This window comes from Pogona vitticeps, chromosome 2 (assembly GCF_051106095.1).
Source record: "Pogona vitticeps strain Pit_001003342236 chromosome 2, PviZW2.1, whole genome shotgun sequence".
Lineage (NCBI taxonomy): Eukaryota > Metazoa > Chordata > Lepidosauria > Squamata > Agamidae > Pogona > Pogona vitticeps.
Genome location: NC_135784.1, coordinates 39102161 through 39678876, shown reverse-complemented (window position 1 = coordinate 39678876; position 576716 = coordinate 39102161). Strand labels below are relative to the sequence as shown.

General features: G+C 40.8%; 1 protein-coding gene across 35 annotated transcripts; it reads left to right on the top strand.

Annotated features, from left to right (window-relative positions):
- The first annotated feature begins 133979 nt into the window (after positions 1-133979).
- Positions 133980-534780, top strand: CADPS (calcium dependent secretion activator). Of its 35 annotated transcripts, XM_072989331.2 has the most exons (33): positions 133980-134675; positions 220396-220509; positions 232028-232360; positions 294023-294103; positions 303614-303847; positions 309475-309596; positions 335218-335329; positions 337162-337301; positions 341353-341419; positions 356227-356335; positions 360477-360689; positions 374587-374723; positions 388123-388310; positions 389976-390119; positions 401935-402036; positions 403156-403219; positions 409879-410002; positions 412406-412474; positions 413350-413367; positions 422604-422708; positions 426554-426660; positions 435201-435357; positions 437370-437511; positions 450070-450216; positions 453785-453940; positions 456055-456202; positions 466992-467006; positions 468461-468535; positions 470905-470988; positions 478589-478621; positions 488578-488685; positions 528621-528725; positions 533538-534780. In XM_072989331.2, the coding sequence occupies exons 1-33, from the start codon at positions 134283-134285 to the stop codon at positions 533715-533717; spliced, it is 4326 nt and encodes a 1441-aa protein (XP_072845432.2). In that variant the 5' UTR covers positions 133980-134282; the 3' UTR covers positions 533718-534780. The 35 variants fall into 35 exon arrangements, with proteins under 35 accessions (XP_072845432.2, XP_072845437.2, XP_072845434.2 ...); XM_072989336.2 differs by lacking the exon at positions 389976-390119; XM_072989333.2 differs by lacking the exon at positions 412406-412474.
- The last annotated feature ends 41936 nt before the right edge of the window (positions 534781-576716 follow it).

Sequence of the window (576716 nt, the reverse complement as noted above, 5' to 3'; positions counted from 1 at the left end):
ATCCAAGTTTATGCACCAACTACAATTGCTGAGGAGACTGAAATTGAACAATTTTATGAAGATTTACAACACCTTCTAGAACTGACACCAAAGAAAGATGTTCTTCTCATTCTAGGGGACTGGAATGCTAAAGTAGGGAGCCAAGAGATAAAAGGTATAACAGGGAAGTTTGGCCTTGGAGTTCAGAACGAAGCAGGGCAAAGTCTAATAGAGTTTTGTCAAGAGAACAAGCTGGTCATCACAAACACGCTTTTCCAAGAACACAAGAGGCGACTCTATACATGGAAATCACCAGATGGGCAATATCGAAATCAGAGTGATTATATTCTCTGCAGCCAAAGAGGGAGAAGCTCTATACAGTCAGCAAAAACAAGACCTGGAGCTGATTATGGCTGTGATCATCACCTTCTCATAGCAAAATTGAAGCTTAAACTGAAGAGAGTAGGAAAAACCACTAGGCTCCTCAGGTATAATGCAAACCAAATCCCTTATGAATACACAGTGGAAGTAAAGAAGAGATTTAAGGAACTCGATTTGGTGGACAGAGTGTCTGAAGAACTTTGGATAGAGGCTCATAACATTGTCCAGGAGGCAGCAACAAAAACCATCCCAAAGGAAATGCAAGAAAGCAAAGTGGCTGTCCAACGAGGCTTTACAAACAGCAGAGAAAAGAAGGGAAACAAAATGCAAGGGAGATAGGGAAAGTTACAGAAAGTTCAATGCAGACTTCCAAAGAATAGCAAGGAGAGACAAGAGGGCCTTCTTAAATGAACAATGCAAAGAAATAGAGGAAAAACCAGAGATCTGTTCAGGAAAATTGGAGATATTAGAGGAACATTTCGTGCAAAGATGAACATGATAAAGGACAAAAATGGGAGGGACCTAACAGAAGCAGAAGACATCAAGAAGAAGTGGCAAGAATACACAGAGGAATTATATCAGAAAGAGTTGGACATCCCGGACAACCCAGACAATGTAGTTGCTGACCTTGAGCCAGACATCCTGGAGAGTGAAGTCAAGTGGGCTAACAATAAGGCCAGTGGAGGTGATGGCATTCCAGTTGAACTATTTAAAATCTTAAAAGATGATGCTGTTATGGTGCTATATTCAATATGCCAGCAAGTTTGGAAAACGCAACAGTGGCCAGAGGATTGGAAAAGATCAGTCTACATCCCAATCCCCAAGAAAGGCAGTGCCAAAGAATGCTGCAACTACTGTACAATTGCACTCATTTCATAAGCTAGTAAGGTAATGCTCAAAATCCTACAAGGTAGGCTTCAGCAGTATGTGGACCGAGAACTCCCAGAAATACAAGCTGGATTCCGAAGGGGCAGAGGAACTAGAGACCAAATTGCTAACATGCGCTGGATTATGGAGAAAGCCAGAGAGTTCCAGAAAAATATCTACTTCTGCTTCATTGACTATGCAAAAGCCTTTGACTGTGTGGACCACAGCAAACTATGGCAAGTCCTTAAAGAAATGGGAGTGCCTGACCACCTTGTCTATCTCCTGAGAAACCTATATGTAGGACAGGAAGCAACAGTTAGAACTGGATATGGAACAACTGACTGGTTCAAACTTGGGAAAGGAGTATGACAAGGCTGTATATTGTCCCCCAGCTTATTTAACTTATATGCAGAATACATCATGCGGAAGGCTGGACTGGAGGAATCCCAAGCTGGAATTAAGATTGCAGGAAGAAATATCAACAACCTCCAATATGCAGATGATACCACTCTGATGGCAGAAAGTGAGGAGGAATTAAAGAACCTTGTAATGAGGGTGAAAGAGGAGAGTGCAAAAAATGGCCTGAAACTCAATATCAAAAAAACTAAGATCATGGCCAATGGTCACATCACCTCCTGGGAAATAGAAGGGGAAGATATGGAGGCAGTGACAGATTTTACTTTCTTGGGCTCCATGATCACTGCAGATGGAGACAGCAGCAACGAAATTAAAAGACACCTGCTTCTGGGGAGGAAAGCGATGACAAATCTTGACAGCATCTTAAAAAGCAGAGACATCACCTTGCCAACAAAAGTTCGAATAATCAAAGCTATGGTTTTTCCTGTTGTGATGTATGGATGTGAGAGCTGGACCATAAAGAAAGCAGACCGCCGAAGAATTGATGCCTTTCAATTGTGGTGCTGGAGGAGGCTCTTGAGAGTCCCCTGGACTGCAAGGAGAACAAAGCTATCAATTCTAAAGGAAATCAACCCTGAGTGCTCACTGGAAGGACAGATCCTGAAGCTGAGGCTCTAGTACTTTGGCCATCTGATGAGAAGAGAAGACTCCTTGGAAAAGACCTTGATGTTAGGAGAGTGTGACGGCAAGAGGAGAAGGGGACGACAGAGGATGAGATGGCTGGACAGTGTCTGCAAAGCAACCAACATGAAACTGACAGACCTCCGGGAGGCAGTGGAAGATAGGAGGGCCTGGCATGCTCTGGTCCATGGGGTCACGAAGAGTTGGACACGACTAAACGACTAAACAACAACAACAACAACAAGTGATTGACATCTTGATTAGCTACTTATGATTATCATATTTTATTTTGTTCTTTCAATGAACCTGTTTTGTTTTGAAGGAAACCTTTGTCCTTCTTAAATAGACAGTACAATTGGTGGCAGTGAGTGTGAAGTGGTGTGGTGGGCATTCTGAGAGGCCTGAGGTGGGGGTTGACATCAGAGTGGCCTGCCACGTCACAATAAAATTGGTGTCCAGTGGCAGGATTTGAAGATCCAGTGAAGCCTTGACTGGAAAGGTGCCCAGAGCAGGGGTCTTTAGTCAGGGAGGTCTGAGTGAACGCGTGGGTAACCTTCTAGGACTTGTCTCACGGGGAGCGAGTCTAGTAGAAAGGCGCGGACCTCAGATTGGGAACTAAGACAGGGAAGCTCTGTGGTGACCATTTCTGTGGAAAGAGCTGCCCAAGGCTGAAAGCTGTGACAGTTTGGCTAGCTTGTCCTGAGTTTAAGGGATAACTCTGAGGGGACAAAGCGGAGCCAAGGGCAGTGAGGCTGAGGGGACTCAAAACAGCTAAGCCTGGGACAGGGGGAAGCTGTGTGTTTAAAATTTTGTTGCCTGAGGCAGAAAGAAAAATTCTGTCTTTGGTTGGAGGCCTAGCTCTTGGAGAGAAGCCTAAAGAAACAGTAGCTAGCTTACCAGTGGATGAGTGCTGGGGAAAAGCAGCAAGATTATAACACAGAGCCTCTCACTGACAGAAAAAAAGGTGTGCTTTTTAAAACGAGGCCTGAAAATTGAAATATAAGCCTGAGGAAAGGAAAATGCCTTTGACTAGAGCAGGAAAACTGAACAGGTGCCTTGTGCAATGGCAGCTGGGTCAGATGAGGAAAATGGGGATGTTGAAGAAGGTTTCACCTGAGATCAGGAGAGAGAAAACTCCTCAAAGGAAGATACAACAGAACTTAGAAAGTTGGAATTAGCTCAAGCACATGAATACAGGTTGAAGGAGCTAGAAATGGAGAAAGAGAGATTGGCCTTACAATTAGAGAGAGAATGTATGGCTTTTGAACTCAGAAGGCTAGAATTGGAAAATCAGAACAATAATAACAATAGGGGAGCCAACTCTGAGGGGAGTCAGTTATATAAGGCAGACCTGAAGAAATTCCCAATTTTTAGGAAGGGAGATGATCCAGAATCATTCCTTGTGATGTATGAAAGAGCGTGTGAGGATTTTCAAGTGAGGGAATCTGAAAAGATGATTATATTGAGATCCTAAATTAGTGGAGGCCTGGCTGAGATATATGCGGAGATGCCAATCGAATTAATTAAAGATTATGCTGAATTCAAAAAGTTAGTGTTTGCCAGGTATGGCATAAACTCAGAACATCTGAGGCAAAAATTCAGGTCACTAACTAAGAAATCTGAGGAGTCTTACTCACAATTAGGGGCAAATTTATCCAGATATTTAGACAAATGACTGTTACAGGAGGGAGTTCAGACAGTTCAGGATCTGAAAAATGTTGTGGGGTTGGAACAGTTTTATTCTCTCTTACATGGTGAACTAAAATATTTGGTCAGGGACAAGAAACCCCAGAATTTGAAACAGGCAGGGGAGATTGCTGATTTCATTTCCCAGATACAAAAAAACAGCTTTTCTGAGGGAAAAGGTGTGAGAAAAACTTGGGAGGACTCTAATAAATATCCCAGAGGACAATTTAAAAACCAGCAGAGGGTTGGCAGCCATTTTGTGGGAAAGTCCACAGAACCGAGCCAAGCCAGAGGGCAAAATTTGGAGGGAAAAGTAGGAAAAGGTGCTGGAAATCATCAATGGAATGTTAGAACCTGCTTTAATTGTAATGAAAAAGGTCACATTGCGTCCCAGTGTGGTAAAAACAGAAAATTTTTACCCAAAAAATAAATTTAAGCAAACCTAAAGCTGTTTACTGTGTCCAGCAGAAACAAGATAATACACCAGGGGAGGGGTCAGTCTCCATGGCAACACAAACTGAGTTCTCTACACCAGATGATAATATGGAATCTCATATCCCTTTTGCAGAGATTAGGCATTGCTTTCTAATTGAAATGGATCAAGAATTATTTAAAATGGCTGGGGACAATATTTGTGTTTTAGATAACAAATACATGGCTCTGAAAGATTCTTGTTCACAAGTAACTCTATGTCACCCAGATATCGTACCTCAGAAATACATCTTAAAAGAAGAACACATGGCAGTGAAGGGAATAGGACAAGAAACTGTTATTTTGCATGTGGCTGAATTACCCATTCAGTATCGGGGATGGCAGGGAAATTGGCGCGTAGGAATTTCCTCACAGTTGCCATCGGCCGTTTTGATTGGTACAGACCTCTCTGAGCATATTAAGAGAGTTCTAGTTCTGACACGTTCACAACAAGAGCAAGCAGGGGCAGCTGAAGAAAACAGTGACAGTCAGGGGAGGGAAGTGACTGACAATAGAGACACAGCTGAGTTATTTACACTTGATATTCCCCAAAACAATACTTTTTCTCAAGAACAACAAGCAGATTCCACACTAAAATGCTGCTTTGAGAACATGTCTGAAATACAGTTAGCCCCTGAAACACTGGAAAGGTTCCACATTGAACAGGTATTATTGTACAGAGAGACACTGGTAAACCCCAGGAAAGGAGGGGAAGATATACAAAAGCAGTTAGTAGTTCCTGTAAAATACCACCAGAAAATATTAGAAAGAGGACATACAGATATATTTGCTGTTCATCTAGGAATTAATAAAACCAAACAAAGAATAGCACAAAATTTCTATTGGCCAGAGATGGGAAAGCAGATTAAGAATTTCTGTCAAAGTTGTGATGTTTGTCAGAAACAGGGTAATAACAGAGATAAAACAAAGGCAAAGCTATGCCCATTACCCATAATTTCTACCCCATTTCAATGTATTGGTGTGGATATTGCCATTGCCTAGAGTCACCAAAAGGGGGAACAGATTTATTCTGACTATTGTGGACCATGCCACACGATACCCAGAGGCTATTCCTCTGAGGAATATTGAGACTCATACAGTGGCTGATGCCCTGCTGAGTTATATGAGTCGAATGGGCTTTGCGTCAGAGATAGTGACTGACCTAGGAACATCTTTTACCTCAAAACTCATGCAGAGACTATGGCAAATATGTGGGATCAAACATTTAAATACTTCCCCATATCATCCGCAATCTAATGGGCTTACAGAAAAAATTAATGGTACCCTGATGCGCATGATTAGGGCCTATTCTGCTGAAAACCCTAACAATTGGCACCAGAGATTACTACTCCTGTTGTATGCGTATAGATTTGTACCCCAAGACAGTACAGGATTCAGTCCTTTTGAGTTGATGTTTGCTAGAAAAGTGAGAGGACCGCTTGATTTAATTAGACAGAATTGGGAGCAAATAAAAGAAGATGATCCTGAGAACGTAATCTCATATTTATACACCCTGATGAACACCCTGAAAAGAAATTTAGAACTAGCAGCTGAGAATCTACAAGTGCAGAAAAACAAACAGAAAGTCTGGTATGACAGAAAAGCCAGAGAATGAAGTTTTAACCCTGGAGATGAGGTACTTATGCTGAGACCTCTCAAAGGGAACAAATTACAATTAAATTGTGTGTGTGTGTTTAGTCATTTAGTCGTGTCCGACTCTTCGTGACCCCATGGACCAGAGCACGCCAGGCCCTCCTGTCTTCTACTGCCTCCCGGAGTTGTGTCAGGTTCATGTTGGTTGCTTTGCAGACACTGTCCAGCCATCTCATCCTCGGTCGTCCCCTTCTCCTCTTGCCATCACACTTTCCCAGCATCAGGGTCTTTTCCAGGGAGTCTTTTCTTCTCATTAGATGGCCAAAGTACTGGAGCCTCAGCTTCAGGATCTGTCCTTCCAGTGAGCATTCAGGGTTGATTTCCTTTAGAACTGATAGGTTTGTTCTCCTTGCAGTCCAGGGGATTCTCAAGAGCCTCCTCCAACACCACAATTCAAAGGCATCAATTCTTCGGCGGTCTGCTTTCTTTATGGTCCAGCTCTCACTTCCATACATCACAACATGAAAAACCATAGCTTTGACTATTCGGACTTTTGTTGGCAAGGTGATGTCTCTGCTTTTCAAGATGCTGTCCAGATTTGTCATCGCTTTCCTCCCAAGAAGAAGGCGCCTTTTAATTTCAGGGCTGCTGTCTCCATCTGCAGTGATCATGGAGCCCAGGAAGATAAAATTTGACACTGCCTCCACATCTTCCCCTTCTATTTCCCAGGAGGTGATGGGACCAGTGGCCATGATCTTAGTTTTTTTGATGTTGAGTTTCAGACCGTTTTTTGCACTCTCCTCTTTCACTCTCATTACAAGGTTCTTTAATTCCTCCTCACTTTCTGCCATCAGAGTGGTATCATCTGCATATCGGAGGTTGTTGATATTTCTTCCGGCAATCTTAATTCCGGCTTGGGTTTCTTCCAGTCCAGCCTTCCGCATGATGTATTCTGCATATAAGTTAAATAAGCTGGGGGACAATATACAGCCTTGCCGTACTCCTTTCCCAATTTTGAACCACTCAGTTGTTCCATATCCAGTTCTAACTGTTGCTTCCTGTCCCACATATAGGTTTCTCAGGAGACAGATAAAGTGGTCAGACACTCCCATTTCTTTAAGAACTTGCCATAGTTTGCTGTGGTCCACACAGTCAAAGGCTTTCGCATAGTCAATGAAGCAGAAGTAGATATTTTTCTGGAACTCTCTGGCTTTCTCCATAATCCAGCGCAAGTTAGCAATTTGGTCTCGAGTTCCTCTGCCTCTTCGGAATCCAGCTTGTACTTCTGGGAGTTCTCGGTCCACATACTGCTGAAGCCTACCTTGTAGGATTTTGAGCATAACCTTGCTAGCGTGCGAAATGAGTGCAATTGTACGGTAGTTGGAGCATTCTTTGGCACTGCCTTTCTTTGGGATTGGGATGTAGACTGATCTTTTCCAATCCTCTGGCCACTGTTGAGTTTTCCAAACTTGCTGGCATATTGAATGTAGCACCTTAACAGCATCATCTTTCAAGATTTTAAATAGTTCAACTGGAATGCCATCACCTCCACTGGCCTTGTTGTTAGCCAGGCTTTCTAAGGCCCACTTGACTTCACTCTCCAGGATGTCTGGCTCAAGGTCAGCAACTACATTGTCTGGGTTGTCCGGGATATCCACATCTTTCTGATATAATTCCTCCGTGTATTCTTGCCACCTCTTCTTGACGTCTTCTGCTTCTGTTAGGTCCCTCCCATTTTTGTCTTTTATCATGTTCATCTTTGCGCAAAATGTTCCTCTAATATGTCCAATTTTCCTGAACAGATCTCTGGTCTTTCCTTTTCTGTTATCTTCCTCTATTTCTTTGCATTGTTCATTTAAGAAGGCCCTCTTGTCTCTCCTTGCTATTCTTTGGAAGTCTGCATTCAAGTTTCTGTAACTTTCCCTATCTCCCTTGCATTTTGCTTCCCTTCTCCTCTCTGCTATTTCTAAGGCCTCGTTGGACAGCCACTTTGCTTTCTTGCATTTCCTTTTCTTTGGGATGGTTTTCGTTGCTGCCTCCTGGACAATGTTATGAGCCTCTATCCAAAGTTCTTCAGGCACTCTGTCCACCAAATCTAGTTCCTTAAATCTGTTCTTTACTTCCACTCTGTATTCATAAGGGATTTGGTTTAGATTATACCTGAGTGGCCCAGTGGTTTTTCCTAATCTCTTCAGTCTAAGCTTGAATTTTGCTATGAGAAGCTGATGATCAGAACCGCAGTCAGCTCCAGGTCTTGTTTTTGCTGACTGTATAGAGCTTCTCCATCTTTGGCTGCAGAGAATATAATCAATCTGATTTCGATATTGCCCATCTGGTGATTTCCATGTATAGAGTCGCCTCTTGTGTTGTTGGAAAAGAGTGTTTGTGATGACCAGCTTATTCTCTTGACAAAACTCTATTAGCCTTTGTCCTGCTTCGTTCTGAACTCCAAGGCCAAACTTCCCTGTTGTTCCTTTTATCTCTTGGCTCCCTACTTTAGCATTCCAATCCCCTAGAATGAGAAGAACATCTTTCTTTGGTGTCAGTTCTAGAAGGTGTTGTAAATCTTCATAGAATTGTTCAATTTCAGTCTCCTCAGCAATGCTGGTTGGTGCATACACTTGGATTATTGTGATGTTAAATTGGGCAGGACCATTCAGAGTTATTGCCAAAATGAATGATCTTAATTACATCATCAAAGAAGATGGAGAACCAGGGAGGAGGTTGGTTCATGTGAATATGATTATCCCATATTATAGAGAGGAGAATAGGGGGTTATTTGCCATGAAGGCAGCTGACAAGGAGAAACACGATTTTCCTTATTGGGAAGGGAGAGGGAAAGTTAGGTACAACCCTAAGGAAGTCAAAATCAGCCCTTTACTTTCCCAAGAGCAGCAGAATGAATTGAAATCCTTAGTTACCATGTAACAACATGTTTTCTCTTACAAGCCTGGGTTAGCCAAGCGAGTGGTGCACAAGATAGATACAGGAGGTGCACCCCCACCAGCTGTTACTTCTTGCGATGCTACTGAACTAACACGCAAGAAGAGTGCAGATCGTATCCAGTGGACCAGCAGCTGCGAAGAGGCGTTCGCAAGGCTGATGGGGACAGCGATGACCAGTCCAGTCATAAGAGTTCCAGAGTTCCAGCGTGAGGTCACGATCGTCGCCGATGCGTCCAACACCAGCGTAAGAGCCATGCTGAGCCAGAGGGACAGTGATGGAGAACATCATCCTGTGGCGTACCTGAGTGAATATATACAGGCGGGCAAAGATCAGCTTTCGAGTGGTGAGGGAGAGTGTCTCGCAATCCTTCATTCTCTTCGCAAGCTTGGACCTTATGTGTGGGGAGGACATTTTGTCCTATGTACTAACCATTCCCCAATATTGTGGCTAAGAACTATCAAAGCCAGCAACAACAAACTGATGAGGTGGGCTTTGATTGTGCAGGACTTTGACTTTGAGGGTCGAGTGGTCAAAGGGACTCAGAACTGTGCTGCAGATGCCCTTTCCAGAAGACCCGAGGATTGAAGAGAAAAAGAAATAATTGGACTTTTAATATGATATATGTAATAAAAGTTGGATGTACTTGTACCATGTAAAATTGCTATTGGTTATGTGAACAAATGTGTAAATGGTGTATCTAAATGTTAAGAATATGCATTAAGGAACCGTGGAAATGGTAAAGTATGTAAGTGTAAAATATAATGCAGGTAAGAGGTTTATTTAAGAGTTATGCAATTGTTTGATATATTGATTGTTTAATTGATATGATGTATTGTTGTTGTGCTCTGTGTTCATGAGAAGAAAGCAGTTTAGCTTTCTCCCATGAAACAACTTATTAAGGGGGGAGGTAATGTAATAGGCAGCCCTGACCTTACCTGTCTGTCACAATTGGGCAGTGAATCATCAGCCAATGGGGTGACGGAGGGTGAGGCTGAAGTGGGAGGAGATGGAAGGAAAAGGGTGTGAAGAGAGTGTGAGCGTTCAGATCAGGAGTGTGTGAGAGAGAAAGAGTTTGTTTAGAGGCCTGCGTGCCTAAGTGGTCAGTGAGGGAAGTCTGTGATTGATTAAATAATATACAGTGATTGACATCTTGATTAGCTACTTGTGATTTGTTATTTCAATAAACCTGTTTTGTTTTGAAGGAAACCTGTGTCCTTCTTAAATAGTCATTACAATTGGTGGCAGCGAGTGTGAAGTGGTGGTGGTGGGCATTCTGAGAGGCCTGAGTTGGGGGTGACATCAGAGTGGCCTGCCACATCACACAAAACAAATAAATCTGTTTTCAGAAACACCTTGGAAAGTCAATACCATTAATCCGAATGATCTGAATGTGCATGCCAATTTTTAAAAGGCATACCCTTCTGCTTTGGAACTGAGAAATGAGCCAAACAATTCCACCCCCACCCTGTAGGCTTGTGAATACAACTAGCTATCTAGGTAAGGTAAAGGTTCCCCTTGCCATTTTAGTCAGTCGTGTTCGACTCTAAGGGGTGGTGATCATCCCCGTTTCCAAGCCATAGAGCCAGTGTTTGTCCGAAGACAGTTTCCGTTGTCACGTGGCCAGTGCGGCTATACACGGAATGCTGTTTACCTTTCCACCAAGGTGGTACCTATTTATCTACTTGCATTTATATGCTTTCAAACTGCTAGGTTGGCAAGGAGCTGGGACAAAGCGACGGGAGCTCACTCCGTCACATGGATTCGATCTTACGACTGCTGGTCTTCTGACCCTGCAGCACACAAAGGCTTCTGCAGTTTAGCCCGCAGCACCACCACGTCCCTAGCTTCCTACCTGAGTTCAAATAAAAATCAGAGCAGATGAAGAGCAGACGATCAGAAAGCTCACCCCTTATTTGAGGTGCATATTATAGCTTCTCCCTGTATTCATTACTGAACCCAATGCAAGGAAATATTGGCTTTGCTGCCTTGACACTGGACATATGTTCCCTTTCGAGTCACTAACGTGCCACCACCCACTTCCTTACACATTCAAATCCCCCAGCAAAAGATTGAAAGACAGAGAAAAGGTTACAAAAGGACAGCGAACAACTGCTGGAAAACAAAAGGAAGAAGTTCATGCCACATTTTCCTTTTCAGTGCCTGCCGGAAATTTTTTTTGAGGAAGAGTAAAATACAATTGGATGAGGAATCATTCTGAGGAGTAAGCACCACTTCTGAAACCAGGACAAAAATCAGAGTGTACTCACTAGTACTCTCAACAAGGACTTGACGACATCTTGAGCACTATGCCTGTGTTTATGCCACTTCAGTAGCTTTCCGAAGTAAAATTTTCATAGTACAGCACACTGATTCTGTCTAATGCATTCAGCCATATTCCCTGTAGGAAAATGAGGGCACTTTCCAGAAAAGATGAGAACAATGAGTATTTTTGGTTTTTCCACATCACAGGAGAGGGGAAAGGAAGAGCAAATGCTTACATCACGCCTTAGAAAATCTTTTCAGGTCTTCAGGACTCAACAGAAGAGAGCAAATATGACAGCAGCAAGTGGATGAGGAAGAACTGAGGGAAGCCAAAACAAAGTTGAAATATATTATGTTGATAGGAAGATCTTCTAACCATCATTGATAGTCCTAAAGGCTGTTATATGCTACCACGTTGCATCTGACTTACATTGACCCTGATAGGGTTTTCAAGGCATGTTTGATATTTAAGGACTGATTTTACCTGTGCCACACACACCCCATGGGTTTTCATAGTTGATCAGGGATTTGAAGCCAGATTTTCTAAGTCCCAGTACATCACTCTGTCCTTTACATCATACTTGGAAAAAAATTGACTGTATGAAAGGTTCTGTATTCATGTTAGAGTGCAATGACTGCACTGAAGTCCAATTCTCACCTCCAGCTGGCATTGCCAAGATATTCTTCAAGCTAACTTTAACTTGAAATGAAATTTAAATAAAAGAAAGAGAGTGAACTTGTTAAAAAATTTGTTTTGCAACATTTCTGATGTTAGCCAAACTGCCTTCCTTCTTAGACCTTAGACCTGGAAATCCACTAGTATATAAATGAACTGTAGCAATGGGCCAATAGTTTTCTAATGCCCTCACAAGACCTACTGCCATCCCTGACTGGACATAAAGATGTAGTCAGGTGTTTGTCTGACAGTGTAAGACTACAGTACATTTGAGGTGGGACTCTGGCACATCTGTAAGCCCACGACCACTGTCCTTCCCCATATGGAGGCCAGTCAGCCCCTCATGCCTTGGGACATGTACAATATTGAAACATGTGAGATTTCCCTTTAGTTGAATAAGCATCATTTGAGCTACATAAGGAGCAAATTTTGTATAGCTGCTCTAACATCTCTCTCTCTCTCTTTCTCTCTCTGGCTCTCTCTCTCTCTCCCTGACACAGCATGCTCAGTATTTATCTACATATGGACTGATCCTGGCCAAGGAATTTCACTCACTCTAAGGATTGAATGTTCATCCATTTGTTTCTCTGTATTGTGGACTTTTTCTGTCACACTTTCTGATATATTCCAAATTTCTGATTTTATTAACTTGAACCATCTAGGGAGCACTTTCCCCTCTACATCTCAGCAATTCTAACCAATTGTGACAGCTATCATCTGACCTGCAGCCTTCCAGTTAATTCTGATATGGCTGCTACCCAAGGTCAGGTGAGATTTAAAAGTGATTTAGTTGCTCAAGGCTCCTTCTGGTCAAACTCCTTTGTCTGAAGGGCATGGCCTTTTCCAAGGGTCAGATTAATTAACCGTCATCTGATACTTGGCATGGCTGAAATATGTGGGGAGATGCTTCTCCTCAAAGCCAGTCCAGAGGCTGACACTCTGTGTCAGTTTTAACTGTCTTCTAATACTATAACTTCTGATGGTTTTACTTTTATCATGTTATGAACCACATTTCCCCCTAGCATTGGGAGAAACATGGGATACAAATAAAATGAAATAAAATAAATGTTTTGGGCAGGAGCCTTGTGGCGCAGTGGTTAAACTGCTGTACTGCAGCCAAAACTGTGCTCACAACCTGGGGTTCAATCCCAGGTAGCCGGCTCAAGGTTCACTCAGCCTTCTATCCTTCCGAGGTCGGTAAAATGAGTACCCAGCTTGCAGGTATGTATAGCCTGCATAATTAACTTGTAAGCCACCCAGAGAGTGCTTTAAGCGCTATGAGGTGGTAAATAAGCAGAACACTTTTTTGCTTTGCTTTGCTCAAGCAAATGTACAAGATGGTGATCCCAAATACATACCAAGTTTCAGAGTCAAGAAAGAATATATAGTATGTGATGTTCTTAGAGTTCACATACCATATATGTAATATTTTAAAAAAGTTTTTCTTACAAATCACTTGGGACACTGATGAGTGCAGTGGTGAGTCAGAAATACATGAAATAAATAAAATGTTTGACAGCACAATTTGTGACAGAGCCATCCACGTGGCTGAATGAACAAAGAGAGGGAAAATGTGGAGAGGACAGCGATCTCACCCAAGACCCATAGAAATTTCCAGAGATGGGATAAATCTGAGGGGTTTTTTTTGCTTGTTTGTTTGTTTTTTGGACTACAAATCATTGTTGACTGCAGTACACTGGGAGTTGTTGACCAAACAAAACCTATTTTTTTCCTGTCTCTAGATATTATGTTTTAATTTACCATTGATCAGCCCCTCTTATACTTTCTATACATGTTTCCTTCTCTGTTTATCCAGAGATATTATCTCAGTCCTAGACTGTGATTTACATCTCTTACAGATTTCCTTTTATCACTTTTATTTTATTAAACACAGATTTGGAGAAAAGAATGGTCCCACAGAGAAAGCTTGGTTTGTGGATTGGCAGCCATCTCAACTAATATTTTGATTCAGTCAAAATAAATATATCATTGCTGAAAACTAAATGGAAACTAAGGTACTTTCTCCTATCTTTCTACTGTTAGAGAAGAATGTGACAGTGTTTGAGGATGTCAATCATTTGATCTAACCCACTCCTGATCCTATTATACCTGAAAATTTCAACAGAAAGAGATACACACTAGTACAGTGTTCTAAAGTGTGTGTGTGTGTGTGTGTGTGTGTGTGTGTGTGTGTGTGTGAGAGAGAGAGAGAGAGAGAGAGAGAGAGAGAGAGAGAGAGAGAGAGAGAGAGAGAGAGAGAGAGGTTTAATGGGTCCAGAGTAAAAATACGAAAACCTGCTGTTCACTTTCCATATCCAGTTTTCTTTTTCGATGGAATGAACTTTAACAATAAGGAAGGAGGAAAACAACCTCTTTGCCACCATTTCCTTTACTTTCCTACTCGGAGCCACTGCATCACTGTAATCTAGAGATAGTTTGCCCAGTCACAGAGAACGCTTTTCTCTTCACTGCTGCCTTGGTAGCCACGCTCATTAGGTATCCATTCCACCCAATTATTCTGAAAACCTTTTCACACTCTGCTGCCATAGCCTTACCTTTCCTGTATAGCCTCCTCCTGATTAACCTCTGCTGCCTCATGCACACAACTTCTTTATTAAGCCATTCCTTTGAGCTTTGTGGAGATTATCGTTTCCAGTTTGGAAACCATGAGAACATTCATGACTGAGAGTGCCAGACTGAGAATGCGGTAATAAATGTATGCACCCTTTTCTCTGCCTTTTTCTGATTGTTACTGGAAGCTCCAGCCACAAGTCAAAGCAAAATTTTGTGGCCAGAGCTGGTCATAACTCAATATGGTTGTAAGTCAGGATGTTCGTAAGTCGAGGCATCACTGTATACCACCCCCATTAGCGCTGAAGCACTATTCTGGGAGGTTTATAAGCAATTAAAACCAAAACTCTACAACAATAGACACTAAACTATAACACAAATAACCATAGCAAACAAGAAATATACAACCCAATGGCACCAAACAAATTTTCACATAAACAGAACCGGACTGGGGATGCTCAGCCGGGATCACATTGGAAACCCTTCCTGAAAAGTAGTGATTTCAGCTATCTCCTGAATGAGTACAGGGAGGGGGCAGGCATAACTCCTCTGGGAGTTGATTCCACCATAGTGCCACCATAGAGAAGGCCCTGTGTCTAGTAGATGACTTCAGGGCCTCTCTCAAGGTGGCTACCCAGAGGAGCATAGCCTGAGAAGATCTAGTGGGTCGGGCAGATGACATTGGGGAAAGATAATCCAACAGGTATGGGTCCCAAACTGTGAAGGGCTTTATATACGAATGTGAAGACATTGAAACTGATTGGGAACACGATGTTATTAATAATCATGTCAAACCAAGAGTAAGTTGACCCAAGACAAAGTTTGGAAAGGCTTTTAGTAGGCAAACTATTTTTTTCCCCAGAGCAATTTAATCGGAATGGAGTTTTCGCTATTATAAATGTTTCTCGTGATAACTGTAAGGAAAGCCAAGACCAGCTTTTTAAGTCCCATCTACAACGTTTTAATCCCACTTTATGGATGAAGTGATGGTGAGGAAAGCGGCCCTCCTGAAGTTGAATGGCAAATTCCATCATTCCTAGTCATAGGAGAGGATGGGAGTCTAAACATGGAGTAGGCCACCTATTTCCCTGTCCTTGCTTTAATAGTTCCCAGCAAAGAACTGTGGGAATTGTAGTTTAGAGAGGTTGACATACACAGAAAATGCCTTATATGGCTGCAAATCCCAAGGTTCTCGTGTCAAACATAATGTTGACTAAACCATTGAGGAAAAAACTCTGTGTCCTGCCCCATCTTCTCCAAAAGTAGTTGGTTCCAGTCTGCTCAAATCCATCTCCCTATAAGATTCTGGTTGCTGAATTCTGATTTTCAAGGACAAATTGGCAAGAAACTGTACCATTTAACTATTTCATCCTTCTCAAATCATTTATATTTCGTTCCCAAAGCTCTTTTACTTCTTTTCAGATGCCTCAGGAGATCAGAAACCGGTGACGCCATTCCCCCAATCAACAGCCCCTGCCCGCTCACCACCTCCTCTCAATAATTCCTGTCACCTCACAAGAAAAACAGCACATGGTTTACAATTAATCATTCCACCCTCTGGATATTTATGCTGTTCACTATCTGAAGATTCATAGGGTATTATCTTCTCTGGAAAATTACGCCAGCTGAATCACTTGCCATATCGTTGATTGAAAGGGTCATTCTTGTTCCAGTTTGTTTGCTGGTGGTACACCAAAAAAAATATTGATCAAGTAAAGAAGAATCTTGGAATGCCAACAAGGCAAACTAGAGGTATGTCTTGCTCAGAGAAATGCCAGCCGAGCTTCAATCAAGGGAACCCACAGCCAGAATTAACATTGCTATATTGAAATAAGTGGAAATGCCAGACTGTTCCTACCATTAGGCAGAAGGAGGCAGCCACTTCAGGTGGTAGATGCTGAGAGCATCTTCTTCCTGCATTGTCCGGATGTCCTGTTGGAGGCCCTTTGTAATATTTCGGGAGACTCTAACTAGTAACCAAGAACTAATAGGATACTTTTTTAAAAAAATCTAATATCTGCTTCAGTTTCATTAGTGACAATGAGGTGTATAGCCAAACGTTTCAAAAGCCAAGGATAAAACAATAGATAAACTAAGGATGAGTCTGCACTCACAATATAACTAAGATTAGGTCTGGGGTGTGTGCATTTAATATAGTGGAAATAGTAAGAATAACTTTTTTTTTACTCATTTGTGTGCTTTTGACCAAAGACTCTACATCTCCAATGAACTGAAGCCCACTCGTGTCCAAAATTAAAATTCACTCCACTAATGCTAAGTCAACAAAGAACAGTAAATTATATTCATTCTAACTTGCTTAAACATTTTTCTGAGGAAAGAAACATTATGAGCGGCATCATACAGATATAACATGATAAAAAAATATTCAAGTCATCAGTATGATTTATTACCTTTCCAATATTCTCTCTGCATTTTATCTCTCCCTACTTATCCTTGAAGTAGAGAACGTCATCATACATCATACTGCCTAAGTTCCTTTACGGTTGAATCTTACTGCTTAGAAAAAGAGAATATAATTGAAACAGGGAATTAAAACAGGGAATGGTTTCCTTTTATTTTGCATGCTGATACGAATGGCAAAGTGTATTTTCCACCAGCCTCCCATATCAATCCTTGGTGCTTTATTCTAATCTGATACAGACTGCAATGGTGCATAGGTACTATATCAGATTATACATTTGTGGTAAAAGACCTGTACAATTATTTTTTGTTGTATCTTCATTGTTCTTTCAATGAAGTTAAAAAGAAGAAGCAGGGAATGAATGCTTACCACACTTAGTGATACCAGTCAACTTACTGGCAAGTGATATATTTCAAGAAGCCTTTCCTCTAAATATTGTTATCCTCTGCAGCATTTTCCATTATTGGTTCTCAACTGTTTACCTCAGATTCCCATTTTCCCCTTTTCAGATAGCCCATCCAATCTGGCCAATGGTTAGGATTTTGGGAAGCTGAAATTCAACATGTCAGGAGGACCATCGGCTGAGGATCACTACTTTATACATTCCCCCCCACCCCGTTGGAAACAAATCATCCTGTGATGGGTATGGGAAATGTGTATACCTGACTTAATAGTGGTAGAGTTGCCAACCCTTCTCTTGGAGAAAGCACCGGTTGCTTTAACAAGTCCGATTTCTTATTCAGACTCTTCCTGCCCTCTGCAAGGTAGGCTTGCCTGCAAGGTACCCTTTGCCTAAATCAGGTGTGGGCAAACTAATATGTCAGGAGTGTCACATGGCCCTCAACAGCAATTTCTGCAAGCTGTGCTTCTCCCCAGGTGTCCTGAAGAGGTGGGGGAGAAGGATGCCACCCAGTTATCCACCGTTTGTCTGGATTCTTCAGAAACAGGACTGACCCAGCTGGACTCTGAATAACTGTCTTGATCTGGACATACATGGATCAGGATTAGAGATGGGGGTATTCGTATTCGTATACGAATACTCCAGCCCAGGTGGTGATAACGAGGGTCCAGCCCGATGGGGCTGGATGGTCCAGTCACAATTCCGTCACTGCCATAAGCTACAGGATCCTTCCTATTACTCCGGAGGTCACGATCGGCTCCCTAGTCTGCCAGGTCGAAGAGTGGCTCACAGATCACGGCTCCTGAGTGATAAGAAGGATCCCGGAGCTGATGGCAGCAGGAATTATGAGTGGATCATCTGGTCCAAAGGGGATTAGATTAGGCATCCTTCATTCTCAAGAGACTATGGTATCATGCTGGACCCTTGTTATTGCCACTTACGTGGGGGTATTCGTATTCATATATGAATACCCCCATTTCTAATCAGGATTTAAGCATTTTCTTCTTTTTCACTCTTTAACCACATTAGTACATTTCTGCTAAGTACATTGTTATGGCCAAATTTTCAGTCCAAGTTGTACAGATAATTCCAAATGAACTCCAAATGTCAACTGAATATATCTGGTAAATTTAGTAATACATTGGCCAAAGAATAGTAAACCACACTAGAGCAGGCCCACTGAAACAATGCAGAGTCAACTCCTCTGTAAGTTCCATTGATTCCAATAAGCCTACTCTATCGGCGACTTATTTTAGCATAGCAACTGACAGAGTAGTTTATTTGAATCAATGGAGTTTATGAAGGGATTGACTCACCAAATCCTAATTGTTTCAATGGACCTATTTTAGTGCAATTTACTATGCTAAGCAATAAAATTTTGGCTAGCTATTAAACAAGCAAGCTGAAAGAAGTACCTAGACATAAACTTTGCTTGAAGACCAGCAGTCATAAGATTGAATCCACGTGACGGAGTGAGCGCCCGTCACTTGTCCCAGCTCCTGCCAACCTAGTGGTTCCAAAGCATGCAAATGCGAGTAGATCAATAGGGACCACCTCGGTGGGAAGGTAACAGCGTTCCGTGTCTAAGTCGCACTGGCCATGTGACCACGGAAGATTGTCTTTGGACAAAACGCTGGCTCTATGGCTTGGAAACGGGGATGAGCACCGCCCTCTAGAGTTGAACATGATTGGAAAAAATTGTCAAGGGGAACCTTTACCTTTACCTTACAAACTGACACTTAGTTGATTGAATATATCATGGTTCTAGAAACAGCTCATCAAATAGGTGTCCGGATAAGGAGACCCCCTGAGTATTCCTGACATTAGTTTTTAGCTAATGCTTCACTTTGGCTACTTAAGCAAAAGACATGTTTTGTTTCAATTTTTTAATAACTAAAGGTGCCCTCCTGGGGAGCTGGATGACTCTTAGAGACTGAGACTGACCAATCAATAGCCTCAGCAGACCAGACAATCTAGGCTATTTCTGTGTGGCTGACTCAGCATGGGATGCAAGGAGAAATGTAAATTAGGGCTTACATCTGCCAGGCATTCAATATATTTCTAGAAAGGAAGATGTAGAAAGGATGGATTTGCTAAGAATCCACAGCATCAGAATAGAAGAAATCTATTCCAGCATGTCTCCAATTAACAGCTGTATTCTTGCAGGACAAAAGAATAATTGGCATTTTATCGCTTTTATGAGCAATGGGAGATGTTAGATTTATGAGCTACTGACATTTAGAGACACAGAATTATTTACTTTCTCATTGTAAAAAGACACTCATCACCCTGGCCAATATCCCATCTCAATTTCAGCAAATGCCATATTTTTTTCTTTTGTCTCCTTCTTTCCGCTGCCAACTTTTACTTCATTTGGGATGCAGTCCCACGTTAAGACAGAGATCAAGAAGTTTTAATGCTGCGCCATGTTTTTAAAAATATCAGGTTGCCAATGAAATTTATTTACCTGGTTCACTTGGGAATGGGAGGAATCACTTAGTTAAAGGTTTGAAAATGGATGGCCCAATTAAAGAGGAATATACTGCAGTTGTATACACTCTTCTATTACATACACATTGATCTGAGGCCAATTGTCCCGGAGGCAGTTCGTGTCATTCTGTCAACTCCTGGGATGTTGCTAAAACCAGTTGTATTGGCTATTGCCTTTCCATTGGACCATTTCAGCAAAGTGGAGAGGGGGGGATTTGCTGGTTGGGTAACAGCCTATCCTCCATATTATGTTACCCAGGCTTCATGCTCTGGAGAGGACACTCCAGCTTTGTGTTCAGCATCAAAACTCTAGACGCTGTTTCAAGTCGTCCATACAGAGCACGCTACCATAGTCTCTTGAGACTGAAGGATGCCTAGGATGATGATGAATAAAATCTCTAGAGAGATTGTTTCTCTTTAGTAGTCACAAGCTCTGCCTTAGAATGCCAGAAGGAATCACCCCAATAGGGAGTCACTAAAGCTGTCTCATCTGCATATCGATATGCAGATGATACCACTCTGATGGCAGAAAGTGAGGAGGAATTTAAGAACCTTGTAATGAGGGTGAAAGAGGAGAGTGCAAAAAACGGTCTTAAACTCAACATCAAAAAAACTAAGATCATGGCCACTGGCCCCATCACATCCTGGCAAATAGAAGGGGAAGATATGGAGGCAGTGTCAGATTTTATCTTCCTGGGCTCCATGATCACTGCAGATGGAGACAGCAGCCACGAAATTAAAAGACACCTGCTTCTTGGGAAGAAAGCGATGACAAATCTTGACAGCATCTTAAAAAGCAGAGACATCACCTTGCCAACGAAAGTCCGAATAGTCAAAGCTACGGTTTTTCCAGTAGCGATGTATGGAAGTGAGAGCTGGACCATAAAGAAAGCAGACCGCCGAAGAATTGATGCCTTTGAATTGTGGTGCTGGAGGAGGCTCTTGAGAATCCCCTGGACTGCAAGGAGAACAAACCTATCAATTCTAAAGGAAATCAACTCTGAGTGCTCACTGGAAGGACAGATCCTGAAGCTGAGGCTCCAGTACTTTGGCCATCTCATGAAAAGAGAAGACTCCTTGGAAAAGACCTTGATGTTAGGAAAGTGCGACGGCAAGAGGAGAAGGGGATGACCGAAGATGAGATGGCTGGACAGTGTCTGTGAAGCAACCAACATGAATTTGACCCAGGTGCGGGAGGCAGTGGAAGATAGGAGGTCCTGGCGTGCTCTGGTCCATGGGGTCACGAAGAGTCGGACACAACTAAACGACGACAACGAATGCTGTCTCAAACTGTCCTCTTGTTTTTACTGTACACAATAGTGATAACTAAGCTGGATGGCTCAGTGGTATAGGCATCTGACTGTGGAGCCCGAGGTTGGAAGTTCAACTGGACTCAATGATCCATAGGGTCCCTTTCAGCTTTGCAGTTCTAAGATTATTACAGTATAATGTTTATTATTAATAGGCTGACTGTAGCAGGATTAGAGAAGAAAGAAGAGTAAAACTACGTGTGCCTTTGTTTCTTCTGTTTTCCTTTGGTTTCTACTATTTAAATTGTGTTCTGAATTTTGTATATCTTCCCTTAAATTAAAAAAAATGCCCCATTTTGAAATATGGCGATGTCTCCAACATGGAAGAGTGAAAAGTGAGTTCATCAGGACCCCCTATGCAGAAAGAGCGACTCAAGGGCTTACGGGTGCAATGTAATGCACAATTCCATCCTTCGAGTCAGCTTCCCCCCCTCCCCAACTAAAGCAAATGCATGCATAGATAAACCATCTTCTTTCATGTGACACATCTAGGTTACAGTCACTTTTTCAAATGGGGAAGAAAAGTCAGCAGTTTGTTACTAAATAATAGTTTTCAGCAATTTAGTACAGAATGCATAAGGGAAAGAAAAGGAGAAATTAGATAATAGTCCTGAAAATAATTCAAAATAAGGAAGTAAAACATAGGCACTGAAACACTGAAATTGTGGGCAGTGAAATTGTGTCCTGCCACTGCCTCCTCCACCACCACCAATACTACCACTGCCATCTTGAGACTCTGCTGCTTTAACAGGCCAGCTGGCAGGGGGCAGGGGGGCCTTTGCACATGTCCTTGACTCTTCCATAATCTGAGAGGCCGCAATTTTTTTTTAAAAAAAATGAAATTAATTAGTTAGGTAATTTTAATCTTTTTTTTAAAGTTTGCAAGCCTATCAGCTGGCAGAAACATGCACAAAAATTACTCACTATGCCTCCTAAAGAGGGGCTGGACTTGATGATCTATAGGGTCCCTTCCTGCTCTGCAGTTCAAAGGATATTAATGATTATTATTTTAGTTACTTGGCCTGTCAGCTGGCCAAGGGCCATCTGCACATGTCCGCACCTCCCAGCTGAGAGTCAGGGACATGTTTAAAGGACACCAGCTGGCAGCAGGGTTCTCAAGATGGCAGTGGTAGTGGAGAAAGAGGAGACAGGAGGAGAAAAAGGTAGGAAGGCAACAGGGGCAGTGGGAAGGGGGTGGGACAGTCGGGGGGGCAACAAACCAGGAGGTTCAGAAATTACCAAAAAAAATAATAATTGGTTCGGGAAAGTTCAGGTTCTCCATTTTGGATGAACCTGAAGCAATCCAAACCAACAGATTAGCAGTTTGGGATTCATTTCCTAGTTTGTTCTTAACATTGTCCCCATCTCTAGTCAGGAGTTCCCCATTTGACCTTGTAAGGCTTGTGTGGTCTCAGACAAGCTGCACAGTCTCAGAGACCCGTGCCCCCAAAGAAAGACCCAGTAAGTCATTCTAAATAGTCTATAGGTAGAAAACCTTGGATGGAATCCACAAGATGGAATCTACATGATGGCATGTTGTTATTGTTGCTATATAAAATTGTTTATGGCATGGGAGGAAAAGTATCTCTCCTCACCACTTTAATTAATAATGATCATTCAATTCTGACTTATAGGCAACCAAGTTCAGGCCTTTCCAGGTTAAGAATGCACAGAAGTAGTTTGCCATTCCCTTCTTCTGGGGGCCTCCCGGGACTGTGCAGTTTGCCCAAGGACACACAAACTGGTTCTTCTCACAGGAGTCACAGACGGAAATTCAACTGGCTCTGTGGCCAGAGACCTAAACCATTGAGCTATCCAGCCTCCTCATTGGATCCTGATAATTCCCATTAGCTAGCGCCATTCAGATTTCTGCCCCCCCCAAAAAAAACCTTGCATGTTAAGTGCACAGAGATGCATTTCAAGTCACTTCATTTAAGCAAAGGTAGTGGCAATTCAACTCAAGGAAATGCACCACTGTGTCACTGAACTTACCGAGAAAACTGACCCTCGGAATCTACCCACCATGTATTGTGAATAATAACACAGAAATAATGCAAAATAAATAAACAGCCTATAAAGCATATTTAAATCAATCTGTCCTGAGATCTTAATAAATGCCAAGATCAAATGCTAGAACAGTTCTCATTATTTAGTAATTGCTTTTATTTCCAATTTCCCTATCCTTTTACACACACACCCTTTTCTTTTTCGTTGCAATTTTGCACTACATCACTAAAAGTGCCTCTTGTTGCTAATCATTCAAGGGCATCCTTACATAGTCTAGACATGCAATTAGTTAACATGGGGGGGAAGATTCATCAATCTTGAAAGGCTCACTAGTTTAGAGATGGAGGGTGGAGTGAGTGCAGAGCAGTCCTCTGAACAGCTCTAGCAGATGGATGCTGCTGATATTACAAGTCAGCGCTCGCCCTCAGGGTACTGTGAATATAATTTATCCAGTTGATGGTCCACTTGTGAACTCCAAGCGTAGTTGACATTCCATCGGAAACATGAGCATATCAAAGAGAAGTTTGATGTAACTTGGGTGACTTAGAACCCAAGATGAAGGAAGCTGAAAGATTTGCCACGTGCAAATTCACAGCCTGCCACCACCATCCCACACACACTGATTCCGAAACATCTCAAAATTTGTAGCGCTTTCATTATGTCAGGGGAGAGTTGGTGTAAATCTGCTGAATTAATTAGACTTCCTTGCTACACTATCAATCATCACTTGAAGTCTTGGCTGGAAAGTTAGTCATTAATCCAATGCCTTGCGTGGGGGGTGGGTGGTTTCCACTGAATGATAACTGAGCATTCTAACTTTTCAGGCAGCCTGTCACATTTTTACACCTGGAGATGCCACAAAAGGGAATCAGACTTTTCAGAGGTGGCATGGCTTGTTGCCACAGCGCTTTCCTCCCTGTTAGGGCAATTAATCCCAGTTAAGGAACAGCCGGAATTTCCCTGTGTAGAATTACTAGTTTACAGAGGATGTTTTCGATGCTTAGTGTTTTTACTGCCCACAAGTTGTGAACTCTTCATCAGAGGTAGAATCAAGCTGAAAGGAAGGATGGAAGACAGTCCCTTCTGTTGCATTTGACAGTTTTAAGAGAAGCAGCCATTTTACGTGCTTCTGCAAAGCTTACAGGATACAGTACTTCAGAGGAACTAAATGCACACGTGTGAACGCTTAAAATGGGTGAAACCGCCTAGAGTGGTCTTAACCGACCAGATAGGCGGGATATAAATAAAATAAATAAAATAAATAATGAAACTAAAATAAATTGATTTTCAAAGACAGCCCTGCTAGGGGAAAATGTGTAAACTGGGCAAAAATGAATTCAAAATAAGCAAATTGGGGGAAATGCCTTGCAAACCCTCCTACACATCTCAGAAGCCAAAATGAAAGTTGAAAGAGAAAAAAAATGCAGGCAGGGTTTCATGAAACTCAACAGAACTGAGGCGGAAAGATTTTCTCATCCCTAAGGGAAAGGTTCCAAGCTGCAGTGCATCCTTGTCAGGTAAAAGCAGTAGCTATACTTGTGAATAGCTCAGCCCTTTTCCTCCCTGTCTCAAGACAATGATGCTCATTTTACAAACCATTGGTGTGTGTGTGTGTGTCAGTAGCATTGATACTGGCAGCTTTTCTCTATGCTTTCATGTAGGAGTTCTCCCAGGATACCTGAAGACATTTCAGGTCGAACCTGTCAGCTACACAGTGCCCCAATCCGAGAGCTTGGTACTCCATTTACCAACCTCAGAAGGTTGGAAGGCTCAATCAACCTTGAGCCAGCTACCTGAGTCCATCACAACTGTACTCAAGTCATGGACAGAGCTTTAACTGCAGTACTGCAGTTTAACCACTGCACCCCCAACCTGGATGTAGGCATCTATGTTACATGGATTAGTTCAGTAGTTCTTAACCTTTGCTACTCAGATGCTTTTGAACTGCAACTCCCAGAAACCCCAGTCAGCACGGTTGGTGGTGAAGGCTTCTGGGAGTTGCAGTCCAAAAACACCTGAGTAACCCAAGGTTAAGAACCAGTGGATTAGTTCACAGGCATTGCCTGCAATACATCAATTTAGTTCAAAATTATTTGACTGCACTGCTTTGTCAGTCATGCCATCCATGTTGTTGTGCTATTATTGTCATGAACAAAATATCTGAATATATTTTGGAGGTGAAGGGTTGAGCTACTGAAGCAATCAGATAATCTCCATAATAAATAATTATTTGCTTATTTACTTGCTTACATATTTTTAGGCTGACCTTTAAGGACTAACATCTTCACAATATGAGGCATGAAATTGATTATATTCCACATCCCGCAAGAGAATAAATTAAATATGCAATATAATTCAACACCAAATCAACATGTTGCCATTCAAGAAAATGGTAGCCTTCTGCTTAAATCAAAGCAGCAGTAGCTACATCATCATCAAAACCTTAGGGGAAAGTCACCTGAAATGCATAAAGCGTATCAGTTTGGAGGGCAGAATTCCATAAGAATGCCCCAATCATGCAATTGTGTGTATGTCTACTCAGAAATAAGCCCCACTGTATTCAGTTGGGTTTATTCCCCTGGAATTGAACTCTTAAACACTATGGCGTTTTGTTTAGCTGTATGTTACTTTACGTCTAATGACCATATTTTAATGATAGCTACAGTATTTTCATGGTCACCAAACCATTAGGTTTTAAACTGTTTTTCAGCAAAAGGAACAAGAAGAAATTCTGTTCTCTCTAATTTAGAATCATGGGAAGTACATCATAACTGAAGAATTTTCTTTTAAACATAGTTAAATAAATTCTTCCAGCCAATCACTTCAGATTTTTCAACAGAAGTGTGTTTGAAGGCTCTCATTACCATGGTTTCATAACAACAAATGTGCAAAACCACAAAATCTTATTGAAATGGTGATACCTCTGCAAATAAACAGGATGTATACACTCAATAGTTGTGCTAATGAAAATATGCCTATTTAGAGGCAGGTTTGTTGCCTCTAATGCTCAACAGAGCAGTCCTGTTGTTCAAATCTACTGGAAGAATATTTGTCATCATGAATATTCTATAATAAATATGAAGATTAGTATTATGATTTGTAGCCATAACTACCCTAAAATGAGTGTTTGAGATTAAGGATGGCAGAAATTCTTATCTACACCTCACTTTTTGGCTGAGATATGTCTTGAGAAATCAAGACAGGCTATCTGCGAACCTCTAAACTATGTGAAAAAAATGTCTCCATACAGAACTCCTGTTTTTTCCCCACTATGAAAAAAGGTAAACACACATGGCAAGTATGGTATAACAGGCTATTTGTTCTGAAGGATACAAAGCAACTATCCAAAGACAGTAAAATGCATTAAAAGTCCATGCAACATGCAGCTGTCATATTTTTTTTTCCGAAAAAGAGAGAGATTCTTGCTTACTGAGAGATTGGTTGCATGTGGAGGGGGGGAACTGTTTTTGAATGGTGTTTAGGATGTTTGAAATCAGTTTTAAAAATTCTAACTACACAATGCACAGGGAAGTGTGATTTTTTAAAAAAATGTTTTTGCTCAAGAAACATGTTTTTGGGTTGGGAAGCAAAGTATTTTAATTTGGTTATGAGAGGGTAATTTAATTCAATTTGCTTGTGAAATCAATTTGTTTTGAATCATTCTGGCATATGTGCATGCCTTTGTCGGTGTAAATGGTGTCTGTGGGATTTGTCAAGTAATGGATGCCAGGATTGTGGGTTTCGTGCTGAACGAAAATCTTGCAGTACAATCTGAAGAGCGTCAGCAGAGAAAGAGGTTGGGTGGAGGAAAGCACCTTTGCAAGCCTAGATCTTGTCAATTTCTGGTCAGTTTCTCTTTGCCATTGAGTGGCGTGCCTTCCGTCATGCCAGCCCTTGCTATTGGTTTCATTGCTCTCTGTCTTCTTCATCCCTTGTGTGGGCACGTTCATGTGTCTGTCTCCATGCATGTGTGTTGGGCTGCAGGGAAACCTCTGTTTTAATTATTTTCCTGTCTGTCATACTGAATTAGCACTATGCCAGATTGCCAGAAAAGCATGAAGAAAAAAACAAAACACCACAGCAGCAGTGGCTAGTAGCTGTGAGAGGCAGTCAGCATGAAGGCTGGCAGACACAAGACAAAGCTTCATATGCAATGATTCTAAAATCCCACACAGTCCCCTCAACAGATGTACAACACAGTTTAAAAATGGATTAAACATTTTCCCAAAGGGACACACTCACTGAACCAAAAGCCATGTGACCACCTCTTGACTTTAAACTTTCAAAAACATTGATCCATCTTCAAGTTCATTTCCATAGAGTATCCATGCCCCAATAAGACCATCAGAAAAAAAAACTTCCGTATACAAGAAGGAGACAAGCAAGAATGTGTAGCCCTGTATGAGATGTTTTCCTGTCAAAATATTACTGAACTACCTGCTAAAAATCAAAGATAAAAGCAGGAAAGATCTGACAATTAATTAAGCAAGAAGTGTTTTATCTAAATACTGTTTAGCTTCTTTCTGCTGCTGCACAGCTCTTTAAAGAGTTGGATGTCTCCTGAATACAGTGGTGCCTCGTATAGCGATCGCTCCGTTTAGTGATGAAATCGCTTTGCGATGAACATTTTGCGATTGCAAAAGCGATTGCTTTGCGATGTTCCCAATGGGGTATTTTCGCTTTGTGATGACCGATCATTGCAAAGCGACCATTTTCGCATAGCTGATCGTCGGTTTCAAAATGGCCACCGGAAAAAACATGGCCGCCCGCTGTTTTCTGGGATAGATTCCTCACTTAAGAGGCACCAGAAATGGCCACACTATGGAGGATCTTTGCAGAACGGTGAGTTTTAAGCCCATAGGAATGCATTAATCGCATTTTAATGCATTTCTATGGGCTTTTTTATTTCGCATTGCGACGTTTTCGTTCTGCAGCGATTTTTGCGGAACGAATTAATGTTGCAATGCGAGGCACCACTGTAAATAGGATGATAGGCTTTGTGAACTTTAAGAATAATTTCAGGAATTGGGCGTTAGGGGACTGGTAATCTCTTTACCCATTAAGCTGCAGAGGACGCCTCTCAATACACTATCAGCTCCCTTGCAGCCTCCCATGGAGCGTAGCTCCTCCCAGCCATTTTCTCTTGTGTCTTCACATGCAGATAATGGCTATCAGAACCTTCATTCTCTACCTGTATTAATTGAAAATGCCTGTGAAGACTTTAATTTCTTGGATAAATGCCCCAGGATTTTAGCTGGGAGAATTGCTGCTGAATTCTGGTTAATGACGTCCAGGAAGACAGAAGTCCCATGTCTATGAGAACAGGCACAAATTTTTGTTAAGAAATTTCTGTACACATTATGTTTTGGCCAGCCGAGACACATGCCTCAGTATGCAACAGATATTGCCTATGCAGATCTCTTTGCCTACAAAAATTACGTTGTTTCCATAACTGTGCAACAGGATTTCAGCCAATAGGTCTCCTTCAGCCAAGTCCAACAATTAAATTTAACCCAGTGTTTTCTGCTGAGTGTTTACTTTCCAGGTGTATTTTCACCTAATTTGATACCCAGTATATTATATTAAAAACATTTTTCCTGAAATAAATAGGTATATAAGCAAGATTTTATTTTTATTTTTGTTGAAAAGAAAAGAAAAGAACGCACCCTCTGCAGAATAAATATAAAGTAGGGGAATCTGGTTGATTTCCACAGTTTTCTGCTATGCTTGGTTAAGTAAGCTCCTTCATGGATTGCTGCCTTGTCGTGGCGAAGGGGCTTGAGTAACTCAGAGAAGCTATGGGCTATGCCGTGCAGGGACACCCAAGACGGACAGGACATAGTGGAGAGTTCCGACTAAACGCAATCCACCTGGAGTAGGAAATGGCAAGCCACTCCAGTATCTTTGCCAAGAACGCCCCATGATCAGAAACAAAAGGCTAAAAGATATGACGCTGGAAGATGGGCCCCTCAGGTCGGAAGGCGTCCAACATGCTACTGAGGAAGAGTGGAGGACAAGTACAAGTAGCTCCAGAGCTAATGAAGTGGTTGGGCCAAAGCCGAAAGGACGCTCAGCTGTGGACGTGCCTGGAAGTGAAAGGAAAATCCAATGCTGCAAAGAAAAATACTGCATAGGAACCTGGAATGTAAGATCTATGAACGTTGGGAAGCTGGAGGTGGTCAAACAGGAGATGGCAAGAATAAACATCGACATCCTGGGCATCAGTGAACTAAAATGGACAGGAATGGGCGAATTCAGCTCAGATGATTATCATATCTACTATTGTGGGCAAGAATCCCGTAGAAGGAATGGAGTAGCCCTCATAGTCAACAAAAGAGTGGGAAAAGCTGTAATGGGATACAATCTCAAAAATGATAGAATGATGTCAATACGAATCCAAGGCAGACCATTCAACATCACAATAATCCAAGTTTATGCACCAACCAGCATTGCTGAGGAGACTGAAATTGAACAATTCTATGAAGATTTACAACACCTTCTAGAACTGACACCAAAGAAAGATGTTCTTCTCATTCTAGGGGACTGGAATGCTAAAGTAGGGAGCCAAGAGATAAAAGGAACAACAGGGAAGTTTGGCCTTGGAGCTCAGAACGAAGCAGGACAAAGGCTAATAGAGTTTTGTCAAGAGAATAAGCTGGTCATCACAAACACTCTTTTCCAACAACACAAGAGGCGACTCTATACATGGAAATCACCAGATGGGCAATATCGAAATCAGATTGATTATATTCTCTGCAGCCAAAGATGGAGAAGCTCTATACAGTCAGCAAAAACAAGACCTGGAGCTGACTGCGGTTCTGATCATCAGCTTCTCATAGCAAAATTCAAGCTTAGACTGAAGAGATTAGGAAAAACCACTGGGCCACTCAGGTATAATCTAAACCAAATCCCTTATGAATACACAGTGGAAGTAAAGAACAGATTTAAGGAACTAGATTTGGTGGACAGAGTGCCTGAAGAACTTTGGATAGAGGCTCGTAACATTGTCCAGGAGGCAGCAACGAAAACCATCCCAAAGAAAAGGAAATGCAAGAAAGCAAAGTGGCTGTCCAACGAGGCCTTAGAAATAGCAGAGAGGAGAAGGGAAGCAAAATGCAAGGGAGATAGGGAAAGTTACAGAAACTTGAATGCAGACTTCCAAAGAATAGCAAGGAGAGACAAGAGGGCCTTCTTAAATGAACAATGCAAAGAAATAGAGGAAGATAACAGAAAAGGAAAGACCAGAGATCTGTTCAGGAAAATTGGACATATTAGAGGAACATTTTGCGCAAAGATGAACATGATAAAAGACAAAAATGGAAGGGACCTAACAGAAGCAGAAGACGTCAAGAAGAGGTGGCAAGAATACACAGAGGAATTATATCAGAAAGATTTGGATATCCCGGACAACCCAGACAATGTAGTTGCTGACCTTGAGCCAGACATCCTGGAGAGCGAAGTCAAGTGGGCCTTAGAAAGCCTGGCTAACAACAAGGCCAGTGGAGGTGATGGCATTCCAGTTGAACTATTTAAAATCTTGAAAGATGATGCTGTTAAGGTGCTACATTCAATATGCCAGCAAGTTTGGAAAACTCAACAGTGGCCAGAGGATTGGAAAAGATCAGTCTACATCCCAATCCCAAAGAAAGGCAGTGCCAAAGAATGCTCCAACTACCGTACAATTGCACTCATTTCGCACGCTAGCAAGGTTATGCTCAAAATCCTACAAGGTAGGCTTCAGCAGTATGTGGACCGAGAACTCCCAGAAGTACAAGCTGGATTCCGAAGAGGCAGAGGAACTCGAGACCAAATTGCTAACTTGCGCTGGATTATGGAGAAAGCCAGAGAGTTCCAGAAAAATATCTACTTCTGCTTCATTGACTATGCGAAAGCCTTTGACTGTGTGGACCACAGCAAACTATGGCAAGTTCTTAAAGAAATGGGAGTGCCTGACCACTTTATCTGTCTCCTGAGAAACCTATATGTGGGACAGGAAGCAACAGTTAGAACTGGTCATGGAACAACTGAGTGGTTCAAAATTGGGAAAGGAGTACGGCAAGGCTGTATATTGTCCCCCAGCTTGTTTAACTTATATGCAGAATACATCATGCGGAAGGCTGGACTGGAAGAAACCCAAGCCGGAATTAAGATTGCCGGAAGAAATATCAACAACCTCCGATACGCAGATGATACCACTCTGATGGCAGAAAGTGAGGAGGAATTAAAGAACCTTGTAATGAGAGTGAAAGAGGAGAGTGCAAAAAACGGTCTGAAACTCAACATCAAAAAAACTAAGATCATGGCCACTGGTCCCATCACCTCCTGGGAAATAGAAGGGGAAGATATGGAGGCAGTGTCAAATTTTATCTTCCTGGGCTCCATGATCACTGCAGATGGAGACAGCAGCCCTGAAATTAAAAGGCGCCTTCTTCTTGGGAGGAAAGCGATGACAAATCTTGACAGCATCTTGAAAAGCAGAGACATCACCTTGCCAACAAAAGTCCGAATAGTCAAAGCTATGGTTTTTCCTGTCGTGATGTATGGAAGTGAGAGCTGGACCATAAAGAAAGCAGACCGCCGAAGAATTGATGCCTTTGAATTGTGGTGCTGGAGGAGACTCTTGAGAATCCCCTGGACTGCAAGGAGAACAAACCTATCAGTTCTAAAGGAAATCAACCCTGAATGCTCACTTGAAGGACAGATTCTGAAGCTGAGGCTCCAGTACTTTGGCCATCTCATGAGAAGAAAAGAGTCCTTGGAAAAAACCTTGATGTTAGGAAGGTGTGATGGCAAGAGGAGAAGGGGACGACCGAGGATGAGATGGCTGGACAGTGTCTGCGAAGCAACCAACATGAACCTGACACAACTCCGGGAGGCAGTAGAAGACAGGAGGGCCTGGCGTGCTCTGGTCCATGGGGTCACGAAGAGTCGGACACGACTAAACGACTAAACACACACATGGTTAAGTAAGAACAGGTGTTAGGTAGCTACCAGATTTTTCTTACAGGTCCTTCTTCTAGGATTGGAAATTCTGATACTTCTATATGTTCAGCTTCACATCTGGGAACAACAAGCAAGTGATGTGATGCTTCTGACACCTGTCTTGAATGTCTCCCTTCTTGGACTTGTCAGGAATCCTTCTGGCCAATTGACCTAACCTTCATGGCTCTGACTGGCACATTCTCACCATCAGCTTTTTTTTTAGAAAGACAAACAAAATCTTGCCTCTTTTGTTCTACAGTTTCCATGCCTTCCCTGGCGTAACTTTGTACTTTATGCTAGCTAGCCAATTTTTGACAGGCCATGGCAGTGATGTAAATAACGGACTTTACTTACTTGCTGCTAAGCATGGCCTTCTGCCTTAAGCATGTTCAGTAACAGCAAAAGGGTTGAGTGTGGACAAGGTACAGAGGTGGTGACATCAGCAATATGGAAGAATAAGTGTTGCTAATTTCACATGCCTTATCTGAAACAATCAAGATATTTCTGAAGACCCAGAGACAGAGAGAGAGAGAGAGAGAGAGAGAAATCCATTGCTACCCATAAGTCTAGACAATACTCCTACTAAGCTGATGTACTCCAGCCACATCCATTGACAACTCTATTAGGTTCACCCACCTTCAATTTTTTTAAAAAATTTCAAATTCTTTCTATTCCCTCCCACAGGAGGCCAGACTAGCCCCATCTTTATTGTCCTTTGGCAAGCAGGCGAAAACCTTTCTCTTCAGGCAAGACTTCCCTCAGTAACTGGCTACATACTTCCTGGGTGTCCCTTCCAGATGGATTTATTTATTTATTTATTTATTTATTTATTTATTTATTTATTTATTTATTTATTTATTTATTTATTTATTTATTTGTTTGTTTGTTTGTTTGTTTGTTTGTTTGTTTGTTTGTTTGTTTGTTTGTTTGTTTTCAGATTCAGATTCTGAAACCTTTATTGGCATACTGCGTACAATAAAACAGACAAATACAATAAAATACAACTAAAATGTTCAATGGGTAACGGGTGGGAAGGGCCAGCCAAGAGCATATTTAGGGCTCTTCATTCTGCGAGACCGTGCTATGACGTCTCTGCATGATGGCACATATGTATCTGGCAGTTGACAGGGTAAATTCCTTAATATTGCCACTTAGAAGATGCTGCATTTTCCTCAGATCATTCCATCCGGAATGGGAGGAGAGAAAAGCGCTCAGATGGGACAGGCGAATATCCTTGTACAGAGAACAATAAAATAGCATATGCTGCAGGGATTCAACCTCTCCCTGACCACACGGGCAGACTCTCAGTTCTATTGGTAAGCCCTTATACCTGCCCTGCACTATGCTCGATGGTACCATATTGCATCTGGCAAGGGTAAATGCCCATCGTTCTTGTGGCTGTTCTAAGCGATGAAGATAGCTTGGTCTACAGCCATAGCTGAGGGGCAACTGAAAATGAAGTGGAGAACACACTCTTTGGGCAGCGCTGTGCAGAGTTTGCCCCTCTATATCCAAAACCCTTTTTTGATTGTTGGAAACACCCTGGAGGGGGGTATTGAGCCCAGTAAGTCTGGTGACAGCCCCAGGGTCTTGATTTTCTTAAGAAATAGGTCTAGGCCTTTTGGGAACAGACTATCTGCAAGCAGCGCTTGGAATAAGATGTCCTTGGGTGAAAAGAAACAGATTTTAATCCAATATTTCAAGATTTTGAGCCAGGCCTGGGTCACGATCTTGTGTTGGCCACCTTCAAGGCATAGAGCAGCATAAGGCACACAGTGGGGGAGACCAAAGATTTTATACAGAAATGTAGATTGGACTCTTTCCACAGAACTGTGTAATGCAGACATCCAGATGGGCACACCATATAGAAGCTGTGTTGCTGATTTAGCATTAAAAATCTGCAGCGCAGCAGGGATGTAAGAGTGGCCCCACGTATGATGGAAACATAAGATAGCCTGTGCCGAGAGCTTTGCAGACTTAATCGCTGCCCGTTGGTGAGTTGTCCAGGAGTGTCGATAATGAAAAAAGACACCCAAGTACTTAAACTCTCTAACCTGCTGAATATGGTTCCCATTGAAAGACCATGAGAAGGATTTCCAAGCTTTGCCAAAAGCTATAATTTTAGAATTCTCAAAGTTTAACTGGAGATTATTGCGTATCAAATAGTCATAGCAACCGATAACTAGCCACTTTAGGCCAACCCTTGTGCGGGAGAGGAGAACCATATCGTCCACATATAATAGAACTGGAATCTGTATATGGCCCAATTTGGGGCTATGACCATTGATATTTTGTAGGAGTGGGGCGAGGTCATTAATAAATACATTAAACAGAGTTGGTGCCAGAACGCAGCCTTGCTTCACTCCTCTGTTGGAAAAGATCTGATTGGAAAGGGCCCCCTGCGTCAACATTTTTATGCGACATGTAGAGCCCTCATGGAGCTTCTGGATTAAGAAAAGGAGCCTCCTATCAATACCCAGCCTGGCGAGCTTTAGCCATAGGATATCTCTATCGATGGAATCAAAGGCCTCTTTTAGATCTAGGAAGGCTGCATACAAGCGAGTATTGTGCTGTGAAGTATATTTAGAAATCAGATGGGATAAAATCAGGCAGTGGTCTAATGTAGACTTTCCTGCCTTAAAACCCGCTTGTTCAGGTCCCAGAATATCTTGATCTAATAGCCAGTCTTGTAGTTGGTGGAGTAGATAACTGGCGTATATCTTCCCAGTGATAGCGAGAAGGCTAATTGGTCTATAATTTGCAGGGGATTTCTTATTGCCCTTCTTATAAATGGGAATCACTATGGCCTGTGTCCAAGGTCTAGGCATAATACCAGATCGATTAACGGTGGTAAATAAAGCAGCAAGCACAGGCGCCCACCAGTTGGGGTAAGCCTTAAGCAGTTCCGGAGAAAGGGCATCGGGACCCAGAGCCTTTCCAGATCTAAGGTGTCCTAGAAGTTTTGTTACTTCACTAGTTGTAACTGGGGCCCATTCCGGAATATCGCTGGGTGGGAGCGAGTCGGTTGGCATTGTGGGCTTGCAGCTGTCGTAAAAAGTGGCCAAGAAGTGCTGTTCCCACGTCCAAGCTGGTATATAGGGGAGGTCCTGTGAGTTCTTATTAAAAATAAAAGAACCTGAAACCACCTCCCAGAATTTTTTGTTGTTACCTGAGTTGATAGCCTGAGCTAAATGAGACCAACGGTCCATTATAGAGCGATGATGTAGCTTCTTAATGGCTATTCTGAAGTGGTTTTCCAGCTCAAAATACTGAGAAGGGAGCTTGGAGGCCCTTGATGATCTATAGTCATTATAGATCCTCCTCATATCCTGCTTCAAGGCAAGACATTCCTTGTCTAACCTAGGACATATGGCCGGGGCCTGCCTTTTCTGAGGTTGTTGAGGAAGTTGGCCAAGGCTAGCTAAAATGGTGTCTATTAGATTCTCAAACCCTTTGATATGATCTTCGGGCTTTGATGAAAATAACCAATTGAGGGAGCCTTGCGGTGTCATCTCTGGATTAAATACTTTTTCAAAGAGATGTTTTGCTCTATGGTTCCATTTGATTCTGGGCAGGATCAATGGCACTCCTCAAGGGCGATGTTGGTCAGAACAGTAGAGTCTGCATTGACAGCAAGGCTACAACATAAGGGGAGATGGTCACTAGCTAAGGGCTCACCCACCCGGAACTCAGCCATGCAGGGTAAAAGGGAAACGGGCATCAAAATATAATCTATTGTGCTGGATCCACGGGGGGAGATGTATGTGAACTCACCCTCGCTGTCGGACTCTGTAAGGCCATTTAGCCAGATTAAACCTCTAAGTAGACAGAGTTTTGCTAAATGAATTCAGATTTTATTTATTTATTTATTTATTTATTTATTTATTTATTTATTTATTTATTTATTTATTTATTTATTTATTTATTTATTTATTTATTTACTTACTTACTTACTTACTTACTTACTTACTTACTTACTTACTTACTTACTTACTTACTTACTTATTTATTTATTTATTGCATTTATATGCCGCCCATCTAGACATGGTCTACTCTGGGCGGCTCACAACATACAGATAGCAAACAATTTAAAATATACACAATTTACATAAATAAAAACAGAAAAATATATAATCATTGTTATGCTTTACTGCTCTGAGTGGGTCTTTAGTACTACTTGTGTTTACCATCTCTCAGAATGGTGTCTGTTCCTTTTTAATAGTTGTACACTTATTGTTTTAGCTTTAATATTATCTTTTAATTCTGCAAGCTGTCTCTTTATACCCATTGTTCTTAGCTTTAAATACTGTCTTTTAATGATGCAAATCACCATTGTATACTCTTTCTTTTCAGCTTTAAATGTTGTCTTTCCACCTTGGGTCCTTTTTTAAAAGAAAAAGGCAGGGTAAAATATTTTAAATAAATAAATGAGTTTAGACAAACTTGCCCATTTTGAAATATTCATATCAAAATACTTATATCTGGTCATATGGACCAAAATGAAAATTTACAACCATCTACACTGGCCAAATTCCATAGTTAAAACTAATCCTCTCATGATGGGGATGAAGGCAGTTATGTCACACCTGCCTACCATGGGGAAGTTAAAGGTGAGGAGGCAGCTTGGAGGTGGGGGAATCACAAAAAATAGCCAGGCTCCTGTCTTTAACTGTTACATGGCAATACTGATTTAGCACCACAAATGTGCTTGAATACATGGGGATTCAGCACCACATTTTTAAGAGCTATGCACGCAAAGCTTTCTGCCTGAATAGGCAAATCAGTTTTTTGTTTTCTCCCACGTTCATTCTGCCTTCAAATGTATTTGGTAAGTTCTTCTCCGATAAGAAATCAGATTGATCCTCACCGATCCCTAGCAAAGGTAAAAGGTAAAGGTTCCCCTTGACAATTTTTGTCCAGTCGTGTCCGACTCTAGGGGCGGTGCTCATCCCTGTTTCCAAGCCATAGAGCCAGCGTTTTGAGCGAAGACAATCTTCCATGGTCACATGGCCAGTGCGACTTAGACACGGAACGCTGTTACCTTCCCACCGAGGTGGTCCCTATTCATCTACTCACATTTACATGCTTTCGAACCGCTAGGTTGGCGGGAGCTGGGACAAGTGACGGGAGCTCACTCCGTCGCGTGGATTCGATCTTACGACTGCTGGTCTTCTGACCCTGCAGCACAGGCTTCTGCAGTTTAGCCCACAGCGCCACCACATCCCCCGATCCCTAGCAAACAATGGTATAAAACAAGAGTCCAACAGGATGGATTCCCTGACCGTTCAGACCAACTGGGTCAAGTTAGGATACTGACAAATTCCATTAAAATGAGCACTAAAGTGTGCATTAACCTCCTAATCTCTTCCATTCAATTAACTAAATGTTTCATTTGAGATTTCATTAAACTTGAAAGAAGGTTATCTCCAGTTAAATCAATATAATGAAATATTTGATTCAGAATTCAGCTAAAGACGCAAAGATAATAAATGTGCAAATCCCCCCTTCATTTCCTTCTCTCCACTTTAAAAAAGGAAGAGAGAAAACAAGGGGAAAAGGCAAAGCAAGGGAGATGGCTACAGTTGTGCCCTGAAGATGGCTGCAGCTGGAACATGTCTGGAGGATACTTTGAAGCAGTAGTTTCCAACCTTGGGTAAACCAGGTGCAATTGGATTGCAATTTCCAGAAATCTTCACCATCAGTTGCGCTGGCCAGGATTTCTCAGAAATGAAGTACAAGAACTCCTAGGTTACCCAACGTTGGGAACAGCTATTGTAAAGGGTCAGAACGATTGGAGGATTTGGGTTTGTTTAGAAAAAATTGGGAAGTATTATGATAGGTTTCTTCAGCTCTCCAGAGGTTGTTCCATGAAAGATGAAACAAGAGTTTTTTTCCCCTGCTGCTCCTGAAGTTAAAGCTTAAAACAATGGAGTTGGACTGCAAGAAAAGAAACCTTCTAACATTAGGAAAAACTAATAGTAAGAACTGCTTGGTGGAACAGACTGTCTTGTGGAATGGGATACTGTTCGGTACTGGAGGTTTTTTTTTCCCCAACAGAGTTAGATGGCCACCTCTCTGGGATGCTTCAGCTGTGACAGTACATTGACTAGATGAACTTTCCAGATCCACAGTTCTATGATTCACTTACTCTCTTAGTGGTTTCGGCAGCATCTGCAAGCAGTGCAGTCACGGTGATGGGGCCAGCAGCAGTTCACATCCTACACAGCTGGTCCTACACCCAAGAAGACAACATGGGTAGTTGAGCATCCAGCAGAGGCCACTGACCCTCATCCCTTCTGGCAAGAAGATACCAGTCTGTGAACCTCGGAGGCTGTAATTACTCATATTAAGACACATCTTAACTTATGAATGTTAAGTCCTGTAACAGGTATATGAGAGGCACTCCAGTGGCAGCATGGCTTATTGAACTGACTCTGTGAGGTGCCTAGAGGTACAAGCATTGTACCAAAATAGAGGATATGGGGACTTCACATGCATAATAATTCCTCCCAAGGGTTTGTCATGATGTTTCTTCCATTTAGGGCTGGAAGGAGAATTCAAGATCATCTCTGGATTGTAGTGTTCAGTGGAACGTATATTAACTGCAAAGACCTTGAGGTGGGGCAGTGTCTGCCCATTTTCTCCCACAGTTGAGATTCCACTAAGTTTAGTGGAATGTTAATCCGGAGGAAACTGTGCACAGGATTTCCGGTTCACGTGTCATGAGTGAGAGCCTACCTACTAGCTTTTCCTTCCATTGACATAGTTCTAGTTATAGTATCAGATGTGCTTGGAAATTGCCTTACTCTTGCAGGCAATGGAATGGAGGAATGGGATGCAAAGGAAATGATGGGGTACGCTCTGTGGATTACTCCCCCTACTCCCCCATTAAATCTGTCTGCCTACAGACACCATCTGGACAAGGTGACAATGTAATGATTGTACTTATATTTATTCTTCAAAAGAAAGCCTCTTGTTTCATGTACATAATTTAGGGATATTTAACATCTGCTGTTGAGACCTTGCATTATCCGCAGATTTCTCTCCCTTTTCTTTTAAACTAATACTCCTCCAGATGGTGATAAATGTGATTCTGTACAAAACAATAAAAGCCAAGGATGTCATCTCAAGACCGTGGAAGAAGGATAAGCATGCCAAGGTCTTCCCTGTCCTCTAATGGCTGGGCTAATGTTTTAATAAATTATTGTGATGCCTTGAAAACGAGTGCTAACAATATCCTTTCCCATAAATAGGAAGGTAGACAAGCATGGAACCAGATTAGCACAGTTTCCACCCCACTGCTGCCGCCAAATAAGAGTTTGGTAGACAAGTCTAATTCAGTGATGGAAAATGTGTGGCCATCCAGATGTTGTTCAACTGCAGTTCCAAATAGCCTTCACCATTGGTTGATGGTGGTTATGGGTGACGTGACCAAACTACATCATGGAGGGCCACATATTCTCCATCCCTGGTTGAAATGATTTAAGGTGCAATGAAATAACATCCCAGGAACAGTCAAGCCTCCAAAGTTTCAAAAGGAAACTATACTTTCTGATACCAGATTGGAGCATTGGCCAACATGCCTCAGCTCTCCAGAGTCTTGGATAAAGATCTTTCCCATCATCTGCTGGTGCCAGACCCTTTAAATATCAGTTACCAGATGGAAAACAAGGCCATTACCATGCAGAACCAGCACTGGCTCTCTTTATATGTGCTATCCTCTCCCAAATTTCTTCTTCTTCATTTGTGCTCCATTGTTTCTGGAGTTGACCGATCGCCCTGGGTGCTGTTGTTGCCCAGGGGGGCACCCAAATGTGTCCACAGTGCTCACATTCTTTGGGGTCTCTCCTTCCATGTCCCCCTTTCCCAAGTAAAAGCACAGGTGATGGGTTCTCTTGACAACAAAGTCAAAAGTAAGAGGACCTTACTTCTTACATGGAGGATCATGTAAGAAGACATTCATCGCTACCTCTGCATCTTCGTATTTAATCCCTCCTATTTCCTGTACTGAATGACATCTTACTAGGGGCTGTTTGTTACTCTATTATATGTCTTCTGGATTCTAGCAGGTCACGGACCAAGAAGGGCACCTCACTCCATACTCTCTTGATGAGGTGCCCCTCCCATGGACTGCCTATGGTTCCTAATCAAAAGACACTGGATGAGCATTCAGTCTTTAACTGAGCTTTCTGGTAAGAAAGAAAAGATGGAAGACATCACTAGAAAACAAAGGAGATTTAGAAAAGGAAAAGAATAGCATGCGGGCCTTCCATCAATATAAAAAAAGACAATAAAGGCCTCACATGGAAACAACCTTGTTATTCTTATCCTTTGCACCACATCTGCTGGTGGAAAGGACAAGAATAACAAGACTGCTTCCACGTGAGGCTTTTATTGTCTTTTTAAAAAAAATATGGAAAGCCCACATACTATTCTTTATATGGAAGGCCCACATGCTATTTTCAGCATTCAGAACAAACAGAAGTAACAGTTTCACCAGAATTAGAAACCTGTAGTTCCAACTTCCCAACCACTCATTCTTTCTCTCTTCCTCCTACTCTTTTCATTTCTTCCTCTTCTTCCATCCTGGTGCTTGTTCAGCTTATTATCAACTTTGTCTCAGTCAGAAACTCTTTGTTTCTCCACCCTCATCGGAGTGCTCTTTCTCCCCTCTCTCCATACCTTGTCTTCCCTTCTGGTCTTCTCTCTTTGTCCCTTCTACTCATTCTGCCTATGCATGTTTCCCTGAAACTCTTTCTTTTCTCTGCTGCTCTTTCTATTTTCCTTCTCTTCATCCTTTTTTCTTTCTCACTGGTCCATTCTTTCCCCTGTTCTTCTTCCTTTCCTGCTACTTTTCCCCCCTTATTTATCTTCCTTTCTACCCCCCATGCTACTCATTCATTCTTTCTGTCTCTTCTTTTCTTTTTCCTACTACAGTGGTGCCCCGCATAGCGAGGTTAATCCGTTCCGGATTAACTGTCGCTATGGGGAAACATCGCTATACGGAACGGAAAACGCCATAGAAATGCATTAAACTTAGTTTAATGCGTTCCTGTGGCTCTTAAACTCACAGTTCTGCGAAGTTTCTCCATAGCGCCGCCATTTTTGCGCCCTCGGTAAGTGAGGGCAGGGTGCGAAAATGGTGCGGGCGGCCATTTTCTGCACCCGGTGGCCATTTTGGAACCGCCGATCAGCTGTTCCCAAAATGGCCGCAGGGTGCAGAAATGATCGCAATGTGATGTTTAGCCTATCTAAACATTGCAATGCGATCGCATTAGCGACCCCCAAAAATGGGTTGCTATGCGGATTCTTTGTTAAACGGTGCGCTCGTTAAGCGAGGCACCACTGTACTTAGTCACTGAGTCTCCCTCCCCAGAATCATATGAAGACACTGCCAAGAGTTCTGTGTAGAAATCAGTCCTGCACACTTGCCACTTAGACAAAGTGGCAAAAGATAATACTGCAGACTATCTTTAATGAACTACAATTATGATTTTTTTAAAAATAGACCTGAGATGCACACCCATAGGATTCTCTTTGTGTCCATGCCAAGTTCCAGGAGCTTTATTTCACAGTCTTGGAGCTATGCTCCAAACCCACACCCAAATCCACACACGCACAAACGTATCTTTATCATTACAGATTGTAGCAGTGAAGCTGGCATTGCCTAATACTGTACTGCAAAAGACATTGAGATCACACAACAAAAAGTGCACACAGCTGCACATGTATAGCCTTGACAAAATTCTACTCAATCCACAAATGTCAGAAGACAGAGCCAGTGGTTACACCTCACTTTCCCATCTCTGTGTTGGAGGTATGTGGGGATAGAATACCACTGTAGCATTCTATACCCTTCTATTGGGCTTTCTGATTTCATATATCAAGAAACAGAACTAGCCCAATATATTAATTTAATTTTAAAATTAATTTTAATTTTGGTCTTTGTAACTCATTTGATGACCTGCAGTTTGATTGTTATGGTTTTGCCAACATCTTTTGTCTTAGTTTAGAAAATTTTATATATTTAGGTTTGGGAGGGTTTTCGTTTAATGTTTTAATTTATATCATTTTTGAATTTCAGTTTATGTTTATCTTGATGTCCTGATTGTAAGCCACCCAGCCACTTGATGGTTGGGGTCAAAATTGAAATCAATAAATATTATGCTACCTAAGGCATGCTATGTTCCTTCTTAACACATAGCTGCAAAAACAAAATACACAGTACAAAGTGCATAGTACCCAAGGGCAGTCAAAGTCCTCCCAGAACATCTTCCCACTACCAATAAAAAGAATAAGAGCAAAATAAATAAGCCACAATTTGCTGCCTTTCCATAACACCCAAAATTTTGTTGGCAAGGAAGACGCCAGTCTCTGATTAATGATAGGGCTGGCCCTGTACATCCCAAACAAGCACGATGAAAGGCAGCCGAGATCAAATCCAAATGGGATATTTGCAACATTGCATTTTTTTAAAAAAAAATCAGTTTGGTTAATATTAATCAGCTTAGTCATACTAATATTCTTAATGTTTTTTAAGTATGACACTCTTTTATTATTAGAATTTTGGAGACCGTAGGCAGGTTGAAAACACAGCATCCTTCCAATTCTGCTAACAATTAGTGTTTGGGAACAAAAGCTATAATTTAATTCAACAAATGAAGGTTTGTGGTATTCTGGATGTCATACAAGAATGAGCTTTTATTTTGTAATTGGTCTGTTGGAAACCTTCTTGTGATAAACAATGAAAGGTACCTATAAAATTGCAGTCAACATTAATCTGGCTTAATTTATAAGGACATTGATTTGATTGGCAAGCACAATGAATTAGAGTACTAAATTCATTCACTCTTTAATTACTATTTGACAAGTATACACATGTAAGAAGGCATTCAAAATACAAAATTGTTATCTTAACAAGAGTGTGATCTAAAAGCACAAAGAAAAATATGCACACCGATGATTAAGACAGGCAGGCAACAGCCTCACAAATTAGAACAGGCATATAAAACTGTTTTAATTTTAATGGAGGCAATTAATCATTACATATGTCAATGAGGCAAAATCTACAATACTTCTTCAAATTAGATAGCAGAAATTAGAGCAGGAATTTCTCGTTATTTTTGTATGGCTGCATTTTGGTCCTTCTTTCCCTCTAATGAGTTCAGGACAATGTACATGTCTCCCACATATTTTATTCCCACAGTGACCTGAGGCTCTAGGCACAGAAACAATTTCTTTATACATTTCCACATTTTTCAGAAGGTTCCACCGTAAGTCTTTGGGATCAAAACCAGGAAAGAGCTCTGCAACATCTTAAAACCATTGCTGTTACAGGAAGCCAAGCTGATCTGATTTAATAGCAACCCTAATAGAGTTTTTAACATATGCCAGATGTTTAAGGAGGAGATTCCCACTGCTGCCACTAGCCTGTGTGTTTCCATGGCCTGGGCTTTGAACCCAGGACTCCAGACTCCTAGTCCAGCACTCTTGTTCACTGTATCCCATTGGGTTTTTTTATGATATAAGTTTTGTAGATGACAGGATAACGTATGTTTCAGATGTAAACTTAATGCTTGGATTGTTGTTAGGCTTTTGTTGTGGGTTTATCTTTAAGGTAAACTGAAACAGCGACGTCTACGTTGGCTTGGGCATGTCGTGAGAATGGCTGATGGTCGGATTCCAAAAGATCTCCTGTATGGAGAATTAGTACAGGGAAATCGCCCCAGAGGGAGACCACAGCTGTGATACAAGGATATCTGCAAGTGGGATCTCAAGGCCTTAGGAATGGACCTCAACAGATGGGAAACCCTGACATCTGAGCGTTCAACCTGGAGGTAGGCGGTGCATCATGGCCTCTCCCATTTTGAAGAGACCCTTGTCCAGCAGGCCGAGGCAAAGAGGCAGTCCCGGAAGCAGCAAAATCAGGGAGCTGGCCACTCTCATATTGGCCTTTTGAGCCACATTAGATGCTGTTCCAAGACCTCTATTCAGAGCACATTACCATAGTCTCTTGAGACTGAAGGATGCCTACATCTTTAAAGGTGGACTAGAAATCCCACTTGATTCAAAACAAAGCAACAAGACTACCAACAGGAGCAGGATGCTACAATCAAATTACGTGTCTGTGCTGTAATACAAAACTGCTTCCAGTCTGCTTCTGGGTACAGTTTCAGTTGCTGGTCTTAAGAGTCCTAAATGGTCTGGGAGTTGTGACAAGATTATTTACAGAATTTACTCCTCCTAGTTTTATCTGATTGTATGTAGGCAAGATCCCATCCTTCTTCTTTTTCCTTTACTGCAAATGGCCAGGTAAGTGTTATTAATTATTTACCAGGCTTAGATCCTCATAAAAGAAAACTGTTAACAGGAAGCATATGCACTGTTCTTGGGCAGCACACCAATGTTGAAATAAATAGATGAAATAGATGAATAAACAAATGTTACCAGTGTGGCTAAAAATACAGATAATAATATCACACAAAACACACTTGTAAAAAAAAGCTTATGAAAATCTAAGACCATGACAGTCCAATATAATGACAATAAAAAGTTCCATCTGTCTAAGAATTGAAATACTAGAATTGAGAACAGTTCCTTAAAAATGGAAGAAATGGGCTTTTCCTCCCTGATTAATTTGGGGATACTGCAGATTTTGGACATATCCGATGGCATTCTAAAGAAAAGGCGCCAGTACTGCTGAAGGCCTCTTTGTCTTCCACAGACCTTACTTTGAATGGTGGGGAAACCCTGGAGCAAGGCCTTGAATGACTGCCTTGAGTAGTATAAACAGCACCAAGAAACAAACCCACCGAGTCCTGTCCCACAGTTCTGTGATCTTGCCAAATTGATTGTTTTTCAACAAAAGGAACAGTGACAGTGATTTTCTTTCTACAGCATTTTCTTCATCTCCCCCTCCCCCTTTCCAGAACTATGTGATAACATGAAGGCTAGACTCTCATACGTGATTCAAGAAAGGATAGCAAATATATTTTTATCTTATCAGGCCAAAAACAAAAGAAATGTTTTTTAAAAAGAAGACAAAAATGCTGTGCCACCTTAAAAGACTTAACTGCTATAGTATTTCAATGTGAGTTTTGGTGGGCAAGTCCGTTTCATCAGACGTAAGAATGAGGATTTCAGCCATTGGTTTGAACTCGTAGAAACAGACCATGATCTGCTCCTCAGTAACAACTCTCAGTGTAGATTGTAGGGGTGTAGAAGAGGTCTTTGGGTTTGTGACAGGCTATTGAGTAAGGGATCTTAATGTGGGGGGCACTGTCTTTTTTTACTGGTGCATTTAAAAATCACCCTAAATCAAATTGCATTTTAATATTGTAATTTGCTTCATTGTGTTTCTAGTATTGCAACTTCATGTGTGGAATCCCTACACACACTTTTTCTTTAACCTTATTGCACAACTTGTGCTCCTATTTTAGAAGAAAAGTGAATTATAAATTAAATTAAATTAAGTTAAATTAAATTAAATTTATATTCCACTTTTTTCCAAAATTGGAGCACAAGTTGTGCAATAAGGTTAAATAATTAATTTAATTTAATGTGTCTATAAAGAGGATGGGAATTGCCCCTCCCCCCAGCTAATGGAAAGAGCTGTTTCAATATGATTGCTAGAAATATAGCATTCCTATTCTGGGCTCTAGTTAACACCAAGGAGGAAAGTAATAGCATGATCAGGAATGCTGTGCAGTGTTCATCATTTGAATTCCAGTGAATTTCAGAACTGAATGCTACATAGCACTACTGTTGCTAGCACTATAGCTTCAGTGCACAAGTGCTGAAGTTTAGCAGTGCAAATATACACTGTAATCCATCCTATTTGGGATGCAGTACTTTGCAAGGTCTGTCTACACTGCACCTGCTCCACAGTCCAGCCAGCCCTGTTTTACTGGTCTATCTCTATAAGGTTCTGTTCTTTGGTCATGGAAGGGCAAAGGAACACAACGGGAGCAAATGCTTACCTTGTAAAGCTATGCAGACCCTCCCCCCTCCCCCAGTTTGAAAATGATGCCAATCCAACAGAACCAATACACAAATCTTGAACTCCAAATCTTAAGAAAATAAAAAGAAACGTCAAGCTGGGGAATTTGTTCCCCATCTCTGTGGGTGAAGCAGATTACAGCTTTCATTCTGACACCTTGAGTTCCTCAGCATGCAGTACAAGATCTTAAAATGTTATTCTCTTTTCCGCTGACAGGTTGTTTTTCCACATCATTGGCTTCTTGAAACAACTCTCTCTATCTCTATCTCTCTTTGGGGGGGGGGGGGAGAAAAAAAGAAACAAGAGGAGGAATGATGACTGTTTTCAGATGAAAAAAATTACAATTCCCATGGAACATGTTCAACCATATCAATAGGAAGGTTGTAATTTTGAGAAGGAATCCTTCTGCTTCATGTCACAAAGGGACAGCCTGAGGATCTAAGGAAAACGCAGAACACAAAGGAGAAATAATACCGGTTGGGTGTCATCAGTTTGTCGAGATAACCTAAGGACATGGCCTTTACATTTCAAGGAGAAAGCTTGTGTTGTATCATTTAAGGATGTTTTTGTTATTTTTAGTACATAATAATGACAGGTATATTGAGTGTAAACATTTCCACTGATGCAATACAGGAAGCTGCTTTCTAGTGATTCAGCCCCTTGGGGCCACCTGGCCAGTGGTGGTTCTGACTAGCAATGGCTTTCCAGAGTTTTGGACAGGATTCTGTGAGTATGTTCCATAATGATGATTACTTTTTTTTTTTTGCTTGAGACTGCCTTTTATATTGCTAGCACTGCCTAAACAAATTAATCACCACCACCATTCAACAGAGTCATCATAACTGTAAATTGCACTCATTTTCATTGTCCTGAAACATGCTGAATTCTTATTTAAAAAGGAGTAAGCCCTTTTATGATTTGTGATTCATTTCCAGGTGGGAAGGTGACTGACAACCTCATCTTAATGATGCTCAGGGTGTGCTGTTGTTAAGGACTTGGCATCTGGAGGCCAGCTGCCATTCAGCAAAATGTGAAGCTGAAGGCAGTCGGACGTTATGAGCCATGCCAGATCATTCATCCTTTGCACAAAAGGTTCTAAAATATATTAATCTTGAGTCCTAGTTAATTGGAAAAGAGGAGATGATAGGAGAGAAAACTTTAGTGTGGGAGTGTCCTTTAAAGAGCATCAGCTTCCAGAAAATATAAAACATATTTTTCCCAGTCTGCATTTTAAAAAAAGCACACAAACACAACGAGTAAAAAGGTGTCAAAGAAAAAGAAAAAATGGAGAAAGATGACACATATTTTCACAGACCACTTAACTAAACAGATAACAGGTAAGCATTAGACTATTTCAAAATATTTCATTAGTCCACATGACATTTCTGTACAGAGCAGGTGAGTGATATTCTCATTTACGTATAATTATGGCCACTTTACAGATGGGATACCAAGGGATAAGAAAGAAATGACAGGGTAAATGTCACCGAGCTAGCACAGGCAACTGTCACCGAAGACTCACCGAAAATATAATTCTAATAATAATAATAATAATTGGCTGGGTGGAAAAACACGAGAACCTTACAGAGTGGTTTGAATACAATATACTGTAACACCACTCTTTAGAGCTGTCGCACCTGAAGTCAGAATTGCCACAATGATGATCTGAGGTAGGAGAGTCATGAGAATAATAGCAAGAATAAACAATAATACTAGCCATCCATTTAGTTTTTTCAAGTGTTTCACATGTGTTATCTAGATCAGTGGTTCTTAACCTTTTTGAAAGAAACGCCCCCTTGAGCCATTGAGGAAGTTATCATCGCCCCCCTCCCCGCGGTGATGATATCTTATTTATTTATTTATTTATTTATTTATTTATTTATTTATTTATTTATTTATTTATTTATTTATTTATTTATTTATTTATTTATTTATTTATTTAAGACACTTAAATCCAATGACCCCTGAAAACAAAATTCAATTCCAAGAAAATGAAATGCCCCCCAAAAGTAACATTTAATGATTTAGTTGCAAGCGAATTTTATGTCTCAAAAAGAAATATAAAAAGGGCACAAAAACAAACCACAATGTAGGAACTAAAAATTTCAAGACGAAAACTCTGAAACTAAATTAAGATAGGAGGAAAATATATATTCATGCACACTGTAAAAAGGCTGCAGCCATCTTCACAGGTTTGGCTTGCTCCAGCGCCCCCCTACCGCCCCCTTTGGCTCCAGCGCCCCCCACGCCGCCCCTTTTCGTTCTACCGCCCGCCTGAAAAATGAAATCGCCCCCTGGGGGGCATTATCGCCCACGTTAAGAACCACTGATCTAGATATCTTACAGGCCATTGCACAGATTATAAATTGGTACTATACTCTGTATTGCAGTTGGAGAAATGAAGTCAAGAGATATTCATTTATTTAAGGTCACCTAGTGTGGTCATGACAGAGATGAGATTTAAATCGAATGTCCTGAGTCATAACTCAGCCTCTTAGCCACTGGCCTTTATGTCCTGCTTCTTTTCTTCCTAAAGCCTACCCCTCATTCATACCCCACACTCGGGGGAGCTTAGGTGCACACACGTGACATAATTACCCATAGGAACGTGAAAGGAGTTACTGAATTACACACATGACTGAAGGGAAGACTTTCAAGATAATTGTGTATTAGATTAATGAGTAGGGACTGGATGTAGAAATAGATGTCCCTCTCCTTGCCCTACATCCCCCCCAAACCTGCTCAGGAGGTTCTTCACCATGCTCTGGAGCAGATCTAGGGGTATGCAGGACGAAGGGATAAACTGTTCAGCCTGCAGTGTGTATGCTCCTTGTACATGAATCTAGTTGAATACAACTCACATGTTTCGGTTAAGATTTGATAAGCAGATGGCCTTGTAAAATGGAGCCCTGGCTAAAAATTCTAGTAGGCATGTTATGGCCCAATGATGGGCAGATGATCGAACTGTTTCATAAAGTATTTGCAATAATTTCATGTCAGCCTGGGTTACTGGATATGCTATCTCTATTTATCATCACCATGTGAAGCCATATGACATGAACAGTAAAAGCTGTACCTGCCAAAGGAGAGAACCTGTCCCTAGAGGATCTTCCCAGATCTGTCCACATAGGTTAAAATTTCTACATTGATGGTAAGAATCCTAAGAACCTAGTTGCAGAGGTGATTCCCCATTAGTGCAAATGAAATTGGATTAGGCATCCGTCAGTCTTGAGAGACTATGGTAATGTGCTCTGTATGGAGGACCTGGAACAGCATCTAGTGTGACTGAGAAGGCCAATTCGAGAGTGACAATCCCTTCCACAGTGTAGACAGATACAATCTGTCCCCTGTCCAGTTCCCTGATTTTGCTGGTTTCAGGATGGCCTCTTTGCCTTGGCCTGCTGGACAAGGGTCTCTTCAAAATGGGAGAGCACATGATGCACCACCTGCCTCCATGCTGAATGCTCAGATGTCAGGGTTTCCCATCTGTTGAGATCCATTTCCAAGGCCTTCAAATCCTGCTTGCAAATCTCCTTGTATCGCAGCTGTGGTCTCCCTCTGGGGCACTTACCCTGCACTAATTCTACATACAGGAGATCTTTTGGAATCTGACCGTCAGCCAAGCCAACATAGACATCGCTGTTTCAGTAATGTATACATGCTAACAATTCCAAGTCATTCTAGGACTGCTCTGTTTGGAATTTTGTCCTGCCAGGTGATACCAAAAATCCGTCAGAGACAACGCATATGTAACGTGTTCAGTTTCCTCTCCTGCCGTGCACAAAGGGTCCAAGACTCACTGCAGTACAGGAGTGTGCTCAGGACACAGGCTCTATAGACCTGGATTGTGGTACATGCCGTCAGCTTCTTATTAAGCCATACTCTCTTTGTGAGTCTAGAGAACATGGTAGCTGCTGTGCCAATGCGTTTATCCAGCTCAACATCTATGGAGAGGTTGTCAGAGATCATTGAGCCAAGGCAGAGTAGTCAATTGACTAGATGGGAGAGTATAAATAAATAAATAAATAAATAAATAAATAAATAAATGCATACATACATACATACATACATACATACATACATACATACATACGCGCGCACACACAAAGTCATGAACAACCTCCAATTCTTGTGTGGAGATAGTAATAGAGGGGATTGAGTCCATGCCCTGGCCCATGACTTGTGTTTTCTTCAGGCTGATTGTACAGGCTAATACTGTACAAAGTATTGGCAGGCCTTGCTACAACAATTCATGAGTTGTTGGAGGTATTCAGCAGAATGGGCAACAACAGCTGCATCATCGGCGAAGAGGAAGTCCCGCATGCATTTCAGTTGGACTTTGGTCTTTGCTCTCAATCTAGAGAGATTGAAGAGCTTCCCATCTGATCTAGTCCAGAGAGAGACATCTCCTGTTGCAGTTCCAAAGGCCTGCTTCAGCATGACAGCAAAAAAGATCCCAAACAGCCCTGCTTCACTCTGCTTCGGATGTCAAATTTTATTTTATGTTGAGCCATCAAAAACTACAGTGCCCTTCATTTCCTCATGAAAGGACCTGATGATGTTAAGGAGTCGAGGTGGACAACCAATCTTGGAAAGTCTTTTAAAAAGGCCGTCCCTGCTAACCAAATCAAAGGCCTTTGTGAGATCTATGAAGGCCACAAAGAGTGGCTGTCATTGTTCCCTGCATTTCTCCTGCAACTGTCTGAGGGAGAATACCATGTCAATGGTGGATATATTAGCTCGAAATCCGCACAGTGATTCTGGATAGACTCTGTCTGCAAGTACCTGGAGTCTCTCCAGCACAACACGGACAAGCAGCTTCCCTACAAGGTTGAGAAGAGAGATTCCACGGTAGTTATTGCAGTCATCCCTGTCTCCTTTGTTCTTGTACAATGTGATGATGTTTGCATCTTTCATATCCTGTGGTACTCCACCTTCCCTCCAGCAAAGACAAAAGATTTGATACAGTTTGGTGGTGATAATCTCTGTACAGCACTTCAGCACTTCAACAGGGATGTTGTCCTTCCCATGTGCCTTGCCTGTGGCGAGGGAATTCAAGGCAGCTTTTATTTCTGCTAAAGCTGGTTCACTGTCCAACTCTTCCAAGACAGGCAGGCACTCAATGTTATTCAGTGCCTCTTTGGTTACTACATTCTCCCTGGAATATAGCTCAGAGTAGTGCTACACCCAGCGTTCAATCTGCTGTGCTTGGTCCTGGATGACTTCAAAGGAGCAGATTTCTTCTGTATTGGACCTAAAGCTTGCTTGATACCATCATACATCACCTTGATGTTACCTGTGTCTGCTGCTATCTGTATCTAACAGCAGAGCTGAAGCCAATAATCGTTGGAACATCTCCTGGCAGTCTGTTGGACTTGGCTGCAAGCAGCTCAAAGAGCTTACAAGTTGTACTCACTAGGACAGGCTTTGTATGCTGCTAGAGCTCTCCTCTTATCCTCAATGGCTGGCATCAACTCCTCCGAATGGGCTTTGAACCAGTCGGCCATCTTTTTGGTCTTGCCAAAGGTGGACAAGGCGGTGTTGTAGACAGCGTTCTTGAAATGTTCCCATTGTTCAGGTGCATTTGCATCAGCTGGACCTGGAAGGGTTTCCTCTAACGCTTGGGCAAATTCCTCCACTTTTCTTTGATCGGGAGTCTTGATGATGTCAATAAGTGGTCTTCCTTCCTTTTTTGTGTGATACAATTTCTTTGTTCACAGTTTTACTCTACTACACGCCAGGAAGTGATCAGTATCACAATCATCACTCTGGTAACTGTGTGTGATGGTAAGGCTAGAACATCTAGTGAGGATCAAATCCAGCTGATGCCAATGCTTCGATCTTGGATATGTCTAGGAAACTCTGTGTTGAAGCTTCGTATTAAAGAATGTGTTGCTGACACAAAGACCATAATCCGAACATTCCAGGTGCCCAACTTTAGGGCAGAAGTTTTCTTATGATTGCTGCATGGTGCAGGGTTATCTATCTGCTTGTCGGTTTTCACCATAAACCCCATGCACCCTGTGAGGTTAACAGACCATGGCGAGGTAGCACCTTACTGGCTGGGGACTGCCCAGCTTAAGGTGGGTGATAGCTACCTAGTGATGTGTAATGACCTCTCCCACCATTGGAATTAGCCCCTGGCGTCATGCTCTATGCCAGTCGAGCAAAGACTTATAACCAGTTACTGCTAATTCTCATGTTGTTTCAATGCTTTATTCAAAGCTGGAGTGTCCTCTCCAGAGCACAAAACCTGGGTAAAATAATATGGAGGATAGGCTGTTACCCAAGCAGCAAATCCCCCCCTCCATGTCGCTGAAATTGTCCAATGTAAAGGCAAGAGCCAATTCAACTGGTTTTAGCAATGTCCCAGGAGTTAACAGAATGACATGAACTGCCTCCGGGACTCCGGCTCCGGATTTTGCCTCGAGGTTAACTCCTGAAGCCTTTTCCATCAGTGGATATAGCCACAAGGCAGTGGAGGTTTGAAATCAGCATTTTCCTTTTCCTAGATGGGCTGCCTTCCAAGGCTAATGAGCCTCACCTACCCGGCCTGCTCCCTGATAGTGAGGAGATTAGAACACAGGCCTTCAGCTGCCGGACCTTGTCGTCCAAGAGGACCACCAGCTAAGAGAGCATTTCTACCCAGGCACCTCCTGCCTCAGCTCCTCTGCAGGAAAAGGCAAATGAAATAAAATAAAATAAAATCGTATTGCCATGCATTAACTTCCAGACATGGTAGTGTAGGAAGGAAATGTCAGTCGCTTTGCACTATAAAATAAAATAAAATAAAAAGGACTGCATTCAAGAACTCCAGTTATTTAAAATGATTTATTCTCTATTCCCAGAATTCTCTTCCCTTACAAACCAAAGTGCTCTTTAAAACTGAAAGCGGACCATTAATTTCAAATTGCTGTATGCAGCAAAGGATCACAAGTTTCCTCATTTCCAAACCAAAATACGATGGAAAATGGGGCATGCCAATGACTTTAAATCATTGACTGCACTTTGCCAGTACCAAATCTATGCATTTTTTTAATATGCCAAAGAGAAAATGTTAATGCATAAAATGTTGGCGCAGTAACAATTTTGCATGCACTAACACTGGGTTTCAGTAGAAGGAAGGGGGCTTCACAGCCTAACATAATTGAACCTTGCCACTAACTAAGTAACAAAGTTCTCCCCTTACCCTGGGGTTTAAGGCAAGTCCCTGTGCTCTCTTTCCTGTTTGTTTGTTTCTGTTGTTTGTTTGTTTTCTCTCTCTGTCTTCTTCTCTAACCATCAACCAGAACAGACATGTAAATTCTCTCTGTTTCCTGACCTTTGGACCATGTGATTTCATGGATTTTGCCCTCTTCCAGATGGTTGAGAGATCCACATACACATTCCTTAATCCTTTTCTACTTCTGATTGTAACAGAAGATGAACTCTAAGTAAAGATTTTTCTTTTCTACATCACTTGTAGAGTGATTTTTTATATGCAAAGAGCTAGTTTCATTGTGAAAACAAAGAGGGTGGGTGGAAGCTGGGATTTTTTAGGTATTCTCTTGCACATTTCTCCTGAGCCGCAGCTGTTGTGTTTATTCTACTTTATCCTTTGCTAAAAGGAATTAACCAGAATATTTTTCCAATACAAAGAAGGGCTGAAACAAGAATCTCCTACCTTTTAGCTAATAGAACAAGTCAATAACCTAGCTATTTTAATCAGAAATAAGTTCCTTTTCAGATAATGAAAAGTGACACTCAAAGCAATCAACCAATTTTTAATTCTTTTAAAAACATCATCAGTTACAATCAAATGACATTGTTCAGAATTGCAATCAAAATAATTGCATTTCATTTCACTGAAACACTTTGATTTGTATTTTAAATTACCAGTGTTCCATTGTTATTCTTTGAAACCAAAAATAGCAATAATGGTTTAGCTGGGAAACCAATCAGCAAGTTTCTTCTATTCCAAAACATATTTAGATAGGTGAAAGAATATACAATAATAACAACTATGTTAACATTTTGGAAGGTAAGTATTTTGGAGTGTATTCTTTCCTTGTCTGTGGAAGAATAGATCCTCTGATAACACACTACTGCAGTGTTGATAAATATTGTTTATCTTCTATGTGCCAACTGCACATTGAATCATAAATATTCTGTATCATACTAGTAATGGAGCAAGATTATCTCACAGAATCAATGTGCAAGAATGTAATAAATAAATAAGAGGAAGGAAGGAAGGAAAAGCATGTTGCTTATATACCACCCTATGGCGCTTAAAGCACTATCAGAGTGGTTTACAGGTTAATTATGCAGGCTGCACATTCTCCCCATCCCCAACCAGTTGGGTTCTCAATTTATTAAACTTCAGAAGGATAGAAACATGAGCGAATTTCGAGCCAACTACCTGCGATTGAACCCAGGTCATGAACAGAGTTTTGACTGCAGTACTGCAGTTTAATCACTGTGCCACAGACTTTAAGTTTTGATATTATTTATTTATTTATTTATTTATTTATTTATTTATTTATTTATTTATTTATTTACTTACTTACTTACTTACTTACTTACTTACTTACTTACTTACTTACTTACTTACTTACTTACTTACTTACTTACTTACAGTATTTTTAGCCGCATTATTACCAGTGGCTTCTGGGCAGCATACAACAATATTAAAACTTAAAAAACATTAAAAAGACAATATAAAATATCCTATATTACAGGTATGTTACACTGCATCCCATGTTTCTGGCATGCAGTGCATCCTGAGCCACACTGGGCTTGTGCCAACAGGGTAAAGGAACAGAGGAGTGTCATTCACCTATCCCTTCATTCCCTCCCTACACAAACACTTATTTTCTAACCAGTGACAGGAGGGAAATCATTTCGCTTCAGTTGTAATCTACAAGTTATCCTGTACTAGGGGTGTTGTCCCTGACCAGGATGGCTCTCCTATGGATCACAAATCCCTGCCGTTCTATCATATTCCTGATCCTTCCCATTTTCACCTCCCTCAACATGGGAGAGGTGATACTGGTGAGTTGAGACAACAAAGATTCCCGTGGGAACAAGGGATGGCTCCTGTTATCAGAGTCAATGGCAGCTGCCTGAAGTAGTGGGCTTCCCCCTTCTAAAGCTGACACTCTGTTTCTGTCCTTAGAAGGGGACATCTGATCTTTCTCAGGCCCCCTGGCAGAGATGTAACTAACAGATTTGTGACCAAGTTCTTTGCTGAGCTACTAGTTAAAAGGTAAAGGTTCCCCTTGACATTTAGTCCAGTCGTGTCCGACTCTAGGGGGCGGTGCTCATCCCTGTTTCCAAGCCATAGAACCAGCGTTTGTCTGAAGACAGTTTCCGTGGTCACGTGGCCAATGCGACTAGACACGGAATGCTGTTACCTTCCCACCAGGGTGGTACCTATTTGTCTACTTGCATTTACATGCTTTCGAACTGCTAGGTTGGCAGGAACTGGGACAAGCAATGGGAGCTCACTCCATCGCGTGGATTCGATCTTACGACTGCTGGTCTTCTGACCTCGCAGCACAGAGGCTTCTGCAGTTTAATCCACAGTGTCACCATGTCCCTTGAGCTAGTGGTTAAGCCGGAGTTTTATGGGACTGGCATGTACAGGGCAAGAATGGAGGAACACCTTGGCCTGATTACCTGACAGCTATTTTTTACTTCCTTTTGCTCAAGGAGCAGCAGCTGGAGGTAGTACATACCCTCTAAGTAGGTGGGCTCTTGTTCTTCCAGTGGCAATCAGCACTCAGTCAGTCATCTCAGGAGCCTATTTTTGGGGATGAAATCAAAGCCAAAACAGAACGGAAGAGGGGCTTCTTAATAAAAATTGATGTTGAAAACAGTGCAATGTGCCGGACAAACATCCAAACCAGAAATGGGCCTAAGCTGTGGTTTGGCCTGGTTTGCTTTGGCCACCCGCATTGGTGTTCTGCCTGTGCCACGCACTTCCTTCCACGGTCTGCATGCTCGCCCATTCACCAGCTCCCATGCTCTTCCCTCCTCTGCATTCTCCGCACGATGGTCCCCTCACTGGCAGTGCCTCCTCATCTGAGCGGTTTGCTAATTTGCGAAACAAACTATGTAAAGGATTGTATCAAGTGGAAGGGCCTTTTTGGTGGCTGCACCCAGGCTGTGGAATTCCCTGTCAAGGGACACCAGCCTAGCTCCTTCTCTGTTTCCATTCTCCCAGGCTTTTACATCTAAGAGCATAAGGAATGGCTTTAACCACTGTCGGAGAACAGAATAAAAGGCAAGGATAGGCAGACAAATAGTAGCTAGCATACTTCTTGTTGTTTTACACTATCAAGTCATACCGAACTTATGTTGATCGCCAAAAGGTCCTATCATCAACAGCCCTGTTCAGCTCATGCAAACTTGAGGCGGTGGCTTCCTTTATTCACTCCGTTTTCTTTTGGAGGTCTTTGGTATGTTCCAGCATTAATATAATATAATTAATATAATCTGCAGCACCTCTTCCTTTTCTGAATCAAGCCTTAAGATTGAGCATTACTTGTTCTATATATGGTAAAAGTCTCTGTTGTAAAACCTCAATCATTGCTTTGCTTGCATAAGAGATTATTGCAATGGACCTATAGTTACTGCATATTCTTGTTAGGACTTTGATAGATTCAGCCTCTATTTTTGGGATAGTTGTACGTACTAGTATTCAGTCTATTCCTATTTCTTTCTTCCAAGTGCTTTGATAGTGGCTTTCACTTCAGTGTCCAAAATTGCAGGTTCTTTCTTGCATGTCTCTTCAAGGAAATCTGTAAACCTTGTATCTGTTTTGTATAATTGTTCAGTGTATTGTTCCCATCTTCTCTGTTTTTTTTCTTTGTCAGATAATATGTTTTCCCCCCTTGATCTTTAGTACCTCTATTCTAGATTTAATTTTTTCTTTGTTTTATTGGATTTTATGGGTGAGATATCCTGTCTTCCTCTTTGTTATTCTTTTCTACTTCTTTGCACCTATTATTGTAATAGATGTCCTACTCATATTACTAAGGTATTGGAAAAGTTCCTTTTCTGGAACTCTGGTTCCCAGACATTTCAAAGCCAACAAGTAATTCAGAAAGGTAATTTTTTCAAGATCTGTGTATCAGCTTCCTATGCAAAAGTGTGGCCTGCCACGGGCTTCTTCCTAAATACCATTTTCTACTCAGCAGCACAATTCCAAAATCACTCTTAGTGGTACGGGGAGTCATCTTGACATGGCATTCTTTGGTTTGTTGATACAGAAACAAAAGATACAGTGAATTTCACTGACAAGATTATAAATGTCTGTCACTAACCCTGTCATGCAGTTTTGGCAGTCACCACACTGATTGAGCTCAGGGTAATTGTAGGGTTGATGCAGAGAAGATTCTTAAAACTCCTGTTTGCCCTGAAATACACTGAGATTCACTGGTGGCAGGTGTCTTGCAAAAACCTTGAATTTACTGCAAAGGACAAGAATATCTACTTGGCAAATGTGCATCAAGGTGGTTTCAGGTGTGACTAAGGCTTGGAACCACTGCATTGCAGACAATTTTCCTGGCCATATTCAGAAGGAATCCTGCTCTGGTGAGGCTTGGTTTTAAAAGAGAAGAGGAAGCAGAGATTCTGCCTGGCAGGTGAAATTACATGAGGTCCACTTGGATCAGATCAGATGAAGTTCAGTCTTTCCAATCAGAGTGAGTCTTTCCAATCAGGTATCAGTCCTTCTTGTGAGTTTTCCTGGTTGAACCCAGAGAGATGTTGACCTAGCAGTGTCCAAAAGACAAATATGAGATGTCAGCACAGATCTATGCTTACTGGTTCACACATATCTATGTTAGCTGTGCCCATTCCTAGAAAGGTCTGATTTGGCCATGATGACACATGCCTTTGTTACATTTCGGCTGAATTACTGCAATAGCCTCTATGAGAGGGAGGGGGGTGTCTGCCTGTGGAAAGTATCTGGAAACTTCAGTGGGTCTAAAATATGGCAGCCAGATTGCTAGTTGGGGCTGGTCACAGGGACCGCATAACCCTGCTGTTGCATTAGCTACACTGGCTGCCGATCCATTTCCAGACACAATTTAAAGCGTTGCTTCTAACCTAAGCCCTAAACTGTTTGGGCCCAAGCTATCTCAAGGACCACATCTCCTGTTGGGTGCAAAATCATCAGGAGAGGCTTTTCTCTTGGCCCCACTACCTCATAGGTGCATTTGGTGGGGACACGGGAGAAGGGGTTCTCTGTTGCTGCTCCCAGACTTTGGAACTCCCTCCCACAAGATCCAGACTGACTCCATTTTTGCTGTCCTGCTGCAAGTGAGCAAAGACAGGCAGTGACTGGCTCCCAGTGAATGTCTTCCTAGTGTTGCCTGTGTTTACCATCTTTTGGTGTGGTATTTGATCCTTTATAGTATTTGTATGTTTATTGTTTTTAGCTTCAAATATTGTCTTTTAATTATGTTAGCCACCTTGGGTCCTTTTTAAGGTGGGGTAAAAAAAATCCTAATTACATAAATAAATGTCTCTCTGCATTCCACCCATCTCTAGTTCTAGAGTTCCCTGCACTGAACAGGGAGGTCTGAAGAAGCGCTCTGCTTGTGTTTGCTTTAATACAAGCAGAACTTTCCACATAATCAGGGACCTTCATCAAATGAATAGAAACAGGAAGCCTCTTCAGGACTTTCACTCAATATGGCAAGACTGAGGGATCTCAAGGGGTGTCAGAATGCACAGATCTCTTTCTCGCATTTGTCTATTCTGTTCATCGTCAATGTTAAATTAAAGCTGGAAATCTAAAGCCTTATATAGGCTGATAAGGTCTGTACTGTAGTTGGCTCCTACTTCTTTATTTTATTTATTTTATTTTATTTTATTTTATTTTATTTTATTTTATTTTATTTTATTTTATTTTATTTTATTTTATTTATTTATTTATTTATTTATTTATTTATTTATTTATTTATTTATTTATTTATTTATTTATTTATTAGATTTCTACCCCACCCATCTTAGACAAGAATTGGCTATTTCAATTATCTTGCCGTGTTGGCTTCTACAACGTGGAGATATCGTGGAGGGATCTGGATCCGAAAATGATTGTTGGGCTTCATCCTGAGACCAGGACAGGTGAGGGAGGCAGTAATTGTCATTTTCAATATGTGTTTATCCCTCTCCTTCTTCAGGGCACTGTGAGAAGCCATATTTGGAAGTCATGCCAAAAGGTGACAGACCAGAAATTACTCTGATACATCACAGTTAGTTCTGGGACATTCTTCAGGACCACCTGCTGCAACATTTGCAAGAAGACCCTGCAGCCACTCAAGGCTGTAGAAGGAATTGTCATTATCGCTATACAGACAACAGCCACCTCTTTTCTTTCTTACTAAGCTCAAGTCAATTTTGGATGTGTTAATCTAGTATCTGGAATCTGAGATGGACCGAATAATCAAAGTAATTTGATGAGTGGCCAGTTAGTAGTTCTCAGCCTCACCTGGATGAGATCACACTCCTTCCAAAGACTTGCTGCTGTGGCTTGCAGTGCGTTGGTGATGGCAGACCAAGGCTTGTCTTCTGCACAATCAAGTGGCTTGTACAACATGAAACAGTTATGACTAGTGGAGGCTGGTGTGCCTGTTGCAGCCTCTTCTGGATAGAGATAACTTGGAAATAATTATCTTTGATCTGTTTCATTTCCTGTCTTGATAAAGGTAAATACATTCAGTTGAGGGATGTGCTGCTCACTAGTTTCAGAAGCGAATGTTGTTTTGAAATAAAACAGGAAAATGGGTGGCAGAGAACAAATGAATGAGATGTACTGCACTGGTTTTATAGATCTATGCTGGTTCCTGGGGCACAAAGATCTGGTACGTACTGGCCTAAAGGGTCTAGTTTCTGGCAAAATAGTGTTGTGGAAGAATGCTTACAAGGATTATTTCCATATTTAATATAATAAAATTTCACAATTAAATATGAACACAAATCAGAGAAATTGTGATTTGTATTGATTTGTGATTCATCAAGGTCAACAAATCATGGGTTGGAATTCACATTTTTTTCTGATGAATTGATTTGTTGATTCATTTTTTACTTAAAAATGCTATAAAACAGCCCCCAAAGCACCTATACACACCCCATTTTGAGAGACACTTTCCCTGACTCTTCTCTATAATCCCTTCACATTTGGTGATGATTGGGTTTCAGACATCCTAGATGTACACCCACAAAATGGTTCCCTCCCCCAGAAAAAAAAATGCTCTTTAGCAGCTGGGTTGGGAAAACCCAATCTTCACCAAACTTGGAAGGATCATAGAGGAGAATCACTAGAAGCTTCTCTGTAATTTTGGTATCTCTAGGTGCCTGGGTGGTGTCTTTATTGGGGGGGCTGTCTTTGTGGGTGTATAACTTGGACATCTGAAATCCAGTTTAGCCATTTTATAGCCAAACAAGTCAATGAATCAAAACACACTAAAATTCATTTATTCATGATTCATTGAAGCAGAGGCATTGATTCATATGAATATGAAACTATGAATTTGCAATTTTTAAACAAATTTGGTTATTTGTTTTTAAAATTGTGCCCTTTCATGACACCTTTTAATCTCATCTATACATTTCATTTTTAAAAAAGGATACAGATGAAAATATACCTCACCCGTAACCCTGAGCACTTTAGACTGTGGTCCCATAGATGCCCCCATGGGAAATTCACTATGTGAGACATAGAACAATGACTGCAATTAGATATTGACCCTATACAGAACAGACTCTATATTGCTGCCTCCACCATAGACTGCCCTAGGCTTTCACTGTTTGGGAGAAGGTTTTGCGTGGCCTAGAGACCCTGCCTAGTTACACTGCAGAGAACAAACTTCTCAGCAATGATGCTCACCAGGTGGAATAATGGCTCCATTAAAATGAGGAAAGAGTGAAATTAGTGTTAGGTGTTTCTACCGTCAGCTGAATCATGTGTTTACTCAGACATCTTCCTAATTATATTCCTTATACTTAATGTTGACAGTAACACTTGAGTCTCAATGAATTGTTTCAAGGGATTTTACTGCTTTTATTTTTATTATTGATTTTTATTTTATCTATTTTTACTGTAAACAATTTTTTTTAAACAAAGAACCCTACAAAATTAACCTCAAAGAAAGCAAGTGGGCTTGTGACATATAGTTTCCCCTCTTCGCCCTTGTTGTGAGCTGCCATATTTATTTTGTTGTTCCTGAGTTAATACACATATCGTACTGAAACTCCAGGGAGCTGTAGGAAAGAAGTTTCACAGGCTATAAAGTCCCTGACACTAGTCATGGGTTCGACCTATGGATCTGTTCATCTTCTATGGCACCCACACTGGATGTTTCACTAGCCTGAGGCCCACGACACGTTGTCTCCTTTCTGCTGCCACCAGTGGATCTCAGGCAACACCCTTTAATTAGAAAGATTAAGGTCCATATAAAGTTGAACAACACAGGTTTATTTATTACAGTTTGCTTAAACAGGTTCTCCACAGACTTTAATGTATTTATTAGTTTAGTAATAACTTGTTTAACTCTTTGGCCGCATTCTGAAGGTTGTTCTTCCTGATGTTTCACCAGTCTCTGTGGCTGGCATTGTCAGAGGACTGGAGTAGGAACTCTGTCCATGCTTTGTTGCTGTTTGTTGGATAGTTGAGTATTTATAGCTGTGGGAACAGCTATTGTCCTTTTCAGGAGATAGGGCGATGATGGTGATCAGCGTGTTTTTGTTGTGGACCTATTGTTGTGATAAGGGGGAGAGATTATCTGTCCCTGTGATTGATGGGTGTCTTCAGCTGGTCTTTTTTGTGCAATGTTCCCTAGTCCTTGTCGCTGGGTAGAGTTTGTTGACCTTTTGCAGGCTGTATTTTTCAGTGCTGGAAGCCAGGCCTTGTTAAGTTTTCAGAACATTGCCAAAGAGCCCAAAACCCACAACAACCATCAGATCCCAGCAGTGAAAGCCTTCGAGACTACAACTTAACTCTTAACTGCTTTAGCTCTCTATAATTTCCACACTCTTCTCCTAACTCAGCCACACTCTTTAACTACTACAGACTAACTTCCACTTCAGACTCTCTTCTCTGACGCTAACTGACTGAACTCCCCAGACTCTGACTCACCCCTCCCTTCAGGTTTCTCTGGCTCCGCCTCCCAACAGCTCTCATTGGTATATGCAAATAACCTACTACCTTAGCCATAGCAGGGTGAATGCCACAAGCCGTTATCTAGCTTTTGAGAAAGAATTAATTCCTAGCCCTAACCCTGGACCTAAACCTAACCCTAGCCCTACCTGAAGACTGCGGGAACCCCTTGGTATCCCATCCAAATACTAAGCATACTGGACCATACTTAGCATCCAACAATAGATAATATTTGTTCAATCCACAGCTGCCTCAGCTATACCTTTAAAACAACAGCGCTAATGCAGCCTGCTTCTTTCCTGACTTACGTCTAAGAAAGACGTACCTGGTGAAATCCATCTGGACAAGAACTTTTGGACTTTACATCTAAGAGTAATTTTCCTGGCAAAATCCATCTTACCATGGTTTGGACTTTATACTCTTCACAGTGGTGCGTGTCTAATAAAGTGGACCTTATCCATAAAAGCTAGCAGATTGTATGATGATTTTTTGTGTGTGTGTGGTCCATAAAGGTATGTCTTACTCTTGCAAAAATAGATATGATTAGGTTTTATCAGAATATTATGGTGGTTTTAAAGTTTCATTCGACCTGGGGTTCAATCCCAGGTAGCCGGCTCAAGGTTGACTCAGCCTTCTATGCTTACGAGGTCGGTAAAATGAGTACCCAGATCGCTGGGGAGAGGCAATGTGTAGCCTGCATAATTAACTTGTAAACCACCCAGAGAGTGCTTGAAGCACTATGGGGCAGTATATAAGCAGCATGCTTTGCTTTGCTTTGCTTCTTTAGCCTCCCTTAACTTTGATGCCAATGCAGTAAAACTGAGATGGCCTGGGAAAGACATTTTCCCTCCAGCAAGGTTACTTGCATGTGGCAGTGGGGGAAAAAAACAACCATTGAAAAATGAGGGAGCAGACGACACTGCCAAGAGAGTCAGAAAATGTGTGACTACTTCAACATCGATGATGAAACCATTAACATCTATATAATCCTTAAGTGTATAATATATCAAATCAGTACAGTGACTATAACCTATAAATTGGTATTGTCATAGGAAGAATTCACTGGTTCCAAACAATATTAATTCAGACAGGTGTCTCTGAGTCACAGTGTCCCTTTGGGCTATGCATCAGGAAATGTAATTTGTCCTATCTTTCTCTCATCTACCTTTGTCAGGCTAACGATTAGACAAAAATATTGCAGCAGTTTCGTATACTGAATTAACGCGACCAGCAAACCCACTAAATGTGCCAAGAAAATTCGTGTTCTGGATCGGACATCAATCATGCAAATCTGTCCTATTTCTGGAACTGTTTTCCTTCCTGGAGGGAGAAGAATACTCAGTGTTTTATTCTGAAATCAGTACTTAGATTTTGGGAGGATCTGGACATTATTTTGGCAAGGAGCTTTATGTACTGAGAAGATGCATAGACTGGAGGAAGAAGGGAAAGATTAATAGAGATGTGGGTGCAGAAATAGCCTTTGTAGCTAAAGAAGGTGGGACATGGAAACATTTTAAGGTGGGGGAGACAACACACTCCCCCCATACAGCTCCCTGGATGATGATGATGGTGGTGGTGGTGGTGGTTGTCATCGTCAACCATTTGCACCTTTTTTTATCTATTTACAAGAGCAGCAGTTCTTGCTGCTGCACCGGTAAAATTCTGTTCAACAGCAACATGGGTGATTTTGACAGTTAAAGAAAGCACATGGGGGCTGCACAACTTGTTTTAAGTTGTATTATATTTATTGGAGATGTCTGGAAATGAATCCATCTTTAAAAAGAAAACAATAATACAGCTTATTCACAAAGAAAAATGTACAGGTGGCTTATGAGTGGGACAGAAGAAGATTACACACACACACACCGGTTTTTGGAAGAAGGCACTCCTCTGCTTAGTTCATAAGCTGCCCCAAGATGGGAATGAAGGCTAGAACAGAATCAGGGCTACATTGGCTGGTACCTGTTGATGGACGGGATCTAACTGGCCAGCTAGTCTGACCTTGTGAACAAGCGATCTACAAAATGTCCTGTCCTCAACAGTTCTGTTCGGCCCTTCTAAACTCAAGCCTGTGTCTTGCTTTAGGGATTCAGTCCATCTCATAATTGGTCTTCCTCATTTCCTACTGCCTTCCACCTTTCCCAGCATCATTGTCTTTTCCACAGAAGCAGGACTTCTCATGATGTGCCCAAAGTAGGACAGCCTCAGTTTTGACATTTTTTGCCTCCAGAGATAGTTCAAGCTTGATTTGAACTGGGACCCACTGGTTCAAGGCTAAGGGAGAAAAGACTCTGGGTCTCTAATACATGACCAAAAATGGACAGCTGGGGATACATCCCTGAAATATATTAATTCTTCTACTAAGAATTAATCCTTCCCCCTCTCAGAGAGAGCTGGTCTTTTAAAAGGAAGAAAAAAAAATACCTATGCAGCAATTGAATTAAAGGCCTCTTGGAAGCCTTAGGCCAATACTCAGGTTTAATCCAAGCACTTAAGCATAATTCAGTTGCTGATTGGAGTGGGATTTTGATTTGTCTTTCTTGCAGCCTGTCCCAATACTACCTGTTCATTATTTGATGACTGCAGCGTGACTTGTTGACTCTCATGCATGCCTGTTGTGGAAATTGCACCACATCCACAATGGTTCTTCTCCTAATAAGGGACCCAGGGAGGCTTACAACAGATTAAACGATAGATTTAAAAACACAATATACTATAAATATCATATTTTTTAAAAAAAAACCAATTATATATATAAGGAACAAATATTCAGAGAAATAGTAAACACGAGTAGTACTAAAGACCCAGTCACAGCAGTAATACATAACAATCCATTTGAACATTAATTCATGTAGCTAGTTACCGAGAGAAATCTGAAAAGAAAGGCCTTCGCCTGCTTGCAGAAGGACAGCAAATACGGGGCCGGTCTGGCATCCTGTGGGAGGGAGTTCCAAAGTCCAGGAACAGCAACAGAGATGGCCCACTCCTGTGTCCCCATCAGACTCAAAAGGCTTCTCCTGATTATCTTAACATTCAAGCCAGCTCAGAATGGGAGACACCATCTTTGACATAGCTTTAGACCCAGGACATTTAGAGCTTTATATGTGAAAACCAGCACTTTGAATTGTGTCTGGAAACTATTCAGCAACCGGTGGAGCTGCTGTAATTTGGGGGGGGGGTGTGTTATGTGGCCCCCTGTAACCAGTCCTAGTCAGCAATTTGGCTGCTGCATTTTGGACCCACAGACGTTTCCTGACACTTTCCATTGGCAGCCCCACATAGGGTGCACTCCTGGCCACCACCAAAACCTGGCATCCAAGCTCAAGCTGCACACCTGTGTTCTCAGGGGGAGTGTAACCCCATCCAATACAGGCTGCGAACCTAATCTTTGATCTGCCTTTCAATTGACCAGAAGCATCTCTGTCTCGTCTGCACTAAGTTTCAATTAATTCACCCTCATCCAGTCCATTACTGATACCAGACCTTAAGGCAGTGGTTCTTAACGTGGGCGGTAGTGCCCCCCAGGGGGCGATTTCATTTTTCAGGGGGGCGGTAGAACGAAAAGGGGCAGCGTGGGGGCGCTGGAGCAGAAGGGGGCGGTAGGGGGCGCTGGAGCAAGCCAAACCTCTGAAGATGGCTGCAGCCTTTTTACAGTGTGCATGAATATATACTTTCCTCCAATCTTAATTTAGTTTCAGAGATTTCATCTTGAAATTTTTAGTTCCTGCATTGCGGTTTGTTTTTATGCCCTTTTTATATTTCTTTTTGCGTCTTAAAATTCGCTTGCAACTAAATCATTAAATGTTACTTTTTGGGGGCATTTCATTTTCTTAGAATTGAATTTTGTTTTCAGGGGTCATTGGATTTAAGTGTCATAAATAAATAAAATAAAATAAAATAAAATAAAAAATAAATAAATAAAATAAAAAATAATAAATAAATAAATAAATAAATAAATAAATAAATAAATAAATAAATAAATAAATAAATAAATAAGATATCATCACCACGGGCAGGGGGGGGGGCGATGATAACTTCCTCAATGGCTCAAGGGGGCGTTTCTTTCAAAAAGGTTAAGAACCACTGCCTTAAGGGACTCGATGGATCAGCAGCCAGGGTGTCAAACAGGAATCTCCCAGCATCACCTTCCAAGTTCTTTCCTCCAGAACTGTAAAAAAAAAGGGCCCCCAAATCCTATGCCAGAGAGAAAAGCCAGAGATCTTGCTAAGTCAATACTTATATAATTCTCAAGGGCTCTTATGTTAGGACTGACGTTTCCATTTAGTCCATAAAAAAGCACACTTGCATCTGGTGAGCTTAGGCCATATATACACTTTTATTCAATGACACATTTATGATACTTTGCACCTTCATGAAGGCATCCTTCATTCTCGAGAGACTATGGTAACGTGCTCTGGATAGCGGTCTTGGAACAGCGTCTAGTGTGGCTGAGAGGGTCAATTCAAGAGTGACCATTCCTTCCACACTGAAGACAAATACAATCTGACCCCTGTCCAGCTCCCTGATTTGGCTGGTTTTGGGACTGCCTCTTCGCCTCAGCCTGCTTGATAAGTGTCTCTTCAAAATGGGAGAGGCCGTGATGCACCGCCTGCCTCCAGGCTGAGCACTCAGATGTCAAAATTTCCCATCTGTTGAGCTCCATTCCTAAGGCGTTCAGATGCCGCTTGCAGATATCCTTGTAGCGCAGCTGTGGTCTCCCTCTGGGGTGATTTCCCTGCACTAATTCTCCATACAGGAGATCTTTTGGAATCCAACCGTCAGCCATTCTCACGACATGCCCAAGCCAACGTAGACATCGCTGTTTAAGTAATGTATATATGCTAACAATTCCAAGTCATTCTAGGACTACACTATTTGGAACTTTGTCCTGCCAGGTGATGCAAAAAATGCATCAGAGGCAACGGATATGGAAGGTGTTCAGCTTCCTCTCCTGTCATGCACAAAGGGTCCAGGACTCACTACAGTACAGGAGTGTGCTCAGGACACAGGTTCTGTAGACCTGGTTTTTTCTATATGCTATCAACTTCTTACTAAGCCATAGTCTCTGTGTGAGTCTACAGAACATGGTAGCTGCTTTGACAATTGCATTGATCCAGCTCAACATCTAGGGAGAGAATGTCAGAGATCATTGAGCCAAGGTACACAAAGTCATGAACAACCTCCAATTCTTGTTAATAGAGATGGTAATAGAGGGAGGTGAGTCCATGCCCTGGCCCATGACTTGTGTTTTCTTCAGGTTGATTGTTATTCCAAAGTCTTGGCAGGCCTTGCTAAAACAATTCATAAGCTGTTGGAGCTCTTTGGCAGAATGGGCCACAACAGCTGCCTCATCGGTGAAGAGGAACTCCCACATGCATTTCAGCTGAACTTTGGTCTTCACTCTCAATCTAGAGAGACTAAGGAGCTTTCCATTTGATTCCTAACTTATTTTGCCATCCTCTATTGTATTAATATTATTGTTAGCTGCCCAAAGTAGACTTCAGTCTAAATGGGCAGGATATAAACTAAATAAATAAAATAATAAATAAATATATCTAGTCCGGAGATAGACATCTTTTGTTGCAGTCCAAAGACGTACCTCAGCATGACAGCAAAAAAGATCCCAAACAGAGTCGGCGCAGGGACACAGCCCTGTTTCACTCCACTTCAGCTGTCAAAGGGATCTGATGTTGAGCCATCATAAACTACAGTGCCCTTCATTTTCCTCATGAAAGGATCTGATGAGGTTAAGGAGTCGAGGTGGACAGCCAATCTTGGGAAGTAATTTTTAAAAGGCTGTCACTGCTAACCAAGTCAAAGGCCTTTGTAAAATCTATGAAGGCCAAAATGAGTGGCTGTCATTGTTCACTACATTTCTCCTGCAACTGTCTGAGGGAAAATGCCACCTAGTGAATACGTTTCTAAAGGGCTGAGCCCAACTATTCCTAAGAGGCATATATTGTAATGACTATAAATCAAAAAGCATAATGGCAGCTGATTGAAAATCCAAAATGATTTTAGAAAGAAAGCTAGACAAGAATTATAAAGTTGCAACAGCACAAAGACTCAAGCTACCGGCCAGTATTTCTAATTCCAACAGTACATTAATCCCCCCGGCCTTCTGCTTATAAGCAGTGCCAGTGTGGCATGATCTTTGCTGAAACAGTCTGAAATATTTCAAAGTGAATGACCTTCTTGGGTACCATTTCCTTCTGCCCCATAAAGAAACACAGGCCATGTGATGTTCCTGACACTCAGCATCTGATAGCCTGGGACTTAAAGCAAGAATGCCACGTGGACACCAAGTGAAATTCCTTAGTACTCTCCCTGTATGAAGAGCAGTAGAGCTGTATTCTGAAACGGTTTGCCAGAAGCAAAGCAAGCACTAAGATGATCGACTCTGTATTGCATTGCATGTCACACCACCTGTAAAAACAGCTGGCTCTTGTTACAAAAAGAGACTTAGGTATGCTTACTCGGTCTGTGCTTCAGTTGTGGCTGCAATTCCTGAGAATCCATCAATGACTAAGAGGAAGTTTCAGTATCCACTATACACATGATTCAGCTTCTTCTTGTTTGACCCTACCCACTCCATCTGGGCAAAGGCATTCCCTGACATATACTTTACTGTAGTCCACTTTATATTATTAGGTAAACCTCCTATTGACAAATCTGTGTTCTGACTTTTCATCATACAGCCCAGTGGTTCCCAGCCTTGGGTCCCCGGAAGATGTTGGACTAAACACTTCCCAGAATCCTTCACCTCTGGCTATGCTGGCCAGAATTTCTTGCAGTTGTAGTCAAAAGAACATCCAGGGACCCGAGGTTGAGAACCACCAATATAGCCAATAAATTACAAGACATAAAGTAGCAAAAAGTGCTGGCATATTTTGAGAGACATAAAAGGAGACAGAACAATGGGGCATTTTAGTTAGAACTGAGTTTAGGAAAGGGCAACATACAGATTTTATCAGGCAAAAACAAAAGAAAAAGATTGTCTGATATACTTGTGTGGCGATTACCCTGCTTTGGCTCATGTATGATGTTATTTTGCATATACCAGTGGGAGCTGTTGGGAGGCGGAGCCAGAGAAACCAGAAGGGAGGGGTGAGTCAGAGTCCGAAAAGCTTAGTGAGTGAGTTCACTCACTAAACTTTTCAGAGAGTCAGAGATGAGAATCTGAAGCAGAAGTTAGGATGTGGTAGTTAGAGAGGGTAGCAGAGTTGGGAGTTAAAGAGTGTGGAACTTACAGAGAGCTAAAACAGTTAAGAGTGAGACAAGTTATTAATAATCTAATGAATACATTAAAGTCTGTGGAGAACCTATTTAAGCAAACTGTAATCAATAAACCTGTGTTATTCAACTTTATACTCAGCTTGGACCTCAGTCTTTCTAATTAAAGGGTGTTGACAGAGGTCAACTGGTGGCAGCAGAAAGGAGAGAACATGTCGTGGGCCTCAGGATAGTGAAACAAGCAGGGGCCATGTGGGTAAATGTCACAGCTTGCACAGAGTAACATGATATTTTAACATCTTAGCAGGAGCCCCATATGGCTACCATTCTTGTGGGCACAGCATTTATGGCTGATTGAATTTGTAGATCACAACAATAACAAACAGTATATGCTAAGAAACATTACCATCTGCAGCACCGTTTGTGTGATATATGCCATCAGATAATGAGCTTATACTGTATAGGAAAAACATTTAGGCTCTTTGTGCTTAGGTGATCATCTTGGCAATATCAGAAATAAAAGATCAGGGACTTCTCTGGTCTGCCATTTTATGGCAGATTTACATTTTTGAGCTATAAATGTCATCACACAGATATTGATAAGGCTCTGCTGAAAAAAGAAATGGATGAGGGACATTAACCTCCTATGTGCTAGTCGAAAGAATCAGAATTAAAAGCTTATAAAGCCCTAAACGGCTTGTGTACAAGCTGTCTCAAGGACTGCATCGCCCTTTATGAGCCTGCTTGAGCATTAGGATCATCAGGAGAGGCCTTTCTCTCAGTCCCACCACCTTCACAGGTGCATTTGGTAGGGGACACGGGAGAGGGCCTTCTCTGTGGCTTTTCCCAGACACTGGAACTCAGGAGGCTAGGCTGGCCTCATCTTTGCTGTCCTTCTGTAAGCAGGCAAAGACCTTCATGTTGTAAGTCATTTTGAGCCCAAGGAGCAAGGTGGGTTAAGAATATTTTAAATAAATAATATATAAATAAAATTTGTTCCTCTTTTCTTGCAATCCTACACGTTCTCTAGGCCCCACAAGCGATAAACTTTTGGGTTGGTCGTTATGACCCTAGGAAATGGCCATCTTAAGATACCGTGTATAAACAATGCACCTTTGCTCATCCTTGCCTTTCCTGCTTTTGGTGCCTCTAGTTTCTGCACAGCCACTGAAGTGCTTCCAAGAGAGTGCTTGGCCATCCAGCCCTGGTGGTGGCTGCCATGCGCAGCCCTCTCCCTGACAGGACCTCTGAAGAGTCGTGGAAGACATCAAGGTCGACTCTTGCTCGGGGCCACCAGCCATGCTATCACAGGCAGTTCTACTGGAGACAATATTAGGCTAGACAGACAGAAAGTCTTATCTAGTTGAAGACAGATTCCTTTCTCAGTAAGATACTGATTTATAGTAAAGGTAAAGGTTCCCCTTGACATTTTTGTCCAGTCGTGTCCGACTCTAGGGGGCGGTGCTCACCCCCGTTTTTCAAGCCATAGAGCCAGTACTTGTCCGAAGACAGTTTCCATTGCCACGTGGCCAGCGTGACCAGGGAACGCCGTTTTACCTTCCCACCAAGGTGGTACCTATTTATCTACTAGCATTCGCATGCTTTCGAACTGCTAGGTTGACGAGGAGCTGGGACAAAGCAATGGGAGCTCACTCCGTCGCATGGATTCAATCTTACGACTGCTGGTCTTCTGACTCTGCAGCACAGGCTTCTGCGGTTTAGCCCGCAACGCCACCACGTCCCTGATTTATACCTGGTTATATATTCCTGAAGCCCATCAATGTGTGACCTGGCACTGATTTTGAGTTAAGAGGATTAATATGACACTATTGAAACCAATATTTTTTCTTGTATATTATCACCTCTATACTCTCAGGCTTTCTGCACCTTGTTTACTAAGAAATCTGCCAGTTATTTAAAAGTAGCTGTTGCTTATTTTTCATTATTTGCATCCAGCTGGGAGTGAAAGAAGATATTCTGAAATCTGTTTTCTGCACTAAAAGTACCCTGTTGTTTTTCCTCTTTCTTGTAGTATTATCTCAACTATGTAATAACAGTTCAACTTCATATTAATGAGTATTTACATTTTATTTGCTTTGTACGTTTATTGGAGTATGTCTGAGTCTCAGGGCAAGAAACAAATCATTCTGAGAACCATATGCCGCCAAAAGCTTATAGACTACCAATGAAGAGTTTGATTTTTAATCAAAAGTTTATTTAATTTAGATAATTGATGAGGGATTACTTATCTCCTAGCTTTCTCTACTTACATAATCAAAGAATTACAACTAAAGAGTTATAAAAGCATCCAGACTCTCTGAGCGTATGCTCCTCAATACAACCAGTTTATAATTTTGTCCAGTTTTCATTTTAAAGCAGCTGCGCATATGTGCACTATTTGCATTATTACACAGAGCAAGACACTAATACAGTATGTTCTGGTTTTTATAAGTCACCAAATTTGGTAATGTATTTTTCTGCTCGGTCTACATGTATATGTATAAAAATTCACATTTATTGTAATGATGCACACCAAAACACACTTTTTCAATGAAATGGATTAAAAATGGATATTTTATGAGAAAGTGCATTTTAACAAGGAAAAGTTCATGCTTTTTTAAAATTATAGACACTTACAGATATACATGTCTTCACCCAAATCGAGGCCTATAAGCCCCACCCTCCTCCCAGTGCCTTCTCCCTTCCCCTGCCCAAATTCTGTCTTTCATTCTGATCATTGTCTTCACCCTGGTATTTTCTCAACGTGCATCAGCTTTGATTGGCTTAGAAGCCTCATCATTCCTCTATACAGTTTGGGTCCAGGATGTTTGAATGATCATATTACCCCATATGAGCCTTCCTGGCTTTTAAGATCTTCTGGAGAGACCTTTCTCTCAGTTCCACCACCTTCATAACCTCACTTGATGAGGACACAAGACAGGGCTTTCTCAGTGTCTGCTCCCAGGCTTTGGAACGCACTGCCCTGAGGAAGATTGCCCCCTCCCTTCTTGTCCTTGAGACACCAGTCAAAGATCTTCCTCTTCAGGTGAGCCATTAAGCAGTAAGTTATCTCAGGAATACTGATTTAACTTATAGGTTTGAAATCTGAGAGTTGAGTCGTGGCAACTGGACTTCTTTCTTGTTAGGTTGAAACATTTTGTAGCTTCTTCGGTCTGAGGAGAGTTGGTAGGAGACCCCTGATATATCCTCCACGTTGGTTTCACCTCCCCCTGTTCTGAATAGGACTCAACTTCCAGATAACTTCACCAGAATGACTGGGAATCTTCACAGACACAGGTTTTTAATGTTTTTCAAATTGTTTTTATAACTTATGGTTTTAATTAGAGATGGGGGTATTCGTATTCTGGCAGAAGGAGGGTAGGCGAGTCTCCCTGCAAGGCTGACAAGAGCAATTGGAAGGAAGAGCAGTCCGGCCCCACAGCCAGACCCTCATTAACTCTAGCTGTTTTTTTGAATTGTGCTATTTATGTAGTGTTTTAAAATTTATTATTTACCATGTTGTGAGCTGCATTGGGCCCCCTAAGGGGAAAAAGGTAGCTTATAAATAATTTCAATAAATAAATAAATATCTTTGCCAGAACCCTACAGCTGCTCATGCCAGCTGGAGTTCCAACATACCTTAGCTCCAAGACAATCTAACAAGACTAAGTAGATATAACCTTTATCACACTTATCTATCTTCCACACACATTGGTGGCTTCCCCATCTACTCCTGTCCCCAATGATTTAGGGAAAGGTTCTTCTTTTTGAACCCTCTCAGCCATGCGAGTTTGCTTCTTTTGAGTCTGCATTTCTTCATATTAGTTGTATACTTCATTGTGAATCTGTGCCATATGTCAATTCTGCTGTGCTCAATAAAATTCTCTTTCTGAATAGCCCTGTGTAAGTGAGATCTGCTCAGCCCAATCTGTGTCAAGATACACTATTGTCCTATTTAAAGGTTCGTTATGAACAGGTGCAAATGTAGGCATGTGCTCTGAGGGCATACCTGATAACAAAATTCAGCACATTGTTATTCTCACTCAACAAAACACGGAGTTTTCAGAATAACACTAATGAATTTTGACTATCCCAACTCTCCTATTTAAAAACTCAACTCTTCAGTACTTTATCTTGTGCTAATAAATTGTTCCAAGTGAACCCTCTAAAATAGTACAGTCTTAAGGCTAATTCGCATACTGAAATGATAAAGCCATTCTCTAGGAAGCTTGTCAGTTTACTGCAATGTGCTCTGGGTGGGGCTGCCTTTGAAGATGGTCCGGCGACTGCAACTGGTCCAGAATCGAGCTATGCAGCTGATGAGTGGTGCGGCCGCTAGGGAACATATCAAGCCGATTCTGGTTAAGCTACATTGGTTACCAGTTGCTGCCCGGGCCCAATTCAAAGTGCTTGTTTTGACATATAAAGCCCTAAATGGCTTGGGCCCTGGATACCTGAAGGACCGCCTCCTTCCATATGAACAGTTAAGATCCACCCAGGGGCCCTTTTGAAAGAGCTGTCCCTCAAGGAGGTAAGAGGGATGGCTTGTAGACAAGGGGCATTTTCAGCATCTGCCCCCAGACTATGGAACGCCCTCCCAATTGAGATTCATCTGGCACCGACGCTGATGACATTTCGGTGCCAGGTCAAAACCTTCCTGTTCCAGAAGGCTTTTAATTAAAACAATATCAACTGTGGGTCCTGATGGCAATTTTTAGAGTATATATTTTAATTGTATTTTAGCTATTTTATCTTTTTATTGTATTTTAATTGTTGTAAGCTGCCCAGAAACCTTTGGGTAGTGTGGGCGGCATATAAATAAAATAAATAAATAAATATTCTTTGACGAATCGATGGATCGATCCATTGATTCATCTACACTTTAAATGGCTATAACACTGGCCCCCAACCACCTAGAGACACCAGATTTGCTGGGAAAGTTTGGTGAACATCGGATCACAGATCCCCGAGTTATATAGTCACAAAGAGGACTCCCCAGAAAAGCTCCCCCAGGTACTTATAGAATCCAGAATCACAACAGAGCTTCCTATGTCTTTCCCCAACATGCCTGCCAACTTTGATGAAGATTGGATATTGGACATCCGAGTTATTCACACACAAATTGGGTCCCCCCGGGAGAGTTTACCACACAGCACAGAAGCCCATTCTACCTACCAGCCACCAATCATCTGATCAGAAGCCAATAGGCAGCCACACACACACACAGCCAGCCACCCCAACAGCCTACCCATACACCCCCTTCCTTTCCCTACCTTAACTCCCCACCCAACTCTCACCGACAACTCCTTACCTTAATAGCTGCTGCCAAGGTCTCCATCAGGCCTCCGCAGCCACAGCATGTAAAAAGGGAGACCGGCTGCCCTTTGCAAAGATGGCAGCTGCAGCTTCCCTACCCTAAATGGGCAACCAGTGTCCCTTTTTACATGCTTGGCTGCTAGGCCAGAAGACCTCGGCAGCAGCGATTAAGGTAAGAGGGTGTTGGTGGGGGTGGTGTGGTGTGGGGCCTAAGGTAGGGAAAGGAAGGGGGTAGGCTGTGGTATTGGGTGGTTGTCTGGGGTGGTAGCTGCCTTTCTTCTGACGATTAGCTGATCGATGGCTGGTAGGCAGAATGGTTTGTTTGTTTGTTTGTAATGCGAAGGATGGATAAAAATGGGCAAATATTCATATTCATGGGGGTCTCTAGAACCCACAAATACAGATCGATGAATATTAAACGAATCAGCTATATTCGTCACAAAAACCGATCCGTTTTTATATTCGTCTCCATCTCTAGTGATGATGTTTGTGATCTTCCAGCAATTGAATAGAAAGGCAAGGGGAAAATCCTTTGTATAGGAATTAAAAGAGAGGAGATAGAAACATCCTGACACCTTTAAAGGAAGCATAGCTGATAGAGAACACCATTTACTATTACTATTTTCTAATGCAAGGGTCTTCATAAATTTAAATTGAGAGCACTTAACCTTAGTAACTATGCTGTAAGTGACTGTAACTGAATGCAAATGGATTATATCCAATTTAGAACTGTAAATTTTCTTTTACATTCAAATACAGGTAGCAATAGTCAACTTCTTCCACATGTTATGCGATTCCACTTAATCAGTGAAATAAAGCTGCACACATTTAAGAATTCTACTGTGGTTCCCTATTTAATCTGATTGTGTTTTTTGATCCAAAATACTTGCATGAAAGCTGCTTTCCGGTGTAGATCTCTACTGCTAGATAAGATCCTATGTCCTATTATACCTCGAATAACAACTGAATTCTGCAACAAAACAACACTATCATGGGAGTACCCACTGAGAAGGCCCTCTCTTGTGTTCACAACAAATGAGCTTGAGAAGGTGGTGGGAATGAAAGAAGGGCCTCCCTACAAGATCTTGAAATGGTTCTTCAAGAGCCTGTACTCTTTTATAGGTTATAACCAGCATTCAATACAGGAATCCAAATCGAAAGTAGATGTGACCGATGGCTGTCCAGTTTTCTTTTGCATGTCCCTAGTGTTGGAGCACTCACCACCTCCTGAGGTAATTGGTTCTATTCTTGTACTACCCTAAAAGTTAGGAAGATTTTCCTGATATTCAGCCTAAATCTGGTATCCTGTAACTTGAGCTCATTATGTTGCAGTAATTCCAACAAGATCTAACTAAGGTATGTGTCACCATAGCCCAGTCAGATATTTCAAGGCACAGAGGGTGTATCAGCTTTAACCTAGCAAATGCACCGAGACCAGTGCATCCACAGTCAGGATTGAATCCAGGAGTATACCAAACTGCAAACCTGACGTTTCAGGTGGAATGAAACCCGATCCAATACAGGCAGAATTCCTGTCCCATAATTTGCCTTGCGACTGATCTGGAACACCTCTGTCTTGCCTGGATTCAGTTTCAGTTTGTTGGCCATCCAGTCCATTACTGATGACAGACATCAGTCTAGACACGGAATAGCTTCCTTGGAATCAGATGGAAAGGACAGATATAGTTAAGATATATGATGACAGTGAACAACAAACCTCCAGATGACTTCTCCTAGCACTTGTTAAATGACATGAGGGACAGGACTGAGCCCTAGAGGACACCACAAGGGCAATGGCCATGGTGCCGAACAGGATTCCCCCAACAACTCCTTCTGAGTTTGGCCATCTAGGAAGGATTGGAACCACTGTAAAACAGTACCTCCAAAACCCATCCCAGAAAGATATCATGCTTGGTGCTGAGAGTTCCAGCAGAAACAAGAGGGACACATTCTCCGAGTCCATTTCCCTGCATAGCTAATCCATCCAAAGCTTTCTATTGCAATGATGATGTGCCAAAATAAATTTTCATATGAGAATGGCTAAAACTCTTTTAATTCTGAGTACTCTTTTAATTAAAACACTAGCCAAAGATTCTGTCATTTTCTACTTCTGCAGCCATTCAGAAGAGAAACAATTATCTTTATCATACTACCACCGGCCTATCCATAGGCAGCCCATGACCTAGGGCAGTGATGGTGAACCTATGGCATGCGTGCCACAGCTGGCATGCAAAGCCCTTTCTGCAGGTACAAGAGCCATAAGTTGCCGTATCGCTACTCCCCCCCCCCCACAGCCAAACCTCAGGAGGTGGCTGCAGCCACAGTCCTGGCACTTTGACAGCAGTGGGCCAGGATCCAGAGCAGCTGGCACTAATAGGGGATCTGGAGTGGGGTCCCAAGGCACCTTTGTACCCACAATTCCCCCTTCCGCCGCCACTGTCACTTCTGGTTCCGCCGCCATGGCAGCTGCCAGCTGGTCCCCCCCCCCCGAAGTTTGGGCACTTGGGCCCAAAAAGGTTCCCCGCCACTGACATAGGGCTAGCAAAGTGGATGGTGAACAGAGCTGTACTGCTGAAATGGCAGCATATGTTGAATTCCAGCCATGTCTCCACAGGGTGTAGTAAAACACATTACAGGAAACCATAACATCATACAGCTTCCTGTCTGCACTCCACATGGCTGGCTGGTACTGAGTGGGGGTGGATGGACAGACTAGGTGATGACATCATATGTTTCCATTGCAACATATAGTAGGGCCAAGAAGGAGGACCATGACATAAGGTTGCCACTTTTCCACATGTTTGTCCCCTTCTATTTATTTTGCTCAGGCATATTTGCAGAGAGTGCAAGGGGTTGCTCTCTCCCACCCAATTATATATTTATTTACTATTTTAACATGCACAGAAGATGGTGTGTTCTAGTAATGTGTGATGTGCGCATGAACTGAGCTAACACACCACTAGGCAGATGTGTCCAGGCCCCCTCCCCCAAAGAAAACTCCTGTGGATGCTCTTGGCTGTGTTCTTCGTCATTTGGGTCTGATACTTGAAGAGGAATAAATATTTTCATTAGCTCAAAATGCAATTTATTTATTTATTTATTCATTCACTCATTCATTCATTCATTCATTCATTTGATTTATACCCCACCCATCTGGCCTAAAAGACCACTCTAGGTGGGGTAATAATATTAGTAGTAACCCTTTTGTGAATGGTCAGTCATTACCAATAAGGTATCTGTATTTCTGCAATGCATTCTTTCTGATCTCACTGTTTTCAGTTTCTCCCTTAATGCATCTTATGTCCACAAAAAGTCAAGTCCAAATGAAAATGCTAGTTCATAAGGTGTCACCAGAGATGGATATTTTCGCTGTTAAGTCGTGTCCGACTCTTCGTGACCCCATGGACCAGAGCACACCAGGCCCTCCTGTCTTCCACTGCCTCCTGGAGTTTGGTCAAATTCATGTTGGTAGCTTCGATGACACTGTCCAACCATCTCATCCTCTGTCGTCTCCTTCTCCTCTTGCCCTCACACTTTCCCAACAACAGGGTCTTTTCCAGGGAGTCTTCTCTTCTGAATTGAATTCGCCCATTCCCATCCATTTTAGTTCACTGATGCCCAGGATGTCAATGTTTATTCTTACCATCTCCTGTTTGACCACATCCAGCTTCCCAAGGTGTCACATACAGCACTGATGGTACCTGTCTGTCATGGGTTTGGAGGGAAAGTTCCATCCTATGGGGAGTGGAAGGCGGGACATCAGGGGGGAGGAGCTGTACTGTATATATTTGGGGGAAGTCCTTCGTAAGGGAGCTGACGTGGAGAAGTGGAGTTGGAGTCGGTGGGTCCGACTGGGTACAACTGTTCGTCAGATAGTACATACCTGATAGGTTCAGGTTTCTATCTAGGTAGCCAGAACGGATAAGTTCAGGGTCTGTGCGTTACCTTAAAGTGTTCCGTGGGAACCAATCTGTTGTATGTGTATGATTGGGACTATATCAAGTTCCAGTATCCTATTTACCTGATCCTTTTATTTACCCTGTTTGTCTTTTCAATAAACCTTGTTTTCTTGTTTATTAAAATCCATTCCTGGTCTGGGTGACTTGGTAGAGCGAATGGTTGGTGGCAGCATAACTACAGGGTGGGATACTCCAGTAGGTCTGGGGTTGCTACACAAGGTTCATGGATCTTACATTCCAGGTTCCTATGCAGGATTCTTCTTTGCAGCATCGGACTTTCCTTTCACTTCCAGGCGCGTCCGCAGCTGAGCATCCTTTCGACTTTGGCCCAACCACTTCATTAGCTCTGGAGCTACTTGTACTTGTCCTCCGCTCTTCCTCAGTAGCATGTTGGACAACTTCTGACCTGAGGGGCTCATCTTCAAGCGTCATATCTTTTAGCCTTTTTCTTTCTGTCTGTCGAGTTTTCTTGGTAAAGATACTGGAGTGGCATTGCCAGTTCCTGCCCCAGGTGGATTGCATTTAGTCAGAACTCTCCACTATGACCTGTCCGTCTTGGGTGTCCCTGCATGGCATAGTCCATAGCTTCTCTGAATTACTCAGGCTCCTTTGCCACAACAAGGCAGCGATCACTGAAGGGGTGCTAGTAACATCGGTCAAGTCAACCTGTACTGCAAACTTCAGTGTGCCATACACTCCTTGCTAGCTGTAAAAATGCAGCCAGATGAGGGAAAAAGAAGCAGAAATATAGCCCTCTTTCTTCAGATGCCATCTGCAAAGGCTGAGCTGGTTACTTCAAAAGAGTTCCCAGGGCAGTTGAAATATCTTTTCCTTGCTCTTAACCACTGCTCAGTGGCCGAGTTGGGAAATCAGAAAAGAGCAGAACAATGTTTGACCTTTAGGGAGACCCTCTCATATTTCACAGGATGTTTTCATTGAATCAGCAGCAGCAAGTAAAGACAAATCGCTCTCTCCCCATGGGTAGCGAAGCCTCATATAAGTCATGTGTAAACCTTCAGCAGCTGTAAACATTCTAGCAGGAAGAGTCCCCAGCCTGAAATAAAATTCCAACCACAAGAATTTTTCTTCCATTCCTTCTCACTGGTGAAAATTAACACACAGCAAAAGGTGACCTTGCTTTTAAGAGAGCTGTTTCTCCGCTGGTGTCTTCCTCCTGTGTCTTCTGAACTGGCTATGTCTGCCTGGAAAGGCAATTGAATATTACATTTTGTGACACAGTCCTAATGGTGCCAGTGTTGTTTTCATCTCATCTGAAGCACTTTCTCGCTGTCACAAAAGCTATTAGGGGAACGTTGCTTGACTGCTTCTTGGGAAGTATTTCAAACTCCTCCATAACTAAGTGTGCATGCTTCACATGACCTAAAAAAGATATGAGATGCAAAGTTGGGAAAATCTCCGTTTAAGATCCTGGTGAGCTATTGCAAAGTTAAACGTATGTGACGTGACACAGACCAGGTAATCCATAGAAGACAGAGTTGCTAGGAGACACCACATCACATTTACACAGGGGCCTGGGGGTTAGTGATTGTAGGAAAATCCTAGGTCGCACCGAGAATACCTCTGTGTTCTACCACTGGTACTTCTACTACTGACTAAGAACCACCATAACAGAGAATGCACCTATGATACCAGATACGTGTCAGTCTTTTTTACAGCTGTTGTTCTTTTTATTTTGTTATCAGTTTTTGAAGAATTAAAACATATTGGTCAGATACAATAAATGCAGGCTGATGAGGTTTTAAATATATACAACCAATTTTGTTTCAAGAACACCAGAGCATGTGGGACAGATCAGATATTCTAGGAAAGGATAAATTCACAAATGCCCTAACAAAACTGTTGTGCAGAAAGGATAAAATCACATATACCATCACCTCAGTGCCACAAGACTTTGAAACATCTTGAAGGGCCCATCCACAAGAGTACAAAGTAGGTCATTTGAGTCACTGACAAACTGTTCAAGATTCAAATGGAGAGACAGATTTGCTGAATGAAATGTACATTGCAACCACAGACAGAAGTCAGGACATGAGCTTCCAGTGTATTTCAGCACTAGGAATTCACTAGGATGGGGCTCCAGACCTCAATGCAAAGATGAGACATATACTGGCAAATGTCTTCATTGGAAAAGGGAAGTTGAGACACATTGAAGTGCCCTGTCCAAAACAATAAGTGACTTCTTAGAGATTTTTCACTCCTGCACATGAACAAGAAATCTGACATTTGTTTTTTCCCTAGGGGGGAATCACAAAAATCTGGGTTTTGCATGAAAAACCTTGTATTTTGCACACCATACAAGGCATTCATGGAGACTTATCATAGAGCTAGCTAATTATTTTAGAACGACTATGGTAATCTATTGTTCAGGCCTCAATTTTAAAACCACTTTCATTTTCAGGCCTACTTTCCCCCATATTGCCCTTCATTATTTTAACACTCAATACATATAAAATTTCAAACCTTAACACACTTAGAAGAAGATGGGCTGAAATATCTCTAGATTTTTCAGAAAGGGAAAGCATACAACGTAAAGCTTATTCCTAAACAACTATAAAGTGCATCAGTGCAAAGTGCTGACTCCTCAAGTGACTGCATAGTCTGGTGACACATTTATGCAGCTGTAGTAATTGAAAATGAATTACTTTCTTCTTTAGCTGTCAGCCAAATCTGGTTGAGTGGATGTTACAAACTGTAGCCAATCACCTAGTTTTCTGAAAGCATTTCACAAATCAGAACTGGAGCATTATGGAGGCTATATAATAAAGTGCAAATTACCAAAAGATCCCAGTCACTTTATCATTTTATGATCTAGGCATCGGTATTTTTCTTGGAATAATCCAGAGGTTTTCTCCCAATTGTTATTTTAACAGCTGGAGAAATAGAATGCAGAGTATGGTGTCTATATAAAACAGAGTGTTACAATTAATGCTTTTTAAAGAGTTTTTTTTAAATTAGCCACAGCTGCATCAACTGACCTTAATGAATGAATCCTATAAACATCTAATGGAACAGAGAAATAAACATTTAAATATAAGCCATATAATGTGAGACTGGAGGAAAGAAGCAAGGAAGAGGTTAAATGACCCATATCATATTCAGCCAGTTGTCATAAAGGTTCATGCAAGCTGTTCCCGATAACTTCCTTTTCAAGTGAACATGTATGCTTGTAACTGCAATCTCAAACAACTAATTCAATTCAGCAGTAGAATACTTCCTTCGGTGCAGTCTAGACGCTGCCACCTCATTCTGATACAGCAGTAATTTAGTATAGCAGAAAGGCTGACAGCGAAGTATTTCAAGGCTTTGCTATTGGTGCTGCCAAGATACGGCATCAATTTAGTTGACACTGAGGATGGCAGAAAAGAAAAGCATGCAGCTGCTGAACTTTCTGCTCCAATACACCATCCGAGCAAAGCGGCGTGAATGAGTCTGGTTCCTAGGAACGGTTTGTGAAAAGACAACCCTAAATTTTTAAAACATTTAGAACACAACAGATGGGGTTGCTTTAGATCAACAATGGAAAACCACTGGCCTGCAGTCCCCACCCCACCCCCAAGGATTCCCCCATTTTGTCCCTTCTTTCTTCTATTGTTGATGTGTAGAATTATAGGCAAGAAGGCTACTTAAGGCTTGGGATGATGTTACAGTGATTGGTAGTCAGATCTACAGTACTGCCCATGAAGCTGTTACAATGGAACTGAGTTTTGGTCTGCACCTGAGAAAATCGCAACATGCAACGGAGTTCTGGTTTGCAGTGAGATGAAACTGAGTTTACAATATGTAAAGCGGTTCCATGGTACTACTGATCTTTTGATCCATAGGAAGCTGACAAGTTGATTTGTGCTCCGGTTTGCAACACAAGATGCGCCTGCCTAGAACTGACCTGTGGTTTGCAGCCTGAAAAAATGTTGTATGCTACTGATGGTTGATTTACAGCTCAGGTGAACTGAACATGGATAGTTTTTCAGCCTTCTCATTTTGAGATCCCAGATGCCTCTTCGTATTTTTTTTTAAATCCTTCTATATTGTCAAAAAGATAAGAAGCTATATCAATGTTCTTATTTAAAGAATGATACATTTATTCTGTCATGCCCTATAGATTTTTGTAGCTCAAGGGCACAGACATTTGGGGAAAAAAGAGGGCTTTTTTGCTCCTCAGAAGTTTGAACTTATGAATGGAAAAGAGTGACATGTACTTTATAGCCTCTTTCCACAAAATGTGTGCCTGGTTTGTTCTGGGAGTGTGTGATATTTCTTTTTAATTCTTTACCCTTTTTATATAAAGCAAAAGAGAAGAAATCATCTTCTACATGTTAAGTGATGTCTGCCTTTCTGTTTTACAACAAATTCAGCTGAATAATAATCAAAACAGAGATGTGATGGTCAAGATGTAACCATACAAGACATATTTTGGGACCACTGCAGTGGTGGAAGAAAAAAAAAAGCTTCGCCTGTTTCATTTACTACCTAATACTTTATTTGGACAACATGAAAGGTGGCAAGAATAATAATCTTAGACCTGCAGACCTAGGAGGGACCTTATAGATCATCAAGTCCAGCCTCTGGCAAGAAGACACAGAGGGGAATTAAACTTCCAATCTCTGGCTCTGCAGCCAAATACAGTGGTGCCTCGCTTAACGAGCGCACCGTTTAACGACGAATCCGCATAGCGACCCATTTTTTGCAGTCGCTAATGCAATCGCATTGCGATGTTTAGATAGGCTAAACATCGCATTGCGATCATTTCTGCACCCGGCAGCCATTTTGGGAACAGCTGATCAGTGGTTCCAAAATGGCCACCGGGTGCAGAAAATGGCCGCCCACACCATTTTCGCGCCCTGCCCTCGCTTAACAAGGGCGCGAAAATGGCGGTGCTATGGAGAAACTTTGCAGAACTGTGAGTTTAAGAGCCATATGAATGCATTAACTAAGTTTAATGTGTTTCTATGGCGTTTTCCATTCCGTATAGCGATGTTTCCCCATAGCAACGGTTAATCCGGAACGGATTAACCTCGCTATGTGGGGCACCACTGTACTTAAACCGCTGAGTTTTCCAGCTGTTTGGAAAAGGCAAAAAGCTAAGCTGATCATTCTGTTGGTGGGAAGTACCTAAATTAGAGATGGGGGCTTCGTATTTGTATATGTACAGTATGTATTCGTTAATTGTGCCAGCACAGGTGGCTAGCACAATTAACACCCACCTCCAGAATTTACTGTGTGGTGTATGTAGCCAGCGTCATCTTCTGCACCCCAATTGCAGCAATACTCCAGCTGCTGCCTCCCGCCTTTCTGCTTGGCTGACCATTCCAGAAAGTGGGCAGGAGGATGAGTCTCCCTGCTCAGCCATGGAGTGGGGAGAGGTGGGGCAGCAGTAACCAAGCTGTTGCCACGATTGGGGCATAGAAGATGACACTGGCCACATGTGCCACACACCACGTGGTAAGTGGTTCATCAGATTCTGGGCGTAGGTGTTAGTTGGACCAGCCACCTGTACCAACCGGCTTCATATTCATATATGAATACGAAGCCCTCATCGCTAACCTAAATAGAAACATTTTTTACCTAGTACTCTGACATTATATAGTTACCAATGCAAGTCTGAAAGGCTAAACTAACTGGCACAGGACAGACCTGAAGTTTCTGAATACAAACTTAGACGAACTTAATTTCATGGACATTATTTAGAACTCTCATTTTGAATTTCATGTCTTGCTCTACAATTCACACAGTCGGCTTGATGTAAGAGAGTGTAACTGGGAACAAACTTTTAAAAATTACTTTCATTCTTACATGAATTTTCTGCCTGGGACACTATCCCACAGCTTGATGAGATAGTGATGGAGCCAACATTTGGAATTACGGCAGAGATTCCAAAAGGAGATCCCTGTATATCATAGGACTGTTACTCTCATTCTTCCAAGCCAGTGTGGCCAGGGGTTGGAGATGAGCAGAGCAATAATGTGAATGGGCACCTAACATTTGAGAGCTATGAATCTGAATAAAATCCTCCAGTAGGGAAGATGGTAAGGAATTAGGGGGAAGCCCGAAGTCTCCTTCAGTGTTTTGGGCTGGCTTACAATGGCTTCCCCCAAGGCCAAAGTCCTTGGCTCTTTCACAGCCCTCCTTATTATAGCTTTGTTTTTAAAAGAAAAATGGCTGATGTTGGCAATGATTGAAATATGACCCTATCAAAGAGCAGTTCAAAGGATAAAAATAATTATGTGCCATCAAGTCCATTCTGACTTGGGGAGGCTGTCTTCAGGGCTTTTCAGGTAGAGAGTATTCAGAAGTGGTTTACCATTCCCTTCTTCTGGAGTTGCCCTGAAACTGTGCATCTTGCCCAAGGCCATAACAGACAAATTAACTCTCTGAAGTTTTCCTACAAAATGTCACACTCAGATAAATATAAAAGTTTATTTTCCCCTTGGCTCAAATAGGAGGAAACTCTGCATGCTCTTTTTTAATCTAAGCAGGTATGATGGACATACTGTATGGGATACTGTAAAGTCTACAGATCTGTTGACAATTGAATTAAAACCTTCAGTGTTATCAGTGGCAAAAAGCCAGGTAGCCGGCTCAAGGTTGACTCAGCCTTCCATCCTTCCGAGGTCGGTAAAATGAGTACCCAGCTCGCTGGGGGGGGCAATGTGTAGCCTGCATAATTAATTTGTAAACTGCCCAGAGAGTGCTTGAAGCGCTATGGGGCGGTATATAAGCAGCACGCTTTGCTTTTGATAGTCATATGAAGTTTAATACCACAACTGCTTAAATTGCTTCTGAAAATGTGTGTGTGTGTGTGTGTGTGTGTGTGTGTGTGTGTGTGTGTGTGTGTGTGTGTGTGTGTGTGTGTGTGTGTGTGTGTGTGTGTGTGTGTGTGTGTGTGTGTGTGTGTGTGTGTGTGTGTGTGTGTGTGTGTGTGTGTTGTCTATTGTCTAGCCCTACAGAAATTTGGGCTTGAGGAAGAAGCCCAAAACATGGGAGCTTTGGTTATCCACTGTGTGGCACACTCTGGAAATAATTATTCTTGTACAAGGAACTAAAATCCAAGTAGCAAATTTTCAAATTCCAAAATCATTTCACACCAATGTAAGATTTAGGAATATTCATGAAAATAGCTTTAAAGCCCTCCCCAACACCATGAAAGGCAATAGTTTTATTATGAGGGTGAAAATGAAAATAGTTTTTAAAAAATGAAATGCAAAAGAACCACAGTTATCTTGCACATGCTTATCAGACAGTGGTTTGACCACGCTGCCTGGCCTACACTGCACAATCCAATCTTCCTTGGCCAACATACCCACTATAAGCCCTTCTCCTTGAGTCTGATTCTTACCACCATTGACAACTTCCTCTTCTTTATTGCTACCTTCTGCAGTTTGGATGAGCAGAGACCCACAGAACAACCTCCTCCTTCACAAAACTACTATGAAGTTACAAGACTTAGGTTGCAAGAAGCCTATTGCCTTTTATGCTTCTCCCTCACCACACATATTTTTCTGTACCTCTGAGCCCCATGAAGGGTTCTGCAGAAAATTCAAAAACCCGAAATATTGGTTGGTTAGTCCTAATAAAAATATTGCTCACCTATGGACTTGGCTATGTCATCAGGATAGTTTCACGAATGTGTTCCTATCTGTGGAATGAGTTTACATCTAGTCTTCTGTCAATTCTATTCTTGCCATCTTCCAACTTGTTCCCTTACCTATCCAGTTACCTCTACAAGGTGGGAATGGGAGCACAACAGGGACACACAACTCAGTGTAGCCCTCTAAGCATTCTGAACTGCAGCCCCTATAAACCCCAGTTAGTTAAGACCAATGGTCACAGATCATGAGAACTGTGGTCCCAAATATCTAGAGGGCATGAGTTGCACACATCAGGTAATAGAGGAATAATTATGTCTACCACAAAAATCACCACCACCATAATAATCATCTTGATGTCATTCAAGAATGGTGTGTCAGATTTTGTAAGGCTCCGGAGACAATCAACCCATTCGGTCTACCACAGCTAGATTGGGGAACAGCAACTGCGTGTATGTACTTCAGCAGGATTCTTTCCTGCAGCGCAATTTTTATAGTCTTGTACAAAGCAGTGTATTCACTTAGCATTGAAATGAAAGCAGAGACTTGATATACCTCTCTAGCCAGGAATTCCATTTTCAAGATTGTTTATCTTTGGAAAGGTCCCTTGAGAATATTGAGAGTCATTCTTGTTGCGTTTCAGCAACTGAATAAAACATACCTTCAACATCAGGGGAGGGCAATTTCTTTGCCCCGGTCGACATTATCAATTGCAGTATATTTTGTCATTTGTGTCTACAGAAATTCACATAGTACAAATCTTACTGCAGAGGAAATGCAGTACTGGGGGGGAGTTAATTACTGTGGGTAGTAGAAGCTACTTGCCATACAGACGCTAACGGCATAGGTAAAGGTAAAGGTTCCCCTTCACATTTAGTCCAGCCATGTCCAACTCGATGGGGCGGTGCTCCTCCCTGTTTCCAAGCCATAGAGCCAGCGTTTGTCCATAGACAGTTTCCATAGTCACGTGGCCAGCACGACTAGACAGGGAACGCCATTACCTTCCCACTGTAGTGGTACCTGTTTATCTACTCACATTTTTACATGCTTTCGAACTGTTAGGTTGGCAGGAGCTGGGACAAGCGATGGGGGCTCAATGTGTTCTGGAAGGCTTTCACAGCTGGGATCTGATTGTTGTTCTGGGTTTTTCAGGCTCTTTGGCTGTGTTCTGAAGGTTGTTCTTCCTAACTTTTTGCCAGTCTCTGTGTCCGGCCAACGGAGCTCACTCTGTTGCATAGATTCAATCTTACGACTGCTGGTCTTCCTACCTTGCAGCACAGAGGCTTCTGCAGTTTAACCCACAGTGTCACCATGTCCCCAATGGTGTGGAACTGTACAAAGAAAAGTATAAGAAAGTATGGTTCACAGTTTTTTTACCATCCTGTGCTCCAGTGTCTTCTGCAGCAGAAACCTCTTCCCTGCTCAGTTGCCTGTGCTTATTTCCATTCTGTGAAAAACTTCATTTCTACAGATCAAACTCTTGTTGAGTCAAAGGTTCAAGAAGGTGAGGACCACTCAGAGCCCGCCACTTATCATGTTATCAGACAGTTTGTGTTTGCAACCCCTATGAAATATTGATTCAGCCCAAAGGGGTGGGACTAAGAAAGACCAGGACTGTGAGTAAGAGATTTGAATCAGAAAGAGGGTGAGAACTGAAGAGGCAACAGCTGTTGCTAGCACTTGGACCGCTGAGGCCCTTGCCAACTTGGTCTAGGTATAATTCTTATATGTTTTTGTTGGAGGGGTGGATACATATAGTGAATTCATGTGTATCCAATTGAACTGATGTTTTGTTCTGGGATTTTGAAGAGTTTGCATGTGGAGTTCATTCTTCTATGTCATGGATACACTCTGCCGCTCAGAGTGGTATAAATATACCAGATGGGTGGGATATAAATTAAATCAAATCAAATCAAATCAAATAAATAAATAAATAAATAAAATACTCAACCCAATTGGGTAAGTTATCTTGGATTTTTGTCTGAAGAAGTGGACTTGTCCATGAAAGCTCGTATTAAAATATAAGTTAGTCTTTAAGGTAAAACAACACTTTGTGTTGTTGTTGTTGTTGTTGTTGTTGTTGTTGTTGTTGTCGTCGTCGTCGTCGTCGTCGTCGTCCTCTGACATACAAACAAAGACTAACACAGCTGCCTCTTCTAAAACTACAATCTAAGGAAACTCACTTTGTTTCAATAAGACCAAAAAAGTCCTTGGATGATTAAATGTCTTCTGCTAATGCCAAAGAAAAACTGTCCTCTTGTGAGCCATAGAAAAATATTATATGCGGATTAATAATTGGTTCTCCTAAATGGTTTTAAATAATTGATCAAAAGAAAAGAATGTTTTGCGTGTTTCACAAAGATCATCCTTTCTATATATATAATGATAAACTGTGTCATTTTCCATTATTTCCATCTCATTATGATCAGCTTGCCTTCAACTGGGTATTAAAACAGAATTCTTTTATCAGTGCAAAACTCAGTGAATTTTAAGTGCTAGGAAACTATATGGCTCCAGCATAGGGGTCCTGTACATGCATATAACACACACACATGAGAGAGAGAGAGAGAGAGACTTCTTTTTTGCCATGAGGGGGAATTCTGTATTGAAAATAAGGTCCTTTTTTCAACAAAGACTACTTGAGAGGAGGATAGTGAAGAGCCAGGCTGCACATAAAAAGTTTGGAAATCCTCCAAAGCAAGTCTTTTAAAGCCAATATCAAACTCTAGATTTGTCTTGTTCCTTAGTTCTTGCTGCTGCTGCCGCCACCAGATAGCTTGACTACAGATGCCAAGGCTCAAAAAAGTCTACAACACAGCACTTTTTCTGTTTTGGTCAATTAAAAGGAATCAAAGGAGATGCCAACGATTTAAAGGCTGCAACGGGGAGAGGATTAATTTTAAGGTTCTTTCATCTTTGATAGGGCAAAATCATTTAAATTAACATATAGAAACAGGGAGGGAGATCCAGGAGTAAGCTGCAGGCAGAGTAAGCCCATTCAGTCAATGGAACTTACAAAGTCATTGACTCACCCAATTCCCACTGATTCAGTGTGCCTGCTCTAGTTCTTTACTACTGGATTTCAGCCACTGCGATTCTTCTTTTTAACTCCTTTCCAGAGGACACACGTTGTTGCCCAATTTACTGCATTAGGTGTAATTAGGTGGCCAGGTTTGGACAAGGCAACATTAATCCCACCTCTCATAACTTGAATTCCCTTCCCCATCCAATTATTTCATGCTTACGCCTCACTTTTGTGACACAAATATTTAAAAATGTGATATCCCTCCAGTTGTTTGTCCCAACTAGAGAACACTGAATCAATGAGATTTTAGCAGGTCAACACTTGTTTCAGTGAGTCCATTGATCCAATGGATCTACTCCAACTGAAACTAACAACTGAATTTCTCTCTTTGCCAGTGTGGTGTGTAGTGGATGATATGTCAGACTAGGACTCAGAAGATCTGGATTCGAATTCCTGCTTAGCCATGGAAAGTTAGTAGGGAGGAGTGGCAATGGATAATCAATCCTTGAACATCTGATATAGCATAGCATAGGCATCCTTCAGTCTCGAGAGACTATGGTAACATGCTCTGAATCGAGGAGTGTCCTCTCCACAGCATGAAGCCCGGGTAAGGTAATATGGAGGATAGGCTGTTACCCAAGCAGCAGATCCCCCCTCTCCACATTGCTGAAATGGTCCAATGGAAAGGCAAGAGCCAATACAACCGGTTCCAGCAATGTCGCAGGAGTTGGCAGAACGACACATGCTGCCTTCGGGACTCCAGCTCCGGATTTTGCCTCGAGGTTAACTCCTGAAGCCTTTTCCATGAGTGGATATAGCCACAAGGCAGTGGAGGTTTGAAATTGGAGTTTTCCTTCTCCTGGATGGGCTGCTTTCCATGGCTGACGAGCCCCACCTACCCAGCCTGCTCTTTAATAGTGCAAAAGTATGATCTGATCCTTAAAACTTTCCTGACTACCCGGCTTATGCAAATCTCATTGGCTTTCCTATTTACCATATTAAGGCCAGATATAAAATTTGAGAATTTCGCACTAGGCCCCACCCCCAGGCCATGTGCTCAGGAGACAAAAAGAAAGCCCAGGAAAAAAACTCAGCAAGGCATCCACGCAAACAGACCTGGCCTTCGCCCTCAGCCCAGCCTCCTAGGTAAAAGGGTCCAGGGTCCTGGAACACACTCTCTTAAAGCAGGAAGTCCCACCCCTAGGCCCCACCCCCAGGCCATGTGCTCAGGAGACAAAAGGAAAGCCCAGGAAAAAAAAACTCAGCAAGGCATCCACGCAAACAGACCTGGCCTTCGCCCTCAGCCCAGCCTCCTAGGTAAAAGGGTCCAGGGTCCTGGAACACACTCTTTTAAAGCAGGAAGTCCCACCCCTAGGCCCCACCCCCAGGCCATGTGCTCAGGAGACAAAAGGAAAGCCCAGGAAAAAAAAACTCAGCAAGGCATCCACGCAAACAGACCTGGCCTTCGCCCTCAGCCCAGCCTCCTAGGTAAAAGGGTCCAGGGTCCTGGAACACACTCTTTTAAAGCAGGAAGTCCCACCCCTAGGCCCCACCCCCAGGCCATGTGCTCAGGAGACAAAAGGAAAGCCCAGGAAAAAAAAACTCAGCAAGGCATCCACGCAAACAGACCTGGCCTTCGCCCTCAGCCCAGCCTCCTAGGTAAAAGGGTCCAGGGTCCTGGAACACACTCTTTTAAAGCAGGAAGTCCCACCCCTAGGCCCCACCCCCAGGCCATGTGCTCAGGAGACAAAAGGAAAGCCCAGGAAAAAAAAACTCAGCAAGGCATCCACGCAAACAGACCTGGCCTTCGCCCTCAGCCCAGCCTCCTAGGTAAAAGGGTCCAGGGTCCTGGAACACACTCTTTTAAAGCAGGAAGTCCCACCCCTAGGCCCCACCCCCAGGCCATGTGCTCAGGAGACAAAAGGAAAGCCCAGGAAAAAAAAAACTCAGCAAGGCATCCACGCAAACAGACCTGCCCTTCGCCCTCAGCCCAGCCTCCTAGGTAAAAGGGTCCAGGGTCCTGGAACACACTCTTTTAAAGCAGGAAGTCCCACCGCTAGGCCCCACCCCCAGGCCATGTGCTCAGGAGACAAAAGGAAAGCCCAGGAAAAAAAAACTCAGCAAGGCATCCACGCAAGGCATCTGATATACATTGAAAATATAACCTATTAAAGGTAAAGGTTCCCCTTGACATTTTAGTCAGTCGGGTTCGACTCTAGGGGGCGGTGCTCATTCCCACCTCCAAGCCATAGAGCCAGCGTTTGTCCGAAGACAGTTTCCGTTGTCACATGGCCAACGCGACTTAGACCCGGAATGCTGTTTACTTTCCCACTGAGATGGTACCTATTTATCTACTCGCATTTGTATGCTTTCGAACTGCTAGGTTGGCAGGAGCTGGGACAAAGCGACGGGAGCTCACTCCGTCGCATGGATTCAATCTTACGACTGCTGGTCTTCCAACCCTGCAGCACACAAAGGCTTCTGCGGTTTAGCCCGCAGCGCCACCACAATAACCTGTTAGGGTGACTATAAATCAAAAGCAGCATTGTAGCACATAACAACATATATATTTACCTGAGAAGCTTTCAATTTCTTTTCAATTTTCTTTTCTAAATCACAAAACAAGATTCACAGCCAGTGTGGTTTAAGGTTAGAATCATAGGTTTGGATTTAGGAAATCCTGGTTCAAGTCCTCAGTGAGGTATGACACTCACTGAGTCACCTAGGGTCAAACCCCTCTCTCACACACCCTGAACTGCCTCCCAGGATTGCAACCTGAGAATAAAGGAGGGAGAAGGAGTCGATTTTTGTGAGTTGTGAACACATTGGATGAAAAGCAGATGATACATTTAATTAATAAATCAATAATAATAATTAGATGCTATTGTGCATGCAATCATAGATAACCATTTTCCAGTCGCTTTGAGGGGTAATGGTGCACCCTGGGGTGGGTGAAATCATGAACAACAAACTTTAAGGCATATGTGTGCATAACATTGCTGCCGTAATAAGGATCGAAAGTAATTTATGACTTGAAATGGCCTGTTCTATGAGACAGTCCAATGGCTTCATGTCTGTTAACCAACATCTGTTTAATTTTTATTTGTCTTTGCAAATGCTTCATAAAACTTTTATTGGGGGTTTGCGTCACTGCCAACAGTGGATCACTGTACTTGAAGTTTCCTCTTGACCTCTTTGCTGCAGTCAAACCTGCCATGCAGACTTCTCATCAGAAGGCAACTTTGGCTTCTGAGAGGCATTGTGCCTAATGCTTACCGCCAGTCTTTATTTTCATGCTGCTAAAGCTTGATCAGGTTTGGCAACTGGGCCCTAGACTGAGAGTTTAGAGCTTCCCCCAACAAATTCCTCACAAGCTAGGATATAACTTTGCCTTTGGATCCATTCATTACTGCCTCACCCAGCATGGGAAAACTGGGAACTGGAATTAGCAAACTGACAGGTGACAAGGGGAGAAGGAGTGAGACTTGGAAAGTTGCCGACCCCACTTCTTCCCTTGGTGTAATCCAGGCCACAAGACTAGTCTCACATTGAAGTCCAACTGCTCAGACTACTACAATTCTCTGCCCCAGTTTCACCGATTGCAGGAGTGGATTGGGCAAGTGCAATGCCAATGTGGGTTAGATCTAAAATGTAAGGATATGTGAATGGAGGTCAAGACAAAGATCATACATATCATCATATTCCTAAATGCTAGTTATGGATATGAAAACCGGATAGTATAGAAAGCCTACAGGGGGGAAAAACAGTTTATTTGAAATGTGGTGCTGATTAGAGCTTTAAGGAGCCTCAAGGCACAGTGGTTGAACTGCAGTGCTGCAGCCAAGACTGTTCATGATCTGAATTTGATCCCAACAGGCTTAAGGTTGACTCAGCCTTCCACCCTTCAAAAATCAATAAATTGAGTAACCAGCTCGCTGGGGCAAAGGGCAATGTGTAGCCTGCATAATTAAATTGTAAACCATCCAGAGAGTGCTTTAAATGCTATGCGATGGTATATAAGCAGCACACTTTGCTTTTTTATAGATGTCACAAATTGCCAGAAAGACCCGCAACTCTTACATCAAATCAAGCCTGAACTCTCTTTAATAGCAGAAAAGGATGAAAATGAGGCTATCATACTTTGTGCGGGTGTGAGAAGATAATACTCACTGGAAAAGACAATAACGCTGGCAAAAGTTGAAGGCTGAAGAAAAAGACAAAGATCAAATATGAGTTAGAGTGAATCCCTAAAGGAAACCACAGCCTTGCAAAAGCTCAGCAGAGCTATTAATTATAAAACTGTTTGGAAGCAACTCATTCATAGGTTCATCATAACTTGGACATAACTTGGTGGCACATAAAAACAACCCTAATCTATGCAGAGACATACTTGATACACATGTGGGAACAGAGTGGAAGTGCCATCCAGTATGTAGGGAAAACAGTGCTGCACAAGAGACAGGGGGGTAGGGCAGATTTAGCCCCCACAAAATGGGGCATCCTTGATAGTTACTGAGACTATCCAGCCCAAGCTTTCCTATTTCTTGGAAACAATGTACTGCACCCCAAAGTGCCCCCCAGGACAAAAAAAGGACGTCCCTGCCCCTTACGATAGGTGAAAGCACAAGCAGCAGCAAAGCAGGAACAGAAGGGAAGAGTGGCAGTCTCTTTCAGACAGAGATGGAGCAGGTAAGCAGAAGGTTGTGACCTGCTTTCTCACCTTTCCCTGTTCTCTCCTCTGTGTGGTGGCCTGGTGTTAGCTGCACTGCTCTCTTCTCCTTCTGTGCAGGTCTGTTCACCTTCTTTCAAAACAGAGAGACAGAACTTTAAAGGAAAAGCACATGGCAAAAGCAGCAGCGGTGACAATGGCATGCAGTGGTGCCCAACGCCACCTACACGCATTGACTGCTCCACTGCCAGTGGAGAAGGAGTAGGCTTTGGTGGCTCCATGCCTCACACTCCTGCACATCACAAGTGATTTATTTCGTTCTCAACTGCTAGGACTCCTCCCTGGACCTTAAGGCCCTACCACAGGTTTGTTTGTGAAAATTACCTGAGCGGAAAGCTGCCTAAGAACAACTGGCTGGTGCTTTTTTTAAAAAAGCCGCAACTACATCAACAAACCTCAGATTCTTCTAGATCTTAGTGGTCAATGCACAAAGATGTTCTTTTGCACAGTGGTGGACCTGCATTTTTCAGGCCTTGAAGTTTGACCTGTTATGGGGGTCCTTTTGCAACCAGCAATGAGGTCTGCATAACCACTATTATTTTCTTTAGTGGGGTTGTTCATCATCACAATTGTTTTTAAAAAGTGGACTACAGTTGATTCCGAAGCTTCACTAGTAGATCAGCCCACATGTTGTGTTATTCTCACTCCTTCTGTCAGGGCACCAAAATCCTCCTGCCCTCTTGTGAAGAAAGGATAACAATTTTGCAGTTCTTCATCCTTATGTTCAAGGATGGCACAGGCAAGGATTTGCATCCTCCTTACTCTTCACACTTGAAATAAATATACTATCTACAGATTTAGAAGATAAGGAGATCTAATATAAAGATGCTGATGATTTACTTTCTTGTACATTTGCCATCTAAGGGGCATCGAACTGGCAAAGAATCAAACAAACCTCTGTCACTAGAGGAGAGGAAATTGAAATTCAAAAACTTTCCAGCTGTGAAGCAATCAGTTCGAAGCATCAATATGTAATATGTCTCCTCCCCAAACTATATTAACTTGGTTATTTCCATGAAAGCAGCAAGGACACACAGCATTTTAATAACATGTCTCACTCTAAACAGGGAGTGTTTTTTTAAAAAAAGCATTAAATATTTATTCCCTTCCTAACGTTCTGCTCAAGTGTCCTACTTACTGAGCACTGGATGTTAATATAATCTTAATCTTACCAGCAGGCACATAATAGGTTTGATGCATGGCTCCAGTTAAGCCGAAGTTCACTGGCAGTTGCATGAGAATTCCTCTGGTCTTGGTGCCAGCCGACAAGAAGAGGAAGGGCCACAAAAGAATGTTTACAAATGGCCATCATGCAAAAGGGGCTCCATGCAGAGTTTGGTGTGATTTTTGAACTACAGCTCCCAAACCCCCCAGCCAGCATTCAGTATATGTTAGAGGAACTGCCAAAGGACAGAGACAAAGCAATACTGCCAGCTGTTCCAGTTAAAGAAGTTGGCTAGAAGGGCAGCCCCTGTTCAATGCACACCTTAACGTGATTTGAATGTGTCAATGAAGCTGATAGCAATGCACTCAGGAGGCCAGGCACCATTACGATAAGATATGTGGATGATGCCATCTTACCGGCAGAAAGTGGCAATGATGTGAAATGACTTCTGGTGAAAGATAAAGAAGGAAGTGCCAAAGCAGGACTGTAGTTGAATATTAAGAAGATGAAAATTATGGCTATAGAAGAACTACACAACTGTAACGTTGAGGATGAAGAAACTAAAATAGTGAAAGATTTTGTAATCTTGCTTAATCATCAATACAAATAAAGTCTGCCATCAATAAATTAGAAGAAAACTGAGACTCAGAGGAGCAGCAATGAAGGAACTAGAAAAGATTATCAAGTGTGAAGGATGTGTCACTGCAGCCAAAGACCAAGATCACACACACTATCATATTTTCAATCACCATGTGTCAGTGCGAAAGCTGGACAGTTAAGAAAGCTGACAAGGAAAAAATGATTTGTTTGAAATGTGGTGCTGAATAAGAGCTTTGCAGATACCCTGGACTGCCAGATAGATGAACAAATGGGTCCTAGAACTGTCCCTGGGGGCCAAAATGTTGAAAATGGGGATGCCTTACTTTTGGAACATCGTAAGAAAGCAGGATTCTATGGAAAAGATAATAACGCTGGGAAAGTTGAAGGCAGCAGGAAAAGAGGAAGACCAAATATGAGATGAACTGGCTACATAAAGGAAGCCAGAGGTTTGGGTTTACAAGAGTTGAGGGCGGGACATTTTGAGGACATTTTGGAGATCTGTCATTCATTGGATCACCAGACGTTAGAGGCAACTTGATGGCAGGTAATAAGAACAAGAATGGCAGATGGATCATAACTTTCACACTGGTGAAGGGACAGCGCCTCTACGTCTGCCTCATCACAGAGCAGCAAGCAGGAGACCACACACTGAGCTGACCTCCAGCAGATGGGAATAGCCCTAGTCACTGGTCCCCTCAATCTCCACACCTTCCAGAATTTCTCGCTCCGCTCTGCTTAACGATAGTTTGGCCCCTGCTTGGGACTCAGCCTCACTCAATGTATTATTTATACTTCCTTAATATATAGAACTTGGTGAAGTTACTTTTTGGGCTACAGTTCCATTGGTCATGTTGACCAAGGTATATTGGTATTTTAATTAAAAACCAAAAAAAGAAATATAGCTTTTTCAAGTTCTGTGTTCCTTCCACTTTGGTCCCATCTAGAGAGCTGCCAAACCAGCAGTTCATGGACGTATCTAGTCCCATCCTTCTTCCAACTTGGTCAGGACAGTAAGTGCCCGTCACACTTTTATTATCCACATAACGAGCCAGTGTGTTTACCATTGTAACAGGTGTTTTGGCTGTTCAGTGCCCCGCCTCCTTTGGTGGGTGCTCACTTACAGGTAGTAAACAGGGAAGCCAGGACGCCGGCCCCGAGTGGACTCCTGCCGGAGAGGTTGAGTGCTGAACTGCCGAACACCTTTTGCAGTGGTAAATGAACCAGGACGATGCACGAAACTCGTGCTTTGTGATCATATCTAGCAGGGATGCTGGAAAGTCTTTGGGTCTGAGTCCAAAGTTCTGAGCCCAAGTTTTGGTACCACATTCCAAGTCCCAAGATCCAGGTTGGAGTCCCTATCAAAAGCAAGCTCCCCCCCCCCAGAATAAAGGGAGAGGTGGGTGGGCTCCGAGTTGTTAGTCATGTCTGAGTCATTGAAAAAAAGAGCTCCAGTCAAATCCAAGTTGACTCACCAGTGCGACTTAAGTCTGACCTGACAGCGAGTCCCACAACTCAAGTCCCCATCCCTGATATCTGGTCCCATCCTTCTTCCATCCTTCTTCCAACTCAAGTCCCCATCCCTGATATCTGGTCCCATCCTTCTTCCATCCTTCTTCCAACTCAAGTCCCCATCCCTGATATCTGGTCCCATCTTTCTTCCATCCTTCTTCCAACTCAAGTCCCCATCTCTGATATCTGGTCCCATCCTTCTTCCATCCTTCTTCCAACTCAAGTCCCCATCTCTGATATCTGGTCCCATACTTCTTCCATCCTTCTTCCAACTCAAGTCCCCATCTCTGATATCTGGTCCCATCCTTCTTCCATCCTTCTTCCAACTCAAGTCCCCATCCCTGATATCTGGTCCCATCCTTCTTCCATCCTTCTTCCAACTCAAGTCCCCATCTCTGATATCTGGTCCCATCCTTCTTCCATCCTTCTTCCAACTCAAGTCCCCATCTCTGATATCTGGTCCCATCCTTCTTCCATCCTTCTTCCAACTCAAGTCCCCATCTCTGATATCTGGTCCCATCCTTCTTCCATCCTTCTTCCAACTCAAGTCCCCATCTCTGATATCTGGTCCCATCCTTCTTCCATCCTTCTTCCAACTCAAGTCCCCATCTCTGATATCTGGTCCCATCCTTCTTCCATCCTTCTTCCAACTCAAGTCCCCATCTCTGATATCTGGTCCCATCCTTCTTCCATCCTTCTTCCAACTCAAGTCCCCATCTCTGATATCTGGTCCCATCCTTCTTCCATCCTTCTTCCAACTCAAGTCCCCATCTCTGATATCTGGTCCCATCCTTCTTCCATCCTTCTTCCAACTCAAGTCCCCATCCCTGATATCTGGTCCCATCCTTCTTCCATCCTTCTTCCAACTCAAGTCCCCATCTCTGATATCTGGTCCCATCCTTCTTCCATCCTTCTTCCAACTCAAGTCCCCATCTCTGATATCTGGTCCCATCCTTCTTCCATCCTTCTTCCAACTCAAGTCCCCATCTCTGATATCTGGTCCCATCCTTCTTCCATCCTTCTTCCAACTCAAGTCCCCATCTCTGATATCTGGTCCCATCCTTCTTCCATTCTTCTTCCAACTCAAGTCCCCATCTCTGATATCTGGTCCCATCCTTCTTCCATCCTTTTTCCAACTCAAGTCCCCATCTCTGATATCTGGTCCCATCCTTCTTCCATCCTTCTTCCAACTCAAGTCCCCATCTCTGATATCTGGTCCCATCCTTCTTCCATCCTTCTTCCAACTCAAGTCCCCATCTCTGATATCTGGTCCCATCCTTCTTCCATCCTTCTTCCAACTCAAGTCCCCATCTCTGATATCTGGTCCCATCCTTCTTCCATCCTTCTTCCAACTCAAGTCCCCATCTCTGATATCTGGTCCCATCCTTCTTCCATCCTTCTTCCAACTCAAGTCCCCATCTCTGATATCTGGTCCCATCCTTCTTCCATCCTTCTTCCAACTCAAGTCCCCATCTCTGATATCTGGTCCCATCCTTCTTCCATCCTTCTTCCAACTCAAGTCCCCATCTCTGATATCTGGTCCCATCCTTCTTCCATCCTTTTTCCAACTCAAGTCCCCATCTCTGATATCTGGTCCCATCCTTCTTCCATCCTTCTTCCAACTCAAGTCCCCATCTCTGATATCTGGTCCCATCCTTCTTCCATCCTTCTTCCAACTCAAGTCCCCATCTCTGATATCTGGTCCCATCCTTCTTCCATCCTTCTTCCAACTCAAGTCCCCATCCCTGATATCTGGTCCCATCCTTCTTCCATCCTTCTTCCAACTCAAGTCCCCATCTCTGATATCTGGTCCCATCCTTCTTCCATCCTTCTTCCAACTCAAGTCCCCATCTCTGATATCTGGTCCCATCCTTCTTCCATCCTTCTTCCAACTCAAGTCCCCATCTCTGATATCTGGTCCCATCCTTCTTCCATCCTTCTTCCAACTCAAGTCCCCATCTCTGATATCTGGTCCCATCCTTCTTCCATCCTTCTTCCAACTCAAGTCCCCATCTCTGATATCTGGTCCCATCCTTCTTCCATCCTTCTTCCAACTCAAGTCCCCATCTCTGATATCTGGTCCCATCCTTCTTCCATTCTTCTTCCAACTCAAGTCCCCATCTCTGATATCTGGTCCCATCCTTTTTCCAACTCAAGTCCCCATCTCTGATATCTGGTCCCATCCTTCTTCCATCCTTCTTCCAACTCAAGTCCCCATCTCTGATATCTGGTCCCATCCTTCTTCCATCCTTCTTCCAACTCAAGTCCCCATCTCTGATATCTGGTCCCATCCTTCTTCCATCCTTCTTCCAACTCAAGTCCCCATCTCTGATATCTGGTCCCATCCTTCTTCCATCCTTCTTCCAACTCAAGTCCCCATCTCTGATATCTGGTCCCATCCTTCTTCCATCCTTCTTCCAACTCAAGTCCCCATCCCTGATATCTGGTCCCATCCTTCTTCCATCCTTCTCCCTTTATCATCCACATAACAACCCTCTGAGTTAGGTTAGGCCAAGGGATGGCAACCGGAACCTGGAAACCATCTCTCAGCTTTGTGCCTGAGCAGGAATTTTAAGCTACTTCCAAATCTAGCCCATGGGCACCTCCCTGATTTTTAACCCACTATAGAAAAACAGACCACACTGGGGCTGCACTCTAAAGGGTGAACCACTTCTTTCCAGCAGTATGTACGTACTTGGAGTAATCGTCCCTTGTACCGGAGGAGAAATAGGCCGGCTGCAATTACCATTCTTTTCATCTACACAACCTCCAAGCATTCATATGAATGGAGAATATTTTGTTCTCACCCGGCGCCTGCAATTCAGGTCGAATGGTGCAATGTGGGAATTCAGCCGAAATGTTAGAATGCCATCCTTTTGGAAGCCAAGCTGTTGTGAAATTGCTATTTTATTGTAGCAGTGGGAGAAAAGTACATTCAGGGAAGCCAACACTGAGCAAGCTTGTAATTACCACCGAATTGATTGCCAGCCACTGCAGCTCGGAGCTTTGACGTATGGGGTGATCTAGGAAACAAACAGAAAAGGAAGATGGAGGGAAGGCTTCAATTGGTATTACAGAACACTGAGAAGCTGCCAACCAAATGTGGCATTCAACACACCATCTGAGAACCTCCTCCTTGCAAGAAGTCTCCAAAGTCATTTCCAAGCGGACCTGCAAATGGGACACCTGGACTGTGATTTGGATTAACCCCGATGGCAACCTAAAAGCAGGCTGCAATGACAATAGGTTCAATTTGACCATAGGAGACCCTAGGTCATATCCTTTTGTAGTCATAAAGAAGACAGACAGCTCCAAGTGTTTTTGCTGCCTGAGGGAATATAGCGCCTTGTTTGAAAAATGATCTCTGAAGGGCATGGACCATGCCTTTTTCTAGTCATGCACTCTGTTAAAGTAGTGATATTCTGCAATGCAATGTAGGACAAATACCAGCCATTCAGGGGCTGTACATGTCTCCTGAACCTCATAGATCCTTCTAGCATGTTCATGTTCCCAGTTAATAACCTTCCTATTTTTAAAATGAAAAGGGCTGTTCATGCTCTGTAGGACTCCTCTTAGGAGAAAAGCAAATTTAAGCTCAGGGAGCCCTCCCTCATTCCTCCCAAAAGTGGCAATGACTGGAAGTCTTTTGATGTCAAAAGAGGCCTTTTAAAGTCAATATTTAAGACCACACTGTGAACGTTGTGTCATCCATGCAGCCTCTCTCCTACGTTTTGCTCACTGCCTTTTTACAGGGTTGTTGTTGTTTTGTTGTTGTTGTTGTTGTTTGTATCTTTGATTGGATTTTGATCATGTGAATAGTATTTATTTTTATTTTTTAGCTACCTTGAACTTTTGGTGGGGGCGGGGAGTGGAAAGCACGGCACATAAGCAGGCAGACATCATGTGGTCTGGTAGATCAGTCACTGGTGATGGAATAGTATCCCCAGGACACCTCAGGAAAATCGGCTAGTTTAGTGGGTTTCAGGCAGGTTGCATGGCATACACAGCTTGGTTCCCAATGGTTTGACACCCTCTGTGCCCGTTCATCATTGGAAGCAGTTGTGTCAGGTTAGCTCAGGGAACACCTGAAATTTGCCTCTCTATGAAACAATGTTTCATAGATGTCAAAAAAAAAAATCAGAAATCTTTGTCCATCATTGCTGGTATTTATTCCAATAAAGGGTTAATAGAATGAAACCAAACAATCTCAGATAATCATATCAAAATTGATCTACCAAGTATAAATCTCTTCAATGTTTCAATAATTCCAGGTAAGCCTTATTTATCTACATTGCTTCTATGTTCCATATGAAGGAAATCCTATTTGTGGAACATTTGTTGTGTAAAGCTGATGATGTCATCAGCTTTTTTCTCTTTTTCTTTTTTGTAAACTAAAGTCTTCCCATCCTCCCTTCAAGGTCTTGAGACCTCCCTTAGGGGGCATGTCTTCTTATTACAACATCAACACAACAAACAGAACAACAGATGTAACAAAAACACATTTGTGATTGAATGTGATGTCTTACCTACAACTGGGGGGCAAGGAAGCAAGCATGGAAAACTGAGGTAAACGTTTATATTCTGTGATTAGTCTCCTTTTCCTTCCACCACATGATTTCCTCAGAGATTCTGCTTCAGCAATTAGACTTCCAAATTAAGTTTTTATCTGTTTTTATCTCCTAATCTCATCAATACAAGGTGAAAAAAAGCAACTCTCATCAATTGGTTGGCAATTAAGGAAACTGCCTGTTTTTTTGTTTTTTTGTTTTTGTTTTTTTTTATGGACATGTCAAGGTATTGTTCCTGAACTATGGAAAGCACTCAGATTGTTTAGCAGAAAGGTGTGAATGTGCAACTTTTCATTCTGGCCTTTTAAACTGACTGATTATTGTGATTATTTTGATGGCTTTCATGTTTGACTTGTTCTTAGTGATGTATGTTAGATATTGCTAAAGAACTATGAACCTTCTTACCTAGGCTTAACTGGTACCTGAAATCTGACAAATTCTAGAATGTGCTGAGCCAATTTTTAAAATGGTTCTGAGCACCACAGGTTCCTTTCCCTCCTTAATGAGAAAACATAGGTTATATTTCTTCCACCTCAATTTTAAGCACTAGGGTTTAGGGAAAGATTTGTTTAGGAAGGATGGCAAATCCCTAATTCGATGAATAGGTAACCTTGTTTCACCATTCATTTCAAGGCTCCCATTTCAAAGAGAAGCCCCCTGGACTTTAGACTTCAGCTACATTGCTGGAGAGATCAGATAAGAGATCTTGTCCATGATCCATGTAGCAGCATTGCTAGCAAGCTGTTGCCTCTCATGTGACAACTTGGGCAGAGGAAAAGATCAGCATATTTCCTTTTATTTCTTACTTCTTATGCTTGTATACTATTTCTTACCAGCACTCTTGAAGTTCATGTTGTTTCTGAAGGAGCTCCAGCTCATCAATAAAGCATAAATCTCAGAGGCTTCTCAAGCTTATTTGTTTATTCATAAAATGTTTCTCTAATCCTTCTCCGTAATACTCAAGGTGGTACACGAACAGCACACAGTAGTACACCAATGTGGTGCGCAAATTCAAGACATTTCCATTAGTCTAAAAAGCTACTGCTAAACTATTGTCTGGGGCAGACAAGGGGAAGAGCATATACGACTCCAGTTCTTTCCAGCAAGTCTTTGTTACAGATACTTTCATGTCCAGATCAGAGCTGGAAAATGTCACATTTTCTTTTGGACTACAACTCCCAGAATGAATTGCAGTTGAGCAGCTGGAGAAAGCGATTAAAACATGACATGCATATGAAATAAGAAGAACTCAGTGGCAGACCTTGGCAGCTCCCTTCACAGCAGGCAAGAAGCTGCATGCTATACGTGCAACTGATAAAGCTCTTGAAATCTGCAGAAACACAATGTACACATTGACACAGCCAAATCCAGGGAGATAGTGTGCTGTGTTGTGATGCTGTACATCCTTCTGGTACTTGGGAGGCATCTGAGATGGAACATCACCACCACCACCCAGTTTTTCTGGTGCAAAACAAGGCCAAGGGAATGCTAACAAAGAACAAAAAGTATTTAGGCTTTAATAAACTTTACATAGACAATTTGTTTATTGGGAAATCAGCTCCTCCTGCCCACAGTCAGCCTGCAAGCCAAAGAGCCAAGTGTATCTGATGTAACTTTATGAGGGTTTTCTGTAAAGTTCAGTTGGACATCTGAGCTCTGGTAAATGTTCTGTCACTTAGTTACTTAGTTAGGCATCCTTCAGTCTCGAAAGACTATGGTAACGTGCTCTGTATGGAGGACTTGGAACAGTGTCTTATGTGGCTGAGGAGGCCGATTCGAGAGTGACAACCCCTTCCACAATGAAGACAAATCCAATCGGTCCCCTGTCCATCTCCCTGGTTTTGCTGCTTTTGTGACTTCCTCTTTGCCTCAGCCTGCTGGGCAAGGGTCTCTTCAAATTGGGAGAGGCCGTGATGCAATGCCTGCCTCCAGGCTGAACGCTCAGACGTCAAGGTTTCCCATCTGTTGAGGTCCATTCTTAAGGCCTTCCGATCCCGCTTGCAAATATCCTTGTATTGCAGCTGTGGTCTCCCTCTGGGGCGATTTCCCTGCACTAATTCTCCTTTGGAATCCGACCATCAGCCATTCTCATGACATGCCCAAGCCAACGTAGATGTCACTGTTTCAGTAATGTATATATACTAAAACTTCCAGCTTGTTCTAGGACTACTCTATTTCGAACTTTGTCCTGCCGGATGATACCAAAGATCCGTCAGAGGCAACGCATATGGAAGGTGTTCAGCTTCCTCTCCTGCCGTGCACAAAGGGTCCAGGACTCACTGCAGTACAGGAGTGTGCTCAGGACACAGGCTCTGTAGACCTGGATCTTGGTATATGCCGTCAGCTTCTTATTGAGCCATACTCTCTTTGAAAACATGGATAAGTAACAAGACCTTTATGGGTTATGGTGGCATTTATGTACAGTCTTTGGGTACTATTGTTCTTGAATGTTGAACCCCATGAAGAATGACTAGGCTATTATTTCATACAATAGACGTTTCTTCTTATTTGTTTCCCATATTCTGTGCTTTGTACAAAGGCATTTGAAACCATGGCTCACCCCGCCAGCTCCTTCCTTATTGCCTTTTCCCATTGACTGGTGGGCTTCCATATCACATCCCACTTTCTAATTTATCAGTGACACTCTTGACCTAAGCACTTGATGTCCTCCTGTGCTGTGGAATATCATATCCCTACCCCACCCACCAGGAGTCAGTTTAAAGCCCCCTGACCAGGTTTGCAAGACTCTTAGCAAACACACTGAGCTTTATATTATGTTCAAAATATGTGCACACCAGTAAGGAGATCCATGATGTTGAACACAGAAGACTGGTAAAGATGAGTTGGACAAAAATAAAGGGATGGGTGTGTGTGAAGCATTGACTCTAACTCTCTTAATATCTTCTGAATTAAAACCTGTTGAAGATGGTAAGAAGAAACAGGAAGAATCTTCCAATCTTCCAATGCTGTAACTGGCCTCATCTCTGTTTCATGGCTGAGATGTGGAGAGAATTGGGAAGGCTCCTGCTGGTTTTGTGGAGTGCACAGAGAACAGTCACTGGTTTTCCACTGCTGTTCTACAATGGCTAACCATCACGTCCCCTTGTGGGGTTATCGTTGGGTGGGCCCGCTCTCCCCCTTCCCCCTTGAATAAGACACAGTGACACCTAACGGGAGTAAAAAGGCCACAGTTATATTGAGATCAGCCTGCAATTCCCCTGGCTTGAGCACTGAAGTTGGATCTGGTCCCATCAGGAGACCCAACTGATCCTGATGTATCCCATGTCTTCCCAGTTCAAGCTGGGCAATAACACCAGAATGGCAACAAGTGGAGAGTCACAGGTGTATTCCACTCCATGTCTTCCTGCCACCCAGGGCCAAGGCCAGGTTCCCATCCTCCACCGAAGCTGGGGGACTTCCTGACCCCTTACCCTGGGTCCCTGTAGGGGTTCTTACCCATAGAGGTCAGCAGGTCCACACCTGCCGCCCGTTGCTCTCCTGGATCCATCCCAATGCTCCCAAAACAGAGGGAAGCTGTGTCAAGAACATGAAGGGAAACTGTTAACAGCAATGTGCCTTAAAACAAAAGTGTCATGGACCCTGTCTCTATGTTTCCAGGGTTCGTGGGTTGGGGAAACGCTACCCAGAAGCAACTGAGGACCTGGCAGCACAGTTCCTGTTATACTCTGGGTTAGCGGACAAGATTGAATACTGCTCCCTTCAGGTCCACTGGCCAGGTGCTGGCCCCGCCTACCGCCCATGCTGGCCAATCAGGGAGTGCCTGTATCATCTCTGCTGGCTGGCTGGCTGGCTCCCAGTGGGCTATGCAGCAGTGCCACATGACCTGCCACCATTTTGTGAGCACCGTTGGGAGCAGAGGGAGTTGGGAGCAGAGGGACGCCTGCTGTGTCGTCCACAGTGTGGGCCTGATAGTGAGACTTGGACCATCCTTAATATCAAAGTTGCTCTATGGTGCATGGGGATCTTCCCATAAATATTGCCCACTGGAGTCAATAGAACTGGTGTAATGAGTAGGGATGGGGGGAGGGAATACAGTGCCCCCCCCCAAATTTATCTAGTACAAGGCCTGTGGGACTATTAACAAAGGCATACACATCTTTATTTTTTAAAATCCAGGTAAGATATAGCAAATATCAACATTTGCCCATCCTTTCTCCCTTTTTGCAACTTATAATCAAATCAATTTGCACAACTAAAAAAAGTCTTTAAAGTGCCACATTTTTGTCTTTTTAAGAAACTTTTAATTTCTATTTTGATTTTACCTATAATGTTTGCACAAACACAGCTACCCCTTCTACAATTACAACTGAAAAAAAGGCTTATCTTTGAAAAGTGCATCAGAAGTAAGTGGGTTAAAAAAAGGTTCATACCAAAATATACATGGATTTCTATGTGAGAAGGAAAAAAACACCAAAGGCCAGAATACAGTTGTCAATTCATGGTTACATATATTAAATTGCATTAGCATAGGCATCCTTCAGTCTCGAGAGACTATGGTAACATGCTCTGAATCGAGGAGTGTCCTCTCCAGAGCATAAGGTAATATGAAGGATAGGCTGTTACCCAAGCAGCAGATCCCCCCCCTCTCCACATTGCTGAAATGGTCCAATGGAAAGGCAAGAACCAATACAACTGGTTCCAGCAATGTCGCAGGAGTTGGCAGACCGACACATGCTGCCTTCGGGACTCCAGCTCCGGATTTTGCCTCGAGGTTAACTCCTGAAGCCTTTTCCATGAGTGGATATAGCCACAAGGCAGTGGAGGTTTGAAATTGGAGTTTTCCTTCTCCTAGATGGGCTGCCTTCCATGGCTGACGAGCCCCACCTACCCGGCTAAATTGCATTAAGCTGCAGCGATAAGCTGTCAATATTTCATGCATCATGTAATCAGGTGGGCATCTAGTTACAACCAGCACCTTAGCAGCAATTGTTGCCACGATTCACATAATTTCACTTACACAAATTTTAATCACTGGCTGGATTCTGGCTAAAGCTTTTCAGTGAGGCACAAAGCAACAATGGGAGGAAAACCCAGTGGGATTTGGAGAAACAAGGAATTCAACACTGAAGGATCCTCCTCAAATAAATACAAGGTCCGCTGACCAAGTGTAAGTGGGTTCAGTGTTATTCTAAACCTGTTCCTCATCTGGCAATACAAATGATGACTCGGAGTTATTAACAAAAGAATGTTTATTAACACAACTGTTTGTTTCTTCTTTGTTTAACTCTACTGAATTACTTAACGTTAACTGGGGAGGTGAACTCTCCCAAAACCACAACAAAGACTTTTCATTATTCAAGTCTTTCAAAAGTATATTCTTGCTGATTTCTCCTCCTCTGTTGGTGGCCTCAGAAACACGTTGCGAACCGCACACAGGGTTCCGCAACAAGGATGGTGGGCCCATTCTCCCTCTCTCGCTGCTTCTTTCTCCATAGCAGGATCCACTGGGTGTACCAACCGTTCGGGATCCCGACCCTTCGGGTACACCAGGACAGTCCATTCTTTGGGACTAAGACCAGCTATTATGGGTCTTACTTTCCCTCTTACTGTACTTTCTTCACCTTCTTCAATCTTGCTAGCCGCAGATCTCTTTAAAGGAACAGAAAAGACTTGCATTCCTTCATCGGTTTTCTCAGTGATGGGTTCTCTAACCTCTGTCTCTTTGGATATTGCTCCCTCTTCAGTAGTCAGGAAGATGTTTACACTTTCTCTCTTGCCTTTCCTCACTCTCCTCTCTCCTGCCTTCACCGCCTTGGTTGTCTCTAACTGTTTTAACCACTCCTTCTGCACGCAGCTCCCACTGTCTCGAGCCCTTTCCAACTCCACCGCGTGACAATCTTCCTCTTCACCGGCTCGCGTCTTTGTTTCCTGCTCTCTTACTTAATTCTGTCTCTATATCCCTTGCTTGTTCTATCATCTGCTCTATCTTAGGCGTTTGAGGGGACGGCTCACCCTTTGTTTCTCTCTTTGTCTCTTCCTCACACCAAGTTGATCAGTGGACCTTGTATTTATTTTTTTAAATTATTGCTCTGAAAACACAGATCCTGTCAGACTGTGGCCAGGTATTTAAACTGGGCTGCAGCCACACCAGTCACTATATGTATGAAGCTAGTGAAGAAATAAGCCTATGGTTGACATATATGAACCATATAATTGTAGCGAACAGCCCTGCCCTCACCTGTCCTTCACAGCTGAGCAGTGGAGAAGGAGCCAATGAGAGGACGGAAGGCGGTGCCAAGGGGGGAGGGGGCTGGATATAAAGGCTGGTGTATGGAGTATGAAGAGAGATTCTGTGAGTGAGAGACAGTGTGAAACTTAAAAGTGAACTTAGAGTGAGTTAGAGATCTGTAAGAACGCTGAATGGAACTGAGAGTTAATAGAGTTCTAAAGTCAAAGTACTGTAGAACTGATACAAATACAAGTGATTAGCAACCTGTGATTTACCTATTGAATATTAATCTGATGTTAACTTCCCTGATCAAATAAATAACTTAAGTTTTAAAAGCACACATGTCTCCTTGATTGAATGGTATTGGAGCAGCAATACCTGGTGGCAGCGAAGAAAGAAGAGCGAGAACCTTGTGAAGACCTGAGGGAATAGGGGCTTCAGAGGGGATCGCCACAATAATCTTTCCCAAATTTGGATGTGATCATCTTTGTTTCGAAGGGGTGTGTGGGAGAGATGTGCAACAGCAGCTTTAAAATATCCTGCTGTTGGGCTTTCTTTTAATAAATTGCACATACTGTAGGCTGGAGATGCTGGAGTGGCATCATGGATAGAGTAATGAACGAGGACCCAGGAGGCCTGGGTTTGAATCCTCATTCACCCATGAAAACTCATTGGGGTATGAGACACTGGTAAAACCATTTCTTAAATATTTCACTTATATTTAAAGTTATGTTAGGGTCATTACAAGTTGGTTCTGATTTTAAAGTACATAACAAAAACTGTAGCCTAGATAGTAGCCATGTTTGTCTGTTACAGCAAAAGAGAAACCTGAAGTTTTCTAGCACCTTTAAAGCTATTTTTCATAAATTTTTGTTTATCCAAGCACACTTCTTCAGTTGAAAGGACTGGCTGTTTCTCTGGCGGGAATTTAAAACTGTTGGCAGGGAGGGTGTGTTGGGAAGGACAACAATAGGCTGTGTTGGTCTTGGATGAAGAAGATATTTCACAGACAGGAGGGGGCGATTAATTCTATCACAATAGTGATGGTTAGGTTCTGACTGGGTGACAAAGGCCCAGATGCTCTGATTAGTATAATGACATAGGAAACCACAGTCTTTGTGAAGGCAACTACTGTTGCTAACGCCTGATATTCTATTTTAGGGCATGCCAGTCAACCAAATGTGTGGCTGTAGACACAGACATGAGCATGCACAGGGAGAAGGATTAGGCCCTCTTTACTGTAAATTAGTACCATTGGCACCGCAGAGCTTGAAAGGCAAAAATTCACATCACTAGCAGCTGGACTTTATTGACTCTGAAAACAAAGCAGGTCGAGGTTGAAGCCTGCCCACTCCACCCCTGATCATTAATTCTGTCAGTCGCTGCTCCCGTGTGACCTCACAGCTGCTCCTTGATCAGTCCCCTTGTAGCACATAATCAGATGTACAGTGAAGTGACCAGATGTCTCCAGGCTTTGTACCCTTCCAAAGATGCCATTCTCTTAATCAGTTTCTGCCACTGAGCAAGTGGTTTGTTCTGTAAGGGAGGAGATCTCTTTATAGATCTGGGCAGCTTTCTCCACAACCATATATATCAACTCTCAGATAGCCATTAGGTTGGTTTGTTGGTTTTCTGGAAAGCCCCCTTCCAACAATTAGAGCTTGGATGAGTTATTTTTCTGGGCAGTGTTTCTGAGAAGCCATCAGCTAGCATGGCCAACAGGGAATTCTTGGAGTTATAATCTAAAACTTACTTTTCCGAGCTCTGAAAATATATAGTATATATTTAGTATCTGGGACATTCTGGGGAGGAAACTGCAACCACCACATGTCCAGCTGCTATTACAGCCAGCGGAGTGTTGGTATTTTTTGTTAAACAATACAGGGAATTGAAAATCAGAGGCTCTTGTTGATTTCCTGCAAATCAGCTGGAGCCCTAGCAGTAGATCCTGGTTCATCTTCTACCCTTCCTTCCTTTAAATAACCTCAGCACAAACTCTTTCTGCTTTAAGTGTAATGATATCTTTTTAGGCCATTGAATTCCAAAACAGTTGGGGTGGCAGAGCAAATATATGTGTTGTTAGGGAACAGCTCTCCAAAGCCCTAGCTAGTGTAACACTTCAAAGTTCTATAGATCTGTTTGTTTACTATTGATAAATCTGGCAAATGCAGTTTCACAAAATAAGTGTCTTGTTGTTTGCATTCATATAACAGACAACATAAACAGTTACAACAACAGAATGCTATGGTTTGTGTACCCAAATTCTTGGCAACAACACCAGTACCAGAGGTTATTGAATTTGCTTGTAGAATTTGCAAAGCTCAAGTGTCCCGCTGATTTCAAAGTCAGGCAAAACTCCAAAATATCTTCCTCAACTGGGTTGATTTTCCTAAGACAGTAGACTCTTCAAAACCCTAAAATAAAACATTGGTACAAATCTCTGCAATACAATTGTCTCATGAATTCACTATTTAGATTTACCCCTCCAACAGAAACATATAGAAATTATTCCTTGGCCAAGATGGGAAGGTTGAGCAGTCTAAGTGGCAACAGCAGCTTGAGCCTCTTTGGCTCCCCAGTTGTTTCTGATTCAAATCTTTTACTCAAATCGTTGTTGTTGTTTAGTTGTTTAGTCGTGTCCGACTCTTCATGACCCCATGGACCAGAGCACACCAGGCCCTCCTATCTTCCACTGCCTCCATTGTTGTGTCAATTTCATGTTGGTTGCTCCGCAGACACTGTCCAGCCATCTCATCCTCTGTCGTCCCCTTCTCTTGCCGTCACACTTTCCTAACATAAAGGTCTTTTCCAAGGAGTCTTTTCTTCTCATGAGATGGCCAAAGTACTGGAGCCTCAGCTTCAGGATCTGTCCTTCCAGTGAGCACTCAGGGTTGATTTCCTTTAGAATTGATAGGTTTGTTCTCCTTGCAGTCCAGGGGACTCTCAAGAGCCTCCTCCAGCACCACAATTCATAAACATCAATTCTTCGGCGGTCTGCTTTCTTTAAGGTCCAGCTCTCACTTCCATACATCACGACAGGAAAAATCATAGCTTTGACTATGCGGACTTTTGTTGGCAAGGTGATGTCTCTGCTTTTTAAGATGCTGTCAAGGTTTGTCATCGCTTTCCTCCCAGGAAACAGGCATCATTTAATTTCGTGGCTGCTGTCACCATCTGCATTGATCATGGAGCCGAAGAAAGTAAAATCTGTCACTGCCTCCATATCTTCCCCTTCTATTTCCAGGAGGTGATAGGACTAGTGGGCATGATCTTAGTTTTTTTGCTGTTGAGTTTCAGGCTGTTTTTTGCATTCTCCTCTTTCATCCTCATTACAAGGTTCTTTAATTCCTCCTCACTTTCTTCCATCAGAGTGGTATCATCTGCATATTGGAGGTTGTTGATATTTCTTCTGGTAATCTTAATTCCGGTTTGGGATTCCTCCAGTCCAGCCTTCTGCATGATGTATTCTGCATATAAGTTAAATAAGCCGGGGGACAATATACAGCCTTGTCATACTCCTTTCCCAATTTTGAACCAATCAGTTGTTCCATATCCAGTTCTAACTGTTGCTTCCTGTCCCACATATACGTGTCTCAGAAAACCTATATGTGGGACAGGACTTCAAGGACTTGCCGTAATTTGTTGTGGTCCACACAGTCAAAGGCTTTTGCATAGTCAATGAAGCAGAAGTAAATGTTTTTCTGAAACTCGCTGGCTTTATCCATAATCCAGCACATGTTAGCAATTTGGTCTCTAGTTCCTCTGCCCCTTCAGAATCCAGTTTGTACTTCTGGGAGTTCTTGGTCCACATACTGCTGAAGCCTACATTGTAGTATTTTGAGCATAACCTTTCTAGCATGTGAAATGAGTGCAATTGTACGGTAGTTGGAGCATTCTTTGGCACTGCCCTTCTTTGGGATTGGGATGTAGAGTGATCTTTTCCAATCCTCTGGCCACTGCTGAGTTTTCCAAACTTGCTGGCATATTGAATGTAGCACCTTAAGAGTCGGGGTCACGAAGAGTCGGACACGACTAAACAACTAAACGGACGAAAGAGCATCATCTCTTAAGATTTTAAATAGTTCAATTGGAATGCCATCACCTCCACTGGCCTTGTTGTTAGCCAGGCTTTCAGTCCCACTTGACCTCATTCTCCAGGATGTCTGGCTCAAGGTCAGCAACTACATTGTCTGGGTTGTCCGGGGTATCCAAATCTTTCTGATATAATTCCTTTGTGTATTCTTGCCACCTCTTCTTGACGTCTTCTGCTTCTGTTAGGTCCCTCCCATTTTTGTCCTTTATCATGTCCATCTTTGCACAAAATTTTCCTCTAATATCTCCAATTTTCCTGAACAGATCTCTGGTTTTTCCTTTTCTGTTATTTTCCTCTATTTCTTTGCATTGTTCATTTAAGAAGGCCCTCTTGTCTCTCCTTGCTATTCTTTGGAAGTCTGCATTCAGTTTTCTGTAACATTCCCTATCTCCCTTCCATTTCCCCCCTTCACCTCTCTGCTATTTCTAAGGCCTCGTTGAACAGCCACTTTGTTTTCTTGCGTTTCCTTTGCTTTGGGATGTTTTTTGTTGCTGCCTCCTGTACAATGTTACGAACCTCTATCCAAAGTTCTTCAGGCACTCTGTCCACCAAATCGAGTTCCTTAAATCTGTTCTTTACTTCCACTGTGTGTTCATAAGGAATTTGGTTTAGATTATACCTGAATAGCCCAGTGGTTTTTCCTACTCTCTTCAGTTTAAGCTTGAATTTTGCTATGAGAAGCTGATGATCAGCTCCAGGTCTTGTTTTTGCTGATTGTATAGAGCTTCTCCAGCTTTGGCTGCAGAGAATATAATCAATCTGATTTCGGTATTGCCCATCTGGTGATTTCCATGTATAGAGTCGCCTCTTGTGTTGTTGGAAAAGAGTGTTTGTGATGACCAGCTTGTTCTCTTGACAAAACTCTATTAGCCTTGTAAATCTTCATAAAATTGTTCAATTTCAGTCTCCTCAGCAATGGTGGTTGGTGCATAAACTTGGATTATTGTGATGCTGAAAGGTTTGCCTTGGATTCGTATTGACATCATTCTATCATTTTTGAGATTGTATCCCATTATAGTTTTTCCCACTCTTTTGTTGACTATGAAGGCTACTCCATTCCTTCTATGGGATTCTTGCCCACAATAGTAGATATGATAATCATCTGAGCTGAATTCGCCCATTCCTGTCCATTTTAGTACACTAATGCCCAGGATGTTGATGTTTATTCTTGCCATCTCCTGTTTGACCACCTCCAGCTTTCCAAGGTTCATAGATCTTACATTCCAGGTTCCTATGCAGTATTTTTCTTTGCAGCATTGGACTTTCCTTTCACTTCGAGGCATGTCCACAGCTGAGTGTTCTTTCGGCTTTGGCCCAACCACTTCATTAGCTCTGAAGCTACTTGTACTTGTCCTCCGCTTTTCCTCAGTAGCATGTTGGACGCCTTTCGACCTGAGGGGGCCATCTTCCTGCGTTATATCTTTTAGCCTTTTGTTTTTTGATCATGGGGTGTTCTTGGCAAATATACTGGAGTGGCATTGCCATTTCCTACTCCAGGTGGATTACGTTTAGTCGGAACTCTCCAATATGACCTGTCCGTCTTGGGTGGCCCTGCACGGCATAGCCCATAGCTTCTCTGAGTTACTCAAGCCCCTTCGCCATGACAAGGCAGCAATCTATGAAGGGGTTTTTACTCACAGACCTTCCCTTTTCTTAGTCCCACCCCTTTGGGCTGAACCATACAGGTTACACTAGGGCAACCAATGGTCAAGGCTTCTGGGTGTTGTAGTTCAGGAGCATCTGGAGCCTTAGATTTGGAAGACACTGCCTCAGGCAATCTCTGTGAGTTAGGCAGACACTATTGTTTGCTAGAAACAGGCACGACACAACTGATACCTACAGAACATGTTAGGCATGGCATGCGTCATGTAGCTTTTGGCTGCATGGCTGTTTATGTAGTTTTCAAAAAGTAAGTGGCCAGTGCTGGATGAATCACCTCCATTGTGTGGGAAGAGGAAGCTTTAATCTTTTGTCCCTTCTGTTTGCCATTATAAAGCCAACAGGGAAAACACAGCTGAATGCATTTTGGAAAACCACCTCACTTTATGAATGGAACATATGCCATTGTTAATTCCTGTGCCCTTTGACCAAAAGATTACTCTTGCTGGCCATGTTCATCCAAATATGTAGAGAGCAATTGTATTATCTTTTCCTCTGTTGTTGTTTTTTAACCTAGGCTAAAAAGGTCTATTTCACTCCCTTCTCATTAAGGCCCGTTTCCCTTTTGTAATTGAATCAGCAGATGCATTAAGCAAAGCTGCTGAGATAAATTATCAATGCTGTCTATTCACTGTTCAAAGAAGGAGAATTTGCTTCAGAAAAGACTCCTCAATTAGGTATCATGTGAACATAAAGGGATGGGGTGGATGGGGAAGAGACGGAGGGGGAGGGAATGGGTGAACAGCCCGCAGTAAAAGAAGGGGGGAAAACCTTTCCTTGTATACTTTCCTTGAAAAACATATTCTTCAGAGGTAAGATGTGTTTGGTTGTTGTGGGTTTTTCGGGCTCTTTGGCCATGTTCTGAAGGTTGTTCTTCCTAACGTTTCACCAGTCTCTGTGGCCGGCATCTTCAGAGGACAACCCTCAATTTTTCCTCTAATTATTTTAGGGAAAAGTGTCATTTTATACACGGAAAAATATGGTAATTTTCTCTCCTCATTTTTCCATCTTGGATTATGTTTGCTTATTTTAGTTATTGATGTTTTAATGTTATTGTTTTTTGGACTGTATTGCAATCTTAAGGCTAGTCAACAAAAAGCATATACACAAACAACTCCTACAAGAATATATACAAAGGCAATTCAGCTGCTCAACATTAAAACAATGACAGGGATAAAATATATTGAGTTTTCTAAATTATTGTTTTTTCTACTATAATCCTCCAGATTGCATTATGTGTAAAGAGGACATCTACTGAAGTAACAGTATGAAGCTTGCCATTTATTATATACTTAATGATATCTGCAGTGTACCAGATTTCAGATGTATCCATAAAAATTGCCACAGGCACTAGATTCCTGGTTCTGCAGGTATATTTTAACACACACACACACACACACACACACACACACACACACACACACACAAACAAACAAACAAATAAATAAATAAATAAATAAATAAATAAATTTAAATAAATAAATAAATAAATAAATAACAATTTGGCTTTAAGCCCAGACATTAGACTCCCAAGCACAGTATTTATAGTTAAAATCCTAAGGTAGACAAGCTTACTTGTCTTCTATGATCCAATACTGAACATGAAAGGCCGGATGGTGACAAACCATCCTAGACCATTCTAGAACAAACGTTTTAACATTGGACCCACTTTTTAGGTCAATAATGGTATCAAAACTCACCCTTTCACCATATCTTGCAATATGCTCTTTATCCTCAGTATTCCATACGATTATATAAAGCTAAAATTCATTGAGAATCTCACCTGTCATTTTCAAATAATGCAGCTTAGAAATTCATGAATCATTTCCTTTTATTTCTCATTTATAACTGAAAAGCACAATTTAAAAAATACAGTGTGTTCTTGTTGAAAAATGTCCTCACTTTAACTGATGCATGCTGACTTGAATTTTAAGATGATCAGGCACACCAAGATAAGACTGTTTGTTAAAGAACAAAATAAGAGCTTAGAAATGTTTCTGCATGTCTGCCATTAGATCAAAACACATTAACTACCTTGTAAGAACAATTTCCTGGAAAGTTACGTAATTGTCAACATTTCTCATGCATTGGTTGTTTAAAAGGTAGGGTGGAAGAGAAATACTGCTGCCTTGCCTGCTATCAGTTTTCCAGTCTACTTGTGCTGTGTACACTAAGAAATTGATTAAATGTAGAGCAGACACTGTAGCACGTGTCCTGACCCAAACAAGTCAATAACAATATCCCCTCACCCATCTTTCCCATTGAGCAGAAGCTCCACCAAATGTAGTTTTTGAGTTTCCCCTTCCATGCTGTGTATCCAGTTGCCAGATGATTCAGGATCACTGTGTCGTTAGTTTCCCTAACTGATCCTCACAGCAATAATCACTGGGGTGAAGCAAAGATCAATAAAATCAGAGGAGGATGGTACATAATGCGATCAGTGTCTTTATAGATATGGATACCCTTTCGCACACATCTTTTGCCGGCATAGAACTCCCTGCATTATAAAGCCTTCCCTCACCAGGGTGATCACCAATAGGCTTCTAATCAGAGCTCAGAGTAATGACCATGACTCCCTAAACAGCTTGGGGCCTGGATATGTGAGAGCATCACTCAACAGTTATTAAAACCTAGTGTGTGGGAACTTCTTTTATATCCTATGGAGAACAATGTGTACTCCATGGAGATATGAGACAGGGCTTTCTGGGTGGTAGCCCCTCCACTATGGGATGCTAGCCCCTTGGAGACTCAATTGGTCCCAACCCTGATTTCAGTCTCAAGTTAAAACATGGCTGTTGATCCTCAAAACCTCTGAGATTTCAAGATCTTGCATGTTGTGGTGTTCTTTGGAATCTATATTCTTTTAATGGCTCTTAATTTGTTTGAATTGTCTTGTATGTTTTAAATGATTTTTTAAAAATTTGACATACACATACACACACATATACATGCACACACACACACACACACACACACATGTATATGTATGTATATAACATAATATATAATATATAATTTTCAGGGAAACACAGTATACATATATGTATACCATGTTTCCCCAAAAACAAGACAGGGTTTTATTTTAGTTTTTGCTTCAAAAACGCATGAGGGATTATTTTCAGTGTATGGTGTTTTTTTTTCATGTACAACAATCTACATTTATTCAAATACAGTCATGTGATCGTATGGTTGCTGCACAATGATGGAGGGCAGGGTTTCATTTTGGGGGTAGGGCTTATATTAAGAACATCCTGAAAAATCATACTAGGGCTTATTTTCAGGTTAGGTCTTATTTTCAGGAAAACAATTTAACACACACAATTTGACATATATATGTCAAATTATTTAAGACATTTAAAACATATAGGTCAATTCAAACAAATGATATGTATATATTTAGACTACTTAGTTTATTTTATATTGTTTTTGTTGTAACCCATTCTAAGATATCATGGTGTAGATTATGATATATGTAAATATTTTGACTTTATAAATAAATATTAAATATATTAAATTTAGATCTACAGTGGACCCTTGACTTACAGACGGCTTGACTTACAGACTTTTTGAGTTACAGACTTCTCTGGCCGCAAAATTTAGGTTTGACTTGCAGACTGAGATTTGACTTACAGACCAGAAAAAAACCAAAATGGAACAAAAATGGCCTGTTACTGGATTAATCGGTTTTCAATGCACTGTAGGTCAATGGAGACTTGACTTACAGACTTTTTGACTTGAGAACCACCTTCCAATACGGATTAAGTTCTCAAGTCAAGACCCCACTGTAATAGATAGCATTCATTCATTCATTCATTCATTCGTTCGTTCGTTCATTCGTACGTACATACATACATACATACATACATACATACATACATACATACATACATACATACATACACACAGTGGTGCCTCGCTTAACGAGCGCTCCGTACAGCGATGAATTCGCATAGCGATCCCTTTTCCGGGATCGCTAATGCGAAGGCATCGCGTCGGGCCCAATGGGCGAAATTCGCATAGCGAAGATCGGTAAGTGTTTCGCTTACCGACCTTCGCTTTGCGACCCGCGGATCAGCTGTTCAGCGGGTCCAAAATGGCCGCCGGAACACCCAAAATGGCCACGGGCAGCGTTTTCGTGCCCTTGGTAAGCGAGGGGAGGGTGCGAAAACGCTGTGCGCGGCCATTTCGGGTGTTCCAGCGGCCATTTTAGACCCACCGAACAGCTGATCCGCGGTCTCGCTGCGGCCGAAATGGCCGCGCGCAGCGTTTTTGCGCCCTCCCCTCGCTTACTGAGGGTGCGAAAATGGCTGCCGGACCCGGAAAACATCGCTGTACGGTGAGTTTTCTGCCAATTTGGAACACATTAAACGATGTTTAATGCATTCCAGTGGTTTTTTTTGATCCGTACAGCAATGTTTTCGCATAGCGAAGGTTAATCCGGAACGGATTAACCTCGCTATGCGTGGCACCAGTGTACGTACGTACATACATACATACATACATACATACATACATACATACATACATACATACATACATACATACATACATACATACATACATACATACATACATACATACATACATACATACATACATATTATTAGAAGTTCCTAGGCCTGGAAGACGCAACAGCTGTAGCACATGCTTTTCATAAAGGTAGTATGAGATTTTACTGGAGTCTATGTTAGAATAAGCAGCTCGAGAGTTTTGGTGTACAATGAATGGCACAAGTGATTTAATCTTGACCCAAATTTCTCATGCTAAATTGACATGATGGGGATAAACATGACTTGAGAATTGAAAAGACATATTTTATGTAAAAGCCTTGGAATGATAGACAGTCTTTGCTTTGAAGCAGTTGATTCATGATTTTTCTTTCAGCTGAAGGTAAGATGTGATTTGCCATCCGCTGCTGAAAGGTAGTTAAATAATTGAGTTGAAAGAGGCATATAAGGTCATTGAGTCCAAGCCCCTCCTTAATGCAGGAGTCCAAATCAAAGTAGATCTGAAGATGGTCATCTAATTTTCTCTTGAATGTCTATAGAGCTGGAATGCTCACCACCTCCCAAAGTAATTGGTTCCATTGTCATATGGCTATAACAGTTAGGATGGTTTTCCTAATATTCAACTGAAATCTGACATCCTATAACTTGAGCCCATTATTATGTTCCCTACACTCAATCTGTTCTTCTTATTGGGCTTAAGCTTCATCTATCTTTACCTCTGTGTTTGCATCTCCTTCTCTCTTCTAATTCAGTTTAAAGCCCTCCTGATAAAGTTTTTTCCATCCTGTGGCCAAACACAATCTTCCCAATCCTTGTGAGGTGCAACCCATTACTACTGGGTTAATCTTCCAGAAAGCTAAGCCCATGGTCCCCAAAATCCAAACCCCTCACCTTGGCACCACCTTCATGGCCAGTTGTTCACTTGGAATATTTTCCTCTCTCTTTCTATTCCTCTTCGGAGAATTCGTAGGATGGACGAGAAGGCACCAAAGTTCTTCAGTTTCCTTCCCAGAGCTTCAAAGTCTGATGTGATTTCCTCATAGCTCCTCTTGGCTGTGTTTTTTATTCCCATGTGAATGAGAAGAAACAAATATGCATCCATGGTTTTTATAAGCAATGGCAATCCTGCCACCATATCACTACTATTCTCTTTTCTTCTCCTTCTTTTGTAGGGTGTGGGTTCAGTAACTGAGCTTCAGTCTCTTACATATCCTCCCGCAGGGTCTTTTCTATGTCTTTCTCTGCATGCTGTCTGCCAGACTTGTCTTCAAGAATCTGAAAGTGGTTTTGCAGTTCTACTGGTGAAGAGTGTCTTCTATTTCTTTTACTCCTAACTCTGACTCTTCTCCATGGTGCTTCTTCCACTATGTTTGTTCTCTCCACAACATTCTTTTCCTTTGCTTTGTCCTGCTGTTCTTTCACCTTCAGTGTGTCCCTGGGCTGCTGTTGCTTCTATGTATGCTTCACCTTCTCTTAAAGGCTCCAGTTCTTTCCTCCCCCCCCCCCCAAGAGTGCTATTAGTTTGCATTTCTTGCATGTTTATGCTGTCTTGTTCTCAGGTCCAAAGACAAAAATTGCACACACACAGAAGTGTCTCTTCCCTCCATAATCCCAGTTATCTTTTTGCTCTCTTCTGTTTGCCTATGAGCATCCTTTCCTTTGTCGTGTCTACCTTGAAGGATGGTGTGAAATTCCACGAATATAATACTATATCCAGAAACAATTTTTTGTTGTTAGAGTCCTTCTCCTTGGCCTCCCCCATGAAACTCCTCATCAAACTGCTGTTAAGTCTCCCTGGTTGCTTCTTTCCTTGGGTCTGTCTCAGTTTTATTCTTCTGTTGTGCTCTGTTAGGAGTCAGCAACCAGAAATCTTCAGTTATAGCATATGTTGGTATCCAGGTTTGGCCCTGGTGCCATGAATGCCTCAAAGATTCCCATAATTCTGGGGGAACTTGTCAAACCAGTAAATGAACAGAAGCCCATAATATTTTTTATGGAGAATTCCTGTCTATAATGTGATCTATTAGGATTAAATGAAATTATTAGATATCCTCCTTCCACCTAGTCAATAGATAAAACCTTTTGCCTCTATCACCACTTTGTCCTGGGATCTTAAATTACAAGACGTATAGCAGAAATTTATTTTCCATGTATACTGGACTGCACGATGACTATTCAGTAAAGGTCTGCTACACTGGCTAATTGCTGGCACTGGACTTTCTACCAAATGTCCTTTAAACAAATGATCTGCTTATGTCCAGAGGTGTTTCCTCCTTGGGCTCAAGTCATTTGATGAATTTATTGTTTTGGATAAGCCTTTGAACTTTACATGTGCTCTTTAGAATTAATTGGCTGCAATATGGAAACTGATTAAAAGATATGGATTCTTTGTACCATTTCAATGGTTAAAATACTTGCACTGCACCATTGGAAGGATAAATGTCCACCTTCTGTTCCTCAATGAGCAGAGGACACTCACACCCCTTTCAACACTGGAGTGCATGGCAGATAGATGCCAACTTTACATGGATTTATATTTGACATTTGGTCCTCTCCTGAATGTTATGCATTGGTCTACATATAAGGCTATGTGAAGGACTGCTTCTCATCTCCTATCAGTCTCTCTAGGTTTTCAAGGGAGGCCTTTCTCTCAGTCCCACCACCCTCACAGGTATGCGTGATGAGGACAAAACAAAAGATGTTTAGGGCAGCTGCTCTGAGGGAGGAGGAGAACTTGCCACAGAAGGACAGGCTGGTCCTCCTTTTCATTGCTCTTCTTTTCCAGGAGACAACCTCTTCTGTTCATGCAGGCTTTTGACAACTGACTGGATGCCAAGGGAAGTATTTTAATGGGGGATACTGTACTCTCAAAAGCTTTTTGATGTGATTTTAATTGTATTAAATGGTTCTACTCTGCCTTTGGTTTAACATAATGGCTTTTTAATATTGTAATTTATTGTATTCTGTCCATATTTATCTTTTTAAAATGTTGTACGTCATCTTGAGTCCCCTTTTTTCGAGATTGAAAAATGAGGACCATAAATTAAATTAATGATTGAATGAATGTTTTCTTTCATTTTTACAGTGGCATTTCCAGTTTACTTTTCATTAATTTAGTCTGTCTGCTCATATTTTTATGGAGTTTATTGGTCACCACTATGGCAATAGAGTTTCAGATTTAATTCCCAACATCTGTGGGCAGGCCTGGAAAAGACCTATGTCTGAAACCATGACCAGACAGTACACTCGACCAATGACTGATTTAGTCAAAAGGCACTTTCCTGTGTTCTGTATCAGTGGTGCCCATTCTATAGCTGGAACGTATCACCAAAACCCAAACAGAACCCAAACAATAGAATTAGTTACTTATTTCTTAAATTCTCAAACCACCTTATTGGTGTGATACCCTATTCCAGGTGGTTCACAACAAGACAAAAACACAATAACCATATATTAAATAAAAACAGAGAAATAGAAACAAATACTCCAAGATGTATAATTTGCAAATCAAAATGAAAACAAAATAAAAACTCTTCAATAGTGATCAAGCTCAAATGCTAAAGACCTTTCCATATATATGGGGAGGGGGATATACTCTCCAAGCAGTGTGCAAAAGAAAATAGAATTAGATTGGCGATTATGTGTTGACAGTACAAATATTAGTAAAAATGCATACAAAACATTTATATTGAAAATTTCATGTGGGCGTTTTTAAAACAATCAAAAATTGAGGTAGATCATGACAGGCTAAACTAATGGTGAGACAAATAAGAAAGTGAAAGACAAAGCAATGGAGCAAAGCAATCTTTCCAACTTTGGTCTTCTCAGTGGATGACTTTGTAATGCATGGAGGTGATATAGAGCAAAGCACCCCTCTTGTATTTAAAAGGCCACAGTATATGCAAATACTTTATGGCATAAAAATATTTTCAAGGGCCTTTCCTAAGCCTATGTAGGAACCCCTCTGCAGAGCACCAAAAGGATTAAATCAATCCTCACAGCAGGTCAAGGATTTCCCTTCAGAGTGTTTCTTCAGTATAATACCTCAGTAGCAAAGCAATTAAATGTTTCCAAGGTTATTTTTAATGGTTTCTTCTATCATAAAAACCACTCCTAGAAGATCTTACTTACCCTGAAAACCCTGTTAGGGTCAGGATAAGTCTGTTCAGACTTGACAGTGCATAACACACACTCTGTCATCAAAGCTTGTGAATGATATTCCAAGTGTTCAGAATAGCCAGTTTCACTGCTCCCAGTCCCTCCCCAAGGCCACAGCTCTTGAAATGCAGGAGAGACAATTGGCTATAATCTTGCTAGGACAAAACGACATCAAAAGACACCATAATACCTGTGAAGCTGAAGCTGTTTTACCCAGTGGAAATTCCATCTTCATTCACAAAGGCAATCTTTCTGAGATTCTCTTATTCCAGAAATAATTCATTCATTCTGTGCATTTATATCCTACCATCTCTCCATTCAGAGTCAAGGTGGGGATATTCCCAGTGTAAAAGACTGTGGGTTTGGTGCTGTAAAAATTAAAGGGGCAAGGCACTGCTGCTTCGTTTAGTGAAGAGCTAGCCACTAAACTCTTACAGGGACAGAAGCCATGCTGATGAAGGATTCTGGGAGTTCTGTACTCCATCTCCTAAAACATCTTACCACTCTAAAGTCTGGTTGAAATCTTAGGACACGTGTGGGCAACAAGGAGGACAGCGAAATAAGAGAATGGGTCCTGGTTTATTTAGAAGGCTAATTTGGGAATGCCTTCCAAAGGGACTGACTCCAATGTGAAAGACCGAAGTAGAATTTACCAGATCATTTGATTGCATTCAGTTTCAACTTAACTGTAGGTTGCTTTCCCTTCTAAGTAAGCATACACACTTAGAACTAGCCCATTGTCACTAATGACTGCTGTAGCAAATAGGTGTCACTGACTTCTGATGTTCAATAAATTTGAGACTTTGCATAGAAATGCCACAGAAATACTGTGCCATTTCATAGCCCCAACTGTTTTCAGGTTCTTTACCCATCTGGTCAGTTAGGTTTTAATCCACAGAAACTCAAATCACAATGAATCAACTAGTTTATATAAACCAGAAGATCACTAAGTGGTGTTCCTAGAATATGGCTATGCCTCTAGCAAAGATGTAGCTGGTCCTTTCATTTATCTAATCATAAGGGCTAATTGCATAAATTAACTATTAATAAAAATGTTTCCTGGATTTTGCATATGCATAATTGCAATCTTTGCTTCTCTCACTTTGCTTGCTATCAGCACAGTTCAAAAATAGACAGGCACATATTTATACCCCTTTTGAAGATGCACTGAAGACCAGCTTCTTTTGTGATTAGATGTTGTTTTTGCAGATGTACTTTACATATTGTAGATCTTTTGACCCCAGATATAAGTGTTACCTTGCTTCTTTCTTTTTTCCTTCCAAGAAAAGAGACTGGATTGGATGAGCATGTGAAAAGTAGGGGCACATAGGTAGGAAAGTAAAATAACAACACACATATGGCTGGGTTTGTGCATGAAAAATCTGGAAATCCTACAACACAACAGCCATTTTTGCATTTTGCTTTTGAACATCACTACATATATAAATAAGCTGTTGGGTCACTGCTTTGTTTAAACATTATTTTTCCTCCACAAGAATCTCATTTGCTCAGTTCCATTTTCCCCATAATTATTCCTGGTATCCAAACTAGCAACATTCTGCTTCACTCCTGCCTGGCTCTTGTCTGTCACAATGGACAACTGTCTTGCAAATACAGGACATGATCTGGACCAAAATATTTAATGGTTCCTTGGCCATCACCAATTGCTTTCTTGGTTAACTCTAGTCTGGTCTCTGGGTGTCTGTGAATTTCGTTGTATGGGTATACTGTGTATATACTTACAATGACAATAAATTATTATTATTATTATTATTATTATTATTATTATTATTATTATTATTATTATTATTATTATTATTATTATTATTATTATTATTATTATTATTATTATTATTATTATTATTATTATAACAGATAAAGAAGTCATAATATCCTAGAGCCTGTTTCCTGTTCCTAAGAAACTATGCTGCAGCAAAAAGAGACTGTGAGGAGTGTAGGTCCCTGTCCAAGGTGCTGAATGCTATCCCTGTACCGTATTTTTCCATGTATAAAATCACACTTTTCCCTAAAATAATTAGAGCAAAATTTGAGGGTTGTTTTATACATAGAAAGAGGCAGTCACACATACACTTGGGCGCCTCTTGGTGCTGTTGCTGTCTCACAGCTTATCCCCTCCAGTGGCTGAGGCAGCAGCAGGTGGAGACGGAGATGGAGGCCAAGGAGCATTTACAAGCGCTCGGGCACCTCTTACTCCTGCTTCCCCGGCCTGCCCAATCACCACCTCCAGTGGCACTGACAGGCTCAGTTCACATCACAGCCTTGTCCCTTCCAGTGGCGGAGGCAGCAGGGGCTGGAAGCGAACAAGCACTCACATGCGCTCGGGTGCCTCTTCCTGCTGCCGCCCCTGGATCGCCTCCTCCAGCGACTGTCTCCTTAGGGCAGGGGACAAGGTGGTGAGGTGAGCTGGAAGTGAGCCCCGGCAGTCACACTGGAGGAGGTGATCGGGCGGGCAGCAGTGGCAACAGCAGGAGGTGGAGGTGGAGGAGCATTTGCCCATTAGCTGCTCATCTGCCTGCATCAAGGGTCAAAATTAGGGGGTCATTTTATACATTGGGGGGTCGTGTACATGAAAAAATATGGTATATTGTAGTAGTAGTAGTAGTAGTAGTAGTAGTAGTAGTAGTGGTAGTGGTAGTGGTAGTGGTAGTGGTAGTGGTAGTAGTAGTAGTAGTAATAATAATAATAATAATAATAATAATAATAATAATAATAATAATAATAATAATAATAATAATAATAATAATAATAATAATAATAATAATAATAATAATAATAATAATAATAATAATGTGCCTTCAAGTCAATTCTGACTTGTGGTGACTTTTTAAAGGGTTTATTAGGCAGAGAGTACTCAGAGGTGGCTTACCATTTCCTTCTTCTGGAGGGGGCACCCTGGGACCATGGAGCTTGCCCAAGGCCACACAAGCTGGCTGTACTCATAGGGAGCACAGTGGGGAATTGAACTCCCAACCTCTGACTTCACAGCCAGATACCTAACTCTTTTAAATATTAAGTATGCATATTGGAAATTTAATTTTAAATGAAGAGAAGGTGAGTGATACTCTTTAGTAATTTTAGACTCCTAAAATCTCATAGTTTGACTGAACTCTGAGAGGCAGTGGAAGACAGGAGGGCTTGGCATGCTCTGGTCCATGGAGTCACGAAGAGTCAGACATGACTTAACGACTAAAGAACAACAAAAATCTCATAAAGAGAGGCTAAGTAAGTAGGTTTGTTTTTGTAAACACAGGATATAACAAGTTGGTGCTAAAGCTGAAGCATGTAATTAACACAAACAGTAGATATAAGGACAAGATGCCACAAGATGTAAGACTGAGACTACTGTTTGGCTAGATGTCTTAAGATATTTAGCAAATATACTCTTTCTAATTTTAAAAAGATAAGCGATGGACATGTGGTCACCAAGGATATAACAAATTGCATCCACCAGTTAGTAGGGGATGCATTCTACTTCTGAACCCATGAAGCTGTTAATAAACTGTCCCAGTGTCCTTCCTCTTATGGCAGAGCAGGACATATCAGCTGACATCCTGTCATTCATTTATACAAACAGTGTAACTTTTGAAAGCAAATTGCCATAGGTTAAGAAATCTCTATAGACATTACCTGTTGCATATAGAGTCACACAACTTGGTGTACAATAGAAAATGCCTCACAAGTGGTACACACCATCATTAAAAGTGCACCAGTAAGGCTGACTACCATGAATTAAATATATTTTTCTTAAATGAGTATTAGCACAGGGGAATATTGAATGCTGAAACAAATATTTTATTTTATTTTATTTGTGCTCCATGACTTAATATTCTCCAGCAGGGAATGCATCTGCAAAATATGGGACAATAAACCGCAGAAGCCTGTGCTGCAGGGTCAGAAGACCAAGCAGTCGTAAGATCGAATCCACGCGATGGAGTGAGCTCCTGTCGCTTGTCCCAGCTCCCGCCAACCTAGCGGTTCAAAAGCATGCAAATGCGAGTAGATAAATAGGGACCACCTCGGTGGGAAGGTAACAGCGCTCCGTGTCTAAGTCACACTGGCCATGTGACCACAGAAGATTGTCTTCGGACAAACACTGGCTCTATGGCTTGGAAATGGGGATGAGCACCGCCCCCTAGAGTCGAACACGACTGGACAAAAATTGTCAAAGGGAACCTTTACCTTTACCTTTTATGTTTCTCCACTGGTTCTCCTCCCAGTAGTGCTAATAACCAGATGTAACTACATGGTCCCATGGGAGGCTATCAAGCTTCATAAATTATTTCAATAATCATACAGAAATTGAAGGCATCCCTATCTCCATCCTTAGATATGCAGCAGGAATGCCCTGAGGAAAACCCAGAATTTCCAATAGGAAGCTGCTCTGGATTATATTTAACTGCAGAATCACCTTCCAATTCCATTTCAAGACTTCAGCCACACACAGAAGTTGTGTGACCTTGTCTTGAAGTATTTCATGAGCAGGGGTTATTAGTAGGCCTTCCCTGGGAAAGAAAATAAAATTAAACTACAACACCAATCCCTGTCTGTTGGAACAGTCAAGGGATGTATTTAGATGTGACTTACAGGATGAAGACTCTTGGAATGAGATACCCAAAGAAGGAGCATTGTTCTCTTAGCTGTACACTGACTATCCACCTGTGCTTACCTCTACTATGACTAAAAATTACTCTCTATTTTTGAGTTATCAAAGTTAATCCACAACGGTACCTTTTCATAGTATCAGCTAATCTAACCAGCAATTTTTCTACGACCAACTTAGCAAACAAACAAGCAAGAAAACTAGAAGTGCTGTGTCATACACAGACTGTAAGACTGAGTCTCTGCAGCCATCAAGCAAGGGAGAATGTTCTTTTTGTTTTTTTATTCCATGGCTGGAACAATATCAAGAACATAAAAACTGAATTTTAAAAGAAGCCAACAAACAACCCTGTTCCGTGCCTCTGTTTAACTAAATAGGATGAAATACCTACGCTTGGCCATCAGAACAATAATGCTGCTACTTGTGCTGAAAAGATGAAATCACTTGATGACATTGCTTATGCTCAACTGTTGAATAGCTCCATAGTTAAGGGGATTGAGGCTTTGATTCCCCACTATGCCTTTTTGACAGGAGCTGGATGATCCATAGGGTCCCTTCCAGCTCTGCAGTTGTATGATGATGGTGATGACTTCACCTGTAGCTGCTAGAAAAGACTCTAGAAAAGAAGGATGACAGACGGGTATCCAAGGTTTTCTTTTCCAAGAATTTGGAAAAGTTAATTCTTTTTGTTGTTGCTACTTACAGAATCTTCTGGCTGGCATGGTCCCTGATGTTGTAGTCTAACTGAACAACTTCCCCAAGGTCTGGGAATCTCACCTGTGATGAACATCTCTACGGCCACATCAAGAGCTTCACGGACAACAACGTTCACCTTCTGCGGTGAAAAACAGGCCTGAGAGCACCGCATGAACAATGTGTATGAAGAGATGACCTAGGCCTGTTGTCAGAAACCTGAGCAACACAGTAAATGGGAAAGAACAAAATATGCAAATATCACTCTTGACACCTGCCCATTCCACCTCTTCCCATTTCACAGAGAAATGAATCATGATGGCTAGGGCAACTTTTTTTTCCGCAGGGAGCATGTAATGAACTCCACAAGCAGCCAAGATCTTCATTCATGTGCATCCTACATGTTGAGCCTGATTAGAAAGACCTTTAAATTTTAATGAATATCAGACCAGGAACTCTTGACATAGTCAAGCTTTCCCCCACAGACAGCCTCAAGGCAATATTCATAGTCATAAGGGGTAAATATCATTCCAGTGGTGTCAGTTTTCAATCCCAGTATAATGAGACTTATTTGTCCAAATTCCTTCTTTATATCAAGTATAGCTGAGGGTAACCAGATCTTTAAGACTGCCTTCCTATACATACTTGCTATGGAGCAAATTTTACTAAAATTAATAAATTTACTCTTGCATATCAATATAGACATGTGTGAGATTACAATGTATATAACTTTACAAAGAAATATGCCAGTTTTATTCCCAAATAAGTGTGAATCAGATTACAGCATCAGGTAAACAAGAGGATGGCTATTCTAAGAGATTAGCACCAAGGATTCTTCTTGATCCCTTTTTGACATGGACACACAATCTTCGTATTAGTGCTATCCATGGAAACTAAGAAATGGCTGACAATTTAGTAGCTACATTCCAATCAAGACAGTGTACTTTTGTACACTGGTATTGCCATTAAGCAACAAAAGAAGCATTAGTGACTCATTCCATCATTCTTGCACTTCTGGGCTTATGGCTTAGTTCACTTGTCCTCCAGATGATTCATCTGTCCTCGTTCTGCTCTCTGGATTGACCTGCACCCCTCCCCCCACTAGCTGAATCTATCATGGCACAGGACTCCAAAGGCATTTTGATGCCTGAGGCAAAACAGGTGATGTTCCTCCCTCAACATAAGGCTGGTTGAGTTTCTGCACCTGAGCCAGAGAATGATGCAGAAATCTTGCCCTTGGAATAAAAATATTGTTGCTGATGGGTTCAGTAACTACCACTTTTATCTGACCAAAATCAGCTACCACGCTCTGCCCAAATCTCTGCCTTTTTCAATCGCTCAGCCTATCCTTCTTGTTTCACCTACCAAACCTCTTCCCCTCTGCCCATTTGCCAGTCCCTCATGTGATTCTTCTTCATTATACTTCATAATCAGTATCACCAAACTTCCTTTCCCTCTACTCCAGTGTTAATATTTCCCTGTAGATTTTTTGTGCTCTTGCTCTCTGATCTTTCCATCAGGTGATAAGAACAATATGAGGGGAGGCCTTCTGGATGAGAGCAAAGGCCTGTCTTGTCCACCACTTGTTGCCTACAAGAAGCCCACAGAACAGAATGCCAGCAGAATGGACAGAATGGCTGCTCGCATGAGCCTGTGGCTCTATGCAGTTGAAAAAATGGGCTACATCCACCAAAAGGCATGCCAAGTAACACCTACCAGTCTTAAAGATCATTTCTTGTCTTTGCCATGACAAACTAACACCACTAACTCCTGGGAAATAAATTACAAATGCAACAGTTGCTGTTGTTTACTCATTAAGTTGTGTCTGACTCTTTGTGAACCCATGGACCAGAGCACGCCAGGCCCTCCTGTCTTCCACTGCCTCCCAGAGTTTGGACAAATTCATGTTGGTAGCTTCGATGACGCTGTCCAGCCATCTCATCCTCTGTCGTCCCTTTCTCCTCTTGCCTTCACACTTTCCCAACATCAGGGTCTTTTCCAGGGAGTCTTCTCGTCTCATGAGATGGTCAAAATATTAGAGCCTCAGCTTCATGATCTGTCCTTCCAGTGAGCACTCAGGGTTGATTTCCTTTAGAATGGATAAGTTTGTTCTCCTTGCAGTCCAAGGGACTCTCAAGAGTCTCCTCCAGCACCACAATTCAAAGGCATCAATTCTTCTGCGGTCAGCTTTCTTTATGGTCCAGCTCTTACTTCCATACAGAGCCACTGGAAAAACCATAGCTTTGACTATGCGGACCTTTGTCAGCAGGGTGATGTCTCTGCTTTTTAAGATGCTGTCGAGGTTTGTCATCGCTTTCCTCCCAAGAAGCAGGTGTCTTTTAATTTTGTGGCTGCTGTCACCATCTACAGTGATCATGGAGCCCAAGAAGGTAAAATCTGTCACTGCCTCCATATCTTCCCCTTCTACTTGCCAGGAGATGATGGACCAGTGGTCATGATGTTAGTTTTTTCTATGTTGAGCTTCAGACATTTTTTGCACTCTCCTCTTTCACCCTCCTTATGAGGTTCTTTCATTCCTCCTCATTTTCTGCCATCAGAGTGGTATCATCTGCATATTGGAGGTTGTTGATATTTCTTCCGGCAATCTTAATTCTGGTTTGGGATTCATCCAGTCCAGCCTTTTGCATGATATATTCTGCATATAAGTTAAATAAGCAGGGGGACAATATACAGCCTTGTCATACTCCTTTCCCAAATTTGAACCAATCCGTTATTCCATATCCAATTCTAACTGTTGCTTCCTGTCCTACATATAGGTTTCTCAGGAGATAGACAAGGTGGTCAGGCACTCCCATTTCTTTAAGGACTTGCCATAGTTTGTTGTGGTCCACACAGTCAAAGGCTTTTGCGTAGTCAATGAAGCAGAAGTAAATGTTTTTCTGGAACTCTCTGGCTTTGTCCATAATCCAGCGCATGTTAGCAATTTGGTCTCTAGTTCCTCTGCCCCTTCGAAATCCAGCTGATACTTCTGGGAGTTCTTGGTCCACATACTGCTGAAGCCTACCTTGTAGGATTTTGAGCATAGCCTCGCTAGCATGTGAAATGAATGCAATTGTACGGTAGTTGGAGCATTCTTTGGCACTGCCCTTCTTTGGGATTGGGATGTGGACTGATCTTTTCCAATCCTCTGGCCATTGCTGAGTTTTCCAAACTTGCTGGCATATTGAGTGTAGCACCTTAACATCATCACCTCTAAGATTTTAAATAGTTCTACTGGAATGCCATCACCTCCACTGGCCTTGTTGTTAGCCATGCTTTCTAAGGCCTACTTGACTTCACTCTCCAGGATGTCTGGCTCAAGGTCATCAACCACAGTATCTGGGTTGCCCAGGACATCCAGATCTTTCTTGTATAATTCTTCTGTGTATTCTTGCCACCTCTTCTTGATGTCTTCTGCTTTTGTTAGGTCCCTACCATTTTTGTCCTTTATCATGTCCATCTTTGCACAAAAGTTTCCTTTAATATTTCCAATTTTCTTTTCTTGGTTTTTCCCTTTCTATTATTGTCCTCTATTTCTTTGCACTTTTCATTTAAGAAGGCCCTTTTGTCTCTCTTTGTTATTCTTTGGAAATCTGCATTCAATTTTCTGTAACTTTCTCTATCTCCCTTGCATTTTGTTTCCCTTCTCTTTTGTAAGGCCTCATTGGACAGCCACTTCACTTTCTTGCATTTCCTTTTCTTTTGGATGGTTTTTGTTGCTGCCTCCTCTACAGTGTTATGAGCCACCATCCATAGTTCTTCAGGCATTTTGTCCATGAAATCTAGTTCCTTAAATCTGTTCTTCACTTCCACTGTGTATTCATAAGGGATTTGGTTTAGATTATACCTGACTAGCCCATTGGTTTTTCTTATTTTCTTCAGTTTAAGCTTGAGTTTTGCTATGAGAAGCTGATGATCAGAGCCACAATCAGCTCCAGGTCTTGTTTTTGCTGACTGTATAGAGCTTCTCCATCTTTGGCTGCAGAGAATATAATCAATCTGATTTTGGTATTGCCCATCTGGTGACATCCATGTGTAGAGTCACCTCTTGTGTTGTTGGAAAAGAGTGTTTGTGATGACCAGCTTGTTCTCTTGATGAAACTCCATTAGCCTTTGCCCTGCTTTGTTCTGAACTCCACAGCCAAACATACCTGTTGTTCCTTTTATCTCTTGACTCCCTACTTTAGCATTCCAATCCCCTATAATGAGAAGAACATCTTTCTTTAGTCTCAGTTTGAGAAGGTGTTGTAAGACTTCATAGAATTGGTCAATTTCAGCCTCTTCAGCATCAGTGGTTGGTGTATAAACCTGGATTACTGTGATGTTGAAAGGTGTGCCTTGGATTCGTATTGAAATCATTCTGTCATTTTTGAGATTGTATCCCAGTACAGCTTTCCCCACTTTTTTGTTGACTATGAGGACTATTCCATCCCTTCTATGGGATTCTTGCCCACAATAGTAGATATGATAATCACCTGAACTGAATTCGCCCATTCCTGTCCATTTTAGTTCACTGACACCCAGGATGTCAATGTTTATTCTTGCCATCTCCTGTTTGACCACATCCAGTTTATCAAGGTTCTTTTATTCCAGGTTCCTATGTAGTATTTTTCTTTGCAGCGTTGGACTTTGCTTTCACTTCCACACGTGTCTGCATCTGAGCGTCCTTTTGGATTTGGCCCAACCACTTCATTAGCTCTGGAGCTACTTGTACTTGTCATCTGCTCTTTCTCAGTAACACATTGGACACCTTCCAACCTGAGGGGCTCATTTTCCAGCATCATATCTTTTAGCCTTTTGTTTCTGTTCATGGGGGTTTCTTAGCAAAGATACTGGAGTGGCTTTCCAGTTCCTGCTCCAGGTGGATCGCATTTAGTCAGAACTCTCCACTATGACCTGTCCATCTTGGATGTCCCTGCACAGCATAGCCTATAACTTTACTGAATTACTAGAGCCTCTTTGCCACAAGGCAGCAATCCATGGAGGGGAAATGCAAGAGTAGGTGACAGCTTTACAGACCACAAAAGAAAATAATAACCATACACTATGTGAGATTTTGTGGATCAAGGCCACATTGTCAGTCCTAAAATCCATGGTAAGATTGATTTTACCAGAAAAAGTTATTTTTAGACGTAAAGTCCAAAAGTTCTTGGCAAGATGGGGGAAGCTTGATGAAGTGGCCTCGATCCACAAAAATCCCGCATATTGTACCCTGATTTTTATTGGCCGGTTAAGGTATGCCTACTCTTGCATTTGTATTTTATTTTGTATTGACCGCTCTCTTTTATCTCTTCGGGAAACTCTCCCTCTTCACGATCTATACCCCATGCCTGCTTGCGGGGGGGGGGGCTGCATCCTCTCTTCGCCTAGCTCGCCTTTCCCGTGACCCGAAATGCCTCAACCCGCACGTAGTAAACCTTCCTCCCTTTGCGGCCCCTTTCCACGGAGTCCGGCAGCAGGCGGGGAAGCGGCGCGCCCAGACCGGCGGGGCGGGGCGGGTCTTTAAGGGCAGGCGCTTCTTCGTGGGGGCTTCACTTTCCCCAACAGTCATGTGCGCAGCGCTCGCGTGCGGGGGAGGAGGAGGAGGCGGCAGGAGGAGGAGGAGGAGGGGAGGCCAACGGAGGCGAAGGGGCGGCTGAGTTTGCGCAGAAGCGGGTGGTGGGGCGGGGGTTCCGTTGAGGGTGTTGCCTTTCCCGGCCGGGCGCAGTTTCCCGCCCCCCCCTCCTCCGCCTTTTTGCTGCAGGTGGCGGCTGGGAATCCAGCACCCTGGTCAGCGCCTCTCGCCCGGCGGGACCCAGAGAGCCGGCGAGGGCGCGAAGGAGCGAGCGAGAGAGCGCGCGCTGGTGGAGTCCTCCTCCTCTTCCTCTTCTTCTCTCTCTCTCTCTCTCTCCCCCCCCCCAACCCCAGCCCAATCCGCCTCCCTGGGTGAAGGAGAGCGTGTGCCCGGGCGCCGCTCCTCCCTCTCTGGCGCCGCGGGCAGGCAAGAGTTAAAGCCGGGCCGAGGCGGCGCGCGTCGTCAGCGCCCGCTCGTTGGCTCTCGCCGCGCTTGGGAAGGCGGCGGCGGGAGCGCGGCGGCGGTGCGGCGGTCCCTCCTTTCGGGCTCGCTCCTCCTGCGCGCACTCGGGGCGACCTCCTCCTCCTCCCTCCTGCTGCCTCGTCCGTTCCCGGGCGGCGCGGAGCTCGTGGGGCTTCAGGGCTGGTTGGAGAGCGGCGGTGCCGGTGGCGGGAGGGCTTTCGGAGGGCTCTCTGCGGCTGGAGCGGGCCAGGGCTGCCGGGCACCCTCCTCGCGGCGGCGGCGGGTGAGGAGCCGCTGAAGGGCGGAGAAGGCAGCCAAGAGCGGGACCTCCAGGCTCGAGGCTCCGGCCGCCCTCGCCGCCTGCCCGGGAGGTCCCCTTCGCCCTCCTTCGCCCCTTGCCGGCGCCAACATGTTGGACCCGTCGTCCAGCGAGGAGGAATCCGATGAGGTCGTGGAAGAGGAGAGCAGCAAGGAGGTGCTGGCGCCCGCCGCCTCCGGGGCACGGCTGTCGCCCAGCCGGACCAGCGATGGCTCGGGCGGCAGCGGCGGCGGTGGGGGAGGTGGGGGCGGCGGTGGGGGCGGCGGGGGTCTGCAGCCCAGCAGCCGGAGCGCCAGCAGCGCCCGGCCTTCCAGCCCGAGCCCCTCGGTGGTGAGCGAGAAGGAGAAGGAAGAGCTGGAGAAGCTGCAGAAGGAGGAAGAAGAGCGCAAGAAGAAGCTGCAGCTCTACGTCTTCGTCATGAGGTGCATCGCCTACCCCTTCAACGCCAAGCAGCCCACCGACATGGCCCGGAGGCAGCAGAAGGTAAGTAAAGGCGCGGCGGCGGCGGCCCGGCCGGGGGGGGGGGGCGCGCAGAACAATAGAGACGGGCAGGCGGGGAGAGAGAGAGAGAGAGAGAGAGAGGAAGAGGGAGAGAGTGGTGGGTGATGGTGGTGGTCGCACCAACGGTGATGATGGTGATAGGAACAAGAATGAGCACCCCCTGGCACTGGGCAAGGAGGAGGAGGGGGCCAAGCAAGCATCCAGCAGCAGGGAGTTCTCCAGGCACCGCTTGATGCTGCGGCTGAAAGTTTCCCCTCCCAGGTTGGCAGGGAAAAAAAAGGCTACAGGAAATCGGGGTGGCTAGCCAAAGGAAGCAGCGCCTCTCCCACCCCCTCCTCCTCAGGCAAGTTTTCCTAACTAGTTGGTAGACAGGGCTGGAGATCTATTTTTCCGGAAAGTGCATGTGCAGCTGTGATTTCCCAACCTTCCCTGCCACCAATCCTTGAAGGCCGGGGTTCACAGTCTCCCCCGAAGCCTGACCAGAAGGAGCTTGTTAGGGAGGGAGAGAACAGGGGAACCCAGGATGGCCCAGAACTGGCTCAGGACATTTTGTTTCCTGAGAGGGAAAGGTTAAATGGTGCCTTTCCCTCCCCCCCCCCAGGTCAAAGTGCACTGTATACAGTATACAGTATACATCTGTGCTGGAATAATTCAACAATATTTATTTATTTTATTTTATTTATATCCCGCCTATCTGGTCGGTTAAGACCACTCTAGGCGGCTAGACCAATTCGATAGCAACCCATTTGTTGACCTTTCGCAACACTTCAAATGAGCTGCCTGAAGCCGCTGCCTCACTCTGCCCAATGGCGGGGTTAGCGTGGCGGCCAAGTGAGATTTGAAAGCGAGCTCTGAGCCCCATCACCTGCCTGTAACGCCACAGAAATAGGAAACTGGTCCCCTGAGCCAAGGCTGAGAGTCACCTGCAGCGCTCAAATGCAGCAGGGGCTGAGGGAGCAGGAAGGAGACAAGAGAGAGAGAGAGAGAGAGAGAGAGAGAGATGCAAGACGCACAAAGGCAGGCCTCTCAGCTCCGAGTTAAGAGAGAGGAGATGAGCAGTACTTCTGGTCAAGGGGAGAACATGGGGGAATTAAGCAGGAACCACAATAAGTGAGGAAGAGCGAGAGATAGAGAGAGAGAGAGAAGAAGGGGAGTTAAAAATGCAGTGGTCAGCCCTATAGTCTCAGTGTCTCTCCTGCATTGTTGTCTGGCCAGTGATAATCTTGGCAGTGGACGAGGAGGGCCCCTTGTCTAGTCAGATGATCCATATCCCCTTCTGGCCGCGTTCCCTCCTCCGTGTGCCTTATGTAACTGCAAGCTATTGCCCAAGGGGCCAGCCATTTGAAACAAAGTCAACCTGCTTCCAGGAGCCAAAGGGGGAGAGAGAGAGAGAGAGAGGGACAGGTTGGCTTGGAGAAGGACGTGTGTGGCAGGAGTCCTGAAGGGAATCTGCCTCCCCCTTTGCGTTTCCCTGAACTTCTTTCTTCCAAGGTGACTAGCTGTCGTGACGGTGGTGGTGCTCCTGTGGCCGCCACCGCAGCAGCAGCTGCTGCACCCGCCTGAGCAACGAAGCAGCCACGCCATCGATCTCCAAGAGATCTGAGCAGAGGTTGTGCCGGCCCAGTGGCCTGCTGTGCTTGTGCTACTGTGAGAACCAATTATTGCATCAAAGCTTCTGTGTCCCTGCTGGAGGAGCCCCAGCCATAAGCCTTCTTCCTGGTGCAGCGTTTGATGTCTAACAATAGCACAACATGCCTCACGCTAAGTTCGGGTCACTTTCTTCCTCTTCCTCTTGCCTTCCCTTCCTCTCCCCTGAAACCTCTCAAATAGAGAACAGCATCACAAATGCATAATCCTTGGGACTATAAAATGTAGTGCCTGTGGAATCCACCTTTTATGTTAATGTTCACTTGTGCAATTAGTTGGATCCAGACAACTGCACAGCACAAATGTGTAATTCTTGGACCAGAAACTATGATGACCATAACACAACAAATCCCCATCATACGTAGCTTTTTTGATCTAAACTTTGAAGGTGGATGAATAAGTCTTTGAGACTCATGTGCTCAATGTTCTGTTTCCACTGCAAGAAAGACACATAATTCATCCAGTTATTATCCTATTTCTTGTTCTTATTTAGAATGTTTAATATGTGACATGCATTATACCTTTGTTTTGTTTGGTTTCTGGCCAACAAATCCTATTTTACAGCTGCAGAGTTGAGCCTTAGAGTCAGTAAGCGACTCCCTCTACCCCCAAGGTCAAGCATGCAGTCTCTGGAGAGACAAGCATGGATTTTCACCCAGGATGTTTTAGAGATAGGCACTCTAGAACACCAAGTCTTAAGCATGTTTGTTTATTATCAACTAAGTTTCACAAGGCTGAATGGGACTTTTTAGAATTGTGAATCAAGTGATAGCCCAAAAGTGCAGCTTGTCTCCCATGGAATCAGTGGCAAAATGTCCACTGGTCTAATAGCTGTGACTTGCATTCGCGTACTGCAAAGCAGTACATTCTGCAGTTAGACCAAGTTTAGGTTCCATCATCCTTCAGGCAAATTTGAGTTTCTGATTGTCACGCCTACATTCCCTAAGCTCCAAGCAAATTAAGTATGTTCAATTTTTAAAAGCACATTTGCCCTCCTGATATCGCAGCTATGTTATGTAAACCTGCAAGTCTCTAATTTAGAGCATTCTCACTGCAATCAGCAGGACTGTTTGTAATGAGCAGTGTGCAGGTTAAAAACTTTAGAGGGCAAAGAAGATTAGAAATGCACTAAGGCAGCAAGCCTGGGAAACATGATTTGGGACCAGATTCTTCATATTTCTGAATGAATAGCAATTTACTATGACAATGCAAGGTAGCATTCTCCTCCCACAGATATAGAGAAAATTAAAGTGACAGAGGGGGATGATCAAGTGAATCCTGAGGTAGGAAATACAGTCCAGCTGCCAGCATCACTGTTGCTGACACTTTCGGTCATAAGTACATAGCCCTCTATCACCTATTCAGCAGCAGCCCATTAGTTTGGGTCTATCAGGTTTTGCTAAGGAAAGGAGACAGCACAAATGTTATGTCCTTCCTGTTCCATTGTCTGTTATTACTCAGATGAGCAAACATCTCATAGGATGATTCTCTTCTGAAACGCTGCTGCCCAGTTCTATGATCAAATTCATTTGATGTTGTTCCTTCTTAGCTGAGCTTTAGGGTTCCCAAATAGCTGTAATTTTTACCAATGACCTTCCTAAACCAGGAAGTCTGTAGGACATATTGATGGCGATGACATTCATTCAGTTCTGTCACGCCACAAAGCTATTATTAGCCCATTCAAGCATAAGGAGGCAGCAAAGAATATTAGGTCAACATGGTTCATAGAAAGGAATGGCTGGAGAGTTTGGTATTGATGGAAGGTCACTTGAGCATCTTTATTCGCTGGTTGGGCTGTGTTGTCTGCAGTCTGCTGATATTTGTAGATTATTGCCTCAAGGATTCTGAATAACATCAGAATGTAAGAGTTTTGCATTTCGCTATTGCACATACACAAACACCCCCACGCACATACATACATCCTGTAAAGGCTTGTAGAAAAGAAAAGAAACAAATGTTTACTTGATTTGACCAAAAAATGTTTTTTTATATGGAGGTGGACAAAAGGAGCAGTTAGAGAGGAGACACTGAGCTCTAATGGGGAAGACACAGACACATAATTCGTGAGTTGCCCTCCACGTTGCCAGTCATTGTGTCTTCCTATCAGTAGAATGACAATGCTACCTGTTGTACTGGAGTGTTGTAAGGCTCTGTGGAAAAGACAGCAGGTATAATGTCTGTGCTTGAGTGAGGGGGAAAACCCCAATAATTTACTCAGCATAAATCACTGGGGTAATTTTGAAATTAAAGTTAACATTGCCCAAATAAAAGTAAAACAGATAAAAAGAGAGGGGTGCCAGGGATTTTAAAACAACAGCAGCATTTAGCAACAGTGTAGCTTCTTACCCAGATAGAAAATTGGTCCATCTTAGGCCAGAAGCAAATGTTATGAGAGAGTCTGTAATTACAGCCGAAAGCATGTTAATCTTGCAGAGAGATGATTGCAGAGAGCCTTCCCATGTTTATGAAATTGCACCCCAAATAATAATGTGCTTAGATCCTGAAAGCCAGTCACCAAACAAACCAAACTAATCTGCATCATGCCAGAGGTGAGAGAAACTCATGCTTGCTCACGTTCATTAACAGTTTCCCTCTTTCGGTCATAGGCTATCTGTGTCGTCACCTCCTGGCCTTCGTTAGTGCTGTTTTAGCAGGTTGACATTGGTTCTTCAGGGTGGCAGGTGGGGACCAGCCAGGATGATTTTAGTGGGAGAACATGGGAGACTGAAGCTTGCCTAGGTGGAGCATGTGAGTTATGTTCACCTATCTCATTTTACACGCGAGAACATAAACACAGAGAAATGAGCATATGAACACAGGTTTACAGCACAGTTAAGTCAAAGTACTTTATTTTAAGCTAATTTAATCCCTGTGGAAATCAGTGGAAGCAAGCTAGCTTAAATGCTAACACCTCCATTTAAATGAACCAGGGTGCTAACCAGTTAATGCTATACAGGTGGCAAAAAGTTAAACCGGGCCAGCTTTCAAAGTAAAACATCCCGAAGGGATTATGTTATTGAAGTATAATAAGCCAGAGTAGGCACGAGCTATATTCAGATATGCTACTACATCGCTGGGTGATTCCTAATAGATCAGTAAGCACTTCTAGTTCCTAACTGTTCAGCAGTGGCACTAATGAAGGGTCTTTCTCACCATCCCTAAACAGGTTGCCCAAATAAAGGGAACATAGGGTAAACCATAGTTTAGGGAAGATACTTCTAAAAATGTCAATTCCCAGAATTCTCAAGCTTACGGGCAAGCGAGCTTGTAAAAAAGCAAGGCTTAGAAAGTTGTATGCCCTGCAACTTCTAGGATTCCCCTGCTAGCATAGTATGATCAGAATTTGTACTGAAAAGGGGAATGTTTCCAACTTCTGCAGAAAATGTGTATGCAGCACATGTGTCATTCCAAATCTGCAGCTGCCTTGAAGCCACAGTTTGCTCTGGTTTCTAGAAACCAATCAATCAATAATAATAATTCTACCTGTCATGTTGACTCTACAAGCTTGGTATTTCCACATCAATGCAAAAATGAAAACATTTCACTAACTTATGCGTTAAGACTATGCAGAATGAAGAGAGGGTATGTCCTTAACTAGTATTCTGACACTGGATTCTAGAGGCAGAAGATTTCTGTGGCCTCCCTTTAACTCTCCAACTCTGCTAAAGTGCATGTTCTAATGCCTGTCTTTAAATTAGCATTACTATAGTGGTGGTGTGGTATTATTCTACCTCTTGTTATTTTTGTAAGCAGAATTCCCTTTGGCTTAATCACAAGCATTGCCTCATCCAGTATTTTAGCCTCAGGCAAGCTCCTGACACCTGAAAGGGCAGCAAACTGTAGCAAAACAACTGGTGTGTGTGTGTGTGTGTGTACGCGCGCGTATTGATTAGCAATAGGTAAAAAAGAGAACTCATGTTCTTGATGGCTTATTAGAAGACAGCCCCTATGTCTTACTTTATAGAAGACAGTCCTCTGTCTGAAGGTCTCCTCTCCTCTATTTGAAGTTCTGTATATTTCAAAGATAAAGAAATTCGGGCCACGAAGTTGTCCATCGTAAATAGGCACATAGGTCAGCTAATCTCAGATTTCCCTACGATGGTGAGAAGTATTTAATTTGTGCATTATTAGGTAATATGGACATCTGTACATATCAGCATATGCAAATTTTACACACACTGAGGTGCGTTTTTTCCTTACACCATGTATTTCCTCTTTTTTAATTATACTAAGTAGCAGCCATCCTGCCTTTTAGACTTGCTTGGGGTTTTGCTTTGGGGTCTTTTGGGCACAAGTGCATTTTATTCTGGACAATCTGAACTGTGTTTTTCCCAAAATATTTTAATAGCAGTAGTGATTGACAGCAACATGTGCCTCCAGGACAGATTGGTTTACAAAAACGTATTTACTTTCCTGTGTTAAAATGACTCATTTGTTCTTGATTCACTTGGAGCTGCTGACAGAGATACCAGCATCCTGAGTCAAGACTCCTGACTTTGTTTTGGGAAGGGTAACAATGCACAAGTTTTCAATTATATACCACTCAAAGTCCCTGGTCTCTGCATAAGGAATAGCTGGCCTTCGACATATATGCATACATACACAGTGATGTTGACTTAAGCAGCACCAGCTGCTCGGTTCTACTTATCAGTGAAAAACTTGCTCATGATTGGTACAAACTCAGCTTGTGGTCTGACTGGGGCCGTTGCAGGTTTTTTAACGGCATGAAGTGAAAGATAGTGAAACGGTATATTAAAATTTAAAAAGAGATTGGTTCCTTAGCATGTGTTATGAGTCCTGATGATGCTACATAAAAAATAAAATTAAAAAGTCTTGGTGATGCTAAAACAAAAAATAAAAAATAAGAAAACCCCTCACTTTCCTCTAGAGAAGCAGCAGTTCATGTTAAGGAAATTTTCACAGGGTGGTAGTATGAGGAGTCTAAATAATCCCAAGGGAAGCATGGTGGGCCTAGCACAGAGTTGAGCATTTTTCAAGTGTTTGAGATGCTACAATTCCCATCACCTCTAGGCAATGGTGAAAGATGCTGGAAGATGTAATCCAAAGCTGTTTGGAGACCAAGAATGGTAAAAATCCACTCCCATCTCTTTGAGTTATCTCTTTGCTAGCTTGGATCTAGACATAACTGTAATAGGTACAAAGGGTTATAAAAATAAGGGCTTGTAAGATGAAACAATAAGATAGAAACTAGCATATTCATTGTTTCATCTTGCTGTTTAGTCATGATTTTGTTTGTGTGCATGTTTTTAAAGGAGCTTCTAAGTCTACTCCTAGAAAAACAGCATTGTAGAGCCTCTTAAAATGAAGGGAAAATGCTCAGTATCTTAGTACCCAGAACTGTGAAGCAGTTCTACAGGTGAAAACAAAATAAAATAAAAAGTAAAACAAATAAAGACAAAAACGTGGTGGCACCTTAAAGACTAAGTTTTTAATTTTTTTTAATGAGAGCTTTTGTGGATTCACAAAACCTCACATTAAAAAAATGTTTAACCTATAACGCTTGCATGGTCTAACACAGCTACCCCTTCTACAACTGAAACAGTTCTGTTATTGTCTTAGTTTCAGTTTAAGGTAAACTGTAGAATCAGCAAGACCATCTGTCAATAATTTACCAAATTTTGCATGAGATCTTATCTTGAGTGTGGGACTGAGAGAATGATGGCCTTTCTTTCCTATATGTTTTCCACAGTTTGCCCAGAACCATCATCTTTGTACGCATACATGCATAATAAAACATGTTATGTGTATTATAACACACACATCCATATAACAGGCACAAAAAACAAGCTGATTGATCACAGAAATGATTCTAGAGCTACTATTACCCATCTGGTACTGCTATATTAACCATGCAACAAGGCAAGAAGTGCAGTTGTACATTTTGTACTTTCACAAAAATGCACAAAAATCAATCCTGAAAATGCAGAGTATTTCCAGGATTGACCTCCCCCCTCTATCCGTCTTACAGCAAAGAATGTCTTATTTACCGTTTGAAAATGAAACAACTGACAATTTACAACTCTGTCAGCCTTTTACAAACTGAAGAACCAGAGGGACCCTCTGCCAGAAACATATTATTCATATTTTGGGATTAAGGTTTAATACTGATCTTGCAACACAGTAAACAACAATTTTGTGTTCTGTACAGCAAGCAATTATAGCTTGAAGATTTTCTATTATTTCACGTCCTATTGAGCTGCTAAGATTCTGCCTTCATCATCAGGTAATGGATTCAGACAACAGCTTGCCATGTTCTCCTCTCCAAAGAACTGCTGTTAATTTGTGTGGAGGAAAAGTAGAGAACCCATTGAGGTCTAGATGGAGTTGGGCTTTAGTCTCCATGACTCCTCCTGACCATTCGCCATGCAGGCTGTTGCTGATGAAAACTGGAAGCAAACACCATCAAAAGTAGCATCGTTTACAACAAACAGATAGCAAACAGAATTACATACCTTGTTTTAAGTTGACCATGGAGCTGTTGCTGTTGCTTCCTTATTCATAAGTGATGAGGATGGTAGTAGCCAGATTTGCACATGATACCACATTTATCAAGGAAAGTTACATGTGTTCAAGAAGGAACATCCAGGAAGTTTCAACACAAGCCCTCTGAAGACTGAGTATATCAGATGAGACCTGGTGAAACCCTGAAACTCATGTGATGCACTCAATGATAGTAAAGTTGATGTGGTTTTAGTAGGCTGCGTCTACGTAGAACGTGATCCTGGGCTTACAGTAAAAAATTCAATCTGGCTTGGCAGCAGAGAGGAAAAACCAAGAGGCAGTATTATGTGGTGTTTTGTTTTTTAGAAAAAAAGTCAAATTGTTATTTCATTATTTTGAATATCTGTAGAGATCCAGCTTTGATCAGACTTTAAACAGTTCTGTTTACTCGATCTTAAAATAGGTATCACAGAGCTGGGATGATGTATACAAATACTTAGAAATAGCAAAGGAGAACACTTTCTTTATGGGGAAATGCTAAAATTCTTAGTTTGTGGGAAGAGAGGAAAGTGGCCTGAAAGAATGAGTAGACTCAAATTTGGACTAAACCATGGCATACATTTGTGGTGATGGACTTTATCAGTTTGCAGAGGAGGCTCTCCTTCACTCTTTGAGGTCTGTTTTATGGGACATGAGGAAGCGTCTTTTCAGTGACTGCAGACCTCCAGAATGTCATGAGCCAAACATAATGTTGTTGACCATCTACATTAACTAAATACTTCAAGATAACTATGGAGACAGCCACCACCATCATGCTATGCTGATGAGCTCCTAGAAGCATTGGGCAGGCTCCTCCTAAAAACAAAACATTGGAAGAAGATAATTCTTTACGTTCTGATAGGCAGTGATACTACAGTGTCTTGCACATGCCACCAAACAGATAGAAACCATTGCTTTTCCATAGGCATGGTGAAAAGAGTTATATCAACAATGCACACAATATTGGTGGTACGACTGTATAATTATAAGCACTTTGGATAAATGCTGATGGCAAATATGAGTGTTCAAAGAGTTGTGGAGATTTCTGAGATTGCCACCTGCTCCAGCTTTATAACAATCATCATTTGTACTTAAAAGAAAACACACAGGAAAAGCAATTTCTTTAATGAATCTGCTTTTGGTTTTGTTAGACTTATGCATACTTTAGCGATGCAATTTCTAGCACAGGATGGGTCTAAACTCTGCAATGGACAAGCAGGGTACTGAGGCAGGTCCTTAAAAGGCGTGATCGATTGCTTTTAGCAGTCAAAAATAAAGTGCAGTAATACACAATTACTGTCTTATGCATTTCACAGATGATTAATAAAATCCTTGCCTACCTCTTAAGTATATAGAAGACCTAAGAGCAAAGGAACCACTACAGTATGCAAAGGAATTCATAAGAAACTAAATCCAGTCTGACAATATAGAAGCCTTCAGATTTTTGGCCTTTCCCTGCTGCATCTCTATCCAGATGTTAGTTAATTAGTTAGTTAGTTATTATATTTTACCCCACCTTTATTCTTAAAAAGGACCCAAAGCAACTTACATAATTAAAAACATTTTTAAAATTAAAAATACTAAAAAGGTTCAAACAAATGTCACTCTAAGACATGGGAAAGAAAAGCAATATTAAAGCAGTAAGGCACAACCATTGATTCAAAAACCCCACTCCCAGGGATCCAGAAATTAAGGGAAAGCTTGCCTGAAGAGAAAGGTCTTTGCCCGCTTGCGGAAGAACAGCTAAGAGAGGGAGCTCCAAAGTCTGAGAGAAAGCCCTCTCCCATGTCCCCACCAAATGCCGCTGCAAAGGTGATGAGACCAAGGTAAGGTTATGTGCCCCTTTGCCCTTAAACCCTCTTTTGTACAAGCACAAATCCAATATAGAGATGTGAATTCTCACAAAATTATTCCCTCTCATTGAAATAGATTTTCTCAGTCTGCCAAAACTTTCTGTTCAGAAATTGGTAGTTCCTGCAAAAAATATTGCTTCCAGTGAAAAGACAAGGCAAGAAGAAGCCTTCTTCCACTGAGGTTTCTACAATTTGTGCAAAATGTCTCAACACAACACCAGTATTTTTACCCTTTGTGAACCAAGAACACAAAATGAATAGAAAAGCTGTCTGGTTGATCACAAAGAAGCATCTGTCTAATGCTTCCAGTTTTTCAAAACCCACGCAACTAGGCAGCAGCTAATCCATAACTTACACAATTTGCACTCAAATAATTCTTGCAAATGCACAAATCCTGGTTGATACCATTAGAAAATGTTGCAATGTCTCACAGGAGAGGAGAAGAAAAAAAGAGACAATTTACACCTGTGGCCGAAGGGCTCTTCTCAATTAATATACAGTAGTCCAGTTACTAGGATCCTCCTCTTTAGGGCAAGCACCAAAAGGTCCTGTTGGAGGAAGGACTGAACCACAGGACATCAACTGCCATTACTAACGATCAGTCATCTGCATGAGTTCATTCAAGCACTAGCAAGTCATTTGGGTTCATCCATGTGGTTGCTTCTAGGGTGCTGGTTGCAGTGCTTTAGATAATCATCCTTTTGCATGGTGCATTTCTTTACATTCCGCATGCCTTTTAAATCTTCTTATAGGTGCTATAGAGCAAATATCTATGTATTTTCTTCTTTAGGACCAGTAAGATAACGGTATTTGCTGAAAGTCATGGATAATAGAACAGCTATTACTATTATTTCACCCTTCTTTGTATAAAATGCAGTGAAGGAGTTTTTATATCAGCAATATCGAGATAGATTGGCACAGGTGCATCCTGGGCATGCAGATGTCCCCAAGATTATGGCCATTGACTTAGCGAAAGGTTACAGGAAGAAACATTTATGGGAAGGGACCTTTTCCAAACACTCTTGGATCACTTGCAATATCTCTTTTCAAAAAACCCTCTAAAGGTTCAGGAAGCCATCCTAAACAATGTGGGATGTATACAGAAGGATGGTAGGATGCAAGGACATCCGTAAATGTCCTTGAATTAGGACCCAAGCCAATATGCCATATGCTAAACCTAATTCCACACAGTAAAGAAACCATAACACTCTGTTATTTATTTGTTTGTTTGTTTGTTTGTTGTTGTTGTTATGTGCCATCAAGTCACCTTCAACTTGATGAGTGACCTCCAAAATGTTCTGTCCTGAACAACCCTGCTCGCCCCCTTTTAATTTAAGCCTGTGATTCTTTTAGGAGGCCAACTCATCTCATATTGGGTCTTCATCTTTTCCTGCTGCCTTTGGCTTTTCCTAGCACTATTGGGTTTTTTTTTTAGTGAGTCTCACCTTCTCATGATGTGCCCAAAGTATGACAGCTTTCATTATTTCTGCTTCTAGAGAAAATTCATGTTTGATTTGATCTAAGACTCACTTGTTCATCTTTCTGGCAAACAAGTGTATCCATGAAGGCCTGCTCCAGCATCATATTTCAAATGAATCATATTTTTTTCCTATCATCTTTCTTCACTGTCCGGCTATTTCACCCATACATAGTAACTGGGAATAAATAATATGGATGGTCTTCTGAGACACATCCTTCATTGTTCCACCACTCTACTCTCCTAAGTTCTGATTTCTTGGCTACAGTCACTATGTGGATTGTTGACTGAGATGTGGTATACAAAATCTTCAACAATTTTAGTGTCTTCATGGCCAACCACATTTCTTCATTGTCAACATAATAATGTAAGCTCTACAGGCCAGTTACTTTTTATTCTGGTTTAGGTACTTGCTTCCCTAGAGTAAGCTTATTTGGAAATACAACATCTATGGTTAAAAATGGGTTTTGGATGTCACATGAAAGCCATGGTACAATCTTCCTGTTATTCATATTTAGTGGCATTGTCATTGACCCTTGCCACTAGATTGCAATAGAAAAAATGTTAAGATAGTTTATGCTGTATAATGCCAAGCCAATTTTGCCATCTCAACAAAAGTGCTTATAATGTCATGATTCATAATGGCCTGAGGATTATTTTATAAAAGAGCAGCCTCCTACTCTAAAATGGACTTAGCATTATTACAATTGTGAAGGAGATTCCCATTAAAAAAATTGAACATTGAGTCAACTTCCCCAAAATGTACTTTTAGCTATCAAAACAAACTGGATAAATAAATTACAATTTGAAGAGAAGATCATGGAATGCTGGAGGGAAGGGACAAGCAGGGACATCAAAAAAGCAGTTAGGCCAACACAACACAAAAGAAGATGGCAGGAGCCACTTGGCAAATTTTTTTAATTTAATTTTAAAAATATAAATTTAAAAAATCAAATTTTAATCTAATTAGAAAAATTATATTTTCTGTGCTAAAAATAGCATTACTAATAGAAATGCTGAAAACAGGTGAAGAAGAAGAATGCTATTTGCAGAATGTGGTTTTATTTTCCTTTGTTGAAATTGTGTCCATTAGAAAAATCTTTGACATTTTAGATTATGTGATATATGAGTGCATTAGAATAATTACTAGGCCGGCTGGATAGCTCTGTGATTTAGGTATCTGGCTGCAGAACCAGAGGTTGGGAGTTTAATTCCCTACTGTGCCCTCAGGGAGAGGAACCAGTCTGTGCCCTTCGGAAACCTGCACAGTCCCAGGGTGCCCCCAGAAGAAGGGAATTGTAAACCACGTCTAGGTATTCTCTACCTTGAAAACCCTGAAAAGGGTTACCATAAGTCAGAATTGACTTGATTACACATTATTATTAGAATAAGTACTGACCATATGTATTTAATTCAATTTTCCCAGGGTGTGTTTTAAATATGTCTTTAAACATATCTTTAGACATGCCTTAATAGTTGCATTAAGAAAGAGGCAATTCACAGGACATTCTTTCATTATAAAGTTGGGACACTTCATAGAAAGATATGATGTTTCCTAGGCCTTCCTATCGTATTCACCACTTCTTTATCCTTGTTTTGCTTAAAAACACACCAAAAGAAAAGACATTTTCTTCCAGCTGAGAAGTATTGAAATGAACTCTTAAACTAGTCAAGAACTTACCCCTGTCTTCAAGGTGTAGCACAAGTCTAAGAAAGAAGGCTTTGGACACTACAATATGTACCCATTGGATCCCCCATTCTGCTCACAGCATGCTCTAAGTCAGTGGTTCTTAACCTTTGTTACTCAGGTGTTTTTGAACTGCAACTCCCAGAAACCCCAGCCAGCAGAGCTGATGGTGAAGGCTTCTGGGAGTTGCAGTCCAAAAACTCCTGGGTAACCAAGGTTAAGAACCACTGCTCTAAGTCTATCTTGGAATCCAAGATGAGATCTCTCCCTCTGAAGCCAAGACCTCTGATCCTGCAGAGGGAGCTCTGATTTGTCCTTCAGGTATATAGTGATCTCACAGCAATGTCATACTACCTTGCCATCACTCCGTCCTGTAGAATCCTGGGATTTATAGTTTAGTGAGGGACTTTGAAATCTCTGCTAGAGAGTTCTGATGAACCATAGCATCAAAACAACCTAGCAAAAAATTACCTCACAAAACTACAAATCCCAGGATTCCATAGGCTGCAGAACCAGAAGTTGGGACAGTCAAACTGGCATCAAGCTGCGGTTGCTGTGTAGGGTGGGGCCCTCTTGGTTGAGTTCTCCCATGTTCAGTGGAAGCATATGGCATGTGAAAGCTATGGAAGAGTATCTGGAAGCTGAGGCAGTTTGTGGTACAAACAAGAGGGGGTTCTTAGCCCTCAACTTGGGGACAAAATGCCACCATAACAATGCGGACAACCCATTACAGTTCACTTATGCCTGGATAAAACTAAGAAGCTCATTATGTTACAATTTTGCCTCAGCTTAATTTGAGTAGATTTTAAATAGTTGTCACTCACTGTCTACTTATATACTTTATAACTTATTAAGTTGAGAGAACGGAGAAAAATACTTTTTAAATGCAAGTCCTTACTGAGTAATTTTACAATGACTGGATTGCTGCTTAAGCAAAATGACTGCTGCTTGAACCCCGCCAGTTAATAATTTACAATGAATTATCAGCCCAGGGAAACAACCACAGCAGGTGCTGTAACACAAATACATCTTCAGATCGTGCTATTATTTCATGTGCAATATACTAGAATTCTAATATTATTTATAGCTATGTTCGACATAGTCTAGACACTTCCCCTGAAGCTGTGTGCCTTCTGCAATTGAAATTTCAATTGCTAAACTATTGTGAGAGGGTGTCTTTTATCTACCTAACAACACAAGGCTTTCTTTTCTCCCCTTTGCTTCCTGGTGATCACTGAAACATTTGCAAAGGTGTTGATCTGGAATACTTTTGTGCCACATCATATCTGAAATGTTCTTGTTCTAAGAGGACCAGAACTGAGAGAAAACAGTGTGAACGGCACCTTCAACAGAAAAATGAGCTACTGGAGGTCTCTGTCATGTGTGTAGCCTGCATAATTCAATTATGCTTTAAGCACTATGGGGCAGTGGTGTATAAGCAGCACACTTTTTGCTTTTGATCCTGTTGAAGATCAGAAGTGAATTCGCCAAGAAGAGACTCGTTAATCAGCCAAGAAGAGACAGGCGCAGAGCATGACCTCTGAAGCTGATTGCAATCCACCCATTCCACCAGCCATGTAGTGTGTTTCTGGTGAGAGTATTATACATATTTCGATACAGTACACCCCCCAGCCAAGCTCGGACTACAAATCCCAGAATCCACCAGCCACCTGACTGACTCCCAAGAATTTCCCCAACAAGCATAGAAAGATTTGGATGCTGTAATTGATACAGACCCAGTGGATGTAACTTTGGCCCCGGCTTTTCCTGTTTTAAATGGATACATTTTAGTTGGATCCACTCAAAGAGGAAAAGCAGCCTGATGATTCTTGGAGAGGTGAATGTGCTGGACCCTTGCCCTTCCTGGCTCATAAAAGCAGCTAGAGGAGGGATGGCCTGTTTGGTACAGGGAGTGGTAAATGCCTCCTTACAGCAGAGGAGGATCCCTGCTTGCTTAAAAGAGGCAGTAATAAGACCACTACAGAAGAAGCCCTCCCTCAATCCCAGTGTACTGGATAACTAGCAGCCAGTCTCAAAAATCCAGTTTTGGGGCAAGCTAGTGGAGCGTGTGGTGGTTTCTCAGCTCCAGGGATTCCTGGAGGAAGAAGGTTCTCTAGACCCATTTTAATCTGGTTTCAGGCCTGGCTAAGGGACAGAGGCAGCTTTGGTCACCTTGGTGAATGACCTGCGCTGGGAACGGGACAGGAGGATTGTGTCCCTGTTGGTTCCACTGGAGCCTCTTGGCAGCTTTCGTTACCATCGACCATGGTATCCTTCCGGGCTGTCTCTCTGGGATGGGACTTGGGGGCACTGTTTTACAGTGGCTTCAGTCCTTCCTGGAAGGGAGAACTCAGAAGGTGGTGCTGTGTGATTCCTGCTCTACGCCCTGGCCATTGGCTTATGGCATTCCTCGGGGTCCTGCTTTGTCACCCATGCTTTTTAACATCCACATGAAACCACTGGGAGAGGTTGTCTGGAGTTTTGGGGTTTGGTGACCCCAGTATGCAGATGACACCCAACTCTATCTCTCCTTTCCACTTAATTCCAGGGAAGCTGTCTTGACTCTAAACCAGTTCTTGGCATCAGTAATGGGCTGGATGAGGGCTCAATTCAAAGTGCCGGCTGTTACCTATAAAGCCCTATACAGCTTGGGTCCAGGCTACCTGAAGGACCGAGTCTTCCTATATGTGCCTTCTCGGCAATTAAGATAGCAGAGGAGGCCCACCTCTCTGTCCCATTGCCAGGACAATGATCCTGCAAGGTCAATAAAGGCAGCTGCCATTCTAGTATTCTTGATCTAAGAAGACAAAGATGGAAGAGAGAGAGAGAGAGAGAGATGAAACATAGGGAGTGTAAGGCATTCATGCAGGTTCACAGTCAGATGGATCACAGCAAGCCACTCCCTCTAGCTGAAATTTAGGGCTGACTACTCTAGAGCCAGATTACTTTTCCCAGCAATACTTCCTGGCTGGAGAGCAGGAGGAAAACAACAGCCTTTGGGCCCAGAATCAATATTCTGTTACTTCCTACATAGTGTGCAGTGATGAGTAACCACTGTTGAAAACCATCTACTGTGGTGAAAATCAGACCTTTCATAATGCCAAGCTTAGGGGAAGTTGTCTCTAGGAGTCTAGGTAGAGAACCTCAGGTTCCAGGGACTCAAGGCATGAACTGGATATTTAGGTCTCATACCTGGACACAAAGGTCTCGTTCTTCATTATGTCTCAGCCACTCAAGGATAACATTGTGACACACATGCTTATCTCTTTTTAAAAAATCTCTTAAAATAGATAAATAAAGAGACAATGTCTTCCCCTCCTTGACCAATTCTCATTTTCTTCCTTGGCCAAAAGATGGGTTTTAATCCATCGTGTGCCCTTTTCTCAACACAGCTGGACCATAGCAATGTGCCTTTAATTCAGTGTAGGGTGGTAATATGAAAAAGAAGAATGGGTTACTGCACTTTTAATATCTGTGTAGAGCAGTGGTGTCCAACCTTGGCCCTCCAGATGTTCTTAGACTTCAGCTCCCAGAAATCCTGGCCAGCAGAGGTGGTGGTGAAGGCTTCTGGGAGCTGTAGTCTAAGAACATCTGGAGGGCCAAGGTTGGACAAGCCTGGTGTAGAGGATAAGATTTCAACATGTGTAACTTGAAACCTGTGTCTGCTCAGGTACTGGGACTGTGTCTTCTTTTTTATTTGGTCATCCTTCCGCTATAGAATGAGAAACACATCCAAAGGTTGGAAGCATTTTATTTTGATCACATTCCCCAGAATTGGAAAGCCAGTGGCCATGTTTACTGTGAGTTTCTCAGAATTGTGGTCCAAAAACCAAACATTTCCCATCTTGGAAAATGTCTGACATTTCCCTGTGAGGCAGCTGCATTTCAGTGAAACAATTACCACACTGTGTACCTTAAGAACCAGCTTTTCCTTGCTTGTCTCTTAAAGCCTTTGTTACACAAATTGCAAGACCACCTGAACACCAGGAGTCATACCCAGTTTGGCTACCACAAGGTACAGATGAACTCTGCCAAACCAACATATGCTGATGATGTTGTTGTTTTTTGCAGCTCAGCTTGTAATTCATCACACATCAGTATGATGGAGAGAAAACATGCAGTCATAATTAAATAAGGACTGAAGCCAAATAATTTGGTTTTGAATTAGGCAAGGAGAACAGATATATATGATGTGGGGCCATTGTCTTGTCAGGTTATAACATCTGGCCCTCTTCATTAAATGCCCAAAATACAGCCGTGGTCTGTCTTGTGGGTTTTTATGGAAATGTCTGTATGGGATTACAGATAATTCTTGAGGTCTCCTGGTATTTTAGGTTCATGTACCCTTGGGGCTCCCTCTTCCGCAAGAGATGCTTGTTATTGGCGTCAGATATTGTCTATCAATTGAATTCACTTAGTTTTCCTTAGGGTTCTTTTTTTTTAGACCTTAGAGGTTTTTAGCTGTGATAGAAATCTAACTTGATTTGGGTTTTCTCCCTCATACTATATTGTGTTTATCTGATGTACTTTGCAACGGCCCGTGTGCCACGCAATAAACTGTGTGTGTGTGTGTGTGTGTGTGTGTGTGTGTGTGTGTGTGTGTGTGTGTGTGTGTGTGTGTGTGTGTGTGTGTGTGTGTGTGTGTGTGTGTGTGTGTGTGTGTGTGTGTGTGGTATTTCTTGCCATTCAAAACTGGAATGGTAACCTGTGGCTCTGCAGATCTTCATGGTTGTGCAGACTATTAGAGACGAAGGAAGTTGGAGGACAGGAAGAGCTGCTGGACTATGTGTTCACCATCCCTGTCTAAAGGTATTTTAAAGAGCAAATGAATTATGATTTACTCACATCCATAGCACTTTTCTGAGGAGCCTCGTGGCGCAGTGGTTAAAATGCTGTGCTGCAGCCAAAACTGTGCTCACAACCTGGGGTTCAATCCCAGGGAGCCGGCTCAAGGTTCACTCAGGCTTCTATCGTTCCGAGGTCTGTAAAATGAGTACCCAGCTTGCTGGGGGGGGGGAATGTGTAATTAACTTGTAAACTGCCCAGAGAGTGCTTGAAGCACTATGGGGCGGTATATAAGCAACACGCTTTGCTTTGCTTTTCTGGAAAATTATCTTACAATATTTAATAGATTGGTCCTTATACCAGTCTTGCAAATATCATATGGTAAAGGTAGTCTCTAAGAAACCATTCATTCACAATGAGCTTCTTCTTTTGGGCTACTGGGGCACTACTACTGTTTGGTGTAGGGTTGGGCTCTGGGGATAAAGTAATGTTCATAGATGATGATAATTATGATTGATTCCAAGGCTGTCTTATCACAAACTGCAAGCAAGGAGTAGACAGAAGGATAGAAATCTTCCCATGGAAGAACAGATGCTTGTTAGACAAGGAATGAACACCCTGTCAAGTTTATAACTGGGTTAAGAAATTTGTACTGCTTTCTTCAGGCTTGCTTTATTGTGAGCCAAGATTGCCCAGAGTTTTGGGGGGGGGGGAGGGAAGAGACTAATTTGGGTGCTGTCTCTCCCAGAAATCCCCCAACCAGCATGGCCACTACCTCCTCTGAAATCATTATAAATGAAGCACCTGTGAACATTGTGCCCCAGGGATTCTCGGCAGGTGTAACTCCCACCTGCTTCATTTTATATGACCACCAGCAGAAGGAAGGGAATAGATCTCTCAGTCTCCCACATCTTCCCCTTCTTATGGCTGGCAAGCTGCTAAAGATGCAGACCAACTGCCAGAACCACAGGGAAATATCATTTTCACTGATAACTGTGTGTCCTCAAACTCAGCTTCTCCCACTGTTCCTGAGAGAGAGAGAGAGAGAGAGAGAGAGAGAGAGAGAGAGAGAGAGAGAGAACAGAACCTCCTGCCTATTTTCCTTCCCACGGCCTCTCATTGTTTCTTGTGCTGGTATAAGCTAGTGGGTGTTAGGAAAGCTTGGGAAGAAGGCTTGATTTCTTCTTCAAGGGGCAGTAGTGCTCTTTGTGTGTGTGTGCATGCACTCGCACATGTGCATGCCACACATGAGCAAAGGCATGGGAATGTCAGGAATATGACAGCTGGAAAAAGTATTATAGGACAAGTGTGCATGCGCTACATTATTGTGGAGCTGCTCTCTCCTCCTTTGACTCCAGCAGAACACTCAAACAATGGCAAAATGGCCAAAGTTTTGGGATGAGTGTGAGCCTTGTTAGCCATATCGGCTTCAGTGGGAGCTCCTTCTTTTGTCTCCAGTTCTATAGAAGATACCACAAAGGCTTCAATAACAACGGGATTTATTGAAACAGGGACAGGGGAAACTCATAAGGAGCTCCTTTCACAATAGTTCCCTTCCCTTCCCATATGTCTTTTAGAGTCCAAGAGGCTTCCAGTTACTGCCACCGGTTCAGTCTCTTTCCCCTCCCTTGCCATGGAATGTTTGTACGCCCACACCAAAGGCGGCAAGGACAGTCCCAGCTCTGACCGGCAGGTCATTGTCCATTGGCTGGATTTTTTTCTTGCAGCTTTTTTCCCCCCTCCAATGTCCTGGATGGGTTGTAGCTGGCCTGCAGGGCTGCACTTCCTGCTGAAGATGTCTCTGCCCCCAGCATTCCTCTCCCCCTCCAATAACTGGGCTTGGGAAGAGACTTAGGGTTTAAGTCTCTTCCTGGAATATTCCCAGTTACCTGGGGGCTCTGGTTCTTCTGGGGGGTTCTATTTTTACTTGGTAGAGCCTTCCTGGAGTTCCTCAAAGTAACTCCTTAGTTTCCCTCTTCAGCAAAAAAAAAAAAATGGTTCTGTCTTCCTCTTCACATTAGAATGGTTCTAGTCCCTATTGAGCCATGAAGCTCTTTCTGAGCCTGACCTATGTCACATCACTTGTGAGGATTTAAAAGCAGGAAGGATGAATGTCACGTACTGTATGCCACTTCAAGCTCACTGAAGGAGTGCTAAGATATGATTGTGACTGATCAATAAAGAAACAGATGTACTTGGAATCATGACAACAGGCTGATCACGAAAGCTCCGGTGATATTGCCAGAAATGCCCCATTTCTGTTTCCAAGAGGTGACTTCTGCTGTATAGCCATGGAGAGCATCCATTTTAATTTCTGCTGCATCAGTCTTCTTGGCAACTGTCAAGCACCATCCCTAGATTGGCAGAACTGCAGTCAGTCTAGGCTTCTCAATATAATGTTTCAGCGATAGCCTCTAAGATGAGCTGCCTCTTAGATGAGCTCTTGCACCCCCCCCTTCCTTCCTTTTCTTCCTTAGTGAAACAAAAGCTTTGCTCAGTTAATGAGAAAAGAGACATAATGAACCAAACTGAGCAGAAAACTATTGCTATTGCCATCTGTGAGGTGAACATAGAGAAAGATGGGTATCTAAATGCCAAAGAACCTGTTCTTCCAGAGTGATATATTTTACCTTTATTGCTGTCTTGCCTTTATTGTTGCAAATGTGAGAATTTAACACTGCTAGTCTAAAACAGTTTGTGTACTCTGCAAGGTTAATGAGGCTCTGTGAAGGCAAAGAGGAAAGCAAGAGAAGCTCATCTGTCATATGCTGTAAATGTGTCCTGGGTGTTTTTCCTTTTATATATTCATTTATCATAAAGTTTCTTGGAATTTAAAAGCACTTAAGACATAATTAATACTATTAAATTAGTACTACTAAGTATCTGCCCACTTGCCCAAAGGTCTCTGTGGAATCTAGATGTGGATTACACTATATGGAAGCAGAATATTCTGTAAAGAGGTCTATATGAAATCTAAAGCAAGTCTGTAGTCTGGCTTTGGGAGCTGTGACACCCGAGGCGAGGCGATGGAAGCGCTCACTGGAGTGTCGTCCTCCCTTAGGAAGGAAAAAGAGACTCAAACAGAGACTACAACTCCCCGCGTCGTGGTCAGGCACCAGGGAATAGACACCCATGAATTGGGACAGGGTTTGGTGAGACTCTCGGTGGCCACTCAGACCAGTTGGTAGAGGAGGGACATGGGGATATAAAAGGGGAACGAGACGCCATAGCCGGCGGCTGGGAATTGATATGGGTCGAAGATCCCTGGACAGGGAGATGCGAGAAAGTGAGAGTGCCTCGGGAAGAGGCTGATTATAGGAGAAGAAGGGGGTTACCTCCCGAGCCGTCGTATTGGGGGGAGTCCGAAGCCAAAGAGTGGCGGAGGTGCTTAAGAGAAGGAATTGGTGGAAAGGGAAGAGCGTGAAAGGCGAGCATGGCGTCTGGAGGAGGCTCAACGGAGGAGGTATTTACAGGACCTTGGGGCCCCTATGCCGAGGGAGTCTCTTTGACCAGGAGGGAAGAGACGAGGAGACCTCCAAAAATAAATGAAAATAAAATGTAACCACCTAAAGAAAGCCCTCCCCAAAGTCCCACTATTTCAAATAATGAAATAAAGGTGTAAAGGTAATGAATGAATTTCACTGAGCATGGTGTAACTAACTACCAGCAATTGTGGCCTGAATACTCTGAGTGAGCAGATAGACCCCCAACAACCACTCAGAGTAAAATTCTAAGTAGGAGTCGAACATGCCTGCAAAGAAACTGCTTATGAAGTCTCTTAACAAGCAATTCCCTCCAAGCCCTTTGAGGCACACATTTGACTGCACGACCTACCAATCCAGGAGTTGCCTAGAGCTTCCCACCAAAGAATCATTTCAAAGCAAAGCAAAAAACAAAATGTCCTGCTTATATTTTGCCCCATAGTGCTCAAAGCTCTCTCTGGACTGTTTACAACCTAATTATGCAGCCTACACATTGTCCCATTCCCCAGCAAGCTGGGTATGCAATTTACCTACCTCGGAAGGCTGAGTGAACCATGAGCCGGCTTCCTGGAATTGAACCCAGGTCATAAGTAGAGCTTGGGCTGCACTACTGCACTTTATGAAGGGACGTGGTGGCGCTGCAGGTTAAACCACAGAAGCCTCTGTACTGCAAGGTCAGAAGACCAGCAGCCTTAAGATTGAATCCACATGATGGAGTGAGCTCCCGTTGCTTGTCCCAGCTGCTGCCAACCTAGCAGTTCGAAAGCATGTAACAATGTGAGTAGATAAATGGGGACCACCACAGTGGAAAGATAAAGGCATTCCGTGTCTAGTCGCGCTGGCCACGTGACCACATAAACTGTCTTCGGACAAACACTGGATCTATGGCTTGGAAATGGGGATGAGCACCGCCCCCTAGAGTCGGACACGACTGGGCTGTCAAGGGGAACCTTTACCGCAGTTTAACCATTGCACCACAAGGAGAGCTGGTAGTTGCTCCATAATATGGCCAAGTGATTTTGTCTTTCTTCCAGTTTCAGACTGTCATCCAACGACTCCTCGAACATGGGAATACAGCAGCAGTGTAATAGGAGCTCAGGCCTCCTTGCCCCCTGGTTGCTTAAAACAGAGAGAAAAGAATAAGAGAAATTATGAGGCAATTTTCTACCAGAACCCCAGGATTTCTGTCTTTATGCAGAAACAGCCTCAAGTATCCATGGGCCATTATGTGGTTTAGAGCAACAGTGCTCACAGACTCTTATTTACAGCTGTTGAAATTACCCCCAAATGCATCCCCAAACCGTAATTTTCATTTTACTGTCATTCAGGACTGTGCTAAAAGGTTTCAAGACAATTATCACCTTCTTTTCTTAGTAGCGTTCTAGTCCTACATCAGGCTTAGGCTTTTTGTCCTTTCTTTTAAGGCCCTCCTTTCATATCACATCTTGAGGGGTTCTATTCATGGCATTGCCCTCTGCAGTGGCAGTCGTGACCCCTTCTCGAGGTCGGTTGCAATGGATCAAAGGCAGAGGCTGAAAATGTTGCTTTTCGCTTTAACTCCAAATACTCCCTAGCTGTGGGAATGCTGGGATTTGTAGCCCCAAAACAACACTTCGCAAACTCTGAGGTGTGGCTGTGAGGCTTCAGAGAAGCTGTATATTCTTTTTGTTTGGTTTTCTAATTCAAGTACATGTATACTGTTGCACGTGTTTTTCAGCAGCTCTTTTCTACACACATTTTTTCCTTTTAAAAACAATTGTATTTTTTACAGCTTTCACCAGGGTTTCCTTATACTTGTAGCTTCAACAGAAACTCCTATAACAGACCATGTTTATGTTTATGAACAGTTCAAATAAATTATAATAATCCTAATAATAATCTTAGAACTGCGGAGTTGGAAGGGGCCCAATGGATTTTTGAGTCCAGCCCCTGTCATGAAGGCACAGTGGAGAGATGAACTCCCAATTTAGATGCTTAATCCACTGAGCTATCCAGCAGTCATAAATATTAAACTATAAAACCAACATAGTCTCCCCACAAAGTTAGTCCGAAAAGTGAAATATATGCTTCAATATTCATTCCAGTCATCGGGAGTTTAGCAATGCAAGGTTTCTGAGCTAATATCTTGCACAGATTACTTTAAACATCACCCCCCACTCCAATTTTAAATGTTTGCTTGGTGAGCCATATAATGCCTTGTCTTTGTTTCCAAAATCAGTAAAGCTGTACACTGCTCCAACAAACTTGTCCATTTTCTCAGTTCCTTTTACAATTGTAAACCTTTCTCTTCAGGCAATCTTTCCCTTAGGCGATCAGTGGTTGTTGTTTTTTTTTTAAAAAAATGGGTTGCTGTGCCTTTTTGCTTTTAAGGGTTTTTTTAGCATCCATTTTATTTACCATTTTTGATATAATGTTTGTTTAATTCTTTTAAATAAATTTATACTTACTGTTTTTAGCCTTTTAGTCTTTTCAGTGATGTACTGTAAGCCGCCTAGTGGTTCTGATAAAGGAGAACGGTGAGGTAAAAAGATTTTTAATAAATAAATAATAAATAAATATTTCTACACCAAGTCCAGCTTTGTTTTGATATTAACTTTCTCGGGGTCTTTTTATATATATTACCAAAGGCCACTCTGAGTGGTTTACGACACAAAAAACAACACACATCATAAAACATAACTAAAGCTTCAAAATAAAAATAAACAGTGAATATTAAAATATATTATAAAATATTTTTATCCCATGAAGTCTTCCCCCAAAGCCAGTCCTAACAGTGGGAATGTGTGGAACATATGATTTAGGGTATGGAATCCAGGAATGTACGAGTGGTAAATTTAAATATGTAGCCCTGGAGATTGTAGTTTAAAAAAAAAATAGAAACTTCACCAGCTCAGTGTAAAGCACAAGTTTTACTATTTGAAACTAGCCCACCCAGCAGCAGGGCTCCAGCACCTCAGTGGCATGTAGTAAGGCATTGGTACTCTGTTTCTGATTTGTAGCTTGAAGGGCATCCCTTAGGCTGCAACATCAGCCCTGTCACATGTCCATAGCTGCCTTTAGGGATCAGTCCCTCTCTTTCAAGTTCCATAAAGCTCAAGCCTCAAAGCTAGGAATCAAGGAATTAATCTGATTCAGGTCTGTGTCAGTTTGGAATGTGTGCATCTGTTGCCTACGATTTTCTCTTGTGTGTGTGTGTGTGTGTGTTTAAATGTGCTCTTATTTTTCTACTCAGCAGTGTCCTACATACAAACAGGCCCAAATCCTGTTGCTTAACATAGTAAATAGCATTAGAGTAGGCCTGTTGAATCAGTGGGGATTTGATGAGTTAAGACCTCCATAGGCTCCTCTCATTTAATAGATCAGCTCTAATTTTGAATTAATTTAGCACAGCAAGTTTCAGTTGGAGTCGTTTGAATCAATGGAACTTAACAGAGGAGTTGACTCAATCCCGTTTGATTCAATGGGGCTGTTCTAGTGGAATTTACTACATTAAGCAACAGGATTTGGGCATTTTTGTGTGCAACTTTCTCTAACATAATATGTTTTTGTATGGGACCTTTCCTAATATATGGTATTTTGAGCATAACTTTTTGAAATATATATAGTCTGTAAGGAATTTTTGATAGAAGTACAGCATCACACTACCTGCTAAAGTTCCTCATTTGAATTGTAAATGTGTTCTGATCTAGTTTAGTCCAGGAAGAAGAAATGACATCGGTCAGTTTTAAAAATGGATTAAGTAAAATTCTCAACCAGTTAAGCATTTCTGCCTGCTGGAAGCTTTAGAATATTTTATCTCAAGTCCTGGTCATCTCACTATCTTCTTCTGTATCATTCCTAGTTTTATGGACTACTTGAATCACTTGGAAATTTAATCCCTTTTTTTCATTTTCCCCTTATACCTCTTCATGAGGAGATATAAAATAAAGCAGAATTCATCATAAAAAGTCTTCAGTGTGGTTACCTTCTGGGCATTATTTTAGAATGCTTCCTTATTCTATAAATTGAAAGCTGCTCGTCCTTCTAACATGGATTGGCTTCAGAGTGTTAACGATTTTATGTAAGCAACTTTAATGACAGAAACATTTGATTTCATAGACAGAATATGGGTATGGTATGGGATCAATTGAAACCTTCATGTTACTTGTTTGGCCTTCAACATGTTTATGCAGAATCTTTCTCTTGAGAATTTGTAGTAACAATATGGGATTAAACCTTATGGTCAGCTGACATTACAAATTATTTGTAATGTAATTATTACTTTTCCCCTGTGAGCAGTCCCAATATTTAAGTAGAGCTGGAAACATTCCTATTTAGGAAGAAACTCATTCCATTACTCACTACTTTGGATCAATAGCAGATTACTGTAGTTACAGTTATTCTGTCTGCAAAAAAAACATTTCATTGCTCATTATTAAGATCTTATCAATACTATTAATGGTGCAAATCTGTTAGGTGCCTACAAGTCAGAACTGATGTTTCTGACTGCCCTAATAGGGCTTTCAAGGTAAGATATTTGCCCCAGTGAGTTTCCATACTGGACAGGATTTAGGCAACATGTCTCCTCTGAATCCTAGATTGTTCTCTGAGTCCTAAAAACATCACACTGGGTACCACTGGTATAATTTTTGGAAAATACATGAAAATGCTCTCTGGTTCCTTCAAGTGGTCAATTCTGTTTACTGCACATCGAAAATGCTATGAATAATACAGTAAATCATCAAGCTAAGCTTCCCTTGGCACCTTGTTCTCCGATGTTGTGAATTACAACCTCTCCACATGTAATCCACTTGAAAGTGGGATGGGATATGTAGTCCAACACATCTTGAAAAAGCCAGGATTCTTGAGGCAGGTATTTCTTGTGAGTATTACTTTAGTGAATGAATTGAACTATTATAAATAACATGTTTCCCATACAACTCCCATCTGCCTGGCTTTTTCCTGTTTTTTCCAACTGGTTGAGCATCAGGAAGCATAAATTACATCCCTATTGGGTTGGTTGGTGCAAGAATTGTAGCAGGCGTTCCTAAGTCAAGCTTCCATGTTCAAAGGCAGTATACCTCTGAATACTTGAACAACTGATTTGGAAAGCCTTGCTTATGGACCTTCTTCGTGTATACTAAGACACTGCTTGCCAGCCATGGAGTCTAGAGAGTGATATAGAAAATGTTTTTTTAATCAGTTTTGCTGATTCCATGTATCCCAAAGATGCTTTCCAAAATGCAGCCCCAACAGCCCCCTTCATCCCAGTCTGCCATGTGAGGAATCGAAGGTAGTCTTAACACATATTCCAGGGAAACCCCCTTAAACCGGGCGACCTTGCCCCCACATGCTTGAGCACGCCGGTGCAGCTGCCCAGCCACAAATCCTAAGCAGTCTTGCATATGTGTTCCCTCTCTCTCTCTCTCTCTCTCTCTCTCTCTCTCTCTCTCTCTCACACACACACACACACACACACACACACACACACACACACACACACACACACACACTTGTGTTAGTGCCCACTTGCTCTCACTGATGCACCCACCTGCTCTTGCTCATTCTCTGTTGTGCCGTCCGCCATTTTCTCCACCCTGGGTCTTCCCACTCTCTTGCACACGTGAGAGGACCCAATGGCCTGCTCTCACTCACCCTCGTGCATGTATGACCAGCCACTTTCCCTCTTGCTTCCCCACACACACACATAATTGTGCACCTGCCCACTCACTGCCCTACTCTCCTCCTTTCTCTAGAACACTCACCATGGTAATCCCACGCAGGCACATCCATCCACTCTCTCTTTTACACGCCTGCTTTGTTTAGGCTTTTTGCAATGCATATCTTCTCTCAAGCAGGGATGTTAGCAAGTCTTTGGGTGTGAGTCACAAGGCTGAGTCTGTGCCTTTCGCATCAAATCCGAAGCCCCATGTCCAAAACCCTATTAAAAATGAGCTGTTTTTCCCAGAAAAAAAAAGCACACACAGAGGGGTGGGTGGGTTTTGAGTTGCAAACTGAGTTCAAGTCATTGAAAACAAAAACCCAAGTCATGTCCGCGTTGAGTCACCGATGTGACTTAAGTCTGACTTGACAGTGGGTTCTGTGACTGGAGTCTCCATCCCTGCTCTCAAAAGTGCCTGAGCACCACCCTACCTGCTCTGCTTGTCACACATATGCATCTGATCTCATGCACTTGATCCCTTTGCACACATTTACTCTTTCTCTCTTTTTTCCAAATGCATATCTGCCTACCTGATCTCTGGAACACAAGCTCATTATCTTTCATGCACTCTTGTTCTCTCAAGGTCCTGAGTCACTGCTTCCTGATCTCTTGCAAATGTTCATTTTTGCTTTCTTGCACAATTGCTCACATGCTTGCTCTCACGCATGCCTGCTGGCACACTATTTTCTGCCATCTCTCTGTCCACAGATTGTATTTGTCTTCAGTGTGGAACGGATTGTCACTCTCGAATTGGCCTTCTCAGCCACACTAGACGCTGTTCCAAAACCTCCATACAGAGCACGTTACCATAGTCTCTCGAGACTGAAGGATGCCTACACATATCTGTCCACTATGTCTTTTCTCCCTCCTTATTTCTCACCCCTAGAATGCCTCCTTTCCCAGAAAAAAAAGTGGGAGGTAAGACTGCAAAAGGAACCCACCCACATGACGTTTCCCCTTTCACTCTCACCACCCGCCACCCTTACCCCCCACCCAAAACAAATAACGGAGACAGCTGTTCTCCATCAAGTAATAAATTACAGGCATGGTTACTATAAGCAAAAAGTAATTTCATTCCGGTTTGTTACTGCAAACTTTTTCAAACTGAGTTAAAAGGTGGTGTCAAAAGTTTCCCCTCTTCAAAATTGCTGAGATTTGGCAGAACTAGGAGCAAAATGGAAGGGGTTTTGAATCACCCACTCTTCCCTCCAAACATGCACACCTCTAATTGTACTCTTTCATGCACCTGCTATCTTATATATGCATGCTTTTGACTCACCTCCATTTTGGATCGCAGGGGCTCCAAGGACAGGCTATAGGAGTCACCCACCACTGTCACCAGGGGGGAGTGAGTGTTGACTGTGGATTCTGCTGGGTTTTAACCACTGTTCCCTGCTTCCCATATTATGGTATGTGATTAGAAATGATTGCTTTCATTATGTGTCTGGGAGGACATGGCAACTTTTCCTAGCAATCTCCTGGGAGAGTACGTAATGACAATGCCATCACAGGTTTAGATCCACAGGTTTTGGGAGAGGGGACAGGGGTACCAGCCACTGATTGCTGAGAAGTTTAGGTGGCAGTAATTACTTTTGTACCCATAGTTTTGCACCCATTGCCACCAACATTACTGGTCCTTTGAGGTCAGGGCATGGTGTCTTGAAATGAGGCAGAGGTGTTAGTGGGCTTGGTGTCATGTGTCTAGCCCACAAATTACTGTATGTACAATATTTATTTACTTATTTATTTAGCTTGCATACAGTGCTGCAAGTATGGTGCATTTCACTCTCTGGATGGTTTACAATTGTGAGTTCACTCAAATAAAACACAATGTTTTATAAACATAGGTAAAGTTTCCCCTTCACATTTAGTCCAGTCGTGTCTGACTCTAGGGTGCAGTGCTCGTCCCTGTCTCCAAGCCGTAGAGCCAGCGTTTGTCCATAGACAGTTTCCCTGGTCACATGTACAGCGCGAGTAGACACGGAACGCCGTTACCTTCCCACCATGGTGGTACCTATTTATCTACTCACATTTACATGCTTTTAAACTGCTAGGTTGGCAGGAGCTGGGCCAAGTGACGGGAGCTCACTCTGTTGCGTGGATCCGATCTTACGACCGCGGGTCTTCTGACCTTGCAGCACAGAGGTTTCTGCGGTTTAACTCGCACCACCACATTGATAAAAACAATAATTGATCCTAATATCACTGACACAGGGAGCTCCTAAGGCCAGCCTATGAATCTTCTTGAGGTAGGTACTGTACAGGCATGAACCAAGATAATGTGGGAATTGTTTCACCAGAAGCATAGCCAGAAGTAATTGACCACATTTCAGGTAATACAGTATATTGAGGTGCAGTGTTTCTTTTTATTTTGTTTAAGTCAAAAATACATCTGGTGATGTATCTAACCCCCTTTTGTGACATTCACATTCTTCACACAGCGCCTACAGCTGCTTCTTCGCACAATAAGGCAGCCGATACAGACTTGCATAATTCATGATTACAAGTTGTACACCTGTGATGATAAAAGGATCGGATGTTTGTTTTACACCATCTCACGGTGTATCAGATGGATGTTCAAAAGCATGCAAATAGCCACTATAAAGAGAAGTAAAAGTGGATTCAGTCTGTATATTTGGTCATTGTTTCCGTACCGGGACATAGTGAAGGCTGAAAAACTTGGTACTCCATATTGTCACGTCTGTCTGTGTGAGCTAACCCTCCTTTCCCACCTCCCACAGTCATTAATTGTTTGGTTCCTGGAAAGATTCAACTGTGCAAGGAGCGGCGGTGACAGCATTCAAATTCCAGCCCTGAAAATCTCCCATAGAGTTTTCCTTGGTCATGTTGCTCTTCCATCAGCTTCATTCTTTCATCTGTAAAATAAAAATAAACTTAATATTTTGGCACATGAGGGCGAACATTCCGCAAAGTCTTCTTATTATCTCTGACAGTAAAGCTACAATACGAGATCAAATAACTCATAATTTGCTGCCTGTTGGTGACACCACATATCCGCCGTCTGAGTCAGCTACTTTATCTAATAGTGCTGAAGTGGAAAGACTGTCCCACATTCACCTGGCAAACGTGGTAGCTGAGAAAGAATGTGATTTATATTGTATTTGTATTATATTGCATTTGGTTAATAGCATTATGCTTTATGATTGAAGGGTTGTTACTGCTAGTATAAGTTTTTATACTCTAAGCCAACGGTGGAGAAGCTATGGCACGTGTGTTACAGCAGGCACAGAGAGCCGTCTCTATGGGCACATAAGCCATAAATCGCTGGATCACTACCCCAAATAACCAAACCTAAGGAGGCAGCTGCAGCCGCAGTGCTAGCACCCCGACAGGCAGCAAGCCAGGATTCAGAGCTGCTGGCACTGGTGGCAGCAGCCCGGCCGAGCTATGAGGAGTGGTGGGGCTGGACATGACTGGAGGCGGATCTGGAGTGGGGTCTGGAGGCACCTCCGTGCCCGGGATTCTCCCTTCCGCCACCACTTCCGCCGCCTACTGGGGTTTTGTTTGTTTTTTTTTCGTTTTTGTTTTTTACAGTTTGGGCTCAAAAAGGTTCGCCATCACTGCTCTAAGCAATGTTCCCTGGCTGTATAGTATTTTCTGAGGGGCAGTGCCAGCTTGGTTAGGGATTCAGGGTTTTCTTCAAGGGATCCGTTGGTGCAGGGAAAATAAAATCTGCTCAGACTCCTCCCCAGAAAGTTTAATAACTCCTGGCAATAGTTGGTTCTGAGTTTTGTGCTAACATCTCAAATAATAAAGAGTGGCTGGTTTAGATGTCTGGCTGCAGAGCCAGGGGTTGGCAGTTCGAATCCCCACTGTGCCTCCTGCAGTCAGAGCCAGCCTGCGTGGTCCTGGGCAAGCTGTGCCAACCCAGGGCACGCACACACACACACATACACACACACCCTCCCAGAAGCAGGGAACACTAAAGCACTTCTGAGCATTCTCTACCTGGGAACCCTGAAAAGGGTCTTCAGAAGTCAGAATTGATTTGATGGCACATAATTATGATTTACTTATCATTACTTACCCCCTCCCCAATAATTGTTAAAGAGATGGCAACTTCTGAAGATCCAGTTTTGGAACTTGGCAGGCTGGCCACCTCAGCCAGAGGAGGGCAAAATATGCCCCTCCCCAGCCAAAGTTTCAGAGAATATGATTTGTTGTTTTTATACTATTTTTTTTCTCAGGTAATGGGAGTTATTGAGGGCCTGGAAGCCATCCTGAATCTGCACTGTGCCCTCTCTAGGGTGTGTGTTTTCGTTACCTTTTTAGTTACAAAAGGCCTGACACCTCACTGGACTCAGGACTGCAACAGTCTGATATATATTCATTTTCTGACAAAGGAACAGAAGGTACCTATTTTAGTTGCTTGTGAATAATAAATACGTTTTAAAGGATAAGTGCTTGGTTGGCAAGTATCTTTATGGAGATCACTAAATAAAAATAAACCTTCAATTTCTCCAGAAGTTTTCCTCTGTCAGTTATGGTACAATCTTTGGGGTTCAGATAAATAGCCCCCCAACCTTGGCCACATAGGATGCCAATGACTCTTCAAACTAGGCTGGTGGAGTTTTTGCAGATTCCATATGAGACCAAGGGAGTCAAAAGTATCAACTTACAATGTCATTCCTTTCTGCAGAAAAAAAAAATCTTGGCTTGGGCCCCCAGAATTCCGCCCCTTGCCTTAATGTGAGGTTCACTGACCTCTCTGCATGCTTTACAGAAAAATGTTGAACAAGGGAAACATTTTGAGCCTCATGGCACAGTGGTTAAACCGCTGTACTGCAGCCAAAACTGTGCTCACGACCTGGGGTTCAAATCCCAGGTAGCCGGCTCAAGGTTGACTCAGTCTTCAGTCCTTCTGAGGTCGGTAAAATGAGTACCCAGCTTGCCTGGGGGGGCAATGTGTAGCCTGCATAATTAACTTGTAAACTGCCCAGAGAGTGCTTGAAGTGCTATGGGGCGGTATATAAGCAGCACGCTTTGCTTTGCTTTGCTTTGCTTTTACATTAGCAAAAGAGAGATCAAATTTAGATATCACTGTATGTTAGAAAATCCATTACAACCAACACGCTAGTCAAACCTAGAGTGGTGGAGCAGTGTGATCCGTCTAGAGATGGATGATGGAGGTAGAGCAGCATGATCTATCCATATTTAAAAAGAGTTCACAGTTGTGTAATATTCATGAACAACAAAGTGACCTTCCAAATTCTCTAAAACTCTTCAGCAGATAAAAAGATGGTATAAAAACTGGAGTTAAGGCAAATAATCCAACAGATGGCTCTTGAAACCAGATTGCAAGCAAGGTCAGGTAAGGTTTTGCTAGTTTTAAAAAGTGTAACTGTATAAGTAACTAAGGGAGATGGCCTTGGAACAATAAGTGCAACTACTTACTTTTTAAAAGTAGCTCTGCAGCCTCTGTGTTTGCTGTGCTTGCTATAAACATGTCGTGCACAAAGCTACCATTGCTTACATCTTCCTAACCTGGGATTCTTGAGAAAAACTCCTGTTTTATGAAGGTGCTCATTACCAAGGGCCAGGCCACCTTAAATTTGGCTAGGGCGACAACTTGGCAACAGAGGTAATTGGTCATGGCTGGGAAACCAGAGCTGGAATTGGCGGGCATAAATGCTCCTCCTTAGCAAGAGCTGAGCTTCCTGCCTCTGAAAGAAGGAATGCAGAATTTAGTGTACAGTTTGCCTCTGAAGCTGACAGATTTTTGCAACTAGACAGAGAGCCTTGTTGGGAGTCTGCATTGGGACATAATATTCACCACAGTGACAGAGTGACTCTTGCCTTATGGCAGTACATGCCTGTAGTTCACAGGGGTTTCTTCTTCTTTCTGTCTTGTTCTCCCCCCATTCCTGAAATGTGAGAAATGTAGGAGAAGAAGATTAGCCAAAGGCTTCCTCCGTGGCCTCAGATACATTTCTGCTTTGCGGCTGATGATATTGCAATAATCATCATTCCCCTTGTAACTCCGGAGGGGTGGGAGGTTGAATCATTACCCATCTGATGGATTAGTGAGCTTGGGGCATTTTGATAATGCTTCAGAATCCTTCTATGAGCCTGAAGCCCTGTTACCATCAGTGGCTGTCATATGATCCTTGCTCTTCCCATCAGAGCCGCCAGCTGCCTTCTGTTTCAGGATCAGGCAGAAGCCCTATTGAGGATTTACGAAACAGATGGATAGCCTATGTAGCAAGCGTTTTCACTCCACCCCCTTCATCCCCAGTTTAGTTGCCTTTCTATGCATGAAAAGCTGTGAATCTGAAGACACACAATCCCTGCTATCTATCAGGAACACTCCATATGAAGCATGACCCTGGAAAATCACTCCAGTCCCAGGGTCATGATTCATGTGCTCAGTTGTAATGGACTCTGAGAAATGTAGGCCAAAACATTGGGTCAGCCAATGTTTTGCCACCTGTAGTGCGCATGGCCTCTCTTTTATCCTCAAAACAACTTTGTAAAGTAGATCGAGGTGAGGAAGGATGACTCACTCAAGGTCAGGCAGTAACCATCCGAGCTGGAAGCAAAGCAGGTTCCACACTTGACAACAGGACTGGCTTGAAGCGAGGGACAAGATTCTACGTAGGGAAACAAACCTGACTGACAGCTGAATTTTATTCCAGTGTTGGCAATGGGATAACATCCTCCATTATATTATATTATATTATATTATATTATATTATATTATATTATATTATATTATATTATATTATATTATATTATATTATATTATATTATATTATATTATATTATATTATATTATATTATATTATATTTATTAGTTAGTTAGTTAGTTAGTTAGTTAGTTAGTTAGTTAGTTAGTTAGTTAGTTAGTTAGTTAGTTAGTTAGTTTTATCTTTGAGGGCAGCAGCCTGGTTTAGGGACCTGGGGTGCCAGAGACAGCACAAAACGTTGTCCTCTACTAGAGTGCAGTGAGCAAGGAATTCATTAGTGATATCAGGTACCCGGCATCTGATGTTACTTGCCTCGCTCTGTCTAATGGTAGGGCCAACCTACAAGCCTTTCTGAAATACTTAGTGTATGGTATTTTGGTTGGCTCTATCCTATGCCATAGGGATCCATACCCCTCTTCTCCCAGTGGCCTTACTTGATGGTGGTATTCACTAGTCAGGAACTGTCTCAATTTCTGGATAGTATTCAAGGAGGAGAGGAAATAAAGTTATACGATTGTACATGAGCATGGGAAGTGTTTGCCACTACAAAATATCTATGTGCAGCCCTTAAGAATGTACTGGCAATTTACTGGCTTTGCTGCCATTTGTCACAACATTGAAAACTTGTCAGGAAAAGGATCCCTCCGGTCTAGACTTTTTCCCTTCATCAGCAGTATGGAGTGTTCCATTGCAGTGAATTCTGTACAGAGAGTAGCAAGGGAGATTTGCAGGAAATTATACTTTGGCAAGGGACAGGAGGAATAGCTCTGTGGAATTGAGGTTATATATTCTAGAGGAGCCTGGACGTTTTGTTCTACTTTCACTTTGTTCTCAGCCACTTTTTTTACATCTGTAGTCATAAAAGGTAAATTGTGCCCAATTGAACTCTGAACTTAAGAAGTCTCTTTTGGAACAGCTCATATAGCAACCCTAAGGGGGTTTTCAAGGTAAGTGAGACATTTAAGGATTGGTTTTACAAGTTGCATGAATTTCCATGGCCAACTCAGGATTCGACCCTGGTCTCCAGAATCCTAGTCTGTCACTCTATCCACTACACCACACTGAGTACACATTGTGTGTCTCTGTGTTAAATGTTCTGTTTACATGATTTGCATGGTTGTATATGCTTATTGATTTTACTGGAACGTGCACTGGTGTAGAGTGCAATATACAATCATGGCCAAAAATATTGGCAACCCTGCAATTCTGTCAGAAAATGCAAGCCTTCTCTCAGAAAATTGTTGCGGTTGGAAATGTTTTGGTACTCACGTGTTCATTTCTTTGGTTTGCATTGGAACAGCGCAAAAAAAGAGAAAGAAAACTTGAGAGAGGCCTGGAAAACGACCACCAGAAATCGGGCCTTCTTGGTGGTAGCTCTGCAATTATGGAACAGCCTCCTACCTGAAATTCGCCTATTAAAAAAAAACTATTAAAAACCTGGTTATTTAGACAGGTTTTTCCAGATCAAAAAAACATCCTGGTGCAATAGGGCTTCTGAGAACGTCTAACGTACTGCCATGTTTTTCATGTTATTTTACTTTTTTTTTTTTTTGTTATATTTTATGGTAAATTTAATTTATAATTTGTGGATACCGTTGATTTTTTTGTCATTACATTATTGTTACCATTTAGTTGTTGTAAACTGCCCAGAGTGTCCTTGGCTGCCAGATGGGTGGTATAGAACTAAAATAAATAAATAAAAATAAATAAATAAATATGGAGGAAGTTTATCACTGAGCAATGAGAAATAGTGACTAAAGGAGCCCCAAGACCAGCATTATAAGCAGACTCCTGGCAACCACCAAAGTCTGCCATATGGTGACAATAGGCCTGTCTGGTGTGGGGACTTGAACTCTTATTTACCCACGAGAAGTTCAACACTGACTATACAGTGGTGCCTCGCACAACAAGCGCACCGTAGAGTGATGAATTCACTCTACGGTGACGCTTTTGCGATCGCTAAAGCGATCGCACAACGATGGCCCCAATGGGCGAAAATCGCAGAGCGAAGGTCGTTAAGCTGCTCGCTTACCGACCTTCGCTTTGCGACCCGCCGATCAGCTGTTCGGCAGGTCAAAAATGGCCGCCGGAACAGCCGAAAGGGGCCGGGGCGCAGCGTTTTCGCGCCCTTGGTAAGCAAGGGGAGCGCGCGAAAACGCTGCGGAAGCCCCGAAATGGCTGCGTGCAACCATTTCGGGGCTTCCGGCAGCGTTTTCGCGCGCTCCCCTTGCTTACCAAGGGCGCGAAAACGCTGCGCCCCGGCCCCTTTCGGCTGTTCCGGCGGCCATTTTTGACCCGCCAAACAGCTGATGGCAGCCATTTTGGCGCCCTCGTTCTGCGAGGGGAGGGCGCGAAAATGGCTGCCGCCTATGGAGGAACTTCGCTGAACGGTGAGTTTGAAAGCCATAGGAACGCATTGAACAAAGTTCAATGCATTTCTATGGCTTTTTCCCTCCCGCACAGCGATGTTTCCCACAGTGAAGGTTAATCCGGAACGGATTAACCTCGCTGTGCGGGGCACCACTGTACCTTGTTGCAGGAGCATTGCCACTCAACAAACAGGCAGGAGTGGCTAAGTCATGCTCTTCTTCTTCTGGTGCCACAGATAAGTAGATTTCTATGTCAGTGATGCAAATTACAGTTGGGAAAATGGCATGCAAGGATATCTTCGTCCTACTCCATGAAGTTCTGTCCCCCCCTCCAGTGTGCATCTGGAAAACAACTGGGCAGTTGGAAGCTGATAGATGTGCAGTTACAGGTGATGCATATATGTTTCTTAAAAATTAGCAGGCAGGCACATGTAACACAATTTTCATAGGCATTAGGAAGAGCTTGGTTTCCCTGCTTAAATCAAATCACCCAAACCATATTAAAATAGCTTCTTTTTCTGGACTGGGACCTCCTTCCCCCCCCCTCACTTTCATCAGAACTAAAAGCCTGCAGACCCTCTTGACTGCCAAGCAACCAACACTAAATCAGCCACTCAGCCTCAGAGTTTGTGTTTGGCTCCCAGGGGGGATGGGCTAAGGTCTAACAAGACATTTATAGAGTTGGAAAATCTGTTTTTTAAAAAATCAACAACTCTGTCCTCTTGGGATACTTGGAATTGTCACTCCATTGTCTGAATACATGAAACTGGTGGCAACAATTCATTCCTACCAATAGTTCTCTGTTACTAACATCAGTGTTCTTCCTAATGATGGGAGGTGATAAGTCTGTCCTCGTGTTTACTGTCACTTCACTTACTTGTGTGCAGAAATTTGGCAACGCCATCTGGTACCTCCAGAAAGCCTGAGCAGAAGGAAAAGAAGCCAAGGCTGCTTCCAAGAATTCTATGGCAGGCTCTTTAGCAGGAATAATACCACTCCTTTATTGATGGATTTTCTACAATTGTTATGCATCAGCTATGTAGTCAAGATACTTGCTTCTTTCAGTTCTAGTCATTAACTATTAATTCCAGTGCTTTTTCTCTTCTCTGTCCTTCAACCATTTTCTTTCATGTTGTTTATTTGTTTATTGCATTTTCATGAGTAGACCTTTTATATGGGTGGGGTATAAATCTAATAAATAAATAAATAGATAGATAGATAGATAGATAGATAGATAGATAGATAGATAGATAGATAGATAGATAGATAGATAGATAGATAGATAGATAGATAGATAGATAGATAGATAGATAGATAGATAGATAGATAGATAGACAGACAGACAGACAGACAGACAGATACCATAGATATAGATAGATAGATAGATAGATAGATAGATAGATAGATAGATAGATAGATAGATAGATAGATAGATAGATAGATAGATAGATAGATAGATAGATAGATAGATAGATAGATAGATGGATGGATGGATGGATGGATGGATGGATGGATGGATGGATGGATGGATGGATGGATGGATGGATGGAGAGAGAGAGAGAGAGAGGGGGGGGGATGGATGGATGGATGGATGGATGGATGGATGGATGGATGGATGGATGGATGGATGGATGGATGGATGGATGGATGGATAGATAGATTAGATAGATAGATAGATAGATAGATAGATAGATAGATAGATAGATAGATAGATAGATAGATAGATAGATAGATAGATAGATAGATAGATAGATAGATGTCATCTTTCTCCCACTGAAAGGACTCTGTACCCCAACCCTCATCCTAATTCAGCCTGTACAAGCTTTATCTAGAAACTCCTCTGTCCCTCAGCCCTTGTGCTGTCCTCCCCACTATTTCTTCTATATAGATTTTTCTCTACTTTCACTCTGGTACCCATATAATAATAATATTAATCTGATAACTGCAGAGCTGGAAGGGACCCTATGGATCGTTGAGTCCAGCCTCTGTCAAGAAGGCAAGGTGAGGAATTGAACTCCTCAGTTTTGGTTGTGCAGTATAGAGACTTAAGCCACTGAGCTATTGGCCTGTATCAGCATGACATAGTTTACTTACCTCATGTGATTTTTTCTCTCTCTTTTCCTCTGCTATATATATTTAAAACTACAACCAATAAGCATAGTGTTTCAAATGACCTCATAAAGGGAAGGTCTTCTGTTTCCACAAGTGAACTAGAATATAATCATTTGGATGTGCAGAAAACTATCAACTTCTGACATAATTTCTTTCTTAGAAGTCAACAGTGCAGTTCTAGACCTGTCCACTGAAAAAGGAAGTGCCATTGAGTTCAATGGTGCATATTCCCAGGTAAATTGATAAAGGATGGGTTGTAATCCAAAATATCTCTAAACGGGGCTCTTTAGACTTCCCTTATTTTCTCTCGCTAATGATCTCCACTCTCAATGCATGCCAAAGTCAATTACAAAATAACCTTGCTGAGGACTGTGCTAGCTGGGGAATTCTAGGAGTTACACTCCCCAAAATGTACATTTTCAGAGTCTACCACTGTCCCTTAGACATGCTGAGACTCTTCTAGCATTCAAAGCTGAGGGCTGTTCCTTTAACCTCTTACAAATATGATCACACGTAGCTTGGCTGAACACAACATGGGTGTGTGCAGTACAAAAGAAAAAAAAGACAGAGAGAAATTAATCAGTTTTGAGTTTTACATTCTCATGAGCTGAAAATGTGATAATAGGATTGGGGTCTGCGGCTATGATAATAGTATTGTAATAAGCATACCTGATTATGTTAGATATATTGCACCCTCATATGATTCCTTTTAGTTCACCAATATATGTCAGGCCAAGCTGATGGCCCTGCAACAGTAAGGGGGAATTAGGATAACCAAGACATTGGAGTCTGTCCTTTTGGAGAGGAGCTTATTAACGTGCCGGTGATTATTGCTGTGCCTTTAAATTGCCTCTTGTGTGGATAAAAGCTGCCCCATTATTTTCATTTGGTTTGTTGGTTTCTAGCCTATATCTTCTTGGCTTTTAGTTGAACATTCTTACTTGTCAGTGGTCCGTTCTGAATTTGCGTGGAATGAGTACCCCTCACATCTTCATGAAACAGCAGCTGGAATTGAATGGCAGGGAAATTATGTTTCCCTGGCTATACCTGGCACAAGAAATTAGTATTGGGAGGGTGGGGTGGGGGAATAATGAGCAAAGATCCAATCTTTTAAAAAAAAAAAAAAAAAAAAAACACCTGTGGGGAGTTTATCATTAGAATCTTACTTTGGATTTATTAAAAGTATAATAGCTTTCTTTTAGCAAAGAGACGACAGTAACAGAGAGGTTATATCCAGACAAGGTAAGGAAATATCTGCTTTCTCCATCACAGCAATGTAATATGGCTTTGAATGCCTGCCATGCATCAGTGAAAATGCATCATGGAAGCTTTCAGCTGGGTTAAAGCTGGGTACCAAAAGGTCTCCTGGCCTATTGTACTGTTCATCAAGAGATTAGATGCAATAGCCCTGAGTGCTCTGGCTGAGTGAATTAAACCAGGATGTTATGCTGTGTCCGGGTGCGGGTGGGGATGATGTAGAACAGCAGTGATCATGATGATGAGATTTAGATACTTCTTGTTGTTCTTCACCTCCACAAACAGCTGCATTTTATGGGTGGGGTGGGTAACCACCCAACAAATATTTGAAAGGGCAAACACATACTTATGGCCATTTGTCCTGTGAAGGAAGCAGACACTTAAATACACAGTTCTTGCAAACTGGAGATATTTTTATTTGGTTGCTTGGTGAAGGGGCAGGGAGGCAGACAATATTTTTAAGAAAATGTATTTCTTTTGTAAAATAAGACCAAGTTAGGAAAGAACGGAAGCTCATAAAATGAGTTGTCAGGCTTTACTCTTTAGTTTTGCTTTAAGGGGGCGGAAATACCCTTACCTTTTTGAACACAGATAGCTTTTTTTTAAAAAAAAGCTATGAACAAGACAAATCACCAGGTAAGGATATATATTTTTGAGTAGTTAAGAAGACCATCACTTTTCCCCATAGGGGATGGATTCTTGGGACTTGCACAGTTAATGGCCACTAAGTGCATAACAAACTCTAAAACACATGTTAGTGCTTTCATCGCAAAGTGCATCCTAAAAATAGCCTAAAATTCACAGCCTTAAATACTTAAGAGAAAGGAAGAAAAAGTGAAGTTGCTTTGTTTCAAGCATCTTCCTCGGTAATAACAAGTACATACCTCAGAAATACACAAGAGTAGGTCTGCAGAACATGTGAGGGCCTCTGGCTTTTCAGATCTACAATGTCTGTTATTAGAACCACAAGATTATTGGACTAGTACAGAAGATACACACTTGCATTGAAAGAACAGAGTGCCTCTGAGCATATTCCGAGGCTGTGGATTTATTTTCAGTTCAGAATTGCACCGAGGCTGTCACTGTCCATCATACAAAACTCTACTCCTTGTTATGCAAAATCTAGCAGCCTGATTTTGTTGGGAAAAGGTATTTTTGTAAAATCATTGAATCATGGAGTTAGAAGGGGCCTATAAGGTCATAAAGTCAATCCCCCTGATTTATAAGAAACAGTCGCCAAGCTTCTGCTACACTTGCCAGTCTCCTAAAGATTTGCCAGTAGATCCTCATCTCTTTACTGCCCACCACAGCTGTTGTGAGCTTGTACTATTATTGTTCAACAGAGGTCTTAAGTGTAATATTTTTAAGGAAGTAAAGCCTGGGCACAGTTTAGTATTTGCAGAAATGTTCTTGTACTGTATAATGGGCTTGTTCATGGGTTTGTTTATTATATAAGCAGCAAATGGACTCATGGTGGCTTACAATGAAAAAGAAGAAGAAAAATACAAAACACTGCACAACAAGACTAAAGAAAAGGCAGTTAGGGATGGAGAAGGCAGCAAATAAAAAGCGAGGCAATAAAAATAATTCAGTTTAACAATTTCAGTAGAACAGCATGAAGGCAGTGTGAAGGGGGTCCAAAGTAGTTAAAAATAAATTTCAGTACAGGCATGAGAGAACAGGACAGTTTTGTCCTGACACCTAAAAGACACAAAGATGCTCCAGGAATACATTCAAAAAGAGGGAGTTTTATCATTTTGTGTACCATCACAAGTCTTCTTTCTGACAGCTGCTTCCTTGGGAAAGGGTCTCCAGCAACAGATTTCAGGGTCAACTTTCATATACCCAGTATGTTTGGATATATTTTAATGTAACTGGAGTGTCCTATTTGTATTCGGGGGAGTTAAGATCCATAGGCTTTACAAAAGCAGGGGAAGTGTGGGCAGTGAAACTGTGGTTAATTCTGAAGTGTAGGTTCTCGTCATGATAATGTCCACTGCTAGGCCCTCTTTGGACTTTAGACCCAGGGGGACTTGGCCTTTCAATCCAAATACTTGAGGGTGGTTTCTGATGAGGTAATTCCATACCAGCTCAGGGGTCAAAGTGTAATCCAAAGGCCACATCTGATGCCACAAAGATGCGTTTGTAGCTCCCAAGGGACTCTGAGAGTCCCACCATTTTGAAAAACCACAAAAAACCCTCGCGCCTGGAGGTTTCATTGCTTGTCTCCCAATCCTTACCATCTTTCCAATATATATAAAACCCCACACTTGGACACTTTCTAGCCACTTGCAGCCCATGGAGAAGGCTGTAGATCCTCAATTTTGCCTTCAAACCCACCTCAGGGATTTATTCACCTCAGCTGTAGAGGACCACACCTTTTAAATATCCATTTCTGTTTTGTTTCCATGTCTTTGTTCTATCAATGGAGTTAGTGATATCAGTGTTAAGTTTCCAAGACATGCCTATTCAAATGTATTACGTATGTTTTCAAGTGGAGCATACTCTCTAGGAAGTATTACTTGGATTATAGCTTAACTGTCTTTATGTTCTTTGTGCTACTGTATTTGATAAAGTATGTCTATGTGATATCCTCTAAGAGACATCAAGACTGGAAGTCAGTTGTTCAGTACGGTGATGCGTTGCATCAGTTTGGTGAATAGAATTTCTTAATGAATCAAAAAGCAGTTCCTAAGGCTCTTTGTATACAGCGTCTTTACAGAAATACACAATGTGAAAGTCTGTGGGTTTGATATTTTTTCCTCTTTTTTTAAATCAATATGGGCTGTTTTTTTCCCAATGACAAACCTTGATCTACTAGGTTACAAAAAGAACTTGTCAGGCTATATAGTTAATTTGAAAAGAGCCTGTAAAAGCTTTCATGCATCACAATAACAACATAATATTTTTCCCCTCACTACAAAGTAACAGCCTGTCCTCCTAGTTGTCAACTTGTTGCCTTTGCATTTCATAGGAAGGGGCTGTGCTGAATTAGACTAAAGGAGTATATAGGCCAGCCTCTGGGAAGCCCATATGTGGCGTGAGAAGACAGTACTACTCCCCTTCCCTTGTTTCCTAGCAACTGGTATTACACTGTTAACTGCCTTACACTGTCCTTTTTTGGACAAGAAAGTCCACATCAAAATACCGTCACAAAAAGAAATCATGTAACTGAGAGGTATTACAATGGACCCTCTACTTACAGAATTAATCCATATTGGAATGGTGGCTGCAGGTTGAAAAGTCTGTAGGTCGAGTCTCCATTGACCTACAATGCATTGAAAACCGATTAATCCCGTAACAGGCCATTTTTGTTCCATTTTTGTTCCATTTTGGTTCTTTTCTGGTCTGTAGGTCGATTCTCCGGCTGCAAGTCGAACCTACATTTTGCGGCCAGAGAAGTCTGTAACTCAAAAAGTCTGTAAGTCAAGCCGTCTGTAAGTTGAGGGTCCACTGTTTCCTAAATGTCTTTAAAGATGTGTATGTGACAAACCCAGACCTACTGGGATATGTCACACAGTTACACTAAGCTGCCACCAACCATTCCCTTTAAGAAGTCACACAGACCAGGGATGGATTTTTAAACAATAAAAAGAATAAGGTTTATTTTAAATACACACAGGAAAATAAAATAATCAGGTGAATAAAATAAAGTAACGTGGCTTATTCTCACTCATACAAGCATACAGTTTGGTTCACCCAGAACCCTTAACTTGAAGCACAGACCCTGAACCTATCAGTTCTGGCTAACCAACAGACACCTGAACCTATCAGGTTGGTACTCTGACACACAGTAGTACCCTGTCTGACACACAGACTCCCACAACAGCTTCTTCTTCCCAGCTGCTGCTTCGTCACATCCCAGCGTCTCACAGTCTCCTATCTTCACCACACAGGCATCACATATTTATACAGTACAGCCCCTCCTCCTGATGTCCCGCCTTCCACTCCCCATAGGATGGAACTTTCCCTCCAAACCCATGACAGACAGGTAACATCAGTGCTGTATGTAACACCTCCCCTCTTTATAAGTTGTTTTGTAGGGGGAAAGCTAAGGTGCTTTTCACCAAAAAACAACCTGTATAAAACATACAAAAACAGTTATACATACCATATAATACTTACTTATACTTACATTCTAAGTTAACCATAGCAATTAGGCATTTAAACATTTACCATCTACATTACATCAATTTACCTTTATTCATACAAACCAATTCAAAAACAGGTACATTTTACTTTTTGTCATCATTATATACACATAGTCCATATTCTGTCGCCGTCTTCATTCTTCAGGTCTTCTTGATAAGGCGTCAGCAACACAGTTCACTGACCCTCTGACCACCTTCACTTCAAAGTCATAGTCCTGTAGGTTTAAAGCCCACCTCATAAGTTTGCTATTGTGGGTTTTCATTGTCTTTAACCTTTGCAATGGTGAATGGTCAGTACACAGAATAAAATGTCTTCCCCAGATGTAAGGCTTGGCCTTCTGGATCGCGTAGACTATGGCCAAACACTCCTTCTCCACGGTTGCCAAATGTCTCTCACCTTTTTGAAGTTTCCTACTCAGGTAGGACACTGGATGCTGGTCACCATTCTCATCCTCCTGGCACAGAACCGCTCCTACCCCGCTGTTAGACGCATCGGTGTAGATGATGAACTCCCGGTCGAAGTCTGGAGCACGCAGGACAGGATAGTTGATTAACGCCTCCTTCAACCTCTGGAACGCCGCCTCACAGTCGCTGGTCCACGGGATGCGGTCATCAGCCTTCTTCCTCGTCAGATCGGTCAGCGGAGCCGCAATCTCGCTAAACCTCGGGATGAACTTTCTGTAGTAGCCCACCAACCCAAGAAATGATTTGACTTTTTTCTTGGTGTTGGGTCTAGGCCAATCACAAACAGCTTCTATTTTGGCCTCCAGGGGTTTTATCATTCCTCCCCCTACCATGTGACCCAAGTATTTTATTTCTGGGCTACCCAGCTGACACTTGCTGGCCTTTACTGTTAGCCCTGCTGCACTTAACCTCTGCAGCACTAACTCCAGGTGTATCAGGTGATCTTCCCAGGTATTACTGAAGATCCCTATGTCGTCAATGTAGGCCACTGTAAAGTCACTGAGCCCTGCCAAGGTCTGGTCCATCAGCCTTTGGAATGTGGCTGGTGCATTTCTGAGACCAAAGCTCAGGACTCGAAACTCATAGAGACCAAAAGGGCTGCAAAAGGCAGTCTTTTCTTGATCCCTGGGATCAATTCTTAATTGCCAATATCCCTTTACCAGGTCCAATGATGAGATGAACCGACAACCCCCTATGGTTTCAATCAGGTTGTCTAGCCTGGGCATTGGGTAGGCATCAGGAGTGGTTACACGGTTTAATTTCCTGTAATCAACACAAAACCTAATGCTCCCATCAGGCTTGTCCACAAGGACTATCGGAGAGGACCAAGGACTAGAAGAGGGGACGATTATGTTCTCCCTCAGCATCTCGTCCAGCTCCTTCCGCACCTTGTCCCTATAGGGTCCCGTTACTCGGTATGGGGATACTGCCTGCGGGGGTGCATCTCCTGTGTGGATCCGATGCATCACTCCCTTCACTATCCCCGGTTTGTTGGAAAACACCTGCTGATATTTACTAAGCAGCATTTTTAGTTCTTGCTGCTGGTCTTGGGTGAGTGCAGGACTGATCTTTACTTCCTCTGGGTTGTATTTTACTTCCCCTCTACCCTCCCAGAAGGGTAATTCAGCTTCCTCACTCTCAGCTGCTTTTATCGCGAATAAAACCCTCTGTTCCCCTCGGTAGTAGGGTTTTAGGGCATTCACATGAACCACCCTCCTTGCCTGGTTCTCCTCCTGCTCTATAAGGTAGTTCAGGTCTGACATCTTGGAAATGACCCTATATGGTCCTGCCCATTTGAGCTGCAGTTTGTTCTCTCTGCAGGGCCTAAGCCAAAGCACTTCCTCCCCTGGGTCAAAGTGCCTCTCTCTAGCTTTGTGGTCATACCATGTTTTCTGTCTGACCTTCTGAGCTTGCAGGTTTTCTGCTGCCAGCTCTAGATTTCTCTTTAGGTCATTCATCAAGGTGTCTATGTAAGTCACAACGTCTAGTGGGTCATCCTGGGTGATCTGCTCCCAATTTTGTTTGATCAAATCAAGGGGCCCTTTCATCCCTAAGTGTGCAGCAGACATGTCAGAGTGACCCCTTTGTAAGATCATGGGGCGATACTTTTCAGGTACCACCAGCTGACTTCTGATCCCATCTCCCCCTTTTGAGATATTCCTCAGGGTTTCTCTATATAAAATCCCCTTTTTCTCCAGAAATCTCACTGGGGTTTCAGGTGTTAGCTGGGCGTCAGTCACCTGTTCAAAACACTTTTGGAGAGTGGCGTCTGCCTTTTGCTCCTGTCCAAATCTGCTGTCTGTGGTTAAGGTTTCCACCACAGCTTCTGAACTCCCCTCTGCTTCCATCTCTGGCTCATCATTACCCCCCTGAACTGTCCCCGTGGTGGCTTGTGAGCGTGTAATCACTAGCACCCGTTTCACATGTTCAGCCAGGTCATTTCCCACGAGCACGGCTGCTGGCAGAGTCGATGAAATCGCTAGCCGCCAAGCTCCCCTCCAGCCTTGAAAGTTGACAGGTACCTCTGCTACTGGCAGAGAGATTACCTGCCCCTCAATCCCTGCCACCTTCATACTCTCATTTGGGATTATAAACTCCCTAGGAATAATATCTGGATGGCACAGGGTTACCTGGGAACAAGTGTCCCGCAGCCCCCTATACTGACGGTCAAGTATTCCTACGTCCACCCCTGCTGTCTCAAACAACTGAGAATCTGTTTTCACCAGCAAGCAGCGCTTTACCTCCACAAGAGGACCATTTCCCTCAGCCTGATCAGCAGAGGTAGCTGTTCCAGACTGAGTAGCCATGGCAACCGGCTCCCTCAGTGACACTGAGCCTTGCTCTTTCTGGACACAGAACACAGCTTTTGGCTTGGTCCCACTAGACTCCTGAGGCACCATTCCTTTTAGCTGCTTCAATTTCTCACAATCTGAGATTAGATGACCCTTTCCCTGACAGAAATAACATTTTCTGGTGTATTTTGATTCTCTCTCATCTTGTTTTGGTTTTCCCTCCAAAATCTGAGGTCTTAGTTTCATGTCTGAGGGCTTCCCTTCACCATGGGCCCCTCCCCCTTGCTGGCTTTTCCCTGGTCCCTGAGAGTACTTGCTGTAGGTTTCTTTGGGTTTACCTACAGATTTCCCCTCACCCAAGGGCTTTCTTATTTGGGAAATAAAATCTGCGATCTCTGCGGCTTCTGCCACAGACCTCGGTTTCCTTTCCCTCACCTGGAATTTCAATTCCCCCTGCAGGACTGAATAGAACTGTTCCAGTGCTATCAAGTCTTTAAGCTGCTCATAGGTCTCTGTCCCTTCCTGCGATAGCCATTTCTCAAGCAGCCTCACCAATTGGGCCCCCACTTGGGTAAAAGTCTGTTCTGGTTTTTTGGTGAGGGACCTGAATCTTTGTCTCAGCTGCTCTGCATTTATCCCATGTCTGGCAAACACCAGTTTTTTAAACTCTGCAAAATCTTTCATCAGTTCCTCAGGCATCTCGGCATAAACCTCAGCCAGGCTACCACTGATTAAAGACCGCATGATGGTCATCTTCTCAGTTTCCCTCACTGAGAAGTCCACAAACGCTCTTTCCACTAAGGAAAAGAACACCTCAGGACAATCTCCCTTGTGGTACACAGGGAATTTCTTCAGGTCAGCTTTAGACAGTTGGCCTCCCTCAGAATCCCTATTATTATTATTGTTCTGGTTCATCAGTTCCAGTTTTCTTAATTCAAACGCCATCCTTTCTTTTTCCAGAGCAATTTTCTCTCTCTCCATTCTTTCTTCCCTCTCCATTCTCTCTCTCTCTACCCTTTCTTCTCTTTCCCTTTCCTCCATTTCAAATTGCCTCATCCTCAGTTCATGCTGTTGGGCTATGAGCAATTTTCTAAGTTCTGGGTTCTGCTCTCCTGTGCTGTCACCCTGCACTGAGCCAAATTCATCCTCAGAACCTTGGTCAATCTGGGGGTCTTTCACTTCACTCATTTCTGCCATCTGGCTTCGAGTCAAGGGCATAATCCCCCCTTCAGAACAGGCTGCTTTAAAAGTCAAGCCTCAAAATAAAACGACCACTTTTTTCCTTCTTGCCTCAGAACCAGCTCTCCCTAGAGATTGCTGCTGTTCTTCAGCACTAACTTGCAACAGTATCGAGTCAGAGCCTACCCCCCTCTGCTGGGCCTCTCAGCTGGCAAGCTAGCTCACTGTTACTACGCAGTTTTGCCTCAGCTTTTTCCCGCCAAAACTAGGCTGCCTCAGAGCACCTTAATCTAAGTCTCCCCAGTTGGCACGTTCTTCTACTAGCGCACCTCCCCGTGAGGTACACCTAGAAGATTACCTACGCGCCTCAGACTGTCCCTGACTAGACCCCCCTTGCTCTGGGCACACTTGCCAAGGCTTTGCTGGACCGCTGGACAACTGGACCAGTCGTATCCCACACGCTGGACACCAATCAATGTGACAAACCCAGACCTACTGGGATATGTCACACAGTTACACTAAGCTGCCACCAACCATTCCCTTTAAGAAGTCACACAGACCAGGGATGGATTTTTAAACAATAAAAAGAATAAGGTTTATTTTAAATACACACAGGAAAATAAAATAATCAGGTGAATAAAATAAAGTAACGTGGCTTATTCTCACTCATACAAGCATACAGTTTGGTTCACCCAGAACCCTTAACTTGAAGCACAGACCCTGAACCTATCAGTTCTGGCTAACCAACAGACACCTGAACCTATCAGGTTGGTACTCTGACACACAGTAGTACCCTGTCTGACACACAGACTCCCACAACAGCTTCTTCTTCCCAGCTGCTGCTTCGTCACATCCCAGCGTCTCACAGTCTCCTATCTTCACCACACAGGCATCACATATTTATACAGTACAGCCCCTCCTCCTGATGTCCCGCCTTCCACTCCCCATAGGATGGAACTTTCCCTCCAAACCCATGACAGACAGGTAACATCAGTGCTGTATGTAACAGTGTATAGTTTGGGAGCCAATCCCCAGAGGAATACATGCCCCTGTACCAGTGGAGCTAGGTCTAAGATTTTTCAGAAGTGGTTTTCCATGAGTTTGTTTACTAGGAAAATCTCTTTTTTGTATGTACAGTACAAGGACGAGACCCTTTTACATGATAGCGTGCTGTCTCTGAAAGGTGCTTCCCATTGAGGCTGGATTGATGCAGGCACCCTATTATTTTGATCCAAGGTTAAAACATACTTATTCGCCCATGCATTTTTAAAAAATCATGCTGGGTTGTGTTCACTTCTTCTCCTGGGTTTTTCTCCCCTTGTTTCTGATTTGTCTGTGCTTTTCCCCCTTTTATTTAGGGAAGTCATTGTTTCATTCATAAATAAAACTTAACTTGAAGTCTTCCTCAAATAAAGAGAACACAAAGGGGTAAGAATTCTGATACCATGACTATGTTTATCATAAAGCAGGTAGAGGAGAGATGGCTTTGCTTAGCCTTTTTTTATTTTAAAGAAAACCCTAAATATTTCAGAATCAGAAAACTAAATATTTCACAATTGGAAAATCAGTCAGGCAAACAGTAGTGCTATTAGCCAACAAAGGAGCAAAATAACTGCTTAAGGAAAAGTTACAGCCTACAGAGACATTCAATGGACTTATTGCATTCATTATGCTACAAAGCTTTTATACAAGTTTTTATTTGTTTTAGAAAAGTCACCTGTACACACATGACAACATATAGCTTTCTATCAGTAACTGATACTTTGGCTAAAATCTGTTACATAGTGTAGTATGGAGAGTAGGCCCATTGAATCAATGGGAATTTGGTGAGTCAGCTCCTCTATAAGCTCTATTGATTCAAACAGGCCTACCCTAGTTGTGACTTACTTTGAATCAATGGAACTTATGGAATAGTTGACCCACCAAATCCCCATTGTTTCAAAGAGCTCATTTGAATGCAATTTACTATGCTAAGCAACAAGATTTCAGCCATTAAAAAAGAAATAAGCCAATGGGCATAATCCTATTGGTTAGTACGCTGGCATTAAGTGAAATGGCATAACTTGAAGTTGCAAATTTCTGCTCGCTGATGGATCTTTAAAAAAAAATCTGAGGTGGAGAACAAATTACAGGCCGATTACTTAAACATATGTTCAGAGAAAATTGGTTGAAAATATTAATTGCAGAACTATTAAACATTAAAGGAACAAGTCTTATTCGGGAAGCACCATCAATGTTCCGGTGAAATACATTTTACCTCACAAAACTTGGAGGGTATGAGTAAGGATATGCTCCAGGAAACCATCCCTAATTGTATTTCTTGACAGTCTCATTGTTTGATAATTTTATCAGATATTCCATCACTAGCAATCAAGTCAATTTTCACTTATGGTGACCCTTTCAGAGCTTTTATAGTTATACAATGGTTTACCATTCCCTTCTTCTGGGGTTGCCCTCAGACTGTGCAACTTGCCCAAGGCTACACAGACAGGTCCTCCTCCCAGGAGGCCCAGTGGGGAATTGAGCTCCCAACCTCTGGCTCCACAGTCGGATACCTAAACCACTGAGCTATCCAGCCACCATGCCTCTGTTTATTTCAGTGGAGTGTTCATTTAGGGTGAACTTGGAAAGGTAAAATTACTGTTTTAGACTACATGCCAGCTGGGGGATTTTGGGAGTTTCATTCGTAAAGAATAACTATTCTGATTTTGATTGAATAAAGTATAAGAATAGCCACCAGAGGCATAACATTGATGGTGAACTGTTTTCTTCTAGGCTTCTAGACTTGTTTCTACTGACTGTTTAGCTTGAGAATTAAGGGCTTAAAATCCTTTTGGATTTGCTTGTTTGCTGTTTCACCCATCTAAACCAGTTTTGTTGGGGGGGATATGTTTTTGGCAAATCTTGGCAAATCTTTGCTCTATGGTGCCATGATAAGGAATAAGAGGAGTTGTCTACAACTGTAGGTGGCTTGTGACTGGAGCACATATTGTGGCTTGTGACTGAGGAGGTGCTCCACCTGCCCAGCTAAAGAGTACCTATTTTAGTGAATTAGTGTATGTAATGAAGGCTGGTAGAACTGGTTTTCTCCCATTTCATGCCAAAACATAAGGTCTAAGAACTGTGGTATAGCTGTTAGTGAATTGGACTTAGAGTGAGGACTGAAAGGCTTGTTCACAAAGCTTATTGGAAAACCTTGGACCAGTCAGAGTTTAATAGCCACAGGATTGCTATGAAGCTGGGTCATTAGTTTTGCTCTGAGCTTTCTGGATAAAAATGAGGTCTGAGGATATTAAATAATAATTGAATAAAGAAAGACTAGGTTACTGCCAGTCCTTTATGATTAGTACAGAAATGGCTCCAAGAAATTGTGTCTTCTCATCTTTTCAAGTGTATGGTTCCATTCAGCCATGTGTAATAGCCTGCAGTCCCCCTCAGACCTATCCCCAGAATCATTCCCCAACCACATAATTCAGTCCTGGGAATGTACAATTTGTCTCCATGCTCATATCTGGGCTTGGCAAGGTGGCACCTCAAGGGAAGTGAGAAATAATTCCAGGGAGACATTATCACCTGCACTCTTGATTTTGGTGGTAAATCCATGAACCTCCTGACTACAGTGGTGCCTCGCATAATGATGTTAATCGGTTCCATTAAAAACATCGTTATGTGAAAACATCGTTAAGCGAAACACCATTTCCCATAGGAATGCATTGAAAACCGGTTAATCCGTTCCAATAGGAGCCTATTCAATACATTTCAATGGTGAAAAAAAATCACAAAAAAATTCAAAAAGACTTACAACAAAGCCAAATTACTTTAATGAAGGTTTTATTAGGTGCACTAATGATTCCAAGCATTTAAAACATTTTTTAAACATTTTAGAATATTTTTAAAATAGCGAAAACAGGGCTGTCAAAAAAACGTTAAACGAAACAGGGGACCTAAAACTGTCATCGTTAAGTGAAGCAAGGTCCAAAACATCGTTATGCAAAAATCCCCCATAGGAAACATCGTTAGGTGATGCGGCAAAATTTCCAGCAAAGGCCATCGTTATGCGAATTCATCGTTGAGCGAGGCACTCGTTAAGCGAGGCACCACTGTACTTTTCATAGGGCTGTATGAAAACATACAGATTTTGCAAAAGTAAGATATTAGGCACAGCTAGAATTAAATGAGGAAATTGTACTGAATTGTGTGTATGTTTGCCAAGCACAGACCTGGGTGTCATTTGCTGATGTAAATTCATACACACCAATCTTGTGCTCTCCCATATGTGCGTATTTTCAAAATATGCACAAAATAAGACAATGAGTGCATGCATAGAAAAATGTCTATTTCAATGCAAATGAACATAGAAGTACTTGCAAATGCTTATTTGAAAGGGCTCTTGTGTGATCCAGTAGTGGAGCAAGCTAGTTACTCAAGTGTATTGGAGATGACAGAAATGGGAAAGCATCCAACTAGAAATCACTATATGACAGATGTCTCTCAGAATGCTGTAAAATATACAGTGATGTTTAGTGTTTAAAAAGCCTAAAATGTTTTGGTCTGTCAATATCCCAAGACTTTCAAACAATATGAGAGAATATTGAAGATAACACAGAGATACAGTTGCATAAACACAACAAAGGATAGAAACATTCATTTATGTGTACGATGCATTACAGAACAGCACTGCCTTAACATAAAAGAAAACAACCTGCAGAAATTTCTTTTCGGAAGCAACATAACCAATTTACTGGTGGCTGAAACCAGTAAATATAAAGTTATGAATTTCATTTTGTCCACCAGAAATCTTTGCAGCTGGAGCATCATAATTCGATTCAAAGCTACTCTTATCTAGATACAATTGGGCTAAGAAATATGTCACAAAACAATTAAAATGGGATTTTTAGAATAGCCAGTTCTAACCATTTTTATTTGTAATAACACCAGTCTCCCAAATAATTACTGGCCAGTATCCTTTTGGGAGTGATGGCATTGGTGGCAGCAAATCACCACTAGTTAAATGATTAATTTTTCAAATTCAAGGTGCATGACACATAATTAGATGAAATTGCCTCCACCCCCAAAATGAAAAAGAAACTATTTGGCGACAATCTGCTACTGCTGGTGACATCATTCCTGCTGCAGAGGCAGAACTCTGTAAGAGGATACTAACCAATATGTTCAATAGTCTGTAGTTTCCAGAGACAGTAGTTCTTTCATTTTCTTTATGTCTTCATTAACATTCATCTTGCATCCTTAGCTAAAAGGACAGATTGAGCAATGCCTTCCCTTGGTGTCCTGTGTTTTTCATTTTTCTCCCCTAAAGGTTTGGAATATCTGAATGACGACAGCAAGTTCTATTAGGAGTTGACTTTATCAGTTTGTGTTTCATTCTTTGCAATACAATCCTTCTAATCTAGGATTATATCCAGTTGCTTCCCTCACACATTACGTAAAGTCTAATAAAGACTGCAGCACTAAATCTAAAGGGGAGAAAAATCAGTGTGGGAAAAGCCCCTTGTCTCAGCCAAGATGGCTGTCAGAAACACATGCCCACGAGCCACTAAATGGGCGGACCGGTACACGGGCTGACAAAGTGCGGCATAGCTGATAAATGGAGAATCCTGAGAAGGCAACCGGTTGCAAATGAAATGGTAATTGCTTTCCCCTCACTGAATGAAATCTTCTCTGAGGCGATTACACATATTAAAGCTTCCCACTGAAATGTTCCAGAATAAATATAGTCTGTGCTTCTCATTGGGGAATTTGCTGCAGCGCACTGAATGTCTAGCAGCAAGTCGATTATTGTGAGATAAAAGAAGATGCATGGAAAATGTATTTTAATTGGGATGCAATGCAGCTTTGGGTCCTGACCTGGTCTTGGAGAGCAAGGTCTTATTGGGTGTTTTGTTTCAGTGCTTGTTTACTCCCTCAAGTGAGCACAGGGGCTGAGCCATGTGGAGAAGATGGGAGGTGCTTCTAGAGATAATTAGAAATGGCTGGGACTGTTCTCTGTTTCACTTCAAGATACATGGCCCTGCCAATAATTGCCAGAACCTTATCTCTGGTGTGCAGAGATTAGGGTGTTCACTACAGGAGAATGTTGATCTATGATAGTGGGCCAGGCTGGGGAACTAACATCCAGGATTCACAAATCTTTTTTTATGGATGTTGGCACAAGGTGACATCTCAGGATATGGAGCTTCTGAAGAAGAACCCTATTTCATATCTCAGTAAGGAGGAGGGAGTTGCTCAATCCAGTTTAAAGATATAATCTGGATCAATTTAATTTTGACAGAACCTTACAACATCTGTTGGGACTCACGAGTCAAACAATCACTACTTTGGCTACAGCAGGTACAGAACAGTTTATCAGCATTGCAGATGCTTAAGGGTAGACCAAAAGTTTAAGCCTAAAAATTAGGAACTGGGTCCTTAAAATCTGCAGGTGAGCCAACATGTTTGCAAAATCTCTGGTTTTTGGATTTCAAGAAGAAAATTAGCAGTCTTTGCAACTGTTTTAAATTGGTAATCAGAAGTTTTGATAAGACTCCTATTGCTGAAATTAATATGGGGGGAAAGGCTCTTGTTTCCATCTTCTTTTAATTTTTCTTGCCTTAATATTTGGTACTTTGCCTTGTTTGTACTTTCTGTTCTTTTGAGTTTGCTTTTTGATGGAACTTCAACTTCTATTTGTTATTTGTTTCTTTGTTTCTTATCCAGAAGTACAATATCCAGTTTATGAAAAATCAACTGTTTTATCTATCGTGACTTGTGTGCCCAAGTATAGTACTGTGGTTTCATTTTCTAAAAGTGCAGATGGCTAGAATTTGTAATGTGAAGAAAAAGATGAGAATCATTGCTCTTGTTGCTGTTATTATTATTCTTAATTATAGGAAATAGCAGCCTTAGATCTTCCTAACAAGCCCCCAAACCCTACGTTTTAAAAGTAATGATTAAACATTGTTACTCTAAAAGAAGAAGCAATTGGAAAGGGGAAAAAAATCAGTAAGTCCATCCTTTAGTGATCTAGCTTAGTTCCTCCAAATGACCTTCATAAAGAATGTGCAGTATATATAAACATGGGCTAGTTTAGGGAAGCATATTTTTTTCTAATCCCAAACAATGCAATCTACACCAGTGTTAGTCTAGAAATAAGTCCCATAGAGTTTAGTGAGTCTGTGAAATATGCAAAGGTTTGCTGCTTTCTGTCATTTCTGCCACAGGGCACTGTCTTCCTTCCTGAACTCTGCCTGCAGGTTGATTTAATTCAACCAAGGAGGGGGAGTTGACATTTTAAGTGGCTATGCTTTAATGGGAAGTGAGGGGCACAGATCAGTGACAGAGCACATGCATGCCATCACGTATATGCTCCCTCATTCCATCCTTGCCATCTCTGTAGTTCAAAGACTTCTAGCGTTCAGCAGGTGTTTCGAGTTCATAAGACCTCTTGCATTTCTGTCCTGAACTCAAGTTTATTAAAGTAAATGTTCCACAGCTCTTTCTTGGTCTTTGGTCTCTCCCTGAAAGTAGCTCTGATTCTTAACTATTTCCTGGTTCTTGCCATGAAGCATACGGCATCTCAGCCGAGTGTCTTTTCATCACGACACATTTGGGATGACCCGTGGGCAAAAGCTTGGGGAACTGCCCCCATAGGCAAGTTGACGATATGGGGGTAGATGGACTAGTAGGCCAGCTTGAGATAAAGCAGGTTCCTATCTCCAGTGTGCCCACAAATAGGCTTTAAGGCAAAGCCTAAAGCATGGTTTTGGCTTTGTTGTAGCTTTGTGATGCATGACTCAGGAATGACTCTGTCATCTAAGGGCAGCTATTTGTAGAAATGAGCTTCTGTCTCTAGCCTCAATAAAGCAGCTGCAGGCTCTGTTTTTCGTGATGTGCCATGTGCAAGTAAGTGGTTGTTTATAAACAGGCTTACTGCCCCGTGTGGACTAGGAGCACCCCAGGGAGAGGAGGAAAGGAGAGAATCCCAGAAGTGGATGTGCTTTGACTCCAGAGGAGCACAGGCTGAAATTACAGGACAGAAGGCTGCATTGCAGACAATTCTCTGTGATAAGGAGCCATTCAACAATGGAAGAAACAACTAAAATATGGTTAGACCACAATCCTCATCATCCTTGTCCATTGATTGTGCTGGCTGAAGTGGATGTTGCTGGGCTACATTTCCCATTACCCATGCCCCAAGGTCATGCTGAGGAGTCTGAAGTTCAGCAGCAGCAGAAGGAACCCTACCCTCAGTTTAAGTCGCAGTGAAAGCTATAAGAATGACTATAACAAGGTCTACTTTTCCCAGTAGGGCTGCAGCAATTGCATCACCCTGAATGTACTTTTAGAGTAATCATGCATGTGATTGTACTGTTAAATTTCTAAAGGCAAGCACCCCCTTATTTTACATTAAAACAAGGAATATTTACTGTATAAAGCGTAATTACAACAACATTATGAAAGTTTGTATTCTATATAAGGAATTGCAGTTTGGAACAACAAGTTCTTTAAGGCCCATTTACAAATAGGGAGGCAGCCACACACACTGTACATCTGGAATAAAATATTCTATAATGATGGAAGTATCACACAAAAGGCCATCTCTCACAAGCCCACCAATGTATTAAATGATAATAGAGGTCTTTTGTCATGGGCCTCTATGGCTGACCTTAGACCCTTGGTGAGTTCATAGGGGTTGGTTGTTTGGTTGGGCCTCCCATCTTAAAAGCAGAGGGAGACCCAGAATAAAGAGTGAGACTATGTTTTATAATAGGTACAGACAAAGAGCCATAAAGAGAAGTATTACGATTGGTGCCTTGAACCCATACCTTTCAATCCTGCCTGTTATTGGCCAAAGATATTTTGTAAATTCATTCTATTGGTCCCGTTTGAATTTCTCATGTAGTACCATGTGTGCCTGTGCCTTTAACCTAAAGGTCATTTTACACCCCAAAAAGAGTCAACGTGTCTACTCTGAGCATGTCTGGATTTCCCTTATCTCTATCCGCATGTTTATGTAACTCTTGTCCGTCTTCCTGGGCCTCAGTATATGGCCTTCAAAGAAGCAATCCTCCTCAATGTGTTAAACTCCAGATGACTGTAGCTTCCTGCCCCCTCTCATTCCGATGGGCTATCTATCTCTCTAATTGTTATGGGAAACGAAACCCAAATACTCTCTTCTTGGAGACATTATCTCTTAATGTGAAATGCTAGGTGTAAGTCTTTCTGGCCCAAAGGTCAGGAGTTCCCGGGTTGAATTAAAGGCACCCAGAAAAGAGATATACATACACCAAAGGTTACAAGGTATTTTGATTACAGACTACATAACCCATACAGTGCTTAAGACTCATTACAGAAAAATCTATCATGGAAAATATACATCAAGCATTAACTATAAATAAGAATGAAGCATAAAATAAAGCATAATATTGCTTGTTAAAATAAGGTTTCATCTTGGCCCACTCACAATACTGTTCGAGGACAATGGTTCAGGGTTTTCACAATATCCCTTGGACAGAAGCTGTGGATCATCCTATCACAGTAAAAGCAAAAAGCAAAGCATGTTAAAAAAAAACCAAAGTGGCTTATATACCACCCCCTAGTGCTTAAAACTTTCTCTGGGTGGTCTACAATTTAATTATGCATACTACACATTCCCCCACCCCCGCTCCATGAGCTAGTACTCAATTTACTGATCTTAGATTGTGAACAGAGTCCAAGTATTGAAGAATACTCAGTTTATGGCCATTCTAAACCATTCTAAACCAAGGTTCAAATATTTAAATACATCTCTAGTGAAATTGTTGTAATCTAAGTATTATCTTTTAGGGACTGGGTTGCACTGTGGGTTAAACCACAGAAGCCTCTGTGCTGCAAGGTCAGAAGACCAGCAGTTGTAAGATTGAATCCATGTGACTGAGTGAGCTCCCGTCGCTTGTCCCAGCTCCTGTGAACCTAGCAGTTCTAAAGCATGTAAAAATGCAAGTAGATAAATAGGTACCACCTTGGTAGGAAGGTAATGGCATTCAGTGTCTAGTCGTACTGGCCACGTGACCACGGAAACTGTCTTTGGACAAACACTGGCTCTACAGCTTGGAAATGGGGATGAGCACCACGCCCTAGAGTTGGACATGACTGGACTAAATGTCAAGGGGAACCTTTACTTTACCTATTATCTTTTAATGATGTAAACTGCCCTGGGCCCTTTTTAAGGAGAAAGGCACTGCAAAAATATTTGAAATAAATAAAAGGTTTCATAAAGATGTTCGCAGATGGGGGCAGGGGGCAAGTTAAATAATTGATTTAGCCTCCAAAGGCCAGAAGTGACTGTGAAACAAGTTCTCTGGCACAACCTTCTTGTTAACTGTTTTCAGAAAGGACCCAAGCCACAGAACCATTCCCTTCACCAGCCTTATCCAGCTAGACATCCTAGAAGGCACACAATTCTTGAAGGTGTCAGTGGTCACTGAAGGATGCAGGAAACACTCCTTCTTTATCCTTTCTGTTGCATTGTAGAAGTTGTACACCAGCAGCCAAGTTGTTTCTGCCTCAAAACCACTACAGGAACCAGAGCAGGACTGATAAGGGTAGTCATTGGCCAGAATCCTATCAGTGTTTGTATAACTTGCTGTACTCAATTGCTAAGGTACCAGGATCTAAATTAGGTGCAATTAGCTGCAGCAAGATGCACAAACCTTGTGCAAACACCAGTAGGACTCTGGCCACTTACTATCCAAGGTCACCTGAAGTTTAAAAGTCAGTATCCAGTGACTTTTCCAGTATCCTGCTCAAGAATTGTACAGCATATCAGATATTGCTTTATGTACAGTATGTTTTCTTGTAGACAGTTTAAAAATTTGCAGAACAATACAGAAATGTGATTGGACAAACATGTACTGGAACAAATACAAAATAGGTTTGTCCATTTACAAGCAGTAGGCACATATCAACTGCTGAAGAAATTCTATTTTCTACCACTCTGCCATTAGATCTGTTAGAATTTCTTCCATTTCTCAAATTACCTGATATGAAGCTCATGTGTGTCCCTTTTCATACTCCCTTATTGAAATAATTCACTGAGAAACAACCGTTGTCCTAATGACAGCCAAATGTCAGATGACACCAAATAATTATAAGTTGACAACAAAACATCCATCTTTATTGGCTGATTGTTAATTAGCTTCATTAAGAGGAGTGTTAGGTCATTCCCAACAGATAAGAGTTTAATTTGTTATCTGATTTAGGATCCTGTTGTCACACACATTAGATTATGGCAGCATTTTGCAAATGAGGGACTTAAGTACGTCTAATATTTCACTTTTAATTGTGACATATATCATACAGAAAGCATCATTCAGTAGGTGAACACTGATGTTCACAGAAAGAGCTACTAAACTATGGTTGATATTTAGCTACATTTGTGAGAGAAGGCCCCTGCTTCTGCTCAAAAGAAAAAAAAATGAAAACTTGCCACGGATGTGTGCCATTATTTATAATTTGGAAAGCATGTGTTAATAATGGGCATGTGCTTGGCATGGTATGATGGTCTTGTCTTGCTAAATTTATTGAGTGCACACCATTCATTTTCACTCTGCATATTTTATGTTTTATTATACTTAAAATAACTTCCCCCACATGGATAAAATCCTCCAAAGATAAATATTAAAATAACAATACACTTAAAACAGAGCAGTGCTAATAAATAAACCTTTCGCTCCAAAGAGCTGAATACAGCCAATGTGATAATTCAGTGTAAATGACCTTGCTTCCCTGTTCATGATCATATTCGCCATTTGTGTGGCTTAACTATCCACACGCTGAGTTGTACTGAATTGTGCCCTTATGCAAATAATCAGGTGTGATCTTGGAGTTGAAGCTTCATGCTAGCAATCCGATTTGTTCATAGAGAGTCATTAGAGATTGTTCTTATGCACACGCACAGAAGACTGAAGAACTGCTTATGCAAACCTATTTAGGATATAACCATTACACAGCAGCCAAGAAAGTGCAGCAACTCATGCAACAGGAATTCGTTTCAGTGTCATGACAGTTCTGTTTCTTGAACTTAAGAAGACTTTCTGCTGTCAGATTAGCTAATGTCTGGATTCTTCCCCCTACCCAGGAATCCTATAAAATTTCATAGACCTCTAGGAAAAGATCAGAAGCCTGTTGTAAATCACAGCTGGCATTTATCCTAATAACGGATTAATTCCAGAATGAAACTAAACAATTGCAGGCAATCATATCAAAATTCAACAGAGCATCAAAGTATATGACTTTTCATTGTTGCAATAATTTCAGGCAGCAGTATCTTGTCTAATTGTACAAGATTTATTTTCTTCATTGCTTCTATGTTCCATACACATTATTTCAGAGATGTTGTTCCCACATGGAAATCTGAGCATATTTTGGTATGTTTTCCCCCCTTTTCCTTTAATGTAATCATCTTTTTTCCCCATCTTCCCATGTTTTTTGTGACACTGTTCAAAAATAAGCATGTTTGTGTGTATTTGTTGAATAAATGGTTTGGGAAAAGAGAAGGAGCAAAATGAATCTGACTCACATAGTTTCCTTCTAATTATAGTAAAACTGAAAGATACATGTTAGTGTTCATTACTGGTTTTATGCAACACAAACTGGACAAAAAAGGTTAACAAAACTTGGTCAATATAAATTTCATTTCCACCATTGTCACAACTAGGGAGAGGATCAGAAAGGTGCAGAGTGATGACTATACAAAACCTGACCCTGCGTGACAAAACAGGGAATATAATATTGGGTTTGTGTTGTTGATCTGTCACAGAAAGACACACAGCAGGAGCAGTGAAGCTAACACACACAAAGACACACCAAAAATTTCTGGTTCTTTATGGATCTTAAAGCTAGAAATGAATTGGAGTGACTTACTGATTTGCTATTTTCCTTTACGAAGAATGCTTGTCTTCTCTCAGTTTGCTGGAGTCGATTTTCCTGGACTAAATTCTCATGGTAGCTCAGCAGGGAGGAGTGCCTAGCTGTGGATTCAGGCCTGGAAACTTGAGTCATGTACGTAGCTCTCTGGGGAAGAGGCAGCTAAGACCACCTGAAGTGTGTGTAGCTGATGGAGTTACAATTCAGACCACCTATGTGTCCTTGGACAAGCTGCCTGTCCCCAGAGCACTATGAGAAGGGGAGACCGATAAAACATTTATGAGTATTTCATACAGCAAAAACCCTGGGAAGGTTGCCACCGTTCAGGATGAACTTGACAGCGCATAATTATTAAGGTGCCTATTGGAATAGGTAATTGACTTGGCTTTCCCATGAGATAATACATTTTCTCAGAGTTGGACTATCATGGAAAAAAAATTCAAGGGATTACATTGCCTTCAGCTTTGTGTTAAGGTAGATTTTATTCACTGAGTATTATTGTAAGCAGAATGCTTTGTAGCCATTGTATTATGTTCCTGTTCCCTACAGCATAATAACCTTATTTATTTAGTGTCCCTTCATACAACTACCACGGTGTGAGGAACAGCAGGACTGCGCAAGCGAATTCTGCCCCTGTGCTGTTGCCCCTCTCACAGAGACTCTCTTAGATCATGAAGCAAGTATTGAAGGAAGAGGCCTGTTTCTACCCATGGAGACACACACTGCACAATTTAGTCCATGAAAACTAATGAATGCTATTATTATTATTTTTTAAGTATAACAGAACAGCTGTTAAAAGATGCTTATAAGCAGCAAATAAGAGAAGCTTGCCATTTAGATAATGCATTATCTATTTGTAACACATGTATACAAATGGAAAAGATCTCTCCGATAGCAGAAGAATCTTTAATGTAGCAAACAAAAAGCATAAGCCGATCCGGTGGCTGGAAGCAGCCAGTTACAGTAATTAAGCATTAAGGATCAGTAGAAATTAATTCTTTGGACTTCCTAGCTGTGAAGAGGTGCATGCCACTACTTTTAAGAGGAAGGAAAAACAATGAGCTCATGCTTCCGAGAACATCAGTCCAAAACTCTCAAGTGCGGAGGAGCGTGTTATCGACAGACCCACAAGTGGTATGCCCTTTATTCCTAATGTGTTGTGTCACCCACCACACTCAATTTCTGTAGCTGCATTCCTTCTGTTTAAAGAAGGGTGTTTTAGGGTCTCTGTTATTTGAGTTCCCTAAATCAAGAACAAATACTGTATGTATAGGTGGCATCAAAGGTGGGGAAGGCAATTGCCATAAGACATAAATGGGTCACACTCCTCCCTCTCCGTATTGCTGGGTTCATAGGAACTTGAAAGAAACTTATCCAAATTAAAACAAGGCCATGATCCTTCTAACTTGAAAATTAACTCTGTCAAACACATGAATTACTTTGTTAACCACTTATAATGGGCTCTGTGGAAAGTATTATTAAGGGGGTATGGAGAACATTTTCTTCTCTTGATGTTTTGTGAGAGCACGCCGGTTTGCTTTTAAGTGAATAGAGGCTCATTTTTATTTTGTAAATTGGATTTTTGACATTATTGTGTAAAACGTACTATTTTACTGTTTATAATGGACTAAATTTCTTACTATTTTGTAAATTTTGTAAATTTACACCATGATTTTAAATGATGTGTGCTGCAACAATAGTAAAGACATAGCTACCTAATCCCACCCATAAGGACATAAATATGTAGCATGCCAGATAGAGGAGGCATTACCTTGAAAGGCAGCATGAAATATTCTAAGTAAACAGAAAAATAAATAAATACAGGATACATTATGTCATATGCCCTCAAGTTGGAACTGACGTAGCAACCTTAATAAGAATTTCAAGGTAAGTGAGATTTTTAAGGACTGCTTTTGCCATTTCTAAACCACCATCCTCCCATAGTGTTTGCATGGCCAAGCTAAAACAGGCTATGGAAAGCAAAGACTGACAATCATACTGTAGTCCAGCACTCTATGTGCTACACCACACTGGCTGTAAATAAAGGATAATGTACTATAAAAGCAACAAATACCCCAGTGTATGCATGAAGAAGTAATTCACATTTAGAACTACAGTACAGTACATTCTAATATGCAGTGACCAGCAACTTCAAAGGACGACATATCTCCTTTATCCCTTATGGTAATTTCAGATTTGTCTTCTCTGCTTGACACTTTGTGCCTTTCAAAATTATGTTTTCTTCATGACTGTTATTAATGGTACTGGAGCCTCATCGTCTTGACAGTTTGCCAGCCCTCTTTTTGTTTCACTGTATTGTACCTCAGCTTCCTTCCATTTGGCCCCTCCCACAGACGCTACCATATGTGTGTTGTAGAATAGATGAAATCTGGGCTTTTCAGGAAATAGATTCCCATTATGTGGGTGCATTTTGGATACAGTTACAGTGCATCCAATCATGTATGATCCAAAGAGCTTTTGAGTGCCATCATTGGCCTCCAGAGTCTAGAGCGGTGTGTTCCTAATCTTGGATATCCTGACGTTCCCGGTGTGATGTAGTACAGTGGTTCTAAACCTTTGTTACTCGGATGCTTTTGAACTGCAACTCCCAGAAACCCCAGTCAGGACAGCTGGTGGTGAAGGCTTCTGGGAGTTGCAGTCCAAAACTCCTAAGTAACCCAAGGTTAAGAACCAGTGATGTAGTAGATATATTGATGGACTAGAGGTGTGGGGGGGGGGGCTGGGTGCATGCATACACACCCATACTGGTAAAACCACTCATTAAATTTCTCATATACTTTGAAAACCCTATTATATGAGTTTGATGCAGCTTCAGCAAATAACAAAAACATAGTTCTTATCATTTCAAGCCAGTAGGGCCAGTGGTTAGGAATATGGGGACCTATTATTAAGAGCTCGCTGGCTGAATAGCTCAATGAGTTTGGCATCTGGAGTTTGATTCCCCACTGTGCCTCCTAGGAGAAGGGCCAGCCTGTGTAACCTTGGGTGAGCTGTACAGTTCCAGGGTGTCTCCAGAAGAATGTTAAACCACTTCTGAATGTTCTCTACCTGGAAAACCCTGAAAAGGGTTGCCATAAGTCAGAATTGACTTGAGAGCACATGATGAATATTGGGAGCTCCTGGTCTAGAGAACCAATATGCTCAGTTATTAAGAGGCCATCTTCTGTCACCAGCTCTTTTTCTGTATTACTGAAGCAGCTGGGACTGTCAGGACAGCTCCATACATGCAACAGCCTTAGGTCCTGGGGTATTGCCACAAGTAGTAACATCTCAACTGTGAGAATATTTAAAAAATTGGTTTACAGTATCATTTATTATGTCAACTGTACATATGTGATTATAAGAAATCTTACTCTTTTTTTGGGGGGGGGTTACAAATTCAGCTGCCAATTCTTCCATAGTACTGACTCCTATAACAAAAGCATTTCTGAGTCTTGTACACAGCAATACTTGTTGATAGATTATTGACTATGTTCAGTCTGGACAATAGCATTTCTGCTCAATGCTCTGTCAGTGCAGTATTTCTGATCTTTCAAAAGCTCTCTTGATCTCTCGCAACTGATTTCCGAGGTTTCCAGCTCTCATCCTGCTTTATACTGTACATCCATAGGGCGTCTTCTCAGTGAATCTGAATTTAAGCATTTGTCAGAACTTGCAAGTATGTCTTTCTGTGTTTAGATTGGCTTTGGGAAGGCAGAGTTGGACAGGTGGAAACTTGAGGAGTTTTAGCGTACCGTTTCAGTTTAGCCCAGTCATTCTGTTGACTTCAGTGGGAATAATTAGTTTTTCAGGTAAGCTGACTCAAGTAAACTATGAGCATATCAAGAAAGAGCCATCCTGCCCCCCCCCCAGTACCAGCAAGAAGGCACATGGACTCAACACCAGTGGAGCACTGCAACCACTAAGTAATATTCTTTTTACTTTAATCTGACCCCAATTGGCTAGACCAAGCGGGTTTACTAAATTATACCCCAATTCCCAGATGGAGGACATGGTTTTTCTGCATCAGCCCTGCTTTCTTGGCCTAGCAGAAACATGTCTGTTTCGAAGAAGAGCCAAATGGAAAGGAGGTGGGTGGGTGGGTGTGCATGGCCCATGCCCCTTTGTTTGAAGAACTGGGGTGTGACATACAACCCACAGCTGTCTCAGCTGCAACTTTAAAACAACAACCTTACTGCTTCCTGCCTCGTCTAAGAGAGATGAGCCTGGTGTCAAGAACTTTACAGCTAAGAGTAACCTCCTGGCAAGCCTCCTCTTGCCACAAACATTTGAACCTTTGGCATTTGCTTTGAAGATGTGGAAATTACCCATGAAAGCTTGCCTGTTGTACGATTTCTTATTTTTTCTTAGTGACCTATATAGGTATCACCTATTCTTGCATTTGTATTTTGTAATGGCCACACAACTCCCCTATTTTGTTTCAATTACTCCAGTGAGTTTTCGATGAATCTGTCAGCTCCTCTTATTGTAGACAAAATGTGTTTGTAATGGTATCCTTCACTCCAGTAAATAGAACATGCATTGATGAACTTTCTACAAATGTATTAAGGCTGCAGTCCTACACATACTCACTGGGGAGTTACGCCCATGTAATCCAGCACGATTTGCTGCTGAGTAACTATCCATAATTGCTAGCATCTTGCCCATTTTTGTGTAGAAATGCTTCTTTCTAGAATCTGATCTCGGATTCTGTCAATTTGCTAATAACCTGAGGGTCATATTCCCATGATGGATGGGTGAAAGAGAAGGGTGTAGCCAAAGATATCAATTTATATATTTAATTTATTAATGTTGCCATTTATAAAGATTGCTATAATGGATTTTTGTTAATTGAGAATGTGTATCACTGAAACAATAGTTTTTTTAACAAAAAAAACCCTTTGTATCATCTAATGGTCAAATAAATATTTCAAAACTTGGCAAAATTATTACCTATTCCCCCCAGAGAGTGCAAAGGAAATTTACTAGTATTTTTTTCATGCAATCTTTTATTTTTATTTGTTGGAGGGGGCAGGCGGGTTTTATGGATCCCGGGGGACAAAAATACCCCTAAATATAATTGTGGCCCAATGGCCTCATGTTTATGTAACCAAAACAAAAAAACAAAAAGCAAAGTATGCTTATATACCACCCCATAGCATTTAAAGCCCCCGTTGTGCATCTTATAATTAAATTATGCAGGCTATACATTGTCCCTCCTGCCATGAGCTGGGTACTCTACCTACCTTGGAAGGATGGAAGATTGAGTGACCTTTGAGCCAGCTATCTGGGACTGAATCCAGCTCATGAACAGAGTTTTGGCTGCAGTACTGCAGTTCCACCACTGTGCCACAAATCACACATCCCTTTGGCAGATTCTTCTTATTTGTCCTGGGCTCCTGTCGTCGTCATTTAGTCATTTAGTCGTGTCTGACTCTCCGTGACCCCATGGACCAGAGCACGCCAGGCCCTCCTATCTTCCAGTGCCTCCCATAGTTGTGTCAAATTCATATTGGTTGCTTTGATGACACTGTACCCCAATTTATTTCTCTTTTTTTGAATGCACCCCAGGTCTTCTAAGGAAATAAGGGTCTTACACCAAAGGATAGGGTTGGGTGTTGTCTATTTGCTCTGGGTGCATGGCTGGAACTGTTTATGTCCTGTTACCATTCCTTTGACATGCATCACAAAAGCTGCAAACATCTTGAAATTTCCACTGACTTTGATTGCCCTGCATCTAGATCAGGGTGCAGACATATTTTGGTCTATAGGTCAGTGGTTCCCAACCTTGAGTCTACAAGTGTTCTTGGACTAAAACTCTCAGAAGCCTTCCCCACTGGCTGTGCTGGGCAAAATTTCTGAGTTGTGGTCCAAGAACATCTGGGCACCCAAAGGTGGGAACCTGTGCTATAGGTCATACAGATGCATAGCATTGGTCAGGCTGGGTGAGTCTGATGGATATTGTCAGCACAGACATCTAGATGGTGAGATGTTTTCTTCCCTTCTCAGATTCAGAACACCATTTGGTGAAAGAGGAATAAACAAAAAGTGGGTTGCTCTGCAGACTTGGTTGTTTATAAGAAGATAAATGGAGGATGTCAAATCTGGTCTAGATATAGCAAAGCAGGAGGTGAGAAAGAATGCTGATGCATGTTCTCCATATGTGACTTATTCTAGCTGAAGGTCATAGGACCCAGGAGACATCACAAACAATGTAGTTGTGTGAACTCTTCCTTTGCATTGGGTTAAACCACAGAAGCCTCTGTGCTGCAAGGTCAGAAGATCTGCAGTCGTAAGATCGAATCTACGTGATGGAGTGAGCCCCCGTCGCTTTTCCCAGCTCCCACTAACCTAGTGGTTTGAAAGCATGCAAAATGCAAAATGCAGGAAAAAAAGTGAGTAGATACCACCTCGCTGGGAAGGTAACAGCGTTCTGTGTCTAAGTCGCACTGGCCACATGACCACAGAAGATTGTCTTTTGACAAACGCTGGCTCTGTGGCTTGGAAATGGGGATGAGTACCGCCCCCTAGAGTCAGACATGACTGGACAAATTGTCAAGGGGAACCTTTACCTTTTCCTTATAGCAGTCTGGCTGGCTGAATAGCTCAATGAGTGTGGTATCAGATGTTGGGAGTTTGATTCCCCACTGTGCCTCCAGGGAGAAGAGCCAGCCTGTGTGGCCTTGGGCAAGCTCCACTGCCCCAGGAGGCCCTGAGAAAAAGTAACAGTAACCCATTTCTGAGTACTTTCTACCTAGAAAACCCTGGAAAGGTTCAGCATGAGTCGGAATTGACTCAACAGCACACAGTTACTATTATCATTGCAGCAATCAGTAGAGTGATAGCTTCAGTGTGGGATCCACACACTACAGAAACACCGCTCTCCTCCCCACAAAAATCTTGTTGTGAGCTTAAGGAGAAAGTTTTAAGATTGTTTGTCAAAAGGAATCAAGTTCAGCAGAACCATAAACCATTAGGTCTACCTGAAATTCTACACCGCAAGGGTGTGGTAGCTCATTTCCAAATTTCACAGGGGTCTGCCCTAACCCAGCCAGAAGCCACCTATGCAGAGAACGTCAGGAAAGGAAATGTAAGTTCTCACAGATTTCATGAGACCGCCTGCCCCCTCTGACGTTGTCTCAGAAAACAGGACTTTAGGACCCAAGCAGTGGCTCCTTTTGCCTCCCTCCCCTCAGCTCTCTAATGTGCAGTGTACCGTGCATTTCAGACACAAAAGCTTGTAACATAATGCCTAGGATGCCATGTCATGTCGGCCCTTATAAGCTTCAAATGGCTGTGTTCCACTCCCTGGACAGAGAATAACAAATCTGTAAGAAGACAACAGGGCAGACCTGATTAAAGCTGCTAAGCACAAGAGGTTTGTGATGGAATGCCATTTGGGTCTGCCAAAATTCTGAATGGTATCTCGAAGGAAGGAATGACCCTGCCTACCATATAGACAGCGTTTTTAGAAAACCACTCACATTTATCTATTATTAAGAGAGTTTACACATCCCACCTGGAAAACCAGGCAAGTTGGCTTGCATCCATTTAAAAAGAAAAGCATTTACATGTGTCAGTTCAAACAACATAGCAGTAAAAATGTGGGAGGGATGACTGCATATATCAGCTAAAAGCACTTTAAAAATCCAAGGGATAACATTGTTAAAGACACTAAAGAGACAGATTGAACGCTTATAGAAATGCAGATGTTTTATTGGAAGTTCTACCATCACAACAGAGAAGACATGCTCCTGGGTCCCAGTCAACTATGCCTCCAACTGTTTTTGCAGTATGATGCCTTAAAAAGAGATAGTCCTGCAGATCAACCCATCTTTTTCAGTGTCCCCTTAACAATAAAGCAGGACTGTGAACCTGTCTCATCAGCTCACAGCCTAACCTAATACAGTACTCAAGTCAGTAGAGCCCACTTCAGAAGCAGCCTTTTCTACTTAGACATGTTTTCCCTGCTGCAGATCTCCTTTCCATCAGAACTGCTTTGGGTCCAAAGTTTTGACAAGCACAAATAGATCTATAAGATATCCTTGCGTAAATAAATATTAATATGAGCTGCCAAGGGTATAATGTAACCTTTTATTATGAAAGGGAAAAAGCAATCTGCTGGCAACTCCCTCAAGAAAAGAGGAATATGGAAAACAAAATTATTATTTATGACTATTCAGAGCTTGGCGAGATATCTCTTTGGACTACAACATTTAGAATTCATGACTGGGTTTTTGCTGTCGTTATTTATTTATTTATTTATTTATTTATTTATTTATTTATTTATTTATATCCCTCCGATTTAGACCAAAGTCTACTCTGGACAGCTAACAACAAATATTAAATTAAAATAAAACGACAATATTAATACACTAGAGCAGTGGTCCCCAACCTTGGGCCTCCAGATGTTCTTGGACTTCAACTCCCAGAAATCCTGGCCAACAGAGTTGGTGATGAAAGCTTCTGGGAGTTGTAATCCAAGAACATCTGGAGGCCCAAGGTTGGGGACCACTGCACTAGAGGATGGCGAAATAAGTTAGGTTTTGACAGGAGGGAAGGCCTGTCTGAAGAGCTAGGTCTTAAGTTGGCTCTTAAAAATGTGCAGCAAGGGAACCAGACAGATTTCTGGGGGGGAGATTATTCCAGAGCCGAGGGACCACTGCTGAGAAGGCTCACTTTCTTGTTCTTTATCATTGGGCCTCCCTCAGTGTTAGGCCCCTCAGTCACCCCTCCTGGCTAGAGCAAGTGATACAGGTAGATTTAGGTGGGAGAAGGCGTTCCGCCAGATATTGAGATCCTAAACTGTTTAAGGCTTTATATGTCATCATTAATACTTTGGAAACAATGCAGAAACGAACAGGTAGCCAATGCAAGGCTGCCAGAGTGGGTGAGATATGTTGATATTTTCTGAACCCAGTAAGAAATCTTGCCACTGCATTCTGCACCATTTGAAGCTTCCGCATCAATCTCAAAGGTAGCCCCACATAGAGCGCATTACAATAGTCTAATCTCGAAACTACAAACGCATGGACCAGATTGGTGAGGGCCCCAACATCAAGATAGGGATGCAGCTTGACGATCCACCAAAGATGGAAGTCCAGTGGTACCTTGACTTACAAACATCTGTACTTACGAACATTTCAAGTTATGAACGGCTCTGTTCACAAAATTTTGCTTTGACTTGCGAACGGAGCCTCGACTTAAAGAATAAAAAAAACTTCCCTGCCCTTTTTTTGATCTAAGTTTATCTTAGGTCAAAAGATGAAAAAATGAAAATTTTCTTCCCCTAGTGGTAGAGTACAGATTAACCAGCTTTGCATTAGTTCCTATGGGAACTAATGCCTCTACTTGCAAACAGTGCCTCAACATAAGAATGAAAAACAGTTTGGATTAAATGGTTTTCAATGCATTCCTATGGGAAATTTTGCCTCGACTTACAAACTTTTTGACGTATAAACGCAGTTCCAATACGGATTAAGTTTGTAAGTCGAGGTACCGTTGTAGGTGGTGCGGACTACTGACGCTTCCTGGGTTTCTATGGTAAGCACTGGATCAAGATTGACCCCCAAGCTGTGGCCCTCAGTCTTCGTGGTGAGAGTCACCCCCAAAAAAGTGAAGGAGTTTCCCAAACCACCAATGTCTGGGCCACCCATCCTCATGACCTCTGTCTTGTCCGGGTTCAGCCTCAGACCATTCACCTGCATCCATCTCAGTATGGCATCCAGACAGCGCTGAAGGGACTGAACGGCATCCACTGTTGTAGGAAAAAAGGATATGTAGAGCTGGGTGTCATCAGCATACTGATGACACAAAGCCCCACACCCCCTGATGACCTGACTCAGTGGCCTCATGTAAATATTAAACAGCATTGGGGAGATAATCAAGCCCTGCAGAACCCCACAATTGAGATTCCATTGAGCCGATACACTGTCCCCAAGCTGTACTCTCTGGGGACAGTCCTCCAAGAAGGATCGGAGCCAGGCTAATGCCAGACCACCAATTCCATGCTCGGAGAGATTCCCCAGGAGGATAGTGTGGTCGACGGAATCGAAGGCGGCTGAAATATCGAGAAGGACCAACAGAGACATTTTGCCCCTGTCAGCCTCCCTCTGGAGGTCATCAAACAGGGTGACCAATGCCATTTCCATACCATGTTGTGGCCTGAAGCCAGACTGAAATGGATTCAGGGTGTTGGTTTCATCCAGAAGAACCTGAAGCTGGTCAGCCACCACCCTCTCTACCACTTTACTAAGGAAAGAAACATTGGCGACGGGCCTATAATTGTCAATATCGACCCGCTGCCAAATTTGATTTCTTCCTAATGGGCCTAATGAATGTCTCCTTGAGAGCAAGGGGGACCTTGCCTCCTGGAGAGAGCCATTAATTATTGCAGTGGCCCATTTGGTTGTTATAGGCCTGGCTGCTTTGATTAGCCACGCCAGGCTAGGGCCAAGTGAGGAGGTGGTGGCATGACAGTGGTCAAGCACTTTGTCCACCATATCTGGCATCACAGGCTGAAAGAGATCAAGTCTCACCGGGGAAGGCGGAGCACTGGACATTTCTACTGTGTTCAAAGAAGGAGAGAGCTCCCGGCGGATGGCTTCCACTTTAGAAACCACCTTGTACAAAATCACATGATTGGTCCATCTAGGCCAGTATTTCAACACTGACTGCCAGCAGCTCTCCCGGGTTTGTGAGACTTTTTCCAGCCATACCTGGAAATTGAACCTGGAACTGTCTAAATGCGAGTTTTATGTGCACTTTACCACTGAAAAGAAGTCTTTCCCCAAAAATTCAGGAAGGGTTTGGGCCTTCTCTCCTAGTCTTTTCTTGTCTTTCTCCCCATTTTTAATTATTTAAAACTGCGTTTTTCTCCACCATGAGTAGACAATAACTGCCGAAGAAAGAGTTCTCCATTTTGACTTTGGTGGACCTGAGGCAAATGTCATTGATCCTATTTTCTGAGGAAAAGGCTGTTAGCTACTCTACCAAAAAAAGGAAAGAAAAAAAAGAAGAAAGGTAGAAGGCTAAAACTAATAGTGAACTGGAAAACTTCCAAAACATGGAATCCATTTCTTTGTTTGGTTTACAAATAATGACTATATTTTTGCCCATGAACCAAGGCTGTTTTTATTCGCCCAGGATTCTTCCTTCCTTCCTTCCTTCCTTCCTTCCTTCCTTCCTTCCTTCCTTCCTTCCTTCCTTCCTTCCTTCCTTCCTTCCTTCCTTCCTTCCTTCCTTCCTTCCTTCCTTCATTCATTCATTCATTCATTCATTCATTCATTTTATACCCTGCCTATCTGGTCATTACAACCACTCTAGGCGGCTTCACAGGTAGGATTGGGAAAAGATGATTTTTTTTAAAAAAAAACAGTAAAACCAGTCAAATGAGTTAAGGAATTAAGGATGGAAAAGAACAAGCTAAGAGAAGAAATAGAGCAAAAAGGACCCATAAACAGAAAAAGCATTCATTGGGTCAAGAGTTCTAAAAATAAAACTACCGTTGGCATGTTGACAGCTTCTTCCTTCCATCTTATGTGAGAACTGTTGAGAGCTAAAGCTTCCCTCTGGGAATAAACTTTCTCCAGGTCCTTTTCTTCTTTGCACCATAAAGCCCCAAGTATATTGATCATGCATTGGTAATTATAATGATAACTCTACACCAGAAGAGATACTATTGGGAGTGATTGATTTTGTCATTGGCAGATAGAAATCAGTACGATCCCTCATGCTATTCCCACACATGACACATAGTGGCAATTCTGCTGTTTGGAAATTGGCCATCTGTTCAGCACACTACTAGGAGAAGCTCTTGCCATTCTGGTGTGTTGTTCACACCTGCCAATCATGCAAGATAGCGCTGAAGAGCCAAATGGCTAGATATGAAAAGGACTGAAGGGCTATTGGGCTATGAGTATTCTTGCTATGCATAATGATCTCATAAGAATAACTAACAAGGCGGAAGGGGGAGGGGATGTACAAAAAGGTCAAACCCATCCCACAATGACATTTGAAGATCAAAGGGTGCATTGAGAGTTCTAGAAGGAAGTTGTCTGATGCTTGCTAGTGACACACGTTTGCAAGGGGCACATTGGAAGCAGGTTATCAGCCAGATCTGTCAACCAACTTGATATCCATGGACCACGTGTGCATGTGTGCACACAAACACACAGAGAACTCTTCAAACATCCAATTAATCTGTTAACCTCTATGTAGCATTATGTTTGCAGTCAGATGAATGGGGCATGCCAAGACATGCTTTCCCTCAGGATTCAGTTGCCAAAGGCTGATGTTCTGAAGAACAGAATGTGCTTTCTGGTAATAGATATGAAAATTGACTGGATGGAGGTGGTGATCTGTGGAATATCTAAATGAGCTGCTAAACTCCTTCTGAAGACTCCTTGACACTTGCTGAACTAAATTAAAACTGGAACTGAGATACTGTTTCCTGTGGAGGAGGACTGGAGAGAACCTTGTCATCCTGACACTGATAGCCCAAGAAGCATTACTAGGATCTCAGTGTTGCTACCATTTTAATTTGAGACAGAACAGGTCAAATAAAAATGTTGCCACCCTGTCATTGCCAGCTTTGCTGCCATAAGAGGACCAACACCTGAAAAGCTGTATGCCAGCCTCTTGGACCTTTAAACATACAGCAGGTGCCCATGGAGTCAAACGCTCAATTCAGTGTCAGGTCCTTCTGAAAGATAAAAGGATCTGGCCACAGTGACACATGCCTTTGATACATCCTGGTTGGGTTCCTGTTACATGGTCAACACGGGGCTGTGTTTGTAAACTTCAGCAGGTCCAAAACACAGCAGCCAGGTGGTTAACTGAGGCTGGTTATAGGAATCACATCAACCCCCCCCCCTTATTACAGTAACTCCACTGGCTGCCAATCCTTTTTATGGGCACAGTTCAAAGTGCTGATTCTAACCTATAAAAGCCTAAACTACTTGGTCTGAGCTATCTGAAGGACTGCATCTCATTTAGGAGCCCGCTCAGCTGTTAAGATCATCAGGAGAGGCCTTTCTCTTAGTCCCGCCACCTTTACAGGTGCATTTGGTGGGGACACGAGGGACAGCCTTCTCTGCTGCTGTTCCCTGACTCTGGAACTCCCTCCCATGGGAGGCCTGGTTGGCCCTGTCTTCGCTGTCCTTCCGCAAGCAGGCAAAAACCTTTCTTTTCAGGGAGTCCTTTTCTTTTAAATGACTGGTTGGTTAGTGGGTTTTTTTTAAAAAAAGGACTATCATGTTTCTGTTGTTAAACACTCTTAGAAATTATTTAAACTTTAATATTGCCTAACAAACAATATTAAAGGTTTTAGCTTTTAATATTGTTTCTTTTAATACTTGGATTCTTTAGGAGAAAAGTGGCATATAACTATTATAAATAAATAAATATTGTCCTATATGTTTTAGGGCTCTTGGGTTTTGGCATTGGTGCAATAGCTAGACTGCTGTCTTCAGTGTGTGTGTGTGTGTGTGTGTGTGTGTGTGTGTGTGTGTGTGTGTGTGTGTGTGTGTGTGTGTGTGTGTGTGTGTGTGTGTGTGTGTGTGTGTGTGTGCCAGAACAAGGTCCTCTAATAGAGTTGGTTTAAAAAAAAAACAATCCCACAAGTGTCTTGCTTGGGAGGGTAGGGCAACAGATCATTCTCCCCTGTTCTTATGCATCTGTCTGCCTTATCCCACTTCAGCATACGTATTAGCTGTTGCACCACTTTGGAATTACTGTTTTAACACAAGCATTTCTTTGTGCAGGGCTGTTAAAAGAAGAAAGCACATGGATCCTCAGGGGCAGGGTGGAGATAAAGCCTCAAAGAGAAGCTAGCCGTTTAATTGCAGGCATTGAATCTCTGTCTTGCACTTAGCCTTTTGTTGTAACAGAGCCTGTGCAGTTGAACTTGCTAAAAGCTAGGGCAGCCAAAGCGGGGCTTTTTACTTTTTACGACTGTAAGCTGAGGGGTCCACTTAAAGCGTTTAATTCCTATACTTGACTGAAACAAAGTGTTATCTCTGTTTCACATGCGTCCCTTGCCTCTCCTGGTAAAGAGACCAGGGATAGGGGTCCATTTCGATCTTGATTTTTCACCCCTATATGCAGTAAATAAGAATGGGAAATCTCTGTCTGCTTCATCATATATTCCATCCATAATTTTGTCCCATTCCTGAGATTAATTTATTCTGTAAATATGTATTTACAACTGCAACTCCCACAGGTATTTTTTTGTATTCTTACAAAGTAACATTCCCCGCTGCTGTCCAAAATACTTATTTAAATATGCATTTCCCATTAAAATGTTATTGATGCATATTTATTTATTTATTTATTTATTTATTTATTTATTTATTTATTTATTTATTTATTTATTTATTTATTTATTTGATTTATATATCACGCATCTGGCAGCCAAGGCCACTCTGGGTGGTTTACAACAAATAACAAAAAAAAACACAAAGTAACAAAGTATTCCCCCCCCCCCGTGCCCGAAGATGTATTTTAAAAACATATACAGATAAAGCTAGGCTGTTGATCACTGCATCCCACACTGTGAAGAAACGTAAAATGTGACGTATGTTTAATTTCCACATCATTTCTGGTTATGCCCTCCTACCCGCAGGGGTGAAAAGAACCACATGTTTACACAGTTTTCTCAGACATGTGGTCCATGTACATCGATGGTGCTGTTTGTGCAACAGCAAACATTTGAGTAACAGCAATTATTGGGTCATTAGTTAATCTCTGGGATACGGAAATTAATTGGCTGGACTAATAGCAATCATCATTTTTCTAAGAAAATGCTAGCTCTGTTGTATATGGCCATGTTGGGTCACTATTAATGACCACAAGAGGACCTTTCAAAGCCAGACAATAGAGTTTTCTTGTTAATTGTTCCAAAGGCAAGGAGCTACGGCTGAGAAGGCCCGGTTTCTTGTTTTTTCCTTCCAGGCCTCGGCCTCAAGCTCCTCAACCTCACCTCCTGACTCGCTTGAGTGGTATGGGTAGATCTTGGTGGGAGTAGGCGTTCCGCCAGGTATCGGGGCCGTAAACTGTACAATAGCATTCATTTCACACACTAGCAAGGTTATGCTCAAAATCCTCCAAGGCAGCCTTCGGCAGTATGTGAACCGAGAACTCCCAGAAGTATAAGCTGGATTTCGAAGGGGCAGAGGCACTGGACACCAACTTGCTAACATGCTGGATTATGGAGAAAGCCAGAGAGTTCCAGAAAAAGGACAGCAACCTCTGAAGATGCCAGCCACAGAGACTGGCGAAACGTCAGGAAGAACAACCTTCAGAACACGGCCAAAGAGCCCGAAAAACCCAGAACAACCATTAGATCCCGGCCGTGAAAGCCTTCGTGAATATAATATCAACAACCTCCGATATGCAGATGATACCACTCTGATGGCAGAAAGTGAGAAGAGGACTTAAAGAACCTCATAATGAGGGTGAAAGAGGAGAGTGCAAAAATGGTCTGAAGCTCAACATAAAAAAAAACCCTAAGATCATGGCCACTGGTCCCATCACCTCCTAGCAAATAGAAGGGTAACATATGGAGGCAGTGACAGACTGTACTTTCTTGGGCTCCATGATCACTGCAGATGGGGACAGCAGCCATTAAATTAAGATTGCTTCTGGGAAGGAAAGCAATGACAAACTTAGACAACATCTTCAAAAGCAGAGACATCACCCTGCTGACAAAGGTCCACATAGTCAAAGCTATGGTTTTTCCTGTAGTGATGTATGGAACTGAGAACTGCACCATAAAGAAGGCTGACCACCGAAGAATTGATGCTTTTGAATTGTGGTGCTGGAGGAGACTCTTGAGAGTCCCCTGGACTACAAGGGGAACAAACCTATCCATTTTGAAGGAAATCAACCCTGAGTGCTCACTGGAAGAACAGATCCTGAAGCTGAGGCTCCAATACTTTGGCCATCTCATGAGAAGAGAAGACTCCCTGGAAAATACCCTGATGTTGGGAAAGTGTGAAGGCAAGAGGAGAAGGGGACGACTGAGGACGAGATGGTTGGACAGTGTCATCAAAGCTACCAACATGAATTTGACCCAACTCCGGGAGGCAGTGGAAGACAGGAGAGCCTGGCGTGCTCTGGTCCATGGGGTCACGAAGAGTCGGGCATGACTTAACGACTGAACAACAACATGCAGTTATTTAGCTGTGGGCATCCCTTCTGATGACATATACTCACCACAAATTCAGGTTCTGCTTAAGTGAGAATCAGTGAGAATCAGTGGTGACCTTCTTGTCCTAAGCAGTCAGAGGTTGTCTGTGTAGTGATCCTCATGCATTGGCGTAATGCTTAAAACACACAACAACAAAGAAAAGCACCGATCCTGACAGAATGCAGCTTCCATGGGTATGGGAGTTTTTCTCCAGCACTGTGAATAATTAGTTTAACAATTCTTGAAGTAATATGGGCACCGTTCTTATAACCATTTCGATACACTGATAGTCCTTTTGAGTCAGTTGTCTTGCAGTGCTTTGGAATTTAAACAGGGAAGCACATGAGCACATTATTCTAAGTTTTCCCTAGTCTAGTATCTAGACCTAGTTAGACAGAGTGCTGCAACTAATAGAAAAGTCACTTCTTACATCACTCCATCAAAATCCTTTTGAAAAAGATGATACTCTGCAAGTGACGTTTGTAATTCTTAATATGAACCTTGTTCCGCATAATTTGATCTGATTCAGAATTACTTGTCGTTGACTTTGGACTGCAGGAACACAGACTGTTAGAAATCTTGAAAATTGGCAAGGGTGGTTTGTCAGCTGCATAATATTCAAGTGCCAGGTTGTACTATTACTTCTGCATTTGTACCTGTTTTCCCTGGTATCTTTCATTTTTTGCAATCCTGCTCAATAATTTGCTGAAACTGCACAGCCGATGCTAGTGCAATAGAAGGCTAGACTTGACCCAGGCTCCTGCAAAAAGAACTGGAAAGGACATTGATAAACAGTATTGATTTCATCCAAGTTGTTTCAGCAGAGGAGCTATTCCATTGGCTTGGTCTGATGCAATTTGTAAGGACATTATTGAAGGTAACTAAGTGAAAAATATGCTGTTGTGGGCCCTATGAAATCTCAGTTGAATGCACTTTGTGGGAATGATGCACTCTGAGGGAGGAAATGTATGCTGTTAAAGTCAGCTGATGTGCAGCAGAACACCTAGATTTGTAATCTAATTTTGAAGGAGATACAGGCTAGGATCATTGAAATTTAAAAGTAGTGACTGGTTTTTGCTTGCTTTCAGTATGTTACGACTCTTTAAATCCTTAAGGATTTAATTTGTGCATTAAGCAGATACGTTCTTTTTTGTCTGGTTTTATTATCTGATTGTCTGATGCAATTTGATGCACCCAAATGGATGGGCCAGTTCTGTGGATCTTTTATATCTGATCATCAAGTTACTGAGAATGTACCATGGAAAAGTAACTTTCACATTGGGGGTTGGTTTTACACTGAATTTATTTATTTATTTTATTTTATTAGACGTCTACCCCACCCTTCTGGACCAAAGGTCTACTCTGGGCAGCATTACAAATTTAAAAAAGCAGTTACACCAGTAAACATATAGATAAATCCAAGATGGCAAAAATTTAGAATTTAAGATACAGAAGGAGGGAAAGCCTGCCCAAATAATCAGATCTCAATTTTACTCCTGAAGACACTCAGAGAGGGAGCCAGGCAGATCTCCACGGGCAAGTCGTTCTAGAGGTGAGGGGCCACTGCTGAGAAGGACTGGTTCCTTGTTCTTTTCTTCGGGACCTCCCTCGACGTTAGGCTCCTCAGTCACCCGGCCTGGCTGGAACGAGTGACTCTGGCAGAACTGATATACGAGTACAGAAGAGTGCAGAAAGTATGGCAGCCTACTACAGCTGTAATAGAACTGCACTATCAAAACACTTCAGATTTATGGTGATCCTAACTGGGTTTCCAGGATACGTTAAATGTTCAAGGAGTGGTTTACCATCGTTCTCCTTCCAGTTCGGTTTCATGGCTGTACAGGGATTTGAACATGTGCCTCCATAGTCCTAATTCAACTTTCTGTCTTCTGCTCCCTGCTAACTGTTCTAGTAGTCAAATTATGAGTTTGGGAATCCACTAAAGTACAAAACTACATTCAAAGAACAAATTTGTTCTTTAGATTCAGTTCAAATGTAGTATTTGTCTCTCTCTCTCTTTTTCATAAGGAGACATCCAGGAATCATGTGCTTGAAAAGCAATAATTTGAGCTGTTCCACTGTGCTAGGAATATTTTGCCTTGTCCATGCATAAAGTAATTGAAAGTGATCAGATGGGAAAATTTACAGTATAAGTGTATCAGTGGTTTGGGAAGCTCCCTCTCTTTTTTTGAGGGGGCAACTCTCACCGCAAGGAGTGTGGTCTGCAGCTTGGGGGTCTATCTTGACCCAGTGCTTACCATGGAGTCCCAGGTAGCATCTGTAGTCTGCACCACCCATCTACATTTTCGGCAGATTGCCCAGCTGCTCTCCTATCTTGATGTTGGGGTACTCACCACTCTGGTCCATGCACTCGTAGTCTCGAGATTAGACTACTATAATGCGCTCTACGTAGGGCTGCGCTTGAGACTGATGCGGAAACTACAAATGCTCCAGAACACAGCCGCCAGTCTATTAAGTGGGGTGAAAAAATATCATCACATTTCCCCCACTCTGGCAACCTTACACTGGTTGCCCATTCATTTCCACATTGATTTCAAGGTATTAATGCTTACATGTAAAGCCCTAAATGGTTTAGGACCTTGATACCTGGCAGAGCACCTGCTCCCACCTAGCTCTACTCGTGTCACTGGATCTAGCCAGGCTGGGCAGCTGAGGGGCTTGACCCTGAAAGAGGCCCAGAAAGAGATAACTAGAAACCAGGCCTTCTTGGTGGTGGCCCCTCACCACTGGAACGTTTTGCCCCCCTGAGATTCACCTGCCACCCTCACTGGGATTTTTAAAGAACAAGCTGAAGACTTGGATATTCAGGCAGGCCTTCCTCGCTTCCATCATTTAGTTCCCTGTGTTCTCCCATCCTGGACTTTGCTTACTTCTCTTTTTTGTTTGGATATTGTCTGTTTTAATTCTTGTTTTATATTGCTTGGACTGTAAGCCGCCCAGAGTAGATTCGCTGCTCAGATTGTAAGCTGCCCAGAGTAGATTCGCCACCTAGAGTGGTCGTATAGACCAGATGGGCGGGGTACAAATCAAATCAATCAATCAATCAATCAATCAATCAATCAATCAATCAATCAATCAATCAATCAATCAATCAGTCAGTCAGTCAGTCAGTCAATCAATCAATAAGACAAAGAGTGATGCACACATTATATCATCGAGAAAGTGTGCATCTTTCTTTACCCATATGATTGAATGTAAACATGTACTCACGTTTACACAGGCTTATGGCAGACAAGATGTGGTTTCCAGTCAGCTGCAATTTAGCATTGCAAATGCTAAAGAGAATATGAAAACAATTAAATTTCCTCTTAGGAACTGACTTCCTCTCTTAATTACATTGGTAGCTGTTGAAACAAGGTGCGGGATGAATCAATAAGCTCCTGCTGTACCACAGTATGCAAAATAATTACATTAAAAGTAATAGAGGAACATTTTTCTGATGGTGTTGTATACTGAATGAAAAGTTGTTTTTTAACCCCCACACCACTAAACAAGCATGTCATTTTAGGAAAACAATCCTGTGAATTGGGGGGCTTATTCTTTTCACAGTGCACTTCAATGCATGAGCCACAGGCTCCAAGAATGTCAGCTGACCTGGCTGGTGCTCCTGTCGAGGCTCTGGTTGACGGTTGGTTCGCCGCCGCGGCTAGGGCTGTAGACATGATCGCTCCTAAACGCCCTCTCCGTCGCAGAGATCGCCCGGTGCCCTGGTTTAACCTGGAGCTCCGGCCGTTGAAGCGTGTCAGGAGATGGCTAGAGCGCAAATGGAGAAAGGACCCGACGGATTATAATTGGATAGCTGTTAAGGTCACTACTAACCTTTACCTGGCTAAGGTAAAGGCTGCCAGTCGAGCATACTTCACTAGCCGGATAAGCGAAGCGTCCAATCAGCAGGCGGAACTTTTCCGTATAGTACGTGACCTATCCGGAATTGGTCTGAGTGATGGGCCTCCCCCTAGCTTTACACCGGACCAATTTGCAGCATTTTTTAAATCGAAAGTGGAGGCCATCCGCCGGGACCTTTGTCCTTTTTTGAATACAGTGAGTCGAGCAGAGATGTCCAGCGCTCCGTCTTGCCTGGTGATTTTTGACTCCTTTCAGCCGGTTACACCTGACTCTGTGGCCAGAGCGCTTGACCGCTGTCGTGCCACCACCTCCTCCTTGGACCCTTGCCCAGCCTGGCTAATCAAAGCAGCCAGGCCTTCAACAACGAAATGGGCCACTGTAATAATTAATGAGTCTTTCCTTGAGGGCAGGTTTCCTTCTACCCTCAAGGACACACTCATGGCTATTTAGGCATGCCTTTCCATCAGATAATCCCTGACGCCCCTTTCCCTCTCTTATCGTTCGTTTCACTTTGTGTAATGTTTTATTATTAGTGATTGTTTATATATTAATTTTATTGTAGTAGTATTTTTGTTGTTAGCCGCCTAGAGTGGTCCTGACCCGACCAGATAGGCGGGATATAAATAAATAAAATAAATAAATAAATAAATAAATAAATAAATAAATAAATAAATGTCAACCAACACTATTCATTTTCAGAGCAGCTCAATCCATCCCTTATAAATGAATCGATAAAGGGTGTAGTGAGAATGCCTGACAGTCAGATTCCAAAGGATCTCCTGTATGGAGAATTAGTGCAGGGAAAACGCCCCAGGGGGAGACCACAGCTGCGATACAAGGACATCTGCAAGCCGGATCTGAAAGCCTTAGGAATGGACCTCAACAGATGGGAAACCTTGAGCGTTCAGAGGTGGAGGCAGGCGGTGCATCATGGCCTCTCCCAATTTGAAGAGACACTTGTCCATCAGACTGAGGCAAAGAGGCAGTCATGAAACCAGCAAAATCAGAGAGCTGGACAGGGGATATTGTATTTGTCCTCAGTGTGGAAGGGATTGTCGCTCTCGCATTGCCCTCATCAGCCACACTAGACGCTGTTCCAAGTCCTATGTTCAGAGCATGTTACCATAGTCTCTCGAGACTGAAAGATGGCTACATTCGAAAGGGTGGAGGGAATCTTCTGCACTGAAACTAAAAAGAACGGTGGTGACATCTTTTTAAAATTGTGGTTCTGTGATATGAAATATGTAATGACACTTTAATAAAATTATAAAAATGAAATTCTTCACACACAAAACAGTACAAAGTGCAGAGCTTCCGTAGAGACGTGCAGAAGTAGTAGCATGCAAAGTACTGTATTGTGTTTGTTTCATTAGTTTTAAACGTGTTAACTACAACTATTTAACTGCCACTATCTTTCCACCACCTTTTGGGGTGTGTGTGTGTGTGTGTGTGTGTGTGTGTGTGTGTGTGTGTGTGTGTGTGTGTGTGTGTGTGTGTGTGTGTGTGTGTGTGTGTGTGTGTGTGTGTGTGTGTGTGTGTGTGTGTGTGTGTGTGTGAGAGAGAGAGAGAGAGAGAGAGAGAGAGAGAGAGAGAGAGAGAGAGAGAGAATACATGAAATGGCAAGCTAAGCTGAAAGATAACCAAGCATGTTAGGTTTGACTATTCTATCTCTAAAATTTGGGAAAAGAAAAGAAGTGAGGAATAAATTGTGGGCAAGAAAGGGAGACCGCTTACTTCAGACCTGGCCACTCCTGTCTGGCCCACGGGCAGTTTTGAACATCAAAACCATTTATAGCTTTTTTGTCTAAAGTTGATCAGTTGCTTATCTTTAACATACCACAAAAAAACTCTTTAGTATTTGTGAAGATTAACAAGGTTAAAATAAAAACAAACATCACTGTTTCATTTTATTTTTAAGTAAAGTTATTTTGGCCCCCAATCAGAGTTCAGATTTTTCATGTGTCCCCTCTATAGAAATGAATTGCCCACCCCTGGCTTACTTGAATTAGCCTGTCTTTCTCCCCCTTCACTCTCCTTTTGCCTGCCATTCGATGGGGCGAGGGGAGTGAACTCTGCTGAAGAAGCTGGGAGAGAGGCTAGTTCGGCAACCTCCCATCCACACCCTGCTTTTTCCTCTTGAAGAGAAGACCACTGGAGGCCTGGGAGCCATATTGGGTTTTAATGATGTTAATCATCATTGTCTACTCATTATTTTAAACTTCCACCTTGGGTCCTTTTTGGAGAGAAAGTGAATGAATGAATGAATGAATGAATGAATGAATGAATGAATGAATGAATGAATGAATGAATGAATGAATGAACGAACGGGCCTTCTTTGCTGGATACATTAAGAGAAGAAAGGAAAAGCCATTTACACATTCCATTGTTCAGTAAAGAAAAGAAATATGCATATGGTTAGATGACTACATCCAAGCATGGTAATAACAAGTTAACAAGAAATGGAGTATATATCTGCATATTTAGAGTAAGTACTATATAACCAAAAAGCCTAAGTCTGCTGTTAACATGCCAACTGCTGATGAGCAGTTTTGCTGGTTCTGGTTTATCTATCTATCTATCTATCTATCTATCTATCTATCTATCTATCTATCTATCTATCTATCTATCTATCTATCTATCTATCTATCTATCTATCTATCTATCTATCTATCTATCTATCTATCTATCTATACCCCACCCATCTGACCTATAAGACCATTCTAGGCGGCTTCCAATATAATAAAACAATAAAATAATACAGAATATTACATAAAGCATGCTATAACAAATACAATACAAAGATAGAATAGAAAATATGTAAAAGAAGAATAAAAAGAAAAATCAGATATTAGCTGGAGGGAAGTCCTGAATGTACAGCCATGTTTTTAATTGACTTTTAAAAGTGCCCAGAGTGGGGGCTGCACGAATCTCAGGAGGGAGATTGTTCCAGAGGCGAGGTTCTTGTCCTCAGCAGCTTTTCAAATATTCAACTGGATGGACCTTCAAATAGAAGACTGTTTTGTATAAAATAGTCAGACTTGGGCATAAAAAGGTGACTTTTCTGGTCTGGAACTCCCAGGATCCTTAACAGACATGGTCAATGAGTTCTGGGAGCTGCAATCCAGAAAGCAACTTTCCAGAATCTGAGAGGATAATACAGCCACTCAAGACTTTTCTGCACTGGGACCTGAAGCGCGGTTGCTTGCCTAACATGGCATGAGGAGTCTCTGCATCTTTTTACTAACAGTGGCAGCTGGGAGAGAAATGGAATGGCATTTCTTGTTGCTACAAGTATCTAATAAACTCTCTGTCAACTGATGAAATCAGATTTTGTTCCATGAAAAACCCATTCAAATCATTAGCATCTGTCTTGTAGTGATGGGAATTACAGTATTGATTTAATTACCTAGAGTTTCCTAAGCTGCAGCTGTTTTTTTCCTGTAGGTCCCATTACTCTTGGATTGTAGTGTTAGGAACAAACTAAACACTGTCTTCTGATGAAACACACAATTCTTCTCTATTTAGTGGCTCCTTATTCTGGCAGGAGTTAACTGGAACAAAAGAGTCAAGGATTGCTGATAGTCTAAATATCTAAATTTTTGCAGTTATGTGTATTTCAAAATTCTACCATGTTGTTTGTTTTGAGTAAATTAACATGCTGTCATTCAGTCCAGAGAATCATTACACAGCATCTAAGACATGACCACAAATTTTCCCCTAAATCATAAAGGAAAAAAAAACCCTCATTGCCAAGACAATCAAATGAATAGTCCAACAAAATGATCTTCCTTTCAAGACACTGCAGAACAATTTTTGATCTTACCCATGGGTAACCACAAGCATGACTCTGTCAGTCAATGGATTTGATCTCTAGTTCACTTTTTTGCACAGGATGACACTCATCATGGGAATGATGGTCCCGTGCAATAGAGGAAAATCATAATATAATGAACAACCATTCAAGAATTTCCAATGAACAGAAAGGATGGCAGTAGATATAATCCCTTCAGAGATGTTAGTTGTACGTTAAATGGACAAGTCCAGGCCCCCAACAGATGTTTCTTCTGATGGTCTAAGGCAGGGGTGTCCAACGTTTCACCTTCCCTGGGCCACATTAGAAGATGAACATTTGGTTTGGGCTGCACATACATTTGGTTTGGGCCGCATGGGGGGGCAGCCCTAGCCGTCCTCCGCAGCCCTGCTCCAAGCATGCTTACCAGCAGCTGCGATATCAGACAGCAGAGGCTGCCAGCTTCGACTCCGGCGGCTTTATGGGGCTGGGAGGGGGTCCACCTATTGATGGGGATCGCACAATGCAGTCATGCAGCCCCCTGTCCCCTCCCCTCCCCCTCCTTCCTTCCTTCCCTCTCTCCCCCTCTACTATTGTGACGTGCCCCGGCCACATTCCGGCCGCAAGCACTGGCAGTGTAACTTGAAACTTTGGAATTTCTTTAAAAATAAAAAATTGCACTGGGCCGCATTACGAGCTGACCTGGGCCGCATGCGGCCCTCAGGCCGTGGGTTGGACAAGCCTGGTCTAAGGTCTATGATATTTGGACTGTGTATACTATGTTTAGGTTGGGCTGCACTGAAGAGTGATGATGACGAGGAGGAGGAGGAGGATGTGTGTGTGTGTGTGTGTGTGTGTGTGTGTGTGTGTGTGTGTGTGTGAGAGAGAGAGAGAGAGAGAGAGAGAGAGAGAGAGAGAGAGAGAGAGAGATTTATAATGATAGGAACCAAAATAAATTAAAATAAATGGAAAAAGAAGAAGCAAGCTTGTTGGCTAGAAAAATCTTGAAGACGTAGTTGGATACAATACAGCATCATTGTTTAGAGCCATGATAATGTCCATCTGCTAGTATGAAAGGAATGAGAAGAAGAAGAATGACTAACAGAGAGGCAATTTAAACTGTGCAATGTTATAAAATATACATAAGTATGGTTAGTTTGCATAACTTTTCAAATTAGCAAAATTTGAATATTTGCTTGACCATGTGCCTGAGACTGTATAACCTGCTGGCAGTCTTAATGATATGATTATACTAACCTTTTACATTATCCCCCTGTTTTTCCTCACAGATAAGCAAACAACAACTCCAAACTGTCAAGGATCGTTTCCAAGCATTTCTGAATGGAGAGACTCAAATTGTAGCAGATGAAGCTTTCATGAATGCAGTCCAAAGTTATTACGAGGTAAGAAAACATGAGCAGGAACTCCATGATTCTGCTGAGGAAAGCTTATGTGAGAAGAAATATTTTATTTATGTATATATTCATTCGGTTATGTACGTTTCGGTACCATCCGATAATAGAGGCTCTGTCAGAAGTCTAAAAAATAAACATTAAAGCCACAACATGTGAACACATAATAAAAACACAGCATTTAAAAACTATTTTAAAAATTAACGCAGCTACAGAATACAACTATGTAAAAGGAGCCATATAGTGTTCTAAAAATTGTTTCTGAAGACTAAGTGTCTAAGAACCTTGGGAGAATAAAAAGTACAACCTAAAAGAGCTTCTCTTGGAAGGGTTTTCCACAACTGGAATTCTACTACATTTTATCACCAAGGAAATTAAGAAGGGCCTTGGAAAATCATCTCAATATCCTGACACTAAATGTGAAAGAGAAAGAGGAAGAAAAAGGCAGTCCTTCCAGTAATGCAGAAAAATGAGTTTTTTTTAGCCACCGAAAAGGCTTGTAGGCAAATAATGTTATTCTTTTTAGGGTGTAATTTTAAGAACACGGACACCCATTAATTTAATTGAGAAAATAGGGATTTAATTTCTGACCATACATACGCAGGGCTAGAGTGCAGCCATAAGTATGAAGGATGTCAAGGTAGAACTTCAGGAATTACCCACCAGCAGACAAGATACCAAGAGAAGACTTATCTAGCCCAATATTGTCTCTAGACTGATCAGTGGGGCCTCTCCTAAATTTCAGAGGCAGAGCTCTGTGAACCAAGCTGTTCAGGATGACAATTATTGCTACAAAACCAATTACAGTATACTTCCCAAACTCAAAATTAGTTAATTAGTATAGGGACAGTTTGTAGAGTGGGACAGGGAGAGGCGCATCCAAAACTGTTGGGGGAGATACCCCAGTTATGAGCTTTCCTTGGTGTTATAGTTACAGGTTTTCAAAAGTAGCTATATTTTCCAAGACAATTTGTTACTTTCTAGTTTTGTGTAACTCAGTAGAAGTTATTTTTAGTTACTTACAATTCAGACTTTACAGACTGTGCATCTGTGTCTTATCCTATTCATCTAACAGTTGAGTTAACACCCATAAGAGACCACAAGGCAAAATCACAAAGTACAGAATGAATCATCACTTGAACCATGTGACATTCCTCCTCCATCGTTTAGTGAGCCCACAGCTCTGTTCACCATAAAAGTAACTTTAAGCATTTTAGTTACTCTGCAAAAAGGGTATAGTTATACATCAGTGGCTAAAATGCAGTAGTAAGTCACAATTAGACTAGGTCTATTGAAGCAGTGGAACTTATAGAGGTGCTGATTCACCAAACCTTGACTTATTCAGTGCACCTACTCTAGCTGTGATTTCGTACTGTGATTTCATATTAAGTAACAATCATGGCAGCATATAAGTAGACCTTCAGAAAAACCAATTAATTCCAAGCCCTGGACTGTCTTCCAGGATCCACAGAGGAAAACTGTGGCTCATGCATTTCCAGAAATTTAAGTCTCTGTCTCCTGCACGTGCAAAAATATTCTTCCCATGGAGCACATGCCCATTATTTCTTTCTGGCTCTTTCATGCAACAGCATATGTGTATCCAGCTAGAAATGAGAAGAGGCTAGAATCATTTGCTGTCTAATGCAAAGCAATATAAGATGCTCCCTGCTTGGCCTCATTCCACGTGCAAGATTGGTGTTTGACTCTCATTTAGGATGGATCACTGCCCAGACCCATCACAGACTCCTCCACTATACCACAGGGCAGGAACCTACCCCCCTGAGTGCACAGAACAAGCCTGCCCTGCAGTTCTGTCTTCCAACACCTTGTTCCTCCTTCTCTGACACTCGCCCGCCTTGCTACCCCAGTATCTGCCATCTGAGGTGAACATGTCATGGCAACAGGGCTTTGGGATTATATGCCAAAAATACATCAATCCCTTTAACCCTTTCTTTAGCCAGATTGTAGGGTGAAGGGAAAATAGCTTTGCTGAACCCTTTAATTGTGTCCCAGATCTTCTGTTTATCTTGACATATTCACTGTGGAAAACAGCCCTGATCTTCCAGCTTTTTTTTTTCCAGCATGACCTCTTCATGCTCTAATGACACCCTTATTGATTAGTATTCCAATTAACAGAAGTAAATAGTACTGTGTGTCAGTATGGTTAATCTAAAACCATTATCCAATATAGACTTTTCCAAATGGCTACTTTACTTAATTTAAAGCAGGAGGTGGGGGGGAAATGTTTTATTTATGTAGCTCTTGGGTAACGATTAATGGAAATGTGTTAACAGAACTGCTATCAATCATACTGACTGGAAGGGAGAAAGGCTGTTATAATTCAATGTAATAAAAAAGAGAGAGAAAGAGAGCTTCTTGCAATGGGAAAGAATGTGAATTGGGAAGTCCACAAAACAAATCTGACATTATCTGTAAACTTGCAAGTGTGGCTTTAGGGGAGAAATACACGTGTTATTCTCAGTCTCAGATTCCCATCTGTAACATAAGATTGCTCTCAGGATTGCTGAGAAGATGTACACTTGAAAAGGTAAAGGTTCCCCTTGACAATTTTTGTCCAGTCATGTCCGACCCTAGGGGGCGGCGCTCATCCCGCTCTTCAAGCCATAGAGCCAGCGTTTGTCCGAAGACAATCTTTCCGTGGTCACATGGCCAGTGTGATTTAGACACGGAACGCTGTTTACCTTCCCACCGAGATGGTACCTATTTATCTACTCACATTTGCATGCCTTCGAACCGCTAGGTTGGCGGGAGCTGGGACAAGCGACAGGCGCTCACTCCGTCGCGTGGATTCGATCTTACAACTGCTTGGTCTTCTGACCCTGCAGCACTTGGAAAGGGCCAGATAAATACAGTATATGTTAATTGTCATTCAGAGATGAATTGTAGCTTATTACAAGAGCCTTCCCAGTATTAAAAACTACAGTAGTGTGCAAATAATAGATCAGCTAAGAGTAATATTAGTGGAGTACAATAAAATAGCTTGTCATTCCAAAACAAGGTAAGGTAAAGGTTCCCCTTAACATTTTAGTCAGTCATGTTCGACTCTAAGGGGCGGTGATCATCCCTGTTTCCAAGCCGTAGAGCCAGCGCTTGTCGAAGACAGTTTCCGTTGTCATGTGGCCAGCGCAGCTATACACACAATGTTGTTTACCTTCCCACTGAGGTGGTACCTATTTATCTACTTGCATTTTTACATGCTTTCAAACTGCTAGGTTGGCAAGGAGCTGGGACAAAGCAACGGGAGCTCACTCCGTTGCGTGGATTTGATCTTATGACTGCTGGTCTTCTGACCCTGCAGTACACAAAGGCTTCTGCAGTTTAGCCCGCAGCACCACCACATCCCTTAATTCCAAAACAAACTAAATATCAAATACAGTAATCGGTGTTTAGTAGCCCATTCTATGAACAGGGAGATCCAGTTGGCTGTTGCATTCACTCTGTCACAAGGAATTGTGAATCAGAAAGTGCCCAAAACTCAGTAGTGGAGCATTTGTTTACATGCAGAAGGTTCCAGGCAAATGCTGGACATAGATTGAGACAGGGAGGTACCTTATCCCTGACTTGGTGTTGGGTAGGAATGGCTTAGTCAGGATCTGCCTATAGTTCCAGCTTCTCTCCTTGAGATCTCCAAGTTGTGTCAAATCATAGATGATGACGAAGACATGAGATTGCTTAAGCCCTGATGCCAGTTCCTTTGGTTAAAAGAGGTTTTAATAGGACAACTGTGGATATGAATTTGGAGGATTATAGTGATGTATGATACATAGAAATAGTAACCATGGATGTCTTCCTCTCCAGAGTTCCCTCCTTTTTCTGTCTCTTATGCTCAAGATTTTAATGGGGTGGTGGTTAGAGAACAAAATCTATTCCTTTAGAGTCAGCAGCCCTGTTTTGCACACATTTAAAATCCACACTTTTCGTGTGTGCAGGGTTTGGCGGCTATAGCCATGGCCATCTGTCAATGTGCAGATTCCAGACCATCAAATTATATCTGGACAGTCCCGGAATTGCAGACCAAGAGAAGTCCACAAGAAAAATATGCCCAAGCAAATTATCCTCATATCCCTAAACAGTAACTAAGCCTTCCCCTCACAATGCTTATGGCTGCTTGCAGTCTTGTTTTACCAAGTGACAAATTAGTTTAAGAAGGCAATAAAAACACTAATGTGGAACTTGTGAAGTACATGTTTTATGTCCTTTCTTTTTTCTTCAGAGAGTTCATATATTTTAATTACGGAATACAATTTTCCATTATATAATATCTTTGTTAAAAGAATCAATATTTTGGCAGTTAATTAGATTTAACAAAGGAGTTTTCTGTGTGCTAATTAATTTCTGAGACTCATCATCAGGGCATCTATAACTGTTTACAAGTTGTCAAACATCTCACTTAACATTATCATATACTGATTAAGTTCACATCACCTGAAAGAAAGATTTTTTTAAAAATCAAGCAAGCGTTAGTGTACAACAGTTATGTGTGTTAACACTTGCATGCATATTTTATGGGAAAGCATCCTTTCACTTTATAAGTGAGGATGGCAGCTCATAGATCTGTATTTGCTTCTTAGTTTGCTTCCAAGCTAAAAATAGTGAGTAAAATTCTGGTCTTCACTGTGACTATATGAAGGTGCCTTATACTGAATTACAGTGTGTTGAACATTATTTTTAGAAAATACTAGCCAAAATCCTCTTAGTTATACCTGCTGGCATAACACAATTGGTTTAAATCTTGGTAACGAATTGCTGCAAATTACAAAGTTAGTGTAGGCATTTGCTGTTGCAAAAGCCTACACTAACTTTGTAATTTGCAGCAGTTCATAGCTAAGATTTATGCTGAGATCAAACCACAGCAGTTGTTAAGCTAATGTGTTCCCTTTTCAAAGTAGCACATTCATGTTGACTCATTCCTTTGAGAGTGTTGTTGATTAAAATGCAGTGCCTGCAGTCTGGTGATTGTTCTGTCCTGCAGCATTCCAGGGTCTCAAGCAGAAATATTTCCTAATCCAGCTACCTGAGAGCCAAAACAGATGTTATAGATAACCACTAATTAGAGTTGAAAGCAGTTGGTTTTTTTCTCCTTGGGAATGAAATTTCAAAGGAATCCTGTCTTGAAAACCAGTCAGAAAAGAGAGGAAGTTAATTTGCAAAATCTGGCAAGTGAAAAAAACTCTTGCTGTGACACTCACATGCAACCAACCCTTAAGGGTTTCCTCTCCTAATTACAAGCTACATATAATGTCTGCTTCTCCCTTATGCTTTAAATAATAGATTTCAGAGACAGAACAAAAGCCTTATTTGTGCTGTCATTTTCTGAGCTGTGCCCATTTTCAAATGAGGACAACTTGTCTTGCTTAGAAAGAAAGGGTCAGACCCATGTACAGTAAAGCTCCATTGTATACTAACAGTTCGCTGTTTTCATGCTGCCTGAATGTGGCCGTGTCTTAAGGAGGGAGTCCTCTGCCCAACCCACCTGTGTGACCCACAACCAACTGGTACTCACAACACACTCACGTTCCTATCTATTCCAATTCAGCACAGTTGCAAGGATTGTAGAATTGGTTTGCTCCACTTCCAGCTGGTTCAAAAACTGTCTGTTTTGGTGGTTGAGAAAGAGAGAAAATGGGAAGGGGGCTTGGGGGGGTTGTTTGTTTTTTGCAAAGCTTAACTCCTGTTTTCCTTTGCACCCTTGCAATCTGTTATTTTTTAAGGAGCAGGGAGCATTTCCTCTCTTGCTACAGTGTGCCAGAGAAAGCATGGGAAGCTTTTAGTGCTTTTCCAGGCTTCAGACACTCCATGTAGTGCACAAGCCTGCCATGTCCTCAGGTCATCATAGAGATCTTTAATTATTGAACATTTGCAGATACATCTTCTGCTTGCCCATATTCTTTCCAATGTACTGCATTCATATCCTCCTCAGCATCATTAATAAAACAATGCTCCATACCCGCCAGGCTGCCAGCAGTCCTCCCTTTTCTGCTGAATAAAGAGAAAATACCTGCTGCCACTTTTTCTCTACCCCCCCCCAACCATTTCTCTCTTCTCCTTGCTGGCAGGATACCCCTTGTAGGGCTCTGTTATGGCATTTACCCTTTTGCCCTTCCCCCCCAGAAGGAGTATTATCAGTTGTTTGCTGCTGCTTCTCCTGTTTTTCCCCTGTGGAGCTGCTTTGTTCTAGATTCCTTGATCAAAATCCAACACATCTCTGCTGTAGAAGGTTTTGAATCATCAAATTAAAGAGCAAAGAGAAACCAAACCAAAGCTGGTCTTTTCTGTGCCTGCTATGGTGGCACGATGCTACGTGAGCACATTCTGCAGGCACAACCTGCGCTGACTTTGTGTTTTACCCTTCCCCAAGTGCTAAGAACAACCAGGAACACTGGATATATACGGGGTGCTCTCTTTCTTTGCATACAGGTAAAAGAACTTGGAATTGTTACTTTGGAGGTTACAACTCCTAGAATTCTCCAGCCAGCATCACCAGCTCACTAATGCTGGCTGGGGAATTCTGGGGGGGGGGGGGTATAATTTAGAAAGAAATACTTTCTGGGGCCTGGGTTTTCAGCCCCTGAGACAACACCAATTGAAGAGAGAAACAGCTCAGAAATGGTGCCCAATGAAGAATAGAGGTTCAAGAGGTGATTCCAATTGTCTACTCCATGGCATCTTCTGGTAGCTTGCAAATAACCCACACAACAGATCTGCCTCTGAGTTGTTACAGATTTGGTATTCTAGTGCATACCGTATTTGTTGGCGTACAAGGCGACTGGCCATATAAGACGACCCCCCAACATTTCCACTCAAAATACAGAGTGGACAGCTCTGCTGTGGTGCCAGCGCCGGCTGCCCGGGGCTCTGCCCGGGCCCGCCCTGGAAGTTCATGGCCGGCGGGGAGGAGGGCAAGGAAGAGGGGAAGAGGCTGGGCGGGCGGCAGCAGGAGGAAGAGGGGAAGCGAGTGGGTGGCAGACGAGCGTGCGCGCAGCTGGCTCAGCGGCATGGGGCGGCGGGCAGCCTGGCAGCGGGCTCTGGCCGCTCAGGCATGGCCAGCTCTGCTTCCCTCCATCCATCCAGACCGACTGCCTGCCCGCCCGCCTGCCTTCCTCCCCGGCCAGCGTGGCCCCGCATCACTCAATGGTGGTGGCGGCGGCTCCTTCCTGGCCCAAATAAAGTGCCCTCCCCACTTGGAAGCATGTTTTTTGGGCCAAAAAAGTCATCTTGTACGCCGGCAAATATGGTAAGTCTACAAATTTCAAATAGACCTTCGCAATGACCTGCCAAAGGACAACTCGTTAACACTAAAAAAAAAACCTTGCCAATTTCCTGCCAGTCACCCAAGGTTTTATACTATTTTTTTCCCTGTACCCCAGGATGCTTCCAGCCTCTCCTGTCCTTCAGCTAACTTTCTTTCCACTCTGCAGCTTCCAAGAGAGAATGAGAAAGAGAACAAGTGTCAACTTCCAAAGTCTGATAGCATTCTTCTCTTAACATTCTTGAGCATTCTAAAGATCTCATGACTCTTGACTCCTGTTATCAGGCATGAGTTGAATATCTTGGGCATTAATGTTTCCAGATGTTATGAATACAGACTGGTGGATTCTTCAACAAAAGATAAAGGGCCTGCAAGCCAGATGCCCCTGTAAAAATACAGGCTGTGCTACTATGTAAGAGGATCCTGAGAGAAAATTCCCAGGATTCACCCCTGTAAGAGATGAAGTGCTGTGCTTCTGATTCCTAGGTGACATACTGAGCTGCTTTCTAGGTCAGGCTTAGGCAATTTAAACTGATTTGAGAGTCACTACCACTGCTGAAATTCATTGGTGAATCATGCTGCCAGAAAGTTTAGTGACAAACCAGGAAAAGCCATCAAGACAAGCAAGAGAGAAATATAAATAATGGAATGGCTAGCTCAGAGTGGTGGGCTTTCCTTCACTAGAGAGTTTTAAGCAAGGGGTGAATTACAGCCTACCAAGTATGCTGCAGCAGTGATTTTCTGAACAAGAAGATGCGTGTATTAGATGAACTTTAAGATTCTTTCCAAGCCATTGATTGTCTCTACACGTTGAAGGCATCAGTGTAAATCTTATCCCCTTTGATGAAGCCGGCAGTTACCCAAACCAGCAGTAACCCTTTGTTTAAGCCAGCAGATACCAGCCCCACGTTTAGCTGATTTAACATGAAACAATGTGGAATCATGTTTTGCTAATGAACTGATGCCAATGGGTTTGATCACATATTCTTATGTGCCACTTCACACCAGGTAGCCCATCAGCAGCAAACCGTCTTTGGCAGGGTCCTGGAGCAAAAAATGATTTGGTGCTCTTTCCTTCTTTGTAAGCTTTCTGACTTTTTGATACTTTTCACTTGAACCCCAGCCCCACCAGTGCAAAGAGAAGGGAGATGTGTCATGTTCTATTCCACACATGAATATTAATGCTGTCTTCCGACTGGACATTTCTCTTTCATCTCTTTGGAATTATCTATCTACCTTTGCTAGAAAGAGGTCACTCTTGACAGGTGGCTCCCGGGGAGGGGGAGAAAATGTCATGTTTTTCTTTTCCTCCCTGGAGTGGCTGTCACAGTGTCAAATGTGTTTCATCCCCAGCATATGACCTCTGTTTTTTTTTCCCCACATGCCTGCATGGAGTGATAAAAGGAGACCCTCAGAATAACACAGAAGCACAGATTGCCTTTCTCACACTAGACTCTACTGAGCAACAGGGTTCTGAACTGTAGCCGGTTTAGAAATAGCATCCCGTCACTCACTGACATCCTCTTCTTTTAATTAATGTTGCATTTTTGCTGGTCACCGTCTATTGGAAAGTATATTATGCTTTATATCAGAGAGTGCAAACTCTACTCCAAGCTGGTCTGGTCATGGTGTTGGCTTATTGGCCATGTAACACATCCTTCTCTACAACACTTTGCATTGTTTCTGCCACATTATAATGTGTGGGAGGACAGTTATATTGAAATGATAGACTAGTAACCCAAATTGCCTGGCTTACCTGATGTAGAGAAAAATAGCAATTGAAGCAGAGGAGCTGTGGATGGAGTAGGTGGGTAGGAATCACACTGAGGTGATAGTGAGATCTCAGTATAAGCAAGAGGATGATTAAACTAGGGGATTACAATGAGGCATATTAGTACAGTATATTGCAGTCATGTTCATGACTCTTATGAAAATTGTGGGTGTACCTTGTATTTTCCCTTCTTGGAGTGCAAAGAGCAGCTTTGATGGGGCAATTTTGATTGGGTAAAACAGATCATGAGAAGGCAGGAGGCTCTCAAAAGACAATGTCGCTGGGAAAGGTGGAGGGCAGAAGGAAAAGAAGAAGCAAATACAGTACAGAATGTACTGACTCCCTAAAGGAGGCCACATGCTTGAGTTCACAAGAGCTAAGCAGTGCAATTGAGGACAGGACATTTTGGAGATTGCTCATTCCTAGGGTCACCATAAACCAGAGATACATTGACAAAGAATAAACAGCTCATGGAGAAATGGACTTACGTAAAACCAGAGGTGAGGAACCTTGGCCTATCAAGCATTTTGAAGCATAGATATCCCAGTATCTTACCATTTGTCAGCGCCAGATGGGGACAGTGTGAGTTGACAAAACATCTGGCAAGCCAAATCTTCCCTATCCTGAAACAGTCTTTCCTCACTGAATGCAGATGCACAAACCAAAATGGGATTCATACACCCATGGCTCCTTTACATCCATGGAAAAGAGGCAACATATTAGGTGGTTTCTTGTTTCAAATCGTAGGCCTAATCATAGGAGTTAAAGCTGATATCATTTCAGATACAAGCTACATGAGGCAGGAGGATATAAATTTTTGTTCTTCTTCCCCATTTTATACAAATACTTTGCTCATAATGGGAGAAGGGAAAAGAACAGATCGTTTGTTTACACTTCACTTAAGGCAATATGCTTTTCAAAAACATTCAGAAGAATGTTGATATGCTTTCATTCTATCATAAACCAATAATGTTGAGTGAAACATTAGAAATCCTACAGAAACTAATAGATAATCAGATTTTGGTGGTTTTCAGTTTAATAACTTGCTAAACATTGAAAGAATAAGATAGTGAAAGATGCAATTAATTTGAAGTCTTCTCTGTACTTAGTCACAGAGCCTTACAGTTATGATCTAAATTGATTTTTCTAAGAAAAAAAAATTAATTCAATTTGAAATTATATTGATATTTAACTATAGTCAGTTTATGTCACAAATACCTTTTCTGCATCATTTACATTATCTGTTGTAAGATGGTTTGAGTACCGATGGCCTATATTTCAAGTTAGAAGGGGAAGTGTTTCACCTGCAGTGGTGGGTTGAGATACTCCTACTGACCAGCTTGGACTCGTGTTTGTATTTAAAAAATATGGCAAGAATTCATCTAAATGTAAAAGAATAAAATTTCTGAAACCCCAGTTTTTCTCACTATAGATGCATGAGGTTCAGGCAGAATTCCTACACCATGTTCTTTGATCCCATCTGGATAGCAGATCTCCATGTGTCAAAAATCAAGCACACTTGTGCAGAACATATGGTCTACTATTGCACCACTGTGGGAGGATGGACTGTATCTTAATAATAGAAGCAAGCCATAATTACATGCAAAAACATTAATTCCTAGCATGTCCAGATAAAAGGTTAAGGAGCAAGAAATTGAAAAGGTTTCTGCCTGGGAATCCAGACAGTGATAAAGTCACTAAATAGATACTAGACCAATGGTTCCCAGCCGTGGGTCCCCAGCTGTTCTTGGACTACACCTCCTGCACATCCTGGCCAGCACAGTTAGTGGTGAAGGCTTCTGGGAGTTTTAGTTCAAGAACGTCTGGGGACCCAATGGGATCCATTGTACTAAATGGATCAGTTGTCTGACCTATTGTGTAGTAGGATAATCCTACATGACAACCCTTCCACTAGGGGAGAAAGGCAGTAAAAAAAATTAAATAGATAAAAATTAATTACTAATACTCCACAAGCACAATGGTGTACTTGGGCATTTTTCCAGCACAGACAGCAAAATAAATGTTTGTGCTATTAGGGACATAGCATATACTCCTTCCCTTGCATGGAAACATTTTAATTATTAGAAAAGTGTTGTGTTTGAATTGTCCCTGAAAGGAAAAGAGAAGACCTACACCATCTGAATCTGATTATGCAGTGACTTTTATCAAAAATCTGTGTTCATCTGAAAATGTCATACCATTTCATGAAGGTTACCAAATCCCTAATTAGAAAAAAGACCACAGTTAAAAAAAAAACAGGCCACACAATGTGAATTTCACTTCATAGGCTCTAACTAAGAACATGGAGGTTGTGGGGGAAATATCACATATGTGGCGAATACCACATTGGGAAGGGTGAGATATTTCATAACGAGATGTGCTTTCAACCTTTTCACAACCAGGAGACTCCAAAACAGTCTGCAGGGATCAAGGTGTTGTTTATATTTTGCTTCTGCTTTACATTGCAGGTGTTTCTGAAGAGCGATCGGGTGGCCAGAATGGTACAAAGTGGTGGGTTCTCAGCTAATGATTCCCGGGAAGTCTTCAAGAAACATATCGAAAAAAGGGTCCGTAGCCTCCCTGAGATTGATGGCCTCAGCAAGGAGACTGTGCTAAGTTCCTGGATGGCAAAATTTGATGCGATCTATCGGGGCGAAGAGGACCCACGCAAAGCTCAAGCCCGGATGACAGCCAGTGCTGCCTCAGAGCTGATTCTCAGCAAGGAACAGCTGTACGAAATGTTCCAGAACATCTTGGGAATCAAGAAATTTGAGCATCAGCTGCTGTACAATGCATGTCAGGTAAGGCTCACTGTGGTCGAGTGGACCACTCACTGCCAGATGACATAATACCTGACACAGGTGAATTTTGTTCAACATTCTCATGTCTCCTCAGTTTCGATGCCTGTGAGGTACAGAACCTTCCTTTCGCTGGGCTCAGTACACTGTGGCTTAACTTGGGAGCGTTCAGTTAACCATGCAGTAATTTCCAATCATACTCAAACTAGGATGTGGTGGTTGCCAGTGTGAGAGCCCCTCACTAAAGATGGGAAGTTAGTCATATGAAAGACGTCGGGAGTGATTCATACTTAACGAGCTCCCTGTATACTTGGTTGTAAATAATAGTAATTTATAATATTGGTAGTATAACATATAAATCAAAGTTGTTGACATTTAATATTCATAAGGCTGCTTTAAACCACTTTTTCCTTGACCTGGGAATAAACTCAAACTCAGACACAAGCTAGAACTGAAGATGTTTTGTTTGCTTCCCTAAACAGTCAGTGAGAATTGAAGCTTGGTGGTTGCTGTCTCTAAAAGCACAGGACTTAAATTCATTCGAGAATTTACCAATTCAGTGTATCAATATAAACACCACACAGGATTTCAAACAATGTACTGCCCACTGATAAGCCAGTTCTTCTTGGAAGGTTTTCAGTTAAGACTTTTATACAAAATCCTAGCCCTTTGAGGAGCTTTTCCTCCACCTGAAATGATCACAAAGGCTAGCAATAATTGACCAAACCTTTCTACAGTCCAATTTCACCAATCGTTTCCCTATCCAAACTCTATTTCACAGCTAAAATGCCAACCCTTTAATTTTAAATAACCCTCTCCCTGCGATTCATTGTGGCTTGGTCGTGATGTAATCGACTTAAGATGCCTTTAAGAGGTTGGACAATTTAACTGTCTGTCACAGCTGGGTTTGAAAAAAAATCAGGACATTCAATTGCGATATCAAGTTGGATTGAGATCCTCCAAACCAGTGGTTCTTAACCTTTGTTACTCAGATGTTCTTGAACTGCAACTCCCAGAAACCCCAGCCAGCACAGTTGGTGGTGAAGGCTTCTGGGAGTTTCAGTCCAAAACTCCTGAGTAGCCCAAGGTTAAGAACCAGTGCTCCAAACCTAGAAATTGTAGTTTCCTAGTTTGGACAAAATGGACAACAGGGATAGGGAATGTGTGCTCCTCCAGATGATGATGGACTACATCTTCCATCATCCCCTGCTGTAAGTAGTCTTACAATCCCAAGAGGTGAACAGTACCCTTGCCTCTCATTAAAAATATTGTGGTACAAAGTGAAAACCCTGATATACATCATAGAATCATCGTAGGGTTGGATGGGACCTTGGAAGTCTTCTAGTCCAACTCCCTGCCCAAGGCAGGAGACCTCATACCATCCCAGACAGATGGCTGTCCCATCTTTTTTTTTTGAAAACCTCCAGCAATGGGGCACACATATAAACTGGACTTGCCGGGAAGCTGGTGGCTGATTTCACAGGGATGGCACCAGGTTGTTAGATCCTGATTTATTCAAACCCAGCTGTGACATATTTGCCATCCCTGTGAAATCAGTCACCAGCTTTCTCTGCAAGTCCAGTTTATGTATGTTAGGGTTTTTTCACATCGCACCATAATGTTTGTAATTCAGGGCAGGGTACTGTTTACCTCCTGATGCTGTGCCTCCAACCCTATCTGCAAAAATAGGTTCAGCACATTGAACAGTTCCTTTGAATTTTGTAGGAAATCCTGGAACATAGCCCTGGAATCACCAACCTCATCCATGGGCTTTCTCCCAACACATCTTTGGGGAGTCCTGTACTTGGTTCACCTAAGTGGCATTAAAGGGACTTCTTTTTCTTCAGCCTTTCCTGAGTGATACCTTTTATTGTAATCTCATCAGCATGATTTCTTTTATACTGAACTATGATTCTTATTTAGGATATAGTTCTTAGTCACTGCATTTTGAATTTGAAAAAATTTCATGAAGTGGAGTTGACTTTCTCTCCCTGATATTCCAAACTGGACTCCTGGATTTTCCAGACATGCATATCCCCCCTTCCCATGACACCCCTCTATTTTGTGATTGTCCGGGTTTTTCCTTTTTAAAATGCATGACAATGCTGAAATGGTCATTCAACATGTCTAAGGCCCCCTGCCTTGGATTTCTACGAATCATGGCATCTGTCAAGGGTGTAGAGATTTTGCTGTTGAGAGCTGAGGTGCCATTATTTCTATGAGATTTTGTATAAAATATTTTAAAGAGAAATGGAAATCAGGATTGAAAGAATGCAGCATTTGCAGGAAAATACCAGATATATCTTCACTAGTGCTTCCCACATGCTTTCTTTTAGCTTGTATTCTGGTGGGAAGATATTGATGGTTACAACTTACATACACAAGTTTCTCAGCTCTGTCTCTGCTGCTGACTTTTATACTATCTGCTTTTTAATTCCTTTTCTCATACAAATAGCAATTACTCCTGAATGCTTTGGCTCTCATGCGGGTGCTGTTTGAGGAGGTGTTTGGGGAAGTTTTACTGTTGCCACAGTTCTGAAAACAACACCAGAATTGCGTAGCAAGAGACCAACCCAGATACTCTATCATAAGCTTTAATGGAAGAGGGTCTAGAAGCTGCTACAAGATTGTTGTTTTGTCTGCGTAGTGTGTGACTGTGCATGAGGGATGGAAATAATGCTTGCTGATTACCTCATTATCATCAGTTCGTATTCTTTTAACGTAACAAATCTCTTTGCCTAAATTGCAGAGGTGATTTTAGAAAAAACACCCCTTGTGTCACTGTCTTTGGAGGCAAAAATATTGTGGGATTTAAAAATTCTTTGTCTAGCATTGTTTCATGTTCAGACAGCCTAAATCAATGAGAACAAAGAGTTGTGAGTATTTTTTCCCATCTCTAATCAAGTGCATTACACACACACACCCTCAAGAAATGGCTCCTTTGATGCTACCCTGTTTCCCCGAAAATAAGACCTAACCTGAAAATAAGCCCTAGTATGATTTTTCAGGATGCTCGTAATATAAGCCGTACCTTAAGTGAAACTCCGCCCTCCACCATTGTGCAGCAACCAGAAGATAACATGACTGTAAAATAAAACATCCCCTGAAAATAAGCCCTAGTGTGGAGCAAAAATGAATATAAGACCCTATCTTATTTTCGGGGAAACACGATAACGTCAACAATGTGTAATGCAGTTATTTCTGGCCGGACAGGATTTACAGCCTATATTAGACAACAAGTCAAGCAGAAAGTCTGACATCAGTACGTGTGATCTGACATCAGTCATGATGGGGAAGAAGATAGGTGGCAAAAGGAGGTCTTGAAAGGTGAGGCTTGAGCAGCTCAAGCAGCTCATCTTCAGCCACCTGGAGAAGTGGTCTTTGAAGGCTAACTTGAGAAAGGACAATGAAGTGACTTTTATGACAAACAGAGAAGAGGAAGCTCACTTAGGTGCTGTGAGTAACATGGCACATAATGCGGACATGGTAAAGAAAACAGAAAGGGCAACTCGACGTACTTTGTAATGAAAACCTTTTTGAGTTCATTGCTTCAGGCTTGAAATCTCTTACTCTATTATTGTATCCTTTTTTCGTTGATGTCATTTCCTCTCCAAATGTGTTTCTTGCCCTAATATTTTTCCCAGCAGGCTGCTGCTCAAGCTACTGCTGGAGAGCATACCTTTCTCAATTGGTGCTTAAATCTCAATTCTGAATCTTTCAGGAGAAATAGCAATACATAGTTGGTTCATAGCTTACATGATATGTGGCAAGGTCTTCAGCAAAGCATGGTGATGTCCATATGTTGAACCTTCTGTCTCCATATCCTCTTACTCTCTACAGGGGAAGGAAAGTATGAAGCATCCATAATATTATTATTTTAAAATAACTACTCCCAAATACACATGAGGGAAAGCATTTCAGCTTCAACAGAACTGGACAGGTTGCGTAAGGGAAATAATAAGACATAAGACATAAGACATAAGACATAAGACATAAGAAATTTATTTGTCATTGCGCTCACAAGTGGGTGCAACGAAATGAGGTGCTCTTCCCCAAGGTAAAACTGGACAACACTACAAAAAAAAGTTAAAATATACACAACTTTCATCATCCAAATATAGATACCCCGTTTTCTCTCAGCAATTAAAATCCACCAAAAACCTATGGCCCCACAAATAATAAAGCTGTCACAAGCATTGAGCCAGAATACATGTCAGCATACTTTATGCAACATGAACCGGCTCATCTCTGGATTAAAAAAAATAAATAAAAGGATTGGATTAAAAAGTGGATAGCCCAGTCTAAGCCTCCCAGACATCCTCCATGAAATTCATTAAACTTTAGTCTTTGTATCAGCCATGGTAAAAAAAAATACACACAAATTACAACTCTGCAAAAATGTACCAGCTAGCAGTAGAGACATTTCTACTGTAAGTGTGGAATAGGTAGATAGTTTAGGAGCCTTGTGGTGCAGTAATTAAACGGCAGTACTATAGTCAAAACTCTGTCCACAACCTGGGTTCAAGGGTGACTCAACCTTCCATCCTTCTGAGATCGTAAATTGAGTACCCTGTTTGCTGGATGGGGGAGCAGTGTGTAACCTGCATAATTAATTTGTAAACCTCCCAGAGAGAGCTTTAAGTGCTATGGGGCAGTATATAAACAGCATGTTTTGCTTTGCTTTGTTTTCTCACCTCATAATGTTGAGTGTGGATATATATATATGGGGAAGGAATTTGTAAGCCTCCCAGAGAGAGCTTTATATATATAATTTTAAATTTTATATATAAATATATATAATTTTTATATATAAAATTTAAAAGTTGCAAATGTAAACATGCAGATGTAAGAAGCAGGAGCAAACTAATAAAAGAACACAAGGTAACCAATTCAAACTGTATTGGGCACTTTATTATAAAGAAAGTAATAGCAACTAGTAAAAGAATAAATTGTTCATGCAATGCAATCACCTTTAGGCTTTATATAAAACAACTTTATGTTTAGGCAGTTGCTTTGCAGCCACAGTTGACAAGGATCTGCTTGTTGGTGACTGCATAGGCTTTAAAAAAAATAAAAAATATTTATATATATATATATATATAGTTCTACAAATTCCCAGCAACGTCTTTCTTTTGGGGTCAAATTCAATGATTTTTGTACTCTTGCTTCTTAGATTTACATATTCATGTCCAGGAGACAGAGATTACTTTTTTGTTTCATGAATAGATTAATTTCCTTGCCATTTCCATCCCTCCCTTTTTCCAGAGTCAGAAATGACAGAAACATCCCATAGTTCAAAAGAACACAGTGGGCATTACGGTTCTGATTAATAACTTTGCTGCCCAGCTGAGGAAAGAATCAAAGAGAGAATTAGGGAAATGAAGAGGCAAGCAGGTCACATCAAAGGGATTTCTAATTTTGGGTATACACCATCAGCCTCAGAGTCTGTGTGCAGTTGGGATGAACCACTCTGTCAGATTTGGTTTCTCTCAGTTTCTTCCTTATCTGTTCTTCAGCTCACTTTGTTCCATTTCCACATCAATCTGGGACTATAAAAAAGAAAAGTCAGCATATACATTATATGCATTGTCTTACTATACGTAGTATCTTAAAGGTAAAGGTAAAGGTTCCCCTTGACAATTTATTTTGTCCAGTCGTGTTTGACTCTAGGGGGCGGTGCTCATCCCCGTTTCCAAGCCATAGAGCCAGCGTTTTTGTCCGAAGACAATCTTCCGTGGTCACATGGCCAGTGCGACTTAGACACGGAATGCTGTTACCTTCCCACTGAGGTGGTCCCTATTGATCTACTCGCATTTGCATGCTTTCGAACCGCTAGGTTGGCGGGAGCTGGGACAAGCGACGGGCGCTCACTCCGTCGCATGGATTCGATCTTACAACTGCTTGGTCTTCTGACCCTGCAGCACAGGCTTCTGCGGTTTAGCCCGCAGCGCCACCACGTCCCTTTTACGTAGTTTTGTGTGCTCTCCCCCCATTCCAACATATAATTTTGCTGACAGTTGCTCATAGTAGAATGCCTTTTGGTAGACTTCTTCTACAACCATGAGCCTGCTTGTGTGCCTTTTCTCTAGTAATTTTGGAGGCATTTTTCATTTGCAGAATTTAATCATAAAGTTCTTAGAAATGCACCCTTCCATTTTTTTTTTCAAAACTACATGCTTCACATATTTATTCAGGAACACAAGTCTGGCAAGAGATTTTGAAAAGGCAAACTAAATTCTCCCACTTAAACTCTTTCTTGGTGTACTTTTATTTAAAATTTCACCACACATGAGGCTTTGGGGACTGCTCCTTTATATCAGATGAGAGCCAAAGCCTCATATTCCAAATGTGAGAGAATTAAACATGCAAAGAAGACGTACCTCCTGACAACCATCACCCCCAGCATCGCTTGGCTGACGTGACGACCAACTTTTCCTTCTGCCCTTATAGCCCTAAATCTGCAGATGATTAGAATCCTTTAGGTCTCTGCAGCAATATCTTATAATTCTAGTATGTCTGTGTATAGTTTAGCCTCATTCAAACGTTCTTAATAGGACTGCTGGATAACTCAGTGGTTTAGGCTGCAGAGCTGAAGATTGGGAGTTCAGTTCTCCACTGTGCCAAGACAGAGGTGGACTTGAGGATTCATAGGGTCCCTTCCAGTTCTGCAGTTCTAAGATTAATAATAATAATAATAATAATAATAATAATAATAATAATAATAATAATAATAATAATAATAATAATAATAATAATAATAATAATAATAATAATAATAATAATAATAATAATAATAATAATAACATCAAGTAAGTAGATGCAAAAAGAGGGAGGGCTTCTGCCCTGTCCCCCTTTCTTGTCATTGCTTGGCTCTGTCAATGTCCAGTGCGGCCAAAGAAGAGGCTTTTTCTCTATTTTTTTAACATGGAGGTACTTTACGTGACCAAAAATGCTGGAAAATCTTCATTCTTGCTTGTGCGGGTAGCCTCAACAGAAACAGAAATTTCTCCTCTTTAGACTCATTGCTCAGTGTGCCAGCCAACTGACAACAGAGGGAGGCAAGGTGGGAGTTCTTGCCAATCACGCTTGATTGGCTTTCCCTCATAGGGTTGCACTGAGGATAAAAAGGTGAGGAAGAGTTATATACATAATGTTTTTTCTTTGTTTGTTGCTTTGTATCCTGTCTTCTCTTCATAATTACACACACACACACACACACACACACACACAAGGAAGGAGTCTGTGTTAACAGACAAACAACCCCATCAGGGACACTTGGAGTTTTTGTTTCCACAGCAGCGTGAGCCACAAGTGTCTACATTTTTCCCCCTCAGGAAAATAGTAATGGCAACTTGAAAACAAAATAAGCCGACTTCCTGCTGTGGCTCATCTCCATGTCTTATAGTTTTATCTCTGCTTGTATATATATCCTAATAAAATGAGGTTACTCTGCACAGTAAAAGTCAGTAGGTTTCACTACCAACTGTCAGCCCTATCTGCACAGCTGTGGCTTCGTTTCCATGACTTCTTGTTGTTCTTCATTCCTTAAGTCATGTCCGACTCTTCGTGACCCCATGGACCAGAGCACACCAGGCCCTCCTGTCTTCCACTGCCTCCCAGAGTTTGGTCAAATTCAAGTTGGTAGCTCCAATGACACTGTCCAAATGACTTAGTAGGGCCCTAATATGTGACCAACATTTGTGTAGCCAGAGGAAAGTTGGAAATTGGGTTTTTGTGCATACAGAGGATCATTGATGGCAATAATGTAACAGTGAGTGGTAGTATGGTACAGTGGGCAGAGTGTCAGACTAGGAACCACAGACCTGGATTCCAATGCCCACCCGGACCTTAAACGCATCACCACCTCTTAGCCCAGTTCCCCTCTCCTGGTTGTGTAAAAGAAGAACATAGAGTAGAACCCTGTATGCTGTCCTAAACTCTTTGGAGGAAAATTGTAAATAATAAATTGAATAACAAATAATAAATTAAACTAGGACGGTTACATGTACAATCACAGCTGGCTATGTCACGACCTTGTGATCTCATACAAGTGGGACAGGCAATGTTTGGGAGGAAATCCAGAACTTCTTCAGGGCCATGTCAGTGTCAAAACAGATGCAAGAGCAATCTATACAATGGGCCTAGAATCTGGGCAAATCCCGTATCAGAGTAGTATGGCATCCAAAAGCCATGGGAAAAATTTATATGTTTTGGTGCAAAATGCATCCAAGCAGCTAGAGCCATTGCTGCCATTTATGCTTGCGTCATATTTATCCTTGATATACAGCACACATGAGGCACTGAGAATTTTTCCAACCCCTACGTTACAGCTGTGGCTTCTGGAAGGCTTCCTGGGAATTTTTTGGCAGGCCTTGTACTTCTATGAGATCAAGTCTTTGCTGCTATGTTTGAAGCAATTAACCCTACAGAGCTCATTTCTGTGCATGTATGTATGTGTCTATTACATTTCTGCATTAACTATCTATCCTTGCTTGTGCTGATCACCACTCTGGGGCTAGCACTGTCTTTATGTTTTAATATTTGCATGAGAAAGTATAGATCAGCTGCTCCCACCCCCTCAGTACTGATGTCTACACATTGGATATTACATGTTTACAACAGCTTAGGTTTATTAAAGATGATCCAAATCATAGTCCAACATATCTGGAAGGAGCCAAATTCAGAATGTCTACCTTATAAGCTAGATAACTTAAATGTTGACAAAGAAAAAATTGAAATAGATATTTTGTGTATCTTGGTACAAACAATCCAAAGGGAGACAGTAACTAAGAAAATCATAAGAAGACTAGGAAGGGCAGTCATGAAGGACTTCAAAAAGATCATCAGGTGTAAGGATGTGTCACTGGAGACCAAGCCCAAGATAATCTACACTATTGCATTTCTGTTCACCATATAGGGGTGTGAAAGCTGGACAGTTAAGAAAGTTGACAGGGGGAAAAATGATTTGTTTGAAATGTGGTGCTGGAGGAGAGCTTTGCAGATACCCTGGAAAGACAAGTGGGTTCTAAATGAAATCAAGTCGGAACTATCTCTGGAGACAAAAATGTTGAAACTGAGGCTGTCCTAGTTTGGGTAAGATTCTCTGGAGAAGACGGCGATGCTGGGAAAGATGGAAGGCAGCAGGAGAAAAGGAAGATCAAATATGAGATGGACTGACTCCCTGAACGAAGCCACAGGCTTGAGTTTCCAAGAACTAAGCAGGACATTTTGTAATTCACTCATTCATAGGGTCATGAGTTGGAAGCAACTTGGCAGCACATAACAACAACATAAGCTAAAGCTTTTTCCTTCAACTGGGATGAGAAAACTGCTTTATCTTACTGCAGTCGCTCCATCTATCTCCCTTCAGAATCATTGTGCCTTATTTTCTAAAAAAGCCAACAATTTGGAATAGGGGTGTGTTTCTCAGGATCATTTCCTTTCAGTGAGAAACTGGGATGGGGGAAATCTCTCTTTTCTCCTTATAGTGATATGTGTCTTTAAAATACTTCCTAAGATTAAAATACTTCCTAAGATTGGATGTCCTCCTCGACTCCTTAGCATCATCAGGTCCTTTCATGAGGGAATGAAGGGCAATGTAGTTTTTGATGGCTCAACATCAGATCCCCTTGACATCCAAAGCGGAGTGAAACAGGGCTGTGTCCTCGCGCTGACCCTGTTTGGGATCTTTTTGCTGTCATGCTGAAGCAGGCCTTTGGAACTGCAACTGAAGGTGTCTAACTCCGGACTAGATCAGATGGAAAGCTCTTCAATCTCTCTAGATTGAGAGCGAAGACCAAAGTCCAACTGAAATGCATGCGGGACTTCCTCTGCGCCGATGATGCAGCCATTGTTGCCCACTCTGCCGAAGACCTCCAACAACTCATGAATCGTTTTAGCAAGGCCTGCCAAGACTTTGGACTATCAGCCTGAAGAAAACACAAGTCATGCGCCAGGGCATGGACTCACCTCCCTTTATTACCATCTCCATGCAAGAATTGGAGATTGTCCATGAATTTGTGTACCTTGGTTCAACGATCTCTGACACTCTTTCCCTAGATGTCTAGCTGGATAAACGCATTGGCAAAGCAGCTAATATGTTCTCAAGACTCACAAAAAGAATATTGCTCAATAAGAAGCTGACAGCATACACCAAGATCCAGGTCTATAGAGCCTGTGTTCTGAGCACACTCCTGTACTGCAGTGAGTCCTGGACCCTTCATGCACGGCAGGAGAGGAAGCTGAACACGTTGCATATGCGTTGCCTCCGACACATTTTTGATATCACCTGGCAGGACAAAGTTCCAAATAGAGTAGTCCTAGATCGAGCTGGAATTTTTAGCAAGTATACGTTACTGAAACAGCGATGTCTAAATTGGCTTGGGCATGTTGCAAGAATGGCTGATGGTTGGATTCCAAAGGATCTCCTGTATGGAGAATTGGTGCAGGGAAAGCGCCCCAGAGGGATACCACAGCTGCAATACAAGGATATCTGCAAGTGGGATCTGAAGGCCTTGGAAATGGATCTCAACAGATGGGAAACTCTGACATCTGAGCACTCAGCCTGGAGGCATGTGGTGCATCATGGCCTCTCCCAATTTGAAGAGACCCTCGGCCAGCAGGCTGAGGCAAAGAGGCAGTCACGAAAGCAGCAAAATCAGGGAGCTAGACGAGGTACAGATTGTATTGGCCTTCTCAGCCACACTAGATGCTGTTCCAAGTCCTCCATGCAGAGCATGATACCATAGTCCCGTGAGACTGAAGGATGCCTATGACGATGATGACATGTGTCTGTGTGAATTTTTTCCTCGGAGAAATCTTCTTGGAAATCTCACAAAATTTCTTGGATGTTTTGTAGTACTTTTTAAGATTCTGTGTAATCTGTGCAGAGTTATTATAATTCTCATGAAGGTTGGTATTTTTCCTGCGTAGGATGGCCCAGAAAGGGAACCAAGTTGTGTAGAATAAGGCAGTTTCTATGCAGAGTGGCATTTTCTCTGTGCAGATCTCCCCAGGATTGTTCATAGGGTTATGCAGAAAAGAGAGAGAGATGAACAGAGTTGAGCCATTTCCTACACAGAAGAAGCAGGCAAAAAAAATGAAAAAGGAAGTCAAGAAAACTGAAACCCAGTCTCATCTTTTTTAATGAGAAGTTAGGAAATCCTGCTAGTGTTAGAAAAGTCTTGGAAGGAGCATCTTGGCGATGTGAAACACTAGAAAATTGCCAAGAACAAGAAATTTTTCAAATGCTCAGCACAAACTCTGTTGTTTGAGACAATACTTTTTCTCCTTGAGTTCTTTATTTTCAGTAGGACTTGGGTACTTGATTAGCTGACCTCCTTAGAAAGTAACTTCCTATGGGGCTGAGTTCACGCAGGTTTTGAATGCAAAATTTCTGCTGCTCCTTTTAAACACTTGGGCATGATGCAGTGCCTGGACTTATTTACGCTCTTTTTTTATTGCTCATTAAACCATCAAACCTACAATTAATTAGCAATTTGTTAGAAGTACATATTGGTTAAGAATGAAAACACTTAACACAAGGATTACTTTACTATTTTATTGTGTGTGTGAAACGGATGATAATTCACAAAGATTCTCTAGGGAAAAGGCATATTATATAAGCCATCTCCTGGAATAAAATAAAATAGAGCTTGTAGTGCTACCCCTAAAAGGAAGGGCTTTTACTTTGTGTGGAGATTAAAATGATAATACCCAAGAAAGCTAGAAAAAAACTGTGATTGCAGTTTGCTGTGACTGGGCTACTAGATCTTTTTTCCCCCCATTAGATCTCTCAATAGGTTTATTTTCATCCCTTTCAACTCATTTCCTGCATTACCTCCTGAAGCTACTGATAAAAAGATATTTATTTATATTTTTAGAAATGGAGGGCTCAGAGGCAGAGATGTTCCAGCTGGGCCTTGGATGTGGCTTCTTTTGTTTACATAAGTGCATAGTCATGCAGTAGCTAAGCAAGTGAAGACATAAATGATGGGTACAAGGAAGCTGCCAATGTAATGCTCTTCCTCCCAGTGCTTGAAAAGTTACTTGTTAAAAAGCAATTAATTACAATTATCATGCCAATGGAAATAGTGGCTGAAATCTGGTAGTCAGTCACAACTTGAGTAGACCCATTGAATCAGTTGGGAATTGGTTAGTCCACTGGTTCTTAACCTTGGGTTACTCAGGAGTTTTGGACTGCAACTCCCAGAAGCCTTCACCACCAATTTTGCTGGCTGGGGTTTCTGGGAATTGCAGTTCAAAAACATCCGAGTAACAAAGGTTAAGAACCACTGGGTTAGTCAATACCTATGCAAGTTCCATTGATTCAGTGAGTCTACTCTAGTTGTGACTTACTACTTGATTTCAGCCAGGGAGTCACCATCATAGTTGCAATGCTAAAAAGTAACATTTTGTTTTCCCCTTTCTCAAGGGACTTGTCAATATGGCAGAGCCCTGTTCATCATCGTCCTTATTATTATTTCTCCTGCTGACCAGACAGTGCGAGGTTGACTTTGATCAGACCAATACTTTTGATTGGACCAATGCCTGACTTTTGTGCTTTTTCAATCTTCCAGGGAGGTTTCTGTTATTTTGAAATAGGCTTTGTTGCCGAGACAGAACTTAAGGCTGGAGCACTTCCTAACCAGAGTTTATTTCCATGTCAAAGGCCTTCCATACAATGTCTTCAACTAACTCTTCATTTGGGAAGAATTCTTTCACTGTATTCCCCCTTATGTACCCAACAACAGAAGGACACGTTTTAATGTATGCTTCCTAATTCTCTTTTCAAAAAGTAGCTTTTTAAATTATGTCTTTTTCTCTGCCCCTCCCCCATTTCTATTCTTCATCAGTGCAGCTGAAGTCTTTAGCAGGCAGGTGACCTGAGCAAAACGGGTTAAAAACCTTTTCCCCTCTGGTGTTCTGCCTCAAATTGATATCACAGTGATCCGTTGTACATTTTTAAGATTGGGAAGGAAAAAATGCAATGTAAGTGACTATGATTTGTAGAGGAGGAGGGAGATCAACCTATTTTTAATTGTAATTCCTGCATAGATGTATGTGTTGTTTCAAGATGTCACTTCCTTTTCTAGATGGCAACAGCAATTCAATGCCTCAAGCTCTCTGGGGCTGTATTTATGCTCTAGGAGAAAACTCTCTGTCAGCCCCAACCCTGAGATCTCATCCCCTACCTTCACCAAAGCCACTCTACACACTGTCGATTGGCTCCCTGGGCAGGGCCTAGGCCAGGGGTGGGCAATTAATTTCTAGAGGGGGGGCACATGAAAAATCTGAACTGTGTTCGGGGGCTGAAACAACTTTACTTAAAAATAAAAGATAAGCAACTGATCAACTTTAGACAAAAAACTATAAATCAGGGGTCTCAAACTCAATTTACCTGGGGGCCGCTAGAGGCAGAGTCTGGGTGAGGCGGGGCTGCATCAGATTTTCCGCCAAGTGGAGCAAGAGCCCGAGGAAGCCACCTAGGAGTTTCCTTAGCCTGGCTGGGGCTCCGAGGAGGAGGAGGAGGGGCGCGTGAGCCCTCGTCATTGGCCACGACCCCCTCCGGTTCCTTCTTCAGCTAGCACCACCAGCAGGATGAAGAAGCAGAGAAGGGAGGGAGCGCCGGCAACCGCCTAGCCAGGTGGAGAAGGCCACGACATAAAATAATTTTAAAAACCCTCACAGGATTCACCTTGCCAAAGGAGAAAAGCCCCCACTGGTACCCGCAAAATTAAACAGAATGGGGTGGGGGGCCCCCACAGGGGCGTGTGCATGCACACATGCAAACACACACACACACACACACACACAGGTCCGGAAACCTTCTTCTGAGGGCCCCCCCTCAAAAAAAGGTGCACTCAGCAGCAGCAACTACCCCCACCATGACAGGCGGGCTGGCTGGCAGGCTGCAGTTCCGGATGGAGGGTGCAAGAGGTGCTGTCTTGGGAGAGAGCCGGCGAGCGAGGCAAGGCTTTTTTTTTACTCTCGACAGCAGAGGACGCATGGGCGCTTTGGGGGGGCAGGCAAGGCGAGGGCCACAAATTATCATCCGGTGGGCCGCAAATGGCCCCCGGGCCACATGTTTGAGACCCCTGCTATAAATGGTTTTGATGTTCAACCTGTTCAGTGAGAGAAATCCAGTCTGTCTTGAGCTTGAACAAGTGCTTGAACACCGAACTGGAGCGACAACCGGTGGGCCGGACAGGAGCGGCTCGCAAGCCCTATGTGGCCCTCGGGCTGCACTTTGCCCAGGTCTGGCCTAGGCTATAGCAGAATAGGGAAATCAAAGCAGGTTAGCAAACCACAAACTAAGCACAGAAAAAAATCCCCTGTCATTCCTGCCCTGCCCTTTGTACCTCAGGAAGAATAAATTGGATAGCTGAGTGGTTTAGGTCTCTGGCTGTGGAGCCAGAGTTTGGGAGTTCAATTCCCCACTGTACCTCCTTGACAGGCGCTGGATTTGATGACCTATTCTCTAAGGTCCCTCCCAGCTCTGCAGTTTGATGATGGTGGTGGTGGTGATAATACATGAAGACTCTGGGTTACTGAATTTAAGATTCGATGAGCAACATAAACAATTTGAATTGGGTGTCAAATAACTATGTCAGCACCCAACGGCCAAAGTACTATCATTTATTTTAATAATGAAAAAATATTTTAGAAAATGTAAGTACACTGTTAAAATGAATGGTAGTACTTGGGCTGCTGATCATTGATATGGTTGCTTGTTATTCATGTTAACTGTTCATAAATGGCCATCAAATCTTAAATGCTGTTAAGCTGTGGGTGCTGTGAAGTGGCACTGCTACAGAGGAACAAGTTAATCAAGAGAACCAGGTTTATTAAAACAGAATCCAGGAACAGTGGGTTAACTGGTGGCAGAGATAGATGTCAGATGCCTTTGTGGCTTTGGGGCATTTTACAAAAGAGTTTGGTTGAAGAAAGGATATGAAAAAAAAAATTAAGAGTACTTCAACTGGCTAAAAAAGGGAGATGATATTACAGGAAAAATCAAAACAATGAATGCAGGAGTTGGAAATATAGGTTTAAAAAGCCACCTGATGAGAGAATGATTTTGCAGAATAATTGAAAAAAAACTGTTTTTCTTCATTAGCAGCAAATTAAAAATATCAGTAGCTTTTCTTCATAAACAAATTAAAATAGGCAAGCAGCATAAGGTTAACATCTTTGCAACAAGAGAAAAGCAGCTCATTTGATCGCAAACTTCCCTTTTACATGATAGCAAAGGAAACAGTGAAACTTTAATGAGTGGCTTGTGTCAATATATAACTTATTTTGGAATTACGTATTTGATATATATACACTATATATTTTTTTCTTGACTGGCAGTCTGAATGCCATAATTCTGTGCACAGCACATGATACAATGCTGTGAGTGCAGCTAATCAGTCAATCAGTTACACTTAGATAAGCACACTTTGGATTTTCTTCAACCCCCACCCTTGTGATTTTTCAGTTGCGTAATCTCTGAAGTTTAATACTGATAGGTGTGAAATTTTGCAGCAAGGTGGTGAACATTTCTTCGTTTTCTTGAAAGAAGCTGGATGAATGTTCAAATGAAACTTCAGGATTAAGATTGTAGCATTACCTGTGTTGTTTTTTCTATTGATTCAAAAAGTATTTTGGCAAAGCCCTTGTGCATTAAGCATTAGCAAATCCAGGACCCTGGTGTTAAGAGTTTAATTACAAAAGTAAATCTCTCTCCAGATGTATCATTAAAGGATCTAAGGCGACAGTTTCTCCCTTCCCGTTCCTTTTATGTTGGTTGTCTTTTATGCTTGAGAAAAAGATGCTGCATCATCGTTTACATTAACTTTAATTTAGCAAATGCTTTTTGATCTAGACTTTTGTGCAGTATTTTTGCAATTGAACTGTAGTTTTGTTTTATTCAAAGCAAAGATAAAGAAGGCATATTATGCAGCAAGTGAACTGAGTCGCTAAAGGTCGCAGATTGATGCAAGGTGAAGGCCAGAAATAGAATCTAGGCTTCTGGTCTCTTCTAATCCTATTCCCTTATAGTTATCACCCTTACAGTCTATTTTAGGTGAGCTTAAAAATTACTGCAGGTTTTACTTAACTTTTGAATGATGTGAAAGCAGAGAACATGGATACTTATTTTGTTTTATTTTAGAGATACTTTGAATCTACACAGGCAATTATTATTTCAAATGGAGCCAGTGAAATGTACTGAGAACATATCTCTCAAATTGATGTCAGTCAGAATATACACATAGCCCATTGCTGCAATTTCTGTCTTATGTTGACATATAAGCTTGCACATGCAATATGGAAAAACTGAACACCTGGATGTCATGTTCAAAAACCTTTGGAAAGGGAGGTTTGCTAATGTGCTGTACCCTGCAACAGCGATAAGGTATTGTTTTGGATTTCATGTCTCAAACTCTGCAGTGCTTGGTCAGCATTGTTTGCATCAGAAGCAATCCAATGAAATTTTTAGAGTAGAATGAGCATCCAAAAGGGTGCTGCCCTTGCCCAGCTGTGCCCAAATGTGTTCATGGTCTTTGCCTTCTTTGGGGAGGCTCCTTCCATGCCTCCCCCATTGATCAACATAATATATTGATTAAAGCATACCCTAATATTCCTAATTGATGCATCACCTCCCTTTGAGTTTACATTAAAAAATATAGTTTCCCCTAGGACTTCCTATGACACTTCCATCACACCAAAGAGAACTCTGTGGTGGATTTGGAACCAAATACCAGCAAGATGAGCTGAGAAACTTATGCAAAGCAGAAATCAGTGGGATAAAACAAGGAGAACAATGACTGGGCTTTATCTGGGTAGCTTAGTGGATGGATCCAAGGAAGAAATGGAAGGATTACGACTGGGCCCTGGAGGATTCAGTTCAAGATGAGAACCGAATGAAAAAGTAACAAATAGAGTAGCTTACTGTGGATCAGGGTGAATCCTAGAGGATCACAAATAGATCCTTATAGAATCTGAATCTCACTGGCTTTTCAAACTTCATTGCTAATTATGAGCCTCGTGGCGCAGTGGTTAAACCGCTGTACTGCAGCTAAAACTGTGCTCACGACCTGGGGTTCAAATCCCAGGTAGCCGGCTCAAGGTTGACTCAGCCTTCCATCCTTCCGAGGTCGGTAAAATGAGTACCCAGCTTGCTGGGGGGGCAATGTGTAGCCTGTATAATTAAAATTGTAAACCGCCCGGAGAGTGCTTGTAGCGCTATGGGGCGGTATATAAGTCCAATAAATAAATAAATAAATAAATATGTAGCACAATCCAGTGCCAGATTAGTAAAACACTAGGTGAGCGGAAACCCTCTTGCTTCCTTGTGTGACTAAAAATACAAATTCCATCCAGATCAACAGAAGCAATGGTGGTTTAGTTAAGAGAAAGAGAGAAATCTGTGATTGGCCAACAACTGTAGTGGGCAGTTTTTTCGTGTTTACTGTGTTCCATCTGTTTTTGTCTGTATCTGTTTTTGTTTTGTTTTGTTTTTTTGGAAGTGCTGCAAAGCGAAGATTAGAGCCAAGGAAGACATCCTCATCAGGAAAAGGAATGCCTAATATAATTCCCCAGATGGGGCTGTGTCCCTGTGTACAGAGAAGTATGGACAGAAGAGATAGGTATTTTAAAAATCACATTAATTATGAGGGTAGGAATTGGTAGGAATTTACTTCCCCATGAAAGACAGACAATTGGTAGTAGACAGTACAAGATGTTAAGCGAAAAAGACATACACTGTCGCTGTGGAAAAGGCTGACTCGCTGTTAACAACAGGTGTCTTAGGGATATCTTGTGGAGGTACTGATTGGTGCCTGCTGACTCACCCTGACAGCCATGCAGTGCCTCATTAACTCTACCCTGGTTGTAGAGATGTAAGAAGAACATAATGTTCTGTTCACTTTCTTGATGGACAAGATTGTACTGAAATCATACAGGAAGTGTCAGAGAGACACCAAGAGTAGTGTGGGCATTTGCTGGGCTTTAAGTCAATCACAAAAGAAACATTTTATCATAAACACATAAACTAAGATGTCACTTCCATTAATTCCATTGGGTTTGCTTTTCAAGTTTAGGTATAAACTGGAAATGTCCTACAAAAGGTGAATAGTAACCCAAGGATGGTTTGTGCCAACATTTCCCCCTGCATTTTTCTACCAAGGATTAACTAAATTACAGTATCACAATTTGTTCACATTTCTGGGCAGGCCCTGAACAAACAGAAATGTGGGATTATTTCTAAAGACATTTAGAAGCCAACAAAAACCCAAGAGTATTATCATACCAATGCAGTGTTAAGTGTTCACATCGTAACAGAAGATGATCCACAGTGTTTTTGATCTTATTTATGCAAAGCAAAAGCAGTTAATATGGTCTGCGTGGGAGATTTAAGAGATAGGAGGATGAAATGGAAGTAAGATGATGATGGTTTTCTCTCCATTCCCTCCCCTGCATCATTTTAGTCTAGAAACTTTCCAGATTCACAGAGCTTTATCAATATAAAGTAAAGGTTCCCCTTGACATTTAGTCCAGTTGTGTCCGACACAACTAGGGCACAGTGCTCATCCCCGTCTCCAAGCCGTAGAGCCAATGTTTGTCTGTAGACAGTTTCCGTGGTCACGTGGCCAGGGCAACTAGACATGGAACACCATTACCTTCCCACCGAGGTGGTACCTATTTATCTACTTGCATTTTACATGCTTTTGAACTGCTAGGTTGGCGAGGAGCTGGGACAAGCGACGGGAGCTCACTGCGTCACGTGGATTCAATCTTACAACTGCTGGTCTTCTGACTTTGCAGCACAGAGGCTTCTGCTGTTTAACCCACAGCACCACCATGGCCCTTACCAATATAAGTGGGCACAAATAACCATTCCGAAAAGCTATCTCTACTGCATTGCTGTAAAGCTGAAAACACTATAATCAGTGTAATAAACTAATATGGCATTTGCAGCTTGACAAATAGAGTGCACCTAAGTTGGCCACCTGAGCTACACCTATCCTGTCCCTTCCACTGACAGCTTCTTTCCTTTCTGTCCAATCATCCCTTGATCAGTCCATCTGTCCCTTTTTTCCTTGCATGCCACAGACAACTAGTTATTCTGAAAACAAATGCCTGTGATTTCCATTTTTGTGGTTGTGGATTAAAGAGAATGAGTACAATGAAACTATTCTTACATGTGCCACTCCTTCCCTACCCTGTAGTCAAGATGAAGCTCTTGGGAGACCAGCTACCAGTTCCCCCACCCCCAAGTATGATGTAGATAAAGAACAGCATTTGCTAAAATGTTAGACCAGCCTGAAATATGAAACTAGGTGAAGCCATACATTGCCTCAAACCTACAATATTAACAATGGCAGCTTAAAAACATAACCTATTACAGGCTGGAAAGACAATTTAAGATTAACAACAACTTAGCATAGAGCTGATTTCATTAGATGGACTGGATTCCAGAAACCACCATACCAAATGCGTTCTCAATGTCATTCATTCAGAAATTCTTTGGTAAGAATTGGAATGAAATCCGCTTTCTCTCTAGTCCTAATCCAAGCTATTAATCTTCTACAAAGGGGAGAAAATATTAAGGGCACTTTTCCATTATCACATTTCCTTATGATTGACAACTGTGAAAAAATGGAGATTTAAATTCATTTGTGATTTACAATCCTAACTGAGAATGAATTTAACACTGCCTTTTAAACTATGATGTATAGGAGTATTCCAGCCTCCAGAAAGTTCCTATTATGTCATTCACCTTGAATGCTTAATTCTGTTGTGCAACATCTGGTCCTGCAACCTCATTTTAAAAAGCACTAAACAATGGTCTTGAGAGAAAGAAGGAGAAAAAGAGAAGGAAAAATGATTGTGCCCGTAGTCATATTTTAATGCATCTTGTGATTTCTGTTTGGAAAACAATGTTGACACCTTACAGTAAAGTTACAGTAGAGTTGCAGAACAAGCTTCAGGAATGTTAATATTCACTGTACTATTGAAAAGAGGAGTCAGGTGTCACTGGAGTATTTTATAGATGTAGGACTTGCAAAAACATGGCCAACATGCTTCTGATATTATTTATGTGGCATATACCAACAGATTCCAGATGATCTCTGTTACAGAAGGCCACAGGGGTAAAATCCAGGATTTAACTTGTTGGATCAAGCAAAAAATTCATTTGGGAAGCTCAAAGGCAAGGCCTGATTGGTACCAGTTGCTGTTGCCAGCAACTATATTCAGTTGCAGTTCCTGGTTACACTTGCAACAAGAAACAAGAGTTATTATTAAAGTGAAGAGGCTGTCTTAGGCATCAGGATGCTAGGAACAGCAAATTGTGCCAGTCCCTGTACCTGGAAGGTCTTGCAGCTCATGTTTCACTACCTAACCTTCATTTTCAGCCCTTTGCTCCCATAGCTCACCAACATTTTTCGGTTTTCCTGATGTGTTATTATTTCTGCTCTTTCTTCTTCTTGCCACTATCACCCACAACCCCTATAGGCACAACACAGTGACAACAGCAGGTCGATACAATTTTTGTTGTTGTTGTTCAGTCATTAAGTCATGTCTGACTCTTCGTGACCCCATGGACCAGAGCACACCAGGCCCTCCTGTCTTCCACTGCCTCCCGGAGTTGGGTCAAATTCATGTTGGTAGCTTTGATGACACTGTCCAACCATCTCATCCTCTGTTGTCTACTTCTCATCTTGCCTTCACACTTTCCCAACATCAGGGTCATTTCCAGGGAATCTTCTCTTCTCATGAGATGGCCAAAGTATTGAAGCCTCAGCTTCAGGATCTGCCCTTCCACTGAGCACTCAGGGTTGATTTCCTTTAGAATGGATAGGTTTGTTCTCTTTGCAGTCCAGGGGACTCTCAAGAGTCTCCTCCAGCACCACAATTCAAAGGCATCAATTCTTCAACGGTTCACCTTCTCTGTGGTCCAGCTCTCACTTCCATACATTGCTAATGGAAAAACCATAGCTTTTACTATGCAGACCTTTGTCGGCAAGGTGATGTCTCTGCTTTTTTACAATTTTGCAAAGCATATATGTCATGTGGAACAGTGAAAAGATAAGGCAAGAGAGAAGCAGACTAGAAGATCAGGTAGCAAGAGAAGCTGGTCAGTGACTGATAATGCTTTTGAGTTTCTCCCTCCTGTCCTTCTCCCACCATGCTTTTGCCTGACTAAATATAACAACCAGCATAGTATAGTGGATAGCGTGCCAGTAGATCTGGGTTCAAATCTCTGCTCGACCATAGAAACTCATAAAGATATGGAACTGGTAAGACTACCACATGAACTTTTCACAAAATACAAAAGTCTTGTTATGAGTTATGAAAAAAACTGCAGGCACAAGTACTTAAAATATATGAAAACAAAACTTGTTGCAGACAAATAAGACAGACAAATAAGTCAGAATATATATATATATTTCAGTGATAAGCGTTTGCTTATAAAAGGTATAAACAAGAACTTAAATCATATTTGAATCCAAAAATAGAAGTGCAACTCTAAAAGCAAGAGAATATATCTCTTAAAATATGAAATTTGTTAAAAATATGAATATATAAAATAAAATGCATTTCTTAGCCTTCAAACATACTATTAAACATGAATGAAAAAATTTTCTGTTTTTACCCAGCCAGGCTAATTTTATTCTATGAAGGAAAATCATATTGTTTTTCCACTGCCATGCTGCTACATTATTGTTGTTGGTATCCAGTGTGGATACCAACAACAATAATGTAGCAGCATGGCAGCATTGTGTGAAGCCTTGTTATTTTGATGAGTTGAATGCCTGTATGTCTGTGTGCTGTGTGTCTTATCTCTCTCTATATATAATTCAATGTATTCGCGAAGGCTTTCACGGCCGGGATCTAATGGTTGTTGAGGGTTTTTCAAGCTCTTTGGCCGTGTTATGAAGGTGGTTCTTCCTAACGTTTCGCCAGTCTCTGTGGCCAGCATCTTCAGAGGACAGCACACTGTGCTCTGGTCTGTCAGAGTGCTGTCCTCTGAAGATGCCAGCCACAGAGACTGCCGAAACGTTAGGAAGAACAATCTTCAGAACACGGCTGAAAAACCCACAACAACTATTTATAAATAATTCAGTTTTCCACATTTTCCCAAAATATATAAATAATATATTTTTCCAGGGGATAGGAAATCCATAAAATATTGAAATAATAATTTATGAATGGAAAATTTTATTATTCTTGCAATCTTTGTAACTTCAGAAATCTGTAACCTGAAATCTGGCAGCCCGCCACTATGTTATTGTTTAGACTGCAAAGCTTGAAGTAATAATATTCTATACCATTAAGCATTTGATGTGCTGGGACACTGTCATCCTAAATTCCTAAAATGTGAGACGATTGTGAATTCAAAAAAATACAATCACCAAAAATGTGCACTGTATGACTTGCCAATACTGCTTCAGGTTGTTGTTGTTGTTGTTGTTGTTGTTTTGACCTATATAATGCACCATAGTGCTAAAGCACTCTCTGGGCATTTATAACATAATTGTGCGAACAACACTTTGCTCCGCAGCAATCTGAGTATTCATTTTACTGACCTTGTAAGGCTTGAAGGCTGAATCAGTTTACATATTGTAACATAAACAAGTTCATTATAACATAAACAGTTCAGCTGCCAGGAATTGTTATTGTTCAGTGACCTTGCTCACTGTAGAACCAGCTAATTGTTTTTGAAAAACTATAGTAAACTATTGTTCAAGACTCAGTTTTAAAAGCACTTTCATTTTCAGGGCTGATTCTTCCTAATCCCTATCCCCTTATTATTTTAAAATTCTATAAACACAAAATTTCAAAACCCGACAGGTGAGACAATCCTTCTCAGAGAAGGAATTTTAAAAAATCTTAACCAAAGAAAGAAATAAACATTTTCTTTGTAGAAGTACTTTCTGTACGTGAATCAAAGATGCTGCTTGAGTGATGCACAGGGTGTGTTTTTGGTTGTAAACAGCATATATGGATTTTCAGTCTGTCATAAATGTTTTCAAGCACAAGATCAATACCTAAGGATAATAAAAATCTCAAATATTTTAATAGCTGAGAACATGTTAGCATATTTCTAGGCATTTATGGTTTATCACTATAATATTATTGTGAATTTAGACATGGGTTTTCTGTAGTATTTCTATCTAATGCTATGAAAACATTCACTAAGCATGCTTGTTACCATAGGTTACTGATTGTTGCTAAATTTGTTTTCTTCTCATTTATTTCCTGAAAAGCTACAAGGTTAAAAATGATGATAAAACATTTCCTTTAGAGGCCTTGTGTATGTCAGGAACAGTAGCTAAGTGCTCAAATTATATTGCTCTACTTTGCCAGTGTTGTCGTCTCCAGAGATGTTGAAACAGAAAGTTGAGGGCTAGGGTTTACAGTAATAGACAATAAGCACAGAAATGGTTTTATTAAAGTGGCATATGTACAATTTGTTGCTATCAGTTTAGATAAGTAAATACAGTATGAAAGTTATGTGGTAAATTGCATCCAGAGGCTCACTTTTATCTTGCCATATGCTATATTTTGGCTCTTCACCCACCATATACATAGGGATACACTTATGCCTTGAGCTACACTTGAAATCTACAGTCTTTAAAAGGAGAGACGGGGGGGAGAGTTGCTGTTATAGATGAAATATGTAAAATATTTGTAAAATATGTGCACCTGAAACTTGGTACATATACTAAGGGTGTGCGGACTTGGAATTATTTGATTTTTACAACTGATTTATCTATTTTAATTAATTTAAGTCTGTCTGTACCCTGCAGGACATATTCATTCACCAGCTGACAGACCTCTTTAATCATCAAAGATGAAGCGGCATTCATAGGTTTCCAAACTTTTTTGCCCCGAAGACTACTTGCCGACTTGTTTTCCGTAGACCCTCTGCCCCCTGCAAAGCTTTGATACAAGACTAAACTTGCACCCCAATTTTTTTTCTCTGACATAGACCCCCTGCAAGTCGAAATCGACTCCTGGGAGTCCATATACACCACTTTGGGAACCTAGGATTTGGCGGCTCCACATGGTCTAGAGACAAAGTAGAGGACAAAATGCCAGGTGTGATTGTGTCTTCCCTGTGCATGCCCCTAAATGCTTCAAAGGTGTGTGTGTGTGTGTGAGAGAGAAACACCTGCAGCTTCCTGAGGGAGAAGGGAAGTGAGCAGTAGGAAAGTGTGAAGGAACATAGACTGGCTGAATAGCTCGGTTTAATCAACTGGCTGCGGAGCCAGAGATTGGGAGTTTGATTCCCTACTGTGCTGTCTTGACAGGGGCTAGACTTGATGATCCATAGGGTCCCTTCCAGCTCTGCAGGTCTAAAAATTCTAACTCACAATTCCAACATCAAGGCAGGCTGAGAAAAAAATAGCAAGTGAAAAAAAAAAAGAACATGGGATGAGAAAAGAGAAAAGGCAAAGGGAATGAACAAGTGCCCATGTGTGAAAGGGAGAGAAAACACCTAGTGTAGAGGAAGAAAGTTCCATGGAGAAGAGACAGCACTTTGGAGGGCGAGTAAGGACAGAGAGGGTGAGGACTTAAGGCTAAAGACCACGTGTGCAAAGGTAATTTAAAGAATATCTAAGCTATATGAATCTGGGTATTTCTCCTGGTAATACAGTATATGAATAACTGTTTTTTTGGAGACAAAGGAATCTCCTGACCTTGTCAAACTTCCATTTGAGAACATAAGTACACGTCTTTCTACCTGTGATTCCTGCTGTGGGGTGACGAATGTCCTCATGTTTAAAGCTTTGACACATTTGTTGTGCTTCAACTTGACAAAATGTTTAGTGTTGGTGGGTATGTGGCCATGGATATGTAACATCAGCGCATTGTTTTCCAACTGCGTTCAGGAAAGTAACAAAAAGGGGAAGACAGAAGACAGAAGGAATATTATCTGCTTTGAATTTGGGTAAGCTCTTTGTTTTTAAGAGCTTACCCAGATTCATAAGCTCCAGAAGGTGAAACTGAGAGAATCAACTTTCACCACCTTTGCATAGTTGTTTGAACCAATATGTGATTGCGAGAAATTTGTTTCACTTTGCCTTCACTTAGGTAGAAAGGCCAGTTACCTTTCACAGCCTTTATTTTGGATCTAATTGGACATCAGATCTTGTCCTGAATCTATTGCCAACCAACTTCAGCACTTCTTCACACAATAATGTATAATTAACTTAAAGGATTTGTTTCCAGTAGAGATAGTGATATACCCATTAGCTTAAATGTTGATTTTAGATAAATCTGTAGAGGATACATCTATCCACAGCTATCAGTCATGAAAATTCACTGGAATTCCCATTTTCAGGGGCTCTGTATTTCCCAATGAAAGTTGCCTGGTGACAAACAATTAGAAAAGGTATTTATTTATTTATTTTTGAATACTTGTCTGTAATTTTTTTAAAAAAATTATAACAATAAAAGTGTTACTTGGCCTGCGGTGTAGATTTTTGTATTTTTAGTGGGGACTTTTAGTGGGTGGGGAGTGTTTGGGAAATTTCATGTGTGTGCATGTATCTGGTCTCTGGGTGTCTGTGAATTTCATTGTATGGGTATACTGTGTATATACTTACAATGACAATAAATAAATAAATAAAAAATAAAAAGGTGCAATATAATAATATTAGTAATATCATTATTAATATTAATATTAATATCATTAAAATTATCATTATTATCATTATTATCATTATTATCATTATTATCATTATCATTAATAATAATAATAATAATAATAATAATAATAATAATAATAATAATAATAATAATAATAATAATAATAATAATAATAATAATAATAATAATAATAATAGAGTAACATACAGTATTGGATTAGAATCGCAAAGGGTAACTCATTAGGTCAGAGGCCAGGAAAAAATAATGTATATTTTTTCATGGCTACTTGTTGGAAATGTCATACTCGCCACTACTGAAAACATGGAAGCCTTATGCAAAAGCCAAATATTAGATTAATCTTCTGCATGAAGTATGTGATTTTTTTGAGGCTTCCAGGTATTTTGGACTACAACTTCCAAAATCCCTTAGGCCATACTGGCTGGGTCTTTTGCAGAGTCCAAAATATCCAGAGAGCCAGTGGTGCTTCCTTAGATGGATCCTTCATAATTCTTGCTCTTCTGATACTCTTACATTTCTTATCAACATACAAAATAAACCTATTAAGCTATAATGAAGTAGTTACATAAGCCATGCCTATATTACCAGAGGTTTTTGGGGTGGGGATGGGAGGGGGGTTAGAATTAATTAAAGTGCTTGTTAAAATTGCCATAGTTTCAAAAACCACTATGAAACACAATCATCTATTTTTGGAAAATCATCATTTATTACCATAGTAACAGAAGTGGCAGCTTGTGGAGTCCTTCTGTAGGGTGGTAATTAAATTACTCTTATAACTTTCAATGGGCTGAGCAGAAGCATCACTGTCAGCTCTGGAGCAGATGCTGGATACTCTGGGATTTTTCACTTTGAATGTTAAGTATATGGTAAGAAAAATTGCCCCCTTGTGACCATCCATGGCGTTAACATTAGACAGTGAAATAAAGGAGGGTAGTTCATCTCATGCTAAATAGGTCTGGCTATTTCTTCTTATTATTTTTAAAATCTAAATTATGCCTGTTCAGTGCTGAATTTATATGATTCTTTTGAGAGACTCTTGCTTTGTTGGTATACTTTTATTTTTATCTCAAATAATTTGTAGAGGAACAGTGTTCAGGTTTCAGAATCTATGCTTTTTAAAATGTTTGAATTAATCCCTTTTGCGATCCGTTTCAGTCTCTCTGGAATTTTGTGACTGCAAATATCCATGCACCAAACAAACAAACAAACAAACAAACAAACAAACAAACAAGCAAGCAAGCAAGCAAGCAAGCAAGCAAGCAAGCAAGCAAGCAAGCAAGCAAGCAAGCAAGCAAGCAAGCAAGCTCAAATACATAAGGGAAGGGAAGAGACACCACCTCAACTTAGACCTCCAAAATACAAGACAAGGTTGGTGTCTCAGTGGCTCAGGCCTAGAGATGGGCGCAAACCTTGGTTCAAAGGTCTGGCCCAATTCGTCACTGCACTTGCACAGATGTTGTGCAGCCATGTCACCCTCCTTCTTCCTGTGCACGCTCACCCATTACTCAGGTGATGTGCGGCTTTCCTCCCTGTCACCCCAGTGCAATTTCCACTCGCCTTTTGCAACATGCTTTCCCCTCTTCTGTCTTCTCCATCAGCCACCCATTCAAAGGCAGTGTTGCAGGAATCCCTGCCCCACCTCCTTGTTGGAGTGGGTGGATGATGGAGAAGGCAGAAGAGGGAAGAACATGCTGAAAAATGCAAGTGGGCAGCTATTCTGGGGAGGCAGGGAAGGAAGTGTGCATCACCTGAGGAATGGGTGAGCATGCAGGGGAGGTGGGAGGGCGCTGTGCCTACACAACACCTGTGCAAGCGTGGTGATGATTTGGACCGGACCTCCGAACCAGGATTCATACTTAGGCCAAGTCACTGTTCCAGTCACTCACCTTTGCCAGTAATCTTTTCATCCTTCACTTCTGAGATACCCAACTTCACCTGCCAATCATTGGTGTATTACCGTCAGGGTGTGAGAGAAAAATAGGAAGAAATACCAAGCTGCCAAATGGAAGAGGAATTAAGCTCAGGATATTAAGATGAGAAAATGTTGTAACAGTACCTTAATGTTTATACATTGTTGTTGTTGTTTAGTCGTTAAGTCGTGTTCGACTCTTCGTGATTCCATGGACCAGAGCACGTCAAGGCCTCCTGTCTTCCACTGCCTCCCAGAGTTTGGTCAAATTCATGTTGGTAGCTTTGATGACACTGTCCAGCCATCTCGTCCTCTGTCGTCCCCTTCTCCTCTTGCCTTCATACTTTCCCAACATCAGGGTCTTTTCCATGGAATTTTTATACATATATAAGCTAATAGAAAACTAACAGAAACAGCATTGTCTTATTGACAGACAGACACCTTCCTTAGAACCCAGGTATCAAGGAAGTAAGTAAAGAAGAGAGTGCAGGAAGCCTTTAGAAATTTTACTCTAATTGTTTCCAACCTTATAAAAGCTGGAAAAAGGCAGTTTTCCCTCTTCCCAGAACGTTTCCATTGCCTCATTGATGGAATTTTATAGCAGGGAAAAGAACGATGACAACATCTTCCACTCATAACCTTCTCCCTTTTAGGGGTGTTGAAGGAGTGAAAGGCAGAGTCTTTCACTCCTTAAACACCCCTAAAAGGGAGAAGGTTATGAGTGGAAGGCACAATATGTTTTGTTTATTAACTCTAGGAGCTCTCCATCTGGTTACCGTTTGTGTTGTTAGGTTGGAGCAGAATCTCTTTCTTTCACTCAGCAGGACACCTAGTTAATCGCCCTGCATTGTCTTTCCTTTGCATCAGAAATGGGCAATCAGTGGTGCTCTTAGCAGCTGTCAAAGTCAGAGATCTCAGCACCCCTCTCAGTCAGCTAAACTGAGGACGACTTGTGGAATAAGCATAACAACACCTGGAGGGATTGTGACTGGAATGGGTGGCAGCCATTTCCCAGCTTTAAATCGTTTCCCCTTCTGTTCTGTGGCTCCCAAAGGAAGTCCAAGGATGAAGAAGATCCCTGGGATCCCTCAAACGTAGGGCATGGGGGCACTCTAGAAAGCCTTCTATTGCCTTGAAACCCTGATTCTGAATACTGATGTACCCCCCAAAAAGTTTCATCTGAGCAGTTTTATTCCATGAATTACACATATGGCTCTGGCTGCCGATAATGCATAAGGGTTCAGATCTGACAGCCCTAAATTTAACTGGAAAGATTATTACTTATTTATTTATTTATTTATTTATTTATTTATTTATTTATTTATTTATTTATTTATTTATTTATTTATTTATTTATTTATTTATACCCCGCCCCTCTAGACCATGTCTACTTGGGGCGGCTTACAACATAAAATAGGACAATATAAAATATAAATAATCATAAAATACAATTAATATATTAGTTAATACAATTAGATTAAAATTAGCAGAATGGAATAAGATGAGAGAAAGAAAATAAAAGACTTAGCTGGCTGGAGGGAAGGCCTGCTTAAATAGCCAAGATTTTAACTGTTTTTTAAAAACACCCAGCGAGGATGCCAGCCGAATTTCTGCTGGAAGGGCATTCCACAGCCGAGGGGCCACCGCTGAGAAGGCCCGGTTTCTAGTTTTTTCCTTCCGGGCCTTTCTCGGCATCAATCCCCCCAGCCGTCCCTGCTGGCAATAACGGGTGATTCAGGTAGATCTGGGTGGAAGAAGACGGTCTGCCAAATATTGAGGTCCCAAACTGTTTAGGGCTTTGAAGTCAACGCAGAAACGGATAGGCAACCAGTGCAAAGCAGCCAGAGTGGGGGAGATATGCTGGTGTTTTCTCACCCCACTAAGGAGCCTGGCTGCTGCATTCTGGACCATCTGAAGTTTCCACGTCAGCCTCAAAGGCAGCCCCACGTAGAGTGCGTTACAGTGGTCTAATCTCGAGATTACGAGCGCATGGACCAGAGTAGTGAGGGCCCCCCGACCAAGATATGGTCGCAGCAGGGCAATCCGCCATAGATGAAAATAGGCGGAGCGGACCACGGACGCCACCTGGGTTTCCATGGTAAGCACCGGGTCCAGATGTACCCCCAAGCTGCGGACCTCACTCTTTGCGGCAAGGGTCGTCCCCCCAAAAGAAAGGGAGTTGCCTATACCACTGACGGGAGGACCGCCCACACTCAAGACCTCCGTCTTGCCCGGGTTCAGCCTCAACCCATTCGACTGCATCCATTCCAGTACAGTCTCCAGGCAGCGCTGAAGGGACGGACCGGCATCCACTGAGGTAGATGAAAAGGAAATGTAGGGCTGTGTGTCATCAGCGTACTGGTGACACGAAGCTCCACACCCCCTGATGACCCCTCCCAGCGGCCTCAAGTAGATGTTAAACAGCACTGGAGAGATGATTGACCCCTGTGGGACCCCACAATTGAGGCTCCATCGGGTCGAAACCCTCTCTCCAAGCTGTACTCTCTGGGGCTGGTCCTCCAAGAAGGAACGGAGCCAAGCAAGCACTAGGCCACCTATTCCTAACTCAGAGAGCCTCCCCAGGAGGATACCATGGTCAATGGTATCAAAGGCCGCCGAGATGTCAAGGAGGACCAACAAGGACATTGATAAGGGAGTGGGCATCTGTGTCTTTATCTTGTCTTCAGCAGAGTAAAGCGCAGATAAACGAACACAACAGCTTCTTCTTTCAAGCAGTGTATTTACAAAATATATACAGGATATACATACATACAGCACTTCAATGGCTCAGTATTCAAACCAGCAGCATGACATGCAGACATCAGTATACAGGAGAAGAGAGAGACTGTACAGTGTTCATTTCTTATATACAATCCTGGTATCAGTCTGGTCCAATCCCGTCTGAGGTGATCTCATGCACACAGGTGTGGCAGTCCTCATATTGCAGTGGATTGCATCAGCCAGGGATGAAGGAATGATGTCATCTTATTCTTGTTCTGCACACACACATATTATGTTCAGGCTATATAAAAATTATATACCTTAACAGACATATTGCCCTCATCGGCCTCCCTCAGCAGGTCATCCATCAGTGCGACCAGTGCCGTTTTCATACCATAGTGTGGCCTGAAGCCCGACTGGAATGGGTCCAGAGCATTGGTTTCGTCCAGAAGCGCTTGGAGCTGATCTGCCACCACCCTCTCAACCACCTTGCTAAGGAAAGAAACGTTGGCAACGGGCCTATAGCTTCCAATGTCGTCCGTCGCCAAGTTTGGTTTCTTCCTAATGGGCCTAATGAGTGTCTCCTTGAGGGCAAGGGGAACCTTGCCCTCCTGGAGAGACCCATTAATTATTACAGTGGCCCATTCTGTTGTTACAGGCCTGGCTGCTTTGATTAGCCAGGCCAGGCAAGGGTCGAGAGAAGAGGTGGAGGCCCGACAGCGATCAAGTGCCTTATCCACCAAATCTGGCATAACAGGCTGAAAGGAATCGAGAATTACCGGGCAAGGCAGAGCGCTGGACATCTCAGCTCGATCCATTGTATTTTAAAAAGGAGAAAGATCACGGCGGATGTGTACAGTACAGTATTTGAGATCAAACCCCTCCACCCCATAAGCTACTTGGCCCACCCCTAACAGGAGGGACAGCTTATGGTCCCAGCCATGGAACACCTCTGCCTCAGTCAGTATTCAGGAGGGATGTTTTACCTTGAAGGTAAAATCTCTCTACCCATCACTTTTTTTTTTTTTACTACAACTTCCAAAATTCCTTAATTCAGTTGTGCTAGTTGGGGAAGTCTGTGAGTTGTACCTTTAAAATAACAAATTATTTCCTAAAACGCATCGGCTGAAATTATCTTGGTGTAAAATTTACGCTGTGCAAGTTGGATGATGACATTGTCTGCCAATGGGAATATTTAATGTTTTTATTTTTTATATATTCTTAATTTAAATATTTTTTTCTATCCTGCCCAACTAGTGGCCTTTAAATTAATTGAAAGCTTCCTACCCACCCACCTACCTTTCAAGTTCTGAGACTCCCTATGACTACCTTTTGCCCTGAGGAAGCTTTTGGGGAGCCTCAGGATAGGGGTCAGGGGGAGCCTTTCGCAGCAGAAAATTGCTACTGGATCATGGCCCACAACACCAATTTTAGTTTAATTATTTGTAATATTTACTGGCCAAAATCTTATCTTATAATTTACATATGCTGGTGTAAGCCAAGCAACATAAACTGCAGTGATATATTGTCATGATTTGAGAGGTCAGCATTTATATTCCTTGTGATGTGCCAGTTGAATGAATAGACATGTGACAGTGAATGCAAATATTGACTTCTTAACTCATGACAATTTGCTACTGTAATATTTTCATTTGATTTTGCTGATATCTCTTAATAACAGAAGTTTTTCCATGGTGTATTTTTTAAAATCTTACTTGTCTTTTAATTATACTGTTTCCATGAAAATAAAATCTAACCTGAAAATAAGCTCTAGTATGCTCGTAATATAAGCCCTACCCCCAAAAATAAGTGAAACCCAACCCTCTACCATCGTGCAGCATTCTGCAGCAACCAGAAGATGACATACATGTAAAATAAAACATCCCCTGAAAATAAGCCCTAATGTGTGTTTTGGAACAAAAATTAATATAAGACCCTTTCTTATTTTTGGGAAAACATGGTATAAACTGCCTTTAGGTCCCAGCTTCTGGAGGAGAGGCAGATTTTTTAAAAAAGACCTTCTTTTAATTTTATATTTGTGTTGTGTGTCTTCCAAATCTGGAGCAAACAATCTGAGGACCCATGAGGTTACTGATCAATGGAAGATATGTTTTAAAGAATGGACTTTCACCAGGTATTTACCTGGTACCTGCGCAGTGACCCCTGTAACATATGGAGCTGATTAATGGTTATTGCTTTGTCACTTTGTATGTGTGTATATATATGTACACCATGGAAACACTGTTGTAGAAAACCAAGGCAACAATTTTGCTTCCCATAGCATTTTAAGTGTAAACACAAAACATCCACGGCTGCTCACAGTGTACTTAAAAACAGATGCAGATGAAAGGTCAATAAATTATAACACAAAACCACAATTAAGCATGTTATAATAATTAACATACAATTGAATTAAAGCAGATCCACTGAAATCATCACAATAATTTTAAGGTACAGCGCTCACCCATTAAGAGCACCATCCTTAAGAGCCAGTCTGTTACTGATACGTAGCGTTTCTAACAAAAAATATCTTTGCCTGTCAGCAAAAGAACAAGGAGGAGAGGGACAGCCTTTAATGGTTTGCAAGCAGTATAGATGTAGGCCAAAAAGATTCAGTTTGTGAAAAGGTGTATGAATGAATATGTGTGGTTTCATTTATTTATTCATTGTACCTTTAAGCCACTATGTATATTCTAATTGTGAGTCTCAACTGTTATATTCTGTATTGTTTTACAGTTAAAGCAGAAAAAATTTAGCTGTTGTAATTAAATTTAAAGACATTAGCTTTTCCATTACACCATATAAATCTGATATAACATAATGATATGCAGCCTTGATCAATGGCTGCTCAGAAGGGTAGCCAAATACTGCTGAACAGATGATCATGGCTAAAGTATGGTCAATTAAATCCATTAAGATGCTTTCACTTAACCAGAGGTTGGCTTTTTTTAAAAAAAAAAAAACCCTCTACATACCTGATAGCATGTTTATGAAGAAGGTTTCCTGTGATATAAATGTTAAATAATTATATGAGACATTTCCAGGAGTTGCCATCTAACACCCCAAACACAAGAGGCTCATCTGATTTTTCAGAACTAAGCAGGGTTGGGCCTGCTTAATGTGTCAATGAGAGACCATGAGGTACTTACCAGAGATCTCTCCTCTGCCAGCAGAAGTGGTCTACTAGATTAAGAGGGCTTCTGAAGATGAAAGAAGCTCCAGCTCAATGGGCCTCTATCTGTAGCTCACCCAAGCTGTATATTAATAAAGAACAGGGGAAAAATGTAGGGATTTCTTGGCTTTTTAATGTAGAATCACCAAGCAGCTGCTCTTATACATTAAGCCACTGTGCTTAATTATGCTCTCAATTCACAATCCACATAGGTTTTCATGCTGCTGCAACAAATATATTCTCCAGTTTAATATTTTTAAAAATGAAATTGACAGCAAGCAAAGACAATATATATATAATTATATAAAGGAATATTGTGGAAAAAATGGGGAAAATATTTATACAGCAAGATTGTATAGAAGCATGGGCACCTTCAGCCATTAACTTAGCCAGTAACCTCTGGTCCTCATCAACTCATGTTCAGAATAGTTAAGGGAACCAAGTCATAGGTTTCTAGCTAGGTGGAAGTGTTCTTATTGAAAATTTTAGCCATAAATATCTCATCATTGAGGTGATTTGTTGTTGTTGTTATGTGCCATCAAGTTGCCTCTGACTTACGGTGACACTATGGATGAGTGATCTCCAATATGTCCTCTCCTCAACAACCCTGCTTAGCTCTTGCAAACTCAAGCTTGTGGCTTCCTTCAGGAAGTCTGCACGTCTTATATTTGGCCTTGCACTTTTCCCGCCATTATTGCCTTTTCCAGAAAATCCTGCCTTCTTGTGATGTAGGACAACCTCAGTTTCAACATTTTTGCTTCCAGAGATAGTTCAGCCTTGATTCGCTCTAGGACACACTTGTTCATCTTTCTGGCAGTTCAGAGTAACCACAAAGCTCTCCTTCAGCAACACTTTTCAAACAAACCATTTGTTTCTTGTCAGCTTTCTTTACTGCGCATGTTTCACACTCATAACATGGTGATCAGAAAGACAAAAGTGCAGATGCTGTTGGCCTTGGTCTCCAGTGACACATCCCTACACCTGATGATCTTTTCTAGTTTCTTCATTGGTGCTCTTCCAAGTCTCAGTCTTTTTTCTGATTTCTTGGTTGCAATCTCCCTTTGGATTAATGATTGAACCAAGATATGCACAATGTTTCAGCATTTCAGTTTCTCCACTGTCAACAGTAAAGCTGTGTAGTTCTTCAGTAGTTATGATATTTGTCTTAATGTTCTACTGGAATCCTCCTTTGGCACGTTCTTCTTTCACTTTCACCAAAAGTCATTTCACGTCATTGCTGTTTTCTACCACTAAGTTGGTGTCATCTGCCTATCTTAATTGATGTTTTTTTTTTTTCTGACAATTTTCACTACTCTTTTTAGCCCCCAAATTTTGAGTTGAGGTACACCTCCAGTACTGGACTACAAGCCATCCTAAATTCTGATTTATTTTTAAATAAATCGAAGAGGATTTATCAAACTGTTCAAAAACAGCTTAGAAGAAATAGTTTTATCCATAAGGCAACCTATATGATATTTCAGACAATAACAATATCAAGGAAAACACAGTGTTCACAGTGCAGCATAAGATCAAGATTGGGAAAGGTACAGTAGTATGATATATGGAGCAGTGCAGTCACATCTGTTACAAGTTATGGCTGATCAGCACTTGAGGTTTGGGTGCTGGCCAGGAACAGCAGCCGTCTTGGTACATTTCAAGCATAACACTCGAATTTAATTAGAAAGTCATGCTTCGTCTAGTAGGCTGCATAGCCAAATAAATCCATAAAAGCAGAGCTATCCAGCTCCAGTAGTCCCAAAGCTAACTCACACAAAAATTCAGATTGTTTCTCATAATACTAAGAATTTGGCTTCAGTATCTACCTAGTCTTTGTGGGAATGTCATTCCAATCAAACAGGGTTAATTTTGTTTAGCTTGATTAATGACCACAGAAGCCTTGTTCCTTACTATATACATGAATCTTGATTTTCCTAATTATTCTATATTTGTAAACAGCATAAAAATACAGCTCTGTTTCGAAATCTGATCTGCATGGATGCATTTAATCCCCAACTAAACTGAAATGGCTGCCTTTTAGCTGAAAACCTGCTGTGATTTTCTTAATGAGATGCCAGGCTTCTTTTTAATCAAGTCAAGGACATTATTTACCCATTAAGATGATTCTGACATTTCAGATTGAATAGTATTTTAATGACTGCCCACCCAGGTAGCAGCACAGTGACACAGAAAATAATAATACAATTATGTTTAGCTACAAATTCAATATTGTATCATAAAGCAGCTCTATATTTGAAAATGTCTTTTGGTAATATTTTGGCATTATTTTCCTGATTCTGTGCCATACAATAATAAAGGAAATGGTATAGATTCAATTTCTTGTGTCGTCTGTCCATTCTAAGAGCACAGAGCCTGAGCCTTGAGAGGACAGTCATGTATTTGGGGGAAACTGAGCGCCAGTATCTAAGAGACCAAATGTAATCAAGACAGGACCAGTTCATTGAGTTCCTTTCCCCAAATTACTACTTATATTGTAGGTTTAGCTTCTGCTATTGTAGAGTGAGAGGACAACGATCATAGGAGTCTCTTCATTCCAGCACTGACCAGAGTCTGTAGGTCAAGGCTGACCTAAAATATACTGCTTTCTCAATCAAAGGACAAATTATCCCCCTCCCCAATTTTATCCAAAGAAGCTGAGTGAATTGCTCAGTCTTCAACACTGGGATAGGGTTGCCTATCCTATCCTCTTTAGGGTAAGAGCCTGCTTTAGGAGATGTAAGACAGGATGTATAGCTCAGTCCTCCACAAGAGAGGAATGGCCAGGGAGCTTCGTTGTAAGGCTGTCACGGATGTGTAATGGTGGGGCGGCCTTCATGAGGGTAGAACACCCAGTGACTTAGTACAGCTTCGCTTATGAAGCTGACAGTCCTGTTGCATACCTATCAGGATCAGCCTGAATCTTGTCAGCCTTGGCGTGGTTCAAGAGGCCTTCATAGGAGTCATTCATAGAAGCTGAAGGAAGCCCTTGATGTCTTTACTTTGCTCTTGAATTTTTGCACTGTTTCTTCATCTCTCTTTCTTACCAGAGAAAAACCATTAAAGCAAATATAATAGTGGCCAAAATCCTGTTGCTTATCATAACAAATTGAACTAAATAGACCCACAGAATTTATGGAAATTTGGTGAGTTAACTCCTCCATAAGTTCCATTGATTTAAATGGGTCTATACTAAGTAATGACTGATTTTAGCATAGTAAGCCACAATTAAAAGTAGGGCCATTTGAATCAGGGGATCTTGCACAGGGGTTAACTCACTAGATCCCCATTGATGCCATCGGCCAAATTTAGTTCCATTTCTCCCTCTCATCATCCATTGCCTCGAATCTTCTCCTGTCCTCCTCTCTATGGAGAGTGTGGATAAACTGGATTCCACCCCCCCATGTATTGGTAAGTGACATATCACTGCATTTGCTTTCCATTGAAATGAAGCAGCACTGAGTTGTTAGGGGCAACACTTACCAGTGGTGCTTTAGTTCAATACCCATAAATCATACATGCTGGAAAACAAACTAAATCAGAGCAATCCTATCTGCCTTGAAAAAATGGTAGCATCTTTCAAGGAGTCCAAAAAGGTGTGGGTAGGCATGGATAAGGGTCAGCCTGGTTGACAATTGCCTATATCCCATGTGGTCACCTAAGTTATCAAAAGTGTGCTTTAACCATAACTTCGGTTTTATGACTAGAGAGATACAGTGGTGCCTTGACTTACAAACTTAATTGGTTCAGGAAGATGGTCATAACTCAAAATGGTCATAAGTCAAAGCACTGTTTCCCATTGGAATGCACTGAAATACAATTAATCTGTTCTGGTTGAAGAAAAAAATCACACACACATCAAAAATCACTGCAACAAGGCAGAAATGCGATTAATACCTTCCAACCGAAGGGGGGGGAGCAATCAACCGTGCAAGACCCATTGCAAATGCAAACAAGGGAAAGCAAAAATCAATCAAGCAGATTGTGCAAGATCGGAAATGGAGGGGGCGAACTAAAAAGCAAACAACCCACCCAAGACCCATCAGAAATGGGGGGGAATCCAAAAAGCAAGCAAACCCCCCAAGACCCACCAGAAATGGGGGGAAAGAACAAAACAAACAAACAAACCTCCCAAGACCCATCACAGCACAGAAACATAACCCCCCAGCTCAAAACTACGCTGCAAAAACACAGAACAGTTTTTAAAAGCAGAAAACAGCACCTTACCTTACAAGGCAGCCTGAAGCCTCCCTGCAAACACACAAACACTCTCAGGAGGCTTGGGAGGCAGTCCCAAGCCTCCGATGATGACACACGCTCTCTAACTGCTGGGGCAAAAGAGCTACAAAGAAGTAGCCTCGTCGCCACCTACAGTTAGCAATTTGAATTTCCCACCTTTTCCCCCTGCCTTTTTCTGTCCATAAGTGGAAGCTCCGGTCGCAAGTAGAAGCAAAATTTTGCTGCCAAAGCTGGTCGTAACTCGAAATGGTCGTAAGTAGGGGCTGGGCTTGATTGGAGCTGCACCCCAACAGCATCTAGAGAACCATATGTTGCCCACCCCTTAAAAGGACTAGAAGATAGTATATAATAACTTATGTGAAATATTAGTTCAGCCTAAAGGGGTGAAACTAAGTAAGACCAGGGTTTTGAGTAAGAAAATTGAATCGGAAAGAGTGGGAAAGATGAAGAGGCCAGAGCTGCTGTTGCCCCTTGGACTGGCCCTTGCCAGCTTGGTCTAGGTATAATTCATATATGTTTGTGTTGGAGGGGTGAATCCACATAGTGAATTCATGAACAGCATACAATTGAATTGATATTTTATTTTAGGATTTTGAAGATTCTATATGTGGAGCTGATTCTTCAAGGTAATAGACATCCAACCCAGTTGAGGAAGATGTTTTGTATTTTTATCTAAATTTGAATTTAAGCAATTTCTGTATTATTGCTGTAACCTAGGACTTGGGCATACAAATTGTAGCATTTGTTGCTGTTATAATTGCTCATAGATGTGAATTAAAAAAATGCTCATTTTGCGAAATTGTGTTTGCAAGGTTCATCCACAGATATCTATATAAGCAAACAGCCCCATAGAACTTGAAAGTTTTACATTCTAGTAAAATCCTACTAATCATTAATAATGATGATAATAAATAATGCCTGGTACTCATAAATCCCAGAAGACAAATTTAGGGAAGTATATTTATTTATTTAATTTATATGCCGCCCACACTACCCAAAGGTCTCTGGGCGGCTTACAGTATTTAAAATACAAAAAGATATGTAACAATTAAAATACAATTAAAATATATATAAAATTTATTATGTTTTGCCAAACTGAAAACACTGGTGAGCAATAAGTGAGGAAGTCTAATCTGAATCAAATGAAACGTTCATAGCAAGTCCAATAATCCTTTTCAATAACATTAATTCTTGTACAGTGGGATATCAACAAAGATAAATTCAGTTAGATTTGAAAAAGAACCCAGAAAAGATTATCTTTAGATAATATGAAGGCCCAGTATTGGAGAACAGCTGATATTATAGATGGAGAGGGGGAAAATTGATCTTGTAACAAGAGAATTTAAAGTCAGAGATGTTTGTTAACCTTCAAAATCCATTTTAGCGATTGTGTTCTTGGACTAGCTCCAGGCTCCACCAGTTCTAAAGTGTCATCTTTTGTTTTTATGTTATGGAAACAAAAATGAAACAATTCCTCATGCTGCCGATCAGTCTGCAGCTTCCTCTTCGTGCCTTTTTTTATCCCTTAGCAATAGAGCTTCTTTTTTTATGCCCTAAAGGTTGGAAACATTACTTTTTTAAAAAATGAGCTCCAGTCATAATTCCAAGATTCCAGAAATTTGTTAATTGCCTGGTTACTTATTGGTCTTCGATTTATGAATTAGGTCCAAAACATCCTCTCTTTTAACCTGTATCTGATTTAATTTATTAATCAGTAAGGGCTGTTCGGGCAGTGGAATCTGCCCAAAGTCTTCTGTCATGAAGACAGATGGAAAGAACTCACTTAATTTCACTGCAATTTCCAAGTCCCCCTTTACATCCCCTTTACTTCCCTCACAATCCAGAGGGCCAACCAATTCTCTGACAGATTTCTTGCTTCTAACATATTTAAATAAGCTTCTATTATTCCCCTTTATATTGCTGGCTTGAGATGGGGACAAATTTAAAAAAATGGTGATTTGTTTTAACCCGTACTTCGTCAAGGTAAATGGATCAATGAATACGAATATATGAATATTCTTCGACAAATCGATATCAATCATCGATTTGTCTGCACTTTAAATGGCTACAATACTGGCCCCCACCCACCTAGAGACAGCAGATTTGCAGGAATATGCTTTTCTACAACTCCTGAAAGTTTGGTGAACATTGGATCACAGATCCCTGAGTTATATAGTCACAAAGAAGACCCTTAAGTACTCTCCCCAGGTACTTAGAGAATCCAGAATCACAATGGAGATTCCTATGTCTTTCCCCCAACACGCCTGCCAACTTTGGTGAAGATTGGATATCAGACATCAGAATTATTCACCCACACATTGGGTCCCCCCAGGAGAGTTTACCACATGGCACAGAAGCCTATTCTCCATATCGGCTGCTGATCATATGATCAGAAGCCAATAGGCAGCCACCCCACACAAATGGCCAGCCTCCCCAACAGCCTACCCCACACTCCCTTCCTTTCCCTACGTTAACTCCCATCCCACTCCCACCGACACCTCCTTACCTTAATAGCTGCTCCATCAAGCCTCTGCTGCCACAACATGTAAAAAGGGAGATTGACTGCCCTTTGCAAAGATGGCAGCTGTGACTTCATTCAGGGTAGGGAAGCTGTAGCCGCCATCTTTGCAAATGGCAGCCTGGATTCCTTTATCGCAAGCTAAGGGAATCCAGGCTGCCCTTTGCAAAGATGGCAGCTGCATCTTCCCTACCCTAAATAAAGCTGCAGCTGCCATCTTTGCAAAGAGCAGCCAGTCTCCATTTTTACTTTCCGTGGCTGCAAGGCCAGAAGACCTCGGCAGCAGCGATTAAGGTAAGAGGTGTCGGTGGGGGTGGGGGTGGTAGGCAGAACGGGGTTTCATTTGTTTGTTTTTTTAATACGAAGAATGAATAAAATGGGCAAATATTTGTCCCTTCTTATTCGTGAGGGTCTCTAGAACCCACAAATACAGATCAATGAATATTTAACAAATTGGATATATTCGTCAGAAAAACCGATCTGTTTTTATATTCGTCCCCATTTCTATTGCTGGCTATACGTTCTTCAAAGTGCTCCTTTGCCTTCCGTATCATCTTCTTATATTTCTTTTGCCGGGGTTTTTATTTTCCACATTTGGGAAGGATTTCCGTTTATGGAAGGACCCCTCCTTGCCCTTCAAAAGCCTCTCTAACTCCGCTCGTTAACCATGCCGGCACCCTCTTGGACTTAGTTGAGCCCTTCTTTTTTTGTGGTGTACACTTCCACTGGGCCTCTACTACTGTTGTTTTAAACAGGCTCCATGCACTCTGGAGAGACGGGATTCTTTTTACCTTCCCTTTTCAACTTCTTTCTAACAAGTTTCCTCATCTGAGGGAAGTCCGCCCTTTAGAAATGAAGGGTTTTTGTGTCCAATTTGTTTGACACTCTCCCTCCCCCCAAGAAGCATGGTGAAAGAGATCGCAGCATGGTCACTATTCCCTAGCGCCTCAGTGACATTCACGTCCCTAACCAGGTCCTGAGTACCACACAATATTAAATCCAGAGTCATGTGTCTTCTGATGGGCTCCGTGAGAAGTTCCTCCAAGGCACAGTCATTTAGAATGTCAAGAAACCCAGTCTCTCTTTCTTGACCCGAGCACGCATTGGCCCAGTGTATCTCACAGAAACGGTGAAATCCAAAAGGACCAAGACATTAGGTCCCCATATTTATGATTTATTAGAATGTGGCACACTCTTCTTGCAGTCTCTAACTCTTGTTGTCTTTGTTTCTCTCTCTCTCTCTCTCTCTCTCTCTCTGCCTCTTATTTTCAGTAATATCTTATCTACTTTTGTTGTGTTTTTTTTTTTTGACTGAGAGGTTTCATGGGAAATATGGGCAGCCTTGGGTTTATCATTTTATATCCACCTAATTTACCTTAAAAGGTTTGATATGAAGACAACATGGAAAGAAATGGAGCCTAGTGATGAACGCAACAAAGAAACAGCAGGATATAAATACTACTAAGATAAGATAAGATATTGGCACCTGCTGGAACATGGCATCTATGAGCTGAAAAAGACTACTACTTATTTATTTTATAAACAGGGAGAGAGTTATGAACTGGATACAACTTATTTATCTTGCAGGATAAAATGTGTGTATGTGATAAAATGTGCATTGGCTCCTTAAAATGTTTAAATATACTTTATGTTTGGCTTAAGCCTCAGGTCAGTCTAGCCCCCACTGGGCCTGTGCATACCTCCCTTTGTGCCTGCCAGACTCATTTCCTCTCCCAATTAACAGATAGATTAACAGATTTTACAGCTGCCATGTCACAGTTCTCCTTTTAGCATTTTTGAAATAAATTACGTTAAGCATATGTTCTAGCTAATTTATGGGCACCTTCTTACACAGTGTTATAAATTAACCATATTGCATTTTAGAGGTGTGTGTGTCTGTGTGTCTGTGTGTGTGTGTTTAAAATGTTGCATGAATACCTGAGCTAAAGAATGTTAGGATCTTCCTTTATAAAAAGAAAAATCTTCTTTGGAAGGTTGTTGTGGGTTTTTCGGGCTTCTTGGCCGTGTTCTGATGGTGGTTTTTCCTAACGTTTCGCCAGTCTCTGTGGCCAGCATCTTCAGAGGACAGCAAACTGTGCTCTTTGGAAGGTTTGATCAATATATTTCTGCTGTCATAGGTAAGTTGAATAGATGCTGTGGTAAGCCGGCAAGGATCTCTTGTCATATATATGAAAAATGACCTTGAAAAAGATAAAATAGGAGAGGCAGAGGAAAGAAATGGGCAAGGCCAACAATATCCTTTCTGAAGAGTGGAAATTTATCACACTAACAGAAAAGAGCATTAGTACAAACCAACACATGATAGTACAAACCAGAGCACAGAGTGCTGTCCTCTGAAGATGCCGGCCACAGAGACTCGCGAAACATTAGGAAGAACAAACTTCAGAACATGGCCAAAGAGCCCGAAAAACTCACAACAACCACAACACTGGGACTCTTTTCAATATATCACTCAGAATGGCAATCAGGTACAAACATGCTGGGCTAATTATTCTGACAAAGCCCCATGCCATGGACAGGAATTCCATCAGAAATGCTGGATGTTCTTTTCTTGGGTGTTACTTTCTATTAATCTCAATCTATTATAGATGTGAGAGAGCACCAATATGCAATATGTACAAGTCTGATGATACTGCTATGGATGGCTTAAACCAGCAGGCCCCACAGCTTCTACTTGAAGACATTATATGTATAGAGTACTCGTTACATAGAGCATTCATTACCATCATGCATCTGCAAACATAAAACATTTGTGTTTTGAGCCAGTACACGGTGGAAACAAAAATGGTAAGATTCCTGCTTGCTAACTTTTTCTATCACAGAAAAGGTCATCTTCATCCACATCTTAGAATGGCAGAGGTGGAAGGGACCCTACGGATCACTGAGAACATCCCCTGTCAGGAAAGCACAATGGAAAGCTGAATGAACTCCCAACCTCTGGCTCCACAGCCAGATACCTAAACCTCTGAGCTATCCAGGTTGATAAGACTAATTCATGGAGAATAAGGCTCTCAGTAATTGCTGTGGGCTTTGCAAAAGAAGGATTTGCCAAGGAGGAGTTTAACCATCTAAAATTCAACATAGGGGAGCAACAGCAAGGAAGAATGTCATTTTATACACAGCCTCCAGGATCAGAGACAGAACCCTTTTGAAAACCATTATTTGGGGCCCAAAAAGGAGAGAGTGCTACTGCTCTCCCATCAATCTTGGGAGCATTTTCTTGGCTGGAAAACAAGATACTGGATCACATTAGCCTTTCACTGATAAAATAGGATTGTTCTGATGTAAGGTCTCCACTGCTGTTAGACAGTCAAACTTTTTTTCTAACTCTGAAATGAATGAATTATTCATGTATATATAAATGGGGTATATAGTTTTCCTGGAGGGACAGTATCCTGTGAGCATGGATCCATGCATGCATGCTTCTTGATTACACTTTCCTAAATGCTGATATTGGGTCACATCTTTATGATAACCATAGGTTAAAATTTTAATTGTATAAATACCTGACCTATATAAAGCATTTGGACAGAACATCATTGGAGCACACACATTTGCCTGCAGTATTCATCATTTGACAATTAATGTCCTGAACGCTGATAGCAAAAATGCAAAACTGTTTTTTTATTATAAATATCTGAGGTCCTTAACTAAAGCATCAAGAAAGTGTAAGTACCTCAAGTAAAGCTTTAAATTTATTGATAGTAATAGAGCAGTTTTGCACTTTTGTTATCAACATTTGGGAAAGGTAGACCAATTGCTTAGGGGATATTTCAATACAGCCTCCAAGCAGTGGAGGCCTGAAGTCTCTGAACTGTGAAATAAGATTTCAGTAGCTAAGGAGAGAACCGTTGGCTCTCACTAAATTATCTCCTGTGCTACCATAAATAGCTCTTTCCTGTAGCTTTTGCTTATTTTCGTATTTTGGGCTTTGATAGTTAAATAGATGAATCAGGCATATGCTTGTTGGTGCAATAAAGGAAATTTAATAGTAATAATAGACTTCAGCCCCTGAGCCAACACCTACATTGAACATCTGCATAAGACCATTGCATTATTTGTCATGAAGCAGTCCAGAAGCAAAAATTCATCTGCCCCCTGTCACACATATAAATGAAACTATTGACATTCCTCCTACTTTGTCTCATGACGGGAGAGGTGAAATAAGAGCCAAGATACCAGAGAAGCCTATTTTATAGAATTCATTCAGACCTCCAGGAACAGATTCTGACTGTGAGTAATCTCAAGGAACAACATCAAACAGGCCATTGTTTCACTTGCAATCAGGTATCTCCTTAAGATTCAATTGGTGAAACCAGCACCATTCAGGAAAGATTGATAGGGGGTATGCTCCATTCTCTTTATGGTCCAGAAGGTGGCCAAATCTTTCAACCAATCCTGGGTCTCAAGTATATCTACAGGTACATTTTGCACAGCAGTTGCAGGATGGAAACACTCAAGATCATGTTGCAGGCCTTAATCCTGGAGATTTTTTCTCATCAACAGATCTTACAGAGGCACACCTTAATGTAACTATCCAGACTTGCCACAGACAGTGCCTGGTTGCCTTGACTTTTCTCTACTTTCAACATGACTTTTGCTTATACAGTGGTGCTTCACTTGATGACATTAATCCATTCCAGCGAAATCGCTGTTAAATGAAATCGTCATCAAGTGAATTTTAAAAACCCATTGAAATGCATTGAAAAACCTTCAATGCGTTCCAATGGGCTAAATACCTCATCGTAAAGTGAAGATCCTCCATAGGGTGGCCATTTTCCGGTGCCCGTATAGCAAGGAATCCATCCTAAAGCACTGTGGGGAGCCATTTTGCACAGCAGGCGGCCATTTTAGAGCCGCCAATCAGCTGTTTGAAAACCGTCATCTAGCGAAAAATCGGTTCCCGAAGCAGGGAACTGATCATCGTGAAGCAAATTTTTCCTATTAGAACATCGTTTTGCGGTCACAAAAACCTCATTGTCAGGGGGTGACATCGTTTAATGAGGTAATCGTTAAGCAAGGCACCACTATAAAGCTTTTTCTCAAGGCACATGAGCATAAGGGTTGAATATCTTCTTCGTCACTTGGCAATTCAAAAGGAGTTGAGGGCTGATAAACTTGAAGTTTATAGAACTACAAATACCTACTGCAAAGACTAATTTTTCTTTGTTGCCTGGAAATATCTGAGAAAATGACAGTTTTGGCTCATATTCAGGTTTGTGTTTGAGAAACTGGTTCTATCTGGGTATGATCCAAGTGCATTTCTTGTGCATCTCAGTCTGTTGTTTTGTTTATTTACCCAATGTGAATATTGTGCTGTTTTGTGGTTACTGTTCTAGAGAAACTGTAGTTTCACAGTTTTATGCTCACTGCGCTTCTGTTTTGCACTGATTTGTTATTAGATTTTCTCTTAAACCTCATCTACGCATATAACAAGATGGACTGCATTATTTCAGACTACTGGGCAGTGATGGGGGGGAGAAAATCTTTAATGTATTCAGGAATGTGATCCTCCTCATCTTCAGGCTTAATGAAAATAAATTTAATTGTATTTACAAAAATTATTTGCAATCACAAAAGTAGCACATAATGAATGAGCTGGTCAAGCATGCTTCTTTCAAATGTACCATTTTTGTTTGCAAGACAGTTGGTAGTAGTAGTAGTACTTTATTACAGTCTAAGACCAGTAAAACCAAAACAGTATAAAAGAGATACATACAGTTATTGTTTCGGGCAGGATAATAAAATTCCATTAAAACATGATAAAACAACCCCTTCTTTCCAATTAATAACTTCATATATCCTTAATATTGGTAAAACTTCCAGCAGTGTTATATTAAAAACATATTAACCATCTAAAATCACCTACCCAAGCATCTGTTTACGAACCACCATTGCTGCAGCACAGAATTTGGCCACTTGTCTTGTGATATAAGGGGTATTGTTTGAGAGTAGCCACTGCACATAATCCTCCTCTGATCTCCCAGGAGATTTACAGTTGTTTTTTTTAATGGGGGTATGTTCAAAACAAGTGAACCTTACCGATAATCTGAATGTACCACCATGTTAAAAAGGAGGTGTCTTCTATTGGCTACCACTTTCAACCAGCCTGGAAATTATAGTTAAATATGGCAGCGTGCTGCTGGAATTGGCTCTAGCATTGTTGACATACTGTGGTGCCTCGCTTAATGAGCGCCCCATTTAATGATGAAACCTCTTAGCGAAGAAGCATTTGCGATCGAAAAAGCAATTGCATTGCGATGTTTTAAATAGGAAAAAATCGCTTTGCGATGATCGGTAAGCTGTTTCGCTTACCGATTATCACATAGCGATCTTTTTCCTACAGCTGATCAGCGGTTCCAAAATGGCTGCCGGGGAAAACATGGCCGCCCACTGCGTTTTGGGATGGATTCCTCGCATACCGGGCAGCAAAAATGGCTGCTGTGTGGAGGATTTCCGCTTAATGGTGCTTTTTTTGCCCATAGGAACACATTAAAGGGGTTTCAATGCATTCCTATGGGCTTTTAAAAATCGCTTAGCGATGTTTTCGGTTAGTGGCGATTTTTGCTGCACCGATTAAGCGAGGCACCACTGTATATATACTGTAAAAACCTTTTGGAAGGGAGAAAAGTCAGAGTCAATTTGGGAACTCATCAGAACAAGCTTGTACCTAATAACAGGCACCCAGTCATGCCCAAAGGAACCTCTTTGAAAACTGACTCAACCAGAGCCAGTTCTCAAATGCTACAATTCCCCTGGAGTGGACAACTGCTCCTGCTGCACTCTATTCCCTTCTGTTATAGGGCTATTTGGGAAGACTGGCTCAAGCGGGGGTATACCTGTGCTGAGCTCTCAGAAGGACCATTACCTACCAGGTAGTAGGATCTTTTCAAACAAAGGCCTGACATTAGGTAGATGTCTGCACACTGTCCTGTCCAGCAGTTAATTCTTTATTAACAGAAAGAAATGGTGCTGAGTTATTGAAGAACATTTAAATCAATAACAAACGTAATTTCCATTATCGGTTTTTTTAAAAAAGGGGGGGACACAAGCAATTTCTACCTGTCCTCTCTGAAGCTTAAAAACACTGCTTAGCTGTTCCAGAAATGAACTCTGAAAGTGCTTATGTTTGAAGCCCTCCTGTAAATGCATCTGCTGAAGTCGACTCTTGTCCATGAATGTTTAAACCGTAATGTGTCTATGAATCTCTAAGCTGCTGCAAAACCTCTCCTTGTTTGCAAATATTGTTGTTCTAAAATTGTTGGAGGGAATATATATAATAGACAGAGATAAATAATTCTGTTTGAACTACTAGCAAAAAGGAAAGAGAGAATATTGAAATGGAGACAATTCAGAGAAGGGTAATATATATGTAAAGAGATTTTTATTTTTTATTTTTAGACTAGTAATACAAATTCATTAGACTAGTAATACAAAACCATTTCTTTAAGAACTTGCCATAGTTTGCTGTGGTCCACACAGTCAAAGGCTTTCGCATAGTCAATGAAGCAGAAGTAGATATTTTTCTGGAACTCTCTGGCTTTCTCCATAATCCAGCGCAAGTTAGCAATTTGGTCTCGAGTTCCTCTGCCTCTTCGGAATCCAGCTTGTACTTCTGGGAGTTCTCGGTCCACATACTGCTGAAGCCTACCTTGGAGGATTTTGAGCATAACCTTGCTAGCGTGCGAAATGAGTGCAATTGTACGGTAGCTGGAGCATTCTTTGGCACTGCCTTTCTTTGGGATTGGGATGTAGACTGATCTTTTCCAATCCTCTGGCCACTGTTGAGTTTTCCAAACTTGCTGGCATATTGAATGTAGCACCTTAAGAGCATCATCTTTCAAGATTTTAAATAGTTCAACTGGAATGCCATCACCTCCACTGGCCTTGTTGTTAGCCAGGCTTTCTAAGGCCCACTTGACTTCGCTCTCCAGGATGTCTGGCTCAAGGTCAGCAACTACATTGTCTGGGTTGTCCGGGATGTCCAAATCTTTCTGATATAATTCCTCTGTGTATTCTTGCCACCTCGTCTTGACGTCTTCTGCTTCTGTTAGGTCCTTCCCATTTTTGTCTTTTATCATGTTCATCTTTGCGCAAAATGTTCCTCTAATATGTCCAATTTTCCTGAACAGATCTCTGGTCTTTCCTTTTCTGTTATCTTCCTCTATTTCTTTGCATTGTTCATTTAAGAAGGCCCTCTTGTCTCTCCTTGCTATTCTTTGGAAGTCTGCATTCAAGTTTCTGTAACTTTCCCTATCTCCCTTGCATTTTGCTTCCCTTCTCCTCTCTGCAATTTCTAAGGCCTCGCTGGACAGCCACTTTGCTTTCTTGCATTTCCTTTTCTTTGGGATGGTTTTCGTTGCTGCCTCCTGGACAATGTTACGAGCCTCTATCCAAAGTTCTTCAGGCACTCTGTCCACCAAATCTAGTTCCTTAAATCTGTTCTTTACTTCCACTGTGTATTCATAAGGGATTTGGTTTAGATTATACCTGAGTGGCCCAGTGGTTTTTCCTAATCTCTTCAGTCTAAGCTTGAATTTTGCTATGAGAAGCTGATGATCAGAACCGCAGTCAGCTCCAGGTCTTGTTTTTGCTGACTGTATAGAGCTTCTCCATCTTTGGCTGCAGAGAATATAATCAATCTGATTTCGATATTGCCCATCTGGTGATTTCCATGTATAGAGTCGCCTCTTGTGTTGTTGGAAAAGAGTGTTTGTGATGACCAGCTTATTCTCTTGACAAAACTCTATTAGCCTTTGTCCTGCTTCATTCTGAACTCCAAGGCCAAACTTCCCTGTTGTTCCTTTTATCTCTTGGCTCCCTACTTTAGCATTCCAGTCCCCTAGAATGAGAAGAACATCTTTCTTTGGTGTCAGTTCTAAAAGGTGTTGTAAATCTTCATAGAATTGTTCAATTTCAGTCTCCTCAGCAATGCTGGTTGGTGCATAAACTTGGATTATTGTGATGTTGAATGGTCTGCCTTGGATTCGTATTGACTATGCGAAAGCCTTTGACTGTGTGGACCACAGCAAACTATGGCAAGTTCTTAAAGAAATGGGAGTGCCTGATCACTTTATCTGTCTCCTGAGAAACCTATATGTGGGACAGGAAGCAACAGTTAGAACTGGTCATGGAACAACTGAGTGGTTCAAAATTGGGAAAGGAGTACGACAAGGCTGTATATTGTCCCCCAGCTTATTTAACTTATATGCAGAATACATCATGCGGAAGGCTGGACTGGAAGAAACCCAAGCCGGAATTAAGATTGCCGGAAGAAATATCAACAACCTCCGATATGCAGATGATACCACTCTGATGGCAGAAAGTGAGGAGGAATTAAAGAACCTTGTAATGAGAGTGAAAGAGGAGAGTGCAAAAAATGGTCTGAAACTCAACATCAAAAAAACTAAGATCATGGCCACTGGCCCCATCACCTCCTGGGAAATAGAAGGGGAAGATATGGAGGCAGTGTCAAATTTTATCTTTCTGGGCTCCATGATCACTGCAGATGGAGACAGCAGCCCTGAAATTAAAAGGCGCCTTCTTCTTGGGAGGAAAGCGATGACAAATCTTGACAGCATCTTGAAAAGCAGAGACATCACCTTGCCAACAAAAGTCCGAATAGTCAAAGCTATGGTTTTTCCTGTCATGATGTATGGAAGTGAGAGCTGGACCATAAAAAAAGCAGACCGCCGAAGAATTGATGCCTTTGAATTGTGGTGCTGGAGGAGGCTCTTGAGAATCCCCTGGACTGCAAGGAGAACAAACCTATCAGTTCTAAAGGAAATCAACCCTGAATGCTCACTTGAAGGACAGATCCTGAAGCTGAGGCTCCAGTACTTTGGCCATCTCATGAGAAGAAAAGAGTCCTTGGAAAAAACCTTGCTGTTAGGAAGGTGTGATGGCAAGAGGAGAAGGGGACGACCGAGGATGAGATGGCTGGACAGTGTCTGTGAAGCAACCAACATGAACCTGACACTACTCCGAGAGGCAGTAGAAGACAGGAGGGCCTGGCGTGCTCTGGTCCATGGGGTCACGAAGAGTCGGACACGACTAAACGACTAAACACACACACACAATACAAATTCAAGAATGTTGGCTAGAACCATGCAGTTATATTTGTAAAGAGATTTTTATTTTTTATTTTTGGTTTAGTAATACAAATTCAAGAATGTTGGCTAGAACCATGAGTTCAGTTGCAATAGTTAAAGATGGGATGGGTAAAAGGTGTGATTTAATAAACAAGAAATTGGAAGTCTTTTTGAGATTTTCATCAAAAATTACAAACTGGGAGAAGTTTTCTTTGGGAAGAATTAGAGAATATATTGAGAACCCTTTGGGAAATAGATTTCAAGATATGGATAGAGATTTAATGGATGAATGAATTAGAGAAGAAGAGATAGAGAAAATGAGTAGTAAATTACAAAGTAATAAATTCAAAAGAGGTTCCTGGAATGGATGGGACGGGGCTGGAGTATTATAAAACTTTCAGGAAAATGTGGGCACCTAAATTAATATCTCTTTTTAATAAAATAATGAAAGGTGAAAAGATTCCAGTTACTTGGAAACATTTGTTAATTATTATTGTTGCAGACAGAAGCTGATGGATGTTATGCCCACATGAGTTCTAAGTATGAGTTATAATTTACAGTGGTGCCTCACATAGTGATGTTAATCAGTGTGGCAAAAATTGCCGCTAACTGAAAACATCGCTATGCGATTTTAAAAACCCCATTGAAATGCATTGAAACCCCTTCAGTGTGTTCCAATGGGGGAAAAACTTACCTTTAAGCAAAAATCCTCCACACGGCAGCCATTTTCACTGCCCGGTAAGCGAGGAATCCATCCAAAAAAAGAGCGGGTGGCCATTTTTTCCAGCGGCCATTTTGGAACTGCCGATCAGCTGTTGGAAAAAAATCGCTATGCAAAAATCAATAAGTAAAACAGCTTATCGATCGTCGCAAAGCGATTTTTTACCATTCAAAACATCGTTATGCAATCGCTTTTGCGATCGCAAAAACCTAATCGCTATCCGGATTTGTCATTAAATGGGGCGCTCGTTAAGCGAGGCACTACTGTATAGTCCTTTCACCGCACCAAACTCCTGGATTTAATTGACCAGTACAAGCTAATGGTAGATATCTTTGCTATATTTGCAATCCACCCATAAGGCTATGGTAATGCAGAACCAATATAATTTGATGTTTCTTGTTGACTGCTACCTGTATAGATATATACACTTCTTTCTTTCTTTCTTTCTTTCTTTCTTTCTTTCTTTCTTTCTTTCTTTCTTTCTTTCTTTCTTAGCATACCTCCAATAAACTACACTATAAAATGGACACAAATTACGAGTCTGATAATTTATAACTCTGATAAATAGATAACTCTGTTAAATCAATGTCCTGATTCTGTCAGACCAGCAAAACGTTATTAAACAGATTAAGGAGAGTTACCACTGGGATCCCTTCTCATCTTGCAGCTCTGTTAGAATTATATGCCGGCACCATTCCTGATAAATCAAGCCATCACAAATATGGGTTTCTTGATGTGGTTGCTTCTGTACTGATGTGCAAGAATTCCTTACTACATTATGTTTTTGTTTCTGTTTCCAAAGCTTTTTTTTTAAAAATTAAGTATTTTTTTATCCTGCCCTTTGCTTTCAAACCAACTCACAATATAAGCCAAAATGCAACTCATCAATAAAACAAGAACAAACTTCATGAAATACAGCAGAGATTCGTTAGCTGGAATACAGTAATAAGTCACAGCTGTTGTAGGTCCACTGAGTCTTACATAGGTTTTGTGTGACTTACCAAATCCCCACTGATTTAGTAGGCCTACTCTAGTTGCGACTCAGTACTGGATTTCAGCCATTGACCGCTTCTGCATGTCACAGCTCCTTCCACCAAGATGTTGCTGGGCTGTGACTTCTTTTAGTTCCAGTCAACATGGCCAGTAGCCAGAGGTGATGGGAGCTGTATTTTAACAACAGCCCAGCAAGTCACAGATTCCCCAGCCTGGTCTTCTGACTTCCAACAGCTCTCTGAGGTTTCCTATAGGAATCTTTATTGGAGATGCCTGGGATTGAATTTGGGGCTGTTTCATTGCCATTTGTGTGATCAGCCATTAAACTACAGACCTTCTGGAAGAAAGAGAAGACCAGAACAACGGAAGTAGGAAGAGGAAACAAACTGAAGTTAAGACAGAACAAAAAGATCCCAGTTGCCCTTCTGATTACCAATAATGAATTTTAATCCCTGATGAAACAAAACAGAATAGTACATCAGAGCAGTAGGAAGAATATGTGAACACTGAGATAATTTAGTGCTATCCTGGAGGAGAGGATTTTTAAACATTCCTTATGTTGCAGTCTAATCACCCCCACAATCAACAGTATAGGATACAGGGATCAGCCTTATAATAATAATAATCAACCAAAATCAAATAAATAAGCATGGCCTTAACTAAGAGCCCCCATCCTGATTAAAAATGATAGTGTGTATTAAAATTCTCCCTTGCTTATTAATCCAGTAGTTACTTAAAGCTTTCAGACCAATTAAAGCTTGGAATGCTGTTCACAACAAAAGGAGCAACTTTGTCTTTTGATGCCCTAATTCCAGTAGAGGATAGTATGACATATTCGTGCCTGTAGGATAGGGACCAATTTTCCATTTTTATCACTCATTAGGATTGAGAGGTGAGCAGCATCTCATTCCTTGAGATTTGAAACACAGGATAGGCCATTGTGATATCACTAGGAAGGACTGGGATTGCATTTTCATCTGAGCCAGCCAATTCTGCTCCATATTTTGCATGAGGGGATGACATTGTGCGTCCCACGTACACACAGCCACCTGCTATCTTCCTCTCAGTCGCTTCTCTCTTTCTGGCCTTTTGGATATTTTGATGTTCTACAAGGAGAGCCCAATGGGACGTGGTGGCACTGCGGGCTAAACCGCAGAAGCCTGTGCTGCAGGGTCAGAAGACCAAGCAGTCGTAAGATCGAATCCACGCGACGGACTGAGCTCCCGTTGCTTGTCCCAGCTCCCGCCAACCTAGCGGTTCGAAAGCATGCAAATGCAAGTAGATAAATAGGGACCACCTCGGTGGGAAGGTAACAGCGTTCTATGTCTAAGTCGCACTGGCCATGTGACCATGGAAGATTGTTTTCGGACAAATGCTGGCTCTATGGCTTGGAAACGGGGATGAGCACCGCCCCCTAGAGTCGAACACGACTGGACAAAAATTATCAAGGGGAACCTTTACCTTTTTACAAGGAGAGCCCACATTCATACACCTTTGCATTGCATCAGTGAGCACTGGTATCATGGGTGGACATGAGTGTCCAGGCTTTGAGGACGCTTCACACAAAAAATTAAACTGTTTGGCTTTAAATCCACAGCACACAGAAATTAAACTCTCTCTTCCTCCAGTACCTGTTACCCCCCAAGGCTTCTCTCTCTGCACTAGCAGAGAAAATCCCTGACACCCTCAGGTTGAGTCAACCTTGAGTTGGCTACCTGAGCCCACCTGCATTGAACTCCAGTCATGAACAGTCTTGACTGCAGTTTAACCACTGCACCACAAGGCTCTTGATGCTAGTATCTGTTTAGACTTTGATATGGTAGGCCAGTACTCTTGTTAATCAAAGTACGTACATGAAATCCAAACAAGCTTGCCATCTGTTTCAGTGGAGGAACTAACCTTGTGGAGTCTGCTTCTTTTTTCTCCGCTTGAATCATCTAGGAATACAAAAATGTTAATGTGAGAGCCCTAATGAATGCTGAGATTTCAGAAGCAATTCTGGTATTCATTAGTGTTTTCTTTTAAACAAAATTAGCTATGCTTGTCACTTGTCCTATACATGAATCTTGAACTAGTAATCCTTATCAGGTTCTGACAGACTAATCCCCGACAATGGTCTGGAAAGTATCAGTAATATTTTTTGCCACATGTGAACTGCAGCTCTTAAAAGGGTTTGTGAAATAAAACCTATTGGTCAGAATCCTCTTGACAACCTACACAAGCAGAAGTGAAATTGTGCTAAGTCATAGCAGATAACGTCTTCTAAGTAATGAGATGCTGGTTACGTTCTTGGCTATGTACCTGAAAAATGACTGGGTATGTGATCAGGAATGAAACCAGACCTGTTGTTAACTAGCAGGAATTGACCACACCACAGCTTAAAGAGTTTCACTTCAAGAAGTGTAAATTGCAAGGAGAATCTGGGATGTCAATCTTCAAGGTGCTGGTTTGCTGATTTTGTCACACCAGACTAACATAGTTACTCCTCTGGAAATTAGACTAGTACATATTTCTGAGAAACTAATTCAAGGACAAAAATATAGTCCCGGAGTTCCCTCCTTTTTCTAAAGTGCAGTAATTCTTGACCTTCTGTTTCTCTTCAGAAGCAAACATTCCATTGCTGATAACTGAAGCTGGTGCCCTTGAAATCGTGAAGGCAATGACGCATGAAGCAAGGTTTACCGTTGCCTTGATATGACCCGAGAAACCAGCTTTAGAATTAACATCATTGTCCACATTATTAGCTGTTCTTTTTCAAGGGCGGGGGGTGAAGATTCTCAGAAAATGCCTGTGAAACGAAAGATGCGACTTTAGCAAAGCAATAGGACATATTTCAAACAAAACAGTACCCTTCATTTCTAAAAATAGCTTGCAGGTTATTTTGGGCATTGCAGTTAACCTCAAATAACAAAGCTCAAAATAAGAAGTGCTTTTCTGAATTACCAGAATGATGAAGGAATCATGAGTTGGCTTATCCCTTCACAACTTAAATTCAGAGAAAACTAGACCTCAGTAGGAGTCTTTTTAATAAGATGGATATACATTTTATTTTCACCAATCATGGGGAGATAGAGAGAGAGGTTGTAGTTTTTTACACAGTGAAGATTTAATCCTGGGGGGTGTTTAATACTTGCAACTCCTGACTGAATGCAGAATCATACCTTTCCTACATTTTAACAATTGTTTGATTGGGAAGACAAAAAACAATCCTATGCATGCTTGTGGAAGGCATGCGGAACATACAGACCTGCCCACCTGCATATGCAGTTGTGTGAAAGAGCCACTTCCTGAGCAGCTGGTGCAGCTTGTAGGTTCAGCGATGTCTTGATGGATAGATGGTGTAGTCTCATACATCCAGGGAACTATAACCTAAGTGCTCATGTCTAGTCAGATTGGGAATTGAAACGGTAATGGTCGCTGCAGCTGTAACTTTCCAGACTGCACTGCACCAAGCAAGCGTTTGCTGTATGGAGCAATTTGTCTCCTGAGGAGGATAAAATATAGGATGGTATTTACAGCAACCCCCAGCCAGCTTATAAAAGTGTTTTATGGAAAGCTGTCACGACAGATAGCACTACCATGCACGAAACACTCTGGGTGATTTTATTTTATTTTTTCCTCCACAGTAGCTCGAAGGGCTCACAGAGCATTTGTAAAGTCTAGGAATGGTGGAGCGCATCAGCTATTAAGATAAAGTAGGACACCATAAGCACCTGGCAATGAAAATCAGAGAATAAGGACTATTGTGTAGTAGATGGTCTACTGTCATGGACTTGGGAAGCCTTGACTGAACTCTCTTTACAAGTAACTTATTCTCCCTCCTCCCAGCATTGTTCTGAGGATAACATGGGAAGGGAGGATCATAGATTCTGACCTCCTTTAAGGAGGAAAAGGATAAAAAATTGGCTAAAGATTATGACTGCTGTTAATATTTTAAACACAACAGATCATTATTTGATCTGTATTGGACTCCACACCAAAGCAAAGCAAAGTGCTGCTTATATAGCATCTCATAGCACTTAAAGCACTCTTTCAGCTGTTTACAAATTAATTTTGCAGCACTTTGCTATATTTTCCCCCTCCTTCTCAAGCAAGCTGGGTACTCAGTCTTCCAACCTTGGAAGAATGGAAGACTGAGTCAACCAGCCCATCAAAATTGAACTCAGGTCGTGAGCAGAGTTTTCACTCCAGTACTGCAGTTTAACCACTGTGCCATGAGGCATGTCATATGTATTTCTGGGTCACAGAAGAAATAACAAAATGAAGATCACACCACATCTTAGATGAAATATTTATTATAAAAACTTCCAGCAATGTTATTTATCCTTAGTGCTGCTTGTTCTTATTTTATTAATGTTTTAATTTTTGTATAATCACTATTTTATCTACTGCTGCAACCCATCTAGAACAGTGCTTCACACTAGAGATGGGGACAAATTTTAAAAATTGCGATTTGTTGTGATTCATCAAGGCTAATGAATCAACAAATATGAGTTTAAGAATATTCATAGATGAATTGACCAAAAAAATTCATCAATTCATTTAAAATGCTATATAACTTGTTCCCAAGCACCTAGAGGCACCATATTTTTAGGAAAGTGTCCTATCACTGTTTTCTACATGTCCAGCAAGTTTGGTGAACATTGGATAACAGGCCCATGAGTTATATAGTCACAAGAAGGACACCCCCAGGAAAGTTTTCTCCAGGTACTTAGAGAATCTTAAATCACACCGAAGCTTCCTATGTCTTTCCCCAACACGCCTGCCAAGTTTGGTGAAGATTGAGTATCAGACATCTGATATATTCACCCACAAATTGGGTCACCCCAGGATAGTTTACTATGCGGCACAGAAGCAGATGGCATTCAGGGAGTTTGATTTGTCTCTGGCAGGCACACAGAGGCATGAGGCATTGAGGTAGAGTTTGTCTTCAGCAACATCACATTTGCCAGTGATGTAGAGCTTGCCCCCAGGAGGCAATGAGGTAATTGCCATTGAGGTAGAGTTTGGCCCCACTGGGCACTGAGGCACATGGCAACAAAGTAGACTTTTTGGCTGAAATGGGCACTGAGGCACATGACAGCAAAGCAGACTTTGGCCCCATCAAGCACTGAGGCAGTTGGCAGCAAAGTAGACTGTGGCCCCATTGGGCACTGAAGTAGCTGGCAGCAAAGTAGACTGTAGCCCACACAGTCATACACCAAATTCCCCCCACCTGCAGAGACACAAGTTAACACAAGCTGCAGAGACACAAGTTAACACAAATTAACATGCCTGCAGAGACACAAGTTAACACAAGTCTCCAAAAGTAACTAAGTTTTTAAAACTTAAAGTCCTGCCAACTAAGTCTCAGAGTGAGACACACACACAACTACAGGAATTAAATGTTGCTGGGAAAAAGGATTCCACAGTCACACATAAAATTCCTCCCCACCAACTAAGCTAACTGAAATCTGCTAAAGAAATTCCTCCCCAAATTCCCGGTAAATTTCTACTAATGAAATAAATGAAATAAAATGAACAACAACAAAAAAAGTACAGTGGTGCCTCGCTTAACGGGTGCCCCATTTAACGATGAATCCGCATAGCGAAGAAGATATTGTGATCGCTTTTGCAATTATATTGCGATGTTCCCTATTGGGAAAAATCGCTTTGCGACGATCACTTCCCCCCCATCATCGCAAATGCCCCATTTTTGCTCAGCTGATCAGTGGGGCTGCGCAATCTTAGCAAAGGCCCGCCTATCAGCTGTGCGAAAATGGGGCATTTGCGATGATTGGGGGAAGTGATCATTGCAAACGCCCATTTTTGCACAGCTGATCGGCGGGCCTTTGCTAAGATCGTGCGGCCCCGCTGATCAGCTGTTGAAAATGGGGCGTTTGCAACAATCGCTTCCCCCCGATCATCACAAACACCCCGTTTTCTAACAGTTGATTGGCGGTTCCAAAATGGCCGCTGGAAAAAAATGGCCACCTGCAGCGTTTTCATGCCCTTTCCTTGCTTACCGGGCAGCAAAAATGGTGGCCGGATGGAGGATTTTTGCAGAACGGCGAGTTTTTCCCCCATAGGAACGCATTAGACGTGTTTTAATGCGTTCCTATGGGGTTTTTTGCCCCGCATAGCGACGAATCCGTATAGCGATGATTTTTTCAAAATGGATTATCGTCGCTATGCAGGGCACCACTGTATCTGCTTTGCTGCCACAGAACTGAAAAAAGCACAGCTACAGCTAGCAAGCAAGTAGCATACAAGCACCAGCCAACAGCAACTGTTCTCACTCTGGAGAGAATCAGAACAGAAGTGGGGAAGTGGAAAATGGCTGCAGGGGAAAAGCTTATAAGGCCTCTGTAAAAGGTACACCTCTACAGCCCTATTGGTTGCCTAACATGCCAATCCAGGATCTCCTGATGGACCAGAGCTTCTGATTGGCACCAGCAAGCTCTGAGATGTCATAGAGAGGCCCTCAGAAGAGTAACGAATATAGATGAATATTGGCAAATTGACAAATAAAAAGGGAAAATATTCATCAAGTTGTGTTCATCAGGACTTAAAATTTGATGAATATGGATTGATGAATATATGACGACTCGGCTATATTCGTCTAAAATAGTGATTCATTTTTATATTCATCCCCATCTCTACTTCACACAAACAGACAAAGTTATTGGGTAATTTGAAAAAGTGTGGAAACAGGCAGATACTCTTTATTAATATCATTTGTGTATGCTATTATACAAAAACATGTATGCCCAAGTAGAGCATCTCGTATATTGAAAAATATGGTACCCTAAAATGCCACAAAACACATAAAAATAGCTTAGAATATCTAGGAATAGAACAGTTTTACGGAATAGAACAATGGTATATTAACCCAGAGAACAACAAGATAAAAGATAAAAAACATAGCATAAAAGCCAACACTTTGGCTGCAGATGCCTTATGAAAATAAATTGGGAGATGAATTGGCAGTTTTGAAAATGGGTTAAAGTGACGTAGTAGTCACACTGTATTTAGGTTGGTGTGTGCATTGGGAAAGCTTTTAATTAGTTTTTAGCTGTATTGTTTATCAGGAGAGGGGACTACATGGGCTTCTAAAATCATTTCAGTATCCTCTGCCCACTTGCCGATGCTGCTATGCTATTATTATTTTTTCCCATTTCTTTCAAACTTTCATATCAGTATGTCAGTATTACAGATTTTTAAAAAAAAAAACCCCAAGTTTCCTGAAGCCTGTGGAAACCAGAGAGGTTCCTCCTTCCGTACATTTTTTTATGTGACAGCAGCCTTCTCTCCTTTAAAACTGCTGAGTGAGAACACCTAGGGGAGGGTGACAGCCAGGCAGCTAGTGCTGGCAAGACGGAAGCCAAGAGAAATTGGTGGGACATTAACATAGCCCCACAGTTTCTAGGGTTGCAAAGGAGGGAGTATTTCCCCCCCTTACATTGGCTGACATTTTGAAAAATTATTTCAAACTGGTATAGCACTATTTCACTATAACACATAGAAAAAATAAAACACATCAGACTGCAGCCTGACACAGATGGACACACCCATGTACACAAGAAGGAAGCCTGGGCAAGAAGAAGAGGGAACTGGCAGCAGGGGCTGGCGAAACAGAAGGCATGTTGATGCATGGTGGAAGTGGCAAATTCCACAGATGCAATTTACACCAACAAAGGTGGTCACATATGCTAAAACAATAAAACTAAATTGATTTCACAAGTGAGTTAAAATAAACAAGCCTCTTGCCACCTAGTAAAATATCTTGCTTCCCAACAAAAAACACATATGTGGGGATGGAGTGTTTTAGATCAAATTGAAACATAGTAAACATGATTCCTTGCTTATGTGACCTCACCCTTAGAATCAGGGTGCCCTGCATAGCGATGATAATCCGTTCCGGAAAAATTGTCACTATATGGATTTGTCGCTATGTGGAACGAAAAAGCCCATAGGAATGCATTAAAACACATTTAATGCATTCCTATGGGCAAAAAACTCACCGTTCTGTGAAAATCTTCCATACGGCTGTCATTTTCACTGCCCGGTAAGTGAGGAATGGGCACGAAAACACTGCAGGCAGCCATTTTTTTACTCGGCGGCCATTTTGGAACCACCAATCAGCTGTTAGGAAAACATCGCTATGAGAAAATCAGTGAGCGAAACAGCTTACCGATCATCGCAAAGTGATGTTTTACCATTTAAAAAACATCGCAATGCGATCGCAAAAACGATCGCAAAAAACACATCGCTATGCAGATTCGTCGTTAAGCGGGGCACCCGTTATGCGGGGCACCGCTATATTTGACTGGTAAGCACGTGTTTGCATGGCTAGCGTACTGTAACTATACACTCATGTGAACACAAATAAACCCTGGATTACTGTATTATATTTTATTGTGTTTTTAGTTACACATATGTGTAAGATGTCTTATGTCCCAGAGGGAAGAAAGGTAGGGCATAAATGAAATAAATAAATACAAATAAGAATTTTACAAATCTGGACCTTTTGTAGAGAAGGCACCAAAAAGTACATGTAATCCAGAAAAGAAAAACTGGACACTCCTTTATCTACAAAGTAAAGTAATTAGGATCCTCACTGAGAGTATTTTGGATGATGATTTCTTATAGGAGTAAGACATACTTTATCTGATCTTAATAAAACAAATGGAAATTACAGTGTAACAGTTCCTGCTGACTAAAGCCCTGTATGCATTTTGTATATAACTTTCTTCTTTGTGCATTTTTTAAATAAAAGGATGAAAGATTGTGCAGAAAAGAAAAGCAATAGTAATTGCTTCAGCCTCCCTTTTCTACAGATGAAAGACTGGACAGCATGCCCTTTAATGGGCAAGGTGAACAAGTCCTTAGTAATGTGGCAATTACTGTGCAAAATGATTCAGCTCCTTCAGTACGGTCTGATTGTGCACCAAGGCATTTCAAAACGTGATTTTCAACAAACGTTTTCCTTGCAACACACAAAATGCTGCATGTCCGAATTGTGTATTGTTGAGTATTATTCTAAGGCAATCTTCTATGTTCAGTGCAAGTTCTGGTTGCATTTGACAGAACTTAATTTGACCAGGTCTCAATTTCCAGGTCTCAATTCCCTGTGGATTTGGCACAGGAGAATGTGAACTATTAACAATTAATATTCTAAGCATGTGTAAAGTGAACTTCTGCACTGAGCATAACAAATCTGTAGAGTTTAGGGAGAAAGAAGTTTGGGACAGATGGTACAATTTCCTGGAGTGCTTTATGTTACATCTTGGTCAAATTCCTGTTGCATAATTATGCTAGCAGAAAGGATATGGTATAACTGCCAGTAATTAATGAGTCCCTGCTTGAGTTCCTGGTTGATCTTCAAGCCACTCAACTGGAATGCAATGAGAAATCCAAGCAGGAACTTGTTAATTAGGGGCAATTTACTGGTATACAATTCCCCTTCCACCAGTGTAATTCTGCAACAAGATCATTATCACTCTTTAACAATAACAATGGCAACAACAACAGTACTTTTTTCCAGGAAATGTTGGAGTCCTAGCTTTTACATCACTGACTATTTTTACCCTTTATTTATGGCTCTTCCAGTATTAATTATTTTGTTTTCCTTTTACATAGCTGGATAATCCAGATGAACAAGCAGCACAAATCAGGCGGGAGTTAGATGGACGTCTCCAAATGGCAGATCAGATTGCAAAGGTAAAAAAAAAAATTTTTTTTAACAGACAATTGTATTCAATTATCAACCTTTGAAGTCAGTGGAAGTCAGAATGCAGTCTGTAACAACCTGAAAGCATCATGGCCAAACTAGATAAGACACAGTCGCATATTTACCAACTATTAAATTTTTTAAAAAATAAAGAGCAAATATAGAGGAGCTGGTACTAATATATTGAAATAATCCTCCTCATCATCATACTTTTAGCACTAAGCCAGCCCCTAGGTTCCTAATTACATGTCTATTTTTAAAGCTATATAGTTGCTAGAAGTGCATTAGTAGACCAGGACACCACATAGTTGAAAAAAATAACATGAGACATATTTCTGCAGAAGTCTACAATTGAGAGCAGGGTTTACTACGAAGACAAAATTGTTGCCATTAGTTTCCCTACTCTTCCATCCCCATGTATTGGCTGACTGGGGTCAAGTGCTTCCACCCAAAACCAAAGTATCTCGCCCGAAACCTTTCTGTGCAAGGGTGCGGTCTGGCCTTCGGAGTACCTCTAGAGCACTGGTTGTTAACCTTGGGTTACTCAGGAGTTTTGGATTGCAACTCCCAGAAGCCTTCACCACCAGCTGTTCTGACTGGGGTTTCTGGGAGTTGCAGTTCAAAAGCATCCGAGTAACAAAGGTTAAGAACCACTGATTTCTAGAGGACCTCAGAATCCTTCTGCCAAACTAGCTTTATAGGAGTTCTCCATCTTTTCACTCACCACAGGCTGCAGGTTAGAGACCCAAGAAGCAGGTAGGTTTCAACTTATGTCCTGCATCTTTCTATCTCTTCCTATGGAAGAAAAAAGTGGAGAAGGTAAAGGTATGAGGGCATGCCTGTCATATTTCTCATCAAACCCATGATTGTTTCTTGAGTGCATTGAAGTTGGGTGTCATCCATATGATCCAATGTGATTCAACATCACAAGCCTCTGAGATGCAGTCAGAAATTCTAACCAAATTGCTGCTTTGCCCTCATGAGTAAGTAGGAAATACATCTCTCTGTTACAAGAAGACTTCAGCTCAGGAGGAAGCAAGGGTGATAGGTGTGCAGATAGCGAATGAGAAATAAGGAGCTCAAGTATCTAATTATAATAACTGAAGACATGAAGAGAATTTGCTGTGTAAAAACAGAGTTAGGCTCTTGCTGTGTATGATGGAGGGGGGCGTGTCCTTGTGAAAGGGAGCACTATAAAAATCAGGGTAGCTAAAGCTGTGGTGGGAAAAGCTAGGAAAAGTCTCCATGGCATAAAAGAGAAGGCTCACCAAGTGCTTTATGACATTCTTCTTCTTCTTCTGGGAGGGAAGAATTGCAATCTGTGTCCAAGCCCTTCCCATCTGCAGAAACAAATACGATGCAGTATGGGGTATTTTTTGTAACAAATCCAGATATATCCTCACTGCTACTGACAGCCTCTGCAACGGAATATATTACCAAGCCCAGACTCCTCTGGTTAATTTCAGGGAAGCACAAATGTACAATGAATCTCCCTGGAGTAAGTCACAAATCCCGGAAGGTTATGTGCCAAGTTCAATGTTTATATACAAGCATTTGCTAGGCTTCTCTGCACAATTTCAGAACAAGGTGCTTTCTTGGTGATGTTTCTTAGCAATAACTGTCAAGAGATATCAAAAGTGAGCCTCTAATTGTTGTTGTTTATTTTGTAGCATCAACGTTTGCTCTTATGCAGTGCATTCTGTTTCAATAACTTTGACACAGCAAAGAGGAAATCCCAGGATATAAATCCCACTTAAAAGATAGAAGTAAACCAAAATAAAGATTTTTTAAAAGAGTAGGAAAGAAGAGTCCATACAAGTAGTCTTATCTCCTCTCAATCTCTCTCTCTCTCAAAGAGAGTAGGGAATATAGAAAGTAAAATGAGTAGGGGGATTTTTGATACTTAAAAAAATTCTTGGATGTCATATAGTTGCATACAACAAACAAAAATAGAAAAAGAATGAGACAAAACTGTATAGTATTATAATGTTAAAAAATTCTTTCCCTTTTTTTAGCTTCTCAGTTACATTATTGCAGCTTATATTACTTTGATTAATGAACTTAAAAACCCAGTATATAATATCAACTTTTCTCATATGCTTACTATCCTTATTTTAGTTATGCCAGGATCCATAAGTATTATCAAAAACCCTACCTTATTTTTGAGTTGATTTCTTAAGATAAAAAAGCAGGAAACTACATAAACTGAAAACTGATAGAAAGAATGTGGTATTCAGTTTATCATTGCTTATTTTACTGTTTATATGCAATTAAATGAATTATGATAAAATTTCAGGGGGAATTATTTATTTTTTTACACACAAGGATGCTTTGTTTTGTTGCACACTGAGTCACACAATATTTTACACAACAGATCATGTCTATGGCGATTTTTTAACTTCAGGCAATCCTCCTCCACAAAATCACTCTGTTTGCGTTATGCATGCAAGTGTGACTCATAGGAAATTGGTTGATGTGTGAGTGCATGCCCAAGGCACAATGTATGGCCAGGGCATAAGCACATGGCTGGGAGCAGATCATTTGTCCTCTTGCTGCAGTATATTCACTGTATGCTCAAAGGGAAACTTCTGCTGTCTGAAAAAGGCCAGGTAAATCTCCCAGAATGGACATCTAAAATACAGAAAGTGTGGCAGTCCTAAGTTTGAGCGTCTCATGAGATACGTATATGATTTATTATAAATGAAACCCTATGTGCTAAAGATGTTAAAATTTTCAGATTTAAACAAATCGTTCCCAAGAGGGCATAATCCACATATATATAAGGAGTTGGATGCAGGGTTAGCTATTAGCAGCATGAGTTAATATAACAGTTTATAGAGCCAAGCTTATTTTACTGGGTCAAATAATAATTATGAAACTGCCTTACCGGCTAATAGGTAAGCCTATTAAAAAGACACAAGGATTATGATGTGATCAGAAATGTGGTAGCTAAGAATAAACTAATGTAATATTTTGGAAGCCTGCATTTCTTGCCTCAATCATCGCATTAAAAGGCATTGTTTTATGTGAGTCACTTAAGAAGTTCCAGAGACAGACAGAATCTCATTTGTTAAATAACTTCTTAATGAGAAATACTTTCTGTACCCTTTCTGTCATACTTTATCTGGGTTTTTTGTGATGCCTCAGTGGAGAGATTTTGGTTATATTACTACCCATTGTCTCTTCATTAAAAAGAGTTTTTACTGGCAATAAGTGCTTAATCTTCTGGCCCTAGGCATAGTTCCATAAATGCTGATCAGCATGAAGTGTTTTTATAATTCAGAGTGAAGACTGGACAGGATGTCAAATGGGAAAGCCACACAGAATGAGAGGCAAGTGGAACAACACTTGTGATTCATGTCAGTATATATTAATAGGCTACCCTATTCTTAAACTTCTGTGCCGATCAACTGGCCGCAAGCAAAGGCAAATGAAAGTTGTTTATGGCACATTTTATTTATTTATTTAATTTATTTAAAATATTTTTGTCCTCCTTTTCTCCTTATAAAGAACCCAGGACAGCTTATAACATTAAAAAGACATGTTTAAAAGCTAGAAACATTAAGTATGCAAATATTAAAAAATAATTAAGTTAGTATTATATTTAAAACGGTAATAAAATTAATGCTGTGTGTGTGTGTGTGTGTGTGTGTTTAGTCGTTTAGTCGTGTCCGACTCTTCGTGACCCCATGGACCAGAGCACCCCAGGCCCTCCTGTCTTCTACTGCCTCCCGGAGTTGTGTCAGGTTCATGTTGGTTGCTTCGCAGACACTGTCCAGCCATCTCATCCTCGGTCGTCCCCTTCTCCTCTTGCCGTCACACCTTCCTAACATCAGGGTTTTTTCCAAGGGCTCTTTTCTTCTCATGAGATGGCCAAAGTACTGGAGCCTCAGCTTCAGGATCTGTCTTTCCAGTGAGCACTCAGGGTTGATTTCCTTTAGAACTGATAGGTTTGTTCTCCTTGCAGTCCAGGGGATCCTCAAGAGCCTCCTCCAGCACCACAATTCAAAAATTAATGCTAGAACACATTTAAAACAACAGAGTACAACAATCCATTTAAAAAACTTATCTCAGACCACTAATTATTAAAGAAATTATAAACAATGTGTCTTTTTCTTTCATGTTGCTTTATTTGAGAGATTCTTCACCATCATTCCGATGGGATATAAAAGGCAGTGATGATTGTTTACCTTCTGTTATTCTTTTCATAACTTTGAAATATTCTAGCTTGTGAAATCAAATAGTCCTGAACCAAATTCTTACATTTATGAGCATAAATTGGCAAATACAGTACTGCTCTACTCATGTGCCTAAGTGCTGATGTGAAAACATATGTTCTAAGTGCAATACAAGAAGAGGATTTAATCCACTGTTTGGTCAATTTTTTTGACATACATCGACCTGTTGGGGTTGCCATTGAAATACTATTTTTGAACTTTGAGAACAAATCTTGGCAAACGTCCTCATCAGGGACTGGAAATATCCAATCCCAGGATTAAATTGACTAAATTTCATGTTATGTCTGAACTCTAGTTAGCATAAATGATGTTTGCTTAAAATGAGTGGGGATTATAAATCTTGCTTAGCTTTGCTTTGGTAAATTGAGTTTTAATAGGAATGTCATGACGAAGCAAGGTCAGTTTTTCTTTGGAATGAAATACTTCTAATATCTTTTCACGTGTAGTAGGAGAGGGCAGAATGGATTACATGCATCTAAGGATCTTTTTATAGCACTGATCATGAATTCATGGATTCATGAAGTCATCTCCAAAAATCTAGGTACTAGCACTGTCACATACTTTCGGTTCTTGTACTCTTTACACGCTGTTCCTAGAGTTTAGCTCTTCCTGGATGTTCCTATAGTTAATCTTGAGGCAAACCTCAGTTGAGAGTGTAGTCTTGTTGAGGCTGTAACTGGTCTAACACATGCAGACTTTCGTTGCAGAGACCTAGTAATGTTCAGGAAACCATTTACCATGCTGGGAATTTGATTTCATGAAGGAAACAATTGCTAAGATTCTTCAGTGGTGTGTGCTACACAATGAGGTCATGGGGAAATAAAGAAAATACTGTACTGCTGTTAATACTTAACATTATTAACAATGGTCATCCACAAAAGCATTTTTTCTTAATGACGTGCAAATATCCTGCCACAAGGTAAGCCAAATAATACATGTAGTTTAATGAGAAACCTTTATCTCAATGCAAGCCACTGGAGATACAATAGAAAAAAAATTGCATTCTCTAGCATTAATATTTTTCAAAGCTTTTTAGCTTCATAATGCCTACTATATGGTTGGAAGGAGTACAAGGCTGACATATTGCTAGTTATGAAGCATATGGAATACATACTATACAGAAGAGATAAAAGGATGACAGGCTCCTTTGAAGAGGAATCCCATGAGGAAGAACATGCAGTTCTAGAAAGTGAAGTGAAAGATGTTCTAAGAGAACTAGGAAGAAATAAGTCACAAGGGGTAGAAGGAATACTGATAGAACTATTTCAAGTCACAGGGATGGAATCTGTCAAAATTATAACAAGAATATGCCAACAAATATGGAAAACCAGACAATGACCCATAGACTGAAAATGCTCAATATGCATTCCAGACTCTAAGAAAAGAGATGTCAAAGAGTACATTAACTATAGGGCCATTGCTTTAATATCTCAAGCAAACAAAATGATTCTCAATATGTTGCAACAAAGGCTTTTACCTTATGTGGAGTGAGAAATGTCTGTTCAAGCTGGATTCCAAAAAGGAAGAGACACTTGCAAATATCATATTGCAAATATCTGCTGTCTATTGAAACACATCATAGAATTTCGGAAGAAGATGAGACTATGCTTTATAAACTACAGAAAAGCCTTTGGACTGTGTAGCCCATGAGAAATTATGGGTTGTTCTGAAAAAAAATGTGTGTACCTCAGCACTTGATTGTCCTGATGTGTAACTTGCATTGTCAACAAGAAGCTAATGTTAGGGCAGAATATGGAGAGACAGAATGGTTTCTTATAACAAAAGTGTCAGGCAAGAGAGCATTTTATCCACTTATCTGTTCAATCTGTATGCAGAACACATATAGAAAGTGAGATTAGATTGAAACAAAGGAGGAGTGAAAATTGGTGAAAGACACGTCAATAATGTAAGATATGCAGATGATACCACCTTACTGGCAGAAAGCCTCAATCACTTTAAATGATTGTTAAGGAAAGAAGAAAGAGTCAAAGCAGGACTGCAGCTGAACACGAGGAAAACAAAACGTAACTACAAAAGAACTACACAACTTTAATGTTGACCATGAACTGAAACAGCAAAAGACTTTGTATACCTTGGTTCAATCATCAATCATAATGGAGACTGCAGCCAAGAAATCAAAAGAAGGCTGACGCTCAGAAGGGCAGCAATAAATGACTTAGAAAGGATCATCAAGTGTAAGTATGTGTCACTGGAGACCAAGGGCAAAATTATCTGCACTGTTGTTTTTCTTATCACCATGTATGAGTGTGAAAGCTGGACAGTAAAGCAAGCTGACAGGAAAAAGAATTGATTCCTTCCAAATATGGCACTGGAGGAGAGCTTTGTGGATACCCTGGACTGCCAGAAAGATAAACAAGTGGGTCTTAGATCAAATCAAGGCTGAATTATATCTGGAGGCAACAACAACAACCGTAGACCTGCAGACCTGGAAGGGACCCTATTGATCATCAAGTTCGGCTCCTGACAAGGAGGCACAGTGGGAAATCGAACTCCCAACCTCTGAATTCACAGACAGATCCCTAAACCATTGAACTATCCAGTGGTTGTCCTACTTAGGGCACACCATGAAAAGGCAGGATTATTTGAAAAAGAAAATGCTGGGAAAGGCTGAAGGCAGCAGAAGAGGAAAACCAAATAAAGGCATTGCTGTCAGTCTATGACATAGATCAGAAGATGTTCAGCCAAGCTCAAACCTGAATATATCATATTATAGTGTAAAGGTAGAACCATAATATAATGGCATCCACAACCACTGAAATGTACCACTTCTAGAAGTGACAAGTATTTCTCAAACATCTCTCTGGAAAGTCCAAGTTATATCCTGCTCTTTCTACATCTTTCATCTATTGGATCCACCATTAGCCTGTGAAAAACATAATAGGATTATAAACTTAGAGTGTTAAAAACACAAGGGAGATTTGTGAGCATCAGATCCAAATCCTAGATTAAACTCTTCAGCAGAGTAGGTACAGAGTCTTGTTAAGCCTGTAGTAGAAGAGTCTTCTGTAAAGTATGTCAGACTTTAAGTAGGTGGTGAAAAGGTCCTAAAGATGCTTCAGAAGGACAGCACACCTCGAGGTGTACAATATAGATTCAAGGTTATTTTCTGTTGAAAAGGCCTACTGCAAGAGATGTTCTCTGCTGGTTTGATGTTTTACAAAATAACAATTTCCAGATCACATAGTTCTTTTGACCTACCATGTAGTTGATAGATTGGGACAACCAGCAACACATTTCAGTGGCTTAAAGCATACTCTACAGCATGTATAATAGTATGGAAAAGTGGTTTTGGGTTACCAGTAATTACAAGCAGTCTTCTAATTCTCCATATCTTCAATACGGACCCAGCCCAGGATTAGGCAGTGAACTTACGTATCACTGAGTCTTTAAGAGCTAAATATCTGTTCAATAATATTTGGATTAGCCCTGATTAAAGAAAGACCTTAGCAGGGTTCAATAAGTTAAATATCAGTAGAATCTGTTATGACTTGCAACCAATGGCTTTATTGACCTCTGCATGCATGGGACACAGCATCCTTGCTAGAAGAATATAGACTGAACTAGCTTGGTATGGGGCAGCAACCAATGTCTGCCCATGTTGAAAGAATGCATTTAGGGCACCCATTTACACAGGCTATCCCTTCTCCTGCTGCTGGTACACCTGGCAGCTGCATCTCCCTGCACTCCATGTCTTCGTAGCACAAGCTGTACTTGTATACAACCTATATGTGTAGAACTCCTCCACACAAGAGGAGACCTCAACCAACTCAGAGTGATAACTTTGGATTGATAAGCTGTACATACATAGGCTCTTCCATATGCTTACTAGATGTGCAAATGGCAGTCTAGCTTACATACTCCCCCGTCTCTATTCCATATTGTATTGTTTCTGATTTGGTGCAAAAGTGTCAACACAGCATTGTTCTCCCATGCTTTATGAAACTGTTCTTTTGTTTCATTAGTGGAAAAATATTACCAGTTTATCATTTCTGCTAAAAGTCATGTGATTCAATTAGTAGGTTTCATAATAATATACAAGCCGCATGTCATTCCAGTCTGGCTTATCTGCTGTAGTTTCCATGTACTGTTGTAAACCAGCTCCTTCCTCCATCCCTGACTCTATAAAAGATACCGTAGAGCAGGGGTCCCCAACCCCAAGTCCATAGCCTGTGCAGGTCCATGGCCTTGGCAGGACCAGGAGACAGATCACCCACCCACCCCACGCACAATCCCCCCACGCACACCCATGTGCACATATGGCCTGCCCATCCATGGGTGCCCCACCCACCCGTGCATGCACAAGCATGCCTCGCTATCCACAAGTGTGCCCCGCCCATCTGTGCATGCGTGTGAGCATGCCCTGCCCACCCACACATACACGAGAGTGCACCCTGCCTACCCACAAGCGTGCCCCACCCATCTGCACATGCACACAAGCATGCCCGGCCCCCTGACCCCACCCCCACAACCAGTCCGCGGTTCAGAAAAGGTTCGGGACCACTGCCGTAGAGGTTTCATCAAGAGTGGGTTTTAATGAAATAGGGAAAGATGCGGCATCATCCACTTGTAGTCTAAAGTCTGTTTTGTTACCCTAATATTCTGCCTCATGCTGGCTTCATCAGTTGAACCTGTCAATCTATCAACAGTCAAGAATATCTTATTCTGAAATCTTTGCTGTAATATGATTAATTATGTTGGCTTCTAATATACTGCTGCTACTTAATTTTGTTAACATTTCTTGTCCATATCTCTTGATTAATCGCTGTTGATCTTTTATAGAAAAATATTAATATCAGTAGAAAACGGCAACAGTGTTAACATTCTTGATTCCTTTTTATGATGGCTATTCTCAGGGTGTTTTTTTGAAATGGTTTACTATTCCTTTCTGCCAGGAGATCTCTGGAACTATGCAGCTTATTCAAGACTGCACAGGCTAGCTCTCCTTCTGCAAGACATGAGGGAAACCAAACTCCTGATTCTGTAGACCGGTGCTTCACAGCCTTGGGTAGCCCAGGTGTTCGTGGACTGCAATTCCCAGAAGCCTTCACCACTAGCTGTGCTGGCCAGAGTTTCTGGGGCTTGCAAGAACACTTGGATTCCCCACCATTGGGAACCACTGATGTAGACATGTGCTCCAGCCCACTGAGCTATTCAGCCACCTTATCTCAGTATAAATATCCATTGATTTGATGCTGTTTATTGCCCATTGATGGTTTTTGTTTGCTTTTTCATCTTTCACAGGAGCGGAAATTTCCTAAATTTGTTTCCAAAGAAATGGAAAACATGTACATTGAAGAGCTGAAGTCGTCTGTCAATTTGCTGATGGCAAACTTGGAAAGCATGCCGGTGTCCAAAGGTGGCGAGTTCAAGTTGCAGAAGCTGAAGCGCAGCCACAACACCTCAATCATTGATATGGGAGAAGAAAATGAAAACCAGCTCTCAAAGTCAGATGTGGTGCTATCTTTTTCCTTGGAGGTAAAAGGCTCCACTTTTCTTCCTGTCAGTTAGACATAATTAAAAAAATAATAATCTCATCCATCGACGTCTAGCTCATCAGAGCTTGAAATAAATGTGTTGTGTGCAGAGGTCAGGAAAATAGACAATGCATCCCTAATGCCAAAACAGAAAGGCTAATCCTCTAATGAACAACATACATATCTCTTCTAAGTTGTTCTTTTCGTTAATTGGCAGCGTACTTAGTATAGTCTGTTAATAGAATATTTGAATCTTAAGCCAATTAACTCAATTGAAGGCTATTTGTTTGCCTGAAAAGATCTTATTCAGCAATGATACATGAAATCGTTTTAAAAGTTGTTGATCAACAGTTCTTATTCTGAATTAAAGCCCCTGCTTTACAGTATCTAAATTTCCAGAGTGCTTTAGCAACGCTTCCATCCTCATTGTCTTACAGTAGCGTAAGATATTCAGAATCACATACTCCACTTGCGGACTTAAGACATTCAAACACATATATTACATGTTGGCTGAAATCCTGTTGAATACCTGAACACCTGTGGAACATCGGTAAAGGACCATTTTTCTTCCTTCTTTGGTCCTGAGGATTTTCTGATTCCCAAGTAGTTCCTTTCATTGCATGGAAACCATAAACATAGAAGTGTGTGCACGCTTTTTTAAATGAAAAAAGGCCCCCATACCCCCAATTTGGCTTCCTGAATCTGGGAGAAGCAACAGAGAAGGCCCTCTTCCATGTCCCTACCAATCACACCTGGGAGGGTGTTGGGACTGAAAGAAAGGCCTCCTCTGATGATCTTAATGCCCAAGCAGGCTCATAGAGGGAGAGACAGTCTTTTAGATAGCGTATACTAGAGATTGGGGGGGGGGGGGTATTCGTATTCATATATGAATACGAATATCCTCCCCACAGGTGTAGATAATGAGGGTCCAGCCCTCTGGGGCCCGACCAACCACTCACCATTCCACTGCTGCCACAGGCTCCACACTCCCTTCCTGTCACTCTAGAACTCACAATGGATTAGCCACTCCTGGTAGCTGACAAGCCTCTCTGCCGGGTCAAAGAGTGGCTAATCCACCATGAGCTGTGGAACGATAGGAAGGGACACGGAGCCCACATTAGCGACAGAATGGTGAGTGGTTGCTCTGGCCCCAGGGGGCAGACCCTCATTCTCTGCACCTGTGGGGGGATATTTGTATTCCTATATGAATACGGATATCCCAATCTCTAGCTTGTACCCAAGCCGACGGTTTTTCCAACAAGGGTATAAGGTTCTGGAGACCTTCAAAACATGGCAAAATTGTCTCACTCCCAAACAATCCAAGAGAACACAAGGGGACTTTGAAGGGTTTTTTCCCCCAGAAACTACTTCCATAGGCTAACATCCCTCACTTCTTAATGTCAACTCTATATATCCTTATTTTCATCTCCGCCAGTAGTATTCATTCATTCATTCATTCATTCATTCATTCATTCATTCATTCATTCATTCATTCATTCATTCATTCATTCATTCATTTATTTATTTATTTATTTATTTATTTATTTATTTATTTATTTATTTATTTATTTATTTATTTATTTATTTATTTATTTATATGCTGCCCACATTACCCAAAGGTCTCTGGGTGGCTTACAACAATTAAAATACAATAAAAAGATAAAATAACTAAAATACAATTAAAATATATGCTCTAAAAATTGCTATTAGGACGCACAGTTGATATTGTTTTAATTAAAAGCCTTCTGGAACAGGAAGGTTTTGACCCGGTGCCAAAATGTCATCAGCATCAGCGCCAGATGAATCTCAGTCAGGAGGGCATTCCATAGTCTGGGGGCAGCTGCTGAAAATGCCCTTTGCCTACAAGCCATCCCTCTTACCTCCTTCAGGGATAGCTCTTTCAAAAGGGGCCCCTGGCTAGATCTTAACTGCTTGGTAGGTTCATATGGAAGGAGGCGGTCCTTCAGGTATCCAGGGCCCAAGACATTTAGGGCTTTATATATCAAAACAAGCACTTTGAATTGGGCCCGGACAGCAACTGGTAGCCAATACAATTTAAACAGAATTGGCTTGATGTGTCCCCTAGCGGCCCCACCACTCACCAGCCATGCAGTTGAAGTGGTCCAGTTGAAGTCACCAGACAATCTTCAAAGGCAGCCCCACATAGAGCGCATTGCAGTAATCTATACAAGATGTTGCCAGTTCATGTCTAACTGTCATGATAGTCTGCTCGTCCAGGTAGGGCTGTAGCTGGTATAATTTCCACAGCTGAAGGAAGGCACCCCTGGCCACCAAGTCCACTTGGGCTTCCTGAGTTAGATTGGGGTCCAGGAGCACCCCCAAGCTGTGGACCCTGTCCCTTAGGGGGAGTGCAACCCCATTCAGGGCATGGAAATAGCCCTCCAGCCTGTCTGGCAAAGCACCCACTAACAGCACTTCCGTCTTGTCTGGATTGAGTTTCAGTTTATTAACCTTCATCCAGTCCATTATCAGGCCAAGACATGAGTTCAGCACAGAAACCGCCTCACCTGGATTGGTGAAAAATGAGGAAATGAGATAAACAACTGAAACTCATCCATTAATACTTGACCTAAGGATGGCACACTGGACACATCCTCTTATTCTGCAGTAATGGTGGAGTCCAACCCACTGAGAATCTGAGTGATTTTTCCCTCAAAATGAATGGCAAACTCATCACAGCGAGCTGATGAGCAGTCCAGGACCTCCACCAGATTTCCTGGTTGAAGAAGATCCCGGACCACCCAAAACAGCTCTTTTGGATAACATTCTGAGGAAGCAATACAGCTGGAGAAATATTGCCGTTTCGTATTAGTAGTCAGTGGCATGAGCAAGGCTGGAGATATACATGTCTTTATGAGGCTAGAACTAAGAAGTTGTGAAAACCTAAACGTTTTCTCATCCTGTCATTATGTCAAGACATCTCCCTGCCCTGCCAAAAAAGGGCTCCTAAATGAGCATCATTTTATATTAAGTTATATTTTGCACAACCCAAAGTAGTGGGGCTTTGTTTTGTTTTGTTTTGTTGTATTTTGTTTTGGAAGAAGTACCAAAATACCACAAATGCACAAAAATGTCTAGAATTGTGGCAGGTGGGGTGGGGGGAAGCTTTTGGAGAAAAAAAATTGTTCTTGTCTGCAAGAATGAAATAAGTGATGATCCACACTTTTAGTCAGGACACGGAGTTTGCAGAAACAGATGTTATGAGAAACATAGCAAGGAAATAAATAAATAATCATTCATTTATTTGATTTATATGCTGCCCTGTTAGTGCAATGCACTGTTCTGGGCAGTTTACAACAATAAATAAAAACGTAGAATAGTAGACTATACATAGATAATAAAATTAAAATCATTAGCAAGTTAAAAACAAGTGGCACCAAAGGAAATTTTTCCATGGGACAGCAGACATAAAATCAAACAGGGTCACTGTGGAAGTCTCTCTGAAAAGCAGCAATCTAAGGTGCCTTCTAAATTTTAAGAGGAAGGGGGGCAGGTGTAGCTCCACCAGGAGCTAGTTCCACAATGTAGGTGCCAGTGCAAAGAAGTCCGGACCTCTGGTTGATGGCTTTCAGGCCTCCTTTAGAGTGGCTACCGAGAGGAGCATAGCCTGAGAGGATCTGGTGAGTTAGACAAATAACACTAGGGAGAGAGACAGTCCGGCAAGTAGCATGGCCCCAAACTGTGGAGAGCTTTAGACGTCAGCACCAAAATAGTGATGCCACGACTTGACAGCAGTCTGCTAATATGAGATGAAGTTTTGCTTTCATTCCTTTAGTGGGTCTTATTGACATGTAAGCTTAAGTCAAGCCTTACCTAGACAATGTGGGTGCGTTGTTGCTGTAGCTCCTTTTCATTCTACCATGGAAATGTCATAAGAAGAGATGGTTTTATATGAGTGGAACCTCCCTGAAGTCAGTACTTCCCACACTTATATTTCTCATGACTTGGGAAGACCGTCCATATAATCACCTCTCTTTGAATGTTCTCGAAGAGGCATGGGGAAAACCTCTGTTTTATAAAATATGGTTTCATAGAAATGGGGCCATCCACCAGCTGTGAAAAGGCCATATATTTGACTCTGTCCTTATTTCCTTTCTGCTTCATTTCATTCAATGACAAAGCATATTTTTTTTGCATATTGCAGAGAACATTGAGTTGTTTGGTCAAAAATAGGTCTTTAGGAAAGCATAATGTAATATTCATTAAGAGTTGTTTCACTGGGACTGTCTCTTTTTTTGGCTACAGTGTCTGAGTTGTTCAATCGTCTTCACAGTGTGCTTTGAATTTGATTAATGCTAATTAGACATGTCACCTGCATTTTGCTGGAAGCTTTGATTTCAAAGTATTTTTTAAAAAAAAAAACCTAAGAAAATTGCAGAGAGCACTTGTTTGGAATAAATACAATTTATCTTCACACATACAATTTTTAAATCTATAAAAGTACAATTAATTTTGATTTAATAATTTATATATGTTCTTTATTGTACAACAAGAGGGGATGAACTATCAGGCTTCTGGATTCTATGGTTGTGGATTTTTCGGGCTGTTTAGCCATGTTCTGGAGATTTTTCTTCCTAATGTTTCGCCAGTCTCTGTGGCCGGCATCTTTAGAGAACAGGAGCTAGAATTGTGGTCTGCTATCCCCTTCTTCTGGGGGTGCCCTTGTTCAGCTTTGCCCAGGGCTACACAAGCTGGTTTTTCCGGAAGGAAATTGAGCTACCATATTCTGATTCTGCAGCTATATACTTAACTCACTGTTCTTTACCATTTAATGGTAAAGAAAACTCTATGTATGGAGTTCAGTCAATACTTGAAAAAGAGCAAACACTGGAAATTCAAGACACTGAAAAGTGATTTTCTCTGTGTACAATTTCATTTCTATTGCATATCTAAATACCCAGGAGTGAGACTATGCAGATGATACAGTGCAAAGGTATTACACCATAGAACTTGAAACAGTTCACATTACACACGGGGCCTCAATGAACTGTTTAAAATTCATACAAACACTTCCTGCCTGCCTGTCACAAGCCAATAAGGTCCAGCTTGCCTCAAGTTCAGTCATGTTGACCTGTCATTGCAGCAGCTGTTTTACACGTCTTCCTGTGCATGGTCGAAAGACAAAAATTGGATTGGATTTTCAACTAGCCATGGCTATATCAATTGATTCTTGAGCTGTTAAGTAAAGATGCCTGTTGATACGCTGGCAGATCTATAGGGGTTTTTTTATCTGCTAGCAAATCTCCACTAGTAGCGTGGGGCTTTATTCCTCTTCCTTCCCTGCAGAAGCCCTGCACATCATCTGAAAATTTTCTGGGAGTTAGTGTGCCTGATTATATTAACATAAGCAGTTATATCAGCAGAATAGGATCCAGGTCTAGATGATCTATCTGGGACCAGCAAAGATTGATTCATCAACAGTCACAAAATAGTTATATTGAACTTGAAGGTTATCTATATATTCTACATGCAATGCACTAGAATCTCAGATGTGTGCCCCAACTGGCTAGTGGTTTCTCAGAAGAGTTATCATTTATTCTTGTTTCCAGAACTCACTGCTGAACAGAGAACTTTATCTAAGGATTTTTTTTTCTGCTTTCTTCACAGGTTGTCATCATGGAAGTCCAAGGTCTTAAATCATTAGCGCCCAACCGCATTGTATACTGCACTATGGAAGTAGAAGGAGGAGAAAAACTCCAGACAGATCAGGCTGAAGCGTCAAAACCAACGTAAGTTTCTCTTTCTGTCACTTCCACCACGTTTCTGACTTGACTTCCACAAGAAGGAAAAATGTGTATAGTTAATCATCTCCTTTAAACATAAGGAAAATACTTCACCATAGGAAATCATCACTCAGCTGAGAATTGACAGCTCTTAAGCCATGAGTCAGCAAAGGCTTATAGTGCATTCTTTAGTCTTGTTGAAGTATGTAAGACACATCATAAGTACTTAAAATTAAGCGTATGCTGAATTGCTTAGCTGAAATGAAAGCCAATGACTCAAAGGTTGCACAGATTCCTGCTGATTTTTATATTCTGTTATGTGAAAGAACACTTTTTTTTAACAGTATGACCTAAAAACTCCTAATTATGGCAACACACTGCTCTTTCTTTCACCGTCTTGCCAGAACTTTTAAAGGTGTTTCAGGCTACATTTTGCATGTGTAGGAACCACTCCTTTGTCCCTATACCGGGAAAATGTCACATGGTCATTGAGACTAGAGGTGTGAGAAGCAGCAGAGTTCGTAAATGTTAAGGTTTTGGACTACTTTTCGTCCCACAATCCATCAAGCAGCATGGATTCTGGGAATTATAGTTCATGAGTTACTGTTCCAAGCTCTAGTTAAGGACAACTGACTTCTTAAAAATGTTTTGTCTCAGGTGAGATAAAATAAAACAGTAATTGTTCAATAGATCATCTTCTCCCTTCAATTTGAGATCATACACTAAAAGCAGTTGTGCTTGGAAGTTTAAAAATCAGCAAGTGCTGCTATTTGCCAGTAAATCTCATTGTTAAACTTCCATTCTGTTTGGTCAAGTTAGGATGTATTTGTTTTTAATGGTTTTTTTAAAAAGGGGGGGTAGGGACTGTGAATTTGAGAGAATTATGGGAACCTGGTGTATTGTTTTACTTCAGAAATCATTGTGTGAAATAAATGACAAAGCAAAGCAAAAAGCATGCTGCTTATATACCGCCCCATAGCACTTCAAGCACTCTCTGGGCGGTTTACAAGTTAATTATGCAGGCTACACATTCCCCCCCCCCCCCCAGCGAGCTGAGTACTCATTTTACCGACCTTGGAAGGATAGAAGGGTGAGTCAACCTTGAGCCGGCTACCTGAGACTGAAGGTCGTGAGAATAGTTGGGCTGCAGTAGAGCAATTTTAACCACTGTGCCACAAGGTTCGTGACATTAACATGAATTCTGTAACTGGCTGAGTAAAGCTTTTTTCTGGGTTTTTTTTTCACCTCACATGCTAGATATGTGAGCCCTTTCTACACCCTGCTTCTGAATGTTCCAGAAACAAATTACCCCCACAGGTGTGCAGAGACAATTTGTCACTGGGACAGGGAGAAACCCTCCCCAAGATGGGGGCAATCAGTCCCCTGTCCAAGTTCCTGAGCTGCCCATGCCAGTATGTATAAAATAATCATCTGGTTCCCAACCAGCTGCTTTCTAAATCTACAAGGCTGTACATATATGTCACAAATATTAATCAGCCTTATCTTCTAACTCAGGTATTCTAGTTCAATATCAGATTTTGCAATCAATCTGCTCCTCTATACTAGATGCAGAGAGAAGATTTCAAAGCACAATTCAAATCCGTGGGCTAAATCCTAATTGTTCTTGAAACTTTTGATCAAGAGTGCATGTTGTCTAGACAAGTTTGTAAGCAGAACTGGTCCATAACATCTCGATTTGCTTTATAATGTTGTTATGCCGAGATCTGCAAAAATGTGAAATATGTGTTCAATATGAAGGTTCTGGCAATTCAAAATCCTTATCTGAAAAATACAAGATATTTTAATAATTATTCATCATGCAGCAAGCAGAAAATTGTCATTGCTCTCATGCTGACTTCAAGTAGCATTATATATTCCTGGAATAGTTTCGCCCTCATTCTGTTTGAAACCTTTGATGTCAACCCATCTGCATTCTTGCAGTACTTTGAATCTTTTGCAGAAATCCCTAGTGCTACATGGAAAAATATGAAATACACAGGTGTATACCAGAAGACAAAGATTTGGCTGTGTTATGTAAACAATTTGGGGAGTGGGGAAGGTGGTGTGAATTCTTCAAAATCCCATTTTACAGGTCAAAGACTGATCTTTTGGATTTGGGTGTTGATTCTAAAATTCCACAGAGATCTCTTCCATGTTAGTGAATCAGTTGGATATAGTGAATTTCCTGGGTTAAGATGAGGCCTTCCAAGTAGCACTGATTTCCTGGTATGTAAAATCTGGCACGTTCCATTATTTTCCAATGCATTCCATCACACCTTCTACACCCAAATCCATAGTCTGATGATTGTGTACTCTTTAAAAAAATTATCTCCCTTAAAAAGATTGGGACTTTTTAAAGGAGGATGGGTTTGGTTGGAATTGTTGTTGGGTGGGCTTTTTGTTTGTTTGTTTGCTTTTTTAGATCATGGGTTTATAAACTCAAAATGTTGAAGAGATTTCAAGGGCTGTTTCTTCTGATACCATTGGCACATTGCTATAGTTCATTAATTCTCTTAATAAGCTAAACACTTTTGATTTTTCCCTTTTTTCATTTAATTCACAGCAATATTAAATACTATAAAAATTAGGCAGGCAGTTAACTGGAATTGTGCAGAAGCACTTGTCATGACTTGGGAGCCCAGAGACAGTGCAGAATCAAGCAGTGCTATGAACTTGAACTTGCAGAAGAGACACAATCCCTTCCAGAACAGGTTGAAGCCTGTGAGGCAGGCATTCTGCTGACTTTCTCATCACAGTTTCATTTCAGCTTCTTCAACCTCACTCAGTGAAGCTGAACCAACCCAGGCCAATTGCATAGGTATTGACTGCTTCCTTGGTGTTATATGGCAAGGAACAATATAGCTGGACATTATCATCTCAGTCCAAAATGCCCAATGACTTCTCCCAGTAGCTTCAAATAAAAGTTGAGTAGATAGTATCAAAAGCCTCCAGGAGAACTAACAGGGCTATGTTCTGCCGCTTTTGGCATGGGTCATCCACCAAGGCAACTAATAGCAGTCTCAGACCCATACACTGGGCAAAAGCCTGAAATCAATCTGGATAATTAGTGTCACCCAGAAGTAGCTGAGTGTTGCAGTGTTGCCACCTCCTAAGTGGTGCCAAGAATTTTCCACAATTTTCTATTGTGGTAAAAACAACAAGGAGTCTTGCAGCACTTAAAAGATTAAAAAGTTCCCTTTAAATAAGCTTTTGTAGCCCATAGTCTGTGTTTAATTACATCTGAAGAAGTGGACTAAAGTTATGCCAACAAGGCTCCTTGTTGCCTTACCCAAGAAAGGAAGGTTTGATGGAGGCCTATAACTATTCCAGACTTCTGAATCGAAGGCAGATTTCTTTCACCTTATTAGTGCCTACTACAAAGAGAAGACAAGAACTCCTTCCCATAAAGCAACATTAATCACACACCTCTTCACCATTGCATCACATTTGCAAATTTAATCAGCCTGGAAGGGAAAGAGCCAAGTGAACAAATGGTAACTCTTTCTATTTCTTCCCTCCATCTCCATGTTTGGGATCTACAAGCTGAAACAAATCCCAGATCATGGGACAAGTACTTGCGAAAGGTCATCCAGAACTGTGTCTGCATTAAGACAAGCCTGGCTACTTTTGTCTGCAAATACAGCAAGCTGCTCAGATAGGCATGAAATAAAAAAACGAATCATCAAATTTGTTCAAAAATCACTAATTTATCAATTTATATTTGTATGAATCAATGACCCCAATGAATCACAGCTCAATGAATTATTAGTGATTTCTGACTTATTTATTTGTTTGGCTATAAAACAGCCCCCAGAGCACACAGAGACTCCAAAATTGCAGGGAAGCTTCCCCTGACTCTCCTTTACAACCCTCCAAGATTGGTGAATATTGGATTTCATGAGTTACATGCTCCCAAAGACAGTTCCCCAGCTAATTTCCCCCAAAGTACCTAGAGACACCAAAATCACAGAGAAGTTTCCCCTATCTCTCTTCTACAATCCCTCCAAGTTTGGTCAAGATTGGGTTTCCCCAAGCCAGCTTCTAAAGGACACTTTCCTGGGGGAGCCTGCTTTGTGCATGTATAACATGTTGTAGGGATTGCAGAGGAGATCTAGGGGTGTCCCTATGTGCCTGGGGAGAACTTTCCCATGGGGACCCTCCGTGTGAGTGCATAACTCAGACATCCAAAGCCCAATCTTCATCAATCATGCAGGGCTTGTAGAGGAGAGTCACAGGAAGCTTCTCTAGTATTTTGGTGTCTCTAGGTGCTGGGGGAGGCATTTTGTAGGGTTTTAAAGTAAAAAGTAAATTGACAAATCAATTTGTTGACTGATCAGAAAACAAATTGTAAATCTGTAATTCATGATTCATCGATCTTGATGAATCATGACTCAAAATGAATCACCATTTTTCTGATCTGTGCCTATCTCTACTGCTCATAGTAGGAAACCAGCTACTCTGGTAACTCCTCTCCTGTACCCTGATGAAGAATATTTCCCACAGTTCAGGAAAGCATCACCAGTTGGTGTGAATGTGATGACTTCATTAATATGAGCTCTAGTCACTATCTTTGTTGCTGTGGTATAGCCCTTCAGATGGTATAACTTGAATGCAATCAGAGTACAATCAGGTTTTCTATATATGTTGGGGAGTATTACTTCACAAAGAAGCATTAAAATGGCAACTCCTCCCCCATGTGTAAGTAGTTCAATTTATGCTATAAGCTCAGAACCATTCTACCCTATTCTTGTTGCATATATAGGGCTCATTTAAACAATTTTAAAGTCCTATTCATTAGAGGATAAGTTCTCTGCTGGCCTTAATGACCTGTTTAATTAAGAATTTTTAAAAATTATCTTATGTTTATTTCCAATTTAATAGATGTTTCAAAAGCCTTCTGGAAAAGGACCTCCTCCCATGTCTGATCAGCTCTCGTGAAGCATCTAGCAGCAAGCATAAGCCCTTTGATTATGATTAGCTAATTATATTTTGTGTTTGAGATTTGGGTTGTGTGACTATTACAAATTTGACAGTTCAGAAGTTTGTGCCAGTTTGTACACACAGTATCGCAGGAGGGGGTTCCCCTGCCTTCCCGGCCAGTGACCCACTCACCAGTCAGCATGTGTTCCTCTCCTCCTCTTCTTTGGTTGTTTGACCCGTGTCCAGCAGGACCGCAGGCTCTTTGGCTGATTGCCCACTCATAAAAGGAGGTAGGACAGGCAAACCCATGCTCCCAACGGGGACTGGTCAAACATACAAAGAGGGAGAGGAGAGGAGCACACATTCTGACTGGTCATTGGCCAGGGAGGCAGGAGAAATATAATGTGTGGCACCTTGTTGAGTGTATAAACCAGCATGAACGTCCAGACCAAGTTTCATACCCGTCTCTAATCTGAGTAGTTCCGTATGTGAAAGGTTCCATATACTAAATAAAATCAAAAGGGTTCTCCAACACCAGAACTGAGTTAGCCTTTTGATTACAAAAGCTCCATGAAGGAATGCTGTGTCAGGTTGAAGCCAAATAACTAAGATTTATCTTCCTGGTTTATGCGACAGAACAAAACAAAACCTCCTGCTAAGAAATCTCACTGGAGAAAGGGCCTTTCCAAGTCAGGTTTGCTCTTAATATTAGACCACCATCTTTCCAACAGAAACTTAAGGCTGCAATCCTGTACACACATATCTGGAACTCAGTAGTATTTACTTCTGAGTAGACATATATATATGTGCGTACCTGAACTGTAAATTCTGTAATGATTCTCAACATCTTTATCTTTGAATTTACAGGGAACAATGAATACTTCACTTTCACTTGGTCTGCTTTAGATCTCTGGAAAAGCTGATTCAACTAATGCTCCTCCAAATATTTAGAGATATTGCCACCTTCCATTCAGCCAAAAAGAAATAAACCACGTAATGAACTTTATCTTTCCTTCTGACTCACCACCACTAGCAACCATGCATGACTGAAGTATAGATTCTGCATGGAATGACTAGCGGTGGTGGATAAGCTGTCATTCAGAGAATGTTTCTACTGAGGTCACACTGATAACCCTCCAAGAAGCCTAGAGTTTTCCCCAACACAGTTTAGAAACAATTGTGTTTCCCTGTCTTCAATACTACTTGCTTATCGTTAGTATTTCTCCACTGTCTCCTTGTTGTTGATTTAACATCAGCTGACAGACTTCTTAATGTAGACTGTGTCACTTCTTTATATAGTGACAGATTTTCCAGCAGACAATGTATATCAGATATAAGTTTAATATGCACAGGTTTATGGCTTTATTGATTTAATTATGAATGACTGTTTCGTTTTTCAGAAAATCTTCTCTAGAATATTCTACTACAGTCTTTGCCTTCTTCCCTCCTGCTTCTTCCCACAGTATATAAAATACTGTGCCCAAGGCAGGCAAGTTAGCCGTAGTTAGACTTCAGCATTTGGCTCTCCAAACTTTGCCTGAAGGTCTTCAGTAAGGTGTAAACCACTATCCCTTTGATGCATTGCTTTCCTTGGCCATCTGTCCTTCAAGGCTGGTTCAGCTGAAATGAAACCTCCCATAACTTAAACAATTTGTAGAGCCAGTCGTCCACTCTGCAGCAATGGAGAACAAAGTTTTGTCTACTTCTCTATAGCAGTGGTTCTCAGACTTCAGTACCCAAGTGTTCTCAGTCTGCAACTCCCAGAAATCCTGGTCAACACAGCAAGTGGTGAAGGCTTCTGGGAACTTGAATGCAAGGACATCTGGGGACTCCAGTGTGGGAACGACTGCTCTATAGTAGCTCCTTGAGTCCTGTCATCCCTTCCTCAGAAGTTCTCTTCTGTCAAACTTTTGTCATTGTGTCCACACTGTTGACCATTCTTCTTGCTTTTCCTGTAAACATTCCACTTTGCCCATATGTATTCTTAAGTGTGGCATCCAGAACTCCAGAACTGGACAGTGCTGTGTTATCTAACTAGTGCAGATTAAAGTGGCATAATTGCTTCCTATTTGGAAAAAAGTAGTTCTGTTACAGTAGCTTAAAAGTCATATTACTGTAGTCTGATTTGTACCCACAACACTTCACTGATTCATATTTAGCTTGTGATTAGAACAAAAAATTTTAAAAAAGAAAGAGACAGGTAATGTGTAAAGTTAGACATTTCATTTTGAGAGTGCCCAGTGCATTTTCACCAAAGGTGTTCTTCAGGAGTATTGGAGCAATGGCTAGATATTTATCGAATCCTGAAATACAAGAATTATATTTTTCTGTAACTTCTAGTAAATTTCATATGATCACTGTTGCTGTAAAAAAATTTTTAGCAGTCTATGAAGCGTTCATGCAGCAAATGTGATTGTTAAGAAATTCACAAGAGTCCACAGCTAGTTTAAGGGTGTATTAGCCTAAGGTGAAGAGCCCATAGAACAATATCTGAAGCTTATTAGTACCATCTAACAGCGTTCCCTAGTCACACTGGCCACGTGACAACGAAAACTGTCTTAGGACAAGCGCTGGCTCTACGGCTTGAAAAACAGGGTGAGCACCGCCCCCTAGAGTCGGACACGACTGGAATAAAAAATGTCAAGGGGAACCTTTACCTTTACTTAACGGGTTAAAAGCAGCATGATGTGATTCACAGCAGACTGCTCTCAATGTAGAGATTTCTCTTCTCTCCTCTCTTGTGCTCTTATGTGCAGCAACAGTTCAGTGAACAGTGACACTGGAAGTGAGTTATATGCGAAGACACTTAAGACATCACTTTAAAAGGTCACAGTTCTTTCAACTTCTCCAGACACTCTTTCAAAATAAGACATACAGTTAATTGATGTGAGAACATGGGAGCAGGCAGATATAAACATAGCAAAATGAAGCACAAATGAGGCCTAAAGCAAGTATTATCTAACAAACTAGGATGGGCACTACATTAACTTCCCCCACCCCTATAACCCTGAGGCAAGGTGTGTGCTATGGAAGTCCCATTTGGAAGTCTGATTTTTTGACAGTCATGGTTCTCCTGTAGCTCCTTTTATTCCCTCTGTCTCTCACTCTTATCGAGTCCCAGAGGACTTCGCTTTTCATACAGCAATTGTATATGCAGATTATTTATATGAAATTGCTGTCACATAAACCAGTCTCATGACTGCTGCCCATGACCATGACAGGGATAGTTTCAGTGACCTTTTGAAGTTCAAGTTTATTTTTGACAGAATGTTTTGGTTGGTGATCCCTGAATGATATTGGGCATTATCATTTATTCCAGCCTGTGCCTATGCTTTGCAATGATCATCCATTTCCCTGGATAGAGGCAAAATTCAAGGGGAAATTGGAATAGGCAAAATAGATGGCACAATATTTTGCCTTCCTCCCCCTTCTTTTGTTCTTTTTCTCCTCTCCCCCCCCCCCCGCCTTCCATTTCTGCCTGCATGTTTAAACAGATTAACATGGCTATGTCACTGGAAGTTACTAAGTAGAAGAACTAGAGAAGAACAGGTACTGTAGTGCCCATTCTCAGATAAGCAGGCTAACTTTGTCAACACTATTGCTTTTGCCAAGAGCTCTGCTATTCCTTTCTGATGGGCTGTTGCAAAGATCGTTGTGCTAAGGAAGAAGCTGCCAAAGGAAAACTATCAATGCGTTACAACGGGCTGAATACCTGCTCATCCAAAGAAGATCCTCCATACGGCTGCCATTTTCGGGTGCCTGTTAAGTGAAAAATGCCTCCTAAAAACAGCGGGGAGCCATTTTGAGCAGCTGGAGGCCATTTTGAAACCCCAATGATCAGCTGTTTTGATCGTCGTAATGTGAAGAATTGGTTTTCGAAGCAGGGAAACAATCATCGCAGTGTGAAAAAAAACCATTAAAACATTGTTGCGATCGCAAAAACATCATCGTGAAGCGGATTCATCGTTATACGGGGTGATCATTAAGCAGGCCACGACTGTATTAGCTATACGGCTCCCTTTTATTTCAAAGGAAGTTATTGTCATCACCAGTGTCAGCTAGTGGGAGGCAAAAGAAAACAGAGTTCATCCCCACATCTTACCTCACTTTGTATGTCACTGATGCTGTTAGTTCATGTCCAGGGAGGGCCCCAAAGGACTGATATAGATGAGTGCACAAGACAAAAAAAGTAAAGCTACCAGAAAGAAAATTGGGGGGGGGGATAACCAAACAAGCACTGCTGGGCCAAACAAAAATTTCTGGATACTCACGCCAAAGGATTGGATCTAGATGGGATTAGCTGTGTCAGGAAAAAAAATATTTAACATAATCAATTATAATAAACCTCAGACATGGCTGTTCTCCAAAACAGGCAGAACTTTATTTTAAACCGTGTTCATGGAATGGCAAAATGCCCCTCAAACCCAATCTGGGCAAAGATCATGGCATGCAAGAACAGACAGATTTTTATACCCTGGTCAAAACGTGTGTCCATCACATACATTGTTTCATTTCCACATTGCCAGTTATAATTTGGAACTTATCTAAGTTGCAACACATTTTAGACAGTACGTTTTGTGGTTTCAGGTTAACCTCTGGTCAAGTTCTTCTTTTTAACAACTACTACTACTACTACTACTACTACTACTACTACTACTACTACAATAATAATAATAATAATAATAATAATAATAATAATAATAATAATAATAATAATAATAATAATAATAATAATAATAATAATAATAATAATAATAATAATAATAATAATAATGCGCTCTATACCAGAGCGAATTCCAATAGTCAAAATCAGTTAAAATACAATCACTACACATCTGCTGCAGTGATTGATCTCTGTTGTTAATTTCCAGACTGCTGCAACAGTTCCTCAATAGCTCAGAAGCTTCAACTTTGTAAGATAGATGAAGCTGCAAGTCCTAAGTGCCTGTTATTAACACATTTCCTGATTAATATGGTTAATAAAATTGTTTTCCAACAGCTGTAACAGGGAGTAAATAGCCATAAGTACAGCAAAGAACCCGCCACAAACAGCAGGACAAATGTCCATTTGATCAAGCCTTAAAAAGGACTGTATCTTTCCTCATCTCCATGTTTTCAGGTTGAAGCCTTCAGTAGCGATAAGGATCATTCCACTTTCCACCAGACTGCCGAATAATTTAAGGAGACTCATGTCCATGATTATAGAAAAGTTTAGTTCCATGTCCTGAGTCAAACAGATCATCAGTAGAATGTATGTTTTGCATGCAAAAAGTTATATTCAATCATGGCATCTCTAGGCAGAGTTGAGAAGGACTCCTCTCTAGAATCCTATAGAGCTGCTCCTAGTCAGTGTGGACAATATCGAAGTGAGCTGATGTGAGATAAGGCATATTCCTATATTCTTAGCTTATTGCAGAGCTTCTAGGTAACATGCTACAACTGATGCTACCTGGAACATGTTACTTCTTGAGTAAGAAAGGGCAGTGCAAATGATGCTTTTGTTTCAAAGCAACATAACTAACAAAAATGTTTATTCATCAATACATCATGTAGTTGATAAAATGTAGCTCTGGAGGTTATTTGGAAGGATTTGAGAACTTCTATGGTCCATTTTTAATTTACATTGCTTCCCTATGTAACTAAAAAGTAATATTCTAGCCATGTGTTAATATGTCTTAAAATGCTAAGAAATCAGTAATGTCAGTACATTTCTTGAACATGCTCAGAACTATATCAAGTTTACTGTTCACAACTGAATTGTGCAAACTAAACAACTTGTCTAGTTTGGATTGCACCTGCAAGATAGAAAAAATAAATGCTGTTTCTTGTTTCATTAGTTTAGGATTACCTGGGTCCAATCCAGATTTAGTGTTGTTGGGGTGGGTGGGGTTGAATTGTATGTTCCTTTTTGGTATCAATGCCTTTTGTGAGGGCTAGCACATAAAAGAATAATAATAACCATGTGCTGTCAAGTTAGTTCTGACTTATCGTGACTTTTTTCAGGGATATCCAGGTAGAGAAGTGATTCCTTTATTCTACGGATGAAGGTTTCTAGGAATTGCAGTCCAAGAAAACCTGGATTACCTAAGAATGGGAACCACTGATCTAAGGCTAATCAATTCTCTGTAGTTCAGCAGCATTTCAAGAGCAACAGGTTCTCTATCCCTCCAACAGATCTATATGAAGAGCTCTCAGGAAACAGAATCTAATGAGGTGTCAGAATGGTGTAGGCATTGCATCGTTTTATTAATGGTTTCTAATGACAACATAAAAGTGTGCAGTATATGACATTCAGCTACCTCATTTGGTACCAGCACTTGTCAACAGCACAAAAAGCTGAATACTGAGTCTATAAGATATAACAGAAGTGCTAATAGATAGAAGATATTTAGAATTAATATTAAAAGTTATTCCCTAATATTGTGTGGCATAAAGTTGTGAGTGAATGTGTATTACTCATTTACTTAAAATATGTTTACCCCACCTTTCTCCTTAAAAGGAGCCACATTGGTCTAATTGTTGGCATCCTTTGAGTTTGAAGATGGATGTGAAATTTTTCTGCATGGTTGCTTTCTCTCATCCCTCCTCCACTGTCTCTATCTCCTAGGCCAGCCTATCTATGATATTCACTTCTAACATGCCTGTTTGCAGTCTTTTAGTACATCATACCTGAAAAGTAATTCAAATATTTCACAAGCCAGGGGCTATGGAATAAAGCATGTTGAGTTCTGTGGGTGGGTTCACCTTGAAAGAATCCAGCCATTCTCATAGTATCTGGGTGGATTTTGCTAGTTACACCTTTTCTGAAGCCAACTTTTGTGAATGCTGACACAAAACCTTGTGCAGAGAAGCTGTGTGCTTAGCATGAATGCGAATAATATTTCTGTGGCCTGAATTATGTCCTTATGCTGAACATCACTATGGCAACTAATGACATCATCCTAAAATCCAGCTTGCCCTAAATCCGATGGCTAAATTGCCATTACTATAATGAAGTGATTATTTCTCTGTTTTATTAAATATGAATTGATTGGGTGCTGTATTGTTGTCAAAGGCTTGCTGTGTGTGTTTACTTTCATTGGGTTTATTCCCTTTGTGACGAATGTCATTCTCATAAAGAAAAACCTAACGGAAACGACTGTTTGCATTTGCTTAGTAACATTTGTTGATAACATATGGTCTGGGATTGCTTCTGCAAATAAGAGGCTTTTAATAGTAAGCAGAGATAGGCGTTTTATAAAGCAGATGCTATCAAATATACACAGTGCAAGGTTGTGGAAGGTTCCCCTCACCCTTCTTTATGATTTGTATACCTGCCCTATACTAAGCGTATTCCTCCATTCTTTTCATCATTTCCTTTTTTTGAAAAAAAGGACCTTGGGAGCAAGGGCATCAGGGAGGCAAAAAGGAGAAAATTCAGAGTATGAAAGAAGCCCTGGGACTCCAAAGAGGGAGATAAAAAAGCCTTATTCCTTTCCCTTAATACCTTTAATTGCTTAATACCTTAATTGCTAGAAAATTACTGTTTATTTGCTACTAATAAATGTATAGAGTTCCCATTCCATACCAGGTTTGGATGCTAGTACAAAACTTCTGTAATGGAAGGCTTTGTATTTTGAACTCTACTAAGAAATAAGGCTAATTTATACTAAGTATTTCTGGCAGGTGGATGCATCAAAATGAAAGATTAAGTCTCCCAGTGTTTGGTCAGAGAGTGTCATTCAGCAGCAGCTGGAAGGAGGTGTATCGGAGACCAAAATCTATGAGGAAGCAAATAATTTAATTTGTTTTCCTTTCTCAACATCAAGTTCCAGTGAGCCAAAATGCACAGTCATGGTGAAATGAATTCAGAACAGAGGAAAACATAAACATATCTTATTTCTCTGATAGGACTAGGGAAAATATTCTTCCCAGTACTTTTCCACTGTGAAAAAAATTGCTTGTTTAGTTTGAAAATAAGCTGTTGGCGTCTCAGATGTTCCATTAGATTGTGCCACACAATCTAATTTCCAGTTATATATCTAGAAGGAAAATATAGAGGTAAGCGGTAGTGTGAGAAAGTTGTGAAATCTTAGAGAGTTTACATGCAATTGACTAAGCGTGAGAATACAAAAAACCCATAGATCGTAAATTATATTATCCTTGATACATATACTGTATGTGTGTGCCAGCAAGTGAAAGAATAATTATTCAGTTATAGTAAACTTTAAGAACATTTGCTTAAAAATGAAAAATTGGCTCAAATTCCAAGAGCTAGATTTGCTCTGCCGATCTCTAATATTGATTACTTCAATACTGTTCTCTCTATGTGGGACTACTCTTGAGTCTGGCCCAGAGATTTCAGCATGTGCGAGATGAGGTGCCCAGGCTGGTGTCAGGTGTGAACAAGTTTGATCACACTTTTCCAGTTCTAGCTTATCTGTATTGGTGTCCTGCTGTGTCCCGGGCCAGGTTAAAGATGCTGGTTCTAATCTATAAAGCCATTAATGGTTTGGGGCTGCATTATCTGTCATTGTATTGTTACCTTAGAACATCAGCCCATCCCCCCTGGTCTTCACAGGAGTTGCTTCTGTGAGTGGCCATGCCAAGGGAAGCAATAAAAGATGTTTACTAGAAACCACACCTTCTGAAACATGGCTGAGCAAGGGGGGGGGGTCAAGATCCAATGGCCTTATAAAGCCCTTTCAGCCCCATTATCTATTATTCTGTGATTCCATTTGAAGTCAGGTTTACACAATCAGTTTAGAGATGGAATTCTGAAGTTGCAACCTGCCTTTCTTGCCCATGAAAAAGTTGAAGCACAAGCCCCTTCAAAAATGAAAGTTCGTGGTTCGTGGGTAGCCATAAACCATCACGAATCACTGGTTTTTCCAGTTCATGCTCATGTCTAATCCCATCCCTTTTCCCCACATGTCTCTGCCCATCCTAAGAGCACAGGTTCCCCTAAATGACTACCATTAAATGCTTTCTACTAGAGAAACCAGGGAACGAAAAGGATATTTCAGGGCATATGGTTTTGAGTCAAGGACTTTAAAGCCTGAATCTTCATCCCTTTGCACAGCCTTGGGGCTTGGTACAGCTATTTTTGGACTTTTGCAATTTCCTACGCAGTCTAATGGTTCCTCTGATTAGAACATTAGAGATAGCGCTTGCATTTCCAGCCTTGTTCTGAACTAGTCACATGTATCTTTACTTTAGAGTCCCTTGACATTATCACTTGTGAGGACATGTTTCTCTGCTGCTTGCATATTAGGAGATAACACATTAAGCTGATAAAGTCAAGGCATGTCTTGCAATAGATTCTGGGCAATGCTTAGCATTAAATAAATGCCTCTAGCTTATTCAGACGCCATAACAAATTGTCACATGTGCGCAGGCACTATGTAGATTTCTATCCCGGAAATGTACATTAATCCTGTTTTCAGTCAATTAGAGGGAAATTCAAGTTCTTTTTTTATATCACTGTCATTATTATATGGCTAAAGCGTCTGTGGTTATGAAAATGAAGCTATGGATTGGATAAACCTGAAAGAAACACTATGTGTTTTTTGCACAGACTTTGAGGGTTCCACACTGGCATGTTGGCATGGTAGATGGATCATAGATGACACAGTTTAAATTGGGGGGGGGGGGAGAGAGAGAGTCTGTGTCTGCATATGTTTCTACAGTATTTAGATCAAACCATCCTTCCCCTTTAAGATTGGCTGCACAACTTTCTGGCCCAGCGATTAGGGCATGAATTCTTTTTTGGCATGCTTGTTGTTTAGCCTGTTTAACTGTGAGATAGCAGTTTCCAGTAGCCTCAGCTTCTAACTGACAAAGTGGCTGCAGATTCAGGAGAGAAAAAGAGAATTTCAATCAAAATATGATGTTGGAGTAGAACTTTATAGATACCATGGACTACCACAAAAACAAAAAAATGGCCTCTGGATCAGATTAAGTCAAAACACTCACTACCAGATAAAATGGCTAAACTGAGTCCAGAAACAGACATTGGAAATAGCCTGTAATTAAAGCTGAAAGTGTGTTAACGTTGCAGAGAGGTGATTGAAACAGCTTTCCTGTGTTTGTGGAGTCAGACTTCAAATGAATCCTGGGCTTAAATCCTAAATCCATCAAGTCAATTGCGACTCTTCAGAGTTTGCCTGGTAGACAATACTCAGAAGCGATTTACTATTCCCTTCTTTTTCTGCGGACATCATGCGACTGTGCAGCTTGACCAAAAACCACACAGGCTGTCTCTACTCACAGGACACTCGGGAGGGGGAATCAAACTCCCAACATCTTCACAGCCAGATACCTAAACCACCAAGCTGCCCAACCAGCTTGGATGTAGAAAATGCCACATTTCCTGACATTAGGTTATCAAACTGTGTCAGACCATTTCTTGACTGCTTACAATAGCTTGAGGTTGGAAGCATCAGTCTCGACCAACTTCTCAGGTTCATCTGAGTATCTTTTTGAAGATAACAATTGTCAAGATAATATGTGCTAATTTGAAGGGAATTCCCATTGAGATATGCAGCATCTTTCAAAAAAAAATGTCATCAGTTATGTAATCTACCTAGCCCTTGCAGTGGAGTTCTTTGGGAAGATGACACTTGTTGAAGCTTAATAGATTCTTGTATTCTAAAGCTGCAATCCTGATGCAAACTTGTTGGTATGCGGCTCCCAGTCACCACAGTTAAGACTTGCAAAATACTAATGAGTCTTTGTTACCATTCCCTTTTTTTTTTTCTGGCACAGACTCAATGGATTTTCAGATTCCATAGATATTTGCAATACATTGATTGAAGCAGGGGTGAGAGATTCATTCACAGTGGGAAGCCTTTTCTCTCTTCAGTTGTGAAGTTCTGACTCATAAAGAATTAAATTACCAATCTACTGAGAAATGAAAACACTCATCAACTATGTATAAGAAGTTCATTGCTTCACATTGTGAAGTTTTGTGATATTTCATATTTTATTATTTATAAAATATTCTTTGGGGAGAGAATACATTAAAAGCTAAGGCTCCTACCTTCACACTGATGGCTCATGACTACAGTGCCAGTGCAGCTGTGCGTTCTACATAAAGGAAATTCCTCTGTAGCCACCTCATTCATGCTATACGAATGCAGAAACAAGTGATACCGTTAATTGACCATTAAGGTTAACACACAGTGAGTTTTTGATGACAAAACTTCTTCTTCAAGGCTGTGCATCAAGTTCTTGTGGGTAGTTCCAAACTTATGTGTTATTATCAATGTCCCAAATTCACATGGACTCTACATCGTCAGCCATGTGAATTTGGGACATTAATAATAGCATATAAGTTTGGAACTGCCCACAAGAACTTGATGCACAGCATTGAAGAAGATAATTTGTCCTCTAAAGCTTGCTGTTTGCTTTTTTCTTTTATAACCCTAATGGTCAATTAAAGGTATCACCTGTTCCTACATTTGTATTGCTTCTGTGAACATACAGCCTTTTCCTGATTTATTCATGCTAGAGGCAGACAGTGGTCTGTGCAAAATATCTTTTCCTGAACCAGCAGTGAGACAGAGGTTTGAATCTTTGTACAATGAATAACAATGCCATAGCACCTTCAATTCCTATTGCCTCTCTTCAGCCCCAGTAAACTTGGCTCAATGGAATACAAGTTGTAGAATTTTCTATGACTATACCACCCTCTAGTGGTTCTTTTATTATTATTACTTCAAGAATGATTAAGAGATTGATGCTGTGTCTAGTTATCAGTATCTGACAGATTTCATTTTTGTTATTACAATCCGTCTCTTGCTTTTACCTCACAACAACTCTGTGAAGTAGGTCATTATTTCTCTAATTTTGTTGTTGTTTAGTTGTTAAGTCATGTCTGACTCTTCGTGACCCCATGGACCAGAGCATGCCAGGCCCTCCTGTCTTCCACTGCCTCCCAGAGTTGGGTCAAATCTCTAATTTTGCACACACACACACACACACACACGCGCACGCACGCGCGCACACACACACACACACACACACACACACACACACACGCAAAGGATGAAAAAGATGCCAATGAACTTATTAATTATATACATCAGCTTTGAACTATAAGTTCTCAAGACAATTCACACAGTGGAACTAAGTGAAGCTTAAAACATAAGTATTTTGCTATAAAATTCCCATTACCCTTTAGCTTCAGTCCACTTATATGCCTTCCTGGACATGTGGTATTCATGGCATGCTGTTGCTTGCTGCTCAGTGGAGGAGGATAGTAGAGACACTGTAGGGAAAACAAGGTGACGTGTTCACTGTCCACCCATCTTCTTGCTGCTATTACCAGACATGCCATGGACATCAGAGGTGAGCCTCCTTGCTCTGTAAAATGCTCTCAAGTAGTAATATTAGTGTTCAAAGAAAACAGGTTTATCTCCTCAACTGGCCATCCGTGGTAGTTAGCTCTCAGAATTATATTGAGTATATCTCTGAAATCCAGGACTACAAGAACCATGGCCAGCAGTCAGTTCATTGACTATTCTTGGTTATCAGTCAACTTATCACATGCAAATAATGTTAGAATTTCTTTTTTCATCTAGCATTGAATGTGTAGTGTTTCAGCTATTAACGGCCATGTGTAGCTCAGTGGTATAGGTCTCTGACTGCGGAGCCAAAGGCTGAGAGTTCGATTCCCTACTGTGCTTCCTTGACAGAAGTTGAGCTATAGGGTTCCTTCCAGCTCTTCAGTTCTAAGTCTATAAATAAGAAAGTCATCCAGCAGTGGTGCTATTGCATTATGCATTGATATGTAGCCTGTTCATGATAGACAAATAATTAAGGTCACCATAAATATATATCCAATATCCTATATCCAAAATGAAAGCAGTCGTATATATTATGATTTTCATAAGAAAATTTGCAGATAGTCTCACTAGGTCAGCCTTTGACAGTGTGGACCACAGCAAACTATATGGCAAGTCCTTAAAGAAATGGGAGTGCCTGATCACCTTAGCTGTCTCCTGAGAAATCTATATGTGGGACAGGAAGCAACAGTTAGAACTGGACATGGAACAACTGATAGGTTCAAAACTGGGAATGGAGTACGACAAGGCTGTATATTGTCCCCCCTTGCTTATTTAACTTATATGCAGAATACATCATGCAAAAGGCCGGACTGGAGGAATCCCAAACCAGAATTAAGATTGCCGGAAGAAATATCAACAACCTCATATATGTAGAGAAAACCACTCTGATGGCAGAAAGTGAGGAGGAATTAAAGAACCTCTTAATGAGGGTGAAAGAGGAGAGCGCCAAAAATGGTCTGAAGCTCAACATAAAAAAACAAAACTAAGATCATGGCCACTGGTCCCATCACCTCCTGGGAAATGGAAGGGGAAGATATGGAAGCAGTGACAGGTTTTACTTTCTTGGGCTCCATAATCACTGCAGATGGAGACAGCAGGCACAAAATTAAAAGATGCCTGCTTCTTGGGAGGAAAGCGATGACAAACCTAGACAGCATCTTAAAAAGCAGAGACATCACCCTGCTGACAAAGGTCCACATAGTCAAAGCTATGGTTTTTCCAGTAGCGATGTATGGAAGTGAGAGCTGGACCATAAAGAAGGCTGACCACTGAAGAATTTATGCTTTTGAATTGTGGTGCTGGAGGAGACTCTTGAGAGTCTCTGGACTGCAAGGAGAACAAACCTATCCATTCTAAAGGAAATCAACCCTGAGTGCTCACTGAAGGACAGATCTTGAAGCTGAGGTTTCAATACTTTGGCCATCTCACAAGAAGAGAAGACTCCCAGGAAAAGACCTTGATGTTGGGAAAGTGTGAAGGCAAGAGGAGGAGGTGACAGCAGAGGACAAGATAGTTGGACGGTGTCATCGAAGTTACCAGCATGAATTTGACCAAACTCCAGGAAGCGGTGGAAGAGGGCCTGGTGTGCTCTGGTCCATGAAGTCATGAAGAGTCGAACAGGACTTAACGGATAAACAACAACAAGGTCAGAAAGAAACCATGGATGTTCAAGAAACAAACTATATTACAATTCAGACAGACTGGGAAATGTTTCAGTATGATGATGCTGATGATGATCTTTTCTACATCAAAGTTCATTCTAATAATATCAATAAACAAATAAACATGCAAACACAAGATTTAACAACGTGTGTGTGTGTGTGTGTGTGTGTGTGTGTGTGTGTGTGTGTGTGTGTGTGTACATCAATTATGCTTTTGATCTGGATTACACATGTACCAAATCTATATGAAAACCTACTCTTTGTACATACGGATATAAAAAATGATAGCAGGCTTATGAAGGTACAAACAGTTATGAAAATAAATTGGAATTTATGTCTATTCCTCCCCCCAAATAAAAACATATAAAGGGATTTTTAATTCTTTAATAGAACATACGATGGCAAGAAAGTGTTAGTGGGGCCATGAGAAGTAATGGTTGGGGGTTCAGCCGTTCCCAGAAATGAACCTTTGCATTTTTACTGTGGAAACAGTTGCAGGGTAGATCTGGATAGGGCCTGTCATTCATGCAGAGATCACCAATTCCTTCTTAATTAATAGGTGGTGATTATTAATTAATATTATTTAATATGGAAGAGTGCATATGATGAGAATTTAAAAAATCTAATTCCAAAAAAGTTTTGGCTGTGGGTCTAGGAACCAACAACTATGAGATATTGTCAAGGAAACAAACTGTTTAAAAGACATGTTGTATTTCCTTGTAGACCTAAAATTAGTTTCACCATCTGTGTTTTGGTTTATGTGCCTCGATAAACCTACATCCAGCCATATTTCTATTGAATGCAAGCGGTTTGAATGCACAATGCATGCATTCTCTTCTGTTTACTGTAAAAAAATTATTGGCTGTGGGGATTATTTCTTTAAAAGAAACATTATGCCTGTACTAGAACTAATCAGATCAACCGTCTCAGCAATGTCAGTACCCAGGAGCTTGCTGTATGTATCCTTTCCAGATCACCAGATGTTAAAATAGTTTTGAAAACATTCTGTTTTCTCGAAGGCTTTCACGTAGCCCACACACTACATCAGAACACAGAGAGAGTTCTAACTCCTGTCCTCTGAAGATGCTGGCCACAGAGACTGGCAAAACGTTAGGAAGAAAACAGCCCAAAAAACCTAGAACATCCATTCTGTTTTCAATTTTTTTTCATAAGGCCATCAATTCTGCAATGGACGTTGTGAGGATTTATAGTCAGAAAATTCATAATCTACCGTATTTTTCAGACCATAAGACACACTTTTTCCCCACAAAACGGGGGTGGAAAGTCTGTGCGTCTTATGGAGCGAAGAAAACAGATTATATTTTCCTGTTTTCTTCTCCTTAAAAAATTGGTGCGTCTTATGGAAAGGTGCGTCTTATGGAGCGAAAAATACGGTAATTGAAAAACTGGTGAGCTACAAAGACACAATGTGTACTAGTAGTGTGGTCTTTAACCCCTGTCTTGAACTCACACAGTCCTTCTGTGTCACAAGAAGAAACACATCACATCCTGTACACCACACTATAGATGTTCACATGACAAATAAAGTTTTAAAGCTCATTTCATTTTCCAGGGATAGTCTTTCTTATGTTCAACCTAATCCCATATGTGTTTTCTCAGAATTCCAACTGAATATTAGACTATTAGAAGGAACTGGGGAAATAACTGTCTTGTTTCAATTTGCAGCATTTGAAATCAGGGAATTAAATGTGCTTTTCCTCTTAGAAGCATCTGCACATAGAATTGTAGTCTCTACATTTTACTTGTGTCACACTTCAGTTTGAATTGGCTTGGCTTCATCATCATCCATTACACTTCTCCCAGCAGTGTCTTAGCTCTGCCCACTCAATCATTAAAACAGCCTCATTTTCCTCTGGGATATGCTGGTTGGCATGCAGAATGAGTTGACAGTATTTCGTATATTTTAATATTTTCCTACAGCTCCTCTTTACACAAAATGCCAATATTAAGACTATTTCTTCAGGATTTATTAAACATAATGTGTGTTTCATTAAGTAAAAGATGAGGAGATGAGAGAAACACCGACTTTCTTAAGAGCAACTGCACAATTTGTTTTTAGAAAATGGTAGCACAGCTTGAAAGTTCAAGAAACCAAATTAAATGAGCTGTGAAGATTATTGAAAATCTATCACCTCTATAATGAAATGTTCCATGTGTTCTTTCCAGAGCTAGACAGGGGAAGCCTGCTGTGAATTGTTAAACTCTGTTGTTGTTTTTTTCCTAAAGAACAGTGGAAGTTCTGAATCTGGGATGCTATGCCGACCTCCTCTGGCAAACCCTTGCCCCAAACAGCATTTTAAAAAAAGTAATTGCAGATTGTATTGGTTTATAGTTAAATAATTCAAATCGCTGCAAGTTTGCTTGAATGAGCAACTCAGAATGCTAATGATTATCCACAGAGAAGGTCAGAAATCACCTATCTTTCAGAAGGCTTTGGGACTACAGCTTTTAGAAGTATCTTTCCAAGGTCCAAGTTAAGTTTCAGACTAGGTTTCAGACTAATTGCATCGATCTAGACATTGTCTAGAAGGGCGGAATCAAAATCGAATGAATGAATGAATGAATGAATGAATGAATGAATGAATGAATGAATGAATGAATGAATGAATAAATAAATAAATAAATAAATAAATAAATAAATAAATAAATAAATAAATAAATAAATAAATCTATTTTCTTGCATCAGGGCAGTACAGAAGCCACAACATCCCCATTCTTAGCGCCTTTGGAACTTGGGACAAGTACTAGATTGTTCACTCACTTAAGGGACTGACAGTGTTCTGTCTTTTCTGCCTCACAGAAAACAACTGATCCAACTCCACTTAATTCTGTGCAGTCAATGGGGAACTTGAGTAAGGGGAATCTCAAACAGAGATGGACATGAACCTGGCTTGGCATGTACTGCTGCCAAACCGGGTGTCATTCATCGTGTATTTGTGCATCTGTTTGTTTTTTTTCTGCCTAAATAGAGGTGTTCATATTTTCCCTGTTGAAACTCATTTTATTTGCTTTGGCCCATTTTTCCATTTCTCCATTTCTCTATTGTCTTGATTCTGTTTTAAGGATTAACTGCCTCTCTCAATTTAGTGTTATTTGCAAAATTGATGAGCATCCATATCTCTTATAAAGACTTGAATGCTCTTCCAAGACCACATGCTCGTTTAAGTCTTCAATAAAAATGTTGAATAACATGATGCCCAGGACAGAATTTTGCAGCACTCCCTTGTCATTTCTCTCGAGGATAACAAGAAACCATTGGTGAATTATTTTTAGATGTAATCTGTCAACTAGCTATAAATTCAGAAAGGAAAGAAAGGTTCAATTTTCTTAAGTTCTTTGTGTATAATAAAGGGCTGCGCAATCTGTGGCCCAAAGTATAGCTTTACTAGGAGTAGGGATTACACAAAGTTTGAGATCCTGTTTGAAGTATTTCAGAAATTTAAAAACAATGCTCTGAGAACTGCAGAGCTGGAAGGGTCCCCATAGATCATCAAATCCAGCCCCTATCAAGGGCTGAATCAAGCTCCCAACTTCTGGCTCTTCAGCTGGATACCTAAACTATTGAACTATCCAGCAATTTTACTACTACAAAATTCTGTCCAAATTATTGTGAACCCATTTCAGAGCAGTCCCAGAATGCTGTAGAATGACCTGTGCACAAAAAGAATGCTCAAGCAAATCCATCAAGACAGACAAACACATTTTGAAGTTATTTAAGTGGTACCAAAACAAGATTCTGAACTTCCATTATAGCACAAAGATTTTGCAGATTAATAAAAAAGCTATGTAGACAATGATATGCTTCTCTGTCGATTTGCCAGGATTACATATTCTATATGGGATTCCATTGCAGTGTGTAGGTTTGTATTTGCTTTGCCCTTGTAGATTTCTACTGATCACCTGTGGCCACCAGAATACTTTAGATGGCTTAGCAATTTACATGCAGATTTTCCGTACAAAAACTATTGTCATAATAAGCAAAATGACTTTGCACTTTTGGGTCTATTGTGTGGCAAGGAATCATGGACTTTAACAAAGGCTACTATAAAAAAGAAGAAATTGAGATGGGGATTTATCATGGGATGCTTAAACTTTCCTGGATTGAGATGTGAAGAAATACAAATAAAGAAAGACAAAGAAGTAATAAAAGATATGAAATTCAGAAAGCCAGAGTATTTCAGTTGCCCATTATCAGGCCTATTTCGTGGCAATATGGCTGGCGAAATGGCAATATTTCTCCAGCCGTAATGCTTCCTCAGAATGTTATCCAGGAGAGCTGTTTCGGGTGGTCCGGGATCTTCTTCAACCAGGAAATCCAGTGGAGGTCCCAGACTGCTCATCAGCTCGCTGTGTTGGGTTTGCCATTCATTTTGAATCTCTCAGATTTGCAGTGGGTTGGACTCCACTGTTACTGCAGAATCAGAGGATGTGTCCAGTGTGCTGTGCTTAGGTCAAGTATTAATGGATGAGTTTCAGTTGTTGAGACCTGAGGATATGGACAGGATGCTTGTATCTGTCCATTTGATCACCACTCTGCTTAATCCTTGCCCACCTTGGCTAATTGGAAGATTTGCCAGGGGAGTTCGGACCTGGGTCCAGGAGGCCATGAACGCCTCTTTGAAAGAGGGAGTGGTCCCTACCACCTTGAAAGAAGCGGTGAGTCGTCCACTCCTTAAAAAACCTAATCTGGACCCAAGGCTAATGGTTAACTACCGACCAGTAGTGAACCTCCCTTATTTGGGCAAAGAGTTGGAGCGGGTTGTGTCCAGGCAACTCCAGGCGCTGCTGGATGAAACGGATTTCCTGGATCCATTTCAGTCGGGTTTCAGGCTGGATTTTGGTATGGAGACTGCCTTGATCACCCTGTACGATGACCTTTGAAGGGAGAGAGACAGGGGGAGTGTGACCCTGTTGATACTCCTGGACCTCTCAGCGGCTTCCAACACCATCGACCATGGTGTCCTCCTGGATAGGCTGACTGGGTTGGGAGTTGGGGGCACCACTTTATGGTGGTTCCACTCCTTCCTGGCTGACCGTGTCCAGAGGGTGGTGCTGGGGGACAAGTTACTCTGTCCCATGGCATTTATGTCATGAAGTTCCTCAGAACTTGATGCTTTCCCCAAGATGTTTAACATCTACATGGAACTGCTGGGAAAGGTCATCAGGAGGTTTGGGCTGAGGAGTGAGCAATATGCTGACTCAGCTCTACCTTTCACTTTTCACCAATCCAGGTGAGGCATTTTCTGTGCTGAACTTGCATCTGGGCCTGATAATGGACTGGATGAGGGTTAATAAATTGAAACTCGATCCAGACAAGACAGAAGTGCTGTTAGTGGGTGCTTCACCAGACAGACTGGAGGGCCATTTTCCTGCCCTGAATGGGGTTACACTCCCTCTAAGGGACAGGGTCTGCAGCTTGGGGGTGCTCCTGGACCCCATTCTAACACTGGAAGCCCAGGTGGACTAAGTGGCTAGGGGCACCTTCCTTAAGCTGCGGAAATTATACCGGCTATGGCCCTACCTGGACGAGCGGAGTCTCATGACAGTTACACATGCACTGGTAACATCTTGTATACATTACTGCAATACCTTCTATGTGGGGATGCCTTTGAAGATGGTCTGGCAACTGCAGCTGGTCCAGAATCGAGCTGCGTGGCTGATGAGTGGTGGGGCCGCTAGGGGACATATCAAGCCAATTCTGTTTAAATTACATTGGCTACCAGTTGCTGCCCGGGCCCAATTCAAAGTGCTTGTTTTGACATATAAAGCCCTAAACAGCTTGGGCCCTGGATACCTGAAGGACCTCCTCCTTCCATATGAACCTACCCGGAAGTTAAGATCTAGCCAGGGGCCCCTTTTGAAAGAGCCGTCCATCAAGGAGTTATGAGGGATGGCTTGTAGACTAAGGGCCTTTTTGGCAGCGGCCCCCAGACTATGGAATGCCCTCCCGACTGAGATTCATCTGGCACCGACGCTGATGACATTTCGGTGCCAGGTCAGAACCTTCCTGTTCCAGAAGGCTTTTAATTGAAATAATATCAACTGTGGGTCCTGATGGCAATTTTTAGAGCATATGTTTTAATTGTTTCTAATTGTTTTATCTTTTTACCGTATTTTAATTGTTCTAAGCCGTCCAGAGACCTTTGGGTTAGTGCGGGCAGCATATAAGTTAAACAACTGAAGAATAAATAAATAAATAATAGGGAACCAAAAGTACAGATTGTTACAGCTGATCATTCAGGGGAAGATAAATAAGAAACAACTTGTAAGAAAGAGAAGAAATCAATTTTCTGAAGATCCCTTGGAGAGGATTGAATGCATTATTTGGATACAGAGCAGCATAACTGTTTAAAAAGTTATCATGTCCCAAGTCAGAATAACGACGTTAAGGTCCAGTCTTTGGTAGGAGAGGAACAGGAAAAAAAAATTAAATTTACAAAAGGGAAGGTGCATGATTTTCCAGCTCTGGCGTTATGATATTTTGTTGACTTCTCTGAAAGAAGCTTCAAGAGTTGTTCTCTTACAGTTTTTTTCATGCTATGTTAATTAATTAACACAATATCACTCCTGTTACTTTTTTTAATGCCTGTGACAGTCGGTGATATTTGCATTAACCTTTTCCTCCCCAAGGTGACAATACTGAGTGAGCAGGCTTTTGTTTCTTCCCTAATGACTTGCTTCTGCTGGTTTCCACAGCTGGGGCACTCAGGGTGACTTCAACACGACACATGCCCTTCCAGCAGTGAAGGTGAAACTATTTACAGAGAGCACCGGCGTTCTGGCTTTAGAGGACAAAGAACTTGGGCGGGTAAGAATGAAGATGCCTCTTCAGAATGAGGAAAGCCTCCCCGGTGGCAGTATCAGTAGTAACAGTTTAATAAATCCAAGATGCTAAACATCATGTGCTCTGCAGTGATGGGAATTAGAACAATATCATCTCTCCTGTCTGGTGTCACTTCACAGCGGCAGAATAGTTGCTGCCTATCCTTTCTAGTTTAAGTATATGCTTCTGGCTCTTATGTGTCCTCGAGTCACTTCCATCTTATGGGAACCCTCTGAATGAATGTTGAGGTAATTGATTGATAGGGCTTATTAGGTTGAAACATTTTGCTACCCCGGTCTGAAGCGAAACCAACATGGAGAATATATCCGGTCTCTCCTACCAACTCTCCTCAGACTGAAGAAGGCACTTGGTTGAGTAGCAAAACGTTTCAGCCTAACAAGAAAGAAGTCCAGTTGCCGTGACTCAACTTCCAGAAAACAGTTGTGTTCTTTTGGAACCATGTATAACTGCATAAATATTCGCTATGTAGTCCCACTTTTTATGTCTGAGGAAGTGGATTTGTCCACAGGCTCATGTTAAAATATAGTAGTTAGTCTTTAAGATGCCACAATTGTCTTTTTAATTTTGTTTTGGCCCCATTTGCTGGAGATGGTGGAAATAGGGAGATGATTTATTTCAGCGGTGAGAGCAGATCTGTTTAGGCAAAGAGATGCATATGCAAATCTGTTCTCTCCATAGAAATGACCTTGAGGGGAGGAATGTTCTCTTAAAACTCTGAGCTCCTATACCTGCAAAAATGTGCATATATGAAGACTGATGAAGCAGAAAGGAAATTTGCCCTTTCTAGTTCCATGAACTTTCCTGTACTCCTTTGTCTATTCCTTCTTCCTCAAAGTATCATATTTTGGGAAATAGATGTAGACTATAATATTTATGCATTTTGTGTCTTCTGTGCTATTTGGCATGAACAGATTCTATATATAACAACACAGACTGTACAGTGGTACCTCACTAGATGACCTTGCAAAACAACAAATCGCTGTAGTGATTCGCAAAACAGTGATTCCAATGGGCAATTTTCTCTGGAAAATGATTTGGTCTGTGCTTCGCGGACCATTTTTTCGCAAGACAACGATTTTTACAGCTGATCAGTGGCTTCGCAAAATAGCTTCCCTATGTTTTCGGGACTGATGCTTCGCAGGACAGCCATTTTAACAGCTGATCGGCGCTTTGCAAAATGGCTGCCTTATGGGCGATCTTCGCAAAACGACGATGATTTTTCCCCATTGGAATGCATTAAACGGGTTTCAATGCATTCCAATGGGGAAATAGTTTTCACAAGACGATGATTTCACTAAACAGCAATTTCTATGGAACGGATTATCATTGTCATGCGGGGCACCACTGTAGTCTGGAGGCCATATCTCTCAATTATTTTGTATTTTATTGTACTGATACAGCAAAATGGCACAAAATGATTACCAAATTTTATTTCACTGTGGACTGTACAAATTTAACCTCAGAATCAGATAATGATAATGAGTCAGGCTGCATGTAAAAGAAAATGCCCAGGCTCTTAAAATTGTGTTTGCTCTCTACACACATGCAAATGAAGTCATGTATCTCCCCAATGCCCTGATAACAAGCAAAAAGAAGCTGCTTACAAGCCCCTATCAAAATAAACAGATAGTCTTTTACTTTTAAAAAGAACTCAGCTTCTAATGACTGTTGACAGCATAGTCTATGTCTTTTTTCATTGGAACTCACAGCTGAGTAGTTGTGCACAGGATTGCCCTGTAAATCTCACTGCATTGGATGTTTTTTTCTCAATGTCAGCATGCCTTTGTCTCATGCAGGTCGTTCTTCATCCTACACCAAACAGCCCAAAACAATCAGAGTGGCACAAGATGACTGTTTCGAAAAACTGCCCTGATCATGACCTGAAAATCAAACTTGCCGTTCGAATGGATAAACCTCAAAATATGAAGCATTCTGGGTAAGATATTTCGTACTCAAAGGTGACTCCATGTTGACTCATTTCATTACCACCCACCCTCCGTATTTCACCTGATAAAAGAATGTGAAGCTTCATATCAGATTAGAAGTACAGTATACATCAGGCTAAACATTGAAGTGGTGGACTTTGACATAGAGACAACTGCCATTTTAAGTAACTCTTTTAATATTCTAAAACAAAGGTCCTAATATTTGTGTTCCAACATTCCATCACCAAAGTAGTGTTTGTCTGTGTAGCATTTGCCCTTTGGAAATCTCATCCCTGGGATGTCCGAGATGCAGAAAGAACGTGCAGCAGCCCAGTCCTATCATTTGGCTGAGTGAGGCTACTGCTCCCACAGGCAGGGAACTGCATTAACCTCACCCAGGTCCCTGCTACCACCTCACCTCTCTTCTCCTTCACTGTACCTCAGTTTGTCTTAGCACTTTCTAACTTGCCTGCTGTGTGCCCTCCCAAGGGGAAAATATGTGCACCAAAGGTGGGAGGGCAAGTGGCAGGCCACCAATTATGGAGATAAGCAGTGACAGTAATTTGGGGAAGAGGAATGTTCAGGGGACAGTTGGATGGATTCATTGAGAAGGTAAGGAAGCGGGACAAGAATGTGGTACAACTGAGAGCATTAGTCCTTTCCTCACCTCAAACACTGGAAGCATTTAGGTCCCCCCTGCTATTCAGCTGCACATGACTGATGGAAGTGTTGTCTACGCATTCCCAGTCTTGTCATTTTCATTACTATTTTATTTATGGTAAGATTTTAAAATAAAAAATATTTGTTATTTTTGCATTTCTAGCTATCACTTGCTTCTATTTAAGTTTATAAAATTCCCATATGTTTTCTATACTATGCTATAGTGTTTAATCATATGAACCTCTTAGAGATTTCACAGTGTCAGGTGATATAGAAATGCAATAAATAAAGACAAATCAAACAGTGTGCAGAATTTCCCAGGAGTATTGTTATTTAATTTCTGCGTCAGAAAGGAATAAGGAAACAATCTGTTCTGCATAAATCAGTAGTTAGAAGAGGTGCTTTTTCCCAACTTTTTGTGTCAGAATCACTAAGTGGTCATGACTAGAGATGGGCACAAATTAAAAAATGAATCACAAAATCCATTCAAAAATCATGAATTCATTGATTCATATTTATTTATTTATGTCTTTATTTAAATTTATACCCTGCCCATCTAGACCAAAGTCTACTCTGGGTGGCTAACAATAATAGATAAAATAAAAACAATATAATAAAAAAAACAGTAGTAATATAGTTAAAGATGGGAAAAATAATCGGGTGATGACTGGAGGGAAATCATTTATTGATACGAATCAATGCCCCTACAGATATCTAACATTTTTAGCAATTTATGATTCATTGATTTGACTATTAAACAGGCCCCCAGACATCTAGACACAAAAATTCAATGAAGCTTCCCCTGACACAAGCCCTACAAGTTTGGTGAAGATTGGATTCCAGATGTCCGAGTTATACACCACAAGGAGCTCATCCAAGAAAGTTCCCCCAGGCACCTAGAGACACCAAAATTATAGAGAAGTTTCCCATGACTGTCCCCTATAATCCCTCCAAACCAGTTGTGAAAGGGGACCCACTTTGTGGGTGTATAACTTGGATGTCTGAAACCCTACATCCACTGAGCTTAAAGGGATTGTAGAGGAGAGTCTGGGGAAGCTTTCCTACAAATTTGGTGTCTCTAGGTACCTGGAGAAAACTTTCCTGGGGGTATAACTTGATGGTGTATAACTTGGACATCTGAAACCCAAACTTTACCAGTCCTGCTGGGCTTGTAGAGGAGAGGTGGGGGAAGGTTCCCTGTGAATATGGTATATCTAGGTGCTTGGGGGGCTGTTTTATAGGGTCTTAAAGTAAAAATAAATTGATGACTCGATTCATAGATTCATCAGAAAAATTTCTAAATTCATCATTCGTGATTCATCAACCTTGACAAATCACAAATCAAAATGAATCACCATTTTTCTGATTTGTGCCCATCTCAGTTCATGACCAGTGGCAGGTTTAGTCCAAAATGGTAGCTTTCTCAAGCCTTAGAAATCAAAGCAATGTATCAGCTTGTAGTTTGATTTTCTCACAGCGAATTCTCAGACTAGCAGTTGCTCCTTACCGTGCAGGAAAAACATTCGTTGAAACAATTATAATTGCTTACTGCAAGATGTCAATCTCCACCACAAGTTGCAAACAAAAGGTCCCATAGTTTTTCAAAATATGTACATTTAGAAGTAAAAAAGTTTAGTAGAAACCAATTAACATTTTATAACACTATGAATCAAATATTTACATCAGGCTGTAGCACTATTATATTCCAATTATCCTCTTTTTAAGCTTGTGAATTAAGGCTTGTAAAAAAAAAGTGTCCACATCCATCTAATAAATTCATGACAGAGCGGAACTGTGAGTTCTACTTTCCTGTCCTATTTTATGAATTAAATGCTGTCCTGCAGGAAGATTTTCTATGCAACTTTCATGAAATATCACTTCCAAAGTGTCCACATATACTTCTAATGCCCATTTTTTTAGTGCCTAGAAATGGGTCAGAATTATGACTTCAAGCTGTCTGTAACATTCTAAAAGTAAAGGAACCAACTAGGTCCCTCCCCATGTGGGTCAAACCAACCCTGCCCTTTATTGTTAGAAAGTAAAAGTACTTTTAGAAAGTACTGTAAAAGTGCTTCCAAAAATAGTTAAGCTACCTGGAGGTTGCTGGCTGGTCTACAATCATGCTCTGTAGAGACTAATTTGACACTAACACTTCGTTTCCTAACTAAACTAATTAGCTTTGGCTTTTTGTCACATTTCCTTTTGACTCACAGTTAGTTCTGAAGACTACAGTACATTTAAATGATTACGCCATCTGCCCTGTTCTTAGAGATTTAATGCTCCAGACCTCTATGAAGTCATTTATAATTTCCCCAGTAACTTCATTGGACTTTTAATCAAGCCATCAATAATGCAGCCTAGAATGTTTCTGCTAAATTATGCACAAACGTACAGCATGTAGGCCAACTGCCTGTCAGTTTTATCTGCATAGATTTCGGGCTGTTTTAAACATGATGCAAGGCAAAAAAAAAATCTTCCTTGCTTTTAGATGCCCAGCATCTCATTTAACCTGGGTCTTCAGCGGCTGTTTCTGTAGTGCCAATACTCCATTGTCTGCCCAGCTATGGCTCGGTGGCACACAAGGCAAAGGGACCTGGTGACACAAGACATGAGGTCTGGGTTCTTGTTACTTGATTGTAAATCAGGCCTTCACATCTGTCTCAGTCGTTTCATAAACAGCCACCTAGAATGGTCTTATAGGCCAGATGGGCGGGGTATAAATCAAATCAAATCAAATCAAATCAATGAATGAATGAATGAATGAATGAATGAATGAATGAATAAATAAATAAATAAATAAATAAATAAATAAATAAATAAATAAATAAATAAATAAATAAATAAATAAATAAATTCCTGTTTTCTGCACAGGGGTAATTCTGGAGAAATAGAGTTGGGGATTGAACTTCCTATACTGGAATGTGACATCTGGTTCCCTGGAGTCTCTCTTAGGTTAACTAAGCTCTAAAGCTCTACCAGTAGTGTCTATCACTCCAGCTTTGAAATAGAATTAGCAGCTGAAATAGAATTATAGCCGTAGAACTGGAGAGCTAGAAAAGGCTCCTGCGATGAACAGGAAATCAATAGTTAACTTTCAGACAGATGGCCTTCTAGCTTCTACTTAAAATCCTCCAGTGGTGGAAATTCCACCTCTTCCCGAGGCAATCCATTCTATTCTGTCAGGAAAGTCTTTGTAAGTTTAGCTTAAATATCTTCTTGTAATGTGAATCCATGCTTTTGGTTCTGCCCTTTCGATCTGCAGATAACAAGCTTTCTCCATCTTCCATTTGACCGTCTTTCAGATGGTCAAAGATAACAACCATGTCATATAACCTTTCGTTGCCTATGATCTTGTTCTTGTTCGTAGAAATGTTACTTATGACGTTTCTTCTTCTTTTGTAGGTATTTGTGGGCCATTGGCAAAAATGTCTGGAAGAGATGGAAGAAAAGATTCTTTGTGCTGGTTCAGGTAATATTTCAGCTAAAGGGGGCTGTTGCTGTTGCCGTATGTTGTTACACCACGTGATGTCTTTATTATTAAAAATATTAATATATAAAACTGTATTTTATGTTTTGACAATTATTTTCATATATTTTAATGCTCTGGAAAAGTATAAATTTTGCGAACTGATACAGAGGACTGCTTAAGATTGTAGGCTGTGAACAGAAAATGCGACAGTTCAGCTCATTACCACATCCATGAATCCACTAGAGCAGTGGTCCCCAACCTTGGGCCTCCAGATGTTCTTGGACTTCAACTCCCAGAAATCCTAGCCACCAGTAGTGATGGTGAAGACTTCTGGGAGCTGTAGTCCAGGAACGTCTGGAGGCCTAAGGTTGAGGACCTCTGCACTAGAGGACCTTAGATTAGCCATGGTTTTGTATAATAATATATACTATAATATAATAAGCTTAGAACTGCAGGGCTGGAAGGGACTCTATGTATCATTTGTCAATGAGGCACAGTGGTGAAACAAACTCTCAACCTCTGGTTCCACAGCCAGATACCTAAACTATTGTATGTTTGTGTCCATCTTCCCCATGTGAAATATAAGGATAACCAGCAGCTCTTTAAGAGGTACAGTAAAGAGACATGAGAGTACTGTGGTCTATGAATGTGCCCTGCCCCCAACATCTCATCCCTGTATCTTCCATAAGTAATCCATATATTAAGGGCATGTCTATAAAATATGTTCAATGTAGAAGGCTCTTTCCATAATGTGAGGCCCACTTCATGCATCATAGGGGAATAACATCTTAATTACATAGACATATCTTCAGATGACTTTTCCTCAGTATTTGGAAGGTGAAATGGACAGAAGTGGCAGGAGACACAATGGTTGGACTAGTAGGGGGTGGCTTCTCTCCTCCCCTCACAGAAAAATGGAATGGCATAGGCTGTGGAGATTTCTCTGTCCACATCAAGTTGGTCTCCATCTCCAAGCATTCCTCTGCAGAAGGAGATTAATGAGATCCCGTGGCCCCAAGGAACAAGATGTTTCAGTGTAAATTTGTACAAAGTATTTTTAATGTAATTTAGAGTGCTGTCCTCTGAAGATGCCGGCCACAGAGACTGGCAAAACTTTAGGAAGAAAAACCTTCAGAACATGGCCAAAGAGCCTGAAAACCCCACAACAACCAATTTAGATATCCTTAAGTCAGACTGCATAAGACACAAGACTTCCTTGTTTTGAAGATTGATTTTTAAGTTTAATTTTCAGTTCTTTTCTTCTTATGAACTTTGTTGCTTAATATTTTTGAATATTGTAAGAAGGCTGCAATGCCTCCCCTCATTTAGGAAAAGCAACACAAGTTCTACTTTATTTTTAGATGAATGTTTATGTGAGCATTTATGTATCATACATCAGCATAGAGAAAGGTTGCCTTGGTTTTGGTTTTGTCAAGATTCTTGAATATACTGAGATACTTTGCTTTGTTTCAAGCCCTGGTATTAATGCAAATGACCTTGCATGAGTCATTATTCTTGAATTAAAATGAGCTTGAAGCAAAAAGAAAGAAAGAAAAAAAGCCCACAAAGTGGAGTGTTTTGTGGTTTGTTTCAGGGTGCCTCAGAGAAATGTGTATGCCCAGAGCGAAACAAAATTCCAAACTATTATTGATGCTAGCAATTTGTATACTTTGTGGTCCATGTGGTTTGGAACTTCCAGGATTGGTATAACAGCCCCTGCATGAGTTAGAGATGCCAAACTTGCAGTAAGTCTTCAGCTGACTCTCCTCTCCACCGCCTCCCTGTTTAGTAAGGATTGGATTTGGAACGTCTAAATTATTAAAAAAAAAAACCTCCAAAGCATGTACCTCCAGAAGAGTGCTCTTTAGCCAGCTGCTAATTAGGACTGATGACTGAACCAAGGTATACAAAATGTCTAACTATTTCAGTTTCTTCATTATATGTGTTAAAGTTGCATAGTTCTTCTGCAGTAATGATTTTTATCTTCTCCATGTTCGGGTGCAGTCCTGCTTTGGCAGTTTCTTCTTTCACAGGGTAGAGTGAATAGTTCTTAAATCAGACAGACCGTTTTCTAGGTAGTAAGGGAGGAATTGCCTCCAGTGTATTTCAGATAAGGATGAAGATGGAATGGTGAGCTGATAATTCAGTTCCAGCTTACGGCGACTCTCTGTGGGTATTGATAAATAAAGTGTCGGTCCATTCTTACGCTTGGCAACACTGGCAACATGCAGCTTGCCCAAATTTGTGTAGCTGACAGAGCATCTAACCACATCAGCCTCACATTTTCCAGGTGATCTTGACCATCCCCACTCACAGGAGACACAGTACAGCCTTGAATTCTTGAAGCCATTGTTGCGGTGCACCATGCTGTACAAGTTCAAGATTATGCTAGTGACAATTCAAAACAGGGTCAACAATAGAAGCATCAATAGAAGCTCACTGAAGCATTAATAGAAGTACACTGAAGAAAATACTCTATCTCCTCCCCACTTTGAGAACCTTACACTGATAGTTTATTGGCTTCACTATTTAAGTCAAATAATCTTAGACCTCCATCTAAGATAGGAAGGTGTTTTGGGCTACAGGGCTACTCTTGCTGCATGCTTGGGAAGGAGCTGGAAGAGGACTGTGGAGAGAGGAAGCAACGTTATGCTAGAGGATATCAATTTTGCGTGAAAAGGAGAACAGGTCAGGTAAATAAGGAAGGGAGCACCTACATGACTCTAACTATCTGCCACCATCACTACTGCTCTCTGTAAGAACATGGCTCTTATCTCCTGGGCATAATGTTGTTTAATTCTCACTTCCAAACGATTATTCATGCTGAATAAATATCTTGTTTTATTGAGTTATATCCTATTTGATACCCTGTTATCAATTTGTATAATCCAAAACAGAATAATCTGTTTTAACTATTGATATTACAGAACTTTATAATTACCCAGTATGGGATGTATACTTGATATTCCAGTAAATTCAAGCTGTACTGGCTACAACTTCATTATCCCAATAAAAATGCAATTTGAGAAAGAAAATAACTCTTCCTCCGGTTCCAGTCTATTGATCTCATGAAGCCCAGGCACCCTGGCAAGTCTATTGATCTCATGAAGCCCAGGCACCCTGGCAAAGTACATTTCTCAGAATTTCTGTCTATCTTTCTCTTGCTATGTTACCAGTAAGAAAGAGCATGGACAGAGTTTGCTTCCACCCTAGTAGTATCCAGGGACTAGGCAGCCAGAAGCCTCTGGACTCAGATATTTGAAGAGATCACATACAGACCTCTTGTGTTCCCAGTGACATCAGAAATTGACTTAGACATGGCTGAAAATCAAGGAAAAATTCTCACTGCTTATGTTTGTTTTAGAAAGATAAATGCATTTTGATCAGCTGAATTCTAAATAGAACCATTGGGTGTAACCTATCACTACAGTTAATGATTTAGCAGCCATTCGTTTACTAATGATAAGCATTATACTAAGTGTGTTGGTTCTGTTCTGTCAAGGTGGAACCAACTTAGTGATCTTAATAGGGTTTTCAAGGTAAGTCAGATATTGGAGGAGTGATTTTACCAGTTCCACTCCCCTAGTGACTTTCCATGGCCAACTAGGGATTTGAACCCTGTTTTCCAGAGTCCTCATCTATCACTGATCACACTGGGAAATACATACTAAATACAACTATTATTGATTGTTCTAACCAGTCCAAGCTCTCCAAGGAGCCATACAGACTCATTTTTCCTGGTCCTGCAAGATTTTTCACCTGGATATTCTGACAATTTCTGACAATCATTCTGTTTTGTCTTCAAACTGTGATTGAAACCATTTTGCATAGATAGCTTCTGTATTTGTTGTACTGATTCTGTTATGCAGAAAGTGTTTAGTCATAGACAGACAGACAGCAATGTACATATATATACTTTGGGATGCAAGTCCAGAAAAAAAGTAAGTACTGTTGTAATTTTTTGTGTGCCTTTCTCTTCTGCTCTGGTAGCAAATTTGCCCTCTGAAATGAACATAATGCTAATTGCATGCAAATTTCATGGCACAGACTTTTTATTCAACTCATTGTAAATTCTGAGATATGCAGTGTGAAAGTGATGGCAGAATATGACCTCAAGGTTAGGAATGAAAATGTGTCCACAGCATCCTAAATCAGTGGAAATGCATGGCAAAACCAGCTTAAAGCTTATAACTAACTGAAAAATTCCATGAAAGCTTTTACATTGAATAGATTTACTCTTGTAAGTGCAAAAAGTACAACTTTTGGTCATCCAGGATTATAAAGCAATCACTTTTTATCTCCCAAATATCTCCTATTTTCTTTTTTTAGATAAGTCTGCAGAGGATGAGAAAATGAAAGCCAGGGTCCCTAAAATCTGACAGCATGACTCTGTTAGAAAAGATTACTTTTCTACAACTAAAAAAGATTACTTTTATAAGATAACACCACAAAAAGCAAATGTTCGAGTCATCATTCCTGAAGTTCTGCAAAAATCGGCCTTTGCTGCTATAGAAACTGTTATTATGTGACATATAATTAAATGTAACAAGTAATGAAAACTGGTGAAAATATGCATATTGTGACAGTGGTGGGGATTATGGCTGCCTCAGAGCAGCCACAGAGAGAAAGAGGAAGGTACAGGATCTTACGATCAACCATTGAGAGGTGGCAACCAATCAGAGGACAGTTCAATCCAAGTTGTGTGAGGCTGTTTTTTGGCTAGGAGTTCCCAGTGTGACCTTAGTTCTCTAATAGAGTGGTGTTGACTGAGCTGCCAATGCAGTTGCTTGGCTATGACTATTGTAAAGATCTGCACGCACAGATAGACAGACAAAATCAGGCTATAGTAAATAGTTCTTGATAGTAAATGGCCTGGTTGCTTCTGCTGCATGTGGGGATCTTCCAAGCATTGAACAGCACAAAGCATATTCTTGAACTACAAGTAACATATTTGGTTACTAGGTCTATATGCACCATTGCGCTTTAAGAGCTGCCATTATGAATATTTTGGCAATCCTACCATCTGTTTGGCAGGTGGCTGTTGCTAAGCAAGCTTTTTTTGTGGGTGGGGGAGGGAAGAGGTCCATAAGATTAACATCTTCCTGCTATACTATCATAAAAACTAATAACTTGTCACTTTTGTGTAAGTGGCTAAATTTTCCTCTTAGGCAGGCTTTCTGCAATTCTGTGGTTTTCATATAGCCCCCTTTCTGCTGCATGTTATTGTTTCACAGTTCCATACGGTTCTTATTTTTCAGATTTTTGTACCCATTTTTGATATTCCTGATAGAAAAATAGATCATTTGTTGTCTAAATGCAGACATACATATTTATTTATTTATTTATTTATTTATTTTATTAGATTTCTATCCTGCCCATCTAAACCAAAGATATAATATCTCAGGGGAAAGAAAGGTACACAAAAGTGCAAATTAAACATTTATCGGGTAGGTTAAAGAAAGGATATGGTGGCCAAAATCCTCATGCATAGCTACACAAATGGCCTAACTTTTGGAGGCAAGTTGCCCTAAGTCAAGAAATGCCATAGACAAAGACTGAGTCACGCCATTCAGTATACAACAGATGTTTATAGTGGTTTCTTAACTGAAGACAGCTAACCACCATCAAGCAGGAGAAGAGCCTGAACACATGTTCCTCTGTTTCACTCTTCAAAAAGGTCTATGGGAGTCAGGACAAATGAAGGCACACAAAGAGGCTGAGCTGAAGTGAATATTCATATTTACCATCACAACTCTTAGAAAAGACCGCCTTATATAGAAGGCAGACTTTTATTATTTTTATATTTAACCATTCTTTATGCCATCCTCTTCATCACCCTTTTTACCACCATTATTGCCATCTGTTTTAATTTCCATATTTGTGATGTATTAATTTATTTTCATCATGTTTTTAATATTATTCTTTATATTGTTATTAGCCGCCCAGAGTGGCCTGGTTGGCAGATGGTGCGGAATGTAAATTCAAATAATAAAAGAATAATAAAATAGAAAGAGCCATAGTTCCAGTCCAGATAATTAATGAATAACTGCAGTTTGCTAGAAGTCAGACTGCAAATGAAAGAGTATGTCATTCTAACCAGCAAGATTTGGATTTGAGCAGCTTCAAGTCAGTGGTCCAAGTGTTTCAACAGATTTGAAATTGTCCTACTAAATGTATGTCCAAATCTCAAGTTAACTAATAATGTAAAGAATACTGATGAACCAGAACTGTACTTCACTCATGTGAGTACATGAAGGACCTATTGAGAATACATGAGAGTGTGCTGGCTCTTTGACACTGATGTACATGCTCCAGTGGATATATCTGCCAGGAGAGTATGTATGCATGTGGGACGCTCTTGGCAAGTGCAATAACTCTGGCAATTGACCAGGGAGAAGCCTTACATGCCTTCCTCTGCACTTATGTGGGCTTCCCTGAGACGGATGCTGATGCTCTGTCAACCAAAAGGTGTGGCTAGCTTAGGAATTGGCATTTGGGGGCGCACATGATGTGCATTTTCTACTTGCAGTTACTGCACAGGGCTAAGATGTCTATCTGTTCTGTATGCAGGGTAGTGATTTCCTGAAAACAGATTGTTTTGTATTGCAGGAAAAGTATTATAAGTGCTAAAGCAGACAACAGATTAATATTTGTATTATTTACAGTGGTGCCTCGCATAGCGAGGTTAATCCGTGCTGGATTAACCTTCGCTATGCTGAAGCATCGTTGAACGGGGCAGGGAATTCCATTGGAACGCATTAAACATGGTTTAATGCGTTCCAAATGGGCCGAATACTCACCGTTCAGCGATGCTTCTTAATGGCCGGCAGCCATTTTTGCGCCCTCCCCTCGCTTAACGAGGGCGCAAAAACGCTGCGCGTGGCCATTTTGGGCCATTTCCGGGCTTCTGGCAGCCATTTTGGCCGCTGAACAGCTGATCGTCGGGCTTCGTTTTGCGAAGATCAATAAGCGAAACGCTTACCGATCTTCGCAAAGCGAATTTTGCCCTATCTAAAAAACGTTGAGCGATCGCATTAGCGATCCCAAAAAAGGGATCACTATGCGATTTCGTCGTTGTACGGTGCGCTCATTAAGCGAGGCACCACTGTATGTATGTATGTATGTATGTATGTATGTATGTATGTATGTATGTATGTATGTATGTATGTATGTGTTTATTTATTTATTTATTTATTTATTTATTTATTTATTTATTTATTTATTTATTTATATGCCGCCCATCTAGACATGGTCTACTCTGGGCGGCTCACAACATACAAATAGAAACAATTTAAAATATACACAATTAGATAGATAAAACAGAGAAATATAAAATCAAAGAACTTACAATTTTAACAATTAATTTAAAAGTAAAGAGTCCCAAGATGGCACGAGTTAAAAGGAAAGAAATAAGAAATAAGCATCACTTCATTGACTGAAGGGAAGGCCTGCTTGAATAGCCAAGTTTTCAGTTGGCTTTTGAAAACGCCCAGCGAGCGTGCCAGCCGAATTTCAGTAGGGAGGGTGTTCCACAGCCGAGAACATTCTTTTATAGAAAACAATTCCAGAGAGGAAGATTTTGATATGTTAATTCTGGGTGATAAAGGGATCCGTTTCCTTCAGCAATGTGATATATGCTTGCTTCTCTCACTTCAGGCTCAGGCACTAACTTCTATATGATTATTTTGATCAAGCATGTGGGAGATGCAGACTGCTAAGATGTTCATTAGAATATCCATGGTTGCCCAGGAGGTGGCAGCAGCACTCTATATATCTGAAGGCTCTGTCTTTCTCACATGGGGAACAGAGAGAGAAAGAGAGCAACAGACAGACAGACAGAGTCATAGTCACACAGTTGTGACTATAATAGTAATGTGGAGGTGGAAAAGCCATTGTTTGTTTGATTGTTTGTTTATTCATTTAAATCTAGTTAAAACTTTTATTCCACATTCTTCAGACAAGAAAGGCTCCTCAAGTGGCTTTATTGTCACATGCAATTCTGTGAATGAGTGTCCTCCAAAGGGTCGTATCCTTAACCATCCTGTTCCAGTCTTGCAGATTAAAGACTCTGGATCCTTTTATTGAGTTAATCCATGTCATATTATATTTTCCCCTTTTCCTGCCGCCTTCACCAGCGTTGTTGTCTTCTCCAGAAAGTCTTTTCTTATTTATTTATTTATTTATTTATTTGACTTATATACCGCCCCATAGTGCTACAAGCACTATTTTTAATTATACAGGCAACACATTGCCCCCCCAGCAAGCTGGGTACTCATTTTACCGACCTCGGAAGGATGGAAGGCTGAGTCAACCTTGAGCCGGCTACCTGGGATTTGAACCCCAGGTCGTGAGCACAGTTTTAGCTGCAGTACAGCGTTTTAACCACTGCGCCACGAGGCTCTTCTCACGACACTTTAGTTGACATGATCATCATAAGTCAGAAAGATGCCTCCATCAGTAGCGATGTAAAGTTCTCTATAAAAAAGGGAACTGCGATCAATTTTCAAAGTTTCTGAGCCTGCCGCGAAGAGTCCCATATCTAGTAGCCAGGACTAGCATGGCTACCCTCAGTAGTCCCTTCATGTACTTGGCATCCACAGAAACAGCACCTTTTTTTGTCTTCTCTTTTGGTAAATAGAAAAGTGAAGTTGGAAGGGACCTATAAGGCCATCAAGTCCAGCCCCCTGCTCAATGCAAAGGATATCTTTGTATAATAATATATAAGTAGTGAGTATTGGCTAATCAGAGCCAGAAGAAGCACACGAGATGAGGTAAAGGGATATAGTTGGCAGCTAGCCCCTTTTCCCCTCATTTTAGCATAATCATGAATGACAGATTCATGGTAGTCAGGAGAAAAGCACCATCCTGTTTTGCATATTCTGACAGCATTTTATCCTTAGTACCCATATATGTGTAGGCACAACCTTCTGATTGAAAAACTAGCCCTTTTTGGTGCAAGCTAAGGAGGGACCCAAGCCCAGCATTTCAAGCCACAGTGCTCCCCTCTTCTTCAATCATATGCTGCCTATAACTGGGCCCAAGAGTTGTTAGAAAAGTCAAGAGATATGCACAAGGTAACATATTCAACCCTAATATGTGCAAAATAAGAATACGACATCCATGTATGCTTTCTGTGCTGTTTTAATGCATGTAAAGAAATATGTAGCCTTGGTATGAAAAATTTAAAAAGGCAAAGAAACAAAGGTGAATTAACATGTGGAACCTATCCCTGGTATAATTTAGTTCAATGTTTTGTCAAATATTCAGCCAAAACGAAATGTCTTGCAGACATATTGGTTGCTAGAAAATAAATAATCGGAACATAAGTTTTTTTCCCTGTTGAAATATGTTAAAATGTGTTGAAATAGCAAACCAGCATGTTTATGTATGAAAACCTAACATGTTTGTTTATTGTTCTTAAGTAGCCAATCAGTAGCTCAGTTTTCTTCCCACCACTAGGAAGCTGAAATGTTTTTTTCTCTCTGAGATAGTTTTAAAGTCAGTCAGCTTGCTTATCTATTAGTACCAGTTTAACAGACATTACATAGAGCTCTCCGCTCAGTCTTTATTTTAACAGACTAAATGATTATTCTTTTTAATACTAACAATCCCATGTCTTCATGTCAAGTTTTTGAACACGTAATTTTCAAAGTAAACATTGTTTCTTCTTTTTACTGTTGTCTGACTGGATAGTTTTGCTGTCCTGCTTGGATAAGGGAAATTCTTGGAGAACTTGCTTATAATTCTGAGCCATATATAAAATTACCCCAGTTTTTGCTGTGCAACTACACAAAACTGTGTGGAATGTTACTGTCACTGGGTCATTATGTTCACTCATCCTAAAACCAGTGGTAGAATTTAATCCTTGTGGTGGAATATGAGTATTAAAGAAACACACCCTTTCATGGGGAAACAACATGTTGGGGTACCTGTGATAGTTAATGTAGTGCAACACAATACAGAGTGATAATCCTGTGGGTGGAACAAGGGCCCAGTCAGGCCTGTTTCTGTGAATCTTGCTCTGCTTTGTGGAGAAGCTGCAGGGCGAATACAGAAATCAAAGTGACAAGCAGCAGAAAAGTTAATGAGTATGAAGGGAAAGGGGTGAGGATACTGAGTGGTGGTGGGGGGAAGTGAGAATGGATATAGAGGTATGGAAAATTTGATGCTGATGACCTGTTATGATCCAAGCTTCTCTATAGTTATTGATGCAGCATCGTTTATGGCCAGAGCAAGATTTTCAGCTACTATACTAACATATGAATTGCTGGGTTGCTCAGTGGTTTAGGTGTCCGGCTGTGGAGTCAGAGGCTGGGTGTTCGATTCCCCACCGTGCCTTCTTGACGGGGATTGGACACAGTGATTCATAGGGTCTCTTCCAGGTCTGCAGGTCTTGGATGATAATAAGACATAAGACATAAGACATAAGAAATTTATTTGTCATTGCGCTCACAAGTGGGTGCAACGAAATGAGGTGCTCTTCCCCAAGGTAAAACTGGACAACACTACAAAAAAAAAGTTAAAATATACACAACTTTCACCATCCAAATATAGATACCCCATTTTCTCTCAGCAATTAAAATTCCACCAAAAAACTATGGCCCCGCATTTAAACTCAATACTGCACTTGGGTAAAAACTGTTCTTGAATCTGCTTGTCCTTGCTTTCAATACCCTGAATCTCCTTCCTGATGGTAATAGTTTAAAGAGCTGATATCCCGGATGAGAGGAGTCTTTCAGTATGTTAGATATCTTCCTCTTACATCTGTTCTTATACAATTCTTCCAAAGAGGGGAGTGAACAGCCAATGATGTTTTGGGCCATCTTGATCACCCCTTGAATTGCCTTTTTCTCTGCCACTGTGCAGCTCGTGAACCATACACAGAGACAGTAGGATAATATGCTCTCAATCAAACTCCGATAGAAGGTGATTAACAAACTCTCAGTCAATTGTTGCTTTCTAAGAATCCTTAGAAAATACAACCGTTGTTGTGCCTTCCTGATTAACGCAGTGGTGTTTGCACTCCAAGTCAGATCATTTGTTATGATAATCCCAAGAAACTTACATTCAACCACCTGTTCCACACAAACTCCATCTATATACAGTGGCTGAATGTCTGCTCTTTTTTTCCTATAGTCCACTATGAATTCCTTGGTTTTTTGGATGTTAAATAAAAGATTGGTTTTTTTGCACCAGCGGGATAGCTGTAATACCTCGTCCCGATACGCAGACTCATCATCCCCAGAGATAAGTCCTACTAGTGTAGTATCGTCTGCAAATTTGATAATCCTATTGCTGGGATGGTTATTGGTGCAATCCGATGAATAAATGGAGAACAGTAGTGGACTAAGGACACAGCCTTGTGGAGTGCCAGTGCTGAGTATCTTGTCAGTAATGATGATGATTTGAATTAGATGACACCCAGCACTGTTGGATGGCTACAGTTGGCCCAAAAGGTTTTGCTGCTATAGACAAAAGATAAGATGACCCCCACCCACCTCCCATTTCATACAGAAAAGCTGTGAGACCAGCAGTTGAATCTTTCTTAAGCACTAGCAGTGGGATATTGTCCTCCACTGTATCTGAGAAGAGTAGCGTAGGGTGTTCTTTTGTACGTTATATTTTTTTTATTTTTATGCTCACTATTATTGCTTTAAATACTGTATTTTAATGATGTAAGCCGCCTTGAGCTCCTTTTAAGGAGAAAAGTGAGGTTAAAAAAATTAAATAAATAAATACAAGGGAGGCCATATGGCACATACCTCTTGTTTAAATCTTGACTTAGTGTCTATTTGCCTGTCCAAACAAATGCTGCAGTGCAGCAGTAGTTGTGTGTGTGTATCACAAAGAGATGTACATGTAGAGATGTCTGCTGCAGTACATCAGTTGGACTGACTTGCTCGTTCGTGCTCTGCTCACTTAATACGGGGCCTTTCCCACAAGTGTTCTCTGTGATATATTGGGAGAAGATTACTACCTAGGGCAGCGTCAAACAGATAATGTTGCTTTTGATATACTTTTCAAGGTTATGAGAAACAGCAAGAGAAAGGTAAGAAGAAAGGCCAGGAGACCTGTTGTTGCTGCCTCTGAAGCAATCGGCTCACCTTTTATTTGATAGGAAGCCCTTATGAAGAAGCAAAAGGAAAAAGACACAAAACTGTTGACAAGAGATGGCACTATTTCCTTTTGTGCCGAAAATTCCTATTTACATTCACTTTTAGAACTGCCTTATTTGAGGGGAACCACCTGCCAGGGGACCCCATGGGGTCACGAAGAATCAGACATGACTAAAGGACTGAACAACACCTGCCAGTAGTTTAGAACAGGACCACAGGAGAAGGTTAACCAAACAAACAAACAAACAAACAAGGCTATGATGTCCTGGGTAATGTGTTGTGTGATTAGAGACATGTCAATTTGTTATGACTGGTAGTAGTTCCTCTAAGGGAAATCCATCCTTATTGGCTAAACTTTCTCATGGGATTTTTCTGCAAGCAACCACCACAACAAAGTTATTTGGGTTTTTAGATTATGGATCATCACAGAGTGGAGAAAGTGGCAAGGGAAACAGGAGGATTGCAATTAGATCTTGGAAAAAATGGTTTCTTAGGCTACAAATCCAGACCTCTGCCAGTCAACATGGCCTTGCGGCCCATGCTGACCAGGGGAATCTGGGAGTTATAGTCCAAACAAGTAACTTTTCTAAGCACTGATCTTAAGGAAATAGTTAATACTGAATTGAGACCAGTGGAGGGCAGCATGGCATCAAATTATTCTGATTTATCTGTGAAAAGCTCTTAAACCTTCAAAAATAAATAGCATTCTGTAGCAAGACATGTGATGTGCATATTAACAACCAGTTTTCTCATAATAGTCACTTCTTTGTAGTTTGAAGGGAAGTTTTGTGGCTCTTTTTGTACCACAGCCAGCAGACACAACCAGTCAACCTCCATGCAGATGAGGGATTCCCTCCAATTGCTATTCGCAGTTCCTCCTAAATGACAAACGCAATCCATTTATACATGAATATAAGAATTTTTAAGAAACCATCTGAAGTCAAAGTTTCCTCCAGAGGTCAAGAAAATGTCCAAACCAATATAATTATTTAAGCCATCCAGGATGTGACACAACCTTAACAAAGTCATTTTGAAATCATTTGACAGTAAATTTCCCTGTTCCTAGCCTAGAGCAGAGGAGAATCCTTTGCTTTCTAACTGTCTTCTTTTAGACAATCCTGATTTTTAAAAATGTTGCATACAAGCTGGGTCTTGATGCAGCCTGATGTGCACCCAAAGGCAATGTCAATGCCCCCTGCAGCCAATAAAAAGACTGTCGTCAAGAATTTGACATTGAATGCATCATGTCATGTGGATAGATAGTAACTCAAAGGAGTGAGAGCTGCCATTTACAGGACTAGTGACAAGAAGTGTACAGATCTGTGGGTTTAGAGATTGCTTCAATATGACTGGTAACCAGCAATTTAGCTTACATTGTTTCTGACAGTGTGTCACTCTGTCACTATCTGAATGAATGATAAGAGTTTTCAAAGCAAGTAGTTCCTTCATTTTGAAAAATAGTTTCTTTTTAAGCTATGGGATCAAATTGGAGTCTGAAAAATCCACTGTTATTTTATTTTGTCTGTAGAGGAAATAATTCTAGTGGCAGTATGAAAAGAAGAAAAATGCCACTTTGGCTTCTCACCAAACATGTTCCACTGAAGTCTAAAGTCTTGTCCAGATTAACCCAATAAGAAAACCTGCGAGAATCAGTTTGTTAAAGTGTGATTGAGATAAACAGCTTCCGTTTAAAAGCAATACCTAACCACCGTTTTCCAGTTTTGGTGGAATTGTAAACTTTGGTTTAGCAAAACCTATTTGCATTGCAATATGCAAATAAAGAAAGAAGGGAAGAGCAACCAGTATAAAAAATGCTTATTCTTGGTCAAATTAACTGTGGTTTATTGGTCTGAGATTGCTGTCTTTGAACCAGATCTTGGTATCATCAAGCTTTTTCTTAGTATTCTGGCTAGGCGTTAACAGATGCATTGATTAGGGCATGTCATGCTACTCACCAAGTTAACAACATTTTCAATAATTTCAGCATGTTATTTCTTTACCTAAATATTTATACCCCACTCTTCTCCTCAAAAAGGCTCAAGATGCCATGAAAACCAAGAATGTAAAGCTCTCTTGAGCCTATAGAGCAAGTGGTACAGGCATGGGACCTGTCATAATTAAGCAAGACAATGCGAAGTACAAAATAGTAACAAACCTGTGTGTTACTTTGGCAACAGATTATGTAATCAAAGTGAGGATGCCGTCAATTAGAGATCTGTGACCAGTGTACCAGTATGATGCATCGATTTTTCACATTTTGCATTTTAGGTGTGTAAGTGTGACAATGTCCTCTGGGTGTACTGTTAATACTGTTCAGATTATTCTTGCAGCTTGTTCCTAGGTTTTGACTCCCATTTTCCACTTGTGTGTCTCCATCTAAGTGGCTGCTCTGCATACAAGATAATTCCAAGTGCTATTTGCTAATCAAGAAGATACATGGCATCTTGCGTCCTAAGGAAATGAATGTTGTGATCCAGCATTCTGTCTTCTGTTCAGCAGAAAGATATTCTATCATATTGTGGAATACATCATGACATTTCAGGACTGGATAAGATCCCGAACTATTACGGAGAGATTTTGTGTATTAGCATTTTAATGAACATAAAATGTGAATGCATGCATATTTGTTAAGTAGGAGCACTTATCCCCCATCATCACTTGATGCTACTTAAGCTTTATTGTCTTCTGCAGGTTAGCCAATACACATTTGCTATGTGCAGCTACCGAGAGAAAAAAGCTGAACCTCAAGAGCTGTTGCAGCTTGATGGATACACTGTTGACTACACGGACCCACAACCAGGTAGGCAAGATGCAGTCGTTGACTTACATTTTTTTTATAATTGTCCCTATTTGATTCTGGGTCGCTATGAAATTAATAACAACTTCCTGATTTTTCAATGTGCATGTGTATGTATGTATGCGTATACATGCATATATTGCTTGTATTGGATATTAGATTTTTGTTATATTGTCCTGTATTGTGTATTATATATTTTATATTGTATAATTCATCGGAATACTTGAGTACCAGAATAAAAAGTACCAGAAGTCTTGATATGTGTAGACTGGAGTTCATGAGCAAGCTATTAATATTGGGGAGGAAAACCTGAGGAGGACTTTTGTGTTTCCACATGCAATAGCTTGCATCTCTTAAGAGAGGCCCACATCCTGCTTTAAAAATCACGGTGAGCTGTCTTTCTTTGTGAAATGTACAGTATGTACCCCTGTAAGACTCAGATAAAGAGTTAACTAAAGATTCTATTATACATCTCAAGAATAGAGATGACTAGAGGTGTATATACATGGTGAAAACTTGGGTTTTCATTTCGGTTTATTTCAGAGGGTGCCTCTGTTGTTTTCACTGTTTTTTTAAACTAAACGTTTCATTTGATATGAAAGGGATTGACTCTTTCAGATCATTTTCTTTTTGTTTTTACTATTCATTTCTTTATGTCTGGTGTTAGTGGCTCAAAAACCTTAAAGAAACCCCACCACCACCACCACCAAGAAGGAGCTAGGCAACCAAACACCACTACCCCAAAACACCACCAATCCAAGCACCCTCAAACCAAAGTGACACAAAGATGGGGTGATTCTTTCTCCTTTTAAAGGTTCTTCTCTCTTTTTTCCCTTTAAGTTAAGCTGATTTGCATAACCCCAGTGTGCACTGGTAGGAAACTGAGCAGAAATTGGAGAGGGGAAGTTCTCCATATCAGATCCTCCAGAGACTGAAACAACGAGGCTGCAAGCATCTCCCCACTTCCCAGTGCCAGCGTGGTGAGGAAAGGAGGGAGTCAGTTAGTATCACACAGTTTCTGTGCTGAATCCGTGTCTGGACCTGACAATGGACTAGATGAGGGTTAATAAATTGAAACTCAAGCCAGACAAGACGGAAGTGCTGTTAGCGGGTGCTTTGCCGGAAAGACTGGAGGGCCATTTCCCTACCCTGAATGGGGTTTTACTCCCCCTAAGGGACAGGGTCCACAATTTGAGGGTGCTCCTGGACCCCGGTCTAACTCTGGAAGCCCAGGTGGAATCGGTGGCCAGAGGCGCCTTCCTTCAGCTGTGGAAATTATACCAGCTACAGCCCTACCTGGATGAGCAGTCTCATTGCAGTTACGCATGCACTGGTAACATCCCGTATAGATTACTGCAATGTGCTGTGCGTGGGGTTGCCTTTGAAGATGGTCCGGCTACTCCAACTGGTTCAAAATCGAGCTGTGCAGCTGGTGAGTGGTGGGGCCACTAGGGAACACATCAGGCCGATTCTGTTCAAATTACATTGACTGCCAGATTTTTAATTAACTAATATAAACTGTGGGTCTTGATGGCAACTTTAGAGTACTATATTTTAATTGTATTTTAATTGTGTTATCTTTTTATTGTATTTAAATTGTTGTAAGCCGTCCAGAGACTTTTGGGTAGTGTGGGCGGCATATAAGTTAAATAAATAAATAAATAATCAGTCAGTCACCCACCTGCCTTTATCCCAACCTCATGCAGCTGGAGGGCCATGTAAGAGTAACAGACCATGCTTCCTGCCCCACCTCCTCAAAAACTGGCTGCCAGTAACTGACTGAGCCAAAGCACTCCCACTGGGCTCTAGCCAATCCAGGCCCCTTTACAGTTTCAGAGTTCCTCCTTTCCTCACCCCGAGCATTCTGGTTGGCTGTTGACATCAGCCCTCATGATGTTATAGCATGAAACATTTCCTGTGCAGTTTAACAGTCAAGGGGTGAAAGAAAGCTTAAATGAATAAGGGAGCATACAAAAAAAATGAAATTTTCACTAAAACTAATAAGTTATTTTGAAGATGCTCTTTTTTGAAATCAGCAAAAGAACCATTTAAAAAGAACAAATAAAAACAACTTTTCTGTGTATGTTCCTTTCATTTTTTTAATGAAACACCCATGCTTGTAATATTTTTTTTACTGTACTAGCTTCCATATTTTCTGTGCCACACCCCTTTCTTGTTTCTTATTGTTACAATTGTAATTTATGTTGTAATCTGTCTTAAGTCACAAGGAAAAGAGGCTGGTTATAAATGTTTTCAAACAAATACAAATAGGGAAATAGTCATTGTGAAATTCCTTTTGAAGAAAGCCCCATTGTGCCCCTGTCTTATTTCAACAACAGTCAGCCAGCTGCCACCTTGACATTTTTAAGCAAGGAGATGGAAATATGTAGTAGTCTCTCCTTTCCAGGTTTTTTGAGTGAAATAAAATGTCTGGATCTTAGCCAAATTATTATTTTTTAATGTATTCTTGAAGGCTTTCATGGCCGGGATTCAATGGTTGTTGTAGGTTTTTCGGGCTGTTTGGCCGTGTTCTGGAGGTTTTTCTTCCTAACGTTTCACCAGTCTCTGTGGCCATGGGCATCTTCAGAGGATAGGAATCAGAACCACAGAGACTGGTGAAACATTAGGAAGAAAAACCATCACACGGCCAAACAGCCTGAAAAACCTACAACAACCACATTATTTTTAGCTGAATATGTGATGGTCTGAACCTAGGACATACTTCACAGAAAGGTTTCAGTGTCTCCCTTTTTGGACTACTGTTTGTTTTAATCCTTTCTGTGTTTGATTGTAAACTGTCCAGAGTGGATTTCACCAGATGAGTGATATAAACATCAAATAAATAAGTAAATAAATAAATAAAATATATCTACCAGAGTTACTTAATCAACACATCCAGTGCCATGCCAGCTTGCAGGTTATGGTTTTTTATATTCCAGGAGTAACTTTTTCCAGGTCAGTTCCTCCTTATTAATTTCCAAGAGTATTCATGCCTGTGTGTGAGTGAATTAATCTCTAATTTCTGGTTTGGAGCCAATATTATCCACCGCCACCGCCAAACGTATCTTACAAAAGTTAGCTTTGGGCAGCTTTTAACACTGTGCTATACCCATTCTTAACACCTCTTTTCTCAGTCCCAACAACTCTCCTGTCAAGTCTCTCAGATATCCATGCATTCTAGATATTTGTCCAAGTAATGGAGAGAGAGGAATGTCTGACTAGCACCTTATGTAAGTGACCATACTGAACAAAAACAGCATGTAGAAACCTATCTGTCAACAAAGAACCAGAATATGTGCTCTTCATATTCTATAGAATACCCAAATAGAACTGTTTGGAAGAGACACCTGTTCTATCCTAAGTCTTCACAATGAAAGTGTGAAGATTTAGAATAATGAATATTACATATGGTTAGTACAGTATTAGACTTTCTCCTCCCTGCATGGACGGAAACTGTAATATATTACATATATGATAATTTTGTGCTTAATTTTAATTTTTTAAAAAAAATTAAGCACACTTTCTTACCTGCACTGATATTGAAAGTGCAGAGATTTCTGGCACCCCAACTTTATTCTATTTTATGGCAGTGGTTCCCAACCTTAGATCATCAGATGTTCTTGGACTAAAAGCTTCCAGAAACTTTTGCCATTAGCTGTGCTGATCAGTATTTCTGGCAGTTGTAGTCCAAGAACATCTGAGGAACCAAGTTTGGGGACCCCTGTTCTATGGCAAAGATGAATGTTTGCCTAAGGGGAGAAGTAAAATGCCCCACCCATTGACGGTCCTTTAAAGCACATTGTAGTGTGTCATGAAGAGTCTGCTAGGGGGTTTTCAGCAAGCACCAAGAAGTTACAGTAGAATAGAGGAGATAGGAAATCCTTTTAGGGCAGTGGTCCCCAACCTTGGGCCTCCAGATGTTCTTGGACTTCAACTCCCAGAAATCCTGGCCAGCAGAGGTGGTGATGAAGGCTTCTGGGAGCTGTAGTTCAAGAACATCTGGAGGCCCAAGTTTGGGGACCACTGTTATAGGGCATGCAGAATTCCATCCTTTGGTCTTCTTCAGAACAGCGACAACTAATGCTACATAACAATCACATCTCTCTGTGCTGCCTTCTTATTACTGGTTTCTGATTTCCTTCAGGTTTGGAAGGTGGCAGAGCATTCTTCAATGCAGTGAAAGAAGGTGACACAGTGATTTTTGCGAGTGATGATGAACAAGACCGCATCCTGTGGGTCCAAGCCATGTACCGAGCTACCGGCCAGTCCCACAAACCTGTCCCACCCACTCAAGTTCAGAAGCTTAATGCGAAAGGAGGGAACGTGCCCCAGCTCGATGCCCCAATCTCACAATTTTGTAAGTACAACATGTTATTAATGAAGCAGAAGTTTTTCCTTGAAAACGTTGTTTGTGCATAGATGTTTATGACGAATAAGAAGAAAATACCCAAGCTTTTTCAGAATATATTTTTCATGGTTTATGTTTACGTCTGAAGAATCTCAATGAAATGTGCAGTGAACGGAGAAAAAGATCCTATTGGCAAACTTTCAGTATAAAGTCTAAAATGCAATACTTGATGAAAATCATATTTCAAGGGAGATGTCTCGGGGGGGGGGTTTTCCCATAGTAGCTCTTTACATAATTATATACATATACAGACAGTTCTGCCCCCTTTTAGTCCCTCCTCCCTTCTTTCCCTTTTTCTGTGAGAAATCATATTCTGTCCCATATGGAACTTCCTATCATGAACTACGGTGAAGAGCTAAGCACCAATATTTAGATGCTGCTCTGTTGGTCTATCGCACCAGAGGCCAATGACCTACTCTGAGAGATGAGGAAAGGAGGAAGAGTATTCCATGCAGCCATTATTTGGATATTTTAGATTAGAATGAGCAAAGGCCTATAAAATGTGTAGGTACATCTTCCACAACTTCAAAATCTTCTGCATCAATAATGAAAAACTAAATGTAAGTCTTAGCTTCAGTTGGGTAGACCTAAAACACTCCTATGCATTGACATAACAAATCTCATTTATTCAATGGATCTACTCTAGGTGGGACTAACAATCTGATTTAGCCCAAATATTTAAATGTTTATATATTGGATTATTCTTCATCCTAGATAATTTAGGTTCAAGTTCGAGAAATTCATGTGTCCCCAGAAGAAATGTTGCATAGAAGAATTTTTTTACTGTTACATAGGTCTCATTTCGGCATCCCGATGAGGAAGTTTTTTTTCTAAATTCTGTACTTTCTCTCTCCTTACCCTGGCTACCAAATTGCAGTATAGGTGAACAGAATTCCTATGGACTGTAGAAGTGCAAGGTAGGGAGGAAGGAAATCACTTTAGCCAGTTTCTTATGTTGAAACATAACATTCCATGAACATGTGCTGTAGCATAACAAGCAGGTGCTCTAAGACTTTAACCCATATATGTTCTTATTCTGCAATACCATGATCATCAGCTAAGTGAAGGTTCTGATTTTAGTAGTAATAATCAAAATAATACAGAAAACTGTCCATATGTGGTCTTAACGTTCAGAAGGAGTGGATTTGGAAAGATGAATGTTGTAATCCTACCTGATCCTCTCAAAATATTCTCATATTGTGAAATGACTGGATGTCTCAGGAATCAAAGTTCAATGGTTTAATTTTGCCCATTTCGGTGAAAGATTTTGCAAAATCAATATGGCTGTTCTACTACAGCCTTCAGTATTTCCAGTCTTTTAAATATCTTTTATGAGCACACTTCCAACATTTTTCCAGATGGTCGGAAATTGAATATACAGGTCTTTAACAAGAAATAATATCTATTTATTAGATATTAGCATAGGAAAGCACAGAGTGCTACTCCTGTCCTCTGAAGATGCTGGCCACAACCTTCAGAACACGGCCAAAGAGCCCGAAAAACCCACAACCACCAAATAATATCTACTTTCTCATTTGCCACAGAGCATATTTTGTGTGAATTTAAAACTTTTGAAAACGGTTACGTTTATTATTTTTTTTCCACATGCTTGCATAACTTGGACTCTTACTCTATCTTTGTAATTGCCCAAGAAAGCTTGGCTTTCATTTCAGTACGAATGAAAACATGGCATGATGCAGGTTGGATAAAGGATATTCATTTCATATTTTCATTGCCTGTATACATCACACAAGAAAAACTTTCATTGATTTAAGTGGTAGTTTGACTGATTCACTGACTGAAATGCTGCAACATTGGGCCTTATAATGGCATGTGCATCCTGTTCCCACCCCGTTTAGGTGCATAACGAATATTTTAGTAGTGGCCCATTTTCATGAGATATATGGCACATAGGTAAGGTAAGTAGAAGCAGCAGTAAATTTTCCTGAATTGCTTGCACAAGGATGCCATGGAGCAGTCTGATGGGCTTTCCTAACTGTGTGAATAACTGGCTGGTCCCAATGTGAAATTTATTTCTTTTATAGAGCCCTATATTTTTCCCCCCAGTGCTCTGTCTTTATCTAGTGAGGTGGCCCACAATGCACTTTCAGGAATCTGAACTTTCAATTTTTCTCCTCATTCCTTATAATGAAGCCAAACTGTGAAATACAGAAATTTGTTCATACTTGTGTCCGTGATCAAAATCTGGAATTCTATAATTATTCCTACCTGTTTCTTCTCCTCCTTATGCTCTTTATGATCCCTTTCCACTGAGACTGTCTCAAGGAGCATCCATTCCCCTAATCCAAGAAAATCCTATGCACAGTACTTGTTGGTGGGTTAGGATAGAATTCCCAATATTCCTACAAAATGAGACTTGTGTCAATCTGAGCTAGCTACTACACCAGATTGCTCCATTGCTTTGGGGTGAACCAAGCTTATCACAGAATGTGGCTTCACCTCTTCCTCACCTGCTCCATTTCACCCCTTCATTTAGTCCTGCATTGCTAACTTCCTGTTGAGCAAACTTTTAGGAAAATTTCCAAAGAAAGGCAGAAGCATGTCAGGGGGCTCATGCACACATTATGTGTTACATCCTAGTGGGTGAACCATGTGTTCTCCTGCCTTGAATAGAATAGTGTGCCCTATGATCTCAGTCCCTCCATTCTACCAGAATCTGAGCAGCAAAGTTCTATTTGCAACATGCCTTTTCATGTAAATGAGCCATTGTTAGTACAGTGGGGGCTTGACTTGAGAACTTAATCCGTATTGCAAGGTGGTTCTCAAGTCAAAAAGTCTGTAAGTCAAGTCTCCATTGACCTACAGTGCATTGAAAACCGATTAATTCCGTAACAGGCCGTTTTTGTTCCATTTTGGTTTTTTTCTGGTCTGCAAGTCAATTCTCAGGCTGCAAGTCAAACCTAAATTTTGCGGCCAGAGAAGTCTGTAACTCAAAAAGTCTGTAAGTCAAGCCGTCCGTAAGTCAAGGGTCCACTGTAGCTGATAGAAGAAATAATGTTCTGCTTTGTGAGACATGGCTTTCTTCCTATCGCATCCAGGCTTTACCTACCTTTCTGGAGGAGAGAAAGAAAGTGGGAAGAAATGTGGAAACAGAATTGGTCTCCTCCATTTCCTCACATTTGCCATCTGCCATGATAGTAAACAGGACATTGAAAATGGAACTCTGTTCCAGAAGCCTATCTTTCAAGTCGCATGCTTTGATTTAAAGACTAGTGAATTGGAGGTAGACCTCTTCAGCATTCATATGTCCTCTAGTTCTGAGTTGCCTCATAGTATGGTAGAAGACCACAGCAGAATGTGGTTAGAATAGAAGAGTATGGAAGTTTTAAGAACTGACCAAGAGCAAATTATTTGTATTTAATGTGTATGATTGTAGGTAGCTTTAAGAAGCTACAAACCTGCCACTAGAGGATGCTGCAAGTAATCTAAAATCTTGGAAGTGAAAAATCACTAAGAGGCAAAAGTGAAAAAGTTTTCAGTATTTTTTCTGCAAAAATGCAGTTGCCCAAGAATTATCTAAGGGTAAGTCCTGAAAAAGCATAATATGTGCATAGGCCTTTAGTTTCAACTCATGCATCTCTGCTACTTTTTGTGTTCACCAATATACCAGCGAGCTTGGGCTGCGAGGGTTCATGCTTTGTGAATGCCTGCATACTTGCATTTGTTCCTCTTATGTCAGAAACCAAGCATTTTAAAATATATCCATGGGAAGAAAATACTTGCAGATAGAGATATGACCAGCAGGTGTGAGTCCTTTTTATGCAGACATGATGATGACTGTCACTTATTAAAAGTCAATAAAATTAATTGCTCAGTTCCCATATAAATCAAGTATTGCATTTTAAAGTGTTTTTTTATTTATCTTTCATGTTCATCTGCAAAAGGTAAGGACTGCTGTCAGAAAAGCTTTTATTCTTGTGCATTTTGCTCGCATATTCTTTTGTTTACTTTTCCTTGTTCACAGTAGGCTATAGTTCTTGATACACGAAAGACTGGAAAGGAATTACACATTAGAAAAACTTTTTTGTTCTTCTGAATTTTCATAGATGACATGCATTGCCTAACGATGGCAGAACTGCTATGTGTTAGCAACCAGGGAAGGAGAGAAAAGCACACTGTATCTTATGATAAAGCTGTCTGTAAAAGAGAAACTTAAGAACAGCACATTTTATAGTTAGGAAACTTGGAAATGATACTGAATTCATTTGTTTCCCACCTAATTTGTCTTAGTAAATGTAAACTTTATGGAACTCCTGACTTTCCATTTGATACTTGGTTTCCAACTTTGAATGAAACACATAGCTTTTATTTTTATTTTTAAAAAATGAGTGTATTACTACATTAATACAATACAGAAAACAATAGATCCTGCTATTCACGATATTAGTTAAGTTCTACCGTGCATTTTTGCTGAGGAGTGATACTTTGTTTTTCTGGGTTCTGTTATTATGGAAAGAACAAAATAACCAAACAATGTTGTGCATGTTTATTTGGAAGTTAGCCTCACAGTGTTTAGTGGAGCTTACTCCCAAGTAAAGGAACATAGGATTGCTCCGTATGTAATCAAGAATTTTCCTGCTGTTTAGGCTTTTCAGTAAATGGAAAACAAAATCCATTAAAAAAAATCTTTATTCTGTATCCCAAAATAACGTACAACACCCTTTGGCAATATATTAAGCTTCATTAAATGGCTACTTTTCTGAGGGTATCAGTTTTGAACTGTTCAGTTTTATTACTGGCACAGTAGCCAATATGTATGCGTTCACAGATACACACAACACATCTACACACATACACAGAGAGCTTTCATATTTTTTTCTTTTTTAAAAGTTCTTTTAAACATGAAAGATTGTTCAGTAATTGTTTCACATATCGCCTGTGCTTTTGTTTTCTTTTTTTCCTATTCCATTTTTATTTCTAATACCTGTTACGTTTAATTGATGTTAGTCACATCACGTGCAAAAGATATGGCTGTTCTTTTTGAGAAATTGTGTGATCCTTTGTTTCACCCTTTAATATATTTAATATATGTTTATATGGCTAGGTTTATTAAGCTTCATAAGAAATTTTCAGCTGTTAAGTGTTGTTGTTTGTTCGTATTCTTTTTAAGTTTTTTTCTTAATTTGCATTTTATTTTATTTTCATTCTTTGCTTGAACCCAAGTACTCTTAGCTGCTAGGTTAGAACTCCTGTCTGCTTTCCTGAGCCTTGTTGCTAGTCTTTATGTTATTCTGGTTTGTTCCTTCTTACCCTGCTAACTTCTAGCTGGACTCAAGGGTAAGTGCTTCCCTATAGCTAGCACAGCTCAGATAATCAAAATAGATTATCTGACATATGCAATGTGCTTTTTTCCCCTCCTATTAAATCTTTCTCATGTTTAGACTTTGTAGTAAAAAAAAAATCCATATTATTTTCCTGAATTTAGGTTTGAAATGTAAGTTTCCATGCTGAAATTAGGATGCATGTGATGTTTGCATAATTGCCTTCTCTCCCTGGCGTTCATATTGGCATCAACTGATCCTCTTAGTAAAAGCCAACCATTAACATTTCCTTTTTTTTTTCCATCCCAAGGTTGTAAATATGAATTAACATCACAATGAGACCGTAACTATTACCTTTCTTTTGTTTTCCGTGGAAATAATATCTAGTTGACTGCTTTAATGCCTGACAACGGATCATTCTGCACTTTGCCAATCTACCATTCTTTTGTTTCTGTTTTTTCCCGTTCCAATGATTAGCATGGTGTAGTGCACCAGCAGAATGGTGTCAACCCTGGACACTTCAAAGAATAGAAAGGTAGGGTAGTAAGCTTGATGAGAGAAGGTGCAGTATGTTAAAGGTGGAAAATTAACAAGAACAATAATAAGCATTTCCCTGGGGGGAGCGGGGTGCAAGAATGAATCCTTATTGGTTAGCGACTGCCAGCTGTTTCCAAAAGCCAAAATGGGTTTTAGGGTGGTGATAATTTTGATAGTTATTTGTGTTTTCTTAATATTTGTGTCTTTACATATAGACCTCAGGATAGCAGAAAATAGCTTAGATACAATAGGGTTTCTTCCTTTATCCCATTCTCACCTTCTCCTCTCTCCCACAATCTCAACCACCACCAGGGCCACAGAATCCATTAAAAATGAATGCTCTAGCATGCAATCTCAGATTAAACTCTTTCATAGCAGAACAAAACTTTTAAAAAGTAAGACATCTATGGTCTTTACAACCATTTTTTGTTTATTTTCCCCTGATATCATAACTGACTTTAAAAAGAAAGACAAGATAAATGTTTTCTAATAAAATAGGTTTTTCCCCGCCATGTTTAATTCTTAAACAAGATGCTGTACTAATCCTTTATTCATGTCCAAAAAGCTGTTCCTCAAACAAATGGTGAGTGCACCTTTACTTAAGAGGGAATTGAAACGATTACTGGTCACGAGAGCTGGCAAATATGTATCTGGAGTATTCTGAATGCAATAATGAGATGGAGCAGGTTTTTTCATCCCTCCTGACCATGTGACGATACTCCTGTATCCTTCCTTCCTTCTTTCCTTTCTTTTTTTTTCCTCCCCCCCCCCATAAGCATATTGTGGATACCAGGCAGAATTTCTTCACCACTTCTAGCAATTACTTTATTTTATTATTTTCTTCTTTAATTCATTTTTTTTTCCTTTCGAGGTTCTTTTTTTCTTTTAAAATCGATGGGGAACTCTGAAGGGGATCCGATTTGCAATAGAACAGAGTTTTTAGCAGAAAATCTGTATGTTGCCTCTTTTTTTAAAAAAAAGGAAAAGAAAGACTGAACGAATTCTGGTCTGACAGCATTATATGTCTCTCGCATTAGAATGCATTCCTATTCTCTTAGTTGTTTTATTTTCAACAATGTGTGTGCTTTTAGTTGCTTCGGTCTATATTTATCTCATGACAACACTGCTATGTTTTCTTGTATTGTCAACTTGCAGATGCTACATTACAGGAATGCAGTATTAAAATACAAATTCAGTTTTCACATATTTTTGAAATGTAAATATACTGTAAAACATTGTTTTGGCCTTTTAACAGCAATGCAAAAAAAGTCTCCCTCTAATTAGTTAATTCAAAATATTTAAAAATGTGGTAAGTGGCACATTTTTATGTTTCTAAAATGTATTTATTGGATGGACCGCTTCGTCTATTAGATACCATGAAAGCATTGCCTGCTAATAGTATTCTCTTTTTAATTTAAACGGTTTAAGGTCCAGTGCGGTATCAAAGAGAAACCATTAAAACAAAGTAAAAGGAATATGTTTGTTTCTGCTATAGGTACTAAAACGCTACAACACATAGTTAGTTTTATTAAAATAAACCAAAATAATGCTGATAAAGGGGTGAGTGTTGTTATGGACACCATACTCCTACGTATTCAGGTTGGTTTTAAATCAGAGAAAAGAATATAGTACACAGTAAAACAGCAAGAAAGACAGTGTCACTCTTATAATTAGACTTTATATACCGAACACCAAGATCATCAAAGAAGCCATGGTTTGATTTATGTTTCTGAGAGTGGTTTTCCCTCCACCTCTTGAAAATCTGAAACATGCTTTTGCAGTGATGCTTACACTGCATGTACTTACTCAATTTAACAGTACAATCCTACACATGTCTACTCAGAAGTAAGTCCCACTGAGTCCACTCCCAGACAAGTGGATATAGGATTGCACCTAAACCCATAAGACTTTGAAAAAAATACAGCACTTCTTCAATGCACTCAACTGTATGTATAACGGTGCTTTTTATAGCCTCCAGTCACTTTTGCCCTTTTATCCACTATTGTGGAGAACTAAAGAACAGTTAAGAACAGTGGAAAAACTTAGCATGTTAGTCTGACTATGCTAATAAAGAATCTTCTAGAAATATCTATATCTGAGTAGCTGCCATCAATCATTGTCATTCCTTTATTTTATGTCTACTGATGAGGTTGACTAGTGTCATTGTTTGTTACTGTCCAAACCATAACTTCATTCTTGTAACATCAAGCAGATATGACAAGCATACATTTTCCAGATGAATAAAATACAAAGTCACCTTTTAATTTACAATTGGATGGCGATGGTGGTGGTTAGGGTTTAGGGGTTTTTTTTTTACTTTTATTTTTTTAAATAAACAAATCTGTTCTAAAAAATGTACTCAGATGCTCATTTGCCTTCCAAGCTAAAGCAAAATTATTTTCCTTGTGAAATAAACAAAACAAGGTTTTAGATCAAGTGAACATGTGTAGCCTTCTGTAATAGGAATCTTTTATGTTCAGTTACGAGACTCCTTCGGAATGTGAAGTGGAGAAAAAAAATAAGAAGAGAAATAGGAAGAGAAAGATATTAGACATTTTTGTCTGCCTTTGTCCATAGACACCAAAATAAATAAATAAATAAATGAAAAACCAAAAGTGGGAAAGTGTAAACTTAGGTCTTTTGTTTTTCAGTAAACAATCTTCCTGATACAAACCTGATTTTCACAAAGGCTTATATGAGGTTTATGGTGTTATCTCTTAAATAATTGTTGTTGTTGTTTAGTCGTTAAGTCGGGTCCGACTTTTTGTGACCCCATGGACCAGAGCACGCCAGGCCCTCCTGTCTTCCACTGCCTCCCAGAGTTTGGTCAAATTCATGCTGGTAGATTAAATAATAAAATTAGAAAGATTAAATAATACCATGTTACACAAGAGCATGCTTTGTACTTGGTGACACTACTGGTTCAAGGTTAGAATTGTCCAATGAACCTCGCAGGTCAGGTTCCTTCCAAATCTACTTAGAGATACCTAAGAATGAAGCTATGAACCATTTGCAATGCAAAGGCGATACTCAGTGGCAGAGGAAACATGTAGGAATTCTGATCTCTCTTTTTAGTGGCAACCACATTTACCTAATCAGATATTCTTCTGGAGGGTCTCAGTTTGCATTTTGAATGAATTTTAAATAAGCCAAGCAGATACCCATTGGAAAGGAGCTGTATATATCTGTAAAAGTGTATATTGTGATTGATATTTATGATCAATCATGTTTCAAGAGTTTAGAAACACCCAAGTATTTTGTGACCAATGACAATCTAAAATGTCTGATATTTATCTTTATATATTTATTATGGCATGAAAACCTACCTAGTTCTGTTAATTGGTTAAAATATTTTTCAGACTATAGAGAATATTTATATTGTAGCATAATTGGCAGAAATTTCACTGAAACCATTATCTCCATATGTAATTTAAATTAGAACAGGAGGGAAGGTAACAAGGGACAGTAGGTTTAGATACCATGCTTTGCTTTTCCTAGAGAGAAAATGTTTTAGTGAAAGTGCATGTTTCTGCCCTAGCCAAATCAACACTTGCTAAAAATGGAAGCCAGTCAAAAACCATAAAACAGCTTGGTGAGAAAAATTAGCATTGCCAATCAATGTATGCTACTAATTAATATTTTAGCCTCCAACATAGACGCTAGGTATTCCGAAGAGTTGCATTCTGAATGTTTGGGTGTCTAGTCTGCAGCACAATTACTTCTCAAACCCATCTCCTGTTCAAAATTATGTTTAGTTTTTATGCCACACTACCATTTGCTTGTCCTCTTGTCCCCATTGGTTTATATTACAATCTAAAAGGACAATTCTTAACATTGTCCTTAAAAACTGCTCTCTTACCTATAGCTAACAGGCATTGAATGCTATTTGATTTAAAGTTTAAGGCTAAAGCCTCAGATTAAGTTCTATAGTCTGTGTGTCTTCTGTGTCTGGTTTTCTAGAGGATGGTATTCTAACCACGAACCCACTAAATTATTCTTTTCTGGAAGGTACCACAGTATCTCAAAGCACTTAGCATGATTCACATGCATCTTTTCTGAAGGTCATTGTTAAGCAGGGACATAGGTGCAGCTGGTTAACTTTCCCAATAAGCTGAAGAAGAAAACATATGAGACCAGGCTTATTTCACTTCTGCATGGATTCGCCATGTAGGCCTCCTGTGATATACGTATTTGCGAAAATTTGCTCTCCCTCAATAAATGAATTCACAATGGTTATGTATGCAGGCTCCATATGGAAGCGGTGCCTACTTAATTGCAGATATACATGAACACAAGCCTTCCCTAAGCCTGGTGGTGGTCCTGTATACTGCTGAGATGCTAGCATGGGACTGATCAGCATATGTAAAACATGGGTGACTTAGAGCAGTGGTCCCCAACCTTGGGCCCCCAGATGTTCTTGGGCTTCAACTCCCAGAAATCCTGGCCAGCAGAGGTGGTGATGAAGGCTTCTGGGAGTTGTAGTCCAATAACATCTGGAGGCCCAAGGTTGGGGACCACTGACAGAGAATTCTAAAACCTGGGAGCTAGATAGGAAACCTTATGGGAGTCCCAGTGCATTCCATAAACCTGCACTGTAGTTGTAGAAACACTGCCCCATCACATAGTGAGATTACCTTCCCCCCCCCCACATCGTGGTACTGTAGTCCCATTAAGATGAATATCAGTTTAACAATATATTTTGTGAATGAATCTGATGTGTAGAACTGGCTCATGTAGTCAGGAACATGCCACTAAGCCTGGGACGGGGTAGCTTCTGACAAGTGATTCCAAGAGAACTTCACATCCGAGTTCAATGGGTTCAAGGCAGCAGGAGGAACATAGAAGTACAGAGAACATAGAGAATCAGAGTTTGTCTAGATGGCCACACATTGTATTGGGATTTTGAAAAGAAATCATATCACTCTCTAGATTGAAAGGGGACAGGATGTCTACTCCTAGAGGAGAGATTCTACACATTACTAACTAGGCACCAGGAAGAGGATTTCTGTCTACATGAAGAAAATCAATTTGGTGGCTAGTATTTTATGTCACTGAGTCCCTATAAAATATGGGAAAGCAATCAGTCATTCAGATTCCCCCACAGCATGCCAATGTGGCAGTGAAAGCCAAAATTGCTAGTTGTGCCTCGACATATTATGTCTTGCTGCCTCCTTCTGCTGGCTCTTCTCCATAGAGGTTGGAACCAGTGATTCCAGAGCAACTAAGTTGTTTCTGGCTGCTCATTCTCAGTGCAGCTGTTCAGGACTGGTCTAAATCCACACAGACATCAGATGCCTTATTCTTTATCTTTGCATAAAGCATAAGATTCCTCAGAGATTTGTGTTATATATTGATCCTAAACAAAGCTCCGATCATGTGTTTCCACCCACACTCAAAGTCAAAGCTGCCACTTCAACTAAGACCTGATGATAGCTGATATAAGCTGTTTTCATTTTAAAAATAGGACTGTTCATTAATGTTAATAACCACAGAAGAATCTAAACAATTAAGATGGAAGCAGAGTTCAAGAACATGATCCTTATGAAGTTTGAATTCTACCCACTTGTAGAGCATGAGGGTCCCTTTTAACTCTAGTCAGTTTACTCTGGCTCCATTTTTAGAACATTCGGACTGACAAGAAACCATGGTTCATAACTGAAAAAATATATATCTTGAAATATTTCAGCAGAACCGACAAATGAAGGACTTCAACCAATATGTGAACTTGCAATCTATTGCAGAAAATTTGACACAAAAATTGATTGTTTAAATCCTGAAACAAACTAGACATAACCTGTTGAAACTACAAAGTTATTCAGTTTTTTGATATGCTATAAAACCTGAAATTAGCTGAAAACAGATGAATGGGGAGATTCTTGGCTGATGCATTAATCAAATCAATTAATGCCCATGGACTATCACCTGTCAAAGCAAATAGAAACCTTCTGATCAGTGGTTCAGAGTATGTTTCAGATTATAACCCTAGGTTAGGCTGCTCTGTGCTAGAGATCTTGTGCATGAAGAGAAATGGCTGCGCAGCCTGAACCACAATTGTGTTAAACCAGGTTATTATGACTGAAAACTGTTTCATTTTGTGAGGATCAGCAGGAACTAGATAGGCTTCTATCCAAGATATATGGCCTGATTCACAAGTGGATAATATGAGTCTCTGAACTGAGCTGTTGGCAGTATCCATCCAAGTAAAACTGAATCAATAATGCTAAGTCTTAAGACTACATTATGCATGCAAAGCTAGGAAGTTAGACCTAAGTTGTTTTTTAAATGTGAGAAAGTAGATATTGAACAAAGTATGTTTAAAATATGCTCATATTGAACAAAATATGTTAAATGGTACCATAAAATAACGGAAGGCATGAGCTGTTGTCGGACTGCGTTTATGTGCATGCTTACTTCAGAGTAAATTCCCCTGACTTTGTGGAGCCTTCTCAAATATATATATATATATATATATAGGATCAGTCTGCAAGTTTTATTTCAAAATATATAGAATCAAGACACTGCATACATCATTTGCCCATTTTTTTCCTTGCAATTCATGTTTTACTTTGCATGTAGAAGAAAACCAGCATCTTTTAAGTTAATAATAATGTAATACAAAGTTGCTTCTCTTTTTTTGGTCTTCTTTTTAAAGGCTCTTTTAAGTCCTGAATGTATGATCAAGGCATTGACAAAGCTGTTTGTACCGTGCTTCCTAATTCAGAAAGCTTTAAGAGAAATCCCTGCTTCTGTTGCTATTTTTCAAAGACAGACTTATTTTGTGTGTGCTTTTGAAGTAAAAATCATCCTCAAGAAACTCTAGGTCATTTTATGTGCCCTTCAGCTTTGGTAATTCTCTTAAGACCCTAGGAAGCTGTAAACAAGGTGGGAATTAAATCCTGCCTTTAGTGCTTTATTTGTTAAGGATTTGGGCAAGGCCTCATGTAAAAGAAAAATGAGTCAATGGGGAAAAAAACAATTTGAGAGGAAAGTGTATTTTAATTCAGGCTTTCTGAACAAAACATCTGTATCAAGATTGCCTTTTGTAGCCAAGCCCCACACAGTGTTAGCTTCCTGCAACATAGGTGCATTTTTAATTAATTCATTTGGATAGTAATTAGTTTACCCTCCAGAACATTATGTCAAATGAAACAAGTGAACATCCTGAAGATTTTAAGATTGCAATGCTAGTCCATTTTGTTTGAAGTAAATCTCATAGAATGAGATGAGACTTACTTCTGAGTAGGCATGAATAAGAATAGAATGAGCAGGTTCAGGCTGCTTCTTGAATCAGTTCTTCAGAAAAGAAACAATCTAGTCATCTGTTGGAAATGTTAGTAGTATCCATAAATGATACCAAATGTGTAGTTTTGCCTATGTTTAATTTCCCCTCCAGTGTTTAGAGGGTCATTCTTATTTTTCTGGTTTCAGGAACTATTTAAAATCTTCAGTAAACAAACAAGATGACAAAACAATCTATGCCCCTAACTACAGGTTGAACAGAAAAGTACTGTAGATGCTTTGGGGATCCAAAAGAATCTCAAAGGATTCATGTTTAGTCAAACTTAGTAAATTTAAGGCAATACATATTTCCTTAGAATGACAGAATCTATTCATCAGTAATTCTTTAGAAGCAAATAAATAGGGACATGATTATTAGCTTGACAAGATGCTAATAATTCTTTTCAAGTTAGTTGCTTTAGGTTGTCCGTTTGTTTTAGTAAGAGGAAAAGTTACTGGGCCTTTTTTTGTTGTTTTGTAACAACAGAAAAAAAAAAGACTTCCTAAGAAGCAGAAGAGAAGATGCTGATTCTACTACCTTTGGCCTAGAGTCAAAAGGCTAATCAATAAGTGTTGCAAGTTGACAATGGAAGCTAAGGAATATACTTGGAAGCTTATGAGCCTAAAATGCAGCTAAATGCTAGGAAGCAGCTTAGTTCTCAGTGCTTCACAGTGTGTATTTGATGCAACTAATGCAATGCAATGTGTTTCTCTAAATTGTTTCTTTCTTTATATGTATAAATGAACAGATGCAGATAGAGCTCAAAAGCATGGCATGGATGAATTTATCTCTTCCAATCCCTGTAACTTTGACCACGCTGCACTCTTTGAGATGCTTCAGCGCCTCACTTTGGACCACAGACTTAATGATTCCTATTCTTGTCTGGCAAGTATATTCTTTAGTCTATGCAATATAAATGCTGGGCAGCAATGTCTGATCTGGTGAAAGTGTGTCCTTTGCCACTGCAATGAGTAAAAGCAGTGCTTGCTTACTCCATGTCTGAATTTGACCCCGAGAGATCTTATGTTTCAGAAGCATCCTGTGTTGTCTTTCTTAACAATCAGTTCCATACAGCATAGGCATTCTTGATTCCAATTTATATATTGCTCACTTTCAAAGTATATGAAGTAAGAAACAGGAATGACATTCATATTCTAGTGTCTGTCATATCCTTTCATGATATCCTGTCCAGCAATGTCATTTGATTGTACCATTAATAAATGTGGTCATTAGATTTGTGTGTTAGGAACCATCCTACAGATCTTTTATGTTTCTGCTTAGTAAATGTGAATATATCAAAGGTTAAATTCAATCCTGCAGATGTGATTCATTTAATAAGTCTTCACTTGATTGTTTAGTTAGACTGTCATAACACTGCATGTGCTTTGTGTGCAATGCATATAGCACTAGATTCAGAGTTATATTTTGCTATTTCTAGTCACGGCAGAATTATGGATTTGGCACAGTGCATTAGAATTTTATTTAACTGTATTGAATTATTTTTCTAAAAATTCATAGCACTCTCTAAATACTTTGGCAGAGTTGAAAACCACTATATAAATTATTATCTTTAAAATGTTAATTATGTGTGATATTAAAGCTGCAATCCTAAACACAGTTTTGTCGAGCTTACCCTGCTGAGTACAGTGTGATTTTCCTCTGAGTAAACATCCATAGAATTGCATTGTTAGAGTGCAAGCTAATTCATAGTTACTTTTAGTAAATTCTGTATTCTGTGTAACACTATTAAGTTCAGAGCCAAATTTTCCCGAACTCCACTGACATATGTAGGTGGTTTTTTCCTCCAGTATTATCCATGGGATTGGGAAATTACCTTTTTATTGTGCTGTTTCCTGATTAAGATCTCTTTCTGCAGAGTTTCAGTTTGCCACATAGAACAGGACATGCAGTTTCATGTGGGATTACCATGAAAGAGGGCACAAAGAGGGTAGCAATGTTTGATTGGAAAAATTTAAAGGATAGTGGGTAGAAAGCTTTAGCACTAATGTTATCCTTCCTCCTTTGGTTTAAGATTGATCTGCCTATTGGAAAGTAAGCACAAGTGATTTCCTGCCACTCATCTTTACATCTTGCATGTTCGATCTGAGATTTTTCATTTATGTTAAAAGTTATTATGTGCTGTCAATTCACTTCCAAAATGTGACAAGCCCATGTCTTGATGACCTCCAAAAGATCCTACCAACAACAGTCCTGCTTTGATTTTTTAAATTAAAACCTATCATTTATTTTGTTGAAATCTTCCTCTTCCTCTAGAATCCAATGTATATTTGCAATATGACCTGTAACTGCCTCTTTTATCTCTCTCTGAGTCCTGCTTGAATATATGGCATTTCTTACTCCATATATATTATTGAAACATCTTGAGCATCATTTGCTTGGAATAAGAAATTAATCTAATAGCTATATAGCTACTGTACACTTGACATCTCTTTTTTTAAAACCGCAAAATTTTTGTTGAAAATTTCTAGTCTGTGGGCCATTGTTTTCTTTTCCAATCTGCATATTCCTGTTAGGATTTTGATAAATACAGTCTCTGTGGCTGTGTAGCTTCAAGCAGATATGTGATATCCCATCTACTACTGGTGACTATAGCTGCGTAGTAATACAGCTGTGTTATTGTGCAGCAGAGCAAGCCAACAAGGTAATTTTAAAACTTGAGGCAACCAAAAGAAAAAAAATATAAGTTTTAAACTAGCCTTCAGAGAAGCACCAAAACTGGCACACCTTTAGTAGACAGTATGCTCCTTCACAGTGCCAAATTTGGGGATGATTGGGCAAAGAGATTTCAAGTTATTATTTTTTCAAGTTAAAACTCTTTACCTGTGTAGATACCAGTAACCGGGAACATTCCCTGATTTAAAATAGCTCGTGCAAATTGCTTAGCTCACTTATCTTGAAAGAGAATGGTTGGCCTCACCCACGTTTTTATTTGGAAAGAATCCAGGCTGCAGGAGCTGAAATACTGATCCTCAAAAAAGGCATTTCAAAAGGAAAAAACAACCATTTTGTTAGAAGACTGAGCATGTATGGAACAGGCTTAGTAGCAAAAGCATTCCAAAGTAGACACATTGTTGCAGCTTTGTAGGCTAGAAAGGGAGTTGTTTGGAGAGCAATGAAAGGTTACAGAAATAGTTAAAATACAAGTTTTATTTGAAGGGTCAAAAAACAACAGCAATCAGGCTTGCTTTAAAGAAAGCAATGGAGTGACAGTCCTCCAAAAGGTACATTTTGCCATGTATCTTCAGGAAATTAGCATACAATTTTGTAAGGCACATTTAAAGCATTTGTACATTACAAAAGCATAGAGCAGTTGTGTGCTTTTGTGTGTGTGTGCCCTGAATGCTTTCAGAGAACATTGTCTCAGGATTTCTGAGACCAGGTTCATGACACAAATCTTCAAAGGCAAAATAAGTTCCAGGGCTAAGGTAATCTGACATCTTGAAATTGTCAACCAGGACTCAATTAGCTGATTCTCATGAGGAAAACTTTCCTGGCCAACAAGGCAATAGTGCTGGGGAAAGGATTCTGTTGCAAAAAATATTTTTAAAGATACTTTAAAAAGACTAGAGAGCAAATGTTTTAACTGAAATTACTGTTTGGTCCCTATATTCTATCATAGTTTCAACCATTCCATCCGTTTTGTCATTATACAATTGCCTAGTAATTAAGAAAAAAAAAATCAAAGATGTTATGCACCATCAATTAACTTCTGATGTGTTGTGAGTGGTGACTATAGCACTCATCAATTAATGACCTCCAGAATGCCCTATCATTAACAGCTCTGCTCAGATCTTGCAAACCAACAGCATCTCACAGCCACATCCAAACTGTTCTGTCCTCTCCCAACAACCATAAGACTGAGCATGTGTTCATCTTCAGGGATCCTCTAGTGCTGGTTAATTCTACATCAGGGAAGTTTCTGTTGGAATTTATGTGTAGTGTTTGTATACATAATCTTCCACTTTAAAAAGCCAGGAATTTAAATCTTTTTAAAAAATGTTTTATAAATGTAGGGTATTGTGCTTCTGTATCCATGATTCAAAATGCCAGGAAATTTTCTGATATTGCTGCATGATATCATGCCTTTGTTGCCAGTAGGAAAAAGGATACCAAGCTTTGCATAGCAGAGGGCAGCCTGAATGCTGAGAACACCAATGGCAACAGTCAGGATAGTCTACAGGATATCCTCTTGTGCTCACTATCGTTCATACTTTTGGAAAAAGTATCCCTGACAATTGATTTGTGTTTGGATGAGAAGTGGTTAATTGACAAAAAAAAGGAGACAGCTTCTGGGATTTTTTTTTCCTTGATTGGTGTCCCTTTGTGAATGGTAAGTGAGCAGAAGGTGGCTCATCAACAACCTTGATATTTAAGACAGAATAAATCAGATCTATATGATGGATTCCTACAGAACTTGTGAAGAATTAAGTGCATTGTTAAGTCTACAGAACTTCATCTCTGCTTATACAGTTTCATGCCAATAGGCTGCTAAATCTAGCATATTCTATAGATTCTTCATTATAAACTCCAACCCATGTTCTACCTTGAAATATATGAACTGAGTAGTTGTTCTGTTCCTCTTCCCTGCAGGAAGAGAGTCATTCTTATACAATGGTGCCTCACCTAACGATTTTAATTGGTTCCAACAAATCGGATCGCTATGGGAAAACATCGCTAAGCAAAATGCGTTTTCCCATAGAGATGCATTGAAAACCGGATAATCCGTTCCAATGGGAACGGATTGCCATCCTTAAGCGAGAATCGCCATAGGAAACATCGCTAAGTGAAACGCAGTTCCCCCATTGGAATGCATTGAAACCTTTTCAATGCATATCAATGGGGGAGGGAAAAAATCACCAAACATTCAAAAAGAGTCAGAACAAAGCCATATTTGGTTAACAAAGGGTTTATTAAGTGCACTAACGATTTCAAGCACTCTAAACTCTTTTAAAACAATTTAACACCTTTTAAAAATAGCGAAAATGGAGCTGTCAAAAACATCGCTAAGCAAAACAGGGGACCTAAACTGTCATCGCTAAGCGAAGCAAGATCCCGAACATCGCTATGCGAAATTCCCCCATTGGAAACATCACTAAACAGAGTGCAAGATCGCTCCAAAAACCTCATTGCTAAGTGAATAAATCATTAAACGAGGCAATCGCTAAGCGAGGCACCACTGTACACAATTATCCATGAGTGGGAAAAGGATGTACAGCATACTATCTAGCTATCCAGTGAGAGAAACAGGCACTTGCTACTAAGTGTTTCCCAACTTGTTACATGCTGTCAAGTTGTTTCTGACTTATGGTGACCCCATGAATGAGTGATCTCCAAAATGTCCTGTCCTGAGCAGCCCTTCTGGCTGGATGATTCTGGTAGCTGTAGTCCAAATAAATAAATGAATGAATAAATAAATGGGGTTTCCAAACTCTGTTTCATACAGTAGTTAATAGATATAAGTATTTAACAGCAGGCAAAGGAGTGGTGCACATGCATGTAACATATACTCGTAGTCATACATGCAAACATGCTTTTCATTGAAAAGCAGATGTGCCCACTCATTCATGTGAAATATACTTGGTGAAACTAGATGTCTATAATGCCTGGCTGCTTTTCTTGTTGTGGCTTCAGCTGACTTTTATTTTCTATTTTCTATTTTTCTATTTATATATGCATTCTATTTATATACTTATATGTATAGTTTATAATGTAATAATTTTGTGTTGTCACATCCATTCTGACTTACAGCGACTCTTTTCAGAGTTTTCTAGGTAGCGAGCACTCAGAAGTGGTTTAACATCCCCTCCTTCAGGGGACATACTGGGACTGTGCAGCTTTCCCAAGGAGACATAGGCTGGCTTTATTCACTGGAGGCACAGTGGGGAATTGAAATCCCAACGTCTGTCTCCACAACCATATAACTCACTGAGTATAGAGACAGGTTTATAGTTTACTGTTAAAGTGAATTAGATTAAAGCAATGTGTCTTAAACACAATAGCTAGAATCTTGCTGGTTTTCACATAAGATTTGCATATATTGCTGCAGCTAATTGTGGTTAATTAACGAGGTATGGGGATGTGGTGGTGCTGCAGGTTAAACTGCAGAAGCCTCTGTGCTACAAGATCAGAAGACCAAGCAGTTGTAAGATCGAACGGAGGAGCTTCTGTCACTTGTCCGAGGTCCTGCCAACCTAGCAGTTCAAAAGCATGTAAAAATGTGAGTAAATAAATAGGACCACCTCTATGTGAAGGAAACGGCATTCTATGTCTAGTCGTGCTGGCCACATGACCACAGAAACTGTCCATGAACAAATGCTGGCTCTACAGCTTGGGGATGGGGATGAGCACCACGCCCTAGAGTCGGACACGACCGGACTAAATGTCAAGGGGAATATTTACCATTACCTAACAAGCTATCAAGCAGGGTGTCTGGTCAAACACCTGGCTGCACAATCACAATACAGTCCTATATGTGATTGAATTGCCATGTTTAGTAGCAGCAAATATCACATACCTTATGTAAATATAAGTACAGTGGAGTCTCTACTTAAGAACTTAATCCGTATTGGAAGGTGGTTCTCAAGTTGAAAAGTTCTTATGTTGAATCTGCATTTCCCATAGGAATGCATTGAAAACCATTTAATCCGTATCTGCTCTTTTCCGTCCATAGAAACTACAGTGGAACCTCTACTTAAGAACTTAATCCGTTTTGGAATGGTGTTCTTAAATTGAAACTTTCTTAAGTTGAAGCAAAAGTTCCCATAGGAATGGACTGAAAACCAATTAATCCGTTCTGGCTGTTTTTTTGTTATGTAGAGATGCATTCATACATTGAAGCATTAGTTCCCATAGGAACTAATGCAAAGCTGGTTAATACGTACTCTACCACTAGGGGGAGAATTTTTTTTAACCTAAGATGACCTAAGGTTAAAAAAAGAGCAGGAAAGGTTTTTTTCCCTGTTCTTATCTTGGATTTCTGTTCTCAAGTAGAAGCAAAATTTAGCAAATGGAGTTGTTCTTAAGTTGGATTGTTCTTAAGTAGGGACGTTCTTAAGTAGAGACCCCACTGTAGGATTCCAGCCAATGCATAAAATCATTGGTATGGGGAAGCAAGGTTTATTATTATTATTTCTACATTTCATCTGGAGATTGCAACAGGATAGAAGGGTGGAAAGAAAGAAGAGTGAATTGTATATTAATTATAGCAGTAAATTTTGTATATACAGTACTAGGTTTCAGAGTGTTTTACTCAGGAAGATTTTTCATTCCACAAATAAGATGTATGTATAGTGATACTAAACATATACCAATCTATGCTGAAAGACACTAGATTACTTTTTCTTTGTACATGAGAGTAAATTGACTCACATGTTGTCAGGGAATCTATGTGACTCAACCTTTAGCAAAAAAATTGATACTGGTGGAGCAATTAAAAATATCTCACAGAAGCTGAACTAAGTCTAAAAGAGGGGCATGGCCCTCTGAGTTAAGAATGAATATAACATAGACTCAGTTGTAGATTGTGTCTCTACAACTTTTCTTATGGCAAATCTTGTTCACTTTATAACCGATCCAAAAGGCATCTCAAGAAGATTGAGTGATGTCCTTAAAGGGAACATTCTTGCTCTTTCTTGAGCCTGTACTGAATAGCTTCACTTGATTTCCTAGTTTGACTAAGGCAGAATGCTGTATGAAAACAAAGAAAATGACTCATCACAGAGAAGACAGAGGCGACGCTTCTTGGCGGGGAGAAGCATTTGGAATAAGAAGCAGGGGTGTTGCTGGCACCATGTACTGAAGCTGCCTGCCACAGTTTTCATACCCATGGGCTCTTCTGAGTTCATTTCTGCAAATGATCTTTTCGAAAAGACTGCCCTGTTCTGTCCATCATTTTCACTTGCTCTCTTCTTATTTAGCTATGATTGGTGCCTTTCTGTCCTGAAGATTTGACATGTGATGACTAACGCACCCAGAAGCTACTGAGATTACTACTATCTTTGTTAAAGCTGACAGAGGCGAAATGGCAGAATTTGACTGAAATAAGGTTTTGTATTACAAAAAAATTAGCTGCACTGAAAACTGGAGCTAGGGTGCAAATTTTATCAAAACATCAGGTCAGGTTCATCAAATACATCAGGTCAAATTCATCCAAATCATTCTGCATGTTTTAAAATAGGAAAACTTTCAAGAAGAAATGCTGGAAGGCTGAATCTTGGGAGTGATATATGACTACTTTTTTGATAGTGCCTAGGAAATAATTCTGGAAAGTTGAATTCAGAATTTTGATTTTTATTTGTCTCACACTTTAAATATTATTCTTTTTAAAAAGTATGGAAAAACCTATCCTTCAGTTTTCTAGTAATGCCTCGTTCTTACTTCAACTGAAGCTGACTGCTTTGGATTTCATTTACCCAAAATGTTAGCAAAAATAGTGTTGCTTAGTGTTGTAAAACAAACTTGTTGCTGTTTAGTCATTAAGTCATGTCCAACTCTTCATGACACCATGGACCAGAGCACGCCAGGCCCTCCTGTCTTCCACTGCCTCCCAGAGTTGGGTCAAATTCATTCTGGTAGCTTCGATGACACTGTCCACCCATCTCATCCTCTGTGATCCCCTTCTCTTCTTGCCTTCACACTTTCCCAACATCAGGGGCTTTTCCAGGGAATCTTCTCTTCTCATGAGATGGCCAAAGTATTGGAGCCTTAGCTTCAGGATCTGTCCTTCCAGTGAGCACTCAAGGTTGGTTTCCTTCAAAATGGATAGGTTTGTTCTCCTTGCAGTCCAGGGGACTCTCAAGAGTCTCCTCCAGCACCACAATTCAAAAGCATCAATTCTTCGGCGGTCATCCTTCTTTATGGTCCAGCTCTCACTTCCATACATCTCTACTGGAAAAACCATAGCTTTGACTATGCAGACCTTTGTCAGCAAGGTGATGTCTCTGCTTTTTAAGATGCTGTTTAGGTTTGTCATCGCTTTCCTCCCAAGAAGCAGGTGTCTTTTAATTTGGTGGCTGCTGTCTCCATCTGCAGTGCTCATGGAGCCCAAGAAAGTAAAATCTCTCACAGCTTCCATATCTTTCCCTTCTATTTGCCAGAAGGTGATGGGTCTGGTGGCCATGATATTATTTTGATGTTGAGCTTCAGACCAGTTTTTGCGCTCTCCTCTTTCACCCTCATTAATAGCTTCTTTAATGCCTCCTCACTTTCTGCCATCAGAGTGGTTTCATCTGCATATATGAGGTTGTTGATATTTCATCCGGCAATCTTAATTCCGTTTTAGGATTCCTCCAGTCCAGCCTTTCGCATGATGTATTCTGCATATAAGTTAAATAAGCCGGGGGACAATATACAGCCTTGTCGTACTCCTTTCCCAATTTTGAACCAATCAGTTGTTCCATATCCAGTTCTAACTGTTGCTTCCTGTCCCACATATAGATTTCTCAGGCGGTAGATATGTGGTCAGACACTCCCATAGTTGCCATAGTTTGTTGTGATCCACACAGTCAAAGGCTTTTGCATAGTCAATGAAGCAGAAGTAGATGTTTTTCTGGAACTCTGGCTTTCTCCATAACACAGCGTATGTTGGCAATTTGGTCTCTAGTTCCTCTGCCCCTTCAAAATCCAACTTGTACTTCTGGAGTAAATCACACTAGAATAAGTCAATTGAATCAGTAAGAATTTGGTTAGTCAGCTCCTCCATAAGTTCCACTGGTTCAAATGGGCCTACTTCAGTCATACTATACATATAACTTAGTATAGTAAGTTGCAGTTAGAGTAGGCCAATTTGAATCAATGGAATTTATGGAGGCGTTAACTTACCAAATGCACGTTGATTCAGTGTGCCTATTCCTATGTGATTTACCATGCTAAGCAACAGGATTTTGGCCATTCATCTCCAAGCTGTGCTTCAATGCTACCGTTATGTTTTGTCATGAAATTTCTGAAATCTATGATCATAAAGGCTAACTCAGTCATGATTTGTGAATGGAAAAGTTAGGCAGGTAAAAAACAATCTTAGAAGAAGTGTTTTGCAGAAAAGAGCAAGGAAAAAGCGACTAGGGAATGTCACAGATTTGGAAAGATAGAACACAAATGATATATGGTTAAGAGACTTTAGTTAATCAGTTCAGGAAAAATCATGTAAAGACCCATATGGTCTCTCTCTTTTGGAAATTGTATGTGCGTTTTAATCTGTGCTTTGTTTTTAATCCACCATTTCATGAATATATGTACAGTGATGCCTCGCAAGACGAAAATAATTCATTCCGCGAGTCATTTCATACTGCAAAAATTTTGTCTTGCGAATTTTCCCATAGGAATGCATTCTGATGCATTTCCCATGGGAATGCATTGAAAAAAATTCATCTTGCGAAGCATGGCCATAGGAAAATTTGTCTTGTGAGTCACTAAAAAATTGCAAAACACTTTCATCTTGTGAGTTTTTTGTTGCACAAGGCATTCGTCTTGCAATGCATCACTGTATTTGTATATGTACTTTTTAATTTGCTAGCTTGTGGTAGTTGATTGACCAAAGGGGTCAAACCAACAATAAAGTAAGACTTTAGTTAACTAACCTGCTTGCATGTGCAACAACCTTCTGTTGGATCTTTTGTCTTTTCCTTTCCCTTTTCTATTCTGTTATGTCCTTTAACAGTGCCGACTTGATATTTGAGGCCAGTTAGCAAATAAGACATATTATATTATGTTCTGTAGGTGTTTCACTGTAATTATTAACTCTAGTTCTGGAGCAGTTCTATTGAAAAAACATTCCACTGAAGGTTCAGCCAGCCAATTCTGTTACACAGCATAGCCCTTCCTACATCAGAAATCAAATTTTGTTCTCTGGTTTTGAAGAAACAAAGATAAAGCAATGTTAGTAAACTAAACATGAAGGTTTAAGAAATGAAACTGCATCCATGAATAAAGTAAAAGAAAGCTGATGGATTTTTTTGTTGTTGCAGATGTGGCTCACTGGGTTTTTTTTTCAAATATAGTGATGCCAACACAATATTCTATATAAAAGTTACATGTTATATGTTAAAGATAGCTTTTACATATTACATGTATCTGTGTAATATATAACATATGTTAAAGATAGCTTTTACATATTACATGTATCTGTGTAACATATAACATATAACTGTGTAACTTGCTCTTATCTATAGTTTTTAGCCATTGTATTTTGTTTTCTTGAAATCTTAATTCTAGAAAACAGTATGTTATTTATTTTATTTCCTTGCCATCTACCTTGCTGAAATATTTTTGAAAAGTAAAAACCTCCTGATATATCTTAATTATGGCCGGGGAGTGGGGAGAGAGAGATTGTACTCAGTCTTCACTAAAAAGCCAAATTTCGCTCGCTCTTTCAAAGGGAAATGGAGAAAAGAAGCCGCTATCAGAGGACTCTTATGACAGCCCACCTTCTGCGTTATTCTCAATCAGCATCTTCATTTTCACACATGCGCTTTCTGGCGGTTTGAATAATGAAAGCAGTGATGTCTGTTTCCCATGCCTTTGATTCTGCCCCTCATTATTTTAATCCCTTTTCAATCTGTTCTGGAGTTGGCCCAACAAGGATAAGCAAATCCCTTCGATGGAGTTCTTAATTGATATTTCTTCAGCTCTCCTCAACAGTAGCTATTTTGGCATCCAGAAAAGATTTCGTGTCATCCGAGTGGTAGAAAATATATTTTAATCTTTTCACAGCAGCGTCATTTCAAAGACGTAGCATTTGGGGTGGCAGATGGGGTGGCAGAGAAGTTGCCTAAAGGGGCAGGGCATTGATCTAATCGCCGCAGGAACTTTTCAATTAAAAGATGAGAGATTTTGCAGTTTTGAAGAATTATAGCAATGCATCTTATCAATTGTTCAGCATTCCTATTGATACGGAAGGTTTAAGAATGTGCCAGATGAGTACAGATCAGTACAGAATTTAAAAATAGGTGTGAGAGAATCCACTTGAGAAATTACCATTGTTATCTTCATAAGGAGAGAACATCGGCACAATGATTATATTCTGTGCTCTGGCACGCTGGGATGGTTTTACAATGATGCTTTATTAATTCATGCCTATGTAACCTTGAAATTTCACTATTATAACACTTGTTAACATGTGCAGCTGCCCTTGTAGAATGTTCAGAGAATTCAGCTAAAGCAAACACAATAAACTATTATGTGCCATCCAGTAACTTCCAGGACTATGAATTAGTTGCCTCTAACAGTCCTATTATTAACAGCTCTGCCCAGGTCTTGCAAACTCAGAGATGTGGCCTTGAGAGGCTCTAGTATAAAATAATCCTATCCCACTAAGTTTAGCTGAGTGAAAACCAATCACTTTCCAAACATATTCAAATGTCTTAATATTGACTTTTATGGTCATTACATAATTTGAACAGCTTAAATTTATTTATTTTAAGTTTTCTACTTATGATTTCTTTCATTACTACTGTCATCTTAGCGTGGTTCATTGACACCCCACACAGACACAAACACACTTGCAGACTGCCTGTGTGCTGACAAATACCTGGAGGTTAAGCCTGGAATCACAAATATTGGCCTTCTGTAACTTCATACGTTCAAGGACCCATCTCAAGTCATATGAACCTTCACATGTACATACACATGCTCTTTACCGTTTTGCAAGGTACATACATTGTTCAGGCAGGACCTTAAGTTCAGTGATTCAATGGCAGAATCAGAAATTCAGTCCTAGTTTTATCTGTCTTCCCCCAACACACAAACACATATACATACTGTACATACGAATGAAGCATGTTAAATGGCTATTCTCGGTGACTGAAGAACTCCATTTACACAGAGTGCACATTCCCTAGCTTCTTTCAAAGGCATACATACTATACATGTAGTTACATACACTAATTCCCATCATCATGCCTTCTTTACCTTGTTACTCTGTTATTTGCAATCAAATAATTCTAAGAAGTAACTTTGATTTCTTATTCACCAATTTCATGGAAGTGTTAGTCATGTTAGTCTGCTACAGTAAAACCAACAAAAGATGTTGGAGACCCTAAAGATCAACAAGTTTCATTTGTCATAAGTTTTAGTGAGTTGTTGCCTCCTTAACCATATGTGTCATGTGTATGACTATTATCTTCACCATTACTGGTACAACTTTCAATCCACAGTTCACGTGAGTAAAGCAAAAACATGCCACCTAATCTCACAATAGGAACTTAATAATAGTTTCTTGTATAAGTATAGATTATGTAACTTTGGTAGTCATGCATAAAATTGACAGTCGCATGCTAATTCCTCTAATGGTTCTCTCCATGAGCTCCCTGGCCCAATCTGTTTCGGAAGGAATTTTCAAATATGCGATCCAGAGAGCACGGAAAAGTGATTACCCCAGCAACATTGCTGTTGTAGTCCAAAACAAAGGACAAACTTTGGTGAAGCATCTCTGTAGAAGTTATTCTGTACACTATGAGTACCCTATTAAATTTCCTCTTTGATTTCCCTTGGTGTCCTGTAAGCATCACTAAATGTATGGGCTGCATGAGATGTTGCTACATTCAGCAATGATGCCGTCTAACCAGGCAATGTAAGTGACATAGCACTTCAAAAGCAAAGTACCTTTTGCTCCATTGGTTGAGAACTTCAGGTACTAATTGCGGTGGGGGGGATGTTATTCTCCAACTCATATCCTGCCATGGAGAATCAGTTGTACAGTTCATATTAGCAGTAACCAGAATGGCTACCATCCCTCTGAATGTATGGATTGCAAATGACTACTTTGGTTCATGGGTGTTTGAATGACCTATACACTTGTTTATGCTCTAATAGTACCATGTGAATACCTGTGGAAGGGGAGAATATGTATATTTTGCTTACCTTTAATAGGAGTTTTAGTAAGAGAAATTCATAATGAAAGCTATGCAAGTTCTTATGCTATATGTGGTGACATTGAATTTTTTCTATCCAGTGCCTCGGCAGCCACCAAGAAGAGAAGATTCTTCCTCCACTTTGATATTTCCACAGCCCACAGTCTGCTCTGGAGGGTTGCGGAACCCTTTTGACCAGAATTTTTGTATATATATTTGGGGCTGTGAGAAGACATGAATATGATGTTAGATGTAGCCCTGTGTTTTCCATGTTGGATTGGGATGTGTATTAATTTATTTAACCTACTACAAGGTTATATATTTTGCATTTGTCTTAAATATCTGTCTTTTTTATTGTCCTTGTTGTCTAGCTATTCTTTTAATTGTATTTGAAATCAATTCTCTCTATTTCCATTCAGGGCTGGTTCAGTCCTGGCCAGGTGTTTGTGCTAGATGAATATTGCGCACGTAACGGAGTCAGAGGCTGTCACAGGCATCTCTGCTACCTCAGTGATTTGCTTGAGCGAGCAGAAAATGGAGCAATGATTGACCCCACCTTGCTTCACTATAGTTTTGCCTTCTGTGCATCACATGTTCATGGCAACAGGTAAGGGGACATCTTTGCCTACATCAATGTCGGCAGAGTCCCTCTCTAAAGTCTTTTTTTTTCCTTTGAGTAATGGACTACAGTCCTGAATAGCTATGTTCTTCTTGTTGTGTATCTGATCCACAATGTATTTGAAAGTTGTTTTGATTTGTTTTGTTTCTGTGCTTGTTCAAAGTAGAAAAAAATAAAAAAGGATAAGTACAGTTTCTTTGTACTCACCTTGAAAAATTGCTTTTTACTCATCATGGAAAAAATACAGAATGGTGTGAATATATGGAATGTATCTTTAATGGTACCGCATTCTGTTTACTGCACATTGTTTTAACACAAATCAGATAGACAGACAGAAGCAACAATGTCAAGGCATTGTGTTTTTATATAATTAACAATGCAGAGAGGATGATTTAATTGCTGAGGATTTAATATGTATGAGTTAAAGCATTAACAAAAGTTTATAAATGAAAATCCACTTTGTATTTCTAAATTTTGGCCAAAAAATATTACCACTTTTGATGGTTTGTTGTGAATAATCTGTGCATTTCATTTAATTCAACATGTGTGTTTCCAGTGTATTTCAGACAGAATTTAAATTATTTGAATTATTAGTTTCTCTTGTAGTCCTTATATTGAATGAGGTAGAGTGAAGAGGAATTAACTGAAAATCTTCCACTCACAATGTAAGAGGAAGAAGAGAAAGGGAATGGGGAGCTGTAGTGGTTTTTTATTTTGCTTCAAGGGTTTAGTAATGCTTCTCTCAGTTGCTGGATAATCCAATATAGTGGTAACTTCTTCCAGCCTTTTTAAGACTCTGTGTCACCATAATAGACTGTGCATGACTTGAGAAAGAGGACTACCTACCCCAAAATTTGGAGTGAAATCCTCTCAGACCAGAAGCGTCTCATCACTTCTGTTAAATGCTACATTAATACAGAACTACACAATCTGTATCAATATGGTCAACAACTCCACATGGAGGCTTTATTGATTTTCACCATCTACAATTTCATAAGTAGCTTCAATAATTTCCGGTTTTCCAATTACTGTAGTTGCTGTAGTGGATTACACTGTACTTTTAAAAAATATATTTTTTCACCAGTTGGCTGCCATTAATTTGAAACTCACTGAGGTCTTTTAGAATAGATAATACATTGCTATTATATGTGTTTTTTCTATATAGATTTCTTGGTATTTGTTGCCCTGATGCTTTTCTTTTTGGAAGTTGCATTCTATACAGTGAGATATCACACTCTGTTCTACATATGTTACTGAATAACAGAGTGTTATAAAATAATGAATTGTTTTTGTAAGCTCTCTGGTAAACATCATCATGAATTATTATACACATTGCTGGTACTCCACATTATGAGGCTGCCACTCAAGTCACAGCCTGTTAGATCCATCTTGTCAGGACAACAATGTTTGGTTCTTCTTATTTTCTTTCTGATTTCACATTTTCTTTACTTTTGTTGTTGTTGACTAACAACTGACATTATTTATTTCATTTTAATTTGTATTATTACTATTATTATTATCTTTTGCTCTTAGCTTGTTTTCTTTCATTGCTTCTGTTATTATTTCGTTCTTTCTTTCTTTTTCTTCTGTTTCTGCTATCCTATCTTCCTTTGTTGTTATTGTTCTTTACGACCATCCCTGTCGTTTCCAAAGTCAAAAAATGGAAGAAATAATTGGCAGCATACTGCCTGTTCCAAATAATCCCCCAGCAACTGAAGTAGAGCCAAAAAAGGATTCCAAAAAGGAGTCCAAAAAGAGGAAAGATTCAAAATCCCAGCCACCTCCAGAGCCCAAAAGGTAAGATATTGTAGATATACATCATTGTACTTCACTGCAGGGTTATTTACTAATTATTGGCTTAAATATTCTAGTACCAACCTCTTATAAGGCAGATTATACCATACCTTCAGACAGGCTGAAGAAATGGACTTGTCCATGACAGCTCCTCTTTAAGGTGTCACAATATTTTTTTTCATATTTATTTACTTATTTACTTATTTGCCTAATATGCTAGAACATACTAACACAGCTGCCAGTTCTAAAACTTCCCAACATGGCATCATTTCCTCCTCCTCCAAATACTTGATAATTAATCATTACTCTTTTTTCTTTTTTTTGAGCTAGAAAGTGAATGATACAAGTTTAACGTGTAGTTTGGCCCCTCAACTTTATAAATTTGAGTTGACCTGGGATGACTTGAGATCAGTATAATCAGCTGAGAAAAACAAATGCATAGTCATCTGTCCATGAAACCTATCACTCTAATGTGTTGTTTGTGTGCACATGCATTTATTCCCAGTGCTAGAATCTTGTGGCTTAGCCTTGAAGTGGAGTTTATGGTTTACAGTTTGTTCCATAAGCATATCAAATTACTCACAGTAGCTAACACAGAGCAGAAAAAGGCCTCTCTCTTTTTGTCACTCAAAAACTGCAGCCAGTCACATTTGGCAACAATGTTCTAGACAGACTGCTGGTCTGGCAATATAAAAGGCAAGGGACCGAGTTTTCCTTCCTTCTTTGACTGATTGATGGTGTGAATGAAGAAGATTTCTTCTCCACCATTTTGTAGTAAGGCACTCCAGTTCAGACTCAGATCATCCTGTATCATGAAGCACAACAGAATGATGGTGAGCCAACATCAGTGTTCCAAAATATTTGATTTGTAGATTTCATCTTTATTTCCACTCGTAGATTTTATAGGAAAATTACATATTATAAACAATATAATTACTGGTTTTGCCTTATAAAGTTTTCTTTCCTTCTTTTCAAATTATGTTTTCTCTGATAAGAGTAGATACGTTTAATTTGATTCTTAATATAATTGTGCATTAGTTCATTTGTGTTTTGAAGGCAAGTTTAACTCCCCCCCCAAAGCTCACACCACGAACAAATGATAGTTTAGCTTTCTGTGAAATGAGGTTGGCTGTCAGTCAGAATATGCCACTCTAGTAGTGAAGGTCAAAGAGAAAAAAATTCTATGTGGCTATCAATCTCCTGTGTAAGCGATAGACAGTGATGGAGCTGAGGTGGGTTGTCTGTTTGTATTGTGTTTGTGTAAGGTCAGACAGTGAGACAACAGTAGCTTGCAGTCAGTGAGAAAGTGCAGGGAGAGTGTGATTCAGATGGTGCAGGACAGCCTGAAGGTCAGGACTGACAGAATGACAGGCCATCATAGGAAAGAAACTAACTAGATGCTGTCCAGGGTCCTGCTTCATGAATACGTCTGGTTATCTGATCAGTGTCAGTGCAGGACAAGAACAAAATGGCTGCTGTTAGAAATACACCTCTAGCTCAGCTGTGACCCCTGTACTGTATCATGTGAAATATCTACCAAAGAAAAAAGAGCTTTGCTCTGTATATTTCCAAACTTTGTCACACTGATTTTGTCAATTGATTGCTTAGATGTTTCTGAGAAACAATAATGTGTTCTTCAGTAGATAATCAAATTCACGTGCTTTCTATTTTATTTTTAAAGAACTAAAATTAAAATGTAGATAGCTGCTTGTGACGTTACAGCATTAATTGTATGAATATGTCGGACATACGTAATGCAGTTTCTTTCTTTAGACATTATATTTACACTTTACTGACTTCGAATTTTACTAATACTGTACTGTATTTGGGCTAATCAATCCATGAATAGACAATATACTTAAATAACAAGTCACAAAAGAATCATTTAAAAAATCGAAAATCTGGAATAAGTCAACACAATAAAAAGAGTGCTTGCATGTTTCTAGAAGGCCAATGAATTGTGATTTTGACTGATTAGGTCAGGCACTGACATATAATGTTACATGCTGCATTGTATGTAAGCAATTCATTTGCATAATAGCAGATACTGTTATGCTTTGGGCATAATTCAATATATGTCCCTCCAATGAGGGACATATGAGGAAGATTCCAGTGGGAGACCTCCAATTTCTTCCCTACAGCCAGTTTGTCTCCTCCTGTAGCAAACTATTTTAAACTCCCCATCTAATCTGCTCCGTTAACGTAATCCAATTTATCCTCCTCCTCGCCCGCCTGGAGTGGTCTGGTAGTCCAGATAGGCGGGGTACAAATCAAATAAATGAATAAATGAGTGAATGAATGAATGAATGAGTAAGTAAGTAAGTAAGTAAGTAAGTAAGTAAGTAAGTAAGTAAGTAAGTAAATAAATAAATAAATAAATAAATAAATAAATAAATAAATAAATAAATAAATAAATAAATAAATAAATAAATAAATAAATAAATGTTTTCACTCAAAATGTGCCAGAACTACCTTAAAGGATTCATTACTTGTTGGGTTTGTATTAGTGCCCTGCATCCTTCTTCCCTCAGTTTTTCACTGAGACTCTGAGAGAGAAGAGTGCCCACACGACAGTGTGTTGTGCTGTCATGAGTTGCTATCCTAAGACATATAATAGTTTTGCCATGAGTTGGTGTCCTAAGAAGTCTAATAGTTTTACTTAGGCACACCTCTGTCAAAAGAGGACTCCAAGACTTGCTCCATCACCTTATCATACCACTTAAATTATCACATCCAGTTGGACTGCCAATGCCTCTCAGTTATAGTTACTAAAATAGAACATCCAGGTTCCAGCACAACTGTAAATATCTCTGTTCAGGAGGACAATAGTGCCTCTATATGAGTTTGTGAGAGTAAGCTTCCCAGCATTTGGAAATTTAGTCCCAACTACATGGATTTTCATCTGACGGAATAAAGGCTCTTAACTTGAGAGAAACTATGGGAGTGACACAAATAACCTCACTGCTCATGGCAGCTTCAAGTGATGTGAAGCACGGAGAACTGGATATTCTGATAGCATCCTGTAATTCTGCCCCCACCAGTGATGAAACATTCTGATGACCAAACATGCCTAGTAGGACTGCACGCTGTCTTCAACAGAAGGCACAAGAACGGGTGGGTAAAACCAAGGTGTGGCCCTGCACATTGCAAGGAGCCTATGTTCATCCTTCATAGTAACAGCTGCCTGTGTGATGTGACATGGTTATGTAAGATCACAACAGGGCTGGGCTTGCAGCCAGGCAGCCATCTGGATTTGCTCTTAGCATCATAATAGACGCAGGTATTATACATACTTCATGCCACAAAACAATTCAAGAGACAACAGGATTTTTTTTAAAAAAATGAAAGGAAGACAGGATTGCTTTTATTCTGTAAATTTCACCTGTTCAGATCAGTTATTTATCTGGATATTTTCCAAGGACAAGAGAGGATATCATGAAAAGTGCAAAAAAAGACTCAATGTTCATTTCAAAAGCAACACTGGAGCAGGCTAATGTGAAAAGGATTCACCCCCAGAGAATTATAACATGCATTTCTAATTGCGCACAAGTGCATACTATTGCCTCATTTATTACTTTTCAGTTTAAAGGGAAATAATGCTGATATATTTGTTGTAGCAGCATAACAAGTGCCTGAGGCACTTGAGTACAATTAGAAAAAAGGGCATGGTGGGGGAGGTGGGGGTTTCCAGTAAGAAATTGTGGCCTTAGGACCCCTTGTCTTAATTATAATTTATAATTAACGCTGTGTTTTGCACAAAGAATTTGTCTCAAGAAAATACTGTCTTTGTCATAAGACAGCAATCACTTCAAGATTCACAATTCACCTTTTAAAAATATTTCTTATATACTGATTAAAAAATAAATCAAAGTAGAAAATTAGACACAGGCAGGAAAACTAAAGCTTCCCATTCATATAATGCTTCCATTGTATGAAATGTAGCGTCCATAGTACCGGTAACTTCTTTATTAATTCACTACTGTTGGTAAATTTACCTTTTGCTGGCACTGTCCTTTCTACTGCTTCCCCCCTCCATCTGAACAGTCCCTACTAATTTCTCTGGCAGGATCCAAAGGGTATCAAACAGGAAAAAATCTGCTACCATTCAGGTCTGAGATATTTCCGATCCTGTAAGCTGACCTCAATTCACATAGAGATGCATACACTGTGCATGTCTACAATTCTTTGTGAGACTGCATAGATTTTTACGGACACCAGAAAGTCTGACATTTCTTTCACTGTTTCTTTCCTTTTCTAATCTCAACCCTGACCCCAGTATAACACAACTATATTACATGTGCCATTGTTTATATATTTTTTTACCACTGAAAGTCTGCAGTAGTACAATGTGAACTGCATGAACAGCAGACATTAATGATTATGCTAACATAAAACATTGACTTGACTGGAAGGTTCTGTTTAAGAAGAAGACTTACCAACAGCTGGGATGTGAATTTACCTTGTACTGTATTTTTTTTTCCAGAACGCCCTCTATTAGCCATCCACTGTAGCAAGAGAATGTTCCAAATGTAGGGGAAAAGAAATCATAAGAGCAAGAATATCATAAATCTGTGTTTGAAAATAATTCTTATGTACATTTAAAAAACACAGTCCTTTGTGACAAGAATAAAATAAAGCACATATAGTGTAGGGGTTTGAATGTATGTTTATATAATGACACTGCTGCCTACAGATTTTTGCTTAATGAATAAACTCATTGTGTTCCAGCTTTTAGGTAGATGAGCAACAAAAATTAACATAGCTAGTAAATTCCAGAGATGTGCAGCTGGGTGACAATATTTAAAATTTGACAACACACACACACACACACACACATACACACACACACCACACATTGGAAGTATTATTATTTGTGACATGGCTAAAGATGGAGGATTGTGAGGAGAGTAAAGATGACAGAACTGGTGCTAACTACTGTGACAAGAAGTTGAAAAGCAGCCGACATGACATTTTTCCTATCATGCTGCCGAAAATGTCAACTTTGTGAAGGACAGTGAGAAAATGGTTTGCCGAATATTTGAAAGGTAGATTCAAGAGCTGCTCGTCATGTCAGATGTAATATAGTCCACAGCTGTTTGAGAAAGGAAGTCCTTGCAGTCGTGATGGCGCTTAGTTGGCAGGCCCTTCCAGACATCCATGCTGCTCCAAAAATGGCTCCAGTTGACCTGTAGATTGTCTCAAGTTTGTTGCTGCATGATATACAGAAGCCACTTTTGTGGGGCATTTTTATTATTATTGCTATCTGTGTCGCTGATGTGATCTCCACTTGTTCATGAACAGTGAACCAGAAGCAACTGCCAAAATGCTGCTTAGTTTTGATCATCTTTATTTCAAAAAAATTAGGGTCAAAATAATTATTTTCTACGTAACACTGTGAGCATAAATTTTGTGACCTCTTAAATTATTTAAGAGAACTTTCATCAGTACTGAATGAGTAGTGAATACTGATATTTTCTATGGACAGTCATAGGAGACTTAAAATGTCTTAACGAGTTTGTTTTTACAAAAGGCAATGACATTATCAACTTTTTCTGCTGCATTATCAACGAAAACAAAGAAAAAATAAAATAAAATCCCGCCAATGTTTAATTAGCTCATGCTATATGCTACCAATGCATGCTATTGAAACTCCACTGAAATTACATTGAAATGGGCCAACAGAAGTGCAAGTATTAAAACTTAAAAGAGAAATGGATGGATTGTATGTGTCCAGCTGCAAACCATGCCAGCTATAACATAATACTTTGTGCTTATGTTTCTTATTATGCCTAGTTCTGTTAAATTTAGGTAAATATCTAGGTATCTAGCACCCCAACTAGTCATTGACTAAATGGGGCTTAATAAGTCCCATTCATCCAATATGTCTACTCTAGCTTTAGACCATATGGACTCAGAGCATCCAACATTGGATTTAGCCCCTAGATAATTTCAAAACCATGGCATGAAGTTCACTAGAATGGCATTTTGCTCTTCTGAAGGCAGTAGCTTACGATTCAAAATGTGAAATCTTCAGCTTAATATTGTAAATAAAGTTTTAAATTATGACAGATTAAAATCGCAGCCTTAGGATTCCAGTTAGAATTATTGCTGCTTTTACCAGCTACGCACTAGATTAGCAGTAACATTCAATAGGAAGCAGCATTGTGCCTTCAGGAAAGATGTTAGCAGATATCAGCCAGAACATGTGTGGTGGATTGGGTTACATGCCCTACCTGTGTGGGCTTGGGCAAGCTGCACAGTGCCAGAGTACCATCAGAAATAGGGACTGGTAACCCACTTTTGAATACGTACTGTATACCTAGAAAACCCTGGAAGGGCTGCTTAAGTTGGAATTGGTTTGACAGCAAATTATTATTATTATTAACAGTAAGGTTACCAAGTTAAGAATCATGGAGACTTTACTTTTTAATTTTGTATTGGTAAGATGACAATGTATGGAGCTAAAAACGAATATTATGTTTAAATGAAAAGAGCAGAGAACGGCTAATGCAAGATCAATACATTCAGTTAAGCACAAAAGTAACAGATTGAAATGTCAACATCCTGCTATTTATGATATCCTGGGGTCCCACCTCACTCTGCCAGACGGCTGGGCTTCCCATAGCCTTTCTGAGCAACTTCAGACAATATTAGCTTTCATTTGAACATAAAATAAAAGCAACCATTTGTTTTACAGGGTCTGAAATTTATGTCACTGACCTGCTGGGGAGGTAGATTGCTGTTGTAAGGCACCTGGATTCTTTTAGATGCAAAATATTATTTTAAAAACACACATACTGGAAGTGAGCAAAAGATCTCCAGAAGCTTTGGGGAATATAATCCATTCTTCTCTTCTCTCTCTCTCTCTCTCTCTCTCTCTCTCACACACACACACACACACACACACACACACACACACACGCACACACACACACACACACACACACACAGAGAGAGAGAGTTGGAGATGGCCATTTGCCCACTCCCTGCATCATACACCATGATCCTTTTATATAAATTAAAAATAGCCTTTCCTAAGTTCAGTGGAGGTTGTTCTTGATCCTATGTATAAGGTGTATGAAGTATACTGTATAAGGCTCAATAAGTGAAGCAAAAGGAAAATATGGAGGAATTCTGTTTCTCCATAGGCTTTTTCATATTCCTCTACCCACTGCAAAAATGCAAATATTTTAAATCATAAGTTATTTTATTTTTCAATGCAGAATGAAATTTTGAAGGCTGTTATAGATTTCAGTTTAGTATAAGCATTAGCCTGCTTCTCAAAAGCTACTGAAAATTAAGAGTCGCTAGATTTCTTAGAGGCCAGCAAGTTGTAGCTTCATTTGAAATTTTAAAAAAGGGAAATGTTTAAAATAAATCAGTAAATTTGTAATTATTGTCTGAATAAACTATACTTTTAAATGCCCAAACCCTAAACTTTGTAATTTTATAAGCAAACTTTGTTAGGACTGTGAGAGTCCTTTAAAAATAAGTACTGTGAAATTTTCAAGTTTCTTCAAAATTGGGGGGGGGGGGGGTTCTGAGGAAAATGGAGTATAGTTTCTCATTTAATTTTGTTTTTTGTCTGCATGTTTTCAAAATTTTAGAAAATCTTGTATCCCATGCTCTGGGTTTATGTAATAAATCCAACCCAAAAAGTATCCTTTTTTTAACTTTAAGATTATTTCTTTCTGGAAATAATATAATTCCTGTTCCTATTGAAATCAGCAAAAAAGTAGGTGGAAACAAAATAGTTACTTCAGAATAAAGATGGGCAAAAGCATCTGCTTCTACTCTCTGGCATTTAAAACCGTTTGGGAGGTTTTTTGTAGAGTACAGCAAGCAGAAAAAAAATACCAGTTTGGTACTTTCAGCCTCAGAGCAATTAAAAGTAAGTTGTCCGCCAATGTGTTCAACATCAAAGTGACAGTCATTTCCATCTGTAGGCAATGGTTACCATTCTGTTTTCTTTGGAATAAGTACTTTTTTCTGTAGTAAGCATGTAGAATTTGCCATGGTTTTTAAATTTATTTCTTGAACAAAGAGAGGAGTTAAGTTAAAGAGCAAATTCTTGAGTTCCATTTTAATTTCTTCAGCATTTAGACTCATGTCAAGGTATTTTCTCTCAAAGACTTCGTAAGTACAGTGGTGCCTTGCTTAACGATGTTAATTAGTTCCAAAAAAATCGCTGCTAAGTGATTTCATCGCTAAGCGAAACACGGTTTCACATTGAAATGCATTGAAAACCGGATAATCCGTTCCAATAGGAACAAATTGCCGTCCTTAAGCGAAAATCGCCATAGGAAACATCGCTAAGTGAGACGCAGTTCCCCAATTGAAATGCATTGAAACCTATTCAGTGCATCTCAATGGGGAAAAAATAAAACAACAAATTAAAAGAGAGTCAGAACAAAGTCAAATTTGTTTAACAAAGGGTTTATTAAGTGCACTTTATGATTTCAAACATTTCAAACTGTAAACTTAACTTTATAAATAACAGAAAAAACATTTAAAAAACAGCAAACATGAGGCTGTTTAAACCATTGTTAAGCAAAACAGGGGACCCAAAATTTAATCGCTATGCGAAGCATGGTCCCAACCATCGCTAAGCGAAAATCGGTCATAGGGACCATCGTTAAATGAGGTGTGAAAATGCTCCGAAAAAGTCGTCGCTAAGCGATTTCGTCGTTAAATGAAGCAACCGCTAAGCGAGGCACCATTGTAGTTATAATCAAGGAATATTCATGCATAGAAGTTGAATAAAAATTGGACAGCAGAAGATAGGCAACTTCATGATAGCCTTATCACATTCTATGTCAGACTCTGCTTCACTGGGCAATTGTTTGACATGTTTAAAGGGAATGATCTGTGATAGCTGATCATGCAATTGCTAGTGATAACAGATTCACACATCCAAGTTCCCAAGTGATAACTGCAGTTATCACATCAATGACATAATATGTGCTTGGTGGCATTTTTCTTTCAACACATTGTTGTCTATAGGAAAATGAATTCATCCTATATCTTTAGCAAATTAGCCCTGAAGATTACTTGTCATTAAAAAAGAAATTCTGTAAAATAAACAGCGGATTTGCAAATCAGTTGTGGATCTTATTGACTTATTTTGATATTGCTTATTGATTCAGTAAGGTTCTGCCTCTGTGTATCTGTTTGAGAGTAGTATCCATCCATCTCTCTGGTCTTTCGAGAGGAAAAATACTAAATACTGCACCTCACTTGGCCGAAAAGAAAATCACACAAATGATAATTTGTCTGCAATGGAAGATTTCAGATAATCTCTTTCAGTTGTTAAATGTTTAAAATTAAAGAGCTTTTTCTGTACACTATATGTCATTATTTTTAATCAAAATAATCTACAAAATGCAGTATTTTAGGCATTTTCAGATTTGCTACCAAATTCAGTATTCATATGCATTTGCGATTAATGTGTAAAAATATATTCCAAATTTAAATACCAATATTATATTAGAATAGTTGAAGCTCAGCAAATTGAAGACATTACAGTCCTTGGATATTTGGATATTTCTTTTCATTGATGAATTTAAATGAACTCACAAAGTAGAAGGTTGCAATATCTTGTGATATATAAAAATATGGGCTAGAAGTCACATTTAAATGCATGCAAATCCTCGTACTCTGAGAGAGAGATGTGTGTTATATATATATATATATATATATTGAAGTTCCTACATCTTCAGGTCAGTGAAATGTTGAACATACAGATCGTAATTTTTTTAAAAAAAATCTTAGGAGCATTTTGATTCTTTGAAAGGAAAATAAAGCTTACCAATTAACCCCTGACAGGAGGTTCATTAGAAGCTTTGTAATCCTTTGCCAAGTCTTTTGTGTAGCCAAACTAGTCTAGTAGTGAGGATTTACAAAGCTTAATCCAAACACTAGAGGAAGCCTTTAAGGAAGAATATTTGTTAAATTTAAGACTTCAACAGAGAGAGAGACTTTGAGTTACAAACTGTGAAGTACTATGCAAATCAGCATACTTATTGTCGGTAATAAAGTGCAGCTATTGAGTATTTTGGTCTCTCCTTCAGGTATAATTTAATAGATTAATAATTTAATCACATAATATACGAGACAGAGTTGGAGGGGTCAGATTTCCTTTCCTACCATCATATTCAGCATAAATCAAAAAATGAGCAAATATGTAAAAGCATCTAACACAGTTGGTACTACCACATTTTTATACCATATCAACAGGTATGGTGAGGGGAAAGAATTCTCTTTGTGTGTGCCGTCCCTATGAAAAAGAGCCTCAGTACCTTATTCAGAATTAATTTATACACACAAAAGCAACTGCTTAGAATCGCTGCAACACTCTCATTGTAATTTACTACAGTGAAGTCAGTGTCTTCTAAATAATTAAAACCATTATCATTGATCTTTATCATCAGATGATGTCAGGGGATCATTTTTCCAGATACATGTCTCCTGTTTTCACTGACATCCTTATTATATGTTAATATGGTATTGTCATTGTTATGAGCCTTCAACTTGCCTCCAACGTATGTCAACACTATGAATGAGTGACCTCCAAAAAAACTGCTTAGGTCTTGCAGATTCAAGCCTATTGCTTCCTTTATGAAGACAATCCACCTCTTATTTGCTCTTTCTTTCTGCCTTCAACTTTTCCAGTCTTTATTGTCTTCTCCAGTGAGTCTTCTCATTATGTGCCCCAAAGTACAACAGCCTCAGTTCTATCATTTTTGCCTCTAGAGAGAGTTCAGGCTTTATTCAGTCTAGGCCCTTATTTCCTCTTTATTAATACATTACATGTCAGAAAAGCATAGAAAATATGGGGGCAAATGATATCCATCAGTACCTTCAGTCCTCTGGTATGTAGTTCTCTCAGCCCAATCTCTGTATCATTTGAGCCATGTTAACTAGTCTATAGGTGAATGGGGCTTACACGATGATCATGCACTACTTTGTTAAAGTACTTAATGAGCTCAGCATTAATAGGAAATGCTATTTTAAAATCCTACATTCTACTTGTAGCAATAAATAAATGTGATTACTTTGCTAGTTCCAACTGTCACAGGTATTTCCAAATAGGAAAAGCCATCATTTAAAATCCTCTCACTGCTCCACATGCAAATTCTGATGCTTTGCTATTTCCCACTTTAATATCACTGTACTATTTTCATTGGCACCCATTTTTTCCTGAGTCCAGTTCACAGTAAATGTTCTGGTGATTTGGGGAGCACAGTATCTAAACTAGCATTGTTTCCATAAACTCATGCCTAGACAGAGTTCTAACTGCCAGACACAGAGACTGGTGAAACATTAGGAAGAAAAACCTCCAGAACATGGCCAAACAGCCCGAAAAACCTACAACAACCTCATTTTAATCCATACTGCTTTTAATTGGTCATGGTTTTAACTGACTGCTCACAAATATTTTATTATTTAACTTACATGGAATTTATATTGCAATGAATACTGTGCAATAATGCCTTTCAGACAGAGTTATCCAGTATGTGGGAAACTGAAGAGGAGTAGTAGTCCTGGCTCATTGAGAGCTTAATATGTGCAACAGAGCCTCACTCATCATTGGTCAGATTTCAGATGATCAGAATTTTCGGAAACAAGAATGCAAATATCACTATTTATTTGTGTGATGGTTTTAATTATGAATATAATGGCACTGGTAACAACAATTATACATTATTTGTAATTGAACAGTTATAACAGAAATAAAAGCGCCCATTAGTCTACATTGCTGATAATTTGCAAGCAGCACGAGGTACCATATGAGTTATTCATAGCTTTTCTCCTTCAGGCCTGATGGAATAGGAACTGTAACCATAGAGGAAAAAGAACGGTTTGAAGAAATCAAAGAGAGACTGCGATTGTTATTGGAAAGCCAGATCACACATTTTAGGTAATGACTACTCTTTCTTCTTCCAAATGTAGAGCTGACTTGCTGAATTTCAGAAGTTCCTGTGATAATTACTTGCATAAAAGAAAGAATCTTTTGAAATTATTTCAGTGTAACATGTAAGCTCACAGAGATGACATTAGCTATGACAGAAGTTGTCAAGAAGAAGGCTTAAACAGAGCTTCTTTATTATTGCCATTAAAATCTGCATTGCCCTTAACTGCAGAATAATGTGATTGTAAAACTTCTCAGTGTGTTTTAAAAAGCACCATCCTTCTGGTTGTTTTTTGGTATAATCGATTAATAAAAAGCCGCCAGAAAATGGGGAGCCAGTTTTGATTTATTTAAAGTGAAACTGCTTCTTTCAGAACCAAATTAGCGATTTTTACTTCATGCTGGATCACACAGAGGCAACAACAGAAGCCCAATCCATGTGTGAGTCAAACATGTTTACTTGAGAACATGTCCAGTTCTACCACTGTCACATACGGAGAACACAACAGTCTGACATGGAGAGTCACTCTCTCTAGAGTCTCTTCCTCTGAACTGGAATCCTAATTTCCAACAGTTGCAGGTTAAATGGAGTCCTTCCACATAAAATATAACAGTCGTTATCCTTTTCAGACCCATCACCTTCCACACACAACTTCAACTCTTGCATGTACCCCTTCCTTTTGGATCTAAGAAGCACAGTTGTATCAGATCTGAATGGTGCCAAAGATTTGAAATACTACTTTCTGGCTACGTTATCAAATAATTGGCTCATTTCTCACCTTGTTAGTTCTCTTTACCAATCTGTATTATGAACAGCAACATAATAAAGGAACACCTTTTCTTTTCATCTTTTCCAATCCTTTCCTATATCTTTTGGGGATAGGAAAAAGGATCTGTGGTGTGCATTTCCAGATTTCTTAAGAGGCGCTCACTTAAAAAGGTTCAGATCCTGCTAATGGTTATCCAAAGTAGAAGCTTAAATAAAATAATTTAGAAGAAAAGAGTCTACCACTCAGAGTATTTAGGAAAATCCAATCAGTGTAAAGTCTGTTAATATAGCTGCATGTGTGAAAAATCTTTTATGGTTATATAAAAAAATAAAACTTTTAAAATATGTGTTTACCCCAGGTATTGCTTCCCATTTGGACGACCAGAAGGTGCTTTAAAAGCCACACTATCCCTCCTGGAAAGGGTAAGCATGTAGATGCGAAAAAGCTGATTAAGAAATAAAATTTCTATTTTTCACTGCTTGCATTTAATAGAATTACATTGGCTCTGATTGTATATTCAGAGTAAAGAAACTGTTTCACTTCCTGTCACATGGAAAATGAAGCAGAGCAGTGGTGAAAGCTGATTCATTTTCTGTTCATCTGCTCATGATGTGCACGATGAGCTGATTCAGCTCTAGATCAGTGTCTGATGTCAATAATGGACTGGATGAGGGTGAATAATCTGAAACTTAATCAAGACAAGACAGAGGTGCTCATGGTCAATCAAAAGGCAGACCAAGGAACAGGGTTGCACCCTGTGCTGGATGGAGTTTCACTGTCTCTGAAAATAGAGGTCTGCAGTTTGAGAGTTCTCCTGGGTTCATCTCTGAGCCTGGATGTCCAAGTTTTGATGGTGGATCACAAGTGTATTTGCACAATTAATATATACTAGTGTCCCAGCTACACCATTCCTGGAAAGATCTGATCTGGCCACAGTGATGCATGCCTTAGTCACATCCAGGATTGATTAGTGTGACATTCTCTACATGGGGCTACCTCTGGAAAGTGTCCAGAAACTTCAGCATGTACAAAACACAGCAGCCAGATTGCTAACTTGGGCTGGTCACAGGGAGTACATAACCTCCCACCCCAAGTTACAGCAGCTCCACTAGCTGCTGAACTGTTTCTAGAGACAGTTCAGAGTGCTGATTCTAACCTATGAAGCTCTAAACGACTTGGGTCCAAGCTATTTCATGTACTACCTCTCCCTTTATGAGTCTGCACAGCTATTAAGATCTTAAGGAGAGGTCTTTCTCTTGATCCCATCACCTTCACAAGTGCATTTGGGGGGGACACGGGAGAGGACCTTCTCTGTTGCTGCTCCCAGACTTTGGAACTAGCTTCCCACAGTAGGCCAGGCTCGCCCCGTCTTTGCTGTCCTTCTGCAAGCAGATGAAGACCTTTCTCTTCAGCCATGTTTTCTCTTAGTGACTGCCTGCCTGAGTGGGGTTTTTTTTAATGGATTGTTGTAGTTTATAGTTTGGTGTGTGCTTTGTACTTTACTGCTTTAAATTGCTGCTTTTCTTCACCATTTTTTAATTTGATATGTATTTGATCCTTTCCGTATTGTATATTCACTGTTGCTAGCTTTTACATACTGTCTTGATGATAGATAGATAGATAGATAGATAGATAGATAGATAGATAGATAGATAGATAGATAGATAGATAGATAGATAGATAGATAGATAGATAGATAGATAGATAGATAGATAGATAGATAGATAGATAGATAGATAGATAGATAGATAGATAAAATCAGTATCATTTACAGGTGTACTGCTCTCTATATGGTAGGTGGTTGATCTAGGTTTCATAAGTACATCTATCTGGAATGTACAATCTTGTGGTTCTTCCCTTTATTAGTATGAGTTCTATCACTGGTAGTAACCAGAAGAGGCATAGTCAGAAGGGTAGAATGAATGATCATTTTTGAGGAAGAATATATATGTTATTCATCCTTAAGATGGCTATTGTGAAATATTACTAAACAAGGCTTTCTGGACTGGACCATATTGGATATGTGTGTCCAGTCTGCCCTTCTTAAGTGAGCTGTTCAAGTGCATGACAGCTGTTAGTTCAGAGGCTCTTGAGTGAAATAGATTTTTTTTCATCCAGTTTAATTTGGCTGCAGGCCTGGATTTGTGAATGAAACCTATTTGGTTTCCTAAATAGACTGCCTCTGCCAGGGCCTAGACAACCATTCCTGTTGGTTCTGCTGGTCCTCTCAGAGGAATTTGGTGCTCTAAACCAGTGGTCCCTAACCTTGGGCCTCCAGATGTTCTTGCACTACAACTCCCAGAAGCCTTCACCACCACTTCTGCTGGCCAGGATTTCTGGGAGTTGAAGTCCAAGAACATCTGGAGGCCCAAGGTTGGGGACCACTGCTCTAAACCATTTTATTGTTCTTGATCACCTGAAAGGAATGGGCATGGGAATTTGAATTTTACAATTAATATATTATTTCCTCAGGAATTTGTTTAGGATTATTGTGCTGGGGCATTCCATGGGGTTCAACCATGTCTCCTTGTTTATTAATATCTACATGAAACCTTTGGGAAAGGTCTAGAAATTTGGGTAGTATATTACCAATATCTAGGCAACATATTGTCCTTTTCCTCCATTTCCGGAGGGTTGTTGTTGTTGTTGTTCTGAACTGTTGTCTGGAGTAATGAAGTGAATGAGGGCTAGAAAACTGAGACTCAACCCAGACAAGGCTAATGAATTCTGGTCACGAGACATATAGACTCTAAAACAGGAATTCAATCCAGAGTAGTACACATTTTGAAGAACTGGATTCAGTTTTTAGGTGCTTCTAGACTCATCATTGAATTCAGGTGCTCAGGTGATGGCTAATTAGAAGAGCTTTTGCCCAGCTTAATCCAGTGCATCAACTGCAACCTAATTAAGGCAGACTTTGTCATGGTGATAAATGCTTGTTGGATTAAGCAATGTACTCTATGTCAGACTACTTTCAAACAATTACCAGCGCTTCAGGCAGAATTATTTCTTTAATCTGGCTGGTGATGAAGGAAGGAAGAAGAAACAAAGAGAGAAGCAAGCATATTACCTTACTCTTCAACAGAATTACAGGGTCTTTTGGGGGGGGCTGTATGTTAATGAAGCAATCCATGAGTCCCCTTCATGGATTGCTGCCTTGTCATGGCGAAGGGGCTTGAGTAACTCAGAGAAGCTATGGGCTATGCCGTGCAGGGACACCCAAGACGGACAGGACATAGTGGAGAGTTCCGACTAAACGCAATCCACCTGGAGCAGGAAATGGCAATGCCACTCCAGTATCTTTGCCAAGAACGCCCCATGATTAGAAACAAAAGGCTAAAAGATTTGACACTGGAAGATGGGCCCCTCAGGTCGAAAGGCGTCCAAAATGCTACTGAGGAAGGGTGGAGGACAAGTACAAATAGCTCCAGAGCTAATGAAGTGGTTGTGCCAAAGCCGAAAGGATGCTCAGCTGTGGACGTGCCTGGAAGTGAAAGGAAAGTCCAATGCTGCAAAGAAAAATACTGCATAGGAACCTGGAATGTAAGATCTATGAACCTTGGGAAGCTGGGTGTAGTCAAACAGGAGATGGCAAGAATAAACTTCGACATCCTGGGAATCAGTGAACTAAAATGGACAGGAATGGGCGAATTCAGCTTGGATGATTATCATATCTACTATTGTGGGCAAGAATCCCATAGAAGGAATGGAGTGGCCCTCATAGTCAACGAAAGAGTGGGAAAAGCTGTAATGGGATACAATCTCAAAAATGATAGAATGATGTCAATACGAATCTGAGGCAGACCTTTCAACATCACAATAATCCACGTTTATGCACTAACCACCATTGCTGAGGAGACTGAAATTGAACAGTTTTATGAAGATTTACAACACCTTCTAGAACTGACACCAAAGAAAGATGTTCTTCTCATTCTAGAGGACTGGAATGCTAAAGTAGGGAGCTAAGAGATAAAAAGAATAACAGGGAAATTTGGCCTTGGAGTTCAGAATGAAGCAGGGCAAAGGCTAATACAGTTTTGTCAAGAGAACAAGCTGGTCATCACAAACACTCTTTTCCAACAACACAAGATGCGACTCTATACATGGAAATCACCAGATGGGCAATATCGAAATCAGATTGATTATGTTCTCTGCACCTAAAGATGGAGAGGCTCTATACAGTCAGCAAAAACAAGACCTGGAGCTGACTGCGGCTCTGATCATCAGCTTCTCATAGCAAAATTTAAGGTTAGACTGAAGAGAGTAGGAAAAACCACTGGGCTACTCAGGTATAATCTAAACCATATCCCTTATGAATACACATGATAAAGGACAAAAATGGGAGGGACCTAACAGAAGCAGAAGACATCAAGAAGAGGTGGCAAGAATACACAGAGGAATTATATCAGAAAGATTTGGATATCCCGGACAACCCAGACAATGTAGTTGCTGACCTTGAGCCAGACATCCTGGAGAGCAAAGTCAAGTGGGCTTTAGAAAGCCTGGCTAACAACAAGACCAGTGGAGGTGATGACATTCCAGTTGAACTATTTAAAATATTAAAAGATGATGCTGTTAAGGTGCTACATTCAATAGGCCAGCAAGTTTGGAAAACTCGGCAGTGGCCAGAGGATTGGAAAAGATCAGTCTACATTTCAATCCCAAAGAAAGGCAGTGCCAAAGAATGCTCCAACTACCGTACAATTGCACTCATTTCACATGCTAGCAAGGTTATGCTCAAAATCCTACAAGGTAGGCTTCAGCAGTATGTGGAACGAGAACTCCCAGAAGTACAAACTGGATTCCGAAGAGGCAGAGGAACTAGAGACCTAATTGCTTGGATTATGGAGAAAGCCAGAGATTTCCAGAAAAATATCTACTTCTGCTTCATTGACTATGCAAAAGCCTTTGACTGTGTGGACCACAGCAAACTATGGCAAGTCCTTAAAGAAATGGGAGTGCCTGACCACCTTCTCTATCTCCTGAGAAATCTATATGTGGGACAGGAAGCAACAGTTAGAACTGGTATGGGACAACTGATTGGTTCAAAATTGTGAAAGGAGTATGACAAGGCTGTATACAGTGGTGCCTCGCTTAACGAGCGCTTTGTTTAACGATGAATTTGCTTAGCGATGACTTTTTTGGAGCGATCTTGCGCTCCGTTTAATAATTTTCCCTATGGGCGATTTTCGCATAGCGATGTTTGGGACCATGCTTCGCATAGCGATGACAGTTTGGGTCCCCCTGTTTCAGTTAACAATGGTTTTGACATGTTGGCTGTTTTTTATATGTTTAAAAATGTTTTTAAAATGTTTAGAATGCTTGAAATCATAAGTGCATTTAATAAACCCTTTGTTAAACTAATTTGACTTTGTTCCGACTCTTTTGAAATTTGTTGTAATTTTTTCCCCCATTGAGTTGCATTGAATAGGTTTCAATGCATTTCAATTGGGGAGCTGTGTTTCGCTTAGCGATGTTTCCTATCGCGATTTTCGCTTAAGGACGGCAATCCGTTCCCATTGGAACGGATTATCCAGTTTTCAATGTATTTCTATGGGAAACCGCGTTTCGCTTAGCGATGTTTTCCCATAGCGATGATTTTTTTGGGAACCAATTAAAATGGTTAAGCGACACACCACTGTATTGTCCCCCAGCTTATTTAATTTATATGCAGAATACATCATGCAGAAGGCTGGACTGAAGGAATCCCAAGCCAGAATTAAGACTGCCGGAAGAAATATCAACAACCTCCGATATGCAGATGATACCACTCTGATGGCAGAAAGTGAGGAGGAATTAAAGAACTTTGTAATGAGGGTGAAAGAGGAGAGTGCAAAAAACGGTCTGAAACTCAACATCAAAAAAACTAAGATCATGGCCACTGGTCCCATCACCTCCTGGGAAATAGAAGGGGAAGATATGGAGGCAGTGACAAATGTAATTTTCTTGGGCTCCATGATCACTGCAGATGGAGACAGCAGCCCCAAAATTAAAAGATGCCTGCTTCTTGGGAGGAAAGCAATGACAAACCTTGACAGCATCTTAAAAAGCAGAGATATCACCTTGCCAACAAAAGTCCGAATAGTCAAAGCTATAGTTTTTCCTGTAGTGATGTATGGAACTGAGAGCTGGACCATAAAGAAAGCAGAGCGCCGAAGAGTTGATGCCTTTGAATTGTGATGCTGGAGGAGGCTCTTGAGGGTCCACTGGACTGCAAGGAGAACAAAGCTATCAATTCTAAAGGAAATCAACCCTGAGTGCTCACTGGAAGGACAGATCCTGAAGCTGAGGCTCCAGTACTTTGGCCATCTCATGAGAAGAGAAGACTCCTTGGAAAAGACCTTGATGTTGGGAAAGTGTGACGGCAAGAGCAGAAGGGGACAACAGAGGATGAGATGGCTGGACTGTGTTTGTGAAGCAACCAACATGAATTTGACACAACTACGGGAGGCAGTGAAAGATATGAGGGCCTTGAGTGCTCTGGCCCATGGGGTCACGAAGAATCGGACACAATTAAACGACTAACAATATGATATATTAATACCAAATAGGTTTGAGTGCAATGTAATTCCTGTTCCTAAATGTGAGAACCTCATGTAAATATAAAAACAACAGTGGTATCTGGAACAACATAACCTCTCCTGTTGCTTGAGTTTTCAAAAGGAATTTGCTTCATTAGATGCATATTATGCTGTCTCATGATACAGTAGACTAAATCAAGTACTATTCTGACATTGTAGATAGTCAAAAACAGCTCTTAGCATACAGTAGGTGGAAGAGTGGATCTTGGGAAATGTGAATAGCAGACAAAATGTTTCACACATATGCATTCAACTTTTCTGACATTGTTACAATATGCGCATCTTTATCTTCTTGCCATTTCCTGATGTGCATTTTCAACATAGAAGTAAAGATGTCAGAACATTGGGCTTTTGGTGACCAGGTCTGAGGCTTTTCAAGGATTATGCTTTTGCTATTGATGTTCTTGCCAGGAGAGGGAGACAAAAGGCATTGTGAGAGTGGGTTTATTGGAAAGAAAATTACCAAAATGACACAACAAATCAGTGTTTCTTGTATCAAGGTTTTGATGAAAGACATAGTTACTCCAGTCCCTCAAGAGGAGGTAAAAGCTGTCATCCGTAAATGCTTAGAACAAGCTGCATTGACTAACTATACTCGGCTATCAGAGTATGCCAAAATTGAAGGTAAGACGATTTTATTATTGAAGTTAACCTTGGTGTCTTCTTTCAAGGAGCCAACTAAGAACAAAGAAAGAATATTAGGTTGTGCCATAAATATTCTTTAATACAGCATCTATATAGCATGAACAAATAATATATCTGAAAGGGGGAAATGATGTCATTTTCAAAGATAGGTCACATGCAATAATTGTGTGACTGAGACTTTGAAATGTATAACAGAATAATTTCTTCACAGGAGAACAATCATCATGCTTGGCCAGCACCACAACATTCATACCTACCGTTTTTTCCCCTAGAAAACAAAACTGTGAGATCAACATAGTGTGTCAGTTCTGTAGCCAGAAAGGAAGATGTAGTTAATTGCTTGAAGCAGTAGAGTTCATGAAACCATTCAAATATCAAAAATTAAGAAATGTTTTATAACCGTATTCATTCATTTGTAAGCCAACTTAAAATGTCTATATATATTTTTCTGGGTGGTGTTTTCAGCCTTCTTTTTTAATACGTAACCGATCTTGTCAAATCAGTTGGCCCTGTGCTTGCATCAGATTTCATTCTTGTCAGTCTAAATTCTCCACGGTTGATATTACTGACCTTTTACGTTATGAAGGAATAACAGCTAGTGACCAGAGACACATGTAGCCATCAAAAAGACATTTTAAAATGTGCTTGAAGATATGCTTTTGGCAGGAGTTCTATACATGCAGATACATCTTTATACATTAATCAATTTTCATTGTTACCTTGTTGGCTACTGTACAATCATTTGAAACTCCTACACAACATAATGAATGCCTTACTGTAAGTTTGTATAATTGAATTATGCAGTGTGGATTGTGGTTTTGTGCCATGACATGTATGAGCCATGAAGCTCTACAAAGCCTGTGTTCTCATTCTCTTTGAATAATAGTGTTGGAGAAAACAATAACATCATTCAAAAAATTTTCCCTGGTCCTTAAATTGTCAGAAGGACTGGATTATTATGATATGCTACATATTTCCAGGATCTGCAAATCATATACCTTCTCTCTTTTTCAATGTTTTCCCCCCATTAATAATGCAAATTGTGTACCAGTGGTAATGAATTCATTGTTATGCATCCAGTGAGAAATGCTTAAGAATTGGGCACTAAAAGGATGTTTATCAACTCTTGACTTGGTAATGAGTGATGAAAATAGAGGAGGGACATAGGTCTCTTGAGCGCTGGGCTATCAAGCTATTTATCAAAGCACTCTACTTCACATAATGGTTTTAATTGGTGAACTCTGTTTAAAAAAATTCGTGGTTTAAATATACTTCATGAGAACATGGGAGAACTTCAGTTCAAAGGCAGCTTTGGGGTTGTTGTTTTCTTTTTGAATGGACACTGGGCTCCCTAGATCTCTGTATAACGCTCACTAACTCTGTCGGTAAGCTTTGCTCTCTTCTTTCAGATATATCTATGCAAAAACAATCTTTATGATCTGTAAGTAAAAATGCATTCATTTCCCAAAACATAGAACAGTTAGCCCGTACTTTCCTTTTGTGCCTCAATTCTTCTTGATTGTGTTAATTATCTGCCCTCTTTTTTTGGCACTGTGACTTTTAGGTCTGGGAAACTTTGAAGCAACAAACCTTTTTTTGTTTCCTTTCCTTTTTTTTTCCTTTTTAATTCCAGCTGTTGTTTTCAGAGAAGTACTTCATCCCACACTACCTGCTCTCTTCTGCTTCTCTCCTTCCTTGTCCGTGGTTGGTTCAGCCACTTTTTTATGCTGCCTCTATAAAAGTGGTTGTGTCAGTTTCAAAGCATGCTGGGATTGTTAATTCAAACAACCCAACATCCGCAAGTTGCATGTCTCAGGTTTTCTCTCATGAGCATAGTCTGCTCACTATGAGTTCTTTTACGTTGTTGCTGTTTATTTATTTTTTAAAAAAATACTGTGTGACGCATTTCTCCAGAAGCGTCAGCAATTTGGAAATTAAATACTTCCTTCAGTCTAAAAGGCCTGAGTGCATTAAAATTAGAAACAATTAGCAGCACTGCTGCTTGAGGCTATGTTTATGAAGAAATACCTGTGAAAGCCTTAGATACTGAAGGCTAAACTCCTTAGTATCTCGGAGCCTTAAATCAATAGAATTCTATTTCCTTCTATTCATGACGTTCTGACCATTATATTCCTGCAAACAATTTAGAACAAACCTTTAGATTCATGGTCACAATCTCTTTTGTGACTCATGAGCATGCTGAATGGTTAATCCAGTAAATATCCAATTTTAAATCTTTTTTTATTTTTATCCTGTGCTTATCCCAAAATACTCTACAGCTACTCTCCTTTTAAACCAATGTAAAGTTTTCCTCTGACCTATGACCTATGACCTCTTTACCTCTGACCTAAGCCTCTTGCATGCCCAAATCCTCTTTTATAGGGAAAAAGAGAGAAATGTATGAGCATCCTGTCTTCTGCTTGGCCTCTCAAGTGATGGATTTAACCATTCGTGAGTACCTTCCACCCTCCTCTCCATGCTGTCTTCACTCTTTTCTGTTTCCATTACTTCAGTGCAATTCAGATCCAAATCAACTCACTCTCCTTGCTTCAAGTCTTTTAGCATTGGCTTGTCTGTTGCTTCTGTCTGTGAAAGTCCCAGTGTGAGAAGTCCAGTCACTTTTTTTAACAGCCTTAAAAACAGGTTAGAAAAATCAAGCTGTTTTTGTTTGTGATGAATTCCAATTTGTCTATAAGTTTTTTTTTCAGTTCTTCTTTCTGTCTGTGACCTGAATGCATTTTTACTTTGCTTCTGTGTAACCCCAATTTGTAAACACTTGTCACTGGTACACAATCAAAAGGTAGCGTCTACACGGGGGAGCAATGAGTTTGAGGTCAGATAAAAAGACATTGGGAAAGAGCTGTCCCTATCTTAATGTTGTCCATTTCTAAACAATCTGCATGTAAGACTACAGGAAAATGTCCTTCCTGTACTTGATCTTTCATGTCTCTTGTCTGATCTTTTTCAAGCAGAATGCTTTCTAGATCCTTTAATCTTATTATTCCTTCATGGTGAGCTCTGAGTAGGGTATCTTCTGTATATTCACTTACCACTCTAAAAGTCACTGTGTGTTCTCAAACTTTAAACCACCTAAGCACCAATTTTCTTTGTACAACATTAAATCTTTATCTTGGCAAAGCAAGTTGTTTTTGATGATACCCATGCTTCTGGGTGGTGGGAGATACTGGGCAACTTTTTTTCTTTCTGAATGTCATATATCACACATAACTGGGAGGCATTTGGATCCACTTGCTCATTAATCCTGCATATCTGTTCTTGTTTCTCTCTCTTTTTTCTCTTTGTTGCTTTCTTTCTCTTTCATATAGAGAATCAAAAGGATGCAGGTGAACAACTGTATATGCATTTTAAATTGCTAGGATTGTTGAGTTTTTATTGATTATTGTTTTCCTTTTTGTAGCTCCTTAAGATATGTACTCCTTATAGAGAGAAGCTGGAGTTGCAGTAATACTTAAGGAGTTAATTTGTGCTGTCTTAAGTGATGTAAATAGCTTTCTCCCTCTCCCTTAGTAGAACATAGACACAGTGCCATGCAATTAGGAGAGGAAAATACGCAAATCAAGTCATAATTTCCTTACCACAAGATCAAAACAACCCTCAAAATACATTGGAGCCCAGTAATATTAAAAATCTGGCTTTTTATTCAAGACACTTTAAAATCTAAACTAATTCTCATTTTTGTTTTCATACCTTGTGTTCTATATCCTATTTGGATAGAGTGGTTTTCTTGTTAATGTGTAACTAACAATATAGTCAGAGAAAAGTTGTGTCTGTCATAATTTTTCTGTGTCTAATGTGGTGGCGTAAAAATACAACGTTCAGATAAAATTCATGAGAAAAACAATATATTCTAAAGACACACTACCTTTTTCATGACCTCTAATATAAGAAATCTTCATTGGAAATTCTTAAAATCTGAACTGTTCATTTTTTCCCCCTGAGTCTTTTGTTTATGTTTTGTGGAAGCCCGTCGTCTGGATTTTCAATTGTTTTTAGATGAAAACTATTTTTGAAACTAAGTAGTCGTAATTTCACGTGAAATGCTGATTCAAACTGAATAGAGATAATCTATGAAACATGTTAGTGTAAAGTGTCCCAGTTCTATTTCATTTTTGGACCCACAAGAATGTGAGTTATATGTCTGACAGAAATGAACATGAGTCTATCCTTTTAACTGAGCCAAGAGTCATTCTCAAAGAACAGCTCATAATAAATAAATAAAGCTGATTGTCCATTCTCACAGTATGAAGCACATCCAGCATTCATGGCTATATGGACTTTGGATATACAGTGGTGCCTCGCTTAACGAGCGCCCTGTTTAACGAAGAATCCGCATAGCGATTTGTTTTTTGCTGTCGCAGAAGGGATCGCATTGCGATCTTTTTAATGGCAAAAAATCGCTTTGCAATGATTGGTAAGCGTTTCGCTTACCGATTTTCGCATTGCGATGTTTTAAAAACAGCTGATCGGCAGTTCCAAAATGGCCGCCGGAAAAAATGGCCGCCCGCAGTGTTTTCGCATCCTTTTCTCGCATACCGGGCAGCGAAAATGGCGGCCGCATGGAGGATTTCCGCATAACTGTGAGTTTTTGCCCATAGGAATGCATTAAATGTGTTTTAATGCATTCCTATGGGCTTTTTTGCCCCGCATAGCGACAAATCCACATAGCGATGATTTTTTTGGAACGGATTCTTAGCATAGTAAATTGCACTGGAGGACCCTCACTGAATAAATGAGATTTGATAAATCAACTTCTCCATAGGTACCATTGATTCAAACCGGGTTACCCTAACTATGACGTAATGTGTTAAAGTTTTGGAAGAAGTAACCATGTTGGTCTGTGCAAGCATATCAGGCAAAATCCAAAGAAACAAAACAAAACAGAAGTATGAAACTGATATTTAAAATGTCATTTTGTTTTCATATGTCTGATGAATTAGACATATCCACAAAAGCTGACATAAAAATATAATAGTCTTTAAGGTGCCACACGTTTTTGTCTTGTTTTTTGTTTGTTTGGTTGGTTGGCTGGTTTCTTTGGATTTTGCTTAATATATTAAAGTTAGAATAGGTCAGTTCAAATTAATGGGACACATGCAGAAGTTGACATATCAAATCCCCATTGATTCAGTGGACCTACTTCATGCAATTTGCTATAAAAAGCAACAGGATTTTGGCCAATCTATTACAGCAAGGGATAACTTGCTGTAATAGATTGGATATTCTGCATTAATGCAGCTCTAAACATTGCGTATGCCTAATATTGGTGCTGGGATGCTGTCCATCTCATCTGTATCAACTGGATGCATTCATCATGTGCATCCATATCTTCACAGCTACAAATGGTGGCTGGATATAGATAGAGAAGTTCCAGCAAAATAAGAAGGACTCATGAGGAAATGCTATCAAAGCCACATGCATCTTGTGATATATATTAAAAATTATGGAGTTATAGTATTTATTTATTCTATTTATACCCCGCCTATCTGGTCAATATGACCACTCTAGGCGGCTAGAGTCAGTCTTAACATGTCTGTTGAATATGAGTTAAACCCAACAATTTACTAATGTATATTGGGGAAGACAATAGCATATTTCAACACCACTGTAGCCATCCACACAACTCTGTTATGTAGCAGAATGGGGAGCGTACATGAGGCTAGCACAGGAGAGTGAATAAGTCACCTCCCAGTTCTGCTGACACCATTAGATGCAGGTCTGTGACTTTTCGTGTTCATAGGGGTCAGCATTCCATCTGTGCTGCCCTTGTTTCAAACTCACCTGGGCTTAGATTTACTTTCTGGTCTAGAAAGTGTCTTTGACAAATCAGACTTCAAGGAAGCAAATGAACTGAACTGCTCCACAGGGATACTTATCTCTAGCTACCAGATAGCTCACATATCTCAGGAAGTGGTGTGCACTCCAACGCTGGATGCATTCAAGAGAAAATTAGACAATCATCCGTCAGATCTACGTTGACTTGGATTCTTCCATTGAGCAGGGGTTTGGACTCGATGGCCTGATAGGTCCCTTCCAACTCCATGATTCTATGATTATACCTCCCCTGTCAGCCACAATTTTATAAATTCTTGAACCATTATTTTCCCGGCCAAGGAATCAATAACTATTATGCTTACGTAAGGCATTTTGAAAGTGAAATATGGGGATTGTAAGGCTACATAAACTGCTAGAAAACATTTAAAAACAGGCTTATCCAATAGTAGTAACTGTGTAACAGATTCTGCAAACCACAGCCTGGAAAGTTTCTTTTTAAAAACAATTACTTACAATTGCTTATTACAACTACTTATAGTCTTGCCCCCACAACCTAGTTGTCAATTGTAACATTCACAGTTTTTAGAAAGTATTTCTTTATTTCCTCAATAATATAAAATAAACATTTATTTTTATCAATTTATTTAAAAAGCTAGGCAGAATAATTTGCTAGCATTTTGCATGTAATGAACTATCCTCACATGCACCTCATTGTTACTGCAATCCTCACAACAGAGCATGAGGCAGAGCATCACCCCTCATTTGAACCGCATATTGTTACTCCTCCATTGAATGAGGCCACAGCCCCATACGGAGAAAGGTGGGGTAAAAATATTTCGAATAAATAAGTTAAATAAACTAACTCATTACAAAGACTTATTGCAAACCTCTGGATAGAGCTCAACTTTAACACCATTGGTGTGCTTTCTGCGGTTTGAGAAATCTATCAGAAATAGCTATAATTTATTGTCTTGGGGAAACAATCTGGAGCAAACAGCATTTTCTTGCTTTTCCATCACCCTCTGACACATAGAACAGAGGTGAGCAAGCTCATGAGGTTTTGGGGCCAAATTTGTGCTCTCCTGGCCCTCTCTAGAGGCTAGGAGCCCATTTTTGGATTTTGGCTGTAGGGGGTAAACAAGAAGAGCCTCAACAATTGCTTGTTCTTTCAGGTAATAACTAGAGGTTTGTTTTTATTTTTTTAAATCAGAGTCCTGTGAGTACATCTTTCATATGAGTGCAACAGAGGTTTTCTGAGGAAGAAATATAATATAATATGATATAATATGATATAATATAATACAGTATAATATAATATAATATAATATAATATAATATAATATAATATAATATAATAATTATCGAATTGCTATAGATCATTAATAATTATAAATATGTATATCATATTGGCTAAAATCCAGTAGTGGAACTCATGGCTCATAAAGCTGATGACATTACTAGACTCTGTGGGGTTTTTTTTTCTTTTCTTTTTTTTGTAAATTAAACATTTCTTTTCCTCCCTTGAAGGTCCTGGGGTTCCCTTTTGTCATGGGGAAGTTATAATGTCCAAAAATCACTAAAGCTGAAACATAAGTTCTGTTACTGGATTTCAGCTAATATGATAGTTACATATAATCATAATTTTGAAATATATATATATATTACATAATTTATACAATTATGATTTATACATATATTATACAATTATGATTTATACTCCTATTTTCCTCACTCAGCTCACACAATTCTAACAAAAATATCTGTTATTATTTCAAGGAAGAACAAGCAACTGAGATTGTAAAGAGACAGGAAGTGTTGCAACATGTTAGACTGTACAGAACCATCATCAGAAAATTGACACAAGGATGAAAAGAGGGAAATAATAATAATCAAGAGAATATGAAGGAAATTTCAGATTTCCTGTGTTTGTATGCCTTAGATAGGACAGATATACTCAGTATGGTACTGACTTATAAGCATTTATTTCACTCAAATATATTGACTGGTTATGTTCTTCTGTGAAACTGGAAAAGGATGATGAAAATGAGTACTGAGGTGCTGGAAAAAGGATTTATATTTCAGCACCTCCAAGCCACACAGGGCTGCTAACAGAGAGAATACTATCATGTCTATAAATCCATGCTTCCTCATGGGGACAGCTTCTCAACTGCTAAGAGTTCTAGGATCATGGCGGTACTACTGGGTAGCCTGAATAATGAAGATCACAGCAGCCACTTAAACAATTCCTGCTGGGAGATGCCAGTTCACAGAGATCTCTGCATGTGTTCTGCCTATCCAAATATCAGTCCGAAAGTCTTTTGCTATCTTGCAGTATTCAAATGGAGGCCAGAAAAATCTGTAAATGAGCCATAAGAAGCAAAGTCTGTTTAATACACATATATGCATAAACAAAGATAGAATCTTTTTAACAAAACACCTGTGTGTTATCATGAGAGCAGGCTTGGAATCTGGACTTTTCTACCACAGAGTGAGTTTGTACCCTTCAGTACCTTTACAACATGGCATGAAGCAATTGTCTCATGTCAATATTTGGCGCAAGCCATCTACATGCACTTACTGCCATAAGCAGGGAATCAGCAGGGGTATTTTAATTATGCATGTTGCAGAGCTGAAAAAGGGACGTGCTGGCGCTGTGGGCTAAACCGCAGAAGCCTGTGCTTCAGGGTCAGAAGACCAAGCAGTCGTAAGATCGAATCCACGTGACGGAGTGAGCTCCCGTCGCTTGTCCCAGCTCCCGCCAACCTAGCGGTTCGAAAGCATGCAAATGCAAGTAGATAAATAGGTGCCACCTCGGTGGGAAGGTAACAGCATTCTGTGTCTAAGTTGCACTGGCCATGTGACCACGGAAGATTGTCTTCGGACAAACGCTGGCTCTATGTCCTGGAAACGGGGATGAGCACCGCCCCCTAGAGTTGAACACGACTGGAAAAAAATTGTCAAAGGAACCTTTTGCAGAGCTGAAGAAAAATATGCACAGAGCCTCACAGTTCCTTTGAAAAGAACCGTTTGTTACGGTATTCACAATTTCATTACAACCCCACCACTACCACAATAGACAGGAGCCAGAAGAGATCCGGTTGCTGATAACAGCAGTAGCCAATCTGTAGGTTATGTGTTTTATATCTTGAAAACAACTTAATAAGGATACCTGCCATGGCTTGTTTATCTTCTGCTTTCCTTCCTCCCCCATCCTCTTCCTTTCATTCTCTTCACTTGTATAAAGATGCCCTTCCCCACACTCTCTGTCGCACACACAGACACACATCATACCTGAAGTTGCACAACCCAGGGATGCCTGACAGCTGAAGATTTAAATGTCAATCAGTTCTGAAGGTTGTTTTCCACTTAGGTCACTGTAGGTGTCTAGGTCTGTGGCAACTGGCAGAAATGTGCTGCTGCTGGCAAGGGAGTTGCGGAAACATATTTACAGCAGATGCAACATGAGATTACTGTGGGGCTCACTGCAAAGCTGAGCCCCTCTGTCTCACGGGCGGGTGTAGCTGCCTTCAGGTTTTGGTGCCCTTTGACTCCCTGTTCCACGCCAAGCACATTGTAACTGAATGGAACAGCTCAGATGAAAATTACCCAGAGAAATATTCTTGTGGCATATGATTGGTTAGCGCCTACTGGGTAGAGGTAAAATGGTAACCTTTTTTTTTTAGTTGCTGTTGTTGAAGGCTAGTAGGCATGTAAGCCCAACTATGGTAGGCCCAGTGAATGAACAGGATTCCTTCTGTTAGTTCCACTCTACTCCCTTACACACACGACTATGTTCTTCATGTTTTGGAAGCTAAGCAGTGTCAGACCTGTTTATTATTTGAATGTGATATTATTGGATATTTCCAGGTTAGGCTAGGAAAGATTGCTGTCTGAAATCTTGGAGAGTCAAAGCCAGTCATAGACTTGATTGTCCTGGGCTAGATTGACAAACGGTCCATCTATCTTGCCGTTGCTCCTTGGTGGTTGGTAGGACTGTGGATCCAGCGAATCCATGGTTTTACCTTCCCAGCAATCACCACCAAGAAGCTTCTTCCCACCATGACATAAAGAGTTCCCATGGGCTGGGACTCTGAGGGGCCAAAAAGTGGGCTCTCGGCTCCATCCCAGACCTCAGTAGGAGGTTTTATTCACTCCTTTGGTGCCAGGGTTGTGATTCAAAGAACTGGCAGCAAATCCTGTTCTGCAATAGGGTATGCCTTTTCTGACTCTTTAAAGAGTGGTGGGGTTGCACATCCCCCTGAATTGCACCACTCTTCTGTAACAGAAAGGGCAAGAAAATGTGATGCAAGACAAATAATATGTCATCATGATGCAAGGGGTGAAAGAACTGGACATTCTACTGCAAAGGTTTCAGCCCCTGAATTTACTGAATAGTTTCAGATGTAATATTTTATAAAACACAACTTCTCCTTTCCATTTTCATAATTTGGCATTACAGTACTTTTTCTTAATTGTGACTTTCCAAACTGTTTGTCTGGATCACAGTTAGTGTTCAAGTAATGAAAACTCCTCAGGTGGCTATGGTTTGAAGTTTCTTAGACTAGTATTTCGCATGGTTTTTTCTACTGAATACACGCATGCAGGATTTCCTGTAGCAGCAAAAACATAGCTTTAAGTACCCACCCCCTTGTGCAGATGGAGTGCAAAGTCGAGAGGTATTGAAATTTTGGGGCTATTGACAGAGGTCCCAGGATCCTTTGTCCAGCTGCCATTCAGTCATTGGATATATGCCTGGGAAAGATTCAGGCTACTGGTCCATTTAGAAAAAAGCTATCTGTGCTGACTTACAGCAATACTGTTACAGCAACACCTACAGAGGTGTCTCACAGGCCTGCTCCTAGAGATGGGAGAGGGTAGGAACCAAAGCAATGGATTCAAATTACAAGAAAGAAAAGTGGGTTTTGACTAAAACTGTAAGATGGATTTCCTGACAGTTAAGAGCTTCCTTGGAACGTGGGGAGCTCTCCTTCCCTGTAGGTTTTTAAAACAGAGATTGGATGACGATCTGTCAAGGACTCTTCAGCTGGGAATTTCCTGCTTCATTGGGCTGGATGTGATTATCCTTTGGATCCCCTCTAGCTATATAGTTCTATGATTCTGTGATTCTACAGTACTTTATGTGAGTGAAGCTACTCATCATAAATTCTACAAAGTGAAGAAAAAGAGGAAAAAGAAGAAGAGGAGGAAGAGGAAGAAGAAGACCTTTTCCAGGATTTGACCACTGGACCAATGAGGAAGCAATGTTCAAATTAAACATTTATCATGAAAGCATGCCTTGCAACGGTGGTCATGTGAAAAAGTAATTGCCTCAGAAAAGCAAAAAAAAAGAAGAGCCAAATAAGAATCAATCCTCCTTTGCCCAGTCTCTGTGTGGGTCACCATGCCATCGAATTTGTGTAGATTGGGCAGCGAGACTCCCTTGGTTCAGGCTCTGAAGATCAGTTTAATGTGTACATATTTCATAGCTTGCAGTGGAACAAATGAGTTAAAATTAGGGTTACCCTCTTTCACACAAGCTGCTTCAGTCCCATTTACAAGCAGCCAACGTCTGTGTGGGACTCCTGCTGGAAAGTGCTGGGGGGGAGTAGCAGCTTGTTTTATGGGGACAAGAGTTTGTACATTCCTGCCGTGACATTCCTTTACATGCTTTTTACAACAATTTTGAAATAATCATAACCAACCAGAAATCCTATTCTTTTTCCCTCCGTTTGGAAAAAAATAACCATCAACAGCCAAGCTATTGGGGTCTTTCTTTTCTGTCTTTTCCATGTCTTGGAAATGCAAGCAAAAAGAAAAGGACTTCTGGCAGCAAACCACCAAGATAAATATGCCAGGCTTCTTCCAGACAGAATTGTTTCATGCAGCACTTTGGCTATTAAAGTGTTGGTCTTAAATCTTATCAGAAACTATAGTACATCACATAGAATTTGTTGTTGTGTGCATACGGAATTATCTTCCTTTAAACTGATATCACAAACTACTATATGACAGATGGGTCAAGTCCTGATTTGCAGTATTGTAACATTTGGAACAGCAAAGTAACATATTTGATAGAACTGGCAAGTTTTATATATGATTCAACCCAGAATATAAAAGCCACTAGAATTCCAAGAGGAAAATAATGAGCTGGAAACAATCAGAAGCCACACATCATAGGAAAAAAGTGAGAGATTTGAGTACATATTTAAATTAAAGAAAGAATCCAATATAGCTTGCTTGTTAGTCCAAAAGGATGTTGTAATTTTTTAAAATGCTGCCAGTTTTTCAAAGTAATTCATTTCTGTGCTTCCCTCTTTTTAAAATTAATTAATGACTTAATTAATTAAACTGCCAATATCTAGAAAAGTATATAGTAGGCAAAATTTATTGCCACTATATGGGTGCAAAAGACAGGCAAGAAATTTAATATACACATGCAAATAAAGTTGTATTTTTTTAAAAAAAACTACAACTAATTGACTGTACTAAAATCCTGCTTTTTGCACTTGGCTACATGAAATAACAATTAGCACTCGCACTGAATTTTAAGCATCCTACATTGTGAATTCTTGTAGTATAGTGGAATCTGTCAACTTCAGAAAAAATGTTTGTTGTCATAATTGTTTAGTACTTGAGCTGACGATAAGCAAAACAGCAGCTATTCCATTTGTACTTTTATCATTTCTGCTTACTTTTCGTTCAAAGTTTTCACCTCTCTTTTATGTCACTGTTTATGAAGTCATGTATGTCTTTATTTTTGCTGTCTCTCTACATCATTCACGAACAGCTCGATCGTCACTGCCCAAGCCCCCAGCTGGGCCCACTCCATCCATTCAAACGCAGACTAACATGATAAATCAGATGCTGAAAGGCATACCTAAGCAAACACCAAGTACTGTAATAGTTTTCCTTTTCTTTATTCAATTATATTCTAGTTTAGTCTCTTTTTTCTCATTAATTTACTGTAGTTTAGATTATAGGAAGCTAATCTCCACCATAGGCTTTCAATAATAATAAAAACGCTTCTATTGCAACACCTCTAGAAATAGCATTGGTTTCAAAATGTCCACATTTTTTTGTCTAGCAATGTCTGACATATGCAACATTTTCAAATATCAACGTCAGCACAAAATAACATTATTGTTGCATAACATTTTGCATGAGATATGTGACTTTGTATGATTTTAATGATGTATGAAAATATCAAGAAGTCTAATGTTTGGCAGACCAGTGTTCCAGCTGTGCATACATGATGCTAATTTAATAATTAACTGATGTTAAAAAAATTGATTCTTTAAAAAAAGTTATTGAAACGAAAACAAATCCCGGGAGTGCTCTACATTTCATCTAGAGACAGATCTCTGCGGATAAGCTTATTAAATTTTCACTAATTCAGGTTCCTCACAGTATGGATGGAGGTGATGGTGAGTGTTACCACACCAATACAGAAGGTGGTAGCAGCCAAAGCAGTTTTGGCAAGATGGTTCTTTTTTTTTTTTACTACCTTCTTTCCTTCCAATGCCCTGCCCTTCTATGTCTGGTGAAGAAGCAGGGAAGACACTGTATTCTGTGCTGAACACATATCTGACCTGGATTCAAGGTGCCTCTTGTGCACACTGAAAGCCTTCTTCACAAGGCTTTGTTGATTCTCCCTTTGGGATAGAAGGGGAACATCACCCACCTTTTTTTCTCCAAACATAAAAGTGGAATTGGACCACTAGCCATCAACGGTCTTGATTAGTGTTTTCCAACTTTGGGTCCACAGGTGTTCTTGGATTAAAAGTCCCAGAAGCCTTTCACTGCTAGCTGTGTTGGCCTGAATTTATGGGAGTTGTAGTCCAAGAACATCTGAGGACCCAAGGTTAAGACTCACCGGTCCAGATCCAGGACTATGGCATTACAACCCATAGTTTTAGATCAAAATTCTTCTCATTTGAACATTAATTATTGAGCAAGTGTACTTTTCTAATTCTCCATTGCTTTTCAGCTAAAGGAAATTAATACAGTACTCTAAACATATATCTTTCAGTCCCTTCCTGTTTTGTTTTGTTTTGTTTTTAAGTCAAAGGAGGCAATCACAAATGGGCTGAATGTTTGTCAGGTTCAGATTAAATATTTGACAAAAAATGCTCATACAAGTTGACCATCCGCACGTTTTGTTGCCTAAGTAAACTTTGGCCAACTTTGGATTCCATGTCTCAAACTGTTAAACTATTATTTATTACAGAGTATCTTCACGCTCCTGATTTGGAATGTTCCGTCATGTTTTATTAAATCAGTTTTCTATTATGTCTCTGCCAGTAAATTGAAGTTCAGTGTCAGCATACAGGATCGAATCCTCGTTTCATAGTAGGCAAATAGAAAAGCCTCATTTTTCAAGTTTAGATATAATGGAAAACTGTATCTCAGCAGTACTTAATGGTTAGAATCCTCTTGGAGTCATGCAGTATAAGTAGACAATTGCAAAAAAAGAACTTACCTACCACTTCCCCCCCCGCCCCGAAAATAAGACTTAACCTGAAAATAGGCCCTAGTATGATTTTTAGGATACTTGTAATATAAGCCCTACCCCAAAAATAAGTCTCAGTTAAGTGAAACCCTGCCCTCCAACATTGTGCAGCAACCAGAAGAAGGTGACGTGACTGTATTTGAATAAATGTAGATTGTTGTACATGAAAAAAATAAAACATCTCCTAAAAATAAGCCCTAATGCGTTTTTTTGGAGCAAAAATTAATATAAGAACCTGTCTTATTTTCGGGGAAACACAGCTATCAATATGTCAGCCTCTTCTACCCCTTTGAGCTGAAGAAAATGTCTTGTGCTTAGTCTCATGCTCAATTACATATCAGCATGAAGCCATGAGAGAAAAAAACACTGATTGACTGCAGTAACATGTGCAGTTCTTCCCAAGGATTTTCTGGGCCTAAAAACAAACAAGAGATGAGGTAGTATATACAGCCATGAAATTCATTCTCAGTCTAGTGTCTGAACCTAGCCTCTGAGTTTGACTTGTTCTGTGATTAATTTTAAATAGAAGAATTAAACAAGAAGGAAGATACTTCTCTTATGCTTGTAACAGAAGGAATTTTTGGCAGGTGCAGCTTTCATGATCAGCTTGCCAACTCCCTCTTCTACACAAATGTTAGGACATGGACCATGCCATTCATGGCGTCTAATCGCCATTGGTAATCCTGCAAAGGCAGATAGTGTCAAAATGTTGTCTCTAGGAAATGTACATTTCTCAGTTCTCTCAAACTCACTTGACTTCAAAATATCAGCTGCCGAAAACATAGCATAGCACCAGTTTCCACTTCAAGATCCTATGCTTTTAAAAGTTTCATGGAATTGAACAGTGCATTTTGTGAGATTCACCACATTACTGCCAAGTAGGACTGTCATGGGAAAACTTTCACATGATAAAATGCTCCACACTTTTTGAAGGAATTATAGCAGGGAACTCCAAGGTTCTGAGGAACAAAGGATACTTTGCAGGCATACGTTCAGGCCTGCACCTAGTATATGACACGAAATGCTTGAGGAATTTGATATTTATGATTCCTCCATGAATTCACCTGTTCCATAAATCCTGTACTTCTCCAAAGGCGCAGGGTCAAGCTTAACCAGGCAGCCACTTTTGCACGCTTAGAAAAGTGTTTTTAAATACAAATCTTCATGTAAATTTTTTTAAAGGTGGAAATACTAAAGAACAAATCAACCTATGGATTAAAACATCATGAAGTAACACAGACCATAAATAAAATTATTAATTTATCATTAATGAATTGACATTTGGATTTTAGAGGGACTCCCATGGGAATACGTTCTAAGACAGCCTGTAAATGTAGTGTAAGGGCAGCACACAGTCAAGGATTGTGTAGGATATGCTCTGAGTTAAATTTATTTATTTATTTATTTATTTATTGCATTTATATGCCGCCCATTTAGACATAGTCTACTCTGTCCCTTGTCCCTTTTTCTGATTTTTATCAGGGTACAGATCCAAGTCATGTTCATACACTATATACCTGTATTTGTTCCAGTGCCATGCACATGTGGTACGGGATTATTATAATTGTCCACTGTCCAGAAATCTCTTTTGCGACACTACAGAGAATCTGCTTTCTGCTGATGTCCGTATGCCCATAAGAATAACTAGACACTATGAACTCCCTCCTGCTCTTGTAGGTTTGAGTTTAAGATAGTAGAAACACATTGATATCAACTTAGTTTAAACTAAGTTGATATCAGTGTGTTTCTACTATCTTAGTAGTGTGTTTCTACTATCCAATGTTGGAGATTTCTTGGTCATCTCATATAAAACACAACAGTTGTAAGGATGTTTATGATCCACGTCACTAGTGTATTTAGACCTTAATTATGAAATGACCCATTCTTTGTGCAAATGATGCCAAGATGCTGTCTCTAGGAAATGTACATTTCTCAATTTCGGCTAGTTGCTATCATCTCAAGTATAGCATACAAGAATTTGTACTACATATTTAAATTCAAAGCTGGAACACTGTTTCCGTAGTATAACAACAAACGTGGCTTTATGGTTTGCTCAGTACTAACTACATAATATTTTAATCCTTGCATGACATAGATTTTTTAAATTACTATTATTAAGTATTTTAGTTTGTTTTGTTTTTGTTTTTAAAATTAACCACCTAATCTTTTGGCCTTACATTGAGCCTATTCTATCTCACTCCATTTTAATTCAAGTTCTTGTACTACAGAAAATGTAGGTCGGTTAGTCACACCTGCCAAAAAGCTAGAAGATACAATTCGCTTGGCAGAATTGGTAATTGAAGTTCTACAACAGAATGAAGAACATCATGCTGAGGTGAGCAATAGTTGTCTAAAAAGCTAATGAACAGGGACCTATTGAAACAATTGTGTTCCTGTGTGTATTGCACCTCTAGCTCTGTATACCATAGGGTGAACATTGACAAAGTCAAGGTTACTGCCTCCCCAAATAATATCATCACTAAATTAATGATGCAGGGAAAAATCTTTAGAAGATTTACTAAAATATGAAGAGTACAATTGAGCACCACCAATCCTAACTTCAGTTATTTAAAAGCAATGTGTGATTCATAGGACCCACCCAGTTTTTGTTCTCTGGCACTGAGCCAGTATAAAACTTCAGAGAAAATTGTGAAGGCACCTCTTGAGAAATATGTCCACATTTCATAGGAGAGAGCAGTAACCAGGAAATTCCTGTCTTTCCTGGTGTATGACTGTTTCTTGCAAGAATCAGAAATACTTTCTGTTCCAATATAATGGCTGAAATCCTGCTGTTTATAAATAAAAAGCATGAATAGCGGTACGCAAGTACTATTTACTGTTCCATATACCTGGGCAAGATAAATAGGATACAGCTTACTGATTACTCACTAGAGAGACAGCTCATTTGATACTGGCCTTAAAAGAGAGGAGAATTTTTGCAGGTTACCATCGTTGACACAAGCAAGCAGATGATTTCTTCCCCAGTATAGGAGCAGCCAATATAAGAGTTATTTTAGAATCTTCCCCCTTTCTTCCTCCACTAACAGTACAACTAAATTACTATGCACAGCATTGACAGGGTGGGCTGGACCCCTCCAATATAATTACCGCAGGTGGGCTGAGTCCTACCAATCAGTTGCATATACAGCAACCCTATGTAGAGCAAACCCACTTTGTTCATACCTAGCAGTAAAGAGGAACAGAGCATGTTCCTCATATGTCAGCCACTGCGTTCTTCTTCAATTTTATACATATCTTTATTGCCACTTGTGTATCTAAATATCTGTAGGAACACACCTACATATACATGCATAAGAGCATTGCCTTTTTCTTAAGAGCGCAAAGACCTGGGAATCCCATAATGAGTAAAGGACATTGTTTAATGTATGTATAAAATTCTGACCATATGAGATCAGTGTCCTTTTGTCATTACATATGACCAGCATTTTCTCCCATCTGTTCCAGATTGGAAGTTGGTTCTATGCAAATTCATATTTAGTCTTCTTGCAACCTGCAGTGAATTGTGGTGACTTTTTAAAAAAAAAAATTAAAAATCCTTTGTTTATAACTTTTTAACACTGCAATATTATTGCCCTATGTTCTGTTTTCCTTCTCAATGGCATTTCTATATGACATTAAAAACATTTTAATATAAAATTTCACCATTTATAGAAAATATAAATAACATGTCTAATAAAAGCAGAGTAAAATATAAGTTATTTCTAGTGCACAACTAGGAATTAGTCCCAACTAATGCCTGATTGCCTATTTAAATTTCCTCCCTGTTTTTCTACTGTTCATTCAATCTTGGATGATCCTGGCAGGGGAAAGAGGTATGTGACTAAAAACTGAATGAAACAAGTCACCTCCTGTCATATTTCGTGCATGCCCTCTCGATGCCATGTTTCCTGATGGGATCTTCCCTGGGTCATCCTTGCTTTGTAACTTTGGATCCAAGGAATGTAACAGCAACTTCAGTTGGAACTGCTTGTGGAATTGTAGCCCTACATGGCAGGGCCAATGTGAGGAAAATTCTCCAGCCCATGCATGTAGTGATGGATATATTTTTACAAGCACTGCGGTTACATCCCAACACCTGCCCTACCTGCTTGGGCTCTTTCCTCAGCCTGTTGTTTTCCCCATGGCTCCCACCTGACCTATAGTTCACCCTGCTGGTATAGACATGAGTGACAAATACTTAGCTAGGATAGCAATAGCCTTCCTCTGGTTTGGTTCATTGTGTGTATTGTTCTGGTATATACAATATTTACGTATGGAGAGAGATTTATATAGAACTGAGAAGTAAAACAGCATCTGTTCCATGTGGCTGAAGTGCTGCTAATAATGTGAACCAGTTCTGTGAGCTGTGGTGACATACCTAAGAAAAACAACCCTGTTTCCCAGCTCATTTTCATTATGTCTAAGTACGCATTATGATTTTAAGATATGTTTAATCCAATTAATACAACACTACAGGAATTAAGTGGCAAGTGGCTGACTTTAAGGCACAGATTTTATAGGTGAAGCATTTAATCATATGGTAAGAGTTGCCTCAGGATAAATACAGTAGGACCCCCATATTTCCTGAGGGTTGGTTCAAGGCCCCCCCGGTGGATGCTGAAAACTGTGGATAATAGCAAACAGACACTCTGTCTTTCCCTATACATTAACAAATATTTAAAATACTAAAAGAAAAAAATCCAGGAAAAAAACTATTTTCACATGTATTGCCAGAAGTGGCCACTAGTAGGAGCCAGAGACCGTGCTATAAATGCTTGTTAGTGAAGAATACATAGCGTGTTCTCTGACACCCTTTAGTGGGCAGTCCAGGTAATGCATGTGAAAACAATGTTGGGTTTTTCCCCTTTTACCTTGCTATAATATAAAATACACGTATTTCAGGTTTTATAGGTCAAGATTGATATGTACAATTAATGTGTATAGTGAAAAACATAATGTAACAGAAAAGAGTGTGATGACCAGTACAGCTGACTAGCACCCTTTTTCTCCATGTTTCCTGATATGATATCAATTGAAAAATAATTATTTCCTTCTCTCAGTTTGTATTGGTAGTTTTGAGGTTGTGAAATTCTTTACAGAGCTGATTCATCCATCTATTCAGTTTATATGTTTAATTGACTATCAGTTAACACAACAAGCTGAAAGGGTTTCTAAAGTGCATGGGCATGGAGCACACCTGTTGCTGACCACACCTTCTGAAATTCCTTATCACAACTGCGACCACATTGAAAGAGAGCCGACCATGGGGGGAAGGGGTGCCATAGAAAACTACCAGGAAGTTAGTTCATAATTTGTTTTAGCGAAAGCAAAAAAGGCCTGAAACAAATAAATCCAGAAAACAATAAAGAAGCAGTTAACCCAAGGAACAATGCAATTAGTGCCATGTAAACAAAAGGGTTTTGAAATGAGTTGCTCAATGACAGAAACCCTGTCTCCTCCACCACAAAAAAACCCTCCTGCTGCAAGCCAATAACTGTTGCAAGAGGCTTAAAAAAGTATAGATATCCAAAGTTTAAACAAGTTAAATAAGGGTGTGATCTCACTGAGAGAAAAAAAATCACAATTCGGACTGCTTATGGAGTGATCCAGTGTGATCTATTTGGTGGCAAACATGCAGTGCATTTAGAAATGTGCTCCAGCTCAACCCCTCTCTGGACAAGCTCAGCCTTTTTGGTCCAGCTGTACGGTTTCTACTTTTGGAGTTGATTCCTCAGTAGAAGGCTTGCTTTGAGAATTATCTGCAATCAGGCACACATATTTGCGTGGTAGCCTAACTTCAATGGAGATTGTTGGTCAATGTTAAATAGCTATCAAAGTCCCAGCATAGCAGACGTATGTTAGTCTAGCCATTTGCCTCTTTCTTCTCAAAGTTTTTTTTTCTCCTTTGCAAAACAAGGGAATTGCATAAGGTGTAGCTCTTAAAGACTTGGAATACTGCAGTTATCTCTCCATATGTATCTATGTATGGATATGTATATATGTATTTTACCTCCTTGAAGACATGCATATATACATGTATTTCCATGATATAAAAATCATAGATTGGTGACTTGGGAAGGCCTCTCCTTTTTAATTTTGTAAAAAAGAAGGTAAGTACATGGTAAATAAATATCATTCTGTTGAACAGGATTGTGAAGAACAAGACCCTAACTTCTCATTTTCAAGAAAAGAATAAGATGCTATAATCACATGACTAATTTGGGAGTGAATTAGCAATTACTAAGTGCAGGCCCACTGATGTGCACAAATGAAAATACCATTCTCCATAAATGACTGCTCCTTTCTGCTCTGTTTCTAAAGTACTTGTTCTTTTTCTGAGTCATAACAGGCTTTTAATTGTAGAATTATGGAATAATTATGTTTGCCTTAAAAGAAAACATTATTTATTTATTTATTTATTTATTTTATTTTGTTTTGTTTTGTTTTATTTTATTTTATTTGTAACCCGCCCATCTGGTCTATGCGACCACTCTAGGCGGCTATTACTATTGTTCTCTCTCAATACTGAATTTACACATTATTTATGAGTTCCTGGAAGGTTTCCTCCATCCCCGCCCACAATACTTAATTTAGCTTTATAATTTTATAGTTCCTAAAAAAGGGGGGAAAAAAGCAATGTGAGCAGAAAGTGCTTGAGAACTTTGAATACAATAGTAAGTCTACAAAATATTTGCAGGGGGTGCTCCTCTACTTTCATAAAATTTCTGTCGTTGCAAGTTGTTTAGCGTGAGCTTTTAATCAAAAACCATGGATAGGATGTATATAACTAATTAATTAGTATGTACAGGGAACGTAAGAAAAAGAGTTATTCTAGTAGTACTATTTTACAGATAATCAAGTAATTAGAGTCAATGTTAATAGTATCGTATGAAATCCTGTTGTTTAGTGCAGTAAATTGCACTAGAACAGGCCCAGTTGAATCAATGGAATTTAGAAAGAGATGACTCAGTGGGCTTCCTCTAGTGTGACTAAACTAAGCAAGATTTCAGTATAATCTCAAAATGTCAAATAACTATTTGATTATTTAACAATTGAGATTCTCACATCATGTAATTCCTAAATTATATGATTTTAATTAGAGATGGGGGTATTCGTAAATGAATGCGCCCACACAGGTGGACATAACAAGGGTCCAGCCCCATGGGGCTGGATGGTTCACTCACCAATTTGCCATGGGCACAAGGGCCGCAGAGCCTTCCAATGGCTCTGGAGATTGCGTTTGGCTCGGCACTCCTGGCATGTGGCAGGACAACAAGCCTCTCTGCTAGGTTGAAGAGTAGCTTGCCAAACATGATCTCCAGAGCCATAGGAAGGCTCCGCACTGACCATGGCAGATCGCTGAGTGGACCATCCGGCCCCATGGTGCTGGACCCTTATTATGTCCACCTGTGCGGAGATATTTGTATACGAATACCCCCATCTCAAATTTTAATCCTTAATCTATTCCAGGATAGGTCGGGGTAGAGGTTTCCATCTCTTTGTATCTGTCTAGTGGATAGACCCTGATATTGGGAAAGTATGAAGGCAAGAGGAGAAGGGGACAACAGAGGATAAGATAGTTGGACAGTGTCATTGAAGCTACCAACATGAATTTGACCCAACTCCGGGAAGCAGTGGAAGACAGGAGGGCACAACTTTATGACTAAACAAATACAGTGGATATCAAAAAGACAAAAATCAGTATTATCCCATTTTGGGATATATGTTGTGTCTGATTGACACATTATGCCATTATTCCTGTCTTCTAAAGTGTAATGAAGTCTTCTTCAAAATTAAAATAATCCATTATTTTGCATGGCTAATATGAGCCAACAGCTATATCAGTTGGGGATGATGATACACCAATAGAGGGCACCATCTCCAGGGAAGTTAGATACAGTGGGGGCTTGACTTGAGAACTTAATCCGTATTGGAAGGCAGTTCTCAAGTCAAAAAGTTCTCAAGTCAAATCTGCATTTCCCATAGGAATGCATTGAAAACCATTTGATCCGTATCTGCTCTTTTCCGTCCATAGAAACTAATGGGAAGCTGCTATTCTGCCTTCGACCACTAGAGGGGGAAATTTTGTTTCTTTTTTTTCTTAGGTCAAGAAAGGTTCAGGGAAGGCAGGGAAAATACAGTCCAGGCAGTACCAGGCAGTCTGAAGACTCCCAATCCACTCTCTAAACGCTGGGAGGAGTGAGGAAGCAGACAGGCACCCTTTTCACTGGCCAACAGTTAACTGAAAGTTCAAATTTTGCACTTTCCCTGCCTCCCACATGGGTTTTTTTCAGTTCTTAACTCAAATCTAAGTATGTAAGTCAAGTCAATATTTTCCTATGAGAGTGGTTCTTAAGTCAAAATGTTCTTAACTCAAGTCGTTCTTAAGTCAAGACCCCACTGTAAAGGAATAGTTCAGCCACCTGAAAGTTAACAAATATTTTAATGAAATAAAGTTGGAAATTTAGATTATTCAGTGAATCTCTCCGATACAGATTTTTATGTTCATAGGTAATAAGCATTCTAACAGTTGTCTTCTAAATATACCAGATAAAAATTCAGTATAGATAGCAATACATCCCAAAATGAAGTATGAGTTTAGTCAATTGATATATTTCTACTCAATTTTCCATTTTTCCCTTACTGTCTATAAATAGGGCAATTCGTATGATTAATCGCAAATCTTTTCTTGATTTAAAATACTACCTTTAAAGAAAGAGGGTCATAGGAAACAACATCCAGCGTCATACTAGAAGGAAAGAGATCCAAAGAAGCTAATTTCCCCACATTCTGATAAAAAAAGCTGTACAGAATATCAGAAAACCCTCCTGGATGAAGTAGAGTTTGCTAGATTAGGCTGAAAGGGGAAGTAGGTTTTAAGAAATTCTCATGCAGGTGCATTCAAGGTCCCCCTTTTCTTCCAGCTCCATGCTCCACACCACCCTATTCAGGAAGCACCCCCAAACATCTATATAACATTTTATGGGGACTTCTGAGGGAAAGTGGAGACAAGGAAGTTGCCAGCTTCAGGTAAATGAACTTGGCTTACATCCCTCTGGAAAAAAAATGTAAATTCAGTGGTTTTGACGCCAGGCAAAATTAGACTTCAGTTTTTAATCAGTAGGTCTAATTAAGTTAGTCATAACTAATATGCCAGTCAATTTCAGTAGCAAAGAAATGTTGAAAGTGTACAAAAGGAGCCTTGCTGGATCCTGGCATCTAAAACTTTTCCAGCTGAAATGACACAAAACTGTCATTTAAAGGTTTACAAAAGTAAACATTTCCAGTTCTCTCTGAAATTCCTAGAGGAATGAACTAGTTTCCACCTACATCTGAAGAAACACCCGTAAATATTGTATGGGTACTTCTCAGGGACGTGGTGGCGCTGCGGGCTAAAGTGCAGAAGCCTGTGCTGCAGGGTCAGAAGACCAAGCAGTCATAAGATTGAATCCGCGACGGAGTGAGCGCCCGTCGCTTGTCCCAGCTCCCGCCAACCTAGCGGTTCGAAAGCATGCAAATGCAAGTAGATAAATAGGGACCACCTTGGTGGGAAGGTAACAGCGTTCCGAGTCTAAGTCGCACTGGCCATGTGACCACGGAAGATTGTCTTTGGACAAAACGCAGGCTCTGTGGCTTGGAAACAGGGATGAGCAACACCCCCTAGAGTCGAACACAACTGGACAAAAATTGTCAAGGGGAACCTTTACCTTTACCTTACTTCTCAGGGTGACGCTTTGCACACCTTAGGTCTCATCACAGAAAAAGCATAGCTGCATGTGTGTTAATAACCTGGAAGGTGGAACATGCTGGTAGATAAAATATACTTAAACAAATATACTTAGCCCTTCACTCAGCTTTCGAATCTAACTTTCCCCCTCCCCCTTTAAAAATGTGTTTCCTTAGCATATATAAACAGGAAGCTGCTGAGTAGTTTCTATATTGCCTAATAAGTTACTGCACAACTTCTTATTGATAGCACCACTCATACTGCATGTTCTCAAGCCAGAAGTGACTTCAAACACCCGTGCATGTGTTCCACGCACATTCACATCTGAGTCATGTATGATGTGAATGTCACTTCAGAGAAACTGTACAGTGAATTCTTAAGGACCCATGCGCATGACAATGAGTTACTTCACTGATATTTCTTGGTTTTCGACTTCAGATTTTATTTTATTTTTTGCTACTAAGTGCCATCCTGTCTTGGGCAGGATGTGGACAGTTTTTTCTAATGCTGCCATTCTAAAATTGGCTCATAATTTTTCCCAGTTTAGTTTACTTGATGAAAGAAAAATGTGTTTTTTTTTTCCAATCCACTAACTGACTTTGAATTGTAATTATGATGTATTTAAAGACTTTTACATCCCACCCCCGCCCCAACCTGTTTTCACATTGTGATCATCGGTCTCAATTATTTGTTGAAAGCATCATGGGAAAGAAAAGCAGAAAACCCACAAACACAGTGAAGAAACTCCCAAGTATACTATATTTTAGACAAGGAACTAGTTTACCCTTACAGTAAATAGCATGATCCAAAACAAATTAAGTGGGTTATTGTAAATTGAACAGACGCACCTTCTGGGTTGCATTATAGATATGTAAAAGAACAATATAGTTCTGATTGAAAAGTTTGAAAAGTTCCTGCCTAAAACTATTAGGTTATTAATGGACACAGTTCCCCATCTTGCTCCATATCTGCAGGATGCTGGCATTTTCTACTGCTGTTCTCTTTACAATAAAGCTAGTTTTGTATAGGATGTTCATTGGGTGGGTGTGTTTTTTAAAGCACCTATTGAACAGGTGTAAAATTAACTCTGGTTTAGGGCAACATTAATGCTTTTTTTCCTTGCTTTTTCTCTCCAACACTTATTAAAGGCTTTTGCTTGGTGGTCAGACTTAATGGTTGAACATGCGGAAACCTTCCTCTCATTGTTTGCGGTAGATATGGATGCTGCACTGGAGGTCCAGCCCCCAGATACCTGGGACAGCTTTCCACTCTTTCAACTCCTAAATGATTCCCTTCGTAATGACTGTATGTATTCTATTTTGAGCATTTATTATTATTTCTTTATTAGGACAAAAATACTGAGTTAATGCCAATCTTTTTTTTCCCCCTTTGTTGTACTGTTTACCAGTTCTATATGGCAGATTCTGGCTACAAATTACCGTTAATAAAGCAGTCTTAGTACATATGAAAAAAAATTATAATTGTACATGTTCATGGACAAGGAATTCTATTAGTAACAATTACATTGATGAATAATAGCCACATCAGTTCTGACTTATGGAGACTTTCCCAGGGTTTTCTAGGTATAAACTACTTATAAAGTGGTCTACAGCCACCCCAAGCTTCTGTTAGTTCCCTGGGAACTTGCAGTTTGTCCAAGCAACACAAGTGACAAACAACTTAACACCATTAACCAGACATACATATTTCAGGTGATACTGGTTGGTTTTACTTGGAGACACAGTGGGGATTTTTGAAAGCATCCAAGTTGGACAGTTTAAAACATACATCTAGGATAGCCTTCTCTCTTTTATTTCTGAGACCAGGAGATTCAACAGAACATTTTAAAAAACATCCATTAAAACTTCCTAATTTTGGTTGAAAGGAGAGTTCGTATGTGCACAGGAAGATGGTGTAAGCAAAGCTGGATAAATCCCTAGAGTTTAGACTGTATAGTTTCCAAATAAGTAAAAAATATCATAACTCGGTCCCTTTTCATTTGATTTAAATTAAAATAGGCGAGTGATGCAATTTTTATATTTAAAGAAAAGGACACAGTGGCAATAGCATCAAAAATACAACTTTGAAAATGTTGTAGTAATCAGCTTTTGGGCTTTTAGTCTGCAATCCTATACCCATTTGCTGGCAAATACTCCCCACTGAACTCGGGGAACCTTCTTCTTCTGATTTTACATGTATTATGTTGTTTCATGGTATTAAGTTGTTTCCAACTTATGGAAAGGCCCTGTCATGAACTGTTCTGCTCAGGTCTTGCAAACTGAAAACCATGAGTTGTTTTATTGAGTCGGTTGTCACACATCAGGTCTTCTTATTTTCTTACTGCCTGCAGTCATTTTAGCTTTTAATAGAAATACTTGTTTTAATGAAGAAATTAATTCTACAATTACTGTACCCTACTATCCCAGTGATTACCAAAATTCCTCCACAGCAATTGTCTGATGACAAAATTCTTATTGGCTAAAATCCTCTTTTGTAAGTTATCCTGCTTAAGGCTCATGATTCATCCCCTGTGGTGATATTTTGGAAACAAAACATGTGTCGGTTGTTCTGGGTTTTTCGGGCTCTTTGGCCGTGTTCTGAAGGTTGTTTTTTCCTGACGTTTCGCCAGTCTCTGTGGCCGGCATCTTCAGAGGACAGCAACCTGTGCTCTGTGCTGCTGTCCTCTGAAGATGCCGGCCACAGACACTGGCGAAACATCAGGAAAAAACAACCTTCAGAACATGGCCAAAGAGTCCGAAAAACCCAGAACAACCATTAGATCCTGGCCGTGAAAGCCTTCGCGAATATATAAAAAATATGTGTCCTTCATCCACCCCACCCCGGAAGATCTAATGGAATCCCTTTCATTGTTGGGTAGCTGTCATCCCATAATCAGTGATTTTCCATAGTTAAAGATTCCCTCCTCTCTCCTGGTCCCCAATTGCTTTCTGACAACGAAAGGGGTGCCACAGGACCCACATGGACCCGAGGGAGTGGGGAATCAGAAATGTTTTATTTCGGGGGGGGGATGTCACTACTGTTGATGTCAACAGCTTTATGGAGTCATAACTTACAGAACAGCATTTCAGCCACTGCAGGCGCAGGTGGTGGTTGCCGGTTGAACTGTTTTTGGTCACAAACAGCTCAAGACCAGAGTGGGGAGATCTCTCCACTTTAAAACAATAAGATGAATCATGTCCCATTTGTTTTAACCTAATGGGTTGTATCTAAAAGTATACACTCTGTGACAATATATTATTGGCTTGGGATAGATGTGAAGGATAACCTTACTGTATTTTTTTATTTATCTATTCTAGATAATTTGTGCAATGGAAAATTCCACAAACATCTTCAAGACCTGTTTGCTCCACTTGTCGTTAGATATGTCGATCTCATGGAGTCCTCGATTGCACAATCAATTCACAGGGGCTTTGAGCGGGAATCATGGGAGCCAGTAAAGTAAGGAAACCTCCTTTGATAAAAAAATCGGAGTATTCGGGTACAAGAGGACCCACGTACAGATGACTTAGTACAATATTAGATGTTCTGTGAATATTTTCTGTTGCCATGCATGCGAAAACATAACTTTTTTTTTTAATGAAAAAGATATTGTGGACAAAATAGCACTGTGTAATATAGTGTGGAATATTAATGACACATTTAATTAGTTACATAAGGGAACTCAAGTAGAGGGGAAAGGAAAGGTGGAAGAACTGAGATGCCACTAACTTCCCTGGCCTCTTTTAGCTCTTTAAATATTACATCAGCCAGTGTACTGCACACGTATCCCTATTTGTAAACAGTTCTGGGACGTGGTGGCGCTGCGGGCTAAACCGCAGAAGCCTATGCTGCAGGGTCAGAAGACCAAGCAGTCGTAAGATCGAATCCACGGGATGGAGTGAGCTCCCGTCGCTTGTCCCAGCTCCCGCCAACCTAGCGGTTCGAAAGCATGCAAATGCAAGTAGATCAATAGGGACCACCTTGGTGGGAAGGTAACAGCGTTCCGTGTCTAAGTCGCACTGGCCATGTGACCATGGAAGATTGTCTTTGGACAAAACACTGGCTCTATGGCTTGGAAATGAGGATAAGCACCGCCCCCTAGAGTCGGACACGACTGGACAAAAATTGTCAAGGGGAACATTTACCTTTACCTTTACCTGTTGCCTGTTGTTACAAGTATAATGGTACAAGCTATCCAAAGCACTTATTTGCTGGCATAGGGGAAGCCAGCTGATGTGTAACCTAGTTATGTGACTTATATCTTCAGCACCCCAGTAGGTTTTGGAATCCATGAAAACCATACATGAAGGAGGATTAATATGAGGTAAAAATTACGTTTCTCCCTACCACATGGTAGAATGATGGCCCTCATCTTGCATTACTGGGTAGTCTGGGATGAAACCACTGAGAAGAAGCTTCTGTGATCCTGACAGATTAGGTTCTTATATAATCCATCCCTAAATCTAACAATTCGATCAAATCTAGATAGTCCATTTGGGCATAACAGTTCTAAAGCCCTAACATACACAATCTTTTATAATTTTTGCTATTATTGTGATGATGATGATGATGATGATGATGATGATGATGATGATTGATGATGATGATGATGATGATGATGATGATGATGATGATGATATGGTGGTGGTGGTGGCTCAAAAAAAAAGGCCGATTTCTGTGTAATTCTGGTGAACATTTTTCAGTAAATACCATACTCCCAGCATTTGTATGAATTCACATAACTTGTCATAACTGATTTCATTTTTAGCTACTGTTTGTTCTTAGGATAAAACAAAAAGAAGAAAGTTTCAGGAAAATGTGATCAAAACTAGAAGAGCGTGTGAATAGCTATTTCCAATGACCAAATGTAATTTGCCCAGGAAAAGGTGAAGGAAGACTTCTTAAACCGTTTCCTAGCTGTCACTTTTCCCCTGCGGGTTTTCCCCATTGTTACACAACTCTGTCAGTTCTAGACACAGGTGTGGAACCTGTATGAACAATGGAGCGATATAAGGCTGAAGTAACAGGTGAAAGGAAAGGTTAGATATCACATACCCGGCCTCTTATCTACTGCAAAGCATTCCCTGTTGATAGTAATTTCCCACTACGAATCGTCATCAACGTTTCATTAAAATATTCGCAAGTGCCATGCCATGTGATGTTAAATGTAAATTTAATACAAAATATCTAATTCTGTTGATTAAGATGTTCAAATGTTTTCTAATCTAAACAGGAATGATTTTGGTTGTTCTAGATTTTTGGGGGCTGTTTGGCCAGGTCCTTAAGGTTTTTCTTCCTAACATTTTGCCAGTCTCTGTGGCCAGCATCCTCTGAAGATGCTGGCCACAGAGACTGGTGAAACGTTGGGAAGAAAAACCTTAACAACCTGAAAAACCTACAACAACTATTCGATCCCAGCCGTGAAAGCCTTCAAGAATACAGGAATGTCTTTCTTTATTTCAGATGTTATTAAATGCTGCTCTTCCTTTTCTCCTAAAATATAGCTGAAATACAGAAAGATATTTTAAAAATAGCTCGCCCAAAGAGTTTATTGTACAGTTGGAATGTGTGCAATGATTTAAATTTGTTTACAAAAAATCTTATAAGGGTGTTTGTGGTATTAAAATGTTTTGATAGAAAACTAATTAAATATTTTACACTGCATGTGCACCTTCAAAATACATTTTATATTTCATTTTCAGCAGTGATTAGAATATTAAAAATAATAAATAATAATAAATAATGTATTTATAAATAATAAATAATGTATTTCCAGCAGTGATTAGAACATTAAAAATAATAAAAAAATAATAAATAATATTAGGCTTTTAATTCAATTTAGATTTTCATTACCTGTAACTGTAATAGTTCCAAGCTAGTTTCTATCATCTATTTAATCTAGAGTAGCCTTTTAACCTTTTAGCAAAATTTAGTAAATAGCAAAATTCTCTTGCATGACTTACAGCTGCAGAACGATGAGGCCATCTTCATCAGGCAAAGATTTTTGATAAATAAAGACTCCATTCTTCCATCTTGCAGCTTCCACACCATCCACACAATGTAATGGATTACAATACACGGGACAGACTGAGAAAGTCTTCAGTTACTGAAGATATACCTCTGCAAGTGACATCTTCACCCTTCCCCAAGGAATAATTTAAACAACAGGATTTTTGCTATTATGTTCTGGATTGCAGTTGCTTTTTTCCAAAACCTGTATAGGACTCTTCCCCCCCTTCTGTACTATCAGTTACTCTTTATGCAGACTCTTCTGCAGTAATGATTTATTATTTTTAAAGGCAATCCTTTTTTAAAAAAATATTTATTGCAAACATTTTGTTTGTCAGGTTGCTATTTTAGGCATAATTACATATTGATTACGGTGGTAATAATGTGTAGACAATTGACACAGGATTGTTTTGATGAAATCCCTCAAGTTGTATGGAGGTTGATTTGGTTTGGTTTTTTGAGTAAATACATTTAAAAATCAAGTCTAGTGGCCTAATTCCCCATAGTTCCAATTAAAACCCATGGAAAATAAAAGATGGTTCCAAAGTATGTTTCTCTCTTACTGTAACCACTGTGTATATGCAATATATGACTTCCTTTTTATATAAAGAAAGCCATATATATACACAGTGGTTACAGCAAGATATATACATATATGTATCTCCTCCATTAACCCCTGAGGATCCATGAGCCCCTGAGGATGTATATATATCCTCAGGGGTTCATGGATTTTGCAGTGAGGGTATCTTGCCCCAGTTTTTACACTATAAGCCATACATATATCCCAGATAAGGCTGCAGGCCATTTTGACATACAGTCAGCAGTTTACACATGTTTTAGTGCTTTCTGTTGCATATTGTGGGAGATCTACAAAGCTGCAGTACCCCATACTGTCATGATTGCATGACCAACTCTTACAGCTCTTTGAGGTTTCTTAGAGTCTCCAACATCAAGCCTGAGAAGTGTAAAGCTTTTGCATAAACCTGACAGATACTGGAACACAGTAACCAGATTGCTTACATCAGCACACTAACGAGAACTTGGATGCTTTACTTTTTTGGACTACAGGTGCCAGACCCTTCCCTCCACCACTCAGCAGAATTATACTCCAAAAAAATTAATAAGATTCCTAAGTTCTAGCACTATTCAGTTGTTGTGTAACCTCTGTAAGGTAAAGGTTCCCGTCGACATTTTTAGTCCAGTCGTGTCCGACTCTAGGGGGCGGTGCTCATCCCGCTTTTCAAGCCGTAGAGCCAGCACTTGTCCAAAAACAGTTTCCATTGTCACGTGGCCAGCGTAACTAGGGAGCACCGTTTTACCCTCCCACCGAGATGGTACCTATTTATCTACTCCTATTTACATGCTTTCGAGCTGCTAGGTTGGCGAGGAGCTGGGACAAAGTGACGGGAGCTCACTCCATTGCATGGATTCGATCTTACGACTGCTGGTCTGACCCTGCAGCACAGGCTTTTGCGATTTATCCCGCAGCGCCACCACGTCCTTCTGGAGCACATTTCTCAGATCTCGGTTGGATCTGCTTGGGCTGAACATGCCAGTATCCCAGTCCTTTCTTCTGGATTGGTCTCAGAGTCAACAGGCTACTCATCTTCACAAGATCTCAAACGTTGGCAAGGGGGGTCATCTGTAGAAATAATGTGATCAGCAAGTGATAATATCTCTCCAAAAAGCCAGGATAGTTGTGTGCTACCTCTAGGATCGGGACCATTATGCTTTTGAATACCACTTTCTGAGGAACAACTTCAGGCAAGTGCTGTCACACTTGCATTCCTTCTGCTTACTTCCCATGGACATCTGACTGACTATGGTGAAAAATAGGAAGCTAGATGAGATGAGCCTTTTGTCTGATCTAGTAATGATCTTACTTTGTTCTTGTCTTTCCGTACAGTAGTAGGCAGATTGGGGTGGGCTACCTCTACTTGTTTCAGGATTCCACTTATCATGTAACAATGTGACTTATATTCACTATGTTCATACTGAAGAGCAGGCACTTTTTGTTCATCCCACCTTCTTAGTTAGGCATCCTTCAGTCTCGAAAGACTTTGGTAATGTGCTCTGTATGGAGGACTTGGAGCAGCGTCTAGTGTGGCTGAGGAGGCCAATTCGAGAGTGACAATCCCTTCCACACTGAAGACAAATACAATCTGACCCCATCCAGCTCCCTGCTTTTGCTGCTTTTGTGGCTTCCTCTTTGCCTCAGCCTGCTGGGCAAGGGTCTCTTCAAATTGGGAGAGGCCGTGATGCAGTGCCTGCCTCCAGGCTGAACACTCAGATGTCAAGGTTTCCCATCTGTTGAGGTCTATTCCTAAGGCCTTCAGATCTCACTTGCAGATGTCCTTGTATCGCAGCTGTGGTCTCCCTCTGGGGCGATTTCCCTGCACTAATTCTCCATAGACAACGCCTCAGCATTCCAGTAGTAATTTTAATGGGACTTTTTGAATGGCTGAAGGTGATTCGTGCTCACCAGGAAAAATCCTATGTTTTTTCCCTATGAATGATGGAAAAGAATCACGGAAAGCTATCTGTAGGCCAATGATTTAAAGCAGAGGTGAACAGTTATGGCCTTTGCAATGTTATTGGACTGCATCTTCTGCCAATGCTAAAGGATGCTGTTGCGCAACATCTGGGGGAGTTCACGGTCATTTTCTCTTGATTTATAGCCACCTAAGTAAAAGTTATTAACATAATCTCACCTCCGTGTAAAACAATCTCAACAAATATATAATCTCTTTCCTTTGGAGATGGCTGACAAAGGGCTTTTAACTTTGCTTGCATAGGCAAAGAAGGATATACATATGCTATATTGCTTTGAATCATGTAACCTCATTACTTTCTACAGCCCAGGAAGTTCTGTCACAAGATAACAGTTTTTAAAATAGACCTTACAACATGCCTACCAACAAATCAAGGTTAAAAAAATATGGTCCTTCATTTAACCTATCCAGATGGCTGAATACAAGAACATAGGGTTTTGAGTTTTTTAGATAAAAATTCGTTTCTGGAAGTTGCTTGAGCCATACATCCAGATAATCACTGCAGGCTACCAAGATTTCTGAAAAGACTGTATAACTATGCTTCTCTCTTTTTTTGTGTGTGTTTTGTTTTTCTGCTAATTCTGAAAAGGCAACAGAACAAGATGAGTTAACTTGTTCTTTAAAAGGTTGCACAGCTGGTAAGAGTGGGCAAAACCATGCAGAGAAAATGAATCAAAGCAAGACAGCAGCCCTAACACAGTTTTCCAAAACACTGAATATGCAAGTTAAATCTGTTGCCTGACTGACTTAATATACACAGTCACATGAGGTGAGGGATCATGCCAGCATGCCTTTGCATCAGTTGCTCAGTAAGCTCCACAATACTCAGCAGACCCAGAGATATCAGCGTGCTGAGAAATACTATCAACAGAGCACAGCTCATCTTGAGCAAGATGGTCAGAATATCATGCTGTATCCTTCTCAAAGAATCGTTTAAGGAAAAAATAAATTATTCTATGTTAGTTCCTGAAACATTTCCAGTAACATTGCACTTTGAAGTGATTAATGCGGGGGAGGGGGGAGGTTCCACAAAAGTTTCAGAAATATAACTATCATAGAAATAAGTTCACAGAAAAAACAGGCTTCGGGTCCAAAGCTTTGTTACCATAGTATCTGAAATAGTGGGTGGGGTAATTTAGCTAGGGGTGATTGATCAGAAAATCAGCCAGCTCAATCAAATATTATGATGAGGGGACATAGTAGTGCACAATTTGATATTAAAACTTAAAACTAGTGGTTCATTGGACATTCAGTCTAGGACTAAAACAGTGTTAGAGAGAGAGGCAGGGCTTACAAGCAGATGTGCTCCAGGCATCCTAAAGGAAGAGGAAGAGTTAATCTCATACCATAGGCTAAACCACATGTTAGTCTTAACTAGAAAAGACTTATTCAAATCAGTGGAACTTATGGAATGTTCCATTAATATGTCCCATTGTTCCTCCATTGTTCTTTTGCGCATGCAAAATGATGGGTTTGAATCAAGGAGACTTGAAGGAAGGAAGGTTGATGAACAGCATCTGAGCACAAATCAGATTGCAATTACATCATGGAGGTGTGTACTTTAGACCCCCCAAGCTAGGCTGAACATTTGGATATGTTTATAGATCAGTTTGCTAAATATTTAAAGAACGGAGAAATTATAATTGTAGACTTAAACTACTCTGGTATCTGTCTGAAGACCAATTTGGAGTCATAATGCCATATTGGGAAGTTTAAAAAAGCATCGAGGGGGTCGTGTATCCTTAACCTGGTCTTCACCAACAGCAAAGAATTGGTAAATAAGATCAAAATATGGAGTCTTGGGGAGAGGGAAGAGATCATGCCTTCTTTGGGGTTCTTATAATGAAGAAAGGAAAAACCGGGAATAACAAGATTTGTACTCTGAACTATAAGAAAGAAATCAACAAGCTTGGAGGGAGAAAAAATACGGAAGTGGTAGATTCACTGTATGGAAAAGATGGAGAAGTACTAATAAGTAAGAAAGAGAAGCCAGAATTTCTCAGCATTACTTACTTTGCCTCTGTCTTTTCTCAAAATCTGAACCAGTGCTCAGCACCGGGCAAATAGAATTATTTTATTTATTCATTCGATTTATACCCCGCCCCCCTAGACAGCGTCTACTCCGGGTGGCTTACAAAATCATAAAATATCATTAAATAACAATAAAAACATCACAATCAAAAATAAACAACATTCATAATCGTAAAAACATTTGAACAATAATATAGCATGATCAAGATGGGAAATAAAAACAGAAAGATAGAATTCAAGAACTGACAAGAGGGAAAGCCTGCCTGAAGAGCCAAGTTTTTAAATGGCTCTTAAAAACACCCAACGAGGGAGCCAGGCGGATCTCTGATGGAAGACCATTCCATAGTCGAGGGGCCACTGCAGAGAAGGCCCAGTTTCTTGTTCTTTCTTTCCGGGTCTCTCTTGGCGTTAGGCCCCTCAACCGACCCTCCTGGCTATGCTGAGTAATTCAGGTAGATCGGGGTGGGAGAAGGCGATCTGCCAAATACCGAGGTCCCAAACTGTTTAGGGCTTTATACGTCATCATTAACCCTTTGAAGTCAATGCGGAAGCGGATGGGAAGCCAGTGTAGGGCAGCCAGAGTGGGAGAGATATGCTGGTGTTTTCTCACCCCACTAAGAAGTCTGGCCGCCACGTTCTGCACCATTTGAAGCTTCTGCATCAATCTCAAAGGTAGTCCCACATAGAGCACATTACAGTGGTCTGATTGTGAGATTACGAGCACGTGGACGAGAGTAATGAGGGACCCCCCATCAAGTTAGGGCCGCAGCTGGGTGATCCGCCACAGATGAAAATAGGTGGAGCGGACCACGGACGGCACCTGGGTTTCCATGGTAAGCGCTGGATCCAGATGTATCCCCAAGCTGCAGACCTCTAAAAGAGGCAGTGATGACTGCTGCCTGAGGTATGTAAAAAGGTGTTACAGAAACAATTGTTTTAAATCAGCTTAAGTCTCCAGGGCCAGATAAACAGCATCCAAAGTGCAAAAAAATAAATAAATCATAGAGCCTCTTCCTTTAGTCTTCAAGAATTCCTGGACAAAAAAGTGAAGTCCCTGAAGACCAGAAGTATGTAAATATTGTCTCCAGCTTCGGAAAAGAGAGAGAGAGAGAGAGAGAGAGAGAATCCAGGCAACACCTAACCAGTCAGCTTGACATCAATACCAAGAAAGATGCCAGAACAGATAATTAAACATTTGATCTGTCAGCACTCAAAACAAAAGCCATTTCACACCAAAACAAGAAAAGTAAATAGACATCCTTGACATTGCACTGATAAACTTTCTCCTGTCTAGCGCAGGAGGTAGCAATAACCAGCCTCATATATTTACAACAGTTTCATCTAAGGATGCAATCATGCACACACTTTCTAGGAAGTAAGCCGCATAGCAGAACTTACTTTTCAGTAAACACATGTCCATTCTGTTTTTTATGTTACAGTGCATCAAGAAGGATCTAATAAACCTCCCAAGTTTTCTCTCCTTACCATATTTATTTGAGGTGTTTTTTTGTTTTTGTTTTTTGGTATTTTACTGGACCTCTTGGCACAGTGGTTAAATTGCTGTACTGCCACCAAAACTGTGCTTACTACCTGGGGTTCGATGCCAGGTAGCCGTCTCAAGGTTGACTCAACCTTCTATCCTTCCGAGGTTGGTAGGAACAAGGTGGGGGGGGGGGGAACAAGGTGTAGCCTGCATAATTGAATTGTAAACCATCCAAAGAGTGCTTTAAGCACTATGAGGCAGTATTTAAACAGCACACTTTGTTTTTTTCAGTATGCCACAATTTATTGAGCTACTCTTTTCTAACTGCAGCAGTACAACCTTCTGCTTGGTGGTGACCCAATATCTTTTATCTGAAATGACTGAGGAGAGTGTTGTACGATAACAGAGAAACAGGAAAACACCTGGAGGAAAACAAATACAACAAAAAATAAAGAAGACAAAAACACAGTATAGCACCTCAAAAACTGTTATATTTTCATGTGACCTTCTGTGGGCAAGTCTATTTCTTCAGAAAACTCACATCAAAATATAGTAGTTATTCTTTAAGGTGCCATTACACCTTTGTCCTCTTTATTTTATTTTTTATTTACTTTTGGTTTTGCCAAATATGCTAGCATTAACATACCTGCCTCTTCAAAAACTACAATCCTGAAGAAGAGTAGTTTAGATCAACCAAACATGGAGATTCCTTACACAAAAATCTGATATCCAAAGCCAATTTTGTGCCATTATTGGTGTATAAATACTGTGTCTAGGATACAGTGAAATAATAAGCATTCACAAGTCAAAACTACGTACACAGTCAGAGTTTTTGTCTTAGTTTCAATGTACCATTTGAATATATATTTCAGCACACCTATGTATGAGCATGATAGAGTGCTTCATACTCAACAGTTGATGTCCCAGACCTCAAATTGGCAATAATTGACCACCTCCTTCCTTCCTTCCTTCCTTCCTTCCTTCCTTCCTTCTTCTTCTTCTTCTTCTTCTTCTTCTTCTTCTTCTTCTTCTTCTTCTTCTTCTTCTTCTTCCCAAGGCATTGTTGTGCTTGCCTTCTTAGGTGTTTTAGGTGCTGTTTCAAGCAATACTATAATGCAAATGATGTGGTGTCCCTTAAATATCTCTCAAGGGGAGAATGAAATGGGGCCAATAAAGAAGGCAAGGACTCATGCTTTCAAAATATTGGCTACTGGCATGATTCAAAAGCATTTAAGCACCCATGTATTTATTTGTTTGTTTGAAAATTTTTACCCCACCTTTCTCCTTAAAAGGACCCCAGGTAGCTGACTATTTCTGGGGTTTAGATACTGAGAGTTGCTCTTAGAGTGACATTGCAAGGAATTTATGAATTAATTTAATACTGTGTTGGTGATATATAAACATTGTGGGACAGAAGAGTCATTTATCTTAAGCTGGCAGATGGTATTTAAATCATTTTGCTTCATATAAGAAATGGCTGGTATAAGGATATTATTTACTGTAATCTCTGGAATATGTATGCTGTAATTAGCTGTCCTTAGTGAGTGTTGTGTATGTCTTTCAAATGTTTTGTTTCCTGTTAGTGTAGTAGAAGTCTTCAGTGAGTGCTCTTCTAGATACCCAGATCCCAATAGGTTTGCGTTTACACGTTCTTTAGTCTATTTCATCAGATTAAGTATCCATGCTAACCTGAAGTATGCATTTTATCTAGATACGCATTTTATTCAGTTATGTTGTATTCAATAGAAGATACCGTATTTCTGATTAGCAGCTAAAACTTTCTGGGATCATAGACCTTGTTCTCACCAAGGCAATAAACCCATTTTTGGGCTGTACCATGTTAGACTATAAATGGTGGACCCTTTGATTTTATACTGTGAATGCATATGCTATCATGAGGAGAGAGGAAGATGCTGAAAAGTGGAAGAAAAACACATCTCCAGTGTTCGTATTAAAGAATTTCCCAACAGAGGCCACAACTTTAAGAGTGAATTTCACTGCAATTAGCTACTCAGTAACTTTATTACATGCACACTTATTGGAGAGTATTTTTGATTTAACTCAGTAGGACTTCCGTTGGAGCAGATACATATAAAAGTAAGGTATAACTTACTGAGAAGTAAGGTCCATGGAGCGCTGGAGCACTTATCTATTAAGTAGTTTTACCTACATTGTGGAGTTTTCAAGCCCCAATTCTGTCAACTAATTCTGACAATTTCATAAAACTTTCCTGGCAATTTATACCATGCAAATATTTCTGTGACTGTTCTCTGAAATGGTTCACTTGCTATGGGAAGAACCAGACACCCACCCACACATTCTGTTTTGAGAATTTCGTGGTGTGCTTAAGAATCAGTGGTCAGTATCCTGATAAATATTTATTTGCATGGAACTACAGGTGCAGAAGCTGCTGATGCTGCCTGATGAGGTGCAGGTTATGAACAATTATGTGCCTTATAGGTGACCAGGTGATACACTCAGGGCATGCAACCGTACCTTGTCAGATCATGGCAGCAGCTTCTGTGACAGGATCACCAAACGTGTAAATATTTAATAGGATACTGGCCACTAATAAATACCTTTAGATGGTCGTCCAGTATAACAACTCTATATAAGCATTCAGGGCACACTTGAATGGAAAATGTACTTAGATAAAGAAAGTGGGAAAACTTGTGGGGGCAGGGGAGGTCCACAAGCTTGCTCACTGAAAATTCTTATGCCGAGATCAAGAATGTTTGTATATCCAAATTACATGAGCTGGTGCCTATTTTGAGTCCTCAGATTCAACTTTAATTTTTCTCCAAGTCCAGAATACCTGTACTTTCTTTCTTTACAAGGTATTTTGGATTCTATATTTAGTGGGTAAAAAGATATTTTAAACAGGGTAAATCCTACCTTGAAGACTAATTAGATCTTTTAGGCTATAATCCTATATATACTGTTTCCCCAAAAATAAGACCTAACCTGAAAATAAGCCCTAGTATGATTTTTCAGGATGCTCGTAATTATAAGCCCTACCCCAAAAATAAGCCCCAGTTAAGTGAAACCCAACCACCACCATTGTGCAACAACCAGAAGATGGCATGACTGTATTTGAATGAATGTAGATTGTTGTACATGAAAAAAAAAACATCCCCTGAAAATAAGCCCTAATGTGTTTTTGGAGCAAACATTAATATAAGACCCTGTCTTATTTTCAGGGAAACATGGTGTGTGTGTATATATATATATATATACACACGGTGTGTGTCTATATATATTTGCTCCAAAAACACATGAGGGCTTATTTTCAGGGGATATTTTTCTCCGAAAATAAGGACTATATGTAAAAACATAAGATGAGCCCTGCTGGATCAGGCCAAGGGTCCATCTAGTCCAGCTTCCTGTATCTTACAGTGGCCCCACCAGATGCCTCTGGGAGCACACGAGACAACTAGGCACCTGTCCCCTGCATCTGGCATTTTGAGTTAGCACAGCTGCGTTGTGTAATCCTTCAAATCTTCCTGCAAATAATTCTGAACATTTGAATCTGTCCCCTCCTGGTAAACTAAGGAGCCAGTCACTATGCTTTGAAGAGTTCTGAGGAGATGTATGTTATGTCTTTTTGTATTATTGATGTTTTAATTTGCTACTTTATAAATGTTTCTTTCATTTTTGTCCTTGCTCTCTTTTCATTTAAGCAACTTGTTGCTGCTCTTGTTGTTGTTGCTGTTGTTGCTGCTCTTGTTGTTTTACCTGCAGACTGCTGGGAAGGAAATTCCAAAAACCTCACTCAAGCCCTCCATAATCATGCTTCTCTCTCAGATGTTTTTGGTTTGGGTCTTTTGACTGTTGTCTTGCCGTGAACTTTGCAGATTTGTTTATGAGTGCCACCGTGCTTCTGCTGCATCTGCATTGTCACCGTGATGGTATTTTTTTTCTTTCTGTCTGTTTCTTCCACAGGAGTTTAACAAGTAATCTGCCCAATGTGAATCTACCAAATGTGAACCTCCCTAAAGTTCCAAACCTACCAGTTAACATCCCACTAGGCATCCCCCAAATGCCTGCCTTTTCTGCACCGTCATGGATGGCTGCTATATATGATGCTGAGTGTGTATTCAGTTCAATAGATATCATTTAAATCAAAAGTAATCTTGGCATGGATATGGATTGCTTATTTCTCTCTTATTTCTCTCAATATATTTAGATACATCACCCTTTCAGAAGAACAACTGAGATTGTAGGGGAGGGGGAAAGTGACTAAATGCGTCATACAGTTCTCTGTAATTTCACATTTCTTTTACCCACTTGGATCAGCGTATCTATTGATAAAATGGTTTGAATTCCTTTGTTTTTATAGGCTTGCAAATCTGAGCCATGTGTTTATTTTGGGGTTTTTTAAATCACTTTGTAAATGAAAACCATCTTGTTGATGAACTATATCAAAATTTAAAAAGCAAACATTTTCTGTTTGCCTAATTCCAGGTTGCCTGTATGATTGTCCAAATGTTTTTTTCCATACTGTTGGGAGGAATGTATCTGGAAAAATATGTATTTACTGTTGAAGTTTAGAGACTTCCTTAAGCTTGTCTAGAACTGCAGCCTAGCACACCAATCTTATAATTAAATAACCGGGGGGGGGGGGCGAATCAGTCACACAGATGTCAATTGCTGTGATGTATGGGTGGCCTCATTAATGTACTTGGCTCACCCTTGCTTACAAGAGGCTCTCTCTGTGTGTAGTGTAGGGGAGGGCAAGTGTGTCCATTTAGGAGATGTTAGACCACAATTCATAGCAATTCTCCCCACTGGCCACAATGAATGACTTGATTGAGAAATAGACTTCAAAAACCTCTTGGGGATTATACTTCCCCCCAACATCATAAGAGAACACTGAAAGAGAAAGCTTACCCAAGATTGAGTGTAAAAAAAAATCGCCCATAGGGACCATCGTTAAACGAAGCGTAAAAACACTCCGAAAAAGTCATCGCTAAGCGATTTCGTCCTTAAACGAAGCAATTGCTAAGCGAGGCACCACTGTATATGAGACGGGCTTTACTTTAAGAAAAGAGTAAAGCACGGCTGAGAGGGCTAGATCAGGATGATAGGAGGGGAACCTTTGCTCTGTGACATTTTCTTTGGTGAAAGGACTCCTTTTGCGCTCCTGGGGACCGAAATGATCCCTGTATATTTCCAATGCTGGTAAATAATAGTTTCATAGTGTGGCTTTAACTGAGGAATTCCAGACCAACTGCTATCCTAGTAGTTTTTTATAACTTAAAAATACAAAAAGAAAAGATCCTAGATATCCCAGGTGACATCTAGTCTGTAATTAAATCCAATTAAAATTATAAACATGCCACTTTAAACAGGATTTGAGATGTGAAGTCTAAAAATTACATAACAAGCTACATTACTTTTTTTGAACAATCATTCAGGAACAGGAATCTGTATTTAAATTCCTTCTGAAAGTTTGTACTAAAACTTTGCATGTTTAAAACAGAGTCAAATGAACTGCTATTGCAACAAAATAATATATATTTTATTAACGTATTTTATGACTCTTAAAAATACTGAAATTAATAATTTTGGAAATACAACTCATATCCATGCTAAGCTGACTTATTAAAGGCTAGACTAGACTAGGCAGTATATGAAAATAATACATGAAATATTTACTTTTTCTCTGTGCATGCTCTGTGATATTGTTTTGTTTTTTTGTTTTTGAAAAGATAAGAATCAAGGCCTCAGTCCTAAGCATGCTTACTCATGAGTAGGTCTCATTGGATACTTGGAATGGCACATACCCATGAGTGCATGGATTTAGGATTACAGCCAAAGTCATCCCAGTGGAGCAGTCATCTTGAACTTTTCTATTAGAAAGAGAATTCTGAAAACACCTTCTACAAATGATACAATAAAATAAAGCAAGTTAGTGCTGTTGAATGAGATAATAAACTCGTCAGCTTGAACTTTCTTGTGTGTTACTCATTTAAAAAACAACAACAGTAAGCTCTTCAAATGGAAAATGCAAAACAACCCCGAAATAATTCTATCTGAAAATGCTGGGAGCAGATGGATGTAATCATGTTGTAATAATAAATAAATACTATTGCATTCCTGGGCATCTAATTGCTTTAAACAGAAATACGCTCTGTTCCAAAAGCAGGGTTAGACTGTTGTGTTGGTATTTTGTTTTTTTTAGAAAAGGTACTGATTCCCAATTTAGGTTTAAGCTAAAAAAAGAAAAGAAAAGAAATGTGCTACACCAATTCATGCCACTACTTTGATTAAACAACCACTCAAGGAAATGCCTGATTCTCTATCTTTTCACTGATCCTTGGCTCCTTTCTACCCATTAAGAAACTGTTTCAGTGTTTCCACATTGTTACATGGATACATGTATTTCCTATAACTACACCACTGCATTCTTTGCATAATTATCTCTGTTAGTACAGAATTCAAAGGACTCGTCTTGGCATGTTGGGAATATGGTTTCCACCCTGCAGTAGCCATGTGTGCATTTAGTTATATATTTCCTTTCGTAGCATTAACTCAATGCAGCTGACATCTGTCACAGTAGAAACACCCTTTTACCCGTTTCTATATAGACGATATCAGCATGACCTGCTAATGCATGGTGTGTCAATATAAATCACTGTGTTAGCATTAGTGGTATGCGAGGAGAGTGGGATAAATATCTGCCTTGGTCATAATCATTTTTGTTTTAAAAAAAAGGAGGGAATGGAAAACGTTCATAAATAAACACTTAACTTTCTCAGCATAACTTTATCATAGTTTGTCATTTGTCCTACGGGTAGAGAAGCTTAATCAGCAGCAAACAGGATAACACCATATATACAGAAGATTTGGGTAAAACAAACCTTCACGTTTGGAAACAAATCTAATATATAAAGACACAGCAAAAAAAGAAAAAATTTCCAGAAGTTTTGCCCTATATATTTGTCTTTCTTTCCTCCCACCCATGCCAAAATGCGAAATAGATAAGATTTAAAGTGGTCAGCCAAGCCAAAACTTTTCAATATATATATAAAAAGATGTCTTATTGTGACTAATTCAACTGCTTTACCCTGATTGCCTTCCAGCTGTTCAAAAATTGGGTCCTCGCTCACCACTTGTTAGCACTGTTTCTTGTTTTCCCTCAAAACCCTCATGCTAAGGGAAAGCGGGGAAGTAAGGGAAGAATGACAAACCCTTTCCTTGGGGGAAATGCATGAAATCTTAAAAAAATAACCACATACATTTGCGTACTGCGGTTATTACCAATTAAAGATTTCCCTTCACATTGTACAAGAGAGCCTTCAATTCAATAACGACGTACGCTAATGTGGTTATTGAAAAAGGGCTGATTTTGTGTTGTTCCCATACGCACTGTTTCCAAATAAACGTCTGTTATCTTCCTATTTTACTTGTCTTCCCTGTCTCATCTGGAAAGACTTGTAAGAACTAGATAGACTAGAAAAATTGTACAGTGGAAGACAAAAAAAAACCAACCCTGATGATGGAGATTCTCCCTGGCATTGTTCTGTGTCTCCACTTTCCAGTCACTGTTATGCCCCATTACGTGTGCAAGTATAATCTCCACATCAGGTTTCCGAAACTAGGGAGCAGGTTGTAATCTCTTCTGTCATTTTTATTTTTCATGTTATCCTGGCAGCAATGGATCAGGAACATCAGAAGATCTGTTTTGGAAGCTAGATGCCTTACAGACCTTCATCAGGGATCTCCACTGGCCAGAGGAAGAATTTGCAAAACACTTAGAACAGCGGCTAAAACTTATGGCTAGTGATATGATCGAGTCCTGTGTGAAGAGGTAAATATAAATATCTAAGTGGGAAGGATTCTCCACAGCTAATATGCATGAGCTTGTCTCCAGTTACAGGAGGCACATGTATCACATATTCTTCAGTCATCTTTTCTTTAAGCTCCCGGGGAGAAAGCTCTAGGCCATAGCTTTGAAGCAATCCCTTTTGTGAGCTACAAGTTCCTTAAAGTCTCAGCCAGTATGGAGGATTATCTGGGTTGAAAAAGTAACTTTTCCAAGCCTTTGCCTAGATCACAATCTGTGAATCAGTAGGTTTCTAAACAACAGATTGCCTTGGAGTTTGAACAAGAGTTCAAAGTAATGGCGAAGAGGGCAAGTTTCTATAAGGCTTTTATTTGACGGTGAAGGATAACTTGGCCAACATCACAACTTGGGCAAAAACTATCTTTCTGGACAGAACTGCATGTGGAAGAAGACATGAAGCTGCTGCCAGAGATGGTGGGCCCATTGGTTTCTTTCCTACTTTTCTCTGTCTAATTCTCTTCTGCAGTTGACTGCATGATATGACACCATGTCATGTTTGCTCTACATCTGCAACTGAAGTAGAAAGAGGCTGGAAAAATCACAGTGGGTGAAGGGAAGAAACAGACAGGATGCCTACACTTTGTGGCAGTCCCTTGTCTTCCACCATCATGGCTAGAATGGAAGCCAAATTTTAATGGAACAAACTTTATTAGGACTGGAAGAACTGAAAAGTTTTCTGAAAACAATTATACACTCAATATTAACTGCTGCTTTTGCCATGGAACCCAAGGAAGTGATCTATATTTATTTGCCAAAGAGACAACTTACAGTTGTTTTTTGTGACACTTGAGATGTCAACAAAAAGAAGCAAACAAGACACACTCTGAAAAAAAAATGCAGTAATTCAGTATTATTTCAAAATCAAACAATTAACAGGTTTGTAAAATTTGTGCTTACCTCTGGGCATCCACATAGTTTTCTATAATTATGTGAGCTTTCTATTTGATCCTTTTTGTGCCATCAATATTTCGTGTCAGCTACAATTTAGTAAATATTTTGCAACATTTTATTGACGTTTTATAGGTATGCATTATGATCATTTATCTTGAGAACATCAAGACACTGTTCAGTTAGTATGTGAAGCTGCTTACTAAAATTTCTTGTCTCTTAATATTCTGAAAGGCACAGTGAAAATAAAGAGCTATTTTCATATGTTTTCCCAAATGCTATCTGCTTTGATTTGCAAGTTTGACTCATTGACTAAAATACTGGTGCTTAGAATTCTAAGTTGCAGCTACAGTCGCTCCATTGAATTGCTAGGGATTTGGTGAGTTGACTCCTCTGTCAACTCCTTCCATGAATCTAGCTGTGATTTACTATGCTAAGCAACAGGATTTCAGTCATTCTTTCCCTTTCCTTGGTCTTCCTGGTGGCGGCTTTCAGCAGCAAGTCGCACAGAACGTTTCTTTAAGCAAAATACTTATTTTCTGCCTGAAAAGCAGATCACCACAACTAAACGGTTTAGGGCCTCGATATTTGACGGAACGCCTTCTACCGCCAAGATCTACCCGTGTTACTCGCGCGAGCCAGGGGGTGAGGCTGAGGAGCCTAACGCCGAGGGAGGCCCGGAAGGAAAAGACAAGAAATCGGGCCTTCTCGGCGGTGGCTCCTCGCCTCTGGAATAACCTTCCCCCTGATATTCGCCCGGCCCCCTCGCTGGGTATTTTCGAAAAGCAACTAAAAACATTGATGTTTCGGCAGGCCTTCCCCCCCCCCCAGTTAATTCCTGACTCCTCTTTCCTTCTTTTTCCTAGTGTTTTATCCAATTGTTGAAAGTTTTCCTCTTTGTAAAATGGTTTTTATTATTGTTGTTCCCTTTGTTGTGAGCCGCCTAGAGTGGTCTATCGACTAGATAGGCGGGATATAAATAAAATAAATAAATAAATAAAAAATTTAAAGCTCGTTAACCTTCCCTACCAAAACATTTGGCTCAAGTTTGTGTTTGTTGCATTGTGTTACTTGTACCAAATTTCAGAATGTCTTTGCCTTCACAATATCTCATTGGTCACAAGAATAATGTGTTGGTTGCAGTATCCTTAATGATCAACAAACTATTTCTTCTTTATCATATTTTACAGAACAAGGATTGCATTTGAAGCAAAGCTGCAAAAAACAAGTCGGTCAACTGATTTCAGAGTCCCTCAGTCAATATGCACCATGTTTAATGTTATGGTAGATGCCAAAGCTCAGTCAACAAAACTTTGCAGTATGGAAATGGGCCAAGAGGTAAAAATATTCATATATGTATATATTTAAGAAATGTAGTTTAAAAATCTGCATCTCATATTCTGCTGAGTTCAGAAACATTCTAACAGTTGTGGATTCAGTTTTTCATATATAGACTATGCAGATGAAAATGCAGGGTCACCCCACCAAATCTCTATAATGAATATGGATACTCAGAACCCCAGTCACTTAGTTAGAAGTGACTGTTGGCAAGGACTGTGATGTGCACAAGGTACCTCTAAAGCCTATTTTTGCATGGCAGTGTTTTATACTGAGTCATTAATGCCACCTTGGAATCAGACATGTGGCTGTCTAAAGTCTCTGAGTTTAAATACAACAATCAGGTAACAGAGGAGCTATTATTTTACTATCAAGCAGAGAAAGCCTCTTGAGAAGCAAAAGCACTGAAGTAATGGAAATAAATTGTTCAAGCCGTTTCTTCTAAATGACATCCATTCCCAATTGATTTGGGTTTTACAAAAATTTATGTTTATAAATACTTCCAGGTTCTTAATGACTCAGAGGATTCAAACTGGTCGAGGTTTATCATCTGCTGGTCTAATTTGTTCTTCTCAAAAACATTCTTGCAACTATGAAAATTTCCATTTGTGATGTTGTGAAGTAGAAAGACATGCTGAATTGGGCTAGTTGAAATACATCATCATATAATCCTTTTTTTTTTCTTTGAAAGCTTTAAGTAATGTTCCATATTTTTCACCTCAGTTTATGAGCAATCCCGACATCAGCCTTGGATTCTCCTGTCTCATTCTTAGTACTCCATACTACTGAAAATTTTCATGTTCACAATCTACTTTTTGCTTTATTTTTTTAATAAAAGCCTCGTTCTGGTACTTACTGTATAAAATGAGATCCAATCCAGAACCTTCAAGAAAGGATTAAGTTTTGATTGCAGTGAGCATTGATTTGGGTTCTTTCGTCTTCATGTTTGTTTGTTTGTTTGTTTAGTACAACATCTGTCTTTTAGCTGTCTCTCTCGTTATTTATCCCACCTCCCTTATCAACGCTGAAGCATACCTTTAAAAGAACTCTCATTATTCCTGAATTAAGCTACTACAGGCCAATCATTTCTACACCAAAATTCCTTACCACCACGATTCCTAACCTCCATCCAGAAGTAAGAACGAATGAAGCTGTGTTCAAGCATATTTTTTTGAATGCATAGTGAATGGATAGAGGGATGGAATTGTAAATGATGCCCCATCAGTCCCTTCTCGTGCTTTACTGAAGGGCAAGATAAGAAAAAATATTTTACTCATATTCACTTCAACTCACACAGAAGTACCCCTTCAGTCCTCCTAACTCCGTATGAATAGAGGACTCAGGAGACAGGGACAGGAGCATTACTTACAATCTTCACACATCCAGCCAAACACTGGATGCATACTTAGGACAAGAGAGAGCACAGGAACTGTGAGGGAAGCCTTTCTAGTGTTTCTTTCCTCTAAAAGGAAAAGGAGAAAATGAAAGCCCTTCAGAAACATCTGTGTTGTGAAGTGATATTTTCTATAATGCTTGGCATGATCAGACTTCAACCACAACGGTTAATTGCTGAGTTTTTCTGGAATGAATCAAATGCCAAGAAAAGGATAATAATTCGATGGCTGGAATCTAGTTTGTCACTGTATAACATAAAGTTACACAGACGTAATGTTGCCAGACATTGTGTCCAGGCAACACAGATTGCATAGTTCACTTCCATACGTAGTTACACAGTTCCCTTCACAACCAATGGCACAATACAGTACACTTTGTAGGTAGCATTTCCCACCTTGACAAAACTGTAGCTCTCATGGGTGTAATGTCACATTATACCCAGGTAACCATGCAGCAGGATTTCAGCCAATGAGATGGGGAATAACAAGACAAGTAACAGGTCAACAGACTGGAAAATATTATTACCACTTTGGTGTAGGCTGGATAGATAGCTCAGTGAGTTGGGTAGCTAGCTATGAAAGGAGACACTGGGAGTTTTATTCCATACTACGCCTTCTAGGAGAAGAGCCAGACTGTGTAGCCCTGGGCAAGCAGCACAGTATGCAGGTAATGATTGTCACATTTGTAGATGATGCAGAATTGGGTGAAATAGCTAATACCCTGGAAAACAGAAAGAAAATTCAAAAAGATTTTGATAAGCTTGAACAATGGGCTGGAAACAACAGCATTTAAAGGGATAAGTACAAAGTTTTAATCTAGGAAAAGGAAATGCGCAGTAACAAGATGAGGGATATTTGGCTCGATAATACTGCATGCGAGAAGGATCTTGGAATTACGGTAGCACACAAGCGGAATATGAGCCAACAGTGCAATGTGGCTGCAAAAAAAAAAGGCAAATGCTATCTTAAGTTGCATTAACAGAAGTATAGTCTCCTAATCTCATGAAATACTAGTTCCTCTGTTTGGCACTGGTTGGGTCTCATCTTGAGTACTCTGGGCATCACACTTTAAGAAGGATGCAGAAAAATAGGAACAGGTTCAGAGGAGGGTGACGAGGAAAATCAGGAAACTGGAAACCAAGACCTGTGAAGAAAGATGGAAATAACTGGGCCTATTTAGCTTTAAGAAAAGAAGGCTGTGGGGAGATATGATCGTACTTTTCAAATCCTTGGAAAATTGTCATACAGAGGAGAGGCAGGATCTGTTTTTGATCATCCAAGAGTGCAGGGCATGTAGTAACAGGCTTGGGTTACAGGGTGCCAGATTTAAGTTGACTATTAAGAAGAACTTCCCAGCTGCTAGAGAAGTATAACAGTGGAACAAATTACCCCAGGAGTGCCCCAATGGTGGAGGCATTCAAGAGAAAATTGGACAACCATCTGTCAGATCTGCTTTGATTTGGATTCCTGCATTGAGCACAGGGTTGGACTTGATGGCCTCAGAGGCCTCTTCCAAATCCATGATTTTGTTGTTCTACTTCCAAAAAAGGATTGATAGATAAACCACTTCAGAGTACTGTATACCTACAGAACCTTGAAAATCATTGCTGTAAGATGGAATCAAAATGCCAGATGCAGGGGAGGGGTATCAGGAGACAGGTATCTAGTTGTCTGGTGTGCTCCCAGAGGCATCTCGTGGGGCCACTGTGAGATACAGGAAAACTGGACTAGGTGGGCCCTTGGCCTGATCCAGCAGGGCTCTTCTTACGTTGTTATGATGGCACATTGTTGCCATTATTTATATGATGGATCAGGCAAGTAACTACTCTTACTTGCCTGATCCACCACTTGGGTGGGCTAAAACAAATAATCTGTGAACAACGTGAAGTGGTTAGTTACTCATGGTCACATGACTTCCTGTTTCTAGAATATTAGAAACATTAGAATTAGAATATTATATCCAAGTTTTTTCATCGAAGCTTATGAACAACCCCAAACAGTGATCCCTGAATCTTGACAAAAATAAGACATCAACAGCCCTTGAAATAGATGCTAGGTCTTAGTCACACACCATGGCTGAAATCTTAACTGTCCATAAATGGGCTATGAAAATTAATTACCTAGGTTTCTAATTTCTAATTTCTCAGTTGTATCAGTTTCATTTTCATATCAGATATAGCATAGACAAAAGATATAGCATTGCCAGCTTCGGTTTGCTCCCGCCAAACCCCATTTTACTTGATTTGTCACTCACATTATTCTTGCAAATCCATAAACCATCCTGGTAGTTAACCAGCAGCAATTCAGTTGCACAAAGAATCAGCCTTAATCTATCTTGGGCAATCCATCTGTGCTTCTTCAAGGAGGTATTCATATGATATTACAAAGATCACATAGCTATTATGTGAAGTAGCAGATGTAAATGTATTGCATTCTAAAGACAAAGCTGCACAAAATAGACCTGCAAAACAGGTGTGAACTTTCAATATATGTTACTATTTAGGGCTGTAGGATTTAATATACCCCTCCTTTTTCCATCTCTTTTGTTTTATCTTTTATTTGTTTTAATGGATTACTGCCTCATTCCTCATGCTACGTCATTTCTCTTTGCTTTTGTACTGTAAAGTGAAGAACCAATAAGGATCGTAGTATGTCTAAGGGATATTTATACCAGTTACACCATGTTAATCTTTGACCCTATTCTTCCTCAGCTTAAGTAGGAGATGCCCCTTTCCATGAGGCCAGCCTGATTCCAAAATGATAAGACCATTCATTATTGATGCATTTCTGCTTCACGCTAGCTGCATCCTTAGAAGGATGTGATTTTTCCCCAAGCTACCAGAGCACTTGGTTATGAATCAGAGTATTTCCAGATCACATGAACTTTCTTCTCAGTGTGCTCCCTGTTCCCATTTCTCTTCTACATGTCCAAAACAGTTGATAAACACCTCTCTTCTTCATTTGTCATGAGGATGATCTAGGCTTATTCCATACACAGGAATGGTCAGTCTTCTGAAGTTCCCACTGTACTGCAAATAATGTAACCAGAAGGTGGACTCAAAGGCTTTTGACCAACGAACTGCTGAAACTCTTCCCACACTAGTCTAAAAATAGTACTGGCCAGGAAACAATTCACTTTGAACTGTGACTTGACTTCCCTATGGTATCTTAAATTCATTCATAGCCTCTACGACATATACGGTTCTATACACCACATAGGGGTTTTGCAACTTTATGAGGAGAAGGAAAAGATATATTTGTAAAGTCTATCCATTAAATCATATTGAGCCAGTTATTTTATATGATTTTATGTGGATTAATTTGAAATATTTTAGGGAAAACCTTTTGCTGAACACATAGATCCATATTCTTTCTGCCAATTATATTTGGCGAATATAATTTGCCACTTTAGATAATTAAATTTGCCCTGATTTTTTAATATATCAACAGTCATAAGCCTATATGCCCGTAAGCCCATTTCTCATTGATCTGGAATATCTTTATTTCATATCTAGGGTCAGATGGTCACGAAAAAAAATGGGCAAACACACAGTCTTTTAGCAGTTCTATAGTGCAACATGTCTCTCTCACAAACACACATCCAAATTTCATGGCCTCTTCTTAATAAACTAAACTTTTCTCACCTCATGCTACTGCCGATTTGGATGCTGTCATTCAGCAGCCATGCACACACATTTCAAGGACCTTAACATTCCTCTTGATATACTTACCATGGCCTTCTTGGCGTTATCCTGAGTTTGTCTTGAGTTTTCCTGTTCCTCTGAAGGCAAACCTGCTATCAGTTTGCAATCCTGTTTTAAAAATGCACATGCCAAAGTGTTGATGTTAAGAGCATTTTCAAACTATATTTGAAAGATTTCCAAACCGATGAAGTTCTACAGATTCAGGAAGGAAGACAGACTCTTCTGGTGTGGGCGACGTGATTTAATCCTTTGCCCTTGTCCAAGTCTAGATCATGCAGCCTCTAATTGCTATTGAGTAAACAAACACAAACACACAAGGGTCAGTCGTGTATTTGATATCATGCTTGACTTGGCCCTGGCCTGGAGTAAGATCACATCCACTGTTCTTTATATCTCCTCCGCTCTGAACTGAGCACCAAAGACAACAATATTATTCGGGCCTATGCCATCTAAGAAGCTGAGAAGCTGAAGCACATCTGCCCACATTCTGGCACACGGAGAAGAGGTCGGTCGCAGACTCATTGCAAACAGGAACCAGAATTTTACAAGCCACCTTTCAATTTAAAAACAGAGAGGGCTGGTTTGTACCATGCTGAAGAAAACAACGAACTTCTATTAATGGCAAATATACCATAAAACACTAGAAGAAGGGACCTGCCTTGAGCCCCATTAAGAAAGGCCACAGGATTTCTGTGCAGTGGGACCCTGAAAAGTGCTTCTATTTTCAATGTTTTCCTGAAGCAAGATCTTCCACATGACATCCACATCATACATCCACCGACATCATCTACCCTGCATAAGTAGACAAGGAATGAAATGCACTACATCACAGTTACCATCAGAAAAAGAATAGTTTAGTAAAATAGTTCCATGACCAACCGGATATAATGTTGTCCTAAAAGCCCTGTTCCAGCCTTCATATTGTCCAGTGTGGGCTAAATGTATGAACAGGCCATGAGGAGGTGCACACTGGCTCCACCACACTATCCCACTGAATACTAGGTCCACTTCCCTCAGTCCTGACCTTGCTGTGCTGAACAGCAGAGTCTAAACAGTCTGGTCATGTTCAGTTGAGTTCTTCTCACTCTTCACATTTGAACTCTCCATGTTGCTGAGAAAATGATAGGGTCTTCAGTCGTTCTGGGGATGTCTGGGCACTCAAGCAAAAAAACGAACCAAAACAAATAACCAAACAATACAGATTTTACCTCTCAGCAGAACAAGGTCAGCCATAAACAGGTGGGGCGTGTGTGTGTGTGTGTGTGTGTGTGTGTGTGTGTGTGTGTGTGTGTGAGAGAGAGAGAGAGAGAGAGAGAGAGAGAGAGAGAGAAAGAAAGAGAAAGAGAAAGAGAAAGAGAAAGAGAGAGAGATTCTAGGTATTTGCCAGATCTACAGTGGGGTCTCTACTTAAGAACTTAATCCGTATTGGAAGGTGGTTCTCAAGTTGAAACATTCTTATGTTGAATCTGCATTTCCCATAGGAATGCATTGAAAACTATTTAATCCGTATCTGCTCTTTTCCATCCATAGAAACTACAGTGAAACCTCTACTTAAGAACTTAATCCGTTTTGGAATGGTGTTCTTAAGTTGAAACGTTCTTAAGTTGAAGCAAAATTTCCCATAGGAATGGACTGAAAACCAATTAATCCGTTCTGGCTGTTTTTTTGTTATGTAGAGGTGCGTTCGTACATTGAAGCATTAGTTCCCATAGGAACTAATGCAAAGCTGGTTAATCCGTCCTCTACCACTAGGGGGAGATTTTTTTTTTTTAACCTAAGATGACCGAAGGTTAGAAAAAGAGCAGGAAAGGTTTTTTTTTTCCTGTTCTTATCTTGGATTTCTGTTCTCAAGTAGAAGCAAAATTTAGCAAATGGAGCTGTTCTTAAGTTGGATTGTTAAGTAGGGATGTTTTTAAGTAGAGACCCCACTGTACTTTGGATTTGGATTCCTGCACTTAGTAGAGGGTTGGACTCAATGGCTCTATTAGGCCCCTTCCAACTCAATTATTCTATGATCCTATGAAGGATAGAATATCCACAAAAATCTATGAATCCATGTAGGTCTGGTGTAAAGTTTTCCTTCAGTGAATATACACTTACTCAGCTTGTCAGTTCAAACATAAAGAGCAGGTTTGGAGGGGAAAACCCTGTAATACTTCTAGTCAGAAGCCATAGCAGATGCTTTCTGTGGGTGGGGAGCCCTTTCTGTCTTTAAAGATGCAAGCCTTCCAGCAGTTCTATTGACACAAGCTTTGCTCAGGTCAATAGAGCTTGCCATGGTGAAGGAGTTCAAGGATCAGACAGCAAGCCTGCGATCTTCCTGGCTGCATTCTAGTGTTGCTGCTGCTGCTGCTGTTGCTGCTGCTGCTCTTATTTGCGTTGTGAAACAATACAGTATTTTAATTAGCATATATTGGTCAATACATTTCACACTGTATTATTTTGCACACACCCTAGCCATCCTTTTAGTTAAATCTCATAATTTATCCAATGAAAATGAACACTAGCAGGAGAGCATTCACCCTTCTCCGCCTCCGATAAGCAGAAGTCTTTGATTAAAATAATGTGATAATGTGGTAAATTAAGCATGTCTTTTAGACTTACATGCCATGTGGGTGGGAGGAAATATACAAGTCAAAGAAGGGAATCTTTTATTTTTACAAATTTCATGCATTGCCACCACTTCCCGCAGGCTGTGTTTTGAAAAGCACAGGTGCCCTTTAGGACGTGCCCAGCACAGGTGTTTGCTGCTCATGTCGATGTATGTCTGCTCAGCCTAACCTGCTCTTAAGATGCCATTCCCATGCATGCATGCATCCATGCCAGGCTTGGGCATATCCTATACTGTCGACAAAACAGAGCTGTGCCTTTTTGTGCTTTTCAAAATGGGGTCTGGAACACACATGGTCTCTGCTGGTGCATGATGTACTTTTGCAAGCTTTGTTTGTCCTGTGCTTAGTGAGCAGCACGTGTACATATGTTGAAGGGTTACATTCCCCAGAGCTCTTGTTTGGCTTTGGGCAGCCAAGGAGTTTTCCTCTCAAGCATGTTCTTCGTGATATGGCATGCTACTCCTCAGCAGTGCTGCCTGCATCGCACCATCCAGAGTAAATATCTGCAAAAGTGGCTGTGGTTGCTGGAGAAAGAGGGGTTCAGCACATGAAAGAAGATGTTTAGTAGGCAAGGAGCAAAAGAGGATGGGCAGGGCATCCAGACTTTGTACAAATCATTAATCTTTGGGAGAGTGCCCCCCCCAAGAGGAAAACACGGAGATCTCCACTATTTCCTTTTTGCTTCCTTACCTCAGTTATTAGTATTATCTTCCTCGCAACCCTACTCTCTTGTGCAAATGAGCTCTATCTCTTTCTGTGCTGTGCAGGCTCCTTGATTCAACATTTACAGAGTGGCCAGAAGAAATCCTGAGATCTAGGTCTGGCCTGTTCCCAGGGAGAAGGGTGGCAGGAGCAAAGCACGAAATGCTGATGCTTTGCTTAGCATCTTTTGCTGTGCCCCTCCCTCACAGAAGGCTGTACCCATCCTCTTTCTTCTCCTGTCCAGAACTTCTGTGCCATTGTTTCTGCACACAAACATAACACATGATAACACTCAGCTGCGGACTCTTTCGAACATACACATATAGACCCCCTAAACATACACATATTAAACTCTCTGGTGAGATTATTCTGAATGGACACATATAACAGAATACAGTGGTACCTCGACTTGCGAACTTAATCTGTATTGGAATTAAGTTCGCAGGTCAAAAAGTTCGTAAGTTGAGTCAAAATTTCCCGTTGGAATGCATTGAAAACCATTTAATCCGTAGCTGCTGTTTTCTGTTCATAGGTTGAGGTGCTGTTCGTAGGTAGAGACATTAGTTCCCATAGGAACTAATGCAAAGCTGGTTAATCCGTATTCTACCACTAGGGGGTGATTTTTTATTTTTATTTTTCTTCTTTTGACCTAAGGTGAACTTAGGTTAAAAAAGGGGGGGCAGGAGAGCTTTCTTTTTCTTTTTCTTTCTTTTCTTTTTTTGGTTCATAAGTCGAAGCTCCACTCACAGGTTGAAGTGACTTTTTGCGAATGGAGCCGTTCATGACTCTAATCGTTCGCAAGTAGGGACGAACGCAAGTCGAGGTACTACTGTATGATGTTGGAGTCCTGAGGTGATAAAATGAACTCTGCAGCTTTATATTGTAAGTGGAAGATCGACTCCTTTGAGCACTGTCTCTTTTATAATTAGGTACTAGGTAGCGACAGAACATAATGTGGGAGCTACCTTATACCAATCAATATAGGGCTGTGCCTTCCCATGAGCACAAGCAAAGGGCCTTTCACATCACCTCTTTCACATCATTCTACCTGGGGCTATTTGCATCCAAAACACACCCTTTGAGATACCCCATTTCAGCCTTCAGAGGATCTTTTTAAACAGAGATAAACATTCAAATATCACGTATCCCACCTCTAGCCTGAAGTGATACAGTCAAATCTACTATCTTGGGACTCTGCCATCTGATTCTGCTTTGTTTTTAGACACAGCTCCAAGACCAAACATTCACCTCTGTAGAGAAGCAGACATGTTAGATACATCCATGCTGACAATTACTTTTTGCCCCATTCTCTAGTCTAATAGAGCCTGAAGGTGCTGTCAGTTGAAGAAGAATGGAGTGGATGTTCTACATTACATTGGCTATTTAAGGTTTATTTCCCATTCAGGCACATACCAGATACATTTAGTTATCTTGCTGGTATGGGGATGAATTCTCAATCAAATAGACTCTACTGAGTAGTTTAAAAGGAACAAGAAAGACTAGAAGAGGTATAACATTTCATCCAGAATCCAATGATGTACTTCTTCTGTATCCTCCTGTTTCCACCAAGATAAACAACATTCTCCCAGAGCCTTCTAGCATCCTAAACATCTGCTCTAGAAGGCTGGGAAATCCTTTGAAGTAGTAATATTTTTTTCTCTCTTCATCAAGAGCTACAGCAGGAGGCAATGGAGTAAGGAACTGCCTATTCTGCTGGCATTGGATACAAAAGTACACCATTGAATCTTGACCTATAGCTTCGCATGATGGTAGTTTCTCTAAAACGTTGGTTGCCAATTTTAACGAGATAAATAATAATTTAAAAATCAATTGTATTTTGACATGTGGATGTCTTAGACAAGGTTCCTGTATTAATTCTGGCTGCACAGTCTCTTCCTAACACATTTGTAACTTTATGATTGAATGAATGGGAAGATACACAAGCAGTCCTGAAACCAGATAGCCTAATAAGCTTGCCAATTGAAACTGAGAAAACTGCAGCCATGCCATATATTTGTGTTTTTCCTCCCCAGTTACAAGAAAGATGATATTTCTCTGTCTCACTAGATATGTTCTGTGTATGTGTTCTGTTCTGTGCTACAATCACTTTTCAAAACTCTTTTTTTAAAAAAAAAATTGAATTCCTATGTGATTCTCTTTGATAGCGACCTCAGGTATTTCAGAGAAAAGGCATTCTATTCATAATTTCATTTCCTGTTGCTTATTGTTTCTGTGCATGCTGCTGCTTTTTCATGGCCCCCATTTAGAAGGTCCCATTTTTTTGAAGATTTTGTTTTTATTTATTGTTTACCTTCATATGTTCTTTTTCCTGTCTTCTGCACCTTCCTCTTTATTTCTGTCCCCAATCATCTGAAAGTTTGCTAAAGAGTGGGTAAGTGTGTCCTACATTTTGTTTTCTTTTCTTCCAAGTTCCTGTTGTAGTATGTGACTGTTCCATTGAAAGAAAGAAAAACACTGAGCAGCTCAAACTAGCAAGGAATACTAGTCAATTCTAAGGGACCAAAGTCTCACACTTATAATTGCCCCTCACACTCCTTGTTCCCCAAAGCATGATTTAGTATTTATAGCAGATTTGTTTCTTTTAATGTTATTGGGTTTTAGTTGGGGTTTTTTTCCTGGTTGGATGCTTACATTTTAAAATAACATTAGCGCAAATAAATACAGTGACTAACATCAGCATTTTCAGTGTTTTATTTAATGTGGGGGAGGGGAATATGGCGGGGAAATCATCATATATTAAATATTTTTCCTGTTCTTTGACAAAAAAAACAAATGAATACACCACAAACTTTAGTTAGTAAGAAGCTTGTTTTGTTTTTTATTGTTGTTTTAAATAAACAAAAATGGTTAGCTCTTGCCTGAAATCACAACCCTTGATGGTTTTCTCAGAGCTCAGTAGCTCAGCAAGGTTTGATCTGGTCAGTACTTGGATAGCAGACTTAGGGGTGGGTGGAAACTTGTGCTATGTAGAAAGTGAAACTGAATGTTGAGTTGGTGTCAGTCTTTTCTATGACTGATTCGACGCCCCAGCATGGTATAAACTGAGGGGCCTCAGTGCTGCACTTACCATCTTTTGCATGACTCAGAACACCCATGTTTTGATCATTTTTACACCTGGTCATGACGGCCCTGATTCACTTGAGTTCTTAACAAGCACATGCTTTGGAACTTTACATCTTTAGACTAATTCGTTTGCCAAAAGTGGAGCCCAAGAATTAAATTCTGCCCAGCTTTCTTGAAGAATGCAACTTATTCTTGTCTGTGGCTCCATTTAAAAGTGTGTGCTGCTTTTAACTACAGCCTATCAGCATAAAATCAACATCTTTATAGGTCCCTCACAGCTCTGCTGTACATTAAGACAGCTACCATGTTGCCTTACAGCATGAGATGTGTTTTCGTCATTGTTTAGGTCTTCAAAAATCTGAATATCTTAATCGCATCACTAAACTGACAGAAAGAACAGATGTGATATGTTCTTCCAACACTGACCCCCATTATCATAATTTACATACAGCAAAAAGATGTCGGACTTTGTCTTCCACCGCATGCATTTGATTTTCATTAATGTTGGCTCAGCTGCATGCATGGAACTGAAGCTAGGGTTTGGCCATCATCCACGAAACCTTATCAAACTCTTCTCAGTTTAAAAACAAAACCTAGCAACTCATGTGTAAATGTTAATACATTATTGACCACTACACTAGAGCACGTGTCAATCAACGTTTAAATATCATGGTCGATACAACTGCAACAAAGAAAGAAGTGTGCACTGCAAAAAAATTGTGCTAATAATATTTTGCATCCGTCTTTTTCCTCCCTCCTTAGCACCAGTATCATTCAAAAATAGATGAACTAATTGAAGAAACCGTCAAGGAAATGATAACACTCCTAGTAGCAAAGGTAACCTTCAGCTTCAGGTGAAATGATTCACTGTTAACATCGCTCCTTTTTTTAAAAAGAGTATTTCCATTAAAATGTGACACATTAAGAAGTTCAGATGATTTGTTGTTTCTCACAAGAGAAATCATGCATCACTTAGTCTTGACAGATGCACTGTCTCATGATGGCAATCTGTGTGAAATTCAGTAGAACGAGAGTGCTCAACCTACAGCCTGTGGGTCGGGATATAGACTATAATGTGTCTGTTTTCAGAACTTGATCATGTTATCAGGACCTGATGGGCTTAGTCCCAGCTGCTAGTGACAGCTTTAAGGATTTACTGTAGGGTTGAGATCTCCTTGAGCAAAGGTACATTAATTGGTTCCATATTCCTCTTTCCAGATCCTTAGCTAGCTGATCCATTACACAGTAGCCTCATTCAGGCCTCATTCACGGACAGATTTAAAACTGTGGGCAAGATCACGAGCATGTATATAAGCCTCATTGCCATACATAACAGCACATCGGGAAGCATGTTGAACCTTTGTATGGCATGCACAAATGTCTGGACACCATTGCAGAGCCCCCATGTTTGGGAACCTTAAGCTCCCAGCCACAAAAGATTTATAATTATGTTCAGTTAAGATACAAAGCCCTCTTCATATTTTACAGGAGTCTGCAATGCTCAGTGTGTGAAAATCTAACATACCTCTGGGTATGCTATAATATTTTGGGGTAGAGCTTAAGTGTGCACTCCTTTCCTCAGTTTTAGCCCCCTACCAGTAATCAAGAAAATCTCCAAATAGTTGCACTTATTCCTTTGCATTCACCCAAGCCTTCTGCTAAGCCATCAGTCACTTAGCTTTCTCCCTGCATGCATAGGATGTTCAACAAGCATTTATGACATTCGGTAAGATCCCACTCCACCTGCCACGTTTGGCACCTAGCAGCCTGTTCACATAATGCTCTTTTTCTTCAGTGCAGACTATGAAAGGGGAGAGGGATCTATAGATGTAGGAAGACCTTAGTAACTAGATGATGAGGCTGGATGTTTCATATGTGGCCAACCAGACAGGCCCAGGCAATAAAACACTTCAAGTAATCCCATCTTTGTAAATTAGCCCTATTCATGCCTTCTTTAAAAGGAGGGAAGCTTTCAACATTAGCAGTGTTGTAACTTTCATCATCCTAGTTTTTTTTTAAGAATATGGCTTGCATCAAGGTGATACACAGGAAAGGATACACAAAAAAAGGAGCTTCCCCCTATTCAGACTGTCCCATCTATGTACTGAATATAGTGAATGAGGGTTGAACTTAGCACTCTTTATTTCTTGTGGCCACCACATGCTTTAAGAATACATGAATGAGGCATACAATTAGTTTCTTTCTGGCCTTCAAAAAACAGGCAAAGACTTTTTTCTCCTTTTTTTTTTTTTTGGACTTATATACCGCCCCATAGCGCTACAAGCACTCTCTGGGCGGTTTACAATTTAATTATGCAGGCAACACATTGGCGCCCCCTCCCCAAGGGAGCTGGTTACTTATTTTACCGACCTCGGAAGGATGGAAGGCTGAGTCAACCTTGAGCCGCTACCTGGGATTGAACCCCAGGTCGTGAGCACACTTTTAGCGGCAGTACAGCGTTTTAACCACTGCGCCATCAGGACTTCAGAGATTTAACTGTTTTTTATGTATTTTCTTTTTAATTATTTACTTTTGCCTGCTGTTTTGAGTAGACTGTAGGTCAGTCCTATGGTAATTATATCATTCATTTCATCCTAACCAGGCAGAAATAAGCATGAGCTTGATCCAATCATAGACTTCCAAACTACTTGATATGCTTTAGATGGACAAAATGCAGGGTGGAATATTCTCAGTTTAAACGGTTCTCGCTTGAAAGGAACTCCTTTCCAGTTACCAAGAAAGGAATCAATGAATGACAGAAAACTAGCTATTGAGAAAAGTAGCCAACAATGCCTCCCAACATAAAGCACTTGTGGCTAATATTAATTTATATACCACTGAATTAAAGCTATGTGATACTAAAGAAGCGGTATTGTGGATTGGTTTTGCCTTGTGAAATCATTTCATGATATGAATATTTCTGAGAGAAGTCATCAATTCTAGGAAATAGCACTGTATGTTGGTTACACAGAGATACCTCTATTTTTTTTTCTTATCCTCTGCAGGAAAGATCTAACTCCTAACAAGAGGATGACATTTTATATGTCCTATGAGTAAACAGTTTGATGTACCAGTAAAACCCAATAGACTTTCATAAATTTACTCCTGTTCTACTCAATTGCAATAATTTGTAGGAGCCATGCTTCTTGTTTTTCATTTTTATCTATTCTGCGAGTAAAAACTATCTTCCTCTCTCTTTTTTTCAGTTTGTCACCATCTTGGAAGGAGTCCTGGCCAAACTATCCAGATATGATGAAGGGACATTATTTTCTTCTTTCCTTTCATTTACTGTGAGTTCCCTGCTTTTAGTGTCACACTTTTTAATTTACGGGGGAAAAAACAAATTATTGCCGTGTCTAACATGTCAAAGCTATATTTGCTTGCTCATTGTAGTTATAGTGAAGGAGCTCAAGGACTGAATGATCTACTCAAAATTTTAAAAACAGAACAAAACAAACACATTAGTTGCATCATCTGAAGGTACCTTGTACAGCAACCTTGCTCAAACTAAGCAAGTCTGTGACCTGTAAGTAGTTAGATGAAAGAACCCCTGGGAATACTATATAAGCCACTTCAAATACCATGACAAGAAAAAAAAAGAGAGCATAAATGTAATAAATTTAAAAGTTATAAGTAATAAGGCTGTATACCTGCATGTGTGTGTTTGTATATGTGTACTTCTGATCTGTTTTCCCACTGTGTTTTTTGTATGCTTGTTTTTGTTTGTTTTATTGTTTGCTTAATTGGTTTTTAAATATCTGTTCTTGAGCAGTGTGACTACAAAGTGTGCCACTTATCTCAGGAGTAATTCAAAAGACTTTCATGTTCACATGTATCACCTGTAGCATAGCCATTGCCCATCAATGGCAGAAGTAGACTGGAAGTATATCTGAGAAGGTACATCATGTGCCTGGGAAGGAGTACATGATTTAACAAGCTGGCAATGAACTGAATTCTGGAAATCTTGTCATTGAGTGATACAAGCCTATTTTTTTGCTTGTTATAAAGAACGAAAATAAAGGATTAGAATCCCACAATATCATTTAGGCAGGAGCACCTACAAATTAAAATTGTAATTAGAAACAAGAGCACGATTCTATCTCTAAAAACAGCCCTTGGCAGGAAACCTATACATGTTGCTTGAGAATGCAGATTAATTTGAGTTAACAGGATTTTATGTTTTCAAAAATGTGAGAGCAGCTATTCCTTAGTGGTTTCAAGAACAACCTCAAACCGCCTTAACTTGAGCTTTATTTGAATGTCTGTAGTCTCCTTCAGCTTTACGTCCTGTTCTTTTAACTAGAAGCAGAGTCCATGACTTGACTATGAGCCACTTTTCCCCCTTCTCCCATCCTTTTAATCTGGAAAGGGCATAATATAGATGGGAATCCATCTTGGAATCCTTAAAATATAAAATTGCATTATTACAATATTACATTAAAATGTAGGGACGTGGTGGCGTGTAAGTCTTTAAGATGCCACCATGTGTTTTTTTAATTTAAAAAATATGTTTTTACTTCTAATGCTTGCACAGACTAACACAGCTACCTCTTCTGCAACTATGACTTGGAATCCTTGAGATCTTCCTCTCAAAATGCCCTTGTCCCAGTTCAACAGACCTCCTAAAAATACCTGTCATCCTACTCTTGATTTCTCCCTACATCAAACCCTAACTGCTGATATTCTGCCAAGAAAGCCAAGCTGTTTCTTTAGCTTGCATAAAGGCTAGTGGGAGAATACTGGGTCTAATCCAATTGTGGAGGCAAACAGGCTAAATTCCATTGACCCTTTGCAAGGTACACCCTCACTGCTTCATCCTCAGACTGAGTCCCTGCAGTGTATTTCCCTTCCATTTTAGTGCATGAGTGAAAAGCGGGAGTGAGAATAACAATTTCAATGGTAGTAAGAATGCTGGTAGTAACGGTAACATATTTGACCTGAAAAACAAAGCAGAACCCAACTTTAGTGCCAAAGAGAATAAAAGATGGTACACATTAAAGCCAGCAATAGAAGTAGGTGTTGACCCGTTAGAAGACCATCGAACATGGTGAAGTGTCTGTGTTTTCTGAGGGAAGATACGCAAAGAAGGAACCTGACCAAAAAAATACTGTATCAACTATTTTCCAATGTGACTTTCAGTTTCCAATTTCAGTCCAAGCTGGAGAATAATTCGCAGGCTTGCAAAACTTGTTTCTCCTTTAAGCAATGCCAGCAGGAGATGATGTCTTTTGGATGCCAACAGAAGAGGATGTGGAGGTGGCAGCTTTTTGAGGCTTTGCAAATGCCAGCATCAGCCCTAGTAGACCAATTCATATTCTCAGGATCCAAGCTGTTCCTCAGTGGATACTGCCTCTCTGGCATTGCACATAAGTCTTTACTGGGAGAGGTACGAATGTTCTGGCTTATTGCAATTAATGCCAATGGAAATTGGGGCACATCCACTTGGCTGTAATTAGGGTGGTGAAGTTTTCATTTGACACTTCTGACCTGCACAGTCCTAGCACACAGGATGCTTTTGGTGCTCCATCGGTTCTCCAAAGCTGGTGGCAATAAGCACAGGTTGCAAAGCCCACACAAGTAGCATTCCGTGGTAATTATGGAGTTGTCTTAATCAGCAACCAGAACCTAATGCAGTTCCATACCAGCTCTCCTTAGGAAAGGTATACAGTATTATCCTTGATATGGGAATCATGATATTGGCTAACCTGAAGAAGTTACTGAAACAAGATCACGTATGTAAAGTATTTTTCACAGTATCTGTAAAGATTCTCAGTCATCCAGGTGAGATTATATGAGTGTAGAGGAAGAAGATGGAGATAGAAGGACGTTTGCAGTTTCTGACTCTGTCCACTATTGACTGCTCTACCTTCTGCCTCATCAGCCACAGTAGGTGCCTGCCGTCACTGATATATAAATACACCCATGCATATGAATATCAGTTTACTAACCAGAATCTTAAACCAGACTTTACAATCTTTGACAGCATAGTGGCATGACATCACAATTACCTAGTTAGAAGTAATGGCTAAGTGTGGTTTAATAAGGAAGAGAGGAAGCAAGGGAGAAGGTGAAGTGGATGTGTGTGTGCTCCTGCAGAATGCAAACTGCACTTTCAAACCAGGCCACAGAATAAGATGGTATCAGGAGGCCTCCCTTATGTTTCTTCATATATAACAAGGCACTGTTGTTATCTAGACTCAGCATCATCTTTGACTTGGAACAAGAAAAGACATGTCTACAATAGTCTGTTCTCGGTGTGCTTCTCCTTTGGCTACATGAGCAAGTCATCTAAAATGACAATTTGGCCACAGCCACATTGGAAATAGTAGCATTCACCTAGCCATGTTAATGGTGAATCGTTAAAGAAAAATAATTCATCAGTCTTCCACTGGTAAAAGAAAATCACAAAATGAATTCATTGCAAATTGCACTCCATTGAAAATTACAAAATGAATTCACAATGATTAATGTTTAATGTGTTACCCATGTTAATTTAAAATCCGGTAAAGATTACTAACATTTACCCCAAACTACCAAATTAACCCCGAAAGTAACATTAAAAAAACAAAACAATAATCATTACTCAAAAATCAAAATTGCTAGCCTTTATACTGTTTAAATAACAAATTACTTTTTAAGTAATTATTCAAGAGTATGACAAACAAATCTTAAAAGAACCAACCTTCTACCAACTTCTTTTATCAAACATTGTCCAGTTTCTTAGAAAATGACATGTCACCAGGGGTCTTGTGACAAGCTGTTTTATCACCTAGTAGGGTAGCCTCGTTTTCAATCCTTGCTGTGAAATTCAACTTAAAATTAATGCATCAGTTGTCCTAATGGCATTCTCACTAGCCACATCATTATAAAGTATTTCTTGGATTCCACCCCCTCAAAAAAATGTAATATTCTACATTTGGTTGCATCACTGTTTTCTATAATCAGTAGTATTTCTTAGACATAACAGTTCAGTCATTAGATAGGTACTCTGCCTATGAAATGAATTGCAACCAAGCTGATGACAGCTGCTGAAGATCCATTTAATCTGAAGAGTCTCTTCTCATTGAACAGGGGGGAGAATGAATTAGCTGCTACATTGATTAAAACTAGAGAGTGTATTTTACCCCCAGGAAAATTTACTGACAATCTTATTTTTGTTCTGCACAAATTTTCATTGTAAACTGAGAAATTTCAGGGGGGGGATCGCATAATTCTAGAGAAGCAACAGCCTAGCTAAACTAACACAACATCTGGCAGTGTGTAAATTGTAGCACATATAGCCAGATTTTGCAGTGAAGTAAAACATGCTGTTGTGGTTGGCTGATTTTACTTTAAAAAAGCTTAAGGAGTTTTTGTGAGAAAGAAATGTGGAAGACAGACAGATATAATATTGCTATATTATATCTTATTGCAAGTGTTCATTTTATTTCTTGCAGTTTCATGACTGCTAAATTGGGGCTTTTATTTTAAGTAGAATTTTTCATAGACCATTACAGTGGTGCCTCACTTCACAAGGATAATCTGTTCCAGCAAAATCACTGTAGAGCGAAATCCTCGTCAAGTGAAATAAAAAAGCCCATTGAAATGCATTAAAAACCGGTTCAATGCGTTCCAATGGGCAAAATAACTCAGCATCCAGCGAAGATCCTCCATAGGGCAGCCATTTTTCGATGCCTGTGCAGTGAAAAATCCATCCTGAACACAGCGGGGAGCCATTATGAACGGCCGGCGGCCATTTTGAAAACCTGACGATCAGCTGCTTTTATCGTCGGAATGCGAAGAATTGGTTCCCGAAGCAGGGAACCGATAGTCGCAAAGTGGATTTTGCCCATTAAAACATTGTTTTGCGATCACAATAGCGATCACAAAAACACTGTATTTGTATACCTAGTTTTGCTACCACAGTAAGCACTTACCACATTTTCCTTTCCTTTTACTGCGGCATCTTACAAATTACATTAATTTATGTCAGCAAGAGAAAAATAAACCAGCTACTTCTGCAAATAATGCCATATGTAATATTTTTCAGAACCAGTTGTCCTACACACTGTATATCAGGAGTGAAGGTGTAGTGGGCACTAGACTGTCTTCATCCTATGTAATGTATCAGCCTCTTTTCACAGGCCATGTGCTCCCACTTCAGTTCCTTTCCTCCCACTGTTAAGTCAGAGCATTCTTCCTTAAAGAGAATTGTTTATGTGTGCATGTAACACTGAATATATTAACAGGAAGAACTAGACTAGTCCCATGCATAAGTTCAAATGCAACCATACTGAAAATACTTAGAAATGCTGCCTGATTTGATTTCTAGCACAGAAGATATCATCTACTTATACAATTTTCTCAAATGCCAGTGATATTAATGACAGGCTTGATTTTGATCATCAACATCTGGGTATCCCTGTACAGTGGGGTCTCTACTTAAGAACGTCTCTACTTAAGAACAATCCAACTTAAGAACAGCTCCATTTGCTAAATTTTGCTTCTACTTGAGAACAGAAATCCAAGATAAGAACAGGAAAAAAAAACCTTTCCTGCTCTTTTTTTAAGGTCATCTTAGGTTTAAAAAATTCTCCCTCTAGTGGTAGAGTACGTATTAACCAGCTTTGCATTAGTTCCTATGGGAACTAATGCTTCAATGTACGAACACACCTCTACATAACAAAAAAAAACAGCCAGAACGGATTAATTGGTTTTCAGTCCATTCCTATGGGAAATTTTGCTTCAACTTAAGAACGTTTCAACTTAAGAACACCATTCCAAAATGGATTAAGTTCTTAAGTAGAGGTTCCACTGTAGTTTCTATGGACGGAAAAGAGCAGATACGGATTAAATGGTCTTCAATGCATTCCTATGGGAAATGCAGATTCAACATAAGAACTTTTCAACTTGAGAACCACCTTCCAATACGGATTAAGTTCTTAAGTAGAGACCCCACTGTACCTTTTGGATGGATAGCTCAATGGCTTAGGTGTCTGGCTGTGGTGGCAGATGTTGTGAGTTCAGTTCCCCACTGTGCCTCCTGTGAAGTAGATCCTCTGGAATAAGTTGCCAACTGAGATAAACCAAGCAAAAAGGACACTAGGGCTAGGGTTAGCAGGTGTTTATTCCAATTCAACACAAGTTATTTGAATGTGATAGCATTAGTATGTATTTCCTGCTATTGCAGTGTTTCCTTCAAAGCACACAATTCTTTCAGAGATCCTCCATGCCTGAGCAGTCGGACTGAGAAAATGAAGCCCATGTTTACCTGCCAAGGACCAATCACAAAATGAAAACAAACGAATTGGCAATATGTTGGATGACTCAAATTTGTGCTAGGATAAAGATATGTCTTTTACCACTTATGGACGTTATCTCTCCAGTGACATTCTGGCTGGAACCCTATAGGTTTTCTTGTAATATGTCACAGCAAATGGCACCTAACTGATAAGATGCTGTGGCTTGTACTGTTTGCATGGTTGGATACCTGAACAGGCACATAACCAAGATGCACTCTGCCACTTCATCTTGTTTATGGAGAATCTATGGTTATATGTGCAAGTCAGTCCTTCTAAAATGGCTGCCCAATGAAATCTTTTTACAGAATGTCACTCTACCTATTGCACATGTAGTGTTATACTGACATAAAAACTGAAGTTTATTTTCCTTCCTTCCTTCCTTCCTTCCTTCCTTCCTTCCTTCCTTCCTTCCTTCCTTCCTTCCTTCCTTCCTTCCTTCCTTCCTTCCTTCCTTCCTTCCTTCCTTCCTTGTCATGGGTTGGATGCAGACTAGCCATGAGTGGTACTCCATCCATGGGATTCTGCTCTGGAGCAGGAAGGAAACAATTTGTGCCATTTTGCCTTTTCCCTTACAGCCTGTTCTGTCTGTTACCAAGTGCTATTCTGGAATGTCTGGACACTGGAACAATGAGGTCGTTGCTGTTTTGACTTATATACCACCTCAGAGCACTTGGAGCACTCTCTGTGATGTTTTCAACATAATTATATAAACAACAACATGCAAATGGGAAGAGAAAGCTGGCAAATAGAATGCCTCTTTCCACCACCACTCTTCTTCCAGCAGATGCGTCTACTAGATTTTGGTCCCTTTTTATGCAAATAGCAAATCTGACTCCAACCTAATATGTTTATGTTTATTTCAGCTCGATAGGTTCTCAGATAGCAAGGCAGTGCTATAATTCTCACTACAGCTCTCATCTTTCATTTTTATTTGGCAAATGGTTTTTATTGTCCATATAATAATATTGATCGTCAGTATTTTACCACAGTGACCGCTCAGCTTGTGATACAGAGTCTAAGGTGCTGGTGGAGAAGGCATTGTTGAAGACTATCAACATGTTGGGGCTCTTCTTACATTGATGTTATGGAGTACTAGGGAACATGTGGCTCTCCAATTGTTGCTGTACTTGCAGCTCCCATCATCCCCTTGCCTTGGCTATGCTGAGGCTTATGGGAGTTGCATTCCACCAACATCTGGAGGGCGACACATTTCCCAGACCTACCTTACTGGCAGAGGAGTCAACTGGGGATCACTAAAGTGCAGCTAGCACAATGCACATCACTAGCACAATGCATGTCATCCCAAGCCATGGAGCTGCAGTGGGAAGTCCTCCTAGTGTGTGCTGGGGCTTCTCAGATTACTTGGGCAGCATGGAAGGAATCACACTGCTGAGGCTTCCAGTCCAGTCCAGTAATATAGGTAGAGAGTCCTTTTTGTCAGCGTAACACTGGAGCGACAAGATCGCTCTGTTGTTTCTAAAACAAATAATTCACCTAATTGAACATGTTCCCAGAATGGGTTTCCAACTTGCAACAAATGTTTGAGTATTGTCTGTATTTCTTGAAAACATCAGCTTTAGCTTAAAGTTTGTTTTATGTTTTCTTTCAGGTGAAGGCAGCTTCCAAATACGTGGATGTGCCCGTAAGCATTATTTAAGCATAGATTTCTTTCTGCTAATTGAAGAATTTCAGTTTTGGGGTATATGTGACTCATGCGCAATGATCCAGATCAAATCACTATGATTGAACAGGTGGAGCTGTGCAACAGGATACTGTCCAATGATTTTTACTCTGTAACCTGTTAAGATTTATATATTGGTATACATAAGAATATATTGGGCAGTGGTAAACATGAGATTTCTGTTAAAAAGGATTGTGGGAGTGGATTTTGAATGTTTTCCACTGATTTTATCTTCTTTTGATGCCTACTTTTGTGAGTTTCTGTCAAAGGCATCATACGGTGTTTATCACCCAGTATTATGTAAGTAAGAACTGTAGTGAGGAATGTGGAGCAAACTGGATGCAGATCTGCAGTATTCATCTTTAGTATATGAATCAATAATTATGTAGCTGCAGTCACTTTGGTATATTGTCTACAACAGATCACAATACATGATTACTCGTCTCTACAAGATGAAAGGATTCAGAGTATGGTAAAATATGGAGCTCTCAGGAATTATTGTTTAAAACATCTTTTGCACACAGAAGAATGTTATGTATTTATAGCAAGCAGCACAAGGAACACTGTACAGTAGTTTCCTGCTGAGTTTATGACTTCTGAATGAAAGTAATATTTTTGGAGGTTTGTAATTAGAAAAAGAACATTAATTGTTTCTTCAAATCTGAATGTAGTTGTGCTTTGCAGCCATTATATAAGGCTTTGGCTGCCTCTTTCTGGCACAAAGAGCCTTTTGGACAAACAGCAGGAATGAATTAGCACCTAAGAATAGGAATCGACATGTCAAAAAGCAGTTACCTTGAAAGATAGGAATGGAGAAGTACCTAGGTATTTTTTTTGTGCCTTTCACTACACCCCTCCCCCCCCCCCAAGCCATGCTTCAGGTTACTTGCCAAAATTGTTAATTCTCAATGTCCAGCAGCACAATGAGGTTAATTCACTCACTCCCATGTTGATTGTCCTCCCTTTTTCACTGAATGGATAGTTCAGGACAGATATTTGGATGGTGTCTGGCATCAGGCCAACAGAAAAAGTATAAGAAGTGGTACAAATAAATAAATAAATAAATAAATAAATAAATAAATAAATAAATAAATAAATAAATAAATGCATAAATGCATAAATACATAAATACACAAATAAATAAATAAATACATACATAAATACATAAATACATAAATACATAAATAAATAAATAGTGTTCTATCAGCTGTTGGCTATTGTTAGCAAACTGGCTAAAATGTTTAGAGCAACCAGGACTTAGCTGAATGAAACCGTGAGTTGTGCAACACTTTGTTTAAGGACGAGCATAAGTAGAAGGAAAACACTGGATTTGACCCTTGTGCAAAGCTGAAAATGGGCCTCCACAAGCTATAAAGCTCCCCATTGCTTTTCACAGGAGCTCTGCACTAGCACAGAGAACCACAGTCTTTGAGGATTTAATGATTTTATTTCAGCGGGGGGGGGTGATGTATGTATTCTTCCACCACACTTAAACAAGTCCTATGCAGACATTCACTTGCTTGTACAAAGAGCTAAATCCATGCTGAGGATGTGAGCAAACATGTAAGCATGACTCCACCTCTGTGCCTCCCACCCACCCACCCAGCAGCGTGCAACATTGATGTTCCTGATTATATATTCTCTGCAAGTGCATTCAGCCAAGCACATTTGCAGCATCCTTTCAGACCTTCGTGCTCAGCCTAAAGGCCAGCAGACTCCAAAGTGGGCAGGTGTTTGATGACAGGACATACACATATGCCGCACCATCAGTTTTGTCCTTCGTGCAAGCTGGTAGCAAAAATACTTCTTTTCCTTTCCCCCATATATGCCTACAGAAAGCACACACACTTGCATCCCCTCACAATCACTACTGGTGGGAAGATTGCAGACTGGGAAACAGGACTGGGAAGAAGGGGTTGGGATAGTTACATCGACAATATCCTCCAGGGTTACTGTTTTCATGTCACTTCCAATGACTGGAAAACCGCTGTCCCGGCAAGTCAGGGAAAAGTGGGTTTCATTTCTCTCCACTGGCCAGCTGGTCAGCTAGACTGCAAAGGAAAGTGAGAAAGGTGAGTGGGGTTTACTAGAATTTAAGGTTTCACAGAACTTTTGCAACTCTTTACTAGAGGAATGACATAAGTGAATGGACCCAACTGAGAGGCTTTCAGGAGTAATAGAAGACACTACTCCACCATGCTAGGGCCTAGTAGGAAACTATTCATGAATGCTACTGACTGCCATGTCCAGGTAATAATGTCTTTGAGAACCTGGTCAGAATGACCAGTCTGTATGTGATAATTGTATCATAATTGTGGCAAACAAGACCCTTCCTCAATGAATCCAGACAAGAAAGGAAGACACAAGGAAAGGAGAAAACTGTGACATTGCAGTTTTCTAAGTTGAAGAAAAATGTTTTGATCAAGTTGAAGAGGGAAAAAAGGACACTGTTCATAGGGAAGCTGAATACTGAATGCAAAGTAAGGACATGGCTTGTAGTACACTGACTTTTGAAGTAATATTATGGTCCTTTTAAACAATAACATAATTTTTAATGTAACAATTATTGTTTAATTGTGACTTCCAGAAAGTTGAGTAGGGTTTTTGCTCTTTTTTTCTTTTTCTTTTCTTTTTCTTTTCTTTTTTTTTTTTTTTTGAGAATGACTGAGGGTATAGATTTTTCTATTTTAATAATTTTTTTAAGTCGCTTATTGTGCTATTTGATTGCATGTGACATGGTGGCGCTGCGGGTTAAACTGCAGAAGCCTCTGTGCTGTAAGGTCTGTAGATCTTCAGCTGTAAGATCAAATCCACGCGACAGAGTGAGCGCCCATCACTTGTCCCAGCTCCCGCCAACCTAGCGGTTCGAAAGCATGTAAAGATAAGTAGATAAATCTCGGTGGGAAGGTAACAGTGTTCCGTGTTTAAGTCGCACTGGCCATGTGACCATGGAAACTGTCTTCAGACAAACACTGGCTCTATGGCTTGGAAACGGGGATGAGCACCGCCCCCTAGAGTCAGACATGACTGGACAAAAATTGTCAAGGGGAACCTTTATTATGCTATTTATAGAGTATAGTGAATGTGTAGAAGGCCTCTAATCCATTCTGTACTCAGATCCTGGACATACAGATTTGGACTGATCCATCCTGTGCACTTTAAAAGAATTTGTACTCCATCCACTTTCAGTTGTCCTTTATATACACAAACAGTTGCGACCTAGGGTGGGAATTACACAGCACCACCTGTTTTAGCAACATGGTAGATCTTAATCTTTATAACCAGATTTCCTGCAGCCAATGGTTCATATTTGTACTACTGCACCAACAAGTATAAGAAGAGAAGGAAAAAAGAAAAAGAAAACTGTGGAAGAAGGAAGAATAAACCCTATTGCCCTATCCAGTCAAAGCCCATATAGCAGTTCTTCCACAATCACTCGCACATTAAATCCTAATAATAGAATAGTAGTTTGGTAACATTTAATGAATGTTGTTGTGTGGGAGAAAAAGAAAAGAAAAAGAAGACTGAATCCAAAAAGACTCTCTAAACAATGGCACAAGTCTTTCACTGGAAAAGATTATGTAATGTGCACTGGTTTCTTCTGAGCCCTCTGTAGCCCTTATGTGATTGGAGTGTCCAAGGAAGCTCTTTGGACTTCCCACCTACATTGTTCTTTCATGCCAGGAACTCAGTCTACCAATACTATGTTTAGTTTCAGTTTCTCCTTTCCTCAGTTCAAATTGTGGGACATATTTTAATCCTACAAATGCCAAATGGAGCAAGAAAAATCTCTTGGGCTGTTTCCCTGCATTGTGATGAACAGTGGGATTTTGCTCCACTACACTGTTCCCCAAAACCCCAAAATAAAGTTCAATTTGTCTAAGGACAAGACACGTGTCTAATAATGAACAACTACTTACATATTGCATGCTTTAAAAGTGATGCTACCATGTTACTTTTTAAAAAATGATGTTCCAAATGCTGGATTTAAATTAGGCGAGAAGTTAACATGAAGATAATACACTTTAGCACACTTAATTCTATAACAGATTATAGCTTTTAGGCCAGAAATCCTACTTGGTCAGTCCATTACAACTATAGCAGGCTTTTTACGGAGTTTGTACAAGGAAATATCCAGTGCACACATATCAGCTGGCTATTTTTAATAGGGATCTCCACCAGTGTTGAATGGGAAACCAGTCTTAATTTTTTTTACCAGTCATGCAATTTAACAAATACATGCTACCTCATGTTCGTTGGCCCTCCCAATATTTATTATTTTTGTATACTTCAGCCATAATTTTAACTTTAAAAGAAAAACAGGTTTTGATGGGAAAACTGTGAATGACGGAAGTGTACACCAAAAAGAACCTTGAAGCCATTTCTGAAAAATAACCACATTATTTCATTTTTGAAAGGGCAAATAGTGCTGCAGCCTTCTGTTTAGAGCTTGGATTATAATGAAGAGAGCTCTTAAAACTCTCAGGCAAAGCACTCTGCTTATCAGAAATTAACATTTAAATTGATCTTAAGTGCAATGTATGAACATTGGTTGGAGTCAGGGATTATGACTGATAAAATAAGACATGCTGGCAGACAGACATTTTGTTCTGCAAATTTGCAGACAGGAACAGGTTTTCACTCTACCATCCTAATTCTTCATGAGTGTCCAATTTGTGATGATACTGTACATAGACAAGCATGAGCATGAGCTACTCTGCTTAACACTGCATTCTGCTCATTGCCCTAATCTTTTATGGAAGTAACAGGAAAAGTTTTGAAATATATTCTGTTTTCCTTTCTGTTTTCACATTATGTGATCCACTAGTCCCTGTATTGTGAGGGGCTCAAGACCCTTTGTTTAGTATCACAAACTCCAAGCCCTACTGCTTTATCCAGGTTAGTCTTCATCTAGTTTTTTTATTGTAGGCAATTCCATATTTGTACTAGGCTGCACCAGCCCCTTTGCCATGCTGAGTCTCTTCCAGTTCTCTTATGTTGGTCCAGGAGTTCCTTTGCTCACCCTCCTGGGACCATAGGCCAGTCTCAATCTTAATTAGCTCTCCCAGTCCATATCAGCGCAAAACCCTCATGAAAACATGGCAAGTGTCAGTCTCCAGTCCTCCAAGTGGTGGTGATAACCTGGCACTTACAACAACAACAAAAACAACACTTCTAGGTCAGGATAAGTCACTCTAGCTTGGTGAAGATATAATCATGGAGACAAACTTACACTTTAGAGAAGTAAAAATCTTAAATTCTTTCCCATTAGCCACAAAACCACACTGGCCATTACAGACCAAATACCACTGATTCAGTGAGGCTTCTCTAGTTGGGACTTATCATTAGATTTAGGCTAATGTGTGAGAAAGTAGGCATGTTAGGGGAATTCTGAAGAAAAAAAGCTGAGGGATGATGACCTAAGATTATGTATATATTTACGTATGTATGCATCATATTTATATCTCACTCTTCTCCCAAGAGTCAGTAAAATAGGACTCAGCAATTAAAGTTGTCAGGACAGCTGAGAAGGATACTCTCCTTATCCTGTCCCAGAAAAAAAAAGAAAAATAGATAAACAGAGGAAGGGATACAATGAAACTCCTAGTTCCTGGTGGAAACCCAAAGAATTAGATTCTGTAGATACGGTTATTAGCTCAAGCAAGAGGTACCTCACTCCCAAATTTGGACACATGGCCCCTGCTCCCCTCACAAGCTTCTCATGGGTTTCATTTTGTTCTACAAACAAATGGATTATCACAGTTTGGACAGCATCTTTTATCTGTTTCCTCATCCTATCCTTGTGACCAGCAAATGTGATGAATGAAATACAGTACTGACACACAGGCAGGCACACATAACGGTATATGGTTCTGATGTTTTAGGTCTAGATATGTATACCTCAAACCTATAGGTTTGTATAGGTATAATCTTTGCTCTCTCAGTATCTGCCTTCCCTCCTTTAATTCTGGAAACAAAATTGTTTAGTGTTGGCCATATAGCATCATGAAGTTGGCACAATTCAGTTGTGGGAAATTGCTTGAAAAGAATAACAGCCATATGTTACATTGTCCTCAATTTTTTTTAAATTAATACCTTGTCATTGTTGCAGTAGGTGTTAAAATTTTTACTGGCATCTCTAGGACCAATGGTTGGCCCTTTGCTTGATAATTGTATTTCTGTATTAATATATATCTACAAACTACCTTCCTACTGTTTCTCAAACTGTCCTCATTTTCACCCTGGAAATTACACAGAAGTGTTAACTAACTTCAATTTACAGTGGCTGACAATCATGTCTCTTAGAGAAATGATACTTTATGATCTGTGGTAAATCTCAATAATAAAAGTAATGACACCCATTATTAAGAAGTCTCAATGTGCCACAGACATTTAAGATTTGTGTGGCAGCTTTCGTAATTACTCTTATTTCAGAATTTTAATGGGTTTCTTTTGAGAGAAGTTTGATTTCACATATCAAGGGTTGTGAACTTATTTAGTGATTATTTTCTTCCAAATTATATCTCCCACAACCATCTTGTAAGAAAAATGTAGACCTTGTCAAATCTTGCACACTTCAGAAGTTCATATTTAGTACATCAGGAGACACAGGAAGAAAGTGTACACTAACAGAACAATACTACCAAATTATTTCAACATGTGTTATGTGAGCCTGGCTTAGAACAGTGTTTGGAAACTTCTTCTAGTCCAAAACAGTGCAGCCAGACTGCTGACTAAGACCACTGCTAAGAAACTCCCTTATCTAACAGCTCCTTCCCTCTAAAGCTTCAGTAGCTAGGGGTACACAATTTAAAATGCCTGGTTATGGTCTATATACCACTCTATGACTTGTCTCCAAGCTAAAGACTTCATTCTCCCATACAAGCCTACTCAGGATTTTTGATTCAGGGAGTGCTGTCTCCCAATTAAAAGCCCTGAATCATACAGTCTTAGCTAATGTACGTACTTACATTCTATTATATTTTTTAGGGAAACTAATATTAGTATTTTAATCAAGTAGTTTTAAGTGTTTTAAATACATTTTAATAACTTGATCAATTTAATTTAATTTTAATGTTTGTGATTTTGTTGCAATTTTAGTTTTCCTTTGTTTTTAAATTCTTTTGTAAGTTCCCTTGGATGAAAGGAAAGATATAAGTAAATAATATATGTACAGACATACTATGATACTACTGCTCATATAAATCTCACTTTGTTCAATGGAGTTTTCTCCCAACTGAGTATACACAAGTTTAAATCCTATATGTCATCAGCCATGGTGATTTTTAGGGAATATAAAATTTCTTATTTCTCTGTCAAAGCTCCATGGAATCTCTTTCATCATGGAAAAGTCACTGGGAGCGATGGGATGGGAAGGGGAATCTTTGCTTTCCAAAAATTACTTCCAGGGGGACCACTTTATTTGTGGTGTTAATATTTGGAAAATAAGGACATCCTGCAGCCCCTAATGGCTTTCTGACAATGAAAAAGATTCCACTGGAGCCTCAAGACCTTTAGAGGGAGATGGGAATTTTTTTTGTTTTCTCAAAGTTATTGCAGCTGATGATGTCACTGGCCTTATGAAGAGTAACTTGAGGCTACATGATTGTAGCCAATGGATTGCAGCCTTATTAGCTACATATCTAGGACACAGTCTAACTGAATATTACCAGAATTAAAGCCATTTTAGCTTCAATTGAGGAAATGTTAAATGTTTGTCCAATGCTCTCTGAAATGAATACATTGTCAAAATGTTTTTACTAGATTGTGCCCTGAAACATATAGACAAAAAATTTGATTGGTTAATGCCTGCCAGCATTAAACAAAAGTACACATAAATTTGGTGTGCAGCAGGAAATAACTACACTAACTTCTTAATTTATGTCAATTCACCACAGAAATTTATTCCATTGACATTATGCCAGCATAGAAACACAATATAATGTTCCCTTTGAAATATAGATTGTCCCAAGCTTAAATGATTACAGAGCAAAGGTAATATAAGAGAAATACAGTGGTGCCTCACTTAGCGACGTTAATTCGTTCCACAAAAATCGCTGCAGAACGAAAATGTCGCTATGTGATATTAAAAAGCCCATAGAAACGCATTGAAACCCCTTCAATGCGTTCCTATGGGCTTAAAACTCACCGTTGAGCAAAGAACCTCCATAGTGCCACCATTTTTGGTGCCTCTAAAGCGAGAAATCCATCCCTAAACACAGCAGGCGGCCATGGTTTTTTCCCTGGCGGCCATTTTGAAACCGCTGATCAGCTGTGCGAAAATGGGGGCTTTGCGATGATCGCTTCCCTGCAATCATCACAAAGTGAAAATACCCCATAGAGAACATCACAAAGCGATCGCTTTTGCAATCGCAAAAACAGCGTCACTAAGCGATTTCGTTGCTAAACGGAGCGATCACTAAGCGAGGCACCACTGTATTGTTTTTAAATATTGTCATACACATATAATAGAATCACAGAATAATAAAGTTGGAAGGGGCCTGTGAGGCAATCGAGCCCAGTCCCCTGCTCAATGCAGGAATACAGATCAAAGGATATTTGCCAGGTGGTGGTCTGAGTTTCTCTTGAATGCCTCCAGTGTTGGAGCACTCACCACCTCTCAAGGTAATTGGTTCCAGTGCCATATTGCTCTAACAGTTTATTATTCATTCATTCATTCATTCTATTTCTATACTGCCCATCTGGCCACAAGGCCACTCTTGGCTTCTCCTGGTGTTCAACCTAAATCTGACTTCCTATAACTTGAGCCCATTGTTGCATGTCTTGCATCGAGAACAGATCCTGCCCCTCCTCTGTATTTCAAAAGCCATAAGACAATGAGAGCAATACACTGGTGCTGTGTTTTAGCCTTCTAACATTCAATGAAAAGAAACACAACGGTAGGGAAGAACCATACCATGAGTTGTTTTGTTAATTAGGTCAATAGTGCCAAATACTGAACTTTCTGGCTCTGGGCCTTGAAGGAAAGGTATTATCCATCCAAGCAATTTCTCTCAAAGAAAATGAGAAGAGAGATACTGTGCACTGAGCAATTGTACAGGGTGAAAGCCAGTCATTACTTATTTAAGCTACTTACATAGCAGAAGGTAATTGCTGACACCTCAGTGTGGCACAGATATCTGCTAGAAGAATTTGTTTGTTTGTTCATTATATTTCTATATCATGCCATCTGGTGGCATTGCCACTACTCTGGGCAGTTCAAACATAATGAGCACAACCACACCACACCCAATCCACAAATATAAAAATATAATATATAAGGAAAACTAGACAAACACTCAAGATGGCGGCAACGGACAAGATACAAGTATAATAGCCCAAAATAAAACTAAATAATGAACAGTTATAAAAGGAGGGTATCCTGACATGTTTATCTAAAAAGCAATGTTTTGTGTGCTATCTGAATATTAGAAGGGGCCTGATATACCTCCACAGGGGGAGCATTCCCCAAGAAGGTGGCCACTGCAGCGAAGGTCTGGCTCCTGGAGAAGGACTTCCTGTTCTCTCCATTCACAACATCAAAGCCTAAGAGGTGTGAGTGGCACAGGAAGTTGATCTTAGAGAGAAGTGCTCTGATAGGTATTGAGGCCCCAAACCAATTGTGGCTTTACAGGTCGGCACTGGTTACCTTGAATATGGTATGGAAGCAAACTGATAGCCAATGCAGGTGAGCCGGGACTGTGGAAATATGATCCTTTGGTACTCACTGCGGCTGCCATACTGCCTTCAAGGGGCAGCCCCACATAGTATGCTCTTTAGATGGACAGTGAAGGAGAATGTGTTTTCAAGGAGGGGGAGAATCTTTTCAAGTGTGACTGTCTTGAGTAGATGCCATTTTCATGGCTTTTTGCTCCTCTTTCCCCCTATTTCCTTATCCCACTCCTTTTCTCCCACAGAAACCAGGGATGGATGTTGCTGACGCCTACGTCACCTTCGTTCGCCATTCTCAGGACATCCTGCGCGATAAGGTCAATGAAGAGATGTATATAGAAAGGTTGTTTGATGTAAGTAAATACATTCACCCCTTTTAAAATCTACAGGAGGATTAGGCACCTTTTGAGATAAATGGCAGCCGTTACCGGCTGATCTTTGCTTTGGACTGAAAATCAGTTTGTCTGCATTGCTCAGATCCACTCTGGCCCAGCTACTCTCTTTTTCAGAGTTCGGACAGAAGCAGCTTAAATCAACACTTACTCGGTAAGAGAGATGTGTTAATCATTATTTTTAAAGGGTGTGAGAGGCTCAGACAGACTGCGTGTGCCATTTGACACAGAGTGAATGTCGTTGCTGAAGGACCAAACACGGAACATAAACTGGACCTTTGTTTTTGTTTTTTCATGACTAATAATTCACAACAAACATGAATAACCATTTTTGGAAATCAAATATGTTTGTGTTTCAGAATACTGTTGTGTTGCATTAGCTGAAAATAGAGTCCTTTGGGGAATATCAGATCGAATGTTATGAATTTTAAAAGCGGAAAATTTAGGATTCATGTTGATATGTCATGCAATTCCAGTTTGTAGGTGACTCATGAAAGAGGACAGTTGGGCTTTGGGGCCCAACATTTGCTAAATTTCAACTGTGATTTTATTTTAAATAGGTTGGCGTACATGGTAACAGACATCATTGCTTTTCTCTTGCTTTTTCTGTGCAACATGTTTTCCTGTAGCAGTTGTGTGCCATCTACCATTTATGCTTGCAGTTGGGACTTGACTGTTTCAATCACTCGTTAGGATGGATCTTCATCTATGTGTTTCCGTGACTGAAACAACTTTTTTCCCTTTCCTTCACCTCTCAGCGCTCTCTCTCTCTTTTTCTTTTATTCTGGCATTTAGATTTGAATACCTTCAGACTTTCTTTCTTACATTGGGTAGAGGAATGTGTTTTCTTACCCACCAACCATCAACTTCCAAACTTCATCAAATTTCTCTTTTGATTGGTACCCATCTGTTGTTGTCTTGTTGTTGTTTTTCATATTTTCTTTTTCCACTCTGGCCTCTTCCTGCTGCATAATTCTCTCCTTTTAATTTTAATTCTGCAAGATTAAAACTGAACTTATCTACCATGTCAAATGTTTTATCACATTATATCAAGTGGCATGAATTGGAGTCAAATAATCTTCTTCTGTACATCTACTTGCATGACCCATATCCACTGAGAATGCCTCATTCATGCATAAAGCACTTCAGAGACGCCTTTCCTCTTAAGAGAATTTCAAGCATTAAAAAAACACCAGAGACAAATCACCTATCCACTTAGCAATGACAAAGAGGCAGTCATTTCCTCTCTGTTATAGATCTGCTTGCACTCTGCCCATCTATGTTGAAATTCTTCTATTAGCAATACATTCCAGGGACTGTTCTTTTCTGTGCCAGCCTTTTCTTTCAGCAGCTTCCAGTTTTGTGTTTCTTCCAGCAGCTTGTCTGGAACATAATCAGAGGAATACTTGTCTGGAATATATTTGATTTCAATCACACCATAACTTACAAAGTCATACAGCTATTCTGAGCACCATTTTAATTGGGAAAACAGGATGTAAAGTTGGTAAATTAACCTCTTTATATTACATTAGTTTTTAAAAATATTTAAATAACATCTTCACAGAAGATCAAAAATCATCTGTAAAGCAACGATCAGTTTGGCCTAAGCTTAAATCATATTGTGCATGCGATGTACATCTAAAAGCAGCCCTACTAGAGAATCCACAATGATCTCTTCTGGGTCAAAACTGGAATAAAGCCACAGCATGTTTCCTAGTTCAAGTGCTTTTCCAAAAAAATCTAAGTCAGGACATGACACTAATGACTATGGATATTCTTATGGTCTAGTGTATCCAGTCCCTGTGTTTTCTCACTACCATGGACCAGTTTGCATGTGAAGTCTTTCTGAGTTTGTTTTTTAATCTGAAAAAAAAATTGTATATCCAAGGGTTTTTTTTCCGTATCTAGAGCACTTTTTCTGCAAAACCTGATACAAACTAAAAGTGGTACTGTAAATGCTACACTTCAAACCCTGTGCTTCCTTAAGACACCCCACTGAGTACATCTGCTCTATGATTTCTAAATTTAATGGTCTGTTACAGCAAAAAGAAGAATCTTGTGGCACCTTAAAACATGCTAGCCTTTAAGATGTGTTTATTGTTTTATGTGCTCTACACAAATTTGACACACACACACACCTCATTGCCTGCTCCTTGTCCCACAGCCATTCTGCTTGGGGATGATCAGTGTCTGTTTTCCGTCCTACCACAATAAATTGGCTTCCTTTGTGTCATGGTCAAAGGTCATCTTGACCTTTGAAATTTCATGAGTATTCCAACTTGTTTAGAAGTACTCAGACACCTGCATTAAGTGCCACATGGCACCTTAAAGTATCATTAGTCCCAAATTTTGGTACTAAGGAGCATAGATTTCTTACATATTCTGACTTAAGAGAGAATAAGGTCATTTGTCTGAAGCAAGAATAGGATATTAAGATACCAGGGAAGAATGATACTTTTAATAGAAGTACTGTAGAGAAAATGGGAAGTCATGAGAAAGAACTTTCTTATCCTGGTGTCATGGAGAGTGTAAAAAATGTTTCTCCATTGATTCCTTTAGGCAACAATCTCTCATCTGTGTTCCTCCAAACATTTTGAACTATTTTGTGTCTGTCCATTTCTCCATAAGATAGAAATGCCCCTTTTTCCTAAAAGGAGCATTCAGTGACAGTTTCTTGCCACTTTCACTGGAACACACATTTAACCCTGCCTTTCATTTTTTTTTCTTTTTCTCCCCTACTAGCTCTTGTTTTTCAACACAAGGGTTGTCTCAGTCCTCCTAGAACAGTGGTCCCCAATCTTGGGCCTCCAAATGTTCTTCAACTCCCAGAAATCCTGGCCAGCAGAGGTTGTGGGGAAGGTTTCTGGGAGTTGTAGTCCGAGAACATCTGGAGGCCCAAGGTTGGGGACCACTGTCCTAGAAGACCATGTGGCTGTTGTAGCCAAGAATGCCTTTGCACAGCTTCAGCTGATGCACTAATTCTGTCCCTTTCTAGAGAAGGCAGGTTTGGCCTCAGTGATCCATGCCTTAATGATCTCCTGTTTAAACGAATATAAGGCTCCCTGTGTGGGTCTGTTTTTGAAAAATGTTTGGAAGTTACAGCTAGTGAAAATGCTGCAGCTAGGCTACACTTTGACTGCAATATATGAAGCACACAGCACTAGTCTTGAAACGATTGAACTGACATCCAATTTGTTTCCATGCTCAACTCAATGAAGCTGGTTTTTCATCTACAAAGCCCTAAATAACTGGGGGGGGGGGGTTGTTTCAAAATATTTGAATGACTGCTTCTTCTCCTATGAGTTGGCCCTGAATTTAAGATCCTCAGCATGTTGTGTGTCCCATCTCCCCAAGAAGTTAGGCTGCTAAGTACAGAAGGCTGACATCCTCTGTAGCAGAACCTTGGCTTGGGTATTTAACATGAGCTTTCATGAATGAAATTCACTTCCTCAGGCATAGGACAGAAAAATTATGAATGAAATTCCCAAGATGGCCATGGCAGAGATCCAACATGCATGTTGCTTGTTGCTTAAGGTGAGCTAAGAGCTGGTTTCAACCAGTTTGAGGGACGGGTTAAATGCCTCACCCCAGTGCCATTTGATTGGAATTTTCCACTCAGCCTCAAGGATAGGAGGTAGTCCCTGAATGAACCCCACCCCACCTGCAAATAAGGAAACTTGATTTCCAAACAGGCAATATGAGTGGGAGGGACAGGGATACAATAACCTACAATTCCAATTCCATTGAGTCCCTGTCACCACAGACAATAGGTGAAGATGATCGGCAAGATAGGTGAAACCATCTTGAAAGACTCAGGCTGGAGACGACTACGACAAGATATAAGCCAGTGGGCAGTTTGGGCAGTATTTTCTCAGGCCTTGTATATAGCCTAATTTATTTAAATCTAAACAATCAAAAATATAACTTAGATTGAAGTAATGTGAACACTCCTCAGGAATGAGCCCCCACAAACACAGTAGGAGATACTGTACTTACAAAGTAAACATGTGGAAGGATTCCACTGTTAAGATGTTCATCTTTGTGTTCATTTGCTTTTGGTTTCTGGAGAGGTTTATTTCTGCATACCACTGTGCTGTATTCTTTCTTTTCTACTTTTCATTTTAAAAAGAAAAGAAAACTATTTTTTAAAATCTATTCACATTGTGGGCAGCACATTTTCAAAAATACTTATTTTGTCTGTCCTTTTGTTCTAAATGCAATCATTTTACACTGCTTAGTGTTCATTTCCTCCCCAGACTCCCTTTTCTATGTGTGCTTTAATAGCAGAATTATTCTCCGGTGTGGATACTGGGGTATGCAGGAGATTATCTGAATATTACTGTGTGGTCTGCATTTTAATCGCCTTTATTTTGTAAATTAGTCAGGTTTACTGTGGAATAAAGTCATCATCATCATTTTTTAAAATCTTCTCTTCAGGTCACTGGGGAAGAAAACAGATTGGCTAAGGGGTCTGGCAATGAGCAGTTAACAAGGCTATTTTCTCCCTGAAGACCTATTGACTGATATTTTGCATGGTTTCTTTGTCCTTTCCCGATAAAGAAGTAGAAGTGGCCACCTGCATAGGAAAAAAGGAATCGAGAATTGTTTTTGGTGTGCATTTATATTTCTTGTCTGAAGATATGTCTCTCCATACTTGTGGTTCAATCCTGAAATTCTGAGGAAAATACATACACAGCTGATTACCTCATGGAAATAATCTCTTCACTACTTTAATCCTTATGTGGTGGTTTTTAATATCTTTCATTATCTAGAAAAACAAGGGGCCTGTCTTAAGTGGGTTACTTCCTGTAGTATTATTTAAATCACAAGAGAGCCAGGATTGTGTGGAGCTGGAAAGTTGGAATTCATAAAATTTTGGCAGTCCATTAAGGAAAGAGAAAAGTAATTATGACATCAGATGTTCAGAAGTAGCTTTGATTTCAAGGTGGGAACTTTAGTGCATTATTTCAGATAAGAATTCATTATCTCATATCTGTTTGCATCAGTTTTCCTTCAGTATTGTTGTTTTCTTTCATTGCTTTACATCAACATCTTATAACAGAATACTAAGTAAAAACTATTTGTCACCTGAAATTTACAGATACTTTGATTTGCATATAATGGATTATTTCTTTATAATTATATTCTATCTTTTGTCCATCAGCTTCCCAGGGAGCTTCCACTCTTCTCCATCCCCTATTCTTTGTTCCCTTAACATCCACCTTGGACATATTCATAGGCCCACTGCTGTGGTAACATTTCCACTCTAAGAAACTACAGTTTCTTTAAAGGAGAACAAAGAAGAAACTACAGAATTTCCTTCTTCCTCCATCCTGTACTTTAACTTCTTGTCTTGTTTTGCCTTGTAAGGAGATTTTTATCGTTTGTTAACTAAGAAAGAGCAGCGCTTAGAAATTGCAGACTACAGGTAAGGACACTGATTGGAATTCCGTGGTTAGTGTAATAAATTGCACTACAGGTGAATCTGTAGGGATTTGATGAATCAACTTCTCCATTGATTCAAATGGGCTTACTCTGGTTGTGATTTACTACACTGAGCAGGCCCATCTGAATCAATGGAACTTGCGAAGGAGTTGACTCATCAAATCCCTATACATTCAATCACCTTACTGTAGTGCAGTTTACTACACTAAGCAACAGGATTTCAGCCATTACCTGTAGCATTATTACTTTCTGGAATAACAAATATATAACAGTAGTCCTCCCCCAATTCAAAATAAAAATACTGATGATATCTTTACTCTTCCCATATAGCAAGTAAAACCATCATCATCATCTTAACTGGAGAGCTGAAAGGGACCCTATGGATCATTGCATCCAGCCCTTGTCAAGTAGGCACAGTGGGGAATCAAACTCCTAATCTTTGGTTCTGCAGCCAGACACTTAAACCACTGAGTTATACATTTATTACTTACTTTTTAAACTTACTTTTAAGGTCTTCTGGGGGATTTCTTTTTTCAGCCAAGCCCATTTTTCTGACTCTTCTGTTCCTGAATAAGGAACTTAAAGTCATAAGAAAGTGATAAGTACATAGCATAATAAATAAAGTAGCAAGGTACAGTGGTGAGTCTCACAAGACAAACGCCTCACGGGACAAAAAACCCGCAAGATGAATGGTTTTTTCGATCGCTATGGTGCCTTGCAAGACTGCTTCTCCTATGGCTGTGCTTCACAAGACTTTTTTCCGAGACCGATGCTTCGCAAGATGAAAAAAATTCATTTCTCTTGCGAGATTCCCATAGGAATGCATTGCAATGCATTCCTATGGGAAACCGCTTTTCGCAAGATGATTTTTTTTCGCAAGACAGCGCTTCTTGCGGAATGAATTAAATTCATTTTGTGAGGCACCACTGTATTTACAATACATTGTTATAATACTCAAGGTAACAAGCTATTGGGGGAAGATTGTAAACAAGTAATGAATTACTGTTTAAAAGTTACTTTTCAATGTCTTGGAAACTATTAAGTTTTTCATCCTGGACTTCAACCCATGATTTACAACCCTGGTTTGTAAGCAGAACATTTCCTGATTCAGACACCATAGCTTAATAAATCAGTCTCCTTTCAAGTGCAAACAGAGGATAGAGAAGAGGGATTGCTTGAGTTTGCTTTTTGTTCACACTCCAGCAAACCAAAGTGCAATGGAATGACACTGAAACAAGAGGTAGAATCTGGCATATTTAAAAGTAGCATAAATTGTAAACCCCTTTAAACCATGATGGATCATACCTTTTTCAGTAAAGCACTTAGTACATAAATAAAATGTGTGTTATATGTGTGTGTGATCAGAAACAAAAGGCTAAACACACACACACATAAATAAAATGTGTGTTATATTAACAAATTTCATATTTATGTGGATATTTTATCTTCATAAATCCTTAGTGGTGAGCATCTTGTATCCTTTAATTTTGTTGCGTGAAGGAGTTGTGATTAATATTCCTGGAGTGGCTAGACTGGAGGTTCTACCCAATACAGAAAACCAAAATGTAATACACACAGGAACATTGTGGCACCACTGAAACCTACCCACCAAATGCAAATGGCAGCTGCAGTGGGGAGGGTGATGCTGCTTTGGATTTAGATTGTGTGGCAATACACAATTAAAGCCCTCCTGTTCCCAGGCCACAATCTGAATCTAGATCTTCCCTCATGGGTGTTATTTAGTGAAGACAAAACAAGCATGTATGGGCCAGTCACGCAATGACTATTGCAAGTGACATGGTCTTGTGCTAACTTTGATATCAAGGTGTCTCAGCTGTGCTCTCAGATACTGAGAGTATTCCTGTTGTCATAAGTAACAAAGCACTGAAAAATGAGATGTAAAGCCAGGTGTCTGTACATCTCAGGATATTGATTCAGAATCCACAAATGGCACAGATGGCTTTCCCCCCCCCCCCCGCCTCTTAGATGATTAATTCAATATCTTGCCCCTTGCTTTAAAAAATAGTTTTTAAAAAAACAACCACTTTTGATATAAGAAATCAAATCATCCAGTGAAGCTCCTCTAAGATTGCAAAGATTCTAAACAGAAATTAATTTATTTTTCTCCTCCTTGTTCTTCTTGAAGACACAAGCTTGCCTGAGCAGAAGATAAGGATTAAAACAGATGTGCTTAGCAGCTAGCTCATCTGCTTAAGTCTAGCTGTCTCTGAGATCAGTGATTAAAAAGCCATCTCAAACTTTGATGAGATCCACAGTTCTGGTAATATGCAGTCTCTGATAGCTTTCTTTGATAGTGCCCCTGTCTGTCTAAACCGGACATAGGAAACATTTGACTGGAGATGATACGGGGATTATATGGGTCAATTATACACTTAATCTGCCTTCTCTGCGGAGATTAAATGTTCATAGATTGACTCTGTGTATTTGGCTTGCCCTTGGCAGTTACCGGATCAAGAAGGTTGCCCTTACTGAAAAGTCTGGTAAGAACTTAATCATGCAGTGATAGGGTCTGCTGATAGCAGGATGCTCACTGCTATATGCTTTTCCAGAGGGCTTGACTTACCATTTCACTGTCACTTCAAACCATCAGCTACACAATATGGCCAGATAGACATACAGAGAGATACATAGAGATACAGATACATATCTCTGTTGAAAGAGCCCCTTAGAAATTACTTTCCAGTGCATTGCAGAAGTGTGTATTAAAATATAACTTAGAGGAGAAGAGAGAAGTGTCTTGACAAGTAGAGAAGAGAGGGAGCATCTGAACCAGCTCACATACTTACCTGGCTGATAAGCCTGGGACTGTCATTAGGCAAGTGAGGCAGTTGCCTCAGATGGCAGAATGTAAATTATGTGGATGGGGACGTGGTGGCGCTGCAGGCTAAACCGCAGAAGCCTGTGCTGCAGGGTCAGAAGACCAGCAGTTGTAAAATCGAATCCATGCGACGGAGTGAGCGCCCGTCACTTGTCCCAGCTCCCGCCAACCTAGCAGTTCGAAAGCATGCAAATGCAAGTAGATAAATAGGGACCACCTCGGTGGGAAGGTAACAGTGTTCCGTGTCTAAGTCCCACTGGCCATGTGACCACGAAGATTGTCTTCAGACAAACGCTGGCTCTATGGCTTGGAAACGGGGATGAGCACCACCCCCTAGAGTCGAATACGACTGGACAAAAATTGTCAAGGGGAACCTTTACCTTTACCTTTACTAAATTATGTGGAAAAGGAGCACCTCTCCTCTCACCAATCTCCTCTGTCAAAGAACAGAGTGGTGTTCCATATAATCCACCCTGAAACCCCCAAAAATAGTCTGCTCTCCTCAGATGAAGTTGAGAGATTCAGCTGCCCATCAGGTTGACGCATGTCAGTAGACAGAATGGGATGTTCAAGACTGCCATTGTCTCTTTCGCTTCGGGCAGCAGAGCATCTTCTTTCAACTGTGTTGAAAATCGGCTGTAATGTATTCCTCAATACACATAAATTAGTGTGAGCTTGGTAGTTTGTTTATTGGTTCGGTTGTTGTACTATAGGAGGTGTTTTTAGGGCCAGTCACTCACCAGGTGACTTCCATCATATAAATAGAATATAAATCTAGTGTATTGTATGAACCATAACATTTCATAAAGTGAAATCACTATATGACATTTAAAACATAGTATAAAAGGAAAGAAAACAGCAGAAATCATGGAGAGGTCTTTTGCCTCTGTCCAGGTGAACCTGTATTTTGTGTGTTGTACTTTAATACTATAGGTAAGAAATAATCAGTTGACTAAATATGTGAATATATTTTGGATGTAGGGCATAAGCCTCTATGTTCATGTCTACATGTTACTCCTAAGATGTTGTTAAGATCCTCATCTAGTGAGTGAGCCTGAGGATTGAAACATGTCTATTTTCTCAAGGCAAGTCTTATGTAATACATGTCATATTCCCCCTAGAAGTTAAGGGTAACATGTTAATATTTTAGTGCATTTGAGGAAAATATCCCTTTAGATGCAGCAAGATCAACTGAGGCTTTGCTTTCTGTTTCCATAGCTCCTGTCTTTGAATACTATGGGCATTCTGCTCAGAAGGACTGATTATTGCCTTCCTTCATGCCAAGACAGAATCGCCATTGAAAAAAAAAGAGGGCTAGACTCTTTACAAGATTGCTCTCTGACTACCACAGAAACCACTCCAGCAGACAACTTCGTCCCAAGCTACATTCCATGTTAACTTAACTTAAAACACTGAGGGATGCATTATGGGAGTGCTAAAGGATATGCTAGGTGGAACTCATATGCTGGAACAAATGAAATAATGGGGGGCAGGGAGAAGTGTTTTGCCTGCGCCCTGTTTGGTTTGGTTTGGTTTGGTTCAGTTCAATTTGGTTTAGCAAGATACATAGTTGTTTGTTTTTGTGTGACATGGAGTGTCTCTGTGCCTACCTGCCCGGCTGCCTGGCTGTGTTTGTGTGTTGGCTTTTTTGCGAGGATAGGCATTTAGCCTGTATGTATATTCCTCAGTTTGTTTTCTGTGAAACTGGTATTTTGTGGAGGGAATGTAAATAAGCATGATGGTTAATCAGTGATATTTTATTTTGGGCTCAAAAGCAAGTGTTTGTACAAGGTTGTTTCTGAGCTTCACTGGTGTGCCTTTAGTGGGAAGTATTTTGGAGAGAGAAAAAATTCATCAACTCAAAAGAGTTCTGCATTCTGCACCTCAGACACCTTATATTCAGGTTGTTATACAAGTAGCTTCATCAGTCTTATATGTTATACAAGTAGCCTCATCAATGTTATATATTATACAAATAGCCTCATCAATTTGACTTTTGGGGGAAATGTTTGTTGTGCAAGTGGCCATATCTACTTTTAGAACAATTTTATATCCCTATGCATAATATACAATACCTTGTTTTCAGGATTTGGCAAAGATTAACTCTTAATATCCCAACATTTTCTGACAGCACAGAAAATAATGTTATTCCTAGATTTATTCTGTGTAATGACTATATTCCCTACAAATATGTCCTGCAAGTTACATTGCTTGCCAGTTGCAGTGCTACAGACAATTACTATATTTTGTCAGAGGTGTAGAGAGATAAAGATGGCTGTGAGGGATAGAGAGACTCCAGGACTGTATGCAAAGAAGCTGGTCATATTGAGGCCAATGCAGACTATACATTGGTACTTAAATTGGGGAGGTGGGGACACTAGTATGTTATATGGTGTGATTACCTTAAAAGGCTGGGGGTTATGCTTAGGGATTACACATTCCATTAATTCCTTGTACGTTTGACCCATAATTATTATAAACATCATGTGTCTCTGTTATTTAGAATTGGTGGGGAGGGGTGGAATGGGGTGAATTGGTTGAAACCTAATAAACAAACATATGTCAGTCCCACATGTTAGCCCCAAGGCATTTCTCAGCTTACCCTTAACTGCACATCCACTACCAATAAAAGGACAAGAGAAAATATCATTGGAAATGGTCTCCTCACAAATGTGGAAGAGTTGCACATGTGCAAAGAATTGCCATTTATAATATGTCAAGAGATTTATTCTCTTGTGAAGTATTAATTTAAGCAGGGTTTAGTCTAATTTATTTTAGAGAGACCCTTAATAAAATAAGTCCTAGATTTGTCATTTGGCTTTGCATGCTTGTAGGAGTTTATGCTCCTAAAGATCTTTAGTTGAAGCAGCTTTTCATGTTCCAGCAGACATTTGGTGAAGACAGTTAATTGGTTTTCTTTTCCACAAGAGATTGTCCCACTAAACATTCTACACTGGTGCGTTCCCATGTAGGGTAATGCAACTACATCAGTGTAAACAGTTATTGAATTGCTTTCTGAGAAATCAGACAGATTATTCTGCTATCTGAAAGTTTTGTTGATCTTTTTAGCATCATGTTTTCTGTTGGGAAAAAAATTCAGTTTTTAATGGTGTACTAGAGACATCAGCCCCTCTTAAAATGGTTGACTGTTGTAGGTTTTGAAGGCAGAACTGCCTTCAAAATTAAATATTAATTAACATCCCTGAGCGTTTTCCAAGGTGGTTGGGGCTGATCTTAGTCCAGAACGTCTGGATGGATTCACACTGGTGGCAGTTGCTGCAGCATGCTTAGAGGACTGCCAGTCCCCAAAGTGTCCTGAACACATTAAAGGAAGAGCTTTATAATGCATTGCATGGCAATTGCATAGAAATGGCTTCAACTTTGATCAAGATGCAGGACTGTACATTTAGCATAGAGCTAAAAAAAACTAGTATGCCTATATCTTCTGGTGTTCTTGAAGTCTCACGGTCTTTATTCTAGTAGCTTTTATCATTCTGCAAATGATCTTACCAGTTGGTGGAAATTAATTTTCATTATGGTACACTTGTGAGAGTCTCGGAACCATTGTAAGCCGCCTAGAGTGGTCCTATGTGATTCAGATAGGCGGGATATAAATTAAATAAATAAAATAAAATAAATAAATTAATTAAATTAGCCACTGTTAGAAAGAGGATGTCTGACTTGGTGACCTGTCAGTCTGCTTTAACAGGTCCCATATTTCAGAAAGATGGGAAGAACTGGGCATGTTTAGGCTTGAGAAAAGAAGAGTGAGGGGAGATACGACACCACTTTCCAAATATATAGGATGAGCAGGATCTGTTCTTGATCATCCCCAAGTGCAGGACATGCAACAATGGGCTCAAGTTACAGGAAGCCAAGGTTTGGTTAAGTATCAGAAAAAAACTTCCTAACTGTCAGAGCAGTACAGCAAGGGAATCAATTAACTTGAGAGGTGGGTGCCCCAACACTGGAAGCATTCAATAGAAATTTAAACCACTACCTGGCAGATATCCTTTGATTTGTATTCCTGCATTAAGCAGGGTGTTGAACTCGATGGCCTTATAGGCCCCTTCCAATTTTCATGATTCTATGACTCAGCCTTCCATCCTTCCGAGTTCGGTAAATTGAGTACCCAGCTCACGGGAGGAGAGCAATGTGTAACCTGAATAATTAAATTGTAAACCACCTAGAATGTACTTAAGCGCTATGGGGTGGTATATAAGGAGCACACTTTGCTTTTATCTGACAAAACCTCAGAAAACTACACCTGAGGATGCACAAGCAAAAGAGAATTGTGCCTGAAGTTCAAAGTAACAATGAATACAATAAATCCCCTTGTATGCAGACTTATCTAATTCTAATCCTTCCCTATTTTGGACATGCCTTATTGTCACATATCTGAGGTCAACACATTTCTGTTCTCCTATATCTGTGTTCTCCACATACACAGAAAAGCAGTCCACATTTTCAGAGAGTGCACTTAAAGAGTCCGTTTTCCTTCCTGCATTTTCATTTCAAGACAGTGGCCACTTCTGGGAAACATCACTTCTGATTCATGTGTCTCTTAAATCAGTAGTTCCCAAACTTGGGCCTCCAGATGTTCTTGGACTACAACTCCAAGAACCCTTCAGCACCACCTCTGCTGGCCAGGATTTCTGGGAGTTGAAGTTCAATAACATCTGGAGGCCCAAGGTTGGGGACCGCTACCTTAAATTATATGTACCAGATGGATTATCAGGTAGAATGTATTCGCGAAGGCTTTCACGGCCGAGATCTAATGGTTGTTGTGGGTTTTTTGGGCTCTTTGGCCATGTTCTGAAAGTTGTTCTTCCTGACATTTCGCCAGTCTCTATGGCTGGCATCTTCAGAGTGCTGTCCTCTGAAGATGCCGGCCGCAGAGACTGGCAAAACATTATGAAGAACAACCTTCAGAACACCGCCAAAGAGCCCGAAAACCCACAACAACTGAACAATCAGGTGGAAATCTGGAAGCAGGGAGGTAGTAGAAGTGTGAAGTACACAGACTATGCAGTAGGGTATGAACATGGATAACTAGAGACAAATAGTCTAAGAACAGCTAAGATCATGCCTGTGTGAGAAGTTGTTCAAACAGATTCAGGACAAAGTTGGAAGATACTTAGGACCAAATGGGACCCTGTTGACTCTGGGTGAACAGGAGCCTAGCTATCCACAATGTTGGAGCTGACTGCCAGTAGAAAAAAAGCCAGCAGGTTCTTCTTCTGGCAAACTAAACTGACAGTATACAGAAAATAAGGTACCTTGGCTCCAAAATCCATGGTTCAAGATCCCAGTGGTTTTATTGGGACCCTCCGCTGACTTGATTCAAGCTTCTGTAATGACATACAGTGGCGCCTCGTTTAACGAGGATTATCTGTTCCAGCAAAATCACTGTAGAGCGAAATCCTCATTAAGCGAAATAACAAATCCCATTGAAACGCATTGAAAACCCGTTCAATGCGTTCCAATGGGCTGAAAAACTCACCATCCAGTGAAGATCCTCCATGGGGCGGCCATTTTCAGTGTCTGTAAAGTGAGGAATCTGTCCCTAGCATGTGTGTGTACATGCTAGGTTTAAACCTTTCAACCTCACCTGGTTCTGAGGAACTGAGCGGCGGAGCTGGATCAAGGCTGAGGCAAAGAACCAAGACATAGCTCCATCCAACAAGCCTGCCATCTTGCCATAGCCTCTAGGGTATGGAAAAATTTCCTAGCACCCTATGCTGAGGTTTAACAGATTGAAGCTCTTACATCAACAATAAAGGGCTGTTCAGCTTCCTACAAAATCCTCACTGTTCTATCCTTTTCTTTCTGTGCTGCCCAGTCACACAGCACTGCCAAGCAAATCACTAGTGCATATTAGATTAACAGTTATAGGTCACTTGTTTCGCGAGATCTGTAGCGTTTCCCCCCCTTTTCCCGTCCAATATCCCTTTAAATCTCTCCCTGCATTTATGATATCAGCCTACAAAAATGTTCACAAAGAGCCAGGAGATCTATTTGCAATCCCATGTATGGCACTGGAAGGGTTTGGAAGGGCACTATTCAGCTATTCACTGAACATCTAGTTCACAGTGAATGCCGAGGCTGCCCTGAAACCCTGTCTGTACAATGTGAAAGCTACACAAGAAGACTCAATAAAGGTTACTGAGTCCAGTTTGTGACGTCTTTTTTATTCTGCTTCTCATGTTAAAGTGTAAATACCCTTACAATTAAAGTATTGTATAACCATGGTTATTCTTTTGCAATGTACAAAATAACATTACATCCCAATTATGCTGGTGCTGGATTGCAACCTATTGACTAGGAAAGGGCATGGCCCTTTGTAAAATTGCTATGTAGGTAGTCTACATAGTCTGTTTAGTTAAGGACCTTTTTAACAGAACTGAGTGTAAAATACCAACATTCTTTATTTTAAGGGAACAAACAAGAGAATACAGTTTTCAAAAAGACGCCTTTAAAAATAGTAGGGATATACATTTCCTTTGAGACCCTCTACAATTCACTGTTTCAGGTGTCTATTTTAAAAGGCTTAAATAATATAGAGTTGATGCAGGGTTACAAAAACCAGATTATAGCCTATAGACTTGATAGCTCCAAAGCTGTTATTCTATTCCAAACTTTAACAAAAAATTGGCGAGTCTCTCACACTTCCTCCAGGAGAGCCTGTAATGATCAAAGCTGTCAATCCAGGCAGCAAATATTCATGGTGATAAAGTAAGGTCATACGTTTCCCGAATCAGTTTAATTCTAAAGGGAAGAAGTCTTAGGAGTTGCAATCTTTATTTTATGGCAAAGGGGGCTGACCTCTGTGTGTTCAGAGATAAGTGGTTTGTAAAAGTTGAGGTCAAAAGGAACAGAAATGTATTTTTTCTGTACATACTGACTCCCTCAGAACCAGTCTATCTCCAAATAGAAGCAGGCGCCAGATACCAGTAGGGTCCCAATTACAGAAGATAAAAACTGGGCAGAACTTTTAAAGCCTGTATTTATACATTAGATAAATGACATTTATAATATCCAAAAAGAAGTATCAGAGTTGTGAAGTCTCTTACTATTTCTTTCAACCAAGACATACTTTCCTCCAACTTACAAATTAATGTATACCACAAAGCATAAAGAGCATGTGATCCCGTTGTTTCTCACCGTTGACTATGTTCAGTAGGGCTTGTGAAAGCTCAGTCCAATGACGCTTGAGGAGCTACATATTCCTAAACCCAGCTGCTGGCAGAGAAAGTCAGTATAGTGTGGTAGTTAAGACTGTTGGACTGGCACTAAGATCAGAGTCCTGAATGAGCCATGAGGTTCAGTGGATGACCTCGGACATGGTCACTCTCTCTGAGGGGGGGAAAAAGTGACATCTATTCCTACCTCTCATATCTCGTTTGTTACGGGGATTTTGCTCAACACATTGTGTCTTGACCAGGTTAGAATTTAATCTACAGTGTCATCCCAAACTATGTATTTGTATTTCAGACTTTGTGACTTGGAATTTAAATGATTTTTTTTTAAGTTCCTATGGTGTTTCTGTAGCCATGTTTAAAGGGGATCTCCCTTTTCTCATAGCAGAGAAGGAAGAGTGTTACATACGCAAACACACAAACCGTTTTTATGGAGTAGCACTGTCCTTGTGGGATGTGCTGGTTTTATTTTAGTCCAAAGCCCAGGAGGACGCCCTACAGGATCAGCCCCTCCACCGCTCAACAAACTCTAAATGACATACATGGTTGAATCCAAACTGCATTGTACTTGAAGTGAACCCATTCCTTAACTTCCATATTGATTCCATGTTCTTGGTATGATTAAGCCCAAATTCAACTAGGTGCATGAGTATGGGAAAGAGTGTGTCTAGAGCATAGTGCCTCTGCCCTTGGTTAAGGGCAATATCCCAGAGCTTCAAGGCAGGAAAGGATATTGGAAAAATAGGAAGCAGATATGAGAGGTAGTAATAGATGTCACTCTTTTTTTTCCTTAGAGAAAGTGATGAGCCTTGGCTAAAAGTGGTTGAATTATTTTTTTCTCACATGTGGGCCCAGGAACTACAGACCTCTTAGGAATCCTTTATATGGCATATTTTTCTGTGACAATAACTAGTATACAGCAAATTATTCACATCATCACAGATGACAGCAATCAAGTCTGTTTCAGTGTCTGTGCATGTGTTGGAAAGCTGTGATTGCCCACAACTCTGCTTTGTGTGTATGTGTTTTGAAACAGATACGTAATTAATGCAACTATATATTTATTTTCTTGCATGGGAGTAATATACATAAAAGGGAAAGTATTTCCTGTGAAGCATTATTTCCACAGGTAGCAGCTGTGTTCTTCATTAGTTGAATAATTAAGTGATGCTGGTGGACCAGCCACTAGAGGGAGTGTTACACAACAGGCATTTTACAGTGGTTCGATGCAAATCATTGCAGGTGGGCTTGAGAAATAAGGAACACTGGTTTATATAGAAGTTTTATGCATTAATATTTTTTCCTAATAAATTAAAAACAGTACTTATAATTGTGAAAGACTGTGCTGTAAAGAACAAAAATAAAAGTCCCTACTAATTCAGATCATTTTACAAAGATTAAAAACTGTCAATAAGAAAGCACTAGGAACCTTTCTAAATGTGCTGCAGAGAGGCATGTAGATTGCAAATGGGTACACAGAGGGAAACTTATTTTCACTTTAGAAGGGGGGAACTTTGACGTTATTAAGGTGGCTGACTTACTCTGTGGGACTCACATCTTTCAAACATAAGTCAGTGATATCTGTAAAGATTCTTGGTCATCCAGGTGAGGTTATCTGGAAGTTGAGTTCTGGCAACTGGACTTCTTTCTTATTAGGTTGAAACATTTTGCTACTCATCCAAGTAGCTTCTTCAGTCACAGGAGAGTTGGTAGGAGACTCCGATACATCCCCCAGGTTGGTTTCATATGTACAAAGGACTTGGGGTGAGTGAAAATCCCACCTCTGCAGTCCTTCTTCACCCATTGTCATGGATCATTAATAGTGGTCTTTCTGGTGTGTAGTCCTGATCTTTCTGGGGATGGATTAAAGGGCAACCTGATGAATTTATTTATTTATTTATTTATTTATTTATTTATTTATTTATTTATTTATTTATTTATTTATTTATTTATTTATTTATTTATTTATTTATTTATTTATTTATTTGATTTATATCCCGCTCATCTGGTAAATCTATACCACTCTGAGTGGAATAGGAAACATATTGTATCTAAGGCCTCCACCCCTGTTGAATGAGGGATTTTCTATATGCACATGTATGGACTCCCTGACCCCTCTCTCAAATCATCAATTTTCTTGGTCCAAAACAAGCACATCTTGGTCATCAAATTAGTGTCCTTTGTCCTTCAAATGAAGGAACACTGTGGATTGTGGTCCTGAGCCGTTGCCCCTCCTGTGCTGGGCCATTCTCCTGTGTAGTGGCTGTTTGATTTCTCCATTGTAGAACTCCAAACACTCCTCTTTGCATTAGACTGCATATACTATATTGCTCCTGTTGTGTTTTGGTGTCCGGTCTTTTGGGTGGGCAAGCCTCTGCCTTAATGTGTTTGTGAGTCTGAGGTGCACAGGTATGTGGTGTTTACCAAAAACCCTTTTGAGCTTTTCAGACATATCCGCCGTGTAAGGAATGACCAAGTTCTTCCGCTGAATCTGGGTCTCAGGCTGTTCCATTGTCCTACTGAGTCAGGACATTGCCTTGTTAAAGGTCCATTTTGGATATCCACAGGAGAGTTGTCTTCAGATGTCTGTCTTCCTTCTTCTTGGCTTTTGTGGAGGTGGGGATGTTACTTGCTCTGTGGTTTAACATCCTGAGGACCTCTCGTTTGTGTTGCAATGTGTGATGAGAGTCAAACCACAGTGTGTGTGATGTCCACTGGTCCATACTTGGCTATTTATCCTGATAGGCCAGTGGCCATTGGGCCAGCTGAGCTGACACAAGGCCAGCAGATGCTGTGCAGAATCCAAACCTCTCCCAGCTCACAGATACTGGAAGTTACTTAGCACAACTCTCACTTTGGCCTAATTTTGTGCTATGACTCTGGGCTGGAAGAGGTTTCAAACAGACATAGTTCCTCTTCCCCATCTGCTCTCTTCCCCTTCCTTCCCCACTCCCCTTTTCACCAGCAAATCCTAGCTGCAGGATGTTCTGTCTCTGATCTCCGAAATCAGCCAGCAGAAGACCTTTTCTGTAGGCTAATTGTAGAGTGCTGTGCTACTCCGACAGTTGGCTCACCTTTGAGTTAGGATTGTTGTTAGTTTTCCTGTGGTTCTAAATAAGTTGGCAGTGACTCAGAGATCTGTGTTTGTATCTCCCTGCTTCTTTTTCCACATTTCCTGTAATCACCTCACTGCTAGATGTCCATTTCATTTTAAATAGAAGCTGACTTTCTCCTATTGTATATACAAATAGATAATCATACAATGCGTTGCAGAAGATATACTGGCTAGGAAAGGACAGGGAACAAGAAAACCTAGGTTCAAATCATGATGAAATTTTCTGGGTGGATCTGACCCCTCTTTTAGCCTAACCTCCTTGACATGGATACTGTGAGAATACAGTGGTGCCCCGCTACATGATTACCTCCCAGAACGACGAAACCACAGGATGGTGACATTTTTGCGATCGCTATAGCGATCGCAAAATGATGTTTCCAATGGGTTTTTTTCGCTGGACGTGGAATAGGTCTGTGCTTCGCAAACCGTTTGTTCGCAAGACAACAATTTTTACGACATCGTAAAATGGCTTCCTGCTGTTTTCCGACCCATGCTTCGGAAGGCAGCCGTTAAAAACAGCTGATCGGCGCTCAGAAAATCGCTTTCCTATGGAGGATCTTCGCTGGACTATGAGGTAATTTCCCAATTGGGACGCATTAACTGGTATTCAATGCATTCCAATGGGGATTTTTTTCGCATGACGATGATTTCACTGCACAGCAATTTCAGTGGAACGAATTATTGTCGTCGTGCGGGGCACCACTGTATATTGAGCGTTGAGGGGAAACCATATGTGCCCTTGCAAGCTCTTTGGAGGAAGTACAAGATACAAAAGTGATAACAAAGAAACATTCTGCTCTATGCAAGTTCATATACAAGAGCATAATGTGGAAGCCCATTTCAGTCAACATAATTCCATCCAATTATGCCTATGTTTCTTGCCTAAATCAATACTGTTTATTCATGTCTGTTTTCACAAAAATTACTTCGTTGAAATTTGTGGTAGTCTGACATTTGAGCCGTCCTCACCTTTATTTTGAAAGAGGGCTATTCCCCTACATAACACATATGCCTGATATAAGCAGCAACTGATTTGTAATTGCAGTAGAAAATAGATTAAACTGATATTTGCATTGCTTATTAAACGGATATTTGCACTGCTTATTGTATCAGATAAAATGAGTCCATATAACATCCAGTGTAAGAGGAATGTGCTTTGTTGTAGCAAGTGTTAACATTGACCTTTTGTAAGATTTCATTCAGAAAGCACTTAGGTTGCCAGAAAATCCTGTAATAAATTACTTGACTGTAGGACCTACTAAAATCAGCTTAAAGAATTTCAAAATATGCATAGATCTTTTCAGCAGGTTTCAAGAGCCTTGTTCAGTGCTCAGAATAATAAGCCAGGAAAGTGGTGGTGGTGGTAGTGGTGGTGATGATGATGGTGGTGGTGATGATGGTGGCGGTAGCAGTCCAGGGCATCAACATTGCTGTACCAGGCTTCTGGGATCCTGGTAACTGCCAAAGGATAAGGCAGCCATGATGAAGTAGAGATGTAAAGGTCCTACCAGAAGTACATCAGGAAGTTTTTTCCTCGTGTCAAGCTACAACAAGCCACAAACAAAATGTGACTGGGGGTAGCCACTTGCATTTTATCCACATGTCTGTTGAACTGGCAAAAAAGGGGGGAACTTAGGAAAGGGATTTATTGGTTTATTTATTTGCATTAAAACTAAATGATGGGGAACAGAAGCAAAACTATTAATCCATTCTCTGTTTCTTCAAATAGATTTCTTCTACTTCAGCTGAAGTGATGCTAACTGGGAGGAAACGTCTATAACGCCTACAAACATAAAAACTGGCAAGGGGCAGAATGGGAAAAAATACTTTCCATCCTCTCCCCTTGCTCTCTCCTGCAGTATCTGCACTTTATCTCAGAATACAGCAGACACATTAAGATTACCTACCATATCCAAATTAGATTCAGAACTAGCTTTTAGTCTGACATAACTGAAGGGTAGGGTAATTAAACCTCCATAAAGCATAAACTTCGCAGAAGTTATTGGTTCTTACAATGAGCATAGTCTGCAAAATTATTATGGAGTTTTAATTCCCCCCACCTCACATTTATATAAGCTCAATTCTTATTCTGGGTCTCATTTTTCCTTTCCCCCCATATTGTGAATTTCGTTGTATGTGTATATACTTACAATGACAATAAATTATTATTATTTAGGTGTAAAACTAGTCTTTCTTTCCTTAGGGTGTATTTGCACTAAGATATTTTCAAAAGAGAATCAAAAAGCATTTTTAAAAGAATAATAAACCCCTACTCTCAACAGTTTTAAACAATTGTGAATGAATTTGTATGTTCTTTTGTGCTAGAAATTTGGCACAATGTCTATAGAGATCTACAGATCATGTAAAAGATCCCGTGATATATCTAGGTCACATTAGCAGAAGAAAACAAACAGAAACATTTTGTCAGGTAAAAAAGTTTCATAGACCTGTCTCATTTGTGGAAAATTTGGGAAACAAATGAAGCATTTGTCTTGGCAATTCAGAAAAACATCTTCGTCTGTTTTGGAAAAAAAAAACAACCCTTTCTCAGATGACATTTTTATTTTGTTGTTGTTTAGGTGTTAAGTCGTGTCCGACTCTTCGTGACCCCATGGACCAGAGCACACCAGGCCCTCCTGTCTTCCACTGCCTCCCAGAGTTTGGTCAAATTCATGTTGGTAGCTTTGATGACACTGCCCAACCATTTCATCCTCTATCATCCTCTTCTCCTCTTGCCTTCACACTTTCCCAACATCAGGGGCTTTTCCAGGGATCTTCTCTTCTCATGTGATGGCCAAAGTATTGGAGCCTCAGGGTTGATTTCCTTCAAAATGGATAGGTTTGTTCTCTTTGCAGTCCAGGGGACTCTCAAGAGTCTCCTCCAGCACAACAATTCAAAAGCATCAGTTCTTTGGCAGTCAGCCTTCTTTGTGGTCCAGCTCTCGTTTCCATAGATCGCTACTGGAAAAACCATAGCTTTGACTATGCGGAGGATTGTTAGCAAGGTCATGTCTCTGCTTTTCAAGGTGCTGTAGAGGTTTGTCATCACTTTCCTCCCAAGAAGCAGGCGTCTTTTAATTTCGTGGCTGCTGTCACCATCTGCAGTGATCATGGAGCCCAAGAAATTAAAATCTGTCACTGCCTCCATATCTTCCCCTTCTATTTTCCAGGAGGTGATGGGACCAGTGGCCATGATCTTAGTTTTGTTTTTGATGTTGCACTTCAGACCATTTTTTGCTCTCTCCTCTTTCACCTTCATTAAGAGGTTCTTTAATTCCTCCTCACTTTGTGCCATCAGAGTGGTATCATCTGGATTCATCCAGTCCAGCCTTTTGCATGATGTATTCTGCATATCAGTTAAATAAGCAGGGAGACAATATACAGCCTTGTTGTATTCCTTTCCCAATTTTGAACCAATCAGTTTTAGTCATTTTTATTTAGTCATTCTGACTAAAAATATATTTTTTTAAAAAATCACCATCTAGGTATACCTACCTTGCTTTACGTTCAGCGTGATCTGTCAAGGGGGATTATCCAAATGCAGACTTCCATTACCTACTCTCTTCCAATTGCATCCTTTTGCCCACGCAATGGAGAAGATGGTCCATTCAAAACCTGTGTCCATACATGGCTGCTTCTTGTTGGACTAAGTCACACATGCAAACACATCCTTTTTGTATTTTCAGATTCAAAGAATGCATTTTTTAAAAAAAAATTGCTGTTCTATGGAAAGTTGTACAGAAATAAACCCAGCCCAGTTTAATTTTTGTTTTCTTGCTGGTAGGGATAAATACAGATCACTGGTCCATCAGCCCTCCTCTACATTATGTTGTGCCATAAAATGTTGCAACATAGTGCAATGTGTTTCTAAACCTTGATGCAAGCATACATAAGAAAAATGTCATTATGACCTTGTTTATTCAAATAGATCAGTCCCTATTGAACACATTTACAAGCAAGAGAATAAAGTATGTTTTAAAACAGAAGAGCAATTTCTTGTGGGTGCATTTCCCATTAAAATCATGCAGTTTGGAAGCTGTGAGTCAGTAAATTCAGTACTAAAAATGGTATGACAACAGGTATGACAAGTGAATACCCATGGGACTTCATTCAGCACATGACTTTCATTAGCCGTGGTGGGAATTCAAGGCAGTACACCGCTTCAAGATAAACTTAATCCTAATTAAGGGTGAAACTCCATCCTTAACTCGCCGGTTAACAGAAGTCTCTGAATAGTAGGTGATCTTATAGACCATATGTACTGCCAAATACACACCACCCCCCAATACTTTGCCATACATAAGCACAAGTCTGTGCCTGCAAGCTAAGCTTTCCTCTTCACTTACTTCCTTGTTTTGTCTAGACCAGACCTAAATGTTTCTGTGGAGATGGATGGGCTCATGTAATTCAATGATAAAAGAAATTACTAGTAGTTCAGGATAGGAATTTAGTCTAATTATTATTGTTGTTGTTGTTGTTGTTGTTATTACTATTACTATTACTATTACTATTATTACTATTATTACTGTTGTTGTTGTTGTTGTTGTTGTTATAGAACACTAAAATGGGAGCATTATTAAACATAAGTGCAAATTACAGTATTTTAATATCAAAACTCATTGACTTTCTAACCATCTGCAATGCTGCCACTTCTACGTGATTAATACTTCACTGGTAGTGAACATAATACATGGATGAAAGAACAAGCTATCAGAAGGTGCAAAATTGAGTGGGTGTAAAGAATTATATACATTTGCTGAGGTAACAGAATCATGGCAACATTATTTTAAACTTATAACTAAGATCACTGAAATCTATGTCTGCCTTTTACATCAATTAAGAAGTCAATCTCAGTTCATTTGTAATGTGCCTCTTCATGGAAATATGCTGTAGATGTTACAGTGAATTTTAATGCCATATCATACCAATAACTTATATGAGTTAAGCCCATAAAACAGTTATGGGGGGTGGAGTTCTTTCCTGTTTAGTGAAGTAAACATCAACAAACAACAAATTTGAACACAGATTTCCAACTTTTTCCCAGACATTTTTGTCAGAGATATGATTTCAGTATTTGCAAGATCCATTCCTTAGTTTGTTCTGGAATTCATACATTTATAAAGTCTTTCAAAGAAAAAGTGATTTTGGATTAAAGCAAACATGCACAAATGCTGACAAATTAATTAATAATTATTATTCTATCAAGGAAACAGTTTAGGAGATGGTATATGTTAATGACAAGAATGTAAAGTCTTAACAGGAGACAACTACAGTACTTCTATCCATTTTTGTGTTTTGTTATTTAAAAAGTACAGTATATATTTAGCTGGGGAATGTGGTCTTCATCTTCTTTTTAACCTTTTTCAAATATAAATAGGCCCAAAGGTTGGATCAAGAAATAAACTGAACAGGCAAAGAAGTGCTTAGATTAAAGTACTCTGATCATTGTTTTGAAGTAACATTACTGTCCAGTGCTTTGGCAAGTCTGTTGCTGCCTACAAGCAAACTTAGGACGTTAAGAATCATGTTAGCCTTGTTGAACTAATAGGATTGAATCTGATTAAACCAGGTGCTGCAACTTAATTTCACTGTGTGGCAGGCTGTTTCATACTCCAAGATTACTGTATTGGGTCGGTCAGTAGAGGCATAACTCAAGAATGACTGTTCACAAGAAAAAGGTATAAATTTATCCATTAGAATTTGACTCCAGGAGAAAGTATGATGTATAATACTGCTTTCATACAGCCATTTGTTTTCATAGGTCAAAAGTTTTTAAAAACATTTTAATAGAGAACTGTGTGCCAAAACAAGGATTAAAGAAATAAAGACCCTCTACAACATTAAACACTATTATATACCTAATGGAAGGAGGGGGGGGTTAAAAAAAAACAGCCACACAAATTGAGTTTACCAGAGACCATGGATAAATAACAAGCAGCAATTCAGACTCTCCTACAATGAATTAACAAGGAGAAAATGAAGCTAGCCTTTCACAAAACAGCTTTTGCTGCACTAATCTTTGTGGCTCAGCAGTGTACCATCAATATATTGTTATGAGCAAGCATTAACACAAACAAAAGCATCTCTTTTCTTTCTCCGTTTCTGCAAATCATTTAATTTAAAAAAAAAATCAGGTAAACCTTTGCAAACAAAACCAACGCTGGCCATAATAACATGCTTTTGTATTTCAATACTGTGTATTTCAATACCGTGACTTAAATCATTGCAGAGCTTTATCTCCTGTCCCCCTCCATCCAAAACTTTATATTTTCACTTATGAGAGTGTTGCTGAGTTCTTCCCCCCCCTTTTTTTTTACCCTCATATATGGTTATTGCAGCTGCATTTCTGATGCATGCAAGCTTTCCCTGAGAGAATGGTTGCTGAATGAGGTTTTTAAAATGGATTGTTGTACCTCACTGCATCAAATGTGTTTTGGTGTTGTTTTTGGTTTTTGTTTGCTTGCTTGTTTGTTTGTTTGTTTGGTATTGTATTCACTGATCTTTTTGGTATTGTATACTCATTGTTGCAAACCTTAAATACTATATTTTAATTGTTGTAAGTCACCCTGGATTCTTTTTAAGGAGAAAGGTGGGTTGAAAATATTTTGAATAAATGAAATAGCATTGAGGGCTAGCAACCTTTTACCCCTTTTTCCTTTGATTGATGGAGACTGTGAGATGTTGAGATATTGAGTCTTGGGAGGGCACATAAAAGTTACACTATAAGGCATTTTAAGTCTTTCATTTGAAAAGGAATAAGAAAAAAATAAAGCTAATCAAAGTCAAAATAAAGTCTTTCTCCCTCTCTCTCTCTCCCCCAAGACTACTGTCTATAACATGTTGTTCCTTATAGAAAGTGGGATATGGTGGCATTTGCTTGATTAACTTGCTCGACAAAAGTGACAGCTGCTGAGGGTGTATGTAGATAAGCCGCACAGCGCAGTTCCGCCTTTGTACATCTGTCAGCAAAAAAGGAATACTAAAGAGTGAAAAGAGGCAAATTGGTCCCAAAAGGCAACCTTTTCAACTTAGGAGGTTTGCTCTATTCAAGCACTCACTGTGAAACTCAAGTACTAGGTAGCTTATTCAATTTCATTCACGCTTTAGAATGAACCCACAAGTGTTTAATTTCTTATGCTGGTGAATAAAAGGATGAAGGGAGCTTGCTTTAAAAAAATGAAAGAAAGAAAGGAAAAAAGGGGGGGAACTAGTATTATTAGTATTATCATTACTAGAAGCATTAATTGTTGAGATTTGCTGATCAATGCCCAAAACATTAGCTCATTTCTAGTTTGCTTAGATTTTGGTGCTATTAAATTGTGATGATACGTAACAGAGTCAATATCTCACAGAGTTGCTTTAGGGAAAAGATGCAGGTTTATCCATCATGTTGTCAAAGCTAGATAGATGGAAGAGAGAGCCACTGCAGTTTACAAGGCCCTACATGTGTTAAATATTCAAACTAGACTTTAACTTTCAAAGGGGGAGCTGAGTCAACCACAGAGGCAGTGTCTGCCCATCTCTGTCTACGTTTCAGGCAGGTGGCGGCTGTGAAGTTTCATTTCTTGTTCGTATCCGAGCTGAAAGATCTGTGCAGATATAGCTTCAGATTGCCTTTGCTCATATGATTATTTAGGCTCAGTTCTCAAGTATATTACATGAGAAGAGATCCCAACAGAACAAAGTAGGACTTCTAAAAAGTAAATATGAAAAGAATTCCACTGCTAGTTTACTAAGAACTATTTTCCAGTAGATTAAATGAATACATAGGTTCCTTGTGGCTTATGATCGAAACTCTTCCTCTTCTCAGCTTTCCATAGAAGGGGCTATGTTTAAAGATATGGTTCGACAGCCTTTAGAGTCAGAAATGTAAAGGCATAGCTTTGGATCACTTCTTGCATTACAGAGCAGCCTCTCTGTAGGATGTACGTTAGACAAGGACAAGAAGCAGAGCTATTGCAGAGCTTTCTCTGCAGAGTCATTTTGTTGCTCCTTCTATCAGTTGGCAGAGCAAATTAACCAGACTCCCTGCACCTCATGCATTATGACAGTATAAGGGGGGGGGAGGCTGTTTAGGTGGAAAAAACCAAAAACATTGAGAGACTACACAACTGTAGCAGTTTGATTCCACTTCAGCTTCCATGGTTCCGTACTGTGGAATGCTGGGATCAAACGTTTGGTAAGGGACTTGGAATTTCCTCCTGTCGTTTGGATGGGGGGGCACTAGAGCAGAGAACCTGGCAGAGACTTTTGAGTCTCTCACACACTACAAATCCTGGTATCCCATAAGAAACATGGGAGGCAAAGGAAAACCAAACTTGTGACTGAATAGTTGTAGATAAACCAGGCTTGTCCAACCTGTGGCCTGAGGGCCGCATGCGGCCCAGGTCAGCTCGTAATGCGGCCCAGTGCAATTTTTTATTTTTAAAGAAATTCCAAAGTTTCAAGATACACTGCCGGCGTTTGCAGCTGGAATGTGGCCGGGGCATGTCACAACAGTAGAGGGGGAGAGAGGGAAGGAAGGAAGGAGTGAGAGGTGAGGGGAGAGGGGGGCTGCGTGACTGCATTGCACCATCCCTGTCAATAGGTGGACCCCCTCCCGGCCCCATAAAGCCGCCGGAGTCAAAGCTGGCAGCCTCTGCTGTCTGAGATCGCAGCTGCCGGTAAGTGCGCTTGGAGCCGGGCTGTGGGGGACGGCTAAGGCTGCCCCCCCAATGCGGCCCAAACCAAATGTATGCGCAGCCCAAACCAAATTTTAATCTTCTAATGTGGCCCAGGGAAGGTGAAAGGTTGGACACCCCTGAGATAAATCCTGTGTTTAGATAATTGTGGCCAGCCAGTGTTGCAGTATATGATAATACAAAACATGATGTTCTGTTCTCAGTGACAGTTGGATAGAAAAAGTGACCTGTTTGACACCGGTAAGGTCAAGGAAACACAGGTCAGCAAAATTCTCTCACAAACAAAAGTCATATTGTATTCACGAAGGCTTTCACGGCCGGGATCTAATGGTTGTTGTGGGTTTTTCAGGCTCTTTGGCCGTGTTCTGAAGGTTGTTCTTCCTAACGTTTCGCCAGTCTCTGTGCTGTCCTCTGAAGATGCCGGCCACAGAGACTGGCGAAACATTAGGAAGAACAACCTTCAGAACACAGCCAAACAGCCCAAAAAACCCACAACAACCAAAAGTCATATTATATTCTGTTTCTAGCCTTTGCGTTTCAAATAAATTTCATATAATGAAAAATAACAGAACAAATGAATCATTTATTATATTGAACTGACTACTGTTTAATGGCAGCCTAGTCTGTTGTAGTGGAGAGACTGACAAACTAGGATTCAGGAGACCGGCGTTTGAATCACTGGTCACCCATGAAAACTGGTTTTATGTGTCGAAAGTCACTGTTGAAAATGAAGGCTGTTATTCATTTATCCACACCTGCTGCATTTCAGAAGGAAGAAGCAAAAGGTTAGAGTAGACGCTATATTGATTCAATAACAAATACTCAGCTTTGCTAAAAGGAATTAACTTTCAAGAGTCATTCCAGAGACAGTCAGTACAATATCTAAGAAATGTCTGCTACTATATCTCCAATGGCATAAAGTGAGATATCATAGTGGGAACCTCTACTGCATGGTAAAATGCTTGAAGTTTAATTTGATAGAATGCTGTTCGTCTGCAGTCTCAGTAAATGTGCAGTAAATGTGCATCACCATAAACACAGTGCCTATGCAAAAGTGAGCATAATCTGAGGGTGAGTACATGAAAAAGAATGGGTCCAGAAAGTTAACCTTTTGTTCCGACATTACCTTTATCAGACCCGTTCTTCAGAAATATAAGTGCTTGGAAGCATATCTTGTTGCTTCTCTACCATTGACAATGCTCAGTGCTTCAGAGGTTTAATAAAAATACTCCATTATGCAGTTTGCCAATTGTGAAATTAGAATTATTTTTATCCCCATAGGTATACGTTATTGGCCATAAAGGATACTATTTTGTCATGCTTGACCCAACTTTAAACTCTTGACCTCCTAGGATCTAGGTCGGCAGTACTGAGGACTGCAGGAGGTCAGAGCGTACACAGCATTGATGCTATTTAACAATAGTTTGGCTTGCGCAAAATCACCAACCTTAACCATTTTCCTGTTTTCCTGAGCCACCCATCCACCAGGAATGTGGCTTCATAAAGATCAGAGAAAAATGAAAGAAAGTGAGCTATGTAAACATACTGAATGTTTATGATTATAAAACCTACACCACATATACTGCTATTGTACATGGATATTTCGGACTTGGGCTAAATTGAACCCTCACTGAAGAAATTCTTCCAATGTTAGCCACTGTGTTTTGAGGTTCTTATCCAATTTCAAAATCCAGTTACCAGGACTAAAAATTCAGCATGTGGGGAGCAGATGATCAGTAAGGATTGAATTATTCTACTCCCTCTTGAAACTATTCAAAATTAAGTCTGCAATTTTATCTCCCCTAACAGAGGAAGCTGTGCTCAACACAATAACACTTCTGTGCAAAAATTGCACTGTAAATTCCATAAAAGCCATGTATTTTAAGAATATTTCCTGTGATTTCCTTTTCAGAATTTATGACTAAGTCTATTGCTCAATTATAGAAACACTGTTCAATTAATTGTACAAATTTAAAGCCATTGATCTATTAAATCTGCATAAATGTGTTTGTGTGGCAATTGTTCTGTAGTGGAAAAAAATCTTGGCAGGGATGATGCAACTATGTTTCACAGCAGGTATTTTAGAAGAAGCATTCGCTCTTCTTGATCATCTGGAGTGGAATCCCTCTTCTAAGATATAGTCTGCATTTTATTGTATTTATATTACAATTTCCCCCCCCCCAATAATTTATTGATTTTCTGCCTGGTTAATCAAAAACCTAGTTTGTCATTTTTAAAAGGTCACTTGATCCATTAATCTAACCAATTAATTGGCTGGATGCTATTGCTCTTGCATTAAGTACAATAGTAACATAGAGCAGTCATCCTTTTTTAAAAAAAACATAGCATTCAATGCTTTGCTATGTTTGCTTAATATAGAAACCTTTTTAATTGTTTATGATAATAACATGCTCTGTAGTACCATATGCTTTCAAGATATAAATGCACGTGGCCTGAACAGTGCAGTGGGGTTCTTTTCCTATTAAACCATGGCCTAGATTCCAGAGAATTGGGCAAATGCATGTTTACACGGACATCTACCATTATAGATTTCTCTTTCTCTCTCTCTCTCTCTCTCTCTCTCTTGCTCTCTCTCTCTTTTGTTTTTTTTAAGTGTGCCACAAATCTATTTTATTGCTGGAGCTTTAAGCTTGTTTTTAAGGTTCAGTTGTGGACCGAGCAAAATATGAAAATGCTTTTTAACACTGCAGTATATTTTCTGCGGCATCATCTTAAGGCACTGAACCTAAGAATCCTTAGCAGTGAATTTCAGTTCACAAAGGGAACACCAACAAATCTCTATTACTAGTATAATCTAAAATCTCGTTGGGTTTCTGCCATACTCACAGTTATATCCATAACAGTTGGACTCAGTATGCGCCTAATAAATACATTTGATGAAAACCAAATGTTATGCATAATTCTGTAGTTGGTGTCTTACAGAACTTCTGAAGCGGGGAGATTAAGCACTGCTATTTAGTAGCAAAGTCATCTTTAAAACCCTAAAAGACTGTGATCATCCATGAGCACATTCCTCTTTTGTTCCTTTCCTTGACTAGCGTAGCTCTTATCCCGAGTGTAGCTGAAATCCCTTCACGCCATTGAGTCCGTTACCTTTGGAACACCTTGAATTCAAAGGTCCGTTGCAAAGCCGCCTTTTAAGTATTTCAAAACAGAGTCTATAGTGTGAGCAAGAGAGAAAGGGCAGGCTTGTCTTTGGAGTTTTCTGAGCGCAATGCTCGCTTCCATTTATGCTTAATAGGGTTGAGCAGCCTGGATTCGTTCTGGTTAGAAAGCCAGAACTGAACTAAGGGGTCATGGGTGTGAGTTACTATGGTTATTGAGCAGCAGCGCCCGTAGTTTTACTCTCATGGGCATTAAAGCACATAATAATGGACAAACAACAGTGGTTAAAGCAAGCAGGTAGGATTACTATGTTCTTTTGTCAGAAGTATATAATGTCTTGTAGTCAGTTTTAAAGACTTCTCAACCCCCCAAATCCACCCACCAGCCGCCCGCTGAGTAATTTTGTATGCTTAATCTCTCGCCCTTCACTACAAGCTTTCTGCTAATTTGAGGCAAGTGGGTATTTTTGACACTAAATAGGGCAGTAAAGAATCTGTGACCTAGAAAAACTCCATTCCGAGGTAGTGAGAGGAGAAAAATATTCTTTCAGCAGAGTTTGTAAGACCTTTGTGAATGACATAAAATAGTTCTGACTAAACTGCACTGGAGCCTTTTGCTTAATGGTTTGCAAGCAAGGGTGGGGGGGAACCCTTTTGGTGAACATCTTACACACACACACACTTACTTTAACTTCCCCCCATAAAACTTGTCACTTCAGATTGCCATCAGCCACCACAACAATAATCATTTCATGCTTATTGCTAATTGCAAGCACAGCTGAGGCCCAGCGGGGGGCTCCTTGCACAGTCCTAGGCCTTTATACCAGCCTCAATCTGTTGTATGGCACTAGTTCACTCACTCACACACACACACACATGTATACACACACACACACACACACAGAGAGAGAGAGAGAGAGAGAGAGAGAGAGAGAGAGAGAGAGAGAGAGAGAGAGAGAGAGAGAGAGAGAGAGAGAGAGAGAAGCTACCAGCAAAGGCAGAAAGAGGCAGAGTCGCAGGTTTCTTGTAATCCCTCTGCTACCCTGCTGACAACTCAGCCCCATAAGCATTCCTGGTTTTGTCCGCCTCGTCACAAAAGCTAGAGTGACCTTAAGCTATTAGTATGTGGGCCGCCGCTGCTGCTGCTGCTTTAGTTCTTTTTTATCTTTTAAATGAAGACTGCTGCTCCTTCAGGTGCCTTAAGAAGCAAAGCTGCATCTGGATTCTGAGATACTGTTCACAGCACCCCTGGAGAGAGAGCTGTGGCTTCCTGTAACATGTAAAATGTGAGTGTGAACCAAAGGTTCATGGCAAGGAACAGGAGGTCAGGCCTCCATACAAAGCTATCAAAAGGAAGTGGGAGTTTGCAGATGTTCTGGTAGAGGTGTAATGACACCACCTCTCTCTGAATGCAGGAACCTGGTACAGTTTTTCATGAATGTATTGCCACTGGCATTAGTTTGTGTTGCTCTGCTGATTTGATCATATTATATTTTCCCCATAGGGTTTATATACACAGAGGACAGTTGAGCTACTAGGTAGACCACTGAGATTTCCATGGGGATCATGGGGGGAGTGATGTTCAAAGATTATGAGGGAAATATTTTAAAATGCACCCAGTGGGAATATGTGGGGATTTCAAGGCTGACCCTGCCAACAGAGTGAGGGGCTGCCTCAAGCTGCTAATTTTGAGTGTTATGAAAGAGAAGTAAAATGTTAGTTGTTTGTTTTGTGAGGTTTGCGTATTCTAACTGCCAAGGAAGAAGAGAAGAGGCAGTTCTGGAATGGTTGATCCAGGTACCAAAATAACTTGATCAGCCTTAAGGGTTACATACATTGTCTTTGGGAAATATGGCAATTATATCTCAAAAGCTGTTGGCCTCTCCTTTTAGAAATGTGAACTTGAGAAGACAGGGCTTCATCTGAGAACTGCTTCACAATTGAAGCAATTGTTCCAACCAGTTCCTACAGGAGCTGCTCTTCCATATTGGAAAACCCACAGTAGCTGCTTGTAGATTAGAGAAACATTTATTAAAATCCCCCTACGCTTAATGAGGAGCTGTGATCGGCTGAGTCTTGTATGTCCCACAGGTTTTGACAACACAATAGCTTAGTGCATGAGCATAATAACCTGCAGCTGACTTGCACACTTTGTCCTAAATTGAATGGCTACCCGTGCTAGAAATACATTCTGTCAGAAATTGCCCTGAAAGAGGTCTTCATTGAGACCCTGGAACGTGTGAAATACTATTACAGAGAAAGCTGCTGAGAATGTGCATAGAGGATTTTTGCCACAACAATAAGTACAGACTAGAGATGGGGACAAATAAAAAAAATGGTGATTCATTTTGATCTGTTATTCGTCAAGGTTAATGGATCAGTGAATATGAATATACAAATATTCTTCGATGAATCTATGAATCAATCTGTCAATTTGTCTGCACTTTAAATGGCTATAACACTGGCTCCCAACCACCTAGAGACACCAGATTTGCAGGGAAGCTTCCTCAGATGCTTTCCTACAACTTCTGAAAGTTTAGTGAATATTGGACTATGGACCCCTGAGTTATGTAGTCACAAAGAGGCCCCCCAGGAAAGCTCCTCCCAGGTACTTAGAGACTCCAGAATCACAACAGAGCTTCCTATGTCTTTCCCCAACATGCCTGCCAACTTTGGTGAAGATTGGATATTGGATATCTATTATTCACCCACAAATTGGGTCCCCCCCCCAGGAGAGTTTACCACACAGGACAGATGCCCATTCTGCCTACCGGCTGCAAATCAGCTGATCAGAAGCTGATAGGCAGACACACACACACACACACACACACACACACACACACACACACACACAGCCACCCCAACAGCTTACCCCCCACACCCCCTTCCTTTCCCTACCTTAGCCCACCAACACCCCTTTACCTTAATAGCTGCTGCTGAGGTCTCCATCAGGCCTTCACAGCCACAGCATGTAAAATAGGAGACTGGCTGCCCTTTGCAAAGATGGCAGTTGCAGCTTCCCTACCCTAAATGAAGCTGCAGCCATCATCTTTGCAAAGGGCAGTCAGTCTCCATTTTTACGTGTGTGGCTCCAAGGTCAGAAGACCTTGGCAGCAGCAATTAAGGTAATAGGATGTTGGTGGGGTTGTGATAGGGTGGCATGGGGCCTAAGGTAGGAAAGGAAGGGGTGGGGTTGGCTGTGGTATTGGGTGGCTGTGTGGGGTGGTGGCTGCCTTTCTGCCACCAATTATGTGATTGGTGGCTAATAGGAGGAATTGTTTTTGTTGTTGTTTTTTAAACATGAAGGACGAATAAAAACAGGTAAATATTCATTCCTTCTTATTCGTGGGGGTCTCTGGAACCCACAAATATGGATCAAGGAATATTTAATGAATCGGCTATATTCATCGGAAAAAGCGATCCGTTTTTATATTCATCCCTATCTCCAGTACCGACTATTATTTTAGAGCGCAGCTGCATTTAGAGAATTCTGGAATTTAGTTTGATGGGGTATTTACAGTTCTTTGCTAGATACCCTCTAAGTGTAAACTCAACCAGGAACTGACAAATCCTGTCTTTCTGATGACTATGTCTGAGGAATATATGAAATACTTCTTTCTAATCACAGTCTCAGTTCGAAATTATTCCTGAAGTTCACTTTAAGAGACATGATATTCAAACTGGCCAGGAGGCCTAGGATTTTCCAGGAATGAAGAGTCACTTTCCAGACAACCTCTACTCTGTCAACTTTTGCTTTTAGAAGTTGCTTCACTGTTGTTGAGGATTGATAGGAATGAGTTGGAAGGGTTTTTACTAATTCAGATATCTGAGATATTATAACAAGGTTGAATGAATGGAATAGCTTTCTAAAAACTGAAGGAAGTTACATATTTTGAAAGGTGCTGAAAACGTATATGACATACAGAGTGGAACTCAGTACCATCATGGTAAGAAAGAGAAAGGGAAATATAAATATAGTTACAGCAAAAAAAAAAAACAACCCCTAGTAACTGTGCTATTTGTTATCTCGTTATGATAGGGACCCGTTAACATTGTTGCACTGCAATTAACCCTCATGTACCAGTTTTTAAAAAAAATACATACACACTTGCATTAAGTGAGTTGTGGGATATTTTCTGATCCCATGAGGATTCCAGGGCACTGAGGGATAGCAGGGTTAGGGTTAACTTGTGGTTATGGTTTTTATGTAAACATCTTGTTTTTCCTGAGAATTCCAGTGCCCTACCAACACTAAATGGGGCGAACCTACTGACAAAGTCTTTTTACCTCTGCCCCTCAGTATCACAGTTAGCTGAAAAAACTGAAAAACAGCATAAGATATTTTTGTCTGAATATGTTACAATGGCTGGTACAAAGAACAGACATGGGGGGAGGGGAATCTCTCAACGGCAAAAAGCAATCAATTTGGGTACAAGTTTTTTTCTCTTGTTGATTTCTCCCCCACCCCCATAAAAGTTATGTTTGTCGTGTGGCTCAAAGCTAAGGAACATTCTGACAGCTACACAAGTGACCATGTTGTATAACATCAGCATTGTAGGTTTTGTTCTGTACAGATTCTACAACAAACAAGGGCTGTGTTTTCAATCTTTGTCTCAGAACTAAATGACACATAAAGACAGAGACTGGAAGTTGCCTAGAAATGCTGAACAGGTCAAGCCGAATGCTTCAGATGTTATGTTTTCAGCATGCAACATGACTCTACACACTTTCCCTCTTAAATTGATGTCTCTTAGAATACCTGCATTATTTATTTATTTATTTATTTATGTATTTATTTACTTACTTACTTACTTACTTACTTACTTACTTACTTACTTACTTACTTACTTACTTACTTACTTACTTACTTACTTATTCATTTGATTTATATCCTGCCCATCTGGTATATTCTACCACTCTGGGCGGCTTACAGAATATCAAAACAATTAAAAAACATAAAAACATTACCATACAATAATAACAAATAGTGCAGGAATAAATAAATAATAAATAGCAAAGCAAAAGAAATTAGTAGTTGACAGGAGGGAAGGCCTGGATGTACTTCCATGTTTTCAGCTGGCATTTGAAAGTATCCAGCCTAGGGGCCTTGTGACTCTCCGGAGGAAGGTTGTTCCAAAGGCGAGGAGCCACCACTGAAAAGGCCCGGCTTCGAGTCTTTTCCCTCCGGGCCTCCCTCATTGTCAGGCTCCTCAGCCTCACCTCCTGACTCGTGCAGGTGATCCAAGTAGATCTTGGTAGGAGCAGACGCTCCGCCAAGTAGCGAGGTCCTAAACCGTTTAGGGCCTTATAGGTAAGCATTAGAACTTTGAATTCAATGTGGAAACGGATGGGCAGCCAGTGCAGCTTGGCCAGAACAGGAGAAATATGTTGGTGTTTTCTCACTCCGGTAAGGAGTCTGGCCGCTGCATTCTGCACCACTTGAAGTTTCCGCATCAGCCTCAAAGACAGCCCCATGTAGAGTGTGTTAAAGTGTACCAAGGTAGTGAGTGCCCCCATGTCAAGGTAGGGTCGCAGCCAGGCAATCCGCCAAAGGTGGAAAAAGGCGGTGCGAACTCCCGACGCCACCTGGGTTTCCATGGTGAGCGTCGGGTCCAGGTGTACCCCCAGGCTGCGAACCCCACTCTTAGCAGCCAGGGTCATCCCCCCCAAATGTGAGAGAGCCACCCAGGCCACCAACCCAAGGGCGTCCACCCTCAGAACTTCTGTCTTGTCCAGGTTCAGCCTTAGCCCGTTCTCTTGCATCCATTGCAGTACGGCCCCCAGGCAGCGCTGGAGGGACAGGACGGCATCTCCTGCGGTAGGTGGAAAGGAGATGTAGAGCTGGGTGTAATCAGCATACTGATGACACGAGGCTCCACACCCCCTGATGACCCCACTCAGCGGTCTCATATAGATGTTAAACAGCATTGGGGAGACAGTCGACCCCTGTGGGACCCCACAATTGAGATTCCACGGGGCTGAGACATTCTCCCCAAGCTGTACTCTCTGGGGTCAGTCCTCCAGGAAGGAACGGAGCCAGGCTAACGCCAAGCCACCAATTCCCAACTCGGAGAGCCTCCCCAGGAGGATACCATGGTCGACGGTATCAAAGGCCATCGAGATGTCGAGGAGAACCAACAGAGACACTTTTCCCCTGTCAGACTCCCTCAACAGGTCATCGTACAGGACGACCAATGCCGTCTCTGTACCGTGGCGTGGCCTGAAGCCTGACTGGAATGGATCCAGGGCATCTGTCTCATCCAAGTGGGCCTGAAGATGATCAGCGACCACCCTCTCGACCACTTTGCTCATGAAAGGAACATTAGCAACGGGCCTATAATTGCCAATCTCGTCCGCCGCCATATTAAGTTTCTTTTTAATGGGCCTAATGAGTGTCTCCTTGAGGGCAGATGGAAACCTGCCCTCAAGGAAAGACCCATTTATTATTGCTGTGGCCCATTCTGTTGTTTTTGGCCTGGCTGCTTTGATTAGCCAGGCCAGGCAAGGGTCAAGGGAGGAGGTGATGGCTTGACAGCGATCAAGCACCTTGTCCACAGAATCAGGTGTCACAGGGTGAAAGGCGTCGAAAATCACCGGGCAAGACAGAGCGCTGGGCATCTCAGCTCGACTCACTGTATTCAGAAAAGGAGAGAGCTCCCGGTGGATGGCCTCCAGTTTAGATTTTTAAAAGGCTGCAAACTGGTCAAGTAAAAAACTAGGGGGAGGCCTATCATCTGAACCAGTTCCGGATAGGTCGCGCACTATACGGAATAACTCCACCTGCTGGTTGGACGCTTCGCTTATCCAGTTAGCGAAGAATGATCGATATGCGGCCTTTACCTTATTCAGGTAAAGGTTAGTTGCGACCTTAACAGCTATCCAATTGTGATCCATCGGATTCTTCCTCCATCTATGCTCTAGCCTTCTCCTTATTTGCTTCATCACTTGAAGCTCCTCGTTAAACCAGGGTGCGGGCCGAGCTCTACGACGGAGAGGGCGTTTAGGCGCAATCGTGTCTATGGCCCTGGTGGCAGTGGCAGACCAGTTGTCAACCAGAGCGTCAACAGGAGCACTAGCCAGGTCAGCCGTCACCCCTCTCATGACATCCTGGAATATGAAGATGAAGATGAAGATGAAGATACATATCACATAGAGCTCCCATTTGGCTGTGAATCCATATCTTTCCAGTTGTATGTTTGAAAAAGCCCTTAGCCTTGATTTTTAAGAGAAAAATCCTGCTCATACGACAATCCAAGCTGTAGTCACAAGAATCCAAATTTGGTCTTCTCAACATGAAATGTCAAGTAAAGAATGCTATTCTTTATGAAGCTACTCTTGTGCTGGACATGCAGATATACTGTAGATGCATTTTTTTTTACAGTAGAGGAAGCCAAACTGCAGGCCAAAAACATCTGGGGGACATCACCTTGGTGCACATTGCAGCCTTGCAACCCAGCCTTGAGAATGCTCTTGCAAATGTCATACTGAGACCAAAGTATTCTGCTGCAGTCTTTGTTGGAAAACTGAGTTGTTACTCCCAAATAGATTAGTCTCAATGGTTCAATAGATGCGAGTGTTGACAAATCCCATTCATTCAGTGTGTCTGCTCTAAATGTGAGCAACAAATAGATTTGAATTCGACACTAGTGACAATTAGCTATTAGTTACAGTTTCTTTGTACGTGCTCCAGTTATACGCTACATGAGTATGCTGTATTATAAGTAGGTTGTATAACCATTTCTTTTCCCAGTTATATGTTGGATATGTAGAATGTACTGAATTCATCTCCCCATTACTAAGAGTGCAGTCCTATATCATCTTACTTAAGAGTATCGGTCATTGAAACCAATAAGATTTATTTCAGAGTAGATTTGCATAGATTTATACTGTTCAGTTCAGCAGATTAACAAAGCAAGCCTACTTTCAGAATAAAGTACTATTTTGTTCAGCGGACCTTAGGGTGGTAATTACTGTGGCAAAAAAATCCTATTAGAATTATGTACTAGTGTAAGGCAAATGGTGCAACATTTAGAAGGGAATTGCTTCAGATTAAGAAATCACCCTAGATATTATCTGTTATACACTGAGTTATGCAACTCAGTATGCAGCAGATAATATTTACAGTGATTTCTGAACACGAGGCGATTTGTCTCCAAGTCATGCTATTTGCATTAACCTAATGGAGGTAACAATGTTTTATGTATCAATTTAGTTGAGCAAGAACTATCATGCTTCAACTAACAAAATGTTATAAGTTTGAAAGTAGTATATTCCTATTCTTCTTTTAGCTGAGAAAAGCTTAACCATCTTAAACTCCATGAGCAGTACATCTGAATTGAATCTGTTCAAAATAAATGCTGTGGAGCAGGAAAGCAAACATGGTAATCACTTAATTCCTGAAAAATCTTTGTGGCCATAAGCAAATTGCATCACTTTAGCCATCCTTGGGATTGAAAAGACCGCAGGGTTACATGGATGGAAATGAACAAGCGGCGTGTGTTAAACAAGACATCCTCATTACCCTGAGATGCAAAGCCGAAATGATAAATATTTATGAGGTAGCCTGTGCCCAAAAGCCTTCAAGAGAATGAGAACATTCTGTTTGTGACAGTCTGAAAAAAGGCAGAGCTGAGTAATTGAGAGTAAGTTACAGAACGAAAAACTTGCCCTCTTAAATTGATGTGCAAATCTAATGAGAAATGTGGGGGAAAGCCTGACAATACACACGGTCACACCCTGAATCCTGTAGTGAACTTGGCAGCCAAGGACACTCTGACGCTCTTTCCTTCAAGAAGGAAAAACACAACTAGGTTTCATTAGCTACTTCTGGCTGTAACCTGTGGCCATGGTTGCACATGCAAGGACATGGGCTTCAGTGCGCACACCTGCTGTAGCATTTACAACCAAGATTGACAAGAGCTGCTGGCAGGACTTTTGTGACTTAAGTAGTGCCACAAAGGAATTTAGTAAGTAAAACTTTCAGCAGGTACTCCTGCTATTAAAGGCACAGGTAAAGGCAGCCTTTTTATTAGAAGGAGTCAGAGATGTGTAGTTGTTCTGGACTTCTGTAAGGCTATCATGCCAAGTTCAGTTTGCAGCAAAGACCTGATCCAGGAGCAGTGGGGAAAGGACACCATTTTAAGTTGGCACTGCAGTAGGAAGAAGTACTTAATCAAGGCCAAATTAAGGGATGTTTAAGAGAGAGAGAAAGAGAGAGAGAGATGCTAGGGCTGTAAGAAGCTGAAAATCATTATGTAAGAGGGTGGATTTATTGATTGATTCTAAGTCAGGTACTGAAACAAGGGTCGCTGAACGCCTATGTTCAAAAAAGTATGTTATGTCCTTTCTCTATACTTATCTTATTTCTGTTACTAGCAAACTGGAAAAGGTCAAATTTGACAGGATCCAGTTATCTTGAACCATGTTCATATATGGCATGTCATTTTGATGTTCTTTGGACATGTTCCCTGAAGGACCTCTGTTTGTTTGCAGCAATGGTACACGAGCTCCATGAATGTTATTTGCACCTGGCTGACAGATCGCATGGACCTTCAGCTTCACATCTACCAACTGAAAATTCTCATTAGGATGGTAAAGGTAAGCCTGCTATATTTATAGTATTGTGTATGTTGTTTCATTTCTGGGAGGAAACACATTTTCACACAAGAGAAGGAAAATGAGGAGTGAGCAGTGCTCCATCACCAGTGGGAAACCAGACAAAACAGAATGACTAGTGGGAACAATTTGCTGATCTGCATCCCCTTCCTTAGATAATATGGCGATATGTGATATGGTTGGAATAAGGAAGCTACTCCTTCAAGAACATGGTGGTGGAAGAGGTACAGAAGATGGTCTCCATATGATAAATAATGCTTCACTGTATTATCTGCTTTTCGTGCTTACTACAAGTCTGAAGTTGACCCAATACGAGCCTACGCAGCTGTTCCTGTGCTTGCGCATAGGGCTAAATTTGCACACACATTGCTGGCACTCATATGAGTCTTACTTTATGAACATCTCCACCACCAAAGAAGTGAGGGTAGGCCTTAATGCACTGAACACAAAGGTTTGGAAAGCAATCTGTAAGTATGTTTGAATACACTTATGTTCCTTGAAAAAGCCATGCTCTTGATCGTGGGGGCTCTGTAAAAATGTTCTGCCAAATGCACTTTCAGAGTCATCTTCAGATCTTTGTGCTCAGTGCACAAATGTGTCTATTTTTCTGGGGATATTTATGGGGACAGGCATTTAATTCATGCCCATGTCCCCACCATGAATTTAGCCCTGCTTGCCAGCAGACACTGCAATCAGTGACGGCATGAGACTCATCTGCAGCATAGTTCTTTCCTGGGCCACAGAGAAGCATCTGAGGTGTGACTACACTTGGGAGAAACTCTTTCTAAAAGAGCTGGTTTCTATATAATCATTGCTCAAGTTCTGGGCAGAGTCCACACTACCATTTAAAAAGCAAAGTTCAACAGTATTTACCCTTCGCACACCCAGCTATGATGAATATGAAAGTGTGTCCACCCATCTAAAGGAAGGACACTCAATACTTTCTTTAAAACTCTTTAAATATTTGCAGAAAAGCCACAAAATCAAGATAAAAGACACCCCGAGGCACCAAGAGCTGATAACTGCAGGTGTATGATTGGCTTCGCTGCACTAATGTCATAGATGGCACTCGAAACCATTTCAAGCACTAAGCTAAATTCTATTATCACATCAAAGTATTTTATATGAATTAATCCATAGGAAGATAATTTAACAGATGCTAAACTAATAAGGATGAATGCACTGTTTGTAACACTGTGGCCCATTTCTGATGGGCCTAGAGTAGTCCACCACGACTAGATAGGCGGGATATAAATTAAATAAATAAATAATAATAATAATGTAACAGTTTCAGGTTTCTGTGCTCCCTTGTCTTCTTTCCCATTAAATGCAGTTTTCATGCTTCTATCCTAATTTGCTTCAGCCACAGTTTCTTGTGTCATCTGAATTGGCAAATCATGATTAAGTCATTGCTTAGATATAATCTCAGAGTTAAAACTATTAGCCTGAGATAATTACCCCAACCAGATATTTATGTACAACTGGGGGGGGGAGATTGCTAATTATGCTGAAGTTTCAGGATCACTGAAGTTACTCTTAGAAATGCAGATAGGAATTATAGTAAATATAAATAACTTCTTTTACAATAATAGGTGTATACAGTCTTTGAGAAAAGATTGCAAATGGAATGTAGCCATGTGTGCATAAGTGCATGCATGTGTGTGTGTTTTGAACACATGATAATTATTTCAGTGTGAAATCTCAGCAGCTTACATGAAATAATAAGATCACAGGAGGAGGTAAATACATATTTGATCATTTGTTGTTCTGTGTGATGCATCTTATTGAAGAACAAAACTGTATATTCTGAAAATCTGGAGAATGAATAAGTTACTAAAATAGCTTTTAATTTTTATAAATAAAAGCAATAAGTAGCACCATGTTATTATTACGTGTTAGTTTGGAGGGCACTGAAAAGCACAGATAAATCCTTTTATGCCATTGTGATTACCTAGTAGCTAAAACAAAATTAACAATTTATCTAAGCATAGTAGATACTCAAAACACCTTTAAACTGTTTCATGGTGTTAAACGGCAAGTGTATCTTATTAACACTTGCATTATATTTTAGTTGCAGTAACACTCTGTAAAATTGTAAAGGCACTAAACTTGTTTAAATAGAAATTACCAATGTTTGTCGACAAGCCGTTTGTAATTCACCTGTCATGAATTAACATTGTCAGTTATGGAGCTGTGTAACTACATGTTACAAACAACAGGGTTGCCAACTCCGTTTTTCACCAATAATGCCAGTATGAAGACCAGAGGAAGAGTAGCAGGTGGTATTTAACTTTTTTTTCTGATCCACCAGTTCTCCCCAATTTATCCCTTTTGGACTGTTTTAGTCCCCAGAAGCTTTTGGCTGAAGCTAGACAGCACTGAAATAATGGTGAGGTCTGTACAAGTCAAACACACCTGCTTCAAAGTCTTCATTTGTGTCAGAAGCAATCCAGTGGTGCTTCTGGAGTGAAAGGACCAGCCTACAGGCTGCCGTCAAACATCTGCGTGTGTTCACAGTCCTCACGCTCTTCAGGGAGGCGCCTTCCCTGTCCATATATCTGCTCTTCAAAGCAGAAGTCTAGATTTATTTCAAGACATGCCTTCAGTTAGCTTTAATGAACTGTAAGGAATTATATGTACCTGCGATTAACAGCGATGTGCAGTATCCGCAGCAGCAGCGTTACAACAGCAAATGCATGTTTGCTTGTTTATATTCTCCTTAAAAAGGAACCAAGGCAGCTTACAATAATTAAAAGAGAAAAGTTAGTAACAATGTATATACAATACGAAAAAGATCGATGAATGCAACACCAAAAAATTTATTTATTTATTTATTTATTTATTTTATATCCCGCCTATCTGGTCAACTAAGGACCACTCTAGGCGGCTAACCGACAAAGAATGATAAAAATATACATATACAAAGCAACAAAATAATAAAAACTTAGGAAAGATAGAAAATCAGTAGAAAGGAGAGGAAAAAACATAAGCAACACCAAATAAGATAGTACGAGCGATCCATTTTTTAAAAATACAATTATTAAACAAACATCTGACCTAAATGACATAAACCTAACACCACAATAAAATACAATTACATAATACACCAGTGCCACCATCACCCTCAGGGCTAGCATTAATAATATTTTAAATTTCATTCTGTCCATTTTCTCTCCAGAACCTCATTGTTTCTTCCCTCAATGTATACCCCTTCCCTCTCCAAAATACATATTCCAAGAATACACTCCATATGTTCTTAAAATCATTATTTTGATAGGCCTATTCTTATCTTCATATCACATGTCAATTTATCATTAATTGCCATATCCCATAGTTCTCTATACCATTCCTCTAAATTGAGTTGGTTATCATTTTTCCAGTTTCTTGCAAAAAATTAACCTTGCTGCCATAATCATCATTATTATTAAGTCCTTATTTTATTTCAACAATTGATCCTTCTTAACCAAACTTAATAAAGCCATTGACAGGGACATTTGAATATTTAATCCAGTTATTTCTCTTATTTCTTTAAAAAATTGCTTCCATTCTTGCTTTCTTAGTTCACATGACCACCACATATGTATATACGTTCCCTTCTCTTTTTTACACCTCCAACATAGTGAGGATACATTTTTATTTATTATATTCAGTTTTACCGGCGTTAAATACCACCTCCATATTACCTCATAACAATTTTCTTTTATCCTTACAGACATGTTCTTCATAATTCTTTGATCCCATATTTTATTCTATTCTTCTCCTATTACTTCTTTATCCAAATCATATTTTGAAGAGACACTAGTCCAGCAGGCAGAGGCAGAGGCAGACCCGAAACCAGAAAAAATCAGGAACTTGGATGGGGGAACAGATTGTATTTGTCTTCAGTGTGTAAGGGATTGTCACTCTCAAATTAGCTTTCTCAGCCACACTAGACGCTGTTTCAGGTCCCCCATACATAGTCTCTTGCGACTGAAGGATGCCTAATCTAAAATTGTATGTATTGGTATAATGTACTAATACTCATCCACTTTCCTCAAGCTGAAAAATTTATTTTGGGAATGTGGACTTTTCCTAAACTCTGATCAGAAGGCTGTTTTGTTCTCCACCTTGACATTTCCAATCATCAGAGTTAAAAGAAGCAGCTTCTCTCTTTTCTTAAGCTTTTGTTTAAAAAACAACAACTTGGAATTGCAGATATCAGCTAGGTCACACAATTAAGTCACTCACACTAATGCCAGGAAAAATTGAAGGACAAAGTAAAAGAGAAGGGCAAAATATGAGATGGATTAAAGGAAAGAACAGCCTTCAGTTCACAAGAGCTGAGCAGGGCTGTTGAGGACAGGACATTTTGGAGATCACTCATTCATGGCATTGTTATATGTTTAAGGCAGTTTGATTGCTCAGAACATTTACAGTTCAAGAACATCTTCGGCGAGACAGCACTGCCAGTGGTTACAGAGATGGAAACAACAAAACCACAGCATTTGACTGGGCAAGGGTAGGGCTGGGGCTTATCAATCCAGCCAAACTGAGACCACAGATCCATGAGAGGTTTCCCTAAGCTCATTCCTGTCTTGCTGAAGAATTTTGAGTCATACACAAGCCATTTCTGGCCCGATCCAGCAAGCCTACATCAGGGCCAATGGTTTAAAACCACTGGCCATTGAATGGCTTTGGATAAATATCCAATTCTGTAAAGGAGCTGTTATTTGGAACAGAATTAATTGCAAGAATGCTAATTTGTACTGTTTCTGGTCTTTCCAACCCTCTTTTCCACAATATAAACCTCCCCAGAAAACATACAGAGATTTCCGATTGCAAGGAGTTCTGGATTCTACCTTGAACAGCAAAACCTATGACACCGTCCGAAACCGGCTGACTGTGGAAGAAGCCACAGCTTCAGTGGGTGAAGGTGGAGGGCTTCAAGGCATCACCATGAAAGACAGTGATGAAGAAGACGAAGAGGATGATTAGCTCTCCAAAACTAGAAGCCCCCAACTTGGATGTAGCCTGGAAACCAGTGCATGTAAATCTAGTCTGTTATTCAGTTAGCCACATTAGGAAATGTTCTGTCCGCTCTTAAATGCCCATGGAAAGTCTACCAATACAAATGCCATTTTAGCTGTGTGGTACTTAAGATTTAGCACCTCTGTTTCTATTCATTGAGTTTCCTAATTTCATATCTATATGTTCATAAGCAATATGGAGCACCATTGTTTAAAACTGTTAACGGAAACAAAATCTGCATAGAAAACATGCTAGGTGTGTCCCTGTTATAATTAAAGTCTAAATGATGCTTCATTAATGTACTGTATATACATTGATGGTAAATTGTTGTGAAGCCAAGTGAAACAAGTACTTTCATATCTTTGTTTCTCTCCTGTGGATGCCAACTGCTTTGAAACAGATTGAGGCTACTACAAAGGACACCTTTTTTGTACATTTGGGGGAGGGGAAATACATAAATCAGAAGTTGGAAATATTCCTGTTTAATATACCCAAGCACTACCCTCCAATATATACAGCTAACTTTGTAGAAGTGACATACCAATGGAATATTAGTCGTCCATATTGCCACAATGGGTTGACCTTTATCACCTTGTCCACATTACGATTCAGAGCAGTTGTTTTATGTCAGTGTCATACCCCTCTAAATGTTACACTTTTGTTCAGAGTTCCGATAACTGTGTTTGTAAAAAGGACAACTTTAATTACAATCTTAGACTATACAGATGTGTTTATAATAATAAGGATAATAATAACAATAATGACAATATATGAAGATTTCTTTTGGTAGATTGTAACCATAATTTAAATCTCCTTTTGTTTTCACAATGGTTTTTATATCTTGTCATGTACATTGCATTTGGACCAGTAAATTGCATGTTCTTGGGTTTTCCCCATATCCTTCCAAAAGCTTTTATTTTCTGTGTAATATAGTGGATCCATCTTGCTTTTTTGCCTTATACAAGCCGACAGTTGTAAAAGTGTGAGGACTGTGGCTTCTCAATAAATAACTATTCAGATGTCCCAAGAATGAACACTGGAGTCTTTTTATGCCTGCTTTAGGAAGAGGAAAACAAAGATAACAAATGAGCTTACTTTAAAAAATAATCAATGTAAAAGCCCCCACCTTCTAGAATAAAGAATACATTTTCTTTTCATGTGGATTTTTTTACAGTTTGTTTTTCTGATTTGCTCACAAAGGTGGGGCTCGTAAAGCATTAAAAACAGCCTTCCTTGACAGTATGCCTTATTAAATTCAATGGGTCTTACTTCGGAATAAACCTGGAGATGAACAGTCAGCAAAACAAAGATTTTCAGGTTTTATCTGAGTGAACTATTCTAAGTAATCAAACAATTGAGGCAACCCAGAAATGTATTTATTTATTAATTAAAGGTATTTGTATACCACTTTTCAGGTTGGCAATTTACACTACAGCACAGTTTAGTAGAACATGAAAACAAATTATTTTTAAATATCATCACTTTCAAAAGCCCAGTCCCTTATGCCTGCCAATGTGATTGTTCTCAGAGACAATGTGGACAGGTTAATACATCTGAAGATAGTGATTCAAATTTAGATGGGGTTTAGCTTACTAGATATTAAAAATCAGGCAATGTGATTTCATTCTGAGTATACATAAGCTTGTTCTGCAGAGCTGCAACAGGTTATGCATATATAACTGGGAAGATCTCATTTACCATACCTCTAAGTAAATATGCTAAGTATTTTACTTATTTACTTACTAAGTGAAAGTAAATAAGTGAAAGGAAAGTCCGATGCTACAAAGAAAAATACTGCATAGGAACTGGAATGTAAGATCTATGAATCTTGGTAAGCTGGATGTGGTCAAACAGGAGATGGCAAGAATCAACATTGACATCCTGGGCGTCAGTGAACTAAAATGGATGGAAATGGGCGGATTCAATTCAGACGACTATCATATCTACTATTGTGGGCAAGAATCCCATAGAAGAAATGGAGTAGCCCTCATAGTCAGCAAAAGAGTGGGGAAAGCTGTAACGGGATACAATCTCAAAAATGATAGAATGATTTCAATACAAATCCAAGGCAGACCTTTCAACATCACAGTATTCCAGGTTTATGCACCAACCACCGATGCTGAAGAGGCTGAAACTGAGCAATTCTATGAAGACTTACAACACCTTCTAGAACTGACACCAAAGAAAAATGATATTATAGGGAATTGGAATGCTAAAGTTGGGAGTCACAAGAAAAAAGGAACAACAGGTAAGTTTGGCCTTGGAGTTCAAAACAAAACAAAATAATCTAAACCAAATCCCTTATGAATAAACAGTGGAAGTGAAGAACAGATTTAAAGAACTCAATTTGGTGGACAGAGCACCTGAAGAACTATGGAGGGAGGCTCGAAACATTGAACAGGAAGCAGTAACAAAAACCATCCCAAAGAAAAACAAATACAAGAAGGCAAGGTGGCTATCCAGTGAGGCCTTACAAATAGCAGAGAAGAGAAACAAAATGCAAGGGAGATAGGGAAAGCTACAGAAAATTGAATACAGATATCCAAAGAATAGCAAGGAGAGACAAGACGGCTTTCTTAAATGTACAGGGCAGAGAAATAAAGGAAAATAATAGAAAGGGAAAAAACCAGACACCTGTTCAAGAAAATTGGAGATATTAAAGGAACCTTTTGTGCAAAGATGGATATGATAAAGGAAAAAAGGGGCAGAGAAACTAGAGAGCAAGTTGCTAACATGAGCTGGATTATGGAGAAAGTTAGAGAGTTTCAGAAAAACATCTGCTTCTGCTTCATTGACTATGTAAAAGCCTTTGATTACATGGACCACAACAAACTATGGCAAGTTCTTAAAGAAATGGGAGTGCCTGACCACTTTATCTATCTCCTGAGAAATCTATATGTGGGACAGGAAGCAACAGTTAGAACTGGTCATGGAACAACTGAGTGGTTCAAAATTGGGAAAAGAGTACAACAAGGCTGTATATTGTCCCCCTGCTTATTTAACTTATATGCAGGCTGAAATTGACCAATTCTATGAAGACTTACAACACCTTCTAGAACTGACACCAAAGAAAAATGTTCTTGATATTATAGGGAATTGGAATGCTAAAGTAGGGAGTCAAGAGAAAAAAGGAACAACAGGTAAGTTTGGCCTTGAAGTTCAAAATGAATCAAAATAATCTAAACCAAATCCCTTATGAATAGACAGTGGAAGTGAAGAACAGATTTAAGGAACTCGATTTGGTAGACAGAGTGCCTTAAGAACTATGGAGGGAGGCTCGTAACATTGTACAGGAAGCAGCAACAAAAACCATCCCGAAGATAAAGAAATGCAAGAAGGCAAAGTGGCTGTCCAACAAGGCCTTACAAATAGGGGAAAGGCAGAACTGGATGAATCCCAAGCTGGAATTAAGACTGCCGGAAGAAATATCAGCAACCTCAGATATGCAGATGATACCACTCTGATGGCAGAAAGTGAGGAGGAATTAAAGAACCTCTTAATGAGGGTGAAAGAGGAGAGCGCAAAATATGGTCGGAAGCTCAACATCAAAAAAACTAAGATCATGGGCACTGGTCTCATCACCTCCTGGCAAATAGAAGTGGAAAATATGGAGGTAGTGACAGATTTTACCTTTTTGGGCTCAATGATCACTGCAGATTGGGACAGCAACCACAAAATTAAAAGATGCCTCCTTCTTGGGAGGAAAGCCATGACAAACCTCATTCATTAGGCATCCTTCAGTCTCGAAAGACTGGTAACGTGCTCTGTATGGAGGACTTGGAACAGCGTCTAGTGTGGCTGAGAAGGCCAATTCACAAGTGGCAATCCTTTCCACACTGAAGACAAATCCAACCTGTCTCCTGTCCAGCTCCCTGATTTTGCTGCTTTCGTGACTGCCTCTTTGCCTCAGCCTGCTGGACAAGTGTCTCTTCAAATTGGGAGATGCCATGATGCACCGCCTGCCTCCAGGCTGAACACTCAGATGTCAGGGTTTCCCATCTGTTGAGATCCATTCCTAAGGCCTTCAGATCCCGCTTGCAGATATCCTTGTATCACAGCTGTGGTCTCCCTCTGGGGCGATTTCCCTGCACTAATTCTCCATACAGGAGATCTTTTGGAATCCGACCAACAGCCATTCTCATGACATGCCCAAGCCAACGTAGACGTTGGCTTGGGCATGTCATGACAAACCTAGAAGGCATCTTAAAAAGCAGAGACATCACCTTGCCATCAAAGGTCCACATAGTCAAAGCTATGGTTTTTCCAGTAGCAATATATAGAAGTGAGAACTGGACTATACAGAAGGCTGACCACCGAAGAATTGATGCTTTTGAACTCTGGTGCTGGAGGAGACTCTTGAGAGTCCCCTGGACTGCAAGGAAAACAAACCTATCCATTTTGAAGGAAATAAACCCTGAGTGCTCACTGGAAGGAGAGATCCTGAAGCGGAGGCTCCAATAGTTTGGCCATCTCATGAGAAGAGACGACTCCCTGGAAAAGACCCTGATGTTGAGAAAGTGTGAAGTCAAGAGGAAATGGGGACGACAGAGGACGAGATGGTTGGACGGTGTCACCGAAGCTACCAACATGAATTTGACCCAACTCCGGGAGGCAGTGGAAGACAGGAGGGCCTTGTATGCTCTAGTCCATGGGGTTACAAAAAGTCGGACAAAACTAAACAACTATACAACAACAAGAAGTAAAATATGCATAGGACTAGGATTGGTTTTAAAACAAAGTTGACTAATTTTGACCCTCTGGAGAGTTTTGTGGCCTTCAATTTTCATCTGTCTCAGCCAACATGTCAATCATTAGCTACTCTGGGAGCTGTAGACCTCCCAGGGCCAAAAGGAGAAATACAAACCACACTACATGGGTGTCTGCACAGTGACCAAGGGGAACCCTTGCCCCATCCCAGAATCCCAAACTTATTGCTTTAATGCAACACACAGACATAAACAGTGTTGTGGTGCTGCATGCTATGCTTGTGAATTAGGCAAACATACAAATATGTATGTCCCCCACCCGACCCACCCACCTTGGAAAAATTCCTGAGGAGAATTGTCTTGGTATAATTTAGCATAGCACATGGATTCCAGTGCTAAGAGTATTACTGCTTCAAAAGATGAAATACAAACCAGACCACATGGGCCAAATAATTTTCCTTCTGAACTGAAATAAATATACTATGCAAGGTTAATAAATTAGGACCAGTATCCCTTTAGGCCTCTGCTGAGCTGGAATCCCCCCTCCCCAAAAACCCAGGTGGGATTGTGCTGCCTATGCAAGAGCTGCTATTGGCAAAGAGAGGGCCGGAAATCACTACAGTACTTGCAAATTTATGGGCATTCAAATGTTGGCTTTTAACTCTTCCCAGTCCTCTTCATTGGCCAGGTGGGTTGGGGTTGGTGGGAGATTAAATCCAACAATATTTGGCAGGCTGCAACACAGTTGTCCTTTGACTAGATAGCTGTTTTATAATGAGTTCATAAGTGAATTTTCTTTCAACCTGAGTGACAGCAGCACTACCAAATCCGACATTGTCAACACAATAAAAGAGGATGCCCTAACCCTCCTTGTTCCCTCATTGCTTTCTCCATGCAAGCAGGAGTGAGCCTGAAGAGGAAAAGTTACTGTTCTCCTCTTCAGCTTAAGATGTAGGCTTATCCCTGATCAATGGAAGTAACTGATGACTGAGTAGGGAGTGAATTTAGGCACCCTCTAAACACATCTATGACACTGGATTCAACAGGGACTAAAAGAGCAAATACCTTTCAAGTTTCTCAGGTAGAGGCCTCTTAGAGCCCACCTGCTCTTTGATGGAGAAACATGGTAAGTATTTTATGGGTACCTGCATATCTTTCAGATGGAACAAACAGAATTGACAGGAGAGGGGATTTTGACCTTTATGCACCATGATATTTTTTGAAAGTCACAGAGTGAATCCTGGGATGTTTTCTGACTCCATTAGAATGCCAGTGTCCTGAGGGTTAGCACTAAGGTTAGGATTAGAATTAGGGTTTATGATTTATGCACTTGTCTTGTTATTCCCTGAACACCAGTGTCACTGCCCCTCTCCCCCAACGTGCCAACCTGTTTACAATCGCAATGCATTACTACTGCTTCCTGGTGCCATGGTATGGTGAAAATGGGCATAGGGCATTTTTGTCCTAATGCATTACCAAAAATAGCACCCCCAAAGCAAAGAAAGAAAGAAAAAAGCAAATAGTTTTGTTGAAACTGTTAAAAAGCAAAAAATAGTTTACAGAAAATAACTAAAAGATGGGAACAGTGACAATATCATACAGTGCTTATATTGTAGGCGATTTCTGCAACTATCTCTCTGGAGGACTAAATTATGTCGTAATTGTGCATATGGGGACATATTAAAAATGGACCAGGGTGTTAAATCTAGTTTCACAGTGTTGCTGGAGTCTAGGAGTTGTAGACCCCAGAGTAGCTTTTCCAAGCTTCATAATCTTAATCGGATTAGCTATCCACCTCCCCATGACTCCTATTAATAAATCTTAGACCTAGCTGAACTATCAAACCTGCCTTAAAACTGCGCTTCTTCCCACATGTTTGGAAAAGGCTGCTTGTTTTCACTCCTTCTACGGAAGGAAGGAAGGAAGGAAGGAAGGAAGGAAGGAAGGAAGGAAGGAAGGAAGGAAGGAAGGAAGGAAGGAAGGAAGGAAGGAAGGAAGGAAGGAAGGAAGGAAGGAAGGAAGGAAGGAAGGAAGGAAGGAAGGAAGGGAGGGAGGGAGGGAGGGAGGGAGGGAGGGAGGAAGGAAGGAAGGAAGGAAGGAAGGAAGGAAGGAAGGAAGGATTTTAATACCTAAAGGTGCATGATAGAAAGATTGTATCTCAGTGATAGAACAGGTACCTTACATAAGGAATGGTCAAAGGATGATTTGCTTTCAGAAGCAGATACAAGATGATGTCCCTGTCTTTCTATGTACAAAAGCTGACAGAAATGGCTATAGAGTCTTTAGCTCCTTTACAGGGGCTGGATCCAAAGGGCCCCTTCCATGACCATGTTGGTCAGGGTTTACAGGAGGCATAGTCTAATAAGGAACATTTTCAAGGTCTGGAAAAATATGTAGTGACAAAAGAAAAAGCAAATACAGTGGTACCTTGACTTACGAACTTAATCCATATTGGAATGGCGTTCATACATCGAAAAGTTCATAAGCTGAAGCAAAATTTCCCATAGGAATGCATTGAAAACCATTTAATCAATTCCGGCTATTTTTCATTCTTATGTCAAGGAGCTGTTCACAAGTAGAGCCATTAATGCAAAGCCGGTTAATCCATACTCTACTACTAGGGGAAGAATTTTTTTTCTTCTCTTGACCTAAGATAAATGTAGATTAAAAAAAACGGGCAGGAAAGGCTTTTTTTTGTTCGTAAGTCGAAGCTCCGTTTGCAAGACAAAGCAATATTTTGCAAACGGAGCCATTTGTAACTCGAAATGTTCGTAAGTGGAGATGTTTGTAAGTCAAGATAGCACTGTAATGAAATTCAAGTTCATTAAAATTAGAGTCTGCTGCCAGAGCTCATTGAGAGATGCTCTATACCCTTTCTCTTACCAAATTAAATGCATACCTATAATGGTAGGCTAATAGTGGAGTCTGGCCTCCTGATGGCATTGCTCTGAGCTTCTCTGACATACTCAACCCCTTCCCTCACCATGTTAGGGTATGCATCTAAGAAATGGGGTGGGGGTGGATTTACTACAGAAAAGTGTGCATTTTTCTTCATACTTTACTATGGACATCTAGAGTGATTACAGATGTAAATAAAGGGGAAAGTAACAAGACTTGTCATCCCTAAGCAAAGTGAAAGCCATTCAAAGCTGCACAGAGCTATCACAGATGGCAAAAAGTCTGCACACAAAGCATATCAATGTTAGATCTCACTTATGAAGAGACATTTGACAGAAGGAACTTATTAAGATGGAGGTCCATCAAGATACACGATTGTGAGTATCTTCACTAAGCCACTTCCCCGGATTCATTTCCAAATCCTATAAGAGACAATGATAATTTTGGACTTAACACTAATATTCTTGAGAAGGGTGTTAAAAATAAGTGCGGCAACAGGGCATCAAAAGTGCGGCAACAGGGCATCAATGAGAGATGTTGGACTAATGACCTTGGGTATCTTGTCCTTCTTGACCTTCTGTTATTGACTACTTCCAGCTCGTTTCAATTACCCTTTCTCCTGCTAAAGGAATTTGTTGTTAGAATGCTTCGTTTCTCTTCTGCAGTGGAATATAAACTATGAGGACCCCTTCATAGCACTCTGCTAAAGTAGTGCTGCTAGCATCACACATTTGTTTGTACTTTGGCCACCCTAGCTTTATGTAAATGAAATCTCATCTGAGGATGTTCTACAGTGGTGCAGGAAGGAATAATGCTCCCTCTCCTTGAATCCACTAGATGTAACCTGCATTGCTAAAAATAAAAAAATGAACAAGATCATTATATGCATAACATACACCTTTACTTAATCAGTGCTATAATTTTAATAGAAATACAATATTTTTTCAACATACTAAAGGAGAATGTGAACTACGTGCCTTCTTGGTTGACTACCCTGGTGCTACTACTGCTGATGGACAACTTCAATGTCCATACTGTCCCTTCTTACCATTCTTTAATATAGTAAAAGCAGATCTGTATCTGACAGCTCTTCAACCAGAGCAGTGGTTCCTAAACTTGGGTCCCTAGATGTTGGCGAACTATAACTCTTAGAATCTCCAGCCCTTGGGCATACTGTCTGAAGATTAGGGAAGTATAAGGGTGGTAACCACTGAACCAGAGGATGCCTTCAAAAAGGGGCTTTATCCTGTGTTTGGCTTTCAAATACTTCCCCCTAACTATTGTGTTCGTATCCTATTACCATGTTATAACTACTGTACCCATGTAGACCTAAAAGCTGGATCACAGAACAGACATCTGTATCTGTGTTTTTTAGATTACAATTTTTCAGAATATTTTGGGTGCTGGGACTGGCTGATAAATTCTAGAAGATGTAGTCCAAAAAAAATTACAAATATGCACACTTCTAAGCTGCTATATTCCAAAAGTTCTGTTCATCCATTTGCCCCAGTGTTGTCCCCTTTGCTATGCCTCCCTTGAAGATGCTGGAGACTGGAACTGGATCCTTCTGTATGCAAGGTGCTGCACGTGCTCCGAATTAACTTACAGTCCTTCCCTTAAAGTCTGATCATCAAGTTTCATTGTATGTGCACAGCTAGTGAGAGTGCTAGGCTAGAGTACAGGGCCAGCAAACTCCTGCAGTATATCCCTGGTAAGCTCATGACATTTATTCTGCTTCACTCTCTGTCAACTCAGTCCTTCATCAGTTCTGGACATTGCACTTTAAGAAGTATGCCAATAAAATGGAGCAAGTTCAGAGCCAGGCAGCAAGGATGATCAGGAGACTGGAAACCAAGTCCTGCGTGGAAAGACTGAAAGAACAGGGCATGTTTAGCCTTAGAAGACAAGAGGAGAGATTTTTAAAAGCACTTTTAAAATACTTTTTTTTAGTAATACAGAAGAGGGTCATGATCTGTTCTCAATCCTCCCAAAGTGCAGGACACATAATGGGCTCAAGCTACAGGAAACCAAATTTAGGTTGAATATCAGGAAAAACTTCTTAATTGTTAGAGCAGTACAACAATGGAAACACCTTGGGAAGTGGTGAGCGCTCCAACGCTGGGGGCATTCAAGAGAAAATCGGACAACCACCTGTCAGATCTGCTTTAATTTGGATTCCTGCATTGAACAGAGGGTTGGACTCGATGGCCTTATAGACCCCTTCCAACTCAATTATTCTATGAATCTATGACTTTCATTCCAAAGTCCATGAAAGTCCTGCCCAATAAAATTATTAATACCACACTTGATTGTACAGTAGGTCTGCAGCACAGCGATGAGCTTCTTTGGTGCAGCAATGTAGTCTGGTTTGAGATATACTGGGGACAGGAGGGGAGTAGAGGAAAACAAATGACAAATCATGGTTCTTTCCTCCATTTCTGATACTGGTGGACTTTCACTCAAAAGCCCTGCTGGGCATCCACTTCATTGGGAAGAGAATCCAGCCTCACACCAACTCTAATAGCACTGTGACTGGCCCCGTCAAATTCTCTCTCATCTTCTGGGAGTCCAGCTAAGCTCTCCTTCTTTGGCAGCATTAACTCATGGGGCATGGAGACTGGAAATGCAAGCAAATTGACACATGTCACCACCTATTAATCCAATTTGTTTCAAATTCCAGCAGTTGGCTTCCTTCTCCCTCCTGTGAAGCAGTGTTTCCTGGCCTCAAGGAGCTGTTGGAAACGGCTCTCCTGCCACCGTGGGGCCCCCACCCCACCCCAACTCTCTTTGTTTAAAGGATGGCTGATTTCTCAAGGATTGGAAGTCGTGTGTAGTGCCTTTGCTGTGCATTATATTGTTTTCCGTGGATTTTCAAAAATAGAGTGCAGGTAGAGAAATGAATCGCTGAAAAGTTCAACAAAATACTTTGGCACCGCATCCCATCAAGCGAAAATTAGCGGAGGCTGTTATGAACAAGCCTACTTTCAAGTGATCAAGGGGAAAGTACAGACAAATCATAAGCTCTCCTAACGAACAAAAGAGAGTGTTGATATAACTCGGTGGGTTGGGGCAGCTGACTGCGGCGCTAGGGGGGAAGAGTTCAAATCCCCAGAATGCTTCCCAGAACAGGGGCCAGCACAGATTCTCCAGTGCATATATGTGGCTGATGCGATTACATGACGTGCCATCACAGGGAAGGACTAGCAAGCCACCTCCGGGTACTTCCTATGTAGAAGACCCTGGGCGTGTTGTTATAACATTGATGGGACCCAATTATTATTAACAGAATGGGGAAGAGAGCAGGTGGGCATGATATGGCTCTCAAAGGCCTTCTGCGCAGTGCAAGACACCCTGTTCCCGCCCCCACACCAAGCAAGACAGCCAACCAATTAGCTGTTCAGGAGGCTTGACGAAGGGAGCTAATTTGTGATGGTGAGGAGCTGCAGGGGAATGACTCTTCCCAGGTGCTGTCTTCCAACCTTCCAAGGAACGCACGGCGAGAGCCTTCCCCACACGTTGTCCTCCCCAGCAGATAGGCTGCAAACTGATAAAGCACCATTTTAATGGTGAGGGTGTCGTTGAGGAAAGGTCTTCCTTTGTACTGCCTTTCCCACTTACCTCACATCTTCCGTACCCTGTAGATGAGTGCACCACAGCTGTTCCCATCCTCAGTCTGCTGGGCAGCAGAGAGTGGACGAAGGCACGTGAGATCTCAGCCCACGGGGGGGAGGTGTCTAATTTGAAATCCTCACCTGCTGAGATGTGGGCATGACCAAGGCTGAGATTGAGGCAGAGTCTCTTTCGCTGTCACTGCCTTTGAGGAATATATGCAAGAGAGAAAGAGCCTGAGAAATAGATCGGTGTGTCCGGGGAATGGAGTTTGGTACATCATGGGTGTGGGAGAAAGCTGTGTTTGTGCTTGTGAAAGAGAGGGGAGGGGAGGGGAGGGGAGAGAGCTGAGGGAGGTATCATGGCTGCACTACAAATCCAAGAGTCACCCACTGGTGTCTTCATCCATGTTTAGGGCTTGAATATCTGGGATTTTGACCCCAAGGCGCCAAGACTTAGAGAACAACAAAAACCTAGAAGGGTAAATGTTAGGGAAAAGAACAGCAACGCTTCCTCTTGGCCCTGCTTGCTTGCTTGCTTGCTTGCTTGTTTAAAATGTTTTTGACCCCAGTAAAGGAGATCTGAGTATCTGGACTACCACTTTTTGCCACCTGCTCCGCAGTATCATCTTGTCTTATACTTTCAGGTAGTAGGATACTTGTGTTTCCAGAGGCTTACCTGGGTTCCAAACCCTTCTTTTCATGATGTTTGTATTTTTATAATATTCATCAATTTGCTGGGAACACAGCTTTATTGTATTATGCCTGATTACAGTTTGACATCCTGGGCATCAGTGAACTAAAATGGACAGGAATGGGCAAATTCAGCTCAGATGATTATCATGTCTATTATTGTGGACAAGAATCCCGTAGAAGGAATGGAGTGGCCCTCATAGTCAACAAAAGAGTGGGAAAAGCTGTAATGGGATACAATCTCAAAAATGATAGAATGATGTCAATACGAATCCAAGGCAGACCTTTCAACATCACAATAATCCAAGTTTATGGACCAACCACCATTGCTGAGGAGACTGAAATTGAACAATTTTATGAAGACTTACAACTCCTTCTAGAACTGACACCAAAGAAAGATGTTCTTCTCATTCTAGGGGACTGGAATGCTAAAGTAGGGAGTCAAGAGATAAAAGGAACAACAGGGAAGTTTGGCCTTGGAGTTCAGAACGAAGCAGGGCAAAGGCTAATAGAGTTTTGTCAAGAGAACAAGCTGGTCATCACAAACACTCTTTTCCAACAGCACAGGATGCGACTCTATACATGGAAATCACCAGATGGGCAATATTGAAATCAGATAGATTATATTCTTTGCAGCCAAAGATGGAGAAGCTCTATACAGTCAGCAAAAACAAGACCTGGAGCTGACTGCGGCTCTGATCATCAGCTTCTCATACCAAAATTCAAGCTTAAACTGAAGAGAGTAGGAAAAACCACTGGGCTACTCAGGTGTAATCTAAACCAAATCCCTTATGAATACACAGTGGAAGTAAAGAACAGATTTAAGGAACATGATTTGGTGGACAGAGTGCCTGAAGAACTTTGATAGAGGCTCCTAACATTGTACAGGAGGCAGCAACAAAAACCATCCCAAAGAAAAGGAAATGCAAGAAAGCAAAGTGGCTGTCCAACGAGGCCTTAGAAATAGCAGAGAGGAGAAGGGAAAAAATGCAAGGGAGATAGGGAAAGTTACAGAAAAATGAATGCACTCTTCCAAAGAATAGCAAGGAGAGACAAGAGGGCCTTCTTAAATGAACAATGCAAAGAAATAGAGGAAAATAACAGAAAAGGAAAAACCAGAGATCTGTTCAGGAAAATTGGAGATATTAGAGGAACATTTTTTGCAAAGATGAACATGATAAAGGACAAAAATGGGAGGGACCTAACAGAAGCAGAAGACATCAAGGTGGCAGGAATACACAGAGGAATTATATCAGAAAGATTTGGATATCTCGGACAACCCAGACAATGTAGCTGCTGACCTTGAGCCAGACATCCTGGAGAGTGAAGTCAAGTGAGCCTTAGAAAGCATGGCTAACAACAAGGCCAGTGGAGGTGATGACATTCCAGTTGAACTATTTAAAATCTTAAAAGATGACACTGTTAAGGTGCTACATTCAATATGCCAGCAAGTTTGGAAAACTCAACAGTGGCCAGAGGACTGGAAAAGATCATTCTACATCCCATTCCCAAAGAAGGGCAGTACCAAAGAATGCTCCAACTACCGTACAATTGCACTCATTTCACACGCTGGCAAGGTTATGCTCAAAATCCTACAAGGTAGGCTTCAGCAGTATGTGGACCGAGAACTCCCAGAAGTACAAGCTGAATTCTGAAGAGGCAGAGGAACTGGAGACCAAATTGCAAACATGCGTTGGATTATAGAGAAAGCCAGAGAGTTCCAGAAAAACGTCTACTTCTGCTTCATTGACTATGCAAAAGCCTTTGACTGTGTTTACCACAGCAAACTATGGCAAGTCCTTAAAGAAATGGGAGTGCCTGACCACCTTCTCTATCTCCTGAGAAACCTATATGTGGGACAGGAAGCAACAGTTAGAACTGGATATGGAACAACTGATTGGTTCAAAATTGGGAAAGGAGTACGACAAGGCTGTATATTGTCCCCCTGCTTATTCAACTTATATGCAGAATACATCATACGGAAGGCTGGACAGGAGGAATCCCAAGCCAGAATTAAGACTGCTGGAAGAAATATCAACAACCTCCGATATGCAGATGATACCACTCTGATGGCAGAAGTGAGGAGGAATTAAAGAACCTTGTAATGAAGGTGAAAGAGGAGAGTGCAAAAAACGGCCTGAAATTCAACATTAAAAACTAAGATCATGGCCACTGGTCCCATCACCTCCTGGGAAAATAGAAGGGGAAGATATGGAGGCAGTGACAGATTTTACTCTCTTGGGCTCCATGATCACTGCAGATGGAGACAGCAGCCACGAAATTAAAAGACGCCTGCTTCTTGGGAGGAAAGCAATGACAAACCTTGAGAGCATCATTAAAAGCAGAGATATCACCTTGCCAACAAAAGTCCGAATAGTCAAAGCTATGGTTTTTCCTATCGTGATGTATGGAAGTGAGAGCTGGACAATAAAGAAAGCAGACCGCCAAAGAATTGATGCCTTTGAATTGTGGTGCTGGAGGAGGCTCTTGAGAGTCCCCTGGACTGCAAGGAGAACAAACCTATCAATTCCAAAGGAAAATAACCCTGAGTGCTCACTGGAAGGACAGATCCTGAAGCTGAGGCTCCAGTACTTTGGCTATCTCATGAGAAGAGAAGACTCCTTGGAAAAGACCTTGATGTTAGGAAAGTGTGAGGGCAAGAGGAGAAGTGGATGACAGAGGATGAGATGGCTGGACAGTGTTTGCCGAAGCAACCAACATGATTTTGACCCAACTCCGGGAAGCAGTGGAAGATAGGAGAGCCTGGCGTGCTCTGGTCCATGGGTTCACGAAGAGTCGGACACGACTAAGTGACTAAACGAACGAACAGTTTCCTAACTGTTACTTCATTTGTCATATATTTGTTAATGTTTTCCTATGCTCTTTCCCCATAAATAAATCCACTTCAGCAGAAAGAAAGAAAGAAAGAAAGAAAGAAAGAAAGAAAGAAAGAAAGAAAGAAAGAAAGAAAGAAAGAAAGAAAGAAAGAAAGAAAGAAAGAAAGAAAGAAAGAAAGAAAGAAAAATATTTTGTGTCCCACCTTTCTCCTTAAAAGGACCCAAGGCATTAAGAAGCCTCCTGGCGCAGTGGTTAAATTGCCATACTACAGCTAAAACTGTGCTCATGATCGGATGTTCAATCCCAGGTAGCCAACTCGAAGTTGGCTCAGCTTTCTATCCTTCCCAGGTCAATAAACTGAGTGCCCAGCTTGCTGTGGGGACAATGTGCTGTGTAATTAACTTCTAAACCTCCCAGAGACTGTTTTAGGTCCTATGGGCCAGGATTGATTGATTGATTGATTGATTGATTGATTGATTGATTGATTGTATTTATACCCTGCCTATCTGGTCAGCTGCCAACATATAAAACATTTATAAAATATAACAAAATTTTACAATCAATATAAGCAGCATATTTTGCTTTTTTAAAAAAAACATCATTAAAATGACAATATTTAAAAGCTTAAAAATTCAGTATACAAATATCTTTTTTAAAAATTAAACTAATATCATATAAAATACATTTAATTAAAATCAACACTAAAAACATATTTAAAAGCAACAGAGCACAACAATCCAATTTGAAAAACCCCTCTAAATCTTCTTCGTGACTGCCAGTCACTAAGAAAAAGCCTGCCTGAAGAGAAAGGTCTTTGCCTACTTGTGGACGGACAGCAAAGGCGGGCCCAGTCTGAGTTAGGTGGAGCGGGTGGAAGATGGTGCCAATTACTCCAATATTACAATTACAACTCTCTGCTTACCACTTGAATACAGCCCCAGGGGAAACAAAAGTTGTCTACCATGGTAGCAACAAATTGGAAAACCAAGTATGATTCTCAAGCAAATGAATGGTATAAAGAGGTTTGAGATACAGATGTTAATACAGTGGTGCCTTGGTTTACGAATGCCTCATTTAATGTAATTTTCGGTTTACGAACAAAAATCCATTGAAAATAATGCCTTGGTTTACGAATTTTTTCTGCAATACGAAGCAAGTTTGCATTGCATCTGGGAGATTTATAGCACCGCCCCCGTGAATTTTTCACATTACAAAACGTCCCGGGAAACTCATTAATTTTGTAAACCAAGGTACGCCTGTAGTAGTATGTGCACTATTCGGGTGGTATATATATATCAAACAAATAAATAAATAATGTTAATGTGCAATACTAACGTTAAAAAATGGGTGATGAGTAATCATAATTTCCTAGATATTTGGGGACAATGTACTGGGATGTGCACCTTACAAGAGTTCTGGAAGGCAAAAGGGACTCCACAGTAAAAGGAAAAATTGGTTATAATCTCTAAATGGTTGATTTGGGGGGAGGAAGCAATATTTGTATAATTGTTATTCTTGTTTTGTGCTATTATATATATTTTTAGGTTTATATGTTTTTGCTTTTTTTTCAAAAATACAAAATATTAAAAAATAAGACATTGTAAGGTCAATTTTAAAAAATAAAAAAAAAGTTGTCCGCTTTTATCACAGGGGGTAGGCTCTCAGCTGGGGAAAACATGGACTGGAATCTCTGCTCAGTCATGGGAGTTTGCTGGATAATCTTAGCGGAAGCACTCAGATCCTGCATATAGTAAGGTGTTACTCGTAAACCTGTTCTCCTGTCAACAGGGTTTGTGCATTGCTCAGTTTTCCCTCGAGTTTAGATCTGTTCCATCCAATAATTAATCTTATCCAAGCAGGAGAAAATGACATTTTTTCCAGAACTTGGAACATTCCCTTTGACAACTAATTAATTAGTGTCAAAGATTAGAAACTGGATAATTAATTCATTGCTGTTAATGTTTGATGGTGCAAATGCTTAAGTAATTAAACTAGTATTATTAACTCATTGTTTAAATTTTAATTTTGGTAATAAACAGTGGGATTTAAAGGGCTCCTTCACTGTTGACTCCTAACAGTTAACTCTATGCCCTCTTTCTGCCACTTTTTTTTTCTGGTCAGATTGTAAATATCATAATGGAATTATTCACACAGGATGATGGGTATCTAATGTCTGAAAACTATGAGGTAGATGAATTCTAACCTAAAACATGAGATCTCGATTGCAAAAAATAACCCATGCCTCAGCAACAACACTGGTTTTACACAAAACCAATAATTCTTTGATTACTTTCACATCAGTTTCTTTAGCATAACATCAAAAAAGGCATTGCAAAAAAGTAGTGAGACTTGAGAAGAATTTCACTCCTGTACAGCTATTCATATAATAAATTCAAATTTCCTGTCCCATTCAGCATTTCAGTGGAACAGACCCATGAGTGAAATTTACTGGCTTCCAGTTTCTTCGGCTAATTCAGTTGCAAAAGGCTTTCAGAATATTGATTTGAAGCTAAACGAGCTTTTTTTTTTTTTTTTTTTTTTTTTTGAGGAAGATTGTTTTGGAAGTGTCCTCTTTTGCTGCAGACAGGAATTTTCCTGGAGACAAGATTATGATGTGCTAATTTAATGACAGCTGTGGAGGGACCATTAAAATTATCCAACATAATGTTCTTCTAAAAAAACTTTCTAAAAATTTTCTTCAAGGGGATGATTTTGCTTCAAATCCAGACTTCTGTAACTATTTCTCAAACTGTATTAGCCGTAAGAAACTGAAAGCCAGTAGCTGGGTATCCTCTTGATGTGCTGGCCATGATGTAAAATTGGCCCTGTTGCCTGAAAAAGGAAACAGAAAATATTTTCTTTAGTGTTGTCCTTAAAAAGGTCTATATATGAGTAAACAGAATGTTGGCTCTGTAAACAGGGATTCCCAAGCTTGGGGTCCTGGATGCTCTTGGACTAGAGCCTGCATTGGCTAGGGTTTCTTATGGTCATTCTCTAAACACACCAAGGGTATAGTTATGTGAATCATTACTTATAGACCCAGTTTTCTGTTGGAGGTGACTGGCTGCTTCCCCTTTTATAGAAAGAAGCATGCAAAGACACATGCCCTCTGGAAAAAAAAATAGCAATTATGTTCAACATCTAAAAATATCATTCATGTTATTATTTTAAATATTATATTTATCAATGTCAGTTCAGCCTATAAATAATCTAAGCATCAACACACTCAAATTAATGCATAATTTCCAAGGTCTGTAATTTTCATCCCGTAATTGCCACAATACACTGTCAGCCTGGTTAAAAGACACAAGAAGAGATGGGGTGGGAAACAGAGGTTGAAATCCTGTTTGTAAACTATGCCTGCGTAAAGCTGAAAATGACATAATCAGGAGCAATTTTCCAGAAATTGAACACTTGTTTCTGTCCCCCAGCTCCCATGACTCTTGGGTAATCCTATTCATCATATGGAAGCCACTGGGAGCCATAGGATTGGAGGAGGAAGTCTGTAACTATTGAAAATCGCTGCTGCCTATAATATCATCATTGTGGCGATCTTTTGTAATGAAGTACTTTCTCCTCCTGTCCTGCAGCTTCCACGGCTTCCAAATGATAAAAGGGGTTAGCCAAGAGAGTTATGAGGCAGAAATAGTAAGCATTTCATTTTTTAAAAAAAAAACACCCCTGCTGATGACATGATGAGCCTTGCATGGGCTTCATTGTTTCAACAGTGAATGAGGAACATTGGAATTAAATAGGTGATAGGAGGGCAGAGAAATAGGACAATCTGGATGAGCAGGAAGAGGCACATGAAGCTGCACAGAAGATTAGTCCCTTTTAAGACATAAGACATAAGACATAAGAAATTTATTTGTCATTGCGCTCACAAGTGGGTGCAACGAAATGAGGTGCTCTTCCCCAAGGTAAAACTGGACAACACTACAAAAAAAAAAAGTTAAAATATACACAACTTTCACCATCCAAATATAGATACCCCGTTTTCTCTCAGCAATTAAAAAGTCCACCAAAAACTTATGGCCCCGCATTTAAACTCAATACTGCACTTGGGTAAAAACTGTTCTTGAATCTGCTCGTCCTTGCTTTCAATACCCTGAATCTCCTTCCTGATGGTAATAGTTTAAAGAGCTGATATCCCGGATGAGAGGAGTCTTTCAGTATGTTAGATATCTTCCTCTTACATCTGTTCTTATACAATTCTTCCAAAGAGGGGAGTGAACAGCCAATGATGTTTTGGGCCGTCTTGATCACCCCTTGAATTGCCTTTTTCTCTGCCACTGTGCAGCTCGTGAACCATACACAGAGACAGTAGGATAATATGCTCTCAATCGAACTCCGATAGAAGGTGATTAACAAACTCTCAGTCAATTGTTGCTTTCTAAGAATCCTTAGAAAATACAACCGTTGTTGTGCCTTCCTGATTAACGCAGCGGTGTTTGCACTCCAAGTCAGGTCATTTGTTATGATAGTCCCAAGAAACTTACATTCAACCACCTGTTCCACACAAACTTCATCTATATACAGTGGCTGAATGTCTGCTCTTTTTTTCCTATAGTCCACTATGAATTCCTTGGTTTTTTGGATGTTAAATAAAAGATTATTTTTTTTGCACCAGCGGGATAGCTGTAATACCTCGTCCCGATACGCAGACTCATCATCCCCAGAGATAAGTCCTACTAGTGTAGTATCATCTGCAAATTTGATAATCCTATTACTGGGATGGTTATTGGTGCAATCTGATGAATAAATGGAGAACAGTAGTGGACTAAGGACACAGCCTTGTGGAGTGCCAGTGCTGAGTATCTTGTCAGTAGAGATGTAGTCATTCAGTTTAACCCTTTGTGGACGATTTGTTAAAAAATCCCAAATCCACAGACAGATAGAATCTGGAAAATCAAGATCTTTAAGTTTGTCTATTAATCTGTGGGGTATAATGGTGTTAAAAGCAGAGCTAAAGTCCGCGAACAGCATTCTTACATAATTCCCTTGTGTTTCCAAGTGGGATAAAGCCATATAAAGCACAGTATTGATTGCATCCTCGGTTGATCTATTTTCTTTATAAGCAAACTGAAGCCCATCAAAGGAATCAGGAAGGCAGGAGATAATATATTTCCGAACTAACTGCTCAAAGCACTTCATTAAGATTGAAGTTAGTGCCACCGGCCTGTAGTCATTCGGACTGTTTGTAGGCAACTTTTTAGGCAGTGGAACGATGACGGAAGCCTTGAGACAGACGGGAACTGCGCATAGTGTCAGGGATCGATTAAAAATTATAGTCCATATCCCGGCTAGCTGATCAGCACAGTCTTTTACCACCCGACCAGGAATTAAGTCGGGTCCAGCTGCTTTTCTGGAGTTAACCACTTTCATAGTCTGTCTCACATCCTGCTCATTCACAATGAAGGGGGGACTCTGCTGAGTAAATGATGGCAAACGAACAGTTTCAGTTTGATCGATCTCGAATCGAGCAAAAAAGTTGTTCAACTCCTCAGCCACCTCCATGCCTCCGCCCGAGGAAACCTTTTTTGCTTTGTAGTTTGTTAGTTGTTGAACCCCCTGCCAAACTTGCCTCATGTTATTGCTGAGAAAGCAGTCTTCAATTCTCCTCTTGTATTCGGCCTTAGCTTGCTTAATGCCTCTCCTCAAGTTCATTCTTGCTGCACTGTAGTCTAGATCATCCCCAGACTTAAAAGCCTTATTTCTAGCATACAACAGGCGTTTAACCTTCCCGGTCATCCAAGGTTTTTGATTGGGATAAACCCGGATACGTTTATCCACTGTGACCGTGTCAATACAGTGTGCCATATACCCTAACACTGCAGCTGTATGTTCTTCCAGATCAGGATGGTCAAAAACTTCCCAATTCGTTTGTTCAAAACAGTCCTTTAACTGCTCCATTGCTCCCTCCTGCCAGCTTTTCACTGTCTTGACTACTGGCCCTGACTGTTTTCTCAGAGGAATATACTCCGGAGCTAAAAACAGGGACATATGGTCAGACTGGCCCAAGTGTGGCAATTGTAATATCCTGTATCCATTTGCAATATTCGTGTAGACCTTATCTAAGGTGTTCAGCCCCCTAGTAGCACACCTTACATGTTGATGGAATTTGGGGAGGACTGCATGTAGATCTACATGATTGAAGTCTCCTGCAATAATGTATACAGCATCCGGAAATTTACTTTGCAAGTTGCCAATTTCATCGCCCAGATGACCCAGCGCCAAATCCGCATTTGCATCCGGCGGAATATAAACAACAAGAATAATTACAACGCTGAATTCCCGTGGAAGGTAAAAAGGTCTGCATTTAACAGACAGATATTCCAGCTCCAAAGAGCTATGACGTGTTATAATCTCTGAGTTTGTGCACCAGCTCTCTCTAACAAACACGCACAATCCTCCTCCTCTGCACTTCCCCACATTCCTGTCTCTGTCCAAACGATGTAATAAAAAACCTTCCATATCAATAACAGTGTTTGGAATAGTGGGGTTCAGCCAGGTTTCAGTGATTAACAGCACGCAACAGTTTTTCACAAACTTACTTGAGGAGACCTGTAACCTTAAGTCATCCATCTTGTTTGCCACTGATCTGGCATTAGTCAGAAAGAGACTCGGGAGTGGTAGTCGCTTTGTCTGTTTTTGCAGCCTATACAAAACACCAGCCCTGCAGCCCCTTTTTTTCTTCCTCTCCTTACGTTTCCTTTTCCTTCTCACTCTCGCTTTTGCTGGAATTACAGTCCACAGAGAGCCGGGGGACCTTGCAATCTCTGATGGTATGCCATGTTTCCAAATAAACTTAGCTGTTATCTCCTGTTTACATTGTAATCCAATCCTCATAAGTTCACAATTGCTGTAGAGTATATTCACTCCACCGGAGGTATTCACAACACCAGATAATACACACAAAAACATCCATAAAGAACGCCAAGTTGAAGAGCACTGAGCTGCAGCACCTGAATGCGCGGCCATTTCCAACTGTCATGTTGCTGCATGAAGTTGCACAGAAGATTAGTCCCTTTTCTACAGTTGGCAGGCAATTGTGCATCTACCCATAAAGATCTTATCAGTCTTGGCACACATTACTGTTCCCAAAAGGCCAGACCTTCATTCTGGAAAGTCATATTTTCACAACCTGTCACATTTGGATCTTGCCAAACTTTCTGTGCCTTTGTGTCTCCTCATGTAGCTTCTGGGAATGCATAATAGAACGGAAAATATACTGGTGCTCAAGCATCTGCCAGTGAGTACACTGCTGACCAGGGTCTGGCCTCTGATTAGTGCTGGCAGCCCACTAATGACTGCAATGCCTTCTAGCACACAAAGTCAAAGTATCCATTGCTCTTGTGTGTTTCATGATTCTTCCTTTTTAAAAAGTCTGTGTGTAAAATTCTGTACCAATTATAGAACCTTCCATTTCTGAAATTAGTATTTGTTTGTACATACAAAGAAACAGACACACAGAGATAAAAGGTGGGTGAAGAGACTGGTGCTAAGCAAGTGGCCATACATACATAGCATCATAAAACAAAATATGACAATTGGACAAGTGGTGCCATAATTGATGGGCCGATGAATCTTCTTCAAGAATTGTGCATTCCATTCTGCAGGCTTTAGAAGACAACAGTGAAGGGGTGCTTCTCAATCTCTGATCTTATCCCAAATGAGACTTAGTGGGCCAAATAAAATATAGTTGTTATTGTTATTATTTCATATTTGTTTGACCCACCAGGAGTGACAGAAATGGATCACGGTGGATAAAGAACAATACATTAGAAATACACAGGAGTACACTTCTGATACTGCATGGCCGATCCAAAAAATATATATCTGTCTTTGATGTTTTGTGCCGTCAAACCAAAAGTGACTTATGGCAACCTAATACGTAGGGCTTTCAAGGCAAGTGATAGATTTAAGGAGTGACAGAAGGAGGTATGTAATTTAAAAAGTTCCAATTTTTGAACAGGTTGTTACATCAGGACAATATTTAGCAAAGTCACTGTAGACAATAAGGGCTTGCCCTATGTCAAATTTAGAGAAGGTTAAACAAGTTATTTTAACAATCAAATTCCTCTTTTAAAGAACTGTTCCTAACCCTACCCCCATCATCGCATTTTGCTACCATTTTGTTGGTTTATTGCCAATTTTGCAGCTGTTTTCCAAATGCGTACCACCACTGCTTCCTCAAAAGAATTTGACTCTTGCTGAAAGTTTTTTTAAAAACTTAACACTTAAAATTTGAAATGGATCCATCCTGTTATCTAAAATGGTTATTCTAAATAGGAAATTTCAATGAAGCCCAGTTGCTTACTGATGTTTTCTGTAGCCATTGCTCAAATGACTTTCCAGTACTTCGGAAACAAATGCATTTCCTTGTGGTGAATGGGACTTACTTCGGCCTGTGAAGCACTAGCACAGGCTTGCTTTATCTAAATACCCAAGAAGCAAAAAAATAAAAAAGGAGACCTGGGAAAGAACGGTTTTAGATTCTTGTGGTGACAAAACATCACACACATACACAAGGGGAGATCGGGACTTCAACCTACTGCAGACATATACCTGTCTTTGAACAAATAAACACACGCAGAAAGAGTAGCCATGGGATGGGGAAAGGGAAAGATTAAAAGAGGAGACAAATGGAAAGAGAGACTGAAGAAAGGGATAGAGGTGGGGGAAAACAGATGGAATCAACTACAGTAGATACTGAGCAGGAGAAATACAAGCCGTGAAAGGGGAAGAGTGGGAAGGGAAGGAGGGGGAGACAGACAGACAGAGTACTTCTTATGAATGTTTTGTCACCACTGGTATCTGAAGCCAAGTGTCAGTGTAGTTTAAAAATCAGCCTCATAGTTTTTAACAGGACTTCCACCAACAGTAATTTAGCCTGCAGTTCAAGCACTTCCAATTACAGCAGTAAGTCTCTGTGAGGTAAACGGGCTTACTTCTGGACAAGACCTTATACTATGACCACAACTTTATCCGCAGGCATACCTATCATTTAATTGCCGTGAAGTTCCTTCTGTGTGCACTGGATCACCTGAAGACGCATTATCAAGAAGCATTCTCTTCTTAGGTTGACAAAACATAAGTGCCCAAAACACTTGCACTACAATCTTGTGTGAGCCTGCTCAGAAGGAAGTTCTGTTCAATTTAGTAGAACTAAATTCTAGGTATATGTGGTAATGGAGCCTAGACCTTCCAATAATATTTTCCATTGTGAGGTTGGGTGTATCGTGTTAACTTCTGCTTTAAAAGCCAGTAAATGTCATCCTTTAAAAAATGTCTGGTTTATAAATGCAGGATATTGCTGCTGTATCCATGACTAAAAATGCCAGGAAATTGCCTGATATTGTTTTCAATATCATATCTTGTGCTGCCAGCAGAAAAAAAATATGTTTACTTTTGCATAGCAAAAGTTAGTCTGAATGTTGACCCCACCAATGGCAGCAGTCAAGATGGTCTACAGGATCACCTCTTGTGCTCACTACCATTCACAAATAGACACCAAGGCAAGGAAAGTCCCATCAACTGACTCCTTTTTCATCTAATTACTACTCCTCAGCCAGACACTGAACAGTTGTCATGGCTGCTTTCCAATGTTCTATTAAAGAGGTGACAGAATGGACAGAGACAGAACATATCCTCAGCAACACAGGAACAGAGGTAAAGAATTGTTCACTTCTGTAGGCCCTCCACCAAGGCACTGATGACTGCCCTAAGGGCTTTCCTGGAGATCACCCATTATTAAAAATAAATTGACTCTTAAGTGGAGAATTGTAGCTCCAAAAACTTGTAAGAGATTTAGTTTTCCAGGGGAGCATAGTTTATTTCACCCCTAAGCTCACCACACACACAAAGATGGAGGTGATCTTTGCTTTTGATAAAAGAGTGTTGTTTGCAGAAGTTGGGGAAAACTGTATGTTTCCTCCAAAACATAGGCATATAATGAAGCAGAGGGGTTAGATAAGAGAGTTGATGGGGTAGCCCAGTGGTTGCCAACCCTGGTCCCCAGACATTCTTGGGCAGCAACTCCCAGAAGCCTTCACCACTAGCTGTGCTGGCAAGGGCTTCTGGAAGTTGCAGTCCAAGAATGTCTGGAGACCAAAGGTTGGGAACCACTAGGATAGCCCATCATAAATTGCATGGGATCCTAAGAACAGCCTGATTAAAACTACTGTCAGTGCAAATTAGGGGGTGGTGGTGAAAAGTTGACTATGGAAGATTAGAGGCATCAAGAACACAGCTACCAACAGCCTGCCTTAAATGGGATGCTGGCCTATAGTATAAATCACATTTGTCTACTCTGTTGGCACCCAAGATCCTTAGCAGAGTAGCCCAAGATACAGAACAAGCCAGCTCTTCAACCATGTGACATTCATTCTTTCCTACCTTGTGAGGCCACTCTTCATGGAACTATAGAAAGAAATGCAAAACTATCATTGCCCTGCAAAAGCACTGAAGTTATCCATTGTTATACTATAATCAAAGTTTGAAAATGTACTTTTTGGTCTTGAATTCCTAGTCAACATGAACGCTAGCTAGACTGTCTGTGGTATACCAGGAGAGATAGTCCAAAAATGTAACTTTGTCATGCTTTGATTACAACTATAATGTAAAATAGTTGCATCTTCATATTTAGAATAAGGAACTGTTACAAGTAACTACTTATTGGTAACTAGTTATGTCTGTGCTCCAACAACTGTCTCATTTTTGCTGTGTCAATACACACTACAGTATTTCAAAGCAATAGTCTTTCATCAGTATGCCTTGAGAACGTTAGATCGTCTAGCGAGATATGTAATAATCACTGCCATCCTCCATGTTTACTCCACCTCCTTTTTGAACATGGATTATTTGATGAGATTTCAAATCAACATATACTGTAACTATGCAAATTCTGAGCTCAGGAGGCCATGAGCAAAATGCAGAGATTAGATGCAATCTGCTGGCAGAGCCCCTGTGCCACGATGAAAGTGGCTTGTGGGTCAAAACAAAGAAAAACACTGAGCAACAAATTAGTCCCAGGCAGCAGCTAATATGGAGATCAAACTGATTAAAATTAATACATCCAACGAGGGGAGGGGGAGAGAGAACCCTGGAATAATGTGAGCACTTAAGAAGATTAAGTCAATAACAGGTGCCAGAAGTACTAAAATAAGACTGTGGTTATACAGGAAGACAGCGGAAGCTGAGAGATGGGCAAGGCAATTGCAAAACACAACATTAGTTCGCTGTGCCCATCACAGACATGTTGGCTCATTTGCTATGCAACAAAGACAGTCACTGAAATAAACAAACATGTTATGACTTATTTGTCTGACTGGAAGACAAGCCAGGTGGTCGGATTGGATCAGATTGACAAGAAGGTTGGTGTCTGAAACAAGCAAAGTTGATTGCTGATCTTGCACAGTAATCGTAAAAGCATGGAGTGTACAGAGGCATTACTACCCTGTGACCTTTATATGGGCTGCCACTTGCTACCTAGAGCAGTGCCCAATGCAGGCTGTGCAGCATGGAACCCAATGAAATGGCAAACAGAGAGGGACCAGCGTGGTGCCATAAAGGCACTCGTCAAGCAGGAAAGGAGAGCAGCTGGAAAAGGATGGAGAGCAATGAAATTTGAAATCAAAGGGATGTGCATCAAGGAATCGTCCTAGCAGGTCACATGGGGCCCACAAAAACAGGAGCCTAGTGTATTTCTCTGGTCCTATATTAGCTGTGCTGCAAACCTGCACAAGAATTCAGTTCTCTGCTTAAGATGCATCTTAAGATGTGGATTGAAAAGACAGGGCCTTCTTAGTGGTGACATTCAGAGTGTATTACAGCCTGCCTAAAGTGATGAAGGTCACGAAGAGTCGGACACGATTAAATGATTAAACAACAACAAAGTGATGAGACTGGTCCCCTTGCTACACACCTGTCAGCAGACAACAAAAACAATTATACAGTTGAATGAATGTTCTCCAAATCGAGCCTATCTTCACTGTTTTAATTTTGAATAGATTTAATAGATTTGTTGACAGTGTTTGGGATAGTGTTATTTTAAGTACTGCAAGTTCATTACTGGGTAGAAAGGTGAGAGATAGACGATTTGAACAGATAACCATAAAGAACCCTGTACAGTGATGAGAGCACTGTGTTGTTGTTTTTAAAAAAAGTATAACAAAAAGGGAATCGACACAAGAATACATATATAGCTGTGAGAAACGATGCAGGGGAATCAGTCATGAATCTCCCGAAAGCACCTTCAAACACTTTTTGAAGGTGATGATGGAGGGGAAAGACAACTTATCCATGGGGAGTTGCTCTCTTTGTGGCAAATGCTGTGAATCTTGTTTTGGCTTCCTTGTTCCCATTGTCTGCAACACCGCCCACAGGATGAACAACGGGTGTCATCTTGGAGCAGGAGAATCCTGTTGGTGTCTGTAGAAATCGTTGGTGTCACCAGCATCTGGAGAACTTCAGAGCATCATGACACCGCATTATTATTCCAGGCATGGCACAAACAGTACATGTCACCAAGTCTAGATTTGGAAACATTTACGTTTTGGAACAACTCAGAGGTTCCCTCGCCCAACCTGTCCTCATGGATGAAACAGATGCACTGGACCCATTCCAGTCGGGCTTCAGGCCGCGCCACGGGACAGAGACGGCATTGGTCGCCCTGTATGATGACCTCCTGAGGGAGGCCGACAGGGGCAAACTGTCTCTGTTGGTCCTCCTCGATATTTCGGCGGCCTTTGATACCGTCGACCACGGTATCCTCCTGGGGAGGCTCTCCGAGTTGGGAATCGGTGGCCAGGCGTTAGCCTGGCTCCGTTCCTTCCTGGAGGACCGTCCCCAGAGAGTTCAGCTTGGGGAGAGGGTCTCGGCCCCGTGGAGCTCCAATTGTGGGGTTCCACAGGGTTCGATTATCTCCCCAATGTTATTTAACATCTATATGAGGCCACTAGCGGGGGTCATCAGGAGGTGTGGAGCGAGGTGTCACCAGTACGCTGATGACACTCAGCTCTATATCTCCTTTTTGCCAACTGCAGGTGATGCCGTCCTGACCCTTCAGCGCTGCCTGGAGACTATACTGGAATGGATGCAGGAAAATGGTCTACGGCTGAACCCGGACAAGACGGAAGTCCTGAGGGTGGGGCCCCCCGTGGTTGGTGGCCTGGTTGGCCCTCTCTCTTTTGGGGGGGCGGCCTTGGCCCCGGCGAGTGGGGTCCGCAGCTTGGGCATACACTTGGACCCGACGCTCACCATGGAAACACAGGTGACGTCGGTTGTCCGCTCCGCCTATTTCCATCTTTGGCGGATTGCCCGGCTGCGGCCCTACCTCGACACGGGGGCCCTCACTACCTTAGTACACGCACTCGTAATCTCAAGATTAGATCACTGCAACGCGCTCTACGTGGGGCTACCTTTGAGGCTGATACGGAAACTTCAGATGGTGCAGAATGCAGCAGCCAGACTTCTCACCGGTGGGAGAAAATACCATCATATTTCTCCCATTCTGGCTAGACTGCATTGGCTGCCCATTTGTTTCCGTATCGACTTCAAAGTCTTAATGCTCACTTATAAGGCCCTAAACGGTTTGGGACCTCGATACTTGGCGGAACGCCTTCACCCACCAAGTTCTACCCGAACCACCCGCGCGAGCCTGGAGGTGAGGCTGAGGGGCCTGACGCCGAGGGAGGCCCGGAGAGAGAAGACAAGAAACCGGGCCTTCTCGGCGGTGGCTCCTCGCCTTTGGAACAATCTCCCTCCTGAGATTCGCGCGGCCCCTTCGCTGGGCACATTTAAAACTCAATTAAAAACTTGGCTTTATATCAAGGCCTTCCCTCCTGCCAGCGTTTAATTTAATTTAATTTACTTTTCTCTTCTTTTTTAGTTATTATTTATGATTCATTATGTTTTGCTAATTGACATTTGATACTTTTGGTTTATGCTGTTATAATTTGTATATTTTATGTTAGCCGCTCAGAGTGGTACTGACCTACCAGATGGGCGGGATACAAATCAAATAAATAAATAAATAAATAAATAAATAAATGCCAGAATTTTGGGAGCTGTCGTCCCAAAATGAACTTGTCCAAACTTTCAACTAAGCTTATCAAGATGTTCCAGCTAGCTTAGGTCCTATGCAGCCCCACAGACGTCTCATATTCCACTCCGCTTCTTTAAAAAGAAGGTGGAAGAAATCTAGTTTCACCTCAGTGCTCATTCCAGGATGACTATCGTGACTCTAGCTTTAATACAAACAGGCAGACAGGAGCCCTGTTCAGAGGCTGAAAGGCATTGTAAATAATGATGCATAGGGGTTAATGCTGTAGCCCATTTCCACTATCCTCAATTTGTTCATCATCCTACAGGTAGAGGGTGATGGGTCTGAAGAGGGGAAGTCCACCAGTGCAGGGGTTCTCCATATGAATCAGGAGCCTGATTTTCCACAGGGCCCACTTATATGAAGAGCCTCTACAGATGGGTGAGAGTGTTCCCTATATGGGTGAGTACTGAGCACCATTTTAAACAACTGAATAGGGCCAGAGATATCTGGCTAATACCAAAAGCAGACTACTTAAAACTATTGTGAGGTTTCCATACACCTTAATTTAATACAGGTTTTATCCTATCTTCATAAGCATCCTTCAGTCTCGAGAGACTATGGTAATGTGCTCTGTATGGAGGACTTGGAACAGAATCTAGTGTTTTGACGCTGTATACGAAGCTGGAGTGTCCTCTCCAGGGCACGAAGCTGGGTAAAATAATATGGAGGATAGGCTGTTACCCTACCAGCAAATTCCCCCTCTCCACATCACTGAAATGGTCCAAAGGAAAGGCAAGAGCCAATACAACTGGTTTCAGCAACGTCGCAGGAGTTGACAGAATGACACGAACTGCCTCCAGGGCTCCGGCTCCGGATTTTGCCTCGAGGTTAACTCCTGAAGCCTTTTCCATCAGTGGATATAGCCACAAGGCAGTGGCGGTTTGGAATCCTAGCTTATGATCCAATTATCTCAAATATCAGAGCATCGAGCTGATAAACTAGGAGGTTCACTCATGTTAGGATCTGGGAGCAGGGCCCCACTTATCAAGATGAACAGAAGCCCCCCCAAAAAACCAGCAGAGCTCACTTAAACACATTTTGAAATTGAGTTAAGTCCAGAGCCTAAGGTTGCCTAAGAGCTATTGCTTCTCTTCTCTTCCCCCCCCCCCACACACACATTTTTGCAGTCTCGCTGAATACTCTGTTCTTTAAAGACAAGGCACAGATATTTAAAACAGTCATTAACTGACTCCTAGAAAGATGAGTGGGATGTGCAAGTATGCGTCTCCCATGCAAGTCTAGCTGAAGGGTTGGATGAGACACTGCTCAGGAGCTCTTTCTCTGGGGTTTTCTGTTCAAATCAAAGGTTTATGAATTATGTTCACTGTTTTGTATAGCTCCTTCAATTAGGAATCCTGAAGACAGTTCAGATAAAAAGAAAATACAGAAGGTGGATGAACTCCCCTCCAAGATACTGTCCATTCCCAGTAACCACTCAGTTTTCATAAAGGCCTTTTATCTCTCCTTAGCTGCCAGAATCTTTCTCCATTCCAGGACACATTTTGTCTGATCTTTCCTACAGTATATTTGTGTGTGTGAAACTTAGCTCCTTATATACCATATATAGACATTTCTACACTGTTCTTCATTCAAAACTTAAAAAAAAATGTTTTAAAACACTGCAATAATACAATGTTCAAAAATAATAAAGACAAGTTATAAAATAATGGCCAAAATAAATAAATCATTAGTGTAGTAAAAAAAAATCATGTAGCATATTAAATATATACTGTATGAGGTTTGGCACAATTCTAATGAGCTCATTGTGTAACCTGTGTGGACAATTAGCCCTCACCCAAAGAGAACTGTGAGTGGCCTTTTCAGAGGTAACAATCCTGTGATACACTAGATGGATTGGGTCATTAAAAAGGAAGACAGAGAAACCCTCTCCTCTATTTTTACTTCTTTCTTGTTTAATGTTTCCCTAACCATTGCAGCAAAATTCTAATGCTTTGCCAGGTTGATGCACTGGCACTTCAATGTGCTGCTTACTTTGCTGAAAGAAAGAAAGAAAGAAAGAAAGAAAGAAAGAAAGAAAGAAAGAAAGAAAGAAAGAAAGAAAGAAAGAAAGAAAGAAAGAAAGAAAGAAACTTCATCCCCTTGAATGATGGCTTTGAGAAAAGGCAGGGGATGGAGCTCCACAGGGCTCTGCCTCCACAAAGCAGGGCAGCCCCAGCAGAGCCCCAGTGGAGGAGAAAGGGGGCAAGGGGGGCATTTTCCCCATGGCTGCAGTTGTCCTTGGCTGCTGTTGCTGCTGCCTCCTTCACTCGCAAATCAACTAGCTAGGCTGACTTGTGATTAACTTGGCTAAATGTACTTGTGACTAAACTGGGTAAACTAACTTAGGAGTAAACCCTACTCTGTGTGGACCAGTAGCACAGGGAGAAGCGTGCCTGTAGCATGATCTCCGGAGTGGATGCTCAAGGGAGTGTTAAGATAGATCGTACTTAAGCAAAGACCCTTTTAATCATGGGGTGCACCACACCAAATTTCCCCATGTGGACAGGGCCCCCAAGGCTTTTTGAATTAATGTGTCACCTGAAGAAGAAAATCCCACATGTGTCTTTTCTCCCTTTCCTGGCAATAAATGGAACATAGACTCATAATAATGGGGCATTAATTCACTGCTTCCCTTTCAAGACATCCAAAACTGGCTACCTCAGGTAGCGAACTCTCTCCTCACTGACTTTGCTAAGGTTCACTAGGTGACAGCCCTCTTCACAGAGCTGGGTATCTCTGTAGCCCTCATTGTTCAAAGCTGCAGAGCTGCTACATCAGGTCTTTCCAGTCCGGCATTTACATCCCATTCCAGAGAGGTAGAATCAGCCATGAGAAATGGGAATAAAAAAGGAGGGATCCCACCAATCCCCCCTCTTCCATGTTTTATGCCTCCTCTGAAGTGTTCCGTGTGAAATCTCCTAAGATTTTATCCAGCATTTCAATCCACCAGAGTACTGAAGAGCATTTTTGCAGGATAACAATTATCAACAGGGGTAATAAATGAAAGAAGCTCTCAAGGTCCACGAGGAAGCAGGGCCCTGCCCTTTCCTAACAGCCCCAAGTCTGCAGCCTGAGGTGGGCCTCACTCCGCCCAAGGCCAGGGCCGGCCCTTTGTGGAGATGTGGTCGCGTTGGCCTTTATGGACTAGAAATGGACTAGATGGCTGCCCTGGTACCCCAGCCTATGCCTACCCTTTTAGTTTAGCTTCGGGTGGTCAGGTTTGGGTCCCCAAGCCCCTGGGGACACAGAAGATAGCCGGCCATCTTTACCAGCTAGATCCACATCATCTGGCCTTGCCTGGAAACAGGCTGCATTCCCAAGTCGCTGGGTGGCAGGTCAGTGGTGTGGGCCGAGGTTGGCTCAGCTTGCCTACAGGCCCCGGGTTCAAGGGTGAAGGAGGCCATCTCTGTGGCCAGGCTGCAAAGGGAAAGCTCCTGAAGTGGGTTGTCCAGATATTAGCCTGCAGTGCCTATGCTAATAGCCGTTAATCTCACGAACAAGCCCCACACACTCCGTGATCTCCTCCACCGGCAAGGGATTCGGCAAACGTTTCTCGGAATGAGTGCCTATTTTATTTTAAAATCTTGGGATTAAGAAACTCTGCAAAGATCACAAAGTGAGAAAGATCTTTCTGTAGATGCAGCTATATTTTTAGCGCGGGTATTGGGCTGGGTGTTTTTTGTGTGTGTCCCCCCCTTTTTTTTCACATTTTTCCCCGGTTGAAGACTGAAAATCCACCACGGTCTCTTTTTGACCCCGAATCCAATGCTAAGTCTCTCCTGTTTAATGAATCCTTCACAAAATGACTAAACATGTCGGAGAAGGGCAGCCAAAGCAGGTTGAGGATTAATCCAAAATGCAATTTTTTTTCCACTTCTGAAAACGAGATCCGGATTAATCTAAGGGAAATTGCAAGAGGCTAGCGGTTTACCTTAAATCAACCCTTGCTCAGACTCGTGAAACTCGCGGCTCTGCATGGCCACGATCCAAGGTTGGAGAAAGAGGGAATTAGGCGCTCCGAGAAGGCTCCTCCTGTCATCTCCAAAAGGGAATTAAGGCAGGAGGGATTCAAGGCGCGTTTCAGTCCGGGGTGAGGGCGCTTTTGCTCCTGAACCAAGCCTGAGTTATGGGTGTCGCTTTCGGTACCATTATTTGGGTTTAGGAAGAGGCCCTTTGAACGGAGTAAGACTTCTTTCCTTCCAAACCGACTCTTGTGTGCGCGCTCAACTTTGCGCTCTCCTCTTGCTGAAGATAGATACACACAGAGAGACACCCATGCAGCCAACTTCCAGCCGGAAAAGCTTAATCGTCCCTTAATAGTTCGCTTTGCATATTAATTTTTACCCCTCCTCTCTCTCTCTCTCTTTTTTTAAAATGATGTCACTTTGCATCCCGGAGGTATTACCACGGTAGTTGTACCTGCCCTGCCATCCTGCCCCTTGCGTAACCCTTGCCTTCTGCCACCAAGGAGAGAAAAATCAACCCTTTCCCACGAGCACAGGCTTTGGCGAGAGATTTCCTCTCCCTCGCTCCCCACCCCACGACTGAATGCTAATAACTTCGGGCAGTTTCCATTGCGAAGTTTAAGCAGCTGCCAAGTTGCCAATAACCAGGAAGATCTGGAAACTTATCTTACCTGTCGAGCAAAAAAACCAAACCAAACCAAAAAAAAAACACCTTTGGAAAGAAAGGCAGGCAGGCAGGCGAATGGGAGACTTTGGAATGGGAACTGATCAAGGGGGTTGGTCAGCTTTAGTTCTTGCGCTGGAACGGTAGCGCTCGTTTGTTTTGGTTTACTGGAGAGATGAAGGTTTCCAGATTATTCCCCCCAATTTTTAGCAGCCTCCGGGCAAGACCTGTTCGAGGAGCCAAGAAGGAGAGCAAGGCAGCGGAAGAAGAAGAGCTAGGCAAAACAAAACAAGACCCACAACTCGATGTTACCTTTCTAAGAAAATTCGCCTGAAGCATGCGGGGGTGCAGTGAAGCGCCCTTTGGCCCTCCCGCCCCAGCCCCCTGGCGCCTCCCATCTATTTCCCCTACGTTAAACCCCAGGAATAAAAGACTCCCGTATTTATTCGTAGTCGTGCTCACTTGCATCTATGTTTTCCCACCCTTCCTCTTTTCGATGACCTCTCTTGCTCTCGCCCCAGGACTCCAGGTTTCTTATTTATTTCATTTATTTAAAACTTTTCTACCCCGCCTTTCTCCCTTAGAAAGGACCCAAGACGGCTTACATCACGCCAAGCAAAACAAAAACAAAGCAAAAAAAAGTTCCAGTAAGTACACAAATACTAAAAAAGATCAGATACCACAGGAAAAGATGGTAAGCAGGACCATTCAAAGCAGCACATTTAAAGCAGCAAAGCGCCAGAATCCATTGAATAGCCGCTCTCAGGCAGCCAGTCGCTCAGGGAAAGACAACAAAGATGGGGGCCAGCTATTTATATTTATTTCCTTTAAAGGGAGGGTCGTTGTGTGAAAACCTTTATGAATGTGTTTCGAGGAATTCTCCTAAGCTTCCTCCCACCCTCAGAAATGCGGGCTGGACCTTTCCCCTTTTCTTCCCCCACTGAAAAAAAAGTAACTTCTCTGTGCACTTGCTTTCCAGCGACGATCCGAAACAAGGGTTGTAAAGAAGAGTTCTCTCCACCCGGGTGGGAGGGGGGCAACTTTGTAACTTGAGGGTTCTCAAGTCACAAAGTTTGCTCCCCCCCCCCACCCGGGTAGAGAGAACTCTTCTTTACAACCCTTGTTTCGGATCGTCAGAGGTTTTTAAAGTACTGTATTCCCTGAATTACGGAAGACTGAATATTTTGTCGGGAGAGGGACGTAGAAACGGTACAAATGCCTATGAACACGAATAAATGCTGCAATGTTTTATTAAGAGGCTTATTATGGTGGTGGTTAATTTAAATTTGACCTTTGGAACAGACAGGGGCCGAGAAAATAAAATTGTATAAGCTATGAAAAGAATAATTCGTATTACCAGGACAAAAGCAGGAGGAAAGAAAGAAAGAACCGGGGAGAGGGGAGAAAAGGCACATTTTTCATTGGTATTTGAAAGGAGCTCAGATTCAAACTAAGATCATGGCCACTGGTCCCATCACCTCCTGGGAAATAGAAGGGGAAGATATGGAGGCAGTGACAAATTTTATTTTCTTGGGCTCCATGATCACTGCAGATGGGGACAGCAGCCATGAAATTAAAAGACGCCTGCTTTTGGGGAGGAAAGCGATGACAAACCTAGACAACATCTTCAAAAGCAGAGACATCACCTTGCCGACAAAGGTCCGCATAGTCAAAGCTATGGTTTTCATAGTAGGGATGTATGGAAGTGAGAGCTGGACCATAAAGAAGGCTGACCGCCAAAGAATTGATGCTTTTGAACTCTGGTGCTGGAAGAGACTCTTGAGAGTCCCCTGGACTGCAAAGAGAACAAACCTATCCATTCTGAAGGAAATCAACCCTGAGTGCACACTGGAAGGACAAATCCTGAAGCTGAGGCTCCAATACTTTGGCCATCTCATGAGAAGAGAAGACTCCCTGGTGGAAAAACCCCTGATGTTAAGGAAGTGTGAAGGCAAGAGGAGAAGAGGACGACAGAGGACGAGATGGTTGGACAATGTCATCGAAGCAACCAGCATGACTTTGACCCAACTTCGGGATGCAGTGGAAGATAGGAGGGCCTGGTGTACTCTGGTCCATGAGGTCACGAAGAGTGGGACGCGACTTAACGACTAAATAACAAGAACAACAGATTCAAACGTAGACAACATTAATATAGATTTTATTTCGGAACCTCGGAGGGGCCCTTCCTCATCAAAATCAACTCGTTTCTGACAGCTGAAAGTACAGTATCAAGAGAAATACATCCCATTCCGATTCAACCTTGCTCAATGGGACTCTTTCCTGTGTTACACCCTAACAGGACTGTCCCTGTAAAATCCATGTGGCCATTTGAACACATTTAATAGATATCGTCATAATCATGGGCCGTCAACTCAATTCTGTCTTATGGCGACCTCATTCAAGATTTTCCAGCCAGCGAGTATTCAGAAGTGGTTGGCCATTCCTTTCTTCTGAGGGCACCGCCGGTCTGTGCAGCTTTTGCCCAAGGCTACACAGGATGGCTCTTCTGGAATTAACAGTGAGGGAATCGAACTCGCAACCTCTGGCTCCGTAGCCAAATACCTAAACCACTGACCTATCCCGTCAGCTGCACCTTCCTCTATTCACTTCTTTGCTCTTGGGAGAATTGGCATAGCCTTTGCATTTTTTCCCCTTGAGTTAGTTTACAGATACGTTCTTTTGAGTACAACTGCGGGAGGGTTAGGATGCTCGAAGTATTGCCTTCACGATTGCGCTCCATATGCCATTTTTTTTCCTGCTCCAAAACGGGAACGTCCACCCCACACCGCCACAGAAGACTGGGGGGAGAAAGAGACCGTCTTTTGGAATGGCAGGAAGGGAGGCCCTGATTTTCCCTACGGAGTTTAAACGATCATTTCTTGACCATGCAACCGGGTGCCGTCTATTCAGAAATAAACCCCACTGATACCGGATTGCGCCTTCACTGTGCAATGCAATCCTATGCGATCGGTGGAAAGCTAGGGAAGAAAGCGGGAGGTAACTATGGAAGACAGTAAACGATGACAGATGTAGTGATTACGATGCTGGTTGTTGATGGGCTCTGTTTTTCCGGGTGGTTGTTTCTTTGTAGGATGAGAAATGTTAAGGAGAAGTCCCCCATGATCTGAGATGCGCCTGCGATGGCTACGAACCAGCTAAGAGGAGGCTGGGCTGCTTAAACCGATGTCTTCCTTTGACGACACCGTTTGCCTTCTCAATAAATAAATAATCGCTTTAACTCAGTAGGGAAAGTCCGGCTCTTCCCTCTTGCAATTCGAAAAGACGGATCCCCTTTCTTAGTGGCGGTGCGATAACCAGGGTGCGGACGTTTATAGAGATAATCGCTTCATTTAATAAACCTGAAATGGGGCCAGAAACTTGCGGAGGAGCTGCTAGAAGGAAGAAAAAGGGCACAGACACAATTCGGGGAAGGGACCTCAATAGTGAAACCTGCCACCAAAATTGTGCACAACCTCTGCCTGGGAACAAATCCCACGGAGGTCACTCTAGTGATTCGTCTCTGGGGCAGTGGCGTCAACCGAAGGGAAAGGTGCTTCTGGATCGCGTCCACGGGATCTCGAAGAGATCTGGCTTGCCTGCTCCCTGAGAAAAAAGTTCAATGGCACGGGGAGTAAGCCCGGCAGGTCCCGTGAGCGCCCTGGCCTATGAGCTCCACGCAATTCAATTAGAACTCGGTCCCCGGGCGCGCAACCCTCGGCGGAAGTGCCACTCGCCGGGGATAGGGCGCTGGGCGAAGAAGGGAGCAGGCGCGGCGTGTCTCTCCAAACCAGCAGGGAAGGAAAGAAAGACACACACGCGGGAGAAGGAGGAAGAGGGGTTTTTCTCACCGCTACACACACACACACACACACGCACGGTTGGTGCTGAGAAAAGAAAAGCAAGAAGCTCGTTGCTTTGTCTGCGTTTCAGGGGGAATTTAGAAGCCCCTTGAAGGCAAAGGGAAAGCACTCCGACGTGTCAAAATGTGAAGCCAGATGAAATCCGGACTGACTCGCTGTCACAACGGCTTGTGCCTTGGAAAGATGGGTGTGGTGAGGGCGGGGGGGGGAAGAATAACTCTTTGCGCGCTCTCTGAGTGCCGTGCCCCCTTCTCTAGCTAAGAGCCAGCTATGGGGCGGGGATCCGCCACTGGCTCCCCTTCCCCTCCTCTCAGAGGTGCCCCGGCCTGGAAGGAGCTGGTGAGCTCTGCTTGGTTGGGATCTGCCCGCTGGTCCGCTCTGGTCTCTGGCCGGGCCTTTCCCTGGGCTGGCGGGTCGTGCCAGGAGACGGCCTTGCCTTGCCTCGTGTCGCTCCGCAGCCGCGCAAAATTATTTGGAGAGCAACAGGATGAGAGCAGCTTGGGAGAGCACGCCGGCCCGCAATCCTTGGCACGTTTCCTCGGGAGCAGAACCCACGAAACACAACGGGACTTGCGCTTGTCTTCAGACGAGCAGAAAGGCGGCCTCGCCCAAGATCTGGGTGGCAAAATATTCCGCACATTCCCCCCCCCCGCACCCCTTCCGCGGAGAGGAGGTGCAGGCCGAGGAAGTACTGTACACGGGGAGGGTCCTTCTGATGCCAAATGTCATCTGAGTGTTGCCCTCCTTAAAAAAGACGCTGCCTCGGAGTTTTTCAGGTATAGAAAGACACTTGCAGTGGCCTAGCTCATAGGGTTGTTGGAAGGAATATTAAAGCGTTGTAAAAAAAATACACACTATTTATTTGCAGTGGTTTGTCTAGATGGACCTGACCAAGAGGTGCAGGAAACACCAAGAAACAGAGGACGATGGAGAAGCGTCCGTACTATTTATTCTTTTGTTTGTTTGTTTGTTTCCAGTGTAGGGGAAAGTTGTGGACAAGACAGACGAAAGGGCACCTCCACCAAAAAATCCGACTGCCTTGGTCCAGAATCTGTGTATGGACCTGCCCAGTAGTCAAGTGTGTAAACATACAAACTTCACAGGCAAGCGGAGGGGGGCAAAAGTAATTCCGATGGATAGTGCCGTGGTTCCCAGCGGTCGGCGGATACCTTCTCTGCATGGAACAGCCCCTCGAAAAGTCTGCTTAGGGAGAAAAGCCATATCAGAGGATAGAAAAAATGGATGTTGCGCTGCCCTGATTTCAACAAGGACAGGCCTTTTAAGGTTCCCTCACCCTCTGACGCGACCCCTTTCTCCCCACCCGCCTTTCTCCCGTTTATATGTGAGTGAACTGGCGGGAATTGCACTCTGCCCATGTTCAGAGGCATCCTTACTATCCTTTCCTTGTCACACCTCTCCCGAGCCGTCGCAACAGCCCTAAGGAGGAGCCCCAAGTTGGGAAAATGTCGCCGAGAGAGAGTTCCCGTCTGGGACTTCTGTGCACAGAGAGAGAGAAAGAGAGAGAGAGAGAGAAAGGCTGGAAAGTCTGACACACCGGATCCGCTTGACACACAGAGAGGGCGAGAGAAAGAGGCAGACCCGGGCTTATTCCCAATCGACACTTTTGGAAGAGATTTCCTCCGTCTGACAGAGTGGGGGTGGGTGGGGGGGAGAAACAGATTGGCCTTCCAGAGGAAATCCCAGTGCCCTCTAAGATGCTCAGGGGAAAAAAAAACACACTCCCCCCCCTCTCTCTCCCGCATGCACACGCACAGAGAGGCGTCCCACCAGCCGCGTCTGGCCCAAGCTGACCTCTCGCGCCGTTTTAGGGGCACCGACGCTCTTTTGGCCGCCCGGCCGCCTCCCATCAGAAAGAGGGGGCGCCGCGCGTCTCCATGTGCTTCGGCCCGAATCTAGGGCTCCGCTCCAGCGCCCGGGCCCCCGGTGGGCCTCTCTCCCCGGCTGTCCTCCGGCACCACCCTCTTCGCCGCCTTCCTGGCCCCGGCGCCTGGATCGCAGCTTGCCAGCCACGGCGTCTCCTTCTGTCCCGACGGGGCGCGGAGTCAGAGAGGAGGGCGCCGGCACGAGCGAGAGGCAGCGCGGGGGTCCCTCGCTCCGATTTATGCGGGGCCCGGGAGACTCCAGGGTCGGGAGGCCTGCGGCGTCCTATGGGCCGGGAATGGCCAAGGGAGCCATGCGTTCAAGTGTCAACATACTGACTCGCTCGCTCGCTTTCCACGTCTTTTTTTGGTTCAACGGAGAAATCTGGCACGTAACCGGACTGCGCATTTTGTGATCTGAGCGTGAAAGAGGCAGAGGTGTTATACGAGAGAGCGAGAGCGAGCGAGCGAGCGAGAGAGCGATCCCTGGAAACCTGCTGGGTGCGGCGGTGGGGAAGTGGGGAGGATTGACCCCTGTGTTGGATTTGGGCTTAAAAACGGGGTTAAAAAGAAGATAGGGGGAGAAAGCCTCAGAGGCCGCGGCGCTGGTTCGGAAAGGGGGAAGAAAGTGAGGAAAGTTGGAGGGCGAAGTGAGACACACACACACCGGGGAAGGATGGAGGGGCGAACAGAACAGGGAAGGGGAACTGGAGAGGAGAGACGAGGAAGGAAGGAAGGAAGGAAGGAAGGAAGGAAGGAAGGAAGGAAGGAAGGAAGGAAGGAAGGAAGGAAGGAAGGAAGGAAGGAAGGAAGGAAGGAAGGAAGGAAGGAAGGAAGGAAGGAAAGGAACGAAGGAAGGAAGGAAGGAAGGAAGGAAGGGAACTGAGTAACCAGACCAGGAGCGCGGTGGGGGGGGACCGACGGAGGGATAAATGAGGGGCAGCAGGAAGATCGACGGAACGTGGAGGAAAAGGGCGGGTGACCTCGCCGGGGCTGGCGAGGGGAGGGAGGGTCGCCGGGAGGCCCCGGGGGGGGGTGGCCGGGCGCAGCCGTCTCTGCCTCGCCGCCGCATCCCCGCCGCCCGCGTCCCCCCCCCGCATGGCGGATCCTCTCGTTGACAGCAAAATATTTGTTTGCACTATTAGTTGGTACGGGAGTTAATTGCTCAACGTGTTAGCGTGGAGTAATGCGGATAAAAGTAAGCGCCGTGTTTATTGTGTGGGTGAGCCGTTGAGCGGCGCTTGAATAAACTGCAATTAGGGTTAGATAGAGATTAATTAACATGTGAGTGGCAAGGTGTAAAATAGTTCCCAACCCTCCACTCGACGGAATCTGCGGCGGGCGAAGCTAAAGGCGGACACGGCGCGTGACGGGGGGGGGTGGCGGCGGGTGAGGGAGGAAGGGGCGCCGGAGGAGGGTGACTGGGTTGGGGGGGGGGGAGAGAGAAAAAGAAGATCGCCGAGGGTAATTAAAGCCTCTGCTGGAGCCAGGGAGCCTCTGCGGAAGCCAAAAGTGGCCGTCGGTGTTTTTGAAACCCCAAGCCTTTTCCCGCGGAGTTCAGCCTGACCGGCAGGCAGGGGACCAATGGCAGGGCCTGCGCCGCTCACGGAGGGGCAGGGGGAGACCCTCTTGTAAGGGGACCGCCTCGGAGGAGAAGGGGGGGCAGGAGGAGAAATCGCTTCCCTCCCCGGATGAGGGGTGTGTGTGTGAATCGACCGACCACACACACACACACACACACACACACACACACACACACACACACACACACACACACACACACACACACACACACACACACACACACACACACACACACACACACAGAGGCGAGGGGGGGCGAGGGGTTGCTGCCGCAGAATCCTGCCCTCTCTCTTTGGGTCACAGATCCCGAGGCGGGAGAAGAGGGGGGGGAGCGGTTCCCCTGCCGGTCGCTTCGTATTCCTCCTCGCCAACAAACTCCACCAGTTTGCCGGGTGGGGGTCTGTCCGGCCACCATAGAAAGAGAAAAAAAGGCTTTTTCCCCCCGCCCTCCTTCCTTTACCCTCTGAGCTCTGAAAGGAAGCTTGCAGAAAGTACATCGTGTTACAGGTTTACTCGGAAGCAAGAGCCAGGAAACGAAACGAGACTCCCTTCCAAGCAAGTGTGTAAAAAAGACACACACAGAGAGAGAAAACAAAATTGCAAGAGAAGCTCAGACACGTCTACTCAGAAGTAAGCTCGGCCCTGAATTCCACGGCACCCTTTGGAGCCTCCAAAGCCTGTAGTTTCTCCCCGTTTGTGTGATTCAATGGAACTTCTCCCCCAGGCAGCATCGAGCGGTCCTTTGAGATCCGAAAGGCCACGATAGGGAGGATGCGAAGCCGCCCTGCCCTTAGGTGGTAGTCTTAGACCGTGGACTCCATTCCCTTGCCTCTCCCCCTTTCTTGTAGTAACGAGCACCCCTTTATTTGTTTAAAAATAAAAAAACCCGAAAACTCAGACCTGCTGCCTTTCGCTTCTTTGGGGCTCACGGACTTCTCCTGCCTTGGTGGCGCGACGGATGCTTAAGGACCCCCCCCCTCCACCCTGTCCTACAGCTAAAGAGCCTCGGACAGGGAGAGGGAGGCAAACTCGGCGCTTCGGAAGCCGGATTTAAAAAGAGCGCTGAACCAAAATCCATCCCGCCAGAGCCGGCTGCAAAAGCCCGGCCCTTCAACACCGAGAGTCCCCTTCCGACCCCAGGGATGGGTTTTGGGACGGCGGGATTCAGCTTCTGCTTCCTCGTCTTCTACCTCGGCTTAATCCTCCCCACTCAAGCCTTCTTTATTGCGGCATAACTTCGGAAGAAGGGCGGCAGGGTTATTACAGTGTTGCCATTGGCAAAATATCGGGTGTTAGAAACCCTTGGAAAAAAGGCTACCCTATAGACAGACCCCGATCTACACCTTTTAGTCAGAAGCGTAGTGTGTGTGTGCCTTAATAAGAAAAGGTAGATTTGCCTAGCCTTCCTAATCCATAATCCATTCGACGGGGCACCATTAAAATAAAGGCGCGCGGGTGGGGTGGTGGTGGAAGAGTGGCAGCTCTGTTTATAAAATATATGGATTTCTTCACTTGTATTCAAAGGTAGCAAGCCAATCGTGCCGTGTTTCGGGGCCCCCTTTGCTCGTTCTCTCGTGGGGACGCCTTAGACTTTTGTCCTGTACTGCTGTCGGGATAACACCGCTGAAAAAAAGCTCTCTTGGCCCCACATCTCCGCCCCGCCGCTCCTGCCACCGCCGTTTCTCTTCTGTGGACAGCTTTTTCCTTCCAGAAACGAATCGGATGCCTCTCTCACCCGGCCTCGGCTTCGACTCTTCCGCCTCAGAAGCCCCGGAGAAGAGCTTCGCTCCGTCCCCGAGCCCAGCCTTTGCACGGCACCCGGGGGGGGGGGGGAGGGCGAGCGGGTCCCGCCGGCCACGTCCGCAGAAGTGCTTTGAGGTCCGGACTGGACACGCGGGATCTGAAGCAGGGGGGCCGTGGATTCAACCTTGCTCCAGGAGCGATCATATTTAGGGCTAGAACTGTGCCTTAATGGGGGTCTATAGTTTTGTTGTTGGAGGTTGATGCCCGGTTGAGAGTGGTCGAGGGCCACCTGAAGAGATGGCACCCACTCCACTTTTGAAGCATAGTCTGTAACCAGGTTGAAAGAGCAGGGGCGTTGCTCCGGAGTGGCAACATTGAGAAGGCACCAAATCTAGAGATAAATTAACCGGTTCGTTTTGT

What these genes read in the sequence shown, in the direction of transcription:
- CADPS (XM_072989331.2), top strand. Translation starts at nt 134,283, where the DNA reads ATGTTGGACCCGTCGTCCAGCGAGGAGGAATCCGATGAGGTCGTGGAA. An exon ending in AGGACAAAGAACTTGGGCGG is followed by an intron (nt 335,330 to 337,161) that starts GTAAGAATGAAG and finishes TGTCTCATGCAG; the next exon opens with GTCGTTCTTCATCCTACACC. An exon ending in AGCCAGATCACACATTTTAG is followed by an intron (nt 402,037 to 403,155) that starts GTAATGACTACT and finishes TGTTTACCCCAG; the next exon opens with GTATTGCTTCCCATTTGGAC.